The sequence below is a fragment of the Salmo trutta genome, chromosome 7, assembly GCF_901001165.1.
Source record: "Salmo trutta chromosome 7, fSalTru1.1, whole genome shotgun sequence".
Taxonomy (NCBI): Eukaryota; Metazoa; Chordata; class Actinopteri; order Salmoniformes; family Salmonidae; genus Salmo; species Salmo trutta.
Genome location: NC_042963.1, coordinates 38,097,037 through 38,656,318, shown reverse-complemented (window position 1 = coordinate 38,656,318; position 559,282 = coordinate 38,097,037). Strand labels below are relative to the sequence as shown.

Here is a 559,282-nt window from a genome sequence, read left to right as displayed (position 1 = left end):
AGGATATCATAGCCGCCCATGGTGTGTGGTATTTGTAAGAAGGGGATGGTTAGTACCTTATATTATCTATCAAAGGCTCTGGTTAGTACTGTGGACCAGTGGAGGAGAGTGGATTTTAGAGGTGTTGTGTCACAGAGCGTGTGCCGTAACAGGTCGTGGATGTACGGGGTGAGAGAGTGCTGTGCGTTGTGGGATACTGCTGGTCAGACAGGTGTCACAACTGTAGTGGTGAGTCATCTTGTTGCACATGGCATTTCGTCCAGTTCTCGCAGCCTCTCCTGCTGTCAGCCAGCCAGTCAGTCAGCCGTCCATTCACAGTGTGTTGGTAAACCATTTACTTTGTCACAGCATACAGTACATTACACTTTCTGAGAGGCTCGGAGAGAGATTCACGCTGAAAATCCTATCATGTCACATCACATTTCCAATCCTTTGCGATTCTCTGTGACGGCCATGGAGAAACAGTGAACAGAGAATGTGGGGTGTGGGTGTGTGACGATGGTAGAGGGGTGTGTGACGATGGTAGAGGGGTGTGTGACGACGGTAGAGGGGTGTGTGACGACGGTAGAGGGGTGTGTGACGACGGTAGAGGGGTGTGTGACGACGGTAGAGGGGTGTGTGACGACGGTAGAGGGGTGTGTGACGACGGTAGAGGGGTGTGTGACGACGGTAGAGGGGTGTGTGACGACGGTAGAGGGGTGTGTGACGACGGTAGAGGGGTGTGTGACGACGGTAGAGGGGTGTGTGACGACGGTAGAGGGGTGTGTGACGACGGTAGAGGGGTGTGTGACGACGGTAGAGGGGTGTGTGACGATGGTAGAGGGGTGTGTGACGATGGTAGAGGGGTGTGTGACGATGGTAGAGGGGTGTGTGACGACGGTAGAGGGGTGTGTGACGATGGTAGAGGGGTGTGTGACGATGGTAGAGGGGTGTGTGACGATGGTAGAGGGGTGTGTGAAGGGAGGTGGAGAAAGGGGAGTGGAGAGGGGTGGGTGGGGCAAGGGAAGAGAGGTGGGTCGGGAAAGGAAAGAGGGGTGGGTGGGGTAAGGGAAGAGGGGTGGGGTAAGGGAAGAGGGGTGGGTGGGGCAAGGGAAGAGGGGTGGGTGAGGAAAGGGAAGAGGGGTGGGTGGGGCAAGGGAAGAGGGGTGGGTGAGGAAAGGGAAGAGGGGTGGGTGGGGCAAGGGAAGAGGGGGGGCTGGTGCAGGAATTGATGTGGGCACACTGACCATTAGCGCAAGCAATGAAAAGGACAGAAGGAATCCCAGTTGTCATTTAATTGACATAGACAGTCCTGTGTCAGTTAATAAAGTGTAAATACGCATATGCACATTTTGAGTAACATCACCAGTCATGGGGCATAGTGGTGATGTTCTACATTTAGAGGCTTGTATAGAGGTTCTACACTGTTGAATTATCACTAAATACCAGTAGTGCTGCCTAAAGGGGAGAAACTTTAAGTAAATATTCAAGAGTCATCCAAACATGGTTGTTTTGGACAGCTAAACTGTTAATAAACTATTTTAGGAACTTTTTAGAAACTATGTTGGATTAACATATTAGGGCAGTACTTCTGTTTCAGTCAGGCAGACACAAACACATGCGCGCATGTACACACACACACACACACACACACACACACACACACACACACACACACACACACACACACACACACACACACACACACACACACACACACACACACACACACACACACACACACACACACACACACACACACACACACACACACAGGCCAGCCGACGCGCAAGAATATTGGTTTGTTTGCATAGCCCCTGCAAAGCGACCCCATTTATTTATCCTGCTAAACCTGGAACAACAAACAACCACTAGTAGCTACTGTGCACCGTCTGTTCCTCTGCTGTAAGTAACTGACTAAATTAAAAATGTTCTCGTATATAAAGGCCACATAGGCAGTTAAGGACCCCAGGCTCCCCACTGAGATGATAGTAATTAGAAGATCCAACAGATATCTGGCTGGGCTCTAATGTGTTTATTATTCTCTGTTCTAAGAAACTATGCTGACCTGATGTTGCTCCATTTTTACAACCTTCGTCTATTTATTCATCTCCTTGTTCATTTTGATGCTGTTATCCTGCTGTAAACACCCTACTTACTTTGAATCCTATTTTCAGACGTGAGTCCCAAGGGAGCTTTTCCTGTGTAGTTACTCATCTACTCCCTCTGTATGAAGATTTCACCGGGGCAGAGCGAGTGTTTTGATGGTTGTTGGGCTGGGTTAGTTTTACATCTTGATTTCAAAGACTCCTTTGTCTCCTTTGTTCATGCCGGGGGAACTTGTTTGTATTGCATTATTCATACTTTATTCTTTGTGTGTTTTTAATACACTGTAGTGATTTCAGAGACATCATCCTAGTAGAGAAACATCATAAACCTCTGTGATGTAGCATGGAGGGTTCTCCCTTATGCAGAGAATGATTTGCAAATCGATCGTTCAGTTAATTCGGTCCTTCACGCTACAGCTCTCTCTCTCTCTCTCTCGCTGTATCTGTAAAAGCTGGAGCCCCAAAATCCCGATAGAGGCGACCTCTGAGCCCTTCAGCCTTCATGTCATTACCGCTGACCAGCAGCTCGCCTCTATCTAGCCCTGATCTCCCGACCTCCCTCAGTGGCAGCCAGCCAGCAGCCAGCAACATACCACACCACACTGCCAGAGAAACAGGAGAGGAGAGGGGGAGAGAAGGGAGAGATAGAGAGGGTAGGAGAGGAGGGAGAGATAGAGAGGGTAGGAGAGGAGGGAGAGATAGAGAGGGTAGGAGAGGAGGGAGAGATAGAGAGGGTAGGAGGAGGGAAGATAGAGAGATGAGGGAGAGGAGCGATAGAGAGGGTAGGAGAGGAGGAGAGATAGAGAGGGTAGAGAGAGGAGAGATACAGAGGGTAGGGAGGGAGCGATAGAGAGGGAGGGAGGAGAGATAGAGAGGTATGAAGAGGAGATACAGAGGTAGAGAGAGGAGCGATAGAGAGGTAGAGAGGAGGAGAGATAGAGAGGTAGGAGAGGGAGTGAGAGAGAGGAGGGAGTTGGGAGCGATAGAGAGGTAGGAGAGGAGGGAGAGATAGAGAGGGTAGGAGAGGAGGGAGAGACTCGAGAGGTAGGAGAGGAGGGAAGATAGAAGAGTGTAGGAGAGGAGGGAGAGAAGAGCTGAGAGGGTCGGAGAGAGGAGGGAGAGATACAGAGGGTATGGAGAGGAGGGCGAGATAGATAGAGAGGGTAGGAGAGAGGGAGGAGGAGAGATAGGGATGAGAGATAGAGAGGGTAGGGAGAGGAGGAAGATAGGAGGAGAGATAGAGAGTTAGGAGAGGAGGGAGAGATAGAGAGGGTAGGAGAGGAGGAGAGATAGCAGAGGGTAGGAGAGGAGGGAGAGATAGAGAGGGTAGGAGAGGAGGGAGAGATAGAGAGGGTAGGAGAGGAGGGAGAGATAGAGAGGGTAGGAGAGGAGGGAGAGATAGAGAGGGTAGGAGAGGAGGGAGAGATAGAGAGGGTAGGAGAGGAGGGAGAGATAGAGAGGGTAGGAGAGGAGGGAGAGATAGAGAGGGTAGGAGAGGAGAGAGGAGGAGAGATACAGAGGGTAGGAGCGGAGGGCGAGATAGCCGAGGGTTAGGAGAGGAAGGGAGAGATCGATGAGGGTAGGAGCTAGGAGAGGAGGAGATAGAGATAGAGAGGGTAGGGGCGGAGGGAGAGATAGAGAGGGTAGGAGAGGAGGGAGAGATGAAGAGAGGAGGATGTAGGAGAGGAGGGGAGAGAGATAGAGAGGGTAGAGAGGAGGGAGAGCGATATAGGAGGGTTAGGAAGTAGGATGGAGAGATACAGAGGGTTAGGAGAGGAGGGAGCGAGATAGAGAGGGTTAGGAGATGGAGGGAGAGATAGAGAGGGTAGGAGAGGAGGGAGAGATAGAGAGGGTAGGAGAGGAGGGAGAGATTAGAGAGGGGGTAGGAGAGGAGGGAGAGATAGAGAGGGTAGGAGAGGAGGGAGAGATACAGAGGGTAGGAGAGGAGGGAGAGATAGAGAGGGTAGGAGAGGAGGGAGAGATAGAGAGGGTAGGAGAGGAGGGAGAGATAGAGAGGGTAGGAGAGGAGGGAGAGATAGAGAGGGTAGGAGAGGAGGGAGAGATAGAGAGGGTAGGAGAGGAGGGAGAGATACAGAGGGTAGGAGAGGAGGGAGCGATAGAGAGGGTAGGAGAGGAGGGAGAGATAGAGAGGGTAGGAGAGGAGGAGCGATAGAGAGGGTAGGAGAGGAGGGAGAGATAGAGAGGGTAGGAGAGGAGGGAGAGATAGAGAGGGTAGGAGAGGAGGGAGAGATAGAGAGGGTAGGAGAGGAGGGAGAGATAGAGAGAGGGAAAGAGAGATAAAAGCGAGGTGAGTGTGAGAAGAAAGGATTAGGAGAGAGAAAGGAAAAGAGGAGGAGAAAGGGAGTGGGGCAAGAGGAGGAGAAGGGGGAGAATGAGTGAAGAAGAGAGCTACAGTAGAGAGAAAGGGAGATCAAGAGAGTTGGGAGAGGTAGAGAGAATGACATAGTAAGGGAGATAGAGAAAGGTAGGGAGAAAGAAGGAGAGTGGCAGATCAAATGAGAAAGGGAAAGACTGAGCGAGCGAGAGACAGAGAGAGAAATACCATGCTATTTCAAGGCCATGACTTACTGATAATGTCACTCTACTTCAAAGTGCAAAGCGCTCCTGCCTGACTGCGCCTCTGGAGAATTCCCTTCCCTCCTAGTTCAGATGATACCAGGAAGCCTGACAACAGGGGGTGTGGTGCTTGCACATTCTATTTGACACGTTTCTAGGCTAAATTGTGATGAAAAGTACTTGGATTCCTTTTAATTGTGTGTTTATCGACCCACAGATGATACAGAGGATACCTGTAGATGCCTAATGAGTCCAATGAATCCAAAGAGGTAATACAGTGAGTAAGTATATTGTATTTACATATACACTGAGGTAAATACAGACTGACAAAAATAACAGCAGAGTATGACGCATGTCAGTGTCCCGCTGTTACAATTTTGACAGCTCACTTTGACAAACACATTTCCTTGAATATAGTTTTCATCTGTCTTCGTCTGTTAAATTACTCAAGTCGTGATGTGTACAATTTTGACATTCAATATAATTCATGTTTTTGTGTGGATCATTTCTTATTAACCTTTGGATACACCTACACATAGAGAATGAATTACTCGGCATCCTGACTTTGCAGGATTTTAATGCTATTTTAAGATAGAGCATATTGTTATGTTTTGAATGGACCACCTGCAAAGCAAAGAAGGAACGTTGAGAGGAGCACTGATTGAGTTCATATGACTCACTGACCAACTGAGAATCCCATTGGATGAATGTTAACAGTCCACTTACAATAGGGACGCATACCCATAGACAATGGATTGCAATCCATCTAAACACACTGACCTTCCTGCTCTTACTCCTTACGTTCTGAATGTCTACGATGGTAAATTCATCACATTCTCCTCTGGGACACATAATGGTGTGTGAGAAAACCACAGCCTCTTTAAATTGCTCAGAAGCATTTCTATTGTGTTCCCCAAAAGCTAGCTCCTTGAGCTGGAGGTCCTTGAATGAGAAAATAACCTCTCACTTTTCTTGTCTATCTACCTTCCTGCCCTCCATCTATCTATCATGATTCTCTCGTTCCCTCTACACTCTCAGGTTGCTGGGTAATTCCGTGGATGACGTGAGGAGGTCAGAGGAGCCCCTCTCCACCCCGCCCCTGTGTCCCTCTCAGCCTATCTGCCGCTGTGTCCTATGGCTTTTTATTCCTATGTGATGACAGAATGGGCTCATGTAGGGATAGAAGCCACTTAACACACGGCGAGAGAGCTACATAAAAAAAGATGGAAGTGATCCAGTCCTAGTTGGCCCGTCCCACACGCCTGGTACATATGGTTTGATTAATGTTTCCTGCTTCTGATTTCATGTTCCCTGAAGTTAAGCTACATTTGTGCTCATCCTTCAGATAACGAGTTAGCTCATCGAAGTGCTCAGAGAAGAGGGAGTCAGACGCTGTTATGGTTGTCAGTGCACCTGATTTTGCTTCCAGGCACAAACGGCCTTTCCTGTTTCCAATTTCTGATGCGTTGGTGACAGCAGCGGTCTCCAGAGATGGATGTTGGAAAATTTTCTAAATACGTCATAAACCAAAGGAAGAAACAAGCAAGGAGAGACCAATGCAGATTTTTAATAACCACTTTAAAAGAGGCACTAAGTGAACCATTTTACCATACAAGAGGCATTGTATTTCCATTTCTTTTCTCTCTTTCTCTCCCACTTTGATTCTGTTGCACATTATTAAAATAAAACTTTAACATTGAGCATTGCACCAGGAAATCATCTACCTACAACAACATACTATATAAGATACATATAAACAAGATAAAGCACCTTTTTTGTGCTAGTAAATAATATTCATAATTAAACAGTTGGAGGACAGACACGGAGGACTGAGTGTGTGTTTTGTGTGTGGTAGTATCAGTGCATGGGAGGAGCTCCTAAAACAGGTCTCAGGACTGTGAATAGTCCTTGGATGCACCTGAGTTCGTACAGATGGAAGCTTTCCTAATTTCCTTTCCTAAAGACCTACAGATGAATACTTTGTTGGAGGAGGTTTTACACAGTCGTTTTACAATTTTTTTAAAGAAACTACAGAGAATCAGCACAAACAGTTGGCTACAGATTTCATGTTCCCTTCAGATAGAGGACATTGGCGTTCACATTACAATGACAAATAACATAGCACCAGTTAATGTTTATACAAAGGCTAATACAATGAATGTCAATGCAGTACAGTAAGGTAAAAATAATACAAAAGGAGTAATTTTTTGAGAAGCATACACAAAAGGTGCACTGACATAGTTTAAATCAGTTGGGATGAAATTTGGTCCTGTTGCATTAAAAAAAACAATATCCTCTATGAACACTTTGTGATTGTGAAACTTTCATGCATTATTTTGAAATATTATTAAAAGTAAGGTTTTATTTTCAAGTATAATTTTTTTCTTTCATTTTTCTAATGAAATATAATCTCTGAAAAAGATAATGTTCAACATAAGAATAGCAGGAATTAGTCAATGATTTGCCCTACTAGCCATTTCATTCTAGATTCATAAAATCATCTCTGCCATTAGTCCTCACATTTACAAGAGAAGAAGACATAAAGTGACAACATAAGTATTTAGACAAACATTTCACAGAGGAGATCCATGCAATCTCATTCATGGTCATGAAATGTCTTTTCAGTCTTTTAGTTTTTTTCCCTACAGACCCCCCCACACTCAGTTTATTGATTCTGAAGTGTCCTTCCTCAAAGGAATCTTAAAGCTGGTGAGCTTTTGGCCAAACAGCTGGCTCAGGAGGTTGTTCTGAGACTCTGCTGTCCTATAGGAGTGGCTCTCCATGGACCTCACCCCTGTCCTTGGCCTAGACTTATTCAAGGAATTGTTCATAGGAGGCGCTGACACTTTAGAAACTGGGGAATGAAGAGCCCGTCCAAGAGTCCCCTTTTTGGCTTTGTAATCCCCATTAAAATGATGCACGATCTCGGCTTTCTTTGGTGTGCAATTATCGAGGAAGCTTCTCTTTGGTTGAAGGCCTAAACTCCCTGATGTTTTGTGCTTAGAGACTATTTTGTTGCTGACCACATCATCTCTAACGGAAGAGAGCACCGGGTAGTCGCTGGGGCCGTCTGATTTCCTGTGAACCGCCGGACTCTCGCACTTGCTAGGTCGGAACTTATTTCTGGCCTTGACGTCGACACCAAGGTTCTCCCGTGTGGCAGGAGAGGAGACCCTCTGTAATCTGTGAGGTGACCTCATCTCCTTTCTCTTCTTCTGTTCTTTTCTCACAGAGTCTTTGTCCTCGCTGGAAGCCGAGCTCTGGGAAGTGAGCTTGGTGTGGTGGACTGGTGTTGACTCCATGGCCTTGGGGCTGTTGTTGGAGCTGTGTTTATTAATGCTTTCACTGGGCTTGGGTGTGGAGGCTTTGTCCTTTTGCTTGTTGTCATGGCTGTGAGTGCTGGTTGACTGTTGCCCTTGCTCATCTTCCCTCATTTGGTACATCACAATGGTAGATGCCTTATGCTTTGTAGGAGGATGGTGGAGGTCATGTGAATAGGGTGTCTTTGAGCTAACATACAACTCCTCATCCGATGCCGTGGCATCGCTCCTCTGTATCTTCTTCCCTTCAGCTTCTGCAGTGCTAGTCTGTGTGCTGCTCTCCGGAGTGCTCTGCGTATCATCTGCGAAACACTCCCTCTTCTCTTCAGTTGTATTGCTGTCAAGTGGATTGTCCTCTTCCTTCACATCACATGGATCTGTGAATGATTTGCCATCCGCCTCACCAATGTCTCTAACAGGCAGCTTTGATGAAGGACTGGGAATAATGTCCTCTGTTTTGGGTGTAGCAGTGGAGAGACCTTCAGAGCCCAGGTGAAACGTACAATGCTCCAGCTCTAACAGCATGTCGGTGTATTCCTCAGCCATTTCCTCAGTCTTCACAATGGCATCATTTTCAGTGTGATATTCACCTGCCCTGGTCTGTGTAGAGCCCTCTGTTGTGTGTATAGAGGGTTTCAGAACTGGCATCTCAGCACTCCGATTTAAGTGCAGTGAGGCTATGCTAAAGATGCCACTGTCAGAGCTGTTCTCTTGTAGATTGTCAGTGAGAATCTTTCTCTTTTTGCTTGCTGGCAATTCACATTCATCGTTCTCTTTGGAGGCAGATGTTTTGATAGGTCTGAGAACTCCTCTGAACTTGAAGATCTTATTCCCTCCTGACAAGTGCTTTTCCATGTGTCGGTCAAACTGCTCTTTCTTAGAGAAGGTGTAGTTGCAGGTGCTACAGATGAAAGATTTCTTGATCACATGCATGACGTCTGCACACAGCTCACAGGTGTAGAGGGTTGTATGCTTTGAGTCAAGCTCATCCACCTCCTCATGCTCACTTTTCAGATGCTCTTTTAGTTCCTGTGGCTCCTGGTAGGTCACTGGGCATTTGTGGCACAGGAAAATCTTATTTAAGTTGTGCACAACCAGATGTCTCTGAAGCTTGAAGGGTTTGGGGAACTGCTTGCCACAGTGGTGGCAGTCTCTTGAGGGGTCTTTACAGTTGGGGTGCATCTCCACATTCTTTGGCGCCATCTCTGTTTTGTGCAGAACCTCAACTGGTGTCAGCATGCTAGATTTCCCCACTTTTTCAATGTTCCCTTTAGGCTTGACAACTTTGGGCTGAGCTACCTCTGTAGTTTTCCCCTCCTGCCCAGTGGTTTCTACTGTGGCTGGTTTCTCCTTGTTGGAGACCTTATTAGACTCTCTGCTGGCCTTGCTAGGGCGGCGTTGCATGATGGAAGTGATAAAGTTCTTCACAGCTGACTCCTGCATGCCAGAGCCTGGCAGACTCCCCAGGATAGCGCTGTGTGACTGGCCCTTGCGGGCAAACTGCGTGGCATGCTCCCGTAAGTGCTCATTGTACATCCACACATCCGATATCTCCTTCAGGCACATACCACAGGTCCAGATGCCGGCCTTGTTCTTGGCGTGTTTCTCCCTCAGGTGGTCCCTCAGCTGCTCCCGGGAGCTGAACTTGCGCTGGACACACATGTAGCAGGTGGGAGGTGGAGAGGGGTTGTGGGATAGCTTGTGGAAGTTAAGCTCCCCCAGGGTTAGGAACCAGGTGAAGCACACCTTGCACTTGTAATGTTTTTCCTTGATCTTTAAGCCGCCCTCTTGTCGTTTTCTTCCTCTGCGCTCTGTGAGCTTCTTGGGCTTTGCAGTGTCTCTGGTCTGTGCATCATCAGTGCCAATGGGTCCAGCTAATGGGATGTCCTTGATGGAGTCAAATAATTGAATTTCGGGTAGCTGGAATTTGGTATTGAGGTTTGGGATGTCAATGCTGTGGAAAGGAGACACATTTTCTGTAGCACATGGCTCTTCGGGATAAGGTGCAGAAGGGGCTATGATAGGAAGAGGATGTTGTGGGGTTGGGACTTCTGCTTTACAGGAAGTTGGGTCAGAGGAGATCACAGCATCTGTAATAAGGTCGTTGGAGGCACTCCATGCCAATGATGCTTTGTCGATAGTGCTCTCAGGTGGGCACAGGAAGTCACTGCCATGCTTCACAGTATTCTCATGAATGTCTTTGTGATCTGTTGTGTCTCGTTTCAGGTTACATACTTTCTTGGAATCACACTTTAAAGTGCTATTATGACACATGTTCAACATGATAGCATCATCAATGGATATCGTTTCATATTTACAAGGTTCATTTTGATTGTTGACAAACGTTAGGTCCAACTGATTTTCTCTATAGTCATCTTTCTTTTCCAGATACAGGTCAGGAGGGGGATGGTCTTGAACTAATGATGAATCGGGTGATAGTTTCTGCTTCTTATTCTTCTTGCCATAAACCTTTGCACACTTTTTCCTTTTCAGTTCAACGTTTCTAGAGGGGAATAACTGTGAGAATGTGCTTTCATCATCAAGGAAAGCATTCAAATTAGGGATTAGTCCAGGAGGGCTTGCAGGAGAAGATTTAAAACAGGTGAGCTTCACCTCATCTGTTGGGCAACTGTTTTTCTCACATTCAATCTTTACTGCAACATCTTCCAGTATCTCTGTGGAAAGACTCTGGTCTGAAGTCTGTTGCTCACCTGCCTCTTTTGTGTCATACAAATTCTCTCTAGATGTATCATACTCCCTACTAATAGCCTCACTTACAGATACTCCATAATCGCTTCCAACATCCATACTAACTTCTGCTAGGCCATTGACGATCTCTGACAAATGTGTGCCTTTCCCCTCTTCTGTACCAGTGTTGCTTTGAATCAAGTCCATATCTTGGTTGAGCAGATTTGTAACCTTTATTGGAGACATGGGTATCTGTTCAATGCCACTGTTACTTGTTACAGCAAATGGGACTTCCTGTTGCTCTGTAACTTTGTGTTTAACACTAGAATTGGTTATGTCTTGTTTCTCAGGTGACTTGCAGTATTCTTGCTTTAGCCGGGTTTGGAATTCAGGACTAATTGCCTGTAATATGTCTGTTTTCTCGTTTACCTCATTGTTTTTGTTCTCCTGTGGTTTGTAGCTTTTCTTGGCTTTTGTCAACTGAGGAGGCATTTGCTGAACTATGTCATCAACTGACATTGCCATATTTGTTTCACCTGTGGTGTCCCCCAGGATTACATCTGTTTCTCCTTGTTTGGTTATGAAGGAGCTATTACTTGTCTCAGGGCAGTGATTGTCAGAGACATCATTGCTTTCTGTTTGCAAACAGGTCTGTGGAACCAGGAGCTCTAGATCATCTTTATGTTCTGTTTCTATAGAGTGGGATGTTTGGCTCCCTTGATGATTTGGGCTTCTTTCAGTCCTGATCAAATGTTTCATGGCCTTGTGTCTCTTTAATCCTGGCACCGTCCGGAAAAACATGGCGCATATCTCACACAGATTTGTCTTTTTCTGCATGGTTTCTTCCTCTTGCTTGTGGGTTGCTGAGCACTGACCTTCCTCCACTGTTAGAGAGTCTATTTGGTCTGATGGTAATGGGGTTGGCTCATTCTCACAGATCATCAGTGGTTTGGGAGTGAGCTGATCATCTGAGATTTCCTTTATCAAAGGACGGGTGTTCTGCTCACTATGGACCTCATTGATATCTTGGACTTCTGGCAGCACCTCTCGATCCACTCTCTTTAGCAAGTCAACATGTAAGTCCAAATAGTCAATAGTTTGAAGGGGAACCGGGCAAACGTCCAAATCCTCCTTTATATCGCTAATGGACTGAGCAGTGCTCTGAGAAGGGAGAACCAATAAAATTAATGGAAATGTTATGTCATTTTGGATGCTGCTCTTGTTCAAAGATTCATCTGGTGGACTTAGCTTGGCTGTATGGTGTGGACTCATAGGTGACTCTGTGTACATGTCACACATTCTTTTGTCTGACGTCAATGCCGTGTCATCGCTTAGATCAATGTCACACATTGTTTTGTCTGACGTCAATGACATATCATCACTTAGATCACAAGGTTCACAGTCATCCTTGGGCCTCTGCTTGATGGCTGGCTCATCCTTATCCACGTTGGCTGGGGAGATAGGAGTGTAATCAAACTGACTCAGTTGTGGAGGCTCATCTGGAATGTAATTGTAGTTCAGTGGGCTTAGTTTGAAATCATACAGTGATACGGAGACTCTCTTCATAAGGGCCTCCATTGCTTCAGATGGCTCTGCTGCAATGGTCAAGGGTAGGGGAGAGGGAATGCAGGCTTCAGTGCTAGAGATTTTACCCTCTGTGATTCCCAAGTCCAGTTGAGGAGGACTTCCTAAAGAGTACTCCATCTCAGCTCTTATGGTCAATGGGTTATCAATATGCAGTGCTTCTTTGGCATTTAGGTCAGCACAGTTTTCCTCCTTAAGAGATTGTGTGTCATGGATTGAGGCTGGGATAGTATCCATATTATTGCATGTGATTGGCTGTGATTGTTCTTGTGTGTCAGGGTTCACCACAGGTGTGTGTGGAGAAGCTGGTAGAACAGGACTGGATGGAGGAGCATCATCTGGAATATTATCCAGCCTTTCGTCCATCTGCAAGTCCTCTTTGCATGGTGAGTGCTGGGAAAATGCCATGAGATGTAAAGGAACTTGTTCCTGAATGTCTTCAACATCTGGAATCTCTTCCATTTGCCTGTGGTTGGCCTCACATTCAGGTTCCTTTTCTGTTTCTGCTTTTTCCTCAAGTGTATGTTCCATGTGTGCATCACTGTCAAGGTCACTGTCATGCTCAGCAATGACCAACATGGTGCTTTCATCATCTGACTCAATGTTGGAAAAGGTTGAGCTGTGGTTACCATGATCTGTATTGGTTTCCATCAACCGTGCACTGCAAAGCTTATCTGTGACAGTCTCCATGAAGACATGGGTTGATTGATTGGCAATGTCATTCTCAGGGGTGTTACACCTCAAATGAACTGTACAGCTTATCACCTCATCCTGTATTGTACTGTCAGATTCAATGTTGTCTTCCTCTGTATTGTCCTCTGCCTGTTCATTTGCAGATGGCGAAGGACATACACTCTCAGAGTGACTTTGGACATCTATGGATTGTCCCTCAGATGCATTTTCTACCTCTTCAAGCATATTATCCAAGTTATCATCCATTTCCTGCTCTGCTAGGTTGGAACCGTTGGAGGACTGGCTCACATACTTAGTATTACAACTGATGTCCTCCACTAGCTCTTTTGGCTCCTGATGCTCATCAATGGTAGTGTCTAGAAGCTCTGTATGCTCATCAATGGATGTATTTAGAAGCCCTCTATGCTCATTAGTGGAAGTATCTAGAAGCTTTATATGCTCATCAGTGGAAGTATCCACAAGCCCTCTATGCTCATCAATGGAAGTATCTAGAATCTCTGTATGCTCATCAATGGTAGTATGTGGAAGCTCTGGAGGCTCATCAATGGTAGTATGTGGACGCTCTCGATGCTCATCAATGGTAGTATGTGGACGCTCTCGATGCTCATCAATGGTAGTATGTGGAAGCTCCGGAGGCTCATCAATGGTAGTATGTGGACGCTCTCGATGCTCATCAATGGTAGTATGTGAAAGCTCTGGAGGCTCATCAATGGTAGTATGTGGAAGCTCCGGAGGCTCATCAATGGTAGTATGTGGACGCTCTCGATGCTCATCAATGGTAGTATGTGAAAGCTCTGTATGCTCAAGGAGGGCCCTTTTGGCTTCAATGATTTCATCCCCACAGTCCACAAGCTTCTGGTTCTCACTGGTCTCCTTATTCATTGGTGGATTATCCATTTCAGTGTTTGAGCAGTAATCAGTTTCTATAACACAACTGTCTTCAGTGGCTTTGTTCCTGATTGGCATGTCTTGGAATTCTGACCCACTGTCATTGTAAGGTATAGACTCACTTGGCTGCAGAGAAACAATCTCTTTTACAGCAGGTGGGAGCTCTGTGTTTTCAGAGAGAGGAGGCTGTAATTCGAAGTGTGTGGATTCAACGTTCGCCTCATCAGGAATAACCTTTTCATTATGATCTCTACTCTCAGCAGCATCAGCAGATGGAGCTTGGCTTTCATTGAGTAAGTGTTCTGGGCTCTTAGGTGAGGTGAGGTTTGGCTCCTCCACTTCAGGTGTGATGGGATCGTTTTTGAAAATGGAATCTGATATCACCTCCAGGCTTTTTGTCAGGTTTTCTGCATAGGTCTTGCTCTCTAGAATCTCTTCAGATTTCTCTATGGCAGTTCTCTTGTCAACACCCATGCCTTCATCTTTGTGGTCATCCTGTTGCAGTTGCTCTTTCTCTGCATTTGAGGTTGTGGTTATCATACTGTGTTCACAGTCATCCATCTCGCTAAACTGCTCAAGGATACTGGGTACAGCATGGGTTGGAGTATGATGACCCTCCATCAACTCAAACTCAAATGGACTGGACCATGGTAGTCCAGGCTCAGCAAAGACCTCTGAATGTGGGTCAGACGGCATACTTGACATGCTTTGCACAGGGCAGCCCATATCCAGACTAGTGTCTTCATTCTCAGATTTGTGGTCCAGTCGCAGTGGGCAGAATTTGCTCATCTTCAGCTGCTTTGGAGACTCAGTAAGAAGTGGCGGACTACTCAGCTTGGCTGTCTGGAGCTGATTTTCCAACTCTGTCACAATCCTCTTTATCTCTAGATCATCTTCTGACACATAACTGTTGAGATGCGCCCTGTAGTCCATTATTTTATCTGGCAGAGACAAAGGAACATGGTTGTAATCTGATTTCTTTTCATTTGATTTATCAGAGTTGTCTTTGTATTGGGATATTTCATCTGGTAACATGGTGAAATCAACCATTAGGCCCCAGTCCCTCTGTTCCAAGAAAGGAGAAAGTAAGGATGATGAGGTAAACACCTCCTTTTTGTCATTGGTGGTATCTAAGGAGTTGAAACCTTCTTTGTGTAATGGAACGTCAGTGTAGAGGCCATTGTCATATCCTGCCTCCGAGAGGTCCCCGAACATTGACGATGTGTCAAATGAGAGTGGAGACTTCATAAGACTCTGGTCTTGCTCTAGGGGGTATGGGATGAGATGTGATGTCTCTTTCTGCGTCAGAGGCTCGTGGAATTCAGTTGGAGACAGGCACACTTTCAGTGCACTGAAAAGAGGTGTGGACTTGGGGACTACCTCATTGTTGAAAGTCAATGGGTTTTTAATGGAATGGACACTCTCATTGTGTTCATCAAATGTAGAAATGTCTGATATCTTTGAATGTGGCTGTGTAGATTGCTCTTCTATTCTTTTGTGTACTGATTTTTCGTTTGAGGTTGTTTCATGCTTTCTGAATTTATTATAAGAATGTCCTTCCTTGTTGTTTGTGGCAGGATGTGATGATTGAAGCTGGTGTGATTTGAGATCAGAACTAGTAGATTGAAAATGTAATGATTCCCCTTTGGAGGACTTGTTGGCTGTCCTTAGTGGTGTGTTTTTGTCAGAACTTGCTATTGTGTCAGTTTCTCTACTAAATGAGTCATCTTTCTCCCTTGAGGGCACATCTGTGCTTCTGCATTTCTCAAGGTTTTTGACTGAACTCCTCACCTTTGGTAGTGCTGATATTGGATCAACATCTTCAATATGGGAGTTAGTGATCCTTGAGGCCACTGAATTGTCTTTGTTAGTAGAGTGGAGAGTCTTATCAGCACTATACCTCTTAGTAGATTTGGTGAATGTCAGTGCTAGTTGGGTGCTAGTCTCTTTGCATATCTTTTGTGGAGATCGCTCATAGGTTCTCTGCTCGGAAGAGTCTTTCCTCCTGATCTCCACTCTTTTCTCCCAGTCTGAGTCTGTGTGATCAGTGCTTTTGGGGCTATTAATGCTATCGCTGGAGAAACTCACAGACGTGCTGACTTCACTGCTTGTGGATGACCTGCTGCCTCTCCTCCCAAGTCTCTGGTTAGAGCCATGTTTCTCTGGAGATAGGGAGACTTCTTCAGTTTTCTTCACCTGAAAGCACTCGTTTGACTCGTGCCTCCATGCTGCACTGTCCCTGTCACTCCTAGCCCGCCATTTGCACTCCTTTGTGTAGGTGTACTTGCAGCGGCCACTTTGGCTCAGGCGACCTTGGCTTGCTATCTTCACAGGCTCACACTCGTCATCTGAGTCTGAGACATAGTCATACTCCCCAAACATTGGGTTTGGCACCGTGGGCGTAAGTCTCTCCATCACCAGCGAGAATTGGAGGTTTTTGGTGCCTTTTACATGGAGCTTGTTTAACTTGTTTTTCTGTTGAACTATTTTGTGGATGAGTTCTTTGCTCCAGGTACCGGCACCGGTCCTTTTCCTTTTACTCTCCCTTGCGGCAATCCTCTGGGTTGGGGAACTCCTGTTTGCAGAGGAGACTTGGGAAGAGGTTGAGCCACTCAACAAAGAACTATTCTGGAGATTTCGAACTCCACAACGTTCCGAAAATTTGCTGGATAAGAGGAACCTTGGAGTGTTAATGTTTTCCTCTTCACTTTGTTTTCTTATATCTTTCACTTTATTTTCTTGCTCCCTCGGTTTCTCCACTGAGGTGATCCTTGAATTTATATGAGACACTTCTTTTTTTATGTTCATTTTCTCTTCCTGCTCAAAATTCAGAGAAGTCTTCTCAAGTTTGCTTTCTGTGTGCTTACTGTCTGTCTCAAAGCTCTCAATGTCTGAGTCATAAATATATTTTCCTTGTGTCAGAGACCTGTCATCTTCAGTAGATTGTTTGCTTTTGCACTCAAAGACCATTGAGTCTTTGGTTTTTAGAGTATGCCTGTTCGACGATACTTTGACAGTGCTGAGGTCATCATCTGCGAATGCATCAATGAAGCTGCTGTCAATCTCTGCATTGTCTGACTGATACCCCAGTCCATTTAGAGCCTCAGTGATTAGGCTATCTAACTTTGCATCCTCTATCTCCAAATCAGGAAGTGAGACAGGAAGGTTACCTACCCCAGAGAACAGGTTGAGTTTCATGGGGTCGTCCTTAGAATCCCCTTTTATTTCACTGTCAGACATGAGTTCTCCGTTCTTATTGAGCCCCAGCAGAGACAGGTGAAGGTCAGATGGACACCTTGCCATGGAGACACTTTGACATAAACTGGTCCCAGAGGATGAAGCTTTTATCATGTCATTGTGAAACTGTGTTGAACTTCCTGGTGTTCTTCTGGTGTCATCCACCTTTTGTGCAAATGCATGCTGTCCACAGTATTGCTTATGGCCAAGGAATGCGGCCAGGTTAGTAAAGTTCTGATCACACTGCTTGCACGTGAGAAGCACGTCCAGTTGGTCAAGGTTTGCCGTGGCTAAAGACGTAGCTAACAGTTGATGTGCAGAGTATGGTGGTGGAGGTGGGTGATGCTCCACCCCAAAGCCCTCCATATAGCCCTTGTTGCCATCCATATTAGGCTTTGGATGTCCGTTGTCGTGCAGGTAGCTCATCATGTCATCTTTTGCCCTCTCTGGGGTGTAAGGCAGGTTACGGGAGGCGTCTGAGTGGAAATGATGAGAGTTAGTGCTGAGGTTATCTGTAGGTCCTTGTGCCTTCACTTGGTGCTGGGGATAGAATGGAGGGGGATGCCCAGTCTTTGATATTTGGCTGTCCTCAGAGAGGTTGACAGGGCTTGTTGAGGCTGGGGAGAGTGAAGAACATGTGCTGCTAGAGGCTGGGTTATGGACTGGGGAGGGTGAGGGAGATTCATATGGTGACACCTTTATAAGCCCCATTGGTGGGACCTGTAATGGTGGATATCCATGTGTTCTTGATGATGCCCCAGGCAATGATTGGTTCATTCCAAAATATATGGGCTTATTCTTGGACTCACAGACCTTTGCGTGACTTGTCTCAACTTTAAAATTTGGTATTGTACTGCAGCCCTGTTTGATACTCTCTTGCCTTGGGTTTGAGAATCCTTTACTAGGTCTATTGTTTTGGAAAGAGCTGGGGCTTTTCAGTGAACCATTCTTATGTGATTTAGTGTCATCCTGCCAGTCAGAGGGTGCTACCAAATAAGTGAGCTTTTGGTTGCTTAGTTGCCTAGACAACTCAATCCTGTTTTGGTTCGTCATGGCAGAAGTGAGGCCTATCTGCTGCCATGGCATCCTACCGCTTTTGGATGTGTTTGGCCTTTGATCTGGCTGGTTCTGAAACTGAAACGTATCATTCATATTAGGATAAGGCATAGTGTTTTGGTCAGCTGGTGAAAAGTTCTTATTCAGTCCCTCCCATGAGTGTGGTAAGCTACTATGGGCCTTGGTGTTGATTATTTTGTCAAAAGGCACTGAACCCATGTGGATACTATTGAGTGGAGGGCTGCTGTTGTAGGCTTTGTTTGGAAAGTGCATTTGGGAGCTTGTACCTTGTGCAATATTTTTGGCATGGTGTACACTGCCTTTAATAAGTGTTCTCTGGCTGTCAGCAGCAATGTCTTTGGAGGGGCAGCTCCTCTTGCTTCCTGAAGCGAGGGCAGCATCCCTATGGCCGAACACTTCCATGCTCTCTGGCAGGGCACTCTTACCCTTCTCCGACTGCTGGGAGCTGAAGCCAGAGCTCTCACTACTAGCCGAGTCCTCACTCAGGCCCCTGGGGCAGTTCATAGAGGATGCCGCCCCTTGTCGAGCTTGCAGGTACTTCGGTAGCTGTGGAGGATGGGGGTAGGAAGATCTGTCCTCTGGCTGGTCACTATTGAATTGAATGTTATTCTGAACCCCCTCCTTTCCCTCCCCAGATGGCTGAAAGGAAAAAGAGTTATGAGTCACCTGGGAAGAAGCCAAAGAGGAGGGGTCTATATAGTCCTGGGATTGGGGGTTCTGATCAAAGGCAAAAGGGTCTGGGTTTGAGTCCTCCGACAACTTGTATCCGTACTGAAACAGAAAAGATACAGAGCTACCATTCGCCTTGTTCGCCTCCTTGAGAACAGTGGATTTTTGTGAGGAAATGCCATAGTTAGCACCGTTAAAAGTCCTCTCTGGAGACTGCCAGTCATTGGAGCCACTCAACTGAAAGTCTGGGAAGAGCAGCTGGCTGCTTGGCTGTGAGTTATTATTGTTCTCAATTGGGCCTGGTTGCTGCTGCTGGGGTGGGAGTTGGTGGGTGGACGTCCCACCTGTGGTTCCCAGTAGCTGTGAGGTATAGCTTGGGGAGGTGAGGTTGGAAGAGGTCTCCTGGAAGCAGCGGCTGTAGTTGAGTTCCTCCTGCTGCAGCTCAGCCTCTCGCTCTGGTATACTTGGCACGTGGAACCTGTAGCTGCCCGTAACTGGGCTTCGGCTGGCCTCCATCTTCTTGGGTGGCGAGACCTTCTGCTGTGGGTAGGCAATACCGATAGTAGGGTTGGAACGTGGATTGGTGATGCTGAGTCTGTACAGCTGCTGTGGGTTACCGCGCTCAGACTTCCCCGACCGCTTGCCCTTGTCTCTGCTCCGGCACTTCCCACTGGGGGACTGGGGGCTGCCTTTACCACTGGGCCACGTCCTGTTGCTGGAGAACTTAGGCCGGTTATGCAGTGACTTGAAGTCAATTTTTCCCGCCTGCTGAGGTCGGATCACAGCCTCGCGCTGCTGAGTATAGTCCCTGTCCTTGTCTACAAACTTGGCTCCTCTGCGGATTGTCCGCGCCTCCACGCCCGCACCTGAGAAGTGCTCTGAAGACTCTTTTGTGGCTTTCTCACTGCTGCCGTACTGCTCCAGTGCAGTGCCTTCATCCTTCAGTTTGGACTCAGCATCCAGCTTTTTGACAGCATACGTGCGCTGAGTCTCTCCTGCCATGGTGCAGACGAGAGGTACTGTACAGGCCTGGTCCTCAGAGGCGTTATCTGGGAAGCAGGAGCATGACGAGTCTGGGAGTCTGGAACAATATGCTGCTTCCAGTGGCACAAACGACAGAGATGGGAGGACGGCTCTCTGCACGATTATCTCTCCGCTCTCATCGTGGACCACTGATCTGGCAGTTTACCGTCTGGGAGTCCTGCAGAGACAGACAGGAAAAAGAGTGGGTTAGATTTCTGAAAATCACCACATTTCACATAAACAGTTTTAGCACTTTTGCTTTCACTGAGAGGCTTTTCATTAAAAAAAGCATGAAAATTGCCATTAGAAATGCATTTCTATAAATGTATGTTGTATCAAGAATAAAATGCTTCCACCTGAATAAAGAAAATACATTTAAAATACTGAATCATTAAAACAACCTATTCAATCAATCACCAACCATCCAGGTATAAAGTTACACATAACTATTTGTAGAACAGAGAAAAGAAAAGTTACATAAATCAGCTGGGATATTTGCTTTACTAAACCAACAGAGCAGGATGGGAGGTGAGCGATTTAGTAAAAAAGGTTAACATTTCCAGCTGTTGCCAGGAGAGAGCAGTATTGCCACAGGTTTGCTTCACAGTACTGCCACACAAGGCACAAATACAGTGTACAGTCTGCAGGGATCCTAGATCAAATGTACTTCATCACATTATAAAGTGGTCCAGATATATTTGAAAACAACATCAATTCAACTGTTCAACTCACTCAGTGCACTGTCATGGTCAATAGATATGAGTCTCCTATAGCTATGATATAAATCAATATGCTTTTATAGACAAGGCTTGCCTCCGTGCATACCATAAGGTAGTGCCTACTGAGTGGATCTGACTGGAATAACATCACACCAGGTATATCACACACAAAACGTACATGCAGAGCAGAAATGCATCTAACCATGCTACTGTAACAGTGAGGTCTTGTTCTGAGGAACACTGTGGTTCTTAGGAGGAAGAGGATTCAACACTGGACACACATTGCCAATGAGTAAGTCATTAAAAAAGCCCCAAAGAACAGCAACACAATGCTAGACTGTTTGGCCGGTTGAAAAGGGATGCAGGTTTAGATCATGGAGCAATATCAGGGGATTAGTCATTGGGCCTTTAGACAGTGAGGAGGGCGGTGAACGTTTACGCTTGTTGCCTTTCCCTCAGGCATCCCAGACACTGCTTATATCCGGGTTTACTTTGGCCCTCTGCTGCTTCGTTTGAGGTCAGACCAGAAGCAGCTCAGAGTTAGCGGCAGAATGTTCCCCCCTTGGTGAAGTCTGTGACTCTCCTGCTCCACAGCGGAGTACCACATACAGCAGGTGAAAGTCACACACACACCCACGGTGACTGTGTACGCTCTTTGTACTTAGGACCTTTAAGATCATTTGGGGACAGGGAGAGAAAATAATCACACGCCAACGCTTGCTTTGCGGTAGGAAAAGGCAATGAATGTGGGTCTTTACCCATTCAAATAGCTCACTGTTCCTCTTGATGAACAGTCCCCACTGTTCATTTGTCTTGCAATAAACTATTTTTGGCCATTAACAGATTGATAGATTTTTTCCCTGTCACTAAATAAGTAAGTAAGAGCAGCTGAAATGGCCAGTAGGTAAAGTTGATAGTTGCAGATGATTGGTTAAGTGGAGGCTAAAGGAAGTTTAATGAGCTAATGTAAACGTGATGGTCTTAAAGACATGGGAGGAAAAACATCTGGCTTGACGTTGTTATGCTTTAGTTCCTTTCCTCTCTCTGTGTCTGTGTCTGTGTCTGTGTCTGTGTGTGTGTGTGTGTGTGTGTGTGTGTGTGTGTGTGTGTGTGTGTGTGTGTGTGTGTGTGTGTGTGTGTGTGTGTGTGTGTGTGTGTGTGTGTGTGTGTGTGTGTATGTGTGTGTGAGTGCATTTGCAGATATGCAAGAAAGTTCACTGAATTGATATATTACTTGATTTTACCTTTTTCTCTCATTCTCAAAAACACATATTCACAAAAACATACACGCATGCACACACAGTATAGTGCAACCCACAATTAGGGACGCCTGGCTTTCCCTGCCCTGTAAAGAGCAGGCCTATCCATTGACCTCCATGGCCCTGTGACACACATGGTATGGCTCTGTCCCTGTATTTTAAACAGCACAGGCCTGCTCTGTAATTACACATCTCTGACAATGGCTGGGGATGGGTGTGGTGGATGTACACAGAAGGAGAGAGTAGGAGCACAGACAGGGACAGACCACTTTCACTAGCAGAATGACTCTCCAAATACAGGGGACAGGGACAGACCACTTTCACTAGCAGAATGACTCTCCAAATGCAGGAGACAGGGACAGACCACTTTCACTAGCAGAATGACTCCAAATGCAGGGGACAGGGACAGACCACTTTCACGAGCAGAATGACTCTCCAAATACAGGGGACAGGGACAGACCACTTTCACTAGCAGAATGACTCTCCAAATGCAGGGGACAGGGACAGACCACTTTCACTAGCAGAATGACTCCAAATGCAGGGGACAGGGACAGACCACTTTCACTAGCAGAATGACTCCAAATGCAGGGGACAGGGACAGACCACTTTCACTAGCAAAATGACTCCAAATGCAGGGGACAGGGACAGACCACGTTCACTAGCAGAATGACTCCAAATGCAGGGGACAGGGACAGACCACTTTCACTAGCAGAATGACTCTCCAAATGCAGGGAACAGGGACAGACCACTTTTACTAGCAGAATGATTCTCCAAATACAGGGGACAGGGACAGACCACTTTCACTAGCAGAATGACTCCAAATGCAGGGGACAGGGACAGACCACTTTCACTAGCAGAATGACTCTCCAAATGCAGGGGACAGGGGCAGACCACTTTCACTAGCAGAATGACTCCAAATGCAGGGGACAGGGACAGACCACTTTCACTAGCAGAATGACTCCAAATGCAGGGGACAGGGACAGACCACTTTCACTAGCAGAATGACTCCAAATGCAGGGGACAGGGACAGACCACTTTCACTAGCAGAATGACTCTCCAAATGCAGGGGACAGGGACAGACCACTTTCACTAGCAGAATGACTCTCCAAATGCAGGGGACAGGGACAGACCACTTTCGCTAGCAGAATGACTCTCCAAATGCAGGGGACAGGGACAGACCACTTTCACTAGCAGAATGACTCTCCAAATGCAGGGGACAGGGGCAGACCACTTTCACTAGCAGAATGACTCTCCAAATGCAGGGGACAGGGACAGACCACTTTCATTGACAGAATGGCACCTCCAGGGAAGGCTGTACCTTTAGAGAGAGGAATTCCTATGTTGTATCTCATTACAACACTCAGCAGCTGACAACAGAATCTACTTTCTATCCAACGTTCCTTTTTATTCATTAATTTACAGCACTTTTGAGTGCTTTCACCAATTTGTTTGTGTTTTGTCTTTTTGCTTGTGATGCCTGTATATTGTTGCATCTAAAATGTATCTGCAATCCAAATCCCAAGATTTAAAAAAAGGTCTCTTGTTTATATAGCCTATTCACATGGTACAGAGACAGGCTTTAAACAGTCAGAATATATCTCCTCTCTCCGCTAATGCACAAATAAAAAAGCTTCTGATAGATCCCACAGGTTTGGTAGAAAATAATCCAATATCTGTCAGAAATCTGCCAAACTGAAATGGACAACTGGGTATGAGGCATGTGCTTAATCCTGCATGAGGCCATGCACACTTCTATGAGACAAAGCTAAACCCCAAGAATATAGCTACAAAGGAGTGCCTTGAAAAGTCTTCTGAATTCTTCTGTGCAATCCCAGTGAATTTGTTCGATAATGAATATCCCACTCCCAGTGCCAGTACATATAGTATGCAACAGTTACAAATAGACTCAAATTAGTTCGGTATGGGAATGAATAGAATAACATGTGGCTTGCATGTGAATTGGCAACACCCTAAAGCCTGTACCTATGTAACATGAGTCTTTACATCTGCCAGAAGACACACCCACATTCCTTCCCTTCAGATCCTATCAGATCATCTCAGTATAGTGGATCTGATATGGACATCTCTCATACCATTAGTGCTGACATGCCTGACAATCATGACAGGGATCCCCCCCATGAACTCTGCAGGCACCACAATACCCACTAGCACGGGAGGGAAAACCAAATAAGATCATGATGAAATATAGCTGCGATGAAATGTGGTAATGCCTCAGTACTTTTGACAAGCACAATGGATAATGTCTAGTTGGTTTATGGCCTTGGGGGCAACAGTAGGATAAACCGTGTGGAGTGTGGACTACTTTACAGAGAGTGTGAGACACTTTACAGTGCAAGTGAGAGGCCACAGTGAATTGAAGAGGGCCTGTTATTCAGCCTGGGGTCAAAGTCCTGTCTCCGCTACAGAGAGGAGGAAAGACACCAAGTGAGAGAGAGGTGAACCTGGAGGATGCAGACCCACAACCAGGATCTGAGGTGCGCAGCAATGTTGCGTGTCGATTCCATTCAATTCAGTCAATTGAGGAGATACATTGGATTTCCAATTCAAATCAAACTTTATTTGCCTCATGCGCCAAATACAACAAGTGTAGACTTTACCGTGAAATGCTTACTTACAAGCCCTTAAGCAACAGTGTAGTTCAAGAACAAGAAAATATTTACCAAGTAGGCTACAATAATAATAAGTAACACAATAAGAATAACAAGAACGAGGCTATATACAGGGGGCACCGGTACCGAGTCAGTGTGCTGGGTACAGGCTAGTTGAGATAATCTGTACATGTAGGTGGGGGCGACATTACAATGCATAGGTAACAAACAAACAGCGAGATGCAGCAATGTAAATTGTCCGGTTGCGAATTTATGAATTGTTCAGCAGTCTAACGGCTTGGGGGTAGAAGCTATTGAGGAGCCTATTGGTGTGTCTCTGTTCTGCCGGTGCATGGAAAATCCCGCCAGCTCTATATTGTCCGCTTCTTAGTTCAGCCACGTTTCAGTGAAACATAGGATTTTACAGTTTTTAATAATTAATAATTAAAATCAAATTTATTTTCAGTTCTTCATAGAAATATCAGTTAACTTCCTGTATTGACTGTAATGAAATGGGTATGACCCCCAACCCTGTTGTCTACATTTCTCTGTTCGTAACCACGTTTCCATCCACAGTTTTTATAAAAGAAAAATCATACTGTATAAAAAGAATTACGACAGCTGTAACGGAAACAGGTAAAAAAAATTAAATGCCGACAGACAATTTGTTCATTTGACATGGTGGGATCTTTTTGTGTCAGTAAAATGTATTATGTGAGAAATGGAGGTGGAAATACCTTTGTGAAAATATTGATATATTAATCCTCATATCGACGTAATCTTGAGTCATGCGATGATATGATGTGTGGTCCTCCAACTACGACTCGGGAAACCATGCAATTCATTAGGCTAGAGATTAAATAAATGATGAACTTTACAGGGTGGTGAAAGTGCACGGTGATTTTGATGCTCTTTTCCAATAAATATTGAGGTTCTTATTCTGTTGACATGATGATCAATGCTTGACTGCCGTTTGAAAAATTTAAAATATTCTCGCTCTTATCAATAATAATCTCATCATGTAGACTAGCCTACCCGCACTGTATCTGCAAGCTATTGGCTAGAACACACGTGCCAAGACCAGAATAGGCACATTTGCTATTTAACGTATCAGTTTTTGTGACAAAACTATCGGTAGAGTTGAAAATGCGATGGAAACACATTGGACTTTCGATTTTTATTTGGTACATGTAAACTTAAACGAAAAATAACATTTTGTGTGCACTATGTCATCATGCACTGATTTTTATCCGCAACAAGTCCGTTTGGTGGAAACACACCATTGGTAGGAAAATGCGCATATTTTCTTTCGAATATTTGCATGAAAATCTGTCGCTAATTGGATGGAACCTTAGCTACTATAAAAATTGCAATGGTGAGTTAAGGCCCCACTAAATGTGGAAGCCCCTCTATCCACCAAGTCCCTGAGTGTTACTGTTAGGTCACTGGTATATGTTTCCATATTGTCCAGCCTGGTCCAGCCTCCAGCCAACCTCTGAGTGGTATCTAGCAGCTTGGGAGGGGATGCCGGGTGCCTGTGGTCCTGGCTGGGTTGGGGACTGGCTGTGAAAAGTCACATCCCCTTTCCAGCTCCGCAGGGCTCTGAAAGCCGGAGTGTCTACTGTGTCTGCCGCGCTCTCCATCAATGGCCGGCCAGACGTGTGTGTTAAGCGGGCCCCAATGAAGGTTCTCCCTAATAGGCCTCATAGTGCTTGATCTGGCCCTAGATGGTCTGGAGCGTCAACAGCCAAGCCCATACATCATGTCTTCGTCTGGTGTTTGCCCCTGGGTTCACGCAGTAGGGGTGAGAGGGTGTGGACAATGCGGGCCTCCAAAAACAAAAGCGAGCAGTGGCGGGATCGCGGGGGCCTCACAGAAGTAGCACCCGAGTCTGAGCTGTCAGTTCATAAAGAGGACAGACTCATTTATATCTTTACAACTGCCTGGTTGACTTCTAGGGCAGGGCCTGACTAGCACACCAGCCCTACTCCATCCACAATCCACAGTTAGTCAGTCTCCTTTCAGACTCAGAATGACTTCACACAACAGCTCTACACATATCAATCTGCCAATGTGGTGGACGTCTTTGATACGGCTTTAAGTATAAAGTGGTCTTGGATCGGGCATTAAAGCAGTGTGGCTGTGACAGGATTGTTAGTCGGGCATGACTCGATATCAAACCCTGTGTGACTGGTCTGAAAGTTGTCCCATAAAAGTGCATTTTAGTGGGTTTTACGAGTCAATTAAGGCAGTGTGTATGTGTGTTCTGCAGGCCTGGTGTCAAATCACTAAGCCTCACCGCCACCATCAGCAGCAGCATATAGAAGCATCATACCACAACACCACCCAGACACATTAGTGCTGAGGTGGGAGTTTAGATGAGGTTTGATGTGTGTGTGTGCAAAACCCATTTTTAGTATATTTTTATGCATGACTACCTGTGTATGTGTGTCATTCAGTCGGAACAATAGAGTGTACATCTGTTTGTGTGTCTGTGTGTGTGGGAGAGAGAGAGGCAGAGATAGAGACAGAGCGAGAAAGAGGAAAAGATAGTGTCAGTATTTACGTGAGCGAGGGTGTGCATGTGCACATGATTCACAACTATTAGGGTCATTTCCATGTAAAAGGACACATGAGCACCAACATGTGAAGTTCATAGGAGTATATCAAATTCAGTGTCAAATTAAAGCTCGGAGTCTTTATTTTTGGGAAATGAAGGCATAGATACATTTTTCAACCATTTTCCATCTTAAAAATTAGGAATAAGTAAACGCTTTGATTCCTGATCAAACAGATGAAAAAGGGGTCTTAGAAAACCTCTACCCTAAAAAGGATTAGAAATATATCAAAACAAATTAATGTTGAAGTAAAGGCCCCTGCCAAATAATATCAACATACATTTTTAGTTTTGGAGAAATGATTTGCCTTGTGCCTTGTAATTCTGTTACCAAAAACCCACATATCTTTAAGATATTTTCTAATTTCTCTCCCTCTTGAGGAGGGAGGATAATGAACATTCACAGAAGTAACAAGTAAAGGTAGACCTACCAATTAGTTATATTGTAAAAATGTATTATTAAGTAATTAAAACTCAGAATTCTGTTACTAAATCGGCTTTTTGGTAACACAATTACTGCAATTGAATTGGCTACAATGGGAAAATCATAGTAGTCACAAACCACAGGTGGGTCACCCGCTACTGTCCTCCCTTCCACTGGCATACTGTTATGTTCAACTCATAACTGTTTTCCTTATCTTTCTGTTGTCTGGTGGTCAAAGCAAGAGTATGAAAACGGTCTGGACAACCCCTCCCTCACTCTCTCTCTGCCTCTCTCCTCTTTCTCCAGTTAATGTTACATCTCCCGGATCTTCCTGACACCTACCCATGAGCCCCCTCTCGTTCCATTACTGTAACCAGCATCCGCACCCACTGAGCACCGACCGATACCGGAAGTCCATGGACGTTGAAAAGTAGTTGAAATTTGGTCAGTCCTCCCTGGCCTTAATGTACACAGATGTCATTTTTTGGTCTGGTCAGGACCGGCCTTAATTTCAACATCCACAGATCAAAGTCCATGGACCAAATCTGAACCAATCATAGACATCTATGTTTCACAAGTTTGGACAGCACACAGTGCAGTACAGTGAAGCACAGTAGAGTATAGCACATAGTTCAGTTCAGTACAGTAGAGCTCAGTCCAGTTCAATAGAGCACACTAGAGTAGAGTACAGTATAGTGTACTGTATTGTTCTGTACTGAACTATACTTTACTGAACTATATTGTACTCTAGTTTACTGTACTTGTCACGACTTCCACCGAAGTCGATCCCTCTCCTCGGGCGGCGTTCGGTGGTTGACGTCACCGGCTTTCTAGCCACCGCCGATCCACTTTTCATTTTCCATTTGTTCTGTCTTTGTCTTATCACACCTGGCTTCACTCACCAATCACTTATTTATTATTTAACCCTCTGTTCACCATGTTGTATTTGTGAGTGATTGTTATTTTGTTACGTGGATGATTGTCAGGCGTTGCACTTTTGTTTTAGACCGTGTTTTGGCACTTGTATGTGTTATGTGCTGTCATTTGGTAACCGGTATTAACCTGTTGGGGGTAGGGGGCAGTATTTACACGGCCGGATAAAAAACGTACCCGATTTAATCTGGTTATTACTACTGCCCAGAAACTAGAATATGCATATAATTATTGGCTTTGGATAGAAAACACCCTAAAGTTTCTAAAACTGTTTGAATGGTGTCTGTGAGTATAACAGAACTCATATGGCAGGCAAAAACCTGAGAAGATTCCTTACAGGAAGTGGCCTGTCTGACCATTCCTTGAGCTTCTTGCCTCTGTTTATTGAAGACTGAGGATCTTTGCTGTAACGTGACACTTCCTACGGCTCCCATAGGCTCTCAGAAGGCGGGAAAAAGCTGAATGATGTCATTCCAGCCCCAGGCTGAAACACATTTGCGCTTTTGGCAAGTGGCCGATCAGAGGACAATGGGCTTAGGCGTGTGCACGAGTCGACCCCATGCTTTATTTTCTTTCGTCTTTTTACCTAAACGCAGATTCCCGGTTGGAATATTATCGCTTTTTTACGAGAAAAATTGCATAAAAATTGATTTTAAACAGCGGTTGACATGCTTCGAAGTACGGTAATGGAGTATTTAGAATTTTTTTGTCACGAAATGCGTCGTGCTCATCACCCTTCTTTACCCTTTCGGATAGTGTCTTGAACGCACGAACAAAACGCCGCTGTTTGGATATAACTATGGATTATTTGGGACCAAACCAACATTTGTTATTGAAGTAGAAGTCCTGGGAGTGCATTCTGACGAAGAACACCAAAGGTAATAACATTTTTCTTATAGTAAATCTGACTTTGGTGAGTGCTAAACTTGCTGGGTGTCTAAATAGCTAGCCCTGTGATGCCGGGCTATCTACTTAGAATATTGCAAAATGTGCTTTCACCGAAAAGCTATCGGACATATCGAGTGCATAGAGGAGTTCTGTATCTATAATTCTCAAAATAATTGTTATGCTTTTTGTGAACGTTTATCGTGAGTAATTTAGTACATTTTTTGTAAATTCATCGGAAGTTTGCGGGGGGTATGCTAGTTCTGAACGTCACATGCTAATGTAAAAAGCTGGTTTTTGATATAAATATGAACTTGATTGAACAAAACATGCATGTATTGTATAACATAATGTCCTAGGGGTGTCATCTGATGAAGATCATCAAAGGTTAGTGCTGCATTTAGCTGTCTTCTGGGTTTTTGTGACATTATATGCTAGCTTGAAAAATGGGTGTCTGATTATTTCTGGCTGGGTACTCTGCTGACATAATCTAATGTTTTGCTTTCGTTGTAAAGCCTTTTTGAAATCGGACAGTGTGGTTAGATTAACGAGAGTCTTGTCTTTAAAATGGTGTAAAATAGTCATATGTTTGAGAAATTGAAGTAATAGCATTTCTAAGGTATTTGAATAATGCGCCACAGGATTCCACTGGCTGTTACGAAGGTGGGGCGATTTCGTCCCGCCGACCCTAGAGAGGTTAAAGTGCGCCTGTTAATATTACTCCGCTCTCCTGCACTTGACTTCGCCTCCCATATACACACATTACAGAATCACTCACCTCAAGAATGGAGTCAGCAGGAGCAGACGCCCTCCCAGTTGCAATGGAGGAGCGCATTCAGCAGCACGCGACCATGTTGCAACGTCTGGGCACAGCCATGGATCGCGTGCTGCAGACTATGGATCGTTGGGAGAGAGGAGAAGGTTTTTCACCGCCTCCACCAGCCCCACTACAAGTCCCACTGTCCACCCCTCTTTCACCTGGTCCCAGTGGGATTCGACTCACGCTCCCGAGGGAGTATGATGGGACGGCTGCCGGATGCCAAGGGTTTCTACTACAGCTGGAACTCTCCCTGGCGACCGTCCACCCGGCTCCTTCGGGGAGTGAGAGTGTGTCCGCCCTCGTCTCCTGCCTCTCAGGCAAAGCCCTGGAGTGGGCCAACGACGTATGGAGTGAGGGAGTCACGGCGTTGGACCATTACGCAGAGTTCAGAGTGAATGGACCATTACGCAGAGTGAGGGAGGCCACCGCTCCACTTGACATGGTTACACAGGAGGGTCATAAGGAGAGAATCAGTCTCTTCCTTATTGATTCTCCTGCGTTTCCCGTGGTGCTGGGCTTACCCTGGTTGGCCTGTCATGACCCCACTATTTCGTGGCAACAGAGGGCTCTCAAGGGGTGGTCATGAGAGTGCTCAGGGAGGTGTGTGGGGGTTTCCATCGGTGCGACTACAGTGGAAAGTTCAGACCAGGTCTCCACCGTGCGCATCCCCTCAGAATATGCCGATTTGGCTCTCGCCTTCTGTAAGAAGAGGGTGACTAAATTACCACCTCATCGACGGGGGGATTGTGTGATAAATCTCCTGGTAGATGCAGCACTTCCCAGGAGTCACGTGTATCCTCTGTCACAGGAGGAGACGGTGGCTATAGAAACATATGTCTCCGAATCCATGGGGCAGGGATACATTCGGCCCTCCACTTCACCTGCCTCCTCGAGTTTATTTTTTGTGAAGAAGAAGGATGGGGTCTGTGCCCATGTATTGACTATCGAGGGATCAATCAGATCACTGTGAGGTACAGCTACCCGCTGCCTCTCATCGCCAGTGCGATCGAGTCAATGTACGGGCGCGCTTTTTCACAAAATTGGATCTCAGGAGCACTTACAACCTGATGCGTATCCAGGAGGGGGACGAGTGGAAGACAGCATTTAGTACCACCTCAGGGCTCTATGAGTACCTCGTCATGCCGTACAAGTTAATGAATTCTCCATCGGTCTTCCAGGCCTTTGTTGATGAGATTTTCCGGGACCTGCACGGGCAGGGTGTAGTGGTGTATATCGACGTCATTCTGATATACTCCGCTACATGCGTCGAGCATGTGTCCCTGGTGCGCAGGGTGCTTGGTCGACTGTTGGAGCATGACCTGTATGCCAAGGCTGAGAATTGTCTGTTCTTCCAACGTCCATCTCCTTCTTAGGGTACCGCATTTCCACGTCAGGGGTGGAGATGGAGAGTGACCGCATTTCAGCCGTGCGTAATTGGCCGACTCCCACCACGGTAAAGGAAGCGCAGCGGTTTCTGGGGTTTGCCAACTACTACCGGAGGTTTATCCTGGGTTTTGGTCAGGTAGCAGCTCCCATTACCTCACTGCTGAAGGGGGGACCGGTGCGGCTGCAGTGGTCGGCTGAGGCGGACAGGGCTTTTGGTCACCTGAAGGCTCTGTTTACCTCGGCTCCCGTGCTGGCTCATCCGGATCCCTCTTTGGCGTTCATAGTGGAGGTGGACGCATCCGAGGCTGGGATAGGAGCCGTGCTCTCTCAGCGCTCGGCCACGCCACCAAAGCTCAGCCCCTGTGCCTTCTTTTCGAAGAAGCTCAGCCCGGCGGAGCGAAACTATGATGTGGGGGACCGGGAGCTGTTGGCTGTTGTCAAGGCTCTGAAGGCGTGGAGACATTGGCTTGAGGGGGCTAAACACCCTTTTCTCATCTGGACTGACCACCGCAATCTGGAGTACATCCGGGCGGCGAGGAGACTGAACCCTCACCAGGCAAGGTGGGCTATGTTCTTTACCCGTTTTGTTTTCACTCTATCCTACAGACCAGGTTCCCAAAACGCTAAGGCAGATGCACTGTCCCGGATGTATGACACAGAGGAGTGATCCATGGATCACACTCCCATACTTCCGGCCTCTTGCCTGGTGGCACCGGTGGTGTGGGAGCCGGACGCGGACATCGAGCGTGCATTACGCACAGAGCCCACTCCCCCCAGTGTCCAGCTGGGTGCCTGTACGTTCCGTCTGCTGTCCACGACAGTCTGATCTATTGGGCCCATACATCACCCTCCTCTGGTCATCCTTGCATCGGTCGAACGGTGCGTTGCCTTAGTGGGAAGTACTGGTGGCCCACCTTGGCCAAGGACGTGAGGGTTTATGTTTCCTCCTGCTCGGTGTGCGCCCAGTGCAAGGCTCCCAGGCACCTGCCCAGAGGGAAATTACAACCCCTACCCGTTCCACAACGGCCGTGGTCGCACCTGTTGGTGGACTTCCTGACGGATCTTCCTCCCTCACAGGGCACACCACGATCCTGGTTGTTGTGGATCGGTTTTCTAAGTCCTGCCGTCTCCTCCCTTTGCCTAGCCTCCCTATGGCCCTACAGACTGCGGAGGCCCTGTTCACTCACGTCTTCCGGCACTATGGGGTGCCTGAGGACATAGTCTCTGATCAGGGTTCCCAGTTCATGTCCAGGGTCTGGAGAGCATTCATGGAACGTCTGGGGGTCTCGGTCAGCCTTACCTCAGGTTTTCACCCCGAGAGTAACGGGCAGGTGGAGAGAGTAAATCAGGATGTGGGTCGGTTTCTGCGGTCATATTGCCAGGACTGGCCGGGGGAGTGGGCGACGTTCATCCCCTGGGCAGAGATGGCCCAAAGCTCACGCCGCCACTCCTCCACTAACCTACTCCTTTCCAGTGCATACTGGGGTATCAGCCGGTTCTGGCACCGTGGCATCAGAGCCAGATCGAGGCTCCTGCGGTGGACGAATGGTTCAAGCGCTCGGAGGAGACCTGGGACGCCCCCCATGTGCACCTACAACGGCCCGTGAGGCGGCAAAAAGCGAGCGCCGACCACCACCGCAGCGAGGCCCCGGTGTTCGCACCGGGGGACAGGGTCTGGCTCTCGACAAGAAACCTGCCCCTCCGCCTGCCCTGCCGGAAGCTGGGTCCGCGGTTTGTGGAGCCATTTAAAGTCCTGAGGAGACTAAACGAGGTATGCTATAGATTACAGCTTCCCCCAGATTATCGCATTAATCCCTTGTTCCATGTGTCTCTCCTCAGGCCAGTGGTGGCTGGTCCACTTCAGGAAGCTGAGGTGCGGGATGTTCCTCCACCCCCTCTGGACATCGAGGGGGCCCCGGTGTACACTGTTCGAACCATCCTGGACTCGAGGCGTCGGGCGAGGGGCCTTCAGTACCTCGTGGAGTGGGAGGGGTACGGTCCGGAGGAGAGATGCTGGGTGCCGGTGGAGGACGTCCTGGACCCTTCGTTGCTGCGGGATTTCCACCGTCTCCATCCAGATCGCCCTGCGCCTCGTCCTCTGGGTCGTCCCCGAGGTCGGTGTTGGCGCGCTGCTGGAGCCGCACGTCAAGGGGGGGGAGGTACCTTCACGACTTCCGTCCCTCTCCTTGTTCGGGCGGTGTTCGGCGGTTGACGTCACCGGCTTTCTAGCCACCGCCGATCCACTTTTCATTTTGCATTTGTTCTGTCTTTTTCTTATCACACCTGGCTTCACTCACCAATCACTTGTTTATTATTAAACCCTCTGTTCCCCATGTTGTATTTGTGAGTGATTGTTATTTTGTTATGTGGATTATTGTCAGGTGTTGCACTTTGTTTTAGACCGTGTTTTGGCACTTGTATGTGTTATGTGCTGTCATTTGGTAACCGGTATTAAAGTGCGCCTGTTTATTATACTCCGCTCTCTTGCACTTGACTTCGCCTCCCGTATACACGCATTACAGTACTCTACTGAGCTCTACTCTACTCTACTGTGATGTGCTGTGCTGCACTCTACTGTGCTCTACTGTGATGTCCAAACTTGTGAAACAGATATACGTCTATGATTGGTTCAGATTTGCTTCGCTCCGGAACAACCAAATGTGGTCTTGTTTGGGGGCAGAGCTCATTAGAATAACAGCCATTGTGTAGAATAATACCCATTATGCAAAGGATGATATTGAACATTTAAACTTTGTGTACATGTTCGGGGTACATCACCATGAAAAGGACATTCATGTCCATAATTATGCATTTCTGTGTAGTACAGATCAGGGATCCATGATGTAATTCCGTTACCTTGAAGTGTAAATCCACTTCACTTACTGTAGTTCCATGACCAAAAGAGATTTCTTCAAACTCAAGGTGTCATATCATAGCTGACAGCCCATTCCTTCTGCAGACATTGTTGAATCTTAATTCAGAGCAGATATTTAACAGTGTTTTTGCATAAAAAACGGAGGGAGATTTTACCGTAATTCTGTTACCAAACTTTGAATCTGCACAGTTCTTCCAGTAAATGTGTTTTTGAGAAAGGTTCTGTGTAAATTGTTCAAAGTAGTCCTTGTGCATAGAGTTGTATTTGCGTTAAAGTGGAATTGCCCATAGGCAGCATATAAAGTTTTTTATTTTATAGCAGAGGGGGAGTGAGTGGGGGAAAACTCAAAACTCCCCCGAGTGAAAACTCAATTTCCTGAACGTCTTTCCCTTGTCCTTCTGGTGCAGGATGTATGTGGTGTAGGTTGGTGAAAATACGCTTGTAGCACTTTTCTCATACAGTGAAAATCTCTGTCGATCCATCACATCAGTGGCTTATGCCCATAATTGTATTGCAGTGTCTATTTACCAAGAGGCCCCAACCCTCCCATGAGCTTATATCTCCCAAGGTGTAGAACACTTCTTTCCCAATAAAATCTGTTTATCAGCATTTAGTTAAGATTTCATAATGCAGAGTAATGTACATAAATGTACAGTCCAATTGAGCTCTTTCACAGACATAGGGTCTATTCATAACATATTCCCACCACAATAAATGTGCTATACTTTTTTAGATGCATCATACTAATAAATTGAATCAAATCACATTTTATTGGTCGCATACACATATTTAGCAGATGTTATTGTGGGTGTAGAGAAATGCTTGTGTTCCTAGCTCCAACAGAATGGTAACAAGAGGTTATGGATTAAGTATACGCTATTTCATTTCAATTTAATTCTATATTGACAATTTTATTCTGTCGAATGTCATCTATGATTAGTATCGCTTGCCATTGGCTGTGGGCAGAGATTAAGCTCTATTCCAGCGATGTTTTTAGGATAGGATCTTTGGTGAGGTAGTGCCCCCAAACACTGAGTGATATATCAGAGACATAACATTATGCAAGTCACACACTCATACGTGCGCACACGCGCAAAAACACATGCGTGCGAAAAAACACATGCGCGCACACACACACACACACACACACACACACACACACACACACACACACACACACACACACACACACACACACACACACACACACACACACACACACACAGTAGACTTAGAGCATAAAATACTACAGCCAATCTCCCCAGAGACAGTGAGTAGTGCCTGAGCCAAGGGAAGGCCAGCCCCCAGCAGAGCAGTCCACTTCTATACACAAAGGCTCCCTTTATGACAATGTAAATCAATAAGCAGCATTAGGTAGCATTTTGCAACAATTTCACTTTTTCCAAACGCTCCCTGTAGTGACATATCACTTCTCAGTAGTCTCCAAGACCTGTCAAAGGAGTGTGGCGAGAGAAGGAGAAGAGAAGAAAGGAGGGGAGGAGGAAGGTGACAAGAAGTGTGACAGAGAAAGAGAAGTGAGAAGAAGAAAGAGAGAAGAGGAGGAAAGGAGGTGATGATTGAGGAGAGGAGATTAGAGGAGACAAGAAGAGGAGAAGGAGGAGAGTGAATCTCCAAGGAGGAGTAGCAAAGTTGTAATGGAGGTATAGAAGGAGTTAGTCAGAGTGTGTTAGTACGCAGGAAGTGTGTGTATGTGTGTCCGTGCGCTAGCTGGGTGCTGTGAGCGGAACCTGAGGGATTCAGAGCGAGGGATCGGGTAGCAGCGGAGAAGGCTGGCTGACAGCTCTCCTCACACCTCTCCCAGTGGCAGCGTGATGGGCTCAGGCTCAGGGAACAGAATGCTCACCAGCTAGTAGCCAGGCGCTAGGCCAAACCTGCAGTCAGTAGGCCTGCCTACTCTCTATATTTTTGGAAACATCCATTATCCAAGCAATTTGCCTTAAAGGTCTCCTTTCTGTTTGGGCTGCTTTAAACGCAGGATTCGGGAAGAAGAGATATGGCAGCATTGTGAGGATTGCGAGGACAGAAGGGTGGGGAAGAGAGAAACGTTAGCATAGTTTGGATTGTGAGTACAGCCAAGGCAAAACTTCATCAGAAAAGGCTTCCTATGCACATCTCTGATTGGACAAGGGGAGAAAAAGCCCTAATACTGACATATACCAGTAATAATTCATCTGGAACTGTAGCTAGCTAGCTTTGACGTGTTTGTTTTGTTAGCAAGAGCTTTGGATGTTAGACGTGTCAACACGGCTGTAGCCCATTTAGTTTATTTGATTTTACATTTTTTTATTTAGCAGTTTAGCTTCACAGAGAATAACAATTAATTTGTCACTCTGCCAAGTTGTGGGTGACAACAAGAATGATCCCAGTGGGGGAGATGGTAGGAGGGAAGAATGTGTGTGTGTGTGTGTGTGTGTGGGGGGGGGGGGGCTTTAGTGTGTAACTCCAGAAGCTCTCTTACACCCTCCCAAGTTTCCTTTTCTCCCTCTCTCTCTCTCAGACTCGTTCTTTTCTAACCGCTGGATTTTTGTCTCCGTCTGTTTCCATATTGCTAACCACAACATTCCACAAACATGATGGAATCTTTGTTTCGGGGTGTTTGAAAGACATTTATTTTCCTTCGTTTTGACACAGTTTCCCTAATTTCTGCAAGGCAATGGAATATTACTCATGTGTGGCAGTCGGTCGGAGAGAGAAACGAATGGGGAAAGCGTGCAAAATAAACCTGGGATGTCTGCATGTACAGGATATTACTGAGGGCAAGGTAGACAACAGTTACTGACTCTGGCCCAAAGCTGTGATAACCTAACCCTTAATGAACAAAGTCCTCTTTCACAGATCTCATCAAAATGAATCCTCCAACATTCCTAATTTCAGCGTATCAATATTTGCTAGTCCATACTTCTAGCTAGGTCATTCCTAATTTCAGCGTATCAATATTTGCTAGTCCATACTTCTAGCTAGGTCAGAGGATTTGGTTGCTGCTCAAATTGAGCAATGTTTAATTAGCTGTAAAGAAAGCTTTGCTGAGGAGACAGAGAAAGAGAGAGAGAGAGAGAGAGAGAGAGAGAGAGAGAGAGAGAGAGAGAGAGAGAGAGAGAGAGACAGAGAGCGAGAGAGCACGAGCGATAAAGAGCTGGATTCATTAACAATAGTCATCTGTAACCTCAGCCATAATGACCCCAGCCATAATGACCTCAGGCTATCTGAGCGTGTGTGTGTGCGTGCATGTGTGTGTGTGTGAGTGTGTATGTGTACGTGCATGAGTGTGTGTGTCTGAGTACGAGTGTGTGTTCATGTTAATGTGGACAATCGGCTACAGCTAAATATAACTGAATAAACTGATGGTTCATATTAAAGCTCAGACTGACTTCAAGTGGAAGATATTTGGAAGGTAAGGACACACTCCATCAACATTTTCTTGACCTGGCTGCACACCTCAAAAGAGACTCTTATATATCACTTGACCCTTCATTAATAAAGGATTGGTTAAGTAGACTTCTCAAAGTACACTGCATATAGTTTCCCTCAATTGATTGGAACAATATTGAGTCTAGGTCTAGATATGGACCGCCCACATACACACGTAAACAGGAGAGCCGCATATGGCGAAGAAAATATGGAGACGCTGATTTCCTCATCCTGACTCCTCAGTATTTGTGAGGAAATCATAAAAGAGCGGAGGTAATTACGCTGAAAACTCCTAATAGGAGCCAAATACGATGCTATGAAACCCAAATCTTCGTCAGAAACGCACTTCAATCATTACCATATGACTGTAGCGAGAAACAGAAAGTGTTTGAAGCAATACATATGTACCTATTTCACTAAGTGTAAGTGAGCGAGAGTCTCCCCCCAAACACATCCTTAGGAAAACAAAGTCTGGAAAAAGTGAATTTCTCTCTGGGAGGATATGACATATATTATTTTAACAATTTATATCTCTCTCTCTCTCTCTCTCTCTCTCTCTCTCTCTCTCTCTCTCTCTCTCTCTCTCTCTCTCTCTCTCTCTCTCTCTCTCTCTCTCTCTCTCTCTCTCTCTCTCTCTCTCTCTCTCTCTCTCTCTCTCTCTCTCTCTCACTCACTCACTCACTCACTCACTCACTCACTCACTCACTCACTCTCTCTCACTCACAAAAGCCCATGCTTTCACACACACCAACATGCATGCACACACAGGCATGCAAATACTGCTTTCCTCCACTTTACTCTACACACTAGTCCAGCCTGTAGTTGTATGTCAACATCCCTGCTTCTGCTAGCTTAGTTAGTCGACCCATTGGAGAGAGAAAGCTACGAGGTGGGTTGGGTGAACTGTCTCCCATTTACGACTGCATTACAAAGGAAGGGTCCTTATTGACACAAGGACTCCATGCTCTGCCCCATTAACATATCCTCTAACCCAGAGGAAGCCGAACAGGCTGCGGGAGGTCCCCAGAGCGGAGCTCCACAGTGGGGCCCATTCCCACAGACACATTGGGCCAGAGGGAGATGCCAGTGACGTAGTTTAGAGTTAGGAGATAGGGCCTGCTGGAGCAGGAAGCATGCCGACCCTAACATGAATCAGGGAGACGGAGTAATCACAGAGAGGAGCGTGCGTGGACAGGCAGAGGGCCGTACATAAATATGTCTTCACGTCATTCAGAACGGTTGTTTTGAAAGCAGCTCCTCTAGCCCAGGAGGTAACCTGTATGTGTCCGTTTGCACTGTTCCACAAAGCTCCTATTTCCCATTTTTTACACTCCTGCTGACTCTGACCGCCGCTTAATCAAGGATAAAGTAAACACACTGGTGGTGGAGGAGCTATGATGAGGTTCAGTTACTGTCTGTAATGCCCAGAATGCTTTTAGAGGGTTACAAAGTTACAATGGGACTATAATAGTCTTTATAGGTGGCATTAGCATGGCCGTTTTGGTCGAAATGATAATCACTCCAACAGTCAAGGAAATTCAATCTATCTTCATCTATATTCTGCTCTGAAGAGCTAACGCAAACATGTTGGCGTCTGGAATCTAAAGCATTTATTACGATAGGAACTTCTAAATATGATAAATAGGTAACATTTACACTACCAGTCAAAAGTTTTAGAACACCTACTCATGGAAGGATTTTTCTTTATTTTTACTATTTTCTACATTGTAGAATAATAGTGAAGACATCAACACTATGAAATAACACATATGGAATCAAGTAATAACTAAAGATGTGTTAAACAAATCCAAATATATTTTATATTTGAGATTCTTCAAATAGACACCCTTTGCCTTGACGACAGCTTTGCACACTCTTGACATTCTCTCAACCAGCTTCACCTGGAATGCTTTTCCAACAGTCTGAAAGGAGTTCCCACATATGCTGAGCACTTGTTGGCTGCTTTTCCTTCACTCAGCGGCCCGACTCATCCCAATCCATGTCAATTGGGTTGAGGTCAGGGGATTGTGGAGGCCAGGTCATCTGATGCAGCATTCCATCACTCTCCTTCTTGGTAAAATAGCCCTTACACAGCCTGGAGGTGTGTTGGGTCATTGTCCTCTTGAAAAACAAATTATAGTCCCTCTAAACGCAAACCAGACGGGATGGCGAATCGCTGCAGAATGCTGTGGTAGCCATGCTGGTTAAGTGTGCCTTGAATTCTAAATAAATCACAGACAGTGTCACCAGCAAAGCACCCCACACCATAACACCTCCTCCTCCATGCTTTACGGTGGGAAATACAATGCGGAGATTGTCCGTTCACTCACACAGCGTCTTACAAAGACACGGCGGTTGGAACCAAAAATCTCCAATTTGGACTCCAGACCAAATGACAGATTTCCACCAGTAAAATGTCCATTGCTCGTGTTTCTTGGCCCAAGCAAGTCTCTTCTTATTATTGGTGTCCTTTAGTAGTGATTTCTTTGAAGCAATTCGACCATGAAGGCCTGATTCACACAGTCTCCATTGAACAGTTGATGTTGAGATGTGTCTGTTACTTGAACTCTGTGGGCTGCAATTTCTGAGGCTGGTAACTCTAATGAACTTATCCTCTGCAGCAGAGGTAACTCTGGGTCTTCTATTCCTGTGGCGGTCCTCATGAGAGCCAGTTTCATCATAGTGTTTGATGGTTTTTGCGACTGCACTTGAAGAAACTTTCAAAGTTCTTGAACTTTTTCGGATTGACTGACCTTCATGTCTTAAAGTAATGATGGACTGTCGTTTCTCTTTGCTTATTTGAGCTGTTCTTGCCATGATATGGACTTGGTCTTTTACAAAATAGGGTATTTTACCAAATAGGGCTATCTTCTGTATGCCCCCCCTACCTTGTCACAACACAACTGATTGACTCAAACGCATTAAGAAGGAAAGAAATTCCACAAAAAAACTTTTAAGAAGGCACACCTGTTAATTGAAATGCCTTCCAGGTGACTACCTCATGAAGCTGATTGAGAGAATGCCAAGAGTGTGCAAAGCTGTCATCAAGGCAAAGAGTGGCTATTTGAAGATCTCAAATAAAAAATATATTTGATTTGTTTAACACCTTTTTGGTTACTACATGATTCCATATGTGTTATTTCCTAATTTTGATGTCTTCACTATTATTCTACAATGTAGAAAATAGTAAAAAAAACAAAAAAAACAACCTATGTTTCACATCCTATATTCAAGTGTATTCAAACCTTTTCAGTGGGGACCCAATTTTTTCCGCTAGAATTTCTGGGGACCTCATTTTTTTCACAAGATTTTCTCGCGACCCCACCCCAAATCTAATGACACAACATTTTTTATTTTTTACATCAACAAATAACCTTGAAAAGATGAAAAGAAACCAATAAATAAATGTACTCAATACATTTTTTTTCCTCCAAATTACCTTTCTCAAAAACGTTTGTATATTGTCCCATGTTGTGTCATTAGATTTGGGGTGGGGTCGCGAGAAAATCTTGTGAAAAAAATGAGGTCCCCAGAAATTTTAGCGGAAAAAATTGGGTCCCCGCTGAAAAGGTTTGAATATACTTGAATATAGGATGTGAAACGTAGGTTTTTTTTGTTATTTTTTTACTATTTTCTACATTGTACTCCTAATTTATTTCTCACTTTTTAAAAATTTATTGGCGACCCCACTGCAGCTCCCCCGCGACCCCACTAGGGTTAGCGACCCTGACTTTGAATACCACTGCTATAGTCTCTTGTGACAACCTTAACATTTAAACGTTCAAATCGAGTAACTGATTTGGGTCTCTGTGCCAAGATTACATCCTACAGGATAATCAAGTCTTATCCTGTTCGGGTGGAATCTGTAATTGAGGTTTGATTTTTGGCTCTCGTAATGCAATTGCGCTGGGGCACTAACACTAAGGGAGGAGGATAGGATGATATACTAGCCTGGAAGTTTTGTGAGGCTCGTTAATGATGAGGAAGAGTGATGGCACTCTGAGTGCGTCCATGCCTCCGGTGTTCCTAATCTGGGGAAAATATCCTCCGGTGTGGAAGGTTGGGATTAGACAGGTTGGGAACGGTTACAGGTTAGGAATGGGGAACAACACAGTCACGTAACCTGGGATACCAGTAAGGATGGAATTTACAGCGAGTTTTGTAAGAGTTTAATGGCCCCTGCCTACCAGCCACACCATGACCTTCGGCGCTCTGCTAGTGCAGTGAGGGAGGGAGGAATCCCTCGAGAGCATCGAGTGCCAACATGTCTGGACAGGGTGTTCTCTACAGAGGCTGAGTTTCATAAAGTCAGTGGGGTAACACCCTAGCCTAAGCCTGCAGGTGGACTGCTTCAGCACTTGTTATAAGCACGTATGAGAATTCTATTTGTTCATTTACATGTATGTCATACTGTCTTGTGTATACAGGTCTTGTGCTTGTGAATGCAAAAGTACACACATATTTCTGAATGGGTTTTTAATGTGGGTTTATATTTGGCAGCATGAGAGTGGGACCGTGTAAGTATTTCTGGCCGTGAATGTGTGTGTTTGTTTGTGTGTGTGTGTGTGTGTGTTTCCTGCACTTCCCAATACCCAGTGAGTATGAGTTCCTCATACAGTAAGAGTAGTGTATGAGTTGGTTCAGTTTGTACAGTATGAGTGTCAAGGTGTTTCCGGACCTCTGTAGATGAATTAACGTGTTTTAAAAGGTGGAAGAAAAATATGGCTAAAGGGCACGGCACAGGCTGGCTCACAGATAGACAGACAGACAGCCCAGGGAGAGAGCGGATTGGCTGATTGATGGACAGGAAGTCCTACATTACCTATTAATGGAAACAAAGGGAAACTACAAGTCTGAGGCCGGGGCTTTGTCCCAAGTGGCAACCTAGTTCCTATATAGTGCACTACCATCACCCAGTCAGCGTTCTTCACCTCTGAAATATTTCCAGGCTCTACCCCTCACTGTCACACACCAGCACCGAAACCTTCATCCACACCTTCGTCACTTCCCGACTGGTCTACTGCAACACTGGTATCCCCATCAAACTCCAATTGGTCCACAACTCTGCTGCCAAAACCCGCACCAGATTAACTGAACACATCACACCAATCCTCATCAAACTACACTGGCTCCCTATCCAATACCGTATTGACTTTAAGACACTCCTCTTCACCTACAAAGCCCTCCACAAGCTGGCACCCACCTACCTCTCTGACCTTCTCCCAGTCTATGCAGCCTACCACTCCCTCCACTCCTCCTCTGTGGTCTCATTGTCAACCTCCCATTCTCCACCGTGGGTGCCCGAGCCTTCAGCAGCTCAGCACCCAGGCTCTGGAATACCATCCCCCCCACACATACAAAATGCAGGCACAGTCAACTCATTCAAAAAACACCTCTTCCATGATGCATATAGCCTATAGCAAACGATTTACTTTGAAGCAGGCAGAGAAAAGAATAGTAGCACAGAAAAACATATCGTCATAACACACCTTCGATCTAGGTAACTTCTATCGCTACTGCAATACCGCCAGTCTCATCCTCTAGTCATTCCCACATTCCACCATCTTTCTCCCTCCCTCTCCCTCCCTCCCTTTGCTTCCTCTCTTGTCCACACAGTATTATACAAATCCATCTCTTCCCTCCTACTCTGAAGTCTGCTGCTAGCCTCATACTGTATTCTGGGATACACTTCATTATAACTTCTATCAGTCTCACCTTTTTCTCCTCTATTGTTCTACTACTTTTCCTCGGCCTACTGGGTCAACCATCTAAATAGATTTGATGTCTGTTCTAGTCATCCTATTTCTAAGGAATCAAGACAGTTCCAAGGCAGAAGCTTCTTCAAAGAAGAAGAAGATGAAGGGGAGGGGCTTAGTGGAGACACAGTGTTCTGCATATGAGGTCGCAGGAGCTGAAGGGCAGGTGGGGGTCGATGCCTGGAGGAAAGAAAATGTTTTTGAACGAGTCGTGATGAACGTTGAGAGTTGTAGTGATCTGATTGACAGATGGGGCCTGCTGAACGCCGGGGGCAGTTGTGTAAAACTTTAAGAAGCTTAAAGGATAGGATGAGGTCAGGTAGGTTGGGTTATATTGAGTTTAAGAAGTAGTAAAGGAGGTTCACTGGATGGTGCAGGTCTGCTGTTGCGCTACCTTGCAGTCCAAACAAGGTGCACGAGTACATGAACAGACTGGATATCTGAGCAGGGTTAACTGTAACAATCCAGTTTTTTTATACAAACTTACGTTTTTCCTCCAAGGGTAGCAATATACTAAATCTCATATATCCAGTGCTGTTTAGAGCAAGCAGGGGTGTCCAACAACGTAACACTGCATACTAACTTTTAAACGGTAACACACACAGAGTCAAAGCTGTGTCAAAATGCAGTCGTCATTATTGTATTTATTTTTCACATTCTATTCCAATTTGTGTTCAATTTGCCAACACCAAAGAGAGGGTATTCTGGGCACTGAATGCTAGTCACTATGTACCAGCATTTTCCTAATTCACCCTGCCTTCCTGCCTGCCTTCCTGTCTGCCTTGAAATAGTCAGAGGAAATGTCCAAATAACCTAATTACGACTCAGCCGTTTCTAAGTATATCAATGCATGATGTGGTATTCTGTAAAAAATAGAACCCCGGTAACCCTTCAGAGGTGTTTTTATTTTGTTCTGTTGTTTTTTCTCATAGTGGGACAGTGAGCGTTGAGTCTGGGGTCCATCTTTGTGTCTAAGTGTTTCTGTCTGTTGAGTCTGGGTCCTGAGAGGTATCCTGGACTGGGCAGACCTTCAAATCCTAGCTGAATGCTGAGTGCTTTGCCAGAGGCCCAGACATGACCAGGTCAGTTCCTAACACGTTCATCTATGTCACAATACCACAAGATTTCTTCTCTGTAGTAGTCTGTCTCTGTCCTCCAACATGGTCTGGGCTCTCCCTCAGCACCCGCGCACTCTAGCCACTATTTCAGTGCCACTCACATGCACTCACATGTGTGCACACACATGCACAGACAAAGGCATACACACGGACACACACACACTCCTCCACCACCTCCCTGAACTTCAACGTAGACACACAAGCAAAGACTTGGACACATCCACTCACTCTGCCCAAACACAAACCGTGATAATACCATCACATTACCATTCTGCCATCACATTACACTTTGGTCCACCTCTATAGCCCAGTTGCACATTAACTAACACCTGGAAACAATGAAAAAATGCTTCAATCATCCCAACCATCGCTCAACTCTCATTTTGAGATGTTTCGTCCGCTATTCTAACTATATCCTTTTATTGCGTTTGTTTATTTTGTACTGCGGGAGAGACGAGGTGGTATTCGTCCTGTTCAAAACCACTTTATGGTAATGGTTTGGAAATAGCCAACGCAATTAAAGTTAAAATGAAGCGACCCATACACTAAAGAGAAGTCCTTATCTGTTTTATGGGCGTACTGTAAGTTGCCTATATGCAGCCAAAATAGAAAGAGGAATGTGGACAGAGACCTACTAGAGCAGCACAGCCCCCTCAAGATTCTGAGCCTGCCTGGCAGGGTTGGTCTTACAAAGCAAGAGCCCCCTGATGGGAGAGAATAATATACAAGGAAATTCTCAAAGCTGCTAATGAGAACCTTGACGAACTTGTACCTAGCCGGTGTGGATTCTGGTGGGGTGCCCCCACCCAGGTAATGGCAGTGCTGGCATTACTGGCTGCAGTAACCCATGGGGAGGGGGTCACACTCGGACAATCAGAGAGGGGGCATATTATTGTGACCCTGGTGGCACAAAATAACCAAAGGTATGACTGCACAGAGATGCTTGGGAAAATGGTCACAACGGGGGACCAGTGTGTGTGTGTGTTTCAGGGGAAGGGGGTGTGTCTGATCATCACCTAGGACTTGACATTGGTTAATCAAATCTCCCCATTTTTGACAATTTTGCACAATCTTGAATGTTTTCTAAAACAGCAGTAACTGTATATACATTAATAAATCAAGTCTTTCTTGAGTTGGGCTCTGGGATGTAACAACCGTTGAGCATCTGAGCTTATAGTTGTTTGTGGGGGAAAGGGGTTGAGTGTGTGTGTGTGTGTGTGTGTGTGTGTGTGTGTGTATGTGTGTATGTGTGTGTCTGTGTGTGTGTGTGTGTGTGTGTGTGTGTGTGTGTGTGTGTGTGTGTGTGTGTGTGTGTGTGTACAGTTGAAGTCGGAAGTTTACATACACCTTAGCCAAATACATTTAAACTCAGTTTTTCACAATTCCTGACATTTAATCCTAGTAAAAATTCCCTGTCTTAGGTGTTAGGATCACCACTTTATTTTAAGAATGTGAAATGTCAGAATAATAGTAGAGAGAATGATTTATTTCAGCTTTTATTTCTTTCATCACGTTCCCAGTGGGTCAGAAGTTTACATACCCTCAATTAGAATATGTGGACAACTACAAATACCTAGGTGTCTGGTTAGACTGTAAGCTCTCCTTCCAGACTCACATCAAACATCTCCAATCTAAAGTTAAATCTAGAATTGGCTTCCTATTTCGCAACAAAGCATCCTTCACTCATGCTGCCAAACATACCCTCGTAAAACTGACCATCCTACCGATCCTCGACTTCGGTGATATCATTTACAAAATAGCCTCCAATACCCTACTCAATAAACTGGATGCAGTCTATCACAGTGCCATCCGTTTTGTCACCAAAGCCCCATATACTACCCACCATTGCGACCTGTATGCTCTCGTTGGCTGGCCCTCTCTTCATACTCGTCGCCAAACCCACTGTCCCCAAGTCATCTACAAGACCCTGCCAGGTAAAGTCCCACCTTATCTCAGATCACTGGTCACCATAGCAGCACCCACCTGTAGCACACGCTCCAGCAGATATATCTCTCTGGTCACCCCCAAAGCCAATTCCTCCTTTGGCCGTCGCTCCTTTCAGTTCTCCGCTGCCAATGACTGGAACGAACTACAAAAATCTCTGAAACTGGAAACACTTATCTCCCTCACTTATTCTACAATAGACTGTGACCATAAAATATATATAGTATGTATAAGCTGGAAGTAGAAGCCTAAGTGTTAATGTTCCATAGTTTACTCCAATTAGCGAGAGGGGTGGTAGGGTGAGAAAGTAATAAAGGAAAATATATTTACAAAAAATGTGTGTATATACCGTTGAAGTCGGAAGTTTACATACACTTAGGTTGGAGTCATTAAAACTCGTTTTTCAACCACTCCAAAAATGTATTGTTAACAAACTATAGTTTTGGCAAGTCGGTTAGGACATCTACTTTGTGCATGACACAAGTAATTTTTCCAACAATTGTTTACAGGCAGATTATTTCACTTATAATTCACTGTATCACAATTCCAGTGGGTCAGAAGTTTACATACATAAGTTGACTGTGCCTTTAAACAGCTTGGAAAATTCCAGACAATGATGTCATGGCTTTAGAAGCTTCTGTTAGGCTAATTTACATAATTTGAGTCAATTGGAAGTGTACCTGTGGATGTATTTCAAGGCCTACCTTCAAACTCAGTGCCTCTTTGCTTGACATAATGGAAAAATAAAAATAAATCAGCCAAGACCTCACAAACAAAATTGTAGACCTCCACAAGTCTGGTTCATCCTTGGGAGCAATTTCCAAACGCCTGAAGGTACCACATTCATCTGTACAAACAATAGTATGCAAGTATAAACACCATGGGACCATGCTGCCGTCATACCACTCAGGAAGGAGACCATTCTGTCTCCTAGAGATGAACATACTTTGGTGCGACAGGGGCAAATCAAACTCAGAACAACAGCAAAGGACCTTGTGAAGATGCTGGAGGAAACAGGTACAAAAGTATCTATTTCCACAGTAAAACAAGTCCTATATCGACATAACTTGAAAGGCCACTCAGCAAGGAAGAAGCCACTGCTCCAAAACTGCCATAAAAAAGCCAGACTACGGTTTGCAACTGCACATGGGGACAAAGATCGTACTTTTTGGAGAAATGTCCTCTGGTCTGATGAAACAAAAATAGAAGTGTTTGGCCATAATGACCATCGTTATGTTTGAAGTAAAAAGGGGGAGGCTTGCAAGCCGAAGAACACCATCCCAACTGTGAAGCACGGGGGTGGCAGCATCATGTTGTGGGGGTGCATTGCTGCAGGAGGGACTGGTGCACTTCACAAAATAGATGGCATCATGAGGGAGGAAAATTATGTGGATATATTGAAGCAACATCTCAAGACATCAGTCAGGAAGTTAAAGCTTTTTTCACAGATGGGTCTCCCAAATGGACAATGACCCCAAGCAAACTTCCACAGTTGTGGCAAAATGGCTTAAGGACAACAAAGTCAATGTATTGGAGTGGTCATCACAAAGCCCTGACCTCAATCCAATAGAAGATTTGTGGGCAGAACTGAAAAAGCGTGTGCGAGCAAGGAGGCATACAAACCTGACTCAGTTACACCAGCTCTGTCAGGAGGAATGGGCCAAAATTCACCCAACTTATTGTGGGAAGCTTGTGGAAGGCTGCCCAAAACTTTTGACCCAAGTTAAACAATTTAAAGGCAATGCTACCAAATACTGATTGAGTGTATGTAAACTTCTGACCCACTGGGAATGTGATGAAATAAATAAAAGCTGAAATAAATCATTCTCTCTACTATTATTCTAACATTTCACATTCTTAAAATAAAGTGGTGATCCTAACTGACCTAAGACAGGGAATTCTTACTAGGACTAAATGTCAGGAATTGTGAAAAACTGAGTTTTCAGTTTTTTCCAACTGCTTACACACAAAATCTTTTCATTTCACACGATTTTTGAAACCTCTCACTCAAAGCGCAAAACTACACACCAAATATCCAAAACCATAAGCTATTTCTCAGCCTTTCTCAGACTCAGTTGTCAATTGCATAAAACACTTTTTTCAAAACACTACACACAATTCTCTACCTAAAACACAAAAATCTAACAGGAAGTGACTTGCTTTCCTTTTCCAAACACAACCAATCAAAATGCTACACTTATTCACCAGGTCACACACACACTCCTCACATGTGCAAAAACTAATTGCTTAACTGTTCACTAACCAATCACTGCTTTACTGTAGTATAGGACTATAAATAGGTCAAAGGTCAGATTACCTGTTTTGAACAATGGATGCCAACAATGGACAGAGAGCAAGAGGAGTAGGAGGGAGAGGCAGGGGCCAACAACGAGGACAAATTCGAAGACGAAGAGTTGGAGGAGAAGGAAGAAGAGGACGAGGGCAAAGAAGAGAAGGAAGGAGAGCCATCTCTGATGAGATTAGGGCAACACTTGATCATGTGATCAACCACGGTTTGACCATGAGAGAGGCTGGACTGAGAGTCCAGCCCAACTTGAGTCGATTTACAGTGGCGTCCATAATTTGAACCTTCAGAAATGAGAACAGGTATGCAACTATCTAATGACTATTTTAGCATTACAGTAATGTACTGTAAAATACGTATGACTGCATAGTATTGCATAAACATTTGTAACTCTAAGCCATCCATTTACTGCACTGGATTGAATGAATGAGGTTGGTTATCATGCTGTACTACCTTTTTTTGTACATTGTTTACAGTTCCTATGCTGAACACATACTGTGAATTCTGTACAGAGTGGAAAGGCAAAGACATCATGGAGGACGAGGACGCTTGTTTACAGATGTACAAGAGACTGCAATTATAAATATGGTTTTGGCAAACAATGCAATTAGGATTCGAGAGATAAGAGAGCATATCTTGAATAATGACACCATATTTAACATCAATGCTGTAAGCCTGTCGATCATACAACGCATCCTCCAACGGCACCGAGTGACGATGAAACAACTTTACAAGGTGCCATTTGAGAGAAACTCTGACAGAGTCAAGAATATGCGACATGACCTTGTAGAGGTATGTATGCAACACTATTTCCAGTACTTCAGACATACCATATTTACTCATCTGTATATCCTTTTGTCTGTTACAGAGAGTATTGGAGCTGGATGCCCATGTAATTCGCCATTAATTTATTTATGTGGATGAGGTTGGCTTCAACCTCCCCAAAACCAGGCGCCGCGGAAGAAATGTAATAGGACAGAGGGCAATTACTAATGTCCCTGGACAGCGTGGGGGTAATATAACTATGTGTGCTGCCATCACTCAAAACGGGGTCCTCCATCACAATGCCACACCGGCCATATGCTCACTTTTCTGGATGCAATTTACACAATGCTTGTCCCTGATCCAGATCAGGAGCCTGCTAGATTTGTGGTTTTATGGGACAATGTTAGTTTTCACCGGGCTGTTCTGGTCCAAAACTGGTTTGCCACCCATCCACAATTTGTAGTTTTGTACCTACCCCCATATTCAACTTTTCTAAATCCCATCAAGGAATTCTTCTCAGCCTGGCGCTGGAAAGTGTATGATCGCCAACCCTATGGCCGCATTCCGCTTCTCCAGGCAATGGAGGACGCATGTGGGGACATAGAGGTTGGATACGCCATGCTAGGAGATACTTCCCTCGATGTTTGGCAAGAGAAAACGTATCTTGTGATGTGGACGAAGTATTGTGGCCAGACCCAGCCCGGAGAAGAGATGAAGCGTAGCTTAGCACTGGTGACTGCCCCCCCTACCAATTCCTGGACTGCCCCCCCCCGGGACCCCACACACACACAATTGTGTTCTTTACTGTATTCTAAAGAATATACTTTTCGTTTACATATGTTTATGGTTTTGTTGTATGCTACTTTATACAACAGTAATGTTTGGCCTAATAAATATTTTGTTTCTACATTGCATTGGTGTTTACAGTGTACTTGTTACCCCTCTCAGCAGATTACTTTCACTGTAGAACATTTATATTGAAATGTAGATATAAGCCTATGAAAGACCAAAGAACTTTAGATTTAGAACAACAGTGTTTATATGGTATATCCAAAAATGTACTATTATGAAAGCAGTGTTTGCCATTTGATGCAAATGCTTCATTCTGACATGTGTTTATGGCATTTTGAATGCAGTGTTAAATTTTGAAGTAGATGTGAGGCATTTTGTGTGCAGTTTTGGGAATTGTGTGTAGAGTTTTGAAAACGTGTGTAAGCAGTTGGAAAAAACTAAATGTATTTGGCTAAGGTGTATGTAAACTTCCGACTTCAACTGTATATCTGTAAATGTATGTACGTACATGTATTTGCCCAAAAATATGAGGGATTGGAAGTGATGCAGACAATTACATTGATGGAAGCTACAATCTATATGCAATATTAAAGCTGATCTACCCCCTAAAAAAATAAACAAATTAAGAAAAAATGTAATGAAGAGGTAAAATTATGGCACTGGGCTGGAGTGCTTTGCATTCCTTTCCCCAGCACTTAAACAAAGTGCCTTGCCGACGGGCCACCTTTGCAAGAAGAAGCCCTTTTTATTTGCAGCTGCAAAAGCCGGGCTATAAATACCAAGTGGGGGGGAGCTAATCTTGACCTTGAGTGGTCTCTGATCTCGCCTGAGAAGAAGCTGAGGGTCAGGGCAGACAGGAAGAAGAGTAAGGAAGTATAGAGGTCTTAGGTCATGAGGATGGCCAGAGTACTGACCCACTGACCCTCCATACAGGTCATGCAGAGGTTTTCTTGTGAAAAATAAGGGAGTGATGAGGTGAAGTTCAATGTCCCCTCGCAAACTAGTAAATGTTGATTCCTCACTGTCAAATAGTTTCACAGACTGCATCAGTCTTTTGTTGAATCACTTTCCCCACCCTTTCGCCCCTGTCCTATCTGATCTAGAATAGGATTAGCAGTAGTCTCTCTCTCTCGCCTGGGGGACACACTGTGTGAGCAGCCGGAGGACTGTCTGATGTGTCGCTGCTGTGCGGCATGAGGAACAACGGGGGACGGGACTGAGGGGTGCGTTCACTCCTCTCCCTGGTTAAAAAGGACCTCTGTTGCAGTGGCTAGTAGATTGCCTTACACGGCCACTTCCTGCTTCCGACCTGCTCCTCACAGGCAGCCTTGTGTGCCTGCGCAGAAAAAAGGCCAAACAGAGGGGTTCAGTCCGCCACGGGGCCGAGCACAGGACCCTATTCATCCCCCCTCCCTCCTTCCCTCTGCCCCACTCCCCTCCCGCCCCTCTCCAGCCTCAGGATGGCTTTATATATATTTTTTATATATATATACAGTACCAGTCAAAAGTTTGGACACACCTACTCATTCAAGGGTTTTTCTTTATTTTTTACTATTTTCTATGTTGTGGAATAATAGTGAAGACATCAGAACTATAAAATAACACATATGGAATCATGTAGTAACCAAAAAAGTGCTAAACAAATCAAAATAGATTTTATATTTGAGATTCTTCAAAGCAGCCACCATTTTTCCTTGATGACAGATTTGCACACTCTTGGCATTCTCTCAACCAGCTTCACCTGGAATGCTTTTCCAACAGTCTTGAAGGAGTTCCCACATATGCTGAGCACTTGTTGGCTGCTTTTCCTTCACTCTGCGGTCCAACTCATCCCAAACCATCTCAATTGGGTTGAGGTTGGGTGATTGTGGAGGCCAGGTCATCTGATGCAGCACACCATCACTCTCCTTGGTAAAATAGTCCTTACACTGTCTGGAGGTGTGTTGGGTCATTGTCCTGTTGAAAAACAAATGATAGTCCCCCTAAGTGCAAACCAGATGGGATGGTGTATCACTGCAGAATGCTGTGGTAGCCATGCTGGTTAAGTGTGCCTTGAATTCTAAATAAATCACCGACAGTGTGGCCAGCAAAGCACCATCACACCTCCTCCTCCATGCTTCACAGTGGGAACCACACATGCAGAGATCATCCGTTCACCTACTCTGCGTCTCACAAAGACATGATGGTTGGAACCAAGATTCTCAAATTTGGACTCATCAGACCAAAGGACAGATTTCCACCGGTCTAATGTCCATTGCTTGTGTTTCTTGGCCCAAGCAAGTCTTTTATGCTTATTGGTGTCCTTTAGTAGTGGTTTCTTTGCAGAAATTCGACCATGAAAGCCTGATTCACGCATTCTCCTATGAACAGTTGATGTTGAGATGTGTCTGTTACTTGAACTCTGTGAAGCATTTATTTGGGCTGTAATCTGAGGCTGGTAAAATCTAATGAATTTATCCTCTGTAGCAGAGGTAACTCTGGGTCTTCCTTTCCTGTGCGGTCCTCATGAGAGTCAGTTTCATCATAGCGTCTGATGGTTTTTGAGACTGCACTTGTTCTTGAAATGTTCCGTATTTACTGACCTTCATGTCTTAAAGTAATGATGGAATGTCGGTTCTCTTTGCTTATTTGAGCTGTTCTTGCCATAATATGGACTTGGTCTTTTACCAAATAGGGCTATCTTCTGTATACTACCCCTACCTTGTCACAACACAACTGATTGGCTCAAACACAATAAGAAGGAAAGAAACTCCATAAATGAACTTTTAACAAGGCACACCTATTAATTGAAATGCATTACAGGTGACTACATCATGAAGCTGGTTGAGAGAATGCCATGAGTGTGCAAAGCTGTCATCAAGGCAAAGGGTGACTACTTTGAAGAATCTCAAATATAAAATATATTTTGATTTGTTTAACACTTTTTTGGTTACTACCTGGTTCCATATGTGTTATTTCATAGTTTTGATGTCTTCACTATTATTCTACAATGTAGAAAATAGTCAAATAAATAAAAATCCAGAAATGAGTAGGTATATATATACTGTACATTCCTCTCTTTAGAGGCACTGCAGATCAACAGTCACTCATTCCTTCTTTCTAGTGATGGGTGCTTGGGATCTGGCCTGTGTCAGCACTGCAATAGGCTTCCTGTGAAAAAGCAGTTGCTCCATGAGAACCCCCATCAACCCTCACACGGTTACAGTCAGATGCGGGCGCACAGGAGATGGGGTGCAGAGTCAGGGGCCCCTGTGTGTGTGTGGGGGGGGGGGGGCAGGTGAGTGAGTGCGTAGGAGGAGGGGATGGTGGTTATTGTGGAGTGCTATTCCTGGAATGCTTTGTCCTATCTTGGCCTGATGACAACAGAGGAGACAGGGGCGCCTGGCAATAGTGGGCTCCAACTGAGTGGAGTATTTGTGCAGAGGCCCGTCCCCGCGTGGGCCAATGGGGGGGGGCAGGGGTATTTAAGATTCCTGGGGAAATTATGGGGCTGGCATTACTCACTGTGCTGGATGTTTTTCCTTCCCTCCACCACTGGCTCATCTCAGAGGTGTGTGTGTGTGAGAGAGAGAGAGAGAGAGAGAGAGAGAGAGAGAGAGAGAGAGAGAGAGAGAGAGAGAGAGAGAGTGTGTGTGTGAGAGAGTGAGAGAGTGAGAGAGAGAGAGAGAGAGAGAGAGAGAGAGATATAGGGAAAGAAGGAGAGAGGGAGAAAGCGAGAAAGAGAGAGAGGGAGAGACAGGGGTGGAGAGCGAGAATGCCTTCGAAGGCCCCTATATTTTAACTATTGTCCTTGTCGTTAGTTCCTCCGTCCGTTCCCGTACCCCTTGATCACTGGACACTAACTTATTTTCTTCTTTAAATACATTAAAACAGCACCCAATACATCCACCATTCCTTTAATGGTGGGATAGAAAAACATTGGGACTTGCCTGCTCCCCAGGCTTCCCCCCTTAGGATGTCAGCCCCAGATGAGGCTTGGAGAAGAATGACGCTCTGTACGGCCACTGCAAGGAGCCATTCATCGAGGCCTCAGCCCTAGCCCCAGTAGAGAAGCGTGCAGCACTGACCAACAGCGGCTAGAACAGAACCAGCACTGATCCCAGACCTGTTGTGTGGCATTAGGGGCCCCTAGCAGCCCTTTACACCACACAACACAGGTATTGATCCAGTCCCTTCGCTTCCACTGGACAGACAGGGTCAGTAGTAATACTGAGACATTATTCAGAGATCCATCCAGTCAGATCACCAGTAGGATCAGGACAAACAGGGACACAACACCACCAGTTATTCAGCTGTAGTCTGAGGGAACGGTTATGGGTAGTTCAAAAGGTTTGGCTACGACAACACCTGCACTGATTCAGACACACTGACACTCACCTTCAGTTCCTTTCTAGATCTAAGCGAGGAGACAACAACACCTCTACTGAATAAACAGTTAGCTAAGAGCTGACGGAATTATTAAGCTATCCGCTAGCTAACCGCTAACCAAATCATAGCTACAGGTAACTGCCAAAATAAAGGAAACACCAACATAAAGTGCCTCAATAGGGCATTCGGCCACCATGAACCAGAACAGCTTCAATGCGCCTTGGCATAGATTCTACAAGTGTCTGGAACTCTATTGGAGGGATGCAGGGATGCGACACAATTTGGTTTACATCGTTTTCATGATCATCAAACCATTCAGTGACCACTCGTGCCCTGTGGATGGGGCCACTGTCATGGTAGACAAAATAATGGTTAACTGGGCCGGACATTTTTATACATGACCCTAAGTATGATGGGATGTTAATTGCTTAGGAATTGCTCAGGAACAACACCTGTGTGGAAGCACCTGCTTTCAATATACTTTGTATCCCTCATTTACTGAAGTGTTTCCTTTATTTTGGCAGTTACCTGTAGCAAGCTAATGAAATCCTACCAGCTAAGAGCGAACTGAATTAGCTTGCTAACAGAATCACAGAAAACTAGCTAATGGAATCCTACCTGCAATTTATACAGTAACTAACCTAATTACTGATTGACAAACTCAGTCAACCCGGGTTGAATTCCATTCCTGCCCACCCTCTCTCAGCAGGCAGTACATTCCCTATGTGCCATGATGAACAGGAGGTCTTATTATGGGTCAGTGGCTGGCTGGAGGCAGGAGACCAGACCAAAGCCCCAACCCCCTAGCAGAGGCTGCTCCTATTCCCAAACTGTTCCCCCTCTGTGTGGACAGTCCTGGTGAGGCACAGTAGAGACCAGTGCTGGAGGCCTGGAGGTGGAGGGAGTGTAGAAAATCAGAGAAAGTGGCCTTCTGTGAGTCTGTCTGCCGGGGCTCTGCCCTGCCCCTCTGGCTCCTGGAGCCTGCGTGTGAGGTGGGCAGCTGGGCCAAGCTAAAGATCAAGCCGGGTAAAGGGCTGTGTACTTTGGACAACGTTTTTCGCATAACCTGGGACTTATGGAAAATGTTGCCTTTCAAGAGGCACTTACTAGAGTATTTATGTAAACCTTGACAAAGAAAACTTTTCTGTGATATGTCAACAATTTGACCGGAGTGGAGATGAATGAATGAGTGTGAGTGATTTTCAGACGATACCACACCAGGGACCCGAACTCCTAAGAGTGTAAAAATGCTTTAGATACACTAGAAGCATGCTGCTAGTGGATAAACCAGGACTTTATGAAATCCCGCTGGGTAGCACTTGGAATGGATACACGTTCTGCTACTGCTTTCTGTCAATTTCAACACGAAGTCTATGGATGCATTATGGCACTTCACATCCGTATGACATGAGTTACTGCATAGGCAGAAAAGTGTGCACGTACACATGCTCGCTCGCATACACAAACATACACGCACACATACATGCACACGCACACTTAGAGTATCTAGAGTAGACGAGGGACTTTTAGCTTGAGTTTGAGGCACTGCTTTTCCAGTTTGATTGTGCCCTATAAACTCTCTCTACTAGGGCTGGGAGTCGACGGAGAGAAAAGCAGGAGAAAATTGGACTGGCATATGGGAGAGCCCCTATGCAGAGGGCATGAAAGCTAACATTTATAGAACACGCTTAGAGCAATTAAACAAACATTAAACCACTGGGGCTGAGGAGTCATTGAGTTCATTGAAGGCGTGGAGACAGTATATGAGTCACCACAGAGAATGAAGCTGTAGGCTGGAGCAGAGGGAGGGGCTCCATAAACCAGGAAATAAAAGCTCAAAAGTGGTAGAATAGAACAAATAGAAAAAGAACTGCTGGGGTTTATCTACACAGTCTATAATGGCCCCCTCTTCTTGCCTCCTTTACTGACTGCACTGATATGGAAAGATGGATAGATAAAAGCAGAAGACTATCGAGGGATTTTCTATCATGCCCAGTTCTTTCAGGTCCTTCCAAATGGAAGGAAAGGAGACAAGTAGAGGAGGCCACATTAAACTGTTGGGACGCACTCCTAGATTAGGTTACAGTGGGTAGCAGGTGTTCTTCACCACTTCATGCAATAGTAAATACATGCATGTATAAACAAGTAGTAAGTACAAAATGACTGCGGTTAACGGTGTTAGTCCACTTTCCCTCTTACTCCTACACTTCCTCCACAAGAAACATTGAGTCTGAAGAAAGAAAGGGAAAAAACGTTCCTTTTACACAAAAAAGGAGGTGAGGAATGTGACACTGTTATTTATGTGTCAACCTGTGTACGTGTGGAGTGTGCTACTGTTGCACCTCTGAGCAGCCTCTGATGGACAAACCATTCGGCCAGGCCTGCTGAGATCGGAAGCCCTGTCACAGTCCATTACAGGGCCCAGATGCAGGGACAAGCCAGGGTGTGTGGTGCCTCTGTGGACCCTCACTGGAGAGCACCACATTGCACCGCACCCCGGCCATACGACCAGCCCCACGCTAGCCAGATGTGTTTGTGCTGTCTTGCCAGCTTCATTGGTGTCATTAATGCTGTCATTGACGACATAAATGGAGCTGGGAGGAGGGGAGTGGGGAGGGTGTCTTTAGTATAGCTCCTGTTGTAGCAGGCTAGCCCCACACCCCTCAGCTACAGTACAGAAATACCCAGCCTGCCTGCCTTCGCCCTCACTGACTGCCAGCCGTCATGCCACTCTGCATCGCGTGCCTGGGCATTTGTGTTGGCACACGTTGCATCCCAGGCCCGAGAAGAGAGGAAGCCCATTAATCCACCAGGTCTCAATCCAGAGCTTCAGGACTGAAGCCCTCTAAATGCTCTCTCTCTCTCTCCCCTCCCCTCTTTCTCCCTCACGCTCTTTCTCCCACGCGCGCTCTCTCCCCTCCCTCTCTTCATCCCTCCCCCTCTCTCTCTGTCTCTCTCTCCACTAGTGCCTATAGAAGATAGTGGATGAGTTTCTCAGAAGGCCTCTATTTGGCGGTCTTAACTCCTGTTGTCCCTGTCAGAAGTAATCAGAGCTCTGCTGGGCTCTGCACTCTGAGAGCCACGCAAATATGCAGGCCAATTATCTGCCTGCTGGACAGAGCATCCAATAAACACATGATGGGTGATCTAAGGAACTCATCTATCAGTATATATATATATATATATATATATATAGAGAGAGAGAGAGAGAGAGAGAGAGATACAGAGAGAGAGAGAGAGAGAGAGAGAGAGAGAGACAGAGAGAGAGAGAGATACAGAGAGAGAGAGAGAACGATACAGAGAGAGAGACAGAGAAAGATACAGAGAGAGACAGAGAGTGAGAGAGAGAAAGATACAGAGAGAGAGACAGAGAGTGAGAGAGAGAAAGATACAGAGAGATACAGAGAGAGAAAGAGAAAGAAAGATACAGAGAGATACAGAGAGAGAGACAGAGAGACAGAGACAGGACGAACGCTCACTTACACACACTCTGTGACCCTGCTTGAAGTTACAACTACTGTATGCATGACCTTTCCAGTAACACCTGCAGGGGGATAAAAATGTACAGCCCATTCCAGATCTCACATACGCAAACACACACATGCAGTACAGACACCAACAGTGTGTGATAGAAAGAGTTTTAATGTACTTTAAACTGAACATTTAAGCTTATTCTGTCAACAGTTTAAAATAATCAGGCATACAGCCACCATGGAAGCTAGTATGTAAAAAATGTGTTTAGTTCAAAACGCCTCGCAGGTTATTGTAGTAAAAAGCATACAGAGGTGAGGGAATATGTTTGCAAGAGTTCCAGGAAAAAATAACCCCAAAACATTTCCCGTCCTTGCAAGAATTCATCTGGAGAGGGTGAGTCTGTCTCAGTCTCTCCATCCCTCCATATTCATCTCTCTATCAGGCATCCAGACAGAGGAGAGGAGGAGGGGATAATTAAAATGAAATACAAGGTCGTAAAGTTTGGAGAGGATCTGAAACGTTAAAAGGGTCGACCCACCTTGGAGGATATAAAATCCACATCTTCCCAGTGGCCCTTAAAAGCTTCCCAGATAGAATCCCAACTGGAGGGATGGAGAAGGAAAAATCCACCCAAGGACACAGTACGGTCCAATCGAATGCAGGAATACCTACCTTTTGTATGGTGAGGCAAGGGATCATGTTTCCTAAAGAGAGGCAGTGGGTAAGAGTGTGTCTGTGCATGCGTGTGTGTGTGTGTGTGTGTGTGTGTGTGTGTGTGTGTGTGTGTGATAGCTATACGGTCCATATTTATCGTGCCTACGAGACGGAACACTCCACACACTCCGCACTCCAGCGGCCCGTGTATGTGCCTGCCTCCTGACTAAGGCGAATTTATGAATGGCGTCGGGCCTGGTTGGTCAGAATGTTGGGGCTCAGTCAGTCAGTCAGCACTGGGCTGCACTTGGCCTTGTGCCTCATGCTGCCGCTGCTTCTGCTCCTACTCGACTACAGGCTTACATAACCTCTCCTTCTCATCAGTGACGCAATCCCTCTATCCCTCCTCATACTCCCCAGCTGATGTTCCATTGTAGAAAAAATGTAATAAAAAATAAAGAACAAACTAGTTTGCAATGCCAGAGCCAACCAGCCAAAGCCAGGCCAGAGCCAGGCCAGAGCCAGGCCAGAGCCAGGCCAGAGCCAGGCCAGAGCCAGGCCAGAGCCAGGCCAGAGCCAGGCCAGAGCCAGGCCAGAGCCAGGCCAGAGCCAGGCCAGAGCCAGCATAGTAGTGTGATTTTGCTGATGTAGCGAAGTGCGAAGTTTAAAGGGCCCGTAAGTCATTTATCAGCTATACCGGGGAGTAATTGCTATACCGGGGAGTAATTGCGCCCCTGTAATCGTGTCCTTGGCAGGCGATGCGCTCACTCTTTAAGTCGTCTGAGCAAACGTCTGAACATATGTAATTGCTGGCAATCTCGGCGTGTATAGAGGGAGTGAGAGAGCGAAGCGCGGCAGGGAGGAATGGAGGTGAGGAGAAGAGTGGGGAGGGTGTCTTTAGTATAGCTCCGGTTGTAGCAGGAATGTTCAACCCAAATAGGGTGAAGTTAGCCTCCCCTCCCCCAATCCTTACTCTGACCATTAGTGTGGAAAACTAACCCAAGATCAGCGTCTAGGGGCAACTCCGGTCTGTACTGTGGGTCATTCAGAGGCTGTTCTACAGTAGGTGCTCAGCAGCAGCAACAGGGTTCATCACCTCTACTACTGGCCCTAAACCAGATGTGCTCCAGTTTGGTCCATGTCGAAGAGAGATATGACACTGGGCGAGACCCAGCTCTCAGAAAGGGCCCTCAGTTTGGAGAGCTCTTACATCTTATACCATCAACAATGTCTGATTGTTGCTAAACCTGCATTCCTACCATTGTTGATGGGCAATTATTGCTATTCTATTCTATTCTGCTCTATTATATTCGTTTGTAATATGCTCTATTCTAATCTACTTACTCTACATTCTATTCCATGGGTAGCTATAGATGACAGAGAGGTTGATTGGGACAGACAGAGATTGTTTTGGATTACTGGGGTGGAAGATCTCAACGTCCCAGGGAATCCTGCTACTTTAAGAGTCCATTCCTCTCTCTCTCTCTCTCTCTCTCTCTCTCTCTCTGAGAGTCCATTCCTCTCTAGCTAGCTACTGTACCTACTGGTACAGTAGCTAGCTATGACAGTCAGTCCCTGAGACTAGAAAAGGGAGGAGGCAGGCAGGCATTTTAATAATAGGGTGACTGTCGTTGTGTATGATGTGATTCACGGTCTGCATGTGTGGTGAACCTCTCAGAGAAGGGCCTTGCCACTGAGCCCTGTAAAAGCCTGTATGTTACTGCAAATTTCTAAGCACTAGGTTAGTTTCATTGCTGCAGCAAGGCTCACAAAAAAAGCCTTGGGGCCAAATAGGTGTGTAATGGTGGTGTGCCAAGCCCAACTGGCTCCCTGGCTGCCTGGATGATGATGGCTGAGTGAGAGGGAACAGTTGATAGCATGGCTGTATGTCTGATCCCCTAAGCAGACACACAGACAGACAGATGGACAGACTGAGAAAGGGGAGGAAAGCTTTATAAACTCTCTGAGAGCATCCTCTCTCTCTCTCCCCCGGCTGCTTTTTCCCAGAGCTCTGTCTTTTGCTCTCGCTCTCTCTCTCTCCTCTATTTGTTAGTATCTTTCCTAAACTTCACCTCTAGTGTTTCTACCCTTCCTCCTCTCGTTCTCTCCATCAATAACCCAACCTCTTTCGCTCTCAGCAAGCAGAACAGACTTTAACCAGCGTGCCCCAGTGGGCAGTGGCAGACAGAGAGGGAGGAGGCTATTTTTAGACGTGCACACAGACCAAAAGTGGAACATATTTTCTCATCTTTTTAAAGAGTCCTCTTCTCACTCTCTTTCTTCCCCTGTCTCTCCCTCATTCTGTGATGGAGATCAGCTCCTCAGTGGGGGTTCTCATGTTAACCCCACCTCACTCCTGTCTCCACCCGTCCACCCTCAGAGTCGTCACACTCCCTCCCTCTCCAGATCCCTGATGTCATTGCCCAGACAGACAGATTCTTCCCCCCTGCAGAAGCGGAGCAAAGAAAGCTGCGCTAAACTGAACCGTGAGTCTGTGCCCTGTCACACTCACACATCAGGGGTGGGAAAACATTTAAAACTATCTGTCAGATCACACAGCTGGGGCTGCAGGAAAACAAGCCTAATGCATGATTACATCCCGGCAGCAGCAGCACAGCAGCTCTCCCCACATGACCCCAGAGCCACACACACACACACACACACAACACTTCCTACACCACAGCAGACCCGCAGTGTGTAAGTTCCCACACACTCTTCTGAAGGGGTGTGAAAAGCAGAAATAAATCACAGTGCTGTAACGAGTCAGCTGTAATTAAGCATCCAGCTCATCTTGGCCCGGGTGCTGCGCCTTGCCAGCAGTAAGGGAGTCTGGGATATGACACCGCCACCAACACCAGAGCTTACTTCAGCGTTTTTCGCCCTATCGCACTTTCTCAGCCCGGGCTCTAGACAACTTTTTTTTTAGATTCCCCACTGCCTCGGCTTTATCCCCATCCGCCACCCCCACCGCCCCACCTTCCTCCCCGTGTGGATCACCTCATCCTTGGCCCGGGGTGGTGGAGTGAGAGGGGGGAGACATGGCTCTGTGGGTTTCACTAGGCTGAATCTCTCTGGCCCATGTTGTTTCTACTAAGCGCAGGTCTAAGAGCAGGAGGCTAATACTTTTACACTCCTTATTTCCAGGAATTTCTATGGTATGGGCCCTGATCAAAAGTAGTGCACTACAAAGTGAATAGGATATCGTTTGGGATGCAGACATGGTTGCTGTTCCTGTATGTCTCTCCACTAGCCTATCCTAGATTTGTTTGTCCTGTCTTGTCAACTTATTGTCACTGATACAAACAGATCAGGGATTAGGCTATCTCTCCAGGACCAGAGACACTAGCTGTTATTTTGCTGTTTTTAGCTTTCAACATCTTTCTGTCTCCTACACCCCTAATTTAAACCGAGGAGCTCCTGCCTGAAGAGTTCCTGAGGTTGCCTCATGGGAGATAGGCTGGCGGGGTAGAGAGGTAGGAAATATTTTGGGAAAAATAATTCAGGCCCTACATGACTCAATGCTATAGAGACCGATACTAATACAGGGAGATAATTTCAAGACCGATTGACTGTGAGTGATACTGAGCATCTCTATCATATGGTGTAGGAACATTCCATCCATCACTGTTCTATGCCATTAGACCTGGGGACTGAGCTGAAATCCGGCAGGGCCTGTATTCATAAAGTGTCTTAGAGTATGAGGGCTGATCTAGGATCTGATGCCCTTGTTGTTTATATAGTTTTCTTTATTGTGATCTCAAAGGAAAAATGTTCCTAGATCAGCACTCCTTCTCTGAGACGCTTTATGAATAGGGGCCCAGCAGGGGTCTATAGAAGAATTCAGAGGAGATGTTGTAGACCAGGGGTAGGCATCTAGATTCAGAGGCGGCCGATTGTCGAGTCAATTGTTGCGATGGTCGGGGGCTAGAACATAATTATAATAATTTGTAGACTGCAAATTCATCACATCTAAGCCTAAAAAGTAGTGCTGAGCGATTAACAGAAATTTCTGCAATTTTTATTTTTTTAAACAACTGATTGACCAAAATCTGTGAAATTATTTGAAATCCATTTTGTTGCATTTTTTCTGTGAGTTCAATGAGAAACATTTCCCTAGATATAAATCAGATCCAGCCTGAACTGTGTGATGTAGTAGGGAGTTGTAGTTTTCAACAGGCCAATATTCTACAATGTTTAGAGCATAAAATCTGGTAATTAACTACGATTACCATAATCCATTGCGCATCTACTTGTCTGGTCTGTTTCTTCCACTGAAGAAAGAACAGTGGGCGATCGTGAGGTGATAGAGAGAGCAGCTGTTGCTTCGTGAGGTACAGTTCAAGTCGGAAGTTTACATACACTTACAGTTGAAGTTGGAAGTTTACATACACCTTAGCCAAATACATTTAAACTCAGTTTTTCACATTTCCTGACATTTAATCCTAGTAAAAATTCACTGTCCTAGGTCAGTTAGGATCACCACTTTATTTTAAGAATGTGAAATGTTAGAATAATAGTATAGAGAATGATTTATTTCAGCTTTTATTTCTTTCATCACATTCCCAGTGGGTCAGAAGCTTACATACACTCAATTAGTATTTGGTGGCATTGCCTATAAATTGCTTAACATGGGTCAAACAATTCGGGCAGCCTTCCACAAACTTCCCACAAAAAATTGGGTGGATTTTGGCTCATTCCTCCTGACAGAGCTGGTGCAACTGAGTCAGGTTTGTATGCCTCCTTGCTCGCACACGCTTTTTCAGTTCTGCCCACAAATTTTCTATGGGATTGAGGTCAGGGCTTTGTGATGGCCACTCCAATACCTTGACTTTGTTGTCCTTAAGCCATTTTGCCACAACTTTGGAAGTATGCTTGGGGTCATTGTCCAATTGGAAGAGCCATTTGCGACCAAGCTTTAACTTCCTGACTGATGTCTTGAGATGTTGCTTCAATATATCCAGATCATTTTCCTACCTCATGACACCATCTATTTTGTGAAGTGCACCAGTCCCTCCTGCAGCGAAGCACCCCCACATCATGATGCTGCCAACCCCGTGCTTCACGGTTGGAATGGTGTTCTTCGGCTTGCAAGCCTCCCCCTTTTTACTCCAAACATAACGATGGTCATTATGGCCAAACAGTTCTATTTTCGTTTCATCAGACCAGAGGACATTTCTCCAAAAAGTACGATCTTTCTCCCTATGTGCAGTTGCAAACCGTAGTCTGGCTTTTTTATGCCGGTTTTAGAGCAGTGGCTTCTTCCTTGCTGAGCGGCCTTTCAGGTTATGTCAATATAGGACTCGTTTTACTGTGGAGATAGATACTTTTGTACCTGTTTCCTCCAGCATCTTCACAAGGTCCTTTGCTGTTGTTCTAGGATTGATTTGTCCTTTTCGCACCAAAGTACGTTCATCTCTAGGAGACAGAACGCGTCTCCTTCCTGAGCGGTATGATGGCTGCGTGGTCCCATGGTGTTTATACTTGCATACTATTGTTTGTACAGATGAACGTGGTACCTTCAGGCATCTGGAAATTGCTCCCAAGGATGAACCAGACTTCTGGAGGTCTACAATTGTTTGGAGGTCTTGGCTGATTTCTTTTGATTTTCCCATGATGTCAAGCAAAGAGGCACTGAATTTGAAGGTAGGCCTTGAAACACATCCACAGGTACACCTCCAATTGACTCAAATTATGTCAATTAGCCTAACAGAAGATTCTAAAGCCATGACATCTTTTTCTGGAATTTTCCAAGCTGTTTAAAGGCACAGTCAACTCAGTTTATGTAAACTTCTGACCCACTGGAATTGTAATACAGTGAATTATAAGTGAAATAATCTGTCTGTAAAAATCTTTGGGAAAAATGACTTGTGTCATGCACAAAGTAGATGTCCTATCTGACTTACCAAAACTATAGTTTGTTAACAAGAAATTTGTGGAGTGGTTGAAAATCGACTTTTAATGACTCTAACCTAAGTGTATGTAAACTTCTGACTTGATCTGTAGGTTGGAGTCATTAAAACTCATTTAAATAAATTACAAAAAAAAAAAAAATTGAAACTGAACCAACCTCAAAAAGCACTAATCACTCAGCACTACTTGAAAATAACAATGCTTTCATATCTTGATTACATCGAGACATGATAACATATATTTATTTTTTTATTTGTGGGAATAAAAATATTCTTTTTCTGCTGAATTCCTGGTGATTTTATTGTCTTGTTTTACTCAAAACTAAAAGAAACAAAATTATACAGTGCCTTCAGAAAATATTCACACCCTTTGACTTTTTCAACATTTTGTTGTGTTGCAGATTTTGCCCCTGGCCTACATACAAATTAAATAATGTTTTTAGAATTTACAGATGAATTAAAAATAAAAAGCTCAAAAGTATTCAACACCTTTGTTATTATTCTACATTTTTATGAAACCTTTTTTTACAGGGAAGTCATACTGAGACTAGGGTCTCTATTTCAGATGAGCCCTGCAGAAATACATCAAACATATATACAACATACAATACAGAAAATTACAAAACATATTAAGAGAAACAGACACATTTATCAAAATATAGGTCTGCGATCATTTCCCTGAACTGACCAATGGGGACCACAGACAACACTGAAGGGGCCTTCAGTGTTATCCAAGCCTGTGACTGGGTTTGGTAATTTGTAAGTCTACATTTAATCAAAGATGATAAGATACATAGGAAGTTTCTGCATGAGTGCTTTGTAAATAAACACAAGAGAATGCTGCTCTCTCCTTACTTACAGAGGCCCAACCCACTTGTCACGTTTGTCGATGGTGAATGAGGACCAAAATGCAGCAGGTACGTGTATACTCATTTTTAGATTTATTACCTTTCAAAACGGACACTCCAAAACAACAAAACACGCAAATGAACAAACAACAAACAGTCTGGTAAAGCCTAGGGCTGAACACAGAACAATCACCCACCAAACACAAACACAAACACACCTTCATTTATGAGACTCTCAATCAAAGGCAGATAGAAAACACCTGCCTTCAACTGAGAGTCCCAACACCAATTCACCAGACATAGAAACAGACATACTAGACTCCACATAGAACTACCTAGACATAAACCAAAACCCGGACATACTAAATCAAACACCCTTTACACAAACACACCACCCCGAACCACATAAAACAAATACCCTCTGTCACGCCCTGACCAAACTACAAAACAATTAACCTTATATACTGGCCAGGACGTGACAGTACCCCCCCCTTAAAGGTGCTACCCCAGAAGCACCTTAACACAAAAAAAATTACCCCCAAACAATACCCAAAAGAAAATTCCCCCTTACTAAAGGGAGGGAAGGGAGGGTGGCTGCCGTCAACGACGGCACTGTGCTACACCCCCCCCTCCCCAACCCACCTATCTTGGAGGCGGCTCAGGTTCTGGCCGTTCCAGGCAGTCTGGGCAGTCTGGCGGTTCGGGGCGGTCTGGGCAGTCTGTCAGCTCGGGGCGGTCTGGGCAGTCTGTCAGCTCGGGCAGGTCAGGGCAGTCTGTCAGCTCGGGGCAGTCTGGGCAGTCTGTCAGCTCGGGGCAGTCTGGGCAGTCTGTCAGCTCGGGGCAGTCTGGGCAGTCTGTCAGCTCGGGGCAGTCTGGGCAGTCTGTCAGCTCGGGGCAGTCTGGGCAGTCTGTCAGCTCGGGGCAGTCTGGGCAGTCTGTCAGCTCGGGGCAGTCTGGGCAGTCTGTCAGCTCGGGGCAGTCTGGGCAGTCTGTCAGCTCGGGGCAGTCTGGGCAGTCTGTCAGCTCGGGGCAGTCTGGGCAGTCTGTCAGCTCGGGGCAGTCTGGGCAGTCTGTCAGCTCGGGGCAGTCTGGGCAGTCTGTCAGCTCGGGGCAGTCTGGGCAGTCTGTCAGCTCGGGGCAGTCTGGGCAGTCTGTCAGCTCGGGGCAGTCTGGGCAGTCTGTCAGCTCGGGGCAGTCTGTCAGCTCGGGGCAGTCTGGGCAGTCTGTCAGCTCGGGGCAGTCTGGGCAGTCTGTCAGTTCGGGGCAGTCTGGCCACTCCGGCAGTTCGGGGCAGTCTGGCCACTCCGGCAGTTCGGGGCAGTCTGGCCACTCCGGCAGTTCGGCGCAGTCTGGCCACTCCGGCAGTTCGGCGCAGTCTGGCCACTCCGGCAGTTCAGCGCAGTCTGGCCACTCCGGCAGTTCAGCGCAGTCTGGCCACTCCGGCAGTTCAGCGCAGTCTGGCCACTCCGGCAGTTCAGCGCAGTCTGGCCACTCCGGCAGTTCAGCGCAGTCTGGCCACTCCGGCAGTTCAGCGCAGTCTGGCCACTCCGGCAGTTCAGCGCAGTCTGGCCACTCCGGCAGTTCAGCGCAGTCTGGCCACTCCGGCAGTTCAGCGCAGTCTGGCCACTCCGGCAGTTCAGCGCAGTCTGGCCACTCCGGCAGTTCAGCGCAGTCTGGCCACTCCGGCAGTTCAGCGCAGTCTGGCCACTCCGGCAGTTCAGCGCAGTCTGGCCACTCCGGCAGTTCAGCGCAGTCTGGCCACTCCGGCAGTTCAGCGCAGTCTGACCACTCCGGCGACTGTTGACTGACGGGCAGCTCCGCGACTGTTGACTGACGGGCAGCTCCGACGACTGTTGACTGACGGGCAGCTCCGACGACTGTTGACTGACGGGCAGCTCCGACGACTGTTGACTGACGGGCAGCTCCGACGACTGTTGACTGACGGGCAGCTCCGACGACTGTTGACTGACGGGCAGCTCCGACGACTGTTGACTGGCGGGCAGCTCCGACGACTGTTGACTGGCGGGCAGCTCCGACGACTGTTGACTGGCGGGCAGCTCCGACGACTGTTGACTGGCGGGCAGCTCCGACGACTGTTGACTGGCGGGCAGCTCCGACGACTGTTGACTGGCGGGCAGCTCCGACGACTGTTGACTGGCGGGCAGCTCCGACGACTGTTGACTCGCGAGGCTGGGTTTACGCACTTGCCGTTTAGTGCGGGGAGCGGGAACAGGACGAGTCGGACTGGGTGGACGCACTTCCGGGTCCGCACGAGAGACAGGAGCTGGAAACCCAGGGCTATGGAGGCGCACAGCCGGTCTAGATCTTACCTCCTGCACAACCCGCCTTGGCTCGATGGAACTAGTAGCCCTGCACGAGCGGAGTGCTCGTACAGGGCAGACTGGGCTGTGCAGGGGCTTGATGGTAGCCCGTGCGTAGAGCGGGAGTTGGGTAGCCTGGTCCTCGGAGGCGTACCGGCGACCAGATGCGCTGCGCAGGCATCCTCCTACCAGGCTGGATGCCCGCTCTAGCACGGCACCTGCGAGGGGCTGGAATAACTCGCACCGGACTGTGCGTGCGTATGGGTGAGATATTGCGCTTCTCAGCGAAACATGGCGCTCCCCACCTCATACGCTCCTCCATATAACCACGGGTAGCTGGCTTCCGGCTCTTCCTTCGCCTAGCCAAACTACCCGTGTGCCCCCCCCAAAAATTTTCTTGGGGGTGCCTCTCGTGCTTCAACGCCAGTCTTGTCCCTCGGAAACGTTCCCGGTCCATACCAGCCTTACTCCTATCCTCTCTCTCGCGTACCACCTGTTTCCAAGGAAGGCGATCTTTCCCTGCTTGGATCTCCTCCCAAGTGTAGGAGCCTTCTCCCTCCAAGATCTCCTCCCAAGTCCATCTCTCTCGTTTGTCCTCTTCGAAAATCCTCCGCTCCTTCCTCTGCTGCTTGGTCCTTTGGTGGTGGGTGATTCTGTCACGGCTGTCGATGGTGAATGAGGACCAAAATGCAGCAGGTACGTGTATACTCATTTTTAGATTTATTACCTTTCAAAACGGACACTCCAAAACAACAAAACACGCAAATGAACAAACAGTCTGGTAAAGCCTAGGGCTGAACACAGAACAATCACCCACCAAACACAAACACACCTTCATTTATGAGACTCTCAATCAAAGGCAGATAGAAAACACCTGCCTTCAACTGAGAGTCCCAACACCAATTCACCAGACATAGAAACAGACATACTAGACTCCACATAGAACTACCTAGACATAAACCAAAACCCGGACATACTAAATCAAACACCCTTTACACAAACACACCACCCCGAACCACATAAAACAAATACCCTCTGTCACGCCCTGACCAAACTACAAAACAATTAACCTTATATACTGGCCAGGACGTGACACCACTTTTTTATACAAAACAGAATAGTGAGTTCTTTAACCATCACCAGTAATAAACCTAAGGGCACAATGGAAAACAACACATAGTGGTTTAAGTGTAGATGCTGCTGCATGCATATAGATAATATCACCATAATCTAAAATAGACATAAAGATAGCCCGGGCTAATTTCCTTCCTATTAACAAAAGTTAGACATGCTTTGATTCTGTCATGCTTTGTTTCATGTTATGGCAAGCCTAAATATGTTATTGAGTAAAATGTGCTTAACGAGTCACATAATAAGTTGGATTGACTCACTCTGTGTTTAATAATAATAATAGTGTTTAACATGATTTTTGAATGACTACCTCATCTCTGTACCCCACACATACAATTATCTGTAAGGTCCCTCAGTCGAGCCGTGAATTTCAACACAGATTCAACCAGAAAGACCAAGGAGGTTTTCCAATGCCTCATAAAGAAGGACAACTATTGGTAGATTTGTAAAAAACAAACAAACATTGAATAGACATTGAATATCCCTTTGAGCATGGTGAAGTTATGAATTACACTTTGAATGCTGTATCAATACACCCAGTTACTGCAAAGATACAGGCATCCTTCCTAACTCAGTTGCCGGAGAGGATGGAAACTGCTCAGGGATTTCAACATAGTGAAATGGTGACTTTAAAACAGTTTCCGAGTTTAATGGCGTTGATAGGAGAAAACTGAGGATGGATCACTCCACAATAGTAACCTAAATGACACAGAGTGAAAAAAATGGAAGCCTGTACAAAAATAAAATAAAAAAATGAATCCTGTTTGCAATAAGGCACTAAAGTTAAACTGCAAAAAAATGTGGCAATGAAATTAACTTCATGTCATGCTTACCAACATTGAATGATCCTGAGTGGTCTAGTTACAGTTTTGACTTAATTCGGCTTGAAAATCTATGGCAATCCTTGAAAATGGCTGTCTAGCGATGATCAACAATCAACTTGAGAAAGCTTGAAGAATTTTTAAAAGAATAATGTGCAAATATTGTAGAATCCAGGTGTGCAAAGCTCTTAGAGACTAACCTATAAAGACTCATAGCTGTAGTCACTGCCAAAGTTGATTCTAACATGTACTGGGTGTGTGAATACTACATTTGATATTTCTGTATTTCATTTTCAATAAATTAGGAAAAATGTCTAAATACATGTTTTCACTTAGTCATTAAGGGGTATTGTGTGTAGATGGGTGAGAAAATGAACTATATTTAATCCATTTTCAATTCAGGCTGTAGCATACCCCTTGGAATAATCAAGAGGTATGAATACTTTCTGAAAGCAATGTATATATTTATTTATTTACTAAAAACACTCACAGGCTGGTTTTTGCCGCCTATTGCCGACCCCTGCTGTAGACTTGGTGAGTTGTTGATTTGATTGCCCCTTTGATTGAAGGTTCCGTGGTCTCTGAGTGACTGTTCAAAAAGATCTTTGGGTCTTTTAGCCATTGACTCTCAAGACACACGCCATGAAATAAAAAGCAGACAGAAAAGGAGACAGTGATTGTTGTAGAAGAAGATAGAGAAAGTGGAGGGGAAAGTAAAGGAGGAGTGAAAGTGATAAAGACAAAGTGATGGAAAAGTACAGGGTAATCATAGAGCAGCGTGCAGTGAGCTACATTCACATCAAACAACTTCAAGCAGAACGTTTGGAGTGATTTGCCGACTTTTTGGGTCTTCAGCAGAAGTTCAGCAGAAGCAGCAGTTCGTAAGGACTAATTGTCTATTATGTATAAATAATATCTATGGAGGGAGATGTACACTATATGATCCAAAACAAATGGCAGAATTGAGACAAGCTGTTCTCCCCCTCTTCCCTCTCTCCAGTGGAAAACAGAATGTCAGCAGTAATGGCGAATATCTTCTGTAATAACGGGGGTGAAATGGAACAGCAGCAGCCCAAGCATGTTATTTAATAATCATGATGCGAGTAAAGTGACTCTGGGAACATGCAGAGAAGGACTATGGCAGGGGCCTGGCACGGACCCAGCTCCTCTGGATAGAGGGAAACCCGATAGCAGGCATTCTGGTCTGGGCCTCCCCTCTCCTCTCCAACCCCCTCTCCAACTCCACTCCCCTTCTCCCCTCCACCCTCCTCTAAGTGTGTCACATTAATAGACAACTTTGGAGAGTGGAGACGGGACCACAGCCGTAGCTTTACATGGCATAGAGAGATGAGGACTAACAGGACTAGTGTGGGGTCTCTTGGGGTCAAGAGAGGCGGTGGTTTACCCCGCTGGGATATGAGAGACAGAGGGGCTGTGCTTGTGTCTGGAGGAACAGAGTGAGAGAGAGAGAGAGGGATTGAGAGGGGGAAAAGAGTGAGGGAACACGCTGAAAAATGACAGAAAGTTGAAGGACGACTTGCCATCATTGAGCAAACCATGAATTCTGCTCTGTATCAGAGAATTCTACAGGAGAATGTCAGGCCATCTGTCCGTAAGTTGAAGTTGAAGCGCAGTTGTGTCATGCAGCAAGACAATGATTCAAAACACACAAACAAGTCTGCATCAGAATAGCTGAAAAACAACAAATGTAAAGTTTTGTAATGGCCTAGTCAAAGTCCAGACCTAAGCCCGATTGAGATGTTGTGTTAGGACCTCAAACAAGCAGTTCATACTCGAAAGCCTACAAATGTTGCTGAGTTAAAGCAGTTGTTCATGGAAGAGTGGGACAAAATTCCTCCACAGTGATGTGAGAGACTGATCAACAACCACAGGAAGTGTTTGGTTGAAGTTACTGCAGCTAAAGTTGGCCCAACCGATTATTCAATGTAAAGGGGCAATTACTTTTTCCCACAGGGAAAAAGTGTTGCATAACTTTGTTTTTATATATAAAAACATATTAAGTATACATTTGTTGCATTATTAGTTTATTCAGGTTTTGTATATCTAATATTAGGTTTTGGTTGATCTGATAACATTCAGTGTCAATAATAAGCAAATATAGAGAAAATCTGAAATGGGGTAAATATTTTTTCACGGCACTGTACCTCATATCCAAATCAAATTTTATTTGCATGCTTTGTAAACAACCGGTGTAGACTAACAGTGAAATGCTTACTTACGGGCCCTTCCCAACAATGCAGAGAGAGAAATATAATAGAAAGATAATAACACCAGGAATAAATACACAATGAGTAACGATAACTTGGCTATATACACGGGGTACCAGTACCTAGTTGATGTGTAGGGATACGAGGTAATTGAGGTAGATATGTTTATATAGGTAGGGGCAAAGTGCCTAGGCAACAGGATAGATAATAAGCAATAGCAGCAGCGGATGTGATGAGTCAAAAGAGTTTGTATAAAGGGGGGTCAGATAGTGCAGATAGTCCAGGTAGCTAGTTAGCAGTCTTATGGCTTGGTGGTAGAAGCTGTTCAGGCTCCTGTTGGTTCCAGACTTGATGTGCCTATTAAGGTTGTTATTGTTGAAAGGAAGATAAGCCCTAACAACCTCAGAGGTTTTACCTTTTCAGGGCCGCAGCCACAGCAGGAAAAACCCTTTATGCTCTGGGGCTAACGCAGCACAGCGTTTATGTTGTTAGCATACCTGCAGCTCTGCCTCGCACGACTCTCTCTCTCTCTCTCTGTGTGTGTGTGTGTGTGTGTGTGTGTGTGTGTGTGTGTGTGTGTGTGTGTGTGTGTGTGTGTGTGTGTGTGTGTGTGTGTGTGTGTGTTGCCTTATTCAGCCCAGAATTTGTATGGGGTTGATGGGAACGAGAGGGAAGAGGGGCTAGAGGATGCATTTCTATCAATGGACCTAGCTGTTCTTCCTAAGAATGTTTGGAGAATTGGAACAGAATTTGAGCATTCTCATCAGTAGCTGGCCAGTAGGATGCTAAACAGTGCTAAAGCCGCTGGCTTCTCATTCCTCGTTCTTTAAAGTTGCCTCGTCAACCCGACATGACCGCATACCACAGCAGGCTGGGTTGAGGTAAATAAGGTAAAAAGGAAGCTGGCTTAGACATCGTAGTGCTGTCAAACACACACTCAGAGATAATGGGCCTCCTAGTTGGCAGGGCTTAATTTAAATCATCCATCTTTTCTCTTTTCAGGTTTTATGCTGTAGTCCTAACCTAAGCCCTAAACTGATATCACGCAATGCTAATGCTAGCTCAAATCCACAGTTATAAAAGCAAGCTACAATGCTTACTGCTTTGCCATAACTCTCAATCATAAAGGCATTATGCCTCAGTATGATACAGTAGGTGTTTGTAAACTAAAGCAACAGTGTTGCAGTTCTGGTACTGTACCTGCTGAGTGGCTACATTATGCCGTGACTGCAGATGGTTGTATACTTAAGCAATAAGGCACGAGGGGGTGTGGTATATGGAGTGCAGCCCTTATCCATGGTATATTGGCCATATAACACAAACCCCCAAGGTGCCTTATTGCCGTTATAAAATGGTTACCAACGTAATTAGAGCAGTAAAAATAAATGTTTTGTCATACCTGTGGTATACGGTCTGATATACCACGGCTGTCAGCCAATGAGCATTCAGGGCTCAAACTACCCAGTTTATAATTGCTGTTTGGGATTTTAGGCTGGGTTTCTGTACTTCTGCTGTATAGTGACATCTGCTGATGTAAAAAGGGCTTTATTAATACATTTCATTGATTGATTAATACTTACATTATGCACTTAGAATAGAGACAGTGTGGTTCTGATATGCACAGTATGAGATACACAGATCCTGGCTTACTTAGTCAAGTTATTTCATTTTTTTATGTGTTATTTCTTACATTGTTAACCCAGGAAATCGTAGGTTTTATTATATACAGCCGGGAGGAACTATTGGATATAAGAGCAACGTCAACTCACCAACATTATGACCAGGAATACGACTTTCCCGAAGCGGATCCTCTGTTTGGCCCACCACCCAGGACAATGGATCGGATCCCAGCCGGCGACCCAAAACAACGGCATCGCAGAAGGGGCAGACGGAGGGGTCTTCTGGTCAGGCGCCGTAGACGGGCACATCGCGCACCGCTCCCGAGCATACTACTCGCCAATGTCCAGTCTCTTGACAACAAGGTAGACGAAATCCGAGCAAGGGTTGCCTTCCAGAGAGACATCAGAGATTGTAACATTCTTTGTTTCACGGAAACATGGCTCACTCGGGATGCATCATCAGAGTCGGTACAACCACCTGGCTTCTTCACGCATCGCGCCGACAGAAACAAACATCTCTCTGGTAAGAAGAAGGGCGGGGGTGTATGCCTTATGATTAACGAGACGTGGTGTGATCATAACAACATACAGGAACTCAAGTCCCTTTGTTCACCTGACCTAGAATTCCTTACAATCAAATGCCGACCGCATTATCTAGAGAATTCTCTTCGATCATAATCACAGTCGTGTATATTCCCCCCCAAGCAGACACATCGACGGCCCTGAAAGAACCTCATTTGACTCTATGTAAACTGGAAACCACATATCCTGAGGCTGCATTTATTGTAGCTGGGGATTTTAACAAGGCTAATCTGAAAACAAGGCTCCCTAAATTTTATCAGCATATCGAATGCGTGACCCGGGCTGGCAAAACCCTGGATCATTGTTATTCTAACTTCCGCGACGCATATAAAGCCCTCCCCTGCCCTCCTTTCGGAAAATCTGACCACGACTCCATTTTGTTTCTCCCAGCCTATAGATAGAAACTAAAACAGGAAGCGCCCGTGCTCAGGTCTGTTTAACGCTGGTCCGACTAATCAGATTCCACGCTTCAAGATTGCTTCGATCACCTGGACTATGTTCCGCATAGCGTCGGACAATAACATTGATGAATACGCTGATTCGGTGAGCGAGTTTATTAGCAAGTGCATCGGTGATGTTGTACCCACAGCGTCTATTAAAACATTCCCCAACGAGAAACTGTGGATTGATGGCAGCATTCGCGCAAAACTGAAAGCGCGAACCACTGCTTTTAATCAGGGCAAGGTGATCGGAAACATGACCGAATACAAACAGTGTAGCTATTCCCTCCGCAAGGCAATCAAACAAGCTATGCATCAATATAGAGACAAAGTAGAGTCACAATTCAACGACTCAGACACGAGAGGTATGTGGCAGGGTCTACAGTCAATCACGGACTACAAAAAGAAAACCAGCCTTGTCGCGGACCACGATGTCTTGCTCCCAGACAAACTAAACTACTTCTTTGCTCGCTTTGAGGACAATACAGTGCCACAAACACGGCCCGCTACCAAAACCTGCGGGCTCTACTTCACTGCAGCCAACGTGAGTAAAACATTTAAACGTGTTAACCCTCGCAAGGCTGCCGGCCCAGATGGCATCCCCAGCCGCGTCCTCAGAGCATGCGCAGACCAGCTGGCTGGTGTGTTTACGGACATATTCAATCAATCCTTATCCCAGTCTGCTGTTCCCACATGCTTCAAGAGGGCCACCATTGTTCCTGTTCCCAAGAAAGTGAAGTTAACTGAGCTAAATGACTATCGCCCCTGTAGCACTCACTTCTGTCATCATGAAGTGCTTTGAGAGATTAGTCAAGGACCATATCACCTCCACCCTACCTGACACCCTAGACCCACTCCAATTTGCTTACCGCCACAATAGGTCCACAGACTACACAATCGCAATCACACTGCACACTGCCTTAACCCATCTGGACAAGAGGAATACCTATGTAAGAATGCTGTTCATCGACTACAGCTCAGCATTTATCACCATAGTACCCTCCAAACTCGTCATTAAGCTCGAGACCCTGGGTCTCAACCCCGCCCTGTGCAACTGGGTCCTGGATTTCCTGACGGGCCGCCCCCAGGTGGTGAGGGTAGGTTCTCAGCGTTCTCAGCCTTCTCCTGTACTCCCTGTTCACCCATGACTGCGTGGCCATGCACGCCTCCAACTCAATCCTCAAGTTTGCAGACGACGCTACAGTGGCAGGCTTGATTACCAACAACGACGAGACGGCCTACAGGGAGGAGGTGAGGGCCCTCGGAGTGTGGTGTCAGGAAAATAACCTCACACTCAATGTCAACAAAACAAAGGAGATGATCGTGGACTTCAAGAAACAGCAGAGGGGGCAGCCCCCTATCCACATCGACGGGACAGTAGTGGAGAAGGTGGAAAGTTTTAAGTTCCTCGGAGTACACATCACGGACAAACTGAAATGGTCCACCCACACAGACAGCATGGTGAAGAAGGCGCAGCAGCGCCTCTTCAACCTCAGGAGGCTTAAGAAATTTGGCTTGTCACCAAAAACACTCACAAACTTTTACAGATGCACAATCGAGAGCATCCTGTCGGGCTGTATCACTGCCTGGTACGGCAACTGCTCCGCCCACAACCATAAGGCACTCCAGAGGGTAGTGAGGTCTGCACAAAGCATCACCGGGGGCAAACTACCTGCCCTCCAGGACACCTACACCACCCGATGTCACAGGAAGGCCAAAAAGATCATCAAGGACAACAACCACCCGAGCCACTGCCTGTTCACCCCGCTATCATCCAGAAGGCGAGGTCAGTACAGGTGCATCAAAGCTGGGACTGAGAGACTGAAAAACAGCTTCTATCTCAAGGCCATCAGACTGTTAAACAGCCATCACTAACATTGAGTGGCTGCTGCCAACATACTGACTCATCTCTAGCCACTTTAATAATGAAAAAATGTATGTAATAAATGTATCACTAGCCACTTTAAACAATGTCACTTTAGATCATGTTTACTTACCCTACATTACTCATCTCATATGTATATACTGTACTCTGTACCATCTACTGCATCTTGCCTATGCCGTTCGGCCATCGCTCATTCATATATTTTCATGTACATATTCTTATTCATTCCTTTACATTTGTGTGTATAATGTAGTTGTTGTGAAATTGTTAGGTTAGATTACTTGGTAGATATTACTGCATGGTCGGAACTAGAAGCACAAGCATTTCGCTACACTCGCATTAACATCTGCTAACCATGTGTATGTGACAAATCAAATTTGATTTGATTTGATGAGCTAAAAACAGCATGGTTCTTCTCATCCTCTGATATCTGTAATCAAATCGAATTGAATTTATCATATGCGCCAAATACAACAGGTGTAGACCTTACCTTGAAATGCTTACTTACAAGCCCTTATCCAACAATGCAGTTTTAAGAAAAATAAGAGTTAAGAAAAAATATTTACTGTGCAATATGAGCTACACAAAGCTATGTGTTATGCTAATGTATGTGTGTGTTATGCTATGCACAGCGTGTCTCTTGTAACTCTGTGGGATTTGAACAAGTTGGAACCATAGGATGGGCAGGATCAACAAGGTTATGATAATGCTGTGGACATGGCCATGATTTAATACTGTGCTAACATGGAACAGGTCAGACGTCCCAGGGATAGAAAAACACAACTATGGCCCCAAGCAGAGGGGCTTAAAAGGGCATCCCCGCTGGGGCCCATGCTCACTGACTGGGAGGAGATGGGAGAGGAGACACTCACATTATCAGCTGTGATAACACATTCGTCTGGCTTTGATCTGGTATGGTTCATATATTTATCTGATCTGGTCTGGTCCATATTTCTATCTGATCTGGTCTGGTCCATATTTCTACCTGATCCGGTCTGGTCCATATATCTGTCTGATCTGGTCTGGTCCATATATCTATCTGATCTGGTCTGGTCCATATATCTGTCTGATCTGGTCTGGTCCATATATCTATCTGCTACTCGTATCAGACAATATAAGGGAAGCTGGAAGGAAGGCTGTTAGTTTAAAAGAGCAGCTAAAATAGTATGTGAAAGTCAAGTTTGGAGAGAATCCTTTAGAAAAGACGTATACCTAGCTACAGTATGTCATACCTATGTGTGTAAGCAGCAAGGCCTGGATTCAAGCAAATGCAAATAAACGACCTGTGCAATCATCGTGACTGTACTTCATTGTAAATTACGTGATTTGTACTTAAGTTGACATTTGCAACATTTACAGTGAACATGATATTCATGAATGTCGGGGAAAGTGCCTTTTTCATCATCATGTGTGAAACCTTCTCACTGTGAAGGCTATTGATATCAAACTACACTGCATCCAAATATCATAACAATGGGTCCCAAAGAAAAGTGATGCCAAATAGGGATCAATTCAAACCTTATCTAGATTTATACAAGCAGTGGATGACCAGATCACCAGTTAGCATCTAGCTAACAGGCATTTAGGGGATACCTTGTCAGTTGTACAACTGAATGCCTTCAACTGAAATGTGCCTTCCACATTTAACCCAACCCCTCTGAATCAGAGCGGTGTGGGGGGCTGTCTTAATCGACATCCCCGGCACCCGGGGAACAGTGCGTTAACTGCCTTGCTCAGGAGCAGAACGACAGTTTTTTACTGTGTCAGCTCAGGGATTTGATCCAGCAACCTTTCAGTTACAGGCCCAACACTCTAACCACCAGGCTAACGCTGACTCTCGCTGGCCCTTGAAAACCCACGGGAGAGGATGTAAATCTCGCGCTGGACCGTACCCATATCCGCAGCAGGTCTCGATCTATAAACCCAGGACGATAGTAAAGCGGGCAATAAGAGACATTACAAGAAATGGAACACAGATATAACCATACAAAATGGTTGTATGTCAGAGGGCCATCTAACAAATGCAGATCGGAGGGTTGTCAAGTGAAACAGACCAATGAAGCGCAGGTAAACGGCGCGAGTATCTATGACTCTCTGAGGGCTGGGTATGGTAGGGGGACCATGCCCTGCGCTTCTCCCTTCCCTTTGGCGCGGGTTCTGGGCCGGGAGTGTGCCTTCGGCCGTCACCCGAGCTCAGTTCCCCGCTTCTCCATGTCGCCTGGGTTGCGCCCGACCGGCTCCATCCCCCCTTTCCCTGTTAGGCACAGCCTCATGGCGAACCTGTGGGCAGGTGCGTCGGCCGCGTCCGAAGGGGATGCGGGTTGCCGGTGAACCGGGTCTTTCCACCTCGGTCTCCAATATCAAGCGCTTGGGTCTTGCCCAAGACCCTTGTGTGGCACCAGGTACCCAGTCAACCGGGGGTTCAATGTCTCCCCTCACAATCGCCTTGTCGACGATGGCAGTGGAGCACCCGTATTCTCTCGTTTCAACCTCAAACCTTTTTGAGAAATATGGCCTCTTGTTCTGGCAAAGGGCGGGCGGGGGAAAGGAGGGCAACCTCCCCAAACTCACTTAGCCACTAGCCTCAGCGTAAAAACATACTGTCTATGGATGCATCCCAGGTTCTGGGGACTCTGGGGGTAATAATTACCCTCATGGTGAATAGTGCGGATGAAAATGCAGGCTGAAGGGGATAGGTCAGGAGGATCAAAGGCTGTCATCAGAGCATGGGTGCAGTCTGATGAAGGGGCAGGCCTTAGAGAGTAAACAAAAGGGCACGATAATGAAAGTGCCCCCCAATCAAAACACTCAGCCTTCCACACTGACATATATATGCACACGTGGTAAGGTGCAAGGGGCCGGAACGGTAACAAATATCACACCAGCAAAGCTAACTAATTGTCCTACATTTTAATACAACAGCCGAGGGTGCTACCTCCGATTCCCAGCCGAATAATCTTTCTCTTGTTATATTGCCCTCAGGTTTCTCTGAGTTCCAGACGGAGTCAAGCAGTAGGAAACGGATGCCCACCCCAGTAGGGATACTTCGGGATTTTGGCAATGAGGCCATTTATCTACTTCCCCAGAGCCAGATTAACTTGTGGATACCATTTTTATGTATGTTTCTGAGTCCAGTATGAAGTTAGACGTAGTTTCGCAAACCATTGCTAACTAGCACAATAACTGGAAGTCCATGGGTATCTGCTAGCATGCTTATTGCATCCTTATTGTAAAATCCTGAAGTATCCCTTTAAACATCAGTCTGCCAGAAATGGATAGAAGAAGGTATGGAGTGATGGAGGGATGGTGAGGTGAGAGGTGCAGCGTCCTTTGAGCTCCCCAGCCCAGTTTGAGCTCCCCAAAATAGATGTAGCCCTTTCCTGCAGTCAAATTTGTTTCCTTCCAAGATGGCGTAGCAGTCTTTGTCCTTCGTCTTGTCGTGTCCCATGAATATATATATTTACATATTTTCTTCGCATATCTTTTTATATATTTATTTCTAAAAACTCAACCTCAAAACACTCTCCTGCAACCCGCCTCACCAATTAATAAATAATAATAAAAAAAGTATTATTTACCTCAAATCTGAAATCTGAAATCCACAACAGAAGCTAGCCAGAGGTTAGCCAGAGGTTGGCCAGTTCACTGGCTAACGTTGGAGTTCAGCTAGCCACGGTTGGCGGTCATCAGCTATCCCTCAGCTCAAAAAGCTATCGCCAGTTTTGTACAGCGCGACTCAGACCAGAGCATACCGGACCTATTTTCTCTCCATATCCCCGGATTTCTACCGCTTGCTCTGGACATTTACACCTGGATCTTGCAGCTAGCTAGCTGCTACCCAAGTGACTATTGACTAACGTTGGTCCCAGAGCTAACATCAATTACTCCGGAGCTAGCCAGCTGAAGAGTTCCATCAGCCACCCCTGAGCTACAATCACCTATCCGGACCCGTTTTACTGCCGATGCGGAGCCCCATCAGGCCTTCATGACTGGACTACCGACGTTATCTGCCCGAGGGAGTTATCCAACTGGCCCCTCCGTTGCGACGTAACCTGAACACCCATCTGCGGCCCGCTAATCGTTAGCTGTCTTATCGGCTGCTATCTGAATAGGTCTATCGGACAATTTTCTTGGGCCACTATAACTATAACTATTTTGCAAATTGGACTGATCCCCCCTACCACACGGAACCCCACTAATCTACAGACGGAAACACACGAGGTGGCTAAAAACAGACCTCCCTCCATCTTCTGCCAGCTTGCTACCTATGGCCTGGCTAGCTGACTGAATCCCACGGGACCCTTATGATCACTTGGCTAAGCATGCCTCTCCTTAATGTCAATATGCCTTGTCCATTGCTGTTCAGGTTAGTGTTCGTTGGCTTATTTCACTGTAGAGCCTCTAGCCCTGCTCTTTATACCTTATCCAACCTTTCAGTTCCACCACCCACACATGCTATGACATCTTCTGGTTTCAATGATGTTTCTAGAGACAATATCTCTCTCATCATCACTCAATGCCTAGGTTTACCTCCACTGTATTCACATCCTACCATACGTTTGTCTGTACATTATACTTTGAAGCTATTTTATCGCCCCCAGAAACCTGCTCCTTTTACTCTCTATTCTGGGCGTCATAGACGACCAATTCTCATAGCTTTTAGCCGTACCCTTATCCTACTCCTCCTCTGTACCTCTGGTGATGTAGAGGTGAATCCAGGCCCTGCAGTGCCTAGCGCCACTCCTATTCCCCAGGCACTCTCTTTTGATGACTTCTGTAACCGTAATAGCCTTGGTTTCATGCATGTTAACATTAGAAGCCTTCTCCCTAAGTTTGTTTTATTCACTGCTTTAGCACACTCTGCCAACCCGGATGTCCTAGCCATGTCTCAATCCTGGCTTAGGAAGTCCACCAAAAACTCTGAAATCTTCATCCCTAACTACAACATTTTCAGACAAGAAAGAATGGCCAAAGGGGGCAGTGTTGCAATCTACTGCAGATTGCAACACCGCCTACTATCCAGGTCTGTACCAAACAATTTGAACTTCTACTTTTAAAAATCCATCTCTCTAAAAACAAGTCTCTCACCGTTGCCGCCTGCTATAGACCACCCTCTGCCACCAGCTGTGCTCTGGACACCATATGTGAACTGCTTGCCCCCCATCTATCTTCAGAGCTCATGCTGCTAGGTGACCTAAACTGGGACATGCTTAACACCCCAGCCATCCTACAATCTAAGCTTGATGCCCTCAATCTCACACAAATGATCAATGAACCTACCAGGTACCACCCCAAAGCCTTAAACACGGGCACCCTCATAGATATCATCCTAACCAACTTGCCCTCTAAATACACCTCTGCTGTTTTCAACCAAGATCTCAGCAATCACTGCCTCATTGCCTGCATCCGTAATGGGTCAGCGGTCAAACGACCTCCACTCATCACTGTCAAACGCTCCCTGAAACATTTCAGCAAGCAAGCCTTTCTAATCGACCTGGCCCGGGTATCCTGGAAGGATATTGACCTCATCCCGTCAGTAGGGGATGCCTGGTTATTTTTTGTAAATGCCTTCCTCACCATCTTAAATAAGCATGCCCCATTCAAGAAATGTAGAACCAGCAACAGATATAGCCCTTGGTTTTCTCCAGACCTGACTGCCCTTAACCAACACAAAAACATCCTGTGGCGTTCTGCATTAGCATCGAACAGCCCCTGTGATATGCAACTTTTCAGGGAAGTTAGGAACAAATATACACAGGCAGTTAGAAAAGTCAAGGCTAGCTTTTTCAAGCAAAAATGTGCTTTCTGCAACACAAACTCAAAAAAGTTCTGGGACACTGTAAAGTCCATGGAGAATAGGAACACCTCCTCCCAGCTACCCACTGCAGTGAGGATAGGAAACTCTGTCACCTCCGATAAATCCACTATAATAGAGAATTTCAATAAGCATTTTTCTACGGCTGGCCATGCTTTCCACCTGGCTACCCCTACCGCGGTCAACAACACTGCACCCCCCAAAGCTACTCGCCCAAGCCTTCCCCATTTCTCCTTCTCCCAAATCCAGTCAGCTGATGTTCTGAAAGAGCTGCAAAATCTGGACCCCTACAAATCAGCCGGGCTAGACAATCTGCCGAAATTGTTGCAACCCCTATTACTAGCCTGTTCAACCTCTCTTTCGTGTCGTCTGAGCTTCCAAAAGATTGGAAAGCAGCTGCTGTCATCCCCCTCTTCAAAGGTGGGGACACTCTTGACCCAAACTGCTACAGACCTATATCTATCCTACCCTGCCTTTGTAAGGTCTTCGAAAGCCAAGTCAACAAACAGATTACCGACCATTTCGAATCCCACCGCACCTTCTCCGCTATGCAATCTGGTTTCAGAGCTGGTCATAGGTGTACCTCAGCCACGCTCAAGGTCCTAAACAATATCGTAACTGCCATCGATAAGAAACAATACTGTGCTTCCGTATTCATTGACCTGGCCAAGGCTTTCGACTCTGTCAATCACCACATCCTCATCGGCAGACTCAATAGCCTTGGTTTCTCAAATGATTGCCTCGCCTGGTTCACCAACTACTTCTCTGATAGAGTTCAATGTGTCAAATCGGATGGCCTGTTGTCCAGGCCTCTGGTAGTCTCTATGGGGGTGCAGCAGGGTTAAATTCTTGGACCAACTCTTTTCTCTGTATACATCAATGATGTCGCTCTTGCAGCTGGTGAGTCTCTGATCCACCTCTACGCAGACGACACCATTCTGTATACTTCTGGCCCTTCTTTGGACACTGTGTTAACAACCCTCCAGACGAGCTTCAATGCCATACAACTCTCCTTCCGCGGCCTCCAACTGCTCTTAACTAGTAAAACTAAATGCATGCTCTTCAACCGATCGCTGCCCACACCCGTCCAGCATCACTACTCTGGACGGTTCTTACTTAGAATATGTGGACAACTACAAATACCTAGATGTCTGGTTAGACTGTAAGCTCTCCTTCCAGACTCACATCAAACATCTCCAATCTAAAGTTAAATCTAGAATTGGCTTCCTATTTCACAACAAAGCATCCTTCACTCATGCCTCCGAACATACCCTCGTAAAACTGACCATCCTACCGATCCTCGACTTCGGCGATGTCATTTACAAAATAGCCTCCAACACCCTACTCGATAAACTGGATGTAGTCTATCACAGTGCCATCTGTTTTGTCACCAAAGCCCCATATACTACCCACCACTGCGACCTGTACGCTCTCGATGGCTGGCCCTCGCGTCATACTCATCACCAAACCCACTGGCTCCAGGTCATCTACAAGACCCTGCTAGGTAAAGTCCCCCCTTATCTCAGCTCACTGGTCACCATAGCAGCACCCACCTGTAGCACGCGCTCCAGCAGGTATATCTCTCTGGTCACCCCCAAAGCCAATTCCTCCTTTGGCCGTCTCTCCTTCCAGTTCTCTGCTGCCAATGACTGGAACGAACTACAAAAATCTCTGAAACTGGAAACACTTATCTCCCTCACTAGCTTTAAGCACCAGCTGTCAGAGCAGCTCACAGATCACTGCACCTGTACATAGCCCATCTATAATTTAGCCAAACAACTACCTTTTCCCCTACTGTATTTATTTATTTATTTTGCTCCTTTGCACCCCATTATTTCTATTTCTACATTGCACTTTCTTCCACTACAAATCTACCATTCCAGTGTTTTACTTGCTATATTGTATTTACTTTGCCACCATGGCCTTTTTTTGCCTTTACCTCCCTTATCTCACCTCATTTGCTCACATTGTATATAGACTTATTTTTCTACTGTATTATTGACTGTATGTTTGTTTTACTCCATGTGTAACTCTGTGTTGTTGTATGTGTCGCACTGCTTTGCTTTATCTTGGCCAGGTCGCAGTTGTAAATGAGAACTTGTTCTCAACTAGCCTACCTGGTTAAATAAAGGTTAAATAAAATACATAAATAAATAAAATGACCAAAATGCCCTCTTGAGTGGAATGTTATTCATATTTTTCATAATTCTATAATTAATAAACTTTTTTTTTAATCTAACGGTTTTGTTATATATCAGTCTTCTCATATGTACGTATATAAAGTGTAATATTGAGATACAAACTCAAAATGTTATACATTTGAACTCTATATTCGACATGATAGAGGTGTTTCAAAGTAGATCTTTTTAAGGAAACACCCTGATTTAGCCCATTGCAGTAAATGGTTAAAAAACGAATAAAACAGCACATCACAGCACAACGCCTCTGACCCAAATAGCTGTAGCATCTTCCTCCCGAGCACATCTGGTGTTTGGGTTAAAGTTGAAGTTGAAGATATCATGTACCCTTGGCATCGGGATATCAGCGCCTGCTTTGAGAATGCAGTTGTAAGCAAAGCCTCAGTAGAGTAAGGACGTACTGCTCCATATGATATGATAGTCTAGTCAGCTTGCTGATGTTAGTCAGTAGAGCAAAGTCTTATTGAAGTGAATGATAATGTATTCTTATTTTGCATGTGACTGGTGGATGCGGCTGGGTGTGAGTGTGGTGCAGGGAATGAAAATGGAAATACAAATCAAGTTTTTGAGAACTAGAGGAAACTCCATAAGAGAAACGGAGGAAACTCCATATCAACGGGACTTGATTCATTTTATGAATAAGTCCAAAGGCCACGCACTTTACCTCAGTTAACCCTTTATGGGCGGTAGACTGTAACACAGTAAATGTTTGGCTTAGTTCATTTCTATGCACTAGCCAGGGCAAAGGACATAAGTGAAGCCCATCTAATGATAATGATGAGTGGAGTGATGGATCTCTAAAAAGGCCACGTATGTAGCTATGGTGAAGGATTAAATTGAAGCCTTAGTGGGGATGTGTCACGCCCTGGCCATAGAGAGGTTTTTGTTCTCTATTTTGGTTAGGCCAGGGTGTGACTAGGGTGGGCGTTCTATGTGCCCTTTTCTATGTTTTGTGTATTTCTTTGTTTTGGCTGGGTATGGTTATCAATCAGGGACAGCTGTCTATCGTTGTCTCTGATTGGGAGCCATACTTAGGTAGCCTTTTCCCACAGGGTTTTTGTGGGTAGTTCATTTCTGTTTAGTGTTTGCACCTTACGGAACTGTTTCAGTATTCTCTTTGTTACTTTTGTTTTAGTGTTCAGTTATTAAATAAAGCATGAACACTTACCACGCTGCGTTTTGGTCCGATGATTCCTCCTCTTCAGACGACGAAGACTGTTACATGATGAAACTCCATCTGTAGCTCAATACTATGAGCAGGGGATGAAAGACTTTGGAGAAGCCCCAATCTGATGATGACTCTGTTCAATTTATTGAAAGGAGTGGAGTGATGAATCTCTAAGAAGTCCACATGTAGCTAAAGTGGAGGATTCAATTTAAACTTGAGCTGGAGGAAACTCCAACACGATTGCTGAAGTAAAGGATTCAATTGAAGCCTTAGTGGGGAAGAAACTCGATTTGTATCTCATTGCTTTGAGCACGAGGTGAAATACTTCGGAGAAGCCCCAATCTGATGATGACTCTGTTTAATTTATTGAACGGAGTGGAGTGGAGTGGTGGATCTCTAAAAAGTAAAACATTTTGTTTCAAAAATGGAAACTTTAGTTGGAGGAAACTCCAACATGGTTGCTGAGGTGAAAGATTAAATTGAAGCCTTAGCGGGGAGGAAATTCCATCTGTAGCTCATTTATGCGCTGAATGGTACGGTTTCTAGCGTGAAAACTGTGGTTGAAGCCTTAGCTGAAAGAAATTGTTGCATTTCCATAGTTGTTTTCATTGCACTTGCATTCAGTAGCATCTGTGAAGGACATTTTCATTATGAATAGTATTGATGTCAAACGGGAAAACCAAGGAGACGGGTGGTTCCAAATGATGTGAGATTCTCAACTGGTTCTGAGAGATTAGGATCCGGACCTGCAATTGGAACAGTAAGCAGCTTTAACAAAAAGGATCACTGCAGTATTCGTATGTTTATTAATGCTATGTATTGTCTTTTTTTTAATGTAGTTCTGTACCTGTCTAATGTTATGTATTATGTTATTTTATGCAGTTCTGTCCTTCAGCTGTAATTGGCTATTATTGTTACGTATTATGTCATGTATTTTTTGTGTGGACCCCTGGAAGAGAAGGTCCAGCTTTGGCTATAGCTAATGGGGATCCTAATAAAATACTAAATACCAAAGTTCTTTATCCTTCATCCCATCTGTGTCAGGAGTCACACATGGTTCACATAACACATTTCTTTCTTCTCATATCCTTGGCCGTTTAGAGCTACATGCAACGACGGAAATGAGACGTACACTGCTGCACGGAGGCTGAATACTAAAGGGCAGGAGGACAGGGGGAGTTGCTATGCACTCTCTTATATAGAGATGACAGAGAGAGGACAGGAGGACAGGGGAGTTGCTATGCACTCTCTTATATAGAGATGACAGAGAGAGGACAGGAGGGCAGGAGAGGAGGCATTACTTGGGTTGCTCACACAGGTACACATGCACACACACAAGCACAATCACAGGCTGCCTGATTGATGACAACTCACCTTCCTTCCCTGGTTTGAAACTATTTTAAACTATTCCTGCTTTTCGAAGAAAACTAAATGGCCCAGCAAGAATTAGCATGTTCCCCATATAAAACAAAATTGTTGCCTTTATTTAACTAGGCAAGTCAGTTAAGAACAAATTCTTATTTACAACGACGGCCTACCCCGGCCAAACCAGGACGACACTGGACCAATTGTGCGCCGCCCTATGGGACTCCCAATCACGGCCGGATGTGATACAGCCTGGATTTGAACCAGGGACTGTAGTGACACCTCTTGCACTGAGATGCAGTGCCTTAGACTGCTCACTCGGGAGCCCATTTGGGAAACGGCTACATAAAATGTAAAATAAATAAGCCAAACAACTGCACTATCTTTGCTTTCTCGATGGTAGACCTGAATGTTAGGCCTACAGTCACTTGAAAACACCCTGGCTCAGTAAAATACATAGAGAGAAGGAAATTGAAATGTTAAGGCACATTTGACCTTCTTCACCACTCTCTTCTTATCGTTTAACCTCCATCTTTACTATCATTCATTACCCCACCTCTTCATTTTTTCATCTCCTCTTTTAGCTCCTCTACCACCCATCTCAGTCTTGTAAAAATGTGTTTAAAAAAATAGTGTGTGTGTGACCCGTATAAGAAGTGTATGCAAACTGCACCTCTTTCCCTGCAGTGAGACAGCACACTCAGATTGGACACACTGGGGGTATCTCTCTCTCTCTCTCTCTCTCTCTCTCTCTCTCTCTAACATTCGTTTGGCTTTTGGCTGTAATTTCAAATGACTCTTCCCATCTCTTCATAAACAGCTTGAAAAGAACCCCATCATTTCACCACTGTGCTTTTCCAATCTACATCACCCACATCACTCTACTATACTACACTTGCCCTAATCAAAGTGTGGTGAGGATAGACAGACAGGCAGGGGATTGGAGAGGGAGGTGAAGACAGTGATCGATGGACAGAGAGAGAGTGAAAGAGAGAGCAAGCGAGCGAGAGAGAGAGGGAGAGAAGGGAAAGACAGCTCCATTTGTATGAAATAACTGACGCTGACATATGAATTTTGCTGCACACAGAGCTTGTGAATTTGCCACCCATGTTCAAGATCAATCAATCAATCACAACGCTTGGCAATGTTTGCGCCCCACATTTATGAATAAATGAATGAATTGTGTATACAGTTTTCTGTTGAATGAATTCTGTGTGTTCTTTGTATTCTGTGTGTGTGTGTGTGTGTGTGTGTGTGTGTGTGTGTGTGTGTGTACAGACGTGCTTGCATGCATGTGTGACTATGCACACACGTGTGTATAGTTAGTTGTGTGTTTGTGTTTTAGTGTGAATGTGATCGGTTTTGCTCACATGCATACAAAGGTGTGTGTGTGTGCGCGCCGCACCCTCGTGTGTGTGTGTTTATGTTTCTATGAGTACGTGGCAGTGAGGATCTCCCTCCACCCCCACCCTACCCCCGCACACTGACCCTTTGAATGTTTGACCCTGCCAGCTGTGTGAGCTCTGGGATGGATGTGGGGTGTATACACTTCCCCTCAGTGCTGGGTCCTGTGTATACATCTCATCATAAACACAATGTGGAGCAGAAGCACTGATCACCTAGATGTGCTTGACGCTCTGGCCCTCGAGACAACAATGTTATGCTTTGTCCATGTGGATGATTTGGCTTGGAGGAGAAAGGAGGGGGAGGCCAGTCAATGTGTGTGGGATCAGTGTGTGTGTGTGTGTGTGTGTGTGTGTGTGTGTGTGTGTGTGTGTGTGTGTGTGTGTGTGTGTGTGTGTGTGTGTGTGTGTGTGTGCGCCTTTGATTTTGACCACAGTTTTTTTTTTATCTATCTATAAGATCATTTATGTTCCTGTTTCTGAGAGAGGGACACATGCAGCTTTTCTGTGTCCAAACACACATCTGCAGTCAAACAAATACATCACACATAAAACAACAACACCAGAATTATATTTACGCTGCTGCAACACAGTGTTTTTGTTCCAGACCAAAACACACTAGTATGTCTTGAACGCATCTCTTTAGATGACTACAACACAACAGAAACGTCTGTTCAAAAACCGCCTCAAATACCTGACAGAGAAAAACTAGTATGTCTTGAACGTAACTCTAGACGTCTACAACACAAACAGTTGCCACAAACAGCCTTGAACACCCGATGAAGACACACAGCCTAAACTTAGATCACCTGCGCTTTCAAGACCTTTCAAGACCTCAACCCTCATTCCACAGCGATGAGCAAACCTGATGCTTTTAAAACATTCAAACCCCTGTTTTCTTAGACTGACACATTCAATCCTGGGGGATCATAGAATGGCCTGCGCTTTTATAAAACTCAAAGCTGAGTGTCTTAGAGCAACAATTCTTGTGAAAAACAAGCTGTGGTGGAAGGTTGTAAGCCCTGTCTGGATGTGGGCCGCAACAACAGCAGGCAGCATCTTGATGGAGCAGGGTCAGGGGGAGGCCTAACAGCAGCAGCCAGCTGATTACATATATTTAACAGGTTTTCTCCTGGCTTTATGTGTATGTATGGGAAGGGGGGGTGAAAGTGTGTGTGTGTGTGTCTATGCACAAAAGTGTCTGAATGACTGAATGGAAACATGCCCAAAACTCCCTGCCCTAACTTCACTAATTTCATTGCAATTTCCAACCCCCAAATTGCCATGGGGGCCACTGAACTCCTTAAGCAAACACCCCAAACCAGGGAGAAGAGAAGGAGTGGTGGAGAGAGAGAGAGAGAGAGAGTATCCGTTCTAGCAAACATGCCTGTTTGAACCGGAAACTGTTCACATAGGGGTTGCCTCCTTGCTGTTTAAAGCGGGGACACGTGTGTATTTGAAGCACTAACAGTGTTGAAGGCAATGCACCCATGGGGAATCTGATAGCTAGCTATGGGCCTGATAGTCAGCTGCTGCTGCTGTTAGCTGGGACCTCTGCTGTGTTGACACTTGACAGGCTCAGTAAAGAGGCACAATCAGCTCAGCCATCATAGAGGAAGAGAGAGAGAGAGAGAACACACTGCCCCCTCTGTTGCCATTTCTAATGTTAACTCCCTAAGGAGGGGAAACAATCGATTCCTATGGAAGACAGAGTCAATGATATTATTTTGGCCTGAATATTGAACTTGTGAGTGTTAACATATAACATCAAGTATTCTTCAGAGACAGAAAAACACAGAGACAGACATACACGCACGCATGCACACACACATTGCAGAGTAGAGTACATGTGCGCGCACACGCACACACAGTACACACACTGAGGGAGCTTCATTATCCCATTCCACAGTGGCATGAGGTGCCAGGCTCAATGACTGACAGGGCCAATTACAGCAGAGAGCCAGGGGTAGCAGGGCAGGGAGCATGTGACTACCCTCGATCATCAGGAACAGTGCCCTCTGCCAATGCCATACTTTCCTATTCAATCGTGGGCACAGGGCACTTCTTAATTAACCTATTGAAGTACACTGTAGTTACTGCAGTATCAGCTTACTATCAATTACACTATGATCACATCTCTGGATAGACTCGAGCCAAAGCTCAACTTGAGATAGTAGGCATTGTGTATATTAGTAAAATCTTTACGGTACTGTAAACCAGGCCTTCATACACTATACAGTGAGGGAAAAAAGTATTTGATCCCCTGCTAATTTTGTACGTTTGCCCACTGACAAAGAAAAGATCAGTCTATAATTTTAATGGTAGGTTTATTTGAACAGTGAGAGACAGAATAACAACAAAAACATTCTGAAAAACGCATGTAAAAATGTTTATAAATTGATTTGCATTTTAATAACGGAAATAAGTATTTGACCCCCTCTCAATCAGAAAGATTTCTGGCTCCCAGGTGTCTTTTATACAGGTAATGATCTGAGATTAGGAGCACACTCTTAAAGGGAGTGCTCCTAATCTCAGCTTGTTACCTGTATAAAAGACACCTGTCCACAGAAGCAATCAATCAATCAGATTCCAAACTCTCCACCATGGCCAAGACCAAAGAGCTCTCCAAGGATGTCAGGGACAAGATTGTAGACCTACACAAGGCTGGAATGGGCTACAAGACCATCGCCAAGCAGCTTGGTGAGAAGGTGACAACAGTTGGTGCGATTATTCGCAAATGGAAGAAACACAAAAGAACTGTCAATCTCCCTCGACCTGGGGCTCCATGCAAGATCTCACCTCGTGGAGTTGCAATGATCATGAGAACGGTGAGGAATCAGCCCAGAACTACACGGGAGGATCTTGTCAATGTTCTCATGGCAGCTGGGACCATAGTCACCAAGAAAACAATTGGTAACACACTACGCCGTGAAGGACTGAAATCCTGCAGCGCCCGCAAGGTCCCCCTGCTCAAGAAAGCACATATACATGCCCGTCTGAAGTTTGCCAATGAACATCTGAATGATTCAGAGAACAACTGGGTGAAAGTGTTGTGGTCAGATGAGACCAAAATGGAGCTCTTTGGCATCAACTCAACTCGCCGTGTTTGAAGGAGGAGGAATGCTACCTATGACCCCAAGAACACCATCCCCACCGTCAAACATGGAGGTGGAAACATTATGCTTTGGGGGTGTTTTGCTGCTAAGAGGACAGGACAATTTCACCGCATCAAAGGGACGATGGACGGGGCCATGAACCGTCAAATCTTGGGTGAGAACCGCCTTCCCTCAGCCAGGGCATTGAAAATGGGTCGTGGATGGGTATTCCAGCATGACAATGACCCAAAACACACGGCCAAGGCAACAAAGGAGGGGCTCAATAAGAAGCACATTAAGGTCCTGGAGTGGCCTAGCCAGTCTCCAGACCTTAATCCCATAGAAAATCTGTGGAGGGAGCTGAACGTTCGAGTTGCCAAACGTCAGCCTCGAAACCTTAATGACTTGGAGAAGATCTGCAAAGAGGACTGGGACAAAATCCCTCCTGAGATGTGTGCAAACCTGGTGGCCAACTACAAGAAACGTCTGATCTCTGTGATTGCCAACAAGGGTTTTTGCCACCAAGTACTAAGTCATGTTTTGGAGAGGGGTCAAATACTTACTTCCCTCATTAAAATGCAAATCATTTTATAACATTTTTGACATGCGTTTTTCTGGATTCTTTTGTTGTTATTCTGTCTGTCACTGTTCAAATAAACCTACCATTAAAATTATAGACTGATCATTTCTTTGTCAGTGGTCAAACGTACAAAATCAGCAGGGGATCAAATACTTTTTTCCCTCACTGTATATACAAAAGTATGTGGATACCCCTTCAAATTAGTGGATTCGGCTATTTCAGACACACCGTTGCTGATAGGTGTATAAAATCGAGCACCCAGCCATGCAATCTCCATAGACAAACATTGGCAGTAGAAGGGCCTTACTGAAGTGACATAGGATGCTACCTTTCCAAGAAGTCAGTTCGTCAAATTTCTGCCCTTCTAGAGCTGCCCCGGTCAACTGAAAGTGCTGTTATTGTGAAGTAGAAACGTCTAGCAGCAACAACGGCTCAGCCACGAAGTGGTAGACCACACAAGCTCACAGAATGGGACCGCTGAGTGCTGAAGCAAGTAAAAATTGTCTGTCCTCAGTTGCAACACTCAATACCGAGTTCTAAACTGCCTCTGGAAACAACGTCAGCAGAAGAACGGCTTGTCGGAAGCTTCCTAAAATGGGTTTCCATGGCCGAGCAGCTGCACACGAGCCTAAGATCACCAGGTACAATGCCAAGTGTCGGCTGGAGGGGTGTAAAGCTTGCCGCCTTTGGACTCTGGAGCTGTAGAAACGCGTTCTCTGGAGTGATGAATCACACATCACAATCTAGCAGTCTGACGGACGAATCTGGGTTTTGAAGACGCCAGGAGAACGCTACCTGCCCAAAAGCATAGTGCATAGCCTTCCCAGAAGAGTAGAGGCTGTTATAGCAGCAAAGGGGGGACCAACTCCATTTTAATGCCCATGATTTTGGATTGAGATGTTCGACGAGCAGGTGTCCACATAGTTTTGGTCATTTAGTGTACCACAGGCCCCGCAACCGAGGACAGACGATTTTTACGCAATACTCGCTTCAGCACTTGGAGGTCCCATTCTGTGAGCTTGTGTGGCCTACCACCTCACGGCTGAGCCGTTTCATGGTTGTGTGCTCAAATGTATACACCTGTCAGCAACTGGTGTGGCTGAAATAGCCAAATCCACTAATTTGAAGGGGTGTCCAGATACTTTTGCATATGGAGTGTATCTCCAGATGACTAATCCCTATAGGCGAAACTGTTTCTGTCTCACTGTGTTGAAGTCGTTAGCCTGGTCCCAGATTTGTTTGTGTTGCATAGCCAACTCCTATGGTTGTTGTCACATATTATCTACATTCAAATCAAGAACTACAGTATGTGGGACGCTGGGCTGAAGGGAGTTGTAGTTTTTATTAAACAAATATTAAACCTAGTTCAGCTCAAAAACGTGATAATTAACTATAATGACCATCAATTTTCCGTAAGGAGACGGATCAGAGAGGAAGAGGCGAAGACAGCTCTGCAGGCTACTTAGGCAGGCTAGCTAAATAGGATGACTTAAGATAGTACAGTATGGTGAGCAAAGAGATAACGTTAGGTCTGTCTGGCAGACTGCTACTGCTTGAGCAGAGATGAGATGATGACTTTAAGAAATAAAAAATAATAAAGCCATCAAATGAAAACTAAGTAATATACACAACTGAAATAATGTATTATTTCATAGTAATTTCCTATTTTTCTATTGATGTCTACCCAATGTGGGCCTGACAGAGAAAATCTATTTTCAATGTTTTGGCAATTGAATGCTCACTATTTTTGACTTAGGAATTTCCATTAATTAAAAAGCTCTATTTCATAATGCATTTAATGTTTTAAAAAATTATCGAAACCAAAATCAAAAACCAAACTCAAAAAGCACTAATCCCTCAGTACTAGCGGTCGCCTGTCCGTGTCAGCAGACATAACCTTTAAAGCTCTACATCACCCACAACTTCTCAGCTGTCTTCCACACAGTACACATGGCCTTTCCCCTTAAATAGAGTATGACATCAGAACTGCATTTCTGCTGGCCGCAGTTGAAAACAAATACGTCCAAACAATGCCACATCTGGAGCGAGAAGCAGGACAGAGGGAGAGGGAGGAGAGAGAAACTGAGGGAAAGACATAAGGGAAAGAGCAGGAACGCAGGGGGAAAGACAGACGGGAAAGAGCAGGAACGCAGAGGGAAAGACAGAAGGGAAAGAGCAGGAACGCAGAGGGAAAGACAGAAGGGAAAGAGCAGGAATGCAGAGGGAAAGACAGAAGGGAAAGAGCAGGAACGCAGAGGGAAAGACAGAAGGGAAAGAGCAGGAACGCAGGGGGAAAGACAGAAGGGAAAGAGCAGGAATGCAGAGGGAAAGACAGAAGGGAAAGAGCAGGAATGCAGAAGGAAAGAGAAGGGAAAGAGCAGGAACGCAGAGGGAAAGACAGAAGGGAAAGAGCAGGAACGCAGAGGGAAAGACAGAAGGGAAAGAGCAGGAACGCAGAGGGAAAGACAGAAGGGAAAGAGCAGGAACGCAGAGGGAAAGACAGAAGGGAAAGAGCAGGAACGCAGAGGGAAAGACAGAAGGGAAAGAGCAGGAATGCAGCGGGAAAGACATGAGGGAAAGAGCAGGAATGCAGAAGGAAAGACAGACGGGAAAGAGCAGGAACGCAGAGGGAAAGACAGAAGGGAGCTCAATTTACTGAATTGCACCCCCTTTTGCAAAATCCCTTTTTGCCCTCACGTTGGGGCATGGACTCTACAAGGTGTCGAAAGCATTACACAGGGATGCTGGCCCATGTTGACTCCAATGCTTCCCATAGTTGTGTCAAGTTGTCTGGATGTCCTTTGGGTGGCGGACCATTCTTCATACACACTGCAAACTGTTGAGCGCAAAAAAACAGCAGATTTGCAGTTCTTGACACAAACCGGTGTGCCTGGCACCTACTACCATACCCCGTTCAAAGGCACTTTAATATTTTGTCTTGCCCATTCACCTTCTGAATGTCACACACACACACTCCATGTCTCAATTGCCTCAAGGCTTAAAAATCCTTCTTTAACCTGTGTCCTCCACTTCATCTACACTGATTGGACTGGATTTAACATGTGGCATCAATAAGGGATTCCCCTGGTCAGTCTGTCATGGAAAGAGCAGGTGTTCCTAAAATTTTGTACACTCAGTGTATACAACAGCCCTCACCTCACTATAACATTACAACATATACAAACTACATACCACTGAAGTACCACAGTAAACTACATACCACTGGAGTACTACAGTCTGCTTAAGTACTACTACCCTCAAGTCACTACAACCATCACATCATTCCTATCCTCACGTCACCCCAGCCCTCACTCCACTACAGCCCTCACATCACTACAGCCCTCACATCACTACAGCCCTCAAGTCACTACAGCCCTCAAGTCACTACATCCCTCTCGTCACTACAGCCCTCACGTTACTACAGCCCTCACGTCACTACAGCCCTCACGTCACTACAGCCCTCACGTCACTACAGCCCTCACGTCACTACAGCCCTCTCGTCACTACAGCCCTCTCGTCACTACAGCCCTCTCGTCACTACAGCCCTCTCGTCACTACAGCCGTCTCGTCACTACAGCCCTCTCGTCACTACAGCCCTCTCGTCACTACAGCCCTCAAGTCACTACAGCCCTCAAGTCACTACAGCCCTCTCGTCACTACAGCCCTCTCGTCACTACAGCCCTCAAGTCACTACAGCCCTCAAGTCACTACAGCCCTCTCGTCACTACAGCCCTCTCGTCACTACAGCCCTCTCGTCACTACTACCCTCACGCCACTACAGCCCTCTCGTCACTACAGCCCTCTCGTCACTACAGCCCTCTCGTCACTACAGCCCTCACGCCACTACAGCCCTCTCGTCACTACAGCCCTCACGTCACTGTAACATATACAACCAACATACTGATAGACTACAGCCCTTAAGCCACTACAAAACAACAGTCACTGCTAGAGTACTACATCCCTTACATCACAACACACACCCTCTGCAACAGTACTGCATCCCTTACATCACAACACACACCCTCTGCAACAGTACTGCATCCCTTACATCACAACACACACCCTCTGCAACAGTACTGCATCCCTTACATCACAACACACACCCTCTGCAACAGTACTGCATCCCTTACATCACAACACACACCCTCTGGGAGGAGAGAGAAACAGAGGGAAAGACAGAAGGGAAAGAGCAGGAACGCAGAGACTAGAGTACTAGTCTTCTCTCAGTCTAAGTATAGTCTACAATCAGCCCTTAAGTCTACAAGTCTTCTATAACCCTCACTTCAAAACCATTCAGCTCACCAGCACAGCCACACAGTGGTATGCCATACACATAGATCACACAGACTGATCTTTATGAGTGATCCACCAGCTCTCAATCCAGAAGCCCTCCAAAGTCTCCCCCTCTTTCTCCCTCGCGCTCTTTCTCCCATGCGCTCCCTCTCTCTCACTCTCTCTCTCTCTCTCACTCTTTTACTCTCTCTCTCCATCCCTCCCCCTCTCTCTCTGTCTCTCTCTCCACCCGTGCCTGTAGGAGATTTCTTTGTTTAACATTTTATTTCACCTTTATTTAACCAGGTAGGCTAGTTGAGAACAAGTTCTCATTTACAACTGCGACCTGGCAAAGATACAGCAAAGCAGTTCAACACAAACAACAACACAGAGTTACACATGGAATTAACAAACATACAGTCAATAAAAATGAGGTAGGATAAGGGAGGTAAGGCAATAAATAGGCCATGGTGGCAAAATAATTACAATATAGCAATTAAACGCTGGAGTGATAGATGTGCAGAAGATGAAATGTGCAAGTAGATACTGGGGTGCAAAAGATTAAACATAAATAAAATAGATAACAGTATGGGACTGAGGTAGTTGGATGGGCTATTTACAGATAGGCTATGTACAGGTGCAGTGATCAGTGAGCTGCTCTGACAGCTGGTGCTTAGAGCTAGTGAGGGAGATATGAGTCTCCAGCTTCGGTGATTTTTGCATGTCGTTCCAGTCACTGGCAGCAGAGAACTGGAAGGAAAGACGGCCGAAGGAGGAATTGGCTTTGGGGGTGACCACTGAAATATGCCTGCTGGAGCGCGTGCTACGGGTGGGTGCTGCTATGGTGACCAGTGAGCAGAGATAAGGCAGGACTTTACCTAGCAAAGACTTATAGATGACCTGGAGCCAGTGGGTTTGGCGACGAATATGTCGCGAGGGCCAGCCAACGAGAGAGTACAGGTCGCAGTGGTGGGTAGTATATGGGGCTTTGGTGACAAAACGGATGGCACTGTGATAGACTGCATCCAAATTGCTGAGTAGAGTGTTGGAGGCTATTTTGTAAATGACATCGCCGAAGTCGAGGATCAGTAGGAGGGTCAGTTTTACGAGGGTATGTTTGGCAGCATGAGTGAAGGAGGCTTTGTTGTGAAATAGGAAGCCGATTCTAGATTTTATTTTACATTGGAGATGCTTAATGTGAGTCTGAAAGGAGAGTTTACAGTCTAACCAGACACCTAGGTATTTGTAGTTGTCAAAATATTCTAAGTCAGAACCGTCCAGAGTAGTGATGCTGGACGGGCGGGCAGGTGTGGGCAGCGATCGGTTGAAGAGCATGCATTTAGTTTTACTTGCATTTAAGAGCAGTTGGAGGCCACAGAAGGAGAGTTGTATGGCATAGAAGCTCGTTTGGAGGTTAGTTAACACAGTGTCCAAAGAAGGGACAGATGTATACAGAATGGTGTCGTCAGCGTAGAGGTGGATCAGAGAATCACCAGCAGCAAGAGCGACATCATTGATGTATACAGAGATAAGAGTCTGCCCGAGGATTGAACCCTGTGACACCCCCATAGAGACTGCCAGAGGTCCGGACAACAGGCCCTCCGATTTGACACACTGAACTTTGTCTGAGAAGTAGTTGGTGAACTAGGCGGGGCAGTCATTTCAGAAACCAAGGTTGTTGAGTCTGCAGATAAGAATGTGGTGATTGACAGAGTCGAAAGCCTTGGCCAGTTCGATGAATACAGCTGCACAGTATTGTCTCTTATCGATGGCGGTAATGATATCGTTTAGGACCTTGAGCGTGGCTGAGGTGCACCCATGACCAGCTCGGAAACCAGATTGCATAGCGGAGAAGGTACGGTGGGATTCAAAATGGTCGGTGATCTGTTTGTTAACTTGGCTTTCGAAGACCTTAGAAAGGCAGGGTAGGATAGATATAGGTCTGTAGCAGTTTGGGTCTAGAGTGTCTCCCCCTTTGAAGAGGGGGATGACCGCGGCAGCTTTCCAATCTTTGGGGATCTCAGACGATACGAAAGAGAGGTTGAACAGGCTAGTAATAGGAGTTGCAACAATTTCGGCGGATAATTGATAATGGATGCGGTTCTCAGAAGGCCTCTATTTGGCAGTCTTAACTCCTGTTGTCCCTGTCAGAAGTAATCAGAGCTTTGCTGGGCTCTGCACTCTGAGAGCCACGCAAATATGCAGGCCAATAATCTGCCTGCTGGACAAAGCATCCAATAAACACATGATGGGTGATCTAAGGAACTAATCTATCAGCAGAGAGAGAGAGAGAGAGAGAGCTGGGGAGAGAGATAAAACCCACACACAAATACACAGAAATAAACCACACACACAGCTTTGTGCACACACACACACACACACACACACACACACACACACACACACACACACACACACACACACACACACACACACACACACACACACACACACACACACACACACAGTCAGCCCCAGCAGTCTCTCTCTAGCCAGGCCTGTTTTGGGGGTGATTTGCAGGGGAGCTGAGGAGAAGCCCTTCACATGGAAGGTGTGACCTGACACAGAGACATACAGTAGGATGGATTTTTTTTAATGCGTCCTGTTTGAGGAGGAGCGGGAAGGAGAGAGGGAGGAGGAGAAAAGCAAGTTGACAGGATGGAACCTGAGGGACTCTACCCCTCTTTCTCACTCTGTGTTTTGCTTCAAGAGCCTCAGCCTTCAAATCCTATTTATTATACATCATCTACATACCTGCTGCTGCCTGCTGCTGAACGTAGCTAGGAAAGGATGCGTGTGTGTGATGTGTGATGTGTGATGTGTGTGTGTGTGTGTGTGTGTGTGTGTGTGTGTGTGTGTGTGTGTGTGTGTGTGTGTGTGTGTGTGTGTATGGGAGTGTGGTTGTGTATGTGTGTGCTTGTGTGTGTATGTATGTGTGTGTGTGTATGTATGTGTGTTTGAGTGTGTGTGTGTACACATGCGTGCATGAGTACGCATGTGTGCTTTCGCCGCATTTGTGTGTGTGTGTGCTCAGTCCAGCTGTGGTTCAGTGTGTGTGTATATTAGTTGTTCTGTGAGTAAGCAGCACAATAGTGATTGTGTTGCTGAGGGACAGTGTTGTGGTGAGCACCAAACACAACAGAGGTGCAGATAATTCACAGAAGATCTCCCATTCTAAGCAGTATCTGGGGCGTAACACCACAGTGAGTCAGAACTGAACACATCCTAATCAAGAACATACCATCCCCAATAAAACTGAGTGCCTAACCTTTGCCAGAGCCCATCTATTTTCACATTTATCTAACTGAAGCCAGTTAGAAATAGTTTGTGCTGTCTTGCCAACTCTTAACAATGACCTCAGGAGTTCGTAAGACAGCACAAACAGATCTGCGATCAGGCTAAGTTAGAAATACACATCATTTCACAATATGCCATTCCTGTGACGTAACCATGACATCACCATCGGTCACAAAAGTCAACTATATGTAACGGACTCAACTTTCCTTCCTTTTCAAGTGGTGGTGTGTGTGTGTGTGTGTGTGTGTGTGTGTGTGGGTGTGTGTGTGTGTGTTTACTCTTGCAGCTACATGAGAGTGAATCTGCTCTTGTCGTCACTGGTGAGACACAGATATGTGTGGGCGCATGCGTGCCTGTCTGTCAATCTGTGTGTGTGTCTGCACCCGGCCTACAAGGGTGAAGTGTAATGTTACATTAACTAGCAGAAGGAAAGGCAGTATGGGGGCTTCGGGAGGGCTTAGGGGTCATGGTTTCATGGTTCACAGAGCCCTAACAAACAGAGATCTCAACCACCCAGAGAGGAAGTCAACAGGAGATGCATTCCTCTGTAAGCCCTGTGGCCCTCGGCAACAACCAACAGCCACTAGCAACAACAGCAGCCACTGGCAACAACAGCAGCCACTGGCAACAACAGCAGCCACTGGCAACAACAGCAGCCACTGGCAACAACAGCAGCCACTGGCAAACATGTGTGTGACAAATGTGCCACCTGCAACCTGTGACAGTTTCTCAATCACCACCAAACAAGACTGCACCGCAAACAGAGGCAGGAAAACAATGATGAAAGGGGGAGGGATATAGGGAGAATGGAAGGAGAGAGAAAGACAGAAAGTGAGAGAGAGGTAGATAGACAGGCAGACAGACTGTCAGGCACACAGGCAGACAGGCATGCACACCGCCATGGTGGAAGAGAGAGTGCAGTATAGCAGAATAAAGTGCCCTAAAGACCCAGAGGTGGCTGATTACAATAGACACTCTCACGGTTGATGAGGATTGCAGTAAAGTGTGTTCAACTCCTGTAAAGACTCCCTATAGGGAAGACTATGACACAGACAGCGAGTTTGGGTGGACTGCAGTAAAGCGTGTTTTACTGTTGCTTTTACTGGTGCCTTGTGGTGCTCTAATGACCAGCCAACAATCCCATGATGGTCTCTCTTCTGTCAGTGTGTGTGTGTGGGTGTGGGTGTGGGTGTGGGTGTGTGTGGGTGTGTGTGGGTGTGTGTGTGTGTGTGTGTGTGTGTGTGTGTGTGTGTGTGTGTGTGTGTGTGTGTGTGTGTGTGTGTGTGTGTGGGTGTGTGTGTGTGGGTGTGTGTGTCATCCCAGTCTCCTACAGGCCTATAACCCCCTTTATACATGCTACTGTTGCACACTATAGACTCCTTACAGAAACAAAATACACTATGCCATAACTGAGGAATTCTACTGAAGAATCACGTCTTTCTTCTGTTGATGCTTTCTCACTCTCCTTTTAAATCTATTTACATTATGTATCCCCCTATCTCACTCTATTCTCTCTGTTTATTTTTCCCTTTCCCTCTTTCTCCTCTCTTCTTTTCTTGGTCTTTCATAATCCTCTCTCTGTCTTTTTCAATTTCTTTCCCCTTCCCCCTCTCCTCAAGACAGCTCTGGAAAGTCCATTCTCACAGTTCCCAGTGACACAAGGACCGTCTCCTTTCTCTCCTCCATGGCAGACCAGACCAGCTTATGTTTTTTCAATTAGCCCAGGCTTCTGTACACTATTCAGGAGAGCATTTGGGAAACCATCCTTCTCATTGCCCGACAGAGGCAGAAAACGAATGGAAAGTCACTTAGGATTTTTCCGGGAGGGATAGGCTCCGGAAAGGCCCATTTCCCCCAGAAGTACCAGACACAGAGCAGAGAAGCAGTAGGAGCAGTAGTAGCAGTAGGAGCAATAGTAGCCGTAGTTGCAGTAGGATCAGTAGCAGCAGTAGTAGCAGTAGGAGCAGTAGTAGCAGTAGATGCAATAGTAGCAGTAGTTGCAGTAGGATCAGTAGTAGCAGTAGGATCAGTAGTAGCATTAGTAGCAGTAGAGGCAGTAGTAGCAGTAGAGGCAGTAGAAGCAGTAGTTGCAGTAGGATCAGTAGCAACATTAGTAGCAGTAGGAGCAGTAGTAGCAGTAGTAGCAGTAGGATCAGTAGTAGCAGTAGGATCAGTAGTAGCAGTAGTAGCAGTAGGATCAGTAGTAGCAGTAGGATCAGTAGTAGCAGTAGTAGCAGTAGTAGCAGTAGGATCAGTAGTAGCAGTAGGATCAGTAGTAGCAGTAGTAGCAGTAGGATCAGTAGTAGCATTAGGAGCAGTAGTGGCAGTAGGATCAGTAGTAGCAGTAGGAGCAGTAGTAGCAGTAGTAGCAGTAGAAGCAGTAGTAGCAGTAGGAGCAGTAGGAACATTAGAAGCAGTAGAGGCAGTAGAAGCAGTAGTTGCAGTAGGATCAGTAGCAACATTAGTAGCAGTAGGAGCAGTAGTAGCAGTAGTAGCAGTAGGATCAGTAGTAGCAGTAGGATCAGTAGTAGCAGTAGTAGCAGTAGGATCAGTAGTAGCAGTAGGATCAGTAGTAGCAGTAGTAGCAGTAGGATCAGTAGTAGCAGTAGGATCAGTAGTAGCAGTAGTAGCAGTAGGATCAGTAGTAGCATTAGGAGCAGTAGTGGCAGTAGGATCAGTAGTAGCAGTAGGAGCAGTAGTAGCAGTAGTAGCAGTAGAAGCAGTAGTAGCAGTAGGAGCAGTAGGAACATTAGAAGCAGTAGTAGCAGTAGGAGCAGGCGGAGCAGTAGGAGCAGTAGTAGCAGTAGGAGCAGTAGTAGCAGTAGGAGCAGTAGGAACATTAGAAGCAGTAGTAGCAGTAGGAGCAGTAGTTGCAGTAGAAGCAGTAGTAGCAGTAGTAGCAGGCGGAGCAGTAGGAGCAGTAGTAGCAGTAGGAGCAGTAGTAGCAGTAGTAGCAGTAGGAGCAGTAGTTGCAGTAGAAGCAGTAGTAGCAGTAGTAGCAGGCGGAGCAGTAGGAGCAGTAGTAGCAGTAGGAGCAGTAGTAGCATTAGGAGCAGTAGTAGCAGTAGTAGCAGTAGGAGCAGTAGTAGCATTAGGAGCCGTAGTAGCAGTAATAGCAGTAGGAGCAGAGTAGCAGCAGTAGCAGTAGCAGCATTAGGAGCAGTAGTAGCAGTAGGATAAGTAGTTGCAGTAGGAGCAGTAGGAAAAGTAGTAGCAGTAGGATAAGTAGTAGAGGTAGGAGAGGTAGTTAGGGTTGGATCAGTAGGAGCAGTAGTATAAGTAGCATAAGTAGTATAAATAGGATCAGTAGTTGCAGTAGGAACAGTAGAAGCAGCAGTAGAAGCAGCAGTAGCAGTCCGATCAGTAGTAGCAGTAGGATCAGTAGTAGAAGTAGGATCAGTAAAAGCAGTAGTAGAAGTAGTAGAAGTGGAATCAGTAGTAGAAGTAGGATCAGTAGTAGCAATATTAGCAGTAGCCTCAGTAAAAGCAGTAGTAGAAGTATGATCAGTCGGAGCAGTAGCATCAGTAGGATCAGTAGTAGCAGTAGGATAAGTAGTTGCAGTAGGAACAGTAGGATTGTAGTTGCAGTAGGAGAAGTAGTTGCAGTAGGAGAAGTAGGAGAAGTAGCAGAAGTAGGAGAAGTAGTAGGAGTTCAGTAGGAGCAGTAGGGGAAGTAGGTTCAGTAGGATCAGCAGGATCAGTAGTAGAGGTAGAAGAAGTTAGGATCAGTATTAAAAGTAGCAGCAGTAGTAGCAGTAGAAGCAGTAGTTGCAGTATAATCAGTAGTATCAGTTGGATCAGTAGGATCAGTAGTTGCAGTTGGATCAGTAGTTGCAGTTGGATCAGTAGGATCAGTAGTAGCAGTAGTAGCAGTAGAGGCTGTAGTAGCATTAGGAGCAGTAGAGGCAGTAGTAGCAGTAGAGGCTGTAGTAGCAGTAGGAGCAGTAGGATCAGTAGTAGCAGTAGTAGCAGTAGGAGCAGTAGTAGCAGTAGTAGCAGTAGGATCAGTGGTAGCAGTAGGATTTGTAGGAGCAGTAGTAGCAGTAGTAGCAGTAGGATCAGTAGTAGCAGTAGTAGCAGTAGGATCAGTAGTAGCAGTAGGAGCAGTAGGACCTGTAGGAGCAGTAGTAGCAGTAGGATCAGTAGTAGCAGTAGGATCAGTAGTAGCAGTAGTAGCAGTAGGATCAGTAGTAGCAGTAGGAGCAGTAGGATCAGTAGTAGCAGTAGGAGCTGTAGGAGCAGTAGGACCAGTAGTAGCAGTGGTAGCAGTAGTAGCAGTAGGATCAGTAGTAGCAGTAGTAGCAGTAGGATCAGTAGTAGCAGTAGTAGCAGTAGGATCAGTAGTAGCAGTAGAGGCAGTAGGAGCAGTAGTAGCAGTAGTAGCAGTAGGATCAGTAGGAGCAGCAGTAGCAGTAGAGGCAGTAGGAGCAGTAGGAGCAGTAGTAGCAGTAGTAGCAGTAGTAGCAGTAGGAGCAGTAGTAGCAGTAGTAGCAGTAGGATCAGTGGTAGCAGTAGGATTTGTAGGAGCAGTAGTAGCAGTAGTAGCAGTAGGATCAGTAGTAGCAGTAGTAGCAGTAGGATCAGTAGTAGCAGTAGGAGCAGTAGGACCTGTAGGAGCAGTAGTAGCAGTAGGATCAGTAGTAGCAGTAGTAGCAGTAGGATCAGTAGGAGCAGTAGTAGCAGTAGGACCTGTAGGAGCAGTAGTAGCAGTAGGATCAGTAGTAGCAGTAGGATCAGTAGTAGCAGTAGTAGCAGTAGGATCAGTAGTAGCAGTAGGAGCAGCAGGATCAGTAGTAGCAGTAGGAGCTGTAGGAGCAGTAGGAGCAGTAGTAGCAGTAGTAGCAGTAGTAGCAGTAGGATCAGTAGTAGCAGTAGTAGCAGTAGGATCAGTAGTAGCAGTAGTAGCAGTAGGATCAGTAGTAGCAGTAGAGGCAGTAGGAGCAGTAGGAGCAGTAGTAGCAGTAGTAGCAGTAGGATCAGTAAGAGCAGCAGTAGCAGTAGAGGCAGTAGGAGCAGTAGGAGCAGTAGTAGCAGTAGTAGCAGTAGGATCAGTAGGAGCAGTAGTAGCAGTAGGATCAGTAGGAGCAGTAGGAGCTGTAGGAGCTGTAGGAGCTGTAGGAACAGTAGTAGCAGTAGTAGCAGTAGGAGCTGTAGGAACAGTAGTATCAGTAGTAGCAGTAGGAGCTGTAGGAGCAGTAGTAGCAGTAGGATCAGTAGTAGCAGTAGGAGCTGTAGGAGCAGTAGTAGCAGTAGGAGCAGTAGTAGCAGTAGGAGGAGTAGGATCAGGAGTAGCAGTTGGAGCTGTAGGAGCAGTAGGAGCAGTAGTAGCAGTAGGATCAGTAGGAGCAGTAGTAGCAGTAGGAGCTGTAGGAGCAGTAGTAGCAGTAGGAGCAGTAGTAGCAGTAGGAGGAGTAGGATCAGGAGTAGCAGTTGGAGCTGTAGGAGCAGTAGGAGCTGTAGGAGCAGTAGTAGCAGTAGGATCAGTAGTAGCAGTAGGAGCTGTAGGAGCAGTAGTAGCAGTAGGAGCAGTAGTAGCAGTAGGAGGAGTAGGATCAGGAGTAGCAGTTGGAGCTGTAGGAGCAGTAGGATCAGACCAGACCAGACAATTGAAAGGAGACAATAAAATAAGAGGCAAATGAGAATAGGGAGGCATCCCAAATGGCACCCTACTTTTGACCAAAGCACATAGGGCACTAAATAACGAATAGGGTGCCTTTTGTGACACACATAAGAGTCTGTGATGATAGGGGGTGAAGGCTTCACTGCAGGGTCTCAGGGCGCACTGGAACTGAGAAATGGGGGATGGCGGGCCTAGAAGAGGGGGAGGTGAACGAGTGCAGATGGACGGATTTCCCTGGGAATGTGGATGAAAGCAGGCGGGGTGAAGTGGCGGGCCAGGGCCAGATCTGGTGGTGCCGGCCGGGAGAGGGAGAGATCCAGTAGGACTCACATCAAAGCTGCTGTCACTGGGCTGCAGATGAGGAGCGCATGCAGGCTGTCTCCTGTCCTGTCCCACTCCACTCTGTCTCTCTCTGTCTCTCTCTCTCTCTCTCTCTCTCCGTCTTATTTACAGAGATGAGCTCTAAACAGCCCAGAGGATCGGCCTGCCCCACAGCAGAGCAACCAGCAGAGCAAATAAACACACTGACACCTTTCACCTTTCACCGTCTCTTTCACCTTTCACTGCCTCTTTCACCTTTCACTGTCTCTTTCACCTTTCACCCCCTCTTTCACCTGTCACTGTCTCGTTTACCTTTCACTGTCTCTTTCACCTTTCACTGTGTCGTTTACCTTTCACTGTCTCTTTCACCTTTCACTGTCTCTTTCACCTTTCACTGCCTCTTTCACCTTTCACTGTCTCTTTCACCTTTCACTGTCTCTTTCACCTTTCACTGTCTCTTTCACCTTTCACTGCCTCTCACCTTTCACTGTCTCTTTCACCTTTCACTGCCTCTTTCACCTTTCACTGTCTCTTTCACCTTTCACTGCCTCTTTCACCTTTCACTGTCTCTTTCACCTTTCACCCCCTCTTTCACCTGTCACTGTCTCGTTTACCTTTCACTGTCTCTTTCACCTTTCACTGTCTCGTTTACCTTTCACTGTCTCTTTCACCTTTCACTGTCTCTTTCACCTTTCACTGTCTCTTTCACCTTTCACTGCCTCTTTCACCTTTCACTGTCTCTTTCACCTTTCACTGTCTCTTTCACCTTTCACTGTCTCGTTTACCTTTCACTGTCTCTTTCACCTTTCACTGTCTCTTTCACCTTTCACTGCCTCTTTCACCTTTCACTGCCTCTTTCACCTTTCACTGTCTCTTTCACCTTTCACTGTCTCTTTCACAGACACATACACACAGTCTCTCTCTCTCTTGTCCTCCTACTCACACATAAGGGAGAGGGAGAGGGCATGACCCGGCCCATCCCAGATTAGTCCAGCTCAGCTAAACACAGCAAAGCACAGTTTAGACTAGTCCAGGTCAGACGTTTACAGTAAGTCAGAAGACATAAGACGCATAGTAAAGTCCTGCCAAGATAACACACCAGTTAACTCTTGAGGCTACCCCCCCCTTCTTCTCAATTTCCGCCTGAAGACATACCCTAATCTAACTGCCTGTAGCTCAGGCCCAGAAGCAAGAATATGCATATTCTTGGTATCATTTGAATGGAAACATTCTGAAGTTTGTGGCAATGTTAATTTGAATGTAGGAGAATATAACACAATAGATCTGGTAGAAGAAAAGAGAAAGAAAGAGCATACGTTTTCTGTTTTGTGATTGTTGTAGCATCATCTTTCAATGTACAACAAATGCCAAACAGTCAGATAGGATGCTGGGGACAATTTAGTTGGAGAACACAAGAGGGCAACTGTAGTTGTGCAAAGTTTCAGACTGATAACTTCAGGAATGAGTGAGCTACATGACATTTAGCATGAAGTCACCCAGGTGTCCCACACAAGTTGCCCAAATGTATCCAAGTGACCGAATTGGTGAAGTGATACATTTTTATGCCAATAACTATATACAACATAACAATATGCAAGTCTAACACAAAAAAAAACACGTTTTATAAAAATGTTTGTTCTATTTTTTATAAATTTTAATGCAAATAACTATATAAAAACATAACAAAATGCATTTTCAACAAACACATTTTTGTTCTAAAAAAGTGCCAAAAATATTTGTCAGAAAATATTTGTCAAAAAAGGTGAATTTTTAGTGCAAATAACTATATACAAAGTAACAAAATGCAATTCCAAGAAACACATTTTTTATAAAAAAGTGCAAAAAATATTGGTCAGAAAATATTGGTTAAAAAAAGGTACATTTTTAGTGCAAATAACTATATAAAAAAGTAACAAATGCAATTCCACCAAACACATTTTTTAAATAAAAAAGTGCAAAAAATATTGGTAAAAAAATATGTAAAAAAAAGGTACATTTTTAGTGCAAATAACTATATACAAAGTAACAAAATGCAATTCCAACAAACAATTTTCTTTTTAAAGTGCAAAAAATATTGGTAAAAAAATATTTGTTATGTATGAGCCTTGTATCATCACGTAAAATAAACAGATATGTATTATATAGAGCAGAGTCACTATGGTGAAGTGCTGTTCCATTCAACTACGGCCATTGTTGTGGGCCTGCCTGCCCTCCCCCCAACAGTGGCCATGTGTGTTTGCTGTTCTACTCCATTCCATTTTTTATAAAAAATTGAATACATACATGCACACATCCACCCAAACAAACACACAGGTTATGGGTCATACACACACTATGTATTGCCAATGTGTACTTTGGCAATACATACACATTTCATCACATTTCATTACTGATTATATTTCAAAAAATTCCACAAAAAAATATATTTTGCCAAAAAATATCAAATTATTTATATTTCAAACAACAGCATTAGCACCTATCAGTCCAGAAGAATGTCCTCTCCATGCAGAAACATTTCCTCAGCCTCCGAATCAAAGCTATGGTCACTCAAAGATTCATCGTCAAGTAAATATTCTGTCTCACTCTCCCTATCTATTTCTTCTAAAATGTTTTGCAAATTTGTATACTTAGCCTTCGACTTCTCTTTTCCAGATTTATTCGCCATAATGTTTTCTATACAATCCCTGAAACTACTCTTCACAAAATACAACTGTGCGTAATGGCGTGTGCCTTCAACAAGTCTGATCTTCAATGGCGAATGAAGTTCGTTTCGCGTGCGTTTACTGACAAGGGCTGGTGTTCCAACCCATAACCATCACATACTGGCGTTTACCTCAGCTCATTGGCTATCTACCAAGCTAGATTTCAAGAAGATCAGTGACCATTGGACAGAAATACAGTCAATCAACGAAACATCGCTAATATTATTGGTGCGCAATGATGTCGTTGCTCGTTGTATTCAAATCAGTTCCTTTCGGTCAATATGCCCCACAAAAAGAACCATTAAGTTTGGCTGTGTTACAAACATCCAGAGGATTGCAATGAAACGAACCGTGACTAGATAAACGTATGTTTAGTGTGTGTAATTACATCGAATGCTTCGTCAAAAGTTGATAGACAAGGAATTCACGACACAAGCGGTTTACAAAATGTTTCGTGTTAGGCTATAAAAATGGATTTTATCAAAGAAAACGGCACTTCATTTGATCACTGGGACCCCCAGGATGAGAAATAAGAGCAAGATATCAGAATGTAAGTCATATTTTTACCGTCGGATGTGAATGTGTCATACCTGTCATGGCGGAAAAAGTTTGTTGTTGTTGATCGCTCTTCTCAAAGAAAAGCATGCCATTTGTTCACTGTATTAGCTATTTTAAATCGGACAACGGAGTTTGATTACCAAGATTCTAATCTTTTGAATGGTGTAAGACACTTGTATTTTCAAGAATGTTTAATGTTACATTTCGCCGGATGTTATCAAAGAATCCCGCTAACGGGATTGATATCTTGAAGGTGTCCCCTAGAGGTTAATCAAACCTGAAAAAAGTCCAACCTAGCCCAGTCCACCCCAACCCAGCCCAGTCCAGCCCATTCTAGTCCAGCCCAGTCTAGCCCAGTCTAGCCGAGCCCAGTCTAGTCCAGCCTAGTAGCCCAGCTCAACTCAGCCTAGCACTTAGATTAGTTACCCCATTTGACATACTTTACTGAACACCTTAGACATTCCATCACTCTTAAGATAAACCTTTAACAGGAATGACTCAACTTGCATTCACACATAAACACTTGTGTAAACACACACACACACACACACACACACACACACACACACACACACACACACACACACACACACACACACACACACACACACACACACACACACACACACACACACACACACACACACACACACACACACACCAAAACTATGTATTGGGAACACACATGCAGTGATTACAATCTTTCTAACGCAAAGTGTTATCTGGTAGAGAATGCTCATTACTTAGAGTCCTTTTTAAAAGAGACACTCTCAGCATCACCAAAATGTCAAACATGGAAATAGAAGAAGAGTACATCATGGAAAAATATCTGTGAGAGAGTGTGTATGTGTGTCAATGTGTGTGTGTGTGTGTGTGTGTGTGTGTGTGTGTGTGTGTGTGTGTGTGTGTGTGTATGCGCATGTGTGTATGCATGTGTGTATGCGTGTGAACTTGTGAGTTTGAGGTGGGAGGATGGATGAAGAGGGTTGCCCTCCACACCCCCTCACACACACCTAGACAGACAGACATCCAGACAGACAGACGTATACTGTAGACCCCACTGGTACAGACCAGACACGCACACTAACACATCCACAGCAGCAGTAGTAGTCTAAACTCTTACCTCAGGAGCAGTACAGTACAGCCAATGCTGGGGAAAGCCTCATATCTGTAGTAGTAGTAGTTTCTCTCTTTCTTTCTCTCTGTCTTCCTCAGCGGAGCGCAGGCAGACACAGTCACACAGGCGGCAGCGCAGAGCGTAGTGGAGCACACAGCGGAGTGGAGCACACAGCGGAGTGGAGCAGCACTCAGCACACGTTAGAGACAGAGAGAGCACTGGAGCCGTGCAGCCCCCGGGCCCGTCCACACAGACTGCCTTCTGAGGATGAAAAGAGAAGTCTTCATTACCAGCTGCAGACCACGCCTCCTCCCTCCCTCCCTCCCTCCTTCCATTACCCTCCTCCCTCCGTCTCCTCCACACTCCCCGCCAGTAGCACACTCCAGGGCCTGTCCCAGCCAAGAGAAGGGTATCAGACTGCCAAAGAAAACCTGCCGTCCCACTCTCCTGCCAGAGCAGTGCAGTGCAGAGAGAAGGTCGATTGGGAGGGAGAGAGAAAAGTACAAGACAGAAATTGCGAGATTGAGAAAATATGAGAGAGAGAAAGTGTGTGAGAGAGGTAAAGAGAGGGAAAAAGGCTACCGAAAAGGAGAAAGAGGGTGGAAGATTAGAAACAAGGAGAAAGAGAGTAAGATGGGGTAGAAAGTAAGAATGATTGAGAGGATGAAGGAAAAAAGGAGGAAGGAGAAGTAAGGAGAGATAGAGAGAGAGAAGGGAATAGAAGAGAGTAAGTGGGTGAGAAGGGTGCATAGAGGAGAGGGAGTAGGAGAAAAAGAGAAAAAGAGAAACGAGAGAGAAAGGGAGGGAGGGAGGAGGAAGACTGCTATGACAGTCTTGGAGAAAAATAGACAGGGGGAAGAAGAAAAGTAAAGAGGAAGAAAGGAGAAAGAAAAAAATGCTTTTAATCAGGGGGCTGTCGGAGGTTCTAATTAGGGTTTGCTGTAGGAAACATCAGATCAAACAGACTGCTTGGCTCTCTCTAGAACCGGAGGAATGACTGTGTGTGTCACCAACTCCTCTCTCACTCTTCTTTCATTCTTTAATTAAAAGAAAAACGAAAATGAGGACGACACTTTACATCTGTCAGCCTTCGGCCCGCCATTCTGCCTTTTTGTCTCCTCTCCTCTCCTTTCCCTTCCCTTCCTCCTCCGTTCCCCTTCTTTTTCTTCTTGTGCCAAAGTGAATGCTCTCCCCATCAGACGGGAAAATGGGCCTTAAAGGACTGGCTGTTTACTGTCTGTAATTATGAGAGGGGATGGGCACACTGACTGCACTCAACGCAACCAGGCAGCCAAGCAGGCAAGGCAGTTGGGTAGCCTTGCCCCCAATGCCACCACACTCAACCCAACCAGGCAGCCAAGCAGGCAAGACAGTTGGGTAGCCTTGCCCCCAATGCCACCACACTCAACCCAACCAGGCAGCCAAGCAGGCAAGACAGTTGGGTAGCCTTGCCCCCAATGCCACCACACTCAACCCAACCAGGCAGCCAAGCAGGCAAGGCAGTTGGGTAGCCCTGCCCCCAATGCCACCACACTCAACCCAACCAGGCAGCCAAGCAGGCAAGGCAGTTGGGTAGCCCTGCCCCCAATGCCACCACACTCAACCCAACCAGGCAGCCAGGCAGGCAAGGCAGTTAGGTAGCCTTGCCCCCAATGCCACCACACTCAACCCAACCAGGCAGCCAAGCAGGCAAGGCAGTTGGGTAGCCCTGCCCCCAACGCCACCACACTCAACCCAACCAGGCAGCCAGGCAGGCAAGGCAGTTAGGTAGCCCTGCCCCCAATGCAACCACACACAGACCTAAGCAGACCAAGCCAAACCAGAACATGGCACGTATAAAAGGCGAGGGAGAGAAGGAGAGAGAGGGTTGAGGAAAGGCAAAAGGACAGAAGGGAAAATGAAATGACAAAGAAGCAGTGAAAAGAGATGGGAAAGAAGAGACTAAGCAAAAGAAAGGAGGAAATAGGAAAGGGACGTTGAGAGAGGAAGAAAAAAGGCAGAAGGATAAGGAAAGCAAAAAGAGGGGGAGAGGGAGACAGAGAAAGAGGGGGAGACAGAAAGAGAAAGAGGGGGAGAGGGAGACAGAGAAAGAAGGGGAGACAGAAAGAGAAAGAGGGGAGAGGGAGACAGAGAAAGAAGGGGAGACAGAAAGAGAAAGAGGGAGACAGAGAAAGAGGGGGAGACAGAAAGAGAAAGAGTGGGGAGAGGGAGACAGAGAAAGAAGGGGAGACAGAAAGAGAAAGAGGAGACAGAGAAAGAGGGGAGACAGAAAGAGAAGAGTGGGGGAGGGAGACAGAGAAGAGGGGGAGACAGAAGAGAAAGAGGAGAGGAGACAGAGAAAGAGGGGGAGAACAGAAAGAGAACGAGTGGGGAGGAGACAGAAAGAGAAAGAGGGGGGGGGAGAAAGAGAAAGAGTGGGAGAGGAGACAGAAAGAGAAAGAGGGGGAGACAGAAAGAGAAAGAGGGGGAGACAGAAAGAGAAAGAGGGGGAGAGGGAGACAGAGAAAGAGGGGGAGACAGAAAGAGAAAGAGTGGGAGAGGGAGACAGAAAGAGAAAGAGGGGGAGACAGAAAGAGAACGAGTGGGGGAGGGAGACAGAAAGAGAAAGAGGGGGAGACAGAAAGAGAAAGAGTGGGGGAGGGAGACAGAAAGAGAAAGAGGGGGAGACAGAAAGAAAAAAAAAAAGGAAAAAAAAAAAAAGGGAAAAAAAGAGTGGGGAGGAGAGATAAAGCGAAAAAAAGGAAGGGTGGAGACAGAGAATGGGGGCGAGAAGGTTTCTGGGAGAGAAAAGAGAGATGTTAACACTATATTTGGATAGCCCATCTGTAGATTCTCTACAGACTATCAGTAACATTTCAACTAACAATCTACTAACCCTAAACCTTACCCTAACCCTTTTTCTAAACCTAACCGCAACCTTAGCAAGCAATTGCTTATCAACAGATAGTTTGTTGATAGTATGACCATCTGTAGAACATCTGCAGATGGACTATCCAAGCTATCCAAATAAAGTATAACCTCTGAGACTTCCAAATTCAAGGTCTGTATATGAAACTACAGAAACATCAGAGAGAGAGAGGATGGGCCTCAGTCAGAATGAAATGGAGACGATTACTGAACATAAAAGGAACCTAAAACTTTATTTGTGTCCCACTTCCTCAAGCTGCAACTCCAACTCGACCTCCCTGCACTCATTCAGCACTGTGATATTCCCATAAAATTCCCAGAACTTGTTTCCCTTCACCTTCAATTTGGTCTGGAAAGCGTTCAGGTCATGCTCCAGTTCATGGTAAGGCAGTAGTCAGGGCCTTGATCCTAGTAGAAATTATAAAGAGCCACCACCACAACACAACGTCACTACATCCGCCCTGCCTGCGCCCTCCCGCCTGCGCTCGCCCGCCCGCCCGCCTGCCCACCCCTCCCCCACACCCCATATGGTGCCCTCCTCTGTTGAAGCACTGTTACTTTAACAGAAAAACACTGGTCTGCCTGTCACCAACAAAAAGCAAACAAGTCTAACAAAAGTCTAAGGTTAATTTGTTTCAGTCTAGGGTGTTAAAATTTCAGCACAATTCCTTAATATTAAGAGAATTCAAGATAATGAGGGGATATACGCAGAGAAAAAGAGAGAAGGTGAACGTTGAATATGTGGGGGAAATAAAACTGTAAGGTACGAGCAGGAAACAGAAAAAATGGCAGGAAAATATATTTTTTGGGGGTAGTATTTAAAACCCATCAAAAGTAGAGAGACCAGTATAGTATAACAACTCTTAGAGAGAAAGAGACAAGAGAGTGGGAATGATACAGAGGTAAAAACAGAAAGAAAAGAGAGTGCATATGGAAGCACCTACAAGAAGAAGGAGAGAGGGGGTATATTGTTTTCTGGGGACCCTTCAACAGCTACATGAACACATACACAGACCCTCTCAATGGAATAATGGGGTCAAATTTACACAGCTCCACAAAACAGTGTTTAAAGTTATGGGGCTGCCTTCCCTGTTTGTTATGAGAGGCAGCCCAGGCCTGGAGTTGGGGATGAAGTTTGGGGGAAATGTGTGTGTGTGTGTGTGTGTGTGTGTGTGTGTGTGTGTGTGTGTGTGTGTGTGTGTGTGTGTGTGTGTGTGTGAGTGACAGGCTTATTTCGGCAAACTTTATTGCTAAGGAACACAAATCTTTTCAACCTAGAGACATACACACAGACTAGTCATGCGTCGGCTAAGATACTAACGGTTCCACGTAAAAACATTATTTCAACCCGTGGGTGAGCTCGTGGTTCAGAACAATTATGTTGTGGGTCGAAACGTCTTAAATCAACATTCTATATTTTTTTACAAACCTAGGAGCTTGTTGTGTTGAATTGTGCTGCGAATTCTATTAGGCTATGTGAGCAATGAGGCAGACATAGCCCAGGCCGAGCAGGGAACTGTCCATTAGTAGACTATTTGTATGGTGCTGAAACATTCCTAATTCCATGCACGTGCCAAGTTTATGTTCCTTCCCGCCACGCGACAATACGTTGGCAAGTTTTTTTCCCCGACTCTTAGCTCACGTGAAAATGGTTAATGTCACAGGAGAAATAAAAAGAAATGCTATGATGATGAAATACACCATTGTGGAAAGAGGAGCTGCGCTCGTGAAATCCCCTGTTTGGAAGGATTTTGGAGTCATTGTGGACAAGGAGGACAACAACTCAGTAGATGTTTACGATAATTCAGTTAATTATCAGTTAACTATTACATTCATTCAGGCTTTTGTTAATTTACCATACGCAGGCCATATCAAGTTTAAACCTGTGAGGCTGGCAAATGTTTGAGTAGCCAATAGCCTATCAATGTAGCCTGTTTTTGCAACCTATAGCCCATTCGAATCTGGGAATTGTTTATATAAGTTTCAGTTAAACTATTTGATTATCTGAACAATATTGAATGTAAATGTATTGGTTATGTCGCCTATAGGCTTTCATTAGGTAAGAAGAAGGCTAATTAGAAGGCTCTTTTTCAAAGCGATTTGAGTTGTCAATGTGTGCATTGCATTGTGAAAATAAGAAGATAGGCATTTGTTCTTAATTCATGGGATGGTTTCCTTTCATCCAAATGTTGAATAGACATGCAGACATATTCATTCATGTATAGAATGGACATAGCCTTAAAGCCTACTACTCTGAAGTCATAAAAATAATTAAATACATTTATGTTATTTGGTGGGTCACAGACCGGCTCTCGGTACAATTCTATTCGGTGTGTCAGGTTGTGGAGAAATATCTGTCCTGATGATGGATATTGGGTGGGGCTCTGAAATGATGTGGCCGGCGCCGAGCGCGAGCGACTCCAAAAAACTGACCCGTGCAGGACTCCAAAACAGACACACACAGCCCTTATGCGGCTGATTTATGGTTTAATCTGAGTCTTCAGTGGCAGATCCAGTGTTAATCCACCCACAGAAAGCCTGTGTTTGTTTACTGTCTGCTGAGGAATCAAACAGCTCTACTCTAAAAAGGATGGTAAAGACATGAAAACAGCACGCAGCAGTGGGAAGACAGTAAGACCATAATAAGCCAATGGGAGGAGGAATGAGAGTCTGTCTGTCACTCTTACTTAGGACTTGGTGTCTAAAATGTCTTCGTTTTTGTGCCATGGCACTGCCATAGAAAGATCACAAGCACAATTGTGGTGCAGTGAGGTGGTGCAGTTCTAACAAACCTCCACTAGGGGCTCGATTGAGCCAGCTTCTCCAAGGAAGAGCTGAGACACAGTTTCACTTAGACTCAGACAGTTTAATAAAGAGAGCGAGATGGGAAATGGAGATGGAGAGGGGGAGAGGGATATATATATATATATATATATATATATATATATATATATATATGAGAGAGACGGACAGATGGACAGATGGACGGACGGACAGACGGACAGACAGAGGCGACAGAGACGGGGAATGGAAAAAGAGTAAGAAAGCAACAGAGCAAGATAAAGATAAAGAAGGGGCAGGGTTGGGCAGTAACTGATTACAATGTAATCTGATTACAAAAAAAACTGTATCTGTAATCAGTTACGTTACCAGCTAACCAGCTAATATTGTAATCAGTATACAGATAATTTCACCAGGTAGGCTAGTTGAGAACAAGTTCTCATTTACAACTGCGATCTGGCCAAGATAAAGCAAAGCAGTGCGACACAAACAAAAACACAGAGTTACACATGGAATAAACAAGCGTACAGTCAATAACACAATATAAAAAAAGAAAGTCTATACACAGTGTGTGCAACTGGCGTGAGGAGGTAGGCAATAAATAGGCATAGTAGCGAAGTAATTACAATCTAGCAGATTAATGCTGGAGTGATAAATGAGCAGATGATGATGTGCTAGTAGAGATACTGGAGTGCAAAAGAGCAGAAAGTTAAAAAAACAATGTGGGGGATGAGGTAGGTAGATTGGGTGGGCTATTTACAGATGGACTATGCAGCGATCGGTTAGCTGCTCAGATAGCTGATGTTTAAAGTTAGTGAGGGAAATACAAGTCTCCAGCTTCAGCGATTTTTGCAATTCGTTCCAGTCACTGGCAGCAGAGAACTGGAAGGAAAGGCGGCCAAAGGAGGTGTTGGCTTTGGGGATGACCAGTGATATACAGTGGGGAAAAAAGTATTTGATCCCCTGCTGATTTTGTACGTTTGCCCACTTACAAATAAATGATCAGTCTATAATTTTAATGGTATGTTTATTTGAACAGTGAGAGACAGAATAACAAAAGAAAATCCAGAAAAACGTTTCTCACAAATGTTATAAATGATTTGCATTTTAATGAGGGGAATAAGTATTTGACCCCTTTGCAAAACATGACTTAGTATTTGGTGGCAAAACCCTTGTTGGCAATCACAGAGGTCAGACGTTTCTTGTAGTTGGCCACCAGGTTTGCACACATCTCAGGAGGGATTTTGTCCCACTCCTCTTTGCAGATCTTCTCCAAGTCATTAAGGTTTTGAGGCTGAGGTTTGGCAACTCCAACCTTCAGCTCCCTCCACAGATTTTCTATGGGATTAAGGTCTGGAGACTGGCTAGGCCACTCCAGGACCTTAATGTGCTTCTTCTTGAGCCACTCCTTTGTTGCCTTGGCCATGTGTTTTGGGTCATTGTCATGCTGCAATAACCATCCACGACCCATTTTCAATGCCCTGGCTAAGGGAAGGAGGTTCTCACCCAAGATTTGATGGTACATGGCCCCGTCCATCATCCCTTTGATGCGGTGAAGTTGTCCTGTCCCCTTAGCAGAAAAACATGCATCATTCAGATGCATAATGTTTCCACCTCCATGTTTGACGGTGGAGATGGTGTTCTTGGGGTCATAGGCAGCATTCCTCCTCCTCCAAACACGGCGAATTGAGTTGATGCCAAAGAGCTCCATTTTGGTCTCATCTGACCACAACACTTTCACCCAGTTGTCCTCTGAATCATTCAGATGTTCATTGGCAAACTTCAGACGGGCATGTATATGTATTCTTGAGCAGGGGGACCTTGCGGGCGCTGCAGGATTTCAGTCCTTCACGGCGTAGTGTGTTACCAATTGTTTTCTTGGTGACTATGGTCCCAGCTGCCTTGAGATCATTGACAAGATCCTCCCGTGTAGTTCTGGGCTGATTCCTCACCGTTCTCATGATCATTGCAACTCCACGAGGTGAGATCTTGCATGGAGCCCCAGGCCGAGGGATATTGACAGATCTTTTGTGTTTCATCCATTTGCGAATAATCGCACCAAATGTTGTCACCTTCTCACCAAGCTGCTTGGCGATGGTCTTGTAGCCCATTCCAGCCTTGTGTAGGTCTACAATCTTGTCCCTGACATCCTTGGAGAGCTCTTTGGTCTTGGCCATGGTGGAGAGTTTGGAATCTGATTGATTGATTGCTTCTGTGAACAGGTGTCTTTTTTACAGTTAACAAGCTGCGGTTAGGAGCACTGCCTTTAAGAGTGTGCTCCTAATCTCAGCTTGTTACCTGTATAAAAGACACATGGGAGCCAGAAATCTTTCTGATTGAGAGGGGGTCAAATACTTATTTCCCTCATTAAAATGCAAATCAATTTATAACATTTTTGACATGCGTTTTTCTGGATTTTTTTGTTGTTATTCTGTCTGTTCAAATAAACCTACCACTAAAATTATGAACTGATCCTTTCTTTATCAGTGGGCAAACGTACAAAATTTTCCCCCACTGTATACCTGCTGGAGCGCGTGATACGGGTGGGTGTTGTTATCATGACCAGTGAGCTGAGATAAGGTGGAGCTTTACCTAGCATAGACTTATAGATGACCTGAAGCCATTGGCTCTGGCGACGAATATGTAGCGAGGGCCAGCTGACTAGAGCATACAGGTCGCAGTGGTGGGTGGTATAAGGGGCTTTGGTAACAAAACGGATGGCACTGTGATAGACTGCATTCAGTTTGCTGAGTAGAGTATTGGAAGCTATTTTGTAGATGACATCGCCGAAGTTGAGGATCGGTAGGATAGTCCGTTTTACTAGGGTAAGTTTGGCTGCGTGAGTGAAGAAGGCTTTGTTGCGAAATAGAAAGCCAATTCTAGATTTGATTTTGGATTGGAGATGTTTAATATGAGTCTGGAAGGAGAGTTTACAGTCTAGCCAGACACCTAGGTATTTGTAGTTGTCCACATATTCTAGGTCAGAACCGGCCCGTCCAGTGCGGGCAGCGAACGGTTGAAAAGCATGCATTTGGTTTTACTAGCGTTTAAGAGCAGTTGGAGGCCATGGAAGGAGTGTTGTATGGCATTGAAGGTCGTTTGGAGGTTAGTTAACACAGTGTCCAAAGAAGGGCCAGGTGTATACAGAATGGTGTCGTCTGCGTAGAGGTGGATCGATTTGACACACTGAACTCTGTCAGCCAAGTAGTTGGTGAACCAGGCGAGGCAGTCATTTTAGAAACCAAGTCTATTGAGTCTGCCGATAAGAATATGGTGATTAACAGAGTCGAAAGCCTTGGCCAGGTCGATGAAGACGGCTGCACAGTACTGTCTTTTATCAATGGCGGTTATGATATCGTTTAGGACCTTGAGCGTGGCTGAGGTGCACCCGTGACCAGCTCGGAAACCGGATTGCACAGCGGAGAAGGTACGGTGGGATTTGAAATGGTCAGTGATCTGTTTATTAACTTGGCTTTCGAAGACTTTAGAGAGGCAGGGCAGGATGGATATAGGTCTATAACAGTTTTGGTCTAGAGTGTCACCCCCTTTGAAGAGGGGGGTGACCGCGGCAGCTTTCCAATCTTTATGGATCTCGCACGATACGAAAGATAGGTTGAAGTTTACGGATTTAGGGTTGTACCTGGTGGGTTCCTTGATGATTTGTGTGAGATTGAGGGCATCTAGCTTAGATTGTAGAACTGCTGGGGTTTTAAGCATATCCCAGTTTAGGTCACCTAACAGAACGAACTCTGAAGATAGATGAGGGGCAATCAATTCACATATGGTGTCCTGGGCACAGCTGGGAGCTGAGGGGCAACAGGCGGCAACCGTGAGAGACTTATTTCTGGAGAGATACATTTTTAAAATTAGAAGCTCAAACTGTTTGGGCATAGACCTGGAAAGCATGACAGAACTTTGCAAACTATCTCTGCAGTATATTGCAACTCCTCCCCTTTTGGAAGTTCTATCTTGATGGAAAATGTTGTAGTTGGGTATGGAAATTTCAGACTTTTTGGTGGCCTTCCTAAGCCAGGATTCAGACACGGCAAGGACGTCAGGGTGGGCGGAGTGTGCTAAAGCAGTGAGTAAAACAAACTTAGGGAGGAGGCTTCTGATGTTAACATGCATGAAACCAAAGCTTTTTCAATTACAGAAGTCAACAAATGAGAGTGCCTGGAGACATGGAGGGCCTGGGTTAACCTCCACATCACCCGAGGAACAGAGGTGGAGTATGATGAGGGTACGGCTAAAGGCTATCAAAACTAATCGTCTAGTGCGTTGGGGACAGAGAATAAAAGGAGCAGATTTCTGGGCGTGGTAGAATAGATTCAGGGCATAATGTGCAGACAGGGGTATGGTGGAGTGCGGGTACAGTGGAGGTAAGCCCAGGCACTGAGTGATAATAAGAGAGGTTGCATCTCTGGACATGCTGGTTATACTGGGTGAGGTCACCGCATGTGTGGGGGGTGGGACAAAGGAGAAATCTGAGGCATGTAGAGTGGGACTAGGAGCTCCACTGTAAACTAAAACAATGATAGCTATCCTAAACAACAGTATACAAGGCATATTGACATTTGAGAGAGACATAAAGCGAGGCATAAAGCAATCACAGGTGTTGATTGGGAGAGCTAGCTAAGACAACAACGGGTAAGACAACAACAGCTAATCAGCTAAGACAACAACAACAGGTAAAATTGCGTTGAATGGGCAGAGACGGTCGGTTAACTACACCCAGGGCCTGAGTTCGGGGCTAGGGCCGACAGATATATACAAAAATATTTTACAAATTGCGTACCGGGATAAATGAACAGTCCAGCAGGCATCAGCTATGTAGCCAAGTGATCATATTGTCCAGTGAACAGCAATAGATGGAGCAGGGAAGCCGCGGCGTAGTCGTTACTACACTAGCACGCGGGAGACACAGCATTTAAAGTTAGCAGGCCGGGGTAAGTTGAAGCGTCTGCTCCGACGTCCAGCAACGGCCGGTTGAGGGCACAGTGGATGGAATTATGTCTGTGGACCAGTCGTGGTGGTACGGCGGGGCGTCGTGTTGACAGAGGGGCCGGGCCAGGTGGCGAAAGAGGTATTGTAGTTGTAGTAATTTAATTTGCTAGCCGGGAGATACGCCTGGCTCACGGCTAACTGGTGCTAGCTTCAGGGAAGGGGTATTAGCCACTATAGCCACTCGGTAGCAGCTAGCTAGCAGCAATGATCCGCTGCAAAGGTCCAGAGCTTACGGCAAGTATCCGGTGGAGTCGTGGATTAGCCGTGTCCGGGAGGCATCACCTGGGTAGCCGGGTGATCACAGAGTAGGCCGGGAGGTGGGCCTGGCTCAGGGCTAGCTTCGGGGCTGGGTCACTCGGTGGCAGCTAGCTAGCTGTGATGATCAGGAGTAATGGTCCAGGGTTTACGGCAGGAATCCGGAGTTGTAGTGGAGAAAAACAGTCCGAGGCTGGTAGGTATTATCCAGGCTAAAAAAAACGATTGGTGCCTGTGCAGAAGGTAAAAGCTGCTAGCAGTGGCTAACAATGACTAAATAGCTAGTAGCTAATTAGTTGGTTAGCTACTGATGGCTAGCCTCTGATGTAGGTTCAGGCTATAAGGTCTAAAATAAATAGTGGATCCATGTCTCATTGAGTGAGGCGGGTTACCGGAAGGTATATTTAATTTAGAAATAGAAAAGAGATTGAAAATAAATTGAAATATACACAAAAAGACAAAAAAAGACAAAAAGTAAACTAGAGGACGACAAACCACGTCTGCACTGCTTCCCTCATCTCGGATCATTCCGTTCTGTTTTATCTGTTTTAATCTCTTTTAAGCAATGAGCCTGACACAACAGATTAAAATATTTAGCTTAAAATATTTTTAAACTATTTGTCTATTTCTTCACATTATAAGCGCAGCAATGCGCACACGGCAGTTGGCTATATGCGCAAATGTTCCATTAGCAGGAAACACCATTCTCAAAAGTGACCACAAAAGCGATGATGCATGTAATGAATTTTATGGGGAAAATAATCTTCCCCAAACTTGAAACACACGCGCTGCGTATGTAGTTAGGCTCTACACCCGTTATAAAGTGGATTAATGTGCTTCATTTTAAGAAGTTGTTTGGCCACTTTAGTTGTGATACAAACCTTATCAAAACATATAGGCTTATGGGCTAGACTACATGATGTGTGTGACTATGATTTGAAAAAGTTAAGCTGGGCATCATTCACAAGTGATAATATATCATTTACAAGTGATAGGCTAATATTGTCACCCATCACACTATTATTGATTTAATCTTGTATTTACATTTAATAAATAATATATGTGTGAAATTTGTTTTGATTTAGAATGGACCATTTTCATGCACCTGTATCGAAACAGGGACAGCAGAAAAATAGAGAATGGAGGACACTTTTCCCGTGGTTGATTTTCATGCCAGACAGGTTGGCTATACTCCTGTTGTAAAGAGAAGCAATGTGCTTAATATTAGGAAAGTAGAGAAATAAATATATTAGGCCTAGCCTATAGAAAGCTGATGGTTTCCTTTTTAATAGGATTACATTTGCATTGATGTCAGAGTGATTAGAGGGACAATAGAGTGCTGAGTACCAAGCAGTTTGTATGTTTGGTAGGCTACTAATGACCATCAGCAGCATCAGAGCTTGGAGAAGCCTAATTACCATGACTAAACGGTCACGTGGAATTTGACTGCCGACATGACTCGTGACCGCCGGTTTGGCGGTAATACGGTCATCGTAACAGCCCTAATAATGAATCACGTCAACATTCTACTGGCAAATCCTTTTCGGTCCTTGTCATATGAAAATAAATTATAGATAAAATGTATCGATGCTCATCGGCCATTGGCTAACTGCAAGCATGCAAAGCAATCACTATTTTGCTTCCCCTGGCTGCTATTTGGTGGAGAGGGTGTGTGGTCCAAGTCTGGGTTTGAGGATTTAAAACATCTGTTTGAAAGGGTATCTTTTCCAAGTTTAAAAGGATAAATATTCACACTCAACAGCATGGGCCAGAAAAGGTTGAATACATTGGCCATGCTGTGACTGTCAATCCAGCATGACTTCATCCAGAGAATGCCAGACTTTAATGACAAAGTTTGATGACAAAGTTTGCCCACAAGAAGGACTGCCGCGCTACCTTCCTGTTCAAGTGAGCACAGCACAATTTATATATACATTTTTATTTAACCTTTATTTGACTAGGCACGTCAGTTAAGAACAAATGTATTATTTTTAATGACGAAGATGGGCCAATTGTGCGCTGCACTATGGGACTCCCAATCACAGCTGGATGTGATACAGCCTGGAATTGAAGCAGGTTCTGTAGTGACGCCTCGAGCACTGAGATGCAGTGCCTTAGACCGCTGCGCCACTCGGGAGCCCCGATGTGTCCAAAAATATGTCTTGTATGCTGCTGCATAAATGATGCAATAAGCCAGGGAGATATGTATACTGTAGCTAAGAAAGTAATACTAAGTGTATGTTGTGTAGTAAGCTGTTAGTAGCCCATGTGTCTCACCCTAATAATTTGGTCCCACTCCCAATCAAAACTTAGACTACTATTCAGACTTGGTGGTGCACATGTAGCCTATAGCCTGTTTTAGAGAAATGTTTTATTGAATTTTTTTATTTTACCTTTATTTAACCAGGTAGGCAAGCTGAGAACAAGTTCTCATTTACAATTGCGACCTGGCCAAGATAAAGCAGAGCAGTTTGACATATACAACAACACTGAGTTACACATGGAGTAAAACAAACATACAGTCAATAATACAGTAGAAAAATAAGTCTATATACAATGTGAGCAAATGAGGTGAGATAAGTGAGGTAAAGGCAAAAAAGGCCATGGTGGCAAAGTAAATACAATATAGCAAGTAAAACACTGGAATGGTAGATTTGTAGTGGAAGGAAGTGCAAAGTAGAAATATAAATAATGGGGTGCAAAGGAGCAAAATAAATAAATAAATAAATACAGTAGGGGAAAAGGTAGTTGTTTGGGCTAAATTATAGATGGGCTATGTACAGGTGCAGTGATCTGTGAGCTGCTCTGACAGCTGGTGCTTAAAGCTAGTGAGGGAGATAAGTGTTTCCAGTTTCAGAGATTTTTGTAGTTCGTTCCAGTCATTGGCAGCGGAGAACTGGAAGGAGATAAGGCCAAAGGAGGAATTGGCTTTGGGGGTGACCAGAGAGATATACCTGCTGGAGCGCGTGCTACAGGTGGGTGCTGCTATGGTGACCAGTGAGCTGAGATAAGGCGGGACTTTACCTAGCAGGGTCTTCTAGATGACCTGGAGCCAGTGGGTTTGGCGACGAGTATGAAGCGAGGGCCAGCCAACGAGAGCGTACAGGTCGCAGTGGTGGGTAGTATATGGGGCTTTGGTGACAAAACGGATGGCACTGTGATAGACTGCATCCACTTTATTGAGTAGGGTGTTGGAGGCTATTTTGTAAATGACATCGCCGAAGTCGAGGATCGGTACGATGGTCAGTTTTACGAGGATATGTTTGGCAGCATGAGTGAAGGATGCTTTGTTGCGAAATAGGAAGTCAATTCTAGATTTAACTTTGGATTGGAGATGTTTGATGTGAGTCTGGTAGGAGAGCTTACAGTCTAACCAGGCACCTAGGTATTTGTAGTTGTCCACATATTCTAAGTCAGAACCGTCCAGAGTGGTGATGCTGGACGGGCGGGCAGGTACGGGCAGCGATCGGTTGAAGAGCATGCATTTAGTTTTACTTGTATTTAAGAGCAGTTGGAGGCCACGGAAGGAGAGTTGTATGGCATTGAAGCTCATCTGGAGGGTTGTTAACACAGTGTCCAAAGAAGGGCCAGAAGTATACAGAATGGTGTCATCTGCGTAGAGGTGGATCAGAGACTCACCAGCTGCAAGAGCGACATCATTGATGTATACAGAGATAAGAGTTGGCCCAAGAATTGAACTCTGTAGCACCCCCATAGAGACTACCAGAGGCCCGGACAACAGGCCATCCGATTTGACACATTGAACTCTATCAGAGAAGTAGTTGGTGAACCAGGCGAGGCAATCATTTGAGAAACCAAGGCTATTGAGTCTGCCGATGAGGATTTGGTGATTGACAGAGTCGAAAGCCTTGGCCAGGTCAATGAATACGGCAGCACAGTATTGTTTCTTATCGATGGCGGTTACGATATCGTTTAGGACCTTGAGCGTGGCTGAGGTGCACCCATGACCAGCTCTGAAACCAGATTGCATAGCGGAGAAGGTGCGGTGGGATTCGAAATGGTCGGTAATCTGTTTGTTGACTTGGCTTTCGAAGGCCTTATGTCATCATAGTATATTGTAAGAGCATTCATTGTCTGCTTATATGCCCCTGTTATCCTACGGTTCTGACTTGGTGTACAGTGAGAATACTGTAAGAATGCCCCATGTTCTGAATTCTGTCACTGTCAATTTCAAAAGTGCTGAACAAATAGGCATATTGACTACGTCTGTCTTATCTCGCTCATTTGTTTTAATCAAAATTACGGCTTGTCTCTTATCCGCTCATCATTCCCTTATGCCATATGTTTGTACATCTATATTGTTGTATGGATTTCATCTCATTAGTATCTTATTAATCATTTCAGGCAATATTGGAATGATTTCCTTGTTTTGCGTAATCTGTGTATTATAATTAGCTCATGTGCTTTTCTCCACGAGGAGGTGATACTATATAATGTTGTTAGGTCTGTAACCATGTTTGCCAGTGACAGTCTCTTCCCATTCCAATATATTTTTAAACAAAAAATGCAGTAATAGACCCAGGTAATTCCAGTTGATATTGCAAGAGTCGTTTTGATCACGCAATGCGCTGTCTGTGCGTTGGTACTGTCAATAAAAGTGGATCCTCGTCATTTTCCTTCCTTTTTAGACCACATAAGGCTAATACAATACTTCAAATGGTAGGCTAACTGCGTCTCTCTCTCTCTCTGTGTGTGGTGACTTAAAGAATAGTAAAGTTAAGGCCTTAACATCTTGCTGAATTTATCTGAACTAACATCTACCGGAATTTCAGTCTGTGTCCATTTTGAAAGTGCTGAACAAATAGGCCTACCTCTATGCAGCTCATTTGCTTGAACTTGCTTATACTTAGAGCTAAGTGTTAATGATATAAGAACAAACACTATGAATTTACTGAACATCAATATAATAATGTGTGTATGGGTCAAAAGTCAAAACTCATGTCGGCATTCCTTATTATTGAAGGAAATTGCAGTTCTTATCGAGTTACACAAATCCACAAGGAGTAAGTAGAAACCATATTTACACTGTAGAAAAATATAAATGAAACATGCAACAATTTCATAGATTTTACTGAGTTACAGTTCATATAAGGAAATCAATCAATTTAAATAAATTCATTAGGCCCAATTCTATGGATTTCTCATGACTGGGAATACAGATATACAGCTGTTGGTCACCGATACCTTAAAAAAAAGGTGGAGGGATGGATCAGAAATCCAGTCATTATCTGCTGTGACCACCATTTGCCTCATGTAGCATAACCCTTCTCCTTCTCATAGAGTTGATCAGGCTGTTGATTGTGGCCTGTGGAATGTTGTCCCACCCCTCTTCAATGGCTGTGAGAAGTTGCTGTATATTGGCGGGAACTGGAACACGCTGTCGTACACGTTGATCCAGAGCATCCTAAACATGGTCAATGGATGACATATCTGATTAATATGCAGGCCATGGAAGAACTGGGACATTTTCAGCTTCCAGGAATTGTATACAGATCCTTGCGACATGGGGCCGTGCATTATCACGCTGAAACATGAGGTGATGGTGGCGGATGAATGGCACGACAATGGGCCTCAGGATCTCGTCATGGTATCTCTGTGCATTCAAATTGCCGTCGCTAAAATGCAATTGTGTTAGTTGTCTGTAGCTTATGCCTGCCCATACCATAACCCCACAATCTCCATGGGGCACTGTTCACAAAGTTGACATCAGCGAACTGCTCGCAAACATGACGCCATCTGCCCGGTACAGTTGAAACTGGGATTCATCCATCAAGAGCACACTTCTCCAGGGTGCCAGTGGCTATCGAAGATGAGCATTTGCCCACTTAAGTCGGTTACTACGCCAAACTGCAGTCAGGTCAAGACCCTGGTGAGGACAACAAGCACGCAGATGAGCTTCCCTGAGATGGTTTCTGACTGTTTCTGCAGAAAATCTTTGGTTGTGCAAACCCACAGTTTCATCAGCTGTCCGGGTGGCTCGTCTCAGACCATCCTGCATGTGAAGAAGCTGGATGTGGAGGTCCTAGGCTGGCGTGGTTCCATGTGGTCTGCTGTTGTGAGGCCGGTTGGACGTACTGCCCATTTTCTCTAAAACGACGTTGAAGGCGGCTTATGATAAAGAAATTAACATTCAATTCTCAACAGCTCTGGTGGAAATTCATGCAGTCAGCATGCCAATTGCACACTACCTCACACTTGTAATGTCTGTGGCATTGTGTTGTGTGAGTGGCCTTTTATTGTCCCCAGCACAAGGTGCACCTGTGTAATGATCGTCCTGTTTAATCAGCTTCTTAAAAAAATATAATAATAATTTAAATCAGCTTCTTGACATGCCACACCTGTCAGTTGGATATATTATCTTGGCAAAGGAGAAATGCTCACTAAGAGGGATGTAAACATTTTATTTTAGCTCATGAAACATGGGACTGACACTTTACATGTTGACATGTTAAGCATGTCAGCTATATCAGCTATAGTTTTAAAAAGGCAGTAAATGAAGCTAATGAACTGTTTCGCTGCCAGACGAGGCTCCACTGATAGCCAGGTGCAGCGGTGGTATGATTCTGAAAGGAAAGCTCAGCTTTATGTAGACCCTAACAGTTTGTGGGCACCGTTTGACACCGTTATAGTGCAATTAATGTATTGTTTAATGTTGTGTTGTGTAGTGGCTTTGCTGGCATGCGTATTAAAAAATTGGTTGAGTTTGTCCCACCAAGATTTACACGCTCTTGCGAATCCTTGTGGCGGGCTGGGCGACTGCAGGCTGACCTTGGTTGAACAGTGTTTCCTCTGACACATTGGTGCGGTTGGCTTCCGGGTTAAGCAGGTGGATTTTGGCTTTCGTTTTTTTTTTAAGTTACGTGAAAAAAAGAGGATATGCCTTTACGTTGATGACGTCTTGCAAATCCAATGAGTTTTCCACGTTGATTCAACATAATCACATTGATTGTTTTGGTTGAAATGATGTGGAAACAACGTCGATTCAATCAGTTTTTGCCCAGTGGGTTATAACTTAACATCCACAATGTTTCTAGAATAAGGAAATTGTTCCAGTCCAGCCCTGGAGCTTGTTCATATACAGGGACAGTAATGGCTTATATTATACTAGTCCAACAAGCACATTCGATGTGCAGCAAGGATCAGTCAGATAGCTGTTTCAGATTTGACTATGAAACACACATTATCCTACTCACAAAGCAGTTTCAGGTGTTATTAATGGGCTTTTCCTGCTGCTAAAAAACATTATAAAATGGAAATAAAACATAAATCATGAACATATAAAGTTTATAAAGTGACCACTGGGCATTTAAACATATCCCTTGAACAGTGATTTCAGCAGCATTTACGGAGGCAGACATTTATAGACTCACTGTAATGTTATTGCCTGTTAAACATTTTTCAGGCTAAATATATCGATGGGAAAGATTACTGCTACTTGGAGCTGTCTCCTTATGCAATGAGTTTACTTAAGAAATAAAGATGCTTCAAAATCCTTTTGGCCACTTTAGTGCACTCCAGTCAGAGACTGTTCTCTGCTAACGCACAGCAAGCAGTACAGGGGCGCCATGTCTCCTAAAAAGCTTCTACCCCCAAGCCATGAACAATTCATCAAATGTCCACTCGCTGTTGATTATCTATACATAGTTACTTTACAAATTACCTCGACTAACCTGTACCTGCGCACATTGACTCTGTACCGGTACCCCCTGTATATAGCATTGTTACTGTTACGTAATTTTCTTGTGTTACTTAAAAAAAAAAATGTTTACTTCAATTTATTTAGTAAATATTTTCTTAACTCTATTTCTTGAACTGCATTGTTGGATAAGGGCTTGTAAGTAATCATTTCACGGTAAGGTCTACACATGATGTACTCGGCGCATGTGACAAATAACATTTTATTTTATTTGAAAACCACTATGTTGTAATGTTGCCATAGCAATCTGATGGTGGACATAGTGTTGCATCACCATAGTGATGGGATATTATTGTGATGAAATCTGGCCAAACAGTGGTCAAAGTGCACTCTACTTTATGGTTACCATGGCGATTACTCTTTAACTGTGGACAAGGTAATTTAATTATGTAATACTTCATTATATGGGGATGGATCAGGTCAATCCAGTCTGTGGTTTCTGTCAGATCTCGGTGCAGCAGTAAAAGGCCTCCCCACCACCACTTGCAGACAATTAAGGGTTCCACAGTGTGACAGGGTAAATGCTGTGTGCGATGCTCAGTGGGTGTGACACCTGAGATAGACAGTTAAAACAACAGGGTATGAAATACACAGCAGTTTATTCAATGTTTTTAATTAGTGGGGCAGGGTCAAACTCAAAACCATAGCGTGGTGTGAGATACAAAAAATGGCAGATGCATACTGTGCTTGTGTGTGTGTCCTTACTGCTATACTGTAGCCCTCATACAGTTTAACAAACATAGCACATGTGCAGGATGCACAGTCTGAGACAGAAATCCTCCCTCACAGCTTCTACTCCAACTCGGCCCTCTCTCTCTTTCTGACTCTGTCATTCAGAAACTCCATAGCTCTCCTCTAGGATCAGTCAGTCTCCCTTTGCTCTGGGAAATTCACACTTAAGATGTCTGCTGCTGCTGCTGCCGTCAACCTGGTCCTAGGGTAGTCAGCCCATTGCACCTTGCGGAGCCAGGCAGGGGCGGCCACCAACAGATGCTCTCTCTCAGGGTAAACACAGGGCGCCCAGGCCTCTGTGGACTTAACGCCCGGGCAACGTGTACTCGTCTCACCGTGCTCTCGTCTCACCGTGCTCTCGTCTCACCGTGCTCTCGTCTCACCGTGCTCTCGTCTCACCGTGCTCTCGTCTCACCGTGCTGACAGGCATGCAGGGGCTGGAGGTGTGTGTGTTGGGTAGGGGTGGGGCAGGGTACCAGATTCATGGAAGGGGGGGCTCACCTATACACCCCGACCCTATCAATCCCCAAAAAAACATGAACCTCTGTTGATTGACCTTTTGCGTTAGGGGTGAATCCTATCTTTCACTTAGTCAAATGTCAATAGGAGACTAAGTGAAAATGTGACTGAAGTGGAAGTTATGATTCACCGCTTATCCTCTAGCTGTCCCAACTCTCAAAGTCATCATAACCACTGAAAACGCACAGAGATACTGTCACAAGCTATATTTATGGTGCACATAGTAAAAACAAAACGAACAGTGTGTGAAGCCTCTCCCCAGACTGGTGGTTAAGATTTAGTACAGCTAATTGATGGGTTCCCACCTCAGAATGTCACCAGTGTGGGGAACACAGTGATTGAGTGTGATTTAATTAAGACACGTTCCAATCATCTCTCTTTGCTCCCTCTCTTGGTACATTCCCTATACTATAGGCCTATTGTAGGCCTAACATGGTAATATAGTGTGTGGATGTACTAGTTAAGAAGTTTAAATCCCCAGATAACGATAAAGGGATAAGCCTATAATGAAGGCATGTCCCAATCTTCTTTCTTCGATCTCTGTCTTGGTGTAATTCTTATACTGTAGGCCTGTACCAAAGACATGTATAACTAACCCAAGATAATTAATCTGTGTCGTTTTCAATGGGAGCAAATGAAGCATACTGGGCAGAACAAACAAAGAGGCGGGCAGAGCCAAGCACGAGCTGGCAAGATCCTATTGGCACATTCTAGCATGTATTTGATTTTTTTCTGTTACGGAACAACTTCTCTGTGAGGTGTGCATGTGCAATAACTCAAGTCACAGGTGCATTGTCGGCTGTCTTGTGCGCTGCTCTATGACGTACCTCAGATTGAATCCCAACAGTGTAATGTGTCTGTGTGTAGCTGGTGTAGACGAGGCAGGCGCAGGACAGCAGATATGAGTAATGTACGCAATTTTACTCAACAATAATCACAATACACGTCAATAAATCCAAGGACACAATTACAGACCTCAATACAATAAACAATCACTCACAAACAAACATGGGGGAACAGAGGGTTAAATAATGAACAAGTATTTGGGGGATTGAAACCAGGTGTGTAAGACAAGGACAAAAGAAATGGAAAATGAAAAGTGGATCGACGATAACTAGAAGGCCGGTGACGTCGACCGCCGAACGCCGCCCGAACAAGGAGAGGGAACGACTTCGGCGGAAGTCGTGACAAACAGTCCATCAGCCTAACAGTCTGGGGCATGTTTCTATGTCTCATGATTGCACGGTACCTCCAGTGGGCATATGTGATAAGTAACAATGGAAGGAGACACACTCAGACTCGGGATAACCAGAAGTAGACCTTTCTCCGCAATCCCTCTCTCGCTATCCACATAAACCTTTAATATAAGGCCTCTTAAGCAGCGCTAGGCCATCTGAAGGCGCTGTACCCTGTAATTGACCTTAAAAATACTTTTTCGAGGAGGTCGGCGGCCATGGCTGCTGTGTCATTGGCCTTCGGCCCAAGCAGTGGTCCGTGTGGGCCCTCCCTACCCGGCCCAGAGGAGCAAGCCTTGGTAGGGAGGAGGAGGAGGAGGGGGAGGACTCATGGCCTCAACATGCTAGGTTATATTTAGGGCCCCTGGCTATCCTCTGTGACTGCAGGGAGATTGAGATGCTGCATAATGCCAGTCTGGGTATACTGTAAACCACTCCGCTGATGCCCTCGGGTGGCCCTCTCTCAGGCACGTTTCCCTGTCTCACGGGGTGTAGGTTACAGGTTCCACACATGGGCCAGGGTGCCTGGGGACAGGGGCCATGGGACAAGCCCCCTTGTACAACTTGTAACTCACCGTTTGGCTCAACGAAAGCACCCCATACCTCCCATTCCTGATGAGTTCTGTCAATGCATGGCCTCTGTCAGCTAATTTATGTGAGATCTTCAGGGAGAAATAACCGTTTGAAATATATCAAAGCGTCTATCTGTCTTATACATTTTTCAAAGGTGAAAGACTGAGGATGATGAGAGAACAAAAAGAAAGAGACCCCCTTTAAATTCCCTGGCACAATGAAAGACACAAAGCCTCTTTGTAACATCTCCAACTCTGGTCTAGCCTTTCTGCTACACGTTTGTTTCACACCATTTACACCAAAATATCTCTTAGAATTCAAAAATAAGCTGCGCCCAGTTGTCTAGTTACAGTAGAATTTCAATATTCCATTGCAAAATTCTATGAAGCTTTATTCCTTTGGGCAGTTGAGCTTTTTGTTCTGTGCTGTTTGTTACTTCTGTTATAAATCAGCCTAATAAAACGTGACTGGCTTTCCCTCAGTGTCTCTTCCCTCATCAGAGGCCTGTCTTTAAAGTTAACAGTATCATCTACAGTAAGCACTGTAGATGATACTGTAAGCACTGTGAAATCCTATCTAAAGTTTACAGAATCAGCTACAGTAAGTGTTGTGAAATCTTGTCTAAAGTTTACAGTAAGTCTACAGTAAGCATTGTAAAATCCTATTTGCCAGTTGTGCAGACAGTGAGTTAGTACAGATGGGGCTGTGTTTACGCTCAACAGTGTGTTATCGCACCTTTAAATGCCACTGAGAGAAGCTGAGAAGTTGCAGCCACTTGTGCCTGCCTCTGTTCCTTACCAGAGGAAACCGCAAGCCTTGGCAAGCTTTAAGCCTCGCCCTACAGTAAGAGTGAGCCAGCTCTGCTCTACTGACTATAGCTTTCATGGCCCCCAGCAATGCGTGCTTTGGCCATATACACAGTAACCGTATACTGGTGCCTCTGTGTGCTCATACAGCCTGCAGTGGAAATAGATAGTATGAAGTAGATCAAATATTACAACACTATTCATAAACAATGGAAGTGTCATTATGACACCCTCCTCTTGTATCCATAAATAATGTGTCTTAACACCTTTTACATTACTAGAAATACTCTCTAAACACACACAATCTATTGCGGTCACTATCTTGGTAGGTATCTTTTTGTTCTTAACACACAGGTACATAGTAGCTACAGATGGCAGGAAATGGGAAAAAGGAAAAGAGACAAAGAGAGAGAGAAAGGGAAAGAGAGAAAGAGACAGTGAGCAAGACAGAGAGAGACAAAGAAATAGAGAAGGATGGAGATAGAAAGAGAGAAAGACAGAGAGAGAAAGAGAAGGAGGTAGAAAGAGAGAGACAGAGAGCGAGACAGAGAGTGAGCGAGTGAAAGAGAGAATGCGAGAGAGACGTACAGTAGGTACAAAGAGAGAGAACTGAGAGGCCGGATAATAACAAGAAAGACACTTTTGATCCATATTCCTCCAGGTGAATGCAACACATATTTCTCCAGATGAATGCAACACATATCCCTCCAGATGAATGCAACACATATTCCTCCAGATGAATGCAACACATATTCCTCCAGATGAATGCAACAGATATTCCTCCAGATGAATGTAACACATTCCTCCAGGTGAATACAACACATATTCCTCCACATTAATACAAAACATATTCCTCCAGATGAATACAAAACATATTCCTCCAGAACTGTCCTAATACAGCACATATTCGTACAAATCAATACAGCACATATCCCTCCAGCTAATACAGCACATAGTCCTCCAGATTAATACAAAACATATTCCTCCAGATTTTTACAAAACATATTCCTCCATGTTAATACAACACATATTCCTCCAGGTTAATACAAAACATATTCCTCCATATCAATACAAAACATAGTCCTCCAGATTAATACAAAACATATTCCTCCATATCAATACAAAACATAGTCCTCCAGATTAATACAAAACATATTCCTGCAGGTTAATACAACACATAGTCCTCCAGATTAATACAAAACATATTCCTGCAGGTTAATACAACACATAGTCCTCCAGATTAATACAAAACATAGTCTTCCAGTTTAACACGAAACATATTCCTCCAGATTAACACGAAACATATTCCTCCAGATTAATACGAGCCATATTCCTCCAGATTAATACAAAACATATTCCTCCAGAACTGTCCTCTATTTCTTCTTTCCCTCCTTCCCTTCCCTTTATTCCCCCCCCCCCATTTTACATTTCCAAAACGTATTTTGGCAGAGGATGAAAGAGAGGGAAAAGAGAGAAAGAAAGAGATGAAGAGAGAGATGAACACCCAGCTTTATGCGTTCTGAGGCGCACACACACACATACACAGGCAGACACACACACACACTGTGTTCTGATGCGAAGCCCAGGCCCTTGGCATCAACATTAAGCGGTAGAATTATTTCATTACCTCGGTGCGTCTTATCATCCTACAGTAATGAAGTTTAAGCACTGTTAAACCTCTTAAAACCCAATCGCGTTTTACACCATATTTGATAAAGTCAATGAGAAAAGAGGCCCTGCCGAGTGAAATCCTTGGCTTTCGTTTTGATGTGATTTGATTTTGTGATTTCATCCCCCATTGGGTTTGATGTCATGTGCATTCTGGATCCACTCTCGATTGTTCATCATCTCTGGTTCTGAGGACATGAACTGGCCTTCAGTGAGCTAATAAGCTGATTAACATCACTTATAACACGATTAGGAGGAGAGCCAGGAGATTTGACCGTGACCTGACCAGGAAAAACTAACTAAGTTACCTGAGTATGAAGAACTGTCCCTATAACTAGGTTCTCACTATAGTCAAGCTTAATAGTCAAAATTGGCTATATTGTGAAATTGTATGAACACATAAAGTAGCTTTTTGGTCTTCCGGCTTTGCACCTAGGCCAGAAAGTGACAAAGACAACCCTATAACTATTGCACTCCACACTGCCCTTTCCTACCTGGACAAAAGGAACACCTATGTGAGAATGCTATTCATTGACTAAAGCTCAGCGTTTAACACCAAAGTGCCCTCAAAGCTCATCAATAAGCTAAGGACCCTGGGACTAAACGCCTCTCTCTGCAACTGGATCCTGGACTTTCTGACGGGCCGCATCCAGGTGGTAAGGGTAGGTAACAACACATCCGCCAAGCTGATCCTGAATTCAGGGGCCCCTCAGGGGTGCGTGCTCAGCCCCCTCCTGTACTCCCTGTTCACTCATGACTGCATGGACAGGCACGACTCCAACACCATCATTCAATTTGCCGATGACACAACAGTGGTAGGCCTGATCACCAACAACAACGAGACGGCCTATAGGGAGGAGGTCAGAGACCTGGCAGTGTGGTGCCAGGACAACAACCTCTCCCTCGGCCTCCCGGGTGGCGCAGTGGTCTGTGTCACCAGAGATTCTGGGTTTGAGCCCAGGCTCTGCCACAGCTGGCCGCGACCGGGAGGCTCATGGGACGACGTCGGCCGAGTTAGGGAGGGTTTGGCCGGCAGGGATATCCTTGTCTCATCGCACACTAGCGTCTCCTTTGGCGGGCCGGGCGCAGTGCACGCTGACCAGGTCGCTAGGTGTACGGTGTTTCCTCCAACACATTGGTGCGGCTGGCTTCCGGGTTGGATGTGCGTTGTGTCAAGAAGCAGTGCGGCTTGGTTGGGTTGTGTTTCGGAGGACCCATGGCTCTCGACCTCCGCCTCTCCCGAGTCCGTACGGGAGACAAGACAGTAACTACTACCAATTGGATACCACGAAATTGGGGAGAAAAAGGGGTAAAATCATTTTTTTTTTAAAACAACCTCTCCCTCAACGTGATCAAGACAAAGGAGATGATTGTGGACTAGGAAAAAGAGGACTGAGCACGCCCCCATTCTCATCGACGGGGCTGCAGTGGAGCAGGTTGAGAGCTTCAAGTTCCTTGGTGTCCACATCAGCAACAAACTAACATGGTCCAAGCACACCAAGACAGACGTGAAGCGGGCACGACAAAACCTATTCCCCCTCAGGAGACTGAAAAGATTTGGCATGTGTCCTCAGATCCTCAAAGGGTTCTACAGCTGCACCATTGAGAGCATCCTGACACGTTGCATCACTGCCTGGCAACTGCTCGGCCTCCGACCGCAAGGAACTACAGAGGGTAGTGCGAACGGCCCAGTACATCACTGGGGCCAAGCTTCCTGCCACCCAGGACCTCTATACCAGGCAGTGTCAGAGGAAGGCCCTAAAAATTGTCAAAGACTCCAGCCACCCTAGTCATAGACTGTTCTCTCTGCTACCGCATGGCAAGCGGTACCGGAGCGCCAAGTCTAGGTCCAAGAGGCTTCTAAACAGCTTCTACCCCCAAGCCATAAGACTCCTGAACATCTAGTCAAATGGCTACCCAGACTATTTGCATTGCCGCCCCATCCCCTCTCCACACCCCTGCTACTCTCTGTTGTCATCTATGCGTAGTCACTTTAATAACTCTACCTACATGTACATACTACCTCAACTAACCGGTGTCCCCGCACATTGACTCTGTACCGGCACCCCCTGTATATATTGTTATTTTTTACTGCAGCTCTTTAATTACTTGTTGCTTTTATCTCTTATCCATATTTTTTTTTTAACTGCACTGTTGTTAGGGGCTCGTAAGTAAGCATTTCACTGTTGTATTCGGCGCATGTGACTAATAAAATTTGATTTGAACTATGGCTACTCAGTAGGATATTGTAGTCTGTATAAAGTAGACCTGAGAAAGCCCCAGCTGTGAGGAGGTTAGGCTCCAGTCCAGATAGAGCAGGGAGGCATACTTTGTCCCTGTCCTGCAGCTGCTTACTATGAGACTGGCTGGATCAACCTATCCCAATGATACACTGTTCCATGAATCAGGGCTTGGTACTTGGCCCAGCTCAAAAGCTGATCTGATCTGTCATTGGATGGATACTGTCCCAGAGCTAATACCTTTATTTCTGATTGGCTGGGGGGAACTGAGTTGTGGGGACCGTGGCCAGCTGGACCTATGAGAGCGCAGCTTGAGTCTGCTATGAAGTCTAACTTTGTCTAGAACGGTTGATAAATTGTTGTGAACGTTTGCATAATGTGTGATTGATGGACTGCCTCCTAGTGGTTACTGGAACTGTCCTGCAGACCCACACTTCCTTTCTGGAATGTCAATGTCCTGTCATTTTGCGGGTGGACAACATTGATTCAACCAGTTTTTTGCCCAATGGGTTAATTCTGCGGGTGGCTATGTACTCAACTTCATGTTTACTGCATCAAAAGTGGCCATTTTGGCTCCACCATTCTGGCTCTAGTTATGGCAGTAGCACACTACAGAGTATGAATGCCTATATAGTGGTGGTAATGGACACACAGTGGATGGCACACTAAGTTGGGCCGTGATTAGTTTATGGTTTCTGATCCTGAGGCAACTGGAGTGTCTCCATGTTCCTGCCTCGTCAGCATTGCTCCCTTGCAGCCAAATCAACACACACACACACACACACACACACACACACACACACACACACACACACACACACACACACACACACACACAGTAGTTTCTGATAGATTAATAATAAAGCAGGGGTTTTCTGCTTGCCACATTCAACATATCCATCGTCTCTCTGGTTCTTCTGTTTGTTCTGGAACATTCATCTTTATCCGTCGACCACATTGCAATACTGTGATGTCACCGTCAGGCTCTCCTTTTGGCTGTGCTCAGCTCACCCACAGCTCTTGTCCGGGACACCAACACCAATTGGATGTCAGAGTTTTAAGGAGAACATGAAATTAGTGGTGACTCATCTTTGGTCACCATGTGATTATATAATTTCTTAACCAAAATGTTTTCAATCGATCTAAAGTTCCATGAAATCAGAGCGAAAGTCCAAAAGCATGTGGCTCCTCCGCATCTCAAAAGGATGGGAAAGAAGATTTCCTACCACCACATTTCTTTCATATCCAATATTTCTGCACATGATTGGGATAGGGCTTTTAGAATAGCTATTTAGGTATTAAAGGTTAAAGAAACACAATACTGTTTCAAATGAATACTCAACACAAACATTTAACATGTGTCAGAGAACAAGCCATTATATTTCATTGGAATACAACTTATAACTCCAAATGTAAAACTATTTTTAACCCCAGTAGCAGAGATTTAGTAACCTCATCAAACTCCTACCCGGGATATGGGAGCTAGCTAGCTAGTTACACAAGTGCCTTGAATCTCAACCAGCATCAAAATAATATGGAAACACCTTTAGGTTGAATTTATATGGGGGGCGTCTTTGATTGTTGAACCTTGGGGGTCAAAGGTCATGCTCTGTTAATCTGGCTCCTGACCTCCAGCCCATAGGAGTGGCCTCATAGCTCCAGGAATCCCCATGGTAACACCCACAGGACTATTCATAGGTTGCACAGTCGCATGACGTGACCATCACTGAAATATTGTCAAATTTACATTACATAGATGGCATGTTTTCATTAACTAGCAAAGTTTGTCAATAATAGGTAGCAATGCTAATGTTAGCTAGCTAAAATACGGTGGTCTCCCCTCAAGCTTAGCTAGCTAATGCTTTTTTATTTTTTATTATTGGCTCCTTCAGAAATATTATTGTATTCCCAAGCCACTGTAATGCACTTTTCATTAAATCTTCATCAACGCAAATTGACAATCCATTGAGTAGAAAACAAATGTTCAAAACAATATTGTGACTAAACATGCAACAATTAATAAAACTGTAAACCGATGAGCTACTACACAGTCACATGCAATGGACAAGGTAACTACTCATTACAGCATCTCATATCAATAAGCACTGGGCAACAACACAGTTTGCCAACTGCAAACTTACTGACACTCAAAGTATCGTTTAACAAACTACAATGTATTGGGCTTCACAACACACCCCAAATTGGCAGAAGACAAGTGCCCTGTTATTATAATGGGTACAGAATGTATCTCCATAAAAAAATTAATTAAAAGACAAACACTGTGTTATTCTAACAGGTACAGAATGTATAATGATACAAAGGAATGGAGAGATAGTGAGAAAGATGGAGTGAAAGAGAGAAAGATTCGGATTCAGAAAAAGCCAGTATGGCGCCCATCTTGATAAAGGTATGTGCACATGTTGAGAGACGCACACATACCTCACAGGAATACTGCCCACAGAACATACCTCACAGCAATACTGCCCACAGAACATACCTCACGGGAATACTGCCCACAGAACATACCTCAAAGCAATACTGCCCACAGAACATACCTCACGGGAATACTGCCCACAGAACATACCTCAAAGCAATACTGCCCACAGAACATACCTCATAGCAATACTGCCCACAGAACATACCTCACGGGAATACTGCCCACAGAACATACCTCACGGGAATACTGCCCACAGAACATACCTCACAGCAATACTGCCCACAGAACATAACTCACAGGAATACTGCCCACAGAACATACCTCACAGGAATACTGCCCACAGAACCTACCTCACAGGAATACTGCCCACAGGAATACTGCCCACAGAATATACCTCACAGGAATACTGCCCACAGAACATACCTCACAGAAATACTGCCCACAGAACATAAAAATGTACTATATAGTCTCACTGTTCTCCCTGATATAACTTGGTGAGCTCATTGCCAGGGATTGTATCTGTTATGCCCCATGCATACATTACGAGTAAACAGGTGTACATCACGCACATACAGGTGTAGATCACAGCTCACACACACACTTGAGAATCACACAGATAGGTAGGCGTGGTCCTGGGGTTCATGCTTGTGAACAGTCCACTGCAGATTCACAAACAGCAGAGGGCTGAGGGTGTAAGAGGGGACCCAGATGATGGGAGCTGTCATCGTAGCCTCGTTTCTCCAGGACACACACACACGCCACTATCCTGGCCTGGTGAGGAGATGGTCATAACATCAGGCGCACACACACTGTCATGTATACACACACAGACTGTCACGTATATGCATGCAGGCATACACCCACATGAACACTGATGCATGCACACGCACACACAGATGCATGCACACACACACACATACTCCAGGCCATCTGCAGACACCACTGCATGAAAACCCAAATCATCCACACATTCCCCTGGTTGGTCTTGACTTTGACATGACTGACCTATTGCTGTGTGTGTGTGTGTGTGTGTGTGTGTGTGTGTGTGTGTGTGTGTGTGTGTGTGTGTGTGTGTGTGTGTGTGTGTGTGTGTGTGTGTGTGTGTGTGTGTGTGTGTGTGTGTGTGTGTGTGTGTGTGTGTGTTAGTGTGCCATGTGACTGTGTTTGCGCATTTGTTGTTCTCTGAAGATCGATGAAGAACTTCTGTTGAACACATGAACTGTAGATAGATGATCTAATAATAAGCTAAACCCTGTCTGCTAGACCAGACAGAACACACAAAGATTGATTTGAAGCTCACACCAGTCCTATGTCTTGGTGGTTTATGTAATAATATACATTATGTTTCACTGTCTCCCCATTTCCCCTTCCTTGCCTCTCTCTGTATGAATCCATCCCATCCCTCACTGTCTCTCTCTATGAGGGATGAGGTGTACATTTCTGCCGAGGAGGTAACTAGTCAGTGCTAGTGTAGTGAATACTAAGGGAGAAAAAGGTGTAGATTCACTCGCAGAGCGCAGCAGGTGTTTTAATACACCTTCACAGAAGGCAGGAATCGTGGTTACAGGCAGGCAATGGTCATACACAGATAGGCAAACAGGCAGGTGAATCAAAACTAATACTGAAGGCAATTACTGGTTCTCACAAACGAGCTAAGAAAAGGCTTAGAGTCAAAACGAACAATATCTCACAAAGGTACAAACAGAATGAACTGAACTAAATAAGGAGCTGATGAGACCAGTTGAGTAACTAACACAGGTGAAATCAATGAACAAGAATGAAAGACAGAGCTACGTTCAAGAACACAAAGAAACAGAGCTATGTTCAAGAACACAAAGAAACAGAGCTATGTTCAAGAACACAAAGAAACAGAGCTATGTTCAAGAACACAAAGAAACAGAGCTATGTTCAAGAACACAAAGAAACAGAGCTATGTTCAAGAACACAAAGAAACAGAGCTATGTTCAAGAACACAAAGAAACAGAGCTATGTTCAAGAACACAAAGAAACAGAACACAATGTTGACTAAGAAAATAAATACAGAACCTTACAGATAGTCAGTGGGCTAGCTGCCTGTGCGTTCAGCTAGGCAGAATGTGGCCTTGCATTGCTGAGCGCCACTGTGATTTATGTGACTGCTGTGGGCTGTACCATGTGGCTAACAGATGGGGGCATCATGCTACTCTCTCCTCCCCTCTCTCTGCTCCTCTGCATATCAGTGCTGATTCTGCAACCCCTCCATCCCCTCCTTCTCTCGCTCTATTCTTCCAAGCCTTCATCCCTCTCTAAATCTACTACCAAAAATAACACATTTCAGTCCCACTAGTATCAACAGTCCCAGATACTGGCTATCCCTCATTTAGTACTCATCACTGGTCTCACCCTCACCACACCCAACCACACCAACCACCCAGCTCAACACCATCCAAATGACCCATTTACCCTCCACACTCAACACTCTCAATGTGGCCCTTTCTTCCTTGTCCAGTACCCTTATCAACAACACACACACACAGAGACACACATGCACACAAACTCACTCAACCTGTGTACCCAGAATCGGTCCAACCAATCACACTCAACATCCTTCAGAGCCTCCAATGACAAACTTGTATCATGTTCACATGTCCACACTTTCTCAGTCCCTATATTTACTCCCACCTGCTTTCCCTACAGCAGAATAGCATGTCCCAGCTACCTTGCATAGCGTGCCTATATATACTGAAAAAATATATAAACACAACATGCAACAATTTCAAAGATTTTACAGAGTTACAGTTCATATAAGGAAATCATTCAATTGAAATAAATTAATTAGGCCCTAATCTATGGATTTCACATGACTGGGCAGGGGTGCAAATTTATGGGATTTTTCATTTCAGCTCATGAAACATGGGACCAACACTTTTGTTCAGTATAGCTTAGCATGCCTCTATAGCCTACCGCTTAGCTAGCCTATCCAGTCTCCACCACTGACACTGATTGTGTTTGACATGCGCTTAATCAGACAAACTGCCACAAAGCTCTGACACAAAGAGAGCAGCAGAACTCTTAACATGCGTCTCGGCTGCTCTCTTATCTGTGCTCTCTCTTTCCTGGGAGTGTGGCAAAGATGTGAACACCCAATACTGTACACCGCCTGCTGATTCTGATTTAGGGCCTCTCCCTTCACATCAGACACGCTGTGAGACCAGATCTATGTTCTGAAGGGCCGCTATCACACACACAGTATGCACCCAGACACACACTCACACACACACACACAATGGTATGCATGCACACATGCTTGCACACACAGACGCAGTATGCACACACACACATGCGGAATGCATGGATGTGCACAAACACACGCATGCGCACTCACACACACACACACACACGTGCACACATACACACATTATGCACACAAACACAGTATGCACACACACACACACACACACACACATACACATACGGAATGCATGGATGAGCACCAACACACGCACACACACTCACTAATACACTCACACACACACACACACACACACACACACACACACACACACACACACACACACACACACACACACACACGCACACACGCAGACACAAGCATACATACAAATGAAGTCTGCCAATCAAATCTGTCACCATAGGACGCCAACTAATTATATAAAACACAACAGTAAAACACTCATAGATGCATACCATTGTATACCATTGCACATCATTCACACCCTCATACCCACAGTCATCGACTGCAGTCGTGTGCAGACAGAAAGACATCATCTACACTTTCACATACACACACAAATACAGACAAAGCCATTGCCCGCAGATGCAGATGTTCCGTTGTTAATCCACCTCTCAGTCTGGGAATGTGTCCGTGTGGTTGTCTGACACAGAGGACACCTTGCCACCAGGAGTCACCTTAAGGATCTATTGTTGTGCTCATCTGGCTGGGGAGGACACACACACACATCCACACGTGCACAGACACCTTTACCAAACATACCGGATCTGCTCCCCTTAGTGCTAAGTCTACAGAGCACTGATACACACACACACACAAAGAGAGAGAGGGAGACTGTTGTTTTTCCACGCCTAGGTCCACCACCCCGGGGCTGTGAGCATACTTAGTCAGGGTAAGCCAAAGGATGGCTTGTGTGCTCCAGATGTAGCAACAAGTCTTGTTTTACTGTGTTTACACAAGGCCTATCTCTGATAATGAGCCTATTAAACACTCTCCTTTATGTTCTCTCTTTCTTTCTTTTTCAGTTTCTGTGCTTTGCAAGAACAGAAAGATAAGCAGGCAGGCTAACGGGGTGAGAGGTCCCTCCTCTCTCAGTATCTGTGCTTGGTAAGCAGTAAAAGCTGGGTGTGACAGGTCTGGGCTGACTCTGGTCCAGTGCCTAGCCCTCCCTGCAGCGAGGCCGTGTGATCTCAGTGGGTCGGCATCTATATCAGGTGAAGTGGACGATGCATTCTGGAGCCTGGCCTGAAGAACCAGAGCGTTAGCACTTGCTAGATTGTTTTCTCCCTCCATTCTCTCCCAAACTTTCTCCCCCTGTTCCACACAGTGCCCGGTGGGGGGCTTGTATATTTTAACAACTGTCATAATAAACATACTATTGATATAGGAGGTGGGTGGCCGCTGGTCCGGGAAAAGAATTCTGCTGCTGGTTCGTAGTCATGTGTGCCGTCTCAAAAGCAGCTAAAAGACTGAGCACTCATCACCAGGGGCCTTCCCCTCACACACACACACACACACACACACACACACACCCCTACACACACCGCCCATTCCTCACACCTCAGGCTCTGGGGAAAGGGCTTGGCTAAGGTCAGGGGTCAAGTTTTGGATACAAGTTAAGATGCCTTCACACTAGGAAACTTCTCCCACTGCGAACTGACTGCACAGACATGCATGCACACACCCATGTGGACCAAAAAGATAAGTATCTACAGGATTATTTACATGCACACACCCATGTGGACCAAAAAGATAAGTATCTACAGGATTATTTACATGCACACACCCATGTGGACCAAAAAGATAAGCATGTACAGGATTATTTACATGCACACACCCATGTGGACCAAAAAGATAAGCATGTACAGGATTATTTACATGCACACACCCATGTGGACCAAAAAGATAAGTATGTACAGGATTATTTACATGCACACACCCATGTGGACCAAAAAGATAAGTATGTACAAGATTATTTACATGCACACACCTATGTGGACCAAAATGATAAGTATGTACAGGATTATTTACATGCACACATGTTGGCTATACACACACACACTATCTCACACACACACACACACATACGTAGCTAGACAAACTGATATTAGAGCGCCGTTTTTTCCGCTGAATTATTTTTCAGTGGAATAGTCTGACAAGTCTCTCCGTGTTAGACCGTTAAATCCATCGACAGAAAGATCAGGAACCAGATATATCATGAAGGAACAGAAACAGAAACAAACAAAAGAATTAAACAGCGTTAGAAACATGAAAAAACATGACAATTCCATACCAACGAACATTACCATATCAACGAACATTACCATATCAACGAACATTACCATATCAATTAACATTACCATACCAACCGACATTACCATATCAACGAACATTACCATACCAACCGACATTACCATACCACCGAACATTACCATATCAACGAACATTACCATACCAACGGATATTACCATATCAACGAACATTACCATACCAACCGACATTACCATACCAACGGACATTACCATATCAACGAACATTACCATACCAACCGACATTACCAAATCAACGAACATTCCCATACCAACCGACATTACCATACGAACGAACATTACCATACCAACCGACATTACCATATCAACGAACATTACCATACCAACGGATATTACCATATCAACGAACATTACCATACCAACCGACATTACCATACCAACGCACATTACCATACCAACGCACATTACCATACCAACCGACATTACCATACTAACAACATGAAAGAATTCTAAACACAGACCCTGGGACAGATGTCAGGTGTTTGATGAACCCTTACATATGTAGGATCTTAATTTGGAAATGCAAACTTGTAGTTTATTTGAGGTTTAAAAAGGCTTTTAAAAATTAGCAATTTCCACTTAAAAATGTCAGACTCGATTGGCCCTAATGAAAAATGTATCAATGGTCCCATTAATTATAATCCACCAAGTCCTTATTGTTTCCTGTTGCAGACGGATTATTTTCAGTTTGTCTCTGCGTACTTATTCGTACAAAACAACCATTCCAACTAAAATATTTAAATCAGACCAAAATTTTAGAATCAATATGAATTGGATTGGCATCCCACAGCAGTGCTTGAAACATAAAACAATTTGGGGATCCAATTGCTTAATATCCATGGCTTCTCGGCTGGTTGAAGCAGCCAGAATATTCAGCTCACACCAAATAGGCCTCCACCAGATTATTCACTTTAACTGATGAGAGATTTGGGAATATGTGATTCTATGTACACATACAGTACAGTATGTCTCACTCTGTGTACTTTTCAAGGTTATCATACGTGGCATGTGGAGCTTATAGAGCTAGGGCTGGGCAATACAGTATATCGAATTAATTAGATTTTCCAAATGCCTGTATCGCAGATTCAAGGTTATTTGTATTTTTCGTTTTTATGAGCATTTATTTCTGCTTGTTCTCATGTTGTGTTTTTGGTCTCATCTCGTTCGCACCTTCTGTGCTGTGCACCTTCCCACTTACACCAGAGTTCTGTATATAATGACGAGAAGCTCATGTCGCCGCCCTAACCATGGGAGTCGTTGCCCCAAAAGCGGGAAGGCAGGCGACAAGCTTGGATTCAAAATAAGCTCATAGAAATGCATTGGGTTAATTTTGGACAGATTTTGGCGAGAGTGAAACTTCTCGATTCGCCTCTTTCTCACAAGCCCCTCCCCCTACCACTCACAACAACAAAGATGAGAGATCCCTTCTTCCTCTGACAAATGGTTTCAACTCACTATTTGCATTTTATGTTTGGTCCAACAGAATCGATCATATGGACACCGAAACACATGGAGACATTATTTTACTGTAATAGAGGAGAAGTTAACCTTTCGAACCATACCCTGTTTGTTTCAACTCCTCAAATTTCGAGCAGATCATGCTCAGATCATGCTCAAAAATAATGCTCAGTTTGTCGTGCGTGCATTATGCTACCACATAACGCTAGCAGCATTTTAGTCAAATAAAGATTGTTATACTAGCTGTTTAGTCTGTGTTTTATAAATGTGCAATAAACATAAAACAATTATATAAGGAATTGGCAACTCTTTCTCATTCTGATAAATAAGGTAGGCCACTTAATTTCAACATCTGAACGAAGTGGACAGGCTAGCATGCTGTTCAAACAGCTGGAGACAGACAGAAGGTTGTGTTTATAACAATTCAACTGTTTTGCCTTGTTAACTGAATTCACAGCTCATGAAATTATTCCTAAGTCAAAGCTGGTTAAACCTTAAATATAAATAATGACATTATTAGTGGGTCTTATGGTTGTGGAAGGCATACATTCAGCCGAGGTATAATTTCACAAGCCCTGAATTCATTAGATTATTGCTGACTGTTTTAAATGCAGTGTATTTTACCTTTAATTGTACAACAAAGCTGATTTAGAGAAAACATAAAAAAATGAAGATATATACTGTGAATCGCCCATACGTTTAAAAAAATCAGAATATGAGTTTTAGGCCATATCGCCGGGCCCTAAATATAGCACTAACCATTCCAAGCCTGTCAGGCTGTGCTAAGCAGGTAACGGAGTGCCAAAGGTGATCATATGTGGGGTTCTAGGCAACCATGGTGGGCTGCGACGCGGCTGCGAAAGAGAGAGAGAGAGAGAGAGAGACAGACAGAGGCAGAGAGAACTAGATCAGGGCAGAGGGCTCTATAATAGGATAATGAGAACCACATAACACTGATACAGGCCCAGGCCCAGGCCAAGAGAGCGCAGTGTCCATGTTGAGGAGGAGAGTTGAAGTGAGGTAAAAGATCTGATATGGTTTTCATTCCAGCACCGTTTACTGGGCCATCGCAGAGCCCCGGCCTGCCAACATTACTGTCATACAGCTCTTCTTCTCCTCTCCTCTCTTTCTCTTCTCTCTCATCCCCCTCTTTTTCCATCTGTCCTCATCTTTCGTCATTCTCATATTCAGCTAATTCTTTATGCTTTCCTTCACACAGCTAAACAGGGACTCACTCTTCTCCTGTATTTCTCGTCTTCTTTCTCATCCCCCTCTTTTTCCATCTGTCCTCATCATTCTCATCTCATCTTCGGCTGCTTCTACATTCTTTATGCTTGCCTCAGTTCTTAATTCAGATAAGTGCCTTTCAATGACGTGTCTTCTTCTCACAGTTATCTGTCGGATGCCAGCTCTGTCACCAGACTCCTTAACAATAATCCCTCCTAATGTTCCTGTGCTGAATGTTGGATTCGGCAATATCTGGCAGCCCGCTGCTGCTGTCAAACGTCACATCGCTGGATTCCTGACCTCGTCGCCTCCAATCTCATAAATCAATCAGTCCCTCCTATAAACTTTTCAAAAGGAATACCTGGCAACTTCTGCCTAGGTCATCCTCCTATCTCACATGCTTTGGATCGTTGGAACGGTATTGATCGACCAACCTGGCAACTCCTTATCACCACCGTCCATAGATTTGGTATAGTTGTTCTCTCTTTCTGAAAGAGGGCGTCGGTGGGTTGAGCTGGTGTACAGTGCTAGGCAGTTTTGCAAACTGTTGCATGTTGTTGTTGTTGATATTGTTTTTGTTGTTTACAGTGTTTGGAGGGATGTGTGTTCACTGAGGGCTCTAGGTCTTGTCCTGCAGCTTGGCATAGTGGTCTAAATAGAGCACATCATCAGACTGCTGTCACGATGGGCCTCAGTTCTCCTCTCTCTGCTGACTGACAAAAGGGGAAACTCTGACACACACACACACACACACACAAACACACATAGATACGTGAATGCACACACACACCTAGCATATACACACTCACGTTCACATGCACACGCAGACGCACACATGGCTGTGATGGTCATGGATTTTTGGATGATGGTAATTGCCCAGCCAAATGCAATTTATACGTATCTACACCGGATGAATTTACACAAGATATACTAGGAATGATATGTACAGCAGTAGATATATTAGAGTGAGCTATGTCAAGAATCCAGTATAGAAATATGCGGTGTGTATAAACAATGTAACTAAAACGCAATGTAGAGCAGTAAAAATATTAGAATGAGCTAAACTCAGCAAAAAACGAAACGTCTCTTTTTCAAGACCCTGTCTTTCAAAGATAATTCGCAAAAATCTAAATAACTTCACAGATCTTCATTGTAAAGTGTTTAAACACTGTTTCCCATGCTTGTTCAATGAACCATAAACAATTTATGAACATGCACCTGTGGAACAGTCATTAAGACACCAACAGCTTACAGACGGTAGGCAATTAAGGTCACAGGTATGAAAACTTAGGACATTAAAGAGGCATTTCTACTGACTCTGAGAAAACACCAAAAGAAAGATGTCTTGGGTCCCTGCTCATCTGCGTGAATGTGCCTCAGGCATGCTGCAAGGAGGAATGAGGACTGCAGATGTGGCCAGTGCAATAAATTGCAATGCCTGTACTGTGAGACTCCTAAGACAGCGCTACAGGGAGACAGGACGGACAGCTGATCGTCCTCGCAGTGGCAGACCACGTATAACAACACCTGCACAGGATCGGTACATCTGAACATCACACCTGCGGGACAGGTACAGGATGGCAACAACAACTGCCTGAGTTACACCAGGAACGCACAATCCCTCCATCAGTGCTCAGACTGTCCGCAATAGGCTGAGAGAGGCTGGACTGAGGGCTTGTAGGCCTGTTGTAAGGCAGGTCTTCACCAGACATCACCGGCAACAACGTCGCCAATGGGCACAAACCCACCGTCGCTGGACCAGACAGGACTGGCAAAAGGTGCTCTTCACTGATGAGTCGCGGTTTTGTCTCATCAGGGGTGATGGTTGGATTCACGTTTCATCGAGGCCTGTACTCTGGAGCGGGATCGATTTGGAGGTGGAGGGTCCATTATAGTCTGGGGCGGTGTGTCACACCATCATCGGACTGAACTTGTTGTCATTGCAGGCAATCTCAACACTGTGCGTTACAGGGAAGACATTCTCCTCCCTCATGTGGTACCTTTCCGGCAGGCTCACCCTGACATGACCCTCCAGCATGACAATGCCACCAGCCATACTGCTCGTTCTTTGCGTGATTTCCTGCAAGACAGGAATGTCACTGTTCTGCCTTGGCCAGCAAAGATCCCAGATCTCAATCCCATTGAGCATGTTTGGGACCTGTTGGATCGGAGGGTGAGGACTAGGGCCATTCCCCCCAGAAATGTCCGGGAACTTGCAGGTGCCTTGGTGGAAGAGTGGGGTAACATTTCACAGCAAGAACTGGCAAATCCGGTGCAGTCCATGAGGAGGAGATGCACTGCAGTACTTAATGCAGCTGGTGGCCACACCAGATACTGACTGTTACTTTTGATTTTGACCCCCCTTTTGTTCAGGGACACAATATTCAATTTCCGTTAGTCACATGTCTGTGGAACTTGTTCAGTTTATGTCTCAGTTGTTGAGTCTTGTTATGTTCATACAAATATTTACACGTTAAGTTTGCTGAAAATAAACACAGTTTTTGCTGAGTTTGTGTCGAGAATACAGTCTATAAATAGGAAGCTATAAGACTCCTAAATAGTTACATAGATAACCAAATAGTAGGTTGTCTTGTCGTTTTTGATAATCGGGCCTACTGCTATTGTGTCGTCAGTAAATTTGATGACTGTGTTAAAGTCGTGCATGGCCACGGAGTCATGTGAAATGTTGCACTGAGCAAACTTCAGGTCTGCTGAGTGCAAATATGAACTTTGTGAAAATTCTGTGCAACTTCCAGCGCACGTTTACTATGAAACCCTGAGGCTGTACCTGCTTTAAGTTACCGTTTTAACAGTGGCCATGTAGGCTACTGTGGCTATTTGATCATAATGCAGGCCTACCAGAGTGACCGATCATCAAAAACAATGGAGAAAATGCATCCCATAACCTTTTAACATGGAAATAGTTATATCATTCAGCCTACAGTAGCAACCAATGTGTGGTGTTCAATGTAGGCCTACATTCGATTCCTTCAGACAAGGAGGTGACTGAAAATGTTGTTTGATGCAAGAAACCACTTTACAAAATAAAATGCATTATTATTCCCATACCATTACTACAGAGAATCAGACAAATTAAGCTACCCTCTGCCTATTGGCTACTTAGCTTATTCAAGCCTGTCTCAAAATACAACACTGCCCTTTAAGTCCCCCCCCAAAATCTCTTTACCTGATTCGATTTTCAAAGATGTCTAGAAATGTATATATTTTATCACTCCCCTATTGCTGACTACAAATGATCTATAACTGGGCTAATAACTCACTAACTAGAAAAGGATAGGAACAAAATGTGCATACGTGGCTACATGCAGCTCTCGCTTTGATCTCAAAACAAGCGCATCTACTCACGACCGCTCATACTGTAAACACAGTCCAGTTCAAAGTAAATGACAAATATCCATATATGCAAATAGTCTATTTGCATATACGCCTACTGCAGCTCTGATTGTTTATGCCGCACCAGTCTGTTTAGAGTATGGGTTGAGTCGTGGATGTCAATGCAATAGAATCCTACTCCGATGCTTTCTGCCTACAACAAAATCTCTTGCATAGTTCGGTTTGTTTCAGTATGTTGCATTGAAAGTGGCTAATATTGCTTGGATTTGATCACAGTTGCCACAGTAAAGGGAAAAGTTTGATAGTGTTAACTAGCTAGCGTCCCACGTAGCCCATAGAAGTTAACAGCTTACTACACAACATACACTTACTATTACTTTCTTAGCTACAGTATACATATCTCCTCCCTGGCATATTGCATAATTTATGCAGCAGCATACAAGACTCACCTTGTTGTGCTGTGCTCACTGGAACAGGAAGGTGGCACGACGGTCCTTCTTTGTGGGCAAATTTTGTCATCAAACTTTGTCATCAAAGTCAGGTATTCTCTGGATTATGGTGCTTTCAAGACAACTGGGAACTCGGAAAAAAACAAGGTTGAATCATGACATCAGTGATCTTCAGGTTGGAGCTCTAGAAAGAGGCCCGAGTACCCGACTTGGAATTCTGAGTTGGATGACCATTCAAAGCGTATTTTCCCAGTCGGAGCTCGTTTTCTTCCGAGTTCCCAGTTGTTTTGAACTCACTGAAGTCTGAGATTTTCCAGTTCCGAGTTTCCAGTTGTTTTGAATGCGGCAGAAGTCAAGCTGGATTGACAGCATGGACAATGTATTCAACCTTTTCTGGCCCATGGTGCTTATCCTTTTAAGACCCTTAAACCAAGACTTGGACCACACACCCTCTCCACTGAATAGCAGGCTAGTGATTGCTTTGCAAAGCTTGCAGTTAGCCACTGACTCCTTCAAAACCACTCATTGTTGAATTTGCGATTTCCAACTTGTTGCGTAATGTTGATCTCCAATGGCCGATGAGAACAGATACGTTTTATCTATAATTTCTCTTCAAATGACAAGTATTGAAAAGGATTTGCCAGTAGATTCTTGACTTGAGTCATGATGATGACTGCTTGTCTAGTTTGCTAGCTAAGATTTTGAAAGTATGATGTTGAAATGATCAGTCCAATCAAAGCTACAGTAGATATAAGTGGATTTGATGTCATATTATATGTGGCCAATGACCTTGAGCCTTTTAGAATGGGCACTTCTAATGTAAATGTATGGCAGCATCCAAGGGTTTTGAATTTTCAAGCTCTTTCTGTAGATTTTGCGGTGACGTAGTGTCCCCATGAGTGACAGAACACTGAGCCAATCACAGCGCAACTAGAGAACATTACCAACCCCTACGCTCAGGAATTTTCTGCTGGCTGCCCCACCACCACAAAAAGTACTGAGCTAGGCTGAAACACCTGCATTTTGGAGCTGCCTTACTCAAGAAAGCAATTGATTTATTGACTCAACGTTTTTTTTAGTTTTTTTTTTTACAATTGTTTGCAAACTGATATGTGAAATGTATTAATGCCCAAATAACATGCAAAATGGCAAAAAATAAAAAATATCAATATATAAGTCCTCAACAGTGAAAAATATGGGTTGTTTATGAATTTGAAGGACCAATAAAAAGGGATAAAATAATGTTGGTGCTGTATTTTAGGCCGGTAGTAACCACCACAGGGTGTCCATTCAGAACACGTGAAAGCAGTAGTTCCAGTTCAAGGGTTTTTTAATTAATTTTTTATTTCACCTTTATTTATCCAGGTAGGCCAGTTGAGAACAAGTTCTAATTTACAACTGTGACCTGGACAAGATAAAGCAAAGCAGTGCGACAAAAAACAACAGCACAGAGTAACACATGGGATAAACAAAAGTACAGTCTATAGCACAATAGAAAATCTATATACAGTGTGTGCAAATGGAGTAAGGAGGTAAGGAAATAAATAGGCCAATAGTCGCGAAGTAATTACAATTTAGCAAATGAACACTGGAGTGATAGATGTGAAGATGATGATGTGAAAGTAGAGATACTGGTGTGCAAAAGAGCAAAAAAGGAAATAAATAGGCCAATAGTGGCAAAGTAATTACAATTTAGCAAATGAACACTGGAGTGATAGATGTGCAGATGATGATGTGAAAGTAGAGATACTGGTGTGCAAAAGAGCAAAAAAGGAAATAAAAACAATATGGGGATGAGGTAGAAAGTTGGATGGGCTATTTACAGGTGGGCTGCTCAGATAGCTGATGCTTAAAGTTAGTGAGGGAGATATGTCTCCAACTTCAGCGATTTTTGCAATTCGTTCCAGTCACTGGCAGCAGAGAACTGGAAGGAAAGGTGGCCAAAGAAGGTGTTGGCTTTGGGGAAGACCAGTGAGATATACCTGCTGGACCACGTGCTATGGGTGGGTGTTGCTATAGTGACCAGTGAGCTGAGATAAGGCGGAGCTTTACCTAGCAAAGATATATAGATGACCTGGAGCCAGTGGGTTTGGCGACTAATATTTCGCCAAACGAGAGCATACAGGTCGCAGTGGTGACCTGTATGCTCAGCATTGTGATAGACTGTGTCCAGTTTGTTGAGTAGAGTGTCGGAGGTTATTTTGTAAGTGACATCGCCGAAGTCGAGGATCGGTAGGATAGTTGAATGAAGATCCACATACACACATACAACACCACTCTCTCTGATCCCAGCCTGCCAGCTTAGTGGATTCTGCCACTAGCATAGTCAGTGTAGTCAGCTCAGCTATCCCCAATGAGATAGTGTCTGTGTCTCAATTCCTGTCAATAGGGTTACTTAATGTTAGATCCCTCACTTCCAAGGCAGTCATAGTCAATTAACTAATCACTGATCATAATCTTGATGTGATTGGCCTGACTGAAATGTGATTGGTCTGATACATTTACTGTGTTAAATGAGGTCTCTCCTCCTGGTTACACTAGTGACCATATACCCTGCGCATCCTGCAGAAGCGGAGGTTTACATGCCTCCTGGGCCATATACAGCGTTCCTCACTGAGTTCCCTGAATTCCTATCGGACCTTGTAGTCATGGCAGATAATATTCACTTTTTTTTTTTTTTGGTGACTTTAATATTCACATGGAAAAGTCCACAGACCCACTCCAAAAGGCTTTCGTAACAATCATCAACTAAGTTTTGTCCAACATATCTCCGGACCTACTCATTGCCACAGTCATACCCAGGATCTAGTTTTGTCCCGTGGAATAAATGTTGTGGATCTAAATGTTTTTCCTCATAATCCTGGACTATCGGACCACCATTTTATTACGTCCGCAACAAATTATCTGCTCAGACCCCAAGCAAGGATCAGCAAAAGCTGTGCTATAAATTCCTAGATGCCCTTCCAGACTCCCTCCACCTACACAAGGACGCCGGAGTACAAAAATCGGTTAACCACCTAACTGAGGATCTTCATTTAACTTTGCGTAATAGCCAAGATGCAGTTGCACCCCTAAAAACAAAAAAACATTTGTCACAAGAAATTTGCTCCCTGGTATACAGAAAATACCAGAACCCTGAAACAAGCTTCTAGAAAATTGGAAAGGAAATGGCGCTCCACCAAACTGGAAGTCTTCCAACTGGCTTCAAAAGAAAGTACCATGCAATATTGAAGAGTCCTCACTGCTGCTCGATCATCCTAATTTTCAAACCTAATTGAAGAGAATAAGAACAATCCAACAAGCTAACTAAAAAGCAACATTCAACAAGAGAGGATAGCTTTCACTTCAGCAGTGATAAATTAATGAACTTCTTCGATGAAAAGATCATGATCATTAGAAAGCAAATGATGGCCTCTCACTTTGAATCTGCGTATTTCTCCAAAGCTCAGTTGTCCCGAGTCTGCACAGAACTGCCAGGACCTACTGTAGGATCAATGGAGACACTCAAGTTTTTTAATCCGGCATCTCTTGACACACTCATGAACATATTCATGGCCTCTAAACCATCAAGTTGCATACTGGACCCTATTCCAACTAAACTACTGAAAGAGATACTTCCTGTGCTTGACACTCCTATGTTGAACATAATAAATGGCTCTCTACCACCGTATGAGTCCCAACTCACTAAAAGTGGCAGTAATAAAGCCTCTCTTGAAAAAGCCAAACATTTACCCGGAAAGTGTAAAACAACTATCAGCCTATATCAAATCTCCCACCTCTCAGAAAAAAGATAAATAATTCATACAACATGCTTCAGTCTGGTTTTAGACCCCATCATAGCACTGAGACTGCACTCGTGGAGGTGGTAAATTACCTTTTAATGGCGTCAGACCAAGGCTCTGCATCTTTCCTCGTGCTCCTAGACCATAGTGCTGCTTTTGACATCATCGATCATCACATTCTTTTGGAGAGATGAGAAACCCTACTTGGTCTAGACGGACAAGTTCTTGCCTTGTTTTCGATCTTATCTGTTGGAAAGATATCAGTTTGTCTCTGTGGATGGTTTGTCCTCTGACAAATCAATTGTACGTTTCGGGGGTTCCTCAAGGTTCCGTTTTAGGACCACTATTGTTTTCACTATATATTCTACCTCTTGGTGATGTCATTCTGAAACACAATGTCAACTTTCACTGCTATGCGGACGACACACAACTGTACATTTCGATGGAACATGGTGAAGCACCAAAATTGCCTACCCTGGAAGCCTGTGTTTCAGACATAAGGAAGTGGATGGCAGCACATGTTTTACTTTTAAACTCAGACAAAACGGAAATGGTATTTCTAGGTCCCAAGAAACAATGAGATCTGCTGTTGGATCTGACAATTAATCTTGATAGTTGTACAGGCGTCTCAAATAAAACTGTGAAGGACCTCGGCGTTACTCTGGACCCTGACGTCTGTTTTGATGAACATATCAAGAATATTTCAAGGACAGCTTTTTTCCATCTTCGTAACATTGCAAAAATCTGAAACGTTGCAATGCTCTACTATCCCGCTACCCGGATAAAGCACTAAATAAACTTCAGTTAGTGATAAACACGGCTGCTAGAATCCTAACTATAATCAAAACATTTGATCATATTAGTCCAGTGCTAGCCTCTCTACATTGGCTTCCTGTTAAGGCTAGGGCTGATTTCAAGGCTTTACTGCAAATCTGCAAAGCATTACATGGGTTTGCTCCTACCTACAGTATGTCTCCAATTTGGTCCTGCCGTACATACCTACATGTACGCTATGGTCACAAGACGCAGGCCTCCTTATTGTCCCTAGAATTTCTAAACAAACAGCTGGAGGCAGGGCTTTCTCCAATAGAGCTCCATTTTTACGGAATGATGTGCCTATCCATGTGAGAGATGCAGACTATGTCTCGATCTTTAAGTCTTTACTGAAGAGTCATCTCTTTAGTAGGTCCTATGATTGAGTGTAGTCTGGTCCAGGAGTGCGATGGTGAACGGCAAGGCACTGGAGCGACGAACTGCCCTTGCTGTCGCTGCCTGGCCGGCTCCCCTCTCTCCACTGGGATTCTCTGCCTCTGACCCTATTACGGGGGCTGAGTCACTGACTTACTAGTGCTCTCCTATTAGCCACAGACGTGATCTTCCTGTCCGGTTTTGCGCCCCCTCAGGCTTGTGCGGTGGAGGAAATCTTTGTGGGCTATACTCAGCCTTGTCTCAGCATAGTAAATTGGTGGTCTGTTGATATCCCTCTAGTGGTGTGGGGGCTGTGCTTTGGCAAAGTGGGTGGGGTTTAATCCTGCCTGGTTGGCCCTGTCCGGGGGTATCGTCGGACGGGGCCACAGTGTTCCCCGACCCACCCCTGTCTCAGTCTCCAGTATCTATGCTGCAATAGTCTATGTGCCAGGGAGATATGGTCAGTCTATTATATCTGGTGTAATTCTCCTGCCTTATCTGTTGTCCTGTGTGAATTTAAGTATGCTTCCTCTAATTCTCTCTCTCTTCCCCTCTCTCTTTCCATCTCCTCCCAGAGGACCTGAGCCCTAGGATCATGCCTCAGGACTACCTGGCCTGATGACTCCTGGCTCTCCCCAGTCCACCTGGTCGTGCTGCTGCTCCAGTTTCAACTGTTCTGCCTGCGGCTAGGGAACCCTAACCTGTTCACCGGATGTGCTACCTTGTCCCGGACCTGTTGTTTTCAACTCTCTCTCTCTACCGCACCTGCTGTCTCAACCTCTGAATGCTCGGCTATGAAAAGCCAACTAACATTTACTCCTGAGGTACTGATCTGTTGCACCTTCTACAACCGCTGTGATTATTATTTGACCCTGCTGGTCATCTATGAATGTTTGCACATCTTGAAGAACAATCTGGCCTTAAATGGCCATGTACTCTTATAATCTCCACCCAGCACAGCCAGAAGAGGACTTGCCACCCCTCAGAGCCTGGTCCCTCTCTAAGTTCCTTCCTAGGTTCCTGCCTTTCTAGGGAGCATGCGAAATAGTAATGCATTCCAGATGACAATGCCAACGCTGATGCTAACGCTAGCGGGAGTATGCAAGCTAGCTAACTAGCAAGTTCAACACAAATGGTACATATTTACAACAGACACTATTTAGCTCCAAACAACAAGGCATCAGGATTTTGGCACTTACATTTAGCAGCACGCACAATAAACATCAGAAAGAAAAGCCATTTATTCTAAGGAGGTAGAATAAGCAGGAGAGAAAAACAGGCTGGTCATCAGAATGGAAACTACAGACTGCCTGAGGCCCTGCCTGGGTGGGTATTACGCTAAGTCTTGGGGAAAAGGGCTGCTGATTGGCTAATACAATTATGATGATTGGCGTGACCTTATTGCAATAGGAAAACCAAAATTAAAGTTAGGGTCTAGGAAAGGAGATGAGCTGGCCGTTTTTACAGACAGATTTTCACCAGTCTAATGTCCATTGCTCATGTTTCTTGGCCTAAGCAAGTCTCTTCTTCTTATTGGTGTCCTTTAGTAGTGGATTCTTTGCATCAATTCAACCATGAAAGGCCTGATTCACACATTCTCCTCTGAACAGTTGATGTTGAGATGTGTCTGTTACCTGAATTCTGTGAAGCATTTATTTGGGTTGCAATCTGAGGTGCAACTTATCCTCTGAATGAACTTATCCTCTGCAGCAGAGGTAACTCTGTGTCTTCCATTTCTGTGGCTGTCCTCATAAGAGCCAGTTTCATCATAGCATTTCATGGTTTTTGCGAGTGCACTTGAAGAAACTTTCAAAGTTCTTGAAATGTTCCTTATTGACTTATGTCATAAAGTAATGATGAACTGTCATTTCCTTTGCTTATTTGAGCTGTTCTTGTCATAATATGGACTTGGTCTTTTACCAAATAGGGCTATCTTCTGTATGCCCCCCCCCCACCCACCTTGTCACAACACAACCGATTGGATCAAATGGATTAAGAAGGAAAGAAATTCCACAAATTAACGAGGTACACCTGTTAATTGAAATGCATTCCAGGTGACTACCTCATGAAGCTGGTTGAGAGAATGACAAGAGTGTGCAAAGCTGTCATCAAGGCAAAGGGTGGCTACTTTGAAGAATCTCAAATGTAAATATTTTATGATTTGTTTAACACTTTTTTGGTTACTACAGTGGTTCCTCCTTTAAGAGTTGCGTCATACTGCGGCACACCCCGCGTGCTGCTGCAGCATTCTGTGGCACGTCATTTAATTCTCAGCCATTTCTTCTGTTAATGCAAGTTATTGCTAGTTTGACCACCAGAGGGCATCTTTGAGAAGCATTTGATAGTATTCCGTATTGGCATTACCAGAGAATTTTAAACCTTTTTTGTAATAACATAGTACATGGGATTGATTTTAAGAAATTTGGCTTAACTAATTTGATTAATAGTCAATTTGATTAATTGTCAGTTTGTAAATTCAGACCGTTTCGCTCTCGGGGGGCACACTGGACGTTAGGGCCGAGGAGTATGGTTAATTTGAGCGTTCTGGCCTTATAACGGCAGTCAAGCGCCTAAGCTAATGTTGGCTAGCTACTTCCAGACACAAATGAGATGACTCTGACCATTTTACTCGCCCTAGCAGAGCTGGTAAGGCCGTTTTCGTGTTAACCAGAGTGTTGGTGACTGTAAATGTGCTGCTGGAAACAATTTAATTACGTTTTTTCCCGGTGTTGACTGACACCGGCCATATTCATCGGGTGTTGAGCGCTCGTAAAATAATTATTCTGCACTCTGGTACACAGACGAGAGTGCTCTGAAATCTGTGTAGATAGTAGGCTGGACACATTACATTTTTAACAACGTTCTTTTCTGATAAAAACGAGTTCATTGCATCCGCCGTGGAGCCCAGTTTCTTATTATGACCATATTTCCCAGCTGCTTGCCTTCGTTTTGACGAAATCGCTAAAACACAGGCCTTATTTTAGTGCATTTTTCACCCTGCCAGCACCTATTAGTTCTATTGAGCACCATGGCACCAACTCGCCTTCCGAACGTTCTATTCCCAGCTTATTGTTCAATGCCACGATGCCTGCTTCGCTATTGTTGGCAATGAGACCTGCTCACATTGTTTTATAGTTAAAATGTAAACAACAAAAATAATATTGGAAGTCTGTGGTCTTCCCATTGTTTCCTATGGGGGAAATATAGGCATGTCTGTCTATTTCGCCAAATATCTCACAATGTGTATATTTAGATTTTTTCAAGTCGGGTGTAACCGATGTGAAATGGCTAGCTAGTTAGCGGGGTGCGTGCTAATAGAGTTTCAATCGGTGACGTCACTTGCTCTGAGATCTTGAAGTAGTTGTTCCCTTCGCACTGCAAAGGTCGTGGCTTTTGTGGAGCGATGGGTAATGATACTTCGAGGGTGGCTGTTGTCTATGTGTGCAGAGGGTCCCTGGTTCGATCCCAGGTAGGGACGAGGAGAGGGACGGAAGCAAAACTGTAACACGGGCACAATTTTAATCAGGAGAAACTCCTCTTTGTAATTATGTAAGTCTGGGCAGCGAGCTCGTTTGTTATCGATCGCTAGATGAGAAATAGACCTTTTTTATTTTTACCATACTTTTTCATTACGCAGACATAAGCACAGTTGCCACCATCGAGGTGCGGATGTTTACTTTCTACACGTTGTTTTTTTCCAGTTTCGTCCGACGAACAGATTGTAGTTGGTAAAATAAAAAGATAATTCTAAGCATCACTCCAGTCAAAAACCTGGCCGTGCTGTTGCTCCAGTTTCAACTGTTCTGCCTGCGGCTACGGAACCCTGACCTGTTCACCGGACGTGCTACCTGTCCCAGACCTGCTGTTTTCAACTCTCTAGAGACAGCAGGAGCGGTAGAGATACTCTGAATGATCGGCTATGAAAAGCCAACTGACATTTACTCCTGAGGTGCTCACCCTCGACAACCACTGTGATTATTATTATTTGACCCCGCTGGTCATCTATGAACATTTGAACATCTTGGCCATGTTCTGTAATAATCTCCCCCGGGACAGCCAGAAGAGGACTGTCCACCCCTAATAGCCTGGTTCCAATCTAGGTTTCTTCCTAGGTTCTGGCCTTTCTAGGGGGTTTTTCCTAGCCACCGTGCATCTACATCTGCATTGCTTGCTGTTTGGGGTTTTAGGCTGGGTTTCTGTTCAACACTTTGTGACATCAGCTGATGTAAGAAGGGCTTTATAAATAAATTTGATTGATTGATTTGATTGAAAACAGGCTCTGCGAACCTTCGATTCCATTAATTTGCTATGGGCTCGCGCTAGTGTTCCAGTTTAGCCAACATTCTTAAGCCGTTTTCAGCCTTGTGTGAATTTTGACTCGTTGCATTGTCCAGCCTATAGATAGCCAGAACGAATTTACGAAAGCACCCGAGAATGTCCATTGAGAAAGCACAACGACTATACCATTTAGCTAAGCTAAGAATAACGACAATAATCAAGTCAATAAACATTGGGTAGTTAGATAGCCTATAGTTAATATACTGGTAAGTTTGATGTATAACTAGTAATGTTAGGTAGCTAGCTATATGTGAATTGATTGCCCCCATCTATCTTCTGAGCTCGTGCTACTAGGTGACCTAAACTGGGATATGCTTAACCCCCTGGCCATCCTACAATCTAAGCTTGATGCCCTCAATCTCACATAAATTATCAATGAACCTACCAGGTACAACCCAAAATCTGTAAACACGGGCACCCTCATAGATGTCATCCTAACTAACTTGCCCTCCAAATACACCTCTGCTGTTTTTATTCAAGATCTCAGCGATCACTGCCTCATTGCCTGCATCCATAATGGGTCTGAGACCAAACGACCACCCCTCATCACTGTCAAACGCTCCCTAAAACACATCTGCGAGCAGGCCTTTCTAATCGACCTGGCCGGGGTATCCTGGAATGACATTGACCTCATCCCGTCAGTAGATGATGCCTAGCTATTCTTTAAAAGTGCCTTCCTCACCATCTTAAGTAAGCATGCCCCACTCAAAAAATGTTGAACTAGGAATAGATATAGTCCTTGGTTCACTCCAGACCTGTCTGCCCTTGACCAGCACAAAAACATCCTGTGGCGTTCTGCATTAGCATCGAATAGCCCCCGTGATATGCACATTTTCAGGGAAGTTAGGAACAAATATACACAGGCAGTTAGAAAAGCTAAGGCTAGCTTTTTCAAACAGAAATGTGCACCCTGTAGTACTAACTCAAAAAACTTCTGGGACACTGTAAAGTCCATGGAGAATAAGAGCACCTCCTCCCAGCTGCCCACTGCTCTGAGGCTAGGAAACACTGTTACCACAGATAAATCCACTATAATTGAGAATTTCAATAAGCATTTCTCTACGGCTGGCCATGCTTTCCACCTGGCTACCCCTACCCCGGTCAACTGCCCGGCACCCTCCACAGCAACCCGCCAATGCCCCCACCATTTTTCCTTCACCCAAATCCAGATAGCTTATGTTCTGAAAGAGCTGCAAAATCTGGACCCATACAAATCAGCCGGGCTAGACAATCTGGACCCTCTCTTTCTAAAATTATCTGCCGAAATTGTTGTAACCCCTATTACCAGCCTGTTCAACCTCTCTTTCGTATCGTCTGAGATTCCCAAAGATTGGAAAGCTGCCGCGGTCATCCCCCTCTTCAAAGGGGGTGACACTCTAGACCCAAACTGCTACAGACCTATATCTATCCTACCCTGTCTTTCTAAGGTCTTCGAAAGCCAAGTCAACAAACAGATTACCAACCATTTCGAATCCCACCGTAACTTCTCCGCTATGCAATCTGGTTTCAGAGATGGTCATGGGTGCACCTCAGCCACGCTCAAGGTCCTAAACAACATCATAACCGCCATCGATAAGAGACATTACTGTGCAGCCGTATTCATCGACCTGGCCAAGGCTTTCAACTCTGTCAATCACCACATTCTTATTGGCAGACTCGACAGCCTTAGTTTCTCAAATGATTGCCTCGCCTGGTTTACCAACTACTTTTCTGATAGAGTTCAGTGTGTCAAATCGGAGGGCCTGTTGTCCGGACCTCTGGCAGTCTCTATGGGTGTGCCACAGGGTTCAATTCTCGGGCCGACTCTCTACTCTGTATACATCAATGATGTTGCTCTTGCTGCTGGTGATTCTCTGATCCGCCTCTACGCAGACAACACCATTCTGTATACTTCTGGCCCCTCTTTGGACACTGTTTTAATGCCATTCAGACTTGAAGTTAATACAACAGCTATGATAGCTGAGTTTCATAGATTGGTATAAATATTAGTTCAGAACCTAACGTTTTTGGATCCATACACAGATCGGCTACATACTGTAGCTAGCTACACATCCATAGGCATACAGTTATTTTTATCCTCCTCTACACAATAAGCAAGTAAATAGTTAGCAACCTACATTGAACTACTTCAGCTGCATTGCAAGGCAAGCTTACTCAATTGTACATTCAATTTGCAGTAAATGCTTTAGCTAGCTAGATACTTTACATCCACTGTTTCACAAGATGACAGCCTGGTATGCTGGTTTTCTCAGGAATCCCTAAAGCATTAAACAACACGAATTACAAATTCATTATCCTAACACCAGCTAGATGACTAATATTAGCTAGTCAGATAACTTGCTAAATAGCGATTTTTGTAAATTAACTTTATGACAAAAGAATATGCACAAATGTTTGTCTCTACATTAACTAACATATTCCTCTCAATTGTACATTTTTTGCTTGACTCGTTATGACATTATAACAACTTACATCTGGTTCCACCGTAATGTTTTGTCAGCCATCTTTGTTGAAGCCACAAGGCAAGGGTGGCTCACGTCAAAATTCATCATTGGAACCACTCAATATGATTGGTCATATAAAAACCTAAAAAAAGACCCAAATGCATAGTGAGTGCTCTAACTCCCGCTTGTGGTGGTCTGGAGCAATGAAGCCGTGACGCTGGGTAACCCTGAGTCCCGCGGTGGAAGCTCACAACTTTTAAAGGAGGAACCACTGTACTTGATTCCATATGGGTTATTTCATAGTTTTCATGTCTGACGGGTCGCCACTGGTTCAGGACAAGTTTATTACTAGCCACCCATTCAAAAACTGACTACAACTCTTTGTTTATGGTTGCAGTGATTTTACTAGCTGTGGTTGTTGATGTGTATACTGTTGAATCATCAGCGTACATAGACACCAGGCTTTGTTTAAAGCTAGTGGTAGATCATTAGTAAAAATAGAGAACAGTAAAGGGCCAAGACAGCTGTCTTGCGGAATACCACACATTACATGATTTACATTACAGAAGCTTCCATTAAAGAAAACCCTCTGTGTTCTATTAGACAGATAGCCCTCAACCCATGATATGACAGAGGACGTAAATCCATAACACACACATTTTCCATAATAGATGATGGTCAATAATATCAAAGGCTTCACTGAAATCTAACAATACAGCTCCCACAATCTTATTATTATCAATTTCTTTCAGCCAATCATCAGTAATTTGTTTCAGTGCACTACATGTTGAGTGCCCTTCCCTATAAGCATTGTGAAAGTCTGTTGTTAATTTGTTCACAGAGCAATAGCATTGTATCTGGTCAACAAAAAAATAATTCTCCAAAAGTTTGCTAAGAGCAGGCAGCAAGCTGATTGGTCAGCTGTTTGAACCAGTTATGGGTGCTTTACCATTCTTGGGTAGGTCTGAGGACAAACACTTTTCCCCAGGCTCAGATTAAAGACATGACAAACATGAGATCTAGAATGAATAGAACAGGCGCTCCTATAGAACTGTTTTCCACACACATAACTATGTGTAGCTTACTTGGACACCGGATCCCCACATTTCCCACTCTCCCACCCTGAATAGCCTGAAGCCACAGGGCTGTTCTCGCAGGCTGTATTTGCCTACATGGGAGCATTGAGAAACATAGGTCGGGATTTTATGTATTTTAACCTGGTTACATGTAGCCTACATTGAACAGCACAGCAGCTTTTCTGCATGTTCTGTTATTTCTGTACAAAAACAATCCACAACGAAGTTGGCTCTTTTACAATGGAGGGCAATATGAAAGAATGTTGGTTTTCCCCAATTTGTGGGCGTGGTCAATGGGAATTCCTTATTATGAATATCGACTCGGAGTATTCAAGTTAATGATGGCATAATGGGTGGACTAGCGGCCATTGCGAGTGTACCCATAGGAGCAAAGCAGGAAGTAAAATATGTGCTAAAATATGTGCTGTGATTTGTTGATTCAACTCAACTCACATAACCAAAAATACATTCCATTGCATGAGCCACATCAGTTAACATCCTTTGAATGAACATTCTACATTACCATGGGAATTATTGTATCACAATACCAGGCAGCCATTGCGAGAGCACGCCTGAGTTTACCAGTCAAATTGCAAGGGTTAGAGGTTCCAAACCCATTATTTTCATTCTATTTCTATGTGTGCTGCTTCTGCATTGTGGGGGGTGTTTCCTAGGCAACTGAAGACTTGTTTTCTTGTTTCAGCAAGGAGCAACAAAGTGTCATCATGTTGTTAAGAATCCATGTAACGGCAGAAACAGACACAACCGCAAGAATGCCTGGCTTTCCTGTCTTCAGTCAGCTGTTCGGTCCACAATTATTTAAAAAAAAAATTCATTAACGGTTATGGTGGTTATTTTCTTCTCATGATGGCCTTCATCCATAACTGTTGGTTACACACACACACACACACACACACACACACACACACACACACACACACACACACACACACACACACATTCCCATGCTGCTAGCACAAAGTTGGCACAAAGAACAAAGATGGCACACTGGAACCATAAACAGCATACTGAGCATCCTCTATAATATCCTTTCTCTTTTCTCTGTTTGGTTTTAAACAGGAGGAATGCCAACCCCAGCACTTCCAAGGGTGATTTTTCAACACTCTAATACAAACGTGACAAGCAGGGCAAGAGGGGTGGGAAGATGAGGGAGGGAGCAAGGAATACAGCCAGGGCTGCGAGCAGTGAATAGCTGACATTCCAGTACCTGGCCTAACCTCGGAAGAGTGACCTGCGAGGATTACCTGAACCATATCCCTTTGCCCCGCCCATCAGCTGTCAGAGCTGGGCATGAAACTGAAGAGGCACAGAGATAGAGAATCCTCATTCACAAAGCAGGGAGGGAGAGGGAGGGAGGAATCACTCTGGTGAGAAGGAGGGGTGGGGGGAGATTGAAACAACAAGCCTGAGTGCTCCAAAACATTGTTAATATTGTAAGCGGACAGACTACTGTATGTTGGGGTATGAGAGAATGCCGAAAGCCGAAATGCCATAATGTACATCTCGAAGCTGTCAGGGAAAAATCACTTACAAACAGCAATGGGATTGAGGATGAGAGGGGAGTAAGTTCAAAAACATTGTAAATATTGTGAGTTAACTATAGACTACATGGACAAGGCATTTCTGCAACTGTTACAGTAAGTAAAACTGCCATATATCGTAAAGGAGAATCAGACTGTCTTTCCTTTGATCTGCCACACACTAGGGTATACAGTATACACACAAACACGTATGCATACGCAATAACATACCAACACACATTAACAAGCGCACACACACACAACCACACATAAAGACATGCACACACCCACACCATGCTAAATTGCTACCCCTTTGGCCAACTGCACCTCATACATGCGCTCACAAACAGCAATGCTTCAACTCCAACTTCCCCAGCGCAAACTCTCTGGACTGTAACTCAGCCTCAATGTTATCTCTTAAGTCTCTCACACACTGCCGAACCATAGAAACACTCAACTTTGGCTGACAGTAGCATACTACTCACTATCTCTTACACAATAATAATAGCTCTAACTCACAAACACTCTCTTTGCAGCACTTTCTGGGCCAAATATAACTATGTTATATTCTTTATGGAAAATTTGAATGGCAGTTAGAATTCTGTGAGCAAACTCATGAGTCTACAGATGTGGAATCTTAATTTGATCCAGTCCTTTCCACAGCATTTTTCCTGCACCACAGGAAATGCAAATGAGCATCATATTGGATTAACAACAAATACTCATCCATGCATTAGACCATGAACATTCAACACGCCACTACAAGGACCATTGCAGAAAAAAGTTGGAGAGTGAATAACTACATGAAGGTCAATCATTGACCTTTCAAACTGCGCACCGATAACTCTCTCTAACGCTCTTCATCTCAATCCCTTTTTTCACTTTCACTGCCTCCTATTTTGATTGATGATCAGTCAAATTTGCTGTCTGTATACTTTTATTTTTCAATCAACAACTGTCTATCTATTTAACTGTGCAAAGTGATATGATACTAATGTGATACTAAAGTGATAGTATACAAACACAAAGTCACACACATGCAGAGACACACATATGTTGTACGTTTAAACCTTAAGTAGCTGCGCATGACAAGGTAATTAAACACACACCAAACTGTTATACACCCCAAACCGTGGGAAGGCAAACCTGTCACACACATTCAGAGAAATCACACACATCACACACACACAAATGCCATATATGCTCTAATACAAACATGATCTCAGTCCCACACTCCAGCACATATGTAGGCACACACAACAAATTCTGAGACCTCAAAAACCGGTCATAGAATCCTTGCTCACCTTGCGAGCTGCACACCAACTCCTCCAAGTTCCAATGCGTGTGGAGTGTAAGTCTCTCTTCCCTGGTCCGTTCCACTCTCTCCCTCTCGTTCCCTCTTCTCATCCTATACTCATCGCGTGGCTCTTGTTACACTCCACTGCTGGGAGAGAGGGAAGAAGGGAGGGAGAGAAGGAGGGAGGGACGTAGGAAAAGAGGGACAAGTGAGTCCTGCCCAGACTGATGTGTGAAGCTCACGAAAACACGCTGGAGAGAGAAAGAATTTGGAGTGCTTCACTCAAAATCTCTCTATTTCTCGCCCCACTGCCCTCTTCTTCTCTTCTCTCCATTTATTCTTCTTAATCTGTACTTTTCCCTCTTGGTTCCCTCTCTCCACAGATCCTTGAAAGTCTCCCTCTATTCCCCCTCTTTCTCTCTCTCACTTTGGTGTGCAGCTGGCTCGATGAGGGACACACACCTGCCTACCTGCCCTGGTCTTATTAAAGTGGGGGATGATTTTCACTGTCTTCCTCTCACTCCTCCTCTTCTCCAGAAATTGTGATATAATGGGTGCACGGGTATAGTTTCCATAACTGTCTGAACACCGAATCATTAAAAGACGTACTATTTTCGGGGAAATGCATATGGAACTCTGTGGATGCCGTATCCACGGCATGTGTCATTGCGTAATACGGTCTCTCCTGCAGCTACGCACACATGCATGCACACAACCAGGCAAGCGCACTCACTCATACAAACACACACACACGTGTGCAGCGCACACACACCTGTCTTTAAGGTTTTATGGCCTTGACACTCTCTTTCCAGTGTGAAGAATGCCACTGTCTGATTGGCTGGTAACTGTGTCCATTAAACCTCAAACACGCTGGGACTCTCCTTATGGGTCATGACCTCGGAGGTAAAGCGAGGAAATGAAGAGGGGAAGAGGGAAGGAAAAGAAAGAGTATAGTGTAAGGACCTCTGTGTAACTTCATGGTTAGTAGCCTATTTCATTGTCAGAATGATAATCATTCTTCTTCCTCTTCTATATTCTCCCTCTTCTATATTCTTCTTTCATATTTTTCTTCTATATTATTTTTCTTCTTCTATATTCTCCCATCTTATACTTTTATATTCTTCCAACTCTACTATATTCTTCTTCTTCTTCTATATTCTTCTTCTTCTATATTCTTCTATATTCTTCTTCTATATTCTTCTTCTATATATATTTTCTATATTCTTCTTCTTCAACTATATTCTTCTATATTCTTCTTCTATATTCTTCTTCTATATATATTTTCTATATTCTTCTTCTTCAACTATATTCTTCTTCTTCTATATTCTTCTTCTTCTTCTTCTTCTATATTCTTCTTCTTCAACTATATTCTTCTTCTTCTATATTCTTCTTCTTCAACTATATTCTTCTATATTCTTCTTCTATATTCTTCTTCTATATATATTTTCTATATTCTTCTTCATCTTCTTCTACTTTTATATTTTTCCTATTCTACTATATTCTTCTTCTTCTTCTATATTCTTCTTCTATATTATTCAATATTCTTCTTCTTCTTAGGGCACTGAAAGGGGACTTAAAGAGAGAATATTCAAGAACATTCCAAAAGTAAAGAAAAAAAACACTTGGCCATCAGCACAAACCCTTCCCCTAACATCACATTCATACTGTGGATGAAAGCAAGACCTGATTACTGCTCACAGAATTACATTATTAGCACTTCATCCACATGATCATTCTATGAGGATCCATAGATTTATCCTCAGTTATCCGGATGTACATTATCAGTTCCAGTAATAGGGAATGACATGCTCTTCTTTTTGCCCAAACCTCCCCTCCTCTGTCACCCTCCTCCATTTCCCCACAGGATTAATAATGATGAGATCAGAGTGGGGAGACGACAGCAGGAATGGAAAGCAGTCTATGTTGGCCTGGCGTGTGATTCAGCAGTCAAATTATGAGAAAAATCCTGTTTACGGACAAGGGTCACTTGACTCCTCTCTCACGCCCACTCCCACCCAGTTCTGCAGATTATCAACTGCACGGCCCAGTCATGGACTCTGATCTGTTAAGGCCGCAACACTGATCCCCCAAAACAGCCCTACAGCAATCACAGCAGGGATTTGATGTCAAATAAAACTAAATTGTAATTGGTACACATATTTTGCAGATGTTATCGCAGTTGTAGCGAAATGCTTATTCTCCTAGTTCCAACAGCGTACCTAACAGTGGTGACGCTTCATTAAGGGCAGGTGAGGCAGAGCCCCACCTGTTTTGAGCCCCACCAGTTAGCTAACAATACAAATAAAATACAAATAATAATAATTATGTGCCTGTTTTGCATGTTATTTTGTCATTAATAGGTGTCACATCAATTTTCAAACAATGTAAATAAAATAAATAATTTAGTTAAAAAAGACCACTTACAAACATGGTCTCTTTAAGCTTTCTTGAGTAAGGCAGCTCCAAAATGCAGGTGTTTCAGCTTAGCTCAGTGCTTTCAGTTGTGGTGGGGCAGCCAGCAGAAAACAAGGAGCGTAAGGGTTGGTAATGTTCTCTAGTTGCGCCGTGATTGGCTCAGTGTTCTGTCTGTTCTGTGGACACTACGTCACCATAGAATCTACAGGCAGAGCTTGAAAATTCAAGCCCCCGATCCCAGGCTGTGTCACAGCCAGCTGGGACCAGGAGTCCCATGAGATGGCGAACAATTGGCCCAGCGTCGTCCGGGTTACGGGAGGGTTTGGCCAGCCGGGATGTCCTTGTCTCATCGTGCTCTAGCGACTCCCTGTGGCGGGCCAGGCGCCTGCAAGCTGACTTCGGTTGTCAGTTCGACAGTGTTTCCTCCGACACATTGGTGCGGCTGGCTTCCGGGTTAAATGAGCAGAGTGACTTGGGTCTGACCTTCGCCGAGTCCTTAGGGGAGTTGCAGCGATGAGACAAGATCGTAACTTCCAATTGCATATCACAAAAAAGAGGGTAACATCATGGGTCAGAAAATTTTGAACACATTGACCATGCTGTCAATACAGCATGACTTCTGCGGTGTTTAAAACAACAAGGAAAGCCCACAACAAGGAAAGCCGCGCCACCTTCCTGTTCAAGTAACAGCACAAGGTGAGTCCAAAAATGTATTGTGTGCTGCAGCATAAATGATGCAATAAGCCAGGGAGATATGTATACCTTAGCTAAGAAAGTAATACTAAGTATATGTTGTGAAGTAAGCTGTTAGTAGCCCATGTGTCTCACCCTAATAATGTGTTCCCTTTCCCCCTCATAACTTAGCCTACTGTTCTGACTTGATGGTGCACATGTAGCCTATAACCTGTTTTAGAGAAATGTAATATTGTAAGAGCTTTCATTGTCATGCCCCCTTTATTTATCCTATGGTTCTGACTTGCTGTACAAGGAGAATATTGTAAGAACGGCCCATGTTCTGCATTCTGACGCTGTACATTTCAAAAGTGTTGAACAAATAGTTATATTGACTATGTCCATCCAGCTCGCTCATTAATGTCTTAATCAAAATTGCCTCTCATCTGCTCGTCATTCCCTTGTGCCATAGTTTGTACATCTCAATTGTCAATAGATATCAGCTATGTTTTTTAAAAAGGCAGTAAATTAGGCTGAATTAACTGTTTCGCTGCCAGACATGGCTTCGCCGATAGCCAGGTGTAGCGGTGGTAAGGATTCACTCCATGGTGTTGAAAATAAAGCTCTGCTGTTAGGACAGCTTTATGTAGGCCCTAACAGTTTGTGGGCACCGTTTGTCACCATTATAGTGCAATAGATGTGTTGTTTTGTGTTATGTAGTGGCTTTGCTGGCATGCATCTAAACAAATTGGTTGAGTTTGCCCCACCAAGATTTACATGCTAAAATTGCCACTGGATACCGGGATGAATCTAATGTTGTTGTGAAAATGACAATTCACCAATATGTGCAGGAATTTGAAGCAGAGCCTGAGACAGATGGAGTGAGGCAGACATTTATAGACTCACTGTAATGTTATTGCCTGTTAAATTTCCTTTAGGCTAAATATATCCATGGGAAAAGTTTACTTCTACTTGGAGCTGTCTCCTTATACAACAATGAGTTTGCTTAAGAATGTTTACATAAGAAATAAAGATGCTTTCAAAATCCTGTTGGCCACTTTATAAAGAACTATGATGTAATGTTTCCATAGCAATCTGAGAGTGGACGTAGTGTTGCATCACCATAGTGATGGGATATTATTGTGATGAAATCTGGCCAAACAGTGGTCAAAGTGCACTCTACTTTATGGTTACCATGGCGATTACTCTTTAACTGTGGACAAGGTAATTTAATTATGTAATACTTCATTATATGGGGATGGATCAGGTCAATCCAGTCTGTGGTTTCTGTCAGATCCCGGTGCAGCAGTAAAAATCCTCCCCAGCACCACTTGCAGACAATTAAGGGTTCCACAGTGTGACAGGGTATATGCTGTGTGTGATGCTCAGTGTCTGCAACACCTGAGATAGACAGAGAAATCCCGTTAAAACAACAGGGTATGAAATACACAGCAGTTTATTCAATGTTTTTAATTAGTGGGGCAGGGTCAAACTCAAAACCATAGCGTGGTGTGAGATACAAAAAATGGCAGATGCATACTGTGTTTGTGTGTGTGTCCTTACTGCTATACTGTAGCCCTCATACAGTTTAACAAACATAGCACATGTGCAGGATGCACAGTCTGAGACAGAAATCCTCCCTCACAGCTTCTACTCCAACTCGGCCCTCTCTCTCTTTCTGACTCTGTCATTCAGAAACTCCATAGCTCTCCTCTAGGATCAGTCAGTCTCCCTTTGCTCTGGGAAATTCACACTTAAGATGTCTGCTGCTGCTGCTGCCGTCAACCTGGTCCTAGGGTAGTCAGCCGACTCAGCCCATTGCACCCTGGTGGCCTATTGCACTTTCATTTACCTCACAAAGATGTACATGCTAAAATTGCCACTGGTACCTAACAATAAAAAATAATACACCCAAATCCTCCAAATTTGAACGAAATTAAGAAATATCAGAACGAGCAATGTCAGAGTTCATAAATAAATATATACAGTGTGTACATATGATGGTGTGTATAGACATTATGGACAGTATATGAATATAAAAGGTATATACAGCAGTAGTTATAAAGGATAAAACTTGACAAGAATACAGAATATACACTGAGTGTACAAAACAATGACATCAATGACATAGACTGACTTAGACATAGACTGATCAGGTGAATCCAGGTGAAAGTTATGATCCCTTATTGATGTCACCTGAAACATGGATTGTATATGCATGCCATTCAGAGGGTGAATGCACAAGACCAAAGATTTAAGTGCCTTTGAACAGGCTATGGTAGTAGGTGCCAGGGGAACTGGTTTGTGTCAAGAACTGCAACGCTGCTGGGCTTTTCACGCTCAACCGTTTCCTGTGTGTATCAAGAATGGTTCACCACCCAAAGGACATCCAGCCAACTTAACACAACTGTGGGAAGCATTGGAGTCAACATGGGTCAGCATCCCTGTGGAACGCTTTTGACACCTTATAGTCTATACCCTTGCAGGCTATATGCATGCTGTCTGAATGTTTTCGTGTGGGTGCGCATGTGTGTGTTTGGCTGTTTTCGTGTATTCAAATGAACAAACACCAAAGCATGGATTTATGCAGAGTTATTTTCGGATACTAACCAGTTCCGTTGGCCGATCGGTGTATGGATCATTATTATAAATAAACAACATCTGTGTAGTTTGAGGAAGGAGGCGGATAACCTGGGCTGTCGTGATGTCTAAACAGATTATAATTTACACTGCTTTATGTGACCCCCAAGGAAAGGAGCACCGGGAGGAACATGGATTTATAATGGATAGTACACAGACACACACACACACACACACACACAGAGTGGAAACTCTCACTCATAGACACACACACTGACTGAGAGTGGAAACTCCACATGCTTCCAGTCGGTGACTTACGGTTGACTTACGGGCAAATGCAGGGGGTATGATGTATGGGGGAGGTGGGATGATGGTTTGGGGGGGGTGTAGTGGTGTACCAGCGTCACATTGGGCAACGAACATCGTTACTCACTAAGAATAATTTAGTCATCCATGGGATTCATACAGGATGTGCATACCTGACTGATACAAAACACACACACATTTGTTAATAAGGTGATAAAAGTTTTAACTTTGAATTGGGTCATAATAAGATTAAGATCACTCTATTTAACAAACTTAACGCAATGATCAATTTAAGCGCAGGCGGTAGAGCTATAGGTTCAAGGGTGTGTCAAAAATATTTCAGCTATTTTCATTATCGGTACACTTGCTGGCGTTGGTGCGAAAGGGCTGGGTTTTGCTGAATTAACTAGTTGCGGGTGTGTTGAGGCTTGGCCTCTCACTGGCCAATCAGAACGTGTATCATGGCGAAATATGTGGTTGCTTCAAGTTGTGTATTTACAGTCTTTTATGTATTGCCTTGGAATCAACTCCAATTACAATGTTAGTCCATTATAGTTTGTTATATGGCTTATAGTTTGTTAAATACCTTAACTTGAACCCATTTGCAGTCCACATTGTTTTAATTAATTGCATGGCTTCAATAGCATTCATACTGATATAGGGGCTAGGACTACTCTAAATTGCATTATGGCTGAGCATGTACATGCCAAACATTGTCAATAAGCAAGATTAAATTAATTATTAATAATGCCTTAAAAGATAAGGAATAATTATAATAAAATTCTAAACAAAATTAAACAAAGCTTGTTTTAAATAGGCTATGTCTGTTTTTTTTTTAAACAACAACAACAACAACAATAAATACATGTAAAATGTAATGATATCATAAAACCGCCAGGATAAAAAAAGACACGCATTGCTGTTGAACCAGCCTTCACTATAGTATGCCTAAGGGAGAGCTTGGGTTTTGACCATATGAAACGGAAAACAAGCCATTTTTACAGGTTACAGACAAGTTCTAAATATGAGATTCACCGGTATTCACCGAGGTTCTCATCTCTCGTTTCATGATGGGCATGGACACGCAGCCTACATCATGGATGGGTTTTAATGCACATCCAAAACGTGACCTACATGGCTAAAATTGTCACGCCCTGATCTGTTTCACCTGTTCCTGTGATTGTCTCCACCCCTCCAGGTGTCGCTTATTTTCCCCAGTGTATTTATCCCTGTGTTTCCTGTCTCTCTGTGCCAGTTCGTCTTGTATGTTTCCAAGTCAACCAGCGTTTTTCTCGTTCTCCTGCTTTTTGCATTCTCCTTTTTCTAGTCCTCCCGGTTTTGACCCTTGCCTGTTTCTGGACTTTGTACCCGCCTGCCTTGACCATGAGCCTGTCTGCCACTCTGTACCTCCTGGACTCTGATCTGGTTTTGACCTTTTGCCCTGTCCATGACCATTCTCTTGCCTACCCCTTTGGATTAATAAACATTGTAAGACTCCAACCATCTGCCTCCTGTGTCTGCATTTGGGTCTCGCCTTGTGCCTTGAGAAAAATAATGTGGGCCTTCCTACAATGCATAGATAAAAAGGGAATGTCAGCTCAGTGTTTAATTCCTCTCAAACCTGATATTTTAATAAAGCTTTGGTGATTAAGATTCATTTCCAAGTGGTCTCAGGAGCCAAACCCTTTATCAACAGTCAACTTTGCGATTGCATTGGGCAGACAAAAAATAAGCCTTAATTGAGGAGGCTATGCTTGGTTTTTAATCAAATAGAACAAAATGGGGAAAAAATATTAGTTTCTAAATTAGAAGTATACAGGCACCAAAAGCATATTAGGCTATTCTTGTTCCATGTGCATATGGGATCTGTGAGTCAGGGCTGGATAGGCTGTGTTTCCAATGTCAAAATGAATGTCATAACTAACTGTGTTACTGCTAAAACCAGCTTTTGGTTGGTCTTAAATATCACTGTGAGCGCTGCCAAAATTAGCACATTGTTTTTAAGTGCGGCAGTTTTTACATGACAAAATTGCTAACTAACGTGCATTTGACACTAGCGCCGCCTTATTGGGGGGGGGGGGGGGTTAAGTGCCTTGCTAAAGGGCACAACGACAGGCAATATAATTTAGGATTTGATACCAGCAACCCTCCAGTTGCCAGCTCATTTCACCCCAGATTTTACCAGTCGAATTAGGATTCGAACCGGCAACCTTCCGGTTGCTGGCTTGCCTTTCTGACAGCTAGGCTACCTGCTGCTCATGTTACATGTAGCTAATAGTATTTTTGTATTATGTATTATTTTAACTACAATCTCTACACTGCACCATGATAATGAAATTTATGGCATGAAAATATGTTCTAAACTACTGCCTTCATTAGTTGACTGTCAACATGTCCATAATATTTGACTAATAGCCAGTTGACTGAGGTGAATAACCTGAGGCCTTCTAACCTGTATGTTGTCACACATATTAATGAAAGAAAAACAGAGGGGGCATTGTGTGGCTGACACAATACAATGGATGGAGAACAGGGGGAAGGGGAAATTCTCTCTCTCTGTCTTTCTCTCTCTCTTCCCTTTCTCCCCTCTCTATTTCTCTTCCTCCCCCTCTACTTTTCTCTCTTTCTTTCTCACCCTCTTTCACTATGCCTTTTCAAGAGCCATATTCAACCATCTAAAACACTATCCCATGGCACAATGTTCATCCGGCTGTGGGTAGGCCTGGCAGACATACTTTATACAGACAGACATTTTAATTAATTTATGACACTAAACCAGACAGCACTCTCCTAAAAAATCTAAATAAATACACAGATCAACAATCACAGGCAGGTGTGGTGGGGAGAAGGCAGGTGATATGAGCAGTAAATGTCTCTGCATTCTCACACTCATTTTACATTTACATTTTCATTTGAATCAATTAGCACAGGGGTTTCCAAACCCGGTCCTGGGGCCCCCTGGGTGCACACTTTGGTTTTTGTCCTAGCATTAAACCGCTAATTCAAATATCCAACTCATCATCAAGCTTTGATTATTTGAATCAGCTGTGTAGTGCTAGGACAAAAACAAAAACGTGCCCCCTGATTTAGCAGATGCTCTTTTATTCAGAGCGATTTACATTTAGTGCAGTCACCTTAAGATAGCTAGGTGAGACAACATATCTCAATCATAGTAGGGGTGTGTATTGGAAGGGTTAACTACCTGGCCACAGGGCTCCTCTGAGTGTCTGTAGGTAGCACCATCAGGCTCCATGTTAGAAGATTGCTACTCATTTAATATGTTTGGGGAATGAGGAAGCAAAGACAGAAAGCAGATGAGTGGAGAGGTGAAGAAGTGAGGGAATGGGGAAGCAGATGAGTGGAAGAGTGTGTGCACTTATGAAGGCAGGCACGTATAAAGGCTGAGAGAAGGACAGAGGATGAGAATGGAGGGATAGAGCAATGAAGGAGCAGGGAAGGAGAGAACAGACAAGCGAGGGAGAAGTTAAGAAGTGAAATGGAAGAGGAGAGAAAGAAGTGAGAGTAGCAGTTTGCTCTAGTAGTTGTCTTGTAGTAAGCAGCAGCAGCATGTGTCCAACCATACATGGCAGCTACCCCTTGTTCCCTTATTTATTTTCTAGGCCCACCCTGGGACCCAGACCCAGGTAAAAGGCTGGCCCGGCCGAAGAAACACAATCTGGATCTGTTTAGAAAGAATATAACCGCTTTTTCTTTCTTTCTTTATTGCATTTGGAGTGAGGGATAAAGCAGTCCCATATGACCGGCTGTTTTTTTTTATTGTTCTTCAGTTATTAATTGAAAACAAACTGCAATCAATTGTACGGTTCATAGACCTGTTGGCCAGTAATGCCTGGATGGATGGATGGATGGATGGATGGATGGATGGATGGATGGATGGATGGATGGAGACTGGCTGGGAGGAACAGTAAATTCACAGAGACAGAAAGGGCGAGAGATGAGGTGACAGGCAGAAGGAGGCTTCACCAGTGCAGAGTCTGCTTTAATCAGAAGGCTTCGGTAGAATTGAGTTTCACAGTAGGGGATCAAGATGGCTCTTTAAGATGGATGTTCAAATGTAGCCTTGAAATAATGAAATATCTAGGCGGAGTGGAGTTCTATTATACTGTATTTAGTTTTTAAAATGAAGCAGAGTAATCATGTATTTCAATAAAGGTCTGAAGGGAAATAAGGTTAAATGAGGAGCACACGTGGTATATATGTCTATGATCATGTGAAATCAGACCAAGTACTGAGGGGAGAGGTACCTGTTTCTGTGTGTTCAACCTGTCCATCTGGAAGAACTCAAATCTATACCACCACAACCACAGTTTCATACACACATGTACATGATCATCTCCTCCACATACGCCACTTTCCCCATGATATCACAGACAAAATAATAATGAGAAATATAAACTGGCACCACTTCAAAACACCATATTCAAATATCTTTGGTTACATGAAGAAGCACGAAAACACAATTTCTGAAACAAAACAACCATGCAGTTCTAGCAAGGTCCATAAAACAGATCCAAAACAAAAACAAAGTCCTTGAATACTACCAAAAACCTCAGACAAAACATGCAGTCCCAAAATGGAAACATATTACTGAATCGTGACCTTACCGCACCTGTTGTTTGACTGTGTTTCCCAGTCAGACAACCCCCCACTGGGTTGGGACGGGATGGGATAGGGACAGGATGGGACGATGGAGGGGACACTAGGACTATATGTGGATCCTGCAGCCTGGACCACAGGGAGACAGAACAGGGGACCACAGACCACTGCCAAGGTTACAATTATCCCAAACAAAAGCAGGCCAACCTCTTCCCACTGAGCGGGACGCACGACAACAACAACACACTCCTAGAGCCAGCAGGACCAGCTACTAGTTCAGTGTGCCTACCTAGAACCCTAAGAATCACACACATACACGTACAAATGAACACACACACACCTGTAGACTCCGAGTCTTCTAAACACACATATGGTAGATGATTTATACGAATTGGCTTGACACATTGTTGAAGCACTGGCTCCATATCATACACCTAGGTAATTTACAGTGCTACTGTAAAACAGAGCTGACATCCACAGAAATAAACCTCTTAACAATAACATACTTAATCAAACTCCACTTACAGGATGTCATATAATCTAGAGCCCTTTAATCATTATTTACAAAACACTCCCAACCAACAACGCCGCTTCTCTTACATGTGAGTGCACACCTTCAACAGTTTAGTGGGCTAGAAGAAGACAGATATATGGTATTGGTGGTGTGAATTACTAGGAGGAAGCATGCAAGAGGCTGGAGCTGGCAGCCAATGGCATTCCTCAAGGCCCAGGGCCTGGTCTCCAGAAAGAGAGAGGGATGGGGAGGGGGGGAGAGAGAGAGAGAGAGAGAGAGATAGAGAGAGAGAGAGAGAAAGAAGAGAGAGAGAGAAGAGAAAGAAGAGAGAGAGAGAAGACAGACAGACAGACAGACAGACAGACAGACAGACAGACAGACAGACAGACAGACAGACAGACGAGGCAGACAGAGAGGCAGTTCTTACAGGGAGACGTTACAGTAATCGTGAGTAACACTGTATCTGTGTTTCAGTCACTGAGACCGTTATCAGGAGTGAGAAATGGCTTACTGCGAATTTGGGAGTAATCATATTTTGTGATTCCTCCCTTCCCATATTCCGGTAAGCAATTATAGGGTTGGATTCTTGTCATGTGAACCACCATCAGAGTATGAGTGTCGATCTATGATCAGTTTTGTCTTTTAGATCCCAATGAATGAATATGAATGCATGGACAGTGCTGCAACCTCATCGTTGTGGTGAAGCTGTTTTTAGTAATAAGAGGGGAATCCAGTCTGAGGTATATGTGAACCCTTGGCTCGTTTATTTACATTATGTCCCATACTCTTACATCGTATCTCCTCCCAGCTAGCACATGACACTCTGAGAATCATATGTTCCTTAGAGCTTGGTGAGAGAGTGGTTGTTATATGGCAAAAATAAAATCGAAGTTTATTGGTCACGTACACAGATTTGTTTGTGCTTGTGTTTCTAGCTCCAACAGTGCAGTAATACCTATCAATAATAAAAATGACATACATTCAAAAAAATAAATGAATACATATCAGAATGAGCAATGTCGGAGACCGGAATGTAAAAGTATAAATACAGTACCAGTCAACATTTTAGACACACCTACTCATTCAAGGGTTTTCTTCATTTTTACTATTTTCTACATTGTAGAATAATAGTGAAGACATCAAAACTATGGAATAACACATATGGAATCATGTAGTAACCAAAAAAAGTGTTAAACAAATAAAAATAGATTTTATATTTGAGATTCTTCGAAGTAGCCACCTTTCGCCTTGATGACAGCTTTGCACACTCTTGGCATTCTCTCAAGTAGCTTCATGAGGAATGCTTTTCCAACAGTTCCCACATATGCTGAGCACTTGTTGGTTGCTTTTCCTTCACTCTGCGGTCCAACTCATCCCAAACCATCTCAATTGTGTTGAGGTCGGGTGATTGTGGTCAAATAGCCCTTATACAGGCTGAAGGTGCGTTGGGTCATGGTCCTGTTGAAAAACAAATGATAGTTCCACTAAGTGCAAACCAGATGGGATGGCGTATCGCTGCAAAATGCTGTGGTGTCCATGCTGGTTAAGTGTGCCTTGAATTCTAAATAAATCACAGACAGTGTCACCAGCAAAGCACCCCACAACATCACACCTCCTCCTCTATGCTTCACAGTGGGAACTACACATGCGGAGATCATCCGTTTACCTACTCTGCATCTCAAAAAGACACGGTGATTGGAACCAAAAATCTCAAATTTCGACTAATCAGAACAATGGACAGATTTCCACTGGTCTAATGCCCATTCCTCGTGTTTCTTGGCCCAAGCAAGTCTCTTCTTCTAATTGGTGTCCTTAAGTAGCAGCAATTTGACAATGAAGGCCTGATTCACGCAGTCTCCTTTGAACAGTTGATGTTGAGATGTGTCTGTTACTTTAACTGTGTGAAGCATTTATTTGGGCTGCAATTTCTGAGGCTGGTAACTCTAATGAACCTATCCTCTGCAGCAGAGGTAACTCTGGGTCTTCCACATTGACTGACCTTCATGTCTTAAAGTAATGATGGACTGTCATTTCTCTTTGCTTATTTGAGCTGTTCTTGCCATAATATGGACTTGGTCTTTTACCAGATAAGGCTATCTTCTGTATACCATCCCTACCTTGTCACAACAAGATTGGCTCAAACGCATTAAGAAGAAAATACATTCCGCAAATTAACTTTTAACAAGGCACACCAGTTAATTGAAATGCATTCCAGGTGACTATGTCATGAATCTGGTTGAGAGAATGCCAAGAGTGTGCAAAGCTGTCATCAAGGCAAAGGGTGGCAACTTTGAAGAATCTCAAATATAAAATATATTTTGATTTGTTTAACACTTTTTTGGTTACTACATGATTCCATATGTGTTATTTAATAGTTTTGATGTCTTCACTATTATTCTACATTGTAGAAAATAGTAAAAATAAAGAAAAACCCTGGAATGAGTAGGTGTGTCCAAACTTTTGACTGGTACCATATATAATGGTATGTAAAGACAGTATGGACAGTATATGACTAGAGCGGTTATGTACAGCTGTAGTTATTTAGGATTATACAACAGGTGGGTCTAATCCTGGATGCTGATTGGTTAAAACCACGTTCCAGCTGGTGTCTATTCCACAAGTTACCACCAGCTAAGGCTTTGATGTTGAAATGCCTATTCAATATTCCATCTGCCTGCGCAATCCACTGTCTCATCAGCCCAGCAAGGCAATTTACATACTAGATCTCTACTGTAAAAAGCATCTAGACATTATTTCCCATTTCTTTTAGACTAGCATTTGGTTTTCAACAGCAGAGATTTGTATTAACCTTGCTGTCTGTCTCTACAACATTTGCAACATTGTTTCAATATTGAAAATTGATCTCCAGCTGTTCCATAGCAATGAATGTGTAGGGAGTCGGGACCAGACAGACAAGCTGGCAGCTTTTCTCAGCCAATCGAATTCATGAATCAACATAATTTTTATGGATATATACAAAGAAGTGTCAATAGAAAAACACTAGTTTGCTGTCATTCCAGCTTCAGTTTCAAGTGATTGTGTTAGCTGTGTAGTTGACTATCTCTTCTGAACAGTGGCCTGGCAAGAGAGAAAATGTTCTATGCCATGCAAAATTGCGCATCATTAACACATTGTTATGGATGTATCAACAACAAAAAAATTACCAGAAAACAGCTAAAACAAACGCAAATGCAGCTACTTTGCTGTTATTCTGGCTGCACTGTTTGACATGACTGTGTTAGCCAAAGATGGCTAGCAAGCAAGCAAAGTATAAGAATGATGCCCTCATCATGGCGACTGGGTCGTGTCCATAGATACAGAACAAAAAGACTTAACGACTGGGTTGCGTCTCTGGCAACCGAACTGATAGAATACATGACTAGCCGGCTTGGGTAGCAACCCTAGATTTGTGTCGGGACTATATCTTGTGGAAATATGAAATAGTATGAATAAATTCATCTAAATGACGTTTTTAATGAAAATGTCAATCATTATTTGAATATGTTCAGGGCTCCCGAGTGGCGCAGCGGTATAAGGCACTGCATCTCAGTGCTAGAGGCGTCACTACAGACACCTTGGTTCGATTCCAGGCTGTATCACAACCGGCTGTGATTGGGAGTCCCATAGGGCGGTGCACAATTAGCCCAGCGTCGTCCAGGTTGGCCGGTGTAGGCCGCCATTGTAAATAAGAATTTGTTCTTAACTGACTTGCCTAGTTAAATAAAGGTTTAATGTTTTTTTTATGTTGGTAACCAGTTATAAAAATGATAATACCCTCAAAGCCAGCCTAACAACACTGGTGCCAAACAATCCTCCAAACAACGGCTTCTCTGGCATTATCACGTTGCGTGGCGGAGGTGTTGTTGCCTATCTTCACCATGTGGGGTTGACCTTCAGGAAGTCCAGGACCCAGTTTCACAAAGAGGGGTTCAGACCCAGGGCTCTGAGCTTATTGATGAACTTGGAGGGCACTATTGTGTTGAAGGCTGAGCTGTTGTCGATGATCAGCATTCTTACATAGGTATTTCTCTTGTCCAGGTGGGATAGGCCAGTGTGCAATGGTGATTGCATCATCCGTGCATCTGTTGCGGTGATATGCGAATTGTAGTGGGTCTAGGGTGTGGGGTAAGGTGGAGGTGATATGGTCCTTAACTAGCCTCTCAAAGCACTTCATGATGGCAGAAGTGAGTGCAATGGGGCGATAGTCATTTAGTTCAGTTACCTTCTCTTTATTGGGCACAGGAACAATGGTGGATATCTTGAAGCAAGTGAGGAAAACAGAAGAGAGCTGCCCCTGCTAGAGCTGCTGGTCAACTGTAAGTGTTATTATTGTGAAGTGGAAACATCTAGGAGCAACAACAGCTCAGCCGCGAAGTGATAGGCCTGACAAGCTCACAGAACAGGACCGCCGAGTACTGAAACACGTAGCACTTAAAAATCGTCTGTCCTCAGTTGCAACACGCACTACTGAGTTCTAAACTGCCTCTGGAAGCAACGTCAGCACAATAACTGTTCGTCGGGAGCTTCATGATCTGGGTTTCCATGGCCGAGAAGCTGCACACAAGCCTAAGATCACCAGGCACATTGCCAGGCATTGGCTGGACTGGTGTAAAGCTCGCCGCCATTGGACTCTGGAGCAGTGGAAACGCGTTCTCTGGAGTGATGAATCACGCTTCACCATCTGGCAGTCTGACGGACGAATCTGGGTTTGGAGGATGCCAGGAGAACGCTACCTGCCCAAATGCATAGTGCCAACTGTAAAGTTTGGTAGGGGCGGAATAATGGTCTGGGGCTGTTTTCATGGTTTGGGCTAGGCCCCTTAGTTCCAGTGAAGAGGAATCTTAACGCTACAACATACAATGACATTCTAGACAATACTGTGGTTCCAACTTTGTGGCAACAGTTTGGGGAAGGATTTTCCTGTTTCAGCAAGACACTGCCCCTGTGCACAAAGCGAGGTCCATACAGAAATGGTCTGTCGAGGTTGATGCGGAAGAACTTGACTGGCCTGCACAAAGCCCTGACCTCAACCCTATCGAACACCTTTGGGATGAATTGGAACGCCGACTGCGAGCCAGGCCTAATCGCCCAACATCAGTGACCGACCTCACTAATGCTCTTGTAGCTGAATGGAAGCAAGTCCCTGCAGCAACGTTCCAACATCTAGTGGGAAGCCTTCCCAGAAGATTGAAGGTTGTTATAGCAGCAAAGGGGGGATCAACTCCATATTAATGCCCATGATTTTGGAATGAGATGTTCGACGAGCAGGTGTCCACATACTTTTGGTCATGTAGTGTATCTAGGTCAAATAGGCGAGAGGAGTTGTGCGGTGAGGTGTTGCTTTATCAGTTTTTTTTTTAAAACCAGGTTTGCTTTTCACTTAAGCAATCTGAGATGGAAGGGAGTTCCATGCAATCATGCCTCTATATAAGTTTTCCTGAATTTGTTCTGGATTTGGGCACTGTGAAAAGACCCCTGGTTGCATGTCTGATGGGCTAAGTGTTGTGTGTAAGTTGACTATGCAAACAATTTGGAATTTTCAACACAATGTTTCTTATAAAAAAGAAGAAGTAAGAAGTCTCCTCTACTTTTAGCCAAGAGAGACAGGCATGCATAGTATTTATATTAGCCCTCTGATTACAGTGAAGAGCAATATGTGCCACTCTGTTCTGGGCCAGCTGCAGTTTTTCTAGGTCCTTCTTTGCAACACCTGACCACATGACTGGGCAATAATAAAGATCAGATAAAACTAGAGGGTGCAGGACTTTCTTTGTGGAGTGTGGTGTCAAAAAAGCAAAGCATATCTTTATCACGGACAGACCTATCCCCATCTTTAAAACAACTGAATCAATATGTTTTGACCATGACAGTTTACAATCCAAGGTAACACCAAGTCATTTAGTCTCCTCAACTGGCTCAACCGCCACATTATTCTTTATTAGACTCATCGGAGATCGAGAACTTAGGTAATGATTTGTACCAAATACAATGCTCTTAGTTTTACAAATGTTCAGGACCAGTTTATTAATGGCAACCCATTCCAAAACTGACTGCAACTCTTTGTTTAGAGTTGCAGTGAGTCCACTAGCTGTCGTTGCTGACCATATAGGCTTGAATCATCAGCATACATAGACACACAGGAAGTGCCAGTAGCAGGTCATTAGTCAAATTAGAAAAAGGTAGACGGCCAAGAGAGATGCCCAGCGGTACACCACACTTTACATGTTTAAGAGAAGCTTCCATTAAAGAAAACCCTCTGTGTTCTATTAGATCGATAGCTCTGAATCCACGATATGGCATTGGTTGAAAAGCCATAACACATGTTTTATCCTCAAGAGGTTAGGGTCAATAATATCAAAGGCTGCACTGAAATCTAACAGTACAGCTCCAACAATCCTTTTATTATCAATTTCTTTCAACCAATAATCAATCATTTGTGTCAGTGCAGTACATGTTGAGTGCCCTTCTCTATAAGCATGCTGAAAGGATGTAGTTCATTTGTGTACAGAGAAATAGCATTGTATCTTGTCAAATACAACTTTTCTAAAAGTTTGCTAAGAGTTGGCAGCAAGCTGATTGGTTGGCTGTTAGAACCAGTAAAGTGTGTTTTACCAATCTTTGGTAGCGGAATAACTTTGGCTTCCCTCCAGGTCTGAGGACTAATGTTTTTTTTCCAGTCTGCTACTGTATCATCCTCAGTAGCTTTCTATCGAAGTTGTCAATTTCAGGTGGTTTCTCATTAATGATGGACATAAATACTTTTTACACCTCACCCACATTAACTTTACTGAATTGAAACATTACAATACTTTTCTTTCATTATTAGGCATTTTATGCATGAACATAACTAAGTTTGCCTACTTTGCCAATGATATAGTCCTTAAAGTAATTGGCAACATCACAACGTTTTGTGATAAATGAGTCATCTGATTCAATGAAAGATGGAGTTGAATTAGCCTTTCTGCCCATAATTTTCTTTAAAGTATTCCAAAGCTTTTTTCCATCATACTTTATGAAATGTATCTTGGTCTCATAATACAATTTCTTATTTTATATTCAGTTTAGTCACATAATCTAATTTTACAGTAAGTTTGCCAATCAGATGTGCAGCCAGACTCATTTGCCATTCCTTTTGCCTCGACCCTCAGAACCATAGAGCTTTTCAGTTCCTCATGGGCCTTAACAGTTCTAACAGTCAGTTTCATAATAGGTGTATGCTTATCAATAACTCAAAGAAACAATTTCATAAATGCATCAAGTGCAGTGTCTGGATGCTTCTCATTACACACATCAGACAACACATATTTTCTGTATCTTCAACAAAGGAATGAGTACAAAACATTTTGTATGATCTCTTATACATTATTTTAGGCCCAGCCTTTGGAACTTTAGCTTTTCTAGATATGTCCACTATATTATGGTCAGTACATCCAATGGGTATGGATACAGCTTTAGAACAAGGTTCTGAAGCATTGGTAAAAATGTGATCAATACATGTGGATGACATAGTTCCTTTACTGTTTGTAGACACGCTGGTAGGTTGATTAATAACCTGAACCAGATTACAGGCACTGGTTACAGTGAGTAGCTTCCTCTTGAGAGGACAGCGTGATGAAAACCAGTCTATATTCAGGTCACCCAGAAAAATAGATCTCTTTGTTAACATCACACACATTATCAAGCATTGCACACACATTCTGGGTGGTTTGTGGTGTTTTATTTGTGCTTACCATGACTGTGCTTTTGTATTTTATTGTGTGTTTGTATATTCAGTACCAGTCAAAAGTTTGGGCACACCTACTAATTATTTTTTTACATTGTAGAATAATAGTGAAGAAATCAAAACTATGAAATAATATGTATGGAATCATGTAGTAACCAAAAAAGTGTTAAACAAATCAATTAGATTCTTCAAAGTAGCCACCCTTTGCCTTGATGACAGCTTTGCACACTCTTGGCATTCTCTAGAAAGGCTTCACCAGGAATGCTTTTCCAACTGTCTTGAAGGAGTTCCCACATATGCTGAGCACTTGTGGGCTGCTTTTCCTTCACTCTGCGGCCCAACTCATCCCAAACCATCTCAATTGGGTTGAGGTCCGGTAATTGTGGAGTCCAGGTCTTCTGATGCAACACTCCATCACTCTCCTTCTTGGTCAAATAGCCCTTACACAGGCTGAAGGTGTGTTGGGTTATTGTCCTGTTGAAAAACAAATGTCAGTCCCACTAAGTGCAAACCAGATGGGATGGCCTATCGCTGCAGAATAATGTGGTACCCATTTTGATTAGGTGAGCATTAAATTCTAAATAAATCATGACAGTGTCACCAGCAAAGCACCCCCACACCATCACACCTCCTCCTACATGCTTCACGGTGGGAACTACAAATGCGGAGATCATCCGTTCACCTACTCTGAGTCTCAGTAAGGGAACCAAAAATCTCAAATTTGGACTCATCAAACCAAAGGACATATTTCCAATGATCTAATGTCCATTGCTTGTGTTTCTTGGCCCAAGTAAGTCTCTTCTTCTTATTGGTGTCCTTAAGTAGTGGTTTCTTTGAAGCAATTCGACAATGAAGGCCTGATTCATGCAGTCTCCTCTGAACAGTTGATGTTGAGATGTGTCTGTTACTTGAACTCTGTGAAGCATTTATTTGGGCTGCAATTTCTGGGGCTGGTAACTCTAACGAACTTATCATCTGCAGCAGAGGTCTTCCTTTCCTGTGGCGGTCCTCATGAGAGCCAGTTTCATCATAGCGCTTTGTGGTTTTTGAGACTGCACTTGAAGAAACTTGAAAAGTTCTTGAAATTTTCCGGATTGACTGACCTTCATGTCTTAAAGTAATGATGGACTGTCATTTCACTTTTCTTATTTGAGCTGTTCTTGCCATAATATGGACTTGGTCTTTTACCAAATAGGGCTATCTTCTGTATACCACCCCTACCTTGTCACAACACAACGGATTAGCTCAAACGCATTAAGAAGGAAAGAAATTCCACAAATTAACTTTTAACAAGTCAAACCTGTCATCAAGGCAAAGGGTGGCTACTTTTAATAATCTGGTTACTACATGATTCCAGACAGTATGTGCTATTTCATAGTTTTTATGTTTTTACTATTAAAAGGCACCCAAAGACTCTCAGGTCAAGAGAAACAAGATTCTCTGGTCTGATGAAACCAAGATTGAACGCTTTGGTCTGAATGCCAAGCGTCACGTCTGTAGGAAACCAGGCACCGCTCATCACCTGGCCAATACCATAACTACGGTGAAGCATGGTGGTGGCAGCATCATGTTGTGGGGATGTTTTTCAGCGGCAGAGACTAGGAGACTAGTCAGGATCGAGGGAAAGATGAACGGCGCAAAGTACAGAGAGATCCTTGATGAAAACCTGCTCAGGACTGGGGTGAAGGTTCATCTTCCAACAGGACAACGACCATAAGCACACAGCCAAGACAATGCAGGAGTGGCTTCGGGACAAGTCTCTGAATGTCCTTGAGTGGCCCAGCCAGAGCCCGGACTTGAACCCGATCAAATATATGAAATCAAACTTTATTTGTCACATGCACCAAATACAACAAGTGTAGACTTTACTGTGAAATGCTTACTTACAAGCCCTTAACCAACAGTGCAGTTCAAGAAGAGTTAAGAAAATATTTACCAAGTACACTAAAATAAAAAGTAATAATAAAAAGTAACATAATAAGAATAACAATAATGAGGCTATATACCGTAAATTCCAGACTATAAGCCGCAACTTTTTTCCCAGGCTTTGAACCTCGCGGCTTAAACAATGACGCGGCTAATATATGGATTTTACCCGCTTTCAATTTTTTTTTCTCCAAAAAAACACATTCTGTGACATGCTCAGTTTTTTGGCGGCATGAAGCTTTCATTAGACCAATGAAATTGCAGCTTTCGATGCAGCTTTCAAGTTGAAGGCGATTGATCTGGCTGTTGGAAAAGGAAATAGAGCTGCTGCACGGGAGCTTGGTCTTAATGAGTCGATAAGACGTTGGAAACAGCAGTGTGAGGAATTGACTCAGTGCAAAAGACAACTAAAGCTTACTGCTATTTTATTTTTTGTTACAAGCCGTGTTTCGTTAAAGCCTATTTATTTTTGTTACAAGCCGTGTTTCGTTAAAGCCTATTTATTTTTGTTACAAGCCGTGTTTCGTTAAAGCCTGTGTAAAGTTAATTTGTTTCAATGTACCGGTAGGCACCTGCGGCTTATAGACATGTGTGGCTTATTTATGTTCAAAATAATATATATTTTTAAATTCAGTGGGTACGGCTTGTAACAAATTCAGTCAGGTGCGCTTAATAGTCCGGAAATTACGGTACAGGGGGCACCGGTCTCGAGTCAGTGTGCGGGGGTACAGGTTAATTGAGGTAATTTGTACATGTAGGTGGGGGTGCAGTGACTATTCATAGATAATAAACAGCGAGTAGCAGCAGTGTACAAAAGGAGGGGGGTTCAATGTAAATTGTCCGGTGGTGATTTTATTAATTGTTAAGCAGTCTTATGGCTTGGGGGTAGAAGCTGATGAGGAGTATTTTGATCGTAGATTTGGCGCTCCGGTACTGCTTGCCGTGCAGTAGCAGAGAAAACAGTCTACATCTTGGGTGACTGGAGTCTCTGACAATTTTATGGGCTTTCCTCTGACACCACCATTTATATAGGTCCTGGATGGCAGGAAGCTTGGCCCCAGTGATGTACTGTGCCGTTTGCACTACCCTCTGTAGCGCCTTACAGTCAGATGCCGAGCAGTTGCCATACCAGGCAGTGATGCAACCCATCAGGATGCTCTCGATGGTGCAGCTGTAGAACCTTTTGAGGATCTGGGGACCCATGCCAAATCTTTTCAGTCTCCTGAGGGGGAAAAGGTTTTGTCGTGCCCTCTTCACCACTGTCTTGGTATGTTTGGACCATGATAGTTTGTTGGTGATGTGGACACCAAGGAACTTGAAACTCTCGACCCGCTCCACTACAGCCCCGTCGATGTTAATGGGGGCCTGTTCGGCCCACCTTTTCCTATAGTCCACGATCAGCTCATTTGTCTTGCTCACATTGAGGGAGAGGTTGTTGTCCTGGCACCACACTGCCAGTTATCTGACCTCCTCCCTATAGGCCGTCACATCGTTGTCGGTGATCAGGCCTACCACTTTTGTGTCATCATCAAACTTAATGATGGTGTTGGAGTCGTGATTGGCCACGCAGTCATGGGTGAACAGGGAATACAGGAGGGGACTAAGTACACAACCCTGAGGGGCCCCAGTGTTAAAGATCAGTGTGGCAGACGTGTTGTTGCCTAGTCTTACCACCTGGGGGCAGCCCATCAGGAAGTCCAGGATGCAGTTACAGAGGGAGGTGGTTAGTTCCAGAGTCCTTAGCTTAGTGATGAGCTTCGTGGGCACTATGGTGTTGAACACTGAGCTGTGGTCAATGAACAGCATTCTCACTTAGGTGTTCCTTTTGTCCAGGTGAGAAAGAGCAGTGTGGAGTGCGATTGAGATTGCGTCATCTGTGGATCTGTTGGGGCGGTATGCGAATTAGAGTGGGTCTAGGGTGTCCGGGAGGATGCTCTTGATGTGAGCCATGACCAGCCTTTCAAAGCACTTCATGTCTACCGACGTGAATGCCACGGGGCGGTAATCATTTAGGCAGGTTACCGTCACTTCCTTGGAAACAGTGACTATGGTGGTCTGCTTGAAACATGTAGGTATTACAGACTTGGTTAGGGAGAGGTTGAAAATGTCAGTGAAGACACTTGACAGTTGGACCGCGCATGCTTTGAGTACACGTCCTGGTAATCCGTCTGGCCCAGCAGCTTTGTGAATGTTGACTTGTTTAAAGGTTTTGTTCACGTTGGCTACCGAGAGCGTTATCACACAGTCATCCAGAACAGCTGGTGCTCTTGTGCATGCTTCAGTGTTCCTTGTTTCGAAGCAAGCATAAAAGGCATTTAGCTCGTCTGGTAGGTTTGCGTTACTGGGCAGCTCGCGTCTGGGTTTCCCTTTGTAGTTCGTAATAGTTTTCAAGCCCTGCCACATCCGACTAGCGTCAGAGCTGGTGTAGTATGATTCAATCTTAATCCTGTATTGACGCTTTGCTTGTTTGATGGTTCGTCTGAGGCATAACAGGATTTCTTATAAGCGTCCGGATTAGTGTCCCGCTCCTGGAAAGCAGCAGCTCTAGCCTTTAGCTCGATGCGGATGTTGCTTGTAATCCATGGCTTCTGGTTGGCATATGTACGTACAGTCACTGTGGGAATGACGTCGTCGATGCACTTATTGATGAAGCCGATGACTGAGGTGGTGTACTCCTCAATGCCATTGGATGAATCCCGGAACATATTCCAGTCTGTGCTAGCAAAACAGTCCTGTAGTGTAGCATCCGCGTCATCTGACCACTTCCGTATTGAGCGAGTCACTGGTACTTCCTGCTTTAGTTTTTACTTGTAAGCAGGAATCAGGAGGATAGAATTATCGTCAGATTTGCCAAATGGAGGGCGGGGGAGAGCTTTGTATGCATCTCTGAGTTGTGGAGTAAAGTTGGTCTAGGATTTTTTTTCTCTGGTTGCACATGTGACATGCTGGTAAAAATTTGGTGAAACTGATTTAAGTTTGCCTGCATTAAAGTCTATGAGCATTTTATGGGTGAGCATTTTCTTTTTTGCTTATGGCCTTATAGAGCTGGTTGAGAGCGGTCTTAGAGCCAGCTTCGTTCTGTGGTGGTAAATAGACCGCTACGAATAATATAGATGAGAACTCTCTTGGTAGATAGTTTGGTCTACAGCTTATCATAAGGTACTCTACCTCAGGCGAGTAATACCTCGAGACTTCTTTAATAATAGACATCACGCACCAGCTAATATTGACAAATAGGCACACAACCCCACCCCTCGTCTTACCAGAGGTAGCGTCTCTGTTCTGTCGGTGCATGGAAAATCCCGCTAGCTCTATATTGTCCGTATCGTCGTTCAGCCACGTCTCGGTAAAACATAAGATGTTACAGTTTTAAATGTCCCGTTGGTAGGATAATCTTAATCGTAGGTCATCAATTTTATTTTCCAATGATTGTACGTTAGCAAGAAGAACGGATGGTAGTGGGAGTTTACTCGCTCACGTACGGATTCTCAGAAGGCTGCCCGATCTGCGGCACCTTTTCCTGTGTCTTTTTTTCACACAAAAGGCGTGGATCTGGGCCTGTTCCAGTGAAAGCAGGATATCCTTCTTGTTGGACTCGTCAACTTCTCTAGGGTAGGGGGCAGTATTTTGACGTCCGGATGAAAGGCGTGCCCGTAGTAAACTGCCTGCTACTCAGGCTCAGAAGGTAGGATATGCATATTATTATTGGATAGAAAACACTCTGAAGTTTCTAACACTTTTTGAATTATGTCTGTGAGTATAACATAACTCATATGGCAGGCAAAAACCTGAGATAAATACAACCAGGAAATGAAAATCTGGTGCCTGTAGTTTTTTCAAGTCCTTGCCAATCGAACACACAGTGAGTTAGAGTTCATTTTGCACTTCCTAACGCTTCCACTAGATGTCAACAGTCTTTAGAAAGTTGTTTGAGGCTGTTGTTTGAGGCTTTAACACAGACCGAACAAGAAGGCTGGGAAGCAGGTGACTCAGAAAACCACATCAGTTCATTACGCGTGTTCACGTGAGAAGGGACCTGTGTTCCAAAACGTTTTTCAAGACAATGCATAGGTCCGGTTGGAATATTACTGTAGTTTCACATTATAAAGGCCCTAAAGATTGATGCTATATAACGTTTGACATGTTTGAACGAATATAATATGCATATTATAATTTCTGGGCCAGAGTAGTAACCTGTTCAAATTGGGTAAGTTTTTCATCCGGCTGTGAAAATACTGCCCCCTAGCCCAGAAAGGTTAAACACTGTTTCCCATGCTTGTTCAATGAACCATAAACAATTAATGAACATACACCTATGGAACGATTGTTAAGACACTAACAGCTTACAGACGGTAGGCAATTAAGGTCACAGTTATGAAAACTTAGGACTCTAAAGAGGCCTTTCTACTGACTCTGAAAAACACCAAAAGAAAGATGCCCAGGGTCCCTGCTCATCTGCATGAACGTGCCTTAGGCATGCCGCAAGGAGGCATGAGGACTGCGGATGTGGCCAGGGCAGTAAATTACAATGTCCGTACTGTGAGACGCCTAAGACAGCACTACAGGGAGACAGGACGGACAACTGATCGTCCTCACAGTGGCAGACCACGTGTAACAACACCTGCACAGGATCGGTACATCCGAACATCACACCTGCGGGACAGGTACAGGGTGGCAACGACAACTGCCCGAGTTACACCAGGAACGCACAATCCCTCCATCAGTGCTCAGTATGTCCGCAATTGTCTGAGCGAGGCTGGACTGAGGGCATGTAGGCCTGTTTTAAGGCAGGTCCTCACCAGGCATCACCGGCAACAACGTCGACTATGGGCACAAACCCACCATCACTGGACTAGACAGGACTGGCAAAAAGTGGTCTTCTCTGACGAGTCGCGGTTTTGTCTCAACAGGGGTCATGGTCGGATTCAAGTTTATCGTCGAAGGAATGAGCGTTACACAGGGGCCTGTGCTCTGGAGCGGGATCGATTTGGAGGTGGAGGGTCCGTCATGGTCTGGGGCGGTCTGTCACAGCATCATCGGACTGAGCTTGTTGTCATTGCAGGCAATCTCAACGCTGTGCTCATCCTGACATGACCCTCCAGCATGACAATGCCACCAGCCATACTGCTCGTTCTGTGCATGATTACCTGCAAGACAGGAATGTCAGTGTTCTGCCATGGCCAGCGAAGAGCCCGGATCTCAATTCTATTGAGCACGTCTGGGACCTGTTGGACCGGAGAGTGAGGTTTAGGGCCATTCCCGCCAGAAATGTCCGGGAACTTTCAGGTGCCTTGGTGGAAGAGTGGGGTAACATCTCACAGCAAGATCTGCCAAATCTGTTGCAGTCCACGAGGAGGAGATGCACTGCAGTACTTAATGCAGCTGGTGGCCACACCAGATACTGACTAGTCCTTTTGATTTTGACCCTCCTTCGTTCAGGGACAATTTATTCCATTTCTGTCATCACATGTCTGTGGAACTTGTTCAGTTTATGTCTCAGTTGTTGAATCTTGTTATGTTTATACAAATATTTACACATGTTAAGTTTGCCAAAAATAAACGCAGTTGACAGTGAGAGGACGTTTCTTTTTTTACTGAGTTTAGCTGTGCAGCCTGTTCCTATCCAACCTAACAGAGCTTGAGAGGATCTGCAGAGAACAATGGGAGAAACTCATACCCAAGAAGATTCAAGGCTGTAATCGCTGCCAAAGGTGCTTCAACAAACTACTGAGTAAAGGGTCTGAATACTTAAGTAAATGTCATATTTGAGGGTTTTTTATATATACATTTTCTAAAAACCTGTTTTTGATTTGTCATTATGGGGTATAGGATAGGGGGCGCTACAGCGATTTTTGAAAAAAATATGTGCCCATTTTAAACGGCCTCCTACTCAAACTCAGAAGCTAGGATATGCATATAATTAATAGATGTGGATAGAAAACACCCTAAAGTTTCTAAAACTGTTTGAATGATGTCTGTGAGTATAACAGAACTCATATGGCAATCAAAACCCCGAGACAGTTTCTAACAGGATGTGGAAATCTGATTTGCGGACTCATCTTCAGCACTTTGCCTATAAATCACACCGTGAGTTATGGTTCATTGAGCACTTCCTATGGCTTCCACTAGATGTCCCCAGTCTTTACAAAGTGGTTTGAGTCTTCTACTGTGAAAACTGACTGAAAGAGAGGCTGTTGATCTTGGTCACATGGGGAGGGCCATCACCATTATGATGCGGGCGCCCCTGGCTACCCTCCCCTTTCGAAACGTTTTGAAAGACAATGCAACCGTCCCCATGGAATATTATTGAAGCTCTGGTTGAAAAAGGCCCTAAAGATTTATGTTATACAACGTTTGACATGGTTGAACAAACTTAAATATTTTTGGGGGGGGCTTTCATGATGAGAAGTCCCGCGCATGACGGAACATTTTGAGGTGCCTTCGGAACGCGCTAACAAGAAGAAGCTATTGGGACATAAATTATGAACTTTTTCGAACAAAACTACATTTGTTGGGGACCTGGGATCCCTGGAAGTGCCTTCTGATGAAGATAATCAAAGGTAAGGGAATATTTACAATAATATACAAGAGTAGATTTGATATTCGATTGTTCCAAGATGGCGCAGACCTGTATTGCTAGCCTATTTTTCTGAGCATACCACGTCGTTTATTGCAAAGTGTGATTTCCCAGTAAAGTTATTTTTAAATCTGGCAATGCAGGTGCTTTCACGAGATGTTCATCTATAATTCTTTGAATGACAATATTACATTTTAAAAATGTTTTCGAATAGTAATTTAGTAAATTGTAGCGCTGGTCACCGGATGCATTTGAGGGAAAATAGTTTCTCAACGTCACGCACCGATGTAAAATGCTGTTTTTATATATAAATATGAACTTTATCGAACAAAAGAATGCACGTATTGTGTAACATGATGTCCTAGGAGTGTCATCTGATGAAGATTGTTAAAGGTTAGTGCTGCATTTAGCTGTTTTTTGGTTATTTGTGATGCATGTTGTTGGTCGGAAAATGGCTATGTGAATACTTTGACGATATACTCCTCTAACATTATCTAATGTTTTGCTTTTGCTCTAAAGCCTTTTTGAAATTTGACAACGTGGTTCGATTCAGGAGAGGTGTATCTATAAAACGATATAAAATAGTCAATATAAAAAAGACGATATAAAAAAGAAATGAAATTTTTCTATTGTTCAGTTATGAATATGGCGAAATGATTTTACGCTGGATGTTGATCCCGCATACGGGACGGAGAACATCATTAAGGAGTTTATATTTATATTGTATTGTACACGGCACATTTGGAAAAGAGGCCTAGGTCTCAATTGGACTTCCATATTAAAATAAAGGTAAAAAAATAAACCGTTATCCAGATAATGAATGTTAGCACTTGGTGGCCTTTAGCAGCACCCCAAAAGAAGAGGACATGGAACCACAGCACTTCAACAGCAGTAGACATGAGATCCTCTCTAAGTTTTATATGAATATGGCTCTGAACATACACCAATACCTCCACCATAGGCACTCCTGTCTCTTCTGTAGATGTTATATCCCTGTATAGCAACTGTTGTATCAAAGGAATTATCTATGTGAGTCTCATAGATGGCCAATACATGAATGTTATCTGATTTTAGTCAACTTTGTTTCTAAGGCTACATATATTAATATGGGCAATGTTTTGCTCTTTCCTGGGTAGCGTATTGGAGATAGACATAATATGAAGAAAAGAAACACACAGGCATGACAAGTGTGATGTGGGGCTGAAGCTACTGACCCAGAAGCTCTCACACTCCTGCCAGTCAATTGGGGGGAGGGTGGACAATGATCCCGTCATAGCAGATGTAAGCAATGTCCCCACGCTCTCTGGCAGCTTTCATGGCTGGGGTACGTTTTTTCCACCTCTGGCGCAGCTGCCAAGTATTCCTCGTTAAGGAAGATGTTGGTTCCTCTTAAAACCTGTTGGGGCTAGGGGGCAGTATTGAGAATTTTGAAAAAAATATGTGCCCATTTTTAACTGCCTCCTACACCAACTCAGAAGCTAGGATATGCATATTATTGTTCAGGTTTGGATAGAAAACACTCTGAATTTTCTAAAACTGTTTGAATGGTGTCTGTAAGTATAACAGAACTCATATGGCAGTCAAAACCCTGAGACAAATTCTGACAGGAAGTGGATACCTGATGTGTTGAATTACCTTTAAGCCTATGCCATTGAAACACACAGGGGCTTATTAATCGTTGAGCACTTCCTATGGCTTCCACTAGATGTCACCAGTCTTTACAAAGTGGTTTGAGTCTTCTACTGTGAGAACTGACCGAACAAGAGCCTTGGAACGGTGGTGGTCGATAAGACTCTGGCGCGCGAGTTCATGTTGGGTACTCTCGTTCCAATACGTTTTAAAAGAGAATGCAATCGTCCGCCTTGAATATTATTCATGTTCTGGCTGAAAAAGGCCCTAATGATTTATGCTATACAACGTTTGACATGTTTGAACGAACGTAAATATTTTTTTCCCCTCTTTCATGAAGACAAGTCCGGCGGGCGTAGTTCATGTGCTAACAACACGGAGATTTTTGGACAAAAATTGTGAGCTTTTTCGAACAAAACTACATTTGTTATGGACCTGGGATTCCTGGAAGTGACATCTGATGAAGAGAATCAAAGGTAATGGATTATTTACATAGTATTTTCGATTTTAGATCTCTCCAACATGGCGGTTAGTCTGTATCGCAAAGCGTATTTTTCTGGGCGCAGTGCTCAGATTATTGCAAAGTGTGATTTCCCAGTAAGGTTATTTATAAATCTGGCAATGCGGTTGTAAATCTATAATTCTTTGAATGACAATATAATATTTTACCAATGTTTCGAATAGTAATTATTTAGTTTGTTGTGCTGATTGACTGGCGGTATTGGAGGGAAAATATTTCCTCAACATCAACGCCATAGTAAAACGCTGTTTTTGGATATAAATATGAACTTGATAGACAATACATGCATTTTTTGTTCTAACATAATGTCCTAGGAGTGTCATCTGATGGAGATTGTCAAAGGTTAGTGCATAATTTTAGCTGGTTTTCTGCTTTTGGTGACGCGTGTCTTTGCATTGACAAAACATTACACACAGCTATTTTCAATGTACTGTCCTAACATAATCTAACTTTATGCTTTCGCCGTAAAGCCTTTTTGAAATCGGACAACGTGGTTAGATTAAGGAGATGTTTATCTTTCAAAGGGTGTAAGATAGTTGTATGTTTGAGAAATTTGAATTATGACATTTAATTGTTTTCAAATTTGGCGCTCTTGATATTTCACCTGTTGTTGATAGCGTGTACCAGGGGTGGGACGCTTGCGTCCCACATAGCCCATAGAGGTTAAGTTCTTGGCTCTCTCCAAAACAGCCTTCTTCTCCTTAAACCTTAGGAACTTGACCACTATCGGCCTGGGTCTGCCACCTGGGCTGGTAACAGGTTTTCCAGACCTGTGGGTGCACTCTCCCTCAATCTTCCTATGATCGATCTGCAGCTTTTCTGTGATCATTTTCTTACTTTCTCCTCAGACTCGGCCCGGTTCTCATGTGAAGAATCTGGTATGCCACTCACAACGATGTTATTCCTCCTGGATTATTCCCCTAGGTAGCCTGTTTTCCCAGTCATTGTTACTAATGATTCACAGACAGTGCTGATGTCATCTCGCGTGGACTTACAGTTTGTTGTCAAATTGCTGCAAGTCTCTTTCAGGACATCCACCTCTCCTTGGGAGAACTGCAAACTGTTCTTAAGGTCCTGGACCTCTCTCGTCAGATCGTCCAAAATGTTGTTAGTTAAGTCCATGAGTATTTGGACAAAGGTCTTGAAGCTATTTTCCTATTTTTATAACAACTGCTTGTAGAACCCTTTTCGTTCATTTAAAAGATCCTTCACCTGTGATAAACACTGTCCTCTCCGTTACTCCCACCAGCATTGGATGTCATGGTAGCAACGTGAGCTAACCCTGGTACTCCACGCAGTTCTAGACAGGGCAGGTTGCATGGCAGATGGAAACAGCAACAAACAGCAGGGATTTAGACAGCCACAAGCCAGAGACAATCCACGGTCCCAGCCACAAGGGCTAACTGCATCACGGACTGTGTTTAAGTTTAAGAAACCTTGCTAGTTTGATAGCTAGTGAGTAGCTAGGCTAGCTGCTACGCCAAGCAGCTCTTCAGACTTTTGGTTGGGAAGGATCACTGGAAAGATAGCATCGTTCCCAGCAACTTATGCTAACCACGTCGTGGGATCTAAATTCAAACGGTAGCTAGTAACCAAACCTTTTCAATAGAATACTTTTCCAGAGACTTTCAAAACTTTCAAAACAACCAACTGAACTCTCCCTCATTCCGCGTTCAGCACGTGTCACCTCTCATTGAATAGAAGGAGAAACAGTCTTCAACTACCAACATTGAACAGTCCTTACCACTGGAGCTTCCTGTTTAAGATTCTGCCTATAGGTGGGGAGGAGCAGAATGGAGGAGTGATCTGGTTTGCTGAAGGGAGGGCGGAGGAGGGCCTTGTAGCCATCCTGGAATGGACAGTAGCAAAGATCCAGGGTCCTTCTTGTGCATGTAGCACTGGAGATGTGTTGATAGAATTTTGGTAGCATTTTCAGTTGGCACATAGTCCAGTGTAGTTCCTTGGGGGGGGGGAAATACACAGCAGTGAAGATGCCCGAAGTAAATTATCTTAGGAGGTAATGCGGACGGCATTTGATGGTGAGATTTCCAGATTGGAAGAACAAAAGGACTTGAGTTCCTGTAAGTTACCACAATCACACCATGAGTTGTTAATAATGAAAAAAAACTCTGCCTTTCTTTTTCCTGGAGAGTTCTTGCTTCCTGTCCGTGCGATGGTCGGAGAAGCCCTCTGGCTCAATGGACGGGGACAGTATATCCGGAGAGAGAGCCTTGATTCTGTAAAATAGAGTATGTGACAGTCCCTGATGTCTCTCTAGAAGGAGATCCTCGCCTAGAGCTCATCTACTTTATTGCCCAGGGACTGAACGAAGTAATATACTCGAAAGTGATGGATGGTATGCACACTGCCTGAGTCTGACTAGGGCCCCACTCCTACTACATCTTCTCCGGCATCTCTGTTTTGGTGCAGCCCCGAGGATGAATAGAGCTGCCTTGGGAAGTTCAAACAAAGGATCCAGGTCAGGGAAGTCAAATTTCTGCTTGAATGTCTTGTGAGTGACCGCCGATCTAATATCCAAAAGTTATTTCCAGCTGTAGGTAAAAATGCAAGGAACGTTCTAAGTAAATAATGCAAGATATAACAAACACACACACAGAAAATACTGCAAAGTTGGCTAAGAACTAGAAACAGGGCGACCGTGTCTGTCGGCACCATCTTCCCACTGGGCACAGATGTCAATTCAACGTCTATTCCACATTGGTTCAACGTAATTTCATTGAAATGCCATGGAAACAATGTTGATTCAACCAGTGTCTGCCCAGTGGGTTACCACACATTTCTGGGAATACAGTAGTGCAGGATCGTTCCAAAGCCAAGGAACTTTCTCAGCATATACAAGAAACTTGACAAAAAACATTTTTTCTTGGTATTTCATTACTTAAACAGTTTCCTAAAAGTTCAAACGTGGTTACATTTAATTTAAATGTTTTTAATGTTCTAGGAACGTTCTCCAACTGGTTTGACATTGGGAATGTTCTCAAATAGAGAGAGTTAAGAAACAATGTTCTTCTGTGGAAATTTCAGTACTTCAGCATAAAGTTTTGTACAGGTTTCCTCATGGTTCTATTTAAAATCATGTTCTCAAATTGTTCCAAGAACGTTCAGAAACAATGTTCTTCTGTGGGAATTTCAATACTCAGCATAACGTTTTCTCCAAGTTTCCTTATGGTTCTATTAAAGGTCATCTTTTCAAATTGTTCAGACAACGTTAAGAAAACATTCCATAAAAACCACAAGTAAACTTTTGTAACATTCAGAGAACATTCTAATAATGTTATTTAAAAGCATATACATTCTGTTCTCAGCATCAACAGAACTCTCTCTATCCTCTATCTTGTTAAGTGTGTTCAGGTGTGTTGGCCATGACCACTAATTGGCCACTCCTGATCTTAATGAGTGCTTGTTTCCTTTGAAATGGGGTCTGTTAGAATAGACAAAAATGAACAGCTTTGTATGCGTAAATAAACATGGCACGCTAGCTCCATCCTGGTGCGCAGTGGACTAATTCTATGGATAGAGAACAGAGATTATAGGTTTGAATGTCACCGATTCCGTGTCACAAAAATAATGTGTTTGCATGATTAATGGCTCTAAGGAAATTAATTTCATTGTGTCCCATATGTGCTTGGAGTTTAAAAAAAAGTTAACTCAAAATAAGCTAGCAGTGTTATTAAAGGTTCACAGGGAAGCAAGATAAAATAACTCAAAAATAGATGAACTGTTTTCTAATTTGACACAAAGAAACATGAGGCCATGAGTAACTTGGTCAAAAGGAATGGCACCAATTGGCCTATAGGTGACTCTGTTATAAGCAGTTTCACTTAAACCCTTATATCCGCTGCCTTGTTTGACCTAGAGGCTTGAAACTTTGTATGTACTGTAGGTGCCTTTCCTCAATCTGAACAAATTTGCCCCATAAGGTCCATCAGGATAGATTTTATTTCTTCTCATGAACTAAAAGTCCAAAAACACCATTTGGCATTTAGGCTCATGGTACATTTAGGCCCATTAACTTAGTTTGAAAAAAGCTAAAGGATTGGTTAATGGCATGAATCCCGTTAGCGGAATCGATATGACAACAGCCAGTGAAAGTGCAGGGCGGCAAATTCAAAACAACAAAAATCTCATAATTAAAATTCCTCAAACATACAAGTATTATACTAAATTTTAAAGCTTTGCTTCCTGTTAATCCAGCCACAGTGTCTGATTTCAAAAAGGCTTTACGGCGAAAGCAAACCATATGATTATGTTAGGTCAGCACCTACACACACAAAAACACAGCCATTTTCCAGCCAAAGAGAGGAGTCACAAAAAGCAGAAATAGAGGGAAAATGAATCACTAACCTTTGATGATCTTCATCAGATGACACTCATAGGATTTCATGTTACACAATACATGTATGTTTTGTTTGATAAAGTTCATATTTATATCCAAAGATCTCAGTTTACATTGGCGCGTTATGTTCAGTAATGTTTTGCCTCCAAAAACATCCAGTGATTTTGCAGAGAGCCACATCAATTTACAGAAATACTCATCATAAATGTTCATGAAAATACAAGTGTTATGCATGGAACTTTAGATAAACTTCTCCTTAATGCAACCGCTGTGTCAGATTTCAAAAAAGCTTTACCGAAAAAGCAATAATCTGAGTACGGCGCTCAGACACAAAAACATGCCAAACAATATATCCGCCATGTTGGAGTCAAAAATAGTCAGAAATAGCATTATAAATATTCACTTACCTTTGATGATCTTCATCAGAATGCACTCCCAGGAATCCCAGGTCCACTTTAAATGTTTGTTTTGTTCGATAATGTCCATCCTTTATGTCCAAAGACCTCCTTTTTGTTTGCGCCTTCAGTTCACAAATCTAAATTCAGGACGTGCATGTCAGACGAAAACTCAAAAATGTCCATTACAGTTCGTAGAAACATGTCAAATGATGTATAGAATCAATCTTTAGGATGTTTTTATCGTAAATCCGCAATAAAGTTTCAACCGGAGAAATCCTTTGTCTTCAGAAATGCAATGGAACTGAGGTACCTCTCACGTGAGCGCGCATGCCTGAGGCGCATGCCTGAGGCGCATGCCTGAGGCTCATGCCCTGCTGGCAGTGTTCTGACTCCAGTAGCTCTTATTCATCCCCACTTCACAATAGAAGCCTCAAACAATGTTCTAAAGACTTGACATCTAGTGGAAGCCTTAGGAAGTGCAAAATGACCCCACAGACACTGTAGTTTGGATAGGGAATTAATTGAAGTCCTACAGACCACTTCCTGTTTGGATTTTTTCTCAGGTTTTTGCCTGCCATATGAGTTCTGTTATACTCACAGACATCATTCAAACAGTTTTAGAAACGTCTGAGTGTTTTCTATCCAAATCTACTAATAATATGCATATCTTAGTTTCTGGGAGTGAGCAGCAGGCCGTTCACTCTGGGCACGTCAGTCATCCAAGCTACTCAATACTGCCACCATCCATAAGAAGTTAAGAGATGGCTGAGTTATTGATAAATCAGGAAATCAGATTTTCCGTGTCCATTTAATTTTAATTTTTTTATTTCACCTTTATTTAACCAGGTAGGCAAGTTGAGAACAAGTTCTCATTTACAATTGCGACCTGGCCAAGATAAAGCAAAGCAGTTCGACACATACAACAACACATGGAGTAAAACAAGCATACAGTCAATAATACAGTAGAAAAATAAGTCTATATACAATGTGAGCAAATGAGGTGAGATAAGGGAAGTAAAGGCAAAAAAGGCCATGGTGGCAAAGTAAATACAATATAGCAAGTAAAACACTGGAATGGTAGATTTGTCGTGGAAGAAAGTGTAGGGTCATCCTTTGTAGGGTCATCAAAGACATTACCATGATGCACCATGTTAAGTTTGGCATCGATATCTTAAAAAATGTAGGAAACTACTAACCATTTACTTATATAATTTTCCCCCCCTTGACACCTGTTTTTGGGAGATGTAGGGTTATCGCATATCCAGTCATCCCCCTGTGGGGGCTGTTGCTCGAGGAGAGGGAGACACATTGCAGCAGCAGGTAGGCCAATAAAATAAAAAATTATAAATAGCAGGGTCGGGACGATACCAGTATTGCGATACTGCTTAGTATTACCCACTGGTTGATACTTATTTATAAAACCCTTTTAGGCCTCACTACCCCCTATCAGAGATACCTACTGCAGCCCTCATCCTCCACATATAACACCCGTTCTGCCAGGTACATTCTGTTAAAGGTCCCCAAAGCACACACATCCCTGGGTCGCTCCTCTTTTCAGTTCGCTTTAGCTAGTGACTGGAACGAGCTGCAAAAAACACTCAAACTGGACAGTTTTATCTTCATTGAAAGACTCAATCATGGACACTCTTACTTACAGTTGTGGCTGCTTCGCGTGATGTTTTGTTGTCTCTACCGTTTTGCCTTTGTGCTGTTGACTGTGCCCAATAATGTTTGTACCATGCTTTGTGCTCCTACCATGTTGTGCTGCTACCATGTTGCTGTCATGTGGTGTTGCTACCATGCTGTTTTGTTTGTGTTGCTGCCATGCTTTGTTGTTGTTTTAGGTCTCTCTTTATGTAGTGTTGTGGTGTTTCTCTTGTCGTGATGTTTGTTTTGTCCTATATTTTTATTTTTAATCCCAGCCCCAAGAACTGTTCATCAAGAGCATCATGAAATTGGTTTCCATGGACGAGCAGCCGCACACAAGCCTAAGATCTCCATGCGCAATGCCAAGCGTCGGCTGGAGTGGTGTAAAGCTCGCCGCCGTTGGACTCTGGAGCAGTGGAAACGTGTTCTCTGGAGTGATGAATCACACTTCACCATCTGGCAGTCGAATCTGAGTTTGACGGGTGCCAGGAGAACGCTACCTGCCCCAATGCATAGTGCTAACTGTAAAGTTTTGTGGAGGAGGAATAATGGTTTGGGGCTGTGTTTCATGGCTCGTGCTAGGCCACTTAGCTCATGGCTCGTGCTAGGCCACTTAGCTCCAGCGAAGGGGATTCTTAAGGCTACATCATACAATGGCATTCAAGAGAATTCTGTGCTTCCAACTTTGTGGCAACAGTTTGGGGAAGGCGCTTTCCTGTTTCAGCAAGACAATGCCCCTATGTACAAAGCAAGGTCCATACAGAAATGGTTTGTCGATATCGGTGTGAAGAACTTGACTTGCCTGCACAGAGCCCTGACCTCAACCCCATCTAACACCTTTGGGATGAATTGGAACGCTGACTGCGAGCCAGGCCTAATCGCCCAACATCAGTGCCTGACCTCATTAATGTTCTTGTGGCTGAATGGGATCAAGTCTCTGCAGCAATGTTCCAACATCTAATGGAAAGCCTTCCCAGAAGAGTGGACGCTGTTATAGCAGCAAAGGGGGGACCAATTCCATATTAATGCCCATGATTTTGGAATGAGATGTTCGACGAGCAGGTGTCAACATACTTTTGGTCATGTAGTGTACATTTATTATGGCCATCAAAATATTAGCTATTAAAATTAGATCCAACAATAATATCAAGGGGTTAGACATACAGGGCTTAAAAACAAGGTGTCATTGTACACTGACGACTAGTGTTTCCTTCTAAATCCGCAATTTGGATCCCTGCACAGCCTCAAAGAGGATCTAGATAATTTCTCTAACATCTCTGGATTACAACCAAACTATGGTAAGTGTACCATATTACGTATTGGATTGCAAAAAAAGACAACTTATACATTACCGTGTAGTTTACCAATATAATGGTCTGACAGTGAAGTGGACATACTCAGTACTCATATCCCAAAAGAAAGAATACATTTTTATAGAAATTCTTCAGTCATATCCCAGTTTACCTATTTACTTATGGCCCTGCCTACACCAAGCAACTTGTTTTTTTAATTATATGATCAGTGTTGGTGATCACTTATTCTTGTTTTTAGCTGATATGAGCGGAACCCAGTGTGGTCGTCTTCTGCAATAACCCATCCGTGACAAGGATCACCGAGTTATGCGTAAAAATACCTTTCCCAGAACAGCTGAAATGTTCACTTCTGTTTTCACAACATTTAAAAAACGTTCCGTTTTTCCTGTCAGGAAACGTATGGCTTCATTCCCACAACCAATGTGAAACCAAAAACATACGTTCCCACAACTTCCAAGGACCCAAATGTACTAGCTGGGATGTTTCTCTCCCTTAGCCCATAACTCTTGTGCACACACCCATTAAACATGCACATCCCGGACAGTGGGGGCGATCTGATCTTAGATCAGCAGTCCCTCTACACTCCATAGTTAATATGAGTTTCATAATGTTTTGTGGGTCCTCTGTTCATCAGAAATGGACAAACAGATGTTGAGTTCTCGTATTGCTAACAGTTCTAGAGTATAATCACTTGTTCTAATGACAGATTACTGCAATTCTGGGAACAACACTGGGAATTGAGCAGTGAAGGACAGTGGTTTGTTCCATGGATGATGGAACTGGCACAAGATTTCTCTCTCAGTGTTCCCGCTCTCTCAGGGGCCTGTCTGTCAGTTCCATTGAGCTCAGAGAGGGAAGCATCACAGAGAGGGGACACAATGAACAACTACAGCACATTAAAAACCATCATGGTTCCTGCAGGGCCATGCCAAGATCTGAGTTTTTGTGAGGTCCAAATGTTTTTACTATTTGGAGAACAGCAAAAACAAGCAAAAATGACCCCAGCCATTATCACATTGTTTGCTGTAGCTTCATTCACCTCAGTCGATCTACAAACACATAGCCTATTAAGCAGGGACATCGCTAGGCCTATTTTAGGGGTCTTTAGCCCCCCTAAAATATTCATTAGCCCCCCCTAAATAAATTAATATATCAGCCAATATGCACGTGCTAGTGACAGTTAGGTCTACTTGTAGCTAACATTTTGGTTAACGTTAGCTACTGCTGTGGCTTGAGACTGCTAGCTAACAGTAAACTGACAGGAAAACGCTCTGACAGGATGGATTCATACAGATAGGCTACGATGTGAATTTGTGATAAGTTACAACAGAGAGAGAGAGAGAGAGAGCGAGAGAGAGAGAGAGAGAGAGAGAGAGAGAGAGAGAATATTCACTACTATAGACTTTGGTCATAACCAAAGATTTGTCAACCAATATGTTTTTATGTGAGGCTGCCTGTAAATTACAGTGTAACAGACATTGCGAGCTAGCTAACGGTAACGTTAACGGTGTCTTTTAAATTTGACATAAGTTATGTGGCGATGATACCTAGTTAACGTTGTATTTAATGTAGTTTTGCCATCTATGCCAGGCTATAAATGAGACAGATGATGTAACATCATGCACATATCTTTTCATACTCAAGTACTTTCATTCAGTAGGCCATTGCAAAACAATTATCAGTAACGTTAGGTCATGGGTAGAAAAGGTGACATAGTGTTGATCACAATGTCATTGTATTATCCTCAATTTCTCAACTGTAGGCTAGCTAACGACTAACATTAGCTGGATATACGCAAATTCTTCAAGAGAGGCAGTGCCAGCAGCTCTGCCGAAGGCCAATCCGGTGAGAAATGAAGATTTTACCAATTCAAACAATTTTTTTTTTTACTTATACTGATTAATCACCTATTAAGCCTTGAGTTGTTGTAAATATGAGTTTAATAACAATACATGTCAAAACACATCAGACAATAATGAGGGAAAGAAGCTGGAGTCTGACAGGCCTGAGGGAGCATGTTTGAGTAGATGTTTAAGCTTTCAGTTAAATTTGTACAGCATATGACAGCATATGTCTTACTTTTGTTAGGCATAAATAAATGATGTTCATGATATCTTAAAGGGTAATGCAGAAAGAGAGGCTTCTGTGCAAGACAGAGGTCAACATGCGAGCTGTGTAAGTGAGAGAGAGCAAGCATGCCTAGAAAAAAAGGGACAAGAAACAGATCCAGAGCGAGAGGGACAACAAACAGATCCAGAGAGGGAGGGACAACAAACAGATCCAGAGAGGGAGGGACAACAAACAGATCCAGAGAGGGAGGGACAACAAACAGATCCAGAGAGGGAGGGATCCAACAAACAGATCCAGAGAGGGAGGGACATCAAACAGATCCAGAGAGGGAGGGACAACAAACAGATCCAGAGAGGGAGGGACAACAAACTGATCCAGAGAGGGAGGGACATCAAACAGATCCAGAGAGGGAGGGACAACAAACAGATCCAGAGAGGGAGGGATCCAACAAACAGATCCAGAGAGGGAGGGATCCAACAAACAGATCCAGAGAGGGAGGGACATCAAACAGATCCAGAGAGGGAGGGACAACAAACAGATCCAGAGAGGGAGGGACAACAAACAGATCCAGAGAGGGAGGGACATCAAACAGATCCAGAGAGGGAGGGACATCAAACAGATCCAGAGAGGGAGAGACAACAAACAGATCCAGAGAGGGAGGGACATCAAACAGATCCAGAGAGGGAGGGACATCAAACAGATCCAGAGAGGGAGGGACAACAAACAGATCCAGAGAGGGAGGGACATCAAACAGATCCAGAGAGGGAGGGACAACAAACAGATCCAGAGAGGGAGGGACAACAAACAGATCCAGAGAGGGAGGGACAACAAACAGATCCAGAGAGAGAGGGACAACAAACAGATCCAGAGAGGGAGGGACAACTAACAGATCCAGAGAGGGAGGGACAACCAACAGATCCAGAGAGGGAGGGACAACAAACAGATCCAGAGAGGGAGGGACAACCAACAGATCCAGAGAGGGAGGGACAACCAACAGATCCAGAGAGGGAGGGACAACAAACAGATCCAGAGAGGGAGGGACAACACACAGATCCAGAGAGGGAGGGACAACAAACAGATCCAGAGAGAGAGGGAAAACAAACAGATCTAGAGAGGGGAGGCCAAAAAACAGATCTAGAGAGGGAGGGACAACAAACAGATCCAGACAGGGGAGGACAACAAACAGATCCAGAGAGGGAGGGACAACAAACAGATCCAGAGAAAGAATGTAATCAAGCCGCTGCAGCAACTCCTTCCAGAAATAAGTGTGAATTAGGTGACAAAGACTCTGGGCCCAGACAAATGAAGCTGAATAGCTACCCACACTAAAGTTTTGGTACACAGAAAAGGGCATTTCAGCCCTGCTGGTTTGAGAAATACAATTGGGTAGAGTACTCTGTCCACAAAAACGCAGGTTTCTGCTTTCCATGTAGAGTTTTGGGCAAAAATATTAAATGTGATTCTTTTGTCAGTAATGGCTGCAAAAATGTGAAAAAATCTTTGTTTATCTTCGGGAAACATGAGATGGCACAAACACACAGAGACAGTGTTGTAGCTACCAGGCAACTACCAGGCAACTAGCAGTCATGGGAACATTGCTCAGATTTTAACATCTGCCCATGCTAGTGATATTGCAGAGATAAGGGAGTTACTGCAGAGAGAAGGGAGTATTTGAGGAGAATTGTTCCGGTCACCTCAATGTTAGGAAGACAGGGACTCTCTTTCCGTGCCAATGATTAATCTAGTGAAACCACAAATAGAGGGAACTTTCTTGAATGTATGGAGCTTTTGAAGAAGTTTGACCCTTTCATGCAAAGGTACAATACTCCATCAAATGCGACGTATCTCTCTCCAGAATCTAAGAATGCCATGATCGAATGCTGTGCTCAAGAGATTACGGACACCATAGTCTCTGAGATGTCAAAGTCTGGAATGTATGCCATTATGGAGGATGAGGCCAGGGATGGGCAGTCTGAACAGTTGGCTCTGTGTGTTAGGTATGTGACAGAGGGGACAGTTAAGGAGCGTTTACTAGCACTAGCTGAAATCAAGTCACTTGATGCCCAATTGATAGCAAATTAGTTGCAACAGCAGCTCCAAATGAGAGAGGTAGCAGGCCTAAAGTGCGTTGCACAGACCTATGATGGTGCAGCTGTCATGAGTGGGTCTAAAGGAGGTGTGCAAGCACATTTCAGAGTGCTGCATCCGGAGGCAATTTATGTACATTGCTATGCTCATGAGCTTAATTTGGTTTTGTGTCATACTTGCAGAGCTATTCCGGAGGCTGCTGAGTTTTTCAGTTTCCTGGAGAATGTGTATTCGTTTTTCAGTACATCCCTAGTTAACCACAACAAGCTCAAAGAAGCTCAGTTTTAACTTGGAATAGCATCAGCTGAACTTGAACAGCTGTCAAACACTCGCTGGGCATGCCAGCTGCGATCCATAAATGCAGTCCTGGACAGTTTAACTGCTATTTTTGATTGTCTATCTGCCATTGGATCCCCCATGGCTGTTGGTCTGAGAGCAAAGCTTCATAAGTTCTCCACCGTGTATTTGCTACTGATGTTTCAGTCCCTTCTTTCTATAACTGAGGGACAACACAAGTTCCTCCAGAAAGAGACTTTAGAGCTGGCAGAAGCTTGTTTCGGCAAACAAGCTGTATGTGACACACTGATAGGCAAATGCACAGTTGCATTTGCCACAGAACTTTATGACAAAACCAAAGCACTATATGAAATTTACAATATTCCAGAGGCAGATGCAGCAAGAAAGCGCAAATAAAGGAAAATGGGAGATTTTGTGGTGGAGACCTCCTTGGGTTTAGGCACAGAATTGTCATGTTCCCAAACAATGAAAACAGAGTTGTTGCTCCCCTGCTTGGACAGGATGGTTTGTGAGCTTGACCAGCAATTCTCGACTGTAGATGCAGGTCTGCTCAAAGGCACACAAGCATGCAGCCCCAACTCAAAAAAGTTCCTAGATACATCATGCTTAACTGAGATTGCCAAGCACTACGGTATTGATGTTAAAACAGAAGAGATGTTGGTGGCCAGAAACTTTCTTTCCCAGAAAAGAGAGGCTGAATGTCCTCCCAAAGATACAGTTAAGGTCGGATGTTTACATAAACTTAGGTTGGAGTCATTAAAACTCATGTTTAAACCACTCCACAAATTTCTTGTTAACAAACTACAGTTTTGGCAAGTCAGTTAGGACATCTACTTTGTGCATGACACAAGTAATTTTTCCAACAATTGTTTACAGACAGATTATTTCACTTATAATTCACTGTATCACAAATACATACACTAAGTTGACTGTGCCTTTAAACAGTATTGGAAAATTCCAGAAAATGATGTCATGGCTTTAGAAGCTTCTGGCTAATTGACATAATTTGAGTCAATTTGAGGTGTACCTGTGGATGTATTTTAAGGCCTACCTTCAAACTCAGTGCCTCTTTGCTTGACATCATGGGGAAATCAAAAGAAATCAGCCAAGACCTCAGAAAATAAATTGTAGACCTCCACAAGTCTAGCTCATCATTGGGAGCAATTTCCAAACGCCTGACGGTACCATGTTCATCTGTACAAACAATAGTACGCAAGTATAAACACCATGGGACCACGCAGCCATCATACCGCTCAGGAAGGAGACGCGTTCTGTCTCCTAGAGATGAACGTATTTTGGTGCAAAAAGTGCAAATCAATCCCAGAACAACAGCAAAGGACCTTGTGAAGATGCTGGAGGAAACTACAGTTTGCAACTGCACATGGGGACAAAGATCGTACTTTTTGGAGAAATGTCCTCTGGTCTGGTGAAACAAAAATAGAACTGTTTGGCCATAATGACCGTCGTTATGTTTGGAGGAAAAAGGGTGAGCTTTTTCCAAGCTGAAGACCACCATCCCAACCGTGAAGCACGGGGGTGGCAGAATCATGTTTTGGGGGTGCTTTGCTGCAGGAGGGACTGGTGCACTTCACAAAATAGATGGCATCATGAGGGAGGAAAATTATGTGGATATATTGAAGCAACCTCTCAAGACATCAGTCAGGAAGTTAAAGCTTGGTCGCAAATGGGTCTTCCAAATGGACAATGACCCCAAGCATACTTCCAAAGTTGTGGCAAAATGGCTTAAGGACAACAAAGTCAAAGTATTGGAGAGGCCATCACAAAGCTCTGACCTCAATCACATAGATCATGTGTGGGCAGAACTGAAAAAGCGTGTGCGAGCAAGGAGGCCTACAAACCTGACTCAGTTACACCAGCTCTGTCAGGAGGAATGGGCCAAAATTCACCCAACTTATTGTGGGAAGCTTGTGGAAGGCTACCCGGAACGTTTGACCCAAGTTAAATAATTATTAGGCAATGCTACCAAAGACTAATTGAGTGTAGGTAAACTTCTGACCCACTGGGAATGTGATGAAAGAAATAAAAGCTGAAATAAATCATTCTCCCTACTACCTATTATGGGTCGGCAGGTAGCCTTTGTGGTTAGAGCGTTGGACTAGTAACCGGAAGGTTGCAAGATCGAATCCCCGAGATGACAAGGTAAAACTCTGTTGTTCTGCCCCTAAACAAGGCAGTTAACCCACTGTTCCTAGGCCGTCATTGAAAATAAGAATTTGTTCTAAACCCACTAAATCTGACATTTCACATTCTTAAAATAAAATACTGACCTAAGACAGGAATTTTTACTAGGATTAAATGTCAGGAATTGTGAAAAACTGAGTTTAAATGTATTTGGCTAAGGTGTATGTAAACTTCCCGAATTCAACTGTATGCTTGCAGTGCATAACCTCCTGGATGATGATATGTTTCCTTCTCTGAAGGAAATCATTCAGGTTTCCCTTACAATTCCTGTGAGCAGCTGCTCCTGTGAAAGGTCCTAAAGTGCACTGCGCCGGCTGCACTCCTGGTTGCGTAAGACAATGGGTTAGAAAAGGCTTGCAAGTCTTGCAGCCATGTCCACTGAGGGTGAAGTGCTTGGGCACTATGCCACAATAGTGTTATTGACTGCTTTGCCACCTTTAAAAATAGGAGGTACACTTTGATGCGTCCACCCCCAAAATAAGCATCAAAAAAGAGAAGCAGGAGGAGAAGTTCTGTAATATAGGTTGTAATACTTGTTTGGGATCTTACTTTTTTTATCAGATTTTATTCCTAATTATTTGTAATTTTTTAAATTGTATTTAGCTTATTATTTGAATTTATTTTTGCCCCATTGTGGATGATACTGTTTAAAATGTTCCATGTGTCTGAATTATTGGGTTAATTTTGAGCAACAATTAACAAAAGGGTGAAACTTAAATAAAGATTTTTTTCTAATGGTATAATATGACCTGCATGTCTTCACATTTCTCTCTCTCTCTCAAAATAACCTCCCAAAAGTATTTTGGTTACATAGTACAGATATTTTTGTGCCTTTTGATGGTGTTGCATGGATGGGGACAGAGTGGACTTTCATTTCTTTATTTGGATAGAATTTAAGTAAGTCATATTAGATCAGTATCTAACACAAACTATGAGACAGGTATACTTTTAGCCAACCAAAAATAACCTTATTTCGATTTTAACCTTTTGTTACTCTAAAAATACATGATGAAAATACATTTTAAGGGGCTTTAAAACAAATCCTGGGGGAGTATGCCCAGACCCCCCTAAAAGAGGCTTAGCCCCCCTGTCCATGAATCTCTAGTGACGTCCCTGCTATTAAGTATACAATTAGCCGCTACGCTACACATTAACTCACATTAAATCAGAGACTAAAAACTATAATCGAATATGTACAGAGGGATCTGTTAGCAAGTAAAAATATGTCATTAACAAAAGGTAAACAAATACATTTGCTTTACAGAATATTTTTTACATATTTTTTACATACAGTTTTACAACTAATTTCCTGCAATTCTACACATTTTGCCATGGGTTGGGGAAAATGTTTGCAGTTTAAAAAGCAAATTTCTTGCAATTCTACACATTTTTCCATGACTTACGCAACGTTAATATGATATCTGATTGAGAGTGACTAACAAAATCAATGGGGGCCCCTGGTCACGTGCCCTGTGTGCCCAGTCAGTAAGGCCATGGGTTCCTCTCTCCTACCCATTTGACAGCTGAACTCTGGAGGACTCAGGAGAACGTAGGGCCTGGGAGGATAGCTCGACAGCTTCCGCCTGATCACTAGTGGTTCTGATTAATTGATGAACGGGGGAAAGCGGGCCAATTTGACATGTACAGCAGAATAATTTGTCACAGTGTTCATGGCATGTCCTCTCAACGCACAGGTTCATCTCACTACATGAGTACATTGATGGGGTGAAACAAAAATAGAGGTTGCTGTTTTGTGCACTTCTTCTCTCCTTCTTTCTCAGCCTTTCTTGCCTTGTTTCTCTCTTCCTTTCTCTCCATCTTTCTATCATTCTTTCTCTCCAGGGAGGTCTTGGGCAATTGACACAACTGTTTCTCTCCCACTATTTCAATAGATCTCCCCTATCCTTTTTATGGTTCTGTGCATAATTTCCTGCCAGCAAAGGGCTGGAAGGAGACAGGTGAGCAGGAAAATCCTATGGTAGCCGTTACACAATACCATTTGGATGGACAGAGGATGATGTTTCACAAGTCATGTTTCACAAGCCCCCCACACAGGTGAAGAAACCAGATGTGGAGGTCTTGAGCTGGTGTGGTTACACATGCTCTGCGGTTGTGAGGCCGGGTGGATGTATTGCCAAATTCTCAAAAAGAGGCGGCTTATGTTAGAAAAATTAACATTCACTTCTCTGGCAACAACTCTGTTGGACATTCATGCAGTCAGCATGCCAATTGCACGCTCCCTCAACACTTCAGACATATGTGGCATTGTGTTGTGTGACAAAACTGCACATTTTAGAGTGGCCTTTTATTGTCCCCAGCACAAGGTGCCCCTGTGTAATGATCATGCTGTTTAAACATCTTCTTGATATGCCACACCTGTCAGGTAGATGGATTATCTTGGCAAAGGAGAAATGCTCACTAACAGGGATGTAAACTAATTTGCGTACAAAATTTGAGAGAAATCAGCTTCTTGTGTGTATGGAACATTTCTAGGCTCTTTTATTTCATCTCATGAAACATGGGACCAACACTTTACATGTTGCATTTATATTTTTGTTCAGTATAATTTAGGTCAGGGAACATTCTTTACGTTTATGAGCAAGTATCAAACTATGGAAGGGTTAACTTTGTGTTCTTGGCAATGGATCCATTTAGAACATTGTCATGCTCTCCCATCTACCCACAATGGTGTTTTTTTTAGACTTTGTTTTTATTGAGGAACACAAACAAAGTACAAACAAAGTAAAAGAACAACAATAAAGATCTGGCAGTTACAGTGCACATCATACATTCATCATATTAGTTACATTGACATCTTTGAATTAGACCTTTTCCAAGTGCGAAACCCATTTTTACCAGTATACCTGACCTCTCTCCTCTTGAGTTCTTAAAGCAAAGGTATCTGTAAAAATATGGTATATTTCTATTACAATGTCTATCCATTGTGTCACTGTGGGAGGGTCTTTTTGTAGCCATTTCCTAGTGATTGCCTTTTTACTGGCTGCCAGTAGGACCTTCAAGAGGTACTTTTCTCTATTGTGTAAGTTATCAGGTATTTCAAGTACAAAGAAATGAATGTTTGTTCTATGTCAAATCCCATTATTTTTCCAATGTTAGATCTAATTTCTCCCCAGTAAGTTTCGATTGCGGGGCAGGTCCAAAAGATATAAGAGTGATCCACCCTTGATAGACAGCATTCTTTCCAACAAGGGTGTAATCAGAACAGGCGGCTGTTCTGATTTCAGTTTAGGTGTTATGAAGAAACGTATAACATTCTTCCAACAGAATTCTCTCCATGATCTTGAGTTGGTGGCGCTTTGTTGAGTCTCTAATATGTTCAACCATGTTTCATCAGTTATTTCAATGTTAAGTTCCTCCTCCCATTTCTTTTTAATATAGTTTGTAGAATGTTTCTTTGAGGATTGAATACCCAAGTAAAGATTTGAAATAGTTGTTTTGTTACTCCCCAAGTTGTATGTGTTAGTGAATACTTGGATTAATTTTTGAGGTGCACGAGGGTCAATCACTGTTTTCTCCCTTAAGAAATAGTGTCGAACTTGTCGGTATCTGTAAAAATCTTGTTTATCCAAGCCATGTTTTTTACTTAGGTCCTGGAAGTTATCTAGGTCCCCATTCCTTATAATTAGTACTGAATGATGTGAAGCCTTTCTGCATCCACTGTTTAAATCTGCTATCCTGAGTTGCAGGGATGAAGCTGGGGTCGTATGCGGGCCAACTCAGCAGTTTGACCTCTGTCTAAATGATTTTGCTTAACTAACCTAAACCATGTCTTTAGAGAGAAATTAATCCACTGATTTTGTCTATTGTATATTTCTATGACCATGTCCTTATTTCCCAAAACTGACTGTATGGGTGTCTCTGTCAAAGTAGTCTCAATGTCTTTCCATTTGGATTCGTATTCTGAATTGCACCAACACACCAGAGGTCTCATTGGGCTGACACATAATAATCTTTTAGGTTTGGTAAGGCCATACACCCACTGTTTTTTGGTAATTGTAATGTTGTATATCTAATTCTTGGTCTCTTCCTGTTCCAGATAAACCTTGATATCCATTTATCCCATTCTCTAAACTGTTTAGGCGGAATTTCTATGGGCAGTGATTGGAACAAATACAGTAACCTCGGCAGGATGTTCATTTTGATTGTTTCAATTCTACTACTAAGATGCAAGAGAAGTGAATTCCACCTGTACAGGTCATATATTTTCTTGTTGATGTGATCGTAATTCATGTAATAAAGTTTGGCTGTATCTTTTGGTAGATATACTCCAAGATATTTAATGAATGAAGAGGTCCAGTGGAAGTTATACCTACTCTTCAGCTCTTCCTGTGGGGTATAATTATATACTAGGGTTTGGGTCTTGTGTACGTTAAGCACATACCCTGAATATGTTCCAAATGTTTGTAAAACATCCATCAATCTAGGTACACTTGAGCCTGGGTCTTTAAGGAATAACAGAACGTCATCAGCATACATGCATATCTTATGTTCACTTCCTCTTATTGTTATTCCCTCTAAGGTTGGGTCCTGTCTTATTGTTATTCCCTCTAAGGTTGGGTCCTGTCTTATTGCTTGTGCTAATGGTTCGAGGTACAAGGAGAAGAGCGTGGGTTAAAGGTTACAGCCTTGTCTTGCCCCTCACTCTAATTGTATCATTCGTGACAAATGTCAATTTATCTTTATTCTAGCAGTCGGAAATGAATACAGTGATTTGATGCCCTGTATCACTTCTTTGTTGAAACCAAATCTTTCCATAACTTGGAATAGATAATCCCATCCCACTGAATCAAATTTGATTGAATCAGTTTGATCAACGTCAATCAATTCTGGGATTATGTCCTCCATTCTTTCGGCTATTATTGATGCATATAGTTTATAATCCGTGTTAAGAATTGCGATAGGTCTATAGGAACTGCATTCCTTCTGATCTTTACCCACTTTTGGGATTACAGATATGATTGCCTCTCTCCACGATGGACCATTCTGAAGGGAAGCCATCAGTGCCTGGAGACTTGTTTACTTTTAGTTGAGATATTGCTTTACTAATTTCTTCGGTGGATATTTCTAAAGTTAGTTTATCATTTTGCTCTCTCCCAATTGAGGGGAGATCAAGGGAGTTCAAAAAATGCTCTATTGTCTATGTATCTGCCTTCTCTGGTTGCTTGTACAGATTTGTGTAATATGATTCAAATGCATTCTGTATTTCATCTAATTTGCATGTGATCTTCTTTGTTTTGGGGTCTTTTATTTTGAAAATGGTATTCTGTGTTTGTTGTTTCCTGAGTCTCCATGCTAGTAATTTGGTTGCCTTTGAGCCTGCTTCATAATATCGTTGTTTCAGGAACCTCAGCTTTTTCTCTACTTCTCTATAAATCTGGTCAATTTCATGTTTTACCTTTTGAATCTCTCGTAATATAAGAGGATATTTGTATTGACCATGAGATCGTTCTAAGTTTCTTAATGTTTCCTGTAATTTCAGCAGTTTCTGTGCTTTAATCTTTTTCTTGAGAGATGATGTGGATCTTTCCTCTAATAACCACCTTAGCTGCATCCCACAATGTAGCAGGAGATACTTCCCTGTTATCATTATTCTCCAGATAGATGTTCAATTCTGTCTTTATTGATTCCTTGAATGCTGGATCATTCAGCATGCTTGTATTAAGTCTCCATATATTATTTACTGGTTTGCTATCAAGGTGTAGAGTTAGGTAAACTCCATTATGATCTGATAAGTCACTCTGCCCGATCCTACAATCCTTAAGCCTGTGTCTATCTGCATTGTACATGAAAAAGTAGTCTAACCTGGAGTATTCAGTGTGGCGGGCTGAGTAAAAAGTATATTCCTTATCGTTCTTGTGTGTGTCACGCCATACATCAAGCACTCCTAAATCCTACAATATCCAATTGATATTTTTAGCAACTAGACAAATTTCCCTATTTTGATTTGTGCGGTCCAATTTTGAGTTTAAAATTGTGTTAAAATCTCCTCCACAGATAAGAGTGCCAGAGGTTTCGTGGCAATTAAATCAAACACCATCCCGTAGAAGACCATGTCACTCCCTGGGGGTGCGTATACATTAAATAATGTAACTTCCTTGTTATCCAGTTTACATTTAAGAAGTATAAATGTCACGACTCCCGCCGAAGTCGGCTCCTCTCCTTGTTCGGGCGGCGTTCGGCGGTCGACGTCGCCGGCTTACTAGTTGCCACCGATCGATGTTTCACTGTTTGTTTGGTTTTGTCTTTATTGTGTACACCTGTTTTTGATTTTCCCTAATTATGTTCATTATTTAAACCTCTGCATTTCCTGTTTGTCTTGTCGGTGATTGTTTCCTGTTTTGTGTGGTTGGAGGTGTTTCTCCGCGATATGTATTTTTCTATGAGAAGATTTATTGAATTTTTCAAGTAAACACGTTTGTTTACATTGATCCCTGTGTCCTGCGCCTGACTCCTCTACTTCTCTAAAGAAAAACCATTACAATAAATCTACCCTCCTTGTCTTTTATTTCTGATATAAACTCAAAATTAACAGAATTTGGGATCAAGATTGCAACTCCCCTTCTACCCATTTTGTAAGAAGAAAAAAAAGTATTCCTATATCCCATTTTCTTGAGTTTCTCGTGTTCAGGTGTGGATAAGTGAGTTTCCTGCCAGAATAGTATGTCAACTCTCTCCCGTTTCATCTTTGCTATTACCTTACTTCTCTTGATGGCACTCCCCAGTCCGTTTACATTGAGACTTATGACCTTAAATTCCCGATGATGCATCAATATAAATAAAAACTGTGCACCATATCTGCCTGCTTATCTTGTGCCTAAAAAGGAACTAAATAACAAGAATGATAATAAAGTAAACCAAAGTGGGAAAATACTTTGGTATTTGGACTCCCATGTCAGAGGACTGTGTCTTACCTCTGGAGTTTGAGGGGATGAGCCTGTCCGCAGGAGGGGCCCCTCTCTCAGTTATAAAAATGCGTGACGTAGTCACAAACAAAACCTGTTGGAACCGAAAATAACAAGAGCGCTTATTTCGTCGCTTATACACATCGGTTAATTACAAGTGAAAACTATATCAGTCATGCGTGCATATCATGTTTCCTCCCCTTGATATGTCCTTCTGTCGCCCCGTTGTCAATGTGTCATTAATACTTAGTTAATATATATGTTATTAACATGACGCTACTTAGTGTGTTCATAAAGAACTACTCACCCTTGCTCAGCATTGGGGTAAAATAAGGGAAACATTTTACCTATTGCAATGTCAACCGTAACAACACAATATGTCTTAACAGCTCGCGGTAACTATTCATTCTGTTAAATCCTCTTCAGTGTCTTCCATCTTCCCGATGGAAATGCCTGAGTCTCTCTCGGATGTGACCGTCCTCTCACCGAGGTGATTTCCCTCTTTTTCCATGGCTCTGCTTGTCGATAACGATCCATGGGAGAGCCTGCTCGAGTCTTTCCGCCAGTGAAGACACCTTTGTCCTGGCGGTATACTCCACTGGGATGCCCCTCGACTTCAGGTCCTCAGCCGCCTCGTCTGCATGCTCGTATGTAACCGGGCCATTTTCCAGAAATATCCACATTTTGGATATTTGGATGCGAATACCCTTCTCTTTAAGTGCATTCTTAATGGGGGTGTATTCTTTCCTTCTTTTCAGTAACTCTCCCGCGTAGTCATGATCAAAGAACACTCGTTGGCCTTGGAAGTTAACAGGCTTTTTCCAGGCTGCACAAAAGACTTTCTCTTTGACTGAGAATTTTAGGAACCGTACCACTATTGATCTTGGTGGGGCGCCGCTGGAGGTTTTTGGGGCCAGAGCTCCGTGTGCTCTCTCAATTCCCAGGTCAGTATCGTCTTCAAGTATTTCTTTGAATAGACCCTCCATGAATTTAGGCATAGTCATTTTCTGCGCCCTCTGCTACGTTATAAAGTCTAATGTTGTTTCGACGTGAAAAACCTTAGAGTTCTGTAACTTTTGCCTGTAGTGCGTGATGGCTTTTCAAAGACTGTTCAAGTATTTCCTTGACTGCAGTGTTCCATGTGTCCGTTTCCCCAATGCGCTGTTCTGCATCCCCCATTCTTGTAGATATGCTGTAAAGTTCTTCTTTTGTTTTCTTCGAGTTTCTGGTTAATGTCCTTCCTGAACTCATTTAGTTCCTTTCTTACATCTTCTCGAAGTTCCTCTCGTAAGCCTGTGAGCGCCTCGTGCAATTCCTCCTTTATCACCTCACGAAATGAGAGTTATTTTGCAGCTGCTAGCTTATTTGTGCTAGCATTAGCCATCTCTGTTTCATCGACGATTATATCTTCTGCTGTCTTGTTACGGGCTGTTGTTGTAGCTCCGCGACCTTTTCCTATTTTCCCTTTTTCCATTTTGCGCAGGTTAATATAATGCTCAGAGTAAATACTTGAATTTAGTGGGGAAATACCCAACCGATGTGCAGTACGGAAAACTAGGCAGCCATTTCCTAAATTGCGTCACCGGAACTTACTGGGGTTGTGAGGCTTACGGTTAGCCGTGGGAACTGCTAGGTTTAAACTTATGTAGAAGGTTAAAACAACAACTTCTTGTAAACTTTGTTTCCAGTTCAAATAAGTCTCAGCTGTGCTTCTCCTCTAGCGTCTTGCTTAAGACCATGTTACCTGACCGGAAAAACTCAAGGCCCAATAGAACACACTATAGGTCTTCCACTTAGAGTGACATTTATTCATATTCTCATGTTGAGTCTGGCTTTCATCTTCGCCCAGACCGGCTTTGATGATTACTTGTACAGGCCTTCATGACCATCAATCCTATTGGTCTGAATTGCTATTCGGGCATGTAGGGGAAATTCTGAGGGGTTGGGCATATGGCTATCTTCTGACCCAATTAGGCCACATTAACATCTCTCCTATTTACAGTACATGCCAATGATGGGAAGATGAATGAGGACATGCCGTATAACAGAAAACAAGTGAGCTATAGATCTGGAGATCTACAGTCTATGACAGAGATGTCTCTACTATAGGATAAACTATACATCTAGGATAAACAACACAATGTAGGTGTGCATATTGATTGTGCAATCACCTCACTAATATAGTCCACAGTATTAGCTATAGGTGATATTATCACCAGTCTGCCAATGTGAGCACTTTGTCCGGTCATGACTCTCCGGTTTAGCCTTTTATTCATAATTCATTTTGTTCTGGACAATTGCAGATATAAATGTCATGAACAGAGGTTTCTTTTTCTGCAGTGTTCACTTGCTGGCACAGGCACAAAGTCATAAAATCTGGTTTTAAACCTAACCCTAACCACACTGTTAACCCTAATGCTTAACCCTAACCTTAAATTAAGACCAAAAAGCTCATGTTTGTTTTCATCACTTTTAACAATATAGTCAATTTTCTTTTCAGCAGGCAGATGGCTATCTGCAAAAGTTTTGCCTACAGGACAAAACTCAAAATAATAAATGTAAACCTGTATGAGAGGAAGGGTAAACACAGTATACAAACATGGACAATTGCAGATATAAATTTCATGAACAGAGGTTTCTTTTTCTTACATTTTTTTTCTTCTTTTTTAACCAGGCAAGTCAGTTAAGAACAAATTCTTATTTACAATGACGGCCTAGGAACAGTGAGTTAACTGCCTTGTTCAGGGGCAGAACGACAGATTTGTACCTTGTCAGCTCGGAGATTTGATCTGGCAACCCTTCGGTTCCTGGCCCAACGCTCTAACCACTAGGCTACCTGCCGCCCCTAGGTGACTCGATTCCTTATACAGAGACATGGTTGTTCTACATAACCTTTTTCTAAACGTGCCACAACACGGTTGTGCCTTGCTGAACATGCCCCTGGCGTCCCACTCTCAGGTTTCTCCCCAAACATTCACCTTGACAAGGTAAATCCACTCCTCTGAAAAGGGTCCCTCCAAACAGCAAACAGTGGAGTTGAAACATAGATGGGACTGAAACAGCGTTACAGAGTCACCAGTTTACAGGTAGTGGAAACAGGGATGACATAGACACAAGTATTAGGATTACTACATAAACTGTATGCAAACACAGTGACAAGGGCCCATTGCTCAGATCTGAATGGTGAAAGGGGAAGGAGTTTTCGTATAGGAGGAGCAGGGCCAGAGAGTAGTGTCCTCTATTGACTCTGACGCATAGAGGGATTTCTAAGCAAAATCTAAATGAACAACTGTATGGAAATGTCATCAGTCAAAGGTAGGCATACTGTAAATTTGATCTTATTTAAATAATACAATGCCCTGTTCACACAGTATATAATGTCAATATATTCAAATACAACCAATTCATGTAATCAAGGACTGATTCTAGGGTGTCTAATCAAAAGCACATATTTTGACCAATGGCTAAAATAATAAACTCTGCAAAAAAGAAACGTCCCTTTTTCAGGACCCTGTCTTTCAAAGATAACTCGTAAAAATCCAAATAACTTCACAGATCTTCATTGTAAAGGGTTTAAACACTGTTTCCCATGCTTGTTCAATGAACCATAAACAATTAATGAGCATCCACCTGTGGAACGGTCGTTAAGACACTAAGAGCTTACAGATGGTAGGCAATTAAGGTCACAGTTATGAAAACTTAGGACACTAAAGAGGCCTTTCTACTGACTCTGAAAAACACCAAAAGAAAGATGCCCAGGGTCCCTGCTCATCTGCATGAACGTGCCTTAGGTATGATGCAAGGAGGCATGAGGAATGCGGATGTGGCCAGGGCAATAAATTGCAATTTCCGTACTGTGAGACGCCTAAGACAGCGCTACAGGGAGACAGGATGGACAGCTGATCGTCCTCGCAGTGGCAGACCACGTGTAACAACACCTGCACAGGATCAGTACATCCGAACATCACACCTGTGGGACAGGTACAGGATGGCAACAACAACTGCCCGAGTTACACCAGGAACGCCCAATCCCTCCATAAGTGCTCAGACTGTCCTCAATAGGCTGAGAGAGGTTGGACTGAGGGCTTGTAGGCCTGTTTTAAGGCAGGTCCTCACCAGACATCACCGGCAACAACGTCGCCTATGGGCACAAACCCACCGTCGCTGGACCAGACAGGACTGGCAAAAAGTGCTCTCCACTGACGAGTCGCGGTTTTGTCTCACCAGGGGTAATGGTTGGATTCGAGTTTATCGTCGAAGGAATGAGCGTTACACCGAGGCCTTTACTCTGGAGCTGGATCGATTTGGAGGTGGAGGGTCCATCATGGTCTGGGGCGGTCTGTCACAGCATCATCGGACTGAGCTTGTTGTCATTGCAGGCAATCTCAATGCTGTGCGTTAAAGGGAAGACATCCTCCTCCCTCATGTGGTACCCTTCCTGCAGGCTCATCCTGACATGACCCTCCAGCATGACAATGCCACCAGCCATACTGCTCATTTTGTGCGTGATTTCCTGCAAGACAGGAATGTCAGTGTTCTGCCATGGCCAGTGAAGAGCCTGGATCTCAATCCCATTGAGCGCGACTGGGACCTGTTGGATCGGAGGGTGAGGGCTAGGGCCATTTCCCCCAGAAATGTCCAGGAACTTGCAGGTGCCTTGGTGGAAGAGTGGGGTAACATCTCACAGCAATAACTGGCAAATCTGGTGCAGTCCATGAGGAGGAGATGCACTGCAGTACTTAATGCAGCTGGTGGCCACACCAGATACTGGCTGTTACTTTTGATTTTGACCCCCCCCCCTTCGTTCAGGGACACATTATTCAATTTATGTTAGTCACATGTCTGTGGAACTTGTTCAGTTTATGTCTCAGTTGTTGAATCTTGTTATGTTCATACAAATATTTACACATGTTAAATTTGCTAAAAATAAATGCAGTTGACAGTGAGAGGACATTTCTTTTTTGCTGAGTTTATGTCCTATAGATAATCCTCTAAGAACCAATGATCCAAACCTCAGGTCTCTATCATAATCCGTTCAAAAGTTATTGCCGATTTTACTTTTGTAGGATGGCCAAAACTAAGGTGACTAAAACAATGGAGGCCAAAGAAAAAAAGTGGTTAAAAATCTGGAACATTGCATCGCGTCAGCTAGGCTGGATTCTGTGCAATAATCAATAAGTCTACTGGCTACCTGACAAGCTCACTTTCCCGTTGAACTCATCATCGAATCTGCAGGACATATGTGATTTGTTTCAGGAAACTAGGCGTATGTTGCGGGTCACTACTTCACAGGAGAGCCATTTGAACGTAGACTTAAAAAAAATCTAAATGTCTTTTTTAATCACTTTTTTTATTATCAAAATGGGTTTTTTGACAGAAATGCCTTCTGGAACATGTGAACTTTCTGTATTTACAAACTGTAAATACAAATACAATTGTTAAATTATGAGCCTAGTTGGTTTAGCCGCAGAAAAAGTTAGCAACCTTCACGCTAGCCATAATTGGCTGATATAATGAGTGGGTTGGACATGCCGAGAGATGAGTTCGGATTGGTATGCCATGTAGAACGCTTCTGTCTCTTTGAGTTGGTCAGTATGTGTCGCTAATCCTGTCTAACGCGTTTAAAAAAATAAATATATCGCATAGTAGAACTGCATAAGTGTTGCACTCCACTTTCTGGAGGACAGAGTTTTGAAATCAGAATTAGAGTATGATAGCTAAGATGGAGATGGAGAAAACACCTGTCTCCGGATAACATTTTTAATCAAACTAAGGGCAACCATGTCATCCCTGACAGGGAGAAGTGTCCATCCATGATGTATACAGGTAAACTAGTCTAGATAGCAAAATTTTCACATATCACACGTTTCTAATTTTGACAGAAAGTCATTTTCATTTCAAGTTAAAGTGTACTGTTAGCTAGCTAGCTAGCGTTAGCTGGCTGGTTTGCTAGTTAACATTATGTGAATAATCTGTGTAGTGATATTATTCGTATCTCAGAGCCATTTGCTTTGTTAGTTATAGCCTAATGTTAGCTAGCTAGCTAACATTGAACCTGGTTGGTTGGTAAGCTACCTGCAGATTCATGCAGGGTAGTAATGTCATGAGTTGGGATTATGGTTAATTGTTTAGCTAGCTAGCTAAATCTTAACAAAATACTCCACTATGCAAGTAAACATTTCAATAGAATGTCACTGTGACAACTATTGATAGAAGTAGCTGGTAAATTCACTCTGGATATCTACTCTTTTTTCAGAGCACTCTTGTCTGAGTGTAAATACGGAACACCCGTTGAATTTGGTTGGTGTCAGTAAATGTTTGCAAAAAAGCATAAATTGTTGCCAGCAGCACAGTTGCAGTCACCAATGCTCTGGATAACATAATAACAGCCTAACCAGCTCTGCTAGGGTGAGTAAAATGGTCAGTGAGCTGTTCTCTCATTTGTGTCTGGAAGTAGCTAGCAAGCTAGCCAACGTTAGCTTGGGTGCTTGACTGCTGTTGTTGGGACAGAACGCTCAGATCAACCATTAAATAGGTGTGGCTAAAGCTTAAGAGGGTGTGAATGATACTGAATGGGTGTAGACAAAGAAGAGCTCTCCAGTAGGTACCAAAACATTTAAAGTCTATTTTCTCAAAAGTGAGATTACAAGTTTATCAACTTTCAAAGCAGAATTACTTTCCTATTGTTCCTCAACTATAGTGTATGATATACCATTTTCTAGCTCTGAGTCTCTACTTTTATCCAATGTAAAAAACACAATTTCAAATTTTGCTACATAAGACCGAATCGAGCCGGTCAGTCACATATATAAAAGTAAGATGGATATAGATTTTGAGACATGACGTAGTATTTTTTATATTTTAGTATACGCTTTCATATTAATTCGAAATTCCTGTTATTTATTTATCTATTTATTCTCATTGAAACAAGCATAACTCTGTGATAAGTCAATGGAGCATTGAGTGTATACCAAACGTATTATTTCCAAAACCTTTTACATTTAATTCCGCTCGTGTCATGCTAATTTAGCTTTTTGCGACCCGCAAAAACAACTTTTGAAGACGACAACCATAAAATGGTAAAATCCTAAAAAGCTGTTACGAGAAACCTGCACCTACTTAGTCACACCTCTACTTACACAACCACAACGTAAAATAAACAGTGACACTCATTTCAATACGACTGCAGTTAATTTTCACACATACACACAAACACACATGCACGTACTCACACGCACACTAGATATACAGCATAAATAATGCCCCCCTCCACATGCACACGCAGACACACAAAGAAAAGTGAGCTTTGAAGAGGTTTACAGTTGTTTGACATTGTGGAGGTCTGGTTAGTATCATTGTTTTACAGGAAATCACCTTGAGAAATGTACCATTTCGCTGGACACTCCTCTTACTCTCATCTTTAACCCTCATATTCACATCCACAACCGCTTTAACTTTCCCTCCCTACCGCTACTCACTCACTCCTACTAACTACACACTGACGTAACTGTCACGATCGTCGTAATAGGCAACTACACATAAACAAGATCCCACAAAACACAGTGGGGAAATGGCTGCCTAAATATGATCCCCTATCAGAGACAACGAAAAAACAGATGCCTCTGATTGGGAACCATACCAGGCCAACATAGAAATAAACAACCTAGATTACCCACCCTAGTCACACCCTGACCTAACCAACATAGAGAATAAAAAGGCTCTCTATGGTCAGGGCGTGACAGTAACGTCGTCTCATTTCTCTACCTCGTTAAACTGCTCTCACTCCTAACACCTTGTCTCTACCTCCACCACACACCTATCTCACGATCATTGGCTCACCCTCCTCCTCTCCCTTCCTAAATCCAAGAGTACTTGCCTTGTCTAATCCTATATCCTCCAGCCACAGGTCAAACCATCTCACTCTCTCGCACTATCACCGACCCTCATCTGTACATCTCCTATTCTATGTCCCTGTGTCTATGTCAACCTATCTCATTCCCCAACTTCCTTAAACCCTCCACCCTCCAGTTCTATTTTTGTTTCACCAGACCAGAGGACACTTCTCCAAAAAGTATGATCTTTGTCCCCATATGCAGTTGTAAACCGCAGTCTGGCTGTTTTGAAGCAGTGGCTTCTTCCTTGCTTCCTTTCAGGTTATGTCAATATAGGACTTGATGCTGGAGGAAACAGGTACAAAAGTATCTATATCCACAGTAAAACTTCACAAGATCCTTTGCTGTTGTTCTGGGATTGATTTGCACTTTTTGCACCAAAGTACGTTCATCTCTAGGAGACAGAGCGCGTCTCCTTGATGGGCGTATGATGGCTGTGTGGTGCGATGGTGTTTATACTTATGTACTATTGTTTCTACAGATGAACGTTGTACCTTCAGGCATTTGGAAATTGCTCCCAAGGATGAACCAGACTTGTGGAGGTCTACATTTTTTTCTGAGGTCTTGGCTGATTTCTTTTGATTTTCCCATGATGTCAAGCAAAGAGGCACTGAGTTTGAAGGCCGGCCTTGAAATACATCCACAGGTACACCTCCAATTGACTCAAATTATGTCAGTTAGCCTATCAGAAGCTTCTAAAGCCATGACATCATTTTCTGGAATTTTACAAGCTGTTTAAAGTCACAATCAACTTAGTGTATGTAAACATCTGACCCACTGGAATTGTGATACAGTGAATTATAAGTGAAATAATCTGCCTGTAAACAATTGTTGGAAAAATTACTTGTGTTATGCACAAAGTAGATGTCCTAACCGACTTGCCAAAACTATAGTTGGTTAACAAGAAATTTGTGGAGTGGTTGAAAAACGAGTTTTAATGACTCCAACCTAACTGTACGTAAACCTCCGACTTCAACTGTATATCCTATGTGGAAGGTCCTTGTTTTCTTGAGTGTGATCTGGGCCACTCTTTGAACTGAACGTATTTGTTCAGGTCCACAGCCGAGAAAGCGGTGACACCCTCTAACCAGTGCTCACATACTGCAACAAAGACAACAGAGAACTGGTTATTAATGGACATATTTCACATCATCGGTCTCCAGATAACACACTCTTATCTGAGCTTTGGGTGCATTCCTGCCATGCATGTATGTATATGCGTGCATGCGTGCGTGTGCGAGTCTATGTCTGTATTCATGTACAAAGCTGCAGTGGTATGTGTTCTGAGAATAGTATGTATCATGCTGCCCTGTATACATATAAGAATTGTCCTCTGCAATCATGAATTGCTGTATAAGCATAATGTATAGGGTAATGTATTACACTGAACAACAATACAAACACAACATGCAACAAGTTTTTACTGAGTTACAGTTCATATTAGGATATCAGTCAATTGAAATAAATTAATTAGGCCCTAATCTATGGATTTCACATGACTGAGAATACAGATATGCATCTGTTGGTCATAGATACCTTTAAAAAAAGGTATGGGAGTGGATCAGAAAACCAGTCAGTATCTGGTGTGATCACTATTTGCCTCATGCAGCACGACACATCTCCTTCACATTGAGTTGATCAGGCTGTTGATTGTAGCCTGTGGAATGTTGGCCCACTCCCCGCTGTACGAAGTTGCTGGATATTGGCGTGAACTGGAACACATTATTAACCTTTAGTTAACCTCTCTAGGGTAGGGGGCAGTATTTTCACGGCCGGATGAAAAACGTACCAAATTTCTACTCGGGCCTAGGTTACTACTCTGGCTCAGAAACAGGTTACTACTCTGGCTCAGAAACTAGAATATGCATATTATTAGTAGATTTGGATAGAAAACACTCTGAAGTTTCTAAAACTGTTCGAATGATGTCTGTGAGTATAACAGAACTCATATGGCAGGCAAAAACCTGAGAAAAATCTAACCAGGAAGTGAGAATTCTGGTGCTTGTAGTCCTTTCAAGTCATTGCCTATCGAACACACAGTGACTTAGGGTTCATTTTGCACTTCCTAAGGCTTCCACTAGATGTCAACAGTCTTTAGAAAGTTGTTTGAGGCGTCTATGATGAACAGAGAGCGAACAGAGGAAGTTGGAAGTTGTTGACTCATTCATTGGCGCGTTCATGTGAGAGTTAGCTGTGTTCCAAAAGGTTTTTCAAGACATTGCAATCGCCCGGTTGGAATATTATTGAAGTTCTAAGTGATAAAGGCCCTAAAGATTGATGCTATATAACGTTTGACATGTTTGAACGAACGTAAATAGAACTTTTTTTACTTTTCCTCGTGACATTTTCCACGCTCTTCCTACACTTGGAGTAGCTAACTGAACGCGCTAACAACAAGGAGCTATTTGGACATAAATTATGGACTTTATCGAACAAAGCAACATTTATTGTGGACCTGGGATGCCTGGAAGTGCCTTCTGATGAAGATCATCAAAGGTAAGTGAATATTTCTAATGCTATTTATGATTTTAGATGACTCCAAAATGGCGGGTATCTGTATTGCCTAGTGTATTTTTCTGAGCGCAGTACTCAGATTATTGCAAAGTGTGCTTTCCTCGTGAAGCTTTTTGAAATCTGTCACAGCGTTTTCATAAAGGAGATGTTCATCTATAATTCTTTGAATAACAGTTTAACATTTTATCAACGTTTATGGTGAGTATTTTTGTAAATTGTTGTGCTCATTCACCGGAGGTATTGGAGGCAAAATATTTTCTGAACATCACGCGCCAATGTAAAATGGGGTTTATGGATATAAATATGAACTTTATCGAGCAAAAAATGCATGTATTGTGTAACATGATGTCCTAGGAGTGTCATCTGATGAAGATCGTCAAAGGTTAGTGCATAATTTTTGCTGGTTTTCTGTTTTTTGTGATGCCTGTCCTTGCTAGGAAAATGGCTGTGAAATTGGATAATGTGGTTACATAAAGGAGACATGTACCTTTGAAATGGCGTAAAATAGTCCTTTGTTTGAGAACTTTGAATTATGACATTTTGTGGTTTTGAATTTGGCGCTCTGATTTTCCACTGGCTGTTGAATAGTGTGAACCGTGGGTGGGAACGCTAGCGTCCCACCTGCCCAAGAGAGGGGAAACAACTGGGGAAACAACTGAGACAGAGTCTCTTTTACAGTTGTACCCTGTGATACAACAAAAACAGCAGAGTCTTACATGTCAATCCAGAGCATCCCAAACATGCTCAATGAGTGACATGTCTGGTGAGTATGCAGGCATCAGGATTTCTTCATAGTCTCTCTATGATTTCAAACTGCCATCAATAAAATGCAAATGTGTTCGTTGTCCATAGCTTATGCCTGCCCATACCATAACCCCACAGCCACCATGGGGACATCAGCAAACTGCTCGCCCACATGACGCCATACGTCTGCAATCTGCCCAGTACAGCTGAACCCGGAATTAATCCGTGAAGAGCACACTTCTCCAGCGTGCCAGTGGCCATTGAAGGTGAGCATTTTCCCACTGAAGTCGGCAATGATGCCGAACTGCAGTCAGGTCAAGACCCTGATGAGGACAACAAGCACGCAGATGAGCTTCTCTGAGACGTTTTCTGACAGTTTGTGAAGAATTTCTTTGGTTGTGCAAACCCACAGTTTCATCAGCTGCCTGTTTGGTTGGTCTCAGATGATCCCGCAGGTGATGAATGCAAATGTGGAGGTCCTGGGCTAGCGTAGCTACATGTGGTCTGTGGATGTGAGGCCAGTTGGTAGAGAAATTAACATTCAATTATCTGGCAACAGCTCTGGTGGACATTCCTGCAGTCAGCATGCCAAGTGCACGCTCCCTCAAAACTTGAGACATCTGTTGCATTGTGTTGTGTGACAAAACTGCACATTTTAGAGTGACCTTTTATTGTCCCAATTGTTGATATACCACACCTGTCAGGTGGATGGATTATCTTGGCAATGGAGAAAAGCTCACTAACATTTGTGCACAACATTTGAGAGAAATAAGCTTTTTGTGTGTAGGGAACATTTCTGGGATCTTTTATTTCAGCTCAGGAAACATGGGACCAACACTTTACATGTTGTGTTTATATTTGTGATCAGTATATGTCATATTATGTAAGTAATGGGAAACCTCCCTGATGAGGCTGATCTAACAGGCCACAGGCGTGTTGTACCCCCAGGAAGGAACCCATCCCCTACATTCTACAACCAAAGGCCAGGCAGCGTGGTGGGGGAGAGAAGAGACGTTTACTGTAGGCCTACCCCTCTACTCCCACGCATACATGTGAACCCAGACACAGATACACACAAACACTACCGTTCAAAAGTTTGGGGTAATTTAGAAATGTCCTTGTTTTTGAAAGAAAGGCACATTTTTTGTCCATTAAAATAACACCAAATTGATCAGAAATGACTATTGCAGCTGGAAATGGCAGATGTCTTATGGAATATCTACATCATAGGCGTACAGAGGCCCATTATCAGCAACCATCACTCCTGTGCTCCAATGGCAAGTTGTGTTAGCTAATCTAAGTTTATCATTTTAAAAGGCTAATTGATCATTAGAAAATAATTTTGCAATTATGTTAGCACAGCTGAAAACTGTTGTACTGATTAAAGAAGCAATAAAACTGTCCTTCTTTAGACTAGTTGAGTATCTGGAGCATCAGCATTTGTGGGTTCAATGACAGGCTCAAAATGGTCAGAAACAAAAAACTTTCTTCTGAAACTCATCAGTCTATTCTTGTTCTGAGAAATTAAGGCTATTCCATGCGAGAAATTGCCAAGAAACTGAAGATCTCGTACAACGCTGTGTACTACTCTCTTCAAAGAACAGCACAAACTGTCTCTAACCAGAATAGAAAGAGGAGTGGGAGGCCCCGGTGCACAACTGAGCAAATGGACAAGTACATGAGTGTCTCTAGTTTGAAACAGACGCCTCACAAGTTCTCAACTGGCAGCTTTATTAAATAGTACCTGCAAAACACCAGTCTCACGTCAACAGTGAAGAGGCGACTAAGGGATGCTGGCCTTCTAAGCAGAGTTCCAAAGAAAAAGCCATATCTCAGACTGGCCAATAAAAATAAAAGATTAAGATGGGCAAAAGAACACAGACACTGGACAGAGGAACTCGGCCTAGAAGGTCAGCATCCCGGAGTTGCCTCTTCACTGTTGACGTTGAGACTGGTGTTTTGCATTGAAATGACTTAGAAACTGTGCACACTTTGGAGAGGTGTGTGGCCACTTGGAGACAGCAGCTAGTCCTCTCACTCAAGAATATTCTTATCATGTTACTGAGTGTATCCAGAGAATTTTCAGATTCCATTATCAACAAATGCGGAGAAAAGTACAGCAAATGTAAAATGCACATAAAATCAACAGTGAATGATTGGATTCAGTCAAATCTCTGAGCAAGATCTAGGAATGTTTTATAATCCAGAACTGTAGCAAACTCCAACTAAAACTTCACCTCTCCCCACCTCACAAAACGTGCATCTTAACCTTTTCACATGTGAGTTCTAAATATCTCTAATGGTCGCACCAGTGTGAGTTTTTTTATGCGCGTGATGTCAGAATGCACTAACTGTTCCAAAATGTGATTGTTACGCAATATGACAGTTAAACCATGCTGCCCTCAAACCAAGACAGACGCTACCTGGTAATTATTTATAGGCTATAATTCAACTCGTCAATTTGAAAAGATTTTCTAAGTTTAATTTTCTAACAACAGTTTGAATTGAGGTATGTTCCGCCTCTTCAATAATTCACATAGAAGTAGCCCATTTCTCTGTTGCGGACAATTTATGTTTGAGGCTTTAGAAATGTCCTTGTTTTTGAAAATATATGGCATGTATATGTGCTTTCTTGAGCAGGGGGACCTTGCGGGTGCTGGAGGATTTCAGTCCTTCACGGCGTAGTGTGTTACCAATTGTTTTCTTGGTGACTATGGTCCCAGCTGCCTTGAGATCATTGACAAGATCCTCCCGTGTAGTTCTGGGCTGATTCCTCACCGTTCTCATGATCATTGCAACTCCACGAGGTGAGATCTTGCATGGAGCCCCAGGCCGAGGGTGATTGACAGTTCTTTTGTGTTTCTTTCATTTGCGAATAATCGCACCAACTGTTGTCACCTTCTCACCAAGCTGCTTGGCGATGGTCTTGTAGCCCATTCAAGCCTTGTGTAGGTCTACAATCTTGTCCTTGACATCCTTGGAGAGCTCTTTGGTCTTGGCCATGGTGGAGAGTTTGGAATCTGATTGATTGATTGCTTCTGTGGACAGGTGTCTTTTATACAGGCAACAAGCTGAGATTAGGAGCACTCCCTTTAAGAGTGTGCTCCTAATCTCAGCTCGTTACCTGTATAAAAGACACCTGGGAGAAAGAAATCTTTCTGATTGAAAGGGGGTCAAATACTTATTTCCCTCATTAAAATGCAAATCAATTTATAACATTTTTGACATGCGTTTTTCTGGATTTTTTGTTGTTATTATGTCTCTCACTGTTCAAATAAACCTACCATTAAAATTATAGACTGATCATTTCTTTGTCAGTGGGCAAACGTACAAAATCAGCAGGGGATCAAATACTTTTTTCCCTCACTGTAGATTGTAATGGACACATAATGATGTGTGTAAATACTTTTTTGAAGGTTGTACTGATTATGATGAGCTAATGCTAAGCTATTTGCCAGATATGTGTGCTGCCATGTTTGTTGACATTATACAATGCATTCTGGGTGTCACGTCATCTGTCAGACCAAAGATGTTATAACAAAATGAGGTGAGGGATGGTAAACTCATCTTTCGAGTAAACCTCCAGAAGTGAATGATGGTAGACCGCACACCCCCTTCAGCATGCATACTACCAACAGACTCATCTTGTCTCCTCTTCTTATCTTTGGTTGACCCGAAAAAACAAACATGGCGGCGTGCACAAACTACCCATTGTCGGATTACTTTTTACTTTTAGAAAGTGTTTTACTCAATTATTTCAATCAATGGTGTGCTCACCTGTGATGTGATGAATTGTAAATAGTAATTTCTATTAGCTAATTAATTATGGTTTCTGTCAGCCGTGAGTTATCTAAATATGATCGCTTGTGTTAGGTCAATCTTTCCTCAGTTAGTGCTAGGACTAATGTAGCCCCGTCCAAAATGTTGACTCAAGTTTGCCAAATAGCACCAGGAAGCACCTGGATGATCATCAAGACTCTTGGAAGAATGTTCTATGGACATGGGTCCCATTATGCCTAGCAAAAGCCAAACACTGCATTCCACAGTAAGGACTTTATACCAACGGTCAAGCATGGTGGTGGTAGTGTGATGGTTTGGGGATGCTTTGCTTCCTCAGGACATGGATGACTTGCCTTAATAGAAGGAACCATGAATTATGCTCTGTATCAGATAATTCTACAGGAGAATGTCAGACCATCTGATCTTGAGCTGAAGCGCAGCTGGGTCATGCAGCAAGACAATGATCCAAAACACACAATCAAGTCTACATGAAAATGGCTAAAAAGCAAAAAATGTGAAGTTTTGGAATGGCTAAATCAAAGTCCAAACCTAATCCCAATGTTTTGGCAGGACTTGAAATGAGCAGTTTATGCTTGAAAACCAACAAATGTCAATAAGTTAAAGCTATTCTTAATGGAAGAGTGGGACAAAATTCCTCCAGGCATTGGGTGTTGCATAACTTTTTTTATGAAATAAATATGTAATTGTTGTGTTATTTGTTCACTCAAGTGGCCTTAATCTAATATTACATTTTGGTTGGAGATTCTGATAACAGTATCAAAAATATACAAAAGTAGAGAAAATTAAAAAGGGGGCAAATACTTTTTCACAGCACTGTAGGTCTGAGCCTCTGTCACGTCCTGGCCAGTATAAGGGTTAATTAGTATTGTAGTTTGGTCAGGACGTGACAGAGGGTATTTGTTTTATGTGGTTCAGGGTGGTGTGTTTGTTTAAAGGGTGTTTGATGTAGTATTTCCGGGGTTGTGGTTTATAGTCTATGTTTATGTATTTCTATGTGTAGTCTGGTGAGAATGTTTCTATGTTGTGTTGATTGGGGTTGGGACTCTCAGTTGAAGGCAGGTGTTGTCTATCTGCCTTTGATTGAGAGTCCCATATATTGGGGTGTGTTTGTGTTTGTGATTCGTGGGTGATTGTTCTGTGTTGAGCCTATGCTTTGCAGACTGTCAGTTTATCGTTCGTTTTCTTGTTTGTTGTTTTTTGTATTCGTGTTGATTTAATTAAATGTTCAAGATGAACTATATCGACTCTGCTGCGTATTGGTCATCCTTTTCCGACGACGATTTCGTTATATTGTCAGAAGACGAAGATACATGTGACAGCCTCAGCAGAAAAACCAGGTCTGAACACTAGTGTTCTCTCTCTCGCTCTCTCTTAAACCTCATGTCTCTGGCCTCTGCTCACTCTCTATTTATGCAATAAAATAAGGAAGAGAACGCTGCCCCTCCTAAATCTGTAAACTGCAATTAAGCTACATTTCACGTTTATTTCCAAATGGCATCCTTGCTCCAGACTATGTGAAAAGGTCTCAGAAAGCTACAGTCTAAAATTATCACACGTTTTGGTCAGGAGACGAAGAGCTCAGCTATCCTCTATGACTAATCTCCCAGCGTCTGGGATGGGGGATAACAAAGATCTTGTGGATGATGGACAAACATTATAACAGTGATGACCTAGGACCAGAATTCTGTTGTCGCTTACTCGCCCATACTACAACAAAGCATGATGAAATTAAACAATTCACATCTGCGATTCTGCTTCTAACATAGTCGGGACTGAACAATGTTTTTCAAAACAAATATTTTTTTCAGGTTTTGTGGCAATGTTTACTGAAAATGTCAGTGAAATGTCAATCTCACTGTATGAAAGTGTGCAGGGAGACGATAGGAAGTGTGTCAAGCAGCTGGGGCGGTGTGCTGGCCATGATGAGGTTCATGCCATAGTAATATAATTCTCATATCAGTACACTCAATATGGCTGCCAGTCCACCCACCACAGACCCATTGACATGAATATCCATTCTAGGAATTATATTTTTATGGTTGATACTGCTCAAAAACCAGAGAGAAAACTGTAGACCAGCTATCCAGGAAGATTGGATTCCAGGCTACAAATGGACAAAAGTATCCCATTGGTTTGGTGCTTTATGATAGCCTTCTAAGCCAGTGGTCAGCCTGGTAGCAGAGAAAAAGCAGCCAACGCACCCCACTCTCCCTCTCTCTCTCTCTCTCTCAACCTCACAGTCCATCCTTCTCTCCTGCTGTACCTTTCTCCACCTCTCTTTCTCCATATCAGTCTCTCCCTCTACCCATCTCTCTGCCTTCATCTCTCCCTCAGCCAGTCATGTGTTTACACACTAGCGGGTTAAGTGACAGGGCTGTAATCGGAAGTCTACGACTGTGTCATTTGGAAGAATGTTGTCTTTTCCTGGGAGCTTGGTGGTCAAAAGGAGAAAAAACAGATTTACATCTCCACAGGGACAGGCCAGAGTGTCAGCCTTACATTATCCTCTAGTCTGACCCTATTTTCTATGATCTGATTGGGTTGTGAACATGTTGGGGATGTAGACAGAGACACAGGGCTTTATTTTCGGCTGCCGATAAGCTAGTGCAATTGTCAAACGCAATTTCGACCTGTTAAAGCTGGCGCTCTGCTATTTTCCAACCATTGCGCCAGGATTGATAATTTACCTGTCTCATATGAGCTCACTTGCGCTGAGGTGGGAGGGGTGGCAATATCTGAGGCGTGTCCTTAAAAACGTGCACTGAAGTACCAATTTCATGCAGTGCTGGTGGGGATATTTAAGACCAACCAAAAGTTGGTGTAAGCGGTAACGCAGTTGGTTATGGCATGGATTTTGCCAGTGGAGGCGCACAGGAGCCTAATCAACAGAATAACCTATCACCAATGTTATATTAAAATATCACTTTTGGGAGCAGGAAAACAGTCAACACCCTTTTCAAATGTTCTCATAAAATCCTGTGAAAAGTTTGGACTCATTATGTACGATGAACATTGAATGACATCAGTATGTAGGAAGCCCATTTAGAAACATCAAGTTGTTAAAATGTCTGCTTATTGACTTTAATTTCTAATGTTGTTAAAACAAATGCATCTTCCTCTGTCCTCTGTTGGACTTAAATAGGTCAAATGCAATGTGTAGGCTAATATTCCCATGTTGAATTACCAATTACTTTTTTAAATATGAAAAACTGGATACATGTTTCTTATAACTAGGCCTATAATAGGGTTACTGCATGCTATTTAATCAAATAAAATAAAATACAAATCAGATTTTATTTGTCACACGTGCCGAATAGACCTTACCGCGAAATGCTTACTTACAAGCCCATACCAACAATGCAGTTTTAAGTAAATAGGGTTAAGAAAATATTTACTAAAAAAAGTAACACAAAATAACAATAATGAGGCTATATACAGGGAATCAATGTGCGGGATACAGGTTGGTCGAGGTAATTTGTACATAGATAATAAATAATAAACAGCGAGTAGCAGCAGTGTAAACAAAGGGGGGTTCAATGCAAATAGTCCGGGTGGCCATTTGATTAATTGTTCAGCAGTCTTATGGCTCGGGGGTAGAAGCTGTTAAGGAGCCTTTAGGACCTAGACTTGGTGCTCCGGTACCACTTTTTTGGGCCTTCCTCTAACACCGCCTAGTATATGTAGGTCCTGGATGGCAGGAAGCTTGGCCCCAGTGATGTACTGGGCTGTACGCACAACCCTCTGTAGCGCCTTACGGTCAGATGCCGAGCAGGCGGTGATGCAACCGGTCAGGATGCTCTCGATGGGGCAGCTGTAGAACTTTGAGGATCTGGGGACACATGCCAAATCTTTTCAGTCTCCTGAGGGGGAAAAGGCATTGTCGTGCCCTCTTCATGACTTTCTTGGTGTGTGTGGACCATGTTAGTTTGTTGGTGATGTGGACACCAAGGAACTTGAAACTCTTAAATAGGGTTACTGTATGCTCTTTAATAAACTTGGCCTATCTTAAATGGATAGGACAAACATTCATGCTCTCCTGCCAGAGTTTATGCCAACGCAACATCAAACACTGTAAATACACAACTTAAAGCAACAACATAAAAAGCTTCTGAGCAGGTTGGCCAGTGAGTGGTCAAGCCCTCATCACACCTACAATTTATTTATTCACAGAAAGCCTGCCTCTTTAAGCTAATGTCAGGTGTTGCGCCCATAATTCCCACTGTCAAAATAGCAAAAATATGTCTGACACACCCACAAAGATTTACGTTTGCTTTAAGTTTGTTAAATTAGAGCCCACAGAGACTAACGTCTGTCCAATGTCCAAGCGATAAATGTCTGTGTCAAAAAAACTATGTAATTTGGAGGGATTCCCCTGAGATCATTGGAGGTGGGCATCCCTGCTAGACACTCTTATACCATTTTCACACTACTGTGAAACTAAACTCAGATGGCTCTGAAATTCTCTTTTCGCATTGTCCTTTCCAAGCTGTACAGCATGCTTTGGTTTGTCTTAGTTTGGCTCAGTAGCGTAAAAAGCCCTCTAGAATCCCCCAAAACAACTTTCATTGTGTGGAAAGTCATTGTAATCATACTCAGAGTATAACAAACATTAGGAACACCGTCCTAATATTGAGTTGCACCCCCCCCCCTCCTTTCTGCCCTCAGAAAAGCCTCAATTCATCGGGACATGGACTCTACAAGGTGTCGAAAGCCTTCCACAGGGATGCTGGCCCATGTCGACTCCAATGCTTGCCACAGTTGTGTCAAGTTGGCTGGATGTCCTTTGGCCGTGGACCATTCTTGATACACACAGGAAACTGTTGAGCAGCTTTGCAATTCTTGACACAAACCGGTGTGCATGCCTACCTACTACCAATCTGTCATTTCAACAACCTGGGCCTGACACTTTGTTGTGCTTACCTTTGGTGGCTCCACTAGGTCACTCAGCCTCCTCACAGCTGATCAAACCTGGAAACAAAAGAGAGAAACTCCATAATCACATTTAACGATTCTGGAGGATGAAAACAAAGGACAGACATTATGAGAAGCGCTAGTAAAAACATTTCTCTCTCTGACATTGGATCCGATCACTTTTTCCTCTTTGAAATTGGGGAGAATAAATAATATCAGCCAGAATAACATCCAGGACATAATTAGTTAACTTCCCTTCCAATCTACTTTTATTAGCGCTTTATTTATTCCCTTACGATGTTTACTGTTTAATCTGAATTAGAAATACAAGAACTTTGCCGCCCACAGGCTGCGTCTTACGCCTCCCAGAAAATAATTACGAGAGCGGTGCGGACTGGACTATCTTATCGCTTATAGAGGGGAGTGAGGGGAGGGGAGGAATGCATTTACAGCTAAACCTGGGCATGGAATAGTCAACTACCACGAGTAAGGGATAAGACATGTTGTGCCCTTGTCCATGTGGATATAATATCCAGCTCAGAGGATTGTACAGCAGATATATAGAGATAAGTATAGAGACTAAGGAAAGTCAGACAGACGGACAGACAGACAGACATACAAAGAGACAGACAAACAGACAGGGTCAGCTGCCCCAGCACCATACCCCTCAGAGAAATCCTACTCACAGACAGAAAGACAGACGTACACAGCTAGTCCCACACAGGTTCAAAGCTCGACTATACCGCACCGTACATGTGGCACAAACCTGGGCATGGCTGAGGAGAGAGAAAATGAGAAAGACTGAGAGGGAGGGCAAGACGGAAGGAGAGCGAGAGGGGGAAAAGAGAGAAGGGCGAACCTAGGAGGCAGTTGTGTTGGCATGCTGGCATTTTGCTCTACATATTCAACATCTGTGTCTGTGAGTGTGCATCTGTCTAATTGGCCGTCTATCTGTCTATGTGTCATGTTTGTGCGTGAGAGTGTGTTTGTCTGTATCTATGTCTGTGTCAAGTGTGTTTGGTTGTGTATGAGTCAGTCGGTCTGTAACTATGTCTCAATTAAGTGCGTGTGTGCGCGTGTGCCTGTGCGTGTGTGTGTGTGTGTGTGTGTGTGTGTGTGTGTTGGATTTCTTCAGCAGTAAACAGCTATGGATGAGCTAAGCCACTGTGAGGTGAAAGGACTCTTCTGATGAACAGTTGAGAGGACAAAGTTAGCTAGCTCTTGACTCATCCTGATCTATCACACTTTACCCCAGCCATTCCAGAGCTCATAATTACACAACACATCAACCCAGTGAGTCAGACCACACCCACACACAGATTAAGACTCAATCAAAGGCAGACACAAACAGAAACATAGGATGGGATACAGTCAAATAGCACACACTTCCACATACTGATCTTCATCAAAGGCACACACTATGAATCAGTGTACACACTCTCACACACATACTGTATACACGTGCAAACTCTTAGTAGATGCACACTTACATGCAGAGTGTGATAATGTAAACATAAACACATGCAAACTCAAATACTGTGCACAAACATGCTCCATAATTTCATGGAGCAAGTAAATACACAGACAATTGACCAGTATTGATTGATTGATCAGTATAACATTGATTGATCAGTATAACATTTATAGTGTTGATTCAGGAATTAAATTCACTCTGTAAGATGGCAATTCACACTCAGTGGTGTTAAATAACCCCCAGTGGTGGTGTTTTACACTTTGGAGAGAAAATAGTACCATCAAAACCACATCGATCATGATCATATTCCCCAGCAACTCTTACAATCATTCTGAATGCAGGTTGCGGGTGAATAAAAATTCCACCTGATGGATGTTCTATCTGGATAGAATAGGAATTACACATCACTTTACAAGCTAGTATAACGTGACTTGCAGGCCTGATGTGGACTGTAAACCAGTAGTTTCCTAACACCATTGTGTTAGGTTAAAACTAGGCCATCGAAGTAAGGCCTTATGATATACTGTGTGTAATATTATATATATATAGATTATTAATATTAATTCATATTAATAATATATTATGTCATAAAGTTACATTTTAATAATAATATTCATCTAAGTACTCATTTGGTGAAAGCCATAGGCCTTTAAAAGGAAAGAATTCAACAACACATGCAACCAAGATGGCAGAGCAGTAAGACGTGTTTGTTTTCGTCCCATGTAAATATTGTCTTTTTCTGGGTTTTTTGTATACATTTCATTATATTTCAATCTCTTTTTTCCATGATCTAATTAAATATACCTTGCTGCAACCCGCATCACCCAGTGTGGTACGGATTTGCTATTTTTTAGACCTTATAACTGGAACCTCCATCAGACGCTATCCAGCTAATTAGCGACTAGCTTTTTAGTCATTGTTAGCCACTGCTAGCGGTCTTTACCTTTAGCTCGGACTCCAGCTGCTTTATCCCGGATAGCCTGGATAAAACGTGCCATTCAGTTTTGTTTATCTGTCGGCCCCAGCCTCGAACTCAGGCCCTGTGTGTAGCTAACTGACCCTTTTTGCCTATTCATCGCCATTTACCCTTTGTTGTCGTCTTAGATGTTTACGCATTGTTGTCTCACCGGTTGTTGTCTTAGCTCTCCCAATCAACACCTGTGATTGCTTTATGCCTTTCTCTAATGTCAATATGCCTTGTATACTGTTGTTTAGGGCAACTCTCATTGGGCTATCTGAGGCTCATCATGCCTCAGATAGCCCCCTTGTCCCACCCCCCACACATGTGGAGACCGCACCTAGCCTAACTGGCGCCTCCAGAGATTAAACCTCTCTCATCGTCACGCAATGCCTAGGTTTACCCCTTCTGTACTCGCACCCTACCATACCCTTGTCTGTACATTATGCCCTGAATCTATTCTACCACGCCCAGAAATCTGCTCCTTTTATTCTCTGTTCCCAAAGCACTAGACGACCAGTTCTTATAGCCTTTAGCTGTACCCTCATCCTACCCCTCTTCTGTTCCTCTGGTGATGTAGAGGTTAACCCAGGCCCTGTGTGTCCCCAGTCCCCATTAGTTGACTTCTGCAACTGTAAAAGCCTTGAGTTCATGCATGTTAACATCAGAAGCCTCTTCCCTAAGTTTGCTTTATTCACTGCTTTAGCACACTCCGCCAACCCTGATGTCCTAGCCGTGTCTGAATCCTGGCTTACGAGGCCACCAAAAATTCTGATCTCCATCCCCAATTACAACATTTTCCGTCAAGACAGAACTGCTAAAGGGGGCGGAATTGCAATCTACTGTAGAGATAGTATGACAGAACTCTGCAGGCTATCCAGGTCTATGCCCAAACAGTTCGAGCTTCTACTTTTAAAGATCCATCTCTCCAGAAATAAGTCCCTCACTGTTGTCGCTTGTTATAGACCCCCTTCAGCTCCCAGCTGTGCCCTGGACACCAAATGTGAATTGATTGCCCCCATCTATCGTCAGAGTTCGTACTGCCAGGTGACCTAAATTGGGATATGTTTAACACCCCGGCCATCCTACAATCTAAGCTAGATGCCCTCAATCTCACACAAATTATCAAGGAACCTACCAGGTACAACCCCAAATCCATAAACATGGGCATACTTATAGATATCATCCTGACCAACTAGCCCTCTAAATACACCTCTGCTGTTTTCAACCTGGATCTCAGCAATCACTGCCTCATTGCCTGCGTCTGTTATGGGTCCACAGTCAAACGACCACCCCTCATCACTGTCAAGCGCTCCCTAAAACACTTCTGCGAGCAGGCCTTTCTAATCGACCTGGCCAAGGTATCCTGGAAGGATATTGACCTCATCCCGTTAGTAGAGGATGCCTGGTTGTTCTTTAAAAGTTCTTTCCTCACCATCTTAAATAAGCACGCCCCATTCACAAAATCTAGAACTAAGAACAGATATAGCTCTTGGTTCACTCCAGACTTGACAGCCCTTGACCAGCACAAAAACACCCTGTGGTGTACTGTACTAGCTTCGAATAGTCCCTGCGATATGCAACTTTTCAGTGAAGTCAGGAACCAATACACACAGTCAGTTAGGAAAGCAAAGGCTAGCTTTTTCAAACAGAAATTTGCATCCTGCAGCACTAATTCCAAAAAGTTTTGGGACACTGTAAAGTCCATGGAGAACAAGAATACCTCCTCCCAGCTGCCCACTGCACTGAGACTAGGAAACACTGTCACCACTGATAAATCCATGATAATCAAGAATTTCAATAAGCATTTCTCTACGGCTGGCCATGCTTTCCACTTGGCTACCCCAAACCCGGCCAACAGCTCTGCACCCTCCGCAGCAACTGATTCGCGTTTATCGTCAAAGGAATGAGCGTTACACCGAGGCCTGTACTCTGGAGCAGGATCGATTTGGAGGTGGAGGGTCCGTCATGGTCTGGGGCGGTGTGTCACAGCATCATCGGACTGAGCTTGTTGTCATTGCAGGCAATCTCAATGCTGTGCGTTACAGGGAAGACATCCTCCTCCCTCATGTGGTACCCTTCCTGCAGGCTCATCCTGACATGACCCTCCAGCATGACAATGCCACCAGCCATACCGCTCGTTCTGTGCGTGATTTCCTTCAAGACAGGAATGTCAGTGTTCTGCCATGGCCAGCGAAGAGCCCGGATCTCAATCCCATTTAGCACATCTGGGACCTGTTGGATCGGAGGGTGAGGGCTAGGGCCATTCCCCCCAGAAATGTCCAGGAACTTGCAGGTGTCTTGGTGGAAGAGTCTGGTAACATCTCACAGCAAGAACTGGCAAATCTGGTGCAGTCCATGAGGAGGAGATGCACTGCAGTACTTAATGCAGCTGGTGGCCACACCAGATACTGACTGTTACTTTTGATTTTGACCCCCCCCCCCCCCCCCCCCCCCCCTTTGTTCAGGGACACATTATTCAATTTCTGTTCGTCATATGTCTGTGGAACTTGTTCAGTTTATGTCTCAGTTGTTGAATCTTGTTATGTTCATAGAAATATCTACACATGTTAAGTTTGCTGAAAATGAACGCAGTTGACAGTGAGAGGACGTTTATTTTTTTGCTGAGTTTATATCAAGGCACATTGAAGCTGTTCTGGATTGTGGTGGCCCAATGCTCTATTAAGACACTTGATGTTGGTGTTTCCGTTATTTTGGCAGTTACCTGTATGTACTCTGAGATTTTGTTAAAATTAACACCGTGTTGATTTAACACTGCAAAATGTACTGTGTAGATACTGTAAACAAATGCACACTGAATCATAATTACAGAAACAAAAAATGTTCTCTGAAATAGTTTCACACACAAACGCACACAAAAGTTCAGACACTCAGACAGAGACAGTGAGACGTGACATGGTTTTGTTTTGTTATAGCCAGCCTATCTTCCACATCTGTGCCAAATCATGTATCTCATACCAAAGATTCCTCCTGAACTATAACCATTTTAAAGACTAAGTAAATCAATGGTCAGTGATGATCACACAGACAAGTTGTTTTATATATATATTTACTCATGAGGCAGAAGCTGGTGTATATTTAATACAATAAATGTGTACAGTATGTCTAAAAGTGACAAATTGAAACAGAGAAAATGTCAAACATTGCACCAGCTTTTGTGCATTTGTGTGAGACTGTTCTCATACATGTGTGTTCAATATGTGTCTATTTGAGTGTGTGTGTGTGTGTGTGTGTGTGTGTGTGTGTGTGTGTGTGTGTGTGTGTGTGTGTATTTGTGCATCATTCCACTGCACTCAGCTTAACACTAGGTGTGGAGAGGCCTGAAATGTGTGAGGGTAAACATGCTGAATCCCTGCCTTCACTCTGCTGTGTGTATGTGTGTGTGTGTTTTACAAACGGTGCCACAGTATATCTAAAATGGCTGTAAGTTCAGCTGTGACTTCAGAGGAGTCAGCAGTTCACTGTGTGTGAGTGAGTGTTTGTTCATGGGTGTGCGTGCATGCATTTGTGCATGTATGTGTGTGTATGTGTGTTTGCGCACCCCATGTGTATGTGTGTGTGGCTGATGTTCATTTTTACCCTTCAGTGAAATGAGCAGCTTAATGTGCACATAAAATGTCCATTACATATCCTTGTCTGAGTTGATGAGTCTGGCTCTTTGATAAGCCCGGCTCTGTGCTTTTTACTGAGTACATATGGGATCTATTTGGCGAGAGAGAAATGCTGATCAGCTTTATTCAAACTCAACACTAACTTTTTCCTCTTCAGATCTTAGTCTTATCTTAAGAGCAAACCTGTGCGTGCATGCGTGTCTTTAAACGTGCACGCTTGTGTATTATTTGAGTTTGTGTGCATCTGCCCATGTGTGTGTTCCTCTGTGTGTGTGGTTATTTACGTATGTGTGCATGCAGGTGTGTGTCTAGCAAGAAGCCTCCTTGCAGAGGATGTTTGTTCAAGCATCTCCCACGGTTCTAATTAGAACAAAATGTCAAAGATGGAGAGAGAATAAAAAGAGAGAGTGAGGGAGAGAGAAAGAAAGAAAGAAAAAAACACAGAGAAAATTGTAAGAACGACTCCAACAGACTGACTGAATAAATACATCAACCACACCAGGACATGAAAGAAAAACGATCCCTCAGCCTGGACATCACATGTAAACCAAAACAAACTTAACAGACTTTCATATCTTTACCAACTTCATCCACCCTCAGTTTTTCACTCACAAACACCCTCACTCACCACTCCCATACACACCACCAAAGTCAACTACGTGCATACACTTCCACATCACACAAACACATACACACACCCCCCCACACAGGCACACACACGCCCACCAGAAACTCTATCACCACCATATGATTCCTTCCACAATATAAGCACTATCACTCACACAGTCCGTCTGTATCCCACAGTCTCAGAACCCATCATCACGCTCTTAACAAATGGGAACATTTGACCAGTAAATAAGTCCAGATTTGTTTGACTCACAAGGCATGGTTATTGTAAACCTCTCCAATCAACCATTGTTGAATCACAGTCTGCGGACCAGAGTGTTTTAATAGGTTTCCCAAAGGCATGATCTGGCCGTGGCCTTTATGTTACAGTTCATACTGTTACTCACTGCTGTCTGTCAGTGATCAAAGTCCAGTGGTGGAAAAAGTACTCAATTGTCATACCTGAGTAAAAGTAAAGATACCTTAAAAGAAAATGACTCAAGTAAAAGTGAAAGTCACCCAGTAAAATACTACTTCAGTAAAAATCTAAAGGTATCTGGTTTTAAATGTACTTAAGTACAGTGGTGGAAAAAGTACTCAATTGTCATACCAGACGGCACAACTAAACATTTTATTTATTTACAGACAGACAGGGGCTCACTCCAACACTCAGACATAATTTACAAATTCAGTATTTGTGTTTAGTGAGTCCGCCAGATCAGACAACGCGTTATATTGATAGGTGTGTGAAATGGACTATATTGATGTCCTGCCTGAGCATTTGAAATGTAACGAGTACTTTTGGGTGTCAGGGAAAATGTATGGAGAAAAAAGTACATATTTTCTTTAGGAATGTAGTGGAGTAAAAGTAAAAGTTACTTAAGTACATTTAAAACCAGATACCTTTAGACTAAGTAGTACATCAAAGTATTTTTACTTAAATACTTTACACCACTGGGTAAGTCACTAGCTCCTGAGGATGATAAGGATGGGATGCACTCCCCTCCCTAATCGACTGGTCCATTACATGGCGCGTGGGACACAATGATAATCCTCCCAGGTGATGCCAACCTCACTTCCCTCTAATATCATCCCGGTAAATGTTCACACATGTATTATGTTACGTTTTCACAAAGTCTGATGACCTTGCTTTTCTACACATCCCGGCCAGCGCATGCCAGTGACTATGTGTTTCTACTTAAAAGTGTAAATCAAAAACAAAAAATAACTCTGAATACTTCTAGGAGGGACTAATATTCTGTGTATTGTTCAAACTCCTCCGCAGCGCCTGTGGGATTTTCTGACCTACTGCAGTGCTCCCAAACACCTTTTAACTCTCACAGCCCCAGCAGCACACAGCTAGCTACAGCAAATAAGCCTCACAGGCTTCACACAGCCTGGCTTGCATCTGGTGATAACATAAACTAGCAGACCCAGACCCTAGGCTCTGCTTAGGTTAAACCACACAACCACAACCCTTCCCGCAAATCCACAAACATACACCCCAGGTCTGGCTAACCCACATACCCAGACTCCAATTCCTAACATCCCAAATCACAAACACAGAACCAGTCCCCCATCTCCCCAAACTCCTTACTGCCAGACCCTTAAACGCCTACCTGCCAGACCCTTAAACGCCTAACTGCCAGACCCTTAAACGCCTACCTGCCAGACCCTTAAACGCCTAACTGCCAGACCCTTAAATGCCTAACTGCCAGACCCTTAAACGCCTAACTGCCAGACCCTTAAACGCCTAACTGCCAGACCCTTAAACGCCTAACTGCCAGACCCTTAAACGCCTAACTGCCAGACCCTTAAACGCCTAACTGCCAGACCCTTAAACGCCTAACTGCCAGACCCTTAAACGCCTAACTGCCAGACCCTTAAACGCCTAACTGCCAGACCCTTAAACGCCTAACTGCCAGACCCTTAAACGCCTACCTGCCAGACCCTTAAACGCCTACCTGCCAGACCCTTAAACGCCTAACTGCCAGACGCTTAAATTCCTAACAGCCAGACCCTTAAACACCTACCTGCCAGACCCTTAAACGCCTACCTGCCAGACCCTTAAACGCCTACCTGCCAGACCCTTAAATTCCTAACAGCCAGACCCTTAAACGCCTAACTGCCAGACGCTTAAATTCCTAACAGCCAGACCCTTAAACGCCTACCTGCCAGACCCTTAAATTCCTAACAGCCAGACCCTTAAACGCCTAACTGCCAGACCCTTACATTCCTAACAGCCAGACCCTTAAACGCCTACCTGCCAGACCCTTAAATTCCTAACAGCCAGACTGCTCTGACAAAATGTAGACATACTTCTGTACCTTGTTGTTACAGGTTTTGTTTTTTCCATTTATGTTTGTTTTGAGGTTGCACGTTAGCATGTAGGGCGCACCGATTGGTGTCACCTCATTAACACCGATTGTGTTACACCTGTGCTGGTTGCCATCTCGTTAATAGGAAGGTGTTTCACCTGTGCTGTGTTCCAGTTACCTTGAGAGATGGAGGGTTAACACCTTTAGTTGGTGCTCCCTAGTTTGATTTCTAGACAAACAATCCTTTTCCTGATCTTCCCTGTTTTTTTCCCCTCCACTTTTTGGTTTGCTTCCTGTCTTTTGGTGTGGGTTTTTCTTTTGTTTGCCTCTTCTTGGGCAAATTTAGTAGGCACTCATGGTGGGTGTCTTAGGTTCCAGCTGTTGTTGCTATTCAACTTTTAGTGGACACCCCCATGAGTGTCTTTCTGAACCCCTCCTAAAACCCCACCTATTTTGTTTTTGTTGTTGTCAGTGACTCTTTGTTAGTTCCCTTTTCCGTTTGAGCGACATTATTTGGTTTTCTTTCTGGGGAACGTAACACTTTATCCTTAGTCTCTTTATCCTTAGTCCCCTGTCACACATATACAACCTTGACCACTCTGTAGTATGATGTACTACAGTACCCCTAATGGAAGCTAACATAATGGTGTCCCATCTATCCAGAACCAGTGACCATTCAAACTCTGACTTAGCCTTGAACTACTTGACCATATGACATACAGCGGACATTAAAGCCAGTGAAATGGCACAACAGGCCTTTCTCTTGGATAGTATGAGGGCAATGTTCTCTGAACAACACACAGCATTAGAGTAAAAACATTAATTTAGAGTTATCCCATGCCAAACAAATTGTCGGTGCCCAGAAGTATGTGTGCCATTGAAGTTTAAACATCCTTACCAGAAAGTGGGTCAGAAGAGTAACATTTATGTGAATGAATGAAGTGGAGCTTGGCTTGGTGTGGGCAGAGGCAGACACTGAACACACAGGGTCATCATTCCTGATCCTACTCATTCCCAATGAGTCACACATCAGTCCCATTCATGCATCCACATGGGACACTGGGGAACTGGATGTCCTGGAAAGGAATGTCAAAACCCCTGGGCAGCTATATATTAATCAGACTGCATGGCAGGCTATCACACAAACAGATTCAACTACTTGGCTGTACTTGCACAAACACACAACCGTTGGGCTGACACAATACACACATATAGAAATATTTAAAGGACACTAGGCCTGACACTGGAAAGGGCTTTTCAGAACAAGAGGAAGGAATATTAATTGTAATTGACCTTTGGCCTGGGGCATATTCATCATACCGGTATTATCTCAAAACCAAAATGTTTGGCTGATGTTTCTTTAAAACACACGTACAGTATGCACTAACCTCGTCCCCAGGCTCGAATTGCTGGCGCATAGGTTTGACAGAGTAGGCTGGTGGACGAGATTAAGTATGTACTGTTAGACCTCCTTCTCACCAATTTTACCACTCACATCTCAGAGGTTGAAATATATACAGAGATGTCCATAATGATTTCAAGACAGATCATCCCTTACATAAATATTATAAACGTATCCTATATCTCCATCCTTCATTTCTCTTTCTCACTCCTCTTCTCTGTTCATCTCACTCACTCAAATGTTTACCTCCTCTCTTTAATTCTCTGTCTCTCACCCACCCTCTCCCTCTCCTTCTATCAGCCACATAGTTTTGGTCCGCGGGCCGCCTGCTGCTGACCCCTGGTCTAGACTGTAGACAGGGATGGGAGTGGCATGCCAACCCCCCCACCACCCGGTCCCCTACAAACACACGCAAACAGTGTAATCTGTGAGTAAATTTAGCCTTGAGTAGTGCTAACAGTTTAGTCTGTGTGGCTGTGTGGGATTCCCCCACTCTGTGTCATTACAGGGAAGATGACACCACTCAGCACCCTACCTCCAACATCCTCACCAGATTCTGGCACAAACACACACACATATGGGAGCACACATATATGGGACTGCACACAAACTCACATACACATACAGAGATATTGTAGAAGTATTAAAGTTGTTATCAGATGGACACCAACTGGAAAGCACAAGTGAGACAACGTGGCGATGTACAGTGGTGTCTGAGCTGGAAGAGAGTCCCTAATGGGACAGGAGCACAAACTGTGGCACAAGATACAGTGGCAGAAGATTGTTGCAGCCTCCTGCACACACAAACATACACAGGTCATGGGTTCAAGTCCCACAGGGATCACATGCACAAAAAAGGTATACACTCACTGTAAGTCCCATTGGATGCTAAGTGGCATATCTTACTGCATTGTCTAGCTCATCAGAGAGCTCCTCTTAAAAACACACACAAACACACACTCTGAGAGGGCCTGCCTGAGGCCTGATCCCAGGGGGGCAGAGTGGGTCACAAGGCAGGGGCATGCAGCTGCGTGTGGTACACAAGCTCCACTATATCAAATTGCACACTAAAACGCCCCCAGAGACTTAAGCACATGGTTTCACAACTGGCCCAACTGATGTTATCTGAAATCCATAAACAATGCTCCTTGTTAGCACCCAATCCTGTTCTCTTTTATGGACCAGGCTGAGAGGACATCAGTCGTGGCTGTGAAGTTTAAGAGGGCTTAATTTATAACCCTGGGGAACAGGGACTAAGGCCTCAGACTGTGATATGTGTATTTGGATTGTGGTGGTTTGGTAGAGTTACAGCACCAGTCAAAAGTTTGGACACACCTACTCATTCAAGGGTTTTTCTTTATTTTTACTATTTTCTACATTGTAGAATAATAGTGAAGACATCAACCACTATGAAATAACACATATGGAATCACGTAGTAACCACTTTTTTTAAACAAATGAAAATATATTTTATATTTGAGATTCTTCAAAGTAGCCACACTTTGCCTTGATGACAGCTTTGCACACGCTTGGCATTCTCACAACCAGCTTCACCTGGAATGCTTTTCCAACAGTCTTGAAGGAGTTCCCACCTATGCTGAGCACTTGTTTGCTGCTTTTCCTTCACTCTGCGGTCCAACTCATCCCAAACCATCTCAATTGGTTTGAGGTCACGTAATTGTGGAGGCCAGGTCATCTGATGCAGCATTCCATCACTGCTTTTTAATCAATTAGCCCTTATACAGCCTGTAGGTGTGTTGGGTCACTGTCCTGCTGAAAAACAAATGATAGTCCCACTAAGCGCAAACCAGATGTGATGATGTATCACTGCAGAATGCTGTGGTAGCCATGCTGGTTAGTGTGCCTTGAATTCTAAATAAATCAGAGACAGTGTCACCAGCAAAGCACCCCCACACCATCAAACCTCCTCCTCCATGCTTCATGGTGAACCACACATGCGAAGATCATCCGTTCACCTACCCTGAGTCTCACAAAGACACGGCGGTTGGAACCAAAAATCTCAAATTTTGACTCATCAGACCAAAGGACATATTTCCAATGGTCTAATGTCCATTGCTCGTGTTTCTTGGCCGAAGCAAGTCTCTTCTTCTTATTGGTGTCCTTTAGTAGTAGACCAATGTTCTCTAGAAGTTCCACTACATGAAGAACTAAAATGAGAAAGGGGTAAAAGATAAGTCACAAGGACTAGATGGGGAGTTACCGGACACCAGGTCAGCAGGAATTAACACCCATAGCAAGGGCGTTAAAATTCAAATTTCTCCCGCTCTTACTTGAGACCCTATTGAAGGCCAGCTTGATCAAGAAACAAGCCCACAGGCGTTGCCTATAGACTCTGATACAAAGGTTGCGAAGAAAAAGGTAAAAAGCTTTGTTAAAGCCAAGCCCACTCAAAATCCGAAAAATCGATCTGCTTTCACCTTGAACAGAAATGACACATCACGTCGTTCTGAACGACTACTCCACTTCGTGGGGAATATGTCCACTAAACATGAATCTAAATGCCAATACCTGGAAACAGTCCTGGAGGACTGCTTTACTTGTCATGAGCTAATTGATTCGGGTGCGACAATATCGCTTATCTCTCAAACATTGCTCAATGATCTCAAAAGGGCTTTGAAACCAACTAAACGTAGTTTAAAAGTGGAACGATGCGACACTACACTTCGAGGTTTCACTCAAATGACCTTGCCTCTCACATTGAAAGTCATGCTTAAACTACATTTCGAGGACGTATCACTCGTTCACCCTGTGTATGCTACCAGCCTCGAATCTGAACCCCTGCTACTTGCAGCAGACTTGATGGATCAGTTACTCCCACTGATGGATTGGAAAACCAACCATGTATGGCCACAGTGCTTTCTCCACTGACCACACTGTCTTCCCCTAATGCTAGCTGCAACGCAGTCATTCACAAGGGGTATCTGTTGAAAGCACCCCTTTTGGAAAAAGACGTTTGAAACCTTTTGGTGCAGAATCCGATCCAAGGAGATATTAAGATATCTCGACACATTCCATCAGCAAACCTGATTGACCATTCTTTTCATGATTTCGAGCCAGCTGTCTCTGTGAATGAGCAACTTCCCTCCTTTCAGTCGTGCAATACGGTAGTTGAGATGAACTTCTCTTGCCCTTCGGACACTTCCGCAAGCACTGTGGTCATCTCAGCAAGAAAAACAATGATGCGCAGAGTATACTCTGCTTCCGATGATACACCTACAGCTTTGTGGGGGACTGTCACCCCTTACAATGACACTAATGGCATCAGTCCAGCAACTGACCCGACGACTCGCACTGGTGAAACACTTTGCGATATCACAGACAGATATCCTCGTCTCAGTTCGCAGGTACTGAAGAGGTTGCCACATGCGGACGTGACTGACAGTCCTCGACAGCCACTGAGCGTTTTGAAGCACAAACGCCAGGAGATTTGGTTGAAAGGTTACAGCCATTTTCATAACAACGTGGCTGCTGACAACTCGCACATAGGGTACGACCTTTTCGTTTGTGCCTCGGATACCAACACCACCCGCTGGTGGGGGGGTCCCAAGACACAAAGGGGGGGAATAGTTGCCCAGACCTATGATGAGACTACGTGCAACTCTGTACGAGGCCGCCAGAGCATAAAACAAATCTAGTTGTAAACTCCCCTATGAGAACAGTGTCATGACGTTGCCCTCTTTGGGTACATACAGTGAGCACAGTTGACCCCCTCCCTCTGAACCAGCCTTTTCTATGTACCATCCCCCTACCTCTGTCTCCCACACCCAGGCTGCTGTGGTCAGAAGAGGTTGTAAATTCCTATGAGGAGACCCTCTCACAATATAGAGAGAGAGTGAGTTTCATAGAGAACACAAAGGAGTTCTTCCACCTCACAGAACTGGAGAACCGAACGACATTTATGTTCTGGAGAAGGTATAAAAGATTGGTGAAGAATCCAGCTACGAACTGGTCCGTTTGGTACAATTTTGTGAAACTCATGAGAGACAATACGGCCACATTACCATAATCATGTTTATACAATAGCCTCAGCTATGAGACTTACATCTAATGGTTGTATAAAATGAATGAATAAGGATGAAGCTATTTGTGAGATCACGGGATGCTATGTAATGATGTCAATGTGAGAGAGTTGTATTTCTGTTTAAAGTTTCACTAAGTCCTTGGCACGCCCCCAGGGACACAGACAGGACCTGGCGTCATGAGACAGCCTTTTTCTATGTCCCGAAGAAAACCTAGGTGGGGGTTTTATATCACCAGACCGAGCTTACCTCAATTTCGAGATGGCTAAAGGTTGGAGACCAGCTTACCTCGATAATGAGAGGGCCAAGGTTTGACCATGCATTCCTCTTGCTGAACTTTTAACCATACCACATGGTTAAACTCTTAGACTATCGATACCGACAAAATAAGAACAAGTCTTTGAAAACATCTGTCCTATAACGACATTAATGAATGTCACTCTGAACTACCCATTCTAACCACGACAGAGAGAGAGAGGGCGGATAGACTCTCCAACAGAAACAAACTTTTCAACAGAGATCCCGACGACACACTGAGCGTAAATATATATATTGATTGCAATTATTCCCGAATGAGTGAGCGTTCATGTGCAAAGGGTTAGCATTTCAATTGTTATAATTATCAACCCTGTAGTGTCTCCTCAGTTGACCCCCGACTCCCCTTTTGTCTAACAAGCCGCCATACCGGTTTAGCCCACTAGGGCACATTCTCCTATCATTTCCTTGTAGACATATCGACTGTTTGTTATGCATTTCTGTGAATTACTTAGTTAGTAAATAAATGATTTTAAGACAATTGATGTATGGATGACTCATAGTGAAGACTGGGTTCGTGCAGATAACCAACCATTTATGACGTTTGGAATGAGACTGACGTGAGGTAGAGAATACATCATTAATCAGAAGACTAATTGATCAGATATTAAAATATCTGAAAGTTATATTAGGAAAATTATAACTTTGTAATCTGAATATTTTCCTTGGTGCCCCGACTTCCTAGTTAATTACAGTTACACAATTAATCAGTTTAATCGCGTAATAATAATTACAGAGTTATTTGATAAATGAGTCTTCAGTTTTAATAATGCTAAAGACACGACAACAGTGAGGAGCAGACAGGCGCCTAGACGGGGATAATCTTAGAACACATCGAAGATATTACTGAGATGTACCACACTGGTTGTAGAAGAAGTCCAGTGGACTTCCACCTCAAACAAATGGTAAAAATAGTCATGCCTTGCCATGTGTAGGATAATATTTCAGAATATATCGATAGGATAACTGGTCCCCTTGAGTACCAGTACCAATAACAGCAACAGTCAGTCCAGCTACAATCAGTAAGAAGGTTAGAGACCTAACAAATCAAATTACCCTTGACAACAGCAACAGAGTAGTTGGAGTCACTCAGAGTGGAACACGGGGAAGGGAATCTCCAGAGCACTCTTCCAATGGTTAACACACATGCCACTAATAAATAGAACCCTCCACTCAGGAGAAAAATTATTAGAAGTCATGAACCATGATCACACCACGTATGACTGGTCCAATGCTTAAAGAGTACTTCTGTCGTGAGGTTAGCTCCTCCGTGGATAACATACTGTAGGTATGAAATAGACTTCATACCTATCGCCACTACAATAGTGGAAGACACAGTGACTCGTAGTAAAACCACTACAGACTCCCTCGACTCCAATTCTGACTGACCTCCAGGCATTGACCTGAAGATTACCTGATTACGTCAGACACATTCTGAACAAGTTGTAGTCTGCCAGGATACTTGGTTTTCTTCCCTTGACATGTGTGCTTGTGTAAGCATAAACGCACATGTACAACGGAACATCCAATTAGGATTTATGCTAGGATCACTTAAGGGTGCGAGCAAAATACCAGCCTAAGTAAAGTTGAACATTTACTTTGAGGCCATTGACTCTACAGCTACAGTACTCACCAGTTTCTCCACAGAGGTCCATAGGTCATCCCTGTAGACTGCCCAAAACTTGTGCCTTACAGCTGTAGACTTATCATGTAGTTATCAACTTAGGATAGTGCCTAAGCAACACACCAAGTAGGAAAACCCTAGACATGACATTAGAGACAATGCCATGATAGAGTAATTTTGCCAGGACATTGGACGTATATAGAATAGTCCAATTAGATGATTTTGGTGTGAGAACTATATTTTGTATATATTTGTTTATACTTTCATTCCTTTTCAGGTCAGTTTCTTTGACACTTAAGCGATAGAGCCACAAACAAAGTCCCCATTCAACCATCACTTAGTGCCACAACGCCGCTCATTGGGGAATCAATGTAATTATATACGTCGTGAGTGTGTGTGCGATGTTAACATCTGCCTAAGTTACTGCCCAGATCTTCCAGTCTGGACGACCAGACAACGGGTCCGGAACGGCGACCCCAAACAGGACACCCACTGCCCATCCGCTGTCAGAGAGCCTACCAAGGTAAACCACCAGAGGAGAACCGCTAAGGCAGTCAACAACCGGACATCCACTGCCCATCCGTGTGGTGGACTGCTCAGTTTTCAGAGAGCCTACCAAGCTCAACCACCAGAGGGGGGACCGCAACGATGATCCACAACAGGACATCACGTGGTCATTATTTTTATGTTGATTTGTAACTTGTAGGATAATCACAAGATCCAAACCACCAGGGGGGGACTGTCATGACATGGCCCTTTCTGGGTCTAGATCGTGGCTTCCCCCTCTCTCCTACACCCATGTTCTGTTATCTCAGGTCATACATTCCTGGTGGAGACTCTCGTGGCCAAACTCCTAAATCCCCAAAATAGGAAAATGAAACAATATGTCCACTTGTGAGAAGGTGGGAATGGTCCGTGGCACTTAAGGGACGGGTATGAGGAGTGTGTTTCAATTGGTGACCTCAGAGAGGACAGGAAACACACATTACTAGATCTCTGAATGTGTACATTTCTCAATTATGGGGTTTGCATCTAATTCTTGTATAAAATGAATGAGTAAAGATGAAACTATTTGTGAAATGATGTATTGTGATGTTAAACCTTTAATGTGTGAGAATTGTATTCCCTTTAAAGTTAAACTAAGTCATTTGCCCGCCCCCGTGAGGACAGACATGATCAGGCGTCATGGAACCGCCCTCTTCTACTGTTACAAATAAAAGCCCCTCCTAAGAAAATCCTCCTCAGACTAAGCAAACCCACAGCATGAGCTGTGATTGCGAATAGTTAAGACCACGCAAACCCCGGTGTAAGCTAAGGCTGCAATGGTTGTTGAATTCCTAACCATACCACATGGAGCATTGGCTACATGGCTGGAAGTGGTTAAACTCTGAGACAATTAATCCCTACAGAATAAGAGCAAATCTTAGATACGAAGTACTAGTCTGCAGCTAGAAATGAAGTAAACCGAGGACGAGAATACCGACAACCGCCGAAACATCTATGCTATGAGAACATTTCTGAATGGTACTTTGAAGCATCCATTCTAACCACGAAAGACTTTGATCTTCAGGGAAACAGAAAGAGCGAGAGAGAGACTCGGATGAACTCTCCAGCAGACGGACCGGATTCCAACAGAGAAGACAACAATGACATCCCAGTAAATATGTACTTGCAATTATTCTCGAATGAGCAGCTGTTCATGTGCGAAGGATTAGCATTTCAATGTATATAATTATAGACTGTGTAATGAATCCATTTTGTCTTTCCCGCTCTTTCTCAGTCCACACCCCGTTCCCTTTGTCCACCAAGCCGTCATATCGGTTTAGCCCACTAGGGAATCTTCCCTATCATTGTTAGTAACCAATATCTACTGTTTGTTTGTTTATGCATTTCTGTGATTATTTAGTTAGTTAGTGAATAAATGATTAAGCCAATTGGTGTATGGATGATTTATAGTAAAGGCTGGGTTCGTGCAGATAGCCAACAATTTATGACGTTCAGATGAGACTGACATAAGGAAAATAATAATTCATTAATAGAAGACTAATTGATCAGATATTAAAATATCTGAAGAGTTATTTTCCTGAAAAGTATAACTTTGTAATCTGAATATTTCCCGTTATGCCCCAACTTCCTAGTTAATTAAATGTACATGATTAGTTTAATCATTTAATAATAATTACAGAGAATTGATTTGATAAAATAACAGTCTTCACCTTTTAATGATGCCAAAGACACGACAGTAGCATTGGAGTCAACATGGGCCAGCATCCCTGTGCAATGCTTTCGACACCTTGTAGAGTCCATGCCCCGACGAATCGAGGCTGTTCTGAGGGCAAAAGGGGAGAGAGGGGGGTGTAACTCAGTATTAGGAAGGTGTTCTTAATGTTTGGTACACTCACACGCATTCACAGTCATGCACAGACCCATGCATGCACGCACAAACACACATATGCACTCACATATGAACAAACACATACACGTGCCCACACATACACTGTACGGTGAGGAACAGTTACTTTTTTATCCTCGTCTTTGACAGCAGCCGTTTCCTCAGGATCTGGGCCACTGTGTTTCGCTTCAAACACATCCTCTCATTTTCTCTCTCAGTGGGGGGAGAGTAGAGGCAGAGAAGAGGAGTAGGAGAAGAAGAGAGAGAAAGGAAAGAGAGAGGAGAGGGGTAGGATACAAACTGAGGGTGCATTTGAGAGTGAATGGAAAGACTAAAAGGGAGAGAGGAAATGAGTGGAGGGGGAGAGGAGGGGAGAAAGAAAGAAAAAGACAGAGAGAGCGAGAGAGGAAAGGAGAGGGATAGAGAGAGGAAAGGAGAGGGATAGAGAGAGGAAAGGAGTGTGAGAGAGAGGAAAGGAGTATGAGAGTGAGGAAAGGAGTGCGAGAGAGAGGAGGAAAGGAGTGTGATAGAGGAAAGGAGTGCGAGAGAGGGGAGGAAAGGCGAGAGAGAGAGGAAAGGAGAGGGAGGATATCGAATTGAGGAAAGACCAGTAATTGTGTGTAGCAGTAAAATCTACAGTATATGAAATGTGTCTATAAGAGAGGCTCTGAACTACCGTTCCCCACCACTCTCTACCGCCTAGTTAAAGGAATCCCAGCCATAACTCACATCCTAACCCCAATACTAACCATACATCCAACCCCAAATTACCATCTGATTTGCATAACACTCCTGCATGCTCACCCACAACTCCAGCCACCTCAAACTACCACCTCCAAAACATTCACTGCAATCAACCAGAGCTCACTGCAATCAAGCAGTGCTGAAACGTAAAGCATGGTCACTTATCCAAAATGTGTGTGTATGTGTGCGGGTGTGTCTGTGTGTGCATGCATGCTCATGTAATGTGCGCTGTGTGTGCGCGTGTGCATGTGTGTACGTGCATGTAGTCTGTGTGTACGTGCATGTAGTCTGTGTGTGTGTACATGTGCATGCAGTCTGTATTTGCACATGTGCATATAATATGTCCTGTGTGTGTGTAGTTTACAGATCAGCACTGGATAAAAAAATACAAAAAATACCTGCAGGTCTGTGTGTGTATGCACAGCAGAACGTGCCGCCTCTTCTCAACTCCAGCCAAAAGAGTGAGTCCCTTCCAACCACAGAGACCGATAGCATCACAGCCTCTGGTCACAGTATCAAACAAACACAGTGGGGTTGAGGTGCATTCCGCGATCTTATCTCCCTCGTTAGAGTGATCCAGCCTCTTTTTTAAAGCAGTGCTAATCAGTTTATCATCCCACTGTGTGTGAAACCAGAGATTGAGGCAGTTAGAGAGCCGCCTAGTGTCATCATCATTACAAATCATAGTAAATCATTTTAAAGCTTCTGACAACACTTACAGGTAGTAACAAATTGAACAGCTGGATTGGTTCAGAATGCATCCCTCCAAATTACAAACTATGCGCTGATTTGACTTGCTACCCAGAATGAATTGTTTATATAAGATAACCCATAGATCCATACTTCTAGAATGTATTATTATTTACAAGAGAGACCCTCTGTGTGTGAAGCTTCCAAACATAAAGGTTGCGTCCAAAATGGCACCCTATGTCCCACATAGTGCACTACTACTAGGGAATAGGGTTCCATTTGGGATGCACAAAGACAACAACAGGATGGACCTGAGGTTCTTGACCTTCTCGTCTGTCATAGATGCGGTAAAGAGGTCAACGGAACGTGAACAAAACAATAAAAATGCCATGGAAACGGAAGATGCCTTTGGGGAAAGATGCCGCATCTCCTTATTGCCCCCCAGAAAAATGTGCCTATATATAGACCATTGTTTATATGCGTATTTCACACTGTTGAGGTAAAAATCGAAGTATAATCTTGTATGAATGTCAAGCCCAATACATGTTCATGTCATCGTCACCATCAACTGCATTATAGTAAAAGATCCACCACCGATTTATCTATGCTTGCTACGCTACCAGCATATACAGTACCAGTCACAAGTTTGAACACACCTACTCATTCAAGGGTTTTTCTTATTTTTACTATTTTCTACATTATAGAATAGTAGTGAAGACATCAAAACTATGAAATAGCACATATGGAATCATGTAGTAACCAAAAGTGTGAAACAAATCAACACATATTTGAGATTCTTCAAAGTAACCACGCTTTGCCTTGATAACTGCTTTGCACACTCTTGGCATTCTCTCAACCAGCTTCACCTGGAACAGTCTTGAAGGAGTTCCCACATATGCTGAGTACCTGTTGGCTGCTTTTCCTTCACTCTGAGGTCCAACTCATCCCAAACCATCTCAATTGGGTTGAGGTCGGGTCATTGTGGAGGCCAGGTCATCTGATGCAGCACTCCATCACTCTGCTTTTTAATCAGTTAGCCCTTACACAGCCTGGAGGTGTGTTGGGTTATTGTCCTGCTGAAAAACAAATGATAGTCCCACTAAGTACAAACCAGATGGGATGGCGTATCGCTGCAGAATGCTGTGGTAGCCATGCTGGTTAGTGTGCCTTGAATTCTAAATAAATCACTGACAGTGTCACCAGCAAAGTACCTCCACACCATCAAACCTCCTCCATGCTTCACGGTGGGAACCACACATGCGGAGATCATCCGTTCAACTACTCTGTGTCCCACGGTTGGAACCAAAAATTACAAGCATACCCATAACATGATGCAGGCACCACAATGCTTGAAAATATGGAGCGGTACTCAGTAATGCATTTTATTGGATTTGCCACAAAAATAAGACTTTGTATTCAGGACAAAAATTCAGGACACATTTTTTGCAATAGTACTTTAGTGCCTTGTTGCAAACAGGATGCGTGTTTTTGAATATTTGTATTTTGTACAGGCTTCCTTCTTTTCACTCTGTCATTTAGGTTAGTATTGTGGAGTAACTACAATGTTGTTGATCCTTCCTCAGTTTTCTCCTATCACAGCCATTACACTCTAACTGTACTAGTCACCATTGGCCTCTTGGTGAAATCCCTGAGCGGTTTCCTTCTTCTCCAGCAACTGAGTTAGGAAGGACGTCTTTGTAGTGACTGGGTGTATTGATACAACATCCAAAGTGTAAATATACTGAGCAAAAATATAAACGCAACATGTAAAGTGTACCTTGTGCTGAAGACCTCGGCTTAGAAGCTGACAGTGTTTAATATACTTTTATTTTATTTTGAATCCTGCGGCTCTGTTGGGCTAAATTGCTGTGAGCGCTGCTATCTGTCCCGGGATCCTGACAGATTCTGTATAGGGGGAGAGACGCGAAAGCCCAGCTAGCCTAGCTGGCTCGGCTGTCTCAAATGGAGGCCGCTATTGAACGTTTTCAGCGTTGCAGGAGCTGTGTTTACTTTGCTTTGTTCCAGGACAATGTGGACCGCGCTGACGTTCAATGTAGCAACTGCTTGCTTGCAGTTGCTACATTGCTATTTTTCTTCCACCCCAGTAGCCAAACGCCGCACTGGTCTGGTGGAAGTTTCACCGCCGCGTCGGCTCTCCACAGCCGACTGGCCGGTGCTAGGCAGGGTTCCATCCCCGAAGGTGTATCCCCCTTCCCTGGAGAACGGAGCTGTGGAAGAACGGAGCTGTTACTCGCCGTGGAAGTCGAAGAAGGCGTCCTCTGGCAACGGGGGTCTCCATGGAGAAGTTGAGCCCGGAACTGACACAGACTAGAAACAGCTTTGCCGCCCTAGATCCAGAGGTTCCAGCGCCTTCGTCCTTGGTGGCTTCCCAAACAAGATCAGATCCAGAGGTTCCAGCGCCTTCGTCCTTGGTGGCTTCCCAAACAAGATCAGATCCGGAGGTACCTGCGTCTTCGTCCTCGGCTCTGTCTCCCTCTCCGGTGGCTTCTACCTCAGTTTCAGGTCCTCGGAGCTCACCAGACTGTGAGGCTGCCTGAGAGACCGGCCCATTCAACATCACCAGCTGTCATCATAGGCAGCTCTATGGTGAGAAACATCTCGGTCCCCAAGGCAAATACTCTGTGCTACCCAGGAGCACGAGCACAGGACATAACAAAGACGCTTCCGACAGTTCTACCACAGATGCTAGGAGCTGTCACTGTCGTAGTCCATGTGGGGTCAAACAACATCAGGAGGGCTAGCTCGGAACATTTGAAAATGGATTTTAAAGAACTGATTTTAGCATTAAAAGACTCCAAAAAACGGCCAATAATTTCAGGTCCAGTACCATCATTGGGCCAGGGGTGTGAAAGATTCAGCAAACTGCTGGCATTACACATCCGGCTAAAAGACTACTGTAGCTCTGCTGGAGACACCTTTATTGATAACTTTGACAGCTTCTGGAAACAGAAGATACTCTACAGGAATGACGGAGTCCATCCAAATCACCTTGGCTCCTGGAATGTCCACGCATTTCAAGGCTGCTTTGAAAGAATGACTGGTAAATGATCCAAGACCAGCTCAGTTAATCACTACCATTGTGACAATGACTCGTTATAATGCTGCATCAAATGTACATGATCTTAGGGGCATTGGCAAATACAATGTAAGAAATTTCATTTACAGTTGAAGTCTGACGTTTACATACACCTTGGCCAAACACATTTAAACTCAGTTTTTCACAATTCCTGACATTTAATCCTAGTTAAAATTCCCTGTCTTAGGTTAGCTAGGATCACCACTTTATTTTAAGAATGTGAAATGTCAGAAAAGAGTAGAGTGATTTATTTCAGCTTTTATTTCTTTCATCACATTCCCAGTGGGTCAAAAGTTTGCATACCCTCAATTAGTATTTGGTAGCATTGCCTTTAAATTGTTTAACTTGGGTCAAACGTTTCGGGTAGCCTTCCACAAGCTTCCCACAATAAATTGGGTGAATTTTGGCCCATTCCTCCTGACAGAGCTGGAGTAAGGGAGTCAGGTTTGTAGGCCTCCTTGCTCGCACACACTTTTTCAGTTTTGCCCACAAATGTTCTATAGGATTGATGTTGTCCTTAAGTCATTTTGCCACAACTTTGGAAGTATGCTTGGGGTCATTGTCCATTTGGAAGACCCAATTGCGATCAAGCTTTAACTTCCTGACTGATGTCTTGAGATGTTACTTCAATATATCCACATCATTTTCCTCCTCATGATGCCATCTATTTTGTGAAGTGCACCAGTCCCTCCTGCAGCAAAGCACCCCCACAACATGATGCTTCACGGTTAGGATGGTGTTCTTCGGCTTGCAAGCATCCCCCTTTTTCCTCCAAACATAACGATGGTCATTATGGCCAAACAGTTATTTTTTGTTTCATCAGACCATAGGACATTTCTCCAAAAAAGTACGATCTTTGTCCCCATGTGCAGTTGCAAACCGTAGTCTGGCTTTTTTATGGCGGTTGTGGAGCACTGGCTTCTTCCTTACTGAGCGGCCTTTCAGGTTATGTCGATATACTGTGGATATAGATATTGGATATAGATATGGATATAGATATTTTGTACCTGTTTCCTCCAGCATCTTCAGAAGGTATTTTGCTGTTGTTCTGGGATTGATTTGCACTTTTCGCACCAAAGTACGTTCATCTCTAGGAGACAGAACACGTCTCCTTCTTGAGCGGTATGACGGCTGCATGGTCCCATGGTGTTTATACTTGCGTTCTATTGATTGTACAGATGAACGCGGTACCTTCAGGCGTTTGAAAATGTCTCCCAAGGATGAACCAGACTTGTGGAGGTCTACAATATTTTTTCTGAGGTCTTGGCTGATTTCTTTAGATTTTCCCATGATACCAAGCAAAGAGGTACTGGGTTTGAAGGTAGGCCTTGAAATACATCTACAGGTACACATCCAATTGACTTAAATTATGTCTATAAGGCTATCAGAAGCTTCTAAAGCCATGACATCATTTTCTGGAATTTTTCAGGCTGTTTAAAGGCACAGTCAACTTAGTGTATGTAAACTTCTGACCCACTGGAATTGTGATACAGTGAATTATAAGCTAAATAAATTGTCTGTAAACAATTGTTGGAAAGATTACTTGTGTCATGCACAAAGTAGATGTCCTAACCGACTTGCCAAAACTATAGTTTGTTAACAATACATTTATGGAGTGGTTGAAAAAAGAGTTTTAATGACTCCAACCTAAGTGTGTAAACTTCTGACTTCAACTGTATGTACCCCTAATTGCACCGACTACGTCTGTATATCCTACAGCTATTGTAAGCAGTAATCATGAGCCTGTAAACCAGTAACACTGTTAGCACTGAGGCGGTGTGCAATAGCAGGAAGACCACTTAATGCAGCTCACACTGCACTATCAGCTCCCATGAGCTAAATAACATGAGTAAGTCTACCTCTGATACGCTTCCCAGTAAAGCATTAAAAACAATCAAGCAACCCAGAAAACTGCTAAAAATAGTGCATATTCACATATGTAGCCTAAGAAACAAGGTCCATGAAGTCAATAACTTGCTTGTAAAAGATCCCATTCATATTCTGACTATCTCTGAAACTCACCTAGATCAATCAAATTCATCAATCAAATTGATTTATAAAGCCCTTCTTACATCAGCTGATGTCACAAAGTGCTGTACAGAAACCCAGCCTAAAACCCCAAACAGCAAGCAATGCAGGTGTAGAAGCATGGTGGCTAGGAAAAACTCCCTAGAAAGGCCAGAACCTAAGAAGAAACCTAGAGAGGAACAAGGCTATGATGGGTGGTCAGTCCTCTTCTGGCTGTGCCGGGTGGAGATTATAACAGAACATGGCCAAGATGTTCAAATGTTCATAGATGATCAGCAGGGTCAAATAATAATAGATAATACCTTTGATGATATAGTGGTAGCAATACATGGTTATAACATCTACCGAAAAGACAGAAACTGCGGTCTATATTCAGAACCACATTCCTGTAAAGCTTAGAGACAATCTAATTTTAAATACTGTTGAAGTAATAAGGTTACAGGTTCATCTGCCTTACCTAAAGCCCATTCTTGAGGGAAGCTGATATAGACCACCAAGTGCTAACAGTCAGTGTCTGGATAATATGTGTGAAATGCTTGATAATGTATGTGATATCAACAGATAAGTATATTTTCTGGGTGACTTAAATATTGACTGGGTATCATCAAGCTGCCCACTCAGGAAAAAAGTTCAAACTGTAACCAGTGCCTGCAACCTGGATCAGGTTGTCAGTCAACCTACCAGGGTAGTTACAAACAGCACAGGAATTAAATCATCAACATGTATTGATCACATCTTTACTAACACTGCAGATATTTGCTTAAAGCAGTGTCCAAATCCATAGGATGTAGTGATCACAATATAATATCCATATCTAGGAAAACCAAAGTTCCAAAGGCTGGGCCTAATATAGTGTATAAGAGGTCATACAATAAGTTTTGTAGTGAATCATATGTTGATGATGTAAAGAATATTTGCTGGTCTGTGGAGCAACCAGACGGTGTACTTGACACATTCATGAAACTACTTATTCCAGTTACTAATAAGCACGCACCCATTAAGAAAATTACTGTAAAAACTGTTAAATCCACATCCAAGTATATCGGACCAAATGATGAAAGACAAGAATTGTCATTTTGAATTCCGTAAAGTCAGTGTGGAAGAGCTGAAACAATTGTTGACTATCAACAATGACAAGCCACCGGGGTCTGACAATCTGGATGGAAAATTGAGGATAATAGCAGACGATATTGCCACTCATATTTGCCACATCTTCGGGAAGCTAAAGTCATTCCGGTACCCAAGAATAGTAAAGCCCCCTTTACTGGCTCAAATAGCCAACCAATCAGCCTGTTACTAACCCTCAGTAAACTTCTGGAAAAAAATGTGTTTGACCAGATACAATGCTATTTCACAGTAAATAAATTCACAACAGAATTTCAGCATGCTTATAGGGAAGGACACTCAACAAGCACAGCACTTACACAAATGACTGATGATTGGCTGAGAGAAAGTGATGATAAAATGATTGTGGGGGCTCTCTTGTTAGACTTCAGTGCAGCTTTTGACATTATCGATCACTGTCTGCTGCTGGAAAAACATATGTGTTATCTTCTCTGGCGCAGGCGTTCCGCTAGCGACCCACCTCGACAACATCCGGTGAAAATGCAGAGCGCCAAATTCAAAATACAGAAATAGTCATGATAAACATTCATAAATATACAAGTGTTATACATCGGCTTAAAGATTAACCTGTTGAGGACAGACGTTCCGCTAGCGGAACCCCGTTCCGCCTGCGGAACCCCTAGCCAACAGCCAATGGCATCGCACGGCGCGAAATACAAAACCAACTAAAATACCACAATTCAATTTTCTCAAACAATCGACTATTTTACACCATTTTAAAGATAAGACTCTCGTTAATCTAACCACATTGTCCGATTTCAAAAAGGCTTTACAGCGAAAGCAAAACATTAGATTGCATTAGGAGAGTACATAGCCAGAAATAACCACAGAGCCATTTTCCAAGCTAGCATATAATGTCACATAAACCCAAACCACAGCTAAATGCAGCACTAACCTTTGATGATCTTCATCAGATGCCACTCCTAGGATATTATGTTATACAATACATGCATGTTTTGTTCAATCAAGTTCATATTTATAAAACCAGCTTTTTACATTAGCATGTGATGTTCAGAACTAGCATACCCACCGAAAACTTCCGGTGAATTTACTAACTTACTCATGATAAACGTTGACAAAATACATAACAATTATTTTAAGAATTATAGATACAGAACTCCTTTATGCAATCGCTATGTCCGATTTTAAAATAGCTTTTCGGCGAAAGCACATTTTGCAATATTCTGAGTACATAGCTCGGCCATCACAGGCTAGCTAATTTGACACCCACCAAGTTTGGGGCTCACTAAACTCAGAATTACTATTAGAAAAATTGGATTACCTTTGCTGTTCTTCGTCAGAATGCACTCCCAGGGCTTCTACTTCAACAACAAATGTTGTTTTGGTTCCAAATAATCCATAGTTATATCCAAATACCGCCGTTTTGTTCGTGCGTTCAGGTCACTATCCGAAGGGTAACGCGCGAGCGCATTTCGTGACAAAAAATGTTGAAATATTCCATTACCGTACTTAGAAGCATGTCAAACGCTGTTTAAAATCAATTTTTATGCTATTTTTCTCGTAAAATAGCAATAATATTCCAACCGGGCAACGTTGTATTCATTCAAAGGCTGAAAGAAAAAAAATGGAGAAGTCTCGTGAATGCGCATCTCAGTCTCACTGTCCCCAGGCTGACCACTTACAAACAGAGCTGCTGTACTTTGCCCAGAGACAGCAGACACCCCATTCCACTTTCTGGCGGCTTTAGAGAGCCAATGGAAGCTTTAGAAAGTGTCACGTTACAGCACAGATGCTGTAATGTCGATAGAGATGCAACAGAAGGACAACAAATTGTCAGACAGGGCACTGCCTGTATGGAATCTTCTCAGGTTTTGGCCTGCCATATGAGTTCTGTTATACTCACAGACACCATTCAAACAGTTTTAGAAACTTTACAGTGTTTTCTATCCAAATCTACTAATTATATTCCTATTCTAGTTTCTGGGCAGGAGTAGTAACCAGATTAAATCGGGTACGTTTTTTATCCGGCCGTGAAAATACTGCCCCCTATCCCAAAGAAGTTAACTTCTTGTTAATCCAGCCACTTTGTCAGATTTCAAAAAGGCTTTACGGCGAAAGCATATCATGCGATTATCTGAGGACAGAGCCCCGCTTACAAAAGCATACAAACATTTTCCAACTGAGTCATGAAAGTCAGAAATAGCAATGAAATTAATCACTTACCTTTGAAGATCTTCATCTGGTTGCAGTCACAAGTCCCAGCTACACAATAAATGTTTGCTTTGCTCGATAAAGTCCCTCTTTATATCACCAAAACTCAGTTTTGTTGGCGAGTTTTGTTCAGTAATCCACTGGCTCAAAGGTAGTCAAAACATGCAGACGAATACATCCTAATAGTACCAGTAAAGTTCGTCGAAACAGGTCAAATGATGTTTATAATTAATCCTCAGGTTGTCAATTGTCTAAATAATCAATAATATTTCAACCGGACAGTAGCATATTCAATAGAAAGGAAAAACAACAAAGGGCGTGCACACGGTCACACGCGCAAACCCAGCACTTCATGCTTCCTCAGTCGAATGACAGAAAGGTCTCATTCTTCTTCATTTTTCAGAAAACAAGCCTGAAACAATGTCTAAAGACTGTTGACATCTAGTGGAAGCCATCGGAACTGTAATCTGGGTCCTAACCCATTTGATACTCATTAGGCATTCAATTGAAAACTACCCACATGAAAAAAATCCCACTTCCTGGATGGATTTTCCTCAGGTTTTTTCGCCTGCCATATCAGTTCAGTTTTGGAAACTTTAGAGTGTTTTCTTTCCAAATCTGTATCTATTATATGCATATCCTAGCTTCTGGGCCTGAGTAACTGGCAGTTTACTTTGGGCACGTTTCTCATCCAGACGTTGAAATACTGCCCCCAATCCATAAGAAGTTTTAAGGCTTTACACCCCCTGCTATAATGTGGATAACGAGTTACTTGTCTAACAGAACACAGATGGTGTTCTTTAATGGAAGCCTCTCAAATATAATCCAGTTAGAATCAGGAATTCGCCAGGGTAGCTTACTTTGAGTAAAGCCAGAGTGTCTATGTATGCAGATGACTCAACACGATACACGTCAACTAATACAGCGACTGAAATGACTGCAACACTCAACAAAGAGCTGCAGATAGTTTCAGAGTGGGTGGCAACGAAGAAGTTAGCCCTAAATATCTCTAAAACTAAAAGCATTGTATTTGGAACAAAACACTCACTTAACCCTAAACCTCAACTAAATCTTGTAATGAATAATGTGGAAATTGAGCAAGTTGAGATGACTAAACTGCTTGGAATAACCCTAGATTGTAAACTGTCATGGTCAAAACATATTGATGCAGTAGTAGCTAAGATGGGAAGAAGTCTGTCTATAATAAAGTGATGCTCTGCCTTCTTAACAACACTATCAACAAGGCAGGTCCTACAGGCCCTAGTTTTGTCGCACCTTGACTACTGCTCAGTCGTGTGGTGAGGTGCCACAAAAAAGGACTTAGAACAGGGCAGCACGGCTGGCCCTTGGATGTACACAGAGAGCTAACATTAATAATATGCATGTCAATCTCTCCTGGTGGAAAGTGGAGGAGAGATTGACTTCATCACTACTTTTATTTATGAGAGGTACTGACGTGTTGCACCGAGCTGTCTGTCTAAACTACTGGCACACAGCTCGGACACCCATGGATACCCCACAAGAGGTCTCTTCACAGTCCCCAAGAGACTATGGGAGACACACAGTACTACATAGAGCCATGAGTACATGGAACTCTATTCCACATCAAGTAACAGACACAAGTACATTTTTACATTTTGCAGACACTCTTATCCAGAGCGACTTACAGTAGTGAATGCATACATTTCATAATTTTTTTTCTCCGTACTGGCCCCCCGTGGGATTCAAACCCACAACCCTGGCATTGCAAACACCATGCTCTACCAACTGAGCCACACGGGACCGAAGTATAATTTGATTTAAAAAAACAGATTAAAAAAACACCTTATGGAACAGCGGGGACTGTGAAGCAACACAAACATTGGCACGGATGCATACACACACACACACACACACACACGATAGTATACGCACTATACATACACATGGATTTAGTACTGTAGTGATGGAGTAGGGGCCTGAGGGCACACAGTGTGTTGTGAAATCTGTGAATGTATTGTAATGTTTCTAAAATTGTATAAACTGCCTTAATTTTACTGGACCCCAGGAAGAGTAGCTGCTGCTTTTGCATTGGGATCCATAATAAATACAAATACAAAATAAAACGCCATTCCAAAATCTACAGTTTTGTCACACAACACAATGACACAGATGTCTCATGTTTTGAGGGAGCGTGCAACTGGCATGCTGACTGCAGGAATGTCCACCAGAGCTGTTGCCAGATAATTGAATGTTAATTTCTCTACCATGAGCCGCCTGAGGTCCTGAGGCACATTGTTGTGCCATTCATCCCTGGCCATCACCTCATGTTTCAGCATGATAATGCAAGGCCCCATGTCACAAGGATCTGTACACAATTCCTGGAAGCTGAAAATGTCCCAGTTCTTCCTGCATACTCACCAGACATGTCACCCATCAAACATGTTTGAGATGCTTTGGATTGACGTGTATGACAGCGTGTTCCAGTTCCCGCCAATATCCAACTTCGCACAGCCATTGAAGAGGAGTGGGACAACATTCCAGAGGCCACAATCAACAGCTTGATAGACTCCGTGAAGAAGATGTGTTGCGCTGTATGAGCTAAATGGTGGTCACACCAGATACTGACTGGTTTTCTGATCCACTCCCCTACTTTTTTTTAAGGGATTTGTGACCAACAGATGCATACAGTATCTGTATTTCCAGTCATGTGAAATCCATAGATTAGGGCCTAATGAATTCATTTCAATTGACTGATTTCCTTATAAAAAATGGAATCAAATTATTTATACAACAGGTTTACAACAGTGATACAACCTATCACTGTTGTGTTACCGTGAAATGCTTACTTACAAGCCCTTAACCAACAATGCAGTTCAAGAAATAGAGTTAATAAAATATTTACAAAATAAACTAAAGTAAAACAAATCTAACAAACGGTAACACAAGAAATGTACATAACAATAACGAGGATATATACAGGGGGTACCGGTACTGAGTCAATGTGCAGCGGTACAGGTTAGTCAAGGTAATTTGTAAAGTGACTATGCATAGATGATAAATAGCGAGTAGCAGCAGTGTAAAAACAAAGGGGGGGGTCAATGTAAATAGTCTGGGTGGTCATTTTATTAGTTGTTCAGCAGTCTTATGGCTTGGGGGTAAAAGCTGTTAAGGAGCCTTTTGGTCCTAGACTTGGTGCTCTGGTACCGCTTGCCGTGCGGTAGCAGAGACTTGGGTGACTGGAGTCTTTTTGGGCCTTCCCCTGACACGCCTAGTATATAGGCCCCAGTGATGTACTGGGCCGTACGCATTACCCTCTATAGCGCCTTACGGTCAAATATCGAGCAGTTGCCATACCAGGCAGTGATGCAACCGGTCAGGATGCTCTCGATGGTGCAGCTGTAGAACTTTGAGGAAGTGGGGACCCATGACAAAAATGTTCAGTCCCCTGAGGGGGAAAAGGTGTTGTCGTGCCCTCTTCAAAAATGTCTTGGTGTGTTTGGACTATGATAGTTTGTTGGTGATGTGGACAGCAGGGAACTTGAAACTCTCGACCCGCTCCACTTCAGTCCCGTCAATGCTAATGGGGGCCTTTTTGGCCCTTTTCCTATAGTTTACGATCAGCTCCTTTGTCTTGCTCACATTGACAGATAGGTTGTTGTCCTGGCATCACACTGCCAGGTCTCTGACCTCCTCCCTATAGGCTGTCTCATTGTTGTCGATGATTAAGCCTATCACTGTTGTGTTGTCAGCAAACTTAATGATGGTGTTGGAGTCATGCCTGGCCATGCAGTCTTGGGTGAACAGGGAGTACAGGAGGGGACTAAGCACGCAGCCCCAGTGTTTAAGATCAGCAAGGCAAATGTGTTGTTGCCTACCCTTGCCACCTGGGGGCGGCCCATCAGGAAGTCCAGGATTCAGTTGCAGAGGGAGATGTTTACCACAGGGTACTTGGCTAAGTGATGAGCTTTGTGGGAACTATGGTGTTGAACACCATAGTGATTGAGATTGCGTCATCTGTGGATCTGTTGGGGTGGTATGCGAATTGAAGTGTGTCTAGGGTTTCTGGCATGATGGTGTTGATGTGAGCCATGACCAGCCTTTCAAAGCATTTCATGGCTATCGACGTGAGTGCCACGGGGCGGTAATCATTTAGGCAGGTTACCTTCACTTTCTTGGGCACAGGGACTATGGTGGTCTGTTGGAAACATGTAGGTATTACAGACTCGGTCAGGGAGAGGTTGAAAATGTCAGTGAAGAAACTAGCCAGTTGGTCCATGCATGCTTTGAGTACACGTCTTTGTAATCCGTCTGGCCCCGCGACTTTGTGAATGTTTACCTGTTTAAAGGTCTTGCTCACATCGGCTGCGGAGAGAGTGATCACACAGTCATCCGGAACAGCTGGTTCTCTCATGCGTGCTTCAGTGTTGCTTGCTTCGAAGTGAGCAAAAAAGGTAGGCTAGCATCACTGGGCAGCTCGCGGCTGGGTTTCCCTTGGTAGTCCATATTAGTTTTCAAGCTCTGCCACATCCGACGAGCATCCGAGCCTGTCACGACTTCTACCGAAGTCGATGCCTCTCCTTGTTCTGGCGGTGTTCGGCGGTCGACGGTCTTCTAGCCATCGCCAATCCATTGTGATCCATTTTTCCTTTTCCATTTGTTTTGTGTCATTTTCCCACACATCTGGTTCTCATTTCCCTCATTATGTGTTGAGTATTTAACCCTCTGTTTCCCGCATGTCTTTGTGTGGTATTGCTTATCTGTCTTCATGTATGCGCACGTTAGGCTGGTTGCGCTGGGTTGTGTTCAACCCGTATTTGTATTTCGTGTTCGTTTGTGCCGTGTGCTTTTGGTTCGCCAAATAAAAGGCTCCGTTTTGCTACCAAATATCTGCTCTCCTGCGCCTGACTTCCTACAGCCCTTCAAGCATACCTTGACAGAGCTGGTGTAATAGGATTCAATCTTAGTCCTGTATTGACCGTTTGTCTGTTTGATGGTTCGTCTGAGGGCATAGCGGGATTTCTTATAAGCGCCTGGATTAGTGTCCCGCTCCTTGAAAGCGGCAGCTCTAGCCTTTAGCTCGGTGCAGATGTTACCTGTAATCCATGGCTTCTGGTTGGGAAATGTACATACGGTCACTGTGGGGATGACATCGTCGATGCACTTATTGATGAAGCCGGTGACTGAGGTGGTATACTCATCAATGCCATTGGATGAATCCCGGAACATATTCCAGTCTGTGCTAGCAAAACAGTCCTGTAGCGTAGCATTCACGTCATCTAACCACTTACGTAATGAGCGAGTCACTGGTACTTCCTGGTTTAATTTTTGCTAGTAAGCAGGAATCAGGAGGATAGAATTATTTGCAAATGAGTGTGAGGGAGAGCTTTGTACGTGTCTCTGTGTGTGGAGTAAAGGTGGTCTCAAGTTTTTTTCCTCTGGTTGCACATGTGACATGCTGGTAGAAATGAGGTAAAACGGATTTAAGTTTGCCTGCATTAAAGTCCCCGGCCACTAGGGGCACTGCTCCTGGATGAGCATTTTCTTGTTTGCTTATGGCCTTATACAGCTCATTGAGTGTGATCTTAATGCCAGCATGGGTTTGTTGTGGTAAAAATACGGCTACAAATAATATAGATGAGAACTCTCTTGGTAGATAGTGTTGTCTACAGCTTATCATGAGGTATTCTACCTCAGGCGAGCACTACCTCAAGACTTCTTTAATATTAGACATTGTGCAGCAGAAGTTATTGACAAATAGGCACACCCCCGTCCCTGGTCTTCCCAGACGTAGCTGCTCTGTCCTGCCGAAACCCAGAGAAGCCAGCTAGCTCTATATAATCCGTGTCGTCGTTCAGCCAAATCTCGGTGAAACATAAGATATTACAGTTTTTAATGTCCCATTGGTAGGATAGTCTTGATCGTAGATCGTCCAGTTTGTTTTCCAATGATTGCACATTGGCCAATAATACAGAGGGGGTTTACCTACTCATCAGCAAATTCTTACAAGGCACCCCGCCCTCCTCACCCTTTTTTTCCGTCTTTTCTAAACGCTGATGGGAGGGGATTTGGGCCTTGTCTCGACAAAGCAGTATATCCTTTGCGTCGGACTCATTAAAGAACTGTAACTCAGTAAAATCTTTGAAATTGTTGCATGTTGGGTTTATATTTCTGTTCAGTATAATAACTTCACCATGCTCAAAGGGATATTCAATGTCTGTTTTTTTTAGCCATCTACCAATAGTTGTCTTTCTTTGCGAGGCATTGGAAAACCTCCCTGGTCTATGAGGTGGAATCTGTGTTTGAAATTCACTGCTCGACTGAGGGACCTTTACAGATAATGATATGTGTGGTGTACAGAGATGAGGTAGTCATTCAAAAATTATGTTTAACACTATTATTGCACACAGTGAGTCCATGCAACTTATTAAGGACATTTTTACTCTTCTATTGAACTTATTTAGGCTTACAATAACAAAGGTTTTGAATAGTTATTGACTAAAGACATTTCAGTTTTTCATTTTTAATTAATTTGTCAAATTGCAAAAAACTTTATTCTACTTTATGGGGTATTGTGACTAAAACATTTACATTTAATCAATTTTAAATTCAGGCTGTAACACAACATGTGGAGAAAGTCAAGGGGTGTGAATACTTTTTGGCACTGTAACTGCCATAAATAGATGTTCCATTTTACTTGATGGTCTATGTAGGCTTCTTCTAACCCAGTGGTATTAAATATTTTTCAGCGGGGACCCCATTTCTTTCCACCAGAAGATCGCAAGAATTTATCGCGACTCTGCCCCAAATCTAATGACACAACCATAAAATCTGTAAATATTGCTTTTTACATCAACAAATAACCTTCAATTCATACATTTTTCATCTCTTATCAAAATTAAAAGAAACCAATAAATAAATGTGCTCAATAAAATAAATGTTTTCTTATTATATTTCTCATACAATAGTCAGTGCTCTTAGTTTTTTGTTCTTTCTCAGAATATTGAAAAATGTGCTTTCGCCATAAAGCTATTTTAAAATCTGACACAGCGGTTGCATTAAGGAGAAGTGTATCTATAATTCTTTCAATAACTGTTGTAAATGTTATCAACGTTTATGATGAGTATTTTTGTAAATTGATGTGCTCATTCACCGTGAGTTTTGGAGAGAATACATTTTCTGAACATCGCGTGCCAATGTAAAATGGGGTTTATGGATATAAATATGAACTTTATTGAACAAAACATACATGTATTGTGTAACATTGAGTCCTGGAAGTGTCATCTGATGAAGATCATCAAAGGTTAGTGATTCATTTTAGCTGTATTTCTGGTTTTTGTGACACCTCTCCTTGCTTGGAAAATGGCTGTGTGGTTTTTCTTGTTTAGGTGCTGTCCTAACATAATCTAATGTTATGCTTTCGCCGTAAAGCGTTTTTGAAATCGGACAATGTGGTTGGATTAACAAGAAGATTATCTTTAAAATGGGATATAATAGTTGTATGTTTGAGAAATTTGAATTATGAGATTTTTGTTGTTTTGAATTTGCCGCCCTGCTATTTCACTGGCTGTTGAATAGTGTGTACACTAGCGTCCCACATGTCCCAGAGAGGTTTTAAACTTGTTTTTTGTTTGTTTGTTTTTTACTTTTATCTTTGACCATCATTTTACCCCCCAGCAACTCCACTCCCACCTCCCAACCCTCAGTTTCCCTCAACCACACTCAGTATATCTTTTAACTCCACTCCCACCTCCCAACCCTCAGTTTCCCTCAACCACACTCAGTATATCTTTTAACTCCACTCCCACCTCCCAACCCTCAGTTTCCCTCAACCACACTCAGTATATCTTTTAACTCCACTCCCACCCCCCAACCCTCAGTTTCCCTCAACCACACTCAGTATATCTTTCAACTCCACTCCCACCTCCAAACCCTCAGTTTCCCTCAACCACACTCAGTATATCTTTCAACTCCTCTCCCACCTCCCAACCCTCAGTTTCCCTCAACCACACTCAGTATATCTTTTAACTCCTCTCCCACCCCCCAACCCTCAGTTTCCCTCAACCACACTCAGTATATCTTTTAACTCCACTCCCACCTCCCAACCCTCAGTTTCCCTCAACCACACTCAGTATATCTTTTAACTCCTCTCCCACCCCCCAACCCTCAATTTCCCTCAACCACACTCAGTATATCTTTTAACTCCACTCCCACCCCCCAACCCTCAGTTTCCCTCAACCACACTCAGTATATCTTTTAACTCCACTCCCACCTCCCAACCCTCAGTTTCCCTCAACCACACTCAGTATATCTTTTAACTCCACTCCCACCTCCCAACCCTCAGTTTCCCTCAACCACACTCAGTATATCTTTTAACTCCTCTCCCACCCCCCAACCCTCAGTTTCCCTCAACCACACTCAGTATATCTTTTAACTCCTCTCCCACCCCCCAACCCTCAATTTCCCTCAACCACACTCAGTATATCTTTTAACTCCACTCCCACCTCCCAACCCTCAGTTTCCCTCAACCACACTCAGTATATCTTTTAACTCCACTCCCACCTCCCAACCCTCAGTTTCCCTCAACCACACTCAGTATATCTTTTAACTCCACTCCCACCCCCCAACCCTCAGTTTCCCTCAACCACACTCAGTATATCTTTCAACTCCACTCCCACCTCCCAACCCTCAGTTTCCCTCAACCACACTCAGTATATCTTTTAACTCCACTCCCACCCCCCAACCCTCAGTTTCCCTCAACCACACTCAGTATATCTTTTAACTCCACTCCCACCTCCCAAACCTCAGTTTCCCTCAACCACACTCAGTATATCTTTTAACTCCACTCCCACCTCCCAAACCTCAGTTTCCCTCAACCACACTCAGTATATCTTTTAACTCCACTCCCACCTCCCAAACCTCAGTTTCCCTCAACCACACTCAGTATATCTTTTAACTCCACTCCCACCTCCCAACCCTCAGTTTCCCTCAACCACACTCAGTATATCTTTTAACTCCACTCCCACCTCCCAACCCTCAGTTTCCCTCAACCACACTCAGTATATCTTTCAACTATGCTGTGATGTTTAACATACAAATTGAATCTATCGAATAGAATCCACAGACTGCGAGTTGAAGATAAATACTTTTACTAAGTGTATTATTAATTGACTGACCAAGTCTATCCAAATCTTCCAACAATGCTTTTTCTAGGGTCAATTTTAGATGAATGTTATGCTTTTCAGCCATTCCTGAACCTGAGACCAGAAACAGGCTACCTGAGGGCAATACCAGAACAAACGGTCCATTGATTCTGTATCCTCGCAACAAAATCTGCAGAGCTGCGATGGGAAGAATTCTGTTCAATAATTTCAGCTGAAAAGTCTTGAATCTTGTGTCATTTTATATATCAACTCATACACACTGTGCCATGGAATCAGTACATCAAATATATATTCCCAGCTGTTTTGCTATCTGCATGAAACAGCTGTCAACATCCTGGTATTCAAATTAAACTGGTATATTTTCCCATTTATGCTATTTTTGTTCCCCTGCCAGTTTTGATCCTTTATATTGGGCAGATAGACCCACAAAGGACTTATTAGCTTACTCATGTTGTTGTCATGGAGGACTGATTGGGCTCATTGCTTTAAGTTGACAAATAAATGCTGCCCTCATGGAATGGAATGCTTTGAGCACTACCGAAAAGTGGTATTTTCGTTTGAAAAATGAATGCCATATGCTGTATTTGCTATAGGCCTATTGTTAAGGTTTTTATTCATGACACTTTCATATCTCGATAATTTGCAGCTGTTTAAGTATCAAAAGTTTCAAAAAGTATCAAAAGATTCTGAGTATGTGTTAGGCCAATGTTTTTGGGGGGGTTTTTTCAGCACAAATTAGATTGAGCAATAAAAGCCCTACTCGTGGTTTTCTGAAATTAAACTCGTTTTTGACAATATGTGGAGCACAATACCACGGAGGAGTTTACAAGGGAGGAATTCCCTCAAACTTTTATTCCATAGGCTGGGATCCACACTATGCAGCTGCTGCAAGAGCACATTCAGACTGTGAGAATGATAACTGTAGAAATAACAAGCCTGACCTCTCAGCACCTACTCAATGTGTGTGTGGATGTGTCTTTGTGTGCAAGTGAGTAGATAATCAAGGGGATATAATGTAAATCTGTGTTAGTGCAAATGTATGCTGTGTGTGTGCACCCTTGTGTGTGCTTATGCGTTCACTTGTGTGCTCACTTGTACGCAGCCATTTTATACTAGAGTTTGGAGTTGTCTTGACTTACACAGTGCAGAGTAAAATCATAGTTTTATTGGTGCTTTGGCTCCACAGATATCACTATTATCCTGTCAATATGGCCAATCAAGTTTGAATCATCCTAACCACTTGAAAATGATGGAATGAGTGGATGGCAAGAAGAGGGGTTGATGATGGGAGCTGAGACGCTAATGTCTCATCAATGCTGTTGCACCTTCTGGTAATGTTCCTATTACCTCATCATCGTCAACAACAGTGGAGTGATGCAGGACTGTGGAGTCGGTCCACACACACACACACACACAGACACACACACACACACACACACACACACACACACACACACACACACACACACACACACACAAAAACACACACATTGTGCCAGGCGTGTAGGCGGGCGTGCGAGTGTCCCATGCCTTGTTTAGCATCAGCTATCTTTCAAAGAGAGAGAGGAGATTGTTTTCATGAAGAGGCAAGACTTATGCTATAAGAGTTCAACCTCATCATCATCAGAAGCACCAGCGCAGGGCTGTGGAGTTGGTCCAAACACACACACAGAGGGGTGTGCATGGGCTAGCAGCTCATGCCTGGCCTTGAGTGGGACGCTACACAGCACAAGGGCTGTCTGCTGCCTGGTGCCAAATAACACTAAAAAGGACTTACAGACAGTGCCCTGGATGAAAGATCCACCAAGCATCCACTTGCCCAAACTACACAAGGCATGCTAATATTCCTGTTTATCTAGAGGCAAGCCAATTACGTCATATGAGTTTGACAGCACAGAAGAGTGCGTGCCAAGATGGTTCCAGAAAAGGTCACTTGATATTCGGCTACTGTATAATGTTATTTGCCAAACAGGCACTTGAAGGATCCACTTCATGTAAAAAATTATAAATAATATGTCATTGAGCAGACTCCTTTATCCAAAAGGACTTACAACAGTGAGTGCATCAGCTACATTTTAGAATACATCCATCAGTCTGGCCTTGGGCCACCCCTCTGAGCCCAGTTCCTCTCTAGGTTTTCATGCTTTTCCTTCTGATTTTCTTGCTTTTTGGGGTATAGACCGGTTTGCTGGAAATCACTTTGTGACAATGTGATGTAAAAAGGGCTTAATTAAATAATTTGACTTGATGACCCAAGTAAAAATGTAACCCACAACCCTGGCACTGCTAGCGCTATGCTCTTACTAACTGAGCCACGCAGGATCCACATCTGTGAAGTGATCTGTAATGCCGTATGTCATGAACAGTAGCATGAAACAGCCCAGCAGCTCCTGGGTCCTCAGAAGAGTTAAAAACACACTTCATTACATTAGAAACAACAGTGGTTCATATCTGCAATCTGTGAGCAGGCCAGTCCAGCCCGGTCCAGAGTCTCTGCACTTAATAAGAGCTAGCTAGCTTTGTGCAAACGTGGCACTGGCATTTGTGATCTCTGCTAATAAAACACCGTCAGGAGCCTTTCCGGTTTTGTCTTTGCGCCGCCATAAGGGCCCCGACAATCATTCAAGCTCTGAACGAATTCCTCTCTGTGTTGTCTTTACCCAGGACATAAAGGCAAAGGGTTGACAGAGGGCCGTGCCTACCTAACTCCAAAGGTTATCGAGGGTTCTCCATGGGCCTCAATCAGGATGTCAAATATGACCCATAAATTGAGAGTTCCAGTCCAGTACTAGCTATAGGGCTGGTGATGGAGGAATAGTGGGGATGGGGTTGGACAGACAAACTGTTGAGAGGACCATTGAAAGGGCCTCAAGAGCAGGCACGTGCACCTGCACACACTCTTCTTCAGACTGAGGGGAGCACACTCAAGAAAAACAGCACAATGGTAACAAGGTAGTATAAATCATTCCTATTGGCTGGTGGTCTGAAGGCATTACGAACGGTAAGAACCTGCGGCCTCTCTCTCTGCGATGCCAAAATGAACAATATGCAACAGCCTCAATACTGTCTGAATGCTTGTTTTAAATGGTCCATTTAATCTGGCTTTTCAAAGAAAATATACTGCTCAAAAAAATAAAGGGAACACTTAAACAACACAATGTAACTCCAAGTCAATCACACTTCTGTGAAATCAAACTGTCCACTTAGGAAGCAACACTGATTGACAATAAATTTCACATGCTGTTGTGCAAATGTAATAGACAACAGGTGGAAATTATAGGCAATTAGCAAGACACCCCCAATAAAGGAGTGGTTCTACAGGTGGGGACCACAGACCACTTCTCAGTTCCTATGCTTCCTGGCTGATCTTTTGGTCACTTTTGAATGCTGGCGTTGCTTTCACTCTATTGGTAGCATGAGACGGAGTCTACAACCCACACAAGTGGCTCAGGTAGTGCAGCTCATCCAGGATGGCACATCAATGCAAGCTGTGGCAAGAAGGTTTGCTGTGTCTGTCAGCGTAGTGTCCAGAGCATGGAGGCGCTACCAGGAGACAGGCCAGTACATCAGGAGACGTGGAGGAGGCAGTAGGAGGGCAACAACCCAGCAGCAGGACCGCTACCTCCGCCTTTGTGCAAGGAGGAGCAGGAGAAGCACTGCCAGAGCCCTGCAAAATGACCTCCAGCAGGCCACAAATGTGCATGTGTCTGCTCAAACGGTCAGAAACAGACTCCATGAGGGTGGTATGAGGGCCCGACGTCCACAGGTGGGGGTTGTGCTTACAGCCCAACACCGTGCAGGACGTTTGGCATTTGCCAGAGAACACCAAGATTGGCAAATTCCCCACTGGCGCCCTATGCTCTTCACAGATGAAAGCAGGTTCACACTGAGCACATGACAGACGTGACAGAGTCTGGAGACGCCGTGGAGAACGTTCTGCTGCCTGCAACATCCTCCAGCATGACCGGTTTGGCGGTGGGTCAGTCATGGTGTGGGGTGGCATTTCTTTGGGGGGCCGCACAGCCCTCCATGTGCTCGCCAGAGGTAGCCTGACTGCCATTAGGTACCGAGATGAGATCCTCAGACCCCTTGTGAGACCATATGCTGGTGCGGTTGGCCCTGGGTTCCTCCTAATGCAAGACAATGCTAGACCTCGTGGCTGGAGTGTGTCAGCAGTTCCTGCAAGAGGAAGGCATTGATGCTATGGACTGGCCCGCCCGTTCCCCAGACCTGAATCCAATTGAGCACATCTGGGACATCATGTCTCGCTCCATCCACCAATGCCACGTTGCACCACAGACTGTCCAGGAGTTGGTGGATGCTTTAGTCCAGGTCTGGGAGGAGATCCCTCAGGAGACCATCCGCCACCTCATCAGGAGCATGCCCAAGCGTTGTAGGGAGGTCATACAGGCACGTGGAGGCCACACACACTACTGAGCCTCATTTTGACTTGTTTTAAGGACATTACATCAAAGTTGGATCAGCCTCTAGTGTGGTTTTCCACTTTAATTTTGAGTGTGACTCCAAATCCAGACCTCCATGGGTTGATAAATTGGATTTCCATTGATTATTTTTGTGTGATTTTGTTGTCAGCACATTCAACTATGTATTTAATAAGATTATTTCTTTCATTCAGATCTAGGATGTGTTGTTTAAGTGTTCCCTTTATTTTTTTGAGCAGTATATATTGGATCAAGCTTTTCTATAGGGCCTCTCGTTAATTCTTCCATCAACATACAGTATACTGTAGGTCATAATATAATTACAAAGACAGAATAACTTTGTCCTATTTGTTTTTACATCTCCATTTTGATATTAATGAGATTATTATTGTTAATAATTTCCCTTGTTTGGGAGTTTAGCGTATTGGCTATCATCCGCAGAATGTACCGAAAATCTGTCACAGCATCTGTCCAATTTGAAAAAGTTTCAAATAAGTACTACTATTCTTCCAGCAAGATACTGAAACAATTCATGGCTCTAAAAGTATGATAACAATTTAACAAACACAAAACAAAAACACTTGGCTTGATGCAGCCATTCGCATAGACCTCAGCAAACAGTCATCAGCTCTGATAAAAACTCTATAAAATACTGTATAAGAATTGGGGTTCATAAAGAATAACAAAAGTAGTCAGTGATATCACAAAAAAAACTCAGTAAACACTGCTAATCTTTGATAACTGTCAGGCCACCCACAGCCAAAAACATACCGCAGATCATACTGTACATCTATAAGTACTTATTTCACAAACCACAAATTTCAACAGTGGAATAACATAGGGGTAAAATGGAACATGTGCACACAGACGCAATCGACGAATGCAAACTGTCTTTAACTCTTTCTCTCTTTCTATCTCTCTCAAACACCCGCACACATACACACAGCTCTTATCGTTTTGCATGCTTGGGGGCCTAGTCAACATCAAATCAAATTGTATTGGTCACATAAACATATTTAGCAGATGTTATTGCAGGTGTAGCAAAATGCTTGTGTTCCTAGCGCCAACTGTGCAGCAGTATCTAACAATTCACAACCACACACACAAATATAAAAGTAACCGGGTGGCAGCTAGTGATGGCTATTTAATAGAACTACAGGCAATGTGTTGATAGAACTTCGGTAGCATTTTCCTCAAATTTGCTTTGTTAAAATCCCCAGCTACAATAAATGCAGCCTTAGGATATGTGCTTTCCAGTTTGCACAAAGTCCAGTGTAGCTCCTTGAGGGCCGTCGTGGTATCAGCCTGAGGGGGTGATACACGGTAGTTTGTTGTAACCAAGTATTGGTGCTAACCGTGTGTTTTGGATGCTAGCATGCTAGTTAGCTACAGCGTCATAAGACACGGTGCACTGGGTGGGTTTCACGGAAGAATACTGTACCAAGTTATCTAGCTGAATAAACTAAGTTTGAGCCTATTCCTGGAAACATTGAACCACTGTATTTTACATCAATTATAACTTCTAAGTGGAAGATGGAATAGTTATATTTGAGTGTTTCAGCGAATGGTTAGTGAGGGAGGCCCTGCTCTCTCGCTTCCCCAGTTGTTTAGTTAATTTTCTTTCCAATCTCCTTTGCATTAGCGTAGCCTCTCCTGTAGTCTGTCAACTATGTCTATCCCTGTTCTCTCCTCTCTGCACAGGCCACACAAACGCTTCACACCGCATGGCCGCTGCCACTCTAACCTGGTGGTCCCAGCGCGCACGACCCACGTGGAGTTCCAGGTCTCCGGCAGCCTCTGGAACTGACGGTCTGCGGCCAACAAGGCAGAGTTCATCTCAGCCTATGCTACCCTCCAGTCCCTCGACTTCTTGGCGCTGACAGAAACATGGATTACCACAGAAAACACTGCTACTCCTACTGCTCTCTCCTCGTCTGACCACGTGTTCTCGCATACCCCGAGAGCATCTGGTCAGCGGGGTGGCGGGACTGGAATCCTCATCTCTCCCAAGTGGACATTCTCTCTTTCTCCCCTGACTCATCTGTCTATCTCCTCCTTTGAATTCCATGCTGTCACAATCACTAGCCCATTCAAGCTTAACATCCTTATCATTTATCGCCCTCCAGGTTCCCTTGGAGAGTGCATCAATGAGCTTGACGCCTTGATAAGTTCCTTTCCTGAGGATGGCTCACCCCTCACAATTCTGGGTGACTTTAACCTCCCTACGTCTACCTTTGACTCATTTCTCTCTGCCTCCTTCTTTCCATTCCTCTCTTCTTTTGGCCTCACCCTCTCACCGTCCCCCCCTACTCACAAGGCAGGCAATACGCTTGACCTCATCTTTACTAGATGCTGTTCTTCTACCAATCTCACTGCAACTCCCCTCCAACTCTCTGACCACTACCTTGTATCCTTTACCCTCTCGCTCTCCTCCAACACTACTCACTCTGCCCCTACTCAGATGGTATTGCGCCGTCGCAACCTTCGCTCTCTCTCTTCTGCTACTCTCTCCTCTTCCATCCTATTATCTCTTCCCTCTGCTCAATCCTTCTCCAACCAATCTCCTGATTCTGCCTCCTCAACCCTCCTCTCCTCCCTTTCTGCATCCTTTGACTCTCTATGTCCCCTATCCTCCCGACCGGCTCGGTCCTCCCCTCCTGCTCCGTGGCTTGACGACTCATTGCGAGCTCACAGAACAGGGCTCCAGGCAGCTGAGCACAAATGGAGGAAAACTAGCCTCCCTGCGGACCTGGCATCTTTTCACTCCCTCCTCGCCACATTTTCTTCCTCTGTTTCTGCTGCTAAAGCCACTTTCTACCACTCTAAATTCCAAGCATCTGCCTCTAACCCTAGGAAGCTCTTTGCCACTTTTTCCTCCCTCCTGAATCATCCCCCCCCCCCCCTCCCTCTCTGTGGACGACTTTGTCAACCATTTTGAAAAGAAGGTTGACGACATCCGATCCTCGTTTGTTAAGTCAAACGACACCGCTGGTCCTGCTCACATTGCCCTACCCTATGCTTTGACCTCTATCTCCCCTCTCTCTCCAGATGAAATCTTACGACTTGTGACTGCCGGCCGCACAACAACCTGCCCGCTTGACCCTATCCCCTCCTCTCTTCTCCAGACCATTTCCGGAGACCTTCTCCCTTACCTCACCTCGCTCATCAACTCATCCTTGACCGCTGGCTACGTCCCTTCCGTCTTCAAGAGAGCGAGAGTTGCACCCCTTCTCAAAAAACCTACACTCGATCCCTCCGATGTCAACAACTACAGACCAGTATCCCTTCTTTCTTACCTCTCCAAAACTCTTGAGCGTGCCGTCCTTGGCCAGCTCTCTTGCTATCTCTCTCAGAATGACCTTCTTGATCCAAATCAGTCAGGGTTCAAGACTGGTCATTCAACTGAGACTGCTCTTCTCTGTGTCACGGAGGCTATCCACACTGCTAAAGCTAACTCTCTCTCCTCTGCTCTCATCATTCTAGACCTATCTGCTGGCTTTGATACTGTGAACCATCAGATCCTCCTCTCCACCCTCTCCGAGTTGGGCATCTCCGGCGCGGCTCACTCTTGGATTGCGTCCTACCTGACAGGTCGCTCCTACCAGGTGGCATGGCGAGAATCCGTCTCCGCACCATGTGCTCTCACCACTGGTGTCCCCCAGGGCTCAGTTCTAGGCCCTCTCCTATTCTCGCTATACACCAAGTCACTTGGCTCTGTCATATCCTCACATGGTCTCTCCTATCATTGCTACGCAGACGACACACAATGAATCTTCTCCTTTCCCCCTTCTGATAACCAGGTGGTGAATCGCATCTCTGCATGTCTGGCAGACATATCAGTGTGGATGACGGATCACCACCTCAAGCTGAACCTCGGCAAGACGGAGCTGCTCTTCCTCCCGGGGAAGGACTGCCCGTTCCATGATCTCGCCATCACGGTTGACAACTCCATTGTGTCCTCCTCCCAGAGTGCTAAGAGCCTTGGCGTGACCCTGGACAACACCCTGTCGTTCTCCGCTAACATCAAGGCGGTGACCCGATCCTGTAGGTTCATGCTCTACAACATTCGCAGAGTACGACCCTGCCTCACACAGGAAGCGGCGCAGGTCCTAATCCAGGCACTTGTCATCTCCCGTCTGGATTACTGCAACTCGCTGTTGGCGGGGCTCCCTGCCTGTGCCATCAAACCCCTACAACTCATCCAGAACGCCCGTCTGGTGTTCAACCTTCCCAAGTTCTCTCATGTCACCCCGCTCCTCCGCACACTCCACTGGCTTCCAGTTGATGCTCGCATCTGCTACAAGACCATGGTGCTTGCCTACGGAGCTGTGAGGGGAACGGCACCTCCGTACCTTCAGGCTCTGATCAGTCCCTACACCCAAAGAAGGGCACTGCGTTCATCCACCTCTGGCCTGCTCGCCTCCCTACCTCTGCGGAAGCACAGTTCCCGCTCAGCCCAGTCAAAACTGTTCGCTGCTCTGGCACCCCAATGGTGGAACAAGCTCCCTCACGACGCCAGGACAGCGGAGTCAATCACCACCTTCCGGAGACACCTGAAACCCCACCTCTTTAAGGAATACCTGGGATAGGATGAAGTAATCCTTCTAACCCCCCCCCCACACCCCCTCCCCCCAAAAATATAGATGTACTATTGTAAAGTGGTTGTTCCACTGGATATCATAAGGTGAATGCACCAATTTGTAAGTCGCTCTGGATAAGAGCGTCTGCTAAATGACGTAAATGTAAATGTGACTAACCGAAAATAATTATCTTGGGAGGTAATACGGTCGGCATTTGATTGTGAAGTATTCTTGGTTTGGGGGAACAAAAGGACTCCCAGAGGGTTCTTTATTCCTGTCTGCACGATGTACTTAGAACCCAGCTGGCTGTATGGACAGGGACAGTATATCTGGAGAGAGTCATGATTCTGTGAAACAGAGTATGTTACAGTCCCTGATGTCTCTCTGGTAGGAGATCCTCACCCTGAGTTCATCTTCTTTATTGTCCAGGGACTGAACATTAGCGAGTAATATACTCGGAAGAGGTGGATGGCGTGCCCGCTGTCCACTCCGAATTCCTCTTCTCCACCGGCGGCGTCTTGAAGCAGCCTCTGGGATAAGTTAAATTGCCCTGGGGGGTACGAACAAAAGATCCAATTCGGGAAAGTGGTATTTCTGGTCGTAATGCTGGTATGTTACCGCAGCTCTGATATCCAAAAGTTATTTCCGGCTGGGCTAAAAATGTAAGAAATAACACACAAAAAAATAAAAATAATTCTAAGTTGCTTAGAAACTAGATGCAGAGCTGCCATGTCTGTCGGCGCCATCTTCTCAAAGGAAAATTAAAACATTATTTCTATTCTCCAAAAGAGCTAGGGGTGATAGTGTGTAATTAGATATTTTCAGTGGCCCTAACACTCTGCAGCTGCCTTTTCTCCATTTCTCTTCTCGCACACTCATTTGCTATACTACTATCTCTCCTGCTCTTTTTAAACACACACTTCTCTCTTTCTCTTCTCTCACACTCATTCTCAATACTGCTCTCTCTCTCTCTCTCTCTCCTCCCTCTTTTTTTCCAAATGCACACTCACTCATATCCTCTGTCTATCCTACTTCTTCCCACTTCATTTATATTTTTCCATCCTTGTAGTAATGCTTTCTCTCTCCGTCTCTCACGCCTCTCTTACCAGGACATGTTATTTTCCATCCAGACTCCCTTCACAGCTCTCCCTCCCCTTTAAATGTTTTATATCACACGTTTCTCTGGAGGCGCTGTTGATTTATTTTATTTTTATCGTCTTTAACTTTTCCATCTCTGCTTGTTGGTTACCCCACAAGCCCAACGCGTCACACAGACACAGACCACAGTGGATCCCCCCTGAATCCTCCCTGGATCAGCAAGGCATTCGCATGTGCTCCCACAGCCGTGGGGAGGAGGATTCCAGATTAGACCACCACACCAACCCTCCTAACCAGAACCACCCCAGGTTCTGGTCAGGAACCTGGGCTTCTCCAAAACACTGAGCTTTTTAAAAACGTTTCTCTCTCCCTCAGTTCTTACTTAGTGTGAGATGTCAAACACACTGGTGGAGTAAACGATCGTAGTAAATCTTGAACACACACATGCACACACACACCAGAGGAGGCTGGTGGGAAGAGCTATAGGAGGACGGGCTCATTATAATGGCTGAAATGGAATAGTGGAACAGAGTCTAATATGTGGTTTCCATATATTTGATGTGTTTGATACCGTTCCATTCATTCCATTCCAGCCATGACAATAAGCCTGTCCTCCAATAGCTCCTCCCACCAGCCTCTGCTGACACACACACACACACACACACACACACACACACACACACACACACTGTAAGATCCTTCACTACAGAGCAGATTTTACTCCTCCAGGAGACATGAACCATGCGGAGGGGGTAGATCGAGGAACATTTGCCTGGTCTTAGGCTGCTGCACTGGGGGAAGGAGCTGGAGTTAGTCCCTTATTTGGCACAAAGCAGTCATCTATCTCACTTAACCAGGCAGACAAGAAGCACTGTATATAATATAATAATATACAGTATGCAATTTAATCCCCGCTTTAACTCAATGCAATTTACAACAGTGAGAGCATACATTTTCGTATGTGTGACCCCAGCAGGAATTGATCTTATGACCCTGGTGTTGCCAGTGCCATGCTCTTACCAGCTGAGCAACATAGTACCACTGCAGTTGTAAGGTACTAGAAGAGACACATGGAAGAGTCTTGGTTGGGTGGGTTTTAGCAGGAAGACTGCGGGAAGGTGCAATGTTGGGTAGGCCTACCAACTGAAACTCTAGGGTGGTTGGGTCAAATGTACATACTGTACAGTTTTTCCAAGTACTGCAAAAGTACTGCAGTACTGTAATAACAGTAGAGTAGAGGATGAATGTAGAGAAGGTTACTGAGGGAACACCTGTGAGAATGGGTTAAGGTAGAGTGGAGGAGGGTGGTGGAGTCAAATGTTCAGTGTTATCGAGATAATGGTTTACATTAATACAGAGATCTTCCATAATCACAGCACAAATTAGCAAGCCTGAAGTCCTTGTACTTGTAGCTTCAAGCCCATAATACTCAGAATTGCATTTAGTTTGCCAATAATGTACAGGTTAGAATACTGTATATGCAAGATTTAGTCACGTTGCAACTTCTCTTTTCAATTAGTAATAATATTTGAAGTTATACGAAACGTTTTCACAATAGCACAAATGCTGTCAAAAGTGCTGAAAAATGTAAATAATACAATGTGGCGTTGATTCATGTTAGGGTACCAAACCTCACAAACAACTGTTTTGATATTTGCTTTAGAAAAATATATTGATAAATATACGGGAAAAAAAGAAAAAAAATTAAAACAAATTACGAAATCTTACGCATTCACTACTGTAAGTCGTTCTGGATAAGAGCGTCTGCTAAATGACTAAAATGTAAATGTAACTGATACAGTTGATTTATTGCTAGTTTGTCGTCTTGATATTACAACTCGAAAAGAGTCAGCCAAGCCACCAGAAAGAATAAACGTGCCGTGGTGTATTTACATACTGTTGATAAGACATTAGAGCCATTTTAGGCCTACTGGTGTTTGATAGAGGAAGAGTGAAAACACACGCACACTTAAACCCCCCCCCCCCAATTATCTTTGCATGGGCGCTGCGGTTGTAAGGATTTCCACCGTCAACTGTATCTGAGCCAGAACAGAGTAGGGAGAACACACTGAGCATCAGGCAGTAAATTAAGGAGCTCCTGCTATGGCTTCGCTCCACCAATGGCTTTTCCAGACTCTCATACACGTCACACCAAAAGTGTGGTAACGCCTCAAATGGCACTCTATTCCCTATGTAGTGCACTACTTTTGACCAGGGCCCATAGGTCTCGGTCACAAATAGTGCACTATTTGGGACACAAACTGTGTACAATAGGAGAACCTGAGATGGTGTCTCATAGCAGGGGATCTAAACAGGGGCTAAAAATACGCTGTGTGAAAATAAATAGCAACATAATACCTATAGTAATGTAGCCATCATTTTGCTCCAGAAAGGTGGAGAAAGGGGAAAGGGAGCGTGAAGTGAGTGAAGTGTCCGGGATGTTGGACCGCAGAGAGGATAGGGGAAACCACCAGCTGGAATGGAGAGATGGTCAGTTTCCAACATCAGCAGATATTGGTGTGTGTGTGTGTGTGTGTGTGTGTGTGTGTCTGTGTCTGTGTTTGTGTGTGTGTGTGTGTGTGTGTGTGTGTGTGTGTGTGTGTGTGTGTGAGTGTGTGTGTGTGTGTGTGTGTGTGTGTGTGTGTATCAGGCAAACAGTAGTACTCCCCTTTAGTCCATGGCCCAACAGTAGGGGTAGAATCCTGTGGAAACAGCACATACAATGTGATAGCCTGGCCTACTAACCTCTACTCTGTTTGAAAGAAGACGTACTTATGTTTCCCAATCTTATATACAGTATAAATAATATACTGTATCTGTCGAAATAAAGAAAGCATGAGCAAATGTGGCGGGACTGTAGGGAGCTCACACAAACAGCATCAATCCTGCTTCAAGTGAGTTACTGTACAGCATTAAAAGATATTTATTCACTAAGTAAATCTACTGTTTTTCTGTACAGTTATTCTTGTAACTAAAGTGCCATGAGTCATGAGTCAATAACGAGATATGTATAATATTGCATGAGAGCGGTACAAAGGTATTTTGTTCTATTTACACTGTAAAAAAATCTGTCAAAACTGCATATCAATTCATCATTTTGGGTCCAATCAGGGGGCATAGCAGAAAGTGTGTGTGTGTGTGTGTGTGTGTGTGTGTGTGTGTGTGTGTGTGTGTGCGTGCGTGTGTGTGTGTGTGTGTTAGCAGAGTGAACAAGTCGAGAGCTGCCTGCTTGAAGTTCGTCAGTTTCACATCCAGTTGAAGAACTGTCTTCTCCCAGAGGTGCTTTACTACACAATCAGCTTTCTGTGGTGCCGATGAGCCCAGTGTCCTAGGTATCTGTTTACAAAGTGCCGCATTGGGCAGGCCATGAAAGGGAAATTGCATCTCCATTGAATTCCTGTAGGAGATAAAAGGGAGGGGAGTACCTCAGGGCACTGTAGTAAACCCAATGCAATTTCCCACAGGTCGACCACTTAGACAGCAACAGTACCAGTACCACCCTGCAGATTAAACAAGGACCAAATGGTGACAAGTTTTAAACCTTCCCAAAATTATACCCCAGCTCTGACCAGAGACAGAGCTGAACAGTACCATAGTGGTGAACTTAGGAAAAACAATGTGTATTTCAGTGACCCATCACTATGGAATAGCAGATACTGTTCTGCATCATACTGTATTTCCTGTGCAGTCTTGCATGCTCCAACATTAATAGAGCCATACCCTGAGGGCAGAAACTAATATCTGATTTAGAACACAGCAATGGAGTTCACCTCAAGATAAAAACGTAATATTCAATATCAGTAAGTTAGGCTAAATATTAGCACTTCACAATCTGGTGGGTAATAACCTTCAATCTGGATAACAACAGAAAACAAATCATAAGACTAGAGAAATTTAGCAACAAATATTACAAATACAAGCAACATCCAAACATGACGGAGAGTAAGACGGGGAACCTATCTCAAAACGAAAAGGTGACTCTTCTACAGACAGACAATTTCATATTTTCACCACCGGGAATGGTAAAGGTTGTAACCGATCTGTTAAAATCAATAAATGACAAACTGGTGTAACGCCCCGGCCATAGAGAGGGGTTTTTGTTCTTTATTTTGGTTAGGCCAGGGTGTTACATTGGGTGGGCGTTCTATGTTCATTTTTCTATGTTGGTTTGTTTCATTGATTTTGGCCGTGTGGCTTCCAATCAGGCACAGCTGTAGAGTGTTGTTGCTGATTGGGAGTCACACATAACCTCCTGTTTTTCCATTGGGGTTTTGTGGCTAATTGTTTCTGTTGAGTGTTTTGCACCTGACAGGACTGTTTGGCTGTCAGTTTTCTCGTTTTGTTTTGTGTAGTGTTCTTTAGTAAATAAAAATCATGATGAACACTAACTCCGCTGCGCCTTGGTCTACTCTCTCTTCAACGACGGCCGTTACAGAATTACCCGCCAAAAACGGACCAAGCAGCGGAGGAAGGAGAGGCACCAGGATAAAGACTCATGGACTTTGGAGAAGATGGAGAGGAACATTCAGGATTCCTGGAGATGGGAGGAATTAATGGACGGAAAAGGACCATGGGCTCAAGCTGGGGAGTATCGCCGCCCGCAGTGGGAGATCGAGGCGGCGAGAGCTGAGAGGCGCTGGTATGAGGAGAGGGAGTGCAACAGGCACGAGAGGCAGCCCCCCCAAATAATGTGGGGGGGGCACACGGGGAGTGTGGCGGAACCAGGAAGGAATTCTGGGCCAACTCCCCGTGCTTACAGGAGGCAACGTATTACTGGTCAGGCACCGTGTTATGCAGTAAAGCGCACGGTGTCCCCAGTACGCGTGGAGAGCCCGGTGCGTTACATCCCAGCTCCTAACATCTGCCGGGGGAGATTGGGCATCGAGCCAGGACGGGTTGTGCAGGCCGTGTGCTCTAGACCTCCAGTGCGTCTTCAGGACCCGGTCTATCCTGTGCCTGCGCCCAGAACCAGGCCTCCTGCATGTCTCCCCAGCCTGGTGAATCCTGTGCCGCCTCCACGGACCAGGCCTCCAGTGGGTCTCCCCATCCTGGTCAGTCCTGTGCCTGCTCCACGGACCAGGCCTCCAGTGGGTCTCCCCATCCTGGTCTCTCCTGTGTCGCCTCCACAGACCAGGCCACCAGTGGGTCTCCCCATCCTGGTTAAGCCTGTGCCTCCTCCACGGACTAGGCCTCCAGTGGGTCTCCCCATCCTGGTCTCTCCTGTGCCGCCTCCCAGGACTAGGCCTCCAGTGGGTCTCGCCAGTCCAGAGCAGCCAGACCTGCCCGCCAGTCCGGAGCCGCCAGAGCTGCCCACCAGTCCTGAGCCGCCAGAGCCGCCCGCCAGTCAGGAGCCGCCAGAGCCGCCCGCCTGTCCGGAGCCGCCAGAGCCGCCTGCCTGTCCGGAGCCGCCAGAGCCGCCCGCCTGTCCGGAGCCGCCAGAGCCGCCCGCCTGTCCGGAGCCACCAGAGCCACCCGCCTGTCCAGAGCAGTCAGAGCCGCCCACCAGCCCGGTGAGTCCTGTGCCTGCGCCTAGGGCCAGGTCTATTACATGTCTCCTCAGCCTGGTGAATCCTGGGTCAGTGCCACCGGAGCCGCATGGGACGCCCGCCAGCCGGGCGCAACCAGGGACGCCCGCCAGCCGGGTGCAACCAGGGTCGCCCGCCAGTCGGGCGCAGACATCGCTGCCCGCTAGCCGGGCGCAGCAATCACCGCCCGCCAGCCGAGCACAGCCAGGGTCGCCCGCCAGCCGGGCGCAACCAGGGTCGCCCGCCAGCCGGGCGCAGCCATCGCCGCCCGCCAGCCGGGCGCAGCCATCACCGCCCGCCAGCCGGGCGCAACCAGGGTCGCCCGCCAGCTGGGCGCAACCATCATCGCCCACCAGCCGGGCGCAACCAGGGTCACCCGCCATCCGGGCGCAGCCATCGTCGCCTGCCAGCCGGGCGCAGTCAGGGTCACCCACCAGACCTTCGGCGCGGCCAGGTGCGCCACCTAAGAGGGTGACGCCGAGGGTGGAGCAGAGGCCATGTCCCGCACCTGAGCCACCGCCGTAAGAAGGCCCACCCGGACCCTCCCCTTCAGAGTCAGGTTTTGCGGTCGGAGTCCGCACCTTGGGGGGGGTACTGTAACGCCCCGGCCATAGAGAGGGGTTTTTGTTCTTTATTTTGGTTAGGCCAGGGTGTTACATTGGGTGGGCGTTCTATGTGCATTTTTCTATGTTGGTTTGTTTCATTGATTTTGGCCGTGTGGCTTCCAATCAGGCACAGCTGTAGAGTGTTGTTGTTGATTGGGAGTCACACATAACTGCCTGTTTTTCCATTGGGGTTTTGTGGCTAATTGTTTCTGTTGAGTGTTTTGCACCTGACAGGACTGTTTGGCTGTCAGTTTTCTCGTTTTGTTTTGTGTAGTGTTCTTTAGTAAATAAAAATCATGATGAACACTAACTCCGCTGCGCCTTGGTCTACTCTCTCTCCCGACAGCCGTTACAACTGGGCATACTTGAACTAGTCAGTAAAGATATAAAAGAGTTGAAGGCAAGCCTTGAGATGAGTGACGAAAAAGCTGCGACAATGGAGAAAGACAAAAAGAAGCTGAAAGGGTGAATAAGATTGAAACCGAAGCTAAGGAACTTAAAAAATCAAATCAAAGTTTATTTGTCACGTGCGTCGAATGCAACAGGATACAACCTTACAGTGAAAAGCTTACTTACAGGCTCTAACCAACAGTGCAAAAAAGGTATTAGGTAAACAATAGGTAAGTAAAGAAATAAAAACAACAGTAAAAAAGACAGTGAAAAATAACAGTAGCGAGGCTGTATACAGTAGTGAGGCTATAACAGTAGTGAGGCTATATACAGGCACTGGTTGGTCGGGCCAACTGAGGTAGTATGTACATGAATGTATAGTTAAAGTGACAATGCTTATATGATAAACAGAGAGTAGCAGCAGTGTAAAAGAGGGGTTGGGGGGCACACAATGCAAATAGTCTGGTTAGCCACTTGATTACCTGTACAGGAGGCTTATGGCTATCTCGTCGTTGTTAGTGATCAGGCCTACCACTGTTGTGTAGTCAGCAAACTTAATGATGGTGTTGGAGTCGTGGGTGAACAGGGAGTACAGAAGGGGACTGAGCACGCACCCCTGAGGGGCTCCAGTGTTGAGGATCAGCGTGGCAGATGTGTTGCTACCTACCCTCACCACCTGGGGGAGGCCCATCAGGAAGTCCAGGATCCAGCTGCTGAGGGAGGTGTTTAGTCCCAGGATCCTTATCTTAGTGATGAGCTTTGAGGGGACCATGGTGTTGAACGCTGAGCTGTAGTCAATGAATAGCATTCTCAAGTAGGTGTTCCTTTTGTCCAGGTGGGAAAGGGCAGTGTGGAGTTCAATAGAGATTGCATCATCTGTGGATCTGTTTGGGTGGTATGCAAATTGGAGTGGGTCTAGGGTTTTTGGGATAATGGTGTTGATGTGAGCCATTACCAGCCTGTCAAAGCACTTCATGGCTACGGACGTGAGTGCTACGGGTCTGTAGTCATTTAGGCAGGTTGCCTTCGTGTTCTTGGGCACAGGGACTATGGTGGTCTGCTTGAAACATGTTGATATTACAGACTCAATCAGGGACATGTTGAAAATGTCAGTGAAGTCACCTGCCAGTTGGTCAGCACATGCCCGTGGCACACGTCCTGGTAATCCGTCTGGCCTTGTGAATATTGACCTGTTTAAAGTTCTTACTCACGTCGGCTACGGTGAGTGTGATCACACAGTCGTCCGGAACAGCTGATGCTCTCATGCATGCCTCAGTGTTGCTTGCCTCGAAGCGAGCATAGAAGTGATTTAGCTCGTCTGGTAGGCTCGTGTCACTGGGCAGCTCGCTGTACTTCCCTTTGTAGTCTGTAATAGTTTGCAAGCCCTGCCACATAAGATGACCGTCGGTGCCGGTGTAGTACAATTCAATCTTAGCCCTGTATTGACGCTTTGCCTGTTTGATGGTTCGTCGGAGGGCATAGAAGGATTTCTTATAAGCTTCCGGGTTAAAGTCCCGCACCTTGAAAGCGGCAGCTCTACCCTTGTTGCCTGTAATCCATGGCTTCTGGTTGGGGTATGTACGTACAGTCACTGTGGGGACGACGTCCTCGATGCACTTATTGATAAAGCCAGTGACTGATGTGGTGTACTCCTCAATGCCATCGGAAGAATCACGGAACATGTTCCAGTCTGTGATAGCAAAACAGTCCTGTAGTTTAGCATCTGCTTCACCTGACCACTTTTTTATGGACCGAGTCCATAAAATAGTGAACATCATTCTGAGAGAAGACTTACTTGACATACAGACTAGATCCATGAGAGAAAATCTGGTACTTCAAGTTATCCAAGAGAAATAAGGAGAAGTTCCTGAATGTGTAGTTAGAGAGTTCCTCGTTACAGTGCTTCAGATCCCACGCGAAGCTATTGACAAAATCCAACTTGAACGTGCACACCGCTTTGGACAGAGAGGGTAGAGGTATGAATGCCCAATCATTGCCAAATTTGCTTTCTTAGAGATACAATAATGGCTAAAAGCCTGGGTAAAAGACTTGATGGCACGAAAATAGGAATGAACGACCAGTTCCTGAAGGAAATTGCAGAACGGCGCAAAGTTCTGTATCCAATTTTCAAGAAAAATAGATTAAAAGGGAAACGCGTAGTTCTCGTAGTCGATAAACTCTATATTGATAACCAATTGTTCAGAGACACAAAGACTACTCCATGGCTATTCTAAAAATTACAAAGTTCCCATATAGGAGGCAAATAATGAAACACACAATGCTAGCCTTGGTATGGATTGTAATAATAAAAACAAATATATAGCTTTTCTATCTATCTTCAAATATAACTAATTGGAACACAAAAGCACTAATTCAACACGGTGGAGATAAAAAACACAGCAGACAGAAGGCTCAGTATGTAGGTATGTGTGGACGTATTGAGATGGATGGTGTGGTGTGTATTTTTTGATGTTTAGTAAAGTGTGGCGTTAAGTGAGTGAGAAAGGAAATGGTTGCATATCCCAGAACCAATATATGTCTGTGAGCAGGGGTTGTGAGAGAGCTTTCAATTTTGTGCAGGTTGAGGGATATACAATGAATTATACAACTAATTTATTTATTTATGTATTTATTGTCCTATCGTGGTGGAACTGCATTTTAAAATAAATTATACATCTAATTTATTTATTCTCCAATCATGGGGAACTACATTTTTTAATAAATTATACATCTAATGTATTTATTTATGGTCCAATATTGAGGGAACGGTCCACAACCCTATACCCTAGACACCCACCTGAATGACCCAGATACTAATACGATGTCCCTATCTGTTTTATGGGCCTGCTTTAAGTGGCCTGTATGGAGCAAAATGCGGTCAGAGACCTTCTACAGCAGCACTGCCCCCTCAAGATTCGGAGCCTGCCTGGCAGGGTTGGTCCAGCAAAGCCAGAACCCACTGATGGGAGAGCATAACATACAAGGAAATTCTCAAAGCTACTAATGAGAACCTTGATGACCTTGTACCTAGCCGGTGGGTATTACGGTGGGGTGCCCCCACCCAGGCAGTGGCAGCGCTGGCAACACTAGCTTCAGTAACCCATGGGGAGGGGGTCACACACTGACATTCAGGGAGGGGGGCATATTATTGTGGCCCTGGTGGCACAAAATCAAAGGTCATAACGGGGGACCATGTGTGGGTGTTTCAGGGAAAGTGGGTATATCTGACCTCCATCACCTAGGACGTGACAATGGTTATCCAAATCTTCCCATTTCTGCCCATTTTTTTGTAGGCCTTCTCATACAGCTGCAACTGTATACTGTATGCATTTGTAAATCAAGACCGTTCCTGAGTTGGGCTCTGGGATGGTGCAACTGTTGAGAATCTGATTCGATGGTTGTTGTGGGGGAAAGGGGTAGAGTGTGTGTGTGTGTGTGTGTGTGTGTGTGTGTGTGTGTGTATCCCACAACTGTTGCAAAGGAGTAAAAGTTGTTAGGGACAATATAGGATGAATCACAAAAATGGTTTGCTAAAATAATAATTGCTTGCCATAATGTCATTTTGGTAATGGCAAGACTAGTGAGAGGTAAAAATCCTTTGCATAAACTACCAACATTACTACAAATATTAATAGCTAATTACGGAAAATAAGATAAACAGGATTTTTTAAATATATACACTACCGTTCAAAAGTTTGGGGTCATTTAGAAATGTTCTTGTTTTTGAAAGAAAAGCATATTTTTTTGTCCATTAAAATAACATCAAATTGATCAGAAATACAGTGTAGACATTGTTCAGGTTTAAAATGACTATTGTAGCTGGAAACAGCAGATTTTTTTTATAGAATATCTACATAGGCGAACAGAGGCCCATTATCAGTAACCACTCCTGTGTTCCAATGGCACGTTGTGTTAGCTAATCCAAGTTGATCATTTTAAAAGGCTAATTCATCATTAGAAAACCATTTTGCAATTATGTTAGCACAGCTGAAAACTGTTGTTCTGATTAAAGAAGCAATAAAACTGTCCTTTTTTAGACTAGTTGAGTATCTGGAGAGGATCAGCATTTGTGGGTTCAATTACAGGCTCAAAATGGCTAGAAACAAATAACTTTCTTCTGAAACTCGTCAGTCTATTCTTGTTCTGAGAAATGAAGGCTATTCCATGCGAGAAATTGCCCAGAAACTGAAGATCTCGTACAACGCTGTGTACTACTCCCTTCACAGAACAGTGCAAACTGGCTCTAACCAGAATAGAAAGAGTGGGAGGAACCGGTGCACAACTGAGCAAGAGGACAAATACATTAGTGTCTAGTTTGAGAAACAGACGCCTCACATGTCCTCAACTGGCAGCTTCATCAAATAGTACCCGCAAAACACCAGGTCTCAACATCAACAGTGAAGAGGCGACTCTGTGATGCTGGCGTTCTAGGCAGAGTTCATCTGTCCAGTGTCTGTGTTCTTTAGCCCATCTTAATCTTTTCTTTTTATTGGCCAGTCAGAGATATGGCTTTTTCTTTGCAACTCTGCCTAGAAGGCCAGGATCCCAGAGTCACCTCTAGAAGGCCAGGATCCCGGAGTCGTTGACGTTGAGACTGGTGTTTTGCGCGTACTATTTAATGAAGCTGTCAGTTGAGGACTTGTGAGGCGTCTGTGAATTCAGCTTGTCAAAACTTCTCACAAAAACAAGTAGTGATGAAGTCAATCTCTCCTCCACTTTGAGCCAGGAGAGATTGACATGCATATTATTCATGTTAGCTCCTCGTGTACATTTAAGGGCCAGCCGTGCTGCCCTGTTCTAAGCCATTTGTAATTTTCCTAAGTCCCTCTTTGTGGCACCTGACCACACGACTGAACAGTAGCCCAGATGTGACAAAACTAGGGCCTGTAGGACCAGCCTTCTGGATAGTGTTGTTAAGATAGCAGAGAAGCAATTTATTACAGACAGACTTCTCCCCATCTTAGCTACTGTTGTATCAACATGTTTTGACCATGACAGTTTACAATCCAGGGTTACTCCAAGCAGTTTACTCACCTCAACTTGCTCAATTTCCACATTATTCATTACAAGATTTAGTTGAGGTTTAGGGTTTAGTGAATAACCTCGTAAAACTGACCATCCTACCGATCCTTGACTTCGGCAATGTAATTTACAAAATAGCCTCCACCACTCTACTCTACTGTACCCAGGCCATCATAGACTGCATTTTACATTTTTACATTTTACCTTCATTTAACTAGGCAAGTCAGTTAAGAACAAATTCTTATTTTCAATCACAGTGCCACCCGTTTTGTCACCAAAGCCCCATATACTACCCACCACTGTGACCTGATAGTTCTCGCTGGCTGGCCCTCGCTTCATATTCGTCACCAAACCCACTGGCTCCAGGTCATCTATAAGTCTTTGCTAGGTAAAGCCCCGTCTTATCTCAGCTCACTGGTCACCATAGCAGCACCCACCCGTAGCACACGCTCCAGAAGGTATATTTCACTGGTCACCCCCAAAGCCAATTCCTACTATGGCCGACTTTCCTTCCAGTTCTCTGTTCTCTGCTGCCAATGACTGAAACAAACTGCAAAAATCACTGAAGCTGGAGACTCATATCTCCTTCACTAACTTTAAGCACCAGCTGTCAGAGCAGCACACAGATCACTGCACCTGTACATAGCATATCTGTAATTAGCCCATCCACGCTACCTCATCCCCATACTGTTATTTATTTCCTTAGAACCCCGGTATCTCTACTTGCACATTCATCTTCTGCACATCTATCACTCCAGTGTTTAATTGCTATATTGAAATTATTTTGCCACTATGGCCTATTTATTGCCTTACCTCCCTTATCCTACCTCATTTGCACACACTGTATCTAGACTTTTTCTATTGTATTATTGACTGTATGTTTGTTTATTCCATGTGTAACTTTGTGTTGATGTTTCTGTAGCACTGCTTTGCTTTATCTTGGCCAGGTCGCAGTTGTAAATGAGAACTTGATCTCAACTAGCTTACCTGGTTAAATAAAGGTGAAATAAAAAAAATAAAAAAATGATTTGTACCAAATACAATGCTTTTAGTTTTTTAAATATTTATAACTAACTTTTTCCTTGCCAACGATTCTAAAACTATCTGCAGCTATTTGGTGTTGCAGACAAATATCCTTTACATCACATACATTATCAAGCATTTCACATGTTATCCAAATACTGACTGTTAGCACCTGGTGGTCTATAGCAGCTTCCCTCAAGAATAGGCTTCAGGTGAGGCAGATGACCCTCTAGCCATATTACTTCAACAGTTTTTAACATGAGATCCTCTCTAAGCTTTACAGGAATGTGGTTCTTGATATAGACTGCAACACCGACCCCATTGGCATTTCTGTCTTTTCTGTAGAAGTTACAACCATGTATTGCTACCACTCTATCATCAAAGGTATTATCTAAGTGAGTTTCAGAGATAGTCAGAATATGAATGTCATCTGTTACTAACAAGTTATTGACTTCATGAAACTTTGTTCTTAGGCTACATATGTTAACGTGGGCTATTTCTAGCACTTTTATGGGAAGCTTGATTGTTTTCATTGCTTTACTGGGAAGCTTAGCAGAAGTAGACATGCTCTTTATGTTAGTGCTGGGTGAGCTGCACACAGTGGACTTCCTACTAGGGCACACTGCCACAGTGCTAACAGTATAACTCTGGTTCATAGGCAAATGATTACTGCATACAATAGCAGTGGGATCAGCAGATGCATTCGGGGTAGTTAGAGGGACATAAATTAGGTTACTTACATTATGTATTCCAACACCCCAGGGGATAATGTACATTTGCTGAAGCATTATTGTCACGTTGTGTGAAGGATCGGGAGACAGACGCAGGAATGCGTAATAGGGGATTTTATTGACCCAAATTACAGCATGCCATGTAAAGGCACGGGGAAGTAGACCAAACAAACATGTTAACAATACACAGGGTTAAAACCCAAACAAAAGAACGAGGAGCACCACAAATAAAAACACGGGGCGAGACCCGTAAGACATACACGGGACGAGACCCGAGAACACAAGCGCACAATGATACACCAAGGGACGAGACCCGTAATCATCTGCACAATACAAGCGGCACGAAAGCCAAAACAACACAGCACAGGTACTCACAGGCACCACGGACATGGGAACAATAATCGACAGCCCAATGGTGAAACAAAGGGCACATTTTTACAAATGATTTGGGTGGATCCCATCCTCCTTATAAAACAAGCTTTGTTTCCAGAAGGTATCAAAATTGTTAATAAATATTACACACACACAGAGCTGCAATAGTCGTAGTCAGTTATGGAAGGCTAAAAGTCTGCTGAAATGTTCAATGCCACAATTTAAGGAGGGCAGAGAAACAGATTGTTAGAGTCAAGGGAACCCAATCAGTTCTTTAAAATACATCTTCAGCTGTTCTGAGCTGCCTTTCATAATGTCATTGAATCCCACATGAACTACGATAGACTCAATTTCCTGATGCTGATTTAAAATGCTTGGGAGCAGTTTGTTTATGCCCTGTACTCGTGCTCCTGGATAGCACAAAGATTTGCTTCAGGGACTGAGACATTTTTCATCTTTTGAACTGCCCAATACTACGTCCGGAGAAGGGAATGGAGAAATCCGCCCATTCCTACCCCTCACACAATTCGTTGAAACTTTCACGGGCCCACGAGAAGCAGGATAGCGTACGCCCGCTGCACCTGGCGATAGGTCCAGACATCCCACAGCAGGCAGTGCCCCATCAGATCCAGAGAGAGGGGAAGGAGCAGAACTTCACGATGAAGCCGCTGCTGTAGTCATCGTAGTTGGAGTCAGATGCAGGCAATCCCAGCGATGAAGGCGCAGATAGATCAGGCACTTGACAGCTCGAACACAGCCCGTGATGTAGTTAGCACTTGTGGCTGAGACCGGGCTTGTGGCTGTTTCAATCCCTGCTGTTGGTTGCTTTTTCCATCTGCCGTGTGACCTGTCCTGGCTAGAGTTGCGTGAAGTACCAGTGATAGCCTACATTGCTACCATGCCACCCAAAGCCAATAGAGATGACAGGGTTTCTCTATCACAGATGTGTGATCTTTTAAATCAACAAAAAGATGTCAACAAGCAAGGAAAATAGCTTCAAGAACTTTGTCCAAATAATGGTGTATTCAATGAACCAAAGAATGGACAATGTGACCATAGAGGTCCAGGACCTTAAGAACAGCTTGCAATTCTTCCAGGGAGAGGTGGATGTCCTGTTCAGTTCTCACCGGAGTCTCCACGTAAGAACTGAGGCCACCTAGTGCTAACAGTCAATATCTGGATAATATGTGTGCAATGTTTGATAGTGAAAGTGATGACCTGAATATAGACTAGTTTTCATCATGCTGTCAGCTCAAGAGGACGCTGCTCACTATAACCAGTGCCTGTAATCTGGAACAGGTTATTAATCAACCTACCATGGTGTTTACCAACGTTACCGGAACTATATAATTCACGTGTGTTGGTGACATTTTTACTAACGCTGCAGAACTTTGTTCTAAAGCTGTATCCACACCCATTGGATGTAGTGACCATAATATAGCGGCTATATCCAGAAAAGCCAAAGTTCCAAAGGCTGGGCCTAAAATTGTATATAAGAGATCATACAACCCTTTTGTAGGGATTCCTATGTTGAAGATGTAAAAAAAGATTTGTTGGCCTGATATGTGTAATGAAGAGCATGAAGAGACGCTGCACATTCTTCCAGTTATTGATAAACATGCACCTATTGAGAAACTGACTATATATTGCCACTCTTGTTAGTCATATATTTAATCTGAGCCTGTTAGTCCACAGACCTGGAGGGAAGCTTAAGTCATTCCGCTACCCAATAATGGTAAAGCGCTCTTTACTGGTTCCGACCAATCAGCATGCTGACGGTTCTTAGCAAACTTTTTGAAAAAATTGTGTTCGACCAGATAAAATGCTATTTCTATGTGAACAAATTAACTACAGACTTTCAGGATGCTTATATAGAAGGGCACTCAATATGTACTGTACTGACACAAATGACAGATGATTGGATGAAAGAAATTAAAACAAAGAAGATTGTGGGAGCTGTATTGTTAGACTTCAGTGCAGCTTTTGATATTATTGACCATAATCTTTTATTGGAAAAACGTATGTGTTATGGCTTTACATCCTCTGCCATATCATGGGTTGAGACCTACAGTGCCTTCAGAAAGTATTCATACCCCTTGTTCATACCCCCTGACTAATTAAAACATTCAGATTTTTTTGTCACTGGCCTACATATAATACTCCATAATGTCAAACTGGAAATCTATTTTTATTTTTTATTTTACCAATTGATAAAAAAAATTAAGGTGAAATGCCTTTAGTCAATAAGTAATCAACCCCTTTGTTATGGCAAGCCTAAATACGTTTGGGATTAAAAATGTGCTTAACAAGTCACATAATAAGTTGCATGGACTGTCTCAAATAATAGTATTTAAAATGATTTTTGAATGACTACCACATCTCAGTACCCCACACATACAATTATTTGCAAGGTCCCTCAGTCAAACAGTAAATTTCAAACACAGATTCAACCACAAAGCCGGTGAGGAAGGAAACCTCTCAGGGATTTCACCATGAGGCCAATGGTGACTTTAAAACAGTTACAGAGTTTAATGGCTGTGATACGGTAGGAGAAAACTGTAGATGGATCACCAACATTGTAGTTACTCCACAATACTAACCTAATTGACAGAGTGAAATGGAAGCCTGTAGAGAATACAAATATTCCAAAACATGCATCCTGTTTGCAACAAGGCACTAAAATAATACTGAAAAAACTGTGGCAAAGCAATTCACTTTTTGCCCTGAATACAAAGTGTTATGTTCGGGGAAAATCCAATACAACACTTTACTGAGTACCACCCTCCATATTTTCAAGAATAGTGCTGGCTGAATCATGTTATGGGTATGCTTGTAATTGTTTAGGATGGGGGAGTTTTACAGGATAAAAAATAAACAGAATGGAGCTAAGCATAGGCAAAATCCTAGAGGAAAACCTGGTTCAGTCTGCTTCCATCAGACACTGGGAGATTAATTCACCTTTCAGCATGACAATAACCTAAAATACAAGGCCAAATCTACACTGGAGTTGCTTATCAAGAAGATAGTGAATGTTGCTGAGTGGCCGAGTTATAGTTTTGACTTAAATCTGCTTGAAAATGGTTGTCTAGCAATGATCAACAACCAATTTGACAGAGCTTGAAGAATTCTAAAAAGAATAATGGGCAAATGGGACACAATCCAGGTATGGAATGCTCTTAGAGACTTACCCAGAAATACTCATAGCTGTAATCGCTGCTAAAGGTGCTTCTACAAAGTATTGACTGGGTACTTACAGTATGTAAATTTGATATTTCTCTATTTTATTTGACACATTTGCAAAAATGTCTAAAAACGTGTTTTCACTTTGTCACTGTGGTGTATTGTGTGTATATGAGTGAGAAAGAACATCTATTTAATCCATTGAATTCAGGCTGTAACATATGAATACTTTCTGAAGGCACTGTATGTATGTATGCGTGTAAGGTTAATCTTTCTAAATGTATGTAAATTGTAAAGTATTTTTGTATGTAATGCCTTTTTTCTTATGTGTCGGACCCCAGGAAGATTAGCTGTCGCCATTGGTGTTGGCTAATGGGATCCAATAAAATCTAAATCCACACCACTCCCCACTAGGAGTGTGAGCCACGTGAGCACAAATAAATGTGACATAACATGCCATTATTATTGATAATCAGAGCAGAATGAGTCCAGAGGACAGTGGTATAACCTATAGAATAATTCAGTGGGAGATCCTACACTGCTTCAGTATGAGTGCATGGAAGGGTGGGCATTGTGCCAGGGCTACAGTCTGAGGGTTAGCAATGTTGGCATAGTGCCAGGGCTACGTCCGGCGGGCAGGGGCAGACTGAGGGCCTTGGAGCAGCTCCAGGACATAGTATGAGGCTCTGGATCAGGTCCAGCCCAGCTGGGGAGCAGAGCAGGGCCAGAGCATGGGAGTCAAGTCCCACAGTAACCTGGATCTACTGCAGCACAGCCCACCAGCTGAAGGATGTATCAACCTGGGCCCTGGCTGTATACCCTGTCTGTATACCCTGGCTCTGCCCTGGCTAACAGAGAAGGCCCTTGGCAAACAGGCTAACCAATTTACATCAGATTCTACTGTTTTCTACTTCTCGCTTAATCTTTGTTTTTTTCCTCTCCCTCTTTCTAAATATATATTGTTTGTCTTTCACTCCTTTTCTTTCTCTCTCTCCCTCTCATTATCTTACTCTTCTTCTAGGTCAGTCTCTCTCACTCCCATTTGTTCTGTCACTTACCCTCTCTCTATTTTCTTTCATTCTCATTCACTTTTTATCTTTCTGAGATTTTCTGTCCTCGTCTCTCAATCTCGCAGCAATCTCACTGGTCCAACCATTTCTACAGTAGTATGTGTCCATGTGTCTACTTTCTATTTTAAGTAGTGCTTTCCAATAATATCAACACATTTTCTTTTTAAAACCTTGAATTGCTCTTTATTAAAATACCACTCATTAATCAAATCATCTGCGCTGACTAGGATCACATTGAGCTACATTAATTGGATGGAATGGAAGAGAGGAGAGGATCATTATTTTATAAGTTCAAAAATGTATATAGCAACTGCAGATTGCCCCTTTAAGATGATATGTCACTGGTCCAACCTTTCCAGTATGTGTCCATGTATCCACTTTCTGTTTTAAGTGGTGTCTCATGACATTGTTTTCCAACGATAACAACACGGTTTCTTTTTAAAACCTTGTTGAATTGCTTTTTATTGAAGTGTCACTCACAAATCAAATATCATCTGAGATGACTAATGACATTGAGCTACTGTAAACGAATGGAATGGAAGAGAGAGTTGGAGAGAAGAGTAACACAGCAGTATGTGGCCAGAGAGAAGGCCAGAGGGAAGGAGAGAGTCAGTGAGACAGGGGGGTTAAACAGCTATGTAGCTATGGTAGAGCCATGCAGGGCTGAACAGGGGTGAGGTGAGCGGTACACCTGCCTGGACGATTAAGCCTGTGACAATAGGCTCTCTGTTCTTACCTGTTCACCTGTCTGCAAGGCAGAGGCCCAAGAGGCCCTCTCTCTTCCTTACATGTCCAACACAGAATTCCTCCACTGTTGTCCACCTCACCATGTATGTATACAGTGCATTCAGAAAGAAATCACACCCCTTGACTTTTCCCACATTTTGTTAGGTTACAGACTTATTCTAAAATTGATTAAATTATTTTTGGCCCTCATCAATCGATACACAATACCCCATAATGATGAAGCAAAAACAGGTTTTTAGAAATGTTTAGAAATGTATTACAAATATTTTACATAAATATTCAGACCCTTTGCTATGAGACTTGAAATTGAGCTCAGGTGCATCCTGTTTCCATTGATCATCCTTGAAATGTTTCTACAACTTGATTGGAGTCCACCTGTGGTAAACTCAATTGATTGGACATGATTTGGAATGGCACACACCTGTCTAGATAAAGGTTCCACAGTTGACAGTGTGTGTCAGAGAAAAAAAACAAGCCATGAGGTCAAAGGAATTGTCCATTGAGCTCAGAGACAGGATTGCGTCGAGGCACAGATCTGGGGAAGGGTTCCAAAATATTTCTGCAGCATTGAAGGTCCTCAAGAAGACAGTGGCCTCCATCATTCTTAAATGGAAGAAGTTTGGAACCTCCAAGACTCTTCCTAGAGCTGGCCGCTCGGCCAAACTGAGCAATCGGGAGAGAAGCGCCTTGGTCAGGAAAGTGACCAAGAACCCGATGGTCATTCTGACAGAGCTCTAGAGTTCCTCTGTGGAGATGGGACAACCTTCCAGAAGGAAAACCATCTCTGCAGCACTCCACCAATCAGGCCTTTATTGTATAGTGGCCAGACGGAAGCCACTCCTCAGTAAAAGGCACTTGATAGCCCGCTTGGAGTTTGCCAAAAGGCACCTAAAGGGCTCTCAGACCGTGAGAAAGAATATTCTCTGGTCTGATGAAACCAAGATTGAACTATTTGGCCTGAATACCAAGCGTCACATCTGGAGGAAGTCTGGCACCATCCCTACGGTGAAGCATAGTGGTGGCAGCATCATGCTGTGGGATGTTTTTCAGAGGCAGGGACTGCGACAATAGTCAGGATAAAGGGAAAGATGAACGGAACAAGGTACAGAGAGATCCTTGATGAAAACCTGCTCCAGAGCATTCAGACTGGGGCGAAGGTTCACCTTCCAACAGGACAACAACCCTATGCACACAGCCAAGACGATGCAGGAGTGGCTTCAGGACAAGTCTCTGAATGTCTTTGAGTGGCCCAGCCAGAGCTCGGACTTGAACCTGATCGAACATCTCTGGAGAGACCCGAAAATAGCTGTGCAGCGATGCGATGCATACAACCTGACAGAGTTTGAGAGGATCTGCAGTGAAAAATGGGAGAAACTCCCCAAATACAGGTTTGCCAAGCTTGTAGCGTCATGCCCAAGAAGACTCAAGGCTGTAATATCTTTAACAAAGTACTGAGTAAAGGGTCTGAATACTTATGTAAATGTGATATTTCAGATCAATTTTTGATTTTTTTAAATTAGCAACATTTCAAAAAATCTGTTTTTGCTTTGTCATTATGGGGTATTGTGTGTAGAATGAGGGGGAGAACGATTTAATCCATTTTAGAATAAGGCTGTAAAGTAACTGTTACAAGAATTATGTTCTCAATGTTCTTAAACTGAACTTCAATTAATAAACTACTCAGTCTGCAACCCAGAGTTTGTAAGATTCTGGTTGAATGAAACAGACGGAGTCCCAGCTTACAATAGTCAAAATGTTAATTCACGAGAGCTCTAAATATCATACAATGCACATAGCCTTTTATACCTCCCACGTTTGGTTATGACATACACTTTATAAATGCCCCTCCTCTCATCGAACTCTGTCACAGGGTTCAACTTTGATAGCTCCTTCGGTCTAACCGGGTTCCTCTATCTACATGTCTGTAACTGACATGTCGAGCTCAAAAACAGGAACCCTCTTACTTCTCTTCTTGAAACACAGTCTAGTCTATAAGGTCAGAGTAATAGACCAAATTGTTTCCTGCAAATCCTCACAGACATGTTCCATCCTAGAATTGTCAATATTTCTCTAACCTACTTTGAAATACACACACACACATGTTAAATGTCTCCTTCTATTATTTGGCATTAACTGAATAAATGAATACTATGTGCAAGTCTTCTCCAAATGGTCATTGCTTATCATATTCTGCAACATGTTACATAATCTACTGCAAGCCTAACGTTTTCTCCCCTCCCTGGGTGGGGAGACCTTCTTCCTGTTATCAGTTTCACAATGGTCACAAGTTGTCTGTCACAAGTTCCTTTTTTTCTCTGCACACACTGTCTCGCCTATATTGCTAAATAGTAAAGTCTTAACTTGTCCTACGCACACACATTAGAGAATTCTAGTCTTATGATTCAAATACATTTCACTCCATTATACAGTAACAGGGTGGAATACTTTTAGTCATTACCTTAAACATGTAATTACCTTATCAGTAACAAAATGTGAAAAGTCAAGGGGTCTGAGTCATTTCCGAATGCACAGTATGCACAGACATGTGTGACTAGGCTGCCTACACACACACACACACACACACACACACACACACACACACACACACACACACACACACACACACACACACACACACACACACACACACACGTGTCACACACAAATACCTGCATTTGAAGTCGGAGTCATAAAAACTCGTTTTTCAACCACTCCACAAATTTCTTGTTAACAAACCATAGTTTTGGCAAGTCAGTTAGAACATCTACTTTGTGCATGACACAAGTAATTTTTCCAACAATTGTTTAAAGACAGATTATTTCACTTATAATTCACTGTATCACAATTCCAGTGGGTCAGAAGTTTACATACACTAAGTTGACTGTGCCTTTAAACAGCTTGGAAAATTCCAGAATATTATGTCATGGCTTTAGAAGCTTCTGATAGGCTAATTGACATAATTTGAGTCAATTGGATGTGCACCTGTGGATGTATTTCAAGGCCTACCTTCAAACTCAGTGCCTCTTTGCTTGACATCATGGGAAAATCATAAGAAATCAGCCAAGACCTCAGAAAAAAATGTGTACACCTCCACAAGTCTGTTTCATCCTTGGGAGCAATTTACAAACGCCTGAAGGTACCACGTTCATCTGTACAAACAATAGTACACAGTATAAACACCATGGGACCACGCAGCCATCATACCGCTCAGAAAGGAGACGCATTCTGCCTCCTGGAGATGAACGTACTTTGGTGCGAAAAGTGCAAATCAATCCCAGAACAACAGCAAAGGACCTTGTGAAGATGCTGGAAGAAACAGGTACAAAAGTATCTATATCCACAGTGAAACGAGTCCTATGTCGACATAACCTGAAAGGCCGCTCAGCAAGGAAGTAGCCACTGCTTCAAAACCGCCATAAAAAAGCCAGACTACGGTTTGCAACTGCACATAGGGACAAAGATCATACTTTTTGGAGAAATGCCCTCTGGTGTAATGAAACGAAACTAGAACTGTTTGGCCATAATGATCATCGTTATGTTTGGAGGAAAAAGGGGGAGGCTTGCAAGCCGCAGAACACCATCCCAACCGTGAAGCACAGGTGTGGCAGCATCATGTTGTGGGGGTGCTTTACTGCAGGAGGGACTGGTGCACTTCACAAAATAGATGGCATTATGAGGAAGGAAAATTATGTGGATATATTGAAGCAATATCTCAAGACATCAGTCAGGAAGTTAAAGCTTGGTCGCAAATGGGTCTTCCAAATGGACAATGACCCCAAGCATACTTCCAAAGTTGGGGCAAAATGGCTTAAGGACAACAAAGTCAAGGTATTTGAGTGGCCATCACAAAGCCCTGACCTCAATCCCATAGAAAATTTGTGGGCAGAACTGAAAAAGTGTGTGCGAGCAAGGAGGCCTACAAACCTGACTCAGTTACACCAGCTCTGTCAGAAGGAATGGGCCAAAATTCACCCAATTTATTGAGGGAAGCTTGTGGAAGGCTACCCAGAACATTTACATTTACATTTACGTCATTTAGCAGACGCTCTTATCCAGAGCGACTTACAAATTGGTGCATTCGCCTTAAGATATCCAGTGGAACAACCACTTTACAATAGTACATCTATATATTTTTTGGGGGGGTTAGAAGGATTACTATATCCTATCCCAGGTATTCCTTATAGAGGTGGGGTTTCAGGTGTCCACGGAAGGTGGTGATTGACTCCGCTGTCCTGGCGTCGTGAGGGAGCTTGTTCCACCATTGGGGTGCCAGAGCAGCGAACAGTTTTGACTGGGCTGAGTGGGAACTGTGCTTCCGCAGAGGTAGGGGGGCCAGAAGGCCAGAGGTGGATGAACGCAGTGCCCTTGTTTGGGTGTAGGGCCTGATCAGAGCCTGAAGGTACGGAGGTAGGCATTTGACACTAATTAAACAATTTAAAGGCAATGCTACCAAATACTAATTGAGTTTATGTTACCTTCTGACCCACTGGGAATGTAATGAAAGGTAATAAAAGCTGAAATATATCATTCTCTCTACTATAATTCTGACATTTCACATTCTTAAAATAAAGTGATGATCCTAACTGACCTAAGACAGGGAATTTTTACTAGGATTAAATGTCAGGAATTGTGAAAAAACGATTTTAAATGTATTTGGCTAAGGTGTATGTAAACTTCCGACTTCAACTGTACATACATGTGCGCCTACACTGGTGTGTGTAATTTATTTAACGTATCCCACATTCCACCATCATTACTCTCTCTACACTGGCTGCCTGTAGGCATCCTTACTAGTGTCCCATCACTCAGTTCATATTAACTCTCCTGTCCAACACGCTGTGCCCCAACACACACCCTACCCATAACCCACCATTGGTGTATCTCATTCTCCAAGTCGTTTGTTAATCATCCGGTCAAAATCTGACAAAATCCTGTTAAAGTAAAATAATGTCCTGAACTCTTGAGCCATCCTAATAGTAAATATCTGTATGGACTGATCCGATGCACCTCACTCCTGTCTGACTCTCATAAATCTGTTGTCCACACACTCTACATATCTCCCTCAGGGCGACTCAATGGGGTTACAATAGGTGAACACAATAGAAGTGTTTTTTCTGCTGAGGAGATATACAGATAGGGTCCTCAATGAGGGGATCGGATGTGCATTTAATAAGGAGATGGACAGACAAAGAGAGATAAAGAAGGTCTAAAGAGCACCCACATGCATAAACACATACACATGAACAAACACAAGCACACACGCATGCATAAACACATGCACATGAACAAACACAAGCACACACGCATGCATAAACACATACACATGAACAAACACAAGCACACACGCATGCATAAACACATACACATGAACAAACACAAGCACACACGCATGCACACGTACACACTTCTCTCACACCTCCCTCTTCCCTCACTCCCTCTCTTCTTCCATTTGTGTGTTTCCTCCTTTCTCAGCACTAGGCCCGGGGATCCATAAGACATCCGGGAAGGCTCTACGCCAGCTCCACCCGACAGCTTTTACGACTGTGTGTGTGTCTGTGTAGGGCTGTGGCAGTCAGGAAATTTTGTCAGCCGGTGATTGTCAAGCAAATAACTGCCGGTCTCACGGTAATTTACCGTTAATGAACATAAACACATTTAGCATCTCCTGGCTTCCACGCATAGCCTGCAAGCCACTGATGCAGACCTTCGGAACATCTACATTTTAAAAAGTCAAATAAATCCTTGTAATATAGCCTATACCATCACAATAAATCCATTATTTATTTTAGACAAGTCTAAAGAAACCTGTTATGAAGAAAATGTAGTCCATTTCAGAAGAACAGAATAGCATTCTATGAGTTGTCCTTATATTAGGCCCTGATCTGGCTTTGCCAAATGGTTGAGGGCAACACTAGTTCATTTAGCAGACAAGATTTGCTTAGAATAAATACCGTGGCATTATTTTATATTATTTTATAGTATGAAGAATACAACTGAACATAGAAAGGACGTGCACATGCGGCTATTCTGCGGCTATTCTGTGTTGAGTGGTTACCAAAGAAACAGGTACTCCTATATGCTAAATTTAGAGTTATTTATGAAACTTTAGTTGTGATACAAATGTTCAAATCAAATGTTGTTTGTCACATGTACCGAATACAACCTTGCCGTGAAATGCTTGCTTACACTCACTAGCCCTTAAACAACAATGCAGAGTTAAGAGTTAAGAAAATATTTACTAAATAAACTCAAGTAAAAAAATAATACAATAAAATAACAACAGCAAGGCTATATACAGGGGGTACCGGTACTGAGTCAATGTGCGGGGGTACATGTTTTGATTTTTAATACATTCTAAGGCTGCCTTAGGCGACTAACAAAAAAATCGCATGAAAGGCATGAACTCTGCTTTGTTAATTGTGCAGGCTGTACAAAAATTGTGAATCAGTCACTCATTCACAATTTGACAAGCACTTGATAATGCCTCGAATTTCCTGGCTGCATCCCCTTTGTGTGGCCATAATGCCCCCTAAAAGAATCCATGTTTTTTGCGGCCAGTGCCCATTGTGCCCTAGGGCTAAATATAATAATGATTGTTCCCTTCGCCCGGCTGAAGCACATCTCACTCACATGGCTCTCCGTCACGTGATCGGGTCTTTCTCACAGGCTACAAGTGAAGACAGACACATCTGGGATGCAACTGTGTGTGTCCTTATCCAATTCGGTGGTGCATATTTGCTTTTATTTTATTAGGATCTCTTTTAGTCCTCATGTGGACTAATCTTCCAAGGGTCCTTAATTATTAAACATTAATATACATATTGAAGATATTGGAAGAACTGTCCACATTTACTTTTCATCAGCCAACTAGATGAGTAGGCCTAACGAACAGCAAAATCACTAGTCTATGTCAATCTACTATTGTCATGGGTGTCGTAGGGATTGGACCAAAATGCAGCGGGAACGTGTAAACTCATCTTCTTATTTTATTAAAGAAGGAAAACAAAATAAACACGTGTACAAAAACAACAAACGACACTAAACAGTCCCGTCAGGTGCACAAACACAAAACAGGAAATAACTACCCACAAATCCCATAGAAAAAACACCCCTCTTAAATAGGACCTTCAATTAGAAGCAACTGCTTCCAATTGAAGGTCAACCCAATAAACACCACATAGAAAAAGACATACTAGAACTAACATAGAAATAGACTAACAAAGAACATAGCCCAACAAACCCCGAAACACTCTAAACAAACACCCCCTGCCACGCCCTGACCAAACTACAATAACAAACAACCTCTTTTACTGGTCAGGACGTGACAACTATCCCCCATAGTACAAAAGTTGACCTATTCTGTGTGACAAAGAAATATTCCAAACATAGTCTGGGACAGTTGTGGGATGCGATAGATCCCAAATTAATACAACCACTAGCATCAAAAAAACACAACAGATCAGAACATTTAGTCTAAAATGTTGATAAACTATTAGGATATTGTGCAGCAATGCGCACACGGCAGTAGCCTATAAGTGTGAATGTTCCATTAGCAGGAAAACACCATTCTCAAAAGTGACCGCAAATGTGATTATGCATGTAATGGTTTTATTATAAAAGTGCATTTTTATGGTGAAAATTATCTTCCCCAAACGTGAAACTCACACGCTGCTTATGTATGCCAGTTAGGCTCTACACCCCTTGTAAAGCAGATTAATTTGCTTAATTTTAAGAAGTTATTTGGGCACTTTAGTTGTGACACAAACCTTATCAAAACATATAGGCTTATGGACTAGGTTACATGAGGTGTACGACTATGTCACAAAAAAAGGCATGCGCTGTTTCTTGCCTTAAGCTGGGCATCATTCACAAGTGATAGGCTAATATTGTCACCCATCACACTATTGTTGATTTAATATTGTCTTTACATATACTAAATCATATGTGTGAATAGACAATCATGCACCTGTCTCGAAACAGAGGCAGAGGGGAAAAATGCGTAATCTATGCACTTAAATAGCGAATGGAGGACACTTTTCCCCGTGGTTTATTTTCATGCCAGCCAGGTAGGCTGTACTCCTGTTGTAAATACAAGCAATGTGCTTAATATTAGGAAAGATGATAAATAAATATATATTAAGCCTAAAGAAAGCTGATGGGATCCTCATCTTTTTCATAGAGGCCCTCACTCTGTTTTCTCAAGCAATTGCATAGCCTATAGAAATGTTGCGCAACATTAGCTTATTTTAGATTACATTTTCATTGATGTCAGAGTGATTAGAGGGACAATAGAGTGCTGTTAGCAAGTTTGGTAGGCTACTAATGACTAAATGGTTACGTGGAATATGACTGCTGTCATGACTCGTGACCGCCGGTGTGGCGATAATAAGGTCAACGTAACAGCCCTACAGTATGTGTTCGTGTGTGTTTACAGGCAGATATGGTGCGTAACAGGCATTAGCACCACATACTGCTGGGAATCTGGACATTTGTTTCCGGAATCACTCCGTGTATCAGCCAAAGCTAACAAAAACCAATTTTTTTACCCTCCACTCCCCTTCCCACTACACTCAAGTCTATTTTTGACCCATCTCTGTGCCTCTCCCGGCCCAGCACACACACACACACTTTCTGCAGAGTGTAAGCTCTGTAAAGAATGTATAGTAGAACTGATTAGCGTGATAAATGATGCGTGTCTGATGACTGTTCTATAGAGGCCTGTTCTGACTGCTAATACTGTACAATCCAATAGGGCCCACTAATGACTGATGTCACTAATATCTGGGAATATCCTCTTCCCATACATTAGGAAAAATTACTGTAGATATTGTGACATTGCAATGTGTATACTGTATAGATATGGTGGAAGAAGGTAGTGTAGGCCTACATGTTGTTGAATTAAGAGAAAGGCTGATCAGTAGGAGAAGCTGGATATGGCCTATGTTGAGCTATGTTATCATTATAAGATCACAGTGGAGGAGAAAATGAATGTGTGTGTGTGTGTGTGTGTGTGTGTGTGTGTGTGTGTGTGTGTGTGTGTGTGTGTGTGTGTGTGTGTGTGTGTGTGCGCATGCGTGCGTGCCTGTGTGCATGCATGTGTATTGTCTATGTGTGTGCGTGCATACATGCATGTGTGTGATACCATTCACACGGTCAACCATGAAAAGCGTGTCATCTGCTTGGGAAACAGTGTAACCATGATGGTCCTAAGCTATGTCTATGAGGTCCAGCAAGGTCTATGCTAATGACCTAAACATCATGATTCATTCCATCACATGTAGCATGATCATTAAGAATGATAATTATCCCCGGTCGTGTGTGTGTGTGTGTGTGTGTGTGTGTGTGTGTGTGTGTGTGTGTGTGTGTGTGTGTGTGTGTGTGTGTCTGAGAAATAGAAAAGACGCCTGTGGCTTTTCTTAACACAATACTGAAAGTATAGACACTACGAGAACTCCACACCATGGCCCCCTAGCAAAACAGAGTCGTTCAGAGTTGTTCGCCTAAGTACATTTGAAAAGCTTACAGAGTCAAGAGTTACGGCTCTGAGATAATACTTATAATTCTCAAAAATGTACCAATAAGACTTTAGCAAAGAGAACTCCTGAGTAATGGCCTGCAATTAGAAGCTTTATTGAACAGAGATATTGGAGTTCCTGAAAGCAAAAAGCCCATAGAGGGCCTTGACCATATTTAAACAATGATAATAGATCTTGTTATACCAAACACGGTTAAGAGACCGTGCTAGTTTCCAATGAGTTTAAAATTTGTCACAAAAGATTTGCCTCATTTTTCCAAAGCACAGTTAAACCGAACCCTTGGAGAGAAAGTGTCTGAGGCCATATTGTTTAATTCCCACATTTAAAACCCTCCAAGCTGTGTCTGTCCCAGGTCCAACCGTTTAAGGTTACCAACTGTTATTGTTTTATGTGATTCTAATACACAATGTTCAGATTATAAGTTCCACTTCTCTGGAGTCCCTCCTCACCGCAGTACTGTATCAAAAACCTATGTGTAGCTGGAAAAGTCTGTCCGTCATAGCTACCTCATGAAAAAAAGATGGATGGGGGAAATCATAATGGAGGTTGGAGGTTTCCCCATGGAGAAGCTAGCTAACACACTTTCCCAGCATTCCCTATGGTCCCAATCCTTAAAGTCATTGGATACGTACCAAATGGCACCCTATTCCCTATATAGTGCACAACAGCCCTATGGGCCCTGGTCAGAAGTAGTACAGTACAAATGGAAAAGGGTGCCATTTGGGATGCGGACTAGCACTCGACACAACCACAATAGAGACAGGCTTTATGAGACACAGAGGTGCTTTAAGGTTCAACACCGCCATCAGGAGGGAGAGGCATTAGCATTATTATTGACGATCGGTTCCACACCATAAAGTAGAACAATACCAATCTGAAACAGCTCATTTTAGTGGTTCATAAAGCAGATTTGCTCATGAGCTGCTGCTACCGAGGACTTAACAATGTGTGTCTCTGGAAATACTCCCTCTTAAAAGCTCAGTCCTGTAAGTGACCTGTCCCCCGTGGCAACTGTAAGACGAAGAGTACGCAAACTCGAATTGACCCGATAACAAAATAAAAAATAAACTAAGAAATTGGTGTGCTCTACTTTGTTCACTCTACCTCTTTTGTAGGCAGATACAGTACACTCACAAAGTCCCTCTCTCTCATCCCTCACTTAAAATGGAATGAGAATAAAAGGTACATATGGACTGGTGCTTAAAAGAAAGCAATGAGTACAACTAATGGACAGAGCATCCAATAATCTATAAAAAAAACATCCGTAATATGCAGTACTATTTCTGGACCCAAAACAGGGATTCAAAATGGCTGAATATAGCCTAGTCTCTGTTGTACCAGAAATCATATAAGATTAACTACAAAACACATTCTGAATTGAAAACATGCCTTCATAGCAGACTTTGGGATGATTCCTGTGATATATGTGGCTGGAAAATGGTTCCTATTAAGAACGTGTTAGTTAGAAGAACTGGTGAATAGTAAAGTTCATTCAACTCAATGAAATCTGCACGCACCCACGCACTCAAACACACACACTCAAACACACACACACATACAGAAGACACACACACAGACACCTTGATCACAGCCATAGGTAGAGGTTACAGGGCCCAGAAGTAATGGGGCAATTTATTTTTCTAGACATGGATGCTTACTTGGTGACTATCAAAGACATGATATCTCTTTGCTTTGGTAGCACTCCGATTGTCTACAGGGTGGTAAGGTTTGGTTACCAACAGGGTTGCGGTCAATTCAATTCCATTCAATTCAGAAAATAAACCCAATTCCTGAATGACTGGGACATACATTTAATTGACCTCAACCCTGGTTACCACACATGTAGAGGATTCCTCACCTTAACTCTGATAATATACCGTAGGTGTGTGAGAAAGTTATTTTAAAGGACAACTACTGAAACAAATCTGGGAAACGTAGTGATTGGGGACCTTGCCCTGTGTAGGGTGCCGTCTTTTGGATGGGACGTTAAACGGTTGTCCTGACTCTCGCTAAAAACCCCATGGCACTTAACACCCCTACTCTTACGATAACCCCAGCTAAATTCCCAATCTGGCCCCCATACCATCATGGCCACCTAATCATCCCCAGCTTCCAATTGGCTCATTCTCCAGGCCATTGTTGTAAATGAAAATGTGTTCTCAATCAACTTACCTGGTGAAATAAAAAACGTACATAAATCAAATTTAAAAAGTCTGTCACAATCTGTCCTTTCTTTATCTCGGGCCCCTTCTCTCTGTCTGTGTTCCTCTCTCTCTTCCTCTGTCTCTTTCGCCTTCCCTACTCCCCCCCCCCCACTCTCTTGCTGTCTGTCACTCTTTCTCAATCTCTTTCTCTCCGTCCCTCCTGTTGCAGTAGCGGTTAGAGAGAGAGCCGTCTCACCTCACCCTCACCACAATGACTGGCATTCCGCAATAATATCATCAAAGCTGAAGGCTGTCTGTCACTGTGTCAATGTCTGGCAAGGCTTCCTTCTGCCCTATAGCCTCTGGGTTTGACTTTGTTTATAATACAGTAAACAGTCTGATCCACTGTATATTTACAGCATACAGTAAATGGTGTAGTTTGCTGTTTATCTACATCTATATCATACAAACTGACATTGAGTATACACACTCATGACTCTAATTATAGATAAATAGTCCCCCCAAGGTCAATATTAAGAGGGTGCAACCAACATATGTTAGAAATTGATTATACACTAAGGTTTATAAAGTATATTTTTCTCCATACAGTACATTTAAAAGATACATTTTACAACTTCCTCTCCCATATCCTCTGCAACTCTTGATCTCTATCTCTGTCTGCCTCTTGTCTCACAGACACATCTCATAGAGCAAAATAGGGAGAGTTCTCTCAGAGCTATGGTTTTGGATATGGTTAGTATAGAAGAGAGTTTGGTAAAAAAAAGAAAAAAAGAAGGATGAGGGTAAATAAAGAAGTAGGCGATAAAAATGATTGAATCCTGGGGAGATGGAGCAAGAATTGAAGATCTATGGATAGAAAGTTAGCATGAGTAAGATGGGAAAGATTTTTTTTAAAAGCCAAATTCCCAGTGAAACATCTGTATCCCAGACAAAGTAATGACCACCCAGCCCACTGAGCATTACAGCCTATTCTGACTTTTAGCTCTATGACCTGGCCAGTTGGCATTTCACGTAGTCATCCACACCCCTTGTGTGTACAATCAACAGGCCACGGTGTTCTTCAGGGCTTGGTGCTGTATCCTCTCACATGGGGACTTACCAAAATACCAAACAGTGCTGCCCATCAAGTCTTACTCACAACATAAGTCAAGGGGAAAATATGGTTGGAAAGAAAGACTTACTTTCACCACAACCGTTGAATGTGCTAGTACAGTAAGCACATGCTGTGGCAGCCCAAGCCACACTAGAACAATGGTACCCCAATCCAATCACAACACAGGTTCCAGAACTTCCAGTCAGACCCATCAAGCCGCAGCCAGAAACATGTTCAAGAAGAAAGGAGAGCATAAAAGCAATGGAGTAAAGGAGAGCTAAAAGGGGGAAAAATAAAATAAGAAAAAAACACCAAGATGAAAAGTCTAGCGTGTCTATTTGATATTCTGTGTTCTGTGTTTTTTGTGGCACCCTGTGTCATTTTCCGAGCTGTTACACTCCCACACGAGTTCTGGGCTGAAAAAGTGATGATAAAAACATTGACGTAAAAAAGGTGTTAATTGTCAGGAATTCAGACATGTTAAAAACAGAAATATAGAGAGAGGGAGAAAAGCGTTACAAACTAAGAACATTTAGAGATTCTGACACTCTTTTTGTGTTCAAAATGGAGGACTGAGTCATGGTTTTTGAGGGAGAAAGAGACCGAAATTAAGCATTCAAGGAAGAGACCAAGAGATAGCGTTAAAGAGAGAATGAGTTAGATGGAAATAGCCTAGTTAAAGAGAAAGACAGAGAGATATCAAGAGAAAGTTAGCGTTAGACAGTTGCTTTACGAGATGGATGATAGTCCTAAAGGCCGTCCTACACTGTACGTCGGATTCAGTCTTTTGCGATTATTACATGTCACACTGTGCAACGTTACCAAATTAAAATCTTGATATCAACCTGGCCAGATTGCATGATTTGCTTCAGTTTTATCGTCACATTCTGTGATTAGCTTGCGAGCATACGTAAGCCGACATAGGTTACGTCAACAGCAGCAGTGCATTTGATCTGCGCATGTGCAAGGACCAGCAGCTCAAGCCTCCCTCAATGTTTATGCGCAAGTGAAGTGAGTTTTAGAAAAACTGAAAGTATGCATCTTAGTTTTCACATACAAACGTTACAAGTCTGAACTCAGAATCAAACAGGCTTCCCAAAAATAACATGGTCGCTGTGGTAGAACATTTATTTTGATTGAGATTTTGTTCATTTATCAAGATCCCATCACGTAGCCTGATTTCAGATGTCATGTAAACAACATTATTTGGGAAATCGTTGTTCTTGCAAAGCATGTAATGTTTTAAATCAAACTATTATATTTATCTGAGTTCGCTGGCAGAGCATTGCAACATGGAGGCACATTGCAACACAGAGAGAAAATAGATCCCTCCTTTGAGCTAGACTATTACAATCTAAAGACTCTTCGGTAAAGAGCATTAACTCATGCCTGGCAGGGCCAATGTACAGTGTAATTAGAAGAGATTACACTCATGATTTCTTTCGGCAGCCATGTAAAAGAAGTCGCTGTTAAACAGGTCAAACGTGTCTCTGCCGTCCGCCTATAAAAGTCCCCCCCCCCTTCTCTCTCCTCCTCTGGAGTTTCCGTTCCTTGAACACATGGAGATAATAAGCTCAGAGGACAGATGAAAACAGACACAGCGAGCGCTAATATATGCAATGCTAATTAAAGATGCAGTAAGTCATGTCAGAAGCTAGCAGATTCATTACTTAACAACAGCAGCTGCAAAATCCTATAAAACTACATCACATTCCAATGTTCACTTTACTTGCTTTGTCTAACAACACGATCATGAATCCTTGGCAGGAGACAACAGCTTCATAATGCAATTCCCATGATTTGTTAAAGTATCTGGACCAAACAGCTAGCACAACAGCTAAAATGGCTTTGAAAAAACACGATTTCAACTAATAGGGAGAAGTATCTAACAAAATAACTACATTATGGAATTCACTAACAAAATGTATACTTACTCAACGTTTAACTAATTTGTCTCCGCTATTAGTAATAGAACCCTGCCTCTATCTTAGAAAAACATAAACAAACAGGGTCTGAAGGCCCCATCTGTCCTCCTCTGCCTGATTACAAAACTTGATCAAACAGAGAAAGTGAAGCACTCTTAGCTACTACAGAGAAAATAAATGGTGTGACTGTGTGAGCACACAGCAGCTTTGGTATGTATACACAGTGTACGATTAAAAATACATGTGGGTGTATGCGTGTGCAAGTGTCTGCATGTGTATGTACATAACTGCATGAGCGTGTACAGATAGAGTCCATCTCAGGACAGTAGAGACACTGCTTGTGAATTCAGGGACATGTAACGACTGTTCTGGAACAGGTAAGCTCGACATAATTAATTCATAGTGAGGACGTGAGGGCAATTTTAAAGTATACAACTGGGGCAGGTTTCCCAAACACAGATTAAGCCCATTCCTGGACAAAAAGACATGGTTGATTAAGAATCCCCATTGGAAGTAATTATTTTGTCCAGAAACAGACCGGATAGACTGGGAAACCCTTAAAGTCCTATAGAAGGACTGAGTGCCAGTGGCTTGAACTGCTGCACTACTCTATTGGTGTTTTTCCAGAGAGTCTTACCCCCACACCAGGTTGTCACCAGTGTTTTATGTTAATGTGAGCTCTAGTGTTATTGTGTTTCCATCAGGAGTATGACACTAAAGACTTGGTGGTGTGCTGAATCAACAACCTCTGCATCATTCAAGACAGTTGCTTTGTGAGAAGGTGTTAAGGTTCACAGTTAGCCATTGTTTTGTAAATGCAAGCTGAAAAGTACTCAGAGCCTTGCCTTGGCTCCAAGACAGAGCAGGTCCACCAGAGCCATGGCCCAGTGAGACACGGGTGCCAGCCCACGCAGATGGAAACAGAAAAGTCTGAGCCTTTTGGGTAAACATTGGGGTAAATCCTCATTGGAAATGCGCCACATGGGAGAATTCCACGATTCCTGTGAGAGAGGGAGGAGTGATGGAGAGCTGAAGGAATGGATGGAAGGATGGTGGGTGAAGGAGGGTGGGAGGGGGGATGAGTGAAGCCATCAGAAGCGACATCAACACACGCCCCAACCTCCACCTCTTCCATTTTCCCCTACTGTGGGTGTCCCTCAGCCTCCTGAATGTCAGCGATATTTAAGCGATTTCTGCCCCCGGGGGCTTATATATTAGAGAGGATGCATGCGCTTTGAAAGAGGCAGCAATTAGATTTTTCCCTGTGTTCCAACAGCTTGTCCTATCCAGGTGAACTTGACTGTGACGGAGCCAGGGTTAGAGGCTAGCGCCAGGTGGGGTTAAGGCGAGTGCACATCTGAACAATTACCTACCTGTTCTACATGCAGTTGAAGTCAGAAGTATACATACACCTTAGCCAAATACATTTAAACTCAGTTTTTTACAATTCCTGACATTTAATCCTAGGAAAAATTCCCTGTTTTAGGTCAGTTAGGATCACCACTTTATTTTAGGAATGTGAAATGTCAGAATAATAGTAGAGAGAATGATTTATTTCAGCTTGTATTTCTTTCATCACATTCCCAGTGGGTTAGACGTTTACACTCAATTAGTATTTGGTAGCATTGCCTTTAAATTGTTTAACTTGGGTCAAACGTTTCAGGTAGACATCCATAAGCTTCCCACAATAAGTTGGGTGAATTTTGGCCCATTCCTCCTGACAGAGCTGGTGTAACTGAGTCAGGTTTGTAGGCCTCCTGCTCGCACACGCTTTTTCAGTTCTGCCCACAATTTGCCGACAAATTGTCTATGGGATTGAGGTCAGGGCTTTGTGATGGGCACTCCAATACCTTGACTTTGTTGTCCTTAAGCCATTTTGCCACAACTTTGGAAGGATGCTTGGGGTCATTGTCCATTTGGAAGACCCATTTGCAACCAAGTTTTAACTTCCTGACTGATGTCTTGAGATGTTGCGTCAGTATATCCACATCATTTTCCTGCCTCATGATGCCATCTATTTTGTGAAGTTCACCAGTCCCTCCTGCAGCAAAGCACCCCCACAACATGATGCTGCCACCCCCGTGCTTCATGGTTGAGATGGTGTTCTTTGGCTTGCAAGTCTCCCCATTTTTCCTCCAAACATAACGATGATCATTATGGCCAAACAGTTCTATTTTTGTTTCATCAGACCAGAGGACATTTCTCCAAAAAGTATGATCTTTGTCCTCATGTGCAGTTGCAAACCGTAGTCTGGCTTTTTTTATGGCGGTTTTGGAGCAGTGGCTTCTTCCTTGCTGCGCGGCCTTTCAGGTTATGTCGATATAGGACTCGTTTTACTGTGAATATAGACACTTTTGTACCTGTTTCCTCCAGCATCTTCACAAGGTCCTTTGCTGTCGTTCTGGGATTGATTTGCACTTTTCACATCAAAGTACGTTCATCTCTAGGAGACAGAATGCGTCTCCTTCCAGAGCGGTATGACGGCTGCGTGGTCCCATGGTGTTTAAACTTGCGTACTATTGTTTGTACAGATGAACGTGGTACCTTCAGGCATTTGGAAATTGCTTCCAAGGATGAACCAGACTTGTGGAGGTCTACAATTTATTTTCTGAGGTCTTGACTGATTTCTGTTGATTTTCCCATGATGTCAAGCAAAGAGGCACTGAGTTTGAAGGTAGGCCTTGAAGTACATCCACAGGTACACCTCCAATTGACTCAAATTATGTCAATTAGCCTATCAGAAGCTTCTGAAGCCATGACATCATTTTCTGGAATTTTCCAAGCTGTTTAAAGGCACAGTCAACTTAGTGTATATAAACCTCTGACCCACTGGAAATGTGATACAGTGAATTATAAGTGAAATAATCTGTCTGTAAACAATTGTTGGGAAAAATGACTTGTGTCATGCACAAAGTAGATGTCCTAACCAACTTGCCAAAACTATAGTTTGTAAACAAGAAATGTGTGGAGTGGTTGAAAAACAAGTTTTAATTACTCCAACCAAAGTGTATGTAAACTTCCGACTTCAACTGTACACATGCAAGCAAGAGAGAAATAGCTAGAGCAATAGAGGAAGAAAGAGATACAGAGAAGGAAATATTTACTTTTGTTATGCCAGTAAAGCATTTTAAATTGAAACAGAGAAAGAAAGAGAGAAAAAGAGAGATCAACAGAGAAGTAGACAGAGAGAAAGATGCACTTTGTCATGCCAGTAAAGCATTTTAAGTTGAAATTGAATTGAGAGCGAACAATAAAGAGACAAAGAAAGAAAGAAAGAAAGAAAGAAGGAGAAAGAAAGAAAGAAAGAAAGAAAGGAGAAAGAAAGAAAGAAAGAAAGAAAGAAAGAAAGAAAGAAAGAAAGAAAGAAAGAAAGATGTCCCAGATGTGCTCAATTGGATTCAGGTCTGGGGAACGGGCGGGCCAGTCCATATCATCAATGCCTTCCTCTTGCAGGAACTGCTGACATACTCCAGCCACATGAGGTCTAGCATTGTCTTGCATTAGCAGGAACCCAGGGCCAACCGCCCCAGCATATGGTCTCACAAGGGGTCTGAGGATCTCATCTCGGTACCTAATGGCAGTCAGGCTACCTCTGGCGAGCACATGGAGGGCTGTGCGGCCCCCCAAAGAAATGCCACCCCACACCATGACTGACCCACCGCCAAACCGGTCATGCTGGAGGATGTTGCAGGCAGCAGAACGTTCTCCACGGCGTCTCCAGACTGTCACGTCTGTCACATGTGCTCAGTGTGAACCTGCTTTCATCTGTGAAGAGCACAGGGCGCCAGTGGTGAATTTGCCAATCTTGGTGTTCTCTGGCAAATGCCAAACGTCCTGCACGGTGTTAGGCTCTAAGCACAACCCCCACCTGTGGACGTCGGGCCCTCATACCACCCTCATGGAGTCTGTTTCTGACCGTTTGAGCAGACACATGCACATTTGTGGCCTGCTGGAGGTCATTTGCAGGGCTCTGGCAGTGCTGCTCCTGCTCCTCCTTGCACAAAGGTGGAGGTAGCGGTCCTGCTGCTGGGTTGTTGCCCTCCTACGGCCTCCTCCACGTCTCCTGATGTACTGGCCTGTCTCCTGGTAGCGCCTCCATGCTCTGGACACTACGCTGACAGACACAGCAAACCTTCTTGCCACAGCTCGCATTGATGTGTCATCCTGGATGAGCTGCACTACCTGAGCCACTTGTGTGGGTTGTAGACTCCGTCTCATGCTACCACTAGAGTGAAAGCACCGCCAGCATTCAAAAGTGACCAAAACATCAGCCAGGAAGCATAGGAACTGAAAAGAGGTCTGTGGTCCCCACCTGCAGAACCACTCCTTTATTGGGGGTGTCTTGCTAATTGCCTATAATTTCCACCTGTTGTCTATTCCATTTGCACAACAGCATGTGAAATTTATTGCCAGTCAGTGTTGCTTCCTAAGTGGACAGTTTGATTTCACAGAAGTGTGATTGACTTGGAGTTACATTGTGTTGTTTAAGTGTTCCCTTCATTTTTTTGAGCAGTGTATATTTTTGGCTCTATAACAAAGAACAAACAGCAAAAACATATACATTGTCACGTCCTGCCCACTGAAAGAGGTCATTTGCCATAGTAGTATGGTCAGGGCGTGGCAGGGGGGTTTGTTTTGTATGTATTTTGGGTTTTCTGTTTCTATGTGGGTTTGTTATAGTTGTCTATTTCTATGTGTTGGTTTTCATGTTCGGCCGGGTATGGTTTCCAATCAGAGGCAGGTGTCTTTCGTTGTCTCTGATTGGAAGCCATACTTAGGCAGCCTGTTTTTCCTTTGGGGTTGTGGGTAGTTGTTTTCCTTTCTAGTCTAAGTACCTGACGGGACTGTGTTGGTCGTTTTTGTTATTTTGTCAAGTGTCTTCATTAAAAGATAAGCACTATCCACGCTGCGTCTTGGTCTCCATTCCACGACCCCTGTGACATACATGATCAAATATAAATCTTAGAATCAACTATTAAAGACTACCTGAACCCACTGAATTCTCCAATTACATTGAATGAACTACAGGACAAAATACAAACCATCCAACCCAAAAAGGCCTGTGGGGTTGAAGGTATCCTAAATGAAATGATAAAATATAGAGACCACAAATTCCAATTGGCTATACTTAAACTCTTTAACATCATCCTCAGCTCTGGCATATTCCCCAATATTTGGAACCAAGGACTGATCAACCCAATCCACAAAAGTGGAGACAAATTTGACCCCAATAACTATGTGGGATATGTGTCGACAGCAACCTTGGGAAAATCCTCTGCATTATTATTAACAGCAGACTCGTACATTTCTTCAGTGAAAATAATGTACTGAGCAAATGTCAAATTGGCTTTTTACCAAATTACTGTACGACAGACCATGTATTCACCCTGCACACCCTAATTGACAAACAAACAAACCAAAACAAAGGAAAAGTCTTCTCATGCTTTGTTTATTTCTAAAAAGCCTTCAACTCAATTTGGCACGAGGGCCTGATATACAAATTGATGGAAAGTGGTGTTGGGGGAAAAACATACAACATTATGAATTGCATGTACACAAACAACAAGTGTGAGGTTAAAATTGGCAAAATAAAAATATATTTCTTTCCACAGGGCCATAAGACATGGATACAGCTTATGCCCCACCCTCTTCAACATATATATCAACGAATTGGCGAGGGTACTAGAACAGTCTGCAGCACCCGGCCTCAGCCTACTAGAATCTGAAGTCAAATGTCTACTGTTTGCTGATGATCTGAAGCTTCTGTCCCCAACCAAGGAGGGCTTTCACCTAGATCTTCTGCACAGTTCTTTCAGACCTGGGCCCTGACAGTAAATCGCAGAAAGACAAAAATAATGGTGTTCCATAAAAGATCCAGTTCCCAGGACCACGAAAACAAATTCCATCTAGACACCGTTGTCCTAGAGCACACAAAAAACTATACATACCTTGGCCTAAACATCAGCGCCACAGGTAAGTTCCACAAAGCTGTGAACGATCTGAGAGACAAGGCAAGAAGGGCCTTCTATGTCATCAAAAAGAACATCAAATTCAACATACCAATTAGGATCTGGCTAAAAACGCTTGAATCAGTTATAGAACCCATTGCCCTTTATGGTTGTGAGGTCTGGGGTCAGCTCACCAACCAAGAATTCATAAAATGGGACAAACACCAAATTGAGACTCTGCATGCAGAATTCAGCAAAAATATCCTCTGTGTACAACGTAACACACCAAATAATGCATGCAGAGCAGAATTAAGCCGATACCTGCTAATGATCAAAATCAAGAAAAGAGCCGTTAAATTCTACATCCACCTACTGAAAAAGGAAGCAATTCACAAACCTTCCATAACAAAGCCATCACCTACATAGAAATAAACCTGGAGAAGAGCCCCCTAAGCAAGCTGGTTCTGGGGCTCGGTTCACAAACAGACCCCACAGAGCCCCAGGACAGCAAAACAATTAGACCCATCCAAATCATGAGAAAACAAAAAGATAATTACTTGACACATTGGAAAGAATTTACAAAACAACAAAGCAAACTAGAATGTTATATTGCCCTAAACAGAGAGTACACAGCGGCAGAAAACCTGACCACTGTGACTGGCCCCAAACTAAGGAAATCTTTGACTATGTACAGACTCAGTGAGCATAGCCTTGCTATTGAGAAAGTCAGACCTGGCTTTCAAGAGAAGACTGGCTATGTGCACACTGCCCACAAAATGAGGTGGAAACTGAGATGCACTTCCTAACCTCCTGACAAATGTATGACCATATTAAAGACATATTTCCCTCAGATTGCACAGATACACAAAGAATCTGAAAACAAATCCAAGTTTGTTCTATATCTATTCTATGTTTTATATCTATTGTGTGAAATACCATAGTGTGCAATCCCAGCAGCAATATTTGTAAACTGTTGCCAAAAGAAAAGGGCAACCAGTGAAGAACATTGTAAATACAACCTATATTTATTTATTTTCCCTTTTATACTTTAACTATTTGCACATCATTACAACACTGTATATAGACATAATATGACAATTGAAATGTCTTTATTGGTTTGAAAGTTTTGTAAGTGTAATATGTACTGTTCATTTGTTATTGTTTAATTAACTTTTGTTTATTATCTATTTCACTTGCTTTGGCAATGTAAACATATGAGAGAGAGAGAGAGAGAGAGAGAGAGAGAGAGAGAGACATATGTGCTTTAGTAATCTATGGGGCCTCAGCAGGCCGTTCTCTCTTCCAACAACAGTGGCCCTTTTCATGACTTGTGTCACCCCAGGCCCCCACTGACACAGAGGTCAGCACCTCTGCCTTCAAAGGGCCGGCATCTGCAGGGTTCGTTATTACAATGGGGACCCTCCCTCAACCCTACTGTACTGTAAGGGATTGCACCCTATTCCCTATATCAGGGCTTTCCAACCCTGTTCCTGGTGATCTACCCTTCTGTAGGTTTTCAGTCCAAGCCCAGCTGTAACTAACATGATTCAACTGATCAACTAGCTAATTATTAGAATCAGGTGGGCTACATTAGGGTTGGAGTGGAAACCTACAGGACGGTAGCTCTCCAGGAACAGGGTTGGAGAGCCCTGTCCTATATAGTACATTACTTTTGACTAGAGCCCGGGGCCCTGGTCAAAAGTAGTGCACTATTTAAGGAATAGGGTTACATTTGCGAAAAAGTCTATATGGCTGACTGTTCTCCAAGACCAGGCAGGCTTTTTTTTTTACTTTATGAAACAGAGGACCTCTTACCGAAGAGACACCGAAAGTCATGAAAACAGGCTACAAGTTTGACCTGAACACATTACCTGCGAGGGAAAAACAGGGAAAACTCTGAGCCCCAGCTCTAGCCTGGAGTTTTTCCCGGTTAGGTTACATGAGAGAGACACTCATGGCCCTACTCATAAAGTCTGTGGTGCAGCACAGTGAGGGTAACCTGGAAGTCAATGTCTCAAAACTACAACAACAAACTCTACAGCAGGGGTCATCAACTATATTGAGCGGCGGGATTATTTTTTCTTGAACGAATGGTCAGGGGGCCGGAACATAATTACCTAAACATAAATGCCTAAATCATTTTTGTATCTCAGATTGTTCTGGAAATTCTCACATAGAAACTTCATTGGGAGGAAGAATGTTTGAAATAAATGCCTATTCATTTGTGGAATTATGTTCCTTCTTAATGCGAAAGGAAGACCCAGAGTTACCTCTGTTGCAGAAGATAAGTTCATTAGAGTTACCAGCCTCTGTCACGCTCTGATCTAGGAGAGCTGTGTTTTCTCTGTTTAGTTAGGTCAGGGTGTGATAGGTGGGTGGGCATTCTATGTTTTGTGTTCTATGTTTTGGCCGGGTATGGTTTCATATCAGAGGCAGCTGTCATTCGTTGTCTCTGATTGGAAGCCATACTTAGGCAGCCTGTTTTCCCCTGTGTTTTCGAGGGATCTTGTTTTTGTGCAGCTGTGTTTGAGCAGCCCCAGAACATCACGTTTGTTTCAGTTTCACCTGTTTCTTGTTTTGTTCGGGTTCACTAATAAAATGTGTGGAACTACCGGCACGCTGCGCCTTGGCTGATTTATGACGGGGAATTCGAAGATAGCACTCGTGACAGCCTCAGAAATTGCAGCCTGAATAAATGCTTCACAGAGTTCAAGTAAGAGACACATCTCAACATCAACTGTTCAGAGGAGACTGCATGAATCAGGCCTTCATGGTTGAATTGCTACAAAGAAATCACTACTAAAGGACACCAATAAGAAGAAGAGACTTGCTTGGGCCAAGAAACACGAGCAATGGACATTAGACAGGTTGAAATCTGTCCTTTGGTCTGATGAGTCCAAATTTGAGATTTTTAGTTCCAACTTCCATTTCTTTGTGAGACGCACAGTAGGTGAACGGATGATCTCCGCATGCTTGGTTCCCACCGTGAAGCATGGGGGAGGAGGTGTGATGCTGTGGGGGTGCTTTGCTGGTGACACTGTCTGTGATTTATTTAGAATTAAAGGAACACTTAACCAGCATGGCTACCACAGCATTCTGCAGCCCTACGCCATCGCATCTGGTTTGTGCTTAGTGGGACTATAATTTGTTTTTCAACAGGATCATGACCCAACACACCTCCAGGCTGTGTAAGGGCGATTTGACCAAGAAGGAGAGTGATGAGTGCTGCATCTGATGACCTGGCCACAACAATCACCCGACCTCAACCCAATTGAGATGGTTTGGGATGAGTCAGACCACATAGTAAAGGAAAAGCCGCCAACAAGTGCTCAGCATATGTGGGAACTCCTTCAAGACTGTTGGAAAAGCATTCCTCATGAAGCTGGTTGAGAGAATACCAAGAGTGTGCAAAGCTGTAATCAAGGCAATGGGTGGCTTCTTCGAAGAATCTAAAATCCAAAATATATTTTGATTCATTTAACCCTTTTTTGATTACTACATGATTCCATATGTGTTATTTCATAGTTTTGATGTCTTCACTATTATTCTACAATGTAGAAAATAGTATAAATAAAGAAAAACCCTTGAATGAGTAGGTGTGTCCAAACTGGTACTGTATATATCTTTTTTTTTATATTTTTTGCTCAGAAAACGTTGGGGGCAAATAAAACCAAATCGTTGGCCACCAGATGAGGAACCCTGCTCTACAGTCTGTCCAACACCCACAGCCTCAATATACAGTAGACAGTCAAACGTAAGGAGCTTAGTAAGAGGACACCTAGAGCCTAGAGAACATGGGCACTAAAGTTAGCATCCTGTGACGTCCTACTTAAAGTGTGGACATTAGGGCGATTCCACGCCAGCGGGAGTGGAAAATAATTTTTGTATCTCAGATTGTTCTGGAAATTCTCATATAGAAACTTTATTGGGAGGAAGGATGTTTGAAATAAATGCCTATTACATTTGTATCTCAAAACATTTTTGAGAAATTCATGATGAAAGTGGCCATTTTAGGCCATGCCTGCTGTAAGATCCTATGATCTGTGAACCGTAAGCGATACAGACAACATCGTGATGTCATTATACTCCTCATAGTGTGCTCTAACATATGGAGTATGTGTTGATTTTGAAATACAGAATCAAGACAGGGGTCTTAGAGCTGTGCATCTATTGGCAGATTGTGTATCCCAAGCCAGCCATCCCCCATCTCAACCATAAGATTACAAGTAACCAGAGCAGCTCTGTTTTTGTCATTTGACTTTTCCTCTCTGCTCCTTCTTTCTGTCTTACAATGACACAGCAGCATCTCTGTACCCACCCACACCTTCAACTTCCTTCCTACCACACATTTATATTCACATATAATTCACATATATTCCGATATAAGACGCTTTAACAGAATTACTTACAGTAAGTGTATCTAACTAAAGAAGGTGAAACAAGCACATAGCAGGATCACTGTAAGTTAAACTGGGTCGTGTTTATTAGGGCACACAACAGGAATATTTAAAACATTTTGCAATGTAAAACGAAAATGAGTTTCTCATTGGACAAGTCCAGGTAGTCCCTCCCTGTTTCAGTCCATTGTCTTCCGTTTGGTGCCTTATGGACACGACCTAAGCTGGCCAGGCCCAGCCAGTTACCTTTGACCCTAGACCTACTTCCTCCAAGAAGGACATGAGAGGAAAAACAAGCCCTGAGTCTGGGTTGTTTATGGCAGCCAAGAGCTTTCTCATAGTCAAGTACAGGCCTACAGCATAGAGGAAACCAATAAAAACAGATCAAACACTTCCTGTATTACTGCTATGGGTACACTATGCCGCCTGTCCACCCATCACAGTACATTGACTTGAACTCACAGGAAACTTGCACACTTCACTGTAAATGAGAAAAATGGTTTCCAACAAAATATTAAAATAAGAACTTATTTTTTACCCCTATTTTCAGGATTGCAATGAATTTCCTGCATGAACTGAATATGCAGCATGTACAGTAACTTACATCTAGAACGTTCAATGTTGTTATATTTGCACTAATTCTCCAAGTCACTCTCGCTTGCTCGCTCTCTTGCTCATTCACACTTGCACATGAAAAAAACCATCCCACACACAGCCAGACGAACATACACACAGAGCAAGGCGCACGAATGTACACACACGTACACACACGTACACACACACAAACAAACACTATGAAAACTAACCCTCCCTCCCTCCTACAACACACAACCTCCCTTCTCCTCCCCCTCTCAAACACATGCACATGGCTGAAGCAGACTTATGGTTGTGAGGAGGATACCATGGCTGAATCTGACGTACGGCAGTGAGGAGGATACCATGGCTGAAGCTGACGTACAGCAGTGAGGAGGATACCATGGCTGAATCTGACGTACAGCAGTGAGGAGGATACCATGGCTGAATCTGACGTACAGCAGTGAGGAGGATACCATGGCTGAATCTGACGTACAGCGGTGAGGAGGATACCATGGCTGAATCTGACGTACAGCGGTGAGGAGGATACCATGGCTGAATCTGACGTACGGCAGTGAGGAGGATACCATGGCTGAATCTGACGTACAGCAGTGAGGAGGATACCATGGCTGAAGCTGATGTACGGCAGTGAGGAGGATACCATGGCTGAATCTGACGTACAGCAGTGATGAGGATACCATGGCTGAATCTGACGTACAGCAGTGATGAGGATACCATGGCTGAATCTGACGTACGGCAGTGAGGAGGATACCATGGCTGAAGCTGACGTACAGCAGTGAGGAGGATACCATGGCTGAATCTGACGTACAGCAGTGATGAGGATACCATGGCTGAATCTGACGTACGGCAGTGAGGAGGATACCATGGCTGAATCTGACGTACAGCAGTGAGGAGGATACCATGGCTGAATCTGACGTACGGCAGTGAGGAGGATACCATGGCTGAATCTGACGTACAGCAGTGATGAGGATACCATGGCTGAATCTGACGTACGGCAGTGAGGAGGATACCATGGCTGAATCTGACGTACGGCAGTGAGGAGGATACCATGGCTGAATCTGACGTACGGCAGTGAGGAGGATACCATGGCTGAATCTGACGTACGGCAGTGAGGAGGATACCATGGCTGAATCTGACGTACGGCAGTGAGGAGGATACCATGGCTGAATCTGACGTACGGCAGTGAGGAGGATACCATGGCTGAATCTGAAGTACGGCAGTGAGGAGGATACCATGGCTGAATCTGACGTACGGCAGTGAGGAGGATACCATGGCTGAATCTGACATACAGCAGTGAGGAGGATACCATGGCTGAATCTGACGTACAGCAGTGATGAGGATACCATGGCTGAATCTGACGTACAGCAGTGATGAGGATACCATGGCTGAATCTGACGTACAGCAGTGAGGAGGATACCATGGCTGAATCTAATGTACAGCAGTGAGGAGGATACCATGGCTGAATCTGACGTACAGCAGTGAGGAGGATACCATGGCTGAATCTAATGTACAGCAGTGAGGAGGATACCATGGCTGAATCTGACGTACAGCAGTGAGGAGGATACCATGGCTGAATCTAATGTACAGCAGTGAGGAGGATACCATGGCTGAATCTGACGTACAGCAGTGAGGAGGATACCATGGCTGAATCTGACGTACAGCAGTGAGGAGGATACCATGGCTGAATCTAATGTACAGCAGTGAGGAGGATACCATGGCTGAATCTGACGTACGGCAGTGAGGAGGATACCATGGCTGAAGCTGATGTACGGCAGTGAGGAGGATACCATGGCTGAAGCTGACGTACGGCAGTGAGGAGGATACCATGGCTGAATCTGAAGTACAGCAGTGATGAGGATACCATGGCTGAATCTGACGTACGGCAGTGAGGAGGATACCATGGCTGAATCTGACGTACAGCAGTGAGGAGGATACCATGGCTGAATCTGACGTACGGCAGTGAGGAGGATACCATGGCTGAATCTGAAGTACAGCAGTGATGAGGATACCATGGCTGAATCTGACGTACAGCAGTGAGGAGGATACCATGGCTGAAGCTAAAGTACGGCAGTGAGGAGGATACCATGGCTGAAGCTAAAGTACGGCGTTTGGAGGATACCATGGCTGAAGCTGACGTACGGCAGTGAGGAGGATACCATGGCTGAAGCTGACGTACGGCAGTGAGGAGGATACCATGGCTGAAGCTGACGTACGGCAGTGAGGAGGATACCATGGCTGAATCTGACGTACAGCAGTGAGGAGGATACCATGGCTGAAGCTGACGTACGGCAGTGAGGAGGATACCATGGCTGAAGCTGACGTACGGCAGTGAGGAGGATACCATGGCTGAAGCTGACGTACGGCAGTGAGGAGGATACCATGGCTGAAGCTGATGTACGGCAGTGAGGAGGATACCATGGCTGAAGCTGACGTACGGCAGTGAGGAGGATACCATGGCTGAAGGATCCGCTCTGTCTGATGTGTGTGAGAGCTATACTTCTACAGTTTCAGAAAATAAACTGTGGGATTGTCTCAGGGTAAGGTACACAGGGACATTTTCCCCTCCACTGACAGCTGGGAGAGTATTCAATGGTGATAACAGGAATGTTTTCACACCTTCTCGACGCATACAGTCTCCTCATTGTGGTTTGTGGGTGAATGCATAGTAGGGCACTTTAGGTTCAAGGCTCATACAGTCGCAGCATTGTGAGCCATGAGACTGAGGAGACAGTGAGAAAGGATCCATCGAGAGTCTAGATGTAAAGCGTTTCTCACAGTCTGTCTGTGAGGGCCACTGATATCTGTCTCCATCTCTTTTCATCCTTCGGTGGAACATAAACTAACAATACCACTATGAACAGTCCTATTAAACAGAGGACTTGCTGTCCATCAATATCAGCTCTCTATAGTGTATTGACACATTTAGATCTTACACACACACACACACACACACACACACACACACACACACACACACACACACACACACACACACACACACACACACACACACACACACACACACACACAAATACTTGGAGAGAAGGACACACACACAGACAGGGAGAAAGAGAGAGGTCGGATACAGCACAAGCAGCCATTAATTGGCGCTGAAATAACATACTACCAAGTCACAGCCGTGTATGTTTGTGTCCCTCCAGTCACAGCCCTCCCTCAGCTTCCCCCTACAGACTTGTGTTCTGATATTTTATACATAGAGCATAACACACAGAGACCATTCACTGGCACAGACGCATGGGTCCTCTATGTATGTACATTCAGGAATGGAGTGAGAGGTCAGTGCTTCCAACCCACATTCCATACACGCACGGCCGCACACACACACACACACCCGCGCACACACCCACATACACAGTACCTTGGGTTAAAATACACACACACACACACACACACACACACACACACACACACATACACACACACACACACACACACACACACACACACACACACACACACACACACACACACACACACACACACACATATATAGAAACTATCAAAGCAGCGATATTGGCCCCTGTCACACAGAAGCCGTTTGACGTGAGGCCCACACTGTCGGCAGTGGGACACTGATCAAATGAAGCGCAGCTGTGGTTCCCAGGGGCTCGCCCGGAAGGCCAGTATAATATGTTAAGTAGAACCCATGGGTTCCGGAGTGCTCTGTAGCTAGGGTTCCTGGCGTCTGTCTGTCCGTGCAGGCTGAGAGGAGAGCAGGTGGGAGGGCGGAGTTAGAAACCCCTGAGGGAGCTCAGCTCATTACTGATTACCTGACTAAAGGGGACTAGAGAGCCATTAACACATTACGACACACCTGCGAGAGCACACATACACCCCGGAGAGTGCATGGCTGCACACCATTAGCACGTTAGTGGGCAAGCTAACACACAGCGAAGACATCTGGCACTTGACAAAGTCAGACAGTGAAGAACTCAGTAACCTTATATTGTATGTATAGTAACACCTACACGTTTCAAGCAGACCACCATAGTCCCTGAGCCCAAGAACACCAAGGTAACCTGTCTAAATGACTGGTCATGGCTCACATCAACACCGTCATCCCAGACATCCTGGACCCACTCCAATTCTCATACCGCCGCAACAGACCCCCAGATGACGCAATCTCTATTGCACTCCACACAATGCTGTTAATTTACTATAGCTCAGTGTTCAACACCAAAGTCCCCTCCAAGTTCATCACTAACCTCAGGACCCTGATACTGAACACCTAGGTCTGCAACTGGATCATAGACTTCCTGATGGGCCGCCCCCAGGTGGTGAGGGCCGGCAATAACACATCAGCCACCTTGACCCTCAACACGGGAGCCCCTTAGGGGTGTGTGCTTAGTCCCCTCCTGTACTCCCTGTTCACCCATGATGCGTGGCCACGCACGACTCCAAAACCATTATTATGTTTGCCAACGACACGACGGTGGTAGGCCTGATCACCGATGACTATGAGCCTACAGTGCCTTGCAAAAGTATTCATCCCCCTTGGCGTTTTTACTATTGTTTTGCATTACAACCTGTAATTTAAATGGAGATTTTTTGGGATTTCATGTAATGGACATACACAAAATAGCCGAAGTTGGTGAAGTGAAATATAAAAATTTACTTTAAAAGAAATTCTAAAAAATAAAAACGGAAAAGTGGTGCGTGCATATGTAGTCACCCCCTTTGCTATGAAACCCCTAAATAAGATCTGGTGCAACCAATTACCTTCAGAAGTCACATAATTAGTTAAATAAAGTCCACCTGTGTGCAATCTAAGTGTCACATGTTCTCATATATAGCTGTTCTGAAAAGCCCCAGAGTCTGCAACACCATTAAGCAAGGGGCACCATGAAGACCAAGGAGCTCTCCAAACAGGTCAGGGACAAAGTTGTGGAGAAGTACAGATCAGGGTTGGGTTATACAAAAATGTAAAACTTTGAACATCCCACGGAGCACCATTAAATCCATTATTAAAAAATGGAAAGAATTTGGCACCACAATAAACCTGCCACCAAAACTCACAGACCAGGCAAGGAGGGCATTAATCAGAGAGGCAACAAAGAGGCCAAAGATAACCCTCAATGGGCAGCAAAGCTCCACAGCGGAGATTGGAATATCTGTCCATAGGACCACTTTAAGCCGTACACTCCACAGAGCTGGGCTTTATGGAAGAGTGGCCAGAATAAAGTAATTGCTTAAAGAAAGAAATAAGCAATCACGTTTGGTGTCCGCCAAAAGGCATGTGGGAGACTCCCCAAACATATGGAAGAAGGTACTCTGGTCAGATGAGACTAAAATTGAACTTTTTGGCCATCAAGGAAAAAATGTGGTCTGGCGCAAACCCAACACCTCTCATCACCCCGAGAACCCTATCCCCACAGTGAAGCATGGTGGTGGCAGCATCATGCTGTGGGGATGTTTTTCATCGGCAGGGACTGGGAAACTGGTCAGAATTGAAGAAATTATGGACGGCGCTAAATATAGGGAAATCCTCGAGGGAAACTGTTTTCCAGAGACTCAGTCTTCCAGAGATTTAAGACCGGGATGGAGGTTCACCTTCCAGCAAGACAATGACCCTAAGCATACTGCTAAAGCAACACTCGAGTGGTTTAAGGGGAAACATTTAAATGTCTTGGAATGGCCTAGTCAAAGCCCAGACCTCAATCCAATTGAGAATCTGTGGTATGACTTAAAGATTGCTGTACACCAGTGGAACCCATCCAACTTGAAGGAGCTGGAGCAGTTTTGCCTTGAAGAATGGGCAAAAATCCCAGTGGCTAGATGTGCCAAGCTTATAAAGACATACCACAAGAGAATTGCAGCTGTAATTGCTGAGAAAGGTGGCTCTACAAAGTATTGACTTTGGGGGGTTGAATAGTTAAGTTTTCAATTTGTTGTCTTATTTCTTGTTTGTTTCACAATAAAACATATTTAGCATCTTCAAAGTGGTAGGCATGTTGTGTAAATCAAATGACCCCCCCAAACAACCCCCCTAAAAATCTATTTTAATTCCAGGTTGTAAGGCAAATAATAGGAAAAATGCCAAGTGCGTGAATACTTTCGCAAGCCACTGTATAGGGAGCAGGTCAGAGACCTGGCAGTGTGGTGCCAGAAGAAAAACCTATTCCTCAACAAGGATAAAAAAGCGGATCAGGGACTACAGGAAGCAAAGGGCTAACCTTGCCCCCCATTCACATCGACAGCGCTGTAGTGGAGCAGGTTGAGAGATTCAAGTTTCTCTGTGTCCACATCACTAAGATCTATCATGGTCCACACACACCAACACATCTGTGAAGAGGGCACGACAACGCCTCAACCCCATCAGGAGGCTGAAAAGATTTGGCATGGGCCCTCAGATCCTCAACACGTTCTGCAGCTGCACCATTGAGAGCATCTTGACTGGCTGTTTCACTGCTTGGTATGGCAACTGCTTAGCATCCGACCACAAGGCGCTACAGAGGGTAGTGTACATCACTGAGGCCAAGCTCCCTGCCATCCAGGACCTCTATGCCAGGCAGTTTCAGAGAAAGGCCCTAAACATTTTCAAAGACTCCAGCCACCCAAGTCATATACCGTTCTCTCTGAAACCAAGAGGATCATGAACAGTTCTACCTCCAAGCCATAATATTGCTAAATAGTTAGTCTGGGTAGCTATTTGGTAAACTATCTGCATTGACCCTTTTTGCACAAAAATGTTTGACTCCTCACATATACTGCTGCTACTGTTTATTATCTATCACTTTATTCCTAGTTATATGTACAGTACCAGTCAAACGTTTAGACACCTACTCATTCAAGGGTTTTTCTTAATTTTCTATTTTCTACATTGTAGAATAATAGCGAAGACAAAACTATGAAATAACATGTATGGAATCCTGTAGTAACCAAAAAAGTGTTATACAAATGAAAATAGATTTTATATTTGAGATTCTTCAAGTAGCCACACTTTGCCTTGATGACAGCTTTGCACACTCTTGGCATTTTCTCAACCATCTTCGCCTGGAATGATTTTCCAACCGTCTTGAATGAGTTCCCACATATGCTGAGCACTTGTTGGCTGCTTTTCCTTCACTCTGCGGTCCAACTCATCCCAAACCATCTCAATTGGGTTGAGGTTGGGTGATTGTGAAGGCCAGATCATCTGATGCAGTACTCCATCACTCTCCTTCTTGGTAGTTTTATCAAGAAGGAGAGCCAGTTTCATCATAGTGCTTGATGGTTTTTGCGACTGCACTTGGATAAACTTTCACAGTTCTTGACATTTTCCGGATTGATTGATCTTCATGTCTTAAAGTAATGATTGACTGTCGTTTCTCTTTGGTTATTTGAGCTGTTCTTGCCATAATATGGACTTGGCCTTTTACCAAATAGGGCTATCTTCTGTATACCACCCCTACCTTGTCACAACACAACTGATTGTCTCAAACATATTAAGAAGGAAAGAAATTCCACAAATTCACTTGTAACAAGGCACACCTGTAATTGAAATGCATTCCAGGTGACTACCTCGTGAAGCTGGTTGACAGAATGCCAAGAGTGTGCAAAGCTGTCATCAAAGCAAAGGGTGGCTACTTTGAAGAATCTCAAATATTTTATTTGTTTAACACTTTTTTGGTTACTACATGATTCCATATGTGTTATTTTATAGTTTTGACACCTTCACTATTAATCTACAATGTAACCCTGGAAAGAGTAGGTGTGTCCAAACTTTTGACTGGTACTGTACATCTGTGAAGCTGCACACACACACGCATTTGTGGTGCTGGGCACGACAAATCAGCGGTGGGCTAAATGAGCCTCAGTCCCACTGTGGTGCTTAAATAAAAGCAGCTAGAACTAAAATCTCTGTTGTCAGGTCGTGGCAGCAGCCATCCCATCCTGCCTGTTTAGGAGAGACACAAAGAGACAGGCCTTCTATTGAGAACTCAATCCAGGGCTCTGGGCCCCAACACTCACTGACGCTGCCTAATCCGTTTCTGCCCAGGCTGAAAAGAGAGAGAGAGAGAGAGAGAGAGAGAGAGAGAGAGAGGTGCAGGGGAAGATAAGGAGGGAAATAATGCAAAAGAGAGAGTGGGTGACATCCACACATCGTGAGGAATAAGAGAACAAGAGACAGCAAGAGAAAACGAAAGACAGCAGGAGATTAAGAGAGACGTAAAGCGAGACAGAGAGCGAGAGAAAGAAAGAGAGCAGAAGAGGGCAACAGAGAGCAGAAGAGCGCGAGCCAGTAAGAGAGGGTCTAAGGGTCTAAACAGAGGATGCTATGACAAAGTAAACCCCCTCCTCTTCTCATATGGAAGCAGCCTGTGAATAAAATATATGGTTTAGCCTGGCAGAGTCTGTGCCCAGTCTGTTGAGTGTATGGAAAAGAGTGTGACGACTTTCGCCTTTACAGGCCTTAAGACACAGGCGTAGTGGAGGAGGGCTGCCAGGTCCCTACTAAAGCCCTTCACATCACTCACTGTAAGCAGCCTGTCCGCCACCAAGAAATACCTTTTTATGGCTAAGCATTGTGGGATATATTATGCTGGAGTCTGGAGCGATCCACTTGTCTAAGAACTTAATTTATGCTAATATCAAAACTCCTCATTCATCTGAAAAGTGTAGCCCAGCCTTTTTTGTGGTAAACCTTAGCTTAAGCCCTTGCGCCATAGGCCATTGATGGACGTCCTCCATTTCACTCGGCCCGGGGTGTTTTTGTGATACTGGAATAACACTAGACTCGAATAAGCAGGAAAACAAGGAGCAGGAAAAGGATTTTCCATGTGCCATCAGCTATTTAGATCACCCAACAGACTGCCGCCCCCCTAATGTTGCTTCAACCCCACAGTATGCACTGAACTATGTCCCAGACACGTACTACGGTACAGGAAATATAGAATACCCCATCCATATGATCACATCCATAACTACAATAACATGAATTTACTATAGTATTACCCAATAGTTAAGCTGTTGCATCAAAGACGTCAGTCAGTCATCACATCTAGAACTATTACACATCGTCCGATTAAATGTGAAGCACTGCTCAAACAGCTTCCAACAGGCAGGCTGCGTTGCTTCAAGATCTGGCAAACCGTTTTTCTTTAAATCACACTCGCTGATCTTGTCACCAGTCTCTTCTCGCTACTCATTATCTTTTTCTCTCGTATCGTTGGATCGGGCCTGTGCAAGATGGAAGTGTGGAGTGAGAGCTTTGGCTGCCTTGCAGTTTCTCATGTCAAAAACCCTATCCTTGTTCTTCAATCGCGGTGTGTAAACATTTGCCAATGTTCTCATTACCACCAGGGAAAGCCTGTGTTACTGTTTGCCAACTGGAAAATAGTTTCTCCATCTGCTGCTGATGGTGCTTCCATTACAAAAGTATTTCCTCCGTCGAGCAAAGAAAATATTCCCCCAAACATACTACATCAAGAAGAGCTAGCGGAGGAGCGTCATTTCATCTTACTAGCAACAACAAGAGCCTTGGGGTAAAACGAGAGACTCGTATGGGAAAACATTTAAACGTATAGTCAGGGCCCATATCCTAGACCTAGAGTTTATATTAAACGCTTACAATGCAAAAGTCTGAACAGCCAAAACCTTTCCGCCCCTTGTTTCATAAGGGAAAGTTTAGGAGTACCAAAATAAGTGTGTCTAAGTGCTTTTGCAGTGCTAATTGGGTGCTAACAATGTTCCTTGATTGTTGTGATTTTCAGCAGTCATAAACCTGCCCATAAATGTCCAAAGGGAACATGGTATACACTATATATACAAAAGAATGTGGACGCCCCTTCAAATTAGTGGATTCGGCTATTTCAGCCACATCTGCAGCCGACAGGTGTATACAATCGCGCACACAGACATGCAATCTCCATAGACAAACATTTGCAGTAGAATGGCCCGTACTGAAGAGCTCAGTGACTTTCAATGTGGCACCGTCATAGGATGACACATTTCCAACAAGTCAGTTCGTCAAATTCCTGCCCTGCTAGAGCTGCCCCGGTCAACTGTAAGTGCTATTATTCTGAAGTAGAAACGTCTAGGAACAACAATGGCTCAGCCGTGAAGTGGTAGACCACACAAGCTCACAGAACGGGCCCACCGAGTGCTGAATCGTGTAGCGCATAAAAATCGTTTGTCCTCGGTTGCAACACACTACCGAGTTCCAAACTGCCTCTGGAAGCAATGTCAGACATGAACTGTTTGTCGGAAGCTTCATGAAATACGTTTCCATGGCCACTAAGCCGCACACAAGCCTAAGATCACGATGCGCAATGCCAAGTGTCGGCTGAAGTAGTGTAAAGCTCGCCGCCATTGGACTCTGGAGCAGTGGAAACGTGTTCTCTGGAATGATGAATCACGCTTCACCATCTGGCAGTCCGGCGGCCGAATCTGGGTTTGGTGGATGCCAGGAGAATGCTACCTGCCCAAATGCATAGTGCCAACTTTAAAGTTTGGTGGAGGAGGAATAATGGTCTGGGGCTGTTTTTCATGGTTCGGGATAGTCCCCTTAGTTCCAGTAAAGGGAAATCTTAACGCTACATTATATAATGACATTCTAGACAATTCTGTGCTTCCAACATTGTGGCAACAGTTTGGGGAAGGCCCTTTCCTTTCCTGTTTTAGTATGAAAATGCCCACGTGCACAAAGCCAGGTCTATACAGAAATCGTTTGTCAAGATCGGTGTGGAAGAACTTGACTGGCCTGAACAGAGCCCTGACCTCAGCCCCATCGAACACCTTTGGGATGAATTGGAATGTCGACTGAGAGCCAGACCTAATCGCCCAACATCAGTGCCTGACCTCACTAATGCTCTTGTGGCTGAATGGAAGCTGCAGCAATGTTCCAACATCTATAGGAAAACCTTCCCAGAAGAGAGAAGGCTGTTATAGCAGAAAAGGAGGGACCAACTCCATATTAATGCCCATGATTTTGGAATGAGATGTTCGAGCAGGTATCCACATACTTTTGGTAATGTAGTGTACATTGGTGTATGAGTACAACATTGCTGAGTTTAGAATTTTCTCAGCCAAATATTGTCTGTTAACGGTGTGTGTATGTGTGTGTATGTGTGTATGTGATTAGAGTGATGCAGGGGGTGTTGAAGCAGGGTGTGTGTTTGCTGTGCTGTTTATGAATCTGGTTTGGTTTAGGGTACACTATTAGCTAAATTATAAAAACTGCTCTTACACGCTAGGTTTCACAGCTTCCAATTGCTTGAAGAAATTGAGGGGGACAGGAGTAAAATATTGCAGCTCTTAGAAAACACAGTGAGAGTTGGGCTGCTGGAAAATGAGTCAATCACATTGCTTGAAGCAGCTGATACTAGAAGAAGAGAAGAGAGAAGAGGAGAGGGGGATTGGAAAAAGGGGACGAGACAGAGAGGACTGGGGGGAGAGGGACTTGACATTTTTTGTTGTTGATTTGGCCGATTTCCTGACGCAACAAGAGATGCTCTTTGGTCTACTTAGACAGAGTTGGTTACGATTCTAAAATGTCAACCTCAACTATGTTGGCATGAGACAACATCGAGTAGAACATCCACAGAACATCAACAGAATAACAGATGCACCCATGGGGACAATCCAAACTACTGATAACATACACCCCACAGACCAACGACGTCAGATCAACATCCAATTAAGGTTGGGCCAGATATCAGAAGTTGTCAAGAGTTGTCAATGTGAAATCAGCCCAATCTTGATAAAGTACATGGATGACAAAGTCAACTAACTATCCACATTAATGAAACGTATTGCTTATACATTTCATTAACGACAGTATTACCTTGATTACTTGAAAGTAAGTTGAAATAAGGGTAGGTAACAACACATCCGCCACGCTGATCCTCAACACGGGGGTGCGTGCTCAGTACTCCCTGTTCACGCATGACTGCACGGCCAGGCACGAATCCAACACCATCATTAAGTTTGCCGATGACACAACAGTGGTCTGATCACCGACAATGAGGAGACTATAGGGAGGAGGTCAAACTCTGTCAGGTTGGATGGGGAGCGTTGCTGCACAGCTATTTTCAGGTCTCTCCAGAGATGTTCCATCGGGTTCAAGTCCAGGATCTGGCTGGGCCTGTGTTGTCTGTGTTGTCTCGGCTGTGTGCTTAGGGTCATTGTCTTGTTGGAAGGTAAACCTTCACCCCAGTCTGAGGTCTTGAGCAATCTGGAGCAGGTTTTCATCAAGGATCTTTCTGTACTTTGCTCCGTTCATTTTTCCCTCGATCCTGACTAGTCTCACAGTCCCTACCGCTGAAAAATATCCCCACAGCATGATGCTGCCACCACCATGCTTCACCGTAGGGGTGGTGCCAGGTTTCCTCCAGACGTGACGCTTGGCATTCAGGCCAAAGAGTACAATCTTGGTTTCATCAGACCAGAGAATCTTGTTTCTCATGGTCTGAGTGTCTTTAGGTGCCTTTTGCAAACTCCAAGCGGACTGCCATGTGCCTTTTACTGAGGAGTGGCATCCATCTGGCCACGCTACCATAAAGGCCTGATTGGTGAAGTGCTGCAGGGGTGGTTGTCCTTCTGGAAGTGTGTCCCCTCTCCACAGAGGAACTCTAGAGCTCTGTCAGAATGACCATCGGGTTCTTGGTCACTTTCCTGACCAAGGCCCTTCTCCCCCCAATTGCTCAGTTTGGCCAGGCAGGCAGCTCTACGAAGAGTCTTGGTGGTTCCAAACTTCTTCCATTTAATAATAATGGAGGCCACTGTGTTATTGGGGACCTTCAATGCTGCATACATTTTTTGGTACCCTTTCCCAGATCTGTGCCTCGACACAATCCTGTCTTTGAGCTCTACAGACAGTTTCTTCAACCTCATGGTTTGGTTTTGCTCTGACATGCACTGTCAACTGTGGGACCTTCTATAGACAGATGTGTACCTTTCCAAATCATGTCCAATCAATTCAATTTACCACAGGTGGACTCCAATCAATTTGTAGAAACATCTCAAGGATGATCAATAGAAACAGGATGTACCTGGGCTCAATTTCGAGTCTCATAGCAAAGGGTCTGAATACTTATGAAAAATAAGGTATTTCTGTTCACATTTTTTATAAATTAGTAAACATTTCTAAAAAACGGTTTTTGCTTTGACATTATGGGGTATTGTGTGTGGATTGCATATTTTTTCATATTTATTTAATCCATTTTAGAATAAGGCTGTAATGTAACAAAATGTGGAAAAAGTAAAAGGGTCTGAATACTTTCTGAAGGCCCTGTATAGGGAGTAGAAAATAACATGGCTATGTATAGGGAGTAGAAAACAACATGGCTATGTATAGGGAGTAGAAAATAACATGGCTATATATATGTAGTAGAAAATAACATGGCTATGTATAGGGAGTAGAAAATAACATGGCTATATATAGGGAGTAGAAAATAACATGGCTATGTATAGGGAGTAGAAAATAACATGGCTATATATAGGGAGTAGAAAATAACATGGCTATATATAGGTAGTAGAAAATAACATGGCTATGTATAGGGAGTAGAAAATAACATGGCTATATATAGGGAGTAGAAAATAACATGGCTATGTATAGGGAGTAGAAAACAACATGGCTATGTATAGGGAGTAGAAAAAAACATGGCTATGTATAGGGAGTAGAAAATAACATGGCTATGTATAGGGAGCAGAAAATAACATGGCTATATATAGGTAGTAGAAAATAACATGGCTATGTATAGGGAGTAGAAAATAACATGGCTATATATAGGGAGTAGAAAATAACATGGCTATATATAGGGAGTAGAAAATAACATGGCTATATATAGGGAGTAGAAAATAACATGGCTATGTATAGGGAGTAGAAAATAACATGGCTATATATAGGGAGTAGAAAATAACATGGCTATGTATAGGTAGTAGAAAAAAACATGGCTATATATAGGGAGTAGAAAATAAAATGGCTATGTATAGGGAGTAGAAAATAAAATGGCTATGTATAGGTAGTAGAAAATAACATGGCTATGTATAGGGAGTAGAAAATAACATGGCTATGTATAGGTAGTAGAAAATAACATGGCTATATATAGGGAGTAGAAAATAACATGGCTATATATAGGGAGTAGAAAATAACATGGCTATATATAGGGAGTAGAAAATAACATGGCTATATATAGGGAGTAGAAAAAAACATGGCTATGTATAGGTAGTAGAAAATAACATGGCTATGTATAGGGAGTAGAAAATAACATGGCTATATATAGGGAGTAGAAAATAACATGGCTATGTATAGGGAGTAGAAAATAACATGGCTATATATAGGTAGTAGAAAATAACATGGCTATGTATAGGTAGTAGAAAATAACATGGCTATATATAGGGAGTAGAAAATAACATGGCTATATATAGGGAGTAGAAAATAACATGGCTATATATAGGGAGCAGAAAATAACATGGCTATATATAGGGAGTAGAAAATAACATGGCTATATACAGGGAGTAGAAAATAACATGGCTATATATAGGGAGTAGAAAATAACATGGCTATATATAGGGAGTAGAAAATAACATGGCTATGTACAGGTAGTAGAAAATAACATGGCTATATATAGGGAGTAGAAAATAACATGGCTATGTATAGGTAGTAGAAAATAACATGGCTATATACAGGGAGTAGAAAATAACATGGCTATATACAGGGAGTAGAAAATAACATGGCTATATATAGGGAGTAGAAAATAACATGGCTATATATAGGTAGTAGAAAATAACATGGCTATATATAGGGATTAGAAAATAACATGGCTATGTATAGGGAGTAGAAAATAACATGGCTATGTATAGGTAGTAGAAAATAACATGGCTATATATAGGGAGTAGAAAATAACATGGCTATATACAGGGAGTAGAAAATAACATGGCTATATATAGGGAGTAGAAAATAACATGGCTATGTATAGGGAGTAGAAAATAACATGGCTATGTATAGGGAGTAGAAAATAACATGGCTATATATAGGGAGTAGAAAATAACATGGCTATATATAGGGAGTAGAAAATAACATGGCTATATATAGGGAGTAGAAAATAACATGGCTATGTATAGGGAGTAGAAAATAACATGGCTATATATAGGGAGTAGAAAATAACATGGCTATGTATAGGGAGTAGAAAATAACATGGCTATATATAGGGAGTAGAAAATAACATGGCTATATATAGGGAGTAGAAAATAACATGGCTATATATAGGGAGTAGAAAATAACATGGCTATATATAGGGAGTAGAAAATAACATGGCTATGTATAGGGAGTAGAAAATAACATGGCTATGTATAGGGAGTAGAAAATAACATGGCTATATATAGGGAGTAGAAAATAACATGGCTATGTATAGGGAGTAGAAAATAACATGGCTATATATAGGTAGTAGAAAATAACATGGCTATGTATAGGGAGTAGAAAATAACATGGCTATGTATAGGGAGTAGAAAATAACATGGCTATGTATAGGGAGTAGAAAATAACATGGCTATATATAGGGAGTAGAAAATAACATGGCTATATATAGGGAGTAGAAAATAACATGGCTATGTATAGGTAGTAGAAAATAACATGGCTATATACAGGGAGTAGAAAATAACATGGCTATATATAGGGAGTAGAAAATAACATGGCTATATATAGGTAGTAGAAAATAACATGGCTATATACAGGGAGTAGAAAATAACATGGCTATATATAGGGAGTAGAAAATAACATGGCTATGTATAGGTAGTAGAAAATAACATGGCTATGTACAGGTAGTAGAAAATAACATGGCTATATACAGGGAGTAGAAAATAACATGGCTATATATAGGGAGTAGAAAATAACATGGCTATATATAGGGAGTAGAAAATAACATGGCTATATATAGGGAGTAGAAAATAACATGGCTATGTATAGGTAGTAGAAAATAACATGGCTATATATAGGGAGTAGAAAATAACATGGCTATGTATAGGGAGTAGAAAATAACACGGCTATATATAGGGAGTAGAAAATAACACGGCTATGTATAGGGAGTAGAAAATAACATGGCTATATATAGGGAGTAGAAAATAACATGGCTACGTATAGGTAGTAGAAAATAACATGGCTATGTATAGGGAGTAGAAAATAACATGGCTATGTATAGGGAGTAGAAAATAACATGGCTATATATAGGTAGTAGAAAATAACATGGCTATGTATAGGGAGTAGAAAATAACATGGCTATGTATAGGGAGTAGAAAATAACATGGCTATATATAGAGAGTAGAAAATAACATGGCTATATATAGGGAGTAGAAAATAACATGGCTATGTATAGGTAGTAGAAAATAACATGGCTATATACAGGGAGTAGAAAATAACATGGCTATATATAGGGAGTAGAAAATAACATGGCTATATATAGGTAGTAGAAAATAACATGGCTATATACAGGGAGTAGAAAATAACATGGCTATATATAGGGAGTAGAAAATAACATGGCTATGTATAGGTAGTAGAAAATAACATGGCTATGTACAGGTAGTAGAAAATAACATGGCTATATACAGGGAGTAGAAAATAACATGGCTATATATAGGGAGTAGAAAATAACATGGCTATATATAGGGAGTAGAAAATAACATGGCTATATATAGGGAGTAGAAAATAACATGGCTATGTATAGGTAGTAGAAAATAACATGGCTATATATAGGGAGTAGAAAATAACATGGCTATGTATAGGGAGTAGAAAATAACACGGCTATATATAGGGAGTAGAAAATAACACGGCTATGTATAGGGAGTAGAAAATAACACGGCTATATATAGGGAGTAGAAAATAACATGGCTACGTATAGGTAGTAGAAAATAACATGGCTATGTATAGGGAGTAGAAAATAACATGGCTATGTATAGGGAGTAGAAAATAACATGGCTATATATAGGTAGTAGAAAATAACATGGCTATGTATAGGGAGTAGAAAATAACATGGCTATGTATAGGGAGTAGAAAATAACATGGCTATGTATAGGGAGTAGAAAATAACATGGCTATATATAGAGAGTAGAAAATAACATGGCTATATATAGGGAGTAGAAAATAACATGGCTATGTATAGGTAGTAGAAAATAACATGGCTATATACAGGGAGTAGAAAATAACATGGCTATATATAGGGAGTAGAAAATAACATGGCTATATATAGGGAGTAGAAAATAACATGGCTATATATAGGTAGTAGAAAATAACATGGCTATGTATAGGGAGTAGAAAATAACATGGCTATATATAGGGAGTAGAAAATAACATGGCTATATATAGGGAGTAGAAAATAACATGGCTATATATAGGTAGTAGAAAATAACATGGCTATGTATAGGGAGTAGAAAATAACATGGCTATATATAGGTAGTAGAAAATAACATGGCTATATATAGGGAGTAGAAAATAACATGGCTATATATAGGGAGTAGAAAATAACATGGCTATATATAGGTAGTAGAAAATAACATGGCTATATATAGGGAGTAGAAAATAACATGGCTATGTATAGGGAGTAGAAAATAACATGGCTATATATAGGGAGTAGAAAATAACATGGCTATATATAGGGAGTAGAAAATAACATGGCTATATATAGGTAGTAGAAAATAACATGGCTATATATAGGGAGTAGAAAATAACATGGCTATGTATAGGTAGTAGAAAATAACATGGCTATATATAGGGAGTAGAAAATAACATGGCTATGTATAGGGAGTAGAAAATAACATGGCTATATATAGGGAGTAGAAAATAACATGGCTATGTATAGGTAGTAGAAAATAACATGGCTATATATAGGGAGTAGAAAATAACATGGCTATGTATAGGGAGTAGAAAATAACATGGCTATGTATAGGTAGTAGAAAATAACATGGCTATATATAGGGAGTAGAAAATAACATGGCTATGTATAGGGAGTAGAAAATAACATGGCTATATATAGGGAGTACAAAATAGCATGGCTATATATAGGGAGTAGAAAATAACATGGCTACGTATAGGTAGTAGAAAATAACATGGCTATGTATAGGGAGTAGAAAATAACATGGCTATGTATAGGGAGTAGAAAATAACATGGCTATATATAGGTAGTAGAAAATAACATGGCTATGTATAGGGAGTAGAAAATAACATGGCTATGTATAGGGAGTAGAAAATAACATGGCTATGTATAGGGAGTAGAAAATAACATGGCTATATATAGAGAGTAGAAAATAACATGGCTATATATAGGGAGTAGAAAATAACATGGCTATGTATAGGTAGTAGAAAATAACATGGCTATATACAGGGAGTAGAAAATAACATGGCTATATATAGGGAGTAGAAAATAACATGGCTATATATAGGTAGTAGAAAATAACATGGCTATATACAGGGAGTAGAAAATAACATGGCTATATATAGGGAGTAGAAAATAACATGGCTATGTATAGGTAGTAGAAAATAACATGGCTATGTACAGGTAGTAGAAAATAACATGGCTATATACAGGGAGTAGAAAATAACATGGCTATATATAGGGAGTAGAAAATAACATGGCTATATATAGGGAGTAGAAAATAACATGGCTATATATAGGGAGTAGAAAATAACATGGCTATGTATAGGTAGTAGAAAATAACATGGCTATATATAGGGAGTAGAAAATAACATGGCTATGTATAGGGAGTAGAAAATAACACGGCTATATATAGGGAGTAGAAAATAACACGGCTATGTATAGGGAGTAGAAAATAACATGGCTATATATAGGGAGTAGAAAATAACATGGCTACGTATAGGTAGTAGAAAATAACATGGCTATGTATAGGGAGTAGAAAATAACATGGCTATGTATAGGGAGTAGAAAATAACATGGCTATATATAGGTAGTAGAAAATAACATGGCTATGTATAGGGAGTAGAAAATAACATGGCTATGTATAGGGAGTAGAAAATAACATGGCTATGTATAGGGAGTAGAAAATAACATGGCTATATATAGAGAGTAGAAAATAACATGGCTATATATAGGGAGTAGAAAATAACATGGCTATGTATAGGTAGTAGAAAATAACATGGCTATATACAGGGAGTAGAAAATAACATGGCTATATATAGGGAGTAGAAAATAACATGGCTATATATAGGTAGTAGAAAATAACATGGCTATGTATAGGGAGTAGAAAATAACATGGCTATATATAGGGAGTAGAAAATAACATGGCTATATATAGGGAGTAGAAAATAACATGGCTATATATAGGTAGTAGAAAATAACATGGCTATGTATAGGGAGTAGAAAATAACATGGCTATATATAGGTAGTAGAAAATAACATGGCTATATATAGGGAGTAGAAAATAACATGGCTATATATAGGGAGTAGAAAATAACATGGCTATATATAGGTAGTAGAAAATAACATGGCTATATATAGGGAGTAGAAAATAACATGGCTATGTATAGGGAGTAGAAAATAACATGGCTATATATAGGGAGTAGAAAATAACATGGCTATATATAGGGAGTAGAAAATAACATGGCTATATATAGGTAGTAGAAAATAACATGGCTATATATAGGGAGTAGAAAATAACATGGCTATGTATAGGTAGTAGAAAATAACATGGCTATATATAGGGAGTAGAAAATAACATGGCTATGTATAGGGAGTAGAAAATAACATGGCTATATATAGGGAGTAGAAAATAACATGGCTATGTATAGGTAGTAGAAAATAACATGGCTATATATAGGGAGTAGAAAATAACATGGCTATGTATAGGGAGTAGAAAATAACATGGCTATGTATAGGTAGTAGAAAATAACATGGCTATATATAGGGAGTAGAAAATAACATGGCTATGTATAGGGAGTAGAAAATAACATGGCTATATATAGGGAGTACAAAATAGCATGGCTATATATAGGGAGTAGAAAATAACATGGCTATGTATAGGTAGTAGAAAATAACATGGCTATATATAGGGAGTAGAAAATAACATGGCTATGTACAGGGAGTAGAAAATAACATGGCTATATTTAGGGAGTAGAAAATAACATGGCTATGTATAGGGAGTAGAAAATAACATGGCTATATATAGGGAGTAGCAAATAACATGGCTATATATAGGTAGTAGAAAATAACATGGCTATGTATAGGGAGTAGAAAATAACATGGCTATATATAGGGAGTAGAAAATAACATGGCTATGTATAGGTAGTAGAAAATTACATGGCTATATATAGGGAGTAGAAAATAACATGGCTATGTATAGGGAGTAGAAAATAACATGGCTATATATAGGGAGTAGAAAATAACATGGCTATATATAGGGAGTAGAAAATAACATGGCTATATATAGGGAGTAGCAAATAACATGGCTATATATAGGTAGTAGAAAATAACATGGCTATGTATAGGGAGTAGAAAATAACATGGCTATATATAGGGAGTAGAAAATAACATGGCTATATATAGGGAGTACAAAATAACATGGCTATATATAGGTAGTAGAAAATAACATGGCTATGTATAGGGAGTAGAAAATAACATGGCTATATATAGGTAGTAGAAAATAACATGGCTATATATAGGGAGTAGAAAATAACATGGCTATATATAGGGAGTAGAAAATAACATGGCTATGTATAGGTAGTAGAAAATTACATGGCTATATATAGGGAGTAGAAAATAACATGGCTATGTATAGGGAGTAGAAAATAACATGGCTATATATAGGGAGTAGAAAATAACATGGCTATATATAGGGAGTAGAAAATAACATGGCTATATACAGGTAGTAGAAAATAACATGGCTATATATAGGGAGTAGAAAATAACATGGCTATGTATAGGTAGTAGAAAATAACATGGCTATATATAGGGAGTAGAAAATAACATGGCTATGTATAGGGAGTAGAAATAACATGGCTATATATAGGGAGTAGAAAATAACATGGCTATGTATAGGTAGTAGAAAATAACATGGCTATATATAGGGAGTAGAAAATAACATGGCTATGTATAGGGAGTAGAAAATAACATGGCTATGTATAGGTAGTAGAAAATAACATGGCTATATATAGGGAGTAGAAAATAACATGGCTATGTATAGGGAGTAGAAAATAACATGGCTATATATAGGGAGTACAAAATAGCATGGCTATATATAGGGAGTAGAAAATAACATGGCTATGTATAGGTAGTAGAAAATAACATGGCTATATATAGGGAGTAGAAAATAACATGGCTATATATAGGGAGTAGAAAATAACATGGCTATATATAGGGAGTAGAAAATAACATGGCTATGTATAGGGAGTAGAAAATAACATGGCTATATATAGGGAGTAGAAAATAACATGGCTATATATAGGGAGCAGAAAATAACATGGCTATATATAGGTAGTAGAAAATAACATGGCTATATATAGGGAGTAGAAAATAACATGGCTATATATAGGTAGTAGAAAATAACATGGCTATGTATAGGGAGTAGAAAATAACATGGCTATATATAGGTAGTAGAAAATAACATGGCTATATATAGGGAGTAGAAAATAACATGGCTATATATAGGGAGTAGAAAATAACATGGCTATGTATAGGGAGTAGAAAATAACATGGCTATATATAGGGAGTAGAAAATAACATGGCTATGTATAGGTAGTAGAAAATAACATGGCTATATATAGGGATTAGAAAATAACATGGCTATGTATAGGGAGTAGAAAATAACATGGCTATGTATAGGTAGTAGAAAATAACATGGCTATATATAGGGAGTAGAAAATAACATGGCTATGTATAGGTAGTAGAAAATAACATGGCTATATATAGGGAGTAGAAAATAACATGGCTATGTATAGGTAGTAGAAAATAACATGGCTATATATAGGGAGTAGAAAATAACATGGCTATGTATAGGGAGTAGAAAATAACATGGCTATATATAGGGAGTAGAAAATAACATGGCTATGTATAGGTAGTAGAAAATAACATGGCTATATATAGGGAGTAGAAAATAACATGGCTATGTATAGGGAGTAGAAAATAACATGGCTATGTATAGGTAGTAGAAAATAACATGGCTATATATAGGGAGTAGAAAATAACATGGCTATGTATAGGGAGTAGAAAATAACATGGCTATATATAGGGAGTACAAAATAACATGGCTATATATAGGGAGTAGAAAATAACATGGCTATGTATAGGTAGTAGAAAATAACATGGCTATATATAGGGAGTAGAAAATAACATGGCTATATATAGGGAGTAGAAAATAACATGGCTATATATAGGGAGTAGAAAATAACATGGCTATGTATAGGGAGTAGAAAATAACATGGCTATATATAGGGAGTAGAAAATAACATGGCTATATATAGGGAGTAGAAAATAACATGGCTATGTATAGGTAGTAGAAAATAACATGGCTATATATAGGGAGTAGAAAATAACATGGCTATATATAGGGAGTAGAAAATAACATGGCTATATTTAGGGAGTAGAAAATAACATGGCTATGTATAGGGAGTAGAAAATAACATGGCTATATATAGGGAGTAGAAAATAACATGGCTATATATAGGGAGTAGAAAATAACATGGCTATATATAGGGAGTAGAAAATAACATGGCTATATATAGGGAGTAGAAAATAACATGGCTATATATAGGGAGTAGAAAATAACATGGCTATATATAGGGAGTAGAAAATAACATGGCTATATATAGGGAGTAGAAAATAACATGGCTATATATAGGGAGTAGAAAATAACATGGCTATATATAGGGAGTAGAAAATAACATGGCTATATATAGGGAGTAGAAAATAACATGGCTATATATAGGGAGTAGAAAATAACATGGCTATATATAGGGAATAGAAAATAACATGGCTATATATAGGGAGTAGAAAATAACATGGCTATATATAGGGAGTAGAAAATAACATGGCTATAGGGAGTAGAAAATAACATGGCTATGTATAGGTAGTAGAAAATAACATGGCTATATATAGGGAGTAGAAAATAACATGGCTATGTATAGGGAGTAGAAAATAACATGGCTATATATAGGGAGTACAAAATAGCATGGCTATATATAGGGAGTAGAAAATAACATGGCTATGTATAGGTAGTAGAAAATAACATGGCTATATATAGGGAGTAGAAAATAACATGGCTATGTACAGGGAGTAGAAAATAACATGGCTATATTTAGGGAGTAGAAAATAACATGGCTATGTATAGGGAGTAGAAAATAACATGGCTATATATAGGGAGTAGCAAATAACATGGCTATATATAGGTAGTAGAAAATAACATGGCTATGTATAGGGAGTAGAAAATAACATGGCTATATATAGGGAGTAGAAAATAACATGGCTATATATAGGGAGTAGAAAATAACATGGCTATATATAGGTAGTAGAAAATAACATGGCTATGTATAGGGAGTAGAAAATAACATGGCTATATATAGGTAGTAGAAAATAACATGGCTATATATAGGGAGTAGAAAATAACATGGCTATATATAGGGAGTAGAAAATAACATGGCTATGTATAGGTAGTAGAAAATTACATGGCTATATAGGGAGTAGAAAATAACATGGCTATGTATAGGGAGTAGAAAATAACATGGCTATATATAGGGAGTAGAAAATAACATGGCTATATATAGGGAGTAGAAAATAACATGGCTATATATAGGGAGTAGCAAATAACATGGCTATATATAGGTAGTAGAAAATAACATGGCTATGTATAGGGAGTAGAAAATAACATGGCTATATATAGGGAGTAGAAAATAACATGGCTATATATAGGGAGTACAAAATAACATGGCTATATATAGGTAGTAGAAAATAACATGGCTATGTATAGGGAGTAGAAAATAACATGGCTATATATAGGTAGTAGAAAATAACATGGCTATATATAGGGAGTAGAAAATAACATGGCTATATATAGGGAGTAGAAAATAACATGGCTATGTATAGGTAGTAGAAAATTACATGGCTATATATAGGGAGTAGAAAATAACATGGCTATGTATAGGGAGTAGAAAATAACATGGCTATATAGGGAGTAGAAAATAACATGGCTATATATAGGGAGTAGAAAATAACATGGCTATATACAGGTAGTAGAAAATAACATGGCTATATATAGGGAGTAGAAAATAACATGGCTATGTATAGGTAGTAGAAAATAACATGGCTATATATAGGGAGTAGAAAATAACATGGCTATGTATAGGGAGTAGAAAATAACATGGCTATATATAGGGAGTAGAAAATAACATGGCTATGTATAGGTAGTAGAAAATAACATGGCTATATATAGGGAGTAGAAAATAACATGGCTATGTATAGGGAGTAGAAAATAACATGGCTATGTATAGGTAGTAGAAAATAACATGGCTATATATAGGGAGTAGAAAATAACATGGCTATGTATAGGGAGTAGAAAATAACATGGCTATATATAGGGAGTACAAAATAGCATGGCTATATATAGGGAGTAGAAAATAACATGGCTATGTATAGGTAGTAGAAAATAACATGGCTATATATAGGGAGTAGAAAATAACATGGCTATATATAGGGAGTAGAAAATAACATGGCTATATATAGGGAGTAGAAAATAACATGGCTATGTATAGGGAGTAGAAAATAACATGGCTATATATAGGGAGTAGAAAATAACATGGCTATATATAGGGAGCAGAAAATAACATGGCTATATATAGGGAGTAGAAAATAACATGGCTATGTATAGGGAGTAGAAAATAACATGGCTATATATAGGGAGTAGAAAATAACATGGCTATATATAGGGAGCAGAAAATAACATGGCTATATATAGGGAGCAGAAAATAACATGGCTATATATAGGGAGTAGAAAATAACATGGCTATATATAGGGATTAGAAAATAACATGGCTATATATAGGGAGTAGAAAATAACATGGCTATGTATAGGTAGTAGAAAATAACATGGCTATATATAGGGAGTAGAAAATAACATGGCTATGTATAGGTAGTAGAAAATAACATGGCTATATATAGGGAGTAGAAAATAACATGGCTATGTATAGGTAGTAGAAAATAACATGGCTATATATAGGGAGTAGAAAATAACATGGCTATGTATAGGGAGTAGAAAATAACATGGCTATATATAGGGAGTAGAAAATAACATGGCTATGTATAGGTAGTAGAAAATAACATGGCTATATATAGGGAGTAGAAAATAACATGGCTATGTATAGGGAGTAGAAAATAACATGGCTATGTATAGGTAGTAGAAAATAACATGGCTATATATAGGGAGTAGAAAATAACATGGCTATGTATAGGGAGTAGAAAATAACATGGCTATATATAGGGAGTACAAAATAACATGGCTATATATAGGGAGTAGAAAATAACATGGCTATGTATAGGTAGTAGAAAATAACATGGCTATATATAGGGAGTAGAAAATAACATGGCTATATATAGGGAGTAGAAAATAACATGGCTATGTATAGGGAGTAGAAAATAACATGGCTATATATAGGGAGTAGAAAATAACATGGCTATATATAGGGAGTAGAAAATAACATGGCTATGTATAGGTAGTAGAAAATAACATGGCTATATATAGGGAGTAGAAAATAACATGGCTATATATAGGGAGTAGAAAATAACATGGCTATATTTAGGGAGTAGAAAATAACATGGCTATGTATAGGGAGTAGAAAATAACATGGCTATATATAGGGAGTAGAAAATAACATGGCTATATATAGGGAGTAGAAAATAACATGGCTATATATAGGGAGTAGAAAATAACATGGCTATATATAGGGAGTAGAAAATAACATGGCTATATATAGGGAGTAGCAAATAACATGGCTATATATAGGGAGTAGAAAATAACATGGCTATATATAGGGAGTAGAAAATAACATGGCTATATATAGGGAGTAGAAAATAACATGGCTATATATAGGGAGTAGAAAATAACATGGCTATATATAGGGAGTAGAAAATAACATGGCTATATATAGGGAGTAGAAAATAACATGGCTATATATAGGGAGTAGAAAATAACATGGCTATATATAGGGAATAGAAAATAACATGGCTATATATAGGGAGTAGAAAATAACATGGCTATATATAGGGAGTAGAAAATAACATGGCTATAGGGAGTAGCAGCACCGAGTCGATGTGTAGTTGTACGAGTGTGCTATGTACTGTACATATACTGTTGGTAGGAGTAAAGTGACTAGGCAACAGGATAGATAAGACAGTAGCAGCAGCATATATGGTATGTGTGAAAGTGTGTGTGTGGCGTCAGTATGCATGTGTGTGTATGTGTGTGTTGGGGTGTCAGTGTAAGTTTGTGTGAGTGTGTGGGTAGAGTCCAGTGTTTGTGCATAGAGTCAGTGCAAAAGAGTTGGCTCAACAACTAGTTGGCAGTTGCTCGTTGTTGAATGTCTTAGCCTTGGCCCAGGGAGTGATGTGAGGGATATGTCCTGGCCTAGGCCCAGGGAGTGATGTGAGGGATGTGTCCTGGCCTAGGCCCAGGGAGGGATGTGAGGGATATGTCCTAGCCTAGGCCCAGGGAGTGATATGTCCTGGCCTAGGCCCAGGGAGTGATGTGAGGTATATGTCCTGGCCTAGGCCCAGGGAGTGATGTGAGGGATATGTCCTGGCCTAGGCCCAGGGAGTGATGTGAGGGATATGTCCTGGCCTAGGCCCAGGGAGTGATGTGAGGGATATGTCCTGGCCTAGGCCCAGGGAGTGATGTGAGGGATATGTCCTGGCCTAGGCCCAGGGAGTGATGTGAGGTATATGTCCTGGCCTAGGCCCAGGGAGTGATGTGAGGGATATGTCCTGGCCTAGGCCCAGGGAGTGATGTGAAGGATATGTCCTAGCCTAGGCCCAGGGAGTGATATGTCCTAGCCTAGGCCCAGGGAGTGATGTGAGGGATATATCCTAGCCTAGGCCCAGGGAGTGATGTGAGGAATATGTCCTGGCCTAGGCCCAGGGAGTGATATGTCCTTGCCTAGGCCCAGGGAGTGATGTGAGGGATATGTCCTAGCATAGGCCCAGGGAGTGATGTGAGGGATAGACGGTGGTGCGCAAAACTGAAAGCCACCGCATTCAACCATGGAAAGAGGTCGGGGAATATGGCCAAATATAAACAGTGTAGTTATTTCCTCCGCAAGGCAATCAAACAAGCAAAATGTCGGTATAGGGACAAAACCGCAATTCAACAGCCCAGACACGAGACGTATGTGGCAGGGTCTACAGGCAATTACAGACTATAAAAAGAAAACCAGCCACGTCACGGACACCGACGTCTTGCTCCCAGACAAGCTAAACACCCGCTTTGAGGAAAATACAGTGCCACCGAGAAGGCCCGCTACCAAGGACTTACGGGCCTCCCCTCTCATTCTCTATGGCCGACGTGAGTAAGACATTTAAACATGTTAACTCTCACAAGGCTGCTGACCCAGATGGCATCCTTAGCCGCGTCCTCTGAGCTTGCGCAGACCAGCCGGCTGGTGTGTTTACAGACAGATTCAATCGCTCCCTATCCAAGTCTGCTGTCCCCACATGCTTCAAGATGGCCACCATTGTTCCTGTACCAAAGAAGACAAAGATAACTGAACTAAATGACTATCGCCCCGTTGCACTCACTTCTGTCATCATGAAGTGCTTTGAGAGACTAGTCAAGGATCATATCACCTCCACCTTATCTGCCACCCTAGACACACTTCAGTTTGCATACCGCCCCAACAGGTCCACAGACGATGCAAACGCCATCACACTGCGCACGGCCCTATACCATCTGGACCAGAGGAATGCCAGAGGAATATATAAGAATGCTGTTCATTGACTACAGCTCAGTATTCAAAACCATAGTACCCTCCAAGCTCATCATTAAGCTTAAGGCCCTGGGTCTCAACCTCGCCCTGTGCAATTGGGTACTGGACTTTCTGACGGGCCACCCCCAGGTGGTGAAGGTAGGAAACAACATCTCCACTTTGCTGATCCTCAACACTGGGGCCCCACAAGGGTGCGTACTCAGCCCCCTCCTGTACTCCCTGTTCACCCATGACTGCGTGGCCATGCACGCCTCCAACTCAATCATCAAGTTTGCAGATGAAACAACAGTAGTGGGCTTGATTATCAACAACGACGAGATACCTCCTCCCTGTAGGCTAAGGGCCCTCGGAGTGTGGTGTCAGGAAAATAACCTCTCACTCAACGTCAACAAAACAAAGGAGATGATCGTGGACTTCAGGAAATATCGACTGGACAGTTGTGGAGAAGGTGGAACGTTTTAAGTTCATCGGCGTACACAGCACGGACAAACTGAAATGGTCCACCATCACAGACAGTGTGGTGAAGAAGGCACAGCAGTGCCTCTTCAACCTCAGGAGGCTGAAGAAATGTGGCTTTTCATCTAAACCACTCACAAACTTTTACAGATGCACGATCGAGAGCATCCTGTCGGGCTGTATCACCGCCTGATACGGTAATTGCACCTCCCTCAATCTTAAGGCTCTCCAGAGGGTAGTGCGGTCTGCACAACGCATCCCCGGGGGCAAACTACCTGCCCTCTAGGACACCTACAGCACCTGATGTCACAGGAAGGCCAAAAAGATCATCAAGGACAACAACCACCCAAGCCACTGCCTGTTCACCCCGCTATCATCCAGAAGGCGAGGTCAGTACAGGTGCATCAAAGCTGGGACTGAGAGACTGAAAAACAGCTTCTATCTCAAGGCCATCACACTGTTTAACAGCCATCACTAACATAGAGAGGCTGCTGCCAACATACAGACCCAAATCACTGGCCACTTTAAATAATGCCACTTTAATAATGTTTACATATCCTACATTACTCATCTCATATGTATATACTGCATTTCATACCATCTATTGCATCTTGTCTATGCCGCATGGCCATCGCTCATCCAAATGTACATATTCTTATTCCATTTGTGTGTATAAGGTAGTTGTTTTGAATTTCCTAGATATTACTGCACTGTCGGAACTAATTAGAAGCACAAGCATTTCGCTACACTCGCATTATTATTATATATTTTTTTATTTAACCTTTATTTTACTAGGCAAGTCAGCTAAGAACAAATTCTTATTTACAATGACAGCCTAGGAACGGTGGGTTAACTGCCTTGTTCAGGAGCAGAACGACAGATTTTTACCTTGTCAGCTCGGGGATTCAATCTAGCAATATTTCGGTCACTGGCCCAACGCTCTAACCACTAGGCTACCTGCCTTCCCATCTGCTAACCATGTGTATGGGAAAAATAACATTTTATTTTATTTTATTTGAAGGATATGTCCTTGCCTCAGGGGCTGCCTGAGAGGCAGAGGGAGGGGTGCCACAGGGCTGAACCAGCCAGCTGACAGACCAGTGCAGTCTACCCCACAGCCTCCATGATCCATGGGTACACTCTCCCACAAACCATCCCCAATGTGGTAGCAATCAGCAGACCTGGGACTGGGACTTCTCTCGTCTCATCCGCTCCTCCCTCTCATCCAATCCTCCCGCTCTTCTCTCTCCATTGCTTCCTCATGGTGCAGATCCTTCGTTCACAGAAACTAACTAACTAGCGTAGCCGCTCTGGGCATGGCGACAGAGGCAGACATACCGGCGGTCTGGGCTGTCGATGGAGCCTAGCACTCGGCAGCATCTCCCTCCGTCCTCCCTCCCCCTCTCCTCCCCCTACAGCTGTGATTTGCCTGCTGATATCAATACTGATACAAACACTCCTATTGTTTGTGCTCTCCATGCTCCCCTAGCATGAATACTTCATTAAAGTAAGTATAAATGTGCCCACATTAATGTCTGCAGGGCTACAGCTCTCATCAACACTGGAACTCCAGGGAGAGCTTAACCAGGCCCAGAAACTATGAGACACACACAAACACACACACACACACACACACACACACACACACACACACACACACACACACACACACACACACACACACACACACACACACACACACACACACACAGAGAGAGAGAGAGAGAGAATAGCAACAGTTCATAATCACCTCCTGGAGTTAGCTCAAGGAACAACAACACACATCAGCTACCATTAAAATGTATAATGTACTCGGCTATAAAACGTGCTGGATGGTTGGAGAAATTGAATTACTCCTATGAAAATGTAGGGATGGATTATGATGACTTTGCAAGGTCAGGATTTCACATTGATTAACAAGCCACACTTTGGGGGTGTTGAAATACCTCAGCTAAAGTGAGAGAGAGAGTTATGGCAGTAGTAATTCTAGTCTTCCCGTACTGAGACTGGTTTTAGCACCAGCTTTAGACTGGTGTTAAACGCACGCGGAGACAGGGAGGCACATCAACAGACACAAACCTAGCCATAAACACACGCCAAGACCCATAACTGCCAACAGTATGCATGATAAACTCACACACACACACACACACACACACACACACACACACACACACACACACACACACACACACACACACACACACACACACACACACACACACACACACACACACACAACCCCTACAAACCAGCACACTCAAACACACACACTCAAACACACACACTCAAACACACACACACACAAATCATTCTCACCCCTCACAACTGCTCAAACAGAACTTTGAACATATATAAACCTATACATTTAATATCACTATAGTTTAACAATCCTAGTGCACATTTTCCACAGTGGAGTCTGATGAATGATAATGAAAATAAACATTGTGCGATACAGACCCACGGCGGTTTCTCTGGAGGACAGGCAGAGCTCTGCTATTTGTCCCACTTTAAGTAACCACTAGAAAAGCACACATAGATCCAGCAGAATGTTTTCAACCCCAGCGAGTTATGGTTTTACCACACTGATGTCACCCTTTAATAACCAGCTTTTGCTGATTTCTAAACTTTCCTCTGGTGTTTAAATCATGTCATCATCCGTGAAAAGAGGACAGATCGTCGTTGTTTGCTACTCAGTAGTCTGTTGCTTCGGTAGCCTTTTGCAATCAGCAGCCTATTCATTCACATTAACTCAGACCCACAGTAGAATAAAACTCAGAATATTGTTAAGAAATGTACGGGGACAGGGATGGCCCCCTTATCGTCTTCTTCTTCCACTACTTTCTCCCTCCCTCTCTCCAGCTCTGACTCATTCCTTCTCAACAGGCCTCAGTACGGTCTGGCAGCAGACTCGGCGTTTAGTTAACTATCCTTAATCATATCAGCCATTTACAGAGAGTATAAACCTCAGACTCTTCTATGCCTACTATTCTACCCGAGACATGGAGACACATAGAAAGTCTCTTTTAGAATGGGAGACATTGTAAGTCTTACGTATCTGCCACCGTTTCTCCTTTGTTTAAGGATATAGGCTCTATTTGTCGATAAATAAAGCATTAAAAGTTATTAAATATCTGCCCCAACGAGCCCATGTCCTCCATGCACTTTTACAGGAAGCCGAGACAAAAACTAATTTCCACAACTTCAAAACATCTAAAGGAATTGGGTGCTTTATGTACTAAACAATCAGAATTATCCAATTAAATTCAGTTTGTGGATCGAGATCACAATCTGCGACATCAAAGCCACTGACCGACTCTTTGAGATTGCATCACCAGAACCCAAACACAGCAGGCATCTCTATGACATGATATCTACTCTTATGTCAGCTGGTGAAAGTAATGTAGTTAGGGCCCTGAAAATAGGAAATGTGAAAGAAATAAAGTAGACCCCCCTAGGTGTGAGTTGATACTTGGTACTGGTAGCATTTCAAAGTAAAGTCTGCACCAGTTGTACTCGGCGCATGTGACGAGTACAATTTGATTCGATTTTTGATTTGATTGCTAATAATATTGGCCTTTAAAACAGTTTTCTAACTTTACCTGTCCCTTTGTTGGATTAAATCAGACTCTGGATGCACCCTTTTTCAGCTTAGCCTCCCCCTGCTCAGTGCCCTACCTGTCCAAATAAATATGCCATGTCTACTCCACAACCAAAGAACAAAGATAAAAAGCAAACTTCCCTCAACATTTTTCATAAGATCTACATTTCCACACTTTTAATTAGAAGCAGTTAAATTGGAAAGCCCTGGGGGGGGAAGTAAGGAAGGAAGGACGGGAAGGAGGAAAGAGAAAGTACTGCTGTGGTGGCGACCTTGTCCTTCCTCTGATGGTCTTTTCAAAGAGGCTCATCCATCACTCGGTAACAGGCACTGTCACTCTCTGACTTCTCAGGCCTGATATGAAACAATATTTGGAAAATAGAGCCGTCTGTCACAGTAACGGACAGCTCCTGCCATTGGGTGGCAGGAAACGAGAGCCTGCGAAGCGTGTCATTAAAATCTTCTCTCATTCTTTCAAGTCCCTCCTTTTGTGGTATGGAATGTGTGTGTGTGGGGGGTGAGGGCGTGAGGGGGGGTTTCCACCAACCAACCCAAATAGCTCATTTGGTCAGCAGGGCCCTTCGTCCTCAGGATTCCCTCTTTGGTCTAGTGGAGGAAGGAGTGATGAAAAGCCAGCCAGTCCAAAGGGAACAGCCCCTGTAATAACTGAAGCCCTCTGTCTGTTACCCCACATACGGAAGGTCCTCTCTCTGTATAATGAATGCTCCAGGGGCCCCACTCAGGGCTCCAGGAAACTAATGAGAGAAAGATGGCTGCATTGACAGCACAGATGAATGCCACACAGACACACACACACACACACACACACACACACACACACACACACACACACATGCCCAGATGAACACACACAAGCCAAGACACACACACGGCCACCAACACTCAGCAGCTCTAGTCAGCTAATAATCTCGCTGTCCATTATTCATCTCAACCTCAATAGACCACTATTATATTCAAATGATGCATGCAGCGAGCGTGTGTGTGAGAGGCAGATGCAGGCAATCCACATGTCGTGCTGTGTTTTCTCGAATTGTCTCGGTGCATGTCTTGGCCCGTATTAGCCGATTTAAATTCAACTCCATGATTTATGATGGAGTTGAGCAGCAACTAGTGTGGGCAGAGTGGAGCTCCGACATTTTTATAAAAAACGGCTGATTTCAGCACCAAAAGAATAGCCCGCAATTACACTGAACAATGTCGTGTGTAATTGCGGACTATTCTTTGGGTGCGGAAATCAGTCGTTTGTAGAGATGGGCATTTGAAATGTCACTATTCCCCATCTGGAGTTGAGTTCAGTCGGCTAGGCCTGTGAGTTTGTGTGTGTGGCCTTGGTCTGTACTGTCAGTGGCTCTCCTGTCTTGTCTCAGAGGGCTGCTGTTAAAAGTGGATTGGAAGGGGTTTGTCCGCTGTGCCAAGCATTCTCCCTGGCATACTGGTGTAATGTCTGCAGCATTGAAGGTCCCCAAGAACACAGTGGCCTCCATCATTCTACATGGAAGAAGTTTGGAACCACCAAAACTCTTCCGAGAGCTGACCACCCGGCCAAACTGAGCAATTGGGGGAGAAGGGCCTTGGTCAAGGAGGTGATCAAGAACCCGATGGTCACTCTGACAAAGCTCCAGAGTTCTTCTGTGGAGATGGGAGAACCTTCCAGAAGGACAACCATCTCTGCAGCACTCCACCAATCAGGCCTTTATGGTAGTGGCCTGACGGAAGCCACTCCTCAGTAAAAGGCACATGCGAGCCCGCTTGGAGTTTGCCAAAAGGTACCTAAACGACTCTCAGACCATGAGAAACAAGATTCTCTGGTCTGATGAAACCAAGATTGAACTCTTTGGCCTGAATGCCAAGCGTCACACCTGGAGGAAATCTTGCACCATCCCAATGGTGAAGCATGGTGGCGGCAGCATCACACTGTGGGGATGTTCTCAGCAGCAGGGACTGTGAGACTAGTCAGGATCGAGGGAATTATGAACAGAGCAAAGTACAGAGTGATCCTTGATGAAAACCTTATCCACAGAGCTCAGGACCTCAGACTGGGGCGAAGGTTAACCTTCCAACAGGAAAACGACCCTATGCACACAGCCAAGACAACGCAGGAGTGGCTTCGGGACAAATCTCTGAATGTCCTTGAGTGACCCAGCCAGAGCCCGGCCTTTAACACGATCGAACATCTCTGGAGAGACCTGAAAATACCTGTGCAGCGATGCTCCCCATCCAACCTGACAGAGCTTGAGATGATCTGCAGAGAAGAATGGGAGAAACTCCCCAAATACAGGTGTGCCAAGCTTGTAGGTTCATACCCAAGAAGACTTGATGCTGTAATTGCTGCCAAAGGTGCTTCAACAAAGTACTGAGTAAAGGGTCTGAATACTTATGTAAATGTAATATTTATTGATTTGAGTTTTAATAAAATAGCAAACATTTATAGAACCTGTTTTTGCTTTGTCATTATGGGGTATTGCATGTAGATTGATGAGAGGAAAACTATTTAATGCATTTTAGAAAAAGGCTGTAACGTAACAAAATGCGGAAAAAGTCAAGGGTGCTGAATATTTTCCGAAGGCCGTATTCCATTTCTATGAATAGGCCTACTTTCATTGTTCAGAATAAGACATCAGGTAGCGTGGCCAGGATTTGTGTAAACAAACATTCATAGTTCCAACATTGCTAATACAGGTTTTAGACAGTTATCTTGTTGAAGCTAGCCTCTTGTTTCTTTATGTGAATGAGACATCATCTCATCTTGAGAGCTGAGCGTGCGTGTTGAGTACAGCTCCATACGCAGAGAGTGAGAGAGTGAGACTGACAGTATGGGTTGGGTTCCATTAACACACACCCAGAGGGTATGTGGGCAAAGCTGGACGTGTCTTTCCAGCAAGGAAAATAATTCTGTTAACATTCCCCCATTCATGCCATCTCCCGGGGGTAACGTCAGCCATGATAGAATCATGTTTGTGTCAAAATATTGTATAAAAATGTTATTGTCACATGCACAAGTACAATGCAATGCCTTTACTGCAAGCTCTAACCCCAACAATGCAGTAATCAATAAAAATGTAATACTAAAAATAACAAAGCACAGTACAGTACAGTAGAACAAAAACACGCAAGCTATACAAATAAGAAGAGCACGATAAAGTAAGTAAGCATACTTTATACAGGGTTAGTTACTGGATTGATAGAGGTAGATATGTATAGGGGTAAGGTGACTAAGCATCAGGATATACGATAAACAGAGTAGCAGCAGCGTATATGATGATTGTATGTGAGTGGGTGTGATTATGTGTAGAATCAGTATAAATGCATATTATGTGTGTGTGAGCAAATGATGGAGTGAGTGTGTGTATGTGTGTTGGAGTATCAGTGTGCATAGTGTGTAGGGCCCTGTGAGTGTGCATAGAGATAAAGTACAAAAGGTCAACTCATATAGTCTGTGTAGCCATTATGCTTGCTATTTAGTTAGCTATTTAGTTAGCTATTCAGTTAGCTATTTAGCAGTCTTATGGCATGGGGATAGAAGCTGTTCAGGAACCTGTTGGTGTCAGACTTGTATGAACATAACAAGATTCAACAACTGAGACATAAACTGAACAAGTTCCACAGACATGTGACTAACAGAAATGGAATAATGTGTCCCTGAACAAGGGGGGGGGGTCAAAATCAAAAGTAACAGTCAGTATCTGGTGTGGCCACCAGCTGCATTAAGTACTGCAGTGCATCTCCTCTTCATGGGCTGCACCAGGTTTGCCAGTTCTTGCTGTGAGATGTTACCCCACTCTTCCACCAAGGCACCTGCAAGTTCCCGGACATTTCTGGGGGGGAATGGCTCTAGCCCTCACCCTCCGATCCAACAGGTCCCAGACGTGCTCAATGGGATTGATATCCGGGGTCTTCGCTGGCCATGGCAGAACACTGACATTCCTGTCTTGCAGGAAATCACGCACAGAACGAGCAGTATGGCTGGTGGCATTGTCATGCTGGAGGGTCATGTCAGGATAAGCCTGCAGGAAGGGTACCACATGAGGCGGATGTCTTCCCTGTAACGCACAGCATTGAGATTGCCTGCAATGACAACAAGCTCAGTCCGATGATGCTGTGACACACCGACGGACCCTCCAACTCCAAATCGATCAAACTCCAGAGTACAGGCCTCGGTGTAACGCTCATTCCTTTGACGATAAACGCAAACCCGACCATCACCCCTGGTGAGACAAAACCACAACTCGTCAGTGAAGAGCACTTTTTGCCACTGATGGAGGGATTGTGCATTCCTGGTGTAACTCGGGCAGATGTTGTTGCCATCCTGTATGTTCAGATGTTCAGTGTGTGATGTTCAGATGTACTGATCCTGTGCAGGTGTTGTTACATGTGGTTTGCTACTGCGAGGACAATCAGCTGTCCGTCCGGTCTCCCTGTAGTGCTGTCTTAGGTGTCTCTTAGTACGGACATTGCAATGTATTGCCCTGGCCACATCTGCAGTCCTCATGCCTCCGTGCAGCATTTCCTAAGGCATGTTCACGCAGATGAGCAGGGACCCTGGGCATCTTTCTTTTGGTGTTTTTCAGAGACAGTAGGAAGGCCTCTTTAGTTTTCATAACTGTGACCTTAACGACTGTTCCACAGGTGCATGTTCATTAATTGTTTATGGTTCATTGAACAAGCATGGGAAACCGTGTTTAAACCCTTTACAATGAAGATCTGTGAAGTTATTTGGATTTTTATGAATTATCTTTGAAAGACGGGGTCCTGAAAAAGGGTCATTTCTTTTCTTGCTGAGTTTATATTAAACACACGACCGTTCAAAAGTTTGGGGTCACTTAGAAATGTCCTTGTTTTTGAAAGAAAAACACATTTTTTGTCCATTAAAATAACATCAAATTGAACAGAAATACAGTGTAGACATTGTTAATGTTGTAAATGACTATTGTAGCTGGAAATGGCAGATTTTTAATGGAATATCTACATAAGCGTACAGAGGCCCATTATCAGCAACCATCACTCCTGTGTTCCAAAGGCACGTTGTGTCAGCTAATCCAAGTTTAGCATTTTAAAAGGCTAATTGATCATTAGAAAACCCTTTTGCAATTATGTTAGCACAGCTGAAAACGTTTTAGTTCTGATTAAAGAAGCAATAAAACTGGCCTTCTTTAGACTAGTTGAGTATCTGGAGCATCAGCGCTTCTGGGTTCGATTACAGGCCCAAAATGGCCAGAAACATTTTGGGCTATTCCATGTCGTACAACGCTGTGTACTACTCCCTTCACAGAACTGTGCAAACTAGCTCTAACCAGAATAGAAATAGGACTGGGAGGACCCGGTGCACAATTGAGCAAGAGGACAAGTACATTAGTGTCTAGTTTGAGAAACAGACACCTCACAAGTCCTCAACTGACAGCTTCATTAAATAGTAACTGCAAAAAACCAGTCTCAACAGTGAAGAGGAGACTCCAGGATGCTGGCCTTCAAGGCAGAAAAGTAGCCCCTGGATGTACTTTTTCTTGCTTGGTTATAACCTCGTACAGTTCATTAAGTGCAAGCTTGTTATTTTTCTTGTCCTGAGAATGTATTCAGCAGTCACGATAACAGCTGAAAATGCCCTAGGGAAGTAAAATGGTTGGCATTTGATCATCAGGAATTCCAAGACGGGTGAACAATGGGTTGACACTTCAACTGCGCTCGGGGCAAACCCCTTCCCCTCTCGATTTCCCCAATTCCACTTTCCTGTCGGCACGGTGAATGGAGAATCCATCGAGTTGGATAGCAGTGGGGGATATCTTGTCCAAGAGCCATGTTTCAGAAAAGGAGAGAATATTGCAGTTTTGATAGTCCCGTTGGTAGCAAATCCGCGATCGGAGGTCATCCATCTTATTATCAAGTGATTGGCCAGTAGAATAGAGAGAAGAGGTGGCCGGTTCTCCCTTCGCATTAATCTCACCAGGATCCCCCCTCTCTTGCCTCTGTAATGTCGTCATTTCCTCTTGGGTAGCCCAAAAATTCGGGCGGAATTACAGAAAAAGCCCACAGCAGATAAGTCAAAGTTGAAGCTGGAATTGAAGTACTGTAAGTAACTGCCGATGTTCAAAAGTTTTTGTCGGTTGTAAGGAATGATAGCGGATACATTGAGAAAATAAAGTAAAAAATAAACGACAAAAGAATCAGAAACTTCTGGTCAAAAAAAGATTCCCTGTAAAATTCGGAATGTTATGACACATGGAAGGAGGCTCTTTTATGGCACAAAGCTCCGCTATGCGAGACCAGTATCTATTTTGGACATGGGGAAGTTTACTCAAATAATGAACTTCAAATTCTTCCCCTGCAGATGATGGATTGAAGATGGAAGAGACTATAGCTGGTCATGGATTTTTTTATGGTAAAGGAAAATTCTTGTTCTATATATCTGCTCTCCATTCAAACAATTACCAATTAACTGTCAATCAATGCTAATTTAGCCCGATAATGCAGCTGACTATGGGGGTTTTATGGAAGAAATTTATTTGAAATTCTGTCCTTTCAAATGATCAGTGACTTACTACCCATTTTCAAACAATGCTTGATTTATTGGGCTATTAAGAAAGGGCCTTTCATAGATTTGACCCAAACTCAAATGGCAGTGCATATCATCTTTGTTTTCAAAATTGTAGGAATCAAGATCATGAAGATACACCATATTGAGACCATCTGTAAAACAGTGTGCCTTAAATACATGCACAAATTAAGTATTTTCATGTCAAATGCAATCCTACTGGGTTGAATGAGACATCCCATGCAACAACCCAAAGTACAACACATTGTGAACCACAAGGTCAGTACCTACAGACAGTATACTTTGTACAAAGTTTGAATAAAGGTCTCCCTGTCACGTCCTGACCAGCAGAGGGCATATTGCTTAGTCTAGGTCAGGATGTGGCAGGTGGTTTGTGTTTGTTTAATGTTGATGATTGGGACTTCCAATTGAAGGCAGGTGTGTATAGTTGCCTTTGATTGGAAGTCCTATATAGGTGTGTGTGTTTGTCTTTGGGGTTTGGGGGAATTGTTGTGAGCACTGCTGTGTTTGGTATAGCCTGCCACACCGTCACATTGTGAGTACCGTTCATTGTTTTGTTTATTGGTTTTCAGTGGATGCTCTACTCCTTTTGTTTTCAACATTAAAAACATGAGTATCCACACTTCCGCTGCGCCTTGGTCCTTCTCTCTCAAATACGACATATTCGCCGAAGAGTACGACATATTCTGTGACAGAATTCCCCACCATCACAGGACCAAGCAGCGGAAGAAGGCTGGCAAGGACTGGGAGACCGAGAGGCACCCCCAAGATTTTTTTAGGGGGGGGCACAAGGGCTGTTTGACGGCGTCAGAGCTGCCCGCCAGTCAACAGTCGTCAGAGCTGCCCGCCAGTCAACCGTCGTCAGAGCTGCCCGCCAGTCAACAGTCGTCAGAGCTGCCCGCCAGTCAACAGTCGTCAGAGCTGCCCGCCAGTCAGTCGTCAGAGCTGCCCGCCAGTCAACAGTCGTCAGAGCTGCCCGCCAGTCAACAGTCGCCAGAGCTGCCCGCCAGTCAACAGTCGCCAGAGCTGCCCGCCAGTCAACAGTCGCCAGAGAGGTCAGACTGCGCTGAACTGCCGGAGTAGCCAGACTGCGCTGAACTGCCGGAGTGGCCAGACTGCGCTGAACTGCCGGAGTGGCCAGACTGCCCTGAACTGCCGGAGTGGCCAGACTGCCCTGAACTGCCGGAGTGGCCAGACTGCCCTGAACTGCCGGCGTGGCCAGACTGCCCTGAACTGCCGGCGTGGCCAGACTGCCCTGAACTGCCGGCATGGCCAGACTGCCCTGAACTGCCGGCGTGGCCAGACTGCCCTGAACTGCCGGCGTGGCCAGACTGCCCTGAACTGCCGGCGTGGCCAGACTGCCCTGAACTGCCGGCGTGGCCAGACTGCCCTGAACTGCCAGACTGCCCAGACTGCCCCGACTGTCCCGAGCTGCCAGACTGCCCCGACTGTCCCGAGCTGCCAGACTGCCCCGACTGTCCCGAGCCGCCAGACTGGCCGGACTGCCCCGACTGCCTGGAACGGCCAGCACCTGAGCCACCTCCAGGATAGGTGGGTTGGGGAGGGAGGGTGTAGCACAGTGCCGTCGGTGACGGCAGCCACCCTCCCTTCCCTCCCTTTTTGTTTAGGGGGTATTGTTTGTTGGTTTTGTTGGGGTATTGGGGATTTTCTTGTGTTTTTCTTTTTTAGGTGCATCCCGGAGTCTGCACCTTGAGAGGGGGGTACTGTCACATCCTGACCAGCAGACGGCATATTGCTTAGTCTAGGTCAGGATGTGGCAGGTGGTTTGTGTTTGTTTAATGTTGATGATTGGGACTTCCAATTGAAGGCAGGTGTGTATAGTTGCCTTTGATTGGAAGTCCTATATAGGTGTGTGTGTTTGTCTTTGGGGTTTGGGGGAATTGTTGTGAGCACTGCTGTGTTTGGTACAGCCTGCCACACCGTCACATTGTGAGTACCGTTCATTGTTTTGTTTATTGGTTTTCAGTGGATGCTCTACTCCTTTTGTTTTCAACATTAAAAACATGAGTATCCACACTTCCGCTGCGCCTTGGTCCTTCTCTCTCAAATACGACATATTCGCCGAAGAGTACGACATATTCTGTGACACTCCCCAAGTGAGAATTCACCATCATCTCACTCTACAGGAGAGACTACAGGCAGCACACCATCCATCAAGGAAGATGATTATCAATGGAAAAGGGTGAAATTGAGGGACAGAGACAGCTAACCTTTCCATTGGTAAACATTGGTGTAACAAGTACCTCATTCACACAGTGTACAGAATTTACCCCCTATTCCTGTAAGTAATCAGAAAAACTTGTCAACTTCTCCCTGATAATCGCACACACAGGCACGTACGCACACATGCAAACATACACAAACATGTATGGCTCGCACATCGCTCGGACAGGCACAGACACACACACACACACATACAGACACACATATAGATAGACACAGACACACACTTGTACAGACAGACACAGACAGACGTACACAGGCCTTGGATACACAAAAACACCTGCACATATGCAGTATGTTGGCTATTCACACATAACAGAGCCTAGCCAAGCCCCGCCCCACTCTCGCCAGCTCTGGTGCTGCCTTCCTGGGCTGAGGGGCAGCTGCCAGGTCCACCATCAGGATGGAAGGAGGAAGGGGTGGAGGGAGGGAGGGGAAACAGAGCAGTCTTATTTTGAGACCAAGCAGAAAAAATAAGCCCCAGTCTTAATGCAACACTCCACAGCCAGGGCAAGACCTACCTACCTACCTACCAACCAACCTACCAACCTACCAACCAACCACACACACACACAGGACCGAGTTTGGGAAACCCTGCCTTAGACAACAGTCCCCGTCCTCTCCAACATCTCCCTGTATGATGTCCATTTTAGGGCAGCCTCCCATGGATCAGAGCTGGGGGACTAGAATCTTGACCTGGGGTGTGTGCAGCCTGGTCCGGTCCAGCACTTAAACTGTTGCACATGGTCTCCTACTTCAGAATAACACACTGTGCATGTTGGAAATACACAGGCTGTCAGTTTCCCCTTCTCCTCTGTTGTTCTATTCCCTCTCTCTGCCAACGCTCTGGAAGAGGCGAGGAAAGGGGAGAGGAGAGGAGGGAAAAATAAATCCCATTTCCAAATGACATCGGAGTTGTTCCATCTAAAAAAGGGTTGACACCCACCATCTTACATTGTTCTGAAATCTTTTCTGTAGTTAGAAACATATATTACTTTGTTGAAAGATTACTTGAACTCTGAGAAATTAAGCTAATGGATTGGCCATTAATAGGATTAATATAATACTCATTATACAAAATCATTTCAGCCATGGTCTATTCCACAAGTTACCACCGGCTAAATCTAGGACGTTAAAATGCCTAATTACTCTGTTCCATCTGACTGCGCAATCGACTGTCTCATCAGCCCAGCCAGGCAATTTATAAACTTGATCTCCACTATAAAAAGCATCTAGACAGTATCTCACATTTCTTTTAGACTAACATTTCGTTTTCAACAGCGGAGATTTGTATAAACCTTGTGGTCTGACTCTCCGACATTTGCAACATTGTTTCGATATTCAAATTCGATCTCCAGCTGTCGCATAGACAGGCAGGCAGCTTTTCTCAGCCAGTCAAAATCATGAATCAGCATCATTTTTATGGACATATGCAAACAAATATCAATAGAAAACAGGTTAAACTAAACTAAGTGCAGATAGTTTGCAGTCTTTCCAGCTTCAGTTTGAAGTGATTGTGTTAGCTGTGTTGTTGGCTAGCTCCTCTGAACAACAGTGTCCTGATGAGAGAGCACATGTTCTTTGCCAGGTAAAATTGTGCATCATTAGCTCTTTGCTATGGATAGATCTCACCAAGTAGATCTCACTAGAAAACACCTTAAACAAATGCAAATGCAGCTACTTTGTTGTTATTCTGGCTGCACTTTTGACATGACTGTAAATTAGCCATAATTGGCTATCTAGCAAGCAAGGGATAATAACGTTGCCAGACAGTATGGCAATGGAACATTTAGAACGAACGACTGGGTCGCGTCCATTGATACAGAACAAAAAGACTGAACGACTGGGTCACGTCTCTGGCAATCAAACCGATAGAACGAACAACCAGCCGGCTTCGGTAGCAACCCTAGATTTGTGTCAGGACTATATCTTGCAACCCATCATTATGCACACCTGGTAACACTCGTTATGCACACCTGCGCCCCATCATTAGGCACACCTGGACTTACTCACTAACTTGATTACTTACCCTTTATCTAGCACGCCCTAGCATTACTCTTCAGGCAGTATTGGTTCTGTGTTCATGTCCATGTGGGTCTCTTGTTTTGTATTGCTCTTTGGTCTTTATTATTAAACTCACCAGCTGCACCTGCTTCCTGACTTCCAGCATCATTGTTAAACCAAACATTTTCTTAAAGGGAAATTTCATAATTTTTCAACTTAATATTCATCATCTCCAGCACCACCCCAACATCAACATATGTGAAAATTGCTAATTTCTATGTTTTGTGAGAGAAAATCTAATCAATTCAAATTTTATTGGTCACATATACATGGTTAGCAGATGTTAATGCGAGTGTAGCGAAATCCTTGTGCTTCTAGTTCCGACTATGCAGTAAAATCTAACAAGTAATCTATCAAATTCACAACAACTACCTTATACACACAAATACACACAAATGTAAAGGGAAGAATAAGAATATGTACATCCTGTATAAATATATGGATGAGCGATGGCATGCGGCATAGGCAAGATGCAGTAGATGGTGTAGAATACAGTATACACATATGAGATGAGTAATGTAGGATATGTAAACATTATTAAAGTGGTGTTATTCCATAAAAAATCTGCTGTTTCTAGCTACAGTAGTCATTTACAACATTAACAATGTCTACATTGTATTTCTGTTCAATTTTATGTTATTTTAATGGACAAAAAATTTGCTTTTCTTTCAAAAACAAGGACATTTCTAAGTGACCCCAAACTTTTGAACGGTTGTGTATATTATTTGTTTTTTAATGAAAAATACTCCAGTCTAAAACCAGGTAGCTAAAACATGAGCTATTTTTCTTCATAATATTTCTAATATAGTGCTATTAGCAACGCTATTTAGTGGATTTGATTGATTTTGTGTTCTCAAACCAGGAAGTTTATGAACTTTCTTAATCAAATTGAATTATTTCCTATTTTTATTTGTCATATAATTGCTACATTTACTATCAGTATAGTACAGGGATGCAAACTGTTGAGGGCCTAAAAATGTGACACTTTCTTTTTGCACTGAAACATGCAAAAACAAAAATCCCTGCTAGGGGGAAATGCAGGTTTTAACTAATTAAACAAAGAATATAATCTACATGATCAGTCTCTGTGTATAAAATAAAAAGCAGTTAATGTGAACTTAATTCACAGCAAAAAAAATGCAAGAAAGCAATCCGATATTATTTGTTGCCTAAACTTTACTGCACATGACAAAAGTCTTGAGAAAAAACAATACACACATTTTTCGGGTAGCCATGCAGAGGTGGGACCAAGTAATTGATTTACAAGTCACAAGTAAGTCTCAAGTCTTAGCACTCAAGTCCCAAGTCAAGTCCCAAGTCAAGACAGGTAAGTCCGAGTCAAGTCTCAAGCCAAGACCGTCAAGTATCAAGTCAAGTCTCAAGTCCTAAACTATGAGTTTCGAGTCCTAAACAAGTCATAATGTGCTCTTCACCAAATGTAATACCATTTCATATTTTTAACAAGAGTAATAGTTAGTATATTACATTTACGCAAATCATGAATGCTATTAAAAATATCTATATATTTATTACTTTCCAAATAAATGTTATATTTCCATGGAAATACATGGGTAGCCATGAGAAAGACCCCTCCCCCCAACTATCGACTATCGAGGATCGCTATGGGGCGCAATCAGGCGATATAGGCTTGTACACAATTGCCCAACTTTAACACACACACACACACTCACTCTCTGTGTGGTTACAGTAGGCTAACGTATGTCAATGGCTTTAGGACCAGCAGTAACACCAGGCAGGATTTAGGCTACCAACTGCCTAGCCAGTTGTAGCTCAATCTTGGTTGCAATGATCACGTTCCCGCACTGATTGACTGTGTAGAGGCTCATTGATTTAACGTTACATTAGCCTACATGATACACTAGTAAAGTAATAAAATATATAGCTGTCGGCTATATTAGCCACGACTTACCATTCTTTGTGCAGCTTCAAATGTTGAACAAAGTTGGAAATTGTTGTCTGTAATTTTCTTTCCTGCATGTTTTGCAAGTTGCAATCCTTTTTTGTTGATACAGTGTAATCTTTATATCCTAAAATAACAATTTTGGGTATCATCTTTCCAAGGGCTCCATCTGAATTCATCCGCCGATGTTCCTCTGCCACACACAACTTTTTCTCAGCTGGCACAATTTGATTGGCTGCTGTCCGATTCAAACTGTAATCCATTAAATGAAGAGTTGATGCGCTGCACACTTTTTTTAATAGCATCATTTTTTATATTTTGGCTTGGGGAGGGTATCAAGTCAGGTCGAGTCATTAGGCTCAAGTCCAAGTCAAGTCACGAGTCATTGGTGTTAAAGTCAAAGTCGAGTTGCAAGTCATCATATTTGTGACTTGAGTCTGACTCGAGTCCAAGTCATGTGACTCGAGTTCACACCTCTGTAGCCATGACAGCCTTTATAATAGAATGCTTGTGACATCTAAATATTGCACTTGGGAAAAAACATCTTAAAGTAGAAATAGAATGAAACAAACAGGCATTCTATTTTTGCTCTATTATAGTGGCCACTATAGTAGACATCGATGAAGTGCACAAGGCTACATGTGTGCAAAAATAACGTTCACAGAGTAAAAAATGTTATAATCCCCCCTCACTCACAAGTGTTACTGTCAAGTTCAACACAACAAAAACAATATCTTTGGGCTACACTGCACATTTTAGCATTTCACACAGATTGCCAGGGTCAAGTAAGCAACTAACGCTTTATAACTTGAGGAACAGAAAGGAGTTGTATACCAGTTAATACTATTGCGAATTGGTTAGGTTACTAACGTTAACTCATCTAGCTGTCTGACTTTATTAGCCAGCTAACTCAAATATTTGATCAGTTGAATTGGCTAATGTTGCTCAACATTTTTCTGGCTAGGTAACGGAGAATTGGATCCAGCTAGCAAGTTAACAATGCTCACAATACTTGTTCCACCACACTTTCTCCTTCACATCAAACTTTCCAAATGCCAGTTGTTTTTCGGTTACAGCTCATGAAGTAACGGTCTCCGTGGTCAGGCTTCTCACCTACTGTCTTTCCAGAGCACGAGCGCTGATGCTGTAACTAGCAAATTGGTTGTCTCATCTCTCTTCAGTCACGTGCTGCATTCTGTTGTTATGTGAACGGTTGGCTGAGCCTTGGATACAGCCAGTATTGCTCCAAACGTGCATCACTCGTTCGCTTACAGCCAGTAGTGATCCAACGCCCCACACCAGCCCAAACTTTTCTCATCGGATATACACGAATCACGTAGCACACCTATTTTGGATTCAAAATTGTGAATTTCGCCGAAAGGTTACTAGTTTGCATCCCTGATAGTACTAAAAATGGTTTTCAAGATTGCATTTGGTGATTTTTTTCCCTGCAGTGCAAATATTGTATGGATAATTTGAAAAATAAAATGTTATTGTATAAATGTATTTATTGGTTTCTTTTCATTTATATAAGGGAGATACAAATTTAATGAATGGACCTTTATTGTTGTTTGTAAACATTTTCCTTTACCATTTAGATTTGGGGTGGGGTGGGCAGAACTTCTGGTGCCAAAAAATGGGGTCCCTGCTGAAATGTTTTGAATAACACTGCCTTACACCACATTGAAATGCTCCTTTTTGTTCAGCTCCTACCAGAGGTTTACCTTTAGTAACCTTTTAACTGCCACCTCATACTGTGGCATGAGAGATGAAGTACAACAACAGAAGAGATATAGTGTATGTTTGACAGGAGTAGGGAGTCTAATACTGCACATCCTCTCACAGCAGACTAACTGACCCCTGAGTATGACACACACACACACACACAATACAAAAGTGTCATTGTGAATACTAGGAGAGCTGACATGTTGCTCCTCTCTTCGTCTCCAGAGCCATCTTTCTCTCTCTCCCCCTCTCCCTCCCTCCCTCCTCTCTTTCTCCCTCCCTTCCTCCCTCTCTCTCGGGATTAATGGTGAACACATGTTCGGAGGAGGTCACTGTCTTCCAGTGGCTACAATTTAGGATAAGTGGAAACAGTGGGATGGAAACAGCTCTTCTTCAGCTCAAACTCCAAACACTCTCCCACTTTTCCTCAACCCACCTGGCACCCCTCACTTTAACCAGCTGAATCCCGCACCTGCCTGCTGTTTCTTTTGACAAGGGGAGAATGGTTTTCTCTGAGAGGAGAAATGTAAACAAGACAAATGTGGAAATGAGGTGAGGTGGGGTGGGTTCCAACACCTCCTGCACACAAACACAAATAAAACTCACAGCTGGCCATGCTTCTGCCTCTCATGCAAGCATGCACACACACACATACACACACACACACACACACACACACACAAATACATACAGATACGCGCGCACACCAAAATCCCTGGCTGTCATGAAGGTAGAGGAGTTGCACTCTACCAAAGACATGTGAGAGCAGAGATTCTACCAGAACAAATAAACCATAAAAAAGGGAGAGATTGAGAGACAGGAGAGTGTGAGAGAGATAGAGACTAAGAGAGAGTGAGTGAGTGAGTGAGTGAGTGAGTGAGTGAGTGAGTGAGTGAGTGAGATCTAGTGACTGAGATGGCCATGGCATATGGTTTACATCGTTGCTCATCAAAACATTCAGTGACCATTCATGCCCTGTGGATGGGGGCATTGTCATCCTATAGGGGCAAAGTCATGGTAGCCCAAAATATTGACAAAATAATGACCTTCCCAGCATTTTTACATATGAACCTAAGCATGATGGGATGGTAATGGCTTAAATAACTTAGGAACCACACCTGTGTGGAAACACCTGCTTTCAATATACTTTGTATCCCTCATTTACTCATGTGTTACCTGTATATGTGATGGTATACAAATGTAAGCAAGGTTTGAAATTATTATGTTTTGGTTAAATATTACATAACATTGAAGTCGGAAATTTACATACACCTTAGCCAAATACATTTAAACTCAGTTTTTCACAATTCCTGACATTTAATCTAGTTCATGATCCCTGCTGTATAAATTATTGGAGCTGAAGAGATGCTAACCATACAGTAGCAACAGTAGATCTGAGATGATAATATTAACAAAAGGAAAGTGCTGTAAAATGCCTACCTAAACTAATTCAGTGGGATTAGTAAAAGCTTGGTCCCCCATAAATAATCCAGAGATGTCAATTGTTATTAAGGCCATGATGTCAATAAATACTTAATAAAAAATACCACGAAGGGGGACTTGACATGCCTTGCATATGATGACATACTGTATAGTCCATATACTGTAGGCATAGCTGTGAGGCTCCAGGTGTGTGTGTAAGTCAGTGTTGTGCTCAATTCAGAATTTTGTAATTGACTCCAATTCAACTCATGGGTTGAAATGTGAATTGGCCACAAACCAAAGGATGTAGAATTTGAGTCAGAGTGAAATCACTGCAATTCAAAAAAATTCCACTGAGTCATAGAACATGAGACGTTCATTGAATCTGAAAGGTCAAAATTCCAGATACCAGAGAATATATCATTTTTCTCTGGAAACAATGTCCATATAATCTTTTAACCTTAGTGCTTAGAATAGCCAATTGTATTTCCACCAACCTTTTCATTTGTAGGCTTCTTGTTGAAGGCTTTAAGGTCAACTTGAGGGTTAAATTATTGTATTCTGGAAAATGTTGTATTTTCCCCATATTGAACAAAATGTAAGTGATTAATGAAATATAATAACTTAGAGGTTTGTTTTCCTTGATCATTAATTTTAAGAGTTTGTCCTTAAAATCAACTGTTTCATTAATATTTTATATGCATGTATATAATGACATGTTTGATGTTTTATGCACTATATATATATATATATATATACACACAGTTGAAGTTAGAAGATTGCATACACCTTAGCCAAATACATTTAAACTCAGTTTTTCACAATTCCTGACATTTAATCCTAGTTCAAATTCCCTGTCTTAGGTCAGTTAAAATCACCACTTTATTTTCAGAATGTGAAATGTCAATAATAGTAGAGAGATTGATTTATTTCAGCTTTTATTTCTTTCATCACATTCCCAGCGGGTCAGAAGTTTACATACACTCAATTAGTATTTGGTAGCATTGCCTTTAAATTGTTTAACTTGGGTCAAACGTTTTGGGTAGCCTTCCACAAGCATCCCACAATAAGTTGGGTGAATTTTGGCCCATTCCTCCTGACAGAGCTGGTGTAACTGAGTCAGGTTTTTAGGCCTCCTTGCTCACACATGCTTTTTCAGTTCTGCCCACAATTTTTCTATGGGATTGAGGTCAGGGCTTTGTGATGGCCACTCCAATACCTTGACTTTGTTGTCCTTAAGCCATTTTGCCACAACTTTGGAAGTATGCTTGGGGTCATTGTCCATTTGGAAGACCCATTTGCGAATAAGATTTAACTTCCTGACGGATGTCTTGAGATGTTGCTTCAATATATCCACTTAATTTTCCCTCCTCATGATGCCATATATTTTGTGAAGTGCACCAGTCCCTCCTGCAGCAAAACAACCCCACAACATGATGCTGCCAACCCCGTGCTTCACGGTTGGGATGGTGTTCTTTGGCTTGCAAGCCTCCCCCTTTGTCCTCCAAACATAACGATGGTCATTATGGCCAAACAGTTCAATTTTTGTTTCATCAGACCAGAGGAAATTTCTCCAAAAAGTACGATCTTTGCAGTTGCAAACCGTAGTCTGGCTTTTTTTATGGTGGTTTTGGAGCAGCGGCTTCTTCCTTGCTGAGCGGCCTTTCAGGTTATGTCGATATAGGACTCGTTTTACTGTGGATATAGATACTTTTGTACTAGTTTCCTCCAGCATCTTCACAAGGTCCTTTGCTGTTGTTCTGGGATTGATTTACACTTTTCGCACCAAAGTAGATTCATCTCTAGGATACAGAACGCGTCTCCTTCATGAGCGGTATAGCGGCTGTGTGGTCCCATGGTGTTTATACTTGCGTACTATTGTTTGTACAGATTAACGTGGTACCTTCAGGCATTTGGAAATTGCTCCCAAGGATGAACCAGACTTGTGGAAGTCTTTAAAAAATTCTGAGGTCTTGGCTGATTTTCTTTTGATTTTCTCATGATGTCAAGCAAAGAGGCAGTGAGTTTGAAGGTAGGCCTTGAAATACATCCACAGGTACACCTCCAATTGACTCAAATGATGTCAATTAGCCTATCAGAAGCTTCTAAAGCCATGACATCATTTTCTGGAATTTTCCAAGCTGTTTAAAGGCACAGTCAACTTAGTGTATGATAACAATTGTTGGAAAAATTACTTGTGTCATGCACAAAGTAGATGTCCTAACCGACTTGCCAAAACTATAGTTTGTTAACAAGACATTTGTGGAGTGGTTGAAAAACGAGTTTTAATGACTCCAACCTAAGTGTATGTAAACTTCCGACTTCAACTGTATATATTCACTACTGGTCAAAAGTTTTAGAACACCAACTCATTCAAGGGTTTTCATATGTGTTATTTCATAGTTTTGATGTCTTCACTATTATTCTACAATGTAGAAAATAGTAAAAATAAAGAAAATCCCTTGAATGAGTAGGTGTTCTAAAACTTTTGACCGGTAGTATGTATATATATATTTGTATAGACTACACCTAATATACTGTGTATAAAATAGAAGAGTCCTTTAATTCAATTTCAAATTGCCATTATGTATCCTGTTTACACCTTCAATTCAAATTAAACTGAAATTCAATAATTTCATTGGAATTTATGAGGCATTCTCAATTCAATTGAGCACAACCCTGGTGTATGTGTAGGGAGGTGAAAGGGGGGGGGGTGAATGGGGGAGTGAATTGGTGTGAATGGGGGAAAATGGGAGAAACTGGGAGAGTGAATGGGGAAGAATTGGAGAGTGAATGGGGGTGAATTGTGAAGAATGTCAAACACTGGAAGAGTGAATGGGGGTAAATGGGCGCTGGACTCGGTCAGTCATTCAGTCACGCGGTCGGTGTGGACGGAACAGGAGGAAAAAGAACGGAAGGAGGCCTTAGATCCAGCTCCTGCTACAGAAATTATCCCGCCAATTATCCTGGGCTGTATTCCCCCTATGTCCAGACTCCAGATTTCTCCTCTAAGGGCCTTTACGACCTAGGAAACTTTCTGTGTTGTTTTACTGCGGTGACCTCATTTCAGTTAGCTTGCTCTGCAGCACTCGGCAGCTCTGCAGGGTAATAAGGGACTGCTACTTGTCCCAATCCAAACGCATGGTCAGGGTGGGAAAGGTGATCTGCTTACAGTAGTTGTTGGTAGGGTAGTAGGGTTCGGGGGGCTAGAAGGGGTGTCAGTAACACATACTTATATTGACACACAAACACACACACTCTCAATAAAGCATACAGCACAGGAAAGCAATAAATAAATAAATAAATAAATATCACACACATGCTCAAATACGCACACACTACTACTACAACTACACCGAAATGTAAGAGAGCATCAGGCCTTGCAGCCAAGGGAGAAGAAGGAAGAGAAGGGAAACAGAAACAGGTAATGGCTGCTGGCAGACATCGGACCCGGCCGAGGTAGCTCAAACAGCCAATCATCATGATGTAAATAGCCCATCACAACCAATCATATGGCTCGGCTCATACAAGGGGATAATTCAACCTAGTGTCATTTTGACATCTGCAACTGATGCAAGCAACTGGGCTCATACTCACTCTGATTGCCGGTGTTAGAAGACTAAATACAATCATTTAAAGCCTTGATTAGGGCAGAGATCAAAGGGTCAGGAATACCAATCGTATACTAACCCAATCAATCTATTAGTCGATCAATATGCTAATTAGTGGCTAATTAGGGATCGCAATGCTTTGTGACGGGTCTGCTGCTTTCGCTCACACTAAAGTGATGTGGACAACCATGCAGCTGTCTCTCTGTCCGATTTCTAATCAAGGTATCATGATCATTTTTCACAGGCAACGGAGCGCGATTCATAATTCCGCTCCGTCTCAATGAAAACAAACGGAGCCGAAAGAACGTCAGGAAGGGATCCAAGAGCAAGAAAATTCCCATATCAAACCCACTCTGCCTGGCTAGGCGGAGAGCTGGAGAAGAATGGGGACTGGGAATAGCGGTACGCCGTATGCTGAAGTACAAATGGTCAGATTAGACACAGTGAATAAGATAAAACTATTTATGACTCATCATGAGTCACTGTGTAAATGAAAAACAGAGACTGGAAAAATGGAGGGATGAGAAGAAAGGACAACAGAGTATTCAGGTTTAGAAAACCACCTGACACTACACACACCCTGACCCTGCAGCTTTCACTGGGGATGACTGCATATCTTTGTAAACATCCAACAGTCCCCAGGAGACAATGCTGACCAGACTCCATACTATTGTCTCTGTTAGATATGGGGTGCTATGAAACAGACACAGACGTGTGTGCGGGTGTGTGTGTGTGTTCATTCAAACGAATGTGTGCATCTGTGAGCATGTGTGTGAGCTTATGTCTGAACTGTGTGTAGTTGGGAAATAGGGGTTAGGCAATGAGTAATCCAGCAAAGTTCTGACGATCGATAGTGCAAGTAAGGGGGTTCGATTTAGGTTATCAACCTAACCCCATAGAGGACGACAGATACCCATGATTACGGCGCTATGACATCACTACAGACAACAGAGTCTAGAAAGACTGCGATCAATGTTTGCTCCGAATAATGTTATTCTAAATGTTTCACAGATGTTGTGTGAACATTTTAATAATGCCCCGAATCCCAAAAGATTTGCTAACCGAGGTTTAGAGGAAAATAGCTTCTTAAAAACCTACACCTCGTAAATTTGACCCATAAAGTTGTTTGATAAGCCCCTTCATCGGTCACTGAGCCAGCCCACTGACAGGCAGAATGAAAGGCTATAGATTAGTTATTCGACACTCTCTCTCTTTCTCTCTCTCAGTCTCTCTCTCTCACAGTCTCTCTCACAGTCTCTCTCTCTCTCATCTCTCTCTCACAGTCTCTCTCACAGTCTCTCTCTCTCGGAGCAGAGGAGAGATTGCAGTACAACCCTGCTTTGTTTGTTTTCCAACCCTATAGGATGTCAGAAGACAAGAGAATATACCCCATTACTAGTAATTTTAGTTGTTTTAGTAGTGGTATTAGTATTACTATCATATGAGAGAATATATCGGGGATGTAGTGATGGATATTGAGGTTGGCATTTATAAAACCAACCCGCAAATAAACCGACTAACCTTTGGGCTTGTGAATGGGTGGGTACCTTGAAACTACAGTAGGCCTCTATTATTCTAAAGAAATAATAATATAGTATTTTATAGCACTTTTCTAGAACCCATATACGTTTAGAGTAAAAGCTTCTGTGTGATATTCCGTTATAGTGAAGGTGTGTTCAATTATGTTTAATACTGTTTGTTTTATTACATTGGGCATTTCATTGCACAAGGTGTATTGCTTAATAAGAAGTATTTTACTGCATAGCTGGCACCGCATAGCAGCTTGGCAGTCCAGTCTACAACTCAATATCAGTCAGACAAGCTCCAGTTTGATCAAAGTACTAAATTGAAAACAGTACATTCAAGGAAAGGCTTGCCAAAAAACAACCTGTAAGTATTTATGAGTTCTGTTATTAATGTATGTAAATGGTTCTCTGACTCATTGGATTATTGTTTATATTCACATACTGATGGCTATTTATCTTTATCCAAAAATACATCAACCATAACCCAATACAATGAAAACTGCAATATGTAATCGACCAAATTCACATAGAAGTGTGTGTTACAGCTAGTACATCTTTAAGTATTATTTGGTTTGATTTCTGCAGTGTTATGAGAATGCAGTTTATCTCTAGTTTGCTAATCAAAACTACTGTTTGTAATTAGTTTTGATTGATTTATATGTTAAAAGCATACATTTGGTACATTTTCATTTTGCAGACTTGTGGACACCTCCCCTTGTGGACACATTAACAAGCCTGTTGGAGAGGGGTACAGGTTAGAGGGGTACAGGTTAGAGGGGTAGAGGAGTGGAGCGGTAGAGTGGGGGGATGAAGTGATGGAGGGGTGGGGAAGTAGAGGATTGGGAGAAGAGAGCTCCATTTATCCTTAAAGTCCCAGCATGGGGGCACACAGTAGGCCTTCTTGAGGTTGTGTGTGTGTTTGCGTGTGTGTGTTTGTGTGTTAGTGTAGGTGTGACTGTGTGTGTGTGACTGTGTGCTCATGCTAGTGTGTACAACTGTGTGTGTGGTTTTTGTGGGTTGGGGCCAAGAGGCTACCAGGAGGGCTAAGGGGTGCAGTCCAGGGGGCTTGATTGTGGGGGTCTATCAGTGCACTCAAACATGCTGCTGATTCTCAGAAAAACACAGATCTCTCATTCATTCTCCACCACCTGCTCTGAAGCGCCAAACTAACCTTCACTCAGCTGAGGAAACGATCAGTGGCTGCTGCTTTTTTTACACACACACCGATTCTACTATGGAGTCCTTCAGTGGGTCCTTGGGCTCAATTCAATCCAATGAGCTTTGCAGTACTGTAATTTGCAGTAGCTCTGTGTACCATGGTCAAATAAAATGATAGAATGGTTGTGGTACTGTAAAGACCTCCTACCTCTACTACTACTAGGTAGACTCCCCTCACAGATAGCTGCTTCTAGTTCTCTGAATAAGAGGACAGTAGATCGTAAACAAAGACGCTGGTAAACATTGCTTTGGCGGGTTGAACTTACGTAATCACAGCTTTTCTGCAACTATGTCTCTGACTGAACTCCTGGACTGTTAAGTCTCATCATTTAAACCAGGGTCGTGTTCATTAGGGCATGCAACGGAAAAGGTTTTAAAATGTTTCACAACGGAAAACGAAAATGTGCGTTTATTAGAAGTCCAGGAAGTTACCCCTGTTTCAGTTTGTTTTCTTCTGTTTGGTACTTCATGAACACAGCCCATGCAAGGCAATCAAACAGGCAAAAAGTCAGTACAGAGACAAAGTGGAGTCGAAATTCAACGGCTCAGACACGAGACGTATGTGGCAGGGATTCCAGACAATCCCAGATTATTAAGGGAAAACCAGCTTCATCGCACACCGATGCCTGACAAGCTAAACACCTTCTTCGCCCGCTTCGAGGAAAACATAGTGTGAGCTCTCGTTCTCCGTGGCCAATGTAAGACCTTTAAGTGTGTTAACCCTCGCTAGGCTGCCGGCCCAGACAGAATCCCTAGTCGCGTCCTCAGAGCATGTGCTGAACAGCTGGCTGGAGTATTGTGGGCTCCTGAGTGGCGCAGCGGTCTAAGGCACTGCATCTCAGTGCTAGAGGCGTCACTACCGACCCTGGTTCGATTCCAGGCTGTATCACAACCACACGTGATTGGGAGTCCCATAGGGCGGCGCACAATTGGCAGAGCGTCGTCTGGGTTAGGGTTTGGCTGGGGTAGGCCATCATTGTAAATAAGAATTTTTCCTTAACTGACTTGCCTAGTTAAATAAAGGTTCAATTGATGGACATATTCAATCTCTCGCTGTCCCAGTCTGTTGTTCCCACATGCGTCAAGATGTCCACCATTATTCCTGTAACCAAGAAAGCAACTGAACTAAATGACTATCGCCCTGTAGCACTCACTTATGTCATCATGAAATGCTTTGAGAGGCTGGTTAAGGATTATATCACCTCCACCTTACCTGACAGATCCACGGATGATGCAATCTCCATCGCACTACACACTGCCCTATCCTATCTGGACAATAGGAATACCTGTGTAAGAATGCTTTTCATTGACTACAGGTCATCCTTTAAAACCATAGTGTCCTCCAAGCTCATCACTAAGTTTGGGACCCTGGGTCTGAACCCCTCCCTGTGCAACTGGGTCCTGGACTTCCTGATGGGTCAACGCCAGGTGGTGAAGGTAGGCAACAACACCTCCACTACGCTGATCCTCAACACGGGGCCCCCACAAAATATAATCTCCTTCAATGTCAACAAAGAGAAGCAGCTGATTGAGGGCTTTAGGAGACAGCAAAGGGAGCACGACCCCATCCACAACAACAGGGCCACAGTAGAGGAGGTGAAAATCTTCCTAGGCATGCACAACACTGACAACCTGAAATGGTCCATCCACACAGACAGTGTGGTGAAGAAGGCGTAAAAGTGCCTCTTCAACCTCAGGAGACTAAAGAAATGTGGCTTGGCCTAAGACCCTCTTGAACTTCTACAGATGCACCATTGAGAGCATCATGTTGGGCTGTATCACCTCCTGGTACGGCAAATGCACTGTCTGCAACCACAGGGATCTCCAGAGGGTGGTGCGGTCCGCCCAACGCATCACCGGGAGCACATAGCCTGCCCTCCAGGACATCTACAGCACCCGGTGTCACAGGAAGGCCAAGAAGATCAACAAGGGCCTCGGCCCCCCAAGCCGCAGCTTGTTCTCCCCGCTACCATCTAGACGGCGGAAACAGTACAGGTGCTTCAAAGCTAGGACCGAGAGACAGAAAAACGGCTTCTATCTCCAAGCCATCAGACTGTTAAATAGTCACCACTAGCTGGCCTCCGCCCAATACCCTGCCCTGAACTTAGTCACTGTTACTAACTGGCTACCACCCGGTACTCAACCCTGCACCTTAGAGACTGCTGCCCTATGTAGATCGTCATTGAACACTGGTCGCTTTAATTAATCATGTTTACATACTGTTTTACTCACTTCATATGTATATACTCTATTGTAGTCAAGGCCCGTCCTATAAAATTACTGCTGTACACACCTTTTCTATTCATACACTGTCCATAATGTCTATACACACCATCATATACACATATATACACATACCTGTATTACATGTAAGGGATTACAAAAAACGGTAACTGTAATCGGTTACGTTACCAGCAAAAATATTGTTATCAAATTAGGATTACTTTTAAATTCAGGAAGAATGTTAGCGGAAAAAAATCTTTGACACTTCTCTGTTTTCTTAATAACATTCAAATCAGCTTTGAAAAAAGGCGCAAGTTTAAGTTTGTTCCACCTGAGCGAGTCTGACCACAAGTCACAGACCACTATGTTAACACACCAAATGTGTTTGATGGATCGCGGGAAAAGAGCAGGAATAGGCTTTTGTAGGCTACAGTCCAAGTTATGTCTTCCAATGGTGCGACTGCTGTTGGCTTCCAAATATTATCCAACTTGAATAAACGCTTGGAGGTAAGGATGGCAGCAGTGGTGTTGTCTACGGTGATACGGATATCACTTATTATTGATATCTACACAGCGGATTGTGGTTGTTGTGGATGGCTGTTCACAAATGTAAATGTGTATTTGAATCCAATAATGGTTGAGTTCAAAAAGGTTAAGCTGCCTTACATTCATTGTTTTTGAAACCAGTGGACAGCCAGTGAAAAATGTGCTCTTGCAACAACTGCATAGTGCGGAACCCAGCCTATGGAATAAAAGTGGGGCTTTTATTGCTCAATCTAATTCATAGTGCTAAAAAAATAATCCACAGGCCTAATGGAGACAAGCTCAAACTCGCACACTTTTGTTTGACTTAAAGGGACAATCTGTAGTTGTACATCCATTTTTGGACTTATAAATTATATATTTTAATGTAAAGATATAATTTAATCGTATTAATTTATGTAGTAGAAAGCGATGGGTTAGAAGAAGCCTACATAACCAACCCATAAAGTAAAAATGTACATCCATATATGGCCATCTATGTAAACTTTAACATTGATTTTATCCTGCAATAGATGTCGTTCAATTGGTAACATACATTTTTGTATTTTTCTAATGCCTCTTAAGGGGAAACTAATATAAAAGTAACTGAATGTAATCAGATTATGTTACTACATTTGGATAATCCAAAAGTTACATTACTGATTACAATTTTGGACAGGTAACTGTAATGAATTACATTTCGAAATGTAATACGTTACAGTTACCTGTCCAAAATTGTAATCAGTAATGTAACTTTTTGATTATCCAAATTTAGTAACATAATCTGATTACATTCAGTTAAAATATATATAACTGTTATATATATATACATATACAGTACCAGGACAATGATCCAACACACCTCCAGGCTGTGTAAGGGCTATTTGACAAAGAAGGAGAGTGATGGAGTGCTGCATCAGATGACCTGGCCTCCACAATCACCCGACCTCAACCCAAATGAGATGGTTTGGGATGAGTTGGACCACAGAGTGAAGGAAAAGCAGCCAACAAGTGCTCAGCATATGTGGGAACTCCTTCAAGACTGTTGTAAAAGCATTCCAGGTGAAGCTGATTGAGAGAATGCCAAGAGTGTGCAAAGCTGTCATCAAGGCAAAGGGTGGCTACTTTGAAGAATCTCAAATATAAAATATATTTTGTTTGTTTAACACTTTTTTGGTTACTACATGATTCCAAACATCTGTCGTTCTGCCCCTGAACAAGGCAGTTAACCCACTGTTCCTAGGCCGTCATTGTAAATAAGAATTTACTCTTAACTGACTTGCCTAGTTAAATAAAGGTTAAATAAATTAAAACATTTTTTTTATGATGTTAATACAATATGAAGAATTATGAAACAATTTTTGTTAAGATAGGAATGTTGTTTTGGTTTTCTAATGAGATAATGATTATTCATAGGGATGGAGAGGGAGAGAGAGGAAATGTGAATGAGCTGGAAACTGGGCTGTAGGCCACCCTGCAGATCCATCTGTCCTGCCAGAGCAATCAGCTATCAGAGTGTTTTAGAGAAGGAACCATTTGCCGCCCTAAGTAAAACTGGCAGGGGTTTATAAGGATTTGCCCCAAAGTTTGAGTCTTAATGCCGAGATATTTGAGTAAGTGAAGTCGTCTTGTTTTGGGGAGTGGGTGCCAGACCCAGTCTGCCTCATAGTGGGATCAATTCACTATAGCAGACAGCCTTCTCCTCTGCTGGAACACGTGTCAGGTGAAGTGAATTTGCTCTCAGCTTCCAGCTGTGTAATCAAACAAATATGCAGACAGGTACACACCACCCGTATGGACGTGCGCACAGGCGCACACATGTGCACACATACACACTGTATACACACTCATGGTTGCACGTATGCACACACACACCCATGCACACACACACAGCAATACTATCACTCCTAATATAAAAGCACTCTCAGTCTGGCACAAGTCAGGGGGAAATGCTCCTCACTCTCCCTTTCTCCTCTCTGAATGGGCCTTTTGGCCTTGTTAAAAAAAAGTTTCTTGAAAGAAGTAAACAAATTTTTAACAAGGCCTTGTGTTGTCTTTTCGCTGTACAGGAACTTGCAGAGAAGCGTCACGCTGTCCTTCCTCAGTAACCCCTTTTCTTGTAGTCAGTCTCATTCATTTTAGTTCCCTCTGTCATTCTCTATCTCTTTATTCCTCTCTCACACACACACACTCTCTATTTCTCTCTCTCTCTCTCACACACACACACACAGCTCCATCTTCCTTAACTCTCCGGTCAGCAGTATCTCTGTGCAGTATCCTTTTTGTGTGTATCCACTGTCATTTTTTTATTTCATGAAACATTGATTCAAGTCTATTCAAGAGGTATGATGCATTTACAATAATTTAAAACTGTAAATGTGCTATGAGTAATCTAACCAAATCTATGCCAGAAGCCTACAGCTCTACAGTTGTTATTATTATTATGTAACCAAGTGCTGCACTTTAACAGTCCTGCAGATTTTGAGTATTAGAGTATTGGTCACCTTTTCTTTACTTCAGGCTGCTAGCGGTCTGACTCTCCTTACTGAAGGCTAGTAGTGGGATGGCTCTCCTTACTGAAGGCTGATAGTGGGCTGGCTCTCCTTACTGAAGGCTAGTAGTGGGCTGGCTCTCCTTACTGAAGGCTGATAGTGGGCTGGCTCTCCTTACTGAAGGCTAGTAGTGGGCTGGCTCTCCTTACTGAAGGCTAGTAGTGGGCTGGCTCTCCTTACTGAAGGCTAGTAGTGGGCTGGCTCTCCTTACTGAAGGCTGATAGTGGGCTGGCTCTCCTTACTGAAGGCTGATAGTGGGCTGGCTCTCCTTACTGAAGGCTAGTAGTGGGCTGGCTCTCCTTACTGAAGGCTAGTAGTGGGCTGGCTCTCCTTACTGAAGGCTGATAGTGGGCTGGCTCTCCTTACTGAAGGCTGATAGTGGGCTGGTTCTCCTTACTGAAGGCTAGTAGTGGGCTGACTCTCCTTACTGAAGGCTGATAGTGGGCTGGCTCTCCTTACTGAAGGCTGATAGTGGGCTGGTTCTCCTTACTGAAGGCTAGTAGTGGGCTGGCTCTCCTTACTGAAGGCTGATAGTGGGCTGGCTCTCCTTACTGAAGGCTAGTAGTGGGCTGGATCTCCTTACTGAAGGCTGCTAGTGTGCTGACTCTCCTTACTGAAGGCTGCTAGTGGGCTGGCTCTCCTTACTGAAGGCTGCAAGTGGGCTGGCTCTCCTTACTGAAGGCTGATAGTGGGCTGGCTCTCCTTACTGAAGGCTGCAAGTGGGCTGGCTCTCCTTACTGAAGGCTGATAGTGGCTGGATCTCCTTACTGAAGGCTGATAGTGGGCTGGCTCTCCTTACTGAAGGCCAGTAGTGGGCTGGCTCTCCTTCTAAAAGCTGATAGTGGGCTGGCTCTCCTTACTGAAGGCTAGTAGTGGGCTGGCTCTCCTTACTGAAGGCTGATAGTGGGCTGGCTCTCCTTACTGAAGGCTGCAAGTGGGCTGGCTCTCCTTACTGAAGGCTGCAAGTGGGATGGTTCTCCTTCTAAAGGCTGATAGTGGGCTGTCTCTCCTTACTGAAGGCTAGTAGTGGGCTGGCTCTCCTTACTGAAGGCTAGTAGTGGGCTGGCTCTCCTTACTGAAGGCTGATAGTGGGCTGGGTCTCCTTACTGAAGGCTGCTGATAGTGGGCTGGCTCTCCTTACTGAAGGCTAGTAGTGGGCTGGCTCTCCTTACTGAAGGCTAGTAGTGGGCTGGCTCTCCTTACTGAAGGCTGATAGTGGGCTGGCTCTCCTTACTGAAGGCTGATAGTGGGCTGGTTCTCCTTACTGAAGGCTAGTAGTGGGCTGGCTCTCCTTACTGAAGGCTGATAGTGGGCTGGCTCTCCTTACTGAAGGCTGATAGTGGGCTGGCTCTCCTTACTGAAGGCTAGTAGTGGGCTGGCTCTCCTTACTGAAGGCTGATAGTGGGCTGGCTCTCCTTACTGAAGGCTAGTAGTGGGCTGGATCTCCTTACTGAAGGCTGCTAGTGTGCTGACTCTCCTTACTGAAGGCTGCTAGTGGGCTGGCTCTCCTTACTGAAGGCTGCAAGTGGGCTGGCTCTCCTTACTGAAGGCTGATAGTGGGCTGGCTCTCCTTACTGAAGGCTGCAAGTGGGCTGGCTCTCCTTACTGAAGGCTGATAGTGGCTGGATCTCCTTACTGAAGGCTGATAGTGGGCTGGCTCTCCTTACTGAAGGCTAGTAGTGGGCTGGCTCTCCTTCTAAAGGCTGATAGTGGGCTGTCTCTCCTTACTGAAGGCTAGTAGTGGGCTGGCTCTCCTTACTGAAGGCTGATAGTGGGCTGGCTCTCCTTACTGAAGGCTGCAAGTGGGCTGGCTCTCCTTACTGAAGGCTGCAAGTGGGATGGCTCTCCTTCTAAAGGCTGATAGTGGGCTGTCTCTCCTTACTGAAGGCTAGTAGTGGGCTGGCTCTCCTTACTGAAGGCTAGTAGTGGGCTGGCTCTCCTTACTGAAGGCTGATAGTGGGCTGGCTCTCCTTACTGAAGGCTGATAGTGGGCTGGCTCTCCTTACTGAAGGCTAGTAGTGGGCTGGCTCTCCTTACTGAAGGCTAGTAGTGGGCTGGCTCTCCTTACTGAAGGCTGATATTGGGCTGGCTCTCCTTACTGAAGGCTAGTAGTGGGCTGGCTCTCCTTACTGAAGGCTAGTAGTGGGCTGGCTCTCCTTACTGAAGGCTGATAGTGGGCTGGCTCTCCTTACTGAAGGCTAGTAGTGGGCTGGCTCTCCTTACTGAAGGCTGCAAGTGGGCTGGCTCTCCTTACTGAAGGCTAGTAGTGGGCTGGCTCTCCTTACTGAAGGCTAGTAGTGGGCTGGCTCTCCTTACTGAAGGCTGATAGTGGGCTGGCTCTCCTTACTGAAGGCTAGTAGTGGGCTGGCTCTCCTTACTGAAGGCTAGTAGTGGGCTGGCTCTCCTTACTGAAGGCTGATAGTGGGCTGGCTCTCCTTACTGAAGGCTGATAGTGGGCTGGCTCTCCTTACTGAAGGCTAGTAGTGGGCTGGCTCTCCTTACTGAAGGCTGATAGTGGGCTGGCTCTCCTTACTGAAGGCTGATAGTGGGCTGGCTCTCCTTACTGAAGGCTGATAGTGGGCTGGCTCTCCTTACTGAAGGCTAGTAGTGGGCTGGATCTCCTTACTGAAGGCTGCTAGTGTGCTGACTCTCATTACTGAAGGCTGCTAGTGGGCTGGCTCTCCTTACTGAAGGCTGCTAGTGGGCTGGCTCTCCTTACTGAAGGCTGATAGTGGGCTGGCTCTCCTTACTGAAGGCTGCAAGTGGGCTGGCTCTCCTTACTGAAGGCTGATAGTGGCTGGATCTCCTTACTGAAGGCTGATAGTGGGCTGGCTCTCCTTACTGAAGGCTAGTAGTGGGCTGGCTCTCCTTACTGAAGGCTGATAGTGGGCTGGCTCTCCTTACTGAAGGCTGCAAGTGGGCTGGCTCTCCTTACTGAAGGCTGCAAGTGGGATGGCTCTCCTTCTAAAGGCTGATAGTGGGCTGTCTCTCCTTACTGAAGGCTAGTAGTGGGCTGGCTCTCCTTACTGAAGGCTAGTAGTGGACTGGCTCTCCTTACTGAAGGCTGATAGTGGGCTGGCTCTCCTTACTGAAGGCTAGTAGTGGGCTGGCTCTCCTTACTGAAGGCTAGTAGTGGGCTGGCTCTCCTTACTGAAGGCTGATAGTGGGCTGGCTCTCCTTACTGAAGGCTGATAGTGGGCTGGCTCTCCTTACTGAAGGCTAGTAGTGGGCTGGCTCTCCTTACTGAAGGCCAGTAGTGGGCTGGCTCTCCTTACTGAAGGCTGATAGTGGGCTGGCTCTCCTTACTGAAGGCTGATAGTGGGCTGGCTCTCCTTACTGAAGGCTAGTAGTGGGCTGGCTCTCCTTACTGAAGGCTGATAGTGGGCTGGCTCTCCTTACTGAAGGCTGCAAGTGGGCTGGCTCTCCTTACTGAAGGCTGCAAGTGGGATGGCTCTCCTTCTAAAGGCTGATAGTGGGCTGTCTCTCCTTACTGAAGGCTAGTAGTGGGCTGGCTCTCCTTACTGAAGGCTAGTAGTGGGCTGGCTCTCCTTACTGAAGGCTGATAGTGGGCTGGCTCTCCTTACTGAAGGCTAGTAGTGGGCTGGCTCTCCTTACTGAAGGCTAGTAGTGGGCTGGCTCTCCTTACTAAAGGCTGATAGTGGGCTGGCTCTCCTTACTGAAGGCTAGTAGTGGGCTGGCTCTCCTTACTGAAGGCTGATAGTGGGCTGGCTCTCCTTACTGAAGGCTGATAGTGGGCTGGCTCTCCTTACTGAAGGCTAGTAGTGGGCTGGCTCTCCTTACTGAAGGCTAGTAGTGGGCTGGCTCTCCTTACTGAAGGCTGATAGTGGGATGGCTCTCCTTACTGAAGGCTAGTAGTGGGCTGGCTCTCCTTACTGAAGGCTGATAGTGGGCTGGCTCTCCTTACTGAAGGCTAGTAGTGGGCTGGCTCTCCTTACTGAAGGCTAGTAGTGGGCTGGCTCTCCTTACTGAAGGCTGATAGTGGGCTGGCTCTCCTTACTGAAGGCTAGTAGTGGGCTGGCTCTCCTTAGTAAAGGCTAGTAGTGGGCTGGCTCTCCTTACTGAAGGCTAATAGTGGGCTGGCTCTCCTTACTGAAGGCTGATAGTGGGCTGGCTCTCCTTACTGAAGGCTAGTAGTGGGCTGGCTCTCCTTAGTAAAGGCTAGTAGTGGGCTGGCTCTCCTTACTGAAGGCTAATAGTGGGCTGGCTCTCCTTACTGAAGGCTGCAAGTGGGCTGGCTCCCCTTACTGAAGGCTGATAGTGGGCTGGCTCTCCTTACTGAAGGCTGATAGTGGGCTGGCTCTCCTTACTGAAGGCTAGTAGTGGGCTGGCTCTCCTTACTGAAGGCTGATAGTGGGCTGGCTCTCCTTACTGAAGGCTGATAGTGGGCTGGCTCTCCTTACTGAAGGCTGATAGTGGGCTGGCTCTCCTTACTGAAGGCTGATAGTGGGCTGGCTCTCCTTACTGAAGGCTGATAGTGGGCTGGCTCTCCTTACTGAAGGCTAGTAGTGGACTGGCTCTCCTTACTGAAGGCTGCTAGTGGGCCATATACAACTAGAAGGCTTTAGAAGCTGGAGGAGGCAGGCAGGAAAACACTCCCAACTGACACCCTATCCCCCTTGTAGTGCACTACTTTTGACCAGAGCCCTATAGGCCCTGGTTATAGGTAGTGCACTAAATGGGGAACAGGGTGGCTTTTGGCCAGGAGGCAGTAGATGGACAGCCGGGCTGTTAAATACATTGAGTCTTTAAAGCCATTGTTTGTGTATCCAGGAGAAAGCTGATAGTCCCCGATGGCCCTCGCTAGTCATTACCAAGGAGATCCTGTCCTGACGCACGGACGCACACACACACACACACACACACACACACACACACACACACACACACACACACACACACACACACACACACACACACACACACACACACACACACAGTAGCTGTCTGCTTTGTCACAGTGTGTTATGGTGCTGGGCCTTTGGTGGTGGTGATGATGCTAATGTCCTGTTTACTCTGACCCCTACTGTTAAAGGACAGGGGGGGGTGTGATATTAGTGTCTGTATACTGCTTAATAGACCCATACACACTGCAGAGGAGAGGGACATTGGGAGGAGGTATAATTATACAGTCCTTCTTCTCCTCCCCCTTTCCTCTCTCCTCCCCCTTTCTTCCTGGTATTATCATTCTTATGGTTTTAGGAATAGTTCAATAAGTATGGATGGAGTTTTATGGGCCCTGGATGAGAAGTGTCGTATCCCTCCTCACCACCACACCTCCTCCCCTCCTCTCTACATGTGTCCTGCTCCCTCCCTCCTCACCTCCTCTCTCCATGTGTCCTGCTCCCTCCCTCCTCACCTCTCTCCATGTGTCCTGCTCCCTCCCTCCTCACCTCTTCTCTCCATGTGTCCTGCTCCCTCCCTCCTCACCTCTTCTCTCCATGTGTCCTGCTCCCTCCCTCCTCACCTCTTCTCTCCATGTGTCCTGCTCCCTCCCTCCTCACCTCTTCTCTCCATGTGTCCTGCTCCCTCCCTCCTCGCCTCCTCTCTCCATGTGTCCTGCTCCCTCCCTCCTCACCTCTTCTCTCCATGTGTCCTGCTCCCTCCCTCCTCGCCTCCTCTCTCCATGTGTCCTGCTCCCTCCCTCCTCGCCTCTCTCCATGTGTCCTGCTCCCTCCCTCCTCGCCTCCTCTCTCCATGTGTCCTGCTCCCTCCCTCCTCGCCTCCTCTCTCCATGTGTCCTGCTCCCTCCCTCCTCACCTCCTCTCTCCATGTGTCCTGCTCCCTCCCTCCTCACCTCTCTCCATGTGTCCTGCTCCCTCCCTCCTCGCCTCCTCTCTCCATGTGTCCTGCTCCCTCCCTCCTCACCTCCTCTCTCCATGTGTCCTGCTCCCTCCCTCCTCACCTCTCTCCATGTGTCCTGCTCCCTCCCTCCTCGCCTCCTCTCTCCATGTGTCCTGCTCCCTCCCTCCTCACCTCCTCTCTCCATGTGTCCTGCTCCCTCCCTCCTCACCTCTCTCCATGTGTCCTGCTCCCTCCCTCCTCGCCTCCTCTCTCCATGTGTCCTGCTCCCTCCCTCCTCACCTCCTCTCTCCATGTGTCCTGCTCCCTCCCTCCTCGCCTCTCTCCATGTGTCCTGCTCCCTCCCTCCTCGCCTCCTCTCTCCATGTGTCCTGCTCCCTCCCTCCTCGCCTCCTCTCTCCATGTGTCCTGCTCCCTCCCTCCTCGCCTCCTCTCTCCATGTGTCCTGCTCCCTCCCTCCTCGCCTCTCTCCATGTGTCCTGCTCCCTCCCTCCTCGCCTCCTCTCTCCATGTGTCCTGCTCCCTCCCTCCTCGCCTCCTCTCTCCATGTGTCCTGCTCCCTCCCTCCTCGCCTCTCTCCATGTGTCCTGCTCCCTCCCTTCTCGCCTCCTCTCTCCATGTGTCCTGCTCCCTCCCTCCTCGCCTCTCTCCATGTGTCCTTTCTTTTCTTATTTTTCATCCTCTCTGTCTGAAAGTTTCTTACACTTTCTCCTCTCTCCCTCTCTCTGTCAACCCTAATCCCACTTTCTTTCCATCCCTCTCCTCTCCTTTCCTCCTCCCCCCTAGCTGCTATAATCACTACTTCACAGCCCTGTTCGCTCCATCAGCAGCGCTAGCTGCCCAGCCCCAGACTCCGCTGTGTAGAGTCAGGCCACAGGAGACGGTGCAACAAAGAGCCTTGTGGTCGGGCCGTCCACCAGCCATCCACCCAGCCTCCATGGAAACAATAACACTGGGCTGTGGGACTCCTCTCTGCTCTCCAGGCCTCACATAGCGGACAGCAGAGCAGCAGACAGGCAGCAGACTGGTCCAGCAGGATATAGTTCAGCCTGAGTCCAGCTGCTACCGGACAGGGGAAACCCGGCCAGGGAGTGCCACACAAGCAGAAGCAGACACACACACTCCTAGGCCGACCTAAGAGTAGCCAAAATAAGCATCATCCCACAAACAGACAGATGGGGCACATACAGGGCTATTGGTCACTGGGGCACCATTGTGGCCTGCTGCTGGATCAGAGCAGCAATCCTCTGCAGCTCATTGGGTCTATAGTGTTCACAGACCTTTCATTACCAGTGCACGTTATATAAGATCTGTGTCACAGAGCCTGCTGCTCTGGCCTGTGAGTGAGTGTGTGAGTGAGTGTGTGAGTGTGAGTGTGTGTGTGGGTGAGTGTGTGAGTGAGTATGTGGCAAAGGATTAACACCCCTCTGGAAGGTGTGATGCTGTTTACGGCTAACAAGCCATGCCTTTGGCTGCAAGGGGGTCTGAACCTGCGGTTGAACCCGACACACGTCCTCCACCAGACACATTTCACCACAGCACAAATGAGCCTCTCCTAAAAGAATGGAAATAGCCAAGAAGGCATTTCCTTCACTCAGCTGTTGTGTTGAGTGATGAGGTAGCAAGTTCAGGTCTGTAAAGTCAGGGTGTGCTAGCTGCATTCTATACATTGCATTAGTGTGTGTGGGTGTGTTTGTTACTTGATGTGTTAGTGTGTGTGTGTGCGTGTGTGTGTGTGTGTGTGTGTGTGTGTGTGTGTGTGTGTGTGTGTGTGTGTGTGTGTGTGTGTGTGTGTGTGTGTGTGTGTGTGTGTGTGTGTGTGTGTGTGTGTGTGTTACTTGATTAATTGGTGAATGGGTGTGTATAACTCTAGAAATTGTTAGCTTCCCGCTCAGCCCCCAGCCCCTCAACTCTTATTGAAAGTGTCTTAGCCTCCAATACCTCCAGCTCCATGTGTTTACTCAGCTGGATGATGTAGCTAATGTTAGTGTCGTGACGTGACTTGCATTAATGTGATGACTGTTATTTATCTAATCCACTAACTATGTTTAATTGTTACCCGATTAAATTAGTCATGTAATAATTAACTCATTAGGAATGTGGGGCACCACAGAAGAAGTTGTTTAACAAGTTACCATCTCCCGAATTAAACTCTAAAGATATATAAATATATGTTATATATCGATAACAGTCATTTATTAATCAATACCTCATATCAGTCTCATTCTGAACGTCACAGACTTCTGGAATCCGCAAGAACCCCAACCTTACTATCATTCCGTACCACACAAATTGGTTTAATTATTTATTTACTAACTAAACAAATAATAACACAGAATACATACACACTTAATACATGAGAAAAAGTTATTGATTACAAACTTAATACAATGAAAACAGGTCCTTAGTGGACTAACAACAGCATGATTGCTTGGTTATCAAAAGGGAGGGGTCAGGAAGAGAGAGGGACAGAGAGAGTCTTATCGTACATTTGGAAACTACCCTCAAAGTAATAATAATACTTTGCTCATGAACCACCACCTGTTTGGGGTAAGGAATGTAATGTATTTACGTGTAGATGTCTTTGTCCTTCGTCTCTGAAACCAATCGATCCTTCTATGGGAAGTGGTTCGATGGGTGTAATGCTCTAGTTGTCCAGCAGAGTTCACAATGTCCTTCTTAGTTGTTCCGGCTTGTAGTGGATGTTTCTTCAGATGCACCAATGATTGTCTGAGATGGGATCTCCTCCTTCCTTTCTCGGGTAGATAGTCAAGTTCTAGATCTCTTTACATGTACAGCTGCAGACTGTCAAATGTTCTGGTCTAGGCTTTATCTTCACGCGTGTTGAGAGTTTCAGAGTTTCTAATAATTTCAATGTGTGGCCAACGCTCCATGCTTTTCTGGTCTGATAGGTGAGGTTATCTTCTCACCTCGTTTTGAGTCTTAGAGTTTCGACCATTCGTAACGTTCAGTTCACGCTGTCCATCTGCTGGTCTTTGGTTGATTATTCAGGCTTCAGCTCCCGACCATTTTACATGCCAGTAGCAACCGGCAATATACTGGTCTGAATATGTTAATTCTGAAAACTAGCTGTTATTGGTAGAAAGATTTGGAACCTTCTTCGTTATTGGTCTATATTAACTTATACCTACTGGTGATGTCACCAGGCAAGCCAAAACTCCACCCACGCAAAACCTGCTGATTTGAGGGTCTTGTGTAGATTGCATTTTCAGCCAGCAACTGTCAGGAAATAACACTGACCACATTTCTTCACTCTTTTACAGTCTAAGTTTCATCAGCTGTTGTACAATATAATACAAAACACAGCAAACTTTTTACTGCACTGGGCCACAGCCGTTTTTATATCAATATCAAATCATTTCTTGGTAACAATTAAGTCCCATAGGGCGGTGCACAATTGGCCCAGTGTCATCCCGGTTTGGCCGGGGTAGGCCGTCATTGTAAATAAGAATTTTTTCTTAACTGGCTTGCCTAGTTAAATAACGTTTTTTTATTTAATTTTTTTAAGTACCTTACTGTAATAGATTTTCATTAAAATGGGCAGAAATTGCTATTTAGAAAAACACTTTCTGGGAGTTGTCACGCCCTGACCATAGAGAGCCTTTTATTCTCTATGTTGGTTAGGTCAGGGTGTGACTAGGGTGGGTAATCTAGGTTGTTTTATTTCTATGTTGGCCTGGTATGGTTCTCAATCAGAGGCAGCTGTTTATCATTGTCTCTGATTGGGGATCATATTTAGGCAGCCATCTCCCCACTGGTTTTTGTGAGATCTTGTTTTGAGTTAGTGCATGTAGCACCTCTGATGTTACGGTTAGTTGTTTGTTTCCTTTTGTAAGTGTCACTAAATAAAATATGTGGAACTCAGAGCACGCTGCGCCTTGGTCCGTCTCTCCACACAATCATGACAGGGGTGCTCTGAGTGGGGAGGAGAGAACTGAAAACTAGCTGTTATTGGCAGACAGGTTTGGAACTCTTACCGGTCTATTACCAATTTACTGCATAGTGATGTTACCATGGAAAATCGAAATCTGTTGAGATAAAAATCTCATTTTCAAGAGAGACCTGGACCAAGACAGCAGCATCAACACATCAGTTTCAGACAAACAGGCACATGACATCAACAAGACACAGATACATCATTACAAAGAGCAGCACAGTTGTACACTTGTGGTGCGCTGGTCAGCTGTTTGTTAACCCGCACCCGACTATATTTGCTAATAACCCATCCACAACATCCAGACTATATATGATAAAGTGAAGATCTGAGGCCTGCACCCAACCCCAACCTGCTAATATAGAACATTTTATGTGGTTGAAATACTATCAGCATTTATGTTGATGAAGATGTATCTAACTGCGCATTCGCATTCTGTTAATATGCTGAAAGAAAGAAATCATATTTCTCCTGTTACCGAGTCAACATGTTGCCTACATTTGGTATATCATTTTGGTTGAAGAAATGCTTAATTCTGCAGGAGTTAATATTAAAGCTATATGACAGGTTATAGACCTACTGTCAGTTTCCAGATTTCTGTTTCCATTTATCCCATCTGAACAGTAGGCTACAGTTCCCTTGACGTGCCATAGGCCTATTTGAAGTCCCCGTCTTGTGACTGTCGAATCTGTATAGCGCCTCACAATCATCACACAACCATCTCTTTTACCACTTCACCAAATCTTTCCCAAAAATTACTTTTCTGGCCCTCGCTTCTCTTTATTTTTAACTCTCCCTTTCGCTGCTTTTCTCGTATTGAATTAAACTCCGACATTGTCCTTTTGGCCACTGTGGATTGGCATGAACTTTTTCTACCCATAGGTATTGTTTCATCATTATTCAACCCGCCCGCCACCCACCCGCCCTTCATCAACACAGTATTTCATGACCTTAAACCCGCCCGCCCCGAGGACTGTGGGTTATAATTCAACCTGTGCATCACTATTGTACAGACGTGGCCAAAAGTTTTGAGAATGACACAAATATTAATTTCCACAAAGTTTGCTGCTTCAGTGTGTTTAGATATTTTTGTCAGATGTTACTATGGAATACTGAAGTATAATTACAAGCATTTCATAAGTGTCAAAGGCTTTTATTGACAATTACATGAAGTTGATGCAAAGAGTCAATATTTGCAGTGTTGACCCTTCTTTTTCAAGACCTCTGCAATCTGCCCTGGCATGCTGTCAATTAACTTCTGGGCCACATCCTGACTGATGGCAGCCCATTCTTGCATAATCAATGCTTGGAGTTTGTCAGAATTTGTGGGTTTTTGTTTGTCCACCTGCCTCTTGAGGATTGACCACACGTTCTCAATGGGATTAAGGTCTGGGGAGTTTCCTGGCCATGGACCCAAAATATTAATGTTTTGTTCCTCGAGCCACTTAGTTATCACTTTTGCCTTATGGCAAGGTGCTCCATCATGCTGGAAAAGGCATTGTTCATCACCAAACTGTTCCTGGATGGTTGGGAGAAGTTGCTCTCGGAGGATGTGTTGCTACCAGGAGTCGAGGAATCTATTATTTTGGAGTCGACTCACCACCACTATAGCTAGCTAGTCAGTTAGCCCTATTGACTATGGGGTTGCGATCTACGCTCTCTACAGTAGGTATTGTAGGCAGGTAAACCTGCCAGAATTAACACAGAATTAATTTATTAACGTATCAAGATAAAATATTGTAGTCAGGCAACATATGAGATGTAAATGGGAAATATTTCATTCTGTAGTCAGAGTTTATTTTCTCTCGCTTCAGCCCAAATAATGTCCACCATTGATTTCAATACATTTTGCATAGTTTTTTACGTGGCTGCGTTATGTTTCTGTGCATACTTTCCATTGAAGCTTGCATTGATGCACGCTTCGAAATGTTTACAAGAGAAGTACGCGTCCAAGAAGTGCCCTTCATCCTCCATTTCACAGACTTTGATTTGGACTCATTCTCCGACTGATGCGTGCTCCAATTTGCATGCTTGGAGCATGATAGTATGCTGAGAAACCCCCTGTGTGTCTGCTGATGTGTGTGTGTTGTACAGTAACAGGCCTGCCAGCATTATACCATCCCTCCACAGCAGAACCAGTAGCAGCACAGCAGTATGTCTGGAGGTTCCAGGAAAACATGCATACAGCAGGCCTTAATGGCCCCATGGTGACACCACGGGCTGGGGGTTGACAGGGCACTGGGGGGCCTCTACACACACACATACACACCCACAGTCCGCCAAGCCTGACGCCAGCCGCCCACCGCTCTGCTCATAAAATACCCAAATCCTCTTGGAACTGGTCGTCCAATCAGTAGATGAGTAAGGAGAGAGCAGGACCAATTAGCTGTACCGATAGAGGGAGGTGGTTTAGAGGGTGATGCAGAGCTAGGACCAGGTCCAGCAGAGGGCCTGTAATCTGGATCAAAGCGGAATGAGCTGCTAGGCTCATTAGTACTCAGCCATCGGTCCACAAACACATGCATATGTACACACACACACACACACACACACACACACACACACACACACACACACACATACACACACACACACACTACAACTAATTGAGTGGGGCTCTAAAAGCAGATGACTGGCTGCTCCCTTATCGCCTGCGTGCCGGCCAGCGCAATAAAAGTCAAACAGGCTGCCACAAGGCCCTGCAGGCGGAGAAACTGGTGGAGAGGAGGAGGAGCGCTCTCAAGTGAAATTAAAGCATAAGAGGGAGAGCGAGAGAGAGTGAGAGAGACCCCCAAATCAAAATCACAATGTCAGATTCCACATTCACATGCCATGAAGATGGGCAATGGGAGGTGGGGGACATATGGGGGTGTAAAGAGAGGGGTATGTGGGATGTGGGTGTGTAACCAGTCTGTGTGTGTGTATGTGAGCTTGTGTAGTACATTGTGTTTTCTTACTTGTGTGATAAACTAACTGATTGTAATCAAGCAGTTAGTCATACAGTATAGTCGCATCACATCGCTACAGTACTGATTAACTTCCAAAAGACATTAAGAAGAAGCAAGATCAGAACAGCTGTAGTGGACGTTCTGCACTGTTTCCCAATGATTCATGATAGGAGAAAATGTCTTTGAACCACACCAATGTAACAGATCAGCTGGGACACTTTTCTCACGTGCATTTGTGAATTGACAGCCAGGCAACTGTAACACACTAACAAGACCTGAACCAAAACCTATTAGCCATTGAGAAGTTCTCCAAACCTGTACTTCCCCAATGTATTCATTTGACTGACATATAACATTTGGATGTTTGAAAGAGAAGTGTCCATACCTGTGTGATGTTCCCGGGGTCTCTGACGGGACAGATCAGCTGGGACTGTAAGAGACAAACACATAACAGTTTAGTGATGATGATGGGTTCATGGGAAAAAAACATTCACATTTTTGTATTTTTTTCCACCTTTATTTAACCAGGTAAGCTAGTTGAGAACGAGCTCTCATTTACAACTGCGACCTGGCCAAGATAAAGCAAAGCAGTGCGACACAAACAACAACACAGAGTTACACATGGAATAAACAAGCGTACAGTCAATAATACAGTAGAAAAAAAAGAAAGTCTATATACAGTGTGTGCAAATGGCGTGAAGAGGTAAGGCAATAAATAGGCCATAGTAGCGAAGCAATCACAATTTAGCAAATGAAAACAATCGTTCTTATTAACAAAGTTCATATAGAAATGATAGTTGTCAGACACACATCTCATAACATTTGATCTGTGAGTGAATATACACTGCATTCAGAACATATTCAGACCCTTTGACTTTTTCCATATTTGTTATTTTACAGTCTTATTCTAAAATGGATTAAATAGTTTTTTCCCCTCAGCAATCTACACATAATACCTCATAATGACAAAGCAAAAACTGTTTTTTAGAAATCTTTCCTAGTTTTAAGAAAATTATAAAACTGAAACAGCACATTTACATAAGTATTCATACCCTTTACTCAGTACTTTGTTGGGTATGACACTACAAGCTTGGCCCACCTGTATTTGGGGAGTTTCTCCTATTCTTCTCTGCAGATCCTCTCAAGCTCTGTCAGGTTGGATGGGGAGCGTTGCTGCACAGCTATTTTCAGGTCTCTCCAACGATGTTCAATCGGGATCAAGCCCGGGCTCTGGCTGGGCCACTCAAGGACATTCAGAGACTTGTCCCAAAGTCACTCCTGCGTTGTCTTGGCTGTGTGCTTTGGGTCATTGTCCTTTTGGAAGATGAACCTTCTCCCCAGTCTGAGGTCCTGAGTGCTCTGGAGCAGGTTTTCATCAAGGATCTCTGTACTTTGCTCCGTTCATCTTTCCCTCGATCCTGACTAGTCTCCCAGTCCCTGACGCGGAAAAACATCCCCAGAGCATGATGCTGCCACCACCATGCTTCACTGTAGGGATGGTGCCAGGTTTCCTCTAGACGTGACGATTGGCATTCAGGCCAAAGAGTTCAATCCTGGTTATATAAGACCAGAGAACCTTGTTTCTCATGGTCTGAGAGTCCTTTAGATGCCTTTCAGCAAACTCCAAGCGGGCTGTCATGTGCCTTTTACTGAGGAGTGGCTTCCTTCTGGCCACTCTACCATAAAGGCTTGATTGGTGGAATGCTGCAATGATGGTTGTCCTTCTGGAAGGTTCTCCCATCTCCACAGAGCAACTCTAGAGCTCTGTCAGAGTGACCATCGGGTTCTTGGTCACCTCCCTAACCAAGGCCCTTTCCCCCGATTGCTCAGTTTGGCCAGGCAGCCAGCTCTAGGAAGAGTCTTGGTGGTTCCAAACATATTCCTTTTAAGAATGATGGAGGCCACTGTGTTCTTGGGGACTTAGGGACCAGTGCTGCAAACATTATTTGTCATTTCTGTCTCGAAGCTCTATGGACAATTCCTTCGACCTCAAGGCTTGGTTTTTGCTCTGACATGCACTGTCAACTGTGGGACCTTATATAGACAGGTGTGTGTCTTTATACATCATGTCCAATGGATTCCAATGGACTCCAATGAAGTTGTAGAAACATCTTAAGGATGATTAATGGAAACAGGGTGCACCTGAGCTCAATTTCGAGTCTCATAGCAATGGGTCTGAATACTGAATAGTTAAAAAAAATTATAATTGCTACAATTTCTAAAAACCTGTTTTCACTTTGTAATTATTGGGTATTGTGTGTAGACTGATGAGGAATTTTATATATTGAATACATTTTAGAATAAGGCTGTAACGTAACAAAATGTGGAAAAATTCAAGGAGTCTGAATCCTTTCCGAATGTGCTGTATATTGACCTTGACTTCGTCTCGGGCCAGCAAACCATGCCAACATATCCTCTAAACACCGGCTTCGAGGACATTATCACTTTTATAAAACTTTATTTTGATGAATTTATTCATACTATTTCATCCTTCCACAAGATATAGTCCCGACACAAAGCTACCCAAGCCGGCTGGTCGTTTGTTCTATCAGTTTGGTTGCCAGAGACGCGTTGTCTTCTTGTTCTGTATCTATGAACGTGACCCAGTCGTTCGTTCAAAATGTTCCATTGCCATACTGGCTGACAACATTTTTATCCTAACTTACAGTCACGTCAAACAGTGCAGCCAGAATAACAGCAAAGTAGCTACATTTGTGTTTGTTTAAGCTGTTTTCTAGTGACATTTATTTGGATATATCCATAACAACGAGCTAATAATGCACAATTTCACCTGGCATAGAAATTGTACTCTCTCGTCAGGACACTGTTGTTCAGAGGAGCTAGCCAACAACACAGCTAACACAATCACTTCAAACTGAAGCTGGAAAGACAGAACTAGCTGCAATTCATTTAGTTTTACTTGTTTTCTATTGACATTTCTAGTATATATCCAAAGAAATGATGCCAGCTGATTCAAGATTTCGACTGCCTTTCTGTCTCGTCCCAACTCGTTCATTACTGCGGGACAGCTAGAGATCGAATTTCAATATTGAAACAATGTTGCAAATGTCGAAGAGACAGCAAGGTTTATACAAATCGCTGCTGTTGAAAACCAAATGCTACTCTAAAACAAATGGGAGATAATGTCTTGATGCTTTTTATAGTGGAGATCAAATTTATAAATTTCCTGGCTGGGCAGATGAGACAGTGGATTGTGCAGTGAGATGTAACAGAGTAAATAGGCATTTCAACATCATAGCTTTAGCTGGTGGAAACTTGTGGAATAGACACTGGCTGGAATGCGGTTTTAACCAATCAACATCCAAGATTAGACCCACCCATTGTATAAACACACACACACACACACACACACACACACACACACACACACACACACACACACACACACACACACACACACACACACACACACACACACACACACACACACAGCTGTGTGCTGTCCTGTTTAAATAGGCAGCAAGTTCAGCGTTAAAGTAGTGTGTGTGTGTGTGTGTGTGTGTGTGTGTGTGTGTGTGTGTGTGTGTGTGTGTGTGTGTGTGTGTGTGTGTGTGTGTGTGTGTGTGTTTGTCTGTACCTAAACGTCTGTGTAAATGCGTTTTCGTGCATGTGTTCGCATGCGCATGTGTGTGTGTGTGTGTGTGCAAGAGCGAGATCAGACCTGCTCAGAAGCCCCTCTGCCTGAAGCCTTATTGGAACGCACACATGGAACATGTAATTGAATGAGGAACGGTCTCTCGCTGGATCGAGACGCTTTTCTGGCACGGCAACCAAAGCATGAGGTCGGTGTGGACTTTAGCGCTTCGCTGCTTTCATTTGGCTTTTTACACTTTTATTTGGTTCGCCCCCTCTCAGTGTGTTCGCTCTAAATCATCCCGGGGCCAAGGCATGCGTAATGTAATGAACTTGTGTTGTTCAATACTTTTAGAAAACATTATATGAAATCAGATATAATAAAGAATGGAAAAGATTGCATGTCCAAGTCACAGAGGCTGGCTGGGCTGCTGCTGCTGCTGTTGCTGGAGAGCAGTACTCCTGCACTGTGTATGCTGCCAAGATGTTGGAGTGTGTGTTGGGCTCCTAGTCTGCACTGCTGCACTCACTCACTCACACACACACACACGCGGTTGCACGGGGACACACACAGAGGCACGTACACACAAGGGCACGAGCACATGCACACACACACAGACAGGGTCGTATGCACCCACGCACACACACACAAACACCATCACACAAACACCATCACACACACACACACCAGAGCCTGTATCATCCACCCCTGGCTCCACACTCTCACACACATCCACACACTCTCACTCTTCTCTACTCACTATCACTTCACACAGATTGGACACTGATGCCAGCCCAAGGTGTATTTGCATAGCCAGGTAAGAGGTAGTCATTAGGAAGATGCACTCAAGCAAACACACACACAAACATACACAGTTACAGACACACACAAACAAACGGATGCGAGTGGTACTGTGTGCGGCAGGCCAGAGGCAGCTCGGGTTGACACTGCTTACCGTGATTTACAATCCACAGCCACAGAGAAATAAACCATGTGTGTTAACAAGCGCTTAGTTTTATTAGCGTTTTACAGGCCAACAATCAACACAAGCAACAGCACATTTTTCTCATCCCATTAACTCCCTGTGAGACGGTGGAATCAACATCAAGACGAGCCCAAAACGCAGCTGTTGTCAGCTTGAGGGTGATCTCAATCAAAGCTCTAATTGATGTCCATGATCTGAAATTATTCCATATGAAAACCATAGGAGGGAGTAAGATTTAACTTAATCTCTTTTAATAAGAGATAAATATGTCAACAGCAGAAGCCCATCCCCAGTTATAGTTAATATACTGTGGCTCTATTTGAAAACTGTAGGGGAGAATAAGATTGAATCTCTTTGGAATCTCTTTGAATAATAAGAGATACATGTGTCAACAGCAGAAGCCCATTCTCCGTTCTGTGTTGATTCATAGACATCTGTGTCAATAGCAGAAGCCCATTCCCCGTTCTGTGTTGATTCATAGACATCTGTGTCAATAGCAGAAGCCCATTCCCCGTTCTGTGTTAAGATTCATAGACATCTGTGTGAATCTATCTAACTGTTTCCATTTTGATAGGAGGTGGTGCTCCTATCAGGTTAAATAATGGCCAGGATCCATACGCGCAAACATTAAGAGTTGTGCCCTGGTTGATGCTGAATTCTGTTTAAGAGAGTTTGGCATTTTCCCCGTTCTCCCCTTTGCTCAGTTCTCACACACAGTCTTACACTGTCACATACACTGTGCCTTGACTCACAGAAGTGTGTATCACATAAAATAATGCAAACAAGCACACACGTACACACACCTCAACCTGCTGCCACCTCTCTCAGTCCTCGGGGAGTCCAGTAAAGGACAGGCCAGAGCGCAACATTGCCACAGCAACGGCCAGGCCTGGGAACCAACGGTTACGGCAGTAACAAAAGTCTGAGGCTTGCCGAGGGGTGGCGGATACTCAACTATGAGCACAGCCTTTTATATGCACGGATTAAGTTGTGTGTACATGACCCCACATTTTCCCTTTCCCCGTTCCTCTGAAGCTCTACAGCTACACACAGGCTTGGGTTTCAGTCCTGTCGCTTACAGTGAGGGAAAAAAGTATTTGATCCCCTGCTGATTTTGTATGTTTGCCCACTGACAAAGAAATGATCAGTCTATAATTTTAATGGTAGGTTTATTTGAACAGTGAGAGACAGAATAACAACAAAAAAATCCAGAAAAACGCATGTCAAAAATGTTATAAAATGATTTGCATTTTAATGAGGGAAATAAGTATTTGACCCCCTCTGCAAAACATGACTTAGTACTTGGTGGCAAAACCCTTGTTGGCAATCACAGAGGTCAGACGTTTCTTGTAGTTGGCCACCAGGTTTGCACACATCTCAGGAGGGATTTTGTCCCACTCCTCTTTGCAGATCTTCTCTGAGTCATTAAGGTTTCGAGGCTGACGTTTGGCAACTCAAATCTTCAGCTCCCTCCACAGATTTTCTATGGGATTAAGGTCTGGAGACTGGCTAGGCCACTCCAGGACCTTAATGTGCTTCTTCTTGAGCCACTCCTTTGTTGCCTTGGCTGTGTGTTTTGGGTCATTGTCATGCTGGAATACCCATCCACGACCCATTTTCAATGCCCTGGCTGAGGGAAGGAGGTTCTCACCCAAGATTTGACGGTACATGGCCCCGTCCATCGTCCCTTTGATGCGGTGAAGTTGTCCTGTCCCCTTAGCAGAAAAACACCCCCAAAGCATAATGTTTCCACCTCCATGTTTGACGGTGGGGATGGTGTTCTTGGGGTCATAGGCAGCATTCCTCTTCCTCCAAACACGGCAAGTTGAGTTGATGCCAAAGAGCTCCATTTTGGTCTCATCTGACCACAACACTTTCACCCAGTTGTCCTCTGAATCATTCAGATGTTCATTGGCAAACTTCAGACGGGCATGTATATGTGCTTTCTTGAGCAGGGGGACCTTGCGGGCGCTGCAAGATTTCAGTCCTTCACGACGTAGTGTGTTACCAATTGTTTTCTTGGTGACTATGGTCCCGGCTGCCTTGAGATCATTGACAAGACCCTCCCGTGTAGTTCTGGGCTGATTCCTCACCATTCTCATGATCATTGAGATCTTGCATGGAGCCCCAGGCCGAGGGAGATTGACAGTTCTTTTGTGTTTCTTCCATTTGCGAATAATCGCACCAACTATTGTCACCTTCTCACCAAGCTGCTTGGCGATGGTCTTGTAGCCCATTCCAGCCTTGTGTAGGTCTACAATCTTGTCCCTGACATCCTTGGAGAGCTCTTTGGTCTTGGCCATGGTGGAGAGTTTGGAATCTGATTGATTGATTGCTTTAAGAGTGTGCTCCTAATCTCAGCTCGTTACCTGTATAAAAGACACCTGGGAGCCAGAAATCTTTCTGATTGAGAGGGGGTCAAATACTTATTTCCCTCATTAAAATGCAAATCAATTTATAACATTTTTGACAAGCGTTTTTCTGGAATTTTTTGTTGTTATTCTGTCTCTCACTGTTCAAATAAACCTACCATTAAAATTATAGACTGATCATTTCTTTGTCAGTGGGCAAACGAACAAAAATCGGCAGGGGATCAAATACTTTTTTCCCTCACTGTATAAATCACTGTCACATGTTCCAACGATGAGTAGCGCTGAAAATCTGAATGGGAGCCATGATAAAAATCGAATCCCTTTTCAACGAGGTCCCCCAAGTTTAAACACTAAATTTAAACCTCCTTCAGATGTAACTCGACGATCCTCCAGTCACCTGTGTGTGTGTGTGTGTGTGTGTGTGTGTGTGTGTGTGTGTGTGTGTGTGTGTGTGTGTGTGTGTGTGTGTGTGTGTGTGTGCGCTTACTGAAGGTAGGCAGAGCCCACCCTGCAGCGGGGACACATGCTCTCAGACCTACGTACTGACCCACAAGTCTTTAGCACTGCCTCAACGCCGAGACGATATGCAACCATTTCCCTCCTCAGAATACCACTTTAATTGAAAGCACATTGTAAGCACACTTCAGAATGCAGGTCTATTGGAATATAATTGTAATATATGCAAGCGCACAGCGGGATAAGCCAATCAATAACAGAGAATGAGGGAAACAAAGCTGTTATGAGCAGTAGAACAATGGCTAGAGGTTGTATTCTGATGACTGGAACGCAGTGTTTAAAATGCGAGTGCCAAGAAGGTTAATCTGGTTAGCTAAACACAGTTAATAATGGCCCAAGATCACAAAGAGAGTTGCTCAACCTATGGCTTTTCCTGTCACCCAGGAAGTTTACTTGGATGCGTCTCTCCCCAAGCCTTGACATACATACGTATCAGTCAAAAGTTTGGGCACACCTTCTCATTCAAGGGTTTTTCTTGATTTTTACTATTTTCTACGTTGTAGAATAATAGTGAAGACATCAAAACTATGAAATAACACATATGGAATCATGTAGTAACCATAAAAAGTGTTAAACAAATCAAAATATATTTTATATTTGAGATTCTTGCCTTGATGACAGCTTTGCACACTCTTGGCATTCTCTCAACCAGCTTCATGAGGTAGTCACCTGGAATGCATTTCAATTAACAGGTGTGCCTTGTTCAAAGTTAATTTGTGGAATTTCTTTCCTTCTTAATGCGTTTGAGCCAATCAGTTGTGTTGTGACAAGGTAGGGGTGGTATACATGCAAGGTCTGGGGTAACCAATAATTCACAAAAATGGGACAAACACTATATTGTAGAATCCAAGATGGCAGCATGTCATGTTGTTTGTCTGTGACTAGTACATTTTAACCTACTGATAACCTATTTACTTATGATTGAGTAACTTCTTTGTTGTGTAGTGCAAACTATTTTGTTTTTGCTGGTGTAAAGATCACGGTTCTCCCTCAACTAGGCACTTCATTACTTGAAGTTTACCAAAGTAACCCTATCTCTGGCAGGCCTGTGTTCCTTCTTTGTCCGCGGAGTGTCTCGTCCAAGCTGCTCCTTTTTGCTCTTCGCCTGGCTGTCAGTGGCAGCTCAACAATCCCCAACCCGTTCTCTCAATCGACCTCAACACCCAATCTACTCACACGCGCAAACACTCACATTCAGACTCATATATACACGCTGTCCCTCTCTCCCCTTACCTTCCTTGGCCTCTATTTTTTACGTTTCTCAGAGAAAATGACAATTTTCGTGGTATTGCTTTGTGCACTGACTTTACTGAACTCTGTAGAAAACGAACATTGCCGCTGGGTGAGTACATCTGACAATGTGCTCTCCCGTCAATTAGACATTTTGTCTGCAGGAACTCGCTCTTTTTCACTCGGTCCACTCGTCCAAGTGCCGATGCATTTGTGGCATGATGTGAACAGTACAAATTTGTGTCACTACCAAAGTCTAATGGCTTTACATGACTGTTTTGTATTGTCTAGAAACTCACTTGTAGAATTCGCTTGCAGTAGGTCTCTTAAAAATAAGAAGCCGAGCAAGGTTATTAAACAGAGGTGCCTAGTTATTCTTCTTTTGTTGATATCAGGTAACGTACAGCCTAACCCTGGCCCTGATATGCAATGTCTCCAAACCCCCTCTGATTTTAAATAAAGATCGGGTTTTGGTATTTTTCATTTAAATGTACTCAGCCTGTTGTCAAAAATTGATGGGGTTAGGACTTGGGCTAAATCAACTGATGCAATTGTGTTTTCTGAAACCTGGCTCAGCAAGTCTGTTTTTGATAAGGATATTTGTATAAGCGGTTACAATGTTTATCGCACTGATCGAGTTACAAAAGGTGGGGGTGTGGCTATATATGTAAAAACGAAATTCCCTGTAAGTGTGGCAAAGTCTGAAACTATTTGTAAACAGTTGGAATTTCTTGCTTTGAATATTGAGGTTTCAAAGGGTCTCTCTAAAGCTGTGATTGGCTGTTATAGACCCCCCTCTGCTCTCGGTGATGCATTTTCTTCTCTGATGAACCTTATATCTAAACTTCTTTACAGTGAAATGATCTTGATTGTTGATCTCAACTGGTGTTGGTTAAAGCCAGTGTCTGATGATTTAAAAATGTTTTGTAATTCAATTAATCTTACCCAGTTGATTAACTCACCCACTCGCCCAAATCTTAAATGCCCAGAAAAATCTACCCTGATTGATTTGATATTGACAAATGTTCCAAATAAATATTCTGCGATTGGTGTTTTTTGTAATGATTTAAGTGACCATTGTGCTGTTGTTGCTGTTAGAAATACTAAGGTTCCTAAGACAAACCCACGTTTTATTCGTAAGAGAAATTTGAAGTGTTTTAATGAGCTTTCCTTCATGATTTGTTTTATTTTGACTGGAGCAAGATTGATCTTATCCCTGATGTGGAAACTGCCTGGAAATTCTTTCATGATGGTTTTTCCCAAATAGTAAACAAACATGCCCCATTCCACAGGTTCAGAGTTAAAGGGCGAGATAATCCATGGTTTTCTTCTGAGCTGTCTTGTATTATTCACGACCGTAATCTAGCCTGGGCTAAAGCAAGGAAATCCTGTTCTGATGCTGATTGGCTTATTTTTAGGCAGCTACGAAACAAGTGTTCTTTTCTTCTCAGGTAGGCCAAGTCTGAATATCTTATGTCTGTTACCACTGATAACCTGAATGACCCTAGAAAGTTTTGGAAGGTTATTAAGTCTATGTCTGGTAACAGTAATGTTAATGAATTACCGTCATGTGTATTGAAGGACTTTGTTGCTGTATATGACAAAACTGAAATGCTGAATTGTTTCAATGAGCACTTTGTATCATCTGGTAGGCTGTTTGATTCAGTGTCCTCTGTCTCTCTACAACCCTGTGTGGATGAACCAGTGAGAGCTGGTCAAACTTTTAGCTTTTTGCCATTCTCAGTGCAGGTAGTACATAAAGCCCTGAAATCCTTATATCAAAGAAAGCCTGCAGGTCCTGATCTTTTGGATCCCTGCTTTTTAAATCTGGCAGCTGATTTCATAGCTGAACCACTTACATATCTGTTCAATCTAACCCTGGAATGTAATGAAATTCCAAGGATCTGGAAATCAGCATTTGTCCTACCACTTTTAAAAGGGGGAGATCCAACTCTTTTAAATAATTATAGGCCAATCTCAAAGCTGTCACCCCTGGTGAAAATACTTGAAACCCTTGTGAGTGAACAGCTAAAATAGTTTTTATTTACTAACTCTATTTTATCAATGTACTGATCGGGCTTCAGGAAGAAGCATAGCACAATTACAGCAGCCATGAAGGTTTTAAATGATATCACTGAAGCCCTTGACAAAAAAACAGCACTGTCTCACTTTTTATTGATCTCTCTAAGGCTATTGATACAGTTGATCATGCTATACTAAGGCAGAGATTGTCGAGTGTAGGTCTTTCGGAGCATGCAGTTGCATGGTTTGCTAACTATCTGTCTGATAGAACTCAGTGCACTCAATTTGATGGGCTTATGTCTGTTAAATTGTCTGTCTGTAATGGTGTGCCCCAAGGCTCTGTACTTAGTCCTCTCTTATTCACTATTTATATAAATAATTTTGACAAAAATGTCCAAAATGCGCAACTTCATTTTTATGCTGATGGTACTGTTATTTACTGTTGTGCCTCATCTCTTACAAAAGCTTTCTAGAACTTGCCAAATGCTTTTTATACTGTTCAACATACCTTGTGTCAATTGAAGCTTATCCTCAATACTGACAAAACTAAACTAATGGTGTTTTCTAAAGCAAGAAATAGACCTCTGAACTTTTCACCTATTATTACCTGTCAGGGCATTTAGATTGAGACTGTAACCTCATATACATATCTTGGAATTTTAATTGATGACGTTTTCTCTTTTAAATTGCATATTCAACAACTTACAAAAAAATTGAAGCTGAAATTGGGATTTTATTTTAGGAATAAGGCCTGTTTTTCTTTTGAAGCCAGAAGGAGGCTAGTATCAGCTACAGTACATTTACGCCTTTACTAGACTATGGGGATATTTTATATATGAATGCTTCCGCTCAGTGTTTGAGATCAATTGACACCCTTTACCATGGCACTTTGAGATTTATTTTAAACTGCAAAACCCTTACGCACCACTGCACTTTGTATACCAGGGTTGGCTGGCCTTCTCTAGTCACTCTACTCAGTCACTGGTATACCTTTATTTACAAAGCCATTTTGGGTTTACTACCTTTTTATTTGGGCATTTTTATTGTTCAGAAATGTGGTGGGTACTCTCTTCGTTCGCTGGACTTTATCCTGCTAACTGTTCCAAATATCCGATCTGAATTTGGTAAAAGGGCTTTTATGTACTCTGCGCCATCGTCTTGGAACGCCTTACAAAATACTATTAAACTGGAAGAACTTGTCCCGATTGGTATTTTTAAATCACCGATGAAAGATCTTCAGACTGATTCCCTGACCTGTCAATGTTTTTAATTTGCTGTTTTTGATTTTGTTATACTCTTGTGAATTCTATGGTTTTTACTAGATTACTTGTAGTTTTTCATGTTGTTTGTCTGTAATTTTTGTAATGACTTGGTGCTGCCTATCTTGGCCAGGACGCTCTTGAAAAAGAGATGTTAAATCTCAAATGAGCCCTTCCTGGTTAAATAAAGGTTTAATAATAATAATAAAAATACAGAAGATAGCCCTATTTGGTAAAAGACCAAGTCCGTATTATGGCAAGAACAGCTCAAATAAGCAAAGAGAAACGACAGTCCATCATTACTTAAAGACATGAAGGTCAGTCAATACGGAACATTTCAAGAACTTTGAAAGAGTTCAGAGGAGACTGTGTGAATCAGGCCTTCATGGTCTAATTGCTGCAAAGAAACCACTACTAAAGGACACCAATAAGAAGAAGAGACTTGCTTGGGTCAAGAAACACGAGCAATGAACATTAGACCGGTGGAAATCTGTGCTTTGGTCTGATGAGTCCAAATTTGGGATTTTTGGTTCCAACCGCCATGTCTTTGTGAGAGGCAGAGCAGGTGAACAGATGATTGCCGCATGTGTGGTTCCCACCGTGAAGCATGGAGGAGGAGATGTGATGGGTGGGGTAATTAGCTGGTGACACTGTCTGTGATTTATTTAGAATTCAAGGCACACAACCAGCATGGCTACCACAGCATTCTGCAGCGATACGCCATCCCATTTAGTTTACACTTAGTGGGACTATCATTTGTTTTTCAACAGGACAATGACCCAACACACCTCCAGCCTGTGTAAGGGATATTTGACCCAGAAGGAGAGTGATGGAGTGCTGGATCAGATGACCTGGCCTCCACAATCACCCAAACCTCAACTTTATTGAAATGGTTTGGGATGAGTTAGACCGTAGAGTGAAGGAAAAGCAGCCAACAAGTGCTCAGCATATGTGGGAAAAGCATTCCAGGTGAAGCTGGTTGAGAGAATTCCAAGAGTGTGCAAAGCTGTCATCAAGGAAAAGGGTGGCAACTTTGAAGAAGCTCAAATATAAAATATATTTTGATTTGTTTAAAACTTTTTTGGTTACTATATGTTTCCATATGTGTTATTTCATAGTGTTGATGTCTTCACTATTATTCTACAGTGTAGAAAATAGTAAAAATAAAGAATAGCCCTTGAATGAGTCATCCTTCTCTTACAGTATTCAGTATTTTATCCATAGGTACCCAAGATTTGGTTTCGACATTCTTGGCAATAGGTGGATACCAAGCTACCGCATCTGCTTGTACATGATATCAGAGCTACATGGATCTGAAAACACACATTTCCACTGAGTCACCGAGGGAAAAATCAGTTCAGATGAGTACACAAATAAAACATGAATAGGTGAACTGTTGTTGATAGTGGCATTTTTTTTCTACTCGCAGAGCCAATATGGGCCTTTGTTCCTCGTTTTGAATGCCGGCCAATGAAACGAGAACATATATCCTCTGGCGACTTGGTTATCGTGTTTGATCAGAGCATGATATTGGCAAGGTGTCCCAAGTCAAAACAAGTAAAAAAAAATATTAATCCTCTGTTGATGTACGGTATATAACGCTTTCAATCAAAGTAAATCACAGGACTCATAGTTTCCCCCCTTGGAATACGTTCCCTTGGATGCTTTGTTGTGTTCTCTTTATGTGCTGTTTGTGTCATCGTTCCCTATAGACTCTCCTCCAACCGCATCCTGGATGAAGATCCCACTCCTATCCAAACCAACTTCTCACTTGAGCCAAGAGCCAGGAGCCAAATCACACTTTCACATAAACAAGAAACATGGCAGTAGTCAGCATGGGAACAACACCAACAACAGCCACACCAGAGCTCCGACTGAGCTTATCACATCCCATTCACCAGCAGAACAAGAGCCGGGCCAGGAGAGCTGAGGTAGTCGTTGTAGTCTAATCTCCCAGAGGATCTGTGATGGAGAGTTTAAAATGAACGCAAATCCAGATCCACCTATGACACCACTGTTTCCCCACCTGAGATGGGAGCTTAAACATATGTAGAATTAATCATAAATAATCATAACAACTGTACTGGGACAATAAAACGCTCTGTGTTACTTTCAAAACCGTTGTAAAAGAAGAAAAATGTGGGCCCGAGCAGCCGAGTTGCTACCTACAGACAAAGGATTAGCCCGCAGACTCACACTCTACACTCACACTCCATATCTAACCAGTCTCGTGCGTGTGCGGCCAACCCCCTCTCTCAACATCCCCCTGCCCCATCTCAACCCCACCTTTCCTGGCTGACCTACGCCAGCCCCAGCCCCAGCTCCACCTGCCATGCTCCCAAATAAATAACTTAAGGAGAAAGTCACAGAGGTGCCCCTGACTTTTCCCTTTGTCTTTTTTGATTACAACTCAATATGCCAAAGAAAGAAAGTGAGATTCATGGGCGAGCTCATCTACAATAACACATAAAAGCCGCTGCTGTGGATGTGGAGCGGTAATGCCTTTTGTGTGCTGATTCTAGTCCGAATCCCATGAGGGGTGTGTGGTGGAAATTTGGAGGGAAGTGAATAGTGAAGAAAGGAGAGTAAGGAGTGTATCTGGGCTCCGATCAAGGCCCACTCACTCAGACAGGACCTGCATGGACACCTGCAGAACAGTAGGAACTACAGTGCAAACCTTTTCACACTATTGTGCTGACCCGAACTGTACTGTGCTGGCTCCATTATTTTCTTATCACATATCCCTTTCCAGCATGGTTCCAGCAACTACAGTGAATTTGTAACCAAGCCTGCACAGTACAAGTTGGCTCGGCTAAGAAGTATGAAAATGGTCTAGGACTAGTGTTGCAAAGGGTCGGATATTTTCCATGGGAAGTTAAGCCTGGGAATTTGGGAAATTTTACTTAAATTCATCAAAAAAGTTAGCCAGTGAACTTTTTTTGTGCGATACAAATAAGGCAATTCTAGTTCTTGTGGCATATTTTGGTTAAACTATCCCCAATTCAATGGAATTGCAACCCTGTACATGCACAGTGCATTCTTCCATCATCACATGTGCAGAGCACTCTTCCATCACATGTACAGCTGATTCTCAAGCTATTGCACACTAATGAGATGCTATTGAGCCCACACTACTACACTGTCTGAGCCAAGGACTACATGCTTTCTGGTAAGTTAACGATTACAATAATGCGTGGGGTGAATATATTTTATATGATATACATGATTCTTTGTTAACTAGTAACCTACAGGAGTGTGTTTAAATCATTTCTAACTTGTTAACAATGTCTGCTAGTTAGTTGTTGATACCATGTGGATTTTAGCTTGCTTGAGCCTGCTAATTGAGTGTTAAATCACCTGTTTCCATATATGTTTCATTTTAAAACGTTTATCTTACTAAGGAGTTGTTTAATCTAACTGCTTAACTATTTATCTGTACATGGAATTGTATTTAGTTTTTTTTAACAGGAAAATGCCACGGGTACTATCTGATGTGTGGAGACATTTCACTGCAACTAATGTAGAAGGAAAAGCTGTGTACATTTGCAAATACTGTGCCAAATCATATGTGAAGAATGCAACAAATATACAGAATCATCTGGCCAAGTGCATAAAGTTCCCTCAGCGCTCACAACAAGCAACCTCTGACAAAAAGTCCCTGTACTTCTATTCAAGGTGAAAATGATGAATCAGACACCTTATCGATAGCAACAGCTCATGGTCCTCCTGGAATCAGATGTTTTTTTGACTCAATGGAGGAACGTAGTCAGAGAAATGGTGATGAATGAGAAATGCTCAAGCTGTGCATGCAACTGGTTCAGCTCTGATGCTTACAGGCAATGTGTATTGGAAGAGATTTCTGAATGTTCTTCGCCCAGCATACACCCCTCCAACCAGACATGCTTTATTTACTAATTTGCTGGATGCAGAGTTCAACAAGTCATAGAGATAGCAGACTGTATTGCAATCATCTAAAAGCTGAAAGCAGCTGAAAGCAGTCATCAATCACCTTGGACCACAGAAGGTATGTGCACTGGTGACAGACAATGCTGCGAACATGAAGGCTGCTTGGTCTAAAGTGGAGGAGTCCTACCTTCACATCACACCAATTGGATGTGCTGCTCATGCATTGAATCTGCTCCTCAAGGACATCATGGCACTGAAAACAATGGATACACTCTACAAGAGAGCCAAGGAAATGGTTAGCTATGTGAAGGGTCATCAAGTTATAGCAGCAATCTACCTCACCAAGACAAAGTGTGAAGAATAAGAGCACCACATAGAAGCTGCCCAGCAACACCATTTGGGGTGGCGTTGTCATCATGTTTGACAGTCTCCTGGAGGGGAAGGAGTCTCTCCAAGAACTGGCCATATCACAGTCAGCCGATATGGACAGCCCAATCAAGAGGATCCTCCTGGATGATGTATTTTGGAAGAGAGTGGTTAGCAGCCTGAAACCTATAGCAGTAGCCATTGTACGGATTGAGGGAGACAATGCCATCCTGTCTGATGTTCAGACTATGCTTGCAGATGTAAGAGAATAAATCCGTACTACCCTGCCCACTTCACTGTTGCTCCAAGCAGAGGAAACTGCAGTTCTGAAATACATCAAAAAGCATGAAGACTTCTGCCTGAAGCCCATACACGCCGCAGCGTACATGTTGGACACCAAGTATACTGGCAAGAGCATCCTGTCTGGTGCAGAGATCAACAAGGCCTATGGTGTCATCACTACCATCATTTGCAATTATGTCTACTTATGATAAGGTAAAAGGTTTATGTTTCTGTCTCCATATGATATGGTAAATATATCCAATGCAAAAAACATCTACATTTAAATGGTATTAATATTAATTTGCATATATTTCCGTTAATTCCCATGGAAAGTTTCCACCTCTGAATATTCCACAAAATGTGGACAACATGTAAGACTATTTGATATGGTATTTGATATGGTGAACAGGCTTTGGTAGACCAAGCTACCTCAAGTCTAAGATGATAGCAGTGAATAGGAGAAAGACAGTGTCAGGGTGTGTGTTAGGGAGGCATGGCTGAGGGATGTCTTGGGAGCTCTAGTCCAGTGACTCTAAGCATATTAGAGGATATGTTTCTCACTATAAGGCTCTACATTTACCAAAACAAGACTGTGTCAGAATGACAAAGTGAAAGAGATGAGAACATCCGCTGCATTAACCCACCGAGACCTCTTTTATGCTTTTCACACTCCTCAGCCAACAGAGCCAAGCCAAGCTGCGCTGTACTGGTCTGGCCTGGTTAGTTGCTGGAAAAGAAAATAAATGACCTGAGCCATACCCAGTACGGTTCAGGTCAGCCATTTGTCTTCTAGTCCACGCTGTGCTGGTCTGTCTAGGACAGGACTCTCCAACCCTGTTCATGGAGAGCTAACGTCCTGTTGGTTTTCACTCCAACCCTAATCTAGCACACCTGATTCTAATAATTAGCTGGTTGATAAGCTGAACCAGGTTAGTTACAACTGGGTTTGGGGCAAAAACCTACAGGAGGGTAGCTCTCCAGGAGAAGGTTGAAGACCCCTGGTCGAGGATTTCGCTCTACTTTCTGTTAACTCTTTCTACAGAGGAAAGACTGGGGAAACAGGTTGGAGTTCATATTGATGAGGGAGAGCAGGAAAGAGTGTAGGAGTTAAGTAAGCTATGAACACACATCATATTACACACACATGGACATGAGCACACACACACCGGAGCAGCCAAGGCTCCAATCCTACAGCTATTACAGAGAAAAGCATTACACCTTCTGACTAATGCTAACAATACATTCCCTGTATTGTTAGCATTAGTCATTCCAAACCAGGGAAAAGCACACAGTAAAACTGAACTGAACTGAAGACATGATTACAGGGCAATAGAAAATACTGGAACTATTGTTATTATGCCAAGCAAGAGCTTCATTCATTTCACCGTGCTTTATTTGACGTGTGTGTGTGTGTGTGTGTGTGTGTGTGTGTGTGTGTGTGTGTGTGTGTGTGTGTGTGTGTGTGTGTGTGTGTGTGTGTGTGTGTGTGTCAGGGTTTCCGTTAGCCGGTAATAGCCAGCTTTTGGCCAATTTTTATTTTAATTTTTTTGGGGGAAAAGCAGATAAATAAAATTGGCTATGGCCAATTGTCTGGGAGAAGAAGAAAAAATGCCATTGCCAAATAATGCTTTTTAGCCTATTCATTGATGGAAATACTGTACATTTGACTGGTTGTACTTATTGGTCTATAGGTTCATTTGCATAATGTAGTGAAATTAAATTGGCGCGTATATACAGTATATTCCTTATGTATCTTATTTATCACATGTGTACAGCATACAGGTACAAAGCCATCAAGCAGAAAATCTGTCAGACTGCGCGAGAGCTGCTACAGCATCTCAAACAGCAAATGCATAGGCAATGGAAAGCAGGCTTCATCAGCATTTCACATAGCACTATGCAATGAGTTGGAGGCAGTATGCAGTTTGAAAACATTTCCTTAATTGTTTGAAACCTGAGTGTTGTACTACATATTATGAGGCATGTCTTACCTTGCTTCAAAGTAGCCTTGCCAAAATCAGAACATATCCGGAGGCAAGTATTTTATGTCAACGTTATTTTATTATCCAGTAGCCAAAGGCACAATCCTAGTCACATTAGCAACCCATACTAGTTGTTGCTTATTACATTTTGAAATTTAGAATGGATATTTTAATCTATCACATGATATCATCACATCAAACCGCTCGTGTTTTCCTGCTAATTGCATTATGGAACAAACATTCACGTGTAGCCTACTGCTTGGTGCGCATTGCTGCTCTTATAATGTGAAGAAATACATTTCTCATATGTTCAGTAAATTAAAATGCTGCAGGTCAAATGTCCAGACACATTTTCCTAACTCGTTTTGGATGAAGGAAGGTTTGTATAGCTGTCACTATACATGGCTTGGGGTTGTGGTGCTGGTTGGCTACGGGATGGGCAGATCAATGGACAAAGTAGAGCCTTGTCTCTGGGGAGGATGTGAGACGTGGTGTCGGTAGTGGGATTGATGGGGTGGCGATGAGAGACAGATATGTTGACAGGAACAGACACTCATTCAGACTGATGACCAGACTGATGACCAGTGGGGCCCATCATCAAACTAGATCTCTGTGGCTGGGTGGGGGGGGGGCAAATCAGCCCACTGTGGGTTTATTATTCCACAGTATGAGCTGTGACGGTTTCACCACAGAAACTGTTTGTCCACAGGACCAAGATGCAGCTACCCTGCGTAACTGCATGGCTTGAGCCCACCTGCCTGACCACTCTGCCTGCCGACCTGTACCTTTGCCCCACCTCTGGATTATTGACCTCTGCCTACCCTGAGCCTGCCTGCCATCCAAAACAACAAACCTGGTTGGTTCCCAGTTTGAAGGACATGGGTTTCTAGGGCATAGTACCATAGCATGGGGACTCCCAGATAACCTGGATGCTGTGATGCATGAGACTGATAGGAATCAGTCAGCTAAGGTCACTGCAGTCATTCAGAGGGTAGAAACTAGCTGCAGATCCATATATGGTGGTAGAAATAGGTTAGGAATTGCACCCTTTGTCACCCCTTATTTGTTTCACCTGTCTTTGTGATTGTCTCCATCCCCCTCCAGGTGTCGCCCATTATCCCCTGTGTATTTATACCTGTGTTCTGTTTGTCTGTTGTCAGTTTGTCAAGTCAACCAGCATTTTTGTTCTCAGCTCCTGCTTTTCCCAGTCTCTTTTTTTCTCACTCTCCTGGTATTGACCCTTGCCTGTCCTGACTCTGAGCCCACCTGCCTGACCACTCTGCCTGCCTGCCTGCCGACCTGTACCTTTGCCCCACCTCTGGATTATTGACCTCTGCCTGCCTGCCTGCCATCCAGTACCATTGCCCTACCTCTGGTTTACTGACCCCTGCCTGCCTTGACCTATCTATTGCCTGCCCCTGTTGGATTATTAAACCATTGTTAATTCGACGTTGTCTGCATCTGGGTCTTACCTTCATACCTGATAGTCGAACTGGCCATGACTGACCCAGCAGACCCGGGCCAGCTGCGCAATCCCATCTCCTCCCAAGGAGCCTCCATTGGTAGGCACGAGGAATTAATTGCTTTGTGGTCTTATGGAGGGGGTCCAAATGTTGGCTGAGCGCCATGACCGGGCATTGGACATGCTGCTGGAGTAATTCCGCGGGTACTCTGGAGGGCTGCCTGCCACAGTGGTAATCCCACCGCCCCTCAGTAACTTGGCGGTTAGGAGCGCCGCCCCCACCGGCCACTCCACCCTCCCGGGAGCCCCGTTTACCAACCCCGGAACTCTTTAATGGAGAGCCAAGCACCCGTCGGGCATTTTCGCTCATCTCATCACGCTGATGTCTGGGAGGGCTCTCACCTGGGCTACTGCCATATGGGAACAACAGCCGACCATGTGCGTGAGTCTGGAGTGTTTTGTGGGAGAGGTGAGGAAGGTTTTTGATGCCCCATTTTCCGGGAGAGAAGTTGCCCGGACACTAATCCAGCTCCGGCAGGACGCCCGCAGAGTGGCCGACTATGCGGTAGTTTTCCGCACGTTGGCAGTGGAGAGTGTGTGGAACCAGGAAGTACTGTTCGATATGTTCCTGCACGGCGTATCGGAGGAGGTTAAGGATGAGCTTGCTGCTCGGGAGTTACCCACGGATCTTGACTCCCTTATCGCTTTGACCATCCACATCGATGGGCAATTGCGGGAACAACAGATGGAGAGGAAATTCAATTTTGCTCGCACGTCCAGGGATTCCACCTCGCCTCCAATCATCCCGGGAAGTCCCCGACAGTTCCATTGCCGAGAGCACCTGAGGTTTTCCAACCTTCCTCGAGAGTCACCGAAGATGGCCGAGGCACTGTTTCCTGAGCCTATGCAACTAGGCAGTGCTGTGCTTTTGCCAGCGGAACGGCAACACAGGATCAACACAAGGAGCTGTCTGTATTGCAAGATTTTCGGTGATTTTGTACCCTCTTGCCCGGTAAAAGACGAGGCTCACCGGTAGGAGCGTGTACTCTCTACTTTTCATGTAATTTTGCGGTTGGGAAACCTGTCCAAATCTCTCCGGGTCCTCATTGACTCTGGGGCCGATGAGAGCTTTTTGGACGCCACACTGGCTTCCGAGCTGAACAGCCCCTCTCCATTCCCATGGATGTTAGAGCGCTGGACAGTGTCGGGTCGGGTCACCCATAACACCACTCACATCAACCTATGTGTGTCAGGGAATCACAGCGAAACCATTGAATTCCTGCTCATCAAGTACCCCCAGATACCCGTGGTTTTGGGATTCTCCTGGATCCAGCAACACAATCCCCTCATCAACTGGTCTACGGGTGCTATCATGGGCTGGAGTCCATTCTGCCACGGCCATTGACTGAAGTCGGCGCAACCTGCCCCGGGACGTCTTCCTGGGGGCTCGGAAGTTGCTCCGGCCCTCCACCATTCCCGCTGAGTACCAGGACCTCTGGGATGTGCTCAGCAAGTCCCGGGCCACTTCCCTTCCACCGCACCACCCCCATGACTGCGGGATTGACTTTCTCCCTACCACCATGCCGTCCCGGGGACGTCTGTACTCTCTGTCGGGACCAGAGATCAAGGCTATGGAGACCTACATTGGGGACTCCCTACCTACAGGATTTGTCCGTCCCTCTTCCTCTCCCGCTGGTGCAGGGTTCTTCTTCATGGAGAAAAAGGACTCTGCGCCCATGCATTGACTACCGGGGACTCAATAACATTACTGTGAAGAACTGTTATCCGCTACCACTCATTTCCTCGGCCTTTGAGCTGCTCCAGGGGGCCACTCTTTTCTCCAAGTTGGAGCTACGAAACGCCTACCACCTGGTGCGGATACGAGAGGGGGACGAGTGGAAACCACCTTCAACACGGCCACTATGAATATCTAGTCATGCCCTTTGGCCTCACCAACACCCCTGCCGTGTTCCAGGCTCTGGTGAATGATGTTCTCCGGGACATGTTGAACCGGTTTGTCTTCATCTACATTGATGACATCCTTGTCTTCTCCCGCTCCCCCCAAAAACATGTGCTCCATGTCCGACAGGTTCTCCAGCACCTTCTGGAGAACCAGTTGTTTTTTAAGGAGGAAAAGTGCGAGTTCCATTGCTCCACCATTCCCTTTCTGGGTTACATCATCTCTGCTGGGAGTGTCCAGATGGATCCCGAGAAGGTGAGAGTGGTAGTGGATTGGGCCTCAGCCTACGTCCAGAATGCAGCTGCAACGCTTGTGGGGTTCGCCAACTTTTATCACCGCTTTTTGCGGGGTTACAGCACCCTGGCCTTCATGCGACAACGCTTTTGGTGGCCTACTACGGTTCCGGATGTTGCCGTGTTTGTCGCCACCTGCACGGTCTGCGCACAGAACAAGACTCCTCGGCAAGCTCCGGCTGGTCTTCTCCAACCACTGCCTGTCCCTCACCGTCCCTGGTCCCACATATCCCTGGATTTCGGCATTACTCTCCCCCGTCTGAGGGCAACACTGCCATCCTGACTGTGGCCGACCGGTTTTCCAAAGCCGCCCACCTCATTCTCTCCCCAAACTTCCAGATCCACAGACTCCCGGTGGACATGGTCTCCGACCAGGGTCCGCAGTTCTCGTCCTGTTTCTGGAAGGTGTTCTGCGTGCTCATTGGGTCGTCGGCCAGCCTGCCCTCCGGGTTCCACCCCCAGTCTAACGGCCAGTCGGAGCGAGCCAACCAGGACTTAGACGACTCTTCGCTGCCTGTCTCAGCCAACCCTACCACCTGGAGTCAGCATCTGGTATGGGTTGAGTACGCCCGCAACACCCTTCCTTGCCTCTCCACAGGTCTCTCGCCCCTCGAGTACCCCTGGGATATCAGCCTCCGGTCTTCCCCGAGCAAGAGGAGGAAGTCAGCAATCCCTCTGCCCAGATGTTCATCCACCGCTGTCGCCGTACTTGAAAGAGAGCCCGGGCCGCTTTGTTGAAGTCCACTCCCAGGTATAGGCGACAAGCGGATCGCCATCGGACCCCTGCTCCATGCTATCGGCTCGGGCAGAGGGTATGGCTCTCCATCCGGGACCTGCCCCTCCAGGTGGAGTCCCGGAAACTTCCCCCCATTTCATTGGCCCGTTCCCCATCTCTAGAGTCATTAGCCCCACTGCTGTTTGCCTTTTGTTACCCTGTACCCTCTGTATTCACCCTACTTTCCATGTTTCTAGGATTAAGCCTGTGTCTCACAGCACTTTGTCTTCTGTTTCCAGGCCCACCCCTCCTCCCTGTGTCATCGATGGCCATCCGGTGTACACGGTGAGACGCCTCCTGAGTGTTCGACTACGGAGCAGGGGTTTCCAGTACCTGATTGACTGGGAGGGTTATGGCCCGGAGGAGAGGTGCTGGGTCCCCGCTGGAGATATCCTGGACCCAGCCCTCATCGCCGACTTCCACCGCCGGCACCCCGGTCAACCAGGTTTGCACCCAGATAGGACGCCAAGTCACACCCTGATCTGTTTCACCTGTCTTTGATTGTCTCCACCCCCTCCAGTCGCCCATCTTCCCCATTATCCCCTGTGTATTTATACCGGTGTTCTGTTTGTCTGTTGCCAGTTCATCTTGTTTGTCAAGTCAACCAGCATTTTTGTTCTTAGCTCCTGCTTTTCCCAGTCTCTTTTTTCTCACCCTCCTGGTTTTGACCCTTGCCTGTCCTGACCTGCCTGCCTGACCACTGTCTGCCCCTGATCCTGAGCCTGCCTGCCATCCGGTACCATTGCACCACCTCTGGTTTACTGACCCCTGCCTGCCTTGACCTGTCTATTGCCTGCCCCTGTTGGATTATTAAGGCATTGTTAATTCGACTGATACCCTTGGTATCTAAACAGTTACTCTCACAGAACTCTACCTGTACAATGTAGGCAAATATTATCCTTTCACAATACAGAATGGATATACCAAGTTCATGCTGGAAGATTCCAATGCTCCAAATTCATAACATTTATCTTAAAACAGGTGAGAACTGACAATATGTTGACTTATAATGGTGACATGGCATACAGTACATACTGTGCAAGTTGCTGCTGGGAGTCAATTACAGTTCTTTGCTGGGCTCGACTGGCCAAAACCGCTATCGTGTGTGTGTCCTCACATGCCTATGTGTCTCTCCTTTCCATGGTGCTCCCTCTCCCAGCTTCCAGTGGATGGGGTGGCGAAATGTTTTTAATTCCTCTCCCTGCCTCCTCCCCAGGCTTCTGGCTCAGACAGACGGATGTATTGGCCATTGTTTGGGGTGCGTGTGGCGAATACATCAGGGACAAGGTAACCAGAGACATATCCTATCTATCTCACCAGGGAGTTGGGGCCTGAGGAAACCCTAGTCACGTTCAAATAAATGATTTCCTGTCCAAATTGACACTCTTCCGTTGCCATGGAGTGGGCTGGGTGTAGTTTAGTCATTTGGAGTCTGGGTGGCACTGGAATGTAGTTAGTAACACTTATTGGAAGAGGTATAGTTTGAAATGACTGGACTGGAATTCCACTAGTTGTCATATTAATTGAGATGCAGAACTACTTTACCTGCTCTGTTGAAATGAATAACAACGTCACAAGTAATTTGTAGCATTAGGAGATACAGAGCTGCTGTGGACTAAAATATGGACAGTCTATCAAAAAGTAACTAAACAGAAGTTTAGTTAAAAAACATAATGATCCATTCCTGTTGTCTTAAACACCAAAAAATGATACATATTTTCCTCTACCTAGTACTGCATTCAACAGTCTACCAATTGATAACTTTATCAAGAACAAAAGTGCCGTAAAATTAAGAGAGTGGTCAACCTTCATTTCTTTTGGGATCATGGTTAGCCTATGTCTTTCTTCAGTGGTACCTGTGGTTGGGGCTGTAGGCCTAGCCTTTATTACCGTCACTCTTCCATTACGACCACATACTGTTACCTGGACAAGGAGAGCATAAATAGCCTTGTGGTTTTCAGATAGGGTAGCAGTGGTAACCCCATGCACTGCCTACCATCCAGAACCAAGCAGAACCCATATACCCAATACCAGGCTGTATAGTGCATGTGCTCCTGATCAAAATACAATCATCGTCCTCACCACATCCAACAGAGCTGGTGGTGTGTATAACTCCGTATCAGGTAGGACAGCCCCCACTCCTGTTGAGCTGAGATGAACTATAACATGCCAGCAAACAATAATGCTAACCTAGCGAAAATAGTTTCAGTCCATTTCAAACAATAATGCTAACCTAGCTAAAATAGTTTCAGTCCATTTCAAACAATAATGCTAACCTAGCTAAAATAGTTTCAGTCCATTTCAAACAATAATGCTAACCTAGCTAAAATAGTTTGAAATAGTCCATTTCAAACAATGACGTACCATCCACGTTGCCCCGGCCTTCATTTCAAACAAGTGAGGATCTAATAAAGTCTACCCCATCTAGAGGATAAAAACACATGGTGTTGATAAGAAACATAACTCTTACTCAGCCGCACTCAGGCGTAATGAAATCTCAAAGGCAGCTAGCACAAAATTAAACACACACACATGGACAAACACTGCTGACACACACTCCCACACTCTTCACCTTTCATGTACTCCTGATCAAAATTGTCAGCACCCATTTCCGAATTCCTGGCTTAATGGGAAAACCTGCGCTGGGTTTTGGCGAGGTTGCAGCCAATGTCTGGAAATACTGTTCTCATATGACACGATGGATGCCTTCTTTCCTGCTTAAGGTCTGAGATAGGGCATGTGAGAGGATGTGTTGGAACTAATCCACGGAACCAGTAGTTCTCCATGCTACTGACCTGTCCACTCTTATCTGGATTGAAACGAGGAGACAGACATGTAGACCTATTGTTCTGACAGGGTGGAAACATGTATACCTATATCTCTTCTGGCTGTTGTGTGGAGGGATACTGTACATTGTACACACAAAGTATTGCTATGGACATGACAGGTAGCGGAGGTCCTCAGTTTAACCTCTGGTCCATCATCCACCCACCGTAGTACAGCAGCAGGACAAACAGCTGCCAAACAGTCAGTCTGCTAACTATCCCAACCCCTATCTTCCATGGAAAACCAACCCTGGGTTTTCGAGAAGCCTGTCTCCCAATGGAACTGTTTACCAGAGAAGCTGGTTCCGTGTGTGGTGTGTGTGTGTGTGTGTGTGTGTGTGTGGTGAACCTGTCTGCCGAGGTGACAAACAACTGGAGGGGCCACAATCCACAGTAATGAGAAACTAGGCCAAATGTCCATATTTGTAAAAAAATATTTTTACAAAAATTATTATTATTATTATTTTTAAAAGGCCTATTATCAATATTACCACTGCAGCATTCCCCCATGCAGCTGCCCTGGCCTTGACCGCTCCACAAAGTGATTATTACTATAAATCTCGACCCAAAATGGGACGGTGAAGCAGCCAACTTCTTGATGGGGTCTCTACCACCAGTTGACTTTCCAATGGCCGAGTACCACGCACAACAACATGATCAAATATGCGTGCGGGAGCACTATGCAGGGCCCAGGGCAGTCAATCTCTCCTCTGCTCTGTTTGAGAGACATAAAAACACATCTAAGGTCAATAAAATGCAACAGTAATGAAGTGTACAAGGCAAGGGCTGCCAGTGGAATCATGTGGTGTGGGGAGAACAGAAGAGATCGGAGCCTCAACTTTCAACCAAACAGTGTTAGTCTGGGTCCTGAACAGTGAAACACATTGATCCATTCTGGAACACAGAACACAGCTGGAGCAGGGCTGATTTGGGCTGTGATCAGGCTGGAATAGGCAGGAGTGATTGGCCCCTGAAAGATGGAGTGCTGGGGGAACATGCATGTTGTTTTTGTGACTCCACTTCTTAGAGAGGGGTAGGTTCCAAAGAAACTTGCGTGTGGAAACCTGTTTTTTCAGCTGAAACTCTGGTTTCAGCGTCCTCCCTTTCATAACCCTGAGCTAGCCGACATGGAACTCAGAACTCACATATGCAGCTAGCTGACACACCCATCAGAGAATCCAAACCCCCTTTCCAGGTATCACTATATCAACTCAAACACACACACACACACACACACACACACACACACACACACACACACTGGGTGTGAATATTGACAGTACAGCTCTGCCCACCACAACTAGTCTCTTATTGTCAAAACCTCTTCTGTTCTAAACTCTGAATGCTGTGTACAAGACCAATAAGTATTCGTTAGGTACTGCTATTTCCAAACCCTCTACAGGCTGTTCCAGCCAATGCTTCAAAAAAAGAGAGCATTTGTTTTAAAGTAAACTACAGTAGCAACCTGCCAAACCACTAAATCAATTTGTCTCCTTCAGAGTCAAACTATATTTATTTTAACGTGAGCAAGCCGATGCTCGGAAGGAGAAGAGATTGCAGCACCTGTTAGATAGCATGGGCGGTCAAGAGGATGTAGACAAAGATTAGCCCAACATGAGAGGTCATCAAAACACTTTTTTTTGGTAATTTATCTTTTAACAGAGGTTACAGTCTGTGTGGTGCACTTTGTTTGGTTGTCTAAGTACAATAAAAGGAATAGGGATACAGAAAAACATTATGCAAAAAGACAGACATAAAAGGAAGAGAAAAATATATACAAACATCACAATTATAACTTGGGGCATTTATGGGAGGTTTTCTACATAGGAGCACAATGGAAACCAGATTTTCTCAAATGTATCAGACTTCTGGTGTAAGTCAAAGGTAATTTTCTCTAGGGGTAGAATAGCAAAAGCTTGAGAAAGCCACATTCTCGCCGATGGTACTTCAGGTGTGGACCATAATAACAATATGCATTTTTTTGGCTAAGTAAACAAGGGTAATGAACAGACGTTCAGGGTCAAACACGACGTTACAATCAAAGTAGAGCAAGTATAAATCCAGTGAAAAAGCTACTTGTCTACCCAAGATCTTCTGGTTGTGTAAATGAATATCATTCCAATAAGACTGAATTCTGCTAGTACCAAAAAACGTGCATGAAGGTGCAAGTATCCTGTTTACATTTGAAACATAAAACATTCTGTGAAGGCGGACAGGTGTAAAGTAGGTTCTATGAAAACATTTGAAATGTAGTTATTGTATGCTTATGGAGGTGCATTTGGGATAGACCCTATTCTTCCTCACCGAATGCATGTCCAATGGATTAAGGGCAATCGGTGACCAGAGTGATATATGGTCTGGAATCTGCAAGTACCTCCTTGCATCTTTCCAAGTTAAGAGTGTATTATGTACTGTAGAATTGTCAGATAAGGCCTGGATCTTTTCAAAGCCATTAACAAATGGTAAGGAAGCTAATGCTTGGATGACATACTATTGATTCCATCACAACCCAAAGTGAGTGGCATCTATCTAGGCACCAACTAATCATGTGCTTGATCTGACCAGACCAGTAATATAGTTGTAGATTTGGCAGAGACCCCTCCTAAATCCTTAGCCTTAATTAGTTTGGTAAATTTGGTTCTAGGTTTCTTATTGTTCTAGATATATTGGCATTCATTTTCTGAAAAGATAGATGGCAGGGGATATTTTGGAATAGATCATTTAGCAGAGGAAGAATATCCATGCTGACGAGATTAATCCTGCCAAAAAGGGAGTTTGGTAGGGTAGACCAGTTAATCAGGTCCTGTTTAATCTTTGTGAGCAAAGGCATATAATTTGAAGTTAACAGGTCTTTAAGATTTGGAGTAACATATATGCCCAAGTATTTTAAGCCTGTTTCAGTCAATTGGAATGGAGATATTATTTCTAAATTGATTGTAGAGGGGATATTTAAAGGTAAAGCCATGGATTTATCCACGTTAATTTTGTACCCTGACAGGTTATCATATTCAGATATGATGTCCATTACTGCAGTGACAGAGGTCTCTGGTTTAGACACGTATAAAAGCACATCATCAAATAATGAAATTCTATGCTCTTCATCACCCATATAGATGCCCCTGATGTTATTACTAGACCTTATTGCCTCAGCCAGCGTTTCTATGACTAAAGAGAACAGAGGAGATAAAGGACAGCCATGACGACAGCCCCTACTTATAGGAAATCTTTCTGGTAATTTACCATGTTAACTGCCGCTGATGGGTCAGAATAAAGTAATTTTACTAAATTAATAAAATGGTCACCCAGATTAACTTTTTCTAATACAGCAAACTAAAATTTCCAGTCAACTCTATTTAAGGCCTTTTTCGGCATTGCGAGAGACAATGAGTGCAGGGTCTTTAATTCTGCCAAGGTGGTTTATGATATTCAAAGCACGTCTCACATTATCCGTTCCAAATCTGGATTTGACAAAGCCAGTCTGATTTAATGAGGTCTGGAAGTAGGACCTCCAACCTGCGGGAAAGTGCCTTAGCGACTATTTTAACATCAACTCCTAGCAAACTGATAGGTCTAAATGAAGAGCAGTTTAATGGGTTTTTGTCCTTTTTTAGTATCAGGCTAATGGATGCAGTTTTCCAGGACTCTGGTATGATGTCTCTTTCGAACATACTGTATCATTTAGAGAAGGAATGAAGATGGGGCATATCTCAGGCCAGAACTTCTTGTAGAACTCTGCAGAAAAGCCATCTAGGCCGGGTGCCTTGCCAGAAGGCATTGCCTTAATAGTTTCCCAAACCTCTTCAGGAGTAAAATTAGCATTTTTTTTGTCTATTTCTATGCTGCCCTACCAAGCAAAAAGGCAGTAACTGCTCATAGTGTGGAACTGAGAAAAATTGCTTTTATTTACTTTGATTTCACAGTAACTTTATGCAGTTACTGCTAACATGACCCCCATTTTCTACAAAACACAATACAATAGAAGCAGGATACTTGTCCACATAATTAAGCATGTATTTAATGTAGCAAAAATGACATTAACACATTTTCAACCAAATGAGCAGTTACTGACTTTTTGCTTGGTAGGGCAGTATGCTCATCTGATACAGTTGGCATGATCTTATTCAGATATTTTGTAATTTCGTCATTCAATCTTGTACATTGTGAAGTATAAAGAGTTATAGAAGTCGCAAAACATATTGTCATGAAACAGGCAGGGAACAGGTCTCGAACCCTCGACCTTCTAGCGCGCTATCAGCTGTGCCGCAAAAGCATGCTCAGGGTTGTTACAATATTATTGACAAACAATGGATCATAAGAAGTGGAGCCATATGCCATCCTTATAGACTTAATCAATCTTTCATTCTGTTATTTTTTTTTTTTTAAGTTGGTGTGCAAGTAGACAACTCGGACGGTTACCGAACCCATTATATGCTTCTGAGAGCATTTGAAGCTCTCTGATTCGAGACTGAAGCAGTTGATGATTTATCCAAGTACAATTAAAGTATAATTTGCAGTGTTGATTTAAATAATAAAATCATGTCAGACATAAAGTCTGTGTTCGGGCCATATACATTTAGTATAGTAATATGTTGACCAAGTATACTACCTGTAATCAAAATAAATCCTCCTTCAGGGTCTGTATCTTTATTTACAAGGATGGTAGTGACTCTTTTGTTTGAACTAAAATAAGAAAAGTACACCTGGCCCACCCAGTCCCTCTTCAGTTTAGCATGTTCTGTTGAAGATAAATGGGTCTCCTGTAGCACAGCAATTGAAATTCTTTCCTTTTTTTAAGAATGTTAGAATTTTCTTCCTCTTGACCACATGCCCACTGCCCCGAACATTCCGGGAGACTGCTTTAAATGAACTGTTTGTTACAGTAGTACTAAAGAGTAACTTAACCCAGACTGAGTAGTGCATCACAAAAACAAAACAATTAATAAGACGTTTGTGTAACCCTAAACTAAAACATAAAAATAAAATACCTACCCTGTTTTCTAACAGGAAGCCCGCTAAGAGTTTTTAAGAAAAAATAAAATAGTTTCACTATGTCCTATGTCAATAAAGGGGAATTAACATACATCTATGGACATGTGGATGAAAAATGTATAACCTAATCTTTTCTAAATTGTCCTAAGCATTATCGCTATTGCACTTGCCCAAACACACACACACACCATACAGCCACATGTAGCCTAGTCTATATAATATATTTAAAAAAAATGCAAATTGCGGGCCTAAAGTAAATGAATATAGCCCAGTAATTATACCCCTTTGCCTACATTGAGGCCCAACTAAATGAGCATTGGGCTTATTCATTCATGAACAAATGAAAAAGAACCTCAGTTCTATAAATGAAAAGCTTAGTTAAACTGACAAAGTGCGCACCCTAATAACATAACTAGCAGCCTTCACAGATCTGGGTTCTGTGCCGCTGTTGACATAAACCCTGGGGAAACGCGTGGTTTGACTTCATCCTCCCCTCTCTCCGTCTGTCTCTCCCAGTGGAAACTACCCTACCGCCAACCCCACCCCTACCGGTAATCACTAGCATGTGCTCCAGCCTAACAACACTCCAAATAAAACAGGAATAATAACAGGAAAAGGACCTGCGTTATTGCGTTACATGTCATAATCTTCAAAGGGACTGACACTCCGGCTCGTCTGAGACACACTTCACTGATGGCCCCCCGAGGCCCTGACGTTAGGCCTGCTTACATACGTTACCACCATTATTGGCAATCACATGCACACACACCCCCTTACCACACAGACACACGCATCCATAATGATGTTGAGGCCTACAATGGAAACTGCCATCACCATTTTGGCAAGTACTAACAGCAAGACTCAAGTATGCGAGTGAAATCTTAGTCAGGCACAGGTTGCAAACTCTATTCAACCAGAGTCAATCCATCACAGTAGGTTATGCAGTACTTGACCAAGCAACAATGAAAACAACCGTCATTACACTCAAAGTCTATGGAGGAAGTGAACTGCTGTCTAGGACCACATTTGTAAAGGATACAGTAATTTAATTATTTCATTTTGAGACAGATTTGATGTAACTTACCTTCCAAATAACGGATGAAAACACACTCAGACTGTGATACTACAAGCCATGATTTTCCGCACAAGCCCATTATTGTGCCACAGGCCTTAGCTGATGTCATTGTTACCGACTATTGATAATAACGACAGCACACAGATTCAATATGCTCACATACCATTACAACAAGCACACACACATCCACGTACAAATACACACATGCTCGCACAGACACAACACACACACACACACACGCAAGAAATGAAAGAAGAAAAGCCATACACACACACTGACTGTAGGAGTAGGGCAATTCCACAGTAACAGAATGACGCTGAGACTCCACTACTATGAATTCCTATTGTAGCCAGTTCAGTTGCAGTCATTCTGTTCATGTTTTTTGGTCATTCTGTAACCGATTTGGTAATAGGCTGACTCATTTTAATCAATTAATAAATCATAAACCAAATTATTAGTAAAAATACTAAACTAATTGTTAGGTCTACCTTGTTACTTCTGTGAACTTTCATTATCCTCCGTCCTCATGAAGGGAAAGAAATTAGAAAATATCTTAAAGCTATGTGGGTTTTTGGTAACAGAATGATATTCCTTAAACTTACAGTAAGCAAATCATTTCTGCAAAAGTAAATATACACTGAGTATACAAAACAGTAAGAACACCTGCTCTCTCTATGACAAACTGACCAGGTGAATCCAGGTGAAAGCTATGATACCTGGTTGAACATTTATATATGCCTTAGTTTCTCAAAAATATAGCCATTTGATACCAAAATGTATGTGCTCCTTTATAAACTAGATGGGTCAAGCCCTGAATGCTGATTGGCTGACAGCCATGGTATATCAGACCGTATACCATGGGTATGACAAAATATTTATTTTTACTACTCTAATTACGTTGGTAACCAGTTTATAATAGCAATAAGGCACCTCAGGGGTTTGTGGTATATGGCCAATATGCCACGGTTAAGGGCTGTGTCCAGGCACTCTGCATTGCGTTGTGCGTAAGAACAGCCTTTAGCCGTGGTATATTGCCATATACCACACCTCCTCGGGCCTTATTGCTTAAATAAACTTCAAGTTAGCGCTCATGGGGCTTTTTACATGGAAATGCCCAGTACGCCAGGGACACGCATATTACATTTTGAAATCAAACAATCCCGGCCGTGAAACTCGAGCTCATTGGTGATTTTCCCTGAAAAGAGTTGGCAGGGTAGAGCAGGGTTAAACACGTATGAATACGCACATGCAGATGTGCTCTACCCCGTACTCAGTAACACTGATTGCACTGTGGCAATTCTTACTGAACACAGCAGACTGGACCCTAATGATTGCTCTCTGTTCTGTCCTACTACCATTACATTTACATTTTACGTCATTTAGCAGACACTCTTATCCAGAGCGACTTACAGTAGTGAATGCATACATTTCATACAATTTCATACATTTTTTTATTTTTTTTCTGTGCTGGCCCCCCGTGGGAATCGAACCCACAACCCTGGTGTTGCAAACACCATGCTCTACCAACTGAGCTACAGGGAAGTGAAGAGCTGTGTGTGTGTGTGTGTGTGTGTGTGTGTGTGTGTGTGTGTGTGTGTGTGTGTGTGTGTGTGTGTGTGTGTGTGTGTGTGTGTGTGTGTGTGTGTGTGTGTGTGTGTGTGTGTGTGTGTGTGTGTGTGTGTGTGTGTGTGTGTGTGTGTGTGTGTGTGTGTGTGTGTGTGTGTGTGTGTGTGTGTGTGCTGAGTAGCCTGACTCACACAACAGAAATATAGCCCATGCTGACAGTAACCTCAGAAGAGCATCCTAGAGCCTTCAAGGCTGAAGACTTATAATTTACTATTGTTACTACCCTCTTCCATAGAATACAATAGCACTTTATTAAACACATAACAAGAATACTCTCTATTCAGACTCACACAAAGTAACAGCTGCAGCCCACACTATCAATAATTATATAGTTCAATAACTGACCTTTAGTGTGTACATGCATTCCACACTGATATTACTACTCTCTGAAATTGAATGGAATACAATTGTACTTTATTTACAGTATCTGTTTCAACAGAAATGCATCTTATACTCTTCACGGATTGTTGTCTGTATGGGGGGCAAACTCCCATTTAAGTCCAATTTTCACTTAGACTCACATTGACATCAAGTAAAAATCTGACTAACAAGTGGAAATTAGGATTCACCCCTTAGGTTGTTTTTCCCAGTTTCGGAGTGACATCTATACTGTAATAGAGTGAAGGAATTATGGTGACACCCATTAAGTACAGAACATCTTCTGATACTTCAGTAAGCAAAGCTCTAGGATCACAGAACTGGGAGAGATTTGGTTCTGGGTTTGAGTCTGGGTTTTGAACTCGTAGTTGAGACTGAGAAACAACACTGTGCGTGCGTACATGTGTGTACTGTGGCCTCTGGACAAGAAACTACAGTTTTGTCTTGGTCCCTTTTTTTAATGAGCATGACAGTCTGGGTTCAAGTGACTTAAGACAAGTTGTGAGTTGAAGGGAAGAGCAAGTTGTAATTTGTTTAACCCAGTTCAGCTGAATAGTTGTCTAAATGTTCTATTGCCTAGACATCTCTGCTTGCAACCACACCCCATAAACTTTACTGAGGCTATCAATTTATCAACACAGCCAAAGTAGTAACCGCAACTGAAAACTGTCTTTCAAGACCTGGAACTAAGTTAGCCTAGTTACCGCAGTACTGGCACTCAGTTTAGGATTTCTGTACAGGTTACACACTATGGCTGACGTGATTCTAAATGGTTGCTGTTTCTGCACAATACCACATCTGTCTGATGATGTCACAATTGGTGATTGACTCCAGTCCCTATGTGCAGCCAGCCAAATCAATATCACAGCAGTCAGTCCTAGAGAGCAAAGCTTCAAGCACTTGTGTGACTGCTCCACCCCCACCACCATCACCCCTTGTGGTTTCTTTCTCGTTCTCTTAACATTTGTGCAACCCTCCCCCCTCTCCCCCAACACATCTGTCCTCAGCTAGGGTTTTGATCGATATTTGGGGAGACCTCATCTATGATATGCTTCTCCAATAAAACTAACTGATAAAACTGCACTATTTTGATTTGTAAAGTTCAAATAGAGTATAGTCTTACACTTCACGATATATTGTCAAATATCACGATATTCGATTTTATCATATACATTTGAAGTCGGAAGTTTACATACACTTAGGTTGGAGTCATTAAAACTCGTTTTTCAACCACTCCACAAATTTCTTGTTAACAAACTATAGTGTTGGCAAGTCGGTTAGGACATCTAGTAATTTTTCCAACAATTGTTTACAGACAGATTATTTCACTTACAATTCAATGTATCACAATTCCATTGGGTCAGAAGTTTACATACACTAAGTTGACTGTGCATTGAAACAGCTCGGAAAATTCCAGAAAATGATGTCATGGCTTTAGAAGCTTCTGATAGGCTAATTGACATAATTTGAGTCAATTGGAGGTGCACCTGTGGATGTATTTCAAGGCCTACCTTCACAATCAGCCAAGACCTCCACAAGTCTGGTTCATTCTTGGGAGAAATTTCCAAACGCCTGAAGGTCCCACGTTCATCTGTACAAACCATAGTACGCAAGTATAAACACCATGGGACCATGCAGCCGTCATACCGCTCAGGAAGGAGACGCGTTCTGTCTCCTAGAGATGAACGTACTTTGGTGCGAAAAGTGCAAATCAATCCCAGAACAACAGCAAAGGACCTTGTGAAGATGCTGGAGGAAACAGGTACAAAGGTATCTATATCCACAGTAAAACGAGTCCTATATTGACATAACCTGAAAGGCCGCTCAGCAAGGAAGAAGCCACTGCTCCAAAACTGGCATAAAAAAGCCAGACTACGGTTTGCAACTAACTGCACATGGGGACAAAGATCGTACTTTTTGGAGAAATGTCCTCTGGTCTGATGAAATGAAAATAGAACTGTTTGGCCATAAAGACCATGGTTATGTTTGGAGGAAAAGGGGGAGGCTTGCAAGCCGAAGAACACCATCCCAACCATGAAGCACGGGGGTGGCAGCATCATGTTGTGGGGGTGCTTTGCTGCAGGAGGGACTGGTGCACTTCACAAAATAGATGGCATCATGAGGAGGAAAATTGTGTGGGTATATTGAAGAAACATCTCAAGACATCCGTCAGGAAGTTAAAGCTTGGTCGCAAATGGGTCTTCCAAATAGACAATGACCCCAAGCATACTTCCAAAGTTGTGGCAAAATGGCTTAAGGACAACCAAGTCAAGGTATTGGAGTGGCCAACACAAAGCCCTGACCTCAATCATATTGAAAATCTGTGGGCAGAACTGAAAAAGTGTGTATGATCAAGGAGGCCTACAAACCTGACTCAGTTACACCAGCTCTGTCAGGAGGAATGGGCCAAAATTCACCCAACTTACTGTGGGAAGCTTGTGGAAGGCTACCCTAAACGTTTGACCCAAGTTAAACAATTTAAAGGCAATGCTACCAAATACCAATTGAGTGTATGTAAACTTCTGACCCACTGGGAATGTGGTGAAAGAAATAAAAGCTGAAATAAATCATTCTCTACTATTATTCTGACATTTCACATTCTTAAAATAAAGTGGTGATCCTAACTGACCTAAGACCTAATTTTTACTAGGATTAAATGTCAGGAATTGTGAAAAACTGAGTTTAAATGTATTTGACTAAGGTGTTTGTAAACTTCCGACTTCAACTGTATCGGCCCAACCCTATTCCTCACCCCCTAGACAGACTGAAGGCAGGACGTGGTTATGTCATGGCTAAATGTATACAGTCTGTCCCTGTGTCTGTCTCACTCACATGTTCCTTCTCTCGCTCTCTCCTTTTCACACTTATCTCTTTCTCTCCCTCTTTCACTCTGTGTCCCACCCATTATCAACCTTTAACTCTTTCTTCAGTTGCAAGTGCATCAGGTTGATATAGCATGAACAATATGGCTCTTACCTGAGGTTAAGTTTACATTATCAGACAAAGTCAAACATCTATCAACAATACATGAACAAACATAGTGATTGATGATACAAGATCTAGGTTTGATACAGAGGGTTATTGAGAGGTAACTAGGCGAGCGTCCAAATGGCACCCTATTCCCTATAGGGTGCACCACTTTGCCCAGGGCTCATAGAGCTCTGGTCAAACGTAGTGCACTATGTAAGAAATAGGGTGCCATTTGGGCCACAAAGTCTTCGTTGAATGAGAGCTAGGGCCTCTGTCCAGGTGTGCTCCGTCCCTCCCTTGTTTCCAAGGGCAACCACATCACTGTCATTTTCCAACATAATAGAATGATTAGATCTTTCTGAACCACTAACCCGACTCCGAATTCCATTTGTAGGAGAGGAGGGAGAGAATAGAGAAGGTATTGTTCTTTAAGGCTACAAATACAATAGGCACTCCTAGCTAGCTCTCTGCAGTTCACTGAGATATGAATCCCAAATTCTGTCCTGGTAAGGCCAACAATCACACAAGTCACTCTCTTTGCCTTTATCTGTTCCCTCCCTCTATTTCAGTCTCAGTCTCTTAATGTTTTCCACTCCCAGAGACTTCCACCTTCCTCCCTATTTGACCTCTCTCTGCCTTCCCTCCCTCTTTCTCTTCTCTTCTCACAAAACAACAACTGTGAGTGGTTTAACGCAGCCCAGTGAAGCTCAAGCAACACCCATCACACACTCCTGACCCTCACAGCAGCTGGGAATATAAGTGCATTAACACACACTGCCAAGGTCAAAGATGCACTGACCGACTGACCCCTCCCCCCTCGAAAACCCCTAGCAGCTGAACACACACAAGCACATATCACACACACACTCACAGGAGTTGCTCCATCTTTGATGGGCATTTAACAGACAGTCGTGAGTAAATGAGCACTCTTTAATCCCCCATACCTGAGTGAAAATATATAGTGTATTTGGAAAGTATTCAGACCCCTTGACTTTTTCCACAGTTTGTTACAGATTTTTCCCCTCATCAATCTACACACACTACCCCATAATGACAATGCCAAAACAGGTTTCTAGATAGGTTTGCAAATTTTATTTAAAAAAATAAATAAATGAAATACAAAATTGACATAAGTATTCAGACCCTTTATTCACCTTTGGCAGTGTTTACAGCCTTAAATCTTCTTGGGTATGACGCTACAAGCTTGGCACACCTGTATTTGGGAGTTTCTCCCATTCTTCTCTGCAGATCCTCTCAAGTGCTGTCAGGTTGGATGGAGAGCGTTCCTGCACAGCTATTTTCAGGTCTCTCCAAAGATGTTCGATTGGGTTCAAGTCAAGGCTCTGGCTGGGCCACTCAAGGACATTCAGAGAAGCCACGAAGCCACTCCTGCGTTGTCTTGGCAGTGTGCTTAGGGTTGTGGTACTGTTGGAAGGTGAATTTTCACCCTAGTCTGATGTCCTGAGTGCTCTGGAACATGTTTTCATAAACAATCTTTCTGTACTTTGCTCCATTCATCTTTCTCTTGATCCTGACTAGTCCCTGCCGCTGAAAAATATCCCCAATGCATGATTATGCCACCACCATACTTCACTGTAGGGAAGGTACTGGCCAGGTGATTAGTGGTGCAAGGTTTCCTCCAGACGTGTCTCTTTGGCATTCAGGCCAAAGAGTTCAATCTTGGTTTCATCAGACCAGAGAATCTTGTTTCTCATGGTCAGAGAGTCGTTTAGGAGCCTTTTGGCAAACTCCAAGCAGGCTGTCATGTGCCTTTTACTGAGGAGTGGCTTTCGTCTGGCCACTCTACCATAAAGGCTTAATTGGTGGAGTGCCTCAGAGATGGTTGTCCTTCTGGAAGGTTCTCCCATCTCCACAGAGGAACTCTGGAGCTCTGTCAGAGTGACCATCGGGTTCTTGGTCACATCCCTGACCCATGGCCCTTCTCCCCCGATTGCTCAGCTTGGCCGGGTGGCCAGCTCTAGGAAGAGTCTTAGTGGTTCGAAACTTCTTCCATTTAAGAATGATGGAGGCCACTGTGTTCTTGGGGACCTTCAATGCTGCAGAAATGTTTTGATACCCTTCCCCAGACCTGTGCCTCGACACAATTATGTCTCTGAGCTCTAAGGACAATTCCTTCGACCTCATGGTTTGGTTTTTGCTCTGACATGCACTGTCAACTGTGGGACCTTATATAGACAGGTGTGTGCCTTTCTAAATCATGTCCAATCAATTGAATTTACCACAGGTGGACTCCAATCAAGTTGTAGAAACATCTCAAGGATAATCACTGGAAACAGGAAACACCTGAGCTCAATTTCTAGTCTCTTAGCAAAGGGTCTGAATACGTATGTAAGGTATTGCTGTTTTTTATTTTTTTTAAATTTGCAAAAATGTCAACCTGTTTTTGCTTTGTCATTATGGGATATTGTGTGTAGATTGATGAGGGAAACATTTCATCCATTTTAGAATAAGGCTAACATAACAAAATGTGGGAAAAGTGAAGGGGTCTGAATACTTCCCGAATGCACTCTACACTCTCCCCATCCTGCTCTTTTCTGACAGGTTGTAAGAGGTCCATCGTAGTGCAGATGTGAACCTACAGGGGATTTTTTTTCTATTTAACTGAGATCAGGTTAGGAAAGCAGCATTGCTTGCCTGCACGGGATGGAGGGACCGCCAACGAATGGGAAATTGTAGTGAATTAGAAATGGAACCCATCCAGACCTTATGTGTGAATCAAAGTTTAGTTACATCCCAAATGGCACCATATTTCCTCCAAAGTGCACTACTTTTGACCAGAGCTGATCAAAAGTAGTGCACTATGTAGGGATTAGGGTGCCGTTTGGGATGCTGGCCAATAGCGCAAACCTCTTTCATCAAATGAGAGTTCAACAAGTTCAAACACAAATGAAGACGGATTAGCCTTACTGCAAACATACCAGTGGTGCGTCTTTGTTTCGGTGCGAACATGAACTCTAAGACTAAGCATGATACGTAATAAAAACACGCTGCTATGCATCTCTCATCAACCATAATGGCATTCACTTGAAGGGGTATGTATGAAATCAGCATAGCCAATGGACCGGTAGCACTTCTCCATGGTCTGTTGTCAACATAAGCGATGGGGCCCTCGGATGAATCATTTGGATGTTGTGGAGAATGTTGATGTCAGAGGTTAAAGGGTAATCTAGGGATCAACCTCTCTAGAAAAGGGTAATAGTTGTTTTAGGTTGCCTTATGATATAGGCTAAAGTAAGGTGAAGTTGTAGTGGCTTTTTAGAGAAACCAAACCCTGGATTACAGTTTCTCCTGGCCCATAGACTCTCTTCAGGGTGAGGAACCATCCATAACATCTAGTTGTCAAATCCTGAACTTCCCCTTTAAGTTTAAAGGATATATAGACTCATACGTGTGTATATTGGTCACAAACACACACTTTGAGACATACTGTACAGTACACAGCCCTTTAGTAAACCATGACCTAGTCTATCTGCATCTGAAAGGTACAGGGTCTGCTCTACAGGGACAGGGTCACAGATGTAATCGCAGGGTAAAGTGACATTTTCAACAGTGCAGAAGAAAAAGAAGTGAATGAGACAATAATAATAAAATACTAATAATATGTACACATTTACAACTGTAGCAATGATAAATGTCCATTGGGGGGTGGGGGCAGGGTAGGTGAAGATGGAGGTGTAGAATGTTCATAGGGGGAGCAGCACAGGGGGAAGTGAGAAGTGAATGAAACAATAATAAAAAAGTATATATACATATTTACAGCTGTAACAATGATAAATGTCCATTGGGGGGTGGGGGCAGGGTAAATGTTAATGGGGGGTAGAATATCCATAGGCGGAGAAGCGAGTGGGGAGGGGTAGGAAGTCCGGGTGGCAGGAGGGGGACAGGGGGAGCATAGCGTGGCTATTCAGCAGACTGATGGTCTGGGGGTACAAGCTATTGGCCTGCCTGACAGTTTTTGACATGATACTCCTATACTGCCCGCGTCTGAGTGATGGAACAGGACGTGGCTCGGGTGGCTGAGGTCCTTGATGATCTTCTTGGCCTTCCTGAGACACCTGGTGTTGTAGGTGCTTTGGGGGCCAGGCAGTGAGCACCCAATGGAGCGTTCGGCTGAGTGTACCACCCTCTGTAGAGCTTCTGTAGAGCCTTTGTAGAGCCTCTCTCAGCGGCGGTGGAGTTGCCATACCAGGCCATGATACAGCCGGGCAGTATGCTCTCAATGGTGCTCCTGTAGGACACTCACTGTGAGGACCCTCGGACAGGCCCAATTTTTTGTTATTAACAAACTTGTATTCCAAATACAATTGATAAATTACGAGCCTAGTTGGTTTAGCCACGGAAAAAGACAGGAACCTTCCCGCTAGCCATGATTGGCTGAGATAATGGCTAGGCTGGACATGCCAGGAGATGAGTTTGGATTGTCTGCCATGCAGCAGGCTTCTGTCTATAACATGAGCTGCTCAGTACAGTCGTATGGAAAAGTTTGGGCACCCCTCTGAGGCTGCATAATAATTTACTCTGTCGTCACAGAAAATGATCACAGTGGCATGCCATTCATTTTCTAATAAAAGCTGAGTACTGGGGTATTGTCCAGACAAAGATTTTTAGTGTAGCAATATTAAATTGTATGAAATTAAATCAGATGTGAAAAATAGGCTATGCAAAAATTTGGGCACCCTTGTCATTCTGTTGATTTGAATACCTGTAACTACTTAGCACTGATTAATTGGAACACACACTTGGTTTGGTGAGCTCATTAAGCCTTGAACTTCATAGACAAGTGCATCCAATCATGAGAAAAGGTATTTAAGGTGGCCAATTGCAAGTTGTTGTTCTCTTTGACTCTCCTCTGAAGAGTGGCAACGTGGGGGCCTCAAAACAACTCTCAAATGACCTGAAAACAAAGATTGTTCAACATTATGGTTTAGAGGAAGGCTACAAAAAGCTATCGCAGAGATGTAAGCTGTCAGTCCACTGTGAGGAACATAGTGAGGAAATGGAAGACCACAGGCACAGTTCTTGTTAAGGCCAGAAGTGGCAGGCCAAGTAAAATATCGGAGAGGCAAAGGCGAAGGATGGTGAGAACGGTCAAAAACAAACCACAGACCACCTCCAAAGACCTACAACATCATCTTGCTGCAGATGGTGTCACTGTGCATCGTTCAACAATTCAGTGCACTTTGCACAAGGAGAAGCTGTATGGGAGAGTGATGCGGAAGAAGCCTTTTCTGCACACACGCCACAAACAGAGTCGCTTGAGGTATGCAAACGCACATTTGGACAAGCCAGCTTCATTTTGGAATAAGGTGCTGTGGACTGATAAAACAAATAATTTTATTTGGTCATAACAAGGGACGTTATGCATGGCGGCAAAAGAACACAGCGTTCCAAGAAAAACACTTGCTACCCACAGTAACATTTGGTGGGGGTTCCATCATGCTGTGGGGCTGTGTGGCCAGTGCCGGTACTGGGAATCTTGTTAAAGTTGAGGGTCGCATGGATTCCACTCAATATCAGCAGATTCTCGGGAATAAAGTTGAAGAATCAGTCACAAAGTTGAAGTTACGCCGGGGCTGGATATTTCAACAAGACAACGACCCACAACACTGCTCAAAATCTACCCGGGCATTTATGCAGAGGAACAAGTACAATGTTCTGGAATGGCCATCCCAGTCCCAGACCTGAATATCATTGAGAATCTGTGGGATGATTTGAAGCGGGCTGTCCATGCTCGGCAACCATCAAACCTAACTGAACTGGAGATGTTTTGTAAGGAGGAATGGTCCAAAATACCTTCATCCAGAATCCAGACACTCATTAGAGGCTATAGGAAGCATCTAGAGGCTGTTATTTTAGCAAAAGGAGGCTCTACTAAATATTGATGTGATTTTTCTATTGGGGTGCCCAAATTTATGCACCTGTCTAATTTGTTTTGATGCATATTGCACATTTTCTGTTAATCCAATAAACCTAATTTTACTACTGAAACATTACTGTGTCCATCAGTTATTTGATAGATCAAAATGAAATTGCTGATCCAAACACCCAATTATTTATAAATGGAAATCATGGAAATTGTCAGGGGTGCCCAAACTTTTTCATACGACTGTATGTGTTGCAGCTATTTTGAAAGATATAATGTTAGCCATCGAGAACTACAAAAGTTTTGCTACTTTTATCAATCTCAATTCTTATCTCATTGATGCCCTGAATTTGTCGGTAGCGCAAATTAGTTGGAAAAAGTTGTGATGGGCTACTTTCTGCATAAACCACGTTCAGCGTGAACCGGAGTGACTTGAAACAACGCTGGCCAAACAAGTAGCTACAAACAAAACAGAGTTAAATGGTTCCAGTGTGCCATGAAGCATTCATCCATGTATCTGGGTAAGAGTCGAGCTACATTTTCAGATATTATAAGTTTCTTATTTATGTAACCGATGTGAAATGGCTAGTTAGTTAGCGGTGGTGCGCGCTAATAGCATTTCAATCAGTGACGTCACTCGCTCTGAGACTTGAAGTAGGGTTTCCCCTTGCGTTGCAAGGGCCGCGGCTTTTGTGGCGCGATGGGTAACGATGCTTCGTGGGGTGTCAGTTGTTGATGTGTGCAAGGGTCCCTGGTTCGAGCCCGGGTTGGGGCGAAGAGAGGGACGGAACCTACACTGTTACATTTAGTCAAAGTCATTTTCATTGCAAGTTAAAGCGTTCTGTTCACTAGCTAGCGAACGTTAGCTCGCTGGCTCGCTAGCTAATGTTACATGTATGATCTGTGTAGTAATATTATTCTAATCAGAAATTCTCATTTGCATTGCTCGTTATAGCCTAATGTTAGCTAGCTAGCTAACACTGGACCTAGTTGGTTAGCTTTAGCTACCTGAAGATTCATACTACAGCTATGACAAACAGTTTGTATTGGTGGTGGGAGTAGTATGAGTTGGGATCGTTTAGCTAGCTACGTCTAAACAAAAGACTCCACTTTGTCAGATGATAACATGACCCATCAAGTTAGCCAGGTGTGTATGTGGGTGATTACAGCCATCTATTGTATGTCATGTGTACATGTCTAGACAATAGTGACCCATCCACTTAGCTAGATGTGGCTGGGGAATGGTTATAGCATTTCTTTCACATGACCCATACATTTAGACAAGTGTGTCGGGTAAGCATCATCTAATAATTATAAAATATTTATAAAATATTTTATTGCTATGCAAATATGCAAATAACTATTTACCTGCACCACTTACACCTTCTGTATCCTGTGCATGTGACAAATAAACATACAGTATATATTTTATATAGTTTATGTTTACCAGAGACGGTAATGTGAAGAACAACATGACCTGCACCAAAGTCAGATTAGAATATAGGCCAAGAACTAGATATGGCCTAAAACTAAATAAAAAATATATATATTTCAAATTGATGGGTTATTCACAATATTTATCTCTTTTTTTTAATGTTTTCTCTAAATAAGCTTTGTTGTACAATTTAAAGGTAGAATACACTGCATTTAAAACAATAATCAAATGAATTCAGGGCTTGTGAAATTATACCTAGGCTGAATATATGTCTTCCGCAACCATAAGACCCACTAATAATGTCATTATTTTATAAAAAATAGTTGTACCTGCTTTTTTTTTGCAATAATCACTGATCTGGCTTTCAGGTCTGTCAAAAAAAGGACCTTTTTGTAACAGATTTGACCAGAACCATGCATAATGCACATTCACTAATAATGTAGCAGGCATTATAGAAAATTAACACCGATCTCATGAACAATCTCTCAAGCTCAAGTCCACGTGCTAGTGAGTAGCCATCTCTAATATTTACATTTCAAGTTTAGCCAACTTGGATCTAGGTATCATTTCACAAGTTAACAAGGCAAAACAGTTGAATTGTTATAAACACAACCTTCTGTCTGTCTCCAGCTGTTTGAACAGCATGCTAGCCTGTCCACTTTGCTCAGATGTTGAAATCAAGTGGCCGACCTTATTTCTCAGAATGAGAACGAGTTGACAATTCCTTATTTAATTGTTTTATGCTTATTGCACATTTATAAAACACATACAAAACAGCTAGTATATTAATCCGTACTTGACTAAAACGCTGCTAGCGATACGTGATAGCGTAATGTCTCCATGTGTTTCGGTGTCCATATGACCGATTCTGTTGGACCAAACCTCAAATGCAAATAGCGAGTTGAAACCGTTTGTCAGAGAGGAAGAAGGGATCTCTCATCTTTGTTGTTGTGAGTGGTAGGGGGAGGGGCTTGGGAGAAAGAGGTAAAACAAGAGGTTTCACTCTCGCCAAAATCTGTCCAAAAAAAGACCTATGTGCTTATTTTGAACCTAAGCTTGTCGCCTGCCCTCCCGCCTTTGGGACAACGACTCCCATTGTTAGGGCGGAGACATGAGCATCTCGTCATTACATACAGATCTCCGGTGTAAATGGGAAGGTGCACAGCCCAGAAGGAGTGAACTCAGTCCTGGGGACCCTAAGGGGCGCACGTTTCGTTTTTTTGTCCTCGCACTACACAGCTGATTCAAATAATCAAAGCTCGATGAGGTCATTATTTGAATCAGCTGTGTAGTGTCAGGGCAAAACGTGCACCCCTTGGGAAACTGGCATAAGCGCAGACAAAGGATATCAAGGGCCTGGAAAGATTCTGTATGGAGGACTAGTCTAAGATCCCTCTCAATGTGTTCTCCAACCTCAGAAAATATTTTTTAAAATATTATAGAAAAAGGCTCAGTACTGTAATCCTCGCAACGGTAGGGTGCACAAAGTACTGAAAACATGGCTGTCAATCATTTTGACACCTATATTTTTGAAAAAATAAATTAGTAGTTGATAAACAAAATATTTTGCTCTGAGTCATTTTTTGGAGCATACAATATAGCTCAGTATTTGAATTATTTATTTTATCGGAGTGGCTGCTGACTTTTATGGACCTTTCTTCCTGACAGCTAAAGATCCCGAAGTATCTGTGTATGTGCGAGATTCTCTACTTTACGCACAGTCCTTTACGCACAGTCCTTTACGCACAGTCTCTCCTCTACTCGCAGAGAACAGGCTACTGTGACGAATGGTGCTCGTTTAATAAAGTTGGATCAAAGCTGAATCAATGTCTGGAAGATTACATAATGATTGTATTTTACATAACAAAACTGAATATAATAGCATAGTATAACATTACTGTAAGACAAAAAACACCACCTAATTTCTTATGAGATTTTAGGATGATTGAGATCAAATGGTCACTTTTTTCTCTCATGTCGCCAAAACTCAGCCCTACACAAAATATGTGCTTTGAGTGAAACTAAACAAAGGTAGGCTATGCTACAGTTTGTTAACACCATCTGCTCTGAATTTCACTCTAAAGTTCAGAAAATTTCACTAAATGCATATCCACATGAAACTGATTGAAATCAAATGGTTGGTATGCAGATGCTGCATGGACGTTTCACTAAAGCCAAAGCCCCTTATATCACTCACCACTGCGACCTGTATGCTCTAGTCGGTTGGCCCTCGCTACATATTCGTCGCCAGACCCACTGGCTCCAGGTCATCTATAAGTCTATGTTAGGTAAAGCTCCGCCTTATCTCAGCTCACTGGTCACGATAACAACACCCGACCGTAGCACGCACTCCAGCAGGTATATCTCACTGGTCATCCCCAAAGCCAACACCTCTTTTGGCCGCCTGTCCTTCCAGTTCTCTGCTGCCAGTGACTGGAACGAATTGCAAAAATCGCTGAAGCTGGAGACTTATATTTCCCTCACTAACTTTAAACATCAGCTATCTGAGCAGCTAACCGATCGCTGCAGCTGTACATAGTTCATCTGTAAATAGCCCACCCAATCTACCTACCTCATCCTACCTCGCTTACCTGGTTAAATAAAGGTGAAATATAAAATAATAAAACTTGAAGAATTATCATTCACGATTGACAGTGAGAAATGTACAAGGGAGGTTGTCTATGAGTAGAGCAGAGACTGTGCATAAAGAAGAGAATCCCACACATGTGAAAAGGCTTCGGGACCTTTAGCTGTCATAAAGAAAGGTCCAGAAAAGTCAGATCCGCAGCCTCTTTTTTGCTCATGTTTATCAATGGTGCCAATAATTTGAGGTGACTGTAAGTGTGAGCTTATGTGTGTCTGTCCATGTCAGCCTGTGTGTGTGTGGAGTGTGTCAGCCCGTGTGTGGATTAACTGCAGGTTCTCATAAATTCAGGCACATCCTGAAAGCATCAGACAGAGCCTTGTGGCCCTCTTCACCCCTCCAAAGCACACACAGGATATTGGAAATTACACTCACTTGACTTTGCACAGATGATCATATACTGAACAAAAATATAAATGCAACATGCAAAAATATCAAAGATTTTACTGAGCTACAGTTCATATGAGGAAATCAGTCAATTTAAATAAATTCATTAGGCCTTAATCTATGGATTTCACATGATTGGGAATACAGATATGCATCTGCTGGTCATAGATACCTTAAAAAAAATAGGCCTCACAATGGGCCTCTGGATCTAGTCACGGTATATCTGTGCATTCAAAGTGTCATCGACAAAATGCAATTGTGTTTGTTGTCCATAGTTTATGCCTGCCCATACCATAACCCCACCGCCACCATGGCGCACTCTGTTCACAACATTGACATCAGCAAACCGCTTGCCCACGACTCCACACATGTGGTTTGCAGTTGTGAGGCCGGTTGGATGTAATGCCAAATACTCTAAAATGACATTGAAGGTGGATTATGGTAGAGAAAGGAACATTCAATTCTCTGGAAACAGCTCTGGTGGACATTCCTGCAGTCAGCATGCCAATTGCACGCTCCTTCAAAACTTGAGACATCTGTGGCATTGTTGTGTGACAAAACTGCACATTTGAGTGGCCATTTATTGTCCCCAGCACAAGGTGCACCTGTGTAATGATCATCCTGTTTAATCAGGTTCTTGATATGCCACACCTGTCAGGTGGATGGATTATCTTGGCAAAGGAGAAATGTTCACTAACAGGATGTAAACACATTTGTGCACAAGATTTGAGAGATAAGCTTTTGTGTGTATGAAACATTTCTGGGATCTTTTATTTTAACACTTTATCTGTTGCGTTTATATTTTTGTTCAGTGTAGTTTATTTATTTTACGTAAAAGTGCGTGGTCAAACTAATTTAAATTATAAAGTGAAATCTATGGAATATATCAATATGTGGTGTTGAGGTGGGTTCGTTGATAGGTTCTCGGAAATATTGACTTCATAACTTTATAAGATACAGTGAGGGAAAAAAGTATTTGATCCCCTGCTGATTTTGTACGTTTACCCACTGACAAAGAAATGATCAGTCTATAACTTTAATGCTAGGTTTATTTGAACAGTGAGAAACAGAATAAGAACAAAAAAATCCAGAAAAACACATATAAAAAATTGTATAAATTGATTTGCATTTTAATGAGGGAAATACGTATTTGACCCCCTCTCAATCAGAAAGATTTCTGGCTCCCAGGTGTCTTTTATACAGGTAACGAGCTGAGATTAGGAGCACACTCTTAAAGGGAGTGCTCCTAATATCAGCTTGTTACCTGTAAAAAAGACACCTGTCCACAGAAGCAATCAATCAATCAGATTCCAAACTCTCCACCATGGCCAAGACCAAAGAGCTCTCCAAGGATGTCAGGGACAAGATTGTAGACCTACACAAGGCTGGAATAGGCTACAAGACCATCGCCAAGCTGCTTGGTGAGAAGGTGACAACAGTTGGTGCGATTATTCGCAAATGGAAGAAACACAAAAGAACTGTCAATCTCCCTCGGCCTGGGGCTCCATGCAAGATCTCACCTCGTGGAGTTGCAATGATCATGAGAACGGTGAGGAATCAGCCCGGAACTACACGGGAGGATCTTGTCAATGATCTCAAGGCAGCTGGGACCATAGTCACCAAGAAAACAATTGGTAACACACTACGCCGTGAAGGACTGAAATCCTGCAGCACCTGCAAGGTCCCCCTGCTCAAGAAAGCACATGTACATGCCCATCTGAAGTTTGCCAATGAACATCTGAATGATTCAGAGGACAACTGGGTGAAAGTGTTGTGGTCAGATGAGACCAAAATGGAGCTCTTTGGCATCAACTCAACTCGCCGTGTTTGGAGGAGGAGGAATGCTGCCTATGACCCCAAGGACACCATCCCCACCGTCAAACATGGAGGTGGAAACATTATGCTTTGGGGGTGTTTTTCTGCTAAGGGGACAGGACAACTTCATCTCATCAAAGGGACGATGGACGGGGCCATGTCCTGTCAAATCTTGGGTGAGAACCTCCTTCCCTCAGCCAGGGCATTGAAATGGGTCGTGGATGGGTATTCCAGCATGACAATGACCCAAAACACACAGCCAAGGCAACAAAGGAGGGGCTCAAGAAGAAGCACATTAACCTCTGGACGGGACATCCAGGGAAAAATCCTATCGCCATTTGCATAACAAAATGTAATTCTTTTTTTTTTCAAATATAGGACTATTTTATAGCGTTTTATAGATACACCTCTCCTGAATCGAACCACGTTGTCCGATTTCAAAAAGGCTTTACAGCAAAAGCAAAACATTAGATTATGTTAGAGGAGTATATCGTAAAAGTAGCCACATAGCCATTTTCCGACCAACCACATGCATCACAAATAACCAAAAAACAGCTAAATGCAGCACTAACCTTTGACAATCTTCATCAGATGACACTCCTAGGACATCATGTTACACAATACATGCATTCTTTTGTTCGATAAAGTTCATATTTATATATAAAAACAGCATTTTACATCGGCGCGTGACGTTGACTAACTATTTTCCCTCAAATGCGTCCGGTGAAACAGCGCTACAATTTACTAAATTACTATTCGAAAACATTTTTAAAATGTAATGTCATTCTAAGATTTATAGATTAGCATCTCTTGAAAGCACCTGCAATGCCAGATTTAAATAACTTTACTGGGTAATCACACTTTGCGATAAAAGGGGATGCGATACTCAGAAAAATAGGCTACCATTACAGGTCAGCGCCATCTTGGAACAATTGCATATCAAATCTAGTCTTGTATACTATTGTCAATAATCCCTTACCTTTGATTATCTTCATCAGAAGGCACTTACAGTTATCCCAGGTCCACAACAAATGTATTTTCGTTCGAAAGAGTTAATCCTTTATGTCCCAATAGCTTGTTGTTGTTAGCGCGTTCTGAAGGCTGCTCCAAAAGTACCATCGTTCGCGGGACTTCTCTCTCAACAAAATACTTTTTTTTTTTTTAGGTTCGTTCAAACATGTCAAACGTTGTATAACATAAATCTTTAGGGCCTTTTTCAACCAGAGCTCCAATAAGATTCAAGGGGGACGATTGCATTGTCTTTCTAAACATTTCGAAAGGGGAGGGTAGCCAGGGGTGCCGGCATCATAATGGTGATGGCCCTCTCCATGTGACCACGTTCCACAGACTCATTCTGTCAGTTTTCACAGTAGAAGGCTCAAGCCACTTTGTAAAGACTGGGGACATCTAGTGGAAGCAATAGGAAGTGCTCAATGAACCATAGCTCACGGTGTGATTTATAGGCAAAGTGATGAAGTTGAGTCCGCAATTCAGAATTCCACATCCTGTTACGATCGGGGTTTTGACTGCCATATGAGTTCTGTTATACTCACAGACACCATTCAAACAGTTTTAGAAACTTTAGGGTGTTTTCCATCCACAAGTATTAATTATATGCATATCCTAGCTTCTGAGTTTGAGTAGGAGGCCGTTTAAAATGGGCACGAATTTTTTTCAAAAATCGCTGTAGCGCCCCCTATCCTAGGCGACCGTCAAGAGGAGGTCCTGGAGTGGCCTAGCCAGTATCCAGACCTTAATCCCATAGAAAATCTGTGGAGGGAGCTGAAGGTTTGAGTTGCCAAACGTCAGCCTCGAAATCTTAATGACTTGGAGAAGATCTGCAAAGAGGAGTGGGACAAAATCCCTCCTGAGATGTGTGCAAACCTGGTGGCCAACTATAAGAAACGTCTGACCTCTGATTGCCAACAAGGGTTTTGCCACCAAGTACTAAGTCATGTTTTGCAGAGGGGTCAAATACTTATTTCCCTCATTAAAATGCAAATAATTTTATAACATTTTTGACATGCGTTTTTCTGGATTTTTTTGTTGTTATTCTGTCTCTCACTGTTCAAATAAACCTACCATTCAAATTATAGACTGATAATTTCTTTGTCAGTGGGCAAACGTACAAAATCAGCAGGGGATCAAATACTTCTTTCCCTCACTGTAAATGTGTATGCACTGAGATGTGGTGGAGATTATCAAGGGTTTTATCACATCTATCACTAGGGCTGTGATGAGGCATACACTCGATATGATGTCCTGGTGTGTGTGTGTGTGTGTGTGTGTGTGTGTGTGTGTGTGTGTGTGTGTGTGTGTGTGTGTGTGTGTGTGTGTGTGTGTGTGTGTGTGTGTGTGTGTGTGTGTGCGCGCACATATGATTCCCATAACACCTAATGAGCAAGATTAAATGCAACTGATTAGAGGTGTTTCATATAGTTCATAAAGTTGGCAGCATCCAACGAGAAATAACCTTCCTCTGGAAATGCACTTAAACATCCCCTACTATTAATATAGGCCTGGATGTGTACAACAGATGCTTGGTTTATAAGGTCATTGCATCAGATAAACATTTTGGTCCTGTACGTGTACAGTAACGTAGACTGATCAAACTTTACCCATGGCAATTAGACCTTTAAAGAGATGTGGAGATTGCAATGCAGATCCCCAAAGTTACATTCATCATGATACAAGTCAAGTTGATCTGACAGAGCAAAGCCTGTGTTCATTGCCAGAATGCTGACAATGAATCTAGGATCAGGTCCCAACTATATGATGATACTCATTATGATTTAAAAGGCTAAAATGATCCCAAATCAGCACTCCTACCATGAGATGCTTGATACATACATCCCCAAGTCATTTAGGCTGGGGGTCGGGCATAGTCAATGACTCAAAGGGAAATGCACAAGAGACAGCAGCACGGTGCAAACAAAGAGGCTTTTATTAACAAAATCCAGGATCCAGACTTTTAAAATTTAAGAAATAAAAGCAGCAAGTCAACAGGACTAGCCAAAAGCTTCAATGCTGCCAATCATATCGGTCCTAGCCATAGCTCACGTGAGGTGTGCTGCTCTCTATCAGAGCGAGAGCTGCACACTATTTAGTCATTAGGCAATCAATTAGAGGGCTGCCACACCCTCGTTAAGGAAACAGTGCTCAGCTGGAGCTTGTTCCTCTAGCCCTGCTGCATCACCCCCCCCCCCTTTATTTATTATGATTTAAAAGGCAAAAACTGATCCTACATTGGCATTCCTACTCTGAGACTCTCTGTGAATATGGGCCCAGATCTAGCTATGCTCTGCCTGCTGTGCTGTGCTGTGTTGTGTAATGTGTTGCACTGTATCACAAATGGCTGGTTGAAAGTGATTGGTGGGGGGTAAAATGTCAATCATTTTAATTTATTGAACACGCAGCAGGGAAGCAGAACAACACATATATTCGTAATCTCACTGTCACACAGACACACATTACTGTAACTACAGGATATTAGGAGCGGCAACAAAAAAACGAAGCTGTATAGTACATTGAAGCTGTATGACACAACCACACACACACACACACACACACACACACACACACACACACACACACACACACACACACACACACACACACACACACACACACACACACACACACACACAATCTCTCCCACACTGGTGAGCCTGTCCAAAAGCAGAGCTCCCCACCCAACATGTAACTCCCTGCACACTGCATGCATGGATTCATCACAAAGCAACAGTGACTCATATCTCACTCAGACACTGACTGGCTCTTCAAAGGTTTCCCTTCTAATCACAATCCCTTCAAGGTATGCTTTCAGACAGTTACAGTAGGTCTGATCCATTTAGGGTATACTTTGAGACAGTTAGGTCTGGTCAGTGGCTAGGACAGTTGAAAGTGGAAACTGTAAAATGGTAAAGAGAGGGCTGTTTTCAGAGTCTTGATTAAGTTAAGTGCTCTCCCTGTCACTGGATTATTGTGTCAAAGATCTGCAGGCTTACAGTAATAACACAGAGGTCTGACCGTCCGTTTTGTGTACACTGTACTCTTTTTCATTCTCCTTTTCTCTCCCTCGCTCATTGTTTCTCTCGCTCGGTGTCTCTGTCCTTCTCCCTTCTCTCTTTTAAATACATAGAACTACAGTATAACAGAGTAACTAGACTAGAATAACACTGTCAGATTAATCAGCATTCTATTAAACCCAGTCACAAACATTGATCCAAGGGAGAGAGCGAGAGAGACAACAAACACTCCCAACTGTGCTTCTGGCCTACCCCCTAGTGGACAAAGACAGTATTACTACTTCAACTCAATTGAAGGACGCTGAAAGAGACTTACAAATGCAATAACAAGCATTCATAACACATCCACTCACAACGTAGTCCACATAACAACACAATTAAAATTAATACACACAAAACATGTGTATAAACTGAGCGTACAAAACACTAGGAACACTTGCTCTTTCCATGACATAGACTGACCAGATTAATCCAGGTGAAAACTATGATCCCTTATTGATGTCACTTGTTAAATCCACTCCAATCAGTGTAGATGAAGGGGAGGAGACAGGTTAAAACAGACAGATTGTGTATGTGTGCCATTCAGAGGGTGAATGGGCAAGATAAAAGATGTAAGTACCTTTGAACGGGGTATGGTAGTAGGTGCCAGGCGCACTGGTTTGTGTCAAGAACTGCAATGTTGCTGAGTTTTCACGGTCAACAGTTTCACGTGTGTTTCAAGAATGGTCCACCACCCAAAGGACATCCAGCCAACTTGACACAACTGTGGGAAGAATTGGAGTCAACGTGGGCCAGCATCCCTGTTGAATGCTTTTAACACCTTGTAGAGTCCATGCCCAGACGAATTGAGGCTGTTCTGAGGGCAAAAGGGGGTGCAACTCAATATTAGGAAGGTGTTCCTAATGTTTTGTACACTCAGTGTCTCACGCTCTTATTCTGACTCACTTCACACACACATACACACACTCACTCAGTGTACATCACAAGGTCATTTATCAAACAGACTTCAAACATCTGTTATGCTGTCTTACCAACTCCCGTGGTCATTGTTATGCCTGCTATAGGTGTTAGAATACAGCACAAATAGATATTGGACTAAGCTAGGGCTTAGGGGCACTTTCAACCATTATCCTCCTATCTTATTCGCTCCCTTCATTCTACATCCTATCACTTTCTTTTCTGCTCGGCAGTCTGAATACAACGCAGGTGTCAGGAGGAATCTCCATTAGGCTGTGAGATATAAAACTGTAGCGTGATGGCTATGCTAATAAACATGGCGAGGTAGACTAAACGCTGCCAAGGCTGTGCCCCATGGACTCTACTGTACGTTTAGCATCAATGTCCTGAAAGATATTGAACCTGGTAGAGGGCTGGCTGGCTGGATTTCTGTGTCATCTCCATGTGCTCACTAGTCACTGCACAGTAGCTGCTGTTATTGCACTGTCAGACAGAGCGACTCAGAGCACAGCTAGCACTCAGAACCCTCGCTCTCATTCTGACTCACTTCACACACACACATACTCTCTCTATCCTTCAATTCAATGTGCTTTACTGGTATGAAATCAACAGGTACAAATAACCAAAGCAATCTCTGTTATTCCCCTCTCTCTCGCTCTCATACAATCACATTCTTTGTTTCTCCTTCAATTTCTCTCACTCCCTATATCTTTCTCCCTCTCCCTCTATCCTCTCTCCTCCCTCATACACATTATTCTTCCTCTTCTCCCTATCCCCTCCCTCCCACTCAGACAGACACAGAGGGGCTGGCATGCATGAGCTCTGCCCCGCCAGGCGAAATACAGGAAGGGGAGATTTCTCTGGTGCTGATCCTGAAGTCAGATAGGCCTATCCACAGAGATTGTGTGGGATTTGGTTTCTTAGAAGCAGGGATCTGAATGGAGCAGGAGAAGTGGGGCCAGCTCTCTGGACTGTGGTCCTGACTACAGGCTGTGTGTGCTGTGTGATGGAGAGGAGAGATGGGAGAAGTGTGTAATGCGCTCTCTCTCTCGAATCAGGATACTAGTATAGAGCCTTAGGCTGATGGCACAGTAATGATGTTTGATGTTGATTCGCAGTGACTCATGAGAAAGGAACAGTCCTGATTTACTGTGGTATCTTCCAATGTAGTGTCCCTAAAAGTGATGTCCTCACAGTGTTTTCAGATTGCTATACAATGTTTGTGCTTTATTCATGATGAAGGTGCCTCCTAAGGTTTGACAAGAGACAGTGTTTCAGTGTGTGTGTGTGTGTGTGTGTGTGTGTGTGTGTGTGTGTGTGTGTGTGTGCGTGTGTGTGTGTGTGTGTGTAATACCATGACAGCCTTGTCACTTTGTCATCTAGCTCCAACCCTCTGATGGGGTTTCCATGGTGCCCTGAGAAGTTGGCCCCAGTCACGCTATTAAGCCCCAGCTGGAAGCACAAACATGTCAACAGATATATATAATGACTCTCATCATCAAGCCGTCTCTGCCTAGGAAACCTCAGTCAGCTCACACGTACCCCCACAGCAGACCCAGATAGAGACAGATCGCAGAAAAAAATCTAAACACCATGGCCTTTGTTATCTCCTCTCTCTCTCTTCAAACAACATGATTCATTGGCACTGTTAGGGTTCTTATTGTTGGCTGGGGAACCAGAAGCACCGCTGCGACAAATGCTTATTTCATCACTGTACCGCACACAAACACACCACACACACGTACTCAAACACACACACATTTTCACACATACATAAAATCACACAAACAGGAATGCACACAACCACGCACGCACCCCCAAACACACATCTATGCACGAGCACACACACATCTATAAACGCACACGCACACACATACACACTATTGTTACCAATCCCTTTTGATATGTATGAGCAGCAGTCACGTTGATCATTCTCCAACAGCTTGAGCAGGTGGTAGCTGCTACTATATTCACCTCTCTGCAGGTGCTCTTCCTCAGGCCTGATTGGCTAATCCTCCCCTTCCATCATCCCTCCCCCCTCCCCCTCCCTCATTAAAGCAGCACCACCTGTCAATCCTTTTTTATGTCTTTTTTTATTTAACCTTCATTTAACTAGGCATTATGATCATCTGACTCCACCCCTTCTACTTCAACCACAGTCAGGTGTGTATGTCAATCGGCGGGTCTATAAACACAGGTGTTTATCCCGTCTAGACAGTGGGTGTGGGTGAATGGGGGGCATTGGCATAGTCAGACTAAAGACTAGAGCAGAGTGGTACACCTCTCTCTACTTAACCACAGATGAGATGAGCACTTGACACTCCACCACTTTCATTTAAAGGCATAAAATCAGCCCACGTTCTCATAAACAGTCAGGCTAAAAAGCCCTTATCAGAGGCAGGGTGTTGTGAAAGAAATCTTTCTGCCGAGTGATCCAACCCCAGACAAGCGCTTCACAGCATTAGCAACAATGTAGTGGAATTCCCTCCTGATCTAGTCTACAATGTCTATTTTTCCCTGCCGTTCTTATAACCCATTATTTACTAGGGCCTGGATTGTTTCTTGGTCAGGCAAAACTCCAGTCGCTATTCTTCATACTGATGCCAAAGATCAAAGATGCACCGTGTGATTATTTAACTTTATTCTATACTATGTTAGAATAATTATATCCACTTGCTGAAGGGACAGAAATGCCAAAATATTTCAGCAATGCCCTTTTAATTTTAGCAGGTGTTTGTTTGTGCACTCGGCACTTTGAAGCAATGACAGAACACCAAGTCCACACTACTTGAAACAGCAAGAGATATCAACTAAAACCGGTTAATAACGTTATTTTACGCTGTGGGCACTTTTTCAGTCCCACAAAAAATGCAACAAAGCGCCTATGCAAAGCCCTCACTCTATCACATCAAAACCTATTCTGGTGTCTGCCTGCCAGCTGAAACTATTTGCCAGTGTGTTTGCATTTGTAGGCAACCTGCACATCCCCCTCTGAAGCATAGTCTACTGTAGCCTACTGATGTTACAACGTTATTCAAAAAATAGGGTGAGATTTTTAATTAGAGAAGAATTGATTAACTTGTTCAATACTAAGGATAATATAGTTATCATGTTTCACATTGGATTTATTAACTACAGAAAGGTAAGACGTGTTTTTAATTTAAATTCTGGTGACGCTCTGCACACACAAGCTTGTTCACTAATTAGCTAGCTCTGGTCCCACGTTAAGCTAACTATCGGAAGTTCAAAGACATTCAAAGTTCCTCCATAGAAGCCTCTCCTCCGTAGGATTAATTCTGTGTGCCTAATTTAGATAATGCATGTCATAACAAGATGCCCAGTGCTTGAGGCCAAGCGTCCTCCTCCACCCTCTCTCGCTCTCTCCCCACCCGTAAAATTTCAGTCATATTTCACGCCTTACACTTGTCTATCCATCGCGCATGTAAAAAACTACAGCTTGCCCGCTCCATAGCAAGCTGCTCTATCCTCACTGATTGGTGAGGTTTATATTAGAGGTTTAAAAAGGAACAGAAAGGAACTACATAAACCTGTACTTTTTGGGGGTTCGAACCGGATCAGAACTTTAGTTTGTAGGTTGGAACAGTGGAATGGATCCCAAACAACTGAAAAAAAAATTGGTTCCAACCCCTGACTAAAACTATTGGAACTTTCAAAGTAAACTTACCAAAACGTATTCATTGTGTTAGAAGCTGTTAAAAAATGTAATAAGTCAGAATTTTCAGCTTGAAATTACAGATGGGAGTTAGACATTATTTTTAGATTCCTTGTGAGGAAAGTAGAACTCTGATAAAAGTGTCGGGAGAGGAAATATTCTCAGCTGCAGTCCCGACAAGTCAACCCAAAACACAACAAAGGCTGCTGCTCTGATCTGGACTGATACGGTCTGTCCTGTCTGCAATCCCTCGACTGTAACCACAGCGATATCGGGGAGGAAGTGGACGTGTTATTGTTACGAGCTCAAATACTTTTGGTGGATGACACATACAGAAGACACACTCGCACAGATACACACTACAACACAAACTAAAAAGTGTGGTACACACCTGCTGCTCGCTCACATACGCACACACAAACCCTGTACCCTGTACTCGTTTGCATACTCACAAAGACTCAAATGCATCGTAACATACACACATGCTAAGACAAATGGACTGAGATGCAAAACGGTACATGAAAAGGCATGCAGTTAAGCACACAAATATGTACACGCATTCAAAAAAACAACTGAGACCCAGATGCACATTAACAAATGCTCTCACACAAATATACTCATGTATCCACTCACTCACTCACTCACTCACTCACTCACTCACTCACTCACTCACTCACTTTGATGCTCAGCCTTTACACACAGAGCTGTAGTTGCAGCCTGTGCCTTTGGCCCTGGCAAGGCTCCACCCTGGGCTCCTGCAGCAGAAGGAAGGAGAACAGACCTGTCCAAACCCAAAAGACAGGAATGTCCAACCCCACCCAAGATAAGCAGGTTTGTCACTAATAGCAACGCACAAAGCACTGCCCTGGGAAACACCAGGGCCAAACACATGCAGAGAAAACACAAGATGAGGTGCTTTGCAGTGTTTTACATGTCTGGGTTCAGTCTTGGGTCAGCTCTCTCTCACTACTGTAAGTCGCTCTGGATAAGAGCGTCTGCTAAATGACTAAAATGTAAATGTAAAATGTTAAAGGGAAATTTCACCACTGCTCAATTCTACTATATATGTCCATTTATATGAAATTATTATATTATACGTGTCATAAAAAGTTAGAATTTCCTCACTAAACGCAAATACGATCTCACCGGTAGAAAGGGGCCAGCTACATTTCCTGGTTGTAAGCAAACCACAATATCCAGAATTCATATTTATTTCAGGACACAGTACCGCTAAGTGGAGGCGTATCCAGTTGTGAGAAATAACCAAATGTCTGTGTCTGTAGCTAGCACTTTCAGCCAGTGTCACGACTTCCGCCGAAGTCGGTCCCTCTCCTTGTTCGGGCGGCGTTCGGCGGTCGACTTCGACGTCACCGATCTTCTAGCCATCGTAGATCCACTTTTCATTTTCCATTTGTTTTGTCTTTGTTTTCTACACACCTGGTTTCATTCCCCAATTACATATTCATGTATTTAACCCTCTGTTTCCCCCATGTTTTTGTGCGTGATTGTTTCTATGTTCATTCGGTACGTTATGGCTGGTTTTCGACGGGTGCTGTTTTCACCCGTGCGTAATTGATTACCATTTATTGTTGGTCAAGTGTATTGTTACCTTGTGCCTTTATTTTGAGTAAAGTACGTTGCTCACTCATTCTGCTCTCCTGCGCCTGACTTCATGCACCAGCTACACCCACCTTCTGACAGCCAGAGGATTTCGAAACGGAACTGAAGTCTCAACTGATGGGGTTGCCATGTCATTGAACTTTGAAAAGAGAAGCTATTCCATCGATTTTCCACTTCACTTCAAAGGGGAAGGCATCAGAGCAGCAGAAAATAAGTCAAGCTGAGGTAACGTAACTAACGTTACCTAGCTAATAAACTACATTTGTTTATCTAAACTAAAATCTTGTAACGCCCTGGCCATAGAGAGGGGTTTTTTGTTCTTTATTTTGGTTAGGCCAGGGTGTTACATTGGGTGGGCGTTCTATGTTCTTTTTCTAGGTTTTTTGTATTTCTTTGTTTTGGGCCGTGTGTGACTCCCAGTCAGGCACAGCTGAAGTTCGTTGTTGTTGATTGGGAGTCACACATAAGGAGCAGGTTTTTCCTTTGGGTTTGGTGGGGGATTGTTTTCTGTCTCGTTCGTTTTGTCCAGACAGGACTGTTAGCTTTCGTTGCTGTTTGATGTTTTGTTATTAGTGGTTCATTTTATTAAATATTTATAATGAATCCACAACCTCCGCTGCATCTTGGTTTTCTTGCGACGACAGCCGTTACAAATCTAGCTAGCTAGCTTTCATAATATGTTGGCTAGACATTCCAAAGCATGTAATTAGCCAGCTGCTATCTGGCGATGTGATTTGTAACTTTTCAAGCAAACATTAGCTTCGTTAGCTAGCTTAATAGCTAACGGTTAGCTAACGTAACCTAACTAACTACCTGAGGCTAACGTGACTATGTGTTCTATTTAGAGTTCGATTCCATCAACATAAGTAGAGGCGTCAACATCAGCACCAGGAACTAGTGTAAGTCAACTTCTAAAATCATACTAAAGTCTACTAAATATTTCCCATGATGAGCAAATAAATATACTGGAGCTAGGCATAAACATAGACTGTGCCTTGTTGTCATAGTTAGTGTGTTTACAAGTAGGCTATGACTTCTACTGTAGTTTTCTCTGTATTATGGAGGCTTAGTTGATTGTAAGGCTTGAAGTCTACATGGGAGAAAATGAGTTATTAGTAGGGAGGCGATGGTGTGGGTGACTGACTGGTGTCTGTTGGGGGTGGGTATTGTGTGTGAATGTTAGTATGCATGATCTATTGACATGAGGGAGGTGGGTAGATATAGTACCTTGTTTGATTGTGTATTGATGGGGACAAAGTTGTCTAATCACTGACTGATGTAACAATGCTGTAGTAACAACCTTAACCAACAATGCAGTTTTAAGAAAAGACCCCAAAAAAAGTAAGATAAGAATAACAAAAAATTAAAGAGCAGCAATAAATAACAATTGCGGGGCTATATACAGGGGGTACCAGTACAGAGTCAATTTGCAAAGGCACCAGTGTCGATGGTAATTGAGGTCATATGTACATGGGGCAATGCAGATAGTCTGGTTAGCCATTTGATTAGATGTTCAGGAGTCTTATGGCTTGGAGGTAGAAACTGTTTAGAAGCCACTTGGACCTAGACTTGCCGCTCCGGTACCGCTTGGCGTGCGGTAGCAGAGAGAACAGTCAATGACTACGGTGGCTGGAGTCTTTGACAATTTGTAGGGCCTTCCTCTGACACCGACATCAGGTGATGATGCAACCCGTCAGGATGCTCTTGATGGTGCAGCTGTAAAACCTTTTGAGGATCTGAGGACCCAGGCCAAACCTTTTCAGTCTCCTGAGGGGGAATAGGTTTTGTCGTATCCTCTTCACGACTGTCTTGGTGTGCTTGGACCACATCAAAGAATTTGAAGCTCTCAACCTACTCCACTACAGTCCCGTCGATGAGAATGGGGGCGTGCTCGGTCCTCCTTTTCCTGTAGTCTACAATCATCTCCTTTGTCTTGATCGCGTTGAGGGAGAGGTTGTTGTCTTTGCACCACACGGTCAGGCCTCTGACCTCCTCCCTATAGGCTGTCTCGTCGTTGTCGGTGATCAGGCATACCACTGTTGTGTCATCGGCAAACTTAATGATGGTGTTGAAGTCGTGCCTGGCCGTGCAGTCATGAGTGAACAGGGAGTACAGGAGGGCACTGAGCACGCACCCCTAAGGGGCCGCCATGTTGAGGATCAGCGTGGTGGATGTGTTGTTACTAGGGATGCACGATATATCGGTGAACATATCGGAATTGGTCGATATTATCTAAAAATGAGTATCGGCCCGATGTCTAGTTTAACACCGACGTTAAAATCCGATGTCAAAGCTACCGTGCATACCTATATAACGTAGGTACATGATGCAATGACACCACGTAAAATGTTGCGCTACACGTGCAACACAGCATTCCTAACCTAGCCCACAATATCTGCTATGTGGATCGAGCAGTCAACAAGTCGAGCAGTCATTTGAAAGGGTAAGACAATTTCAGCGCGACAACTCAAAGGCAAAATCCATTAAAGCCAAGATAGTGGAATTCAATGCCCTTGACAATCAACCGTTCTCTGTGGGTGATGTTGGCTTTTGCCGACCGGTCGAGCACCGGTACACACTACCAAGTGCACTATTTTTCAGACGTTGCCCTACCGGAGTTAAGCAGTAACAGCGTCACTGCTATTAGCTTCATGACACACATGCTACGGAACTCTGTTTGGGTCTTTGTGTCAAAAGATACAGTAGCACTGTCAAACCTGTACAAAAAAGTCTGCAAACACCGGCTGCAAACACCGGCCACAAACAATGTGTTTGTCACTTCTGCTCCTGCTATACCCTCTGGTGTTCATCCGGTATCTTCTTAACCTGCAGTTACTCCCCCAGTACTCTCTCTCTCTCTCTCCCTCTCTGTGTGATTGTGTGGTTGGAGACAGGTGTGCTGGAGTCAGAGCAAATCCCTTCCAGCTGCAACTCATTCCATAATCAAGACCTATACAAATACTCAGTCCTGCCACTTCCACCTTGCCAGATCGTAATCTCTGCTAATTACCGCTCTGTCGCTGGCTCCTGTCTCCTGTTCCACATCTCACCACCCAACTACCTACCTCTGGATTTTACTCACCATCACAACCTTGGATTCCCCTCAGGATCTGTTTACCCTGTTCTACTCAGCCAACTCCAACCTCTGTCTCCACATCTGGTTTTTCTGCAACTCATCCGAGCTTCCCCAGATCTGCACTCCATATCTCTGTGTAACAAGAAATATTTTGGTTCATTCATCCCTGTTTCCTCATCTGAGTCTGCTCTTGGGTTCCCCGGTGTTACAGTGTTTACAATACCGCGTTGGTAATAAAGCATCATTTGTTCGACCGCAACTTCTGGGGTAGCTAGCTTTAGCTTGGTACCTAGCTAGCACCAATACAACCAGCCTGAAAACAATGACCAGTAGAAACTGCAGTCATTTTCATTATTCTTAGCAATGATTTCGGAATCCTTGTAAGTATTAGCTAGGTTGCCACTTGTTGTTCTCCTATTGAAATTGAATTTCAGTTCATGAAAATAAATAGCTAGCCAGGTACTTAACCCTGTTGCCCAAAGCTAAAGTTATAAGCAGCCAGCTAGCTTCATCTGGCTAGTGAGGCTCGACCGGACCATGTGTTGTGAAGCTAGCCACAATAAGGATTAGGCACAATAGTGGAATTTGCAGTTTGCCATTGACAGTGAATACAAATAGTAGAATTATGCCCTACTTTTATTTTGAAGGCTAACAAGTCCACTATTGTGGCTAATCCTTATTGTGCAAGAGGTCGAAGCAGTGGGTGGTAAAGAAAGGGTAAAAGAGGCCTGTCCACCTGGCTGTGGAGTGCAGAAAGGACCAGACGGTTGTCTACAAGGAGCCAGTCTCAGCCCCCCAACCCAACAACCCTGGCAATGTTGCCATAACGCCAAAGCCTGCAAAACCAGCTGGCTTTACTCATCTCAAGAAGAGGTTCACCTGCTGAAGAACGTCTTGGAACCTGCCTGGAACATTCAACCAATACAATATCCATATTCAGTTCGACTGATGTTGTAATATAGTATAGAATGCTTAGTATGCTCACAACTGCATTGTGGTATAGATAGTGATCGCTTTTGTACATATGTACAGTATATAATGGTGTTTCATATAATATTTTTTACAAGTGTACTGACAAGTGACTTAATCATTCCTGCTGCATCAGAAATCAATAAAGTGTTGACTTGAACTGGATCAATTCATTGTGATATTAATGAAATGTATTTGGATAAACTAGCTTTAGACTTACTGCTAAAACAATTGATGCATTTCAACTTTAATTTGTTGGCAAGTAAACATGTTTCAATAAAACAATAGATTAGTCTGTCTAACTGAGGTGAGTTTACACAACAGGTATGTTAATGTCTGACATACACTACATGAACAAAAGTATGTGGACACCTGCTCGTTGAATATCTCATTCCACAATCAAGGGCATTAATATGGAGTTGGTCCCCCCCTTTGCTGCTATAACAGCCTCCACTCTTCTGGGAAGGATTTCCAATAGATGTTGAATCATTGCTGCAGGGGACTTGCTTCCATTCAGCCACGAGCGTTAGAGAGGTTGGGCACTGATGTTGGGCGATTAGGCTTGGCTCGCAGTCGGTGTTCCAATTCTTCCCAAATGTGTTCAATGGAGTTGAGGTCAGGGCTCCGTGCAGGCCAGTCAAGTTCTTCTACACCGATCTCGACAAACCATTTCTGTATGGACCTCGCTTTGTTGACAGGGGCATTGTCATGTTGAAAAAGGAAAGGGCCTTCCCCAAACTGTTGCCACAAAGTTGGAAGCACAGAATCGTCTAGAATGCCATTGAATGCTGTAGCATTCCCTTCACTGGGCCTAGCGCAAACCATGAAAAACAGCCCAAGACCATTATTCCTCCTCCACCAAACTCAAATGTATCTTAACATACACACATTTTGTTATGGGATCTTTCACATCTCCTTGGGTCATCAACTTCTTTGTATACAAGCGGTATTGTCTGTGAGAGAAAGACAAATGGTATTACACATTCATGGGCAATCATTGTGTACTGATGGAATTCTACTGTAGCAGCAAGGTATAGAATGAGATGTCTTACAGACACACGTTAGCTAGCTAGCTAGCTACAACACACAGGTATAGTTACTCCAAAACTAATATGAGTCATAAAGCCATAGTCTTTCCGTTACTCTCCGCCATTATCATCAAAACATTTATACAGTTTTGCTCCTAATGAGAGGCACGGAGGCTAGCTAGGCTAGTTAGCTAGCTAGCTATAACATTAGACTATAGTACATTATAGGTATATCAAGTACATAGCCAAACTTGGCTAGCTTGCCTTGCACTGGTACTAGCAAGGCCTGATATGTCCGAATCAATCACCAAATTGTACTGTACTGAAAAACACTGCTTTGTGTAAAGAGAGCTTATATTGCTTGCTAGCTAGCTAACAACAGTAAAATTACTTACTAATTTGTCCTCCTGACTCCTGGCCCAGCTGGTCTAGGCTGCCGCGACTGCTTGTTAGTCTCGCAATTATTTTTCCTCGCTGTCTCAACTCCTCTTCAGTGTATTCTGGATCAAAAAAATAGGGCCGTATGTTCCTATGTAAATTAACATAAAAACATGGTTTTGTCATCAAGCTCTTCTTGGAAAGAGGAATCATCAGAAGCAGCCATTGTAACTAATTATTTAGCAGTCTCGGACAGACAGTGCATGGTTACATTACATAATAAAATACAGCTATAGTGCATAATTATGTCTGAAACACCCTCTCATCACTCATAATTATGTCTGAAACACCCTCTCATCACTCATAATTATGTCTGAAACACCCTCTCATCACTCATAATTATGTCTGAAACACCCTCTCATCACTCATAATTATGTAGGAAGACTAGAAAAACACCTCAAATAGTGTCTTGCGGTGACATTTCCCTTTAAGGGCCAGCCATAAAGGATGGTTATCTTTACCTCAACCCATACGTTTTGCCCCATCAGACAGAGGGCATCACAGGAGGTTGGTGGCACCTTAAGTGGGGAGAAAAGGCTTGTGGTAATGACTGGAGCAGAATAAGTGGAATGGTATCAAACACATGGGACATTCCATTTGCTCCGTTCCAGCCATTATTATGAGCCGTTCTCATTAGCCTCCACTGGAGGGCAGGGTCATTGGGTATAGTGGCGTTGCAGTTTCAACCATGGGCTCTCAGACCTGTTTCATTTAATCATTCCCATTACGTCTTTTAAACAACTATCCATCACTCAAACAACTATCCATCAAACACCACTGTATCCCATTACCAGGAGGGAAACACTAGAGCAGGTACCAGTGGTGGGAACTCGGAAGGATCTGACCCTCGACGTACACACACATACACTCAGAGAGACACAAATACACACACATACACACCAGGGTTGAGGTCAATTCAGAAAGTAAACTAAATTCCAATTCTAGTGTACTTTCTGAATTGTCTGGAATTGAAAAGGAATCGACACCAACCCTGATACACACAAACTCGGATGTACACACACATACACACACATACAGTCATACACTTCCTTTCTCTCGCATATACACACACACAAAAACACAAAAAGTGGCAATCACAGAGTAGGACGTAAGCCCTCAGAAAGGAATCGCTCCCAGCATCACTAATGTAGCTCATAAATCACTTTGCGCGTTTGGGTAACGCTCCAATGAGGAAGAGTGGTGAACCCAACCCAAGCCTGTGCAAACCAAACCAAATCAGTTTATTTGCTTCTTACACTGATATGTAAATGATAAAGCAGATGCAGCGAAATTGTGTATCTAGCTCCAGCAGTGCAACAAATGTCTAACAGTACAATACTAATACACAAATAATGAAAAAGAAAAAACAAGAAACAAGTGCCCCCTTTCAAATCCCCAACGCCACACCGGAGATGCTGCCCCTGCTCACTAATGGTTCTACCTTCTGTCCAGCACCGCTATCACTAACACAATTACTCCAGGCAACCCTCAGCTGTGACACACTCAACCCACACACACTCACTCACACATAAGATTACATTTGCAAAGCAGTGGACATCTGCTTAGAGAAGCCAAGAAGTCAATTGATTGACAATGCCTACATTGTTGCTGCATTATGTACTGTAGTAGTCATCTCACTTGAATCTTAGGGGCCTGTTTTCATAAAGTTTTTCAGAGTAGGAGTGCTGAACTAGGATCAGGTTTGCCTTTTAGATCATATTGAATAAGATTTTATGGACAGGAGGGACCTGATCTTAGATCAGCACTCCTACTCTGAGATGTTTTGTGAATATGGGACCAGTGGTTTGTACTGTCTCCAGACCTGTTAGTAGTTTATAGAAAGAGTAATCCTGATTCTCAAGCCCAAGGGGGGAGTCCATTCCTCCGGGGCCAATCTGTAGCCTGGTTTTTCCTCAATGTTAATTTCTTCAATTATGTATTTACTTTCCTTCATCCAGTCCTGTGTGCCTATTATTTACAAGCTGAAGTATGGGCCACAGAGGATATCATATCTGGTAACAATTTTGAGCCTCTGTCAAATTGAAGCTTGAGCATTTAACACTCCTTTGAGTTTAGGGTTGAGCCCCCCCTCCTTTTTCAAAGCCCTTCACTTCCCTTAGACAAGTTTATGTTTCAACATACTGCAATGTCAGCAGTATGGTTAAAGAAATATAAATCAAATGTTATTTGTCACATGCGCCGAATACAACAGGTGTAGACCTCACAGTGAAATGCTTACTTACAAGCCCTTGACCAACAATGCCGTTTTAAGAAAAAAAGGTGTTCAAGTATTTACTAAAATAAACTATAGTAAACAATAAATACAAATTAGTAGGCTATATAGTGATGTAGGCCATAGTGATGTGTGTCTGTAGGTCGGTACCATCCCTTTGTTACCTCTCATGTCCCCCTAAAGCGTAGTGAGAGGGACAGGGCTGGGCAGACCAGGGTTGGGGTCAATTCCTCCTCAATTTAGTACATTTGGGAAGAAAATTGACCTTCAATTAATCGATTCATGATAAATCCTCAGAAAATAACAGATCATTCTCAATTCAATTTATTCATTTGTCACTTCCTAAACTGAAATTCAATTGACCCCAAACCTGTAACCCCACCTCTTTAAGGAATACCTGGGATAGGATAAAGTAATCCTTCTAACCGCCCCCCCCCCACCACCACTGGATATCATAAGGTGAATGCACCAATTTGTAAGTCGCTCTGGATAAGAGCGTCTGCTAAATGACGTAAATGTAAAATGTGTGATGTTTTCCATGGGATTAGGGAGTCCCTCTTCACTAGTAGGATATCTCACACCGCTGGCTATACCTCCACACTCTGCTCCAGCAGCTCCACTAGTCCACAGACTACCATGTTATGGCTGATGAAAAGACAAGAACCAAGGGTTCTTATCTCACATGGGAAATTAAGCAGGGCCTGGAGCACATTTAAAGGTTTCAACACATACTGTATCAAATCTTAACTTTAGGGAGGACACAAAAATTGATGCAAGATCAAGATCTATGGGGCAATTTCCTTCTACCTATTTTTAACCCAACACTATAAGTAAGGTAAGAGAGAGTTTCCATTGGCATGGCACAATAACATGCCTTGGCTTTACATGGTTGTTAGACACCTGGAGAACAGTCAGTCTGGAACAAGAGTCTCCAAGGTATTTCTCACAGGCAGCCCAAGTCACACCAGATACAGCACCATGACTGACACTGCCCCCCAGTGGCCGAGGCCGGTATCACATCCAGACCGCAGCTCTGGCAGATCTGAGGCAGATCTGAGGGATAGCTAGCATAGCTCTACTGATGTTCCTGGAGCTACAGCTCACACACTGATTTACCCGGATGTTTTACCCAAAAGACTCAGACTAGGCCTACATGCACAGGAACCCGTGTCTCACTGGGCCATGCCTCTGTCGGACCTGCCCTGACTTGGGGCCAAGCACTGGGTACTTTTCAGCTGGCATTTACATATCAATGGCTACCTGAACATTAACACCTCAAAACGCAACAGTCTTCAACGATGCAGAGGTTGTTGATTCTTCTTACCAAAGTCTTTAATGTCACACGCCTGATGGAAACACAACACAAGAGCTGACGTTAACATAAAACTCTGGCAGCCCCTCTGGTGTGGGGATAAGTCTCAATGGAAAAGCAACATTACTGACTGGGGGGGAGACTCGCACGGGTAAACACACAACCATCAGTCTGACCATCCAGACAAACAGACATACGTTTAGGGAGGAGGAATGTGTGTGTGTGTGGGGGGGGGGGTTTCCATGAGATGTTCATTGGATATACAACACACCCATAAGCACAGTAAACATTTGCACATAAATACACACCTATCTGTCTTAGGTTGCACTGGTTGTCTTCTCTCTGGTCCTGCTCCACGCTGACTGGCTGCTGGCCACGCCTTCCTAACAGGGACAAGAGCAGACACACACATCAGTCAGTCATCAGTCACTCACATTAAACACACATCACTCAGTGTGTATTGCGTGTGTTTCACATCATTGCCTCACTGCAATGAACTGAGTGCTCCCTTTGAGAGCTTGTTTTGATACAGTATCTGAGGCTGAGAGCTAGAGAGAAAGAGGGAGAGAGGAGCAGCTGTGGGCCCCACCAGGCCATTTGGACGGCCCCCAAATACTAGGGCTGACCCCATTTAGTCGACTGGTCGATTGTTTGGTTGATAGAATGTTGGTTGACCGAGATTTCTTTAGTCGAGCAGCAGCAAAAAAAGAAAACATTCATGGTGTACAAGACACCTGTCTGATTCATACTTGTCTGATTCGTGCCTGTCTGAGTGGACTAATTCATTGTGGACGCTGTGGGGATATCACAGTCCATCCCTCTAAGGCATGTGCTACTGAAATGCTGCAACACTAATAAAAATAAGATTATTTTATAACAAATGCGGTTTCTCCTATGTTTGATAGCGGTTGCTGTCCGTGGTTCTGAAACATCAGTGAGCTGTTGAATTGGCGCCTATTACTATGTGCATAATAGCAAAGTTAACCAGCATATTTGTGTTGAGTAAGGAGACGAGAAAACAGCCCTTGCCTTAATTGTCTAAGAAAAGAGAGAAACCCCATTTTAATTAGGTCTGTAATCAATAGCCTAACTGTTAAATGTGCCTGGCTTAATAAATCATCCATTTAGTATATCTACAGAAAAAGACAGATCTTGCTTATGTTGCCTGTTTGAGTGTTGGTTTAATAGCCTACTGATTCTGTGAGAGCCAAGCCTCACGCAACACAACATGTAGGATAAACACGTTTTTAATCTTTGCTATGCTGTAATAAAGGCTTTACACTTTTTTTGTTACAACAGCCTCTATAGTATTACTTGTCATTTATTTAGTGTTGTTTACACTGTTCCAAACTGTCTGAATTTTTTTTTTAATAATAATAACACTCCTTTTCTTGATCTCCTTCTTGTTAGTTTTACTATTATTATTACAATTATTATTATTATGATCATTATAATAATATGTCATGTCATTATCATTAGTAGGCTTAGTAGCCTATAGCAGCCTTGTTTAACTACCATCGAGCTGTAGGCCTAAGAGCACATCCAGTTTAGTCTTAATACGGTAACTTACTTAGGCCTATATTTCAATACTTATATAGGCTCCTGTATCAATCAATCATTCATTCGTTCATGTCATCACAAAGCACACGAGTCATTCATTATTTGAAATGCAATCAAGCATTTTAGTTTTAAAATAATGCGACCCTTGAATAATTAGCATAAACAATAAATAACCATTACATTTTGCAAAATAGCATTCACGAATGCATGAGACTGTTTTTTGTCTTTTCTGTAATAAAAAAACCTTACAACAGACTCTGGTACATTTTAAATGCATTTAGTGTTGTTTACATTGTTCCAAAAGGTCAGACAAATGATATTGTAATCTAAAAAGCACCTGTTTGGAAAACACATAATATGCACACAGCGCTTGCTTCTCACCTTGTTTTTCTTGATTTCCAGTGTTTTCCACAACTAGTCAAATTTATTCCACACATCTGACTTACCCTGTTTTGAGTTTATTGGTCACATCCTCTGCATCCATTTTGCTGTCACATGTTTTATCGTGTTCGGAGTTTGTTATAACCAATTTATTGATTTAATTATGATATGCTATAGGTCAGGTCCTATTGGTCAAGTGAATGCAATGCATACATGTATCACGTAAGGAGAGCAAGGGTTGAGGCCACAGGGAATGTTTTTCCTAAACAGATGAGGGATTTCCGTAACTTAACTTTTCAGTCAGAAATGACTGTAATTATGTTGCAGCTTCAGCAACACGGACAGGGCGATAAACACTGTTGATGTTCTGTGGTGGTCGCTGCAGCAGGGAGGGGAGAGACAACGGGTGCTAGTCACACAGTCATTCGCTGTAACTATCTTTTTACACAGAGTAGCAAGTCTGAGCCCGGCCTGGCACAATCAAATCAATTGCAGTCAGACTCCCTAGTCATTTGTGTGTATTAATTATTTCACAGAGAGCTTAAAGCATCAGATAAGCTCAGTGCATATAGTTGATTAAAACACAAGATGTGTCTATATATATATATATACACACATCTGGAGGATGCCCAGGAAATACATAAAGCATCTCTCTCTCCCTCCCTATCCACTGCCCCCCCTCCTCTCTTCTCCTCCATGGAAATGCTGGCAATCAGGAGTGGGACTGGAGATTAGTTAATTGATCAGTGCAGCAAGTTGTTAGACTTGTCTCAGTTCTGGATGACACAACAATTGCAATTTTTTGTGTCAAATACTTGCTGCAGAAAATGCTTGATCAAGCAATCAAGAAAAGAGTTTGACAAGAGTCTTGTCCTTTTAGACCAATTTCCCAAGAGGACTTTTAGACTGGTTTCCCAACCAGAATCAAGAGGACCTATCCGAGGACTAGTGATGGGGGGGGGAAATCGATAGTTACATTTTGTGATATCATTTTTGGGACAATATTATATAAATATCTGACTCCAAGTATCAATTTGCAAAAAAGTATTATTATTTTTGCTAATGTAGGCAACGTTAGCTAGCATTAGTCAGTTGTACAGTGGCTGGCGAAAGTATTCACCCCCTATTGCCTATATAGTGCTGAAATGGTACCATATTCCTTATATAATGACACCATATTCACCTATACAGTGGACTGAAATGGCACCCTATTCCCTATATAGTGCATTACTTTTGATCGGAGTCCTACAGGCCCTGAAGTAGTGCACTTTCTACAGAATAGGGTGACATTTCTGTCACTGCCAGTGTAAATTCCTACTTAGTCAGCAGGCAGGGAGTGACTTCTTGTCTCTACCTTAAGCAGGACTCTGATTCCCAGAGCCATGTTTTAATTGATTCACTAACTGACTTCACAATCATCCAATACCCAGCAGAGCAGTAAAAATACACATGATATCAGATGCCATCACTTTAAAGCTGGCCATAAACAACAGATTTACAAAGTAAAAGAGAGATACAGTGTATGTGGACACCACTTCAAATTAGTGGATTCAGCTATTTCAGCCACAACCATTGCTGACAGGTGCATAAAATCAAGCACACAGCCATGCAATCTCCATAGACAAGGATTGGCAGTAGAATGGCCTTACTGAAGAGCTCAATGACTTTGAATGTGGCATTGTCATAAGATGCCACCTTCCCAACAAGTTAGTTTGTCAAATTTCTGCCCTGCTAGAGCTGCCCTGGTCAACTACAATTTCTGTTATTGTAAAGTAGAAATGTCTCGGAGCAACAACGGCACAGCCGCAAAGTGGTAGGCCACACAAGCTCAGTGCTGAAGTGCGTAGCGCATAAAAATCATCTGTCCTCGGTTGCAACACTCAATACCGAGTACCAAACTGCCGCTGGAAGCAACGTCAGCACAATAACTCTTAGTCCGGAGCTTCATGAAATTGGCCTAAAATCTCCATGTGAAATGCCAAGTGTCGGCTGGAGTGGTGTAAAGCTCGCCGCCATTGGACTCTGGAGCAGTGGAAACGCGTTTTCTGGAGTGATGAATCATGCTTCAACATTTGGCAGTCCGACGGATGAATCTGGGTTTGGCGGATGCCAGGTGAACGCTCCTGCCTGAATGCATAGTGCCAACTGTAAAGGTGGAATAATGGTCTGGGGCTGTTTTTCATGGTTCGGCAATGACTGCTTAGTTCCAGTGAAGGGACATTTTAACGCTACAGCATAAAGTGACATTCTAGACGATTCTATGCTTCCAGAATGTGGCAACATTTTGGGGAGGGCCCTTTCCTGTTTCAGCATGACAATGCCCCTGTCAAAGCAAGGTACATACATAAATGGTTTGTCGAGATCGGTGTGGAAGAACTTGACTGGCCTGCACAGAGCCCTGACCTCAGCCCCATCAAACACATATGGGATAAATTGGAACGCCGACTGCGAGCCAGGCCTAATCGCCCAACATCAGTGCCCAACCTCACTAATGCTCGTGGCTGAATGGAAGCAAGACCCCATAGCAATGTTCCAACATCTAGTAGAAAGCCTTCCCAGAAGAGTGGCTGTTATAGCAGTAAAGGGTGGACCAACTCCATATTAAAGCCCATGATTTTGGAATGTGATGTTCGACGAGCAGGTGTCCACATACTTTTTGTCATGTAGTGTATATCATTAATGACTGAGAGTTTGGCAAGGTGAGAACTGAGAACAGAGAGAGTTACAAGTGAATGCCCATATGTGACTGATCGGCTCGATTCGGTCTTATATAGCAACATTTGAAAAAATAAATAAAATAGAGACTATATCATACACTACAGTTGAGGAACAATGGGAAACTTTTGATAAAATGGCCCTTGAATGTTTTGGTACACCTACTGGAGAGCTCTTCTTTGTGTTCACCCATTCAGTATCGTTCCCACCCTCTTAAGCCTTAGCCTGATTGTCATAATGTCTATAATACTGTCTATTATTGCAAAAGGGTTCTCTAATGATCAATCAGCCTTTTAAAATGATAAACTTGGATTAGCTAACACAACGTGTCATTGGAACACAGGAGTGATGGTTGATGATAATGGGCCTCTGTACTCCTTTGTAGATATTCCATCAAAAATCAGCCGTTTCCAGCTACAATAGTAATTTACAACATTAACAATGTGTCTACACTGTATTTCTGATCAATTTGGTGTTATTTTAATGGACAAAAAAATTGCTTTTCTTTCAAAAACAAGGACATTTCTAAGTGACCCCAAACTTTTGAACAGTAGTGTATCTTTCTTTTGACGACAAACCCACCACTGGTGTGTGTGGCCAAAGAGCTCTATTTTCATATAATCTGACCAGAGCACCAGTTCCAGTCCAAGTGCTAATGCCGTTTAGCAAACTCCAGGCATTAGATTTGTTGGATGACATTAAAATAGAGCTCTTTGGCCACACACACCAGTGGTGTGTTTTGCCTTGAAATAAATATGAATATGCAGATTACAAACCCATACCTACTGTTACATATGGTGGTGGATCTTTGATGTTATGGAGCTATTTTGCTTCCACATGATGCCTTTGTTAAGGTCAAGGCATCATGAACTTTACCCAGTACCAGGACAGTTTAACCAAAAACCTGGTTGCCTCTGCCAGGAGTATTAAACTTGGCTACAAGTGGATCTTTTAGCAAAACAATACCCCCAAGCACACATCAAAATTCACAAAGTATGGAGCTAGCACATTGACCACAAAATCAACCTTTTGCAATGACCATCTCAGTCTCCAGACTTGAACACGATTGAAAACCTGTGGTTTGAATTGAAGAGGGCAGTCCATAAGTGCAGCCGAAGGATATCGAGGATCTGGAAAGATTATTTATGGAGGAATAGTCTAAGATACTTCCCAATGTGTTTAGAAAAAAGCTCAGTGCAGTTATCCTCACCAGGTGTGGTATTGAAAGGTATTGAAAACAGGGGTGTCAATAATTTTGACCTCTACCCTTTTGAGAAAATAAAAAAATACTTGTTAAACAAAGTCTTTCTCTGAGCAATTGTATTAATATAAAATAATATAATTTCCGATTTTTCTTTTTGAGTACACTATAGCTCAGTATTTGAAATATTTATTTTATACAGTCATTTTCGCTCATCTTTATCAAGGTTGTCAATAATTTCAGACCCCACTGTATATCTGTTTCACTTTCCCCATAATGTCTATGATTGCATTTGTAGGGGAGGGATCTGTGACGGTGTACATCCGCGATGCACAAATCATTTAAATGAGAATGGGACATAAATGCCGTGGGGAAGAAGAAAAGTGGGGCTCGGTATAATGCAGTCAGCATGTTCCGCTGTTCACGGGGGGGGTACTGTTTGGGGTCTGTTGACAGCAGCATCTATGTGTGCCAACAGTCAAGCCTGATCAACGAGAAGCAAACAGTTCTGATGGCTAACAGGTGGAAGGAACACACAGAGAGGAGATGGTGAACTCGACTCTACCTTAGAACCTCTGCTCTATATGCTGCCGTGTTGTACAGTTCTGCTGCTCTACTGTTGCTCACATCTGATTGTCATAATGTCTATAATAACGTAGTATGTTATGACAGCCTTAATATTAAAATGTTATCCAGCAGCCAGCGCACATGCGAGATTTGGTTCTGTGTGCTGAGATAAGTTATATTGTAGATGGACCATAATTTGTGTTGTAAAGGGAACCGTACTGACACTTTATTTCAGCACCATCTCTATGTTTTTGTATGTGTTGAACCGCAAACACCACAGTATGACAGCCATCAGGACATCACAATAGCTATTAAACATGTGTGTTTATGTGGTAGGCAGTGTTTGCATGTCCACATCCATCACTGAGCCGTGCTCGATTATTTGTGAAGACCAACACAAAGAAGAAGGGCTCACTCCCCACAATATTTTTTCCCCATTGGATATGGGATTCCATGGCCCCTTTCTCTAACCTCTAGGCAACCTGGCACCCCATCCTTCCATCTGCACCCACTACTACCCTATACCATCCTCCTCAAACAAGACAAGAAAAAAAATCCTGATAGAAAAAAAAGTATATCACCAATACCACATGATGCACATACAGTATGAACTTTGTTCTGCAAAAGATCTGAGGCGTGTTATCTGGTTACGGTTTCCTTCGCATGGTTCGAATCTTGAGCAGATGGGCTTGGCTCGGCTGGAAGAGGAGTGAGTGATGGGGTCCCACAGGGAACAGTGTGGTGTCTCCTAGGGGTCAGTGGCCTGCTGCAGACTATAAGCCACCCTCTGATCAAACCCTTGCAGGGAGAGGGTTCTGTAACAAGCAGACCAGGCAGCAGGCAGCTGACATGGCTTAACCATCAGATTTAACACAAATGACAGGACTGGATGATCATGATCACATCAGATCCACAGTCGCTGCCAAATAGTGGGTAACTGAAACTCTAACAATACACCGGCGAGACTATATGCACCTTAGAAAAGTATTTGCACCGACTACCCACACATCCAATGTTTACACACTACTTTACACACACGCACACTCATATGCACTCAGAGCTCACACACACACACACACACACACACGCTGCTGTTCTAATATATACTATTGATTCCAACTTTATATTTGTAAACAATGTAAATACAGTCCATTATTTCAATGCCTACTACCTACTTACACTACTTATTTGTGACTTGACTCTTCTCATTGCTATTATTGATTATTGAGTAATGTACTGCATTGTTGCGGGAGCTAGCACGAGAATTTTACTGCAACTTTTATACCGGCTGTAAACTGTGTATGTGACGAATATATTTGATTTGACTTGTTTCTTATCAATCAGTGAAGAAAGATCATAGGCCGATGTCATGTATATCAGTGGAAGCTGACGAGGGGAGGACGGCTCATAATAAAGGCTGGAATGGAGTCAATGGAATGGTATCAAACATGTGGTTTCCATGTGGTTGATACCATTCCATTGACTCCATTCCAGGCATTACTATGAGCCGTCCTCTACTCAGCAGCCTCCACTTATGTATATTGCACCCTGAACACCCACGGTTGTCCATTGGGAGGGAAATGTAGAGAACCCTACACTTTCATGGTCTTTTCGCACCCAAGAAACCAAACGCAATCTTTTCTGGGAGATGGAGGGGATTGTTCATACACTTGTCTCCGCTGTTTGGCAGCGTAATTGCAGAGCAATGCTATCTGGGAAGGAAAACCAACATTTATTGAAAGAAACATTTTTGTTTGCAGCAAGCACCAAAGTTATGTCATATTCTCAAGGTTAAAAATGTAACCTCGCAAACTAGTAACAGGCAAAAAAGAAAGCAGGGCCAACAAGTGTTCTGGTTCTAAACTGGGGAGGGGAAGAAAAAAACAGACACAAAAATGATTACTAAAAGTGGTGATTTAGGAAGTCATCCCTCTTTGAGCCACTCCTAATGTTAACAGCAAACCACTCCCCCTCTTCCGAATGTGAAAAAACACAAACACCTTATCTCTGCCTTGTGTGCTGATCATTCCATTGCTAAAAAAGGACATTTTTCGCCTCCATAAGGTTTAACATTTTCCATCCACCTTAAGCTGTAGCATCCGTTCCAATAGTCTCAAACTTAACTCGGGATATTCAAGACTATATTTGGACAAAAAGGATCCACTCTATCCAAAGAAAGACGCCACAAGTCAAAATATGGTGATTCAAATCATATTCCCAGTGGTTCTTCTTTCTCTCTCTCCTCTTCTGAAGAGGGGCTTCCTTACCACTGACGCCGCTGGCTTCGAACCTCAGGATGCCTAGTCTGACACTGAGAGCTTCTGCTTGCCACCACTGTCAAACCCGATCAGTCTGCCAAAACCTTTTGTCTGTCATTTAATCATCATAATATGTTCCATCATTTTCAGTGGAAAATGGCTGTGGCGGTGAAACTGTTTTTCAGTGTTTTCATACTGTTGAAGCTCACAGCTGGTTTAATCATCTTCGTATCCTTTCCCAACACTGAAGATCACTTGTGTAGATGTAAACTCCACCTGTGGTACTACGATTAAGGGCCAGATCTCCAGGTCCTATTATGGACATATCCAACATATCCTGTCTCTAAGAACCTCCACCTGCACTTACACAGTGGCTTGGCTTCGTGGGCAAAGTTACCATTCACTCACACTATCATCCCCATCTGAGACATCCTATACATGAATTCACACATTTGAATACTTTGCTTGGATCCGCAAAGAGACATTGAGTCATTCAAGAAGCCAACTAGTATAGAGGTCACACACATTATGCGCATATGATATGGAATATGATATGACCGCTGAGTCATACTTTGTGTATGCGTGTTAGTACTTGTGCATGCATCTGTGCACACGCGTTGTATGTGTGTGTTGAGTATGTTTACGTGTAGACACACACACACACACGTGTTTTCCCAGCTGTAATCATCTGTCAAATGCATCCGCCTTGCATCAGCGTTATTTCCCCACACAGCTTTTTCCTCAGCGGGTTCCAGACAAGGCGATCCAAAAGCTGCTACAAATATTCCCTCAGCACCATTCACATTCACCACCACTGAGGGGTCTACCCCAATGCCCTCCCCCTCCCCTAAAAACGCCCTCTTACACAAACCCCTCTATCTCCCCCTCTACCTCAGCAAGAGTGCTCACATTATTCGTCCTAATCAACAGGCTGCTCTCTTCCCTCTCTGGGTGCGTCCAGGGGAGAGGCCAGTCCTGTCTAAACCAATTAGAGCCTCCCAGCCTCACAGATGCATTACTGGTGGAGCTCTGTATTGTGTGTGTGTTTAGCCCGCGAAGGGAGCCTACTGAGCCCCAGCATCCTGGACATGTGGAAGCAATCTCACACACACAGAGAGAAGGATGAAATGATTTATAACTGCTTAGCTAATATGGATCCGTAATGGCAGAGATCTATTGTCTAATCAAAATAAGTCTACACAGTATGAGCGCTTACTTCAGTGTCTGGTTAACGTGGCTTCGGCAGATACTGGCTCAAAATATGTTGACGGGAGGGCTTCTGCAGATACTATTAGGCATGTAATACTGTTCACATGGAAACTCGAATCATTGCCTGTATGCTTTCTCTGGTGCTACCACCACAGCCATATCTTCTACAGAGCCATTCTTCCATTGCCTATCAGTAGGTTATTATTCTTGATTCAATGGATAAGGCATAATGGCACAGTGTATCTGGCTAAACCATGTCTGACAGAATGTGTGGTATAAGCTAGAGACTAGGCCTAACTCTCTGAAGAGAAGATAATAAAGTACACATTAATATTCCACCAAGTCCTCCAATTACCCACTTGAATAGGGTGGCCTACCTAAATGTAAACTGTCGGTCGCGCTTTCGAGCCAAGGGAGATGTGTCATATGCTGTGCTGCGAGCAATCTGACAACAATAAACACTATTATATTATCGTAACGCATGTGGTCAGTTTGGCTTTGAAGTCAATAGCGCTCACCAAGATATAAATCAGAATGAGATTCCATCATTCTATAGACATTCACAGCTATGTTACTACTAAATGATAATAAACCATAAAACGCTTGTAGAAAACTGTAAAAATCCCCATGAGTGAATCTACAGACAGATATACATTGACAGAGAATCTAACTTAAGAGCGTTGAGCCAGTAACTGAAAGGTCGCTGGTTCAAATTCGAGAGGGTTTGGGTTAAATGCGGAAGACACATTTCGGTTGAATGCACTAAGTAGTGCAACTGACTAGGTATCCCTTTTCCTTATTCAGCAATGGCTGTCGGTGCAGTTCAAGATGAGGGAGGATGTTTTTGTTTTTCATGAGTATGGCCTTATTTCTATTACAGCATATTGGATGACAGTCATTCATATTCCATTCACCCAGTTCAATGTAACATCGATAGGTTTAGGCTACTACATGATACTACAATTTTCCCTTACACATTATGATGTTGCTACAAACTATGAATGAAAGTTTATAACGTAGGTGCACAAAGGTTGAGAGAAAAATTTGAGGTGAAAGCGTCACATCGACAGACAGTGACACATTCAATACCGCCTTGTACACTCTAGCCTGCATCGAACTGATCTCCAGTGGTTACTCAATTAAAAGTTCTGAGTTTCTGCCGAGATAGTTTGTGGTAGATGGTGGCAGATTGTGGTAAATTGCATCATTCTGTCATTGCGCCACACAATCACAAGGGGGAGTTAGAAAGCTGATCATGCTTTTGGTTTCTCTACCTCTAAAAACAGTGTGAAAGAATTCTAAATAACAAACTGGCTTTATATACCACAGTGTGAAAGACAGATAGCTCCTCTGTATGAAGTGAGTTTCTGAAACACAGAGTCCTTCTTTGCTGATGTGAAGAAGAAACTGAATGAAAGACTCCAGCGAGGACAGGGAGGGAAAAAAGGTTGCCCATATTTTCAAGACCTGTGCTATTTAATATATTTATTTTATTTATGAAATGTACTAGTTTATTTAGGCTATTTATTACTGTATATTTGTTTAGGCTTGGCCTATTTAGCATAAAGTTATATTTGTCAGCATAAAACTCAGTGGCTCACCCATTCGTGGCTTTGGATCAAAATAAATACAGTAAGTACCAACATTTCTGATCGTCAAATAAATCTTATTAAAATGAATAATCAGATGCATTTTGGAAGCTTGTCATTTTTCCTTTATTTTATGATTTTTTTTATATATTTGTTTAGACAACACAAAATGTTAGCCTTCCCTGTGGCTCAGTTGGTAGAGCATGGTGTTTGCAATGCCAGGGTTGTGGGTTCGATTCCCATGGGGAACCAGTACAAAAATGTATGAAATGTATGCATTCACTACTGTAAGTTGCTCTGGGTAAATGACTAAAATACAAGCGACAACTGCCCAGACCCTCCTGCTCACACCCCCATCTCGCCCACATTATTCTCTGCCACATGGTCTCAAACTGCACCAATTTGTCTCTGTCCGTCGCCCACACACTTTCAACATTTGAATAATAAAAAGGTGGACAACGCGTGATTTTTATTATATGATTGACAAGAAAAGTATTGTCCAACCCCGTGTCTGCATTTGGGTCTCGCCTTGTGCCCTTATAATTTAATTTACTACAGGCCTAAGACCTATGGGTTTAACCTTCTGAATGAATGATAATATTGAAGATGGAAGCCGCCTCTTAATGAGTTCTGAGAGCCAATCCATTACCCAACAAAATAACATCAGTTTATTTAGCCTAATTGTTTTTATGACTACAGACAGTATTATTCCTATATATATCTATTATTCCTCTTTTCCTGCATGAATTAAATTGTCTGCAAGTCTATTCAACATTTGGCTAAAAAGAAACCATGGAATGAATTAAGAACAATATATTTTTATTTTCACAATGCAATGCGGTACATTGATAACTCAAATCAGCCTTGTAAAATTAGACAACAAATAAATATACTAAAACAATAACTTCAAAAACAGTCCATTCATCACTGGATTTCTTAAAATTGCTGTGCAGGAAAGGATGTCATCCACCGTGCCTGGTCGCAGGCTGCCAGCTGGCTTCTCTCTGAAACTATAAATCCATCTGTAGTTGACTCTTCATCCTTTGGAACCACACAATTACCAGGTGGACAGTAAGGCCTCTTGAAGCGATAGAGGAAATCAACAAGAACTCTTTCACAATAGCTGACCGTGTGTTATCTGCAGTTTTGAGCTGCACTGTCCCACTCCTTGGTGGATAACACCCACTCTTTATTTATGTAATGGGCTGTAAGGCACAATTATCCTATTTTTCGAAACTGTCAGTCGAAATGTCAAGTGTAATTGTGCCATTGTATTTACCCAAGTTCTCTCTCAACGAGTGCTTGACTTGGGATGAAAGAAGTGCAGGAGCTGTCTTTTCCAAGTCGGTCCATTAGACTATGTTCACTGAAATTCACAAATGATATTATGCTATAGAGACCTCTGATCATTCACTGTCAAGGGTTTATACACATTTTCCATGACTTTTAACAACATTTTCATGACTATTATTATAGCCTACATGAAAAAGTAAGTTAAACCAGGGCTTGAAAATAAAGCCTACACACCCAGTAGCTATGCTGGAGGATGGTTGCAACCCTTGATATAAAATATTGCAACATTACAACTAACTCGTTTTGTCTTCATAAAATGATTCACTCATTCAATGAATCATGGATCAAATGGATAAGGTAGGCTACTTCAAAGCAAGTTATCTAACTAGACATGGTTATATACTGGACACTGGACAAAAATATAAACGCGACATGCACAAATTTCAAAGATTGTAATAAGTTTCAGTTCATAGAAGGAACTCAGTCAATTGAAATAATTCATTAGCCCCTAATCTATAGATTCCACATGACTGGGAATACAGATATGCATCTATTGGTCACAGATACCTTAAAAAAAGCTGGGGGTATGGATCAGAAAACCAGTCAGCATCTAGTGTGACCACCATTTGCCTCATGCAGCACGACACATCTCCTTCACATAGAGTTGATCAGGCTGTTGATTGTAGCTTATGGAAGTTGTCCCACTCCTCTTCAGTGGCTGTGCGAAGTTACTGGATATTGTCGGGAACTGGAAGACGCTGTCGTACACGTCGATGGAAGAACTGGGACATTTTCAGCTTCCAGGAATTGTGTACAGATCCTTGCGACATGGGGACGTGCATTATCATGCTGAAACATGAGGTGATGGCGGCAGATGAACAGCACGACAACGGGCCTCAGGATCTCGTCACAGTATCTATGTGCATTCAAATTGTCATCGATAATATGCAATTGTGTTCGTTGTCAATAGGTTATCCCTGCCAATACCATAACACCATCGCCACCATGGGGTACTCTGTTCACAAAGTTGACATCAGCAAACCACTCGCCCATACAAAGCCATACACACTGTCTGCCATCTGCCCGGTACAGTTGAAACCGGGATTCAACTGTGAATATCATTTCCCCAAGGAAGTCGGTTACGACACCAAACTGCAGTCAGATCAAGAAGACCCTGGTGAGGATGACGAGCACGAAAATGAGCTTCCCTGAGTTTGTGCAGAAATCCTTCGGATGTGCAAACACACAGTTTCATCTGCTGTCCTGGTGGCTGGTCTCAGACGATGCCGCAGGTGAAGAAGCTGGATGTGGAGGTCCTGGGTTGGTGTGGTTACACATGGCCTGCGGTTGTGAGGCCAGTTGGACATACTGTCAAATTCTCAAAAACAACGTTGGAGGCGGCTTATGGTAGAGAAATGAACATTCAATTCTCTGGCAACTGCTCTGGTGGACATTCATGCAGTCAGCATGCCAATTGCACACTCCCTCGAAACTTGAGACATCTGTGGCATTGTGTTGTGTTTAGGGTTGCACATTTTGGGGAAGATTCAGAGGTGGAAACTTACCGTGGGAATTAACGGGAATATATGGGAATTAACGGAAATATATGCAAACTAACATTAATACCATTTATATGTAGATGTTTTTGCATTGGATATATTTACCATATGGAGACAGAAACATACAGTGGCTTGCGAAAATATTCACCCCCTTGGCATTTTTCCTATTTTGTTGCCTTACAACCTGGAATTAAGATGGATTTTTGGGGGGTTTGTATCATTTGATTTACACAACATGCCTACCACTTTGAAGATGCAAAATATTTTTTATTGTGAAACAAACAAGAAATAAGACAAAAAAACGGAAAACTTGAGCGTGCATAACTATTCACCCCCCCCCCCCCCAAAAGTCAATACTTTGGAGAGCTACCGTTTGCAGCAATTACAGCTGCAAGTCTCTTGGGGTATGTCTCTATAAGCTTGGCACATCTAGCCACTGTCATTTTTGCCCATTCTTCAAGGCAAAACTGCTCCAGCACCTTCAAGTTGGATGGGTTCTGCTGGTTTACAGCAATCTAAGTCATACCACAGATTCTCAATTGGATTGAGGTCTGGGTTTTGACTAGGCCATTCCAAGACATTTAAATATTTCCCCTTAAACCACTCGAGTGTTGCTTTAGCAGTATGCTTAGGGTCATTGTCCTGCTGGAAGGTGAACCTCCGTCTCAGTCTCAAATCTCTGGAAGACAAACAGGTTTCCCTCAAGAATTTACCTGTATTTAGCGCCATCCATCACCTGTATTACCTGTATTTAGCGCCATCCCAGTCTCTGCTGATGAAAAACAATGGTGTTCTTGGGGTGATGGGTGTTGTGTTTGCGCCAGACATAGCGTTTTCCTTGATGGCCAAAAAGCTACATTTTAGTCTCATCTGACCAGAGTACCTTCTTCCATATGTTTGGGGAGTCTCCCACATGCCTTTTGGTGAACACCAAACGTGTTTGCTTATTTCTTTCTTTAAGCAACGGCTTTTTTTCTGGCCACTCTTCCGTAAAGCCCAGCTCTGTGGAGTGTACGGCTTAAAGTGGTTTAATGGACAGACACTCCAATCTCCGCTATGGAGCTTTGCAGATCCTTTAGGATTATCTTTGGGCTCTTTGTTGCCTCTATTATTAATGCGCTCCTTGCCTGGTCTGTGAGTTTTGGTGGGCGGCCTTCTTTTGGCAGGTTTGTTCTGGTGCCATATTCTTTCCATTTTTTAATAATGGATTTAATGGTGCTCCATGGGATGTTCAAAGTTTCATATATTTTTTATAAACCAAACCTGATCTGTATTTCTCCACAACTTTGTCCCTGACCTGTTTGGAGAGCTCCTTGGTCTGCATGGTGCCGCTTGCTTGGTGGTGCCCTTTGCTTAGTGGTGTTGCAGACTCTGGGGTCTTGCAGAACAGGTGTATATATACTGAGATCATGTGACAGATCATGTGACACTTAGATTTCACACAGGTAGACTTTATTTAACTAATTATGTGACTTCTGAAGGTAATTGGTTGCACCAGGTCTTAATTAGGGGTTTCATAGTAAAGGGGGTGAATACATGCACGCAGCACTTTTCCATTTATTTAATTTTGTAATTTTTTGAAACAAGTAATTTTTTTCATTTCACTTCACCAATTTGGACTATTTTGTGTGTGTCCATTACATGAAATCCATTTAAATTTCAGGTTGTAATGCAACAAAATAGGAAAAAAACGCCAAGTGGATGAATACTTTTACAAGGCACTGTAAACCTTTTACCTTGTCATAAGTAGACATACTTTTAAATTATTAAATCCTTCGAATAGAAATAAAAAAAACTATTTAGTTACAAATTGAACTTTAATTAACCTCTCTGGGATATGTGGGACGCTAGCGTCCCACCCGCGGGACACACTATTCAACAGCCAGTGAAATAGCAGGGCTGCAAATTCAAAACAACAAAAATCTCATAATTAAAATTTCTCAAACATACAACTATTATATCCCATTTTAAAGAAACACGTCTTGTTAATCCAACCACATTGTCCGATTTCAAAAAGGCTTTACGGCGAAAGCATAACATTAGATTATGTTAGGACAGCGCCGAGACAAGAAAAACCACACAGCCATTTTCCAAGCAAGGAGCGGCGTCACAAAAACCAGAAATACAGCTAAAATGAATCACTAACCTTTGATGATCTTCATCAGATGGCACTCATAGGACTTCATGTTACACAATACATGTATGTTTTGCTCAATAAAGTTCATATTTATATCCAAAAAACCCAATTTACATTGGTGTGTAATGTTCAGAAATGTTTTGCCTCCCAAAACTTCCGGTGAATGAGCACATCAATTTACAGAAATACTCATCATAAACGTTGATAAAATATTCAACAGTTATTCAAATAATTAAAGATACACTTCTCCTTAATGCAACCGCTGTGTCAGATTTCAAAAAATCTTTATGGCGAAAGCAAATATTGCAATAATCTGAGTACAGCGCTCAGATATCAAAACAAGCCATACAGATACCCGCCATTTTGAAGTCAACAGAAATGACAAAAATTACATTATAAATATTCACTTACCTTTGATGATCTTCATCGGAATGCACTCCCAGGAATCCCAGTTCCAGATTAAATGTTTGTTTTGTTCGATAAAGTTCATCTTTATGTCTAAATACCTCCATTTTGTTCGCGCGTTTAGTCCACTACTCCAAATGTAAGGCACGCGCTTACTAAGTCCAGACGAAAAGTCAAAAAAGTGATACTACAGTTTGTAGAAACATGTCAAACGATGTATAGAATCAATCTTTAGGATGTTTTTATCATAAATCTTCCATAATATTCCAACCGGACGATTCCTTTGTCTTCAAAAAAAAAAAAGGAACACAGCTTACTCTCATGTGAGTGTGCGCCACTGAGCTCATGTCATTTTCTCTGTCAGCTACTTCCAGGAGCTCTTGTTCTCTCCCTATTCACAGTAGAAGCATGAAACAACATTCTAAAGACTGTTGACATCTAGTGGAAGCCTTGGGAAGTGCAAAATGAACCCTAAGTCACTGTATAGTGTATAGGCAATCACTTGAAAAACTACAAACCTACCTTCTGAGTAGCAGGCAGTTTACTACGGGCACGCCTTTCATCCGGACGTCAAAATACTGCCCCCTACCCTTGAGAAGTTAAATGAGTTGACTCTTCACCTGGGATGATTTCACTGAACAACAAAAGAAAGGGAATATTGAATGATCCCCAATGATCCATCGCATCTACCAAAAACGTTTTCAACATACATCTGTAAAATGACAGTCTAGAAACTAAAGCTTTGGTTGTCTTTCTTTCAGGCTTCCATGTCTTCTACCTGGACCTCCTCAATGTCCACCTCTTGAACATCAGACTCTGAGGCCTCATCTTCACTGTCACTTTCCAACCTTGTTGTGGATGGCTCGTTGTCAGGCTCAAAAAGCCTCAAATTTGCCCGGATGGGCCGTAGTTTTTCAACCCTTGTATTGGTCAACCTGTTGCGTGATTTGGTGTGTGTGTTCCCAAACAATGCCAGTTGCGCTCTGAGGCGGCTGATGTTGGTGGGATTTGGAGGACGATGGAGGCAACAGGGGAAAGAGCCTCAGAGCCACCAGGTGGCTGATGAGATATGTTGGCATGACTGCCATATTGCATGTCCATCCCAAAGTCCTTGCTTGGAAGTGTACTTCGACAGACTGCCAAGAACCTTGCCCTCATCCAGGTCAAGGTGGCGAGACATAGTAGTGATGACACGATCTCTGCACCAGACAGGATGCTCTTGCCAGTATACTTGGGGTCCAAGATGTACGCTGCGGCGTGTATGGGCTTCAGGAAGAAGTCTTCACGCTTTTTGATGTATTCCAGAACTGCAGTTTTCTCTGCTTGGAGCAACAGTGAAGTGGGCAGGGCAGTACGGATTTCTTCTCTTACATCTGCAAGCAGAGTCTGAACATCAGACAGGATGGCATTGTCTCCCTCAATCTGTGCAATGGCTACTGCAATAGGTTTCAGGCTGCTTGCCACTTTCTCCCAAAATACATCAATCAGGAAGATCCTCTTCATGGGGCTGTCCATATCGGCAGACTGTGATATGGCAATTACTTGTAGAGACTCCTTCCCCTCCAGGAGACTGTCAAACATGATGACAACACCACCCCAATGGGTGTTACTGGGCAGCTTCAATGTGGTGCTCTTATTCCTAGTACTTTCCTTGGTGAGGTAGATTGCTGCTATAACTTGATGACCCTTCACATACCTAACCATTTCCTTGGCTCTCTTGTAGAGTGTATCCATTGTTTTCAGTGCCATGATGTCCTTGAGAAGCAGATCCAATGCATGAGCAGCACAGCCAATGGGTGTGATGTGAAGGTAGGACTCCTCCACTTTAGACCAAGCAGCCTTCATGTTCGCAGCATTGTCTGTCACCAGTGCAAATACCTTCTGTGGTCCAAGGTCATTGATGACTGATTTCAGCTCATCTGAAATGTAGAGACCGGTGTGTCTGTTGTCCGTTGTGTCTGTGCTCTTGTAGAATACTGGTTAAGGGGTAGAGATGATGTAGTTAATTATTCCTTGCCCACAAACATTTGACCACCCATCAGAGATGATTGCAATACAGTCTGCTTTCTCTATGATTTGCTTGACCTTCACTTGTACTCTGTTGTATATAAAGTATAGTATATAAAGTATATAAAGAATGTCTGGTTGGAGGGGTGTATGCTGGGCAAAGAACATTCAGAAATCTCTTCCAATACATATTACCTGTGAAGATCAGAGGTGAACCAGTTGCATACACAGCTCGAGCAATAAAGATTAGAAAATAAATTGTAAAAAATAAACAAATAATACAATTCCATGTACAGATAAATAGTTAATCAGTTTGATTAAACAACTCCTTTGTAAGATAAATGTTTTAAAATGAAACATGTATGGAACAGGTGAATTAACACTCCTCAATTAGTAGGCTCAAGCAAGCTAAAACCCACATGGTATCAACAACTAACTAGCAGACATTGTTAACAAGTTAGAAATTATTTAAACACAGTGCTGTAGGCTACTATTTACTAGTTAACAAAAAATCATGTATATCATATAAAATATATTCACCCCACGCATTATTGTAATCCAAACTTACCAGAAAGCATGTAGTCCTTGGCTCAGACAGTGTAGTAGTGTGGACTCAATAGCATCTCATTAGTGTGCAATAGCTTGAGAATCAGCTGTACATGTGATGGAAGAGTGCTCTGTACATGTGATGGAAGAATACACTATGCATGTAGAGGGTTGCAATTCCATTGAATTGGGGATAGTTTAACCAAAATATGCCACAAGACCTTGAATTGCCTTATGTGTATCCCACAAAAAAAGTTCACTGATGAATTTAAGCAAAATTCCCCAAATTCCTGGGCTTAACTTCCCGTGGAAAATTTCCGGAAAAATTACGGAAATTTACCAGAAAGTTTCCGACCCTTTGCAACCCTAGTTGTGACAAAACTGCACATTTTAGAGTGGCCTTTTATTGTCCCCAGAACAAGGTGCTCCTGTGTAATGATCATGCTGTTTAATCAGCTTCTTGATATGCCACACCTGTCAGGTGGATGGATTATGTTGGCATATCATATGTTGTTTATCATATTAAAAAAGTGTGCTTTCACGAATTACATTAACAAAAAGTATTAAACTAATTTCCATGACCTTACAAACCCTAATTTGACAACTTGGAAGAGCGCATCATGCGCATTCGGGCTGGTGCATTTTCAAGCTGCGCAATCTCGAACAGCCTACTGTCACATACAGATTTACAGACTAGTGCAAATAGGTCCCGTGTGGCTCAGTTGGTGGAGCATGGTGTTTGCAACGCCAGGGTTGTGGGTTCGATTCCCACAGGGGACCAGTATGGAGAATTTTTTTTAATGAAATGTTTGAAATGTATGCATTCGCTACTGTAAGTTGCTCTGGATAAGAGCGTCTGCTAAATGACTAAAATGTAAATAAACTTGAACAAAGCGGAATCAGGAAATTAATGCCCACTTCCCATTGCTATTCAATGCAGATCCCACCTTCATTCCGTTTGATCAACTTTTTTTGCAACAGTGTGTAAATGTGGGCCAGCGAGACGCTACTTTTTTTTTTTATAGAGGACCCAGAACGCAATTCCCCAAAAATTTGAAACGCCGGTAAGGCTCTCCGGACAGCTCCAGCCCAAATCAAGCACTGTCTAGAGTGTAATCATTAGTCCAACAGTTATTTTTGTTTATTTAACTAGGCAAGTCAGTTAAGAACAAATTCTTAATTACAATGAGGGCCTACCCCAGCCAAACCCTCCTCTAACCTGGACGATGTTGGGCCAATTGTGCGATGCCCTATGGGACTCCCGATCACGGCCAGTTGTGATATAGCCCGGGATCAAACCAGGGTCTGTAGTGACGCCTCTAGCACTGAAATGCAGTGCCTTAGACCACTGCGCCACCCGGGAGCAGACAAGAGTTTCTATTGGACAATTCAGGTATGTTTATCCCCGTTTAATTCCATTTAAGAAACGTCTTTCAACAGAACTGGCGGAATGAATACACTCCTGATCACATGTAAACACAGTTCACTTTCATACCAGCCACATACAAACAGCTCCTTGTGTTCCTTCTTGTGTTCTTTCTTTACTCACTCTCCTCCTCTCACCTTTTCTATTTGCTTGTGGACTTCAAATGCACTACACATCAGCTCTCTGTGACCAGGCAAAAAAAAAAATTTCCAAACCAAACCTTCATAACATAACCGCTACACACAGCCAACATCGTTGTCACCATATTAGCTAAAGTAACATCATAGTCAACATAGCTAATAGAACTAGCATGTTAATGAACCTGCTACAATCATGCAGTACAGTATACAGTCAGTAATCAGTTTAGCAGTTACACCAGCGGGCCCCGGTGGCAATAAATTATTAAAACCAAAAATGTACCTTTAACTTGAACAAGTTCCAGTGTTGGATAGTAATAGCCAGCTAGTTAACATAGTATCCCTCTGTTTGAGCCAGGTGTTCGAGTAGTTTAAACTAGTTAGCTACATTAGCTAGCTAAGTAAGTGAAAAAAATGACTAAATATTGCTAGCTCTCTCTCTCTTGCTTCTCCTTCATTTTTGAATAAATTAATTTGTTCAAAACTGTCCAACTACTGTCTTTCGCTTTATTTAAGTCAACTACTCACCACATTTTATGCACTGCAGTGCTAGCTAGCTGTAGCTTTTGCTTGCAGTACTAGATTCATTCTCTGATCCTTTGATTGGGTGGACAACATGTCAGTTCATGCTGCAAGAGCTCTGGTAGGATTTGCCAAGCACAGTCATTACACACGTAATTTCCTGTCACAAACTCGGATACCTCCTGCGCCTCAACCTGTTGCTTCGGCCTGTTGTTTCCAAGTTTTATTTTCTGGTATTTCTGTTTTGTTCATAAGTGTTTGTGTCAACACCTGCTACCAACTAGCCAGCTAGCTAGCAACTTTGGTTTTCCTAGATATGGCTAGCTAGCTAGCTGGGTTGCAATGGAGCCAGCTTCGCCTGGAATAGCTAATAAACATTTTTAGCGCTGTTGAAGCTGTGTTTATTAAGCTCTAGTCCAGGACAATATTGACAATCCGGAGTTCCAATGCGGCATTTGTTTGCTAGCGGATTACAGGAATGAGGTGGCTATGCTTAGCAAGCAAATCTCAATTCTGCATGAACTTTTGGGGAAAACACATATTGGAACTTTCTCAACTCCTGTGGCTGGATGCCGCTTGGGCCTGATGGAAGTTTCCCCTCCTTGTCATCTGTCCCTATCCGAATGGTCTGTGCTACCTGGAACTTGCCTGCCAACGAAGTCGTCTCCATCTGCTTATCCTCCTCCATCTCGTAGTGGAGTAGATGGAGAACAGCAAGAAAATGTTTCCAATCAGCGCTGGTCCCATGTCACAAGTCGTGGAAACCGAAGGCAGCGGCATGCTGCTAAGCGGAGGGGTGTGACTGCGAGAGGGTCGGAGCAGATTTACATAAGGAATAGCTTCGCTGCACTGTTGCTTGATCTACTTGCGCCTTTATCACTGGGATTGCCTGTGTCTGAGACAGCTGTGCTGACTCCAACTACGCTGACTCTTGCAGCGGATTCGTCATCAAGTTAGGCTCCTTTCCCTCACTCTAGATCTGACGGGGAAAGACCTGCTGTGGGAGGTTTGGACCTATTGCCGGGAGCAGCGGGCGTACGCTATCCTGCTTTTTGTGGCCCCGAGAAAAGTTCAACAAATTGTGTGAGCGGTAGACTATTGCAGCTCTGTGGATGTAACATTTATTAACAATTTTTATACCTTCTGGAAACAAAGCTTGTTTTATAAGGAGGATGGGATCCACCCAAATGGTTGCTGGATCCTTTCACAGCATTATAGGGCTGCATTGAGACAATAACCCAAGCCCAGCTCAGTTAATCCCTACCATTGTGCCACTGAGTTGTCATAATTCTTCAGCAAATGTACATTATCCCAGGGGTGTTGGAAGACACAATGCAAGTAACCTAATTTATGTCCCTCTAACTGCCCTGAATTCCTCTGCTGATCCTACAGATATTGTATGCAGTAATCATATGCCTATGAACCAGAGTTATACTGTTAGCACTGAAGCGGTGTGTCCTAGTAGGAAGTCCACTGTCTGCAGCTCCCTGCACTAACAAGAGCATGTCTACTTCTGCTAAGCTTCCCAGTAAAGCAATGAAAACAATCAAGCATCCCAGAAAAGTGCTAAAAATAGTGCAAGTTAACATATGTAGCTTAAGAAAGAAGGTTCATGAAATCAGTGACAGATGATATTCATATTCTAACAATCTCTAAAACTCACTTAGATAATACCTTTGATGATACAGTGGTAGCAATACATGGTTATAACATATACAGGAAAGAGAAATGCCAAAGGTGGAGGTTTCAGTAAACCTACCAGGGTGGTAATCGTCAACATGTATTGATCACATCTTTACTAATGCTGCAGAAATGTGCTTTAAAGCAGTATCCAAATCCATGTAGTGATGACAATATAGTAGCCATATCTAGGAAAACCAAAGTTCTAAAGGCTGGGCCAATTATAGTGTACAGTTTAAGAAGTTTTGTAGTAATTCCTATGTTGTTGATGTAAAGAATATTTGTTGGTCTGTGGTGTGTAATGAGGAGCAACCAGACGCTGCACTTGACACATTTATGAAATAGCTTATTCCAGTCACGAATAACCATGCACCCATCAAGAAAATGACTGTAAAAACGTTTAAATCCCCTTGGATTGATGTGGAATTGAAAAAAGTGTATGGCTGAGAGGGATGAGGCAAAAGGAATGGCAAATAAGTCTGGCTGCACAACCGATTTGCAAACGTACTGCAAATTGAGAAATCATGTGACTAAACTGAATAAAAAGAAGAAACTACACTATGAATCAAAGATAAATGACAAAAAGAATGATAGTAAAAAGCTTTGGAGCACCTTAAATTTAGGGCAAAAGGGCAAACTCGGCTCTATCATTCATTGAATCAGATGAGTCATTCATCACTGATATCGCCAATTACTTTAATAATTTTTTCATTGGCAGGATTAACAAATTTAGGCATGACATGCCAGCAACAAACACTGACACTACACATCCAAGTATAACTGATCCAATTATGAAAGACAGGTATTGTAATTTTGAATTCCGTAAAGTGAGTGTGGAAGAAGTTAAAAAGGGTATTGTCTATCAACAATGACAAGCCACCAGGGTCTGACAACTTCGATGGAAAATTACTGAGGATAATAGCGGACGATATTGCCACTTCTATTTGCCATATATTCAATCTAAGCCTACTAGAAAGTGTGTGCCCTCAGGCCTGAAGGGAAGCAAACGTAATTCCGCTACCCAAGAATAGTAAAGCCCCCTTTACTGGCTCAAATAGCCAACCAATCAGCCTGTTACCAACCCTTAGTAAACTTTTGGAAAAAATGGTGTTTGACCAGATACAATGCTATTTTACTGTAAACAAATTGACAGACTTTCAGCACGCTTATAGGGAAGGACATTCAACAAGCACAGCACTTACACAAATCACTGGTGATTGGCTAAGAGAAAAGGATGATAAAAAGATGGATGGCAAGGAATAAATTAGTTTTAAATATTTAAAAAACTAAGAGCATTGTATTTGGGACAAATCATTCACTAAACCCTAAACCTCAACTGAATCTTGCAATAAATAATGTGGAAATTGAACAAGTTGAGGTGACTAAACTGCTTGGAGTAAACCTGGATTGTAAACTCATGGTCAAAACATGATGATACAACAGTAGCTAAAATGAAAAGTCTGTCCATAATAAAGCTCTGCTCTGCCTTTTTAACAACACTATCAACGAGTCAGGCCTTACAGGCTCTAGTTTTGTCGCACCTGGACTACTGTTCAGTCGTGTGGTCAGGTGCCACAAAGAACAGGGTAGCACGGCTGGCCCTTACATGTACACAGAAAGCTAACAATAATACGTATGTAAGTCTCTCATGGCTCAAAGTAGAGGAGAAGTGTTGACATGCTAAATCCACCGATGTGTCTGTTTAAACTTCTAGCACACAGCTCAGACACCATGCATACCCCACAAGACATGCCACCAAAGATCTCTTCATAATCCTCAAGTCAAAAACAGACTATGGGAGGCGCACAGTACTAAATAGAGCCATGACTACATGTAACTCTATTCAACATCAGGGAACTAACTTACTGCCTGGTGCAGACCCAAACTCAGACAGTCTTTTCAAGCAGCTCTTACACTAAAATGGCATTATCATAATGTTCACAATATCACAGTATTATTCCAACCTCACAGTGTGGAAATATACAGTATATAAAAGACAGAAAAATCTAATTTTTGACTGCACTGGGTTTTTTAAGCAATTAACATCCCATCGTACTTAGGGTCATGTAAAAAATTGCCCAGTTGACAATCATTTTGGATATCATGACTAGAAGAAGTGTGTGAGTGTGTGTGTGTGTGTGTGTGTGTGTGTGTGTGTGTGTGTGTCTCAGTCACCAGATCTCAACCAAATTGAACACTTATGGGAGATTCTGGAGCAGCGCCTGGGAGAGTGTTTTCCACCACCATCAACAAAACACCAAATTATGGAATATCTTGTGGAAGAATTGTCGCACTCGCATCCCTCCAATAGAGTTCCAGACACTTGTAGAATCTATGCCCAGCACTTTATTAAGACACTTTATGTTGGTGTTTCCTTTATTTTGAAAGTTACCTGTATAAAGAAACATCCCACTGGACTGGCCCAGCCAGCTCACTTCAACACGTTCAAAGGCCTTATCCTGGATCTGCACAGTCTGCATTGTATGTACAGTATTTACCAATGACAGCCCAGACGGAGGTGAGAGGTCAGCTGGTATCTCTGGAATGTGTTCAATATTTTGCTTTGCTTCAAAACATTCCAGTCCGAGGCAGAGCAGTTACTTATCAGAACACCCCAATGGCCACTCAGCCCCTGCTGAGGCCTCACACACACACTTAGTCAGGAATGAGACACACACACACACAGAAATCCATGTAAGAGAATCACTCCCAAAAAAGGAGATAACTTTACAAATAGCGTTTACACAAAAAATATGCACACATATCCAAACAGGACACACACACACCTGTACAAGTGCAATATAAGCACTCCCAAAAAGTTCACATTTCAAAAATGCAGACACACACGCCACAATCCTACTTCTACTACAGTACACATACCTGGCCTAACACATTCTCTGGAATCCAATGACATGTTTCTGCCAATACATCCTCAGGTAGCACTCTGTGCATCGTAAAGCAGGAATGTCTCTGAGCTGAAGAGAAAGCCAGTAGCAGCAGCAGCTCTCCCCACTACCAGTCATTCATCTACCAGACACATTTCCCATCATTTCTTCCCCGGCAAACGAGCCATACGCACAAGTCGAATCACACTCGACGAGCAATAACTTATATGTATGCCTCAGCGAGTAGCCTACACCCAAGACAAATTATTTCCCAAAAAACTGATATTATCTACAGTTATATCTATCATAACTTAATGGCACATGGTATTTTATATGTTTTGTTTTTTTGTTGGCAGCGTACAGCTATGTAGGGAAGAAAAAAGAGAGAGAGAGCACCAAGAGAGGGGTGTGAGGTGCATTGTAAGGAACTCTACAGTAGGAATCTGTGTGGGTGGATTGATCAAGACATGCTTCCAGTATGCGTGTTGGGACTGTGTGTGGATCTAATTGAGACATCTGTCAAAAACTGAGATAGACAAGTTATGTGTGCAGATAGACATTGTTAGTGTCCCATGCATGATCAATTCCCCAGGTGATCACAGGCAGAATTCCTTCAACCCCTACAGGACCAACACTTGTCCCAGATCAGTTTCTGCTGTATAGCCAACGCATACCTTGAGGTGTTCTATTAATGTTCTGTATTGTGTAATGTCTTGTGTGGACTTTCACAACAGCTAATGGGGATCCTAATTAAATACCAAATGGACTCCTATTGACCATAGAAGTTGGGACGATAGCAAAAACAGGTCTGGGATCAGGAAGGACCTGGTGATGTCACCTGGCGTCAATAGCCATCACCTGAGATCTCATATGGGACTTTCAGCAGGTTAAATTCACCATCATGAAGAACTGAATGTGTGGACTAACTGTGTGGACTAACTGAATGTGTGGACTAACTTCTTTGCTCACTTGGAGGACAATACAGTGCCACCAACACAGTCCGCTACCAAAACCTGCGGGCTCTCCTTCACTGCAGCAAACGTGAGTAAAACATTTAAACGTGTTAACCCTCGCAAGGCTGCCGGCCCAGAAGGCATCCCTAGCCGCGTCCTCAAAGCATGCGCAGACCAGCTGGCTGGTGTGTTTACAGACATATTCAATCAATCCCTATCCCAGTCTGCTGTTCCCACATGCTTCAAGAGGGCCAACATTGTTCCTGTTCCCAAGAAAGCTAAGGTAACTGAGCTAAATGACTATCGCCCCGTAGCACTCACTTCCATCATCATGAAGTGCTTTGAGAGACTAGTCAAGGACCATATCACCTCCACCCTACCTGACACCCTAGACCCACTCCAATTTGCTGACCGCCCCAATAGGTCCACAGACGACGCAATCACAATCACACTGGACAAGAGGAATACCTATGTAAGAATGCTGTTCATCGACTACAGCTCAGCATTTTACACTATAGTACCCTCCAAACTCGTCATTAAGCTCGAGACCCTGGGTCTCGACCCCGCCCTGTGCAACTGGGTCCTAGACTTCCTGACGGGCCACCCCCAGGTGGTGAGGGTAGGAAACAACATCTCCATCCCACTGATCCTCAACACTGGGGCCCCACAAGGGTGTGTTCTCAGCCCTCTCCTGTACTCCCTGTTCACCCATGACAGAGTGGCCACGCACGCCTCCAACTCAATCATCAAGTTTGCAGACGACCCTACAGTGGTAGGCTTGATTACCAACAACGACGAGGCGGCCTACAGGGAGGAGGTAAGGGCCCTCAGAGTGTGGTGTCAGGAAAATAACCTCACACTCAACGTCAACAAAACAAAGGAGATGATCGTGGACTTCACGAAACAGCAGAGGGAGCAGCCCCCTATCCACATCGACGGGACAGTAGTGGAGAAGGTGGAAAGTTTTAAGTTCCTCGGTGTACACATCACGGACAAACTGAAATGGTCCACCCACACAGACAGCATGGTGAAGAAGGCGCAGCCGCGCCTCTTCAACCACAGGAGGCTGAAGAAATTCGGCTTGTCACCAAAAACACTCACAAACTTTTACAGATGCACAATCGAGAGCATCCTGTCGGGCTGTATCACCACCTGGTACGGCAACTGCTCCACCCACAACCGTAAGGCTCTCCGGAGGGTAGTGAGGTCTGCACAACGCATCACCGGGGGCAAACTACCTGCCCTCTAGGACACCTACAGCACCCGATGTCACAGGAAGGCCAAAAAGATCATCAAGGACAACAACCACCCGAGCTACTGCCTGTTCACCCCACTATCATCCAGTAGGCGAGGTCATTACAGGTTAGAGGTCGACCGATTAATCAGAATGGACGATTAATTAGGGACGATTTCAAGTTTTCATAACAATCGGTAATCAGCATTTTTGGACACCGATTATGGCCGATTACATTGCACTCGTGCGGCAGGCTGACTACCTGTTATGCGAGTGCAGCAAAGAGCCAAGGTAAGGTTCTAGCTTGCATTAAACTTATCTTATAAAAAACAAATCAATCTTAACATAATCACTAGTTAACTACACATGGTTGATGATATTACTAGTTTATCTAGCTTGTCCTGCGTTGCATATAATCGATGCAGTGCCTGTTAATTTATCATTGAATCACAGCCTACTTCACCAAACGGGTGATTTAACAAGTGCAGTCGCGAAAAAAGCCCTGTCATTGCACCAATGTGTACCTAACCATAAACATCAACGCCTTTCTTAAAATCAATACACAAGTATATATTTTTAAACCTGCATATTTCGTTAATATTGCCTGCTAACATGAATTTCTTTTAACTGGGGAAATTGTGTCACTTCTCTTGCATTCTGTGCAACAGAGTCAGGGTATATGCAGCAGTTTGGGCCGCCTGGCTTGTTGCGAACTGTGTGAAGACCATTTCTTCCTAACAATGACAGCCAACTTCGGCAAACGGGGAATGATTTAACAAAAGCGCATTTGCGAAAAAAGCACAATCGTTGCACGAATGTACCTAACCATAAACATCAATGCCTTTCTTAAAATCAATACACAGAAGTATATATTTTTAAACCTGCATATTTAGTTAAAAGAAATTCATGTTAGCAGGCAATATTATCTAGGGAAATTGTGTCACTTCTCTTGCGTTCATTGCACACAGAGTCAGGGTATATGCAACAGTTTGGGCCACCTGGCTCGTTGCGAACTAATTTGCCAGAATTTTACATAATTATGACATAACATTGAAGGTTGTGCAATGTAACAGCAATATTTAGGCTTATGGTTGCCACCCGTTAGATAAAATACGGAACGGTTCGGTATTTCACTGAAAGAATAAACGTTTTGTTTTCGAAATGATAGTTTCCGGATTTTACCATATTAATGACCTAAGGCTCGTATTTCTGTGTGTTATTATATTATAATTAAGTCTATGATTTGATAGGGCAGTCTAACTGAGCGGTGGTAGGCAGCAGCAGGCTCGTAAGCATTCCTTCAAACAGCACTTTCCTGCGTTTGCCAGCAGCTCTTAGCAACGCTTCAAGCATTGCACTGTTTATGACTTCAAGCCTATCAACTCCCGAGATTAGGCTGGCAATACTAAAGTACCTATTAGAACATCCAATAGTCAAAGGTATATGAAATACAAATGGTATAGAGAGAAATAGTCCTATAATAACTACAACCTAAAACTTCTTACTTGGGAATATTGTAGACTCATGTGAGCAAGGAACTTAAACGTTAGCTTTCTTACATGGCACATATTGCACTTTTACTTTCTTCTCCAACACTTTATTTTTGCATTATTTAAACCAAATTGAACATGTTTCATTATTTATTTGAGACTAAATTAATTTTATTGATGTATTATATTAAGTTAAAATAAAAGTGTTCATTGTTCATTCAGTACTGTTGTAATTGTTATTATTACAAATATATATATAAAAATCAGCCGATTAATTGGTATCGGATTTTTTTGGTCCTCCAATAATCGGTATCGGCGTTGAAAAATCATAATCGGTCAACCTCTAGTACAGGTGCATCAAAGCTGGGACCGAGAGACTGAAAAACAGCTTCTATCTCAAGGCCATCAGACTGTTAAACAGCCATCACTAACATTGAGTGGCTGCTGCCAACATACTGACTCAAATCTCTAGCCACTTTAATAATAAAAAATTGGATGTAATAAATGTATCACTAGCCACTTTAACCTGTTATGGATAGGGGGCAGTATTTTCACGGCCGGATAAAAAACGTACCCGATTTAATCTGATGATTACTCCTGCCCAGAAACTAGAACATGCATATAATTAGCTTTGGATAGAAAACACTCCAAAGTTTCTAAAACTGTTTGAATGGTGTCTGTGAGTATAACAGAAGTCATTTGGCAGGCCAAAACCTGAGAAGATTCTGTACAGGAAGTACCCTGTCTGACCATTTCTTGGCATCCTTGATCATCTCTATCCAAAACAGGGGATCTCTGCTGTTACGTGACACTTCCTACGGCTCCCATGGGCTCTCAGAAGGCGGCAAAAAGCTGAATGGTGGCTTTGCAGGCCCTGGCTGAAAAACATTAGCGCGTTTGGATAGTGGCCGGTCAGAGTACTATGAGACTGAGGCTCGTGCACGAGAAGACACCATGTTTTTATTTTCTCTCTCTTTGTACTAAAACACGATTTCCCGGTCGGAATATTATCGCTTTTATACGAGAAAAATGGCATAAAAATTGATTTTAAACAGCGGTTGACATGCTTCGAAGTACGGTAATGGAATATTTAGAATTTTTTTGTCACAAAACGCGTCGGGCACGTAACCCTTCGTCACCCTTGGATAGTGTCTTGAACGCACGAACAAAACGACGCTATTTGGATATAACTATGGATTATTTTGAACCAAACCAACATTTGTTATTGAAGTAGAAGTCCTGGGAGTGCATTCTGACGAAGAACAGCAAAGGTAATAACATTTTTCTTATAGTAAATCTGACTTTGGTGAGGGCTAAACTTGGTGGGTGTCTAAATGGCTAGCCCTGTGATGCCGGGCTATCTACTTAGAATATTGCAAAATGTGCTTTCACCGAAAAGCTATTTTAAAATCGGACATAGCGAGTGTATAGAGGAGTTCTGTATCTATAATTCTTAAAATAATTATGTTTTTTGTGAACGTTTATCGTGAGTAATTTAGTAAATTCACCGGAAGTGTTCGGTGGGAATGCTAGTTCTGAACGTCACATGCTAATGTAAAAAGCTGGTTTTTGATATAAATATGAACTTGATTGAACAAAACATGCATGTATTGTATAACATAATGTCCTAGGCGTGTCATCTGATGAAGATCATCAAAGGTTAGTGCTGCATTTAGCTGTGGTTTTGTTTTTTGTGACATTATATGCTAGCTTGAAAAATGGGTGTCTGATTATTTCTGGCTGGGTACTCTGCTGACATAATCTAATGTTTTGCTTTCGCTGTAAAGACTTTTTGAAATCGGACAGTGTAGTTATATAAAGGAGAGTCTTGTCTTTAAAATGCTGTAAAATAGTCATATGTTTGAAAAATTGACGTTTTTGTATTTTTGAGGAATTTGTCATTCGCGCCACGCCTATCATTGGATATTGGAGCAGGTGTTCCGCTAGCGGAACGTCTAGATGTAAGAGTTAAACAATGCCACTTTATATAATGTTTACATACCCTACATTACTCATCTCATCTGTATATGCTGTACAGTTGTGGCAAAATGTTTTGCGAATGACACAAATATTAATTTTCACAAAGTCTACTGCCTCAGTTTGTATGATGGAAATTTGCATATACTCCAGAATGTTATGAAGAGTGATCAGATGAATTACAATTAATTGCAAAGTCCCTCTTTGCCATGCAAATGAATGGAATCCCCCCAAAAAACATTTCCACTGCATTTCAGCCCTGCCACAAAAGGACCAGCTGACATCATGTCAGTGATTCTCTCGTTAACACAGGTGTGAGTGTTGACGAGGACAAGGCTGGAGATCACTCTGTCATGCTGATTGAGTTCGAATAACAGACTGGAAGCTTCAAAAGGAGGGTGGTGCTTGGAATCATTGTTCTTCCTCTGTCAACCATGGTTACCTGCAAGGAAACAACATGCAGTCATCATTGCTTTGCACAAAAAGGCCTTCACAGGCAAGGATATTGCTGCCAGTAAGATTGCACCTAAATCAACCATTTATCAGATCATCAAGAACTTCAAGGAGAGCGGTTCAATTGTTGTGAAGAAGGCTTCAGGGCGCCCAAGAAAGTCCAGAAAGCGCCAGGACCGTCTCCTAAATTTGATTCAGCTGCGGGATCGAGGCACCACCAGTACAGAGCTTGCTTAGGAATGGCAGCAGACAGGTGTGAGTGCATCTGCACGCACAGTGAGGCAAAGACTTTTGGAAGATGGCCTGCTGTCAAGAAGGGCAGCAAAGAAACCACTTCTCTCCAGGAAAAACATCAGGGACAGACTGACATTCTGCAAAAGGTACAGGGATTGGACTGCTGAGGACTAGGGTAAAGTCATTTTCTCTGATGAATCCCCTTTCCGATTTTTTGGGGCATCCGGAAAAAAGCTTGTCCGGAGAAGACAAGGTGAGCGCTACCATCAGTCCTGTGTCATGCCAACAGTAAAGCATCCTGAGACCATTCATGTGTGGGATTGCTTCTCAGCCAAGGGAGTGGGCTCACTCACAATTTTGCCTAAGAACACAGCCATGAATAAATAATGGTACCAACACATCCTCCAAGAGCAACTTCTCCCAACCATCCAGGAACAGTTTGGTGACAAACAATGCCTTTTCCAGCATGATGGAGCACTTGCCATAAGGCAAAAGTGATGACTAAGTGGCTCGGGGAACAAAATATCGATATTTTGGGTCCATGGCCAGGAAACTCCCCAGTCCTTAATAATCCCATTGAGAACTTGTGGTCAATGCTCAAGAGGCGGGTGGACAAACAAAAATCCACAAATTCTGACAAACTCCAAGCATTGAATATGCAAGAATGGGTTGCCATCAGTCAGGATGTGGCCCAGACAGCATGCCAGGGCGGCTTGCAGAGGTCTTGAAAAAGAAGGGTCAACACTGCAAATATTGACTCTTTGCATCAACTTCATGTAATTGTCAATAAAAGCCTTTGACACTTATGAAATGCTTGTAATTATACTTCAGTATTCCATAGCAACATCTGACAAAAATATCTAAACACACTGAAGCAGCAAACTTTGTGAAAATTCATATTTGTGTCATTCTTAAAACTTTTGGCCACGAATGTACTCTATACCATCTACTGCATCTTGCCTATGCCGTTCGGCCAACGCTCATCCATATATTTTTATGTACATATTCTTATTCATTCCTTTATACTTGTGTGTATAAGGTAGTTGTTGTGAAATTGTTAGATTACTTGTTAGATATTACTGCACGGTCAGAAGTAGAAGCACATACATTTCACTACACTCGCATTAACATCTTCTAACCATGTGTATGTGACCAATACAATTTCATTTGATTTTGAGTGGAAATGAATACTTCATTGAATGGTGTCAAGAAAAGGAAAGTGCTGTGCCAAATCTCTGCAAAATACAAATACAGCGCCTTCAGAAATAATTCACACCCCTTGACTTTTTCCACATTTTGTTGTGTTGCGGCCTATATTTCAAATGGATTAAGTTAAAGCATGTTGTCACTGGCCTACACACAATACCCCGTAATGTCAAAGTGGAATTATGTTTTGATATATTTTTTTTTATTAACTAAATATTAAAAGCTGAAACGTCAATAAGTATTCAACCCCTTTGTTATGGCAAGCCTAAATAGTAAGTTCAGGAGTAAAAATGTACTCAAAAAGTCACAATAAGTTGCATGGACTAACTCTGTGTGCAATAATAGTGTTTAACGTAGTTTTTGAAAGACTAGCGCATCCTGTTCCCATTGATCATCCTTGAGATCTTTCTACAACTTGATTGGAGTCCACCTGTGGTAAATTCAATTGATTGGACTTGGAAAGGCACACACCGGTCTATATAAGTTCCCACAGTAGACAGTGCATGTCAGAGCAAAAAGTGATGCCGAAACATTGGTAATTTACCCAATAAATTACTGGGACTTAATATATTGTAGTGTGCGACTCTCTTTATTTGTATAGCTTATAGTTTCTTCGCTGTTAGTCAGCACCTCTTCATAAAATAATTTTCTCTGGGTGTGCGCCAACTCATGATTTTATTTGAGCAAAAACCAAGCCATGAGGTCGAAGGAATTGTCCGTAAAGCTCTGAGACAGGATTGTGTCGAGGCACAGATCTGGGGAGGGGTACAAAAACAATTCTGCCACATTGAAGGTCCCCAAGAACACAGTGGCCTAAAAGGATGACGTTTGGAACCACCAAGACTCTTCCTAGAGCTGGCCGACTGGCCAAACAGAGAAATCAGGGGAGAAGGGCCTTGGTCAGGGAGGGGACCAAGAGCCAGATGGTCACTCTGACAGAGCTCCAGAGTTCCTCTATGGAGATGGGAGAACCATCCAGAAGGAAAACCATCTCTGCAGCACTCCACCAATCAGGCCTTTATGGTAGAGTGGCCAGACGGAAGCCACTCCTCAGTAAAAGGCATATGACAGCCCACTTGGAGTTTGCCAAAAGGCACGTGAAGGACTTTCAGGCCATGAGAAAGAAGATTCTCTGGTCTGATGAAACCAAGACTGAACTCTTTGGCCTGAATGCCAAGCGTCACGTCTGGAGGAAACCTGGCACCATCCTTACAGTGAAGCAGGGTGGTGGCAGCAGAATGCTGTGGGGATGTTTTTCAGCTACAAGGACTGGGAGACGTGTCAACATCGCGGGAAAGATGAATGGAGCAAAGTACAGAGAGATCCTTGATGAAAACCTGCTCCAGAGCAATCAGGACCTCAGACTGGGGCGAAGGTTCACCTTCCAACAGGATAACGACCCTAAGCACACAACCAAGACAACGCAGGAATGGCTTCGGGACAAGTCTCTGAATGTCCTTGAGTGGCCCAGCCAGAGCCCGGACTTGAACCTAATCGAACATCTCTGGAGAGACCTGAAAATAGCTGTGCAGTGACGCTCCCCATCCATCCTAACAGAGCTTGAGAGGATCTGCAGAGAAGAATGGGAGAAACTCCCCAAATACAGGCGTGCCAAGCTTGTAGGGTCATACCCAAGAAGACTCAAGACTGTAATCGCTGCCAAAGCTGCTTCAACAACGTACTGAGTAAAGGGTCTGAATACTTACGCAAATGTGATATTTCCGTTTGTTTTGTTTTTTTTGCTAAAATTAATTTGTCATTATGGGGTATTTATGTGTAGATTGATGAGGGGGAAAAACTATTTAATAGAGTTTAGAATAAGGCTGTAACGTTAAAAAAAAATTGAAAAGTCAAGCGGTCTGAATACTTTCCGAATGCACTGTACAATTATCTGTAAGGTCCCTCAGTCGAGCAGTGAATTTCAAACACAGATTCAACCCCGAAGACCAGGGAGGTTTTCCAATGCCTCACAAAAAGGGCACCTATAGGTAGATGGGTAAAAAAAAGCAGACATTGAATATCCCTTTGAGCATGGTAAAGTTATTAATTATACTTTGGATGGTGTATCAATACACCCAGTCAATACAAATATGTAAGCGTCCCTCCTAACTCAGTTGCCCGAAAGGAAGGAAACTGCTCAGGGATTTCACCATGAGGCCAATGGTGACTTTAAAACAGTTAGAGTTTAATGGCTGTGATAGGCGAAAACTGAGGATGGATCAACAACATTGTAGTTACTCCACAATACTAACCTAATTGAAAGAGTGAAAAGAAGGAAACCTGTACAGAATAGAAAGACTCACAGCTGTAATCGCAGGGGTCCGAATACTTAGGAGATATTTCAGCATTTAATTTTCAATAAATTTACAAACATTTCTTAAAACATGTTTTCACTTTATCATTATGGGGTATTGTGTGTAGATGGGTGACAAAAAAAATATATTTAATACATTTTGAATTCAGGCTGTAACACAACAAAATGTGGAATAAGTCAAGGGCTATGAATACTTTCTGAAGGCACTGTAAATAACAAAAATATGCCTGGCTGGGTCTCAAGTTTGACCTGCAAATTACAGCTAAATAAACACAGGAAATTATTGCATGAATGCGTTTCTGTGTGTGTGTACTTGTATATGTGTGCATTGGTTTGTGCGTGCGTGTCAGAGTAACAATTCCCTCCTGGTCTGCTCTACCTCACCGATCATGTGATCATAGAGCTGAACCAGATGGTGGGGAGTTTGTCCCAAATCAAAATGCCTTTAACACACACTCTCACTCAGACATAAAGACATGCACACACTGGCCCTTTGACATCAATGCCTTTACACTTTACTCCGTAAAGCTCTCACAATAATTGTACTATCTTTGACATTGGCCCTGGTCGAATACTCTTTGACTCAAGCCCTCTGATATTTCTACACCCTGGTCCCTCAATGGTAAAATCCTTACACACTCTCTATTTGTACTACCTTAACACTGCTCACATGAATGCTTTAACACTCTCACACTTTGGTCCCGTGAAACCAGCACCTCACTGCTGCGTATCTACTGTTCTTATATTGTTGAAATGTGAGTACTCTTACATTGAGGGGCATAATTCCTTTTCACACCCGCAAGTCCTAATGCCACTTCTCTCCCTATTCAGCCTGTACTCTTAAATTCTCTGAAACTCTCAGTCACACCAAACAGTAATACCTTTCACACTCTGACTCGTCTCATAATGATCTCAAACTCTGGGATCTTTGTGGTTCACAGTCCTGCTAACATGCACCAAAGGAAATGCATAACTCTTAATAGGTTTTCTAATTGAATCTTTGGGTGCTGTAGCTCTAAATAGGAGTCTAGCCTTGACCCTTTATGCTTCCGTTTCAATACCATAATGATCTCAAACTCTTGGGTTGTTCAGTCTTGAGACTGGAGAAGTCTCTCAACAGGATTTTGTCCTGGGATATCAAGCTCCATTTGTAAGCACCAAGCTCCATTTGTCATTCAAGAGTGGTTGAATAGCCTACTATTAGCATTTGCATCCGTGAAATTGCAACATTATCTCATCAACTTACTGCATTATTTGGCACTTGAAATCACTGCAAACCTCCAAATTATGAATAATTATGAATGGACGTGCCTTGTCAAAATGAAGACATAATTCTATGACTATAGAGTGACAGCACAAACCTTTAGGACTTAAGCCAAACTCTCCTGGAGGTGGAGACCGTAGATTTACACCCAATCCCAAACCAGCCCATCACCCCGACCAACTGACTCAGAGGTCCCTCCGTTGTTGAATGTTGCTGATGGAGCTCAGAGGGTGACTTCCAGTCACAACGAGATCAATAAAACCAATTAATGTCCAAATGTACATAATAAGTGGAGCATGAAATTCAAATCAATAAATCCCAATTAACTGTTGTTTTATAAGATATAAACCTCATTAACAAATATTTAATTTGGAAGGCATTTCATTTGTTACATGAGTCGCGCCTCGAAATCAGACAGACAGGTGCACGTGGCATATCATTTAACAAGCCTCTCCATTAATTTGTATTAAAATGTCCCAACTCCAAACGTACAGTATTGCAGTGTTTGTTGAGATACCACTTCGCCCTGGAGTCTTGCTGGCTCGGACAAAGTGGCTATCGGAGGTTCTAATTAGCACCGATATCCTCGAAAATATTAATTCCCTCAGCTTTGTGACACTTGTGCATACCGCGAAGGTGTGCATGAACGCGCAAATGGAGGGGCAGGGAATGGGAATGGTTTGGGATTCAGCCTTAATCTTTTTCCTTGGAACCCTGATGTTGGGTCACAGCTAATCACCGGAGTGGGCAGTGACATCATATCAGGGTTGGGCGATTTTACTATTGGACGATGTTTGACAGTCATCGTCGATGGTGACAACATCATAAACAACGTTTTAGCATATGAACTTGACTGCACTGCCAGACAGCGCAGCACAGTGAGAACACAGCAGGGCAACATGCCAAATGGCCTACTCCCTAGCCTATATTTTCAATACATATGCGGTAGTTAGACTATTAACATAATGCAAGAGAGCAATATAGATTGTAGAAAGAGCGGAGAGCACCAAAGTAGCGCAAAATGTCAGATAGGACCTAAACTGTTTTTCCCCCACTCCTCTCCAATGTTGGATGATCATTGGCCTTTTTTCCACGGACACTCAGTTGTATGGCTTATTGTTTTAAATTCTTAATTTCCGTTTTTCTTCCCAATCCCCATTCCATTTCATTGTGACTTGCTGGCCTAAGCATTGCATATTATTTCATGATCGATTTAATCTATAGGCCTAACGGAGTTCCATCTCAGAACGTTGTTTGCAAATGGCCTAAATAAAAACCTAGTATAAAAATAATGAGAGAGAACAAACAATTACAAGATAGACTAATCAAATAGGAAGTTTAAACAAGCCTGATACGTTTCTGCTTTACTTGAACAAAGTGCAAACCAAACAGCCAATAAAGGGCTACAGGGCTATGTAGCGTGGTTTGTTCTGCGTTGTGTAATTTAATGAGGACACTGCCACAACTGGAGGTCTGCTTGTTGGATTTTTATTTGTCCTACGCACGAATAGACAACGCACAATATGTTAGCCCTTGGCGCAGTCACAGATCTCAGGCACCTCGCTAATTGAAGGTCGGGCAAGAGAGAGAAACCAAAACAACATTAGCTTTGCAGCTGTAATGAAATAAAAATCACACTCTGAATTATTATCATCAAATTATTAACATCCCCTCTTGACCTGGCCTATTTGAACTGGTCCTTGTGTGCAATATCTAGGGGAACAACGTCACAGTTCTACACCTACACATTGGCTACTGTCAATAAATGAATGAGGAGTCGCTGTCAGAGTTGTCACACATACAGCTTTATTTTGAATAACTTACAAATTGTGCATTTATATAAAAGTCAACATCAAGACCATCTGTCAACAATCAGATAAAACAAATGTGTTATTCAGTCTATAACATATGAATGAATAGGCCTATTATCCTTAGGCTATGCCTTTTGGCTATCGAACTATAAAATCAGATCAAACAGATTGTTATTTATAACATTCTCAAGGCTATAACACTTAACGAATGAACATTGGCTTAGCCTAAAAACGAATAGGCCTATTAGGATAGCCTATGCCTATCGAACTGTACAAATCCTGAATATAGGCCTATAAGTAACAAAATAAATAAAGTAACCTAAACAAAATAAGTATGAAAATAACCTACATTTGTGCAAAAAACAACAACAAGTACAAATAAGAATATGTTTGCTTATCTTATAGGGCAGGCTATGTCTTTCAAATAAGATGCATTTGGATTTGAATATAGGCTACATTTGAAATTAAATTAAAAAGTGCAATAAGGAACCATTAGGTAGTTGTTTTTTTTACCATGTTTTAGGCCTACCTAAAGGTTTCTGGCAAGGAACGCCACAAGCATGCTCACCTTTTCTGCACCAGAGTAGCGAATTCTATAGGATGTAAATGTTCACGGAGCTTTGTAGTCTGTCCATCCTTTGAAACAGGCGAAGACATGCTTTTCTTTCCCACAAAGTCAGCAACAGTTTTGTCCTGATTTAGCTTAAGGCAGGCTATACTATAGTTACTAAGTGAAATCCTGTCACTTTCTTTTTTTACAGTATGAAACTGTCAGAAAGTAGCCTAATGGAAGAAAGAATGTCGCAAATGCGCTTACCCAGATGATCAAGATGACATAACTATAGCCTACACTTGATACGGCTATAATATACGTTATTTTTTTTTTTTTTACAAGGTAGGCTAATATGAGTATTTGAGTATTTTTATGGACAAGAGAAACATAGTCCTACCAATTTCAAAATCATTCTGCAGCCTAGACTAGATTTTTGTATTCCATATTTATTAGGATCCCCAATTAGCTGCTGTTTGTGGTCCAAACAGAAAACTTAACAAATAAAATACATCAACATACATAGCACTACATTTACAGTGCAATTTAGCCATTCAGCAGACGCTCCGATACGCAGAGCTAGTGCATTCATACCCAGGCGAAAAAAACACTTACCACAGTCGAATCCCAACCACGTATCGCATACATAATACAATGTAAAATACAATACAAAATGCATACACATTTCTGTATGTCTCTTCACAGTCCATGTCGTGCAATAAGGTGTTCTTTTATCTGATTTTTGAATCTGGTTTTATTGCTAGATTGAGTCACCTGGGGTGGTAGGGTTCCATTTACAGTGCCTTCAGAAAGTATTCACACCCCTTGACTTTTTCTATATTTTGTTGTTTTTTGTCAATGGCCTACACACAATAGCTCATAATATCAAAGTAGAATTGTGTTTTTAAAAAAATGTACAAATTAATAAAAAATGAAAAGCTGAAATGTCGAGTCAAGTATTCAACCCCTTTGTTATGGCAAGCCTAAACAAGTTAAGGAGTAACAATTTGCTTAAAAAGTTACATAATAAGTTGCATGGACACATTCTGTGTGCAATTACCTCGTCTTTGTACCCCACACAATTATCTTTAAGGTCCCTCAGTCGAAGCAGTGGATTTCAAACACATATTCAACCACAAAGACCAGGGAGGTTTTCCAATGCCTCGCAAAGAAAGGCACCTATTAGTAGATGGGTAAAAAAACAACAGACATTGAATATCCCTTTGAGCATGGTGACGTTATTAATTACACTTTGGATGGTGTATCAATACACCCAGTCACTACAAATATACAGGTGTTCTTCCTAACTCAGTTGCCGGAGTCAAAGGAAACAGCTCAGGGATTTCACCATGAGGCCAATGGCTGTGATAGGAGAAAACTGAGGAAGGATCAACAACATTGCAGTTACTCCACAATACTAACCTAATTGACAGTGTCAAAAGAACAAAGCCTGTGCAGAATATTAAAAAAAATATACACTGCTCAAAAAAATAAAGGGAACACTTAAACAACACAATGTAACTCCAAGTCAATCACACTTCTGTGTAATCAAACTGTCCACTTAGGAAGCAACACTGATTGACAATACATTTCACATGCTGTTGTGCAAATGGAATAGACAACAGGTGGAAATTATAGGCAATTAGCAAGACACCCCCAATAAAGGAGTGGTTCTGCAGGTGGGGACCACAGACCACTTCTCAGTTCCTATGCTTCCTGGCTGATGTTTTGGTCACTTTTGAATGCTGGCGGTGCTTTCACTCTAGTGGTAGCATGAGACGGAGTCTACAACCCACACAAGTGGCTCAGGTAGTGCAGCTCATCCAGGATGGCACATCAATGTGAGCTGTGGCAAGAAGGTTTGCTGTGTCCGTCAGCGTAGTTTCCAGAGCATGGAGGCGCTACCAGGAGACAGGCCAGTACATCAGGAAATGTGGAGGAGGCCGTAGGAGGGCAACAACCCAGCAGCAGGACCGCTACCTCCGCCTTTGTGCAAGGAGGAGCGGGAGAAGCACTGCCAGAGCCCTGCAAAATGACCTCCAGCAGGCCACAAATGTGCATGTGTCTGCTCAAACGGTCAGAAACAGACTCCATGAGGATGGTATGAGGGCCCAACGTCCACAGGTGGGGGTTGTGCTTACAGCCCAACACCGTGCAGGACGTTTGGCATTTACCAGAGAACAGCAAGATTGGCAAATTCGCCACTGGCGCCCTGTGCTCTTCACAGATGAAAGCAGGTTCACACTGAGCACGTGACAGATGTGACAGAGTCTGGAGATGCCGTGGAGAACGTTCTGCTGCCTGCAACATCCTCCAGCATGACCGGTTTGGCGGTGGGTCAGTCATGGTGTAGGGTGGCATTTCTTTGGGGGGCCGCACAGCCCTCCATGTGCTCGCCAAAGGTAGCCTGACTGCCATTAGGTACCGAGATGAGATCCTCAGACCCCCTGTGAGAACATATGCTGGTGCGGTTGGCCCTGGGTTCCTCCTAATGCAAGACAATGCTAGACCTCATGTGGCTGGAGTGTGTCAGCAGTTCCTGCAAGAGGAAGGCATTGATGCTATGGACTTGCCCGCCCGTTCCCCAGACCTGAATCCAATTGAGCACATCATGTCTCGCTCCATCCACCAACGCCACGTTGCACCACAGACTGTCCAGGAGTTGGCGGATGCTTTAGTCCAGGTCTGGGAGGAGATCCCTCAGGAGACCATCCGCCACCTCATCAGGAGCATGCCCAGGCGTTGTAGGGAGGTCATACAGGCACGTGGAGGCCACACACACTACTGAGCCTCATTTTGACTTGTTTTAAGGACATTACGTCAAAGTTGGATCAGCCTGTAGTGTGATTTTCCACTTTAATTTTGAGTGTGACTCCAAATCCAGACCTCCATGGGTTGATAAATTGGATTTCCATTGATTATTTTTGTGTGATTTTGTTGTCAGCACATTCAACTATATAAAGAAAAAAGTATTTAATAAGATTATTTCTTTCATTCAGATCTAGGATGTGTTGTTTAAGTGTTCCCTTTATTTTTTTGAGCAGTATATATATAAAAAAACGCATCCTGTTTGGAACAAGGCACTAATGTAATACTGCAAAACATGTGGCAAAGCAATTCACTTTTTTTCCTGAACACAAAGTGTTCTGTCTGGGGCAAATCCAATAGAACATATTACTGAGTACCACTCTCCATATTTTCAAGCACAGTGGTGGCTGCATCATGTTATGGGTATGCTTTGGTCGAACACAGTTATGGGTATATTTGGTCGAACACAATTTTTTCCAAAAGTTTGCTAAGCACTGGTAAGAGGCTGATTTGTCTGCTGTTTGAACCATTAAAGGGTGCTTTGCTGTTTTTGGGCAGCGGAATGAGCTTTGCCTCCTTCCAGGCCGGAGGGCACATTCCATCTTCTAGTTAAGATTGAAGATGTGGCAAATAGGAGTCACAATGTATTCATCTACCAACCTTAGTATTTTACCATCCAGGTTGTTGGTTCCAGGTGGTTTGTCCTTATTTGAACCATTAAAGGCTGATGGCTCATTCATAACAACATCCATATGTTAATGTGGGCTATTTTTTGCACTTTTCTGGGATTACTGATTGTTTTTATTGCTTTACTCTGAGGCTTATCAGAGGTAGACATGACAACGATATTTATATTTCAGCTGATAGTGCAGGGTGAACTGTTCACAGTTGGCATCCTACTAGGGCAAAACGTTTCAGAGCTAACAGTATAACTTGGGTTCATAAGCACATGATTACTGCTGACAATAGCTGTCGGATTGACAGATGCATTTAGAGGAACATAAATTAGGCTAATTACATTATGACTGTCAATACTGCTGGGAAAATGTAAATTTGCAGCAGTACTACGGCAGCTCAGCGACACAATGCTAGGGGTTATCTGAGCGGGGCTTGGGTCAATGATAAGTCATTGTCTCAACGCAGCCTTGAAATGTGAGGACCGGGTCCTCCAAGATGATTTGGATGGACTCTGTCATTCCTGTATCTTCTATTCCCAAAAGGTGTTGAAGTTATCTATAAAAGTAATGCCAATCGAGCTACAGTAGTCTTTTAGCCAGATGTGTAATGACTGTAGCCTGAGAATTTACTTTAACAATACAATCGTATAGCAACGATGTTTGGACAGGATGATGGGACAATGTGTAATTCAAGACATCGCCCAACTTTAAGAGCATCTTTTACAGCTAGCTAAGGAGTTTGGTGCTTGAAGAATGATTTATTTTGTAAGGGTCAGTTTGAATATATGTACCTGCTCATTGGTTAACTAGCTAACGTTAGCTGACTACCTGAGCCAAGCACACAAACACACACACATTTGCAGTAAGTGCAGCACAATGCACACAACATTACAAGCTTTACCTAGCAAGATGAATAAAATCATTTAATTCACTCTCCATTATCACATACTGCCAGGGTAGCTAGCTACCCCAACTCTCGACAACTAACAGGCAGCTGCTTCATTCAAAAACGAATCCCTTGTGATTGAATTATAATCTTGCCAGCTATACTAGTTATATAGGCATGGCAATCTGGTTAGTATCAACAAACGCTTACTACAAATTCTAGCCAGCTAGCAACATCAGCGTATCTTGCTAGTTAGCTTACATTAGCTACAGCAGGCACAACCCAAACATGCTATTGTCACCTTCTGGCCTGGAGTATTTAAATTAAGCAAATCGGAGGTAAAACTGTTGTGTGAACAACAAAAAGTTAACTGCTGACACTTTGGGCAGAGGTGCTAAGAAGCTATCGGCAGACATATTTCTCGGTTTGTCTGACCCTTTAGCCCTGAGTTAGCCTGCCCCGGAGCTGGTTAGTTCTGAAGGATTCATCGCTCCATGAGCAACACTTAGCTGGCTGAGCTAAGGGGAGCGGGCAGGCCCCATCCCTAAAAATAAAACGCTTTTTGTTTAGGCCTGATTACCGGAATAGGCTAATTACCAGGGCTTACAAACCATGCAGGCAGGCCCACATTGCAGTTCCTCTCATCTCTTCCTTTACTCCTCTTTTCTCCTTCACTCACTCGCAACAGAGCCCTGGCACGGCCCGGCTGTCCGTCACAGAACGGTAGAAGGCCCTGATTGGAGCAGAGTGCGGGTGTCTCAGCCAAGAGACTCAAAAAGCCCAGACGATCAGATCTGCTGCTCGGCACTCGGTGTGCTTAGCTTAACGTACCGTTGATGATTTATTTCATTGTGTGAGATTTAATGAGCGTCTGCTTCTCGTTTGCTTCCCTCTCTCCCTCTGCCACACGCTCTGAAGCTCATTAGTGGAGATGAAGAGAGCGACAGTGCAACAAGGTGTCGGCAGAGACTGCGTGGATGTTTGGTGGTTTGGTCAGTGGATGGGATCTTCTGTGTCGGAGCAGCAGCACTGCTTTTGAGCTTGAGGCACAGCACAGTCGTAAGACTGACTGACTAGGAGTTTATCAAAGGATTGAACAGTATATTTCAAAAGGGGTAATTCCACGGTAACGGAATTATGCCTTGATCACTTTAAATGTATGCCAAACAAAAACAAGCTTAACAAACCATTCAACTCTATGCACAAGGACCATTTTAAACAATTTACACAGAACATTACACAAAAACAATTACTGGAAGAACTGTTTAGTAATAGAATTATGGTAAAATCTCCCTCTGTTTTTTATGCGACCATGTTGTCCAAAAATATCTGCTCTGAATTAAGATTCAAAGATGTCTGCAGAAAGAATGGGGTGTCCGCTATGACATGACACCTTGAGTTTGAAAAAAAATATTTTGGTTATTGAACTACAGTAGGTGAAGTGGAGTTATACTGAACTAAAATATAAAACGCAACATGCAACAATTTCATTGACTTTACTGATTTACAGTTCATATAAAGAAAATAGTCAATTCAAATAAATTCATAAGGACCTAATCTATGGATTTCACATGACTGGGCAGGGGCGCAGCCATTGGTGGGCTTGGGAGGGCAGAACCACCCACTGGGGAGCCAGGCCCAGCCAATCAGAATGAGTTTTTCCCCAAAAAAGGGCTTTCCTACAGCCAGAAAAACTCCTGTCTCAGCTGATCCTGCAGGTGAAGAAGCCGGATGTGAAGGTCCTGGTTACACGTGGTCTGCGGTTGTGAGGCCAGTTTGAAGTACTGCCAATTTCTCTAAAACGACGTTGGAGGCGGCTTGAGACATCTGTGGCATTGTGTTGTGTGACAAAACTCCACATTTTAGAGTGGCCTTTTATTGTCCCAGCACAAAGTTGCATCTGTGTAATGATAATGGTGTTTGATCACCTTCTTGACATGCCACACCCGTCAGGTCAATGGATTATCTTGGCAAAGGAGAAATGCTCATTAACAGGGATGTAAACAAATTTGTCCACAAAATTTGAGAGAAATAAGCTTTTTCTGAGTATGGAACATTTCTGGGATCTTTTATTTCAGCTCAAGAAACATGGGACCAATACTTTATATGTTGCATTTATATTTTAGTTCAGTATACATCCGGTAACAGAATTACGGCAACGGAATTACATCATGGGTCCTGATCTGTACTATACAGAAATGCATAATTATGGATATGAATATCATTCTCTTCATGGTGAAGTACCGTAATTTCCGGACTATTGAGCGCACCTGAATATAAGCCGCACCCACTGAATTTAAAAAAAATAAGCCGCACATGTCTATAAGCCGCAGGTGCCTACCGGTACATTGAAACAAATGAACTTTACACAGGCTTTAACGAAACACAGCTTGTAACAAAAAATAAATAGGCTTGTAACAAAAAATGTAAAATTAGCAGTAAGCTTTAGTTGTCTTTTTGCACTGAGTCAATTCCTCATGCTGCTGTTTCCAACGTCTTATCATCGACTCATTAAGACCAAGCTCCCGTGCAGCGGCTCTATTTCCCTTTTCCAACAGCCAGATCAATTGCCTTCAACTTGAAAGCTGCATCATATGCATTTCTCCGTGTCTTTGCCATGATGAGGGTGACAAAATGACTACCGTAATCAGAATGATGGGAAGTTTGAGAGCGCTCTATTTAATCTAAACAGTAAACAAAAAAGTTGTTTGACCTTAACCCGTTAGGCAATTTCATTGGTCTAATGAAAGCTTCATGCCGCCAGAAAACTGAGCACGTAACAGAATGTGTTTTTTTGGGAGAAAAAAATTGAAAGCTGGAAAAATCCATATATTAGCCGCGTCATTGTTTAAGCCGCGAGGTTCAAAGCGTGGGAAAAAAGTTGCGGCTTATAGTCCGGAAATTACGGTATCCTGAATATGTACACAGGTATATTTGCCCATTATTCTACACACTGGTTATTATTCTAATGAGCTCCGCACCTATACAAACCACATTTGGTTGGTCCTGACCAGACCAAATCTGAACCAATCACAGACGTCCATGTTTCACAAGTTTGGAAAGCACAGTACAGCATAGTAGCATAGAATAATACATTATACTGTACTGTACTATATGGTACACTACTCTACTTTTTTACTGCACTGTTCTCTACTGTACTGGCGTCTATGATTAGTTCAGACTTGGTCGTCGGTGCTCAGTGGGTGAGGATACTTCTTACAGTAAATGGAAAAAGGGTAGGTTGTAGGTGTCATGGTGTGTGTCAGTAAGAGGTGACATTAAATGGAGAGAAAGAAGAGAGAGCTGCAGAGAGAGTGAGGGGTTGTCCAGACTGTTTTCCAAGTCTGGCTTTGACCACCAGATGACAGAAGGAGAAAGACAACAGTTATGAGCTGAACATAACAGTATGCCAGAGGAAGGGAGGACAGTAGCAGGTGAAGTGAATCAACTGTGGTTTGTGACTACTATGATTTCGCATTGTAGCTAATTCAATTGCAGAAATTCCGTTACAGATTTTTGGGTAATTCTGTTACCGATTACCGTAAATAAATAAACAAATATTTCAGACTCTCCTTTACTCTGATCCCCTTTCCTCTCTTCTGTTGTCCTCTTTCCTCACCATGCACACTGCTCGCCACAGACACTCCTCTAATTCCCCCCCTCTCCACAGGGCCCTGGCACCTATTGCTGATTTCATGGATGAACTCTAGCAACAACTCTGGGAGGAACTCTATAACCAGCTGCATGAGTTTGTGCATGACTCAAGAAGAGGACATGGACCAAACGACTGGGACCACAGCTTGTTGTGTTGGTGTTCAGACAGGAATCAGATACTACACTTTCATTTTATTCCATAGACACTTTGTTGTTTACATGTCAGTTCATACTGTAGCAGACACTGTTGTACCATTGTTTGTTATTATTTATATTGTTCATAGATTTTTATATCTACACTCTGACACTCATTTTATTTAATAGGCACTAGTTGTTTACATGTCAATTCTCAACAGACACTTTTGTTTTGTGGTTTACTTTCAGAGACGAGAAACAAGAATATAGGTTAAATCTGTGATGAAAAAGCTCTGTTGGCTTTTCGCAATCTCAATACAAGGTGCATTATATTGAACATTAAGTGCTGACCACATAGAGAAGAGATGTGTGCCACAGACTTTACAGGCTTTCTTTAAAAAAATACATTTTATTTGTCAGAGGAAGGCCCAAAGACATTGTTGAAGACTCCAGTTACCCAAGTCATAGACTGTTCTCTCTGCTTCCACATGACAAGCGGTACCAGAGCTAGGCCCAAAAGGCTCATTGACAGCTTCTACCCCCAAGCCATAAGACTGCTGAACAATGAATCAAAATGGACACCTGAACTATTTACATTGACACCTACCACCTTGTTTTTACACTGCTGCTAGTCACTTTTTATTATCTATGCATAGTCACGTTACCCCTAACCTACATGTACAAATTACCTCAACTAACCTGTGCCCCAGCACATTGACTTGGAACAGGTGTTATGCCGAAAATCTCCCCCCTGCCAGAATCCCCCCCCTTCTAATTTCCTTAATTGTGTGGCTAGAGTCAAATACTTTCTGCGACACACATCAGAGTCAAATACTTTCTATAGAACAAACTTCGTCAGGATAGGCAACCGAAATGAATAATTAATGTATGTGTGTTATATTAAACATAGCGGAGAGAGTAAAATGTTGGCAAGCAATAAACATTTCAGAACAATTATGGCTGAATTATTATACTTACACTTTCATAAATACTAGTCGAATAAGACATGGAAAAGATGCATTTTGGCAAAGAGATGCATTTATAGACTAATACAAAATCGGTAGCGGATTTAGGTACGGGCGACATGGGCAGCCGCCTTGGGCGGCATCTTGCCGGGGGCGGCACGGGGCGCCCCCAGGTGCAGACGGGCGCTCGCCCTGGGCGCCATTCAAGCTAGAACCGCCACGTACACTTGAAACAAATAGCCAAACTGAAAACAAAAATGCTTTCTGCTACTAAGATCAGTGAAATGTAGGCTAAACTGACAAAATCTCAACTAGCAAGCAAGTCGCAGCAATGATGAACGCGAGGGGAGAATTCTGGCAGGGGGGAGATTTTCGGCTCAACACCAGTACCCCCTGTATTCACGGTAAGATCTACCTACCCCTGCTGTATTCGACGCATGTGACAAATAACACTTGGTTTGACTGTGTGGTATAGGTCAATCTAGGGCTGCGGCAGTCACAAAACTTTGTCAGGCGGTTGTTGTCAAGCAAAAGACCGGTCTCACGGTAATTGACCGGTAATTTATATAAACACGTTTAGCATCTCCAGACCTCCACGCATACAAGCTGCTGATACAGGCTTTTTTACATTTCGATTTTCCAAAGTCTTATAAATCAATGTAATAATATACACCATCACAATAAATCCATTATTTATTTTCGGCAGATCTAAGGAAACATGATATGAAGAAAATATATTTCAGAAGAACAGAACATGAGTTGGTCTCATTCCAGGGTTTTTCTTTATCTTTACTATTTTTTACATTATAGAATAATAGTGAAGACATCAAAACTATGAAATAACACATATGGAACCATGTAGTAACCAAAAAAAATATTTTATATTTGAGATTCTTCAAAGTAGCCACCCTTTGCACACAATACCCTATAATGACAAAGTGAAAAACAAGTTCAGACATTTTTGCAAATGTATGAAAAATAAAAAAACGGAAATACCTTATTTACATAAGTATTCAGACCCTTTGCTATGAGACTCGAAATTGATCTCAGGTGCATCCTGTTTCCATTGATCATCCTTGAGATGTTTCTACAACTTCATTGGAGTCCACCAGTGGTAAATTCAATTGATTGGACAAGATTTGGAAAGGCACACACCTGTCTAGATAAGGTCCCACAGTTGACAGTGCATGTCAAAGCAAAAATGAAGCCATGAGGTAGAAGGAATTGTCCATAGAGCTCCGATACAGGATTGTGTCGAGGCACAGATCTGGGGAAGGGTAGCAAAACATTTCTGCCGCATTGAGGGTCCCCAAGAACACAATGGCCTCTATCATTCTTAAATGGAAGAAGTTTGGAACCACCAAGACTCTTCCTAGAGGTGGCCACCCGGCGAAACTGAGCAATCAGGGAAGAAAGGTCTTGGTCAGGGATGACAGAGCTCCAGAGTTCCTCTGTGGAGATGGGAGAACCTTCCAGAAGGACAACCATCTCTGCAGTACTTCACCAATCATGCTTTTATGGGAGAGTGGCCAGACGGAAGCCACTCCTCAATAAAAAGAAAATGACAGCCCACTTGGAGTTTGCCAAAAGGCACCTGAAAGGACTCTCAGACCATGAGAAACAAGATTCTCTGGTCTGATGAAACCAAGATTGAACTCTGGAGAGACCTCTGGAGAGACCTGAAAATAGCTGTGTAGCGATGCTCCCCATCCAACCTGACAGAGCTTGAGAGGATCAGCAGAGAAGAATAGGAGAAACTCCCCAAATACAGGTGTGCCAAGCTTGTAGCATCATACCCAAGAAGACTTGAGGCTGTAATTGCTGCTAAAGGTGCTTCAACAAAGACTGAGTAAAGGGTCTGAATACTTATGTAAATGTGATATTGTTTTTGGGGCATTTGAGAGATTGGGATCCACCCTTTAAAAAGAGCACAGTGCCAACTACAGAACAGAAGCAGATTAACAACCAAAAGCATTTCCAACGCCCTCACTTCAATTCTATTGTGTGCTGTTATTTAAAAAAAAAACTAAAATCTTGCATATCTTAATTTATACTGAACAAAAATATAAACACAACAGGCAACGATTTCAACACGTTACAGTTCATATAAGGAAATCAGTCAATTGAAATGAATTCATTAGGCCCTAATCTATGGATTTCACATGACTGGGCAGGGACACAGCCATAGGTGGGCCTAGGAGGGCATCCACTGGGCAGCCAGGCCCAGCCAATCAGAATGTTTTTTTTTATAGACAGAAATTCTACTCAGTTTCATCAGCTGTCCGGGTGTCTGGTCTCAGACAATCCCACAGTTGAAGAAGCCGGATGTAGAGATCCGGGGCTGGCGTGGTTACAAGTGGTCTGCGGTTGTGAGGCCGGTTGGACGTCCTGCCAAATTCTCCAAAACTACATTATAGTAGAGAAAAGAACATTACATTTTCTGGCAACAGCTCTGATGGAAATTCCTGCTGTCAGCATGCCAATTGCACACTCCCTGTAAACTTGAGACATCTGTAGCATTATGTTGTGTGACAAAACTGCACATTTTAGAGTGGCCTTTTATTGTCCCCAGCACAAGGTGCACCTGTATAATGATCATGCTGTTTAATCAGCTTCTTGATATGCCACACCCATCTCATGGATAGATTATCTTGGCAAAGGAGAAATGCTCACTAACAGGGATGTAAACACATTTGTGTACAACATTTGAGAGAAATAAGCTTTTGTGTGCTTCGGCTCATGAAACATGGGACCAACAATTTACATTTTGCGTTTATATTTTGTTCAGTATATTTCCACAATTACCAAATAATATGTGTAATAATGTAGGCCATTCATACGAAGGATTGTTACCTATAACCAGGAGTGGCATTACAATTTATTTAGCTTTTTTTGGCAAGCAATTATTATTTTGGGGAAATACTATTATTGTGATTCATCCTATACTGTCTCTAACATCATTACCTCTTAGCAACAGATGTGGGATACATACACTCTCCCCACAATCAACCAAGAGAAGACTTGATGTGCATATACAGTTGGAGCTGTTTGAGAAGGCATGCAAAATGTATCAAGAATAGGGAGATTTGCTTAACCAAATGTAAAGTTCTAGCTGACACACACACACACACACACACACACACACAGGTCCCCAGTTGTGACCATTTTCCCAAGCATCTCTGAGCAGTTTTTATTATTTTGTGCCACCAGGGCACCAATAATTTGCCACCTTTCTGATTGTACGAATGTGACCCCCTCCCAATGGGTTACTGTAGCTGGTGTCTCTAGAATTCCCACTGGTTAGGTACAAGGTCATCAAGGTTCTCATTAGCAGCGAGAAATTCCTTATACATTATGCTCGCCCACCCGGGGGCTTTGACTTTGTTGGTCCTTGAGGGGGCGGTGCTACTTTAAAGGGTCTCTAATATGTGAAATTAGTTTAGATTTTGAATGGCGCATCATCAAAATGGGCAGGAACAGGGTCAGGTGAAAAAGACAAAGCGAACAGCGACCACTTTCCTGTTTGTTCGTTTTTTACCTCTGCCGGGTAAGCTACTCTGGTTATTTCATTCCACACATCAACCACTGTTTGAGGAGCATGCAACCTCTGAGGTGACATCCCGCCCAAAGTCTGTATACCATGGGCTCTCCAACCCTGTTCCTGCAACTACCCAGTGTTTAATATGGGAAACCAAGTGAAAACTGTTCGGGAACATCGATAGTAATACGTTTTCACAACTAAACATATTTCATTAAACTGTTGACAGCTCCTCTCTTCGTGCGCTCGAGAAAGGAACGAAGGAGAGAGGGGAATGGACAGTGGTGAGATATTCTGTAGCTAAGGTAATGTTTCAGCCTATTAATTCTGAAAAAAAGTGCCCTATTACTAGACTATTCAAAATCAAATACAAATTCCCTATAAATTGTAGGCCAACTCTGTAAACTGCCCTACACAATTAATAAACCAATAGCATCGCCTTGGCCTGTATGTTCTCTCCCAGACTCATGAACATAATGTTTGGAGCATAGCATAAGAACCAGTCCATCCAGTATGCATAATAATAGTCCACACTCAAAGAAGATTACTGTAATTTATTTAATATTAGAGTATAGGCTACACCAATTATGTACCAACAACATCTTAAATCTGTATGAAATAATATGCGGTAGGCTACAGTGGCTTGCGAAAGTATTCAACCCCTTGGCATTTTTCCTATTTTGTTGCCTTACAACCTGGAATTAAGATGGATTTTGGAGGGGTTTGTATCACTTGACTTACACAACATGCCTATCACTTTGAAGATGCAAAAAAAATGTAACTGTGAAGCAAACTGGTGTACAGCAATCTTTAAGTCATACCACAGATTCTCAATTGGATTGAGGTCTGGGCTTTGACTAGGCCATTCCGAGACGTTTAAATGTTTCTCCTTAAACGACTCGAATGTTGCTTTAGCAGTATGCTTAGGGTCATTGTCCTGTTGGAAGGTGAACCTTCGTCCCAGTCTCAAATCTCTGGAAGACAAACAGGTTTCCCTCAAGAACTTTGTGTGGGGATGGTGTTCTCGGGGGTGATATGAGGTGTTGGGTTTGTGCCAGACATAGCATTTTCCTTGATGGCCAAAAATCTACATTTTAGTCTCATCTGACCAGAGTACTTTCTTCCATATGTTTGGGGAGTCTCCCACATTCCTTTTGGCGAACACCAATTTTTTTCTTTAGGCAATGGCTTTTTCTGGCCACTCTTCCGTAAAGTCCAGCTCTGTGGAGTGTATGGCTTAAGGTGGTCCTATGCACAGATACTCCAATCCCCTCTGGAGCTTTGCAGATCCTTCAGGGTTATCGTTGGTCTCTTTGTTGCCACTCTGATTAATGCCCTCCTTGCCTGGTCCGTGAGTTTTTGTGGGTGGCCCTCTCTTGGCAGGTTTGTTGTGGTGCCATATTATTTCAATTTTTTAATAATGGATTCTCTGTGGGATGTTCAAAGTTTCAGATATTTTTTTTTATAACCCAACCCTGATCTCTATTTCTCCTCAACTTTGTGTATGCATAAGCCCTAACATGTGAATGGGTATTTTGAATTAATCATCGCCTTAGAAAGCGCTGCCCATTTTATTGTGTTAGGTTTGCTTTGAAACAACATCTACAACAACCATGTACATGTATTCCACTCAGTTTCAACCTTTTGCTGAACTTCTTTCTTGAAATTGATCAATTACAGTGAGGTGAGTTTTAAAAGAACATACTTACTGTTTTGATGGTACGTGTTTGATGTGATTTTAGATTGTATTTGCATTGATGTCAGTGGTTAGAGGGACAATAGAGTACCAGGCCATTAGAGACCTGTTGATTGCGATCGAGTTGAGTACTACCAACGCATGTCCAGAGTGCATAAGAGGATATTACCGTGAATCAACAGTCACATGGAATTTTACTGTGGTCATGACTGCCGGTGTGGCGGTGATACAGTCACTGCAACAGGCCTAGTTCAAGCTTATCTAAATTACTGCACACTAAGATGTCATAGAATCAGGTTTCATTTAATCAACAAAATTAAGACTCTACATTTTGGTTCACAGTGCACACAAAGAACTGAGCGTCCATCACGTGTGTGTGTGTGCAGTCCAAACAAAGGCCTATTCTGCATGATTTGCTGGCTCACGTTGAGTTGTCCTCTCCTAACCATGTCATCTTGCCATGGCACACATACTTCCTCTCAAGAAGTCCCTGAGCTTGTTTCACTTGCAAGCTGTGACGCCCTGGCTCGAGAGCATCTCCCTGGATCTTGGAGATTGTTGTCCCCTGCCACAACCCCCCTCCACTCTCCAGGTTGGTAGTTGGGGCGTGTCAGCAAAAGCGGGGGGCATGTATCTTGTGTTTCGCTCATCAGCTTCACCCGTGGAGGACAGGTAGTTGTAGAGGGCCACATGGCTTCAATGTCCTTAGCGTTTTCAGGGGTACACTTGATTGGGCAACCAAGAACTCATCCTTGCAGCCATCATGCCGAATGCATTCTCTATGACTATCCGACGAGAGTGGCGGTAGTTGGCGGTAGTTGTAGGTACGCCCAGGTTCATTGAGATGGACAGCTGTGAATGAGAGGTAACAAGAGAATATACTGTATGTCAGATATAAGCCTTGATAAAAATGCCACTTCTCATATAGAGGTGCACACATGTATGCAGTAAAAAAGGGAAATTAGAAACAGAAAAAGTGAAATTAATTCCAACATCCTATTATCAACATACAGTACCTGGATAAGGGCGCATGAGGTTCTCATGAAGGGGGAATCTCCCAGTAAAACATGAGGACTTGGCGTTGTGGTACCTGGCAGGACAGCTGGCGGTGGTAAATCGAGGGTCTTCTGCAGCAGTTTGGACCCAAAATAACTCTTAAAACATTGCTCTCTTGGCCGTATGACCAGACATCCACCATTTTGTGAACCTGTAGCGGGCATCCCACACTGCTATCAAGATTACGTTAATGGAGTGGGTGCCTTTGTAGTTGATGTAGACTCTTAGCTTTTAAGGGACACCCAATTTGGACAGGTTGGCCGGAGACCCAAAATGTCTCCGTGCAACCCCCCGCATCCCCACCCCACACGGAAACCATGTTTTCCACCCCGCCAAGCAACACAGGTTGGTCGTCAGTCCCCCACCCCTCCCCATGGGTCATTTTAGATGTAAATGCCCAGAGGTTAAAATCAATTTAGGCGTCCAATACAGCAAGAGGCTCCACTGAGCAGGGGATTCCACATGGTTATTTGTTGTCATCATTTAGCAGATTTCTAGTGTATATCCAGGGTGAAAATAAAAGCATCAATATTTTCATTAAAGGAGACTCAGCAAGATGTTGCCTTGAACAGCACTGCAGATATTGAGATGAGCGCGATGCAAAACTTTGCCGTCACACAGAGTATTTGCACATGTGCATGGGTGGGCTTCACGCTGCTACAATGGGATAGCTACGGGAGCAAAACATTGGAGAAGTTAGCCTCGCACTTCAACGCTCTTAGTTGTTGAGGAAATTGACCCACTACTGTGGTTTACATCGTGCAGCTACGTCATCTCACTGAGTCTACTTCTAAAGCGAAAGCCCTGGTTGTCACCTGTCAACACCAAATGCAACATGTTGGTCGAGCTGGAAGATAACATATGGAACATGTTTTTACATTTTGCAACAAATTAATAAACATATCTGGTAAGAAACTGAACAAATCTACGAATAATGTGTCCCTGTATACATAACACACATATTCCTTATACACACACACTACATAAACAGTACGCACTTGTTGTGAAATTCAATTTGTACGTTCAATTCAAAGAGCCTAAACATCCAGACTGCCATCAACTGCCAAGTAGTAGTAGTAGTAGACCAGCCAGATCATAACAGCTATCCATTGTCCAATACACTGCAGCTGTAGATCCCTGCTGTTTCACTGTGTGTAACCTATCGCTGTTTCTTTCTAGGCCTACGTCTCTACCTCCCCTTCATCATTCCCCTCATCAAACACCACAGGACATACCTGCTCTTTCAATCCCATGTATCTTCCCTCACACTCACACACACACTCACACTCAGCAGAAGAGAATACCATCTAATTATCTCACTCACTGTCACACCCCCTCCCCTCCCCCTCTGTCTAGCCAGGGAGATGTATGGAGATTCATTATGTGGGTGACTCACTCTCATGTTCCTCCTCAGTGTCAGTCAGTCTGTCTGGCAAGGCAAAGGCATGCAGGCTGGGTGGGTGGCTGGCTGGCTGGGGTTAAGTGAGCCGGTAAATTATTTGGCCTGTGATTGTGTGAGCGCTGTAAGGGCGCGACCCTCAAGTCTGTCCGGAACACAGTGTCTGCCTGCTGCTGTCACACAACCCAGCACCCCAGAGGGCTTCAGAAACTATTTACACCCCCTGACCTTTTCCACATTTTGTTGTTTTACAGCCTGAATTTAAAATGGATTCAATTGAGATGTGACACTAGCTTACACACAATACCCCATAATGTCAAAGTGGAATTATGTCTTGAAATGTTCACAAATTATTTAAAAATGAAAAGCTGAAATGTCTTGAGTCAATACATATTCAACCCTTTTGTTATGGCAAGCCTAAATAAGTTCAGAATAAAACATTTGCTTAACAAGTCACATAAGTTGCATGGTCTCACTCGGTTTGCAATAATAGTGTTTAACATGATTTTTTTTTATATTTACCTAATCTCTGTACCCCACACATACAATTGTCTGTAAGGTCCGTCAGTCGAGCAGTGAATTTCAAACACAGATTCAACCACAAAGACCAGGGAGGTTTTCCAATGCCTCACCAAGGGCACCTGACTTTAAAACAGTTAGATTTTAATAGTTGTGATATGAGAACACTGAGGATGGATAATTTTTTTACATTTACATTTTAGTCATTTAGCAGACACTCTTATCCAGAGCGACTTACAGTAGTGAATGCATACATTTCATACATATTTTTTTTTTCCATACTGGCCCCCCGTGGGAATCGAACCCACAACCCTGGCGTTGCAAACACCATGCGGGCGTTGCAAACACCATGCTCTACCAACTGAGCCACAGGGAAGGCTATAACATAGTAATTACTCCACAATACTAACCTAAATGACAGAGTGAAAAGGAAGCTGGTACAGAAAGAATATTCCAAAACATGCATCATGTTTGCAACAAAAGAAAACTGCAAGAAATGTGGCAAAGAAATTAACTTTATATCCTAAATACAAAGTGTTACGTTCGGGGCAAATCCAGCACAACACATCACTCTTCATATTTTCAAGCATGGTGGAGGCTGCATCATGTCATGTGTATACTTGTCAGCTGCAAGGACTAGGGAGTTTTTTTTGGGGATAAAAATAAACAGAATCGAGCTAAGCACAGGCAAAATACTAGAGGACTAACCTGGTTCAGTCTGTTTTCCAACAGACACTGGGATACAAACTCACCTTTCAGCAGGACAACAACCTAAAACACAAGGCCAAATATACACTGGAGTTGCTTACCAAGACAACATTCAATGTTCTTGAGTGGCCTTGTTACAGTTCTGACTTAAACCAGCTTGAAAATCTATGCCAAGACTTGAAAATGGCTGTCTAACAACGATCATCAACCAACTTGAAGAATCTTTAAAAGAATAATGAACAAATATTGTACAATCCAGGTGTGCATAGCTCTTAGAGACTTACCCAGAAAGACTCACAGCTATAAATCGCTGGCAAAGGTGATTCTAACATGTATTGACTCAGGGGTGTGAATACTTATGTAAATGGTTATTTCTATGTTTCATTTTCAATAAATTTGCAACAAAAATTTGAAAAATATGTTTTCATTTTGTCATTATGGGGTATTGTGTGTAGATGGGTGAGAAAAGTATATATAATCAATTTTGAATTCAAGCTGTAACCCAATGTGGAATAAGTCAAGGGGTATGCATACTTTCTGAAGGCACTGTACACTATCACACTTAAGAGAACAGACACAATTACACACACATTTTCTTAGAAAACATACTAACAGGCTCACTCTCACACGCACACACTCGCCAAACCCTCATTCTCAGAATCACAAATTCTCTCTCTCACACACACATCATTTCTCAAGATAAAACTTGATTGTGTACACCGTACAGTATATCAGAATGGTAAACCGATCCAGTGGGATGCAGTTGCAGCAATCGACAGATCTCTGTTATCCCCGTTCCCCTGGGCTGACCTCCTGGTACGGACCGGCAGAAGGAAAACACTCAGAACTTTGTTATCATGCATTTCTTTGCTCCCAGAGAGCCCTTGTACACATGCCACATCTGGGATAATCATATTTGTAACCATAACAAAGATACGAGGAGGTAAATCAAAGACAGACTTTCCCAGGCCAAGAGAGAAGTGGGATTTTTTCTCAATGAAAAAGCTAAATGGAGTTAACTTGGCATTCATCACATGAGAGAGAGAGAGAGACACAAAGCGAGCTAGAGAGTTAGTTTTGCTTTGAACAAACAAGCACTCATTCGTTTGGTCGTTCTCCCATGGAATCAGACCCTGCCCCATTCCAAACTGAGTGACCTTCCTGAGTCTCCTTTCGCTTTGAAAAACAAAAGGCCTATTCTATATAAGGCATGTTAAAACCCACTGAGTGTGACTGAAAACACAGGTTTTCATTTGTCAATACCAGATCAGTATCTGACCTATAATGGAGTCAGAATACACTTCTACCTGTATAATCATACAATTATCATAACGTCTCTCAATGTTGACCTTTAGAGAGTCATCATCCAACAGGCTGCATTCCATGATAAACTGATAGAAAAGCCATGAATTTAGTCTAGTTGTAAGCCAGGAAGATTAGATTTTTATTTAGCCACATGCAGATGTAGTTTCAGTATACAGTAACATACTTAAGCTCCAACAGTGCAGGTGTGAATGAAACAAAAACAATTCTAAAAACATATTTACAACTGTGGTAATTCTAAATATAAAATGTCCATTGGGGTGTGAGCAGGGTAATGGTCTGTTGAGGGGGAGGAAATGTCCAAAGGGAGAGCAGCGGGGAGGGGGAGTGTGTGGAAGGTATGTGTTACAACCAGGTGTGAGTAAGATACATTTGCACCCAAATATATTGACACCGGTCCACTTTCCTTAAATAACTCCCTATTTCTTCTAAAATGGGCAAAAGTATGTTGACACCTGCTTGTCAAACATCTCATTCCAAAATCATGGGCATTAATATGGAGTTGGTCCCCCTGTGCTGCTATAACAGCCTCCACTCTTCTTGGAAGGCTTTCCACTAGATGTTGGAAGACCTGACTTGTTGGAAAGGTGGCATCCTATGACGGTGCCACGTTGAAAGTCTCTGAGCTATTCAGTACGGGCCATTCTACTGCCAATGTATGTCTATGAAGGCTGTGTGCTCGATTTTAAACACCTGTCAGCAACGGGTGTGGTGGAAATAGCCAAATCCACTCATTTGAAGGCCATGTAGTGTATGTTGAAATATATACTGCTCAAAAAAATAAAGGGAACACTTAAACAACACAATGTAACTCCAAGTCAATCACACTTCTGTGAAATCAAACTGTCCACTTAGGAAGCAACAATGATTGACAATAAATGTCACATGCTGTTGTGCAAATGGAATAGACAACAGGTGGAAATTATAGGCAATTAGCAAGACACCCCCAATAAAGGAGTGGTTCTGCAGGTGGGGACCACAGACCACTTCTCAGTTCCTATGCTTCCTGGCTGATGTTTTGGTCATTTTTGAATGCTGGCGGTGCTTTCACTCTAGTGGTAGCATGAGACGGAGTCTACAACCCACACAAGTGGCTCAGGTAGTGCAGCTCATCCAGGATGGCACATCAATGCGAGCTGTGGCAAGAAGGTTTGCTGTGTCTGTCAGCGTAGTGTCCAGAGCATGGAGGCGCTACCAGGAGACAGGCCAGTACATCAGGAGACGTGGAGGAGGCCGTAGGAGGGCAACAACCCAGCAGCAGGACCTCTACCTCCGCCTTTGTGCAAGGAGGAGCACTGCCAGAGCCCTGCAAAATGACCTCCAGCAGGCCACAAATGTGCATGTGTCTGCTCAAACGGTCAGAAACAGACTCCATGAGGGTGGTATGAGGGCCCGACGTCCACAGGTAGGGGTTGTGCTTACAGCCCAACACCGTGCAGGACGTTTGGCATTTGCCAGAGAACACCAAGATTGGCAAATTCGCCACTGGCGCCCTGTGCTCTTCACAGATGAAAGCAGGTTCACACGGAGCACGTGACAGACGTGACAGTCTGGAGACACCATGGAGAACGTTCTGCTGCCTGCAACATCCTCCAGCATGACCGGTTTGGCGGTGGGTCAGTCATGGTGTGGGGTGGCATTTCTTTGGGGGGCCGCACAGCCCTCCATGTGCTCGCCAGAGGTAGCTTGACTGCCATTAGGTACCGAGATGAGATCCTCAGACCCCTTGTGAGACCATATGCTTGTGCGGTTGGCCTTGGGTTCCTCCTAATGCAAGACAATGCTAGACCTCATGTGGCTGGAGTGTGTCAGCAGTTCCTGCAAGAGGAAGGCATTGATGCTATGGACTGGCCCGCCCGTTCCCCAGACCTGAATCCAATTGAGCACATCTGGGACATCATGTCTCGCTCCATCCACCAATGCCACATTGCACCACAGACTGTCCAGGAGTTGGCAGATGCTTTAGTCCAGGTCTGGGAGGAGATCCCTCAGGAGACCATCCGCCACCTCATCAGGAGCATGCCCAGGCGTTGTAGGGAGGTCATACAGGCACGTGGAGGCCACACACACACTACTGAGCCTCATTTTGACTTGTTTTTAGGACATTACATCAAAGTTGGATCAGCCTGTAGTGTGGTTTTCCACTTTAATTTTGAGTGTGACTCCAAATCCAGACATCCATGGGTTGATAAATTGGATTTCCATTGATTATTTTTGTGTGATTTTGTTGTCAGCACATTCAACTATGTAAAGATAAAAGTATTTAATAAGATTATTTCATTCATTCAGATCTAGGATGTGTTATTTTAGTGTTCCCTTTATTTTTTTGAGCAGTGTATTTAAAAAAAATGGTCACCATACCTTGTTCTTGGATTTTCAACATTGCAGGGCCAATTGTATTTTTGTAAACTTAAGTTTACAATTTTTATTTAGAAAATGAAGACAAATGGCATTGACATAATTATTAGCACCCCAGAGTAGGCTTGGGAGTTATACCATATAGAGCTCGCCAACTTGTTGTCCTAAAGAACAGAAATGAGTTACCTCTGGTTCGTTCAGCCATTCCTATGGAGGAAATTAATGGGGAAAGAATTGGGTATTGGGATCAATGTCGAAATTAAGGTCTGAGGTTAGCACAGGCTTAGGAGATCTTATACATTTTGTTCTATGAAATATCAGTCAGTTAACATGACCTTTATGAATAATACATAAATGCTTCAAAATTCACAAAAAGTAACATTAGCTGATTAACATTATCTCATAGAACAAAATATAAGATCTCAGAAGCCTGTGTTACCACAGAACTTACTTCTGAGGTTTATCAAACCCACCCCCCCAAAAAAATTATCCCCATAGATTTTGGCAAACAAACCATAGCGAAGTTGCGGCCTACAAAAATACGCAATTACTATTGCTCTCTATACCGGGGTATTTTGAAATACCGACAGTATGATTTTCAATACCGTCCCTTTTAAAACATTTTTTTTTTTTTAATTGAGCCAGTCACATGGTATGTTTGCTTACAAAGAGCAAACTGAAGTTTCATGATGTGACTGTTGAGCAGCACAAGAGAGGTTATAAAGTTACACTAGAAATTCACTACTAAATGTTCACCAGCTAAATATCCTATACAGTGCCTTCAGAATGTATTCACACCCCCTTCCTTTTTTGACATTTTGTCGTTACAGCCCGAATTAAAAATGTATTAAATTTAGATTTTGTGTCACTGATCTACATACAATACCTCATAAACTCAAAGTGGAATTTTATTTGCAGAATAAAACAAAATGTATTAATAGAAAATGTTAAGCTGAAATGTCTTGAGTATTCAACCCCTTTGTTACGGCAAGCCTCAATAAGTTAATGAGTAAAAATGTGCTTAACAAATCCCATAATAAAAAGGTACATGGACTCATTCTGTGTTCAATAATAGTGGTTAACATGGGTTTGTATGATGATCCAATCTCTGTACCCCACACATATCGATAATTGTAAGGTCCCTCAATCGAGTAGTGAATTTCAAGCACAGATTCAACCAAATCAAATGTTATTTGTCACATGCGCCGAATACAACTGGTGTAGACTTTACCATGAAATGCTTGCTTATGAGCCCTTCCCAACAATACAGTTTAAAAAAAATGATAACAAGGAATAAAATACAACTTCTACCAATCAACAATCAATTTAAAGCAATTCTACCCTGCTCTTTACTTCTCAGAGGCTCTTCCTGACACATCTCGTATGCATACATTTCTAGACAATCTGAACATCCCCTGTCCCAATTCAGATGAACAAACTTACATGGATGCCTCAATAAGTGATGATGAATCTACTCTGGCAATCCAGTCCATGCAGAGTGGTAAAGCTCCTGGGCCTGATGGCTTGCCTACTGAATTCTATAAAGCATTCTCTTCTAAACTAACCCCTATCCTCAGCTCAATGTACAATGAAATCCTTCCTAGTCAGAAACTGCCCCAGACGACTATTTCAGTTTTGCTTAAAAAGGACAAGAATCCCCTAAACTTTGGCTCATACCGCCCTATAAGCCTTTTGTGCTGCAATTATAAAATTCTCACTAAGGTCCTCTCACGCCGTTTAGAAACAGTGATGACTAATGTAATTAACTCTGACCAACCCGGATTTATCTCAGGTAGGCAATCTTTCGATAATATGCGGCGGCTATTTAAAAGTTCTTTACACTGCCCACCCAACTCTACAGCCAGAGGTCGTCAGCTCTCTTGATGCTGAGAAGGCTTTCGACCGGGTTAAGGGAATAACTATTTACAGTACTAGAGATCTGGGTTTGGCCCGTCATTCCTTTCCTGGATTAAGATGTTGTACTTGTCCCCAGTGGCTTCTGTTCACACCAACAACGTTACCTCCAGCTATTTCCCTCTCCACAAGGGGGCCAGGCAGGGTTTCTGTTTATCCCCTTTCCTATTTGTTATGGCTATTGAGCCTCTTGCTATCGGCCCTGCGCACGGAGGAGATGATTAAGGGAATACTAAGGGGCGACATAACTCACAAGGTGTCCTTATATGCAGACGATCTTCTTTTATACATCTCTAACCCTGGAGTGTATACCCCATCTCTTGGACATGCTACAAGGTTTTGGGATATTCTCTGGTTATAAATTAAACCTAACAAAAAGCGTGCTGCTCCCCATTAATCAGTTAACAGAAGGAATTGGGTATGCCAATTCCCCATTCATGGTGGAGCATCAGGTCTTTACTTATTTGGGGATAAAGGTCACACGCTCATTTAGGGTCTGTTTAAACATAACTTCAAAAACACTCCAGGAGCACACTTAGCAGGATTTTATAAAGGTGGTTGTCTATTCCCATTTTATTAGCAGGTCACAATTCTGATAAGATGACTGTACTACCTAGGGATTTTGTACTTATTCCAAATGATTCCTTTTTTTTGTTGCCAAAGTCGATGTTCAAACAACTGGACAGGTACTTTTCCAACTTCATTTGGAATAAGTCAAATCCATGAAGGAGAAAGGTACAATACCAGTCAAAAGTTTGGACAACTAGTCATCAAGGGCTTTTCTTTATTTTTACTATTTTCTACATTGTAGAATAATAGTGAAGACATCAAAACTATGAAATAATGTAGTAACCAAAAATAAGTGTTAAACAAATCAAAATATATTGAATATTTCAGATTCTTCAAAGTAGCCACCCTTTGCCTTGACAGTTTTGCACACTCTTGGCATTCTCTCAACCACCTTCATGAGGTAGCCACCTTTCAATTCACAGGTGTGCATTGTTCAAATTTAATTTGTGGAATTTCTTTCCTTCTTAATGCGTTTGAGCCAATCAGTTGTGTTGTGACAAGGTAGGGGGTATACAGAAGATGGTCTTTTACCAAATAGGGCTAAGTCCATATAATGGCAAGAACAGCTCCAATAAGCAAAGACAAATGAGAATTCATCATTACTTTAAGACATGAAGGTCAGTCAATGCAGAACATTTCAAGAACTTTGAAAGTTTCAAGTGCAGTCACAAAAACTATCAAGCGCTTTGATGAAACTGGCTCTCATGAGGACCGCCACAGGTAAGGAAAACCCAGAGTTTCCTCTGCTGCAGAGGATAAGTTCATTCGAGTTACCAGCCTCAGAAATTGCAGCCCAAATAAATGCTTCAGAGTTCAAGTAACAAACACATCTCAACATCAACTGTTCAAAGAACTGTGTGAATCAGTCCTTCATGGCCGAATTTCTGCAAAGACACCATTACTAAAGGACACCAATAAGAAGAAGAGACTTGCTTGGGCCAAGAAACATGAGCAATGGACTTTAGACCGTTGGAAATCTGTCCTTTGTTCTGATTAGTACAAATTTAAGATTTTTGGTTCTAACCGCCATGTCTTTGTGAGAGATGCAGATTAGGTGAACGGATTATCTCTGCATGTGTGGTTCCCACCGTGAAGCGTGGAGGAGGAGGTGTGACGGTGCTTGGCTGGTGACACAGTCTGTGATTTATTTTGAATTCAAGGCACACTTATCCAGCATGGCTACCACAGCATTCTGCAGCAATACGCCATTCCATCTGGTTTGCGCTTAGTGGGACTATCATTTCTTTTTAAACAGGACAATGACCTAACACACCTCCAGGCTGTGTAAGGGCTATTTGACCAAGCAGGAGAGTGATGGAGTACTGCAACAGATAACCTGGCCTCCACAGTCACACGACCTCAACCCAATTGAGATGGTTTGGGACGAGTTGGACCGCAGAGTAAAGGAAAGCAGCCAACAAGTGCTCAGCATATGTGGGAACTCCTTCAAGACTGTTGGAAAAGCATTCCAGATGAAGTTGGTTGAGAGAATGCCAAGCATGTGCAAAGTTGTCAAGGCAAAGTGTAGCTACTTTGAAGAGTCTCAAATATATGTTGATTTGTTTAACACTTTTTTGGTTACTACATGATTCCATATGTGCTATTTCATATTTCTGATGTCTTCACTATTATTCTACAATGTAGAAAATAGAAAAATAAAATAAAAAGCCTTGAATGAGTAGGTGTGTCCAAACGTTTGACTGGTACTGTATATCTAGAGAGACCTAAGCCCGCAGGCAGGCTGGGCCTTCCCAATTTTTTACACTACTACTGGTCAGCAAATATATCTAAATGTGTTTATTGGGTTTCTACATTTGAAAACAAGGATGGTCCAACTGGGCCATCATGGAGTTACAGTCAAGCCTTCCATCTTCTCCTGTCTAGCTCTTGTGCTCCCCATTGCTCATTGAACCTAGGCACCCATATTTTGAATCCCTTAAAATCTGGTCCTAATTCCAAAATCACTTCAGCCTTAAACAAGCAAGCTGCTTTTCTCCATTAACATCTAATCATCTCTTCCCAGCATCGTAGATTGACACGGCATTCCAGTTCTGGCTTAGGAATGGTCTAGTGCTTTTTGTGACCTATTTGTTAACACGTCTCATTCGATACTCTGAGGGTTGACCATAATATTCCCAATACGCACTTTATTAGATTCCTGCAAACTCGCAGCTTTGCCAAAAAACATCTCTTCATTTCCACTCGAGCCCACTAAGTGTCCAGTCGAGAGGTGCTTAGATCTTAACCCGTATCAGAAAGGCACAATCTCCATATTACGGAACATTAATCCGCCTTCCTTGGCAAATACAAAATCTGCATGGGAGCAAGACATGGGTGGCGAGCTACCCGATGATATATAGCAATATAGTATTAAGAGTATCCACACCTCATCATTTTGCTAAGGCATGGGCTCATTCAGTTCAAAGTTTTCAAAGTCTCCATTACTCAAATGACAGATTGGCAAAAATATCCAAATGTTGACCCCAAGTGTTTGAGATGCCACTAGAGTCCAGCAACTTTGAGACACGTTTTGGTTATGCCAATCTTTGAGTGGCTTCTGGGACCCCATTTTTGAGGCACTCGCACCTATGTGTAATACAACTGTTAGCCCCAACCCGTTCACTGCCATATTTGGGATACTTCCCTAGACCAGAATGCTACCACGCATCAGGCGAATGCAATAGCCTTTGTCTCGCTGCTAGCTCGCCGCCTTGTCCTCTTTCACTGGAAGGCTGCAAAGCCGCCCTCCTTTATGCAGTGGGTTAAGGAGGTGGATGTCATCTCTGCCTCTGGAGAAGGTTAGGTACACTGTGCATTGGTCCCGACAAAAGTTAGACTTAACCTGGTCCCCATTAATACAATACGTGGAGAGCCTGTTCTTTTACTTAGTGTAACATGGATATTTTGGTAAGCAATCATGTCTGTTCTAGTGCTATCCTTGTATGATCCCTTGGTGGGTGGGTGGATTGGAGGGAGGGGTGAAATGATGGGAGGGAAGGGTTTAGATGGATGGATGGATGGATGGATGGATGGATGGATGGATGGATGGATGGATGGACAGACGGTTTGGATGGATGGAACGGAGGGAGGGAGGGTTTGGATGGATGGGAGGGAGGAAGGGTTTAGATGGATGGATGGATGGATGGATGGGAGGGAGGGAGGGTTTGGATGGATAGGAGGGAGGAATGAGGGGTTGGGGCTGTACTGTTTTTCTGTTCTCATATCTTATAATCTATTAGTAAAAAAAGAGAGAGAAATAAAATACACAAGAATGGAGCTATATACAGGGAGTACCAGTACCAGATCAATGTGGAGCTATATACAGGGAGTACCAGTACCAGATCAATGTGGAGCTATATACAGGGAGTACCAGTACCAGATCAATGTGGAGCTATATACAGGGAGTACCAGATCAATGTGGAGCTATATACAGGGAGTACCAGATCAATGTGGAGCTATATACAGGGAGTACCAGATCAATGTGGAGCTATATACAGGGAGTACCAGATCAATGTGGAGCTATATACAGGGAGTACCAGATCAATGTGGAGCTATATACAGGGAGTACCAGATCAATGTGGAGCTATATACAGGGAGTACCAGATCAATGTGAAGCTATATACAGGGAGTACCAGATCAATGTGGAGCTATATACAGGGAGTACCAGTACCAGATCAATGTGCAGAGGTACAAGGTATTTGAGGTAGATATGTACATGATGGCAGGGTAAAGTGACTAGGCATCAGGATAGATAAGAGTAAAATAAAGAACAGCAGCAAATTATGAGTAGGTGTATTTGTGTTGTGTCGGTATGCTTGTGTGTGTGTGTGTGTGTGTGAATGTATGTGGGTTTTGTGTGGGAGTTTCAATGTAGAATGTGAGTATATGGCTTGTATATACAGTCTAGTGAGTTTGCGTAGGGTCAGCGCAAGAAAGAGTCAGTGCAGATAGGTTGGGTACCATTAATTTACTATTTGTCAGTTTAGCTATTTAGCAGTCTTATGACTTGGGGGTAGAAGCTGTCTCGGAGCCTGTTGGTCAGAGAGCCGAAGCGCCGGTACCATTTGCCGGACAGTAGCAGACTGAACAGTCTATGGCTTGGGCGGCTGGACTCTTTGGCAATTCTTTGGGCCTTCATCTGACACCGCCTGATATAGAGGTCCTGGATGGCAGGGAGCTCGGCCCGAGTGATGTACTGGGCTGTCCGCACCACCCTCTATAGCTCTTTTCGGTCAAGGACAGTGAGTTTGCCATACCAAACGGTGATGCAGTCAGTCAAGATGCTCTCGATGATGTAGCTCTAGAACTTTGAGGATCCAAGGGCCCATGCCAAATCTTTTTAGCCTCCTGAGTGTGGAAGAGGCACTGCCGTACCCTCTTCACGACTGTGCGGGTGTGTGTGGGGACCATGTTAAGTCGTTAGTGATGTGGACACCAAGGAACTTAAAGCTCTCGACCCGCTCCACAACAGCCCTGTCGATGTGGATGGGGGCTGGCTCTCCCCTCTTTCTCCTATAGTCCACTATCTGCTCCTTGGTCTTACTGATGTTGAGGGACAGGTTGTTGTCCTGGCACCACACTGCTAAGTCTCTGACCTCCTCCCTGTAGGCTGACTCATCGTAGTCGGTGATCAGACCAACCACCGTCGTGTCGTGAGCAAACTTGGTGTTGGAGTTGTGCGTGACCACGCAGTTGTGGGTCAACAAGGAGTACAGGAGGGGACTAAGCACACACCCCTGAGGGCCCCCCATGTTGAAGATCAGCATGGCAGAATTGTTGTTGCCTACCCTCACCACCTGGGGCCTGCCTGTCAGGATGTCCAGGATCAATCAAATGTATTTATAAAGCCCTTCTTACATCAGCTGATGTCACAAAGTGCTGTACAGAAACCCAGCCTAAAACCCCAAACAGCAAGCAATGCAGGTGTAGAAGCACAAACTGCCTAGAAAGGCCAGAACCTAGGAAGAAACCTAGAGAGGGAACCAGGCAATGAGGGGTGGCTAGTCCTCTTCTGGCTGTGCCGGATGGAGATTATAACAGAACATGGCCAAGATGTTCAAATGTTCATAGATGACCACCAGGGTCAAATAATAATAATCACAGTGGTTGTCGAGGGTGCAACAGGTCAGCACCTCAGGAGTAAATGTCAGTTGGCGTTTCATAGCCGATCATTCAGAGTATGTCTACCACTCCTGCTGTCTCTAGAGAGTTGAAAACAGCAGGTCTGGGACAGGTAGCACGGATCCAGTTGCAGAGGGAGGAGTTCAGTCCCAGGGTCCCTAGATTGGTGAAGAACTTAGAGGGGACTATCATGTTGAAAGGTGAGCTGTAGTCTATGAACAGCATTTTCACATGGTAATTTCCCCTCTTGTCCAGGTGGGATCGGGCAGTGTGAAGTGCCTGTGGATCTGTTGGAGCGGTACGCAAATTGGAGTGGGTCTCTGGGACAATTGTGTTGATGTGTGTCATGACCAGCTTTTAAAAGCACCTCGCAGGTAGACAGATATTTTTTTTGTTTACACATTTCAGCATGGTCAAGTTATTAATTACACTTTGGATTGTGTATTAATGCACCAAGTCACTACAAAGATACAGGCGTCGTCCTTCAGTTGCCGGACAGGAAGGAAACTGTTCAGAGATTTCACCATGAGGCCAAACAGTTACAGAGTTGAATGGTTGTGAGGAGAACACTGAGAATGTATCAACAACATTGTAGTTGCCCCACAATACTAACCTATATGAGTGAAAAGACAGTAGCTTGTACAGAATAAAAGTATTCCAAAACATGCATCCTGTTTGCAACAAGTCACTTAAGCAATACTGCATAAAATGGGGCAAAGAAATTCACTTTTTGCCCTGAATACTAAGTGTTGTGTTATGTTTGGGGCAAATCCAACACAGAGTACCACTCTTCTTATTTTCAAGCATGGTGGTGGCTAAATCATCCTATGGTTATGCCCGTCATCAGCAAGGACTAGGTATTTTTTTTAGGATAAAAAGAAACAAGCACAGGCAAAATCCTACAGAAAAACCTGACTCAGTTAAAACAAAAAGGCCAAATCTACACGAGTTGCTTACCAAGATGACAGTTGACTAGTTACAGATTTGACTTAAATCGGCTTGAAAATCTTTGGCAACTTTAAAATGGCTGTCTAGCAATTTTCAATAAACTAGACAGAGCTTGAAGAATTTTAAAAGAATAAATGGGCAAATAATGTACAATCCAGGTGTGGAGACTTACCCAAAAAGACTCACTGCTCTAATCACCGCCAAAGGTCCTATAAAGTATTGACTCAGGGGTGAATACTTATGTAAATGTGTTATTTCATTTTCAATACATTTGCACAAATGTCATTATTGGGTATTGTGTGTAGATGGGTGAGAAAAAATATTTTATCCATTTTGAATTCATGCTGTAACACTACAAAATGTGGAATAAGTCAAGGGGTATGAATACTTTCTGAAGGCACTGTAACTATAATTGTGCCAAATACATTTTCTCCAGCTATGAGTTGGTTTGCTAACTATAGGTGGCAAGCTTGCAAGCTCAAGCTTCTTTGTTACATTCGAGAATCCTGGATTAAGAGTGAGTAGCCTTGAAATAGTTGGTCGTTTCATTTGATTTCAATCACTTTTTGACCACACCCTTTTTGTTTTGAACAAAATTTCCCATACATATTTTCCCACAATAGAAGTGGTCAGAAAGTAACTTTTTGGACCTGAATGCCAAAACATTTAAGAGATTGAGGTGCTCAAAGTTCACCCATTTTGCAAACCCCCACCATACCATGTCATCAGTGGAAAATATAAACGGTTGAGTTCAATATAATTTAAAATCTTAGAAAGAGGGTTGACAAATTATTTAATTTCTTGAATGATTTTTTAAATAAAAATGGTCATTTTTAAAAAACTTTTACCGTCAATTATCTAGAAAATGCATAAACTACCATTTTTGACATTTTTGCAATGGTTGTAGCTTAGACCCTATTTTACATCATTTGAGGTGTTTGTCTTGTGCCCGCTATCAGTTGAGACACAGCATACTCTTAAATGCAGGGTGGGTGTCATTTCATTCATAGAAATAGAATTCTGTTACAGGTGTTGGTTTATCCATTTATGTTTTAAGGTTGTACTTTAGCACCTATTGCTCGTTAGCACGTAGGGCGTAGGATTGGTGTCACCTCGTTAGTCAGTATGTATTACACCTGTGCTGGTTGCCATCTCATTAGTGGGAAGATGTTTCACCTGTGCTGGCCCAGGGGCTGTTTAAGAGTGGCTGGCCCAGTGCTCCATTTGTCTGGAGAGATGTGTAGGGTCAAGACCTTTAGTTGGCGTACCTATTTCATTTCTAGAAAAACAATCCTTTGTCTTATCTTCCCTGTTTTCGTTTTACTAAACTTTTTGGTTTACTTCCTGTCTTTAAGTTTGGAGTGGATTTTAATTTTGTTTGCATGTTAGTGGGCAAAATTTAGTGGGTGCTCATAGTGGTTGTCTTTTAGTTTCCACTTGTTCTTGCTAGTCAACTTTCAGTGTATACCCCCATGAGTGTCTTTCAGAACCCCACCTGTTATGTTTTGGTTGTTGTCAGTGACTCCTTGTTAGTTCCCCCTTCTGTTTGAGTGGCTTTTGGTTTTCTTGCTGGGGAACATAAAAGAATGGGCATATCCCTTCAGACCACTGCAATTTAGCTGATACATCATTGACGTTTTAATTTTAACTTCCAATTACCATCACAAAGATGGCTGCCGGTCCACCCACCGTCAAATGTCAACATTCTCTTTTCAAGAAATTATACAATAAGCTGACAACCCTGTTTGTAAGATTAACACTAGAACCTCCTGACCTTTCAGCCTAAGTACCTCTAGAGAACGTTGCCGGGTGTACCCTTTAGCATATGCATATCAACCCTCAAGGTGCAGAAAACATAAGCACCAAAGCTTCATAAATAGTGCATAAAAGATGAATTCCATTAAGAAATATTTGTGGAAATAATAAGTGTAATCCATTTGATCAACTATTTGTAGATTCGATCAGTAAGTTATAGTAATGATAAAGCTTCTTTGACAAAGTAGAAATGAAAAATAATATTAATAATAATATATCCAGGCAGGTGCACAGGTAAAATTATTTGCTGTATTCCTAAACAAAAGCACCAGTGCATGAACAATTGTAAAGGATGAATTGCAAAAATAAATATTGTTGGAAATATTAATGACAAGGTATAAAAACAGTCATTTGTATCGGACACTGTATTGTGCCCTTATACGCATGCCTTTACGCATTAATCAATCCCGTCTTCTCTTTATGCTTCGGGGCTGGGTAAGAGCAAGCCCCACAAACAAATCAGTTGCACTGCACAGTTTTCATGGGCCTTGTTTTGTGTACACCTGCCACAGATATTGCATAATTTCTCTGGAGCAATTGCGTGGCATGGTTTCTCTGAAAGTCCACCCCATACCAGTGGAGGTCCTCAGAGGAGGACCATCCTCCTCAGTGAATTTAATAATAAAAAAGTGAACAACATTTAAAAAGTTATCCTTTTTAGAAAAAAACTACACTAAATATATTCACGGCACCTAATAATTGATTAAAATACACTATTTTGCAATGAAGGTCTACAGAAGCCTTAACAGCACTCTGTAGGGTAGGGCCATGGTGTACCCGGAGGACAGCTAGCTTCCGTCCTCCTCTGGGTACATTGACTTCAATACAACACCTAGGAGGCTCATGGTTCTCACCCACTTCAATAGACTTACACAGTAATTATGACAACCTCCGGAGGACGTCCTCCAACCTATCAAAGCTCTCGTAGCATGAACTGACATGTCCACCCAATCAAAGGATCAGAGAATGAATCTAGTACTGAAAGCATAAGCTACAGCTAGCTAGCACTACAGTGCATACATGTGGTAGTTGACTAAAAGATAGAGAAAGACAATAGTTGAACAGGCTGAGGATAAGGATAAGGCAGCATTGATTGAGCTGTATTCCGCCAAAAACAAACAAGAAAACGCTCACCCAGAGGCGGCGCTCCTAGTATCCGGGGACTTTAATGCAGGGAAACTTAGAAATTTGGTAAAATGGATTTATCAACAGCATGTTAAATGTGCAACCAGATAACTCTGGACCACCTTTACTCCACACACAGAGACGCATACAAAGCTCTCCCTCCATTTGGCAAATCTGACCATAATTCTATCCTGCTTACAAGCAAAACTTTTAGCAGGAAACAGTGACTACATCAATATAAAAAAGTGCTCAGACGATGTAGATGCTAAGCTACAGGACTGTTTTGCTAGCACAGACTGGAATATGTCCCGGGATTCCTCTGATGGCATTGAGGAGTACACCACATCAGTCATTGGCTTCATCAATAAGTGCATCGATGACCATGTCCCCATGGTGACCGTACATACATACCCCAACCAGAAGCCATGGATTACAGGCAACATTCGCACTGAGCTAAAGGCTAGAGCTGCCGTTTCAAGGAGCGGGACTCTAACATGGAAGCTTATAAAAAAAAATCCCGCCATGACCTCCGACGAACCGCCAATACAGGACTAAGACGTACAACATGGCTGTGGCGCTCGTTGGATGTGGCAGGGCTTGCAAACCATTACAGACTACAAAGGGAAGCACAGCCGAGAGCTGCCCAGTAACACGAGCCTAGCAGAAGAGCTAAACTACTTTATGCTTGCTTCGAGGCTAATAACACTGAAACATGCATGAGAGCACCAACATTCACAAGGCCACAGGGCCAGACGGATTACCAGGACATGTACTGCGAGCATGCGCTGACCAACTGGCAAGTGTCTACACTGACATTTTCAACCTTTCCCTGTCCGAGTCTGTAATACCAACATGTTTTAAGCAGACCACCATAGTGCCTGTGCCCAAGAACACTAAAGATAACCTGCCTAAATGACTACCGACCCGTAGCACTCACATCTATAGTCATGAAGTGCTTGAAAGGCTGATCATGGCTCACAACACAATTATCCCAGAAACCCTAGACCCACTCCAATTTGCATACCGCCCCAACAGATCCACAGATGATGCAATCTCTATTGCAATCCACACTGCCCTTTCCCACCTCTGCAACTGGATCCTGGCCTTCAACGGGCCGCCCCCAGGTGGTAAGGGTAGGTAACAACACATCCGCTACGCTGATCCTCAACACGGCAGCCCCTCAGCGGTGCGTGCTCAGTCCCCTCCTGTACTCCCTGTTCACTCATAACTGCACGGCCAGGCACGACTCCAACACCATCATTAAGTTTGCCGATGACAACAGTGGTAGGCCTGATCACTGACAACGACGAGACAGCCTATAGGGAGGAGGTCAGAGACCTGGCCGTGTGGTGCCAGGACAACAACCTCTCGCTCAACTTGATCAAGACAAAGGAGATGATTGTGGACTAGTGGGGAAAAAAAGAGGACAGAGCACGCCCCCATTCTCATCGATGGGGCTGCAGTGGAACAGGTTGAGCGCTTCAAGTTCCTTGGTGTCCACATCACCATCAAACTAACATGGTCCAAGCACACCAAGACAGTCGTGAAGAGGGCACAACGATACCTATTCTCCCTCAAGAGACTGAAAATATTTGACACGGGTCCTCAGATCCTCAACAAGTTCTACAGCTGCACCATCGAGAGTATCCTGACTGGTTGCATCACTGCCTGGTATGGCAACTGCTCAGCCTCCGACCGCAAGGCACTAGAGGGTAGTGCGAATGGCCCAGTACATCACTGAGGCCAAACTTCCTGCCATCCAGGATCTCTATACCAGGCGGTGTCAGAAGAAGGCCCTAAAAATTGTCAAAGACTCCATAGAGTAGACTGTTCTCTCTGCTACCACACGGCAAGCGGTACCGGAGCGCCAAGTCTAGGTCCAAAAGGCTTCTTAAATCTACCCCGAAGCCATAAGACTTCTGAACAGCTAATCAAATGGCTACTCAGACCATTTGTATTGCCCCCCTCCACATGTACATTTTACCTCAACTAACCGGGGTACCCCCTGTATATAGCCTCGCTACTGTTATTTTACTGCTGCTCTTTAATTATTTGTTACTTTTATTTTACTTATCTATTTTTTACTTAACCAACAATGCAGTTAAGAAAAAAATAAGTGTTAAGGGCATTGTAAGTAAGCTTTTCAATGTAAGTAGGGATGCACCGATGACATTTTTGGCTGATACCGCTATCCAATATTTTCCAGATACCTACAACCGATATTTAAATTTTAGTGGCCTTTTAATCAATTTATAACATTTTTTACATGCGTTTTTCTGGATTTTTGTGTTGTTATTCTGTCTCTCACTGTTCAAATAAACCTACCATTAAAATTATAGACTGATCATTTCTTTGTCAGTGGGCAAACGTACAAAATCAGCAGGGGATCAAATACTTTTTTCCCCCCTCACTGTAAACCCTGTTTCTTGTCTGGATTGACGCAGCGGTCCTTGTACCTAGCATCAAGCATGGTGGCGACACAAAGATTCTGAGAGAATGCCACCAAATCGCTTGTTCACAGCCTCAGGCACTTCTGTAAGTTTTAACCTCACGGTCTGTCGGCAGTTTTGTTGAGCAGGTGTTTCAATGCCATGACAGAGGGTATCACGTCTGCTGCAGACGCAGTTGATTAGCTTATTTCTCGAGTCAGTCGTTCAAATGGTGCTAGGAGTGTGTTCATGTTTCCAAGTATCAAACATGTTCTCAAATGCCATTGAAAATGGCAGCAGCGGTATGAGATCCAGCACATTCTTGAGCATGCAATACGGCTATCCTCAGTACGAAATCCTCATCGACCCACTGAGTGGTCAGACTCAGCATGCTCATGGGGCTGACGTCGCTGGTCCAAATGTCAGTCGTGATGCCCATAGCAAGTAGCTCATGGATGCATTTCAGTACTGTGTAACTCCGGTAGGGCAACATCTGAAAAATAGCGGCAACTTGGTAGTACCGGTGCAGAACCAGTTGGCGAAAGCGAACATCATCCACGACAGAGAATGGTTGCTTGTCAAGGGCAATGAACTCCATTATCTTGGCATTAATGGATTTTGCCTTTGAGTTGCCTCTCTGAAATGTTCTTACTCTTTCAAATGACTGCTTGACTTGAACTTGTTGGAAGTGTGCGCGTAGTATTTTTCTGCTTTTGTTCTGTGTAGCGCTGTACTTGTCATGGAATCATTACATCATCTACCTACATTATATAGGTATGCTTTGACATCGGTTTTGCACATCGGCTTAAACTAGACAATCGGGCTGATGCAGATGTTGGCATTTTTAGCTAATAAATCGGCCGATTCCGATATGCTCACCGATATATTGGGCATCCCTGTTGTATTCGGTGCATGTCACATAAAATTTGATTTGAAAATAGTTGTGCAGCAACGCTCCCCATTCAACCTGACAGAGCTTGAGATGACCTGCAGAGAAGAATGGGAAAAATTCCCAAAATACAGGTGTTCCAAGCTTGTAGCGTCATACCCAAGAAGACTCGAGGCTGTAATTGCAGAAAAGGTACTTCAACAAAGTACTAAAAAACATACCCACAGGATGCTGCCACCACCATAAGGATGGTGCCTGGTTTCCTCCAGACGTGACGCTTGGCATTCAGGCCAAAGAATTCAATCTTGGTTTCATCAGACCACAGAATCTTGTTTCTCATGGTCTGAGAGTCCTTTAGGTGCCTTTGGCAAACTCCAAGCGGGCTGTCATGTGGCTTTTACTGAGGATTGGCTTCCATCTGGCCACTCTACCATAAATGCTTGATTGGTGGAATACTGCAGAGATGGTTGTCCTTCTGCAAGGTTCGCCCATCTTCACAGAGGAGCTCTGTCAGAGTGACAATCAGGTTCTTGGTCACTTCCCTGACCAAGGCCCTTCTCCCCCGATTGCTCAGACAATCCTGTCTTGGAGCTCTACGGACAATTCCTTCGACCTCATGGCTTGGTTTTTGCTCTGACATGCACTGTCAACTGTGGGACCTTATATAGACGGTTTGTGCCTTTCCAAATCATGTCCAATCAATTGAATTGACCACAGGTGGACTCCAATCAAGTTGTAGAAACAGCTCAAGGATGATCAATGGAAACAGGATGCACCTGAGCTCAATTTAGAGTCTCAAAGCAAAGGGTCTGAATACTTATGTAAATAAGGTATGTTTTTTTGTTTTAATAAACGTGCCAACATTTCTACAAACCTGTTTTGGCTTTGTCATTATGGGGTGTTGTGTTTGAAAAATATATATATTTTAGATTAAGTCTAATGTAACACAATGTAGAAATAGGGAAGGGGCCTGAACACTTTCCCAAATGCACTGTAAATTAAATCAACCTTTTCATTCAATTAGGCCTAATTTAAATTTGATTGCGAAGTAACTTGCACAAGTATTGCCCATTCCATCCATTTGCCATTTATTCAGTGGGCTGGCATCGTTTGCGTCGCTGGACAGAGTCAAGGATATAGTTTGCATTATTTCAAAGGCCTATTGCAACATGTAGCATGTTTTTGTTTCCCTTACAATACATTTGGTTAGTAATAGAGTTATAGTAAATAAAACAGTCCCACAACAGCTTATTTTTACAAAGTAAAATGAAAAGAGAATGTTTGCTGCTGATAAATAGGCATAACAAACTCATCATTACAATATTGTATTTCTAAATTAAAATCAACCTCTTCACCTTTAAACTCAATTGTGAAGTAAAGTGCACAATTATCACCCATATGTCATTCATTCAGTGATGAGAAAGACGCATTAGCGCCTGGCTGTGTACCAATGTCCTACAGCACATTGTCTTGGCAGGCTAAGTTAGGAATAGGTGTTTAAAAATTGTTTATAAATAACAACAACAACAACAACAAAAAGGCTCTAAATACTTTTCTGTTTGTGATTTAAAAATTCTGACAAATGAGCAGTGTAAAATGCAAACATTTAGGAAAAGTCAGGGCACGAGCAGTAAATAGCTTTTTGGGGAGATTTGTTTTCAACAAAATCAAAACGTCAGGGCCTATGGCGGTTCTAGTGTTAAATTATATCAAACTCAACCTTTTATCTTTTCCAGTGATAAAGACATCGAGATGTCTCAAGGTAGGGTGGCGTATGCAAAATGTGTCAACTCTGAGCACCTTGATCTCATAAATATTTTGCCATTGAGGTCCAAAAAGCTACTTTCTGACCACTTCCACCATGTTCAAATATCTATAGAAAGTTTCATTTTAATCAAAAGTTGTGCCGTCAAAATGTGATTGAAATCAAATGGAATAACCCGGGTGATTCTCACGAAATCTTGGTTTCAAACATTTCAAATATGAAATCTTTAAAATTATATATTTTTAGGCATTAATAATAAGGTCTAAAGTGTTTGTGAGCATTAATTTAAAAACATTTACTGACAATTTAACACCTTTTTGAAAAACAAATCCTAAACAAGTCCTTAAAAATCTCATTACCGCAACGGTCTGAAAACATCAAGGCACCTGACATATTTTCAAAATGATGTGGCAAGCCTGAAAGAACAGAACGTATAGATTCTGCACATGCATTTAATAGCAAAGTACTATTTTTCCATTCATTAAAATTAACACCTGTTACGGTAATGATATATAGGTTTCGGAAATGAGGTTGATGATTTCGGTAATGATAATAAGTATACTCAGACTGAGGTATGGTTAAAAACAAAATTGAATGTAGAAAATAAATGAGATAATATTGGCACAATCATGGTTCCAAGTTCAATCAATTTCATTTTGCAGTGCTTCAAAAGTACATAACATCCATAGGCTAAAAACAGAGAACACATAAACACATACAAAAACATTAGAACAGCACATGTCATCGTCACTACACACACTGGCCTGTACAGTGTCCCTTGGGGATGTTGTAGACTGTGGTACCTTCTAGACTCCGTTCATTCACTCTCTACATGCACAGATGATGCTAACCAATCACAAGCGGGCTCTCGCACTCTGCATGGCATGCACATGCTGGCCAATTACGAGTGTCCCTGCTTAAAGTGGGCAGTTAGATGCTAGTGAGGAAAGAAAGGGCTTCACTTCACCGTAGCTCCATTGTAGGCAGAGTGTGTTTCGGAAACATAAGTGCTGCTAGTGCTAATGAGAACATTGATTCAGTGTGAAAGGAGGGCACATCTTCAGTTGTATGGCAGTATTTAGTCTACAGGCAAACAGATGTCAGTCAACCAAATGCAAGTGTTTTGCAAAAAGTGCCTCAAGAGTTGTGGCAACAAGACCCAACATAAATGTATTCAATCATTTGAAGAAGAACCATCCCTTACTTTACAATGATTGTATGATGAAAAAAAAGCACCCGACAGCAGCAAAGCCCCTCAACTACTAACATTAAACAGACATTGATTGCCGAGGCGTTTTCAAATGCAACGCCCTACGAAAAAGCATCACGCAGACACATAAAAATCACTGAGGCTATCACCCATCACATAGCCAAAGACATGGTTCCTATTAATATTAACACAGTCAGCAAAGATGGCTTCAAGAAGATGATAAATAAGCTGGACAGGAGATTACAAGATTCCATCTTGCACATATTTCTCCCAAGACGCCATACCAATAATGTATAACAAAATGAAGAGAGAAGTTGTAGCACAGCTGACACGTGGATTATAATGCGGCTATATCAGACCTTTGGTCTAGTAGGTTTAGTGGGTCATTCTCACAAAACTGACATTTGATGAAAAAAACCTAGTGTCATTTATGAAATTTCCTTTTGGATCACTGCGATTAGGACCTTTACTTATCTATTTCGCAATTATTATTTGTTTTTTTATCAGATTATGCATTTTACCACCATTTTCATTACAGTCCAAACAAGTAATAAACAAATCAATTTCAAATGATGTTTTAACACTGCTCCCGTAATGAAAAGGCCTGAGTTAAACATAAATAAAAACATTTAAATTCAGACTTTCACAATTTCAGCTTTTTAGTCGTTTTGTTAATGAGAAGGCCAAGTGGGTTGAAGGGATTGTTTGAGAATAAGAACCTCATTCTGAAGGCATGAAAGCAAATAAATTTACTTCTACAAATCCTCCAGATCAGTGTTTCCCAAACTCAGTCCTGGGGTCTCCAAGGGGTGCACATTTTGGAGTTTTCCCTATGACTACACAGATGATTCAAATAATCAACTCATTATTAAGCTTTGATTATTTGAATCAGCTGTGTAGTGCTAGGGCAAAAACAAAAAAACATCCACCCCTTGGGGTTCCCAGGACAGAGTTTGGGAAACTCTGCTCTAGATGATTGACATTAGTGAATACAACTTTATTTAAAAACTGATTGGAGTTTTCACAGGAACTTCAAAAAGTGTTATGGTAATGAGACATGTCCACAGACACTGTGTGCGTTTGTACATAATAAATATTATAGTTTAATGTAAACTTCAACTAGTATAACATTGTTATGATTTATGGCCAAACTACAGCAACATACTTAACTGTTTTATTAAAATAAGTTAGGTTTTTGTGATGTATAACTGTATAAAATGACCTGAGAATGTAATTCCCGTAATGAGAATTTGGGGTGAATGTACAATAATCTGGCAAAAATGTATTATCTATTTAAAATAAGACACTTTGCCAACAACTACGCTACTTAGTCCTCAGAATGATCATTGATTTTTGCAGATATATCATGGTTTTGTCATTTAACTTGCTTCAGACATGTTTAAAACTGGTTTCATGAGAATCACCCTTGATTTCAGTTAGCACAATATGTATTAATTCACATGATCTCATTTTAGAAGTTTTGTACTCTACCCTGACAATTATTTTAAACATTTTTTCACCCAAGTGTTTGAAAATCGCTGGTGAAGCCACAAACAGGAAATAGCATATGTGGACAAAATAAACAAGGTGGCCAAAGCAACAGGTAGCCAAGTTGATAATAGATAGGTTTTGCAGTTCAAACCCAGAATCAACATCTGGATGTTAAGACTACATTGCTTATTATAGAAATCCCTTCATATGAAACTGCTGTAGTTTAGAGAGCATATCCACCAAAAGTGGGTTCATAACTGCAAGAACAGTACTTGTTTACCAGTTGTTGAGCTGAGAGATGCATTGTGGCTCATAAAAAAGCCTGACCTCCTTGTCTTCCAAAACATAATACTTAGGAAACACTATCACTGATAGATACCCAGAATCAGGCCAAGCATTCCATTATGTTGAGATCTATTCAACTTTGTACACTCTATTGACTAAACGTTTAAATATATCTTCAGATGGACAATATAACATTCTTGTATACTGTATCATATTGCTGCCAATACAGGGGAAGTCCATTCAGGACTTGAACCCGTGACCCTGTACCTAATAGTCCAACATCTCTTAAGCCAATAATAGGCCAAGAGTGGTGAACTTCTTGACTAGGTCACTGGTGCTGTACTTAGGACAATACATCTAGGATACCTGGAATCCCACCAGATGTTTCCTGTTGGGATTCATACCAGCAAACCTTTGGTTTCTCGCCTGCCATTTTTACTTTGTGTCCCACCATTTCAGCTGTCTGGTGAATCACATCACACCATAAGAATTGAGCAGTGAACAATACACACTCATACCAAAGAAGAAGGGAAAAAAAGGAATGAATAAAACCCCACCGCTTCAAAACATCCAACTTTTTAAAGATGAGTATTGGCTTGTATCTAATTTTAAGGAATTGACTGTATAATAATTAAATTCTTGGTATAAATGGACAAAACATTTCAACCCGCGATCCACCTACACCCCTGTCCGACCCAAAGTATATCTAGGCTATATGCTGTCCCTGAAGGAATGTCAGAAATGGGATTAGAACCTCAAATTACACAGACAAGACAAGACACAAGGAGCTCCGACACAACGTGGGAAGTATGAACAAAGGAAAGCATTAACAGAATGAAACAAACAGTTTCTTGCTCGTGAGTGTTACGATGAATCTGTGCACAGAAACCACATTTCACTCTGGTAGGCTTGAGACAGGAAAATAACTGCATTTGTGTGTGGAACCGATTATACGGAAATACCTTTCCATACAAAAATGTTCCTGATGAACTGGGTATGAACTTAAAACAGTAGCTTATTGCTAACAAATAAACTAATGAATAATATAGTCATGTGCGGTATAATGCTTGCTTCTAGGAAGAAATGGCAAAATTCATAAGGAAATAGGGCCTAATGGCAGACTAGACAGTGTGCGAGTTCGTGACGAGTGGGCATAAATGAACATCACAGATGATTTTGTTCACCATTTTAATTTAAAATACAAAATTGCTATTTTTATATGCACAAGCACCGTTCATGACAACCCCACCCTTGATGGCTGAGAGAAAATGTTGCAGATTTATAGCTTATTTCCTGAAACTACATTTTGCCATGGGATGGAGACTTTTTTTGGCCATTTTAAAGCTAATTTCCTGCAATTCCACACATTTTTGCCATTTCAAATGTGTGTTCATGTGCTATTTGGGTGACTTAAACATTACAACAAAATCAACGGCCTAAAAAACAATAGCTGACCTGGGCTAGTTGATCTGGACATTTGACATGTTATTAATAGCTCTCTAAGGTCTAAAATGACTGACTTGAATAGGAAAACTGCTGATGCACTACCCAGTTTCGAAATTGCACATTCAACTATTACAACTTTCAGGAGTAAGTTGAAAGCCAGACAGTTCCTTGCCGACCTCTCGTGCCGCTCCTAGTGGCCACGCTCCACAGTTTGGGAACCACTGGACTATGCTACCTCACACCTACAGTCAATAGTGTGCAACTGCAGCCCACAATTTGGGACGTTCCTGCATCTGCAGGAACCCCTCTTTATACTACTATTTGTAAATGTTTAAGCTATGACTCCAGTACATATGTGGGAGGAAAGGGCACTCCAGTACAGTATACGGTGCATTACCACCATCACATTGGATGCCATCTGGAGGATTGACCCCCCTCAAGCATCCCATTGGGTCCTGCATGAGTGCCCCGCTCAAGCACCCCATTGGTTCCTGCATGAACGCCCCTGTCGAGCATGACATCTTCATGCTTGTGTGACACATTTGAATGTGGGTCAAAGGGGTAATAAAGTATTCAAGTTTTTTTGCCACCGCCTGCTGTGTACCAGAGTCCTCTTTGCTAACTAGCGAGAGCGACACCGGTAGACAGTGTCCTTCGCTCCCGCCTGCCGAACACCTGCCCTTACCATCGTTAACAGAACTGCAGGGGGAAAAAAAGTGCCCGACAGGTGGGGACCAAGGACACTGTCTACCGGTTGCCCTCCCGCCTCCCACTAGCACAGCAGGCTGGGCCGACACCATGTGCTAACTAGTGTCGCCTCCCGGAAGCTGTGTACCGGAGAAAACCGCTAGCTACTCCGGGAAACACAGCAGGCGGGGCAACACCGTGTGCTAGCGACACTGTGCTATCTAACTTGCTAGTTAGCACACGTGTCGTCCCCACCTTCCGCCTACTGTGTACTGGAGTCCTCCTTAGGGCTAACTGGCTAACACAGTGTCCTTCGCTCCCGCCTGCCAAACACCTGCCCTTGTCGTTAACAGAACTGTGGGAAAACAGTGGCCAACATGCGGGGGCGAAGGACACTACTGGTGTGTTTTCACCACTGCCTGCTCTGTACCGGAGTCCTCTGTACCGGTAGACAGTGTCCTTCGCTCCCGCCCTCCAAACACCTGCACTACCGTTGTTACCCCCGCCACTTCTTCTGTGTGGTTTATCGGCCGTTTGCATCCAACATAATGGTCATTACCGCCATCTACTGTACTGGAGCTCCCCTGCCTCCCACCTATGTACTGGAGTCATAATTTAAAGGTTAGGAAAAGGGTTATCACACTGATAGCGTCATTGCGCAAAATAGTACGCAGCATCACCAGGATGTGTGCAACAAAAGTTCAACATTCACCTTCTGCTACCATTTCTGTCAACCATCTACGCATACAGTTTGACGCATACGTTCGATAAGTCCAAGGTATGCACCACAGAACGCACTGCAGCTGCCTCTGCAACGCAATGCTGCAAGGCAAACGCAGCGTTCCATTGGAAATGAATGTACTCCTGGTGTACCAAAATGCAATGACGCTGTCGATAAATTCAACGATAAATGATAAATCCAACATATGCACCACAGGATGTTGGTGTCATTTTAATAGGGGAGAATGGGCTCCTGGTAATGGGTGGAACGGAATAGGTGGAATGGTATCAAATACATCAAACACAGGTGCTGTGTTTGAATACCCATACTAACATGCTTTATACTACATACTTAATGAGTATATACTTATAGTTGTTTTTAGTATACTCTAAACGAACGGTATCATTTCAGTTGAGCGTATTAGAGATTCGCCTGTCTACCGGAAGTTGATGCTATTGCTATGCATCCTCTTGCTAGCTTTTTAGCATAACAAATGACTAGCTAAACATTTGACGATTTCGGGTGTGTTCGTAAATTCAATATTTGTAAATCCAGAGAGTTGTCAGATTGTAAATGTATAGCTTTTCACACTTGGGAGTGTTCAGAGTGCATCTCACTGACCATTTTACTCGCCATAGCAGAGCTGGTTAGGCTGTTTTCATGTTATCCAGAGCTTTGGTGACTAACTGTGCTGCAGGCAACAATTTATTACGCTTTTGTTTTTTGCTGACATTTACTGACACTGGCCATATTCAACAACGACTATACCACTTGGCTAAGAATGATGTGAATAATCAAGTCAATAAACGTTGATTAGTTAGTTAGATAGCAGATAGTTAATATACTGCCTGGCAAGGTCGATGTATTAGTATCCTCTAACGTTAGTTAACTAGCTAACATACCGGTACATACTGCTGTAATGCTATGTGGTTTGTAAGGATAGCGTAGCTAACAAATTGTCAGCCAACATAACATGTAATGTAACTTATTTTTAAAGTCATTTTTTGCATATTTTCCATCATTTTCTTCAAATCTGAAAACATTGTAAAGAAACGCCAATTTTCTGAAGAATTGCATTATTGGCCCTAATAGTATGGAAATAGTGTCCTCTGCGTGTATACTTCATATTTTGGCGAATTTAGTACGACATCCGGGAACTTTTGGCATACTAACTATATCCATACTATATACTAATTTCACGTCACAAATAGTACGGTTAGTATGAGTATTCGAACAAAGCTATGGTTTCCATGTATTTGATGCCTAACTAGTCCAGCTATTATTATGCGCTGTCCTAATCCTCAGCAGTCTCCACTGGTATGCACCACACAGAACGCACTGCCTCTGCAACGCAATGTTGCAAGGCAAACGCAGCGTTCCATTGGAAATTAATGTACTTCTGGTATACCAAAATGCAAAGCGTTAGCTAAAATTATCCCCGAAGCGACTAGAAAATATCTAGCTGTACAACCAGAGCTGCCCTGAATAGTCTTAGTTTCCACTAATGCCTCTGCATGAATTGGCTCAAAATATCGTTAAAAAAAATCATACGAACTAGCCTACTGCACCAATGTAAACGCAATAAACGAAATGTCACCGTGAACTGTGTATTTAAGAAGTAACTATTTGTCAATTTGACAAGTTACGAGCTGGTTACCGACAACTTGTCAAATGTTGTTTAATTCTCAAGTCACCACTTCCTAAAGTTCAAGTTGAGGAAAATGCTGTGGTCTCCAACGCCGGCTCGGAAAAGACAGGACGCAAACAATGTCGTTTTCAGAGGTTAAACTCACCTACGAATTCCAAATGTAAGATGTCCAGGCTGCAATATGAGCTGTCATTTATCTTCCGTCAGAACTGTAAACTACACTTTTCTTGTCTCTGCTAAAGCCTGCAGCGCATCCTTCCTGCTCGAGCCCCAGCGAGCGGAGGTTCCCTCCCACGACCAAAGATTTGTATAACTAACACAAGATAGACCACAGCCTGTTGTTTCCAATGGGAGCAAATTAATCATAGTGGGAAGAACAAGCAAGGAAGTGGGCAGAGCCAAACAAGAGCTAACAAGAGCCTATTGGCGCGATCTAGCATATGCTTGCATATTCCAGTAGGGAACGCCTACTCTGAAGTGCGCGTGTGTATCAACTCAATTCGCCTTTGCACTCCTTGTGAACCACGCATTTTTTTGTTTGTTAACTTTGGCAAACGATAAAGTCTACGGAACTTAGTCCACTATGTTCGTAACAGATTCCCGTTTTGGAAACCAAAAACTGTATTGAGATCAAATGTTTCATGATGAGAAAATTAACAGAATGTCGGCCAAAATCTATCAATTCAATTTAAGGGTCTTTATTGGCATGGGAAACATATTTTTACATTGCCAAAGCAAGTTAAATATATAATTAACAAAAGTGAAATAAACAATAAAAAATCAACAGTAAACAGTAAACATTACTAGACAATCTGGACCCTCTTTCTAAAATTATCCGCCGCCATTGTTGCAACCCCTATTACGGTCATCCTCCTCGTCAAAGGGGGTGACACTCTAGACCCAAACTGTTATAGACCTATATCCATCCTGCCCTGCCTCTCTAAAGCCTTCGAAAGCCAAGTTAATAAACAGATCACTGACCATTTCGAATCCCACCGTACCTTCTCCGCTGTGCAATAAGGTTTCCGAGCTAGTCACTGGTGCACCTCAGCCACGCTCAAGGTACTAAACGATATCATAACCGCCATCGATAAAAGACATTACTGTGCAGCCGTCTTCATCGACCTGGCCAAGGCTTTCGACTCTGTCAATCACCGTATTCTTATCGGCAGACTCAATAGCCTTGGTTTCTCAAATGACTGCCTCGCCTGGTTCACCAACTACTTCGCAGACAGAGTTCAGTGTGTCAAATCGGAGGGCCTGCTGTCCGGACCTCTGGCAGTCTCTATGGGGGTACCACAGGGTTCAATTCTCGGGCCGACTCTTTTCACTGTATATATCAACGATGTTGCTCTTGCTGCAGGTGATTCCCTGATCCACCTCTACGCTGACGACACCATTCTGTATACATCTGGCCCTTCTTTGGACACTGTGTAAACTAAACTCCAGACGAGCTTCAACACCATACAACACTCCTTCCGTGGCCTCCAACTGCTCTTAACTGCTAATAAAACCAAATGCATGCTTTTCAACCGTTCGCTGCCGGCACCCGCCCGCCCGACTAGCATCACTACTCTGGACGGTTCTGACCTAGAATACGTGGACAACTACAAATACCTAGGTGTCTGGCTAGACTGTGAACTCTCCTTCCAGCCTCATATCAAACATCTCCAATCCAAAATCAAATCTAGAATCGGCTTTCTATTTCGCAACAAAGCCTCCTTCACTCACGCCGCCAAACTTACCCTAGTAAAACTGACTATCCTACCGATCCTCAACTTCGGCGATGTCATCTACAAAATAGCCTCCAACACTACTCAGCAAATTGGATGCAGTCTATCACAGTACCATCCGTTTTGTTACCAAAGCCCCTTATACCACCCACCACTGTGACCTGTATGCTCTAGTCGGCTGGCCCTCGCTACATATTCGTCGCCAGACCCACTGGCTCCAGGTCATCTATAAGTCTATGCTAGGTAAAGCTCCGCCTTATCGCTGAAGCTGGAGACTTATATTTCCCTCACTAACTTTAAACATCAGCTATCTAAGCAGCTAACCGATCGCTGCAGCTGTACATAGTCCATCTGTAAATAGCCCACCCAATCTACCTACCTCATCCCCATATTGTTTTTATTTACTTTTCTGCTCTTTTGCACACCAGTATCTCTACTTGCACATCATCATCTGCTCATCTATCACCCCAGTGTTAATCTGCTAAATTGTAATTGCTCCGCTACTATGGCCTATTTGTTGCCTTACCTCCTCACACCATTTGAGCACACTCTATATAGACTTTCTTTTGTTCTATTGTGTTATTGACTGTACGCTTGTTTGTTCCATGTGTAACTCTGTGTTGTTGTTTGTGTCGCACTGCTTTGCTTTATCTTGGCCAGGTCGCAGTTGTAAATGAGAACTTGTTCTCAGCTAGCTTACCTGGTTAAATAAAGGTACAAAAAAAAAGAATAAACACTCACAAAAGTTCCAAAAGAATAACAAATCCAGTGTTCCCTGTGGCTCAGTTGGTAGAGCATGGTGTTTGCAACGCCAGCATGGTGTGTGCAATGCCAGGGTTGTGGGTTTGATTCCCACGGGGGGCCAATACAAAAGAAAAGAAATGCATGAAATGAAATGTATGTAAGTCGCTCTGGATAGGAGTGTCTGCTAAATGACTAAAATGTCAAAAATGTAATGATGTGCAAATAGTTAAAGTACAAAAGGAAAATAAATAAACAAAAATATAGGTTGTATTTACAATGGTGTTTGTTCTTCACTGGTTGCCATTTTATTGTGGCAACAGGTCACAAATCTTGCTGCTGTGATTTCACAATGTGGTATTTCACCAAATAGATATTGGAGTTTATCAAAATTGGATTTGTTTTTTAATTCTTTGTGGGTCTGTGTAATCTGAGGGAAATATGTGTCTCTAATATGGTCATACATCATCCACCTCATTTTGTGGGCAGTGTGCACATAGCCTGTCTTCTCTATGAGAGCCAAGTCTGCCTTAATCAGCCTTTCTCAATAGCAAGGCTATGCTCACTGAGTCGGTACATAGTCAAAGATTTATTTAATTTTGGGTCAGTCACAGTGGTCAAGTATTCTGCCACTGTGTACTCTCTGTTTAGTGCAAAATAGCATTCTAGTTTGCTCAGTTTTTTTGTAAATTCTTTCCAATGTGTCAAGTAATTATCTTTTTGTTTTCTCATGATTTGGTTTGGTCTAATTGTGTTGCTATCCTGAGGCACCAGGTTTTTATATATATGTACACTACCGTCCCAAAGTTTGAGGTCACTTAGAAATGTCAGTGTTTTTGAAAGAAAAGCACATTTATTGTCCATTAAAATAACACCAAATTGATCAGAAATACAGTGTAGACATTGCTAATGTTGTAAATGACTATTGCAGCTGGAAACGGCAGATTTTCTATGGAATATCTACATAGGCGAACAGAGGCCCATTATCAGCAACCAGCACTCCTGTGTTCCAATGGCTCGTTGTGTTAGCTAATCCAAGTTTATTATTTTAAAAGGCTAATTGATCATTAGAAAACCCTTTTGCAATTATGTTAGCACAGCTGAAATCTG

At 43.3% G+C, this 559,282-nt stretch overlaps 1 protein-coding gene and 3 long non-coding RNA genes across 4 annotated transcripts; all 4 read right to left on the bottom strand.

Moving 5' to 3' along the window:
• Positions 1 to 6,211: 6,211 nt before the first annotated feature.
• LOC115197359 (uncharacterized) lies at positions 6,212 to 20,023 on the bottom strand. The gene is made up of 2 exons (XM_029758784.1): positions 13,735 to 20,023; positions 6,212 to 13,635 (listed from the first exon to the last, which is right to left on the bottom strand). The coding sequence occupies exons 1-2, from the start codon at positions 19,820 to 19,822 to the stop codon at positions 7,325 to 7,327; spliced, it is 12,399 nt and encodes a 4,132-aa protein (XP_029614644.1). The 5' UTR covers positions 19,823 to 20,023; the 3' UTR covers positions 6,212 to 7,324.
• Positions 20,024 to 105,993: 85,970 nt separating this feature from the next.
• On the bottom strand, positions 105,994 to 107,397 carry LOC115196685 (uncharacterized). Its single transcript, XR_003878895.1, has 2 exons — positions 106,508 to 107,397; positions 105,994 to 106,469 (listed from the first exon to the last, which is right to left on the bottom strand). It is a non-coding gene; the product is annotated as an uncharacterized LOC115196685 (long non-coding RNA).
• Positions 107,398 to 110,344: 2,947 nt separating this feature from the next.
• LOC115197357 (uncharacterized) lies at positions 110,345 to 556,093 on the bottom strand. Its single transcript, XR_003879005.1, has 6 exons — positions 555,844 to 556,093; positions 470,658 to 470,732; positions 402,368 to 402,412; positions 237,506 to 237,553; positions 166,868 to 167,007; positions 110,345 to 110,531 (listed from the first exon to the last, which is right to left on the bottom strand). It is a non-coding gene; the product is annotated as an uncharacterized LOC115197357 (long non-coding RNA).
• On the bottom strand, positions 524,031 to 525,570 carry LOC115197358 (uncharacterized). Its single transcript, XR_003879006.1, has 2 exons — positions 525,288 to 525,570; positions 524,031 to 525,123 (listed from the first exon to the last, which is right to left on the bottom strand). It is a non-coding gene; the product is annotated as an uncharacterized LOC115197358 (long non-coding RNA).
• Positions 556,094 to 559,282: the final 3,189 nt, after the last annotated feature.

What these genes read in the sequence shown, in the direction of transcription:
- LOC115197359 (XM_029758784.1), bottom strand. Translation starts at nt 19,822, where the DNA reads ATGGCAGGAGAGACTCAGCGCACGTATGCTGTCAAAAAGCTGGATGCT. An exon ending in TGAGCATACAGAGCTTTCAC is followed by an intron (nt 13,636 to 13,734) that starts ATACTACCATTG and finishes CAGAGCTTTCAC; the next exon opens with ATACTACCATTGATGAGCAT.